At 39.4% G+C, this 576,716-nt stretch overlaps 3 protein-coding genes, 1 long non-coding RNA gene, 1 other non-coding gene and 3 pseudogenes across 8 annotated transcripts; 5 read left to right on the forward strand and 3 right to left on the reverse strand.

The window, feature by feature from the left end:
• Window positions 1–1,459: 1,459 nt before the first annotated feature.
• L1TD1 (LINE1 type transposase domain containing 1) lies at window positions 1,460–19,367 on the reverse strand. The gene is made up of 4 exons (XM_060623570.3): window positions 19,127–19,367; window positions 17,908–17,982; window positions 5,994–7,071; window positions 1,460–3,538 (listed from the first exon to the last, which is right to left on the reverse strand). Exons 3-4 carry the CDS (start codon window positions 6,978–6,980, stop codon window positions 1,892–1,894), a joined length of 2,634 nt encoding a protein of 877 aa, XP_060479553.3. The 5' UTR covers window positions 6,981–7,071; window positions 17,908–17,982; window positions 19,127–19,367; the 3' UTR covers window positions 1,460–1,891.
• An 18,199-nt stretch (window positions 19,368–37,566) lies between these two features.
• On the reverse strand, window positions 37,567–399,252 carry PATJ (PATJ crumbs cell polarity complex component). Of its 3 annotated transcripts, none has more exons than XM_078451845.2 (45): window positions 399,142–399,252; window positions 384,894–384,950; window positions 384,632–384,798; window positions 381,612–381,806; window positions 379,942–380,081; window positions 374,524–374,719; window positions 371,639–371,767; window positions 358,689–358,907; window positions 355,529–355,628; window positions 353,048–353,139; window positions 351,272–351,413; window positions 347,445–347,549; window positions 343,990–344,066; window positions 341,887–341,943; window positions 330,053–330,187; window positions 323,105–323,266; window positions 319,681–319,812; window positions 296,871–297,080; window positions 291,317–291,436; window positions 289,120–289,515; window positions 282,533–282,656; window positions 276,999–277,173; window positions 262,915–262,986; window positions 260,672–260,849; window positions 255,242–255,352; window positions 250,360–250,437; window positions 238,251–238,347; window positions 184,899–185,095; window positions 160,541–160,632; window positions 144,613–144,685; window positions 129,914–129,991; window positions 112,466–112,540; window positions 107,437–107,554; window positions 103,185–103,318; window positions 83,476–83,559; window positions 77,502–77,695; window positions 74,722–74,869; window positions 73,531–73,617; window positions 69,065–69,179; window positions 67,986–68,023; window positions 63,873–63,995; window positions 63,036–63,140; window positions 47,651–47,757; window positions 44,106–44,229; window positions 37,567–39,541 (listed from the first exon to the last, which is right to left on the reverse strand). In XM_078451845.2, exons 2-45 carry the CDS (start codon window positions 384,913–384,915, stop codon window positions 39,395–39,397), a joined length of 5,670 nt encoding a protein of 1,889 aa, XP_078307971.2. In that variant the 5' UTR covers window positions 384,916–384,950; window positions 399,142–399,252; the 3' UTR covers window positions 37,567–39,394. The 3 variants fall into 3 exon arrangements, with proteins under 3 accessions (XP_078307971.2, XP_078307970.2, XP_078307972.2); XM_078451844.2 differs by having other exon boundaries at window positions 347,418–347,549; XM_078451846.2 differs by lacking the exon at window positions 44,106–44,229 and having other exon boundaries at window positions 39,399–39,541; window positions 347,418–347,549.
• Window positions 166,425–167,339, forward strand: LOC132673350 (cell division cycle-associated protein 3 pseudogene; annotated as a pseudogene).
• Window positions 294,369–330,129, forward strand: LOC144617244 (uncharacterized). Its single transcript, XR_013557568.2, has 4 exons — window positions 294,369–294,670; window positions 298,120–298,173; window positions 307,958–308,068; window positions 330,044–330,129. It is a non-coding gene; the product is annotated as an uncharacterized LOC144617244 (long non-coding RNA).
• Window positions 399,253–402,025: 2,773 nt separating the features above from the next.
• On the reverse strand, window positions 402,026–402,129 carry LOC132674057 (U6 spliceosomal RNA). Its single transcript, XR_009608372.1, has one exon. It is a non-coding gene; the product is annotated as a U6 spliceosomal RNA (small nuclear RNA).
• A 4,986-nt stretch (window positions 402,130–407,115) lies between these two features.
• TM2D1 (TM2 domain containing 1) lies at window positions 407,116–457,734 on the forward strand. 2 transcript variants are annotated; one of them, XM_078451848.2, is made up of 7 exons: window positions 407,116–407,319; window positions 409,299–409,372; window positions 423,305–423,413; window positions 428,915–429,006; window positions 439,616–439,689; window positions 452,870–452,999; window positions 455,456–457,734. In XM_078451848.2, exons 1-6 carry the CDS (start codon window positions 407,153–407,155, stop codon window positions 452,978–452,980), a joined length of 627 nt encoding a protein of 208 aa, XP_078307974.2. In that variant the 5' UTR covers window positions 407,116–407,152; the 3' UTR covers window positions 452,981–452,999; window positions 455,456–457,734. The 2 variants fall into 2 exon arrangements, with proteins under 2 accessions (XP_078307974.2, XP_078307973.2); XM_078451847.2 differs by having other exon boundaries at window positions 407,117–407,319; window positions 454,964–457,734.
• Window positions 457,735–457,828: 94 nt separating this feature from the next.
• On the forward strand, window positions 457,829–458,868 carry LOC144617034 (rRNA-processing protein FCF1 homolog pseudogene; annotated as a pseudogene).
• A 100,290-nt stretch (window positions 458,869–559,158) lies between these two features.
• On the forward strand, window positions 559,159–560,074 carry LOC144617036 (small ribosomal subunit protein uS2 pseudogene; annotated as a pseudogene).
• The last annotated feature ends 16,642 nt before the right edge of the window (window positions 560,075–576,716 follow it).

Raw genomic sequence — 576,716 nt, forward strand, 5'->3', positions numbered from 1 at the left:
GAATTGCTCCTTGACCTAGAATTCTCCACCCTCACATGTCTACAGAAACAGGTTATTAGTCTAAAAGAAAGCAGTGCATGGGTGTCAAACGGGGTTCACAAACACTATATAAAGTTTCCTGGGGCTGCCATAACAAACTATAACAAAGTAGGTGGCTTAAAACAAAAACACACAATTCTAGAGACCAGAAGTCTGAAACTAGAGTATTGACAGGATCATGCTCCCTCCAAAGGATCTAGGGAAGAATCCTTCCTTGTGACTTAACCCTAGTTATTCAAGACGTTTTACCACTGGGGGGAGAAGGGTGAAAGGTACATGGGACAGTACTATTTTCTCAACATCCTGTATCATTTCACAAGCAGAGCAAAAAAGTACTTTTAGTTTTACAAAAGTAAAGAAAAACTAGGAGGGGTGCATGGATAGCTCAGTCGGTTAAGCATCAGACTTTGGCTCAGGTCACGATCTCACGGTTGAGTTTAAACCCTGCATCAGGCTCTCTGCTGTCGGCACAGACCTGCTTCAGATCCTGTAACCCTCCCTCTCTTCCCCTCCCCCACTCATACTCTTTCAAAAATAAATGAACATTAAAAAAAGAAAACTGGGATTAAAAACCCTGTTAGCCAGTAATAGCAATACAATGCAGCAAAGTATGATAATGGAGTACCTATGATTAATATCTTCAGTTTTCCCACCCACATGCTCACAACATAACTGAAAATGGACTCCTGTGATGCTCATTCTAAAAACTGGGGTGGGGCGAGTGCCTTGGCTGGCTCAGTTGGTGGAGCATGTGACTCCTGGTCTTGGGGTTGTAACTTTGAGCCCCACACTGAGTGTAGAGATTACTTAAAATAAAATCTTAAATAAATAAAAATAAAAAATGGAGGGCAACCAGCCTTACTTTAGATCTATTGGCCACAAAGAAGGATTTCCCATCTACTGAGGTGTATCATGTTGGGCACAAATATCACCTTGCAGAATCTTACGAGACACCCACGAGGAAAGAATGAACCCAGGCACAGATGAAAGAACTGAACTCAAGAAGCATTAGTAACTTGCCTGGGGTCACACAGTAAAATTAGAACTCCAAGCCAGGTGTACTGAGGCCAGGGCATTTGAAATAGCAATCAGTTTGCAGAAAGGCCCATGAAGGCCAGAGTCAGAAGGACTGAACTGAGAAAAGAAGTGTATTTCAAAAGCTGGACTTTTTTTTTTTTGTAAACTGAATATACTAAATAAGCCCTTGACACAAAAGCCATAAAATGATTACATCATTCTCTTAATTTCTTCAGTTATCAATACATTACAAATCATTTTTTTTTATTCTAGACTAACAATTGACAATACATTTGACCTCTCCCTTGGATGGGTTTATGTAATAAAATGTAAAATTTAACTATATTAATGACAAAATAGATTAGAAAGTGTAAAATAGAAAACATAAGCAAATGAAGCATAATCAAAGGAAAAACATTTAATATAAAGATTCAAGATTGACATCATGACATTAAAATTGAATATCCTTCTCAAGATAAAAGTTCAACTTTTCCATCTTTTTTCTATTTAACTTCTGTCATCTTTTTTCCAGTGCTTTTCTATTACTTTTACCCCACCTCTTCCTATCTGGTTACAAACAGATTCCATCCCTCTCCCCGGTAGTTTAGAAAAGTCTATTCCTATGCAAGCTACAATGATTAACACCATTTTAAAACACCCTTTAACTATGCCAACAAAGTAATCTTCCCTTCCCCTACTCCCCAAATACACTGTTTGAGGTCCATCCTCCTGGGTAGAAATGTGGCATTTTATTTTCAACCTTTCCTTATTGGTTTTTGCTGTGGGAGGAAGGTAATATATATTGTGTACATGTATTTATAGTCATCCTAGAATGCTAAAGTAGATCCTCCAGTAATTCTTGCAACGAGGGTATGCAAGAAATAAACTTTGTGAATTCTTCAGTATCAAAAAATGTCTTTGTTTTACCTTCAAAACTGAATGCCAATTTGGCCGGGTATAGGATTTTAGGTGTAAAGCCTTTTGCTTGCAGAACTTTTATGATATTGCTCCATTTACTTCTAGCATCTAGAGTATCCAATGATAAGTCTGCTGTCAATCTGATTCTTGTTCCTCTATAGGTTATCTCTCTTCTCTTTCTGGAAGCCTTTATGATCTTTTCTTTATCATTGGAATTCCCAAATTTCACCAAGATGTGTCTAGGAGTGAGTCTCTTCTCATCAATCTTACTAGGTATTCGGTAAGCACTAACAATCTCAAGACTTGAATCCTTTAGCTCAGGAAAGTTTTCTTCAATGAGTTCCTTCATTATTTCCTCTGCTCCATTTTCTTTATTATCTTTTTCTGGAATTCCTATCAAGCGGATATTGGAGCTTCTGGATCTATCTTCTATGTCTCTTGACCTTTCTCTATTTATTATCTGTTTGGCCATTTGCATTGTATCCTTAGAGAATTCTTCAATATGATCTTCTAGATTGTCCATTCTCTCTTCAAGTATGTCTATTCTGCTATTGAGAACATCTATTGAGTTTTTTATTTCCAAGACTTCTGGAAGGTAACTTTTAATATTTGCAACCTCCTCCTGGATCTCTCTGAAGTTGTTAATTATACTTCTTCTAAAGTTTTCTTCTGTCTCTTGTATTAAGTCTGTTTCTTTAGGTGTTTGCTCACCTGTTTGTAGAGTTTCCTGTCTCTCTTTCTCTGTTTTCCTTGAAAATCTGGAGATTCCTGATGGAGTACTTGATTTTGTACATAAATGCCTTTTCTGCTCATCAGAACTTCTCTCCAGTGATTTTGAGGGAGAGGCAAAACACCAAGTTGGACAAACTGTCCCAACTCCCTGGTTTCTAGGTGTGGCTGTTTCTTCTTTATTCTGGGTTTTTTGTAACATCCGGTGTTTCGCTAGTTTTTCCTTCTCAAAGTTGGGAGCCAAATAATTATAAGCAATTTCTTTAGGTCCATATGAGGCCTCTTTTCTCTCAACTGGGGAGGCAGGCTTTACATTTTCTACTTCAGAGTCCTCTTCCTCCCACGATAGGACTACTTCCATTTCCCACTCTGAACCTTCTTCCTCCTCTGGCTCAGAATCTTCTACCTCTTTAATTAAAACAATTTCCAAGCCATTACTGGTTTTTTCCTCAACTCCACATTTTGTATTTACCAAAGAATGACACTGAAAGGTTGAATCCTGTTTCTCACATAATACTGAAGCCTCCTCTTCTTCTTCCTCCTGCAGCTCTGAAGCCTCTTCTTCGTCATCCAGCTCTGAGGTCTCTTCTCCCTCCTCCTCCATCCCTGAAGCCTCTTCTTCCTCATCCAGCTCTGAGGTCTCTCCTCCCTCTCCTTCCAGCTCTGAGGCCTCTTCCTCCTCTTCTGTCTCCCACTCTGAAGATTCTTCCTCCTGGGTCTCTAAGTTCTTCACCTCCTGTGGCTCAGCAACCTTAACCTCTTTAACAAATAGAAAGCTCAAGCCATCACCAACTTCCCCCTCAGCTCCATGCTTTGAATCTAGTAGCGTTTTTCCCTGAAAGAAAAAAAACTGAATAAGTAGTATCATGTGCCTTTTAATGGAATTAATGTTTTCACTGTCTAAATTTAATTTTGACTGCCATTTTCACAATTATCAAATAAATAGCTGGAAAATTATTTAGGTAATACTTTTTCTTGAATGTGTAAGTCCCCAAACAAGTCAAGTTTACTCTATGATTATCCCATCACACCTGCAATCTGTGTAGCACTTGCAACAAATTTCCATCAGGTCATGTTTACTATGTTCCTTCTATATTCCCAACACTTAAGTGTTTTGTGCCTGACTCTCAAGAACAACTTGTATTTGTGAATGTCTGAGTATATGCAGGACAGTATGGTAATGAGACTCTGCGATCTAATTTCAGGAATATTATCAACCCACACCCCCCACTCACATTTACTTTTCTCCCAAAGGAAACAAAAGTAAATTTAATATTTCTTAAAGATCCCACGTTCAAGTTCCAGCCACATTGTTCAAAAGGAAAGCATGCTTTGGTTAAGAGTACAAGCTCCTAAATCCAGCTGTCACATTTGCTACTGGTGCCTCAACTTGCCCTCTAGAATAGCATCTAATGTAATGCACTACTTCAGATTATTGTGGAGGGTTAAATAGGACAGCCTAGGTACTCAACTTAAGACAATGTCTCCAATATAAAAGTTAAGAGTTAACATTTCTTGAAACCCTGTACTTGCCTCTAAATATTCCGTTTAATGCTCCTTGTTACAAAAGGCTCTTCTTCCCTATTCGGGGTTGGTTGATAGATATTTGTCCTTCAACCTTCCCAGACTGTTTAGAACAGGTTAGTTGCCTCATCTGTGCAAATCTCCAGGGAATAATTTCTAGGATTAAATGCTTATTCTCAAATAAAGAATTTGTTGATCCAAGTGTATTTCCTAATTCTAGACTGTCATTTTGCAAAGATGTTATACTAGAAAATGTTGAGAGGGAAGGGAAATTAGGTACTCTTTTCAGAACCCAGCAAAAATACTGGCTTAAGCTACAGACCTCTGAAGATACAAATAAATAGAAAGATATTCTGTGCTCACGGATTGGGAGAATTGGTATTGTTAAATGTTTATACTACCCAAGGCAATTAGCAGATTCAATGTGATCTCTATCAAAATTCCATTGGCATTTTTCATAGAATAATTCTAAAACTAGTATGGAACCACAAAGGACCCAATACCCAAAGCAATCTTAAAAAGAAACAAAGCAGGAGGCATCATGCCCTGGTTTCAAACTATATTACAAAGCTATAGTAATCAAAACAGTATGGTATATGGTATTGTCATAAAAACAGACTCATAGATCAATGTAAACAGAGAGCCTAGAAATAAACTCACACATATATGGGCAACTAATTTATGGACAAATGACCCAAGAACATGCAATGAGGATAGTCTCTTCAATAAGTGGTGCCAGGAAAAATGGAGAGTCACATGCAAAAGAATGAAACTAGATTACTATGTTATACCATACACAAAAATAAGAAATACACATCCAAGATGAAAGAGAGAGAGAGAGAGAGAGAGAGAGAGAGAGAGAGAGAGAGAGATTGGGAGAGGGAGGGGGAATCTCTACAGTATACTACAGGCATTACCTTTCAAGATTGGGATTATGAAAAATATTCAGAAAATAGTGTTTTCAATGAAACCAATAAACATGGGAATATACTCTAATACAATGTAAGAAACAAAAACTTTTATACATGCAATGGATAATTGCTAAATATTAATATTAATGAACACTCTGACAGGCTTTAGTAAAATAGATTTGCATTTCACTGAATGTTAAAAAAGAGGACTTAGCAGGACTACTTTATACATTGAAATTTCAACCTAATTATACCTGATACTTTTTTTCATAATCCTATTGCTTGAGGGCTTTTAATTGAACTTATTTATTTCTATTCTTCCTCCTACTGTTTTAAAAGCCACTATTCTAGTGTTTATCCTTAAATACATAACATATATATAAATTCATTTTCTTTCAATGTCTATAATAAATATGTACAATCTCTTCTCAGAGCAACTCAAATCTTTTTAACCTATTCCAAGCTTTCAATGCCACACATTAAAAGAAAAAGAGCCTTTAAGTCATTACTTTTAATGTCATGCTTTTACTTTTAAGGATTTTTTTTTTAAGGAATTCTTTCTTTTTAAGTATTTATGAGAAAGAGAGAGCATGATCTGGGAAGGGGCAGAGAAAAGAGGGAAACACAGAATCCAAAGCAGACTCCAGGCCCCAAGCTGTCAGCTCAGAGCCCAACACAGGGCTGGAACTCACCAACCGTGAAATCATAACCTGAGCTGAAGTCGGACGCTTAACCGACCGAGCCACCCAGGCGCCCCTTTAAGAAAATATTTCTTAAAAATTGGTTTAAACTTCAGAATAACTTTGCCAACTATTATACTTCATACATAAACTCCAAAGATCTATATATACTTACCACTTTTTCTCGAATCCCGTATCTTCTTCCTCCTTTCTTTATTTTTTCACTTTGTGGGAGTATATCCTTCAGTAATTCTTTCATAAACGGTTTTTGGCTAGTAAAATTGCTGAGGCTTTGAATATCTGAAAAGATCCTTACTTCACCATCACACTTAAATGCTAATTTAACTTGACATAGAACTTGAGGTTCAAAATCATTTTCCCTCAGAATGTTGAAGACGTTACTCCATTGCTTACTGATGTCCAGTGTTGCCGATGAAAAGTCTGCTGCCAACCTAAGTACTGCTCCTTCATCTTCTCTGGAGGTTTTTAGAATCTTCACTTTATTATTGTTTAAATTCTGAGGAATTTTTTCCTCTCTTTTTGCTTTGACCACTCCACCCTCTCCAATCTCGATGTTCTCTCCTGTTACTTCCATATGGATCCTACTATCTCCCCAAGTGTTATCTATATTGCTTATGGCTTCTTCCATACTTTCCATGACTTTGTAATTTTGTGACTCATCATAGGACAATTCCTTACCTTGGTTAGTACTGTACTCTTCAGCTTTATCTAATCTGCTACTTCGTTCATTTATTTCTTTTCTTTTAAAAGTCAAATTTTCAATATCCTCAACTATTTTAGAGTTTGCTCCTTCTATGTTTTCTACCAATCCTTTTTTTTGTGTGGTTAAACCTTTTATTTGTTGGCACTCCTTTTTGGTACTGGAGTTCTTTGGATTTTTCACTTCAGGTATTTTACTTTCTACTCCTAAAATTTCCTTTAGGTCATTTTTAAGAGAGTCCCTTATCTCTTCAACCATTAAATCCAGATTTTCCATCAAGCCTTTAAACTTCATCAGCACAACTGCTGACATGTCTTTGCATTTTAAATCTAATACCTGAGCCATTTCCTGGTCAGTTTCTATCAACTGAATTCTTTCCCTATGAGTGATATTTTCCTGCTTCCTTGCAAGTCTATCAACTTCTGACTGTATAAGGGACATTGTGGACACGTTTTTATTTTCCTGAAGAGTAATTTTTGTTCTTGAAGGTCTGCTAGACTCCCCCAAACTCAAATATCTTTAAAAAGATTATCTGAAATACAAAAAAAAAAAGTAACTTGTTTACTTAACAATTATTTTGAGAAGCACAATGACCAAGAGTATAAACGTGGTTATTAAGTAAACTGAGTACTCCACAATTTAATATAAAGGGTAAACCATAGGTTACATAGGGTAACACATGGGTATATGCACATAAACAACAAAAAAAATCAGAATTCAAAATTCATACAATATGATTAATACCCCATTCAAGTAAAGATTTAAATGCCATAAATCAACCAGTAATGATGGAAATTGGCCAGTTTCCCATACTATTAACTTTGCTGCCTATGTTCGCTGTCAGGATCAAACAGATTATGGGAAAATAAACATTATTAAAAGAGTGCACCAGGGGCACCTGGGTGGCTCAGCAGGTTGAGCATCCCGACTTTGGCCCAGGCCATGATCTCACAGTTCAAGAGTTTGAGCCCCAGCATCTGACGTGCTGTTGTCAATGCAGAGCCCATTGGGGACCCTAGATCCCCACCCCTCTCTCTGCCCCTCCCCTGCTCACACTCTCAAAAATAATCATTTTTTAAAAAGAGTGCACCATACCAAATTTTTAACGCTTAAGGTGACTTGGATGGAATCATAACGGAAAAACAGAAGGCCCTTTTTTGATTGCAGAGAAAGTTAACATTAAGAATTTTTCTTAAAACCAGCTCAAGTCAATTAAGAGTATTACTTTCCAGAATGCAAATATTAATACCTGAGGGGAACAGAATAACTAAAAACCATGCCTACTCCCATGTCACAGAGGCCCTGGACCTTTGCTTGAGGAGACTCAATTAGGCTGTTCATTTGTTTTTAATCATTCTACCCTGCTGTCCTGACCCTGCATGGTGGAAAGGGAGAAACCACTCCCATCCCTTCATCCCTTAATTAACAGGGATGAGAAATGGCTATGAACAATAGACACACTTTGGACAACAGCTGGGATGCCTGTTCCTTAATCTTTTCCTCTGCAAAGCCTAGTAGGTATTCGTTTGAGTGGACTACTGTTACACTAAAAATTGTACCACATGCTGATTCATCACTGCTGTCAAGACCCAAACTGCTTGAACTTACAGGTATGAAAAGAAAAATTATATCCCCTTCAAGAGGATTCAGCAACTTCATGGAAGGGGACTAGGGTAAATACACAAAACTAGTAGCTATTATTGAAGCATATGAACAGAAGAGAAAGGGGAAATAGGACTCATGAGTGTTGACCATAGCTTTGAGGAACAGAACCAGAAAACCTTCCAAGCATCTAGTGGAAGGAGGATACAAACCACATATAGTAACAGAAAACTTCTCTGGACTTGAGTCATGTGATTGAAAAAAAAAATCACTAGATCTGGGGCAAGGTTAATAAAAGATGCATATCCATTTATATATAATCCTGGTAAAACTTCTGAATGCAGACATGAGCCATACAAGTTCCCAGACATTCAATCACATTTATTGAGCACAGACTATATGCTAGTTACTGTGCCGGATAGCAAAGGAAAAAGATGTTGAGTAAAAATGGACATGGAACCTCCCCTACAAGGGGTGAACATCTAGGGAGAAATAAATATCAAATGGCAACTGTGCCAACTTACAAAGTAAGGGTCGAGGGTCATGAGCGTCTGTCTATACCAGGTGTCAACTGACATATTCAGGGAGATCCAGGAAGGCTTCCCTGCAAAAGTAGCTCACACTGAATCTGAGAAGTGAGCAGCAGCTACATGGCAAAGAATGGAAGAAAGTACATTCCAGAAGCAAGGCTGGAGCAAGCATCTGCTGAAGGGGAACATATGGCAGGGAAGGGGCATAGAGAGAGGGAGAAAGAGGATCCAAACAGAGCTCCACGCTGACAGCTGAAATCCTGATGCAGGGCGTGAACTCGGGAACTGCAAGATCATGACCTAAGCGAAGTAGGACACTCAACCAACTGAGCCACCGAGGCACCCCAAGGAAAAAAAAACAAAATAGGTTTTAAAGGAAGAGCAAATTTCATTTAACATATCAAGCTTGAGGTGCTCTTGAAATAGAGAATGAGTTGGGGCGCCTGGGTGGCGCAGTCGGTTAAGCGTCTGACTTCAGCCAGGTCATGATCTCACGGTCCGTGAGTTCAAGCCCCGCGTCGGGCTCTGTGCTGACAGCTCAGAGCCTGGAGCCTGTTTCAGATTCTGTGTCTCCCTCTCTCTCTGCCCCTCCCCCGTTCATGCTCTGTCTCTCTCTGTCCCAAAAATAAATAAAAAAACGTTGAAAAAAATAATAATTTAAAAAAAAGAAATAGAGAATGAGATAAATGGTTCTAGAACCTAACCTACCCTAGTTTCTGCTCTGCAAGATACACTTTTGCGAATCATGTGCCCATAGGCAGTTAATTCCATAGCTAACAAACAATCCAGAAAGGAAAAAAAACAAAAAAAACCAAAACTCAAATTAGCCTGAGACAAGATGAGATGACAAGCCACATACTGGGGAAAAATATTTGCAAAAGAGACATCTGATAAAGGATTGCTATTCAAAACAGACAAAGGACTCTTAAATCTCAGTAAAAGTAAAATGAACCGGATTAAAAAATGGACAAAAGACCCAAAGAGACACCTCACCAGGGAAGATACACAGATAGCAAGTCAGCATATGGAAAGATGTCATCAGGTAAATGCAAATTAAAATGAGATACCACTACATGTCTATTAGAAGGGCCAAATCCAAAATAACTAACATCAGGTGCTGGTAAGAATGTGGAGTAACAGCAACACTCATTTCACTGCTTATGGAAATGAAACAATGACACAGCTACTTTGGAAGACAGTTTGGCAGGTGCTTCAAAACGGAACATATTTTTACCATCGTGTTCCCTGGTATTTACACAAAGGAGTGGAAAATTTATATCCATACAAAAACCTGCATACTGAGGTTTAGAGCGGCTTTATTCAGAACTGCCAAAACTGAGAAGCAACCAAGGTATTTTTCAGTAGTTGGATAAACTGGGGTATAGCCAAACAATGCAGTATTATTCAGGGCCAAAAAGGGATGCGTTACTAAGACATTTAAACATGGAGGAATCTAAATTGCAAATTTACCAAATCCAAGAAGCCAACCTGAAAAGGCTACGTACTATAGGATTCCAGTTACATGACATTGTATTAAAGGCAAAAGTGTAGAGACAGAAAAAACATCAGTTGTTCTCAGGGATTGAGGGGAGGAAGATGAATAGGCAGAGCACAGAGGATTTTTAGCAGTGAAACTATTCTGTATGATAGTGGTGGACACAGGCCATGTACTTGTCAAAACTCACAGAAACTCATAGAAAATTCACTCACCAAGAGTGAACCCTAATGCAAACTATGGAGGGATAATGATACATGAATGTAAATTCACCGGCTGTAACAAATGTACCACTTGGTGTGGGATGATGAGGCAGGGGCCATGCAGGTGTGAACCTAAAACTGTGAACCTAAAACTGTTCCAAAAATTAAGTTTATTAGTTAAAAAAAAAAAAAAATAGCATGAAACATCTTGCCCACAATGATGAAGCTTAAAAAAATATAACTTTGAGGACTACTACAAAAGGGCTGTGACAATCATAGGGGGCAGCGCCTGGGTGGCTCAGTGGGTTAGGGGTCTGATTTCAGCTCAGGTCATGATCTCACGGTTTGTGAGTTCGAGCCCCACATCAGGCTGTACTGACAGCTAAGCGCCTGGAGACTACTTCGGATTCTGTGTCTCCCTCTCTCTCTGCCCCACTCATGCTCTCTCTCTCAAAAATAAACACTAAGGGGCGCCTGGGTGGCTCAGTCGGTTAAGCAGCCAACTTCGGCTCAGGTCATGATCTCACGGTCCATGGGTTCGAGCCCCGCTTTGGGCTCTGTGCTGACAGCTCAGAGCCTGGAGCCTGTTTCAGATTCTGTGTCTCCCTCTCTCTGACCCTCCCCCGTTCATGCTCTGTCTCTCTGTCTCAAAAATAAATAAATGTTAAAAAAAAAATTAATAAACACTAAAAAAAAAAAAAAATCATAGGAGCAGCTGATCTATCATTAACATCAGGGCAAAAAGATACATACTTAAAATCCTACAGTTCAAAAATTTCCCTTACATAAAATCTGAAGAAAAATTATGATAAAATTAAAAGAAAAATTTCTGTATATGGAATTCAAATACTAAAGGATACAGATATTTAAATTCCAAAATAACTCGGTCAAAAACTGAAGGAAATTTAAAAATACTGAATGTCAGTAATAACTACTTATAGCAGGTAGTGAAAATGGTGCTTTGAAGGAAATTTAGACTTTAAAATATTAAAAAAGTAGAAAGGATGAAATGGAGTTAAACTGCTAGATAAAGAATGAAATAGACCCCAAAAGTTGAAAACACTTATCCTCTGATGACAGTTGACCAACCTAGAGAGAAAAGGCACAAATAAATAACACTGTAAAGAAAAAGGGGATACAACAGCAAATAAAGCATAGTTCAAACACAGGATTATTATTAAACTTTCACAATTAAATTTGAAAAGTGAGAAGCGATTTTTACCTTGTTGGTTCCCAAAGTCTTCTAAAGATCAGGAAAAAGGAAGTATTTTTTTTTAAAGTTTATTTATTTTTTATTATTTTTTAAAATTTATTTTGAGAGACAGGACATGTACACGCAGGCACATGAGCAGGGGAGGGGCTGAGAGAGAGAGAGGGAGAGAATCCCAAGCCCAACATGGGGCTTGAACTCAGGGAATGTGAGGTCATGGCCTGAGCCTAAACCAAGATGCTTAAGTCAGATGCTTAACTGACTGAGCCAACCATGTGTCCCTACCCCACCCAGAGCATGCAACTCTTGATCCCAGGGTCATTGTTGAGAGCCCACGTTGGGCATGGAGCTTATGGAAACAAAAAAACAAAAAAACAGAACAACAAAAATGTAGGGCACTTGGGTGGCTCAGTTGCTTGAGCATCCCACTCTGGATTTTGGCTCAGGTCATGATCCCAGGGTTGTGGGATAGAGCCTTGCGCCTGGCTCTGCGCTCAGTGTGGAGCCTGCTTAAGATTCTCTCTCCTCTCCTCTCCCCCACTTGCACTCTCTCTAAAAAAACAAAACAAAAACAAACAAAACCCAGCGCTGTAAGAGTTTAAAACAAATAATTTATAGATGTAAGTCACTACATTAACTATTCAAAAAAATATTAGTTGCAAAAAATCTTACACTTAGCATTCACTTAAAGTACGAACAACAGGAGGTCAAAGGAAAAATGTATACTAAACACGTTCATTAGTTCAGAGAAAAGGTCAAAAAAGTAAATGTAAGGATGACTACAAATACAAAAAGTGATAAAAATTAGTTATACACATTTCATCCCTCCTAATGACAAACTGGAAAACCGAACACCAGGCATTGCACCTGAAGCGAATCAAAGCAACTCTGAGGAATCAACAGTAAAGTCCACTGGGGAGGACTTTCCGCAAGGCTTCAATAGAGGGACTTAATCTAGTTTAGGAGGCCAAGGGAACTGTGTGTCCCCTTATCTGGATCTGGGTTGAACAAAGCAATGTAGAAAAGCAGGAAACTTTGTTTTTGAAGAGCAGGAAATTTTGAACAGATAGAGCATTAAACAATCCTAAGGAATAGGAATTTTATTACTTGTGATAGTATGGTGGTTATTTAAGAAATGTCATTTTTAAAGAGATAGATACTATTCAAAAGAAAACCACAGGCCCAAAATGGCAGCACTCAGGTTAAGGCCCCAAGTCAGTAAACTAAGACTTAATACCTACTAACTGCAGTTTCAACCCAGAAACGTAACCTTTAAGAGGCCAATCGGGAATTTTCTGGTCAGCACCAATAATCTGTCACATGAGCCCACTCCGTCCCCCAAGGACGAGGAGATAATCCATCCTTTTGTCCCCAGATGAAGGGGACCTCACCTGAACTAAATCCTTTTTCTGTGTATGACTTCCTTGTCCTGCCTTTAAAAACCTTTCCTCTTCTTCAGACCTTTGGTGCTCCCCACTATTTGCTAGAAAGGATGTAGACCCATTCATGAATCATTTAATAAAACTGTTTGAATTTTTTGTTTTAAAAATACTTAAGTTTAGGGGTGCCTGGGTGGCTCAGTCAGCTTAAGTGACTGAGCCTGCTTGGAATTCTCACTCTTCCTCTCTTTTTGCCCCTCCTTTGCGTGTGCCTGATATGCCCCGATTCGAGACCCCCCGACAACAATCCACCAGAGTCCAGAGTCAAAGCCAAGCGGCAAGGGTCGTTTATTGCAGGTTCGAACCCGGTCCTCCACGCACTCATTGCCGGTGACGCTAAGAGGCCCCGAGCGAGGATCTTACAGCTTCTTTTATAGACAGGCACAAACAAGTTAGGGATTTTTTTGCAGTTACAGAGCTGTTATTGGTTGACATTTAAATTTGAACACTCAGCAGAACTTGATTGGTTCCCACCCACCTTTAGGTCAGACCACAACTGGGCACACCCTAGCTGGTTCTGGGAACGGCTGAGGGGGGGGGGGTGTGGGGGGGGAGCGGGGTCTTTTCTTTGCAGTTGTGAGTACACCTGGTAATTTTTCTTAGTCTCTCATGCCCTCTCTCAAAATAAATAAACTTAAAAAAAAAAAGTAAGAAAGAAAAGAAAAAAATACTTAATTAAAAAAATAAATAAATAAAAATACTTAAAATTAAAAAAAAATTTTTTTTTAATGTTTATTTATTCTTGAGACAGAGACAGAGCATGAACAAGGGAGGAGCAGAGAGAGAGGGAGACACAGAATCTGAAACAGACTCCAGGCTCTGAGCTGTCAGCACAGAGCCCGACGTGGGGCTTGAACTGATGAACTGTGAGACCATGACCTGAGCCGAAGTCAGATGCTTAACAGACTGAGCCACCCAGGCGCCCCGATACTTAAAATTTTTTAACTGAAGTACTATTGATAAAATATTATGGTAGTTCAGGTGTACAAATAGTGATCTGACAATTCTATAACATGATATGCTCCCACAATGTTGAATACAGTTACACAACAATACTGAAGTTTTTAAAGGTGAAATGACACGTCAGCGATTTACTTTAAAATACTTCAGCATGGGACACCTGGGTGGCTCAGTCAGTTAAGCATCCAACTTCGGCTCAGGTCATGATCTCACAGTTTGTGAATTCAAGCTCTGTTGCTGACAGCTTAGATCCTGGAGCCTGCTTCAGATTCCGTCTCCCTGTCTCTCTGCCCCTCCTCCGCGCACACTCTCTAATAAATAAATAAATAAACACATACATACATACAATACTTGAGCAAAAAAAAGTTAGAAGAATAGATGATGCAAATGGGGAAGACACCTGTTCTTGAATCTAGGTAATGGGTATGAACTTATTCTTGTATGCTTGGATGTGCTAACATTTTTTTTTTTCAAGAGTTTAAAAATTTTAAGTAATCTCTACATCCAACGTGGGGCTTGAAGGTCAAAAGTTATACACTCCAGGGACCGAGCCAGCCAGGAGACCGTTCTGACATTTTTAACACTGAAAGTTATTAAGGAAAACCACTGAGGTCTCCCAGCTGAAACAGACTGCTCTGTATGTCCTACAAGAGATACTATCAGAACAAAACCTCAAAGGAAACTGAAAATAAGGCCAAGGTTGTACAAACAAATGCACAAAAATTAAAGCACAAAGGTAATAGAGACCAAATAAAGCATTACCCAGGACAAAAGCATGAAATTAAGCAAAGAACATTTTTCAGTTATGATAATCCAAACAAATTATCTGTGCCCCAAACAACGTGGCTAATGTACAACAATGTGGCCAAGTCATAACCAAGAAAAGGAAAAGTCAAAAGGAGGAGATAAAGGTAGAAATTTAAAAGGGCAAAAAATAAAACCAAAAGCCAAGTAAAAATTTTCCTTAGAGACACAAAGTGCGAGAAACTAAGCATGAGGAATGATCCAGTATAAGGATTTTAAAAAGCTGGTTTCCGGGCACCTGGGTGGCTCAGTCCTTTGAGGGACTTTGGCTCAGGTTGTGATCTCAGTTTGTAAGTCGAGCCCTGCAGACGGGCTCTGTGCTGACAGCTCAGAGCATGGAGCCTGCTTTAGATTCTGTCTCTTTCTCTGCCCCTCCCCCGTTCACACTCTGCCATTCTCTCTCTCAAAAATAAAAACATTAAAAGAAATTTTTTTAAGCTGGTTTACAAATGCATGGTAATAAAAAAATCTAAAGGAAATAAATGATATCCTAGCAAAACTTTTAAATAATCAGTGGCGTGGGGCGCCTGGGTGGCTCAGTCGGTTGAGCATCCGACTTCGGCTCAGGTCATGATCTCGCGGTCCGTGAGTTCGAGCCAAGCGTCGGGCTCTGTGCTGACAGCTCAGAGCCTGGAGCCTGTTTCAGGTTCTGTGTCTCCCTCTCTCTGACCCTCCCCCATTCATGCTCTCTGTCTCAAAAATAAATAAACGTTAAAAAAAATTTTTTTTTTTTTTAAATGATCAGTGGCACATGGCTGGCCCAGTTGGTAGAGCAGGAGACTCTTTTGAGTTCTAGCCCCACATTGGGGGTAGAAATTATTTAAGTAAATAAATAAACTTAAAACAAAGAAACAACAAAAAAAAACTTTTAAATAATCAAATATTGATCCACAAAGTAAAAACCAAACACAAACCCTTCATCACATCAGTATTCTCAACAACAACAAAAAAAAATCAATAAAACATTCAATATTTTAAAAGGATCCATATCCAGAAGTTTCCACTGAATATACGGAACAATTTTCATCAAATAGTTCTGAACTGCAAGGAAACCTAAAACAGGTTAAGTAATTCACAGAAGAGGGAGTAACAATTCTAAACCGCCACAAAAGATCATTAATGTTTCTTATATTAAAATTTTCTATAAAATAAGCTAAAATAAACAAAAAGAGTGAATGCAAAGAAATACCAAATATTTGAAAAGGTGCCCAACCCCAGAAGCTGGAGAGATAATAATAAAAAGAAATGATCTCTTTTATCTATCTGGAGTGGGAATAGTTACAACTTTTCAGGAAATTGGAAAACCTATTAAAAATCAGATAGAATACACATAACTCTCGCCTTGAGAACCTAGGCCAGGAATACAACTACCTGTACTTAAGAATACAAAGACAAAAGGTTTAGCACTGAACCTTTTGTGACAAAAGCCCAGAAAGCAATGCCTTTTAGTAGGAGGATTGAACCAAGGAAGGTCTACCACAAAATGGAATTATAAGCAGCTCTTACAGAGTGTATTTAGAGACCTAACACAACAGTTGGAATGTCCCTGATACGTTTAAAAAAAAAAAAAAAAAGCTGCAGAAAACACATATAGTACAATTTCATTTTTGTAAATACACACAAAACCACAGAAATGAGAATGAACAGTAAATGTGAAAATATGGTCAATTTTATGAATCAGGAAAATGCAAAACACAACAGATTCTAGTGTTTTAAAAAATGGATTTTAGCCAGTGATGGGGCAAATGTCCGCCCACTTCACCTTGAAAGGGGAACTGGGAATTATCAGAACCTTTTGGGTAATTAAAATGGGAAAAGTATAATACCATTTAGAGAAAGTTCTAGTCAGTCTTTTCCTTTATTCTTCTGCCCTGCACTCAGAAAAAACCCCAGATACTTGTACGTAGTCAAGAAATGGTAAACCAAACTCTGGGTGGCCACAGAGAATGGCGTGGGGAGTATTAACTGTTCTTTTTCTAGCTAAAAGTAAATCCATAGTATAGCAGCAAATTCAGAAAACTAAAAAAAAGAAACCACTAAGAACCAGCAGCCCATTTTAAAAATTCACTATAGGAAATGCAAGTTGATAATAAACATATGAAAAGAAGGCAGTTAAGGCCAAGGAAGTGCAAACCGAAACAAGCTGGTCCATCCAGGAGATTAAGGGAAACTGTATTCATCCTCCCCCCACCCATTGCCTTGGGGTGTGAATTGCTAAAGATTTCTCGCCCTTCCTAACAGGTTCCAGTTTCCATAGCGAGCCCTCGCGTGGGATCTTCAAGTTCCTTAAAACATAAATCCAAACTCACAGCTGCACTGATTATAAGCCTCCAAAGTTCTTCTACACTAAACCCCTCTTCGGGACAGTCCAATCTGACCCGAAACCTTGCAAGTCTGCTCCAGCCTCAGTGTTCGCAGATCCTGATTTCCACCCTGATTAGGGATTCTGAACCCAGGGCAGATAGAATTTCAGGATGTCTAGGATCTTGGGTAGGAAAGAGAACACATATTTATCCTCGTTAATCGCTGACAGGAACTTAGTTATCAAAATAAATGTGAGATGCAGAATATGTGATCTTTTTTGAAATGTTGATTTATTCTTGAGTGAGAGAGACAGAGTGCAAGCGGGGGAGGGGCAGAGAGAGACACACAAAATCCAAACCAGGCTCCAGGCTTTGAGCTGTCAGCACAGAGCCCACGCAGGACTCCCACTCACAAACCCAGAGATCATGACCTGAGCCGAAGTCGGACGCTCAAGCGACTGAGCCACCCAGGTGCGCAGAGAACATGTGATCTTCTTAACCTATTTAACAAAATCAAGTGGCAGGTCTAAAGTACTTTTTAATCCGACATAATGAGTGTAAAACTGTTTCACGAGACACCTACAACACAGGAAAATACCTGCGATCGCTAGCGGTGACAAAACCTCAGATTCTGCTCCTCACGGCAGACAACCACAGCCCCAGGCGAAGGATCCCCCGCCTACCCCATCTGCTGCCAAGATTCACGGCTCATTGGTCCAAAGGTCAACTGCCCAATTCACTCTAAACTCCGCACAGGCACTCTTGCCCTCCACTTCCGCAGCTACACAGCCGCTCAACCGCCGCCAAGTCTCAGCTGCTTACCCAGTGAAGGCCGTTCACCTGGAAGAAAGTTCTCTGCACAACAGGGCTTGGTCTTCCGCACAGCTGTCTCCGTGCCTAGGGTTCAAACAAAGTCCACCATACGGAATTTAAGTTTAAGGTTTAATATGTAGATGAAGCACCCCATTTTGTACATATAGGGGGAAAAAAGGCTCTTCTCTAGCTGTGTTTGCTTAGATTTATAGGATCACAGAAGTATGCAAAGATACAAAGTTATTAATGTCCGAGAGAGGACCTGAGGAGAGGACAGAAGGGAAGGGAAAGATCCAGGGCCACAACTGAGAGGTAACCAGAGGCACAGGGAAAGAGGGTGCTTGTTTCTTTGTGCTAGTTGGGGTCGATTTTCTAAGACATTTTGGCAGTAAACATATATTCCTTTTGCCGTTTGAGAAAGAATTCAGTCATTTCTCCCAATCAAGGAAAGGCCGAAACAGTCGTGGCCTTTAAATCCATTTCCTGGGGCGCCTGGGTGGCTCAGTCGGTTAAGCGTCCGACTTCGGCTCAGGTCATGATCTCGCGGTTTCTGAGTTCGAGCCCCGTGTCGGGCTCCGTGCTGCCAGCTCAGAGCCTGGAGCCTGTTTCAGATTCTGTGTCTCCCCCTCTCTCTGCACCTCCCCCGCTCATGCTCTGTCTCTCAATAATAAACGTTAAAAAAAATTTTTTTTTTAAATAAATCTATTTCCTTTACTTCTACAGTTTATGGGGAATACTGTGGAGACATGGGTTGGAGATTTAAGTTCAAAGACTCGCATCTAGGAAATGAGGACACATGGGACATCCAGGTCCGCCTGGTCCCAAAGCTCTCACTCATTCCATTGCTCCCCCCAAGATACCAAGTAAATTTGCACCTCCCCCACCCTTCTTTTGAAGGCAGTACTTAAATACTGCCTAGCGTATTTGACTGTATTTTCTCCTCCTGGCACTGCTATTTCTACCTTTTGTTTAAAAAGTTTATTATTATTTTTAGCAATCTCTACGCCCAAGGTAGGCGCGAACTCAAGGCCCCCGAGATCGAGAGTCGCGTACTCTTTTCACTGAGCAGGCCAGGCAGGGCCCCTGGCACGGCTTTTCAATGTCCCTACTTTTGGGGGTAAAGGACTCTCGGGAAGGTGCCTCTCTCACCGGCCGGTGCGGGGCAAAGCAGGTAGCAAAGCGAGAGGGTCCCAGGAGGGCCCCTGGTCCCCACATCTGTCAGCCTTACCTGGAGAAGGGATCCAGCCTGAGGGCGCACACGTGTGCCAGAGAAGGAGGCAGGACGGACTCAGCACTTTTTGCCAGCTCCTCCCCTCCCCGTGCGGAGTTTGCAAGTCCCTAGGCCCAATCCCCTCGCAACCTGCACTGCCTCGCCCCCTCCCCTGGACACCTCCTCCAGTCCTGCAGCGCCTGCTGACTTCCCATTGCTGGCCGCCACCTGAGCTCCAGCCCCCGGCTCCGCGAGGAAGGTGCCCCACCCCACCCGCACTGACGCCCTCCGCACCCAACCTCCCACCCCGCCCCACCCCCACCCAGTCTCCACCTCCTCCAAACCCGCCCCGACTCCAGGTTTGCATCTCAATAAAGTCGGCGCTAATTGCCCAGTTTACTCAGGCTGTAACCCCAGGGGTCATTCTCCATTCCTCTCTTTTCTTCAATGCCCATCCCCCCCTTTCTTTTTAATGCCCACACCCTTGAATCTGTCCACTTCTGTCCCTCTCCTTGGCTCCAGCGGAGTCGGAGCCCGCCACCTCTCCCTCGTCTGTTGGTCTCTGCAGTCCGTCTCCACACCATCCCTTTGTGGCTTTCCATTTCCGGTAGAGTAACATTTCTAACTTCTCACCCCATCCTGACCCCTCTTTAGCTGTTGTCTTAGTTCTACTCCCCATAACAGAACCGGTCTCCTTTCTCCTCCTCAGAAAACACTGAAATTCTTGCCTCAGGGCCTCGGCACTAGCTATTTCCTTTGTGAGTTATTTTTTCCAGTTCTTTTCATGCTCAGGACTCAGGTCCATGTTAACTCCTGTAAGAGGCCTCCCAGACCACCCTTTCTGAGGGAGTCACACACCCTCTCATATCACCCTAGTTATTTGGTTCCCAGTTACCAGAAATTTCAACGAATCCATTCAACTCAAATTTCGTGTTTTCTTGGAGTGTGTCTCTTCCACTTCCCCACTAGAATATAGACTACAAGGACAAGAATCTTACCTTTCTTGTTCACTGATTTACCTACTGTACCTCGACGGATGGCAAGTATGTACTCAGCTCTCCTGGGGAATGAGGAAGGGAGCAGACTTGCCCAATGAGACTGGTGGTACTCACAGTGCAGCTAACCATTGATGGTCTCCAGAATGAAGGGGGGTGGGGGGGGGTGGACCAGGAGTTCAGGGAGCTGTACTGAGTTGGAGACTCTGGGGTCCCGGGTGGATGCACTCCCCAGGAGTGACTTACAAGATTCACATGGAGGTTGCCACAATCAAGGTTATGTAGCTAATAAGCAGTGAAGTCTCGATATCCAGCACTGCCCCCTAAATGTGTGTGGGATACTGGAAAAGCACTGTTAACCTCAAAATAAAGAGCCACAATGAGAGGCAGAGGGATGTTTACGTGGGACCAAAGAATTGCAATTCCGGGAGCAGAGACTGAGGTAAATGTGCAGATAGTGTCCTGATTGTAGGGTGAAAGCAAGGGAGGGGGAAGGGAGCAATACCCTAATTGAAGAAAAGAAAAACAAGGTGTTTTTGTTTCTTTTTTTAAATGGGTGTTTTAACAGCTAAGCTACTCTGGGTTATACATTGATTGACTATAGATTCTATCTTCAGAAAGTCCACAACCATCAGGCTTGTGATCAGGACGTTTGTCCTGCTAAGTTCTCAGACAATTGCTTCAAATACTTGCTATACTGCCCAGTCCAGAGGTTTTGGCCCAGTTACACCAAAGGCAGGTGTGCTATCTCTCTCCGTAGTTCTTTTTTAAGTTTATTTATTTTGAGAGAAAGAGAGAGAGAATGAGTAGGGAGGGGCAGATAGAGAGGGAGAGACAGAGAATCCCAAGCAGGCTCCGAACTGTCCATGCAGAGCCCAATGAGGGGCTCGAACTCACAAATCTTGAGATCCTGACCTGAGCCAAAACTCAGTCGGATGGTTAACTGACTGAGCCATCCAGGCACCCTTCCATATTTTTAAATGGCTCCAGTCATGTCAATTTTTCACAGTATGTAGTCTTTTTAAAAAACTCCTTCTGCCTCTCTGGCATTATTAATAAAATCACTCAAATGGAAAAAATTAAAATCAAATAGCACAATCAAGTGTTTGAATGTAAGTTGCAGTTTAGGTCAAATACATGAGCTGGAGTAGCATGCTGAGTGACAGGGTAGGGATGCGGTCAGCCGTATTCTGAATGATGGAAACCAGACCAGACAAATGGCCTTGTTTCTTTAACAAATAAATATCAAGGGGAAAAGAAAGGCGGGTTGGGGGGCAAAGATTAAATGTCAATCTTTAAATCATTAAAAGAAACTTAACATATTATAAGGAAGAAAAATTCTTCTGCCCTTCAAGCTCTTCGAGCTAGACTAAGAATTCAGTTTACATGAGACAGGTCAACAGGAGAAAGTGCCAGTTTATTATGTGTGTACAGAGGCCCAATAATGAAATGAGACCTAAGAAATGACCCAGGCAGGCAGAGTTTGTACTTTTTAGACACAGAGACAATTTGTGAGGCATTGGTGGGATAAAGAAAGGGGATGCTTGGGAGCTTTAATGTGTAAAGGCTTTTTTTGTTTGTTTTGTGTGTGTGTGTGTGTTTTGTTTTTTAGGTTGGAAGCCCAATATAGGGCTTGAACTCCTGACCCTGAGATCAAGTGTTGCATGCTCTACCCAGCCAGCCACACCCCCCTCAATTAGTAAGGATTTCAAGTGGGATCTGGGCTCACATAGATGAGGGAAAAAGTAACAAGTTTTGTTTCTAAGCTCTGGTAGCTTTAAAGTTCTTGGTGGGGGTGGGGAGGACGCACTTGGGTGGCTCAGCCGGTTAAGCGTCTGACCTCGGTTCAGGTCACGATCTCTGGGCTTGTGAGTTCCAGCCCAGAGTCAGGCTCTGAGCCTGGAGCCTGCTTCAGGTTCGGTGTCTCCCTTTCTCTCTCTGCCCCTTCCCCGCTCGTGCTCTTTCTCTCTCAATAACAAACAAACATCAAATAAAGAGAAATATTTTTAATTTAAAGTTCTTAGGGGATAAGGATGTCTTTTTACTTCTTAGTAGAGAGAGACTACCTTTCATTGTGGAGATTTGTTTCCTGCTTTCGGCGGGACCGAGGCGCGAGTCAGTGTTCTGTCATAGTGGCCCCTTTGGGTGGCCTGCCCGTGGCCCTACAATACCGATTGCATTAACTGAATGCCGCTTGTGTGGAGCTTGTTAGGATCCTGGCTCCAATAATTTGAAGAGTACACAAAACAGGAGACAAAAAGGAAACCCTGAACACTGTATCCTTGATATTAAGAGATTAACTGCCACTTGCATTAAGCATAATAAAGGGACTGTGATTAGGTGTTGAAAGGAGTAAAACCTCCCAGCCCTGTGTGCTGGCAGTTTTGGGGGGGGGGAATATTTGAGCCTTGAGCCTTAGGTTTAATGGGCCAATCAAGGCCTATTTATTGTAAAGGTGGAGTTGCTGTTGGTTGCCCTAGAGGACACGGTTGCCAGCTGGAGGCTGCTGCCTCTGGGGTTTGCAGGGACCTTCCAGAGGGCACGTGGGCTTGAATAGTTGGGGTTTTTTATGGTAACAGAGTCCTTTATTTGGGGCACCTGGGTGGCCCAGTCAGTTAAGCATCGGACTCTTCATTTGGCTCAGGTCATGATCTCAAGGTTCGTGGGTTTGAGCCCCATGTTGGGCTCTGTGCTGCTCCCAGGGCAGAGGCCGCTTGAGATTCTCTCTCTCTCTCTCTGCCCCCCTCCTGCTCTCTCTCAAAATAAATAAACTTTAAAAAAATGTATATTGCTTTATTTATTCTGTCCAGTAATATTTGAGAACACTAACAATATTAATGGAACTTAATCTGAGAGAAATTCAACTTACATTTTGTTTTACATCTCAATACATTTCAATAAGAGAGACAGCCAAAATAATTATGGCCAAAATTACCATGTCAAACACTTAGGAATGCTTAGCGTTACTATGTCTACATTCAGTTTTTGGTGTAAAACTCCTTGGCTGTAAGAAAGAACATTTGGTGCACTCCAATGACTGGAATATTTCCTAATATTTCCAATATTCCAGGAAGTTGGATGGCTTCCTCTTGGCATTTCTTTTATGATTGTATGAATGGAGTTGAGTGGAGAGGTGCTCAGCATGTTAATCCTAAAAACAAGCACACAGCTGATTGCTATAGTTATAAGGAGACACACAGGGAATGCAGCTGCCTAGCATTTTTGAGGCCAAGAGATTAAGCATAAGAAGTTTAGCTGAGGGCCGCCTGGGTGGCTAAGTAGGCTAAGCGTCCAACTCTCGGTTTCATCTCAGGCCATGATCTCACAGCGTGTGAGTTCGGGTCCCTCATCAGGCTCCGCACTGACAGCATGGAGCCTGCTTGGGATTCTCTGTCTCCCCCTCTCAGCTCCTTCCCCACGTGCTCTCTATCTCGCTGTCTCTCAAAATAAACACTAAAAAAAAAAAAAAAAAAAAAAGTTCAACCTAGCTTCAGGAATTAAAGACCATGCCAGAAATAGTATGAAACCCAAGTGGGGGGTTAAGAAAACCTCCAGACATGTACAAATCACTCTTACTGGCAATGGTGGCAGTGAATTTTCCACCATTTCCCCTGTGATTTTGGACAGTCTCAGGGCTGAGTCCTCTGCACAAGAGCCCACCTGATAGCTGCAGGCAGGTGAGAGAAGGCCATGGCATCGTGGTCACCTGACCCACACTTTGTGGTGTGCCTGAATAATTTCTTTTTTTAATTCTTTTTTTATTTATGTTTGAGAGAGACGGAGACCTGTGAGCAGGGAAGGGGCGGAGGGAGAGGATCCCAAGCAGGCTCTGAGCTGCCAGCACAGAGCTCCAGGCAGGGCTCGAACTCACTAAACCATGAGATCATGACCTGAGCTGAGATCAAGAGTCGGATGCTTAACTGACTAAGTCACCCAGGTGCCCGACATCTGAATAGATTTAAGACAAACTACTCAGGAGGTTTGGGCAAATAGGGTGAGTTTTGTACTGGGCTCCTTGCCTGACACCAGTTCATCTGGAGTCTGCCCAGCTCTTTAGACTTGACCTGCCTGTCAGGTTAGAAGATTTTGCCTGGTTCTAGTTGGATTACCAAGCTGACACTCTGCCACCTGCCAGGACAACCCTGAACCTGAAAGGAAAGGTGTTCTTGGACCTGTAGCAGAATGCTGAAGGAAACCAGCCTGGAGTTCTCTGGCTGAAACACAGCCCTGACATTTATTCTGCTTAGAATGCCTTTCCTCACCAAATTCTACCCTCCTTTCTAGGTCAATCAACTCATTTGTCAAAAAAGTTTTAAGTTTATTTATTTTGAGAGAAAGAGAGAGAGAGAGCATGGGGGAGAGCCAGAGGGAGAGGAAGAGAGAGAATCCCAAGCAGGCTTCATGCTGTTAGCCTGGAGCCCAATGCAGGGCTTAAGCCAAAACCAAGAGTCAGACGCTCAACCAACTGAGCCACCCAGACGCCCCTCATTTGTCAAATATTTATTGTGTATGTACTATGTGCCAAGCACTGCTCTAACAAAGTTTTGCTTTGATGACACTTCCTCTAAGAAGTACCTTATTGGACTCCATAGCGTCAGTTAGGATCCGAGTCCCAGCATCCTGGGACTTGTGCTATTCAGCCACTCATCACTGTGCACAGTCATTGTGTTCTTGGAATGCAGTTATGCTCACTCAGAAGAGCTGGTTCCAGATTCGGGCTGTTGGGTTAAGACGACCACTCTACCAGCTGTGTGACTTCAAGTAAGTTAGTTACCCTCTCTGAGCTACTTTTTAAGAATCTACCAAGTAGGCAAAATAATACCTATTTCATGGTGTTGGGAGAATTTGAGATAATTCAGATAAAGTACCTTTCCCAGTGCTTAGAATTCACTAATTCTGCATTGCAACAAGTCTGTTAAATACAAGAAAGTATAGGGAAGCCAAGATACCTCCAACAACCTGTGTACATTCTTTCAGATTTTTCTACACATACATGTACTTACATAAAATATGAACCTCTTACATCAGTGACCTTACCTTGTTTGGGGATTTTGATGAGATTTGAGTTAAATATAAAAAAGCAATTGGGGAAGAATTATGCATAATTGAAGCTCTCCAGCAATGAAGATGAGATCTCATCAGGCAATTTACTTAACCCCTTTATACCTCTGTTTCCCGTAAAACTAGAAATACTATGGTACCTACCTCACAGGTTGTGGATTAAATGGAGTAAGACATGATGGGGCGCCTGGGTGGCTGAGTCGGTTACGCCTCCGACTTGGGCTCAGGTTATGAAATTGCAGTTCATGGATTTGAAGCCAGAGTTGGGCTCTGTGCTGACAGGTCAGAGCCTGGAGCCTGCTTCAGATTTTGTGTCTCCCTTTCTCTCTGCCCCTTCCCTGCTCACACTCTGTCTCTGTCTCTGTCTCTCTCAAATAAATAAACATTAAAAAAATGGAGTGAAACATGCAAAAGTTTTTAGAATAGTGCCTCAGGCATGGTAAGCCTCAAATGTTTGCTATTAATGTGTTAATTTCATCATTTGTTTAAATGCTTGGCAGGTTCTCCCCCCCCCCCCAAATAAGTCCTACGTATTTTTTTGTTAACGTTTTTTCTGGGTAATAATTATTGTCATTGCAATTGTGAATGTATTTCCCCCCAAGTCTCTTGTTGATATGTGGGAGAGGGGTGGCTGATATCCTACTGCTAATAGCTCATGGCGCAGCATCTGTTGGGATAGCTAGATCTTCTAAACAGATTAATTTTAACATAACATGTTAATTGAAAAGATAAAGCCAAGCAGCGAGTTCTAGGATTGGTAGAGAAGGCTCGGCCAAACTTGCAGGGGAAGGTCTGCACAAGGTTTGTTGGAAGCTGTGATAGGGGACTGCGTCTTGAAGGATAAGGCATTTTGCACATCTTGAGGATGCTGGAGGGTGCTGGGTTCCCATAACTGCTTGCCTTTTCCTCAGTGGAGGTGCCAAGGTGGGAGGCTCTGCCCCCAGCTTCCACTGATGCTAGGACTCCAAAAGAAGAGAGCTGGCGAAGTGGAATCAATAGCCTAGGGTGTCTGTTGTGTCCGTCTCTACATGCCCTGGAACTAGAGACCCTTTCCCTTTCCTTTTCCTAAATTTGTTCTCAATTCCACAGTGATCACCCTATTCTAGCCCTGACTTTGTAGCCAAAGAACCACCAAGGGATTGGTTACAGCTCTCCTTTAGGGTGTAGTACTATTCTCACACACATCTCCTAATCTAATCTTTCTTTGGCGAAGAGTGGTTTCTATGGAGACAGGATACCTAATCCTACCTGTTATTAAAGATTCTAGTTTCTTGTTTCTCATCACAATTTCAGGGTGGGGATACCCCCTGGATTTCTGTAATGAGAGCAAAATATTTCTTCCGAACAAGATTTCCCTCTAACGGCGTATGAATCGGGTAAATGGGAAACCCGCGCCATCTTCTGGCCACGAGTGGGAGTACCTTTCTTAAGACCCATTGTTCTTTAATATGAAATGCAGGTTTTTCTCTTCTTTCCTAGTTGCTAAATCGGAGGTTCTGCGAACTTCAGCGTGTGTTCAGCGAAGGCTCACCTGAGCTAGGTTAATGCAGATTCCGATTCCTAAGTGTGCGTCTGCCTGTACCAGGATTCTGACATAAACTGTTCAGGGATCACACACTCTCAGAAACAGTAACAATGATGGGAGGAAGGCCAAAATGTGAAACGAATAACGGTTTTTAAAAATTGTTTTCTAATTAAAAAATAAAACACTTCTGAGGCGCCCGACTGGCTCAGTCCGTAAACCATGTGACTCGATCTCGGGGTTGTGAGTTCAAGCCCCACACTGTGTGTAGAGCTTAAAATCTTAAAAAAAAAAAAAAAAAAAAAAAAAAAAAAAAAAAAAAAGAGGGGTACCTAGGTGGCTCAGTTGATTGAGTGTCTGACTCTTGGTTTTGGCTCAGGTCATGATCCCAGGGTCGCGGGAACAAGCCTTGAGTTGGGTTCTGTGCTGAGCGTGGAGTCTGCTTAAGATATTCTCTCTCTCTCTCTCTCTCTCTCTCTCTCAGGGTGCCTGGGTGACTCAGTCAAGCATTAGACTTTGACTCAGGTCATGATCTCACAGTTCATGGGTTTGTGCCCCGTGTCAGGCTCTGTGCTGACAGCTCAGAGCCTGGAGCCCGCTTCAAATTCTGTGTCTCCCTCTCTGCCCCTCCCCCTGCTCGTGCTCTGTCTTTCTCTCTCAAAAATAAATAAACATTTAACTAATTAACAACAACAACAAATAAGATTCTCTCTCTCTCTCTCTCTCTCTCTCTCGGGTGTCTAGGTACCTCAGTCAGTTCAAGCGTCCGACTCTCGAGTTCAGCTCAGGTCATGATCTGACAGCGTGAGATTGAGCCCTATGTCAGGCTCTGCACTGACAGCACAGAGCCTGCTTGGGATTTTCTATCTCTGTCTCTATCTGCCCCTCCCCTGATCATGCTTGCTCTCTCTCTCAAAATAAATAAACTTAAAAAAAAATGAAAATTAAAATCACATATAATCCCAAGAAAAGCACCATTTTATAATCTTTTTTCCTTTTTTTTTCAGTTTTGTGTCTGCGGTGCAAAATTTTCTTTGAAAATATGCATGATTGGGGCGCCTGGGTGGCTGGGTCGGTTAAGCGGCCGACTTCGGCTCGGGTCATGATCTCGCGGTCCGTGAGTTCGAGCCCCGCATCGGGCTCTGTGCTGACCGCTCAGAGCCTGGAGCCTGTTTCAGATTCTGTGTCTCCCTCTCTCTCTGCCCCTCCCCTGTTCATGCTGTCTCTCTCTGTCTCAAAAATAAATAAACGTTAAAAAAAAAAAGAAAATATGCATCATTTTCCTTTGGGTGGCTGTAAGCCATGTGGTATCTAACCTTGCCCATGGTTACTGGTGGACCTCTGGGTCATTTTAACTTTGTAAATAATAGTATAGTATCAGTATGACCATCCATTTACATTAATCTTTGTGTATGATTTTTATTCTTTCCTTAGGGTATAATGGGAATGACTCTGGTACAGATTGATTCTTGATAATATTGCCAGTTCATTGTATCTTCTTTCAGTACATTATCAAGAACTTCCAAAGCATGGAATTGCATAGATGAAAGGAGTCAATTCTTCTACAAACATAATAGTCTCCAATTCGAATAAGAGACTATCCTTCCAAATGTTTAATGGAATTTTACAAATCATGAAGTATTTCCTCTCTAGGTACACTTTCTTCTGTTCTTTGTTTCCCTTTCTCCTTTTCCTCCAAGCTAAAAAACAAGTTTGGATTTTGATGATTTGTTATTCACTATTAGCCTAATTTTAATAAAGAGGTTGGAATAACAGGAGAGTATGAGGAGGAAAAATAATATACATTTTTTCGTAATGAAATATGTAATATACCAAGTTCAGTCCAACCTTATTGAGTGCTAACTTGGTCAGGCACTATGTTAGGCCTCATGGGATGAAGTAAGTGGTGATCTAATTCATGACCTAGAGAGGGACATAGGTATGAAAATAATTATAAAAAGTGATGGATGCACTCATAAAACGAGGCTTAAAGTATAGATAGTAATAATAGGTAATTCATTTAACTTTCCTATGTTATGCGATCCTATGAAGTTGGTTAGGTATTAGTCTTATCATCATCATTCCCATTTTACAGATGGGAATACTAAGGCACAGAGTAACTCACCTAAAGTCCTAAGAGCCTGATTTGAACCTAGGTGTTCCTGCTCCAGAGTCCATGCACATAACCACTAAACAATCATGTCTTTCTGTAATACCAAGCAGGGGAGGATTATAGCTCTCGAGGATCAAGAAGGATTTTTTTAAAAATTAAAACTTACAACTAGTGTTAATTGAGCATCTATTAAATGGCAAGCAGTGGGCAAGGAGTTGGGTATACAGCAGTGAAAAAGATAGTCACAGTCCATGCCTTCATTAAGCTTCCAATCTAGTAGAGGAGCCATACAGCAAAACAAAACAAAACAAATGAATACATAATTATATACTTTACATATATATATATATTTATACTTATATAAATATTTATATATATAAATATATATATTTATACTTTATATAAATATTTATATATATGAATATATATATATTTATACTTTATATAAATATAAATATATATATATGTGTATATATATATATTTAAGATACACAATAAAATGATAAGACTTCCCCAGAGTAAGGGACCTGGAAGGGAGCCCCTGGTAGGGGAAACACTTAAGGACTGAAATCCATGCCCCAGCCCCCAAACCTAAACATCTCTAACTTATTACTCAGTGTCCAAGGGCCAGGCAAACGGAAGCAGTCTGGGTCATGGAAAAGCGGGGATTTCAAGGCAGTGGAACGTGGTCATAGGACCAAAACACCAACAGCTAGCTACAAGGATGATGTTTACCTTCCTGTACTGTTAACAACCTGGCCTGGTGGGAGCACCAACATTCTGAGCCTTTGCCCGCTTTGGAGGTCACACAAGCTTTGGCTGCAGCCCGGACTCCTCTGCCATCCCTCACTTCTCCATCTGGTTTCTGGAAGACATCGGGAAGACTCAGCTAAATGAACATTTTGTTTTCCCCTTGCTGGCTCAGCCTGGGATTGCCGAGACCAGGGACTCACAACGTCTCTCGTGCGCCCCCGCGCGGCCATCTGCGAACTTGCAGGCTGCCGCTGCCTGTGGAGTCCAAAGGGAGCAAGTTTGGCGCAGGTGGCTGGGGTTTTCATTTGTAGCCTCTCCTGATGGAAGGGAATCAACCTGCTGTTGAAGCACGTGGCCTGTCTTCATAAGCGTGCAGCAAACCAAACACCTGGCAAACCTCCCTGGTTAGAATCCTCTTATGGCGGCAGAAAACCAGTGATCAAAGGAGGGTTTGAAAGAGGGAGTAATTATGTTTCCGTTTTGGACATGAAACTCCAAGGCTGGGGAGAGAAGTCCTAGTGGTGTTTCCAGCGAGCCCTTGAGCTCTGGCTCAGATCCTTAAGCCATATTTTATTGATGCAGCTTTGCCTTCTCAAACGATCACAAATAATGGCTTCATGAAGCCTGCTCTGTGGCTGAGGGGCTTTCAGGTGAGGAAATCATCTACTCACTAGTCCGACGCTAAGGGGAATGAGATGCAGGTAGGCGCTGGTGTGGTCCTCTAATCCCCCAAGGAAACAGGGACGCCACTCCCACCCTTATGCAATGGCCCGAAACAAGTGTGTTGTGGCCTTCCCATTCCTGAAAACAACACGTTTTCAGTTTAATTCATGAGTCAGAACGGGGCTATCTGGACTGCATTCTATTTGACAGCCAGAAAAGGAAGTCTGTTTGAGAGCAGATGGGGAAGTGGTTTACAGAGATGATGCAAAGCCTGCCTGCACCTGTTGTGTGATGCTGAGCAGGTTTCTAACTTACCTGGTTCTTAGTTTCCCCTTCTGTAAACAGTAGGGACAATAATACCGATCCTGAAGTATTGTTGTGAAGATTCATTAAGTTCCCTACCCGCCCCCCCCCCCCGCCTTTTTTCATTATGCAAAATTTCAAACATACAGCAAAGTTGAGAATCTAACAGAGAACATCCACCAACAAGATTCTGTCATTAACACTTTACAAGACTTGTTTTACAACACCTCCTATCCATCCTTTAAAAAATGTATTTCAAAGTAAATTGCAGAGTGATTTTTAAAATAAATTGTATTTGGGGCACCTGGCCTAGTCAATCTGAAGAGCATGTGATGCTTGATCTCGGGGTCATGAGTTCGAGCCCCACATTGGGTGTAGAGATTACTAAAAAAAAATAAACTTAAGCAAAAAAATTGTATTTGGCACTGTGCCTGGCCACATATTTTAATTCAATAAATATTTGAATAGTTATTCTGTGCCAGGAACTATGCTAAGTGCTGGGGATACAAAAATGAGAAAGACATTGTTTTTGTCCTTAAGATATTCAGAATTTGGAGCAAACCAGAGGCAAGTTAACAGATACCTCTTCTCCCACCATCTAGTTAACATTATAAGGGAAGCTCAGGGTGTCCAGAAGCCGTGGAGAGAGACTTATCGGGGTCTGTGGAGTCAGAAAGCTTCCCTGAGGAAGTGGCATTTAAATGGGTACTTTCGGGGCGCCTGGGTGGCTCAGTCGGTGAAGCGTCCGACTTCAGCTCAAGTCATGACCTCGCGGTCCATGAGTTCGAGCCCCGCATCGGGCTCTGGGCTGATGGCTCAGAGCCTAGAACCTGCTTCCGATTCTGTGTCTCCCTCTCTCTCTGCCCCTCCCCTGTTCATGCTCTGTCTCTCTCTGTCACAAAAATCAATAAACGTTAAAAAAAAAATTAAAAAAAAAATAAATGGGTACTTTCTTATAGTCCATGAATGCTACTATATACGTGGTGTGCACATAACTAGCTTTACTCTATACCCCAGGGGAGGTAAGCCAACACTAGAGGTGCACCCCAATCAAGAATCTATGTCCAAAGATGGATAATTGGCAACTGAAAGACCATATGCTCCTGGGATGGCTTTAACTTTCATCAAAAATGAAAGGGTGCATTAATTACCTTATGGGTGATTTTTAAATGCATTGAAGTCAGTGTGTTCGAAATCTGTTGTTGGTAGAAAGATGAAAGAGGCACTCCTCCCCCTTTGCTTAAATAGGGTCTAATGATCTAAAGACCAACACCTTCAGGGGATCCTGCTAGGTCTGGAACAATCAGTTCTGCCTTCCCCCTCCCACCTCCAGCCCGCCCCCTCAGGAAGCATTATTTATCTGATGGGACAGAAAGTCTGAATGTTGTTGCAGTTGCCTTGGGAGTGGAACTTTTTAAACCAGGTGTTTGTGGAAGGACCTAAAACAATTGTTCTTAACTCTGGCCACATGTTAGAATCCCCTGGGGAACTTAAAAAAAAAAAAATCCTTGAGTCTCACCTTCCCTCCCCCCCAGTCCCCATTTAATTGGTCTGGGGTGTGGCCTAAGCTTTGGGCATTTAAAATAGCCTCAGATGATTTTATTTTATTTTTTTAATTTTTTTTTAACGTTTATTTATTTTTGAGACAGAGAGAGACAGAGCATGAATGGGGGGAGGGTCAGAGAGAGGGAGACACAGAATCTGAAACAGGCTCCAGGCTCTGAGCTGTCAGCACAGAGCCCGACGCGGGGCTCGAACCCACGAACCGCGAGATCATGACCTGAGCCGAAGTCGGACGCTTAACCGACTGAGCCACCCCGGCACCCCAAGCCTCAGGTGATTTTAATGTGCAGCCAAGGTAGTGGTCTAAAAAGACAGACTGGGCAGCTCACTGAGCTTTCTGGACAGGTGGGGGCTGTGTGTTGTGCTGGGAACACACGTTTATATAGGCGGCTGACTCCGTCAGACTTGCTCTGGATCCAACACAGCTCAGCAAGGCAGTGAGGGAGGAGGCCTGTATTCCTGTCTGCCTTTAACTTGTTGGAGGCCACTGGTATCTATCAAAAGAGCTTGGCGATTGTAGGGGCGCCTGGGTGGCTCGGTTGGTTAAGCATCTGACTCTTGGGTTCAGCACAAGTCACGATCTCATGTTTCTTGAGTTCGAGCCCGCATCGGGCTCTGCACTGATAGGGCGGAGCCTGCTTGGGATTCTCTCTCTTTCTCTCTCTCTCTCTCCCCCTCCCTCTCTCCCTCTCTCTGCCACTACCCTGCTGGCGCTGTCTCTGTCAACATAAATAAATAAGTAAACTTAAAAAAAAAACAACTTGGCGATTGTAAATGACCACAGATAGGAAGGAAAAGGGAGAGTGCGTTAGAGAGTTGTGACTCTCTAACTTCTCTATGTATCCGAGTCACCCGGAGAGCCTGTTAAAACATAGATTTCTGGGGCGCCTGGGTGGCTCAGTTGGTTAAGCCCAACTCTTGATTTCAGCTCAGGTCATGATCTCCCAGTTCCTGAGATGGAGCCCTGTGTTGGGCTCCGCCCTGACAGCATGGAGCCTGCTTGGGATTCTCTGTCTCCCTGTCTCCCTGCCTCTCCCCTTCTCATTCTCTCTTGAAATAAACTTTAAAAAACAAGAAACACAGATTTCTGGGTCCTGCCCCCAAGATTGCAATTGCTTTGGTCTAGGGCAGAGCATACATTTGCATTTCTCCTGGATGCTGCTGCTGGATGTTGCTGAAGCTGGTCTGATTACACCTGGAACAGCATTTCATCTGTGTTAATGAACAATCTGGGCAAATTCCTGAGGGTGAGAGAGGATGAGAGAGCTGGGCTTTTTCTTGGAAGTATTTTGTGACACGAGGGTTAATATGACTGCCAGAGACTTAGATGGAAGCTAAACATGAAGTGCTTCAAACACATGCTGAGTTTGGACTTTATTCTGAGTGCAGTGAGAAGCCACCTAATTAGGCCTACAAGTACCTGGGGGCCCCTGGGTGGTGGCATGGCAGAGGCCAGGTCTCAGTTGGCTGCTCCTGGGGGACCTGGGGAGGTGGTGATGGTGACTGCCCCACAGCTGAGGACACCAGAGCAGGCAGGAGGCTGGAAAAAGGGTGACAAGAACAGAGACACTTCCATGGTGACTGCCCCACAGCTGAGGACACCAGAGCGGGCAGGAGGTTCCATGTTTACCCTAAGGCAAGGCCATCCCTAAAGGAGTTGCAATCCAAAGTCCCATGATGTCTGGGATAATGTTGTATGTTAACTTTGAGGGTGCTTTTGGATAACACTGACAATTTAAATCAGTAGACTTAGCAGATTGCTCTCGGTGATATGGGTAGGCCTCATCTAATCAGTTGAAAAGAATAAAAAGACTAGCCTTCTTGAGCAAGAGGAAATTCTTTGAACTTCATCTGCACTGTTGACTCTCCTGGGTTATGAGCCTGCCAGACTACGCTGGGGATTTTGGGCTTGCCAGCTTTTGTCATTGTATGATCTGGTTCCCAATCTTTAAAATCAGATAAATCCTATTCCTCAGGATATGGGGACCATTGGAACCTATTTTCAAACAGCTATCCTGAAGTTCCCAGGAAAAGAAATCATAGCTCTGGCCTTGAGGGGAGTTAAATACCAGCAGCAGCCCCACCTTCACTCCACCATTTCTTCGGTTCTCCCAGGAGAGGAAAGCTAGGCACGTGACCAGTCAAGCCATCAGACAGTTGACTGTGCACCTGTCATCAATTAAGGCTACCTTGAGAAGAATGCATAACGCAGAGGGTATCAGGGAAGTCCTACCTTGGAAATTCTTCCCAGGATGTGGAGATATATGGGGAGTTGATAGACCAGCTCTCTCTTTTTTTTTTTTTTTGTCAACAGCTAAAAGGTCTATTTTTCTTTGTTTTCTAGGCTTTGTCTTGAAGGTGCCTTGTGTTGTAGCGCTAAGTTAGGGAGAACTGAAATAAGCTTTAAAAATTTAGGCAAATTTAGAAGCCGTGTGTGGGTGTGCTACAAGAGTGCTAAATTGATGAATCCCACTGAGGTTTACTGAGGATCTAGAAAGAGAATCAGAGAAATTTTTGCTCCTGTGTAACTTCGCCCACCAGGAGTCCTACTACTTAACAGTAACATCTCAGGGACCCAAGACCAAAGCTGCTTATTTTCTCCTTTAAGTGACTGGAAATAGAAATGCTATTGGAAGGGTGGGTGGAAGTAAGTGGAAGGGTGGAAGTGAGTCTTTGACACATGCATGTGCATGCACGCACGCGTGCGCGTGCGCGCACACACACACACACACACACACACTACCCTTCCAAACTTCAGTTTGTATTGGCATTGTGCAGTGAAATGTTTCTTTTTTAGTCTTTTTACTTTTAATTTAGAGACAGAGAGCAAGAGCATGGGAGGGGTTGTGGGAGAGGGGGGAGAAGGGGGGAGAGGGAGAGAGAGAGAGATGGGGGAAGGGAGGGAGGGAGAGAGAGAATCGTAAGCTGACGTGGGGCTCATGGGGCTTGATCCTATGACCCTGGGATCATGACCTGAGCTGAAAGCAAGAGTCACAGGCTCAACCAACTAAGCCACCCAGGTACCCCTCTTTCAGTCTTTACTTAAATATAGAGAATCTGACAATTCTCTGTCAAAAACTTTGCACTGGGATGGCAAAACTGTAATTATTACCCAAATTAAAAATGTTGTGTTTAGGGGTGACTGGGTGGCTCATATGGTTAAGCATCTGACTTTGGCTTGGGTCATGATCTCACAGTCCCTGGGTTTGAGCTCTGTGCAGACAGCTCAGAGTCTGGAGCCTGCTTCAAACAGTGTCTCCCTCTCTCTGCCCCTTCCCTGCTCACGTTTTGTCTCTCTCAAAAATAAACATTAAAAATAAAAAAAAATGTTGTGTTCAAAAGTCTATTCTGATTGACTTTAAATAGAAACATATAAGTATAAATAAAAAAATATAATGGAGTAGGAACTTGGAGCTAAAAAAGATGGACTGACCCAGAGGATTCCCTAAGCATGGGACCTCCAGTATTTGACAAGTATACCGGATAGAATTAACATGAATCTGACTTCATCTGTTTTTAAAGAGTCTCATCATCTGGGGGAGGAGGCGGACTTCTTTGACAACAGATGGGCGGGAAAGTGTGTGGTTGGGTTAAAAGAGCGGGGGTCAGCAATTCCGAATCTCTGGAATGAAGGTGTGTGCCAGGTTAAAATTCCTTGCCAAAGGGCTGCTGGTACTTGAAGTGCCTTGCCTGGTTCTGGAGGCAGGAGAGCAAACCCCCCATCCTGGCAGCATGGCTGATGGTGGAAGCCTTGGTTTCCGTTCAGTTGTGGCTTTTTATTAGCACAGGCTCCAGTGCCTCAGGCTCACACCATTAGAATCAGTGACACAGGGGCGCCTGGGTGGCACAGTCGGTTAAGCCTCCGACTTCAGCCAGGTCACGATCTCGCGGTCCGTGAGTTCGAGCCCCGCGTCAGGCTCTGGGCTGATGGCTCGGAGCCTGGAGCCTGTTTCCAATTCTGTGTCTCCCTCTCTCTCTGCCCCTCCCCCGTTCATGCTCTGTCTCTCTCTGTCCCAAAAAAAAAAAAAAAAAAAAAGTTGAAAAAAAAAAAGAATCAGTGACACATGTCGCTGATTTGGGGCAAAAGTTCTGAACTAAGCCACCATCAGAAATATGTTTTTTCAAGGTCATTGATTGAAATCAAATCATCAGCATAAATGTCTAATTTCAGGCCACTTCCATATATAGGAAAAGAGGTTTATTGCTAATGTTTATGTAATACTTAACTATGAGCCAGGCACCTCTACTAAGGTCTAGACTTGGACTTTACTCATTATAGTACTTAGAAACTTCCCATCTCCACCCCTTTCTAACTGGAGAAACTAAAGCAAGGGGTAATTAAATAGCTTGGACAACGGCACAAAGCTAGTGAGTCAGGATTCAAACCCAAGAGGATGCCAGGACTTGCCCTCTGGATTATCATACTGGCTCTTTTATAAAGCATCTATTTTAGGAGTGCCTGGGTGGCTCAGTCGGTTAAACGTCTGACTTTTAAAAAACATTTTTAGTGTTTGTTTATTTTTGAGAGAGCGAGTGAGTGAGCAGGGGAGGGGCAGAGAGAGGGAGACAGAATCCCAAGCAGGCTCCTTGCTCTCAGCACAGAGCCTGATGGGGGGCTCAAACCATGAACCATGAGATCACAACCCGAGCCAAAACAGAGTCTGATGCTCAACTGAGCCACCCAGGTGCCCCTAAACATCTTACTCTTGATCTCAGCTCAGGTCTTGATCTCAGGGTTGTGAGTTCAAGCCCCATGTTGGGTTCCATGCTGGGCATGAAGCCTACTTAAAAAAAAAAAAAAAAAAAAAAAAAAATATATATATATATATATATATATATATATATATATAGAGAGAGAGAGAGAGAGAGAGAGAGAGAGAGATAGAGATGGGGTGGGGGAGAGAACACCTATTCTAACACCTGGCAACATACTTGCCATGAGATAGCTATTAATGGATCCCAGATTTTAATAGTACTGGAAAACTTTGTGAAAAGTTGGATTCCCCCTGGCCCCGCCCCGCCCTTTAGGGAACAAAGAGGCTGAAGAAAAAGCCAAATCAGATGCACAAATTGCACTTTTTCATATATAATAAGACTTATTTGCTCTTTAGGCAACTATACTTATTTATAATCTTTGGATACAACTTACACATACATTCAGCAGTTTCATGTTTCCTGATTTACTTCCCTCTCATGCTAGAACCCCAATTACTATACTTAGATTTCCCAAATGATGAGGACAAAACAATATATGCACTATGACAGAACCACCTTCTTCAAAACATTCCCATCTTCGTGGTCTCTTGGCTTGTCAGTAAGTTCTGATGCAAAGAAGCATTTTTGGCAAGGCGATTACTTAGAGACGGAACCAGTTATGAGAATTTTGGTCAATTTACCGCAGTAAGGAATATAGAGCACAATTCTTGTATCAATAGACTTCTAGTGGCATGACCTAAGAGGATTATGTGTGAGACACAACAGTATATTATTTCAAAATGTATATTTAACGGCCATTCCATCAAAATCAAGCAGATTCACATTTCAAAAGTATTACACGAAGTCATATGTGTGGGTGTGTGTGTATGCACACACCTACTTTTTATTTTAAGGTGCATTTTCAAGTTTTATTTGGGCTTCATTTCTTCTTGGCTGCCTCAGGGGTTCTTACAGGTACAATTAGCATAGAACTTCTGAGGCCGATAGCTTCCTGTGCACTGAAAGACAAGATCCTCGTAACACTGCACATCTTGGATACATTAGAAATTCCACAAGCCATATGTAACTTCAGAAAACTTAATGCCAGTCATGAAAGACATTTCCAACATAAGATTTAGGCACTCTATACTTTGGAATAGCCACAAAATATTCCAACAAGAGTTAATGCACTTTGTGATTACATCTACTCAAAGATAATTCTCAGTTAAAATCTGTAATTATTAAATAACATTTTAAATTAGAGCCCATTACATGTTGACAATTACTGTGGACCATTCGCAGCATAGTGTTTTAGTTCAAAGATGCTACAATACTTCAATTACTGATCCTGGTACCCCTCTCTTATGGTACATTTTTTACAGAAGAACCTAAACTATTCACTGATAAGCAGCTCCCCCATTTTCCTGTGAATACCTACATAAGAATGCCCCTATTCAACTTTAAAGGTATTTTTGTATTTTCTGCTGTAGTTGCTTTGTTAGCGTGTAAAACTTCGGCAGATGGGGGGCTTCCTGACGATCAGGAAACATTAGCCAAGTACCCATCACTGATTCTCAGGCTGAGTTCATTTCCACCGTCACTTTGCGGCTAAGCATGTTGCTCTATCCCTATGTTCCTACAGATTGTACTGCTAGCTTGACCGGTATGGAGCCAAGGGGAAGGATACTCAAATTTGTCACTCTACTTTGCACAAGTCCAAGGCCACCCAGGCCACATCTGACTTACGATCTCTACAGTGTGGTTGTCAGGCTTCCACCTCGTCTTCTGAAGACTGAGGGTGGGAATGATGCCTGCCTACTGAGATGCCATTAACTCCAGATGAACTTCCTGGACTTGAAGGTAATTTAGCATGGTTAGAATTCAGAACATGGATGCTAATTTTTCCTGCTGAGAATAAGGTGCTTTTTCTCAGTGGTATACATTTATTTAGCTAAGAAAACAATTAGAAAGCCTTCCAGAGTTTTCACATTACAGTGTGCATATTGATTCATCATAATCACCAATGACTAGTTTATAAAGATCCGCCAGGGAAACGAATTTGAGACTTACTTGACTATAAGTCGTGCAGAAAAGAGCACAGTAATTTCCCATAGGAGAACTGGGTATTTTATCATGGGGATCAAAGGTAAGTTAATTATACTACTAATATTTTCTGCCATACTTGAAGAGACAATTAGCATACATAAATCATGAGTGAGACGACAAGTTGCTTAATGTTTGTTTCTGTTCATCAGATGCCAAGTGAGCTTGCTGTTAAGCCTCTGAGTGAGGAGGAATGGGCAGAGAAGGGCACAAGGAATGAGGGGTTGTTAACTTCGGTTTCAGCAAATATAATCAGAACCAGCTACTACTAGTAGATAAACATGGATGTTAGATACATATCAGAGAAGACTCATTCGAGTTTTGGAAATTAACCCCACCAAGAGGTGACGGTTGATTTGGAAAACTCACACGAAATCTAGCTTCCTCTCCTGAGCAGAGAGGGTGAGATGGGAAATGAAAGCGGATTCTAGTGGAGGCTGCTTTTCATCCTCTCTCAGGGCTTCATCTTCCTATGGATATTCTATAATACCTATCTTGAGATTAGGACCCGAGGCTCATGACAGCACAGTTAAGGTTACAGTCCCTTTCTGGTGTTTTAGAATGGCCACAGCTTGCTCATGAGTGACACCTTCCAGGGTCTCGCCATTAACGGCTAAAATCTGATCGCCTCGCTTCAACCGGCCGTCATCTGCAGCTGCTCCCTACAAACAAGAAACATTCCAGTTTAATCCAGGACCACGCAGTTAACAAATAATATTAATATTAGGGTGTGTTTATCAAAAGAGTAACTTTAAAAACTACCAGTTAAAGTTATTTCTAGGTAATGTTTTTAAACTAAGAAAATTAAGAATGTAGGATGTGTTATTTGAATAATGGTTGAATAGTAACCATAATTATGCACTGTTTAAATAACATACTAGTAGAAATGTACTGACATTCACATTTCTTTTAATATGAGTAGGACCTTATTTCAATATTCCATACTGAATGGAATTTGAATGTCATATTCATGAATACCTAATATACTGACAAAGGCAGAACTGAATCTGGTGTTAAGTCTTATTGCCAGCACCATCATGATATAGGGTTCCCGTTGCATTATTAAGATATCTTCCCTGCAGTGATTGGTCAAAAATGAGTGTAGCCTTGGGGCGTCTGCTGGCTCAGTCAGAAGAGCATGAGACTCTTGATCTCGGGTTTGTAGTTTGAGCCCCGTGTTGGGTGTAGAGATTACTCAAATAAATAAAAAAAAGATGTAGCCTCTAGATGGGGTGAATTGTATAGTATGTGAATTCTATCTCAATAAAGCTGTTCTATATATAAATACACAAAGTATAGCATCTCTGAAGTTTTGCAATATCATATTCAAAAGCTTCAGCTTATCTTTGATCATTTAGGGTTCTAAATGACTACTTTCATTATACATTCAGTCATGCTTGGCTCCTCAAAATTGCACAAAGCAAGTGAAACTTGGGCTTTTTTAAATTCTAAAGCCAAGTACCTAAAAATACCATGATATTACTAGAAATATTTTGGATGGGTAAGGAAAGAAAAAACCTAGGAAAAGATTTGTAGGAGGCTTTCTCCTTCTGTTGGGGTAACTGTGAAAATCCCTTAAAACATCGGTGCTGGAAGAATCCTCTAAATGGTGTTGAAGTGCTGGGGAAAATAATTAAGGCCCACAGGCACCCCTGTCCTGACTCACTCAGAAGCCAAACTAAGAGGCACTAACTAATGCTTCAGAGACTGGGGTCTACCTGCAGCATGGAGGTCCTGAGGTGATGGGTGAATTATCTAGACTGTCAAAACCGTGGAAAGGGTGGAATTCTGGTATAATAAAGAATATTCAAAACCATGTCTGTACTGGGGGGAAATACTAAAATTAAATAAATTGTAACTTCATTCAAATCTTTTTTTTTTCTTTTACGAAAGTGTGTTAACTGAAACACAGACAAGATTAAACAACTTGTGGATAAAATCAGAATTACTTAGCAAACTTGATTTTATTAAATGTTACAGGCTAAGATTTGAGGGCTTTAGGAAACCTCAGATATCTGTGTAATTTTTTTTTTTAAAGCATGTTAAGTTTTTCAAGTCTTCATTTTCAGTAATGCAAAACAGGATGACATTTCAACTTTCTGCGATTTGTACATTCTTTAACAAAAATTTTTTAATGTTTATTCATTTTTGAGAGCGAGCAAGTGTACGTGCACAAGTGGGGGAGGGGCAGAGAGAGAGGAAGACAGCATTTGAAGCAGGCTCCAGGCTCTGAGCTGTCAGCACAGAGCCTGATTTGGGGCTTGAACCCATGAACCATGAGATCATGACCTAAGCCAAAGTCGAGTCGGACCCTCAACTGACTGAGCTACCCAGGAACCTCCCAAATTTATTTCTTAGTTGAGCAAGAGAAGTATTAAAAGAAGCTTAGGGACACTAACAAGGTCACATAAAAACTCACACCCTGTGGGCATCCGAGATTCAGAAACTTAAGAAGACAAACATTTTTAAGAATATATGTTCATTGTTGAAAAACAGGGAAAACATACAGCTATCGTTTCTATAGCTTCCAAATTCCTATGGGGGAAATGTTTACCTTAGCATCAAAATTCATTTTTATGATGGACTTCACCATTTAAAAAAAAGAAAAACTTGGGGCGCCTGGGTGGCTCAGTCGGTAAGCATCTGACTTCAGCTCGGGTCATGATCTCGTGGTTTGTCAGTTCGCGCCCCGCATCGGGCTCTGTGCTGACAGCTGGGATGGAGCCTGGAGCCTGGAGCCTGGAGCCTGGAGCCTGCTTCGGATTCTGTGTCTCCCTCTCTCTCTGCTCCTCCCCCACTCACACTCTGTCTCTCTCTCAAAAATGACTAAACATTAAAAAAAAAAAAAGAAAAACTTGGGGCGCCGGGGTGGCTCAGTCGGTTAAGTGTCTGACTCTTGGTTGGCTCAGATCACGATCTCATGGCTCGTGGGATTGAGATCCGTGTCGGACTCTGGGCTGGCAGTGTGGCCTGCTTGGGATTCTCTCTCTCTCTCTCTCTCTCTCTCTCTCTCTCTGCCCCTCCCCTGCTGGTTCTCTCTCTCAAAATAAATTTAAAAAAAAAGAGAGAAAAACTCTTTTGCCAGATTTTGGTTTACTGATTGTCTAAAGAAAACTTTTAAATTTGGATATACTGGTTTCACTCTAACAAATGAAAAAAGAAAAAGCCATCAAATGAGATTGAATTATAATAAACTCTATGGAACTAATAATTGTTTGCACTAGAATATTCTTTTATTGAGACTGAACTAAGTAGGCCATTAGCTAAGGCTTTAGAACTTTCTCTTTTTTTAATTGGGCTTCTCAGATTTAGCCGTGCCTTACTTTACAAACAAGGGTCTGTTCCTTAAAAATAAAACATACCAGGGATGTTCAATATTTCCTACTATGTTACTACTTGCATAGCTGCTTTCTAAATGGCATCTTCAGTGAGGGTCTTTGAAAAGAGATTCTGTGGGAGCTGCAGCACATTCATTATCCCCCACTGCTTTGTCCCACTGTGATTTGATGGTGGTTTCTTTTCAAAAACCCACCAGCAATGCACGGCCATTTCATCCTCCACTGTATGTTCTGGTGACCCGACAAAAGGTGCCTGGCCCTGGCTCACTACCTAGGAGTTGTCTAGATGGGCGTGGCTGGTGTGGCCTTCTAACTCTGGACTGCAGGTCAAAAGGCCTGAGAAGCTAACCAGTCCTCTGATCTACCTACAGTTACGAAGTGAGCAGGGAATTACAAACATTCTGGAAGGGCTTTACAGAGAGGCAAAGGCAGGGAAGTAGATTGTGTTTTACACTATTCTTATCTATATAGTGGCTCTTTTAAAAAGCAGAGTATAGGGGCACCTGGGTGGCTCTGTTAGGTGTCCAACTCTTGGTTTTGGCTCAGGTCGTGATCTCACAGTTTTGTGAGTTCGAGCCCTGCATTGGGTTCTGTGCTGGCGGTGCGGAGCCTGCTTGGGATTCTCTCTCTCCCTCTCTCTCTGTCCCTCCCCTATGCTCTCTCGCAAAAATAAATAAACTTAAAAAAATAAAAGCGAAGTATAATAATGCACCCAAAGAATAATTATGACAATTACTTACAGTGTTGCCTTAGGAAAAGGAGGGTCTCTCAGTGGCTTACCACCTTGGGAATTATTAGACTGGGGCAGCACCACTATCCAGAATGTTTCTGATCTGCTTTCCCTCTTCCCTTTTGCCCATCACCAGGTCAACAGATGTGTGTGTTTGGGAATAACATGTCTCCTTAATAGGCACCCTAGCAAATTGGAAACAGGTGGGTAAATCTGCAGCTACCTAATGTGTTCCAAAAGGAAATGCCAAATGACTTAAGGATTATGTCAGGTCATGGTTAGGCTCAATTAACAGGTGCTAAGAGCCGCACAGGTAAAAGTAAACTTGTTATTTAGTGTAGAGTATAGCTTTCTAGAAAGAGAATCTACCTCATTTATTCTCTTAAAGACCTTTATTTCTTTAGGAAAGAGCAGTAGTTGGCCATCGGATCAATTAATAAAAAAAGACTGTCATAAAACCAATGAAGAGTAAAATTGTACTATTAATACTAAGTCCTTTTCCGAGATCTTCAGAATTGACAATAAAATTGAATTCCAACTTTAAAAGTCACAATAAAGTTAAAAGTAACTTATCTAAGAGCCATCTAGAGGCAGCAGTTGGAATGGACACCATGACCTATGTATCAAGTAGGATGTATTGGAATATTTAATTCCTGAAAAACACCATTATCCAGCTGGAGTCTAATTTAGTGGGCTGATCGTGCAAGTACTCAGCAGAGGGCTGGAAGAGAGAGACAGCAACTTAAGGTAAAGGGTCCTGAGATTTCTGGTGATGTACGGCCATTAATGCTGCACTGACCCGAGGCTTGTGCAGAGCTTTCTGCCACGGCCCTGTGCTGTCATCTTTTCTTGAAGGAGAAAGCCAAACTTTTGTTCTAGCCTGGAATAACACTTCCAAGGCCAGCTTCCAAAGAGCCCTGCACTGCTCCTTATGTTGTGTTGTTGAAAGAAGACAATCTGTAAAATCGACTTTTGTAGTTTTTTTTTTTTTTTTTTTTCACTAGTCTGCTGTGGGAATGTCCTATACAAGGTGAAAATGCAATGAGCATACAAGCACACACCCAGGTATAGCTAAAAGTAAGCAAAGCAAAGCACTTAAAAAAAAAATCTCACCTAGGTTAAAAAAAAAAAAAAGTACAGTAAAAAGGAAAAAAATACCTTTGCAAATATAGTCTTGACATAAATTGGCAGGTCTCCATGGGGACTTCCATAACCCCCTACAATACTAAACCCCAATCCTTCAGAGCCTTTCTCCAAAGTAATAATCTTAGGTGGAGGTGTTCTGAAAACACAATGCACGCTGTTTAATTCAAGAATAGATATTGAGAGGGAATTTCATTTTAATGGAAGAACACAGATTTGAGAGAGACTTTCATACTGCGAAACTATGAAGGCCAGTTTATCAAATCAAACTCTCAGAGAGCAATCAGAAACTGATTTTTACATTTCCTGTGTCATGCAGGACTAATGGCCGATGTCTTAATGATTTGATGTCTTAAGGGGTGTTCTCTTTCATAAAACTCACTGTTTTTTAGTGAAAAAGAAAGTCAGGATGCCGAGGTTGTTAAAGCAGCCATCTGTATGCTTGGCTTTTAACTTTTATGCTTATTGTGCTTACTGTTTAAAGCTGAATGAAATGGTCTCCATATCCTTGAAGAATGTGCATGGGGACAGAGAGGTAGGGTATCACCTTTGCTTAGTGGCAGACCACCAGTCTACAGGTGGGCTTCTCTCCAGAACAGGTGATGGCAGCCCAATGGCTCAGTCAACTGCCGCTCCTTTTCTGCCTGAATAGCCTCACCACACCTCACCTACCACTTCCACCTAGGGAACCGGGGTGGGAACTCCTTCTTCAAAGCCCATCTCCAGTGTGATGCTTTCCTGACTCCCTTGGGAGAATTAGCCAATCCTCCTCTGTGCTCCCTTTGCACTTGGTACAGATTTCTAGTATAGCACTTGTCCTAAGATGGCGTGATCGCTTAGCCATCTTTCTCTTCCACCAGACCATGAACTCCTCACGTCTCTGTCATCTGAGTATTCCCAGCAGTATGCACTGTGCATGTCACCAACTCAGGATCATGACCATGTACGTGAGAAGTGGAGTCCAGGAGAGAAGAAAGAAGCCAAGGAGAAGCAAAATGGGTAAGGGCAATCTGTTTCAAATGGGTAATTTAGATTTTCAAAGTTTCGTCCAGTGTGGAAGTCTTCTCTCTTAGAAACAACATGGCTAAAAATTAAATTATCTACGTGGGCTCAAGTAGTTTAAGCTTATCTAATGCCAATTTCTTCTTCCCAAATGCCCTTGTCCAAAGGGTAGAAACCTGAAGGAACTCCGGTACCCCAGACCCTGCCATCTTATTTGTAGGAGGTTCATTTTTGTATCGTGGCAGCCTCACCTGTTTTGTGGCAGCATGTGTGTGTGGGACACAGAGCCACGTGATACAAACTCAGCCACTCGTGATTTAGAGAATTTTGCAAAACTGGGATATAAGCAACCTTTGAATATGCTATTCTGTCTAACTAGAGTATTCTTCCCTCTCTCCCGCCTCAATTTTGCCTGGCTTTTCTTAGGGTTGATTTTCAGCTGGTTCACACCAATAGGGGTGTTTATCGATGTACTTACTGGTTGTTTCCAGCAGGCAACCCCTAGTAATTGCTGAATGTCCATGCCGTATAAGGTGCTAACTGTTTTGAATGCCACTCCTGCCTATTCCAATTCTTTCAAAACTAAACTGAAGCATCAGTGCGTCCAAGTGTACCCCCTAATTGAGCTGTGCCACCCTGTCATGGTTTCACAGGACCCTGTGCTTACTTATCTCTCCCATGGAACTTAGCTCCCCTATGCTTATCAACTCTTACAAACATGGATTCAGGGGCCTGTTTTTCCAATTCTCTGGCAGTTCCTTGAGGACTGGGGCAATGCCTTCACTTATGTTTCAAAGTTTGAATCTCCCAAACCCCATCCAGGACAGTGTCTGACCTTAGGCAGGTGCTCAATAAATATCTGCTGAATTGATGATAAATTATCGCCTAGGGCCAAATGGTAATGATGTCATGAGTAAGGCTCTACATTTCATGACTTTGGGGCCTTGTAAGTATTCTTAGTAATGGCCCACTGGCCAGATGTGAATTTGATTCATGTTACCTCTTGCAAACACAGCCGCCCATTTCTAAGCATATTGAAATGGGAATCTAGATGTCCAAAGTATTGTTTTAGAGCTGGGCCCTGGGAGCCACCAAATCATTAGAGACCTTCATAATTGTGCTTCTTCACTATTAGAGACCTGTTTTCAGGGGGAGAAGGAGGAATGCAGTTCCACTCATCAGATGGAGTTTGCCTCCATTTATTCTCACATTTTCAATTAGTTTTAATTTACTTTCATATAGAAGACTAATAAAAATATCTCCAAATGTTAACAGTGGTTGGATTATAAGTAATTTATAAATTCTTTTATGCTAGGGGCCCCTGGGTGGCTCAGTCGGCTAAGTGTCCAAGTTTGGCTCAGGTCATGATCTTGCAGTTTGTGGGTTCGAGCCCCACATCGGGCTCTGTGCTGACAGCTCAGAGCCTGGAGCCTGCTTCAGATGCTGTGTCTCCCTCTCTGCTGCTCCCCTGCTTGTGCTCTGCCTCTCTTTCTCTCAAAAATAAACATTAAAAAAAGAAAAAAGTTCTTTTATGCTAGTGGTTCCCAACTTGCCAGGAGCTGTGAAATTATACCAAAGGAACCAAGATTATAAGGGCATCTCTGTACTTCTATAGGGACATCAAATTATGCTAAAAATGCACTAACTACTCTTCCTATAAGGGCCCTGATTTTTTTTGGAAAGGGCCATTATAACTTAAAAATGTGCTAATTTTGTGTATTTGTCACATTTTAATAGCATGCACTTATTACTTTCATAAGAAAAAAGTAAAATGAGTTAAGATTAATATCCTTTCCTTAAGAAAAACAATCTCAAAGATGTCACGTAAGCTGTGAACTACCAGGAAAAAGTTGGAAATGGTGGTGATCATCAGATCCTTCTAATGAACCATTCAGATCAGTCAACAAGCATTTACTGAGCACACACCGGTGACCAGGCACTGGCAGTACCGAGAGCATTAACTTCAGGCGACATTTCTCCAAGTATGGATCCTCGGCCTATGGGTAGCAAAAGTGCCCTGGGGAACCCACTGTAGCCCACCTAGTCAGAATCTCTGAGAATGGGGTCAGAGAAATTAGCATTTTTAAATATGCTCCTTAGATATTTAATACGCACATTCTAGTTTGAGAAACACTGCTTTGACGAACAATTTTAACCGCGATGACTGGTTTTAACGAAGAATGCCAGGAGTTGTAACAGTAAGATTTAACCTCAGAACAAGATTTTAGCTTAGAAAACATAGTTCTTTGCATAATCAAGCAGGGTGCACCCAGGTTGTAAATATGGGATTTCTTAGGGAAGAAGGCACCATGTCAAAGTGACCAGATGTAGTGTGTGTGCAGGCCCCGTGACAGCAGTCTGTTAAGAAGTCCCATGTGAAGCAAAGCCTGGTGCGATATCAGGAAACCTTGGTGTGTTTCTGGAGATTCTCTAGGAGTTAGAAAAGGTAATATGTACTTCCCCCCTCCTCTTCCTTAGAGAGCACTCTAGATTCTGGAAAAGGTCTCACTGAGCCTTGCCCACACATGTAATAGGCACTCTGCATCTAGAATACTCACTCAGTGTCTTCTGGATGGTGTTCAGCCGTGGGAGAACCAAGATGGTAGCTCGCAGACATGTTTTCAAGCTGAGTTGCTATGGCGCTTATATTGGTATCTGCTACAACCTGGGGGAAAAATTAGAGCAAGAAAATCCACTGTAAATCAGGAGAGAATTGGAGAAACCATACCATATTCAATGGTTGGTTCTCATCCTCATGTCATTCAGACGACCTGCAGCATTTGACACAAATGGATTATTCTCTCAAATGGTTTTCTTCATTTGGCTTCCATAACACCATACTTTACTGGTTTCCTTTCTACCTGCCCGCCGTTCCTTCATATATCCTAAGCCTCTATTAGAGTGCCACAGGGCTCAGTCCTTAAATTTCTTATCTCTCCCAACTAAACATCCCCTTATCTCATCTCATCCCACTTGATAACTTAAATACCATCTACGTAATGATAATTCCTGCATCTGCAGCACCACCTCTTACCTCTAGATTTATATATATGTCCAGTCACCAATTAGTGGGATGTCCAACACCGACCTTTATTCCCATAACCCTCCTCATCTCAGGTAATGGCCACTTCATTCTGTCAGTTTCAGCAAATGCCTTGGTATCATCCTTGACTACTCTTTCCCTCACAACCTGCATTCAGTCCTCATAAAGTGCTGTTGGTCTTCCTACAGAATCATCTCTTGCCTGGAGTTTTACAAAAGCCCCCTTGCTTGTGTCCTTGCTTCCGCCCCTCCCCCACTCAGTCCTTAGCAGCTAGAATGGTCCTGTTAAACACAGCAGATTATTTCACTCTGCTTAAAACTTAAAGCAGAGGAAACCCAACTTCCTAGGATCACAAGCTCAAGTCCTTACTATGATCTACAAGGTCATCTGCAGGTGACCTACCCAGTTATGTCTCTGCCTTCAGCTCTTAACATTTTCCTCCGCATTCACTGGGTTCCAGCCACACTGGCCTCCGTGCTGTTCCTCTAATGTGCCAGAGGCATCTCCACCTCAGCGCTTTGCAAGTGGAACATTCTGCGTTCAGTGTCTGCATGGCTAGCTCCTTCACTTCCCTCAGGACCTTGGAGACTGTAACTAAAATTTCTACGCCAACACCCAGCCCAACATTTCATACCCTCCTCTGCTTTCTGATTCTTTTGTTTTGAAGAACAAAACAGAGGTCACATGCAAAGACAATAATACTCTCTAATAAACTATATATTTTTTAACCTTATTTATTTATTCCCTGTCACGTCATATGAGCGTATGAGAGCAGGAAGCCTGTCCGTTTCATTCACTACTGTATCCTCATTATGTTCAACAGTACCTGGCATATAGATGTTCAATTAATATTTGGTGATTGAAAGAAAGAATATCTGACTCCCTATTATTTTTTTAGATGGTTCCAGACAAAAGTATAGTACATGACATGTAAACACTTTATGTATCTGTAATCTTGCAAATAGCATTCAAAAGTATTCAAGAGAAATATGGTATAGCTCCAACAGCTCGTACTAGGACGGAGGTTCAATGAGTTCAGTTTCTGTCATTTAAATGGTGCTGTGCTTGAGTTTCAGCTTGCTCATCTGTTGAATGGGAATCAGAAAAGCCTGCCTTGTATGCTAAGCCTGGAGGTGTCTTCCACCTCTACGAGTTATCAGAGCTTCTTTCTCAAGAGCTCCTGGGCTACCCCTGCTTCTGATCAGTGGTTCTTCTTCTAGGGTATAATACTCAGTGCACAAGTATAGAGAGCAATGCAAAGAACTGGATTTGACTGCAGTTTCAGAATAAGCCAACAGAGGGCATGGCTGCCTAAATTGCTAAACTTAGCTGTATCTGTTAATGGAGTTTTTAGAACAAGGAAAGCCAACAGGCCAGTCTTGGCAGAGTGAGAACACATTTTGGTGAAGTATCCTATTCCAGGGAAAACATGGCTGTGTGCAAGTTATGGAATCTTCTGGAAATGCCATCCTATACAGAATGTCTGAATGAACTGGGCAAATATTTAGGATAAGAGAAAGAGGAAGAAACAGATTCTCCTTGACCACAAGAGCCCCTCTACTTTCCAACAGCCCTTTTTTTTTTTACTCTCCCCACAGCAAGTGTATTGGAGAAATTGTCTTTGCATGTGACCTCTGTAATTCTAACCTACACCATCTTCATGAACTACTCCATTCCAGCAGCTATCCCTAAACTTCCATTTCAGCAGCCACCGGACCTAAACTTCTGTGACCCACTTTCTGGCTTTCCCCATGCTGCTGGGGCCCACTTTTCTACCTCTTGGCTATTCTATTGGCCCCTGTGGCTCAGTCCTGTACCCCCCTTCCCACATGCACACTCAGGGTCTAGGTGACAATGTATATATTCTCATAGCTTTAAATGGCAACAAGGTGCTGACAGTTCCCAGCCTAGTCGGCTATATCCACTTGCCAATTCACCATCTGCATTTTAACAACTCAAAGGCTTATTATGATGAACACAAATTCAAACTCTTGATTCAATAACCATTTTTCAATGAATTTGAAAAATTCTTAGTAAATGGCACCTCTGGCTACCTAATTAGAAATGCACTAGGTGGAGTATTGAAAATACTTGATTTCTGGCTGGTGACGACTGTCCAACTAGAAAAGATGCCGGGATGCTAACCACACAGGTACTGTCTCTGAATATCAACCTGATACATCCATCTCTCCCCTGCCATATGCAATCCACCACCAAGTCCTCTGGATCCTACCTCTAAAGTACTTCTCAAATCTGTTTTCTTTTCACCTCTGTGGTGACCATCCTAATCAATTCATCATCACCAACTGCCTTTTAACCAGCATCCCCAGTCATCCTCTTTCAATCTCTTCTATACAACAGCCAGTTATCTTTTTTAACATAAAATGGATAATGGCACTCCCCTGCTTAAAACCTTCCAGTGGTCTCTCTTTGTACTCAGAATAAAATCCAGACTTCCTAACTATAAACACAAAGGTCCTCCCCTACGAGGTCCTGCTCCTCTAATCCCATTATCTCCTTCCATTCCACCCCCATTCCAGTTCTCTCTGTCCAGAAACCCCACCCCTCCCCCTACCCTACCAAAAAAAGCCAGTTGGCCTGGTGTTCACTTAAAAAGTCACTTTCCGTATACAAGCCTTCTTTACCACCAGTGTTTTAATTTCTCCTGCTTTCCTCTCCATAAGAATTTTTTCTCACAAATTGCAATGAGACATATTTGTGTGACTGTTAACAGGTCTTTCTCCCTCAATCACAGGATTCATGAGGATAAGGACTGCTTCTCAGTATTAACATGCCTGGCACATAACAGTTGTTTAATGAGTATTTGTGGAGTGAATGAACCCAAAACCTTCCTAAGGAATAGGGATTATGGGACTCAATCTTATGAATTTCCACGGAACAGAGTGAGACTGATGGAGGTTACAAGCAGATTGGTTTTGGGTCCTGTTAAAGAGGAAAAAAAAATCTAATAAGGTAGTTACAGAATGGAATGGCACAGCTTGTTAGGATATGAGCATCTTGCCAAAGCAAGCATTCAAATAGAGGTTCAAAATCTATCAATTCGGGACAGAGTAAAGGAGATTCCTATACTTGGTGGGAATTTGGACTTGTACTCTTAGTTGACCGTGAAAAAATCCACCCATTATGGGGCTAAGGAAGAAAGTCAGTAAAATACTATTTTTTCTTCTTTTAAGTAGGCTTTATGCCCAACTTAAAGACTTTAAGTCACGACCTTGAACTCGTGAGTCTGAGATCAAGTGTCTGATGTTCCACCAAGGGAGCTGGTCAGGTACCACAAATACTGTTTTTTCTAAGGTACCTTCAAAAGCCAACCTTTGATGGCAACCTGATCCTTTATTTGCTCATTTGTCTAATATATAACAGCACCACAACTAATGAATATAAACTGAGCACTTACTTTATGCTAAACACTCTCCTGAGTCCCTACGGACTCAGGTAGGTACCACTATTGTTTCCGTATGTTGGGCAGAGGAACCTGGAGCAGAGAGATTAAGTAACTTTCTCAAGGTCAGTTAAGGAGTGAAAGCTGGATTCACTTCCATTTCATTTTATTCTAGAATCTTGGGCAGTGTGAGGGTATAGACATGGTCTTGGACCCTCACACCAGGCAATCTGACTCACAGTGCATATGATTAAGTAAACTCTAGATATGGTGTCAAGGAGGAAGAGGGGCAGAGAGATAGTTGAACAAGCAGTTGCAAATAGAGCAGATCATCTGGATGTGTGCTTGGCAACAGGTGGAAAAATGTCCTCACCCTCACAGGATACTATATGAAGAGGGCTCAGGGCGTGGGAGACATATGCCCATGGATGTTCCAGAAGGACAGTTTTTTTTTTAACTTTTAGAAAGAGAATACCCTTTCAAGAGTCCACGAAATCAACCGTATAAGTTGTGAAACCAAAGTCACAGTTCTATTTGGGTAAAAATTAAATTTTTTTTATCTAGCTAGAGAAGATAAAAACACTTCTAACAGCACCATCGCACAGAAAAACTCACATCCCTCCAAATCTGAAGGCCTCTTGCTCAATGCCAACCCTGAAATAAAAAGGCCACTCCCAGCCACTGATAACATTAAATCCTAGAGAATTACCTAGGATCCTTGGAGCTGTGCAAGCTCCTATTTTGTAGGAGTGGAAGCCAAGAAGCTAGTGGGAAATGTGAAGGATTTTCACTGACAGCAGTCTTTTGTAGGAAGGCAAGGAGAGAATAAACTCATCACCCTCAGAAAGACTTTATAGGCCCAAGGCATTTGCATTAACCATCGTGGTCTCAGAGTTGATTGGTCTTCCCAGGGATTGACTTAGGAAAGACCATAATCTGATCTTGGAAGGGTATGTATGTTCAGCCGGGTACAAGTCCAAGGAGATGTGGCCTATGAGTGTTCAGCGCGGCCTCTGAAGTGCTCTTCCCTCATCAACATCAGGGACCAAACGGCATGGAGGTAAGGCTGGGAAAGGTCTATTTACACTTTCTGAAGAAGGGCAAAGGCAAACAGACTAATGGGAAGTTTACTCATTTTTTTTTTAAAGTAAATCTTCAACTCCTGGGGACAAACTTCTGTGGTAGGTTCTGAGGATAGAACCAGGAGCATAGGAAACCAAGGGAGAGCAAATGTGTTCCCTCCCTCCAACAAACAGGCTTACAGTTGATGTGATCTAGTGTGGGGGACAGATATGAACACATGGCTCAATGTGGAGAGAAGAGAGGGGAAAGATAGGGCTCCTGGGTAAGGCAATGAAGGCTTTGAGGTCCTTAGACTATAGGTATTAAAGTCTATACAACCTGAATATATGGTTCAAGAGCTGTGGTGTCTGGGGTCCTTGGACCTGGCTAGGGCCAGCTCCAACTCTTAAGATCTCCACCCCATCGTCTGGCTTTTTACATTCCTCACATCAGCAACCTCTTGCCTCATCCCTCATCCCCTGGGGACTGGAGATGTAGTAGATGTCCTCCTTGCTTCCCACTCACCCTTCAAAACCATTAACCTGGTTCAAAACCTGTGGCCCTTTAAGATTATGTCCTCTTTACTGTTGCACATAGTGCTGCTACATGCATCTTGAGTGGTCCTTTAAGATAATCCGATATGGAACTGCTGGGTGATGGGTATTCACAGAGTAAATTTAATAGGTCTTCTGAAGCTGCCAAGTGGTTGCAGCAGTGTTTCAACTCTCACCAGGTTTAATGAAAGTACTTCATTTCCTCACCTTTTCCCCAGCCTTGTTATGATCAAACATTTAATAAGTGCCTACCTGAGGAGACGGAGACCACTGGTCTAATGGAAGAAGAGGAGGAAATCCCTGCACTTGAGGAGGGGGAGTCATGTGAAATGAAAGAGGAGGAGGAAGTCACTCTATCTGAGAGGAAGGCTTGTGAAACGAAGAATCGGGAAGAAGCCCTATCCTCTGAGCCTAATGAAAAAGCAGAGACCTTTCAATCAGTGGAAGAGGAAGAACCAATAAGGATGTTTCCCCCTCCGACTGCCCTTGTGCCTCATAATGTGTTTCCCCCTCCAACTGCCCTTGCCCCTCACAATGTGTTTCCCCCTCCGACTGCCCTTGCCCCTCACAACGTGTTCCCCCCTCCGACTGCCCTTGCCCCTCACAATGTGTTTCCCCCGCCAAATGGATTTCCTAATCAAACTGTATTTCCTCCTCCAAGAGGGTTTCCTCTTCAATATTCATTTCCTTCTTAAATTTTATCTCTTCCTCAAACCCCTTTACTGTAGGAAAGTATTTACTCTGATATGCTCTCACGCCTTGGCTTTCTGTGGCATTTAATAATTTAGGTTAAAAGCAAAACTAAATTCAGTCAGAATTGTATTTTCTATATTAGAGTGATGTATGTTAAAGAATGATGTATGTTTAATACTTTTTAATTGAGTAATAAAGCACAAAGTTTTATTGCATGAACCCTAGGATGAGTACTTTTCCTTAAAAATAGGTTTGCGGGGGGGGGGGGGATTGTTTTGGAGAATTGAGAAATTGAAATATTTTCCAGAGAAGTAGGATATAACAATGTACAAAAGCTTGAGCTCCTTGCTTAGAACTTTCCTGGGCCGCTGATACTGTACAGGAATAAGATTAGCCCTTAGATTTGTTAGGACTCAAATCTTGCTGTACAAATACAAACTCGGCACTCACACCCAACCTGGATCCTAGATCCATAGGGTAGATATGCTGAAAACCGACAGGAAGGCTATCAAGTTAGGGTGATCTCTGAGAAAGCTGGTATCTTCAGATGGGGCACAGAACAGAAGAACAAGAAAAGCTTGCCTTGGGACACCTCGGTGGCTCAGTCGGTTAAGCATCTGACTCTTGATCTCAGCCAAAGTCTTGATCTCAGGGTTGTGAGTTCAAACCCTGCACTGGGCTCCATATTGGGCATGAAGCATACTTAAAAATATAAAGACACAAAACTTGCCTTGTCCTATGACTGGTATTTGGTGTAACTTAACGAAGTAGGAAGCACATCTGCTTCAAGTCTTTATTTAGGATCTAACGACACTGATTCCAGTGACATCAGAATATATTGATTTCAATGTATCTGTTTTAAAAATATAATGGTTTGAACTGTCAAATGTTTTAAGTTTGGAGTAAAATAAGGGTCAAAGTGACTTCCGGTCACATCAATATCTAGTGGCACACACCTCAGGTGCCACACGGAAAACCACTCCGTTTCCAGGGTTTTAGAGACGTTAGCATCTACTGACTTAACGCCTGTGTTATTATAATGAAAGTAATAAAATGCCACTTATTTAATGCTTACCATTGGCATCCATGGTTTTTATTAAACATTACACCTCATCTAATCCTCACGGCCACGTTGGAAGAAAGGAGCTACGATCCCTATGTAGAGAAAACTCAAGAGTTAAGCGAGAGGACCCAAACACACAACTCTCTGACGCTAAAACCTATGTGTTCTACAGAATTTCCACTGGTCTTCATTTCAACTTTCAAACCTTTAGCTCTTTGTCCTTTTCCTGGAGCTTACCACCCCCTTCCTGGCATCACGTGGTCACATCAGGCCCTCCATAGATCAGCTGGTTACATATTAGAAACACCTGGGAAGCCTCAACTTCTCTCCATGCCACATCCCAGACCAATTGAATTCACGTGGTAGACCCGGGAACCAGTAATGGAATCAAGTGATTTTACTGTGCAACCAAGGTTAAGAACCGCTCACAAAGCATTCCTTTAATGATACTCACAGGTGCCTTTAGATGCTTGCCCTGTACCCTCTGTCACACACCTTTTCCGTTCCCAACCCAATCCATCTTTCTCCTCTAGTAGAATTTTTCTGGACAGATTGGGACTGTGATTAGTTCTCTGTAAGTTCATGTCTTTTAACTTGATCAGCATAGCTCAGCAACCCAGTCAATATGACCAACACTTACTAGGCATGTACTCTAGGCCGGGCCAGGTACTAGAGGCACAGTCATTATTTTGAATAAATTCATGCTCTGGGGGGTGGGGGGAATGACCCCCAGGCATTCCCTATTCTCCAACTTTCTGGTTTCTAAAGAAAGGATTTCACAAGATCTATAAAGAGGGGATGAAGGTGGGGTGCCATGGATTTTCCAGGCATTGAGAAGAACGTGCTTTACTCTAAATAATGCACAGCTCCAGTGAGTCTCAGACTGGTCTCTGAACTAGCAGCAGTATCACTGCAATGATCATCGTCATTAGAAAATTTGTTTCTTTTAAAGATTTTAAGTAATCTCTACACCCAACGCAGGGCTAGAACTTACAAGCCTGAGAGCAAGAGTCTCTTGCTCTACGGACTGAGCCAGCCAGGTGGCTCTTCACTGCAAAATTTTTCATCTTCTTTTTCAGAGGTAACATCATCCTTACCTTCTCCTTTCTATCTCCTTTGCCCCCAACTACTCCTTTGCCCTCTACTGACTTGCCACCAACTCTGAAAGAAAATCAATTTCTTTAAAGATTGCCAGTGATTTATCTGCCAGTTTAGTGACTTTTCCAGTTTTATTTACTTCTGCTTCATTGGTAAGTGTGCCATTCTTCAAATTCCTTCCTCCTTTAGTGTCTAGAACCTGTATTCTTGACTCCTGGCTCTTTTCTATTTTATTCTTCCAGCATATTTCTTCTTGGGTGCACAGGATAAAAAACTAAATAGTATGGCACATGATAAAAAAATTAACACTCTTCACTCTCTAGAGACACACTAAACTTTTCAATTCTGGAGGTATATACAAGCTAAGTAATATGCTTATAAGCCTATATTAAAATTTATCATCTTATTGATGTCTTATCAACTCCCTATTTTGACAGATGAAATATTCCAACAGATGAAAATTTAACTTGCCAAACTCTTCCACTTTTATATTATCTAAAGTTCTACTTGTTGCCTGTGTTTCTTTTTCAATTTTTTTTTTTAATGTTTATTTTTGAGAGAGAGAAACAGAGTGCAAGTGGGGGAGGGGGAGAGACAGAGGGAGACAGAAACTGAAGCCGGCTCCAGGCTCCTAGCTGTCAGCCCAGAGCCTATCATGGGGCTCGAACTCATGAGCCGTGGGATCATGACCTGAGCCGAAATCGGGCGCTTAACGAACTGAGCCACCCAAGTGCCCCATCTTTTTAATAGTTATTTTAGAAAGAGACTCTCAAGCAGGCTCTACGCTCAGCATGGAGCCCAACACAGGGCTCAATCTAATAACCATGGGATCATGACCTGAGCCGATATCAAATGTTGGATGCTCAACCAACTGAGTCACCCAGGTGCCCTCCTGTGGCTCTTTAAATATACTTAAACCTGGTGCGGAGAACGGGACAGCAACATGCAGAAGAATGAAACTAGACCACTTTCTTATACCATTCACAAAAATAAACTCAAAATGGATAAAGAACCTGAATGTGATATAGGAAACCATCAAAACCCTAGAGGAGAAAGCAGGAAAAGACCTCTCCGACCTCAGCTGCAGCAATTTCTTACCTGACACATCCCCAAAGGCAAGGGAATTAAAAACAAAAATGAACTATTGGGACCTCATGAAGATAAAAAGCTTCTGCACTGCAAAAGAAATAATCAACAAAACTAAAAGGCAACCAACAGAATGGGAAAAGATATTTGCAAATGACATATCGGACAAAGGGCTAGAATCCAAAATCCATAAAGCACTCACCAAACTCCACACCCGAAAAACAAATAATCCAGTGAAGAAATGGGCAGAAAACATGAATAGACACTTCTCTAAAGAAGACATCCAGATGGCCAATAGGCACATGAAAAGATGCTCAACGTCGCTCCTCATCAGGGAAATACAAATCAAAACCACACTCAGATATCACCTCACACCAGTCAGAGTGGCTAAAATGAACAAATCAGGAGACTATAGATGCTGGAGAGGATGTGGAGAAATGGGAACCCTCTTGCACTGTTGGTGGGAATGCAAACTGGTGTAGCCGCTCTGGAAAACAGTGTGGAGGTTTCTCAAAAAATTAAAAATAGATCTACCCTATGATCCAGCAATAGCACTGTTAGGAATTTACCCAAGGGATACAGGAATGCTGATGCATAGGGGCACTTGTACCCCAATGTTTATAGCAGCACTTTCAACAATAGCCAAATTATGGAAAGAGCCTAAATGTCCAGCAACTGATGAATGGATAAAGAAATTGTGGTTTACATACACAATGGAATATTACTTGGCAATGAGAAAGAATGAAATACGGCCTTTTGTAGCAATGTGGATGGAACTGGAGAGTGTGATGCTAAGTGAGATAAGTCATACAGAGAAAGATACCATATGTTTTCACTCTTATGTGGATCCTGAGAAACTTAACAGAAGACTGTGGGGGAGGGGAAGGAAAAAAAAAGTTAGGGAGGGAGTCAAACCTTAAGACACTCTTAAAAACTGAGAATAAACTGAGGGTTGACGGGGTGGAAGGGAGGGGAAAGTGGGTGATGGGCATTGAGGAGGGCACCTGTTGGGATGAGCACTGGGTGTTGTATGGAAACCAATCTGAAAATAAATTTCATATAAAAAATATATACTTAAACCTCTGTGGTTCTAATCATTTCCAACCATCTCTTTTCTTTTCATTTTAACATTAAAGATTTACTTGTCATATTTTCCTTCCCACTAATACATACCAAATACCCAAGATACTATTATTTCATGCATTATGATGTTTGGTTGTATTAATTATTATGAGTTACAATGTTTATGTAAATGTTGTTTATACTGAGTCAGCTACTGTACTGTGATTACATTTCCTTTTCTTGGTACAAGTTTATTTTCTCCAAAGTTAATAATGATCTCACTTTAATTTTTATATATTTATCACTAATTAAGCCCCAAATTTCCCCAGTAATTCCAAACTTCCAATTTAGTTAAACAGATAAGATAATCCATCTGTTCCTCTTCCTTCCTTTTGATTCAGTGGCATCTCAGTCTCTTCTCCCCCTGCTCCAATTTGGGCAAGTTGTTCTCTGTGCCTGCCATACAGCTGTCCTGGGACTTCCACGTTCTTCAGCACTGAATCCATGGGCTTCCCTCTTTCTTACTTTTCTTATTTTCTTACTTGCTTTTTTTGCTGGAGTACATCCTAAAGTAAGTTTCTCAGAAACACACTGCTGAAAAAGAGGTGCTATTTGAATCTCTTGTTCTTTTGTAAGTAGCTTATACTTTTCTCTTTGCAAGTTTTAGAAGTGGGGCACCTGGGTGGCTCAGTCAGTTAAGCGTCCAGCTTCAACTCAGGTCATGATCTCATGGTTTGTGGGTTTAAGCCCTGCATTGGGCTCCATGCCGATGGCTCAGAGCCTGGAGCCTGCTTCAGATTCTGTGTCTCTCTCTTTCCCTGGCCCTCCCCTGCTTGTGCTCTCTCTCTGTCTCAAAAACAAATAAACATTAAAAAAAAAAGTTTTAGAAGGTATATAGGTACTATACTTATCCTGCTTACTACTTAATGGACTTTAAGCTAAGATTTCTTTCTTTCTTATTTTTCTGTTTTTCTTTTTGCAACTCCTATTGGTTGGATATTAGATCTCCTGAATTAATCCCATGTCTTACTTTTTCTCTTCCATTTTCAACTGAGAGTTCAAAAAGAAGCCACTGTTTTCTATTTTTTTTTTAATTAAAGCTTTTTTTAAAAGTTTATTTACTTATTTTGAGAGAGAGAGAGAGAGAGAGAGAGAGAGATCCTGATTGGGGTAGGGGCAGAGGGAGGGAAAGAGAAAGAGAGAAAGAGAGAGAGAGAGAGAGAGAGAGACAGAGAATACCAAGCAGGCTCTGCATTGTCAGCACAGAGCCTGATGCAGGGCTTGAACTCACAAACCATGAGATCATGACCTGAGCTGAAATCAAGAGTCAGATGCTTAACCCACTAAGCCACCCAGGCACCGCTGTTTTCTCTATATTAATAAATATGATCTCTCTCTCTCTCTCTCTCTCTCTCTCTTTCTCCCAACCAGCAGTTGGGCCCTCTTAAGCAATTATCTTGTGTTCTGGAGAATGTCCTCAAAGGACTACTTCCCAAACTACTTTGTAGACAGACCCTCAATGAATCTCCCTGATTTCAGACTCTCTTCTCCTGCCTTCTATACTTGCCGTTGACTCTAAGCCTTTGTCCTGTCTTGTCACCACTGTTTTCATTCACTTATTCAGCCAATATCTATGATGTATGTAATGTGCCAGGCAGTGGGGATGGCGGCACTGAAAAGCCTCAGATGGCTTTATTTACCCAGTTCCCAGCAATGACGTCTCCCTGAACATTGGCCAGTATTTCCTCTGCCTGCTGGCCATCTCCACTTGGACGTCTCAAACTACAAATGTTCTCTCCTCTCCCAGGATACTCCTCCCACATCCTCTAGTTTAGTTAGTGTTACCTCAATCCACTCATTCTGCTACACTCTCAAATATTTGTAAAATATCTTAAAGGACCCAGAAGAAGCCTCACAAGTTCCTTAAGTGATAAAAGTCCCTGATATGCTCTTTTTATCTTCTGTGGTCTCAAAGAAAGATACATATATGTTTCCTGGCAGAGTCTGGGTTATCTGATTTTGTCCAAAAAAAGGCTTTATGGTCATTCTACAGACAAAAGAGCTTAACCAGACAAGCTCTCAGACTACAAAAGCAAATATAATTGACCCCTCGTAGCCACATTGATCTCCACTGACCAATCTATGATTGATAATAAGAAATCATCAGACTTTAAGGGCAGAAATGTCTACCTCCTTATTACACCCAGAGATAGCAATTTATGCTGTAGAGAGAAGCTTCTGGAAGTGTTGGTCATCTCTTCCACTCTTTCCCCTTCTCTACCCTGCAGTCTGCTGACCTTAATCTTTCCTGTGCAACCAGCAGTTGCTGACTGCTTTGCATGATACACCGACAGTAAGTCTTTTCCACATCATCAGACACAATTACCTGACCTTCCCTACTCTTCTGCCAATGGGCTGGCTCACCTGATGATAAAAATAGTTACCTAGTGCCAAGTCAGCTGTAATAACTATATTGCTGGCACTACATGCACATTGTTTTAATTAAGGCAAGTACACTATGTAACTGTAAGGCATTTGATGCAGGACATAAGAATTTTCTGGATTTTGTGTCTAATGCCTTTGGCAGCACATATGTTCCATACCCATAACTGTGTAGATTATAACTGTAAAAATCCCAAAGGATTCCATTAAGCTTTTAATAGCACATGTTAGAAAATAACACTACCAACTAATGTGATTAATGCAAGAGAACATTTTAAAACCAAATGTCATTTTCTTAAAGTACAGAAATAGGAAAAATGAGGAACTCCCTCAAAGGTGTGTTAATAGGGGTAATTTGGCAGAGTGAAGTGTTAATTCTGCATGGGAGAGCTTGAGTTCATTTTCATTTAAGTTACTTTTACAGTTAATGTTACAATTTTGCATCGTGTCTTCTCATTTCTTTGTGAAGAAGGTAGAGCTGAACAAATTATGTCAATGTATGGAAATATCGATAATACCAGGTTTTGCTAAGGGAGACTTTTTTTTTTTTTTTTTGTCTTGACGTAGTTATTATTTGAAATAACTTCCTTTTAAAATTCTGTGTGATGAACGGTCCCCAGTCTGAGATGGAGGAGTTGCACTTGTAGGCCTCTAGGGGTCAGCATAACTCGAGGGAAGAGCAAGAGTTTGCAGGCTCTGACCATGACTGAGGTGGGTAGAAGGAGGAATGTGACACGACAGCCTAACTTCCACTGAAAGTGAGGACAAGGAGTAGAGGGCAAGCTCACTTGACAGCCAGTGCCCATAGTGTTTTGATTTGTGTTCAGTAGAAACTCAGGGACCCAGATCACTGAGTAATATGTTGCCTATCACATAAACTCCCTTGACACTACTGACAGTATTTAAAAAAAAAATGTTTATATTTTGAGAGAGAGAGAGAGAGAGAGAGAGAGAGAGAGAGAGAGAGAGAAAGGGAACACAAGCATGTAGAGGCAGAGAGAGAGAATCCCAAGTGGGTTCTGTGCTGTCAGCGCAGAGCCCGACGTGGGGCTCAAACTCATGAACCATGAGATCGTGATCTGAGCCAATATGAAGAGTTGGATGCTTAACCAATTGAGCCACCCAGGCACCCCTACTGACAGTATTTTGATGATCCCCTGCATACATGCTGCAGCTCATTTACTTTTGTAACATCTTTTTTGGCTCTTTGGATTTAGACCGCTGAGATGGGAGAGTTAAGCACCACAAATTTGTTCTCCTCAGTATAATGGCTTTCCAGTTTGAAACAACAATAATTGTTATTATTTTAAAGATTTTATTTTTAAGTAATCTCTATACCCAATGTGGGGCTCGAACTTACAACCCGGAGATCAAGAGTTGCCTGCTCTACTGACTCCAGCCAGGAGCCCCTGAAATTATTAAAAAAAAATTTTTTTTTTAATGTTTATTTTTGAGAGAGAGAGAGAGAGCAAGTGGGGGGAGGGACACAGAGAGAGGAAGTCACAGAATTGAAAGCAGGCTCCAGGCTCTGAGCTGTCAGCACAGAGCCCAACGCGGGGCTTGAATCCATGAACTGTGAGATCATGACCTGAGCTGAAGTCTGATGCTTAACCGACTGAGCCAGCCAGGCACCCCTTGAAATTATTATTTTAAGGCTAGAATGATCTGAGGGGCTGGCTAGCCCTCTCTCTAAGGTGCTAAATGGTGGGTTTTATTCTTTTTACCTGTAAACCGTTCACTACTACCTGCAGAAGTGTGGTGATTTTAATCATACGTTTTGGGGGAAACTCATCAGCAAAACTCACTGCAGTATCCTGCCTCTCAGTGCACCATATCAATCTCAGAGACATGTGAGGTGCTGAAATAGGAGAGGTAATTAACAGCATACCTCTTTCTTACTTCCTGGTATATTTCTTTGTGCATCTGGACGGGACTCTGGGGGACCACAGTTGATAAATAATTGTCTGCCTTAGTTGATGACAACCATACAGTGGGAATTTAACCGTGTTGGCAATCATTTATGCTAAGGGAAAAAGAGCATTGTATTTTTTCTTTCCTTTAAAAAAGGAGTGGAGGAAACAGTGCTCAGGCAGTTGGGTAACAGTTTTTGGGCATAAGAAAAGAAATCATTTCCCATTCCTCACAAACTTTGATTTACAAAAGAACGCTGGAAGCTAAAAGCCTTGTTGATTTATCATGTGAAGCAAAGAGTAATTTTTCTCCCCTTGTTATGCTTTCATATAATCATGCTCACTGCCTGTATGGGTGGCATTAAAGAATTTCTGAATAAAAATAATAATTTCTAGCTCTCAACCTTCATAATTCACATCAGCAAGCACCCTGCTGGGCGGTGATGCCTACTGCCAGTGACGCTCAATCTTTTTTTGCACGCCACTTATCTGCCTTGTGCAGCTGCGTGCTCCATTGATCGCAATACCTGCAGGATGATGCGCCCGTAGGCGTTCTTCAGCAGATTAACCACATCCGCGTGAGACAGCCCATCCAAAGGTTGCCCATTAATGCTGACAATCCGATCTCCAACCTGGAAGTACAAAAGTGGAAGAAAATCACTATCATTAAGAAAAATTAAATTTGAGAAGAATGCTTAAAATTCTTTGTAAGTCATGTTTCCCATGTGGGGCTATTGTGAAGGTTCCGTGTTTCTACTGTGTATGCATGTTCCAGAAACATGAGGAATTTTTATGGCTTTCCCCAAACACAGACCAATCAGAGAAACAAGAAGGGGGCCAGATTTGATCCTGAGAAGGCACGGCAGGCCACTTTTGTATTTTGGCAATGGTGGTGTTGTATACGTCCACTCACCAGTAATAGTGGGGTGTACAAATTAACTGTTCAGTAAAACTCTAATGAGGAGGCCAGATATTTTCTCCTTTATTTTTCTACCTAAGTTAAGATGGAGGGGCAATGGGGGGGGGGGGGGAACATAAGAGCATTAATTCTGGTTGAAGGACGATTCTCAGGTCAAATCTCTCTCGGGGGAAAATTAATTTTGGGTGGAATGGAGTGCTAAAAATGGTATCGGAGGCTCTGAAAAAGGGCTGCAATTTCTTCTTTCATCAAGAAGCTTTGATACGAACAATAATATTTTTATATGCCCAGGGGCTTAATGAATTTTAGGTGTAAACTTTCTCCAATGCATTTTGCCCTCCGTGTGGGTCTCTGTTGGAATTCCAACTTTAAACAAAGTGCCCATGGCTGCACCTTCGTCTCCTACCACATGCTGTTAGCACTTCACCATTCCCCTTTTGTTTACCTTAAGCTTCTGTGTACGTGCAGCCACACCACTGGCCTGAATCATGGCAATAAATATTGGGATATCTCCTAAGGGACTTCCTTTTCCTCCAGCAATACTGATTCCAAGGGCATCGCTGAGCTCCTAAAAAAGAAGGACAACACCATGTTCCTATATTTAATAAGAAAACCCCACAACCTGGTTGCCCCCAGATAGCTGTTGCACAAAATCTGTCCATGATGCAGGAGGCCAGGGAAACACAGGAGTTAAACGCAGTGCCTTTGGAGTCCAAAACACCTGTTTCAGTTCTAGCACTTACTTAGCTTGGGGGAAGGGATCTCAATGCAGTTCCTTAAGCTCTTAGAGCTTCTGTCTTTATATGTTGGTTTGAGGATTAAATGAGATGATATAGTGCAGTCTTGGCCTACAGAAAAGGCTCAGTAAAAGACAACGGTAGGAGCACAAACAAAAAAATACAAAACAACCCTATGTTACTGCTCAGTTTAGTGGCCAATTTTGATGCAGACTTGGCAAGTATGATCTCATATGGTGTTTATGATTAAACTGCCACACATATCATGCTCTTCTGGGTGTGAACAAACACACTTGGCTCTCAAAGAGCCGCACGGCTGCATCACAATAAAGGATCTGAGAGGACACCTGCTGCAGGGACAGCCGAGTTTGCGGAGAGAAGTAAGATGTGACTGAAAGTGTTCGCTAGGATCACTGGGTGAGGCAGCCTGGTTCATGCGGACCCCGGTGAAGGGATCCTGGCTGCAGTCCAGGCCTTCCCCATATTTGCTGCACAGGGTTACTATTTTAAAAATCACTCAAAGAATGAATGATGAGTTCCAGTTTCAGCCTGGTCGCGTTGCACGTCCGTGGCATCCCTCTCCTGCTGACTCATTACAGTGAACAACTCTATCAAACATGGAAACAACTACCTGAGGTTTCTGAAAAGTAAAGAAACTCAAACAAATTGTGGTGGAGGGCCAAAACTTGGAGAAAAAACGTAAGGGGTGGATTTCTCAGCTGTTTTCCTGGCAGCTTGGTCCTGAGGGCGAGCCCCAGTCAAGGGGCTGTAAAGGTGGAGTCACTCTCTCTGATATTAACACCTATCTTGCCCCATTTTACCTCTTCTGGCCACCAGAGCCAGAGAAACCAGGCAAGGTTAGTGGTATGGTTGTGGTATGGTTGTGGAAAAGGGACCTATATGGTAGCAGGGTTTCTACAGTTTTAATTGATCATTTAAAAATACATACCACTTAGTGAGCTTCAATTTTACCTCATAAAGTTGGAAAAAGGGAAAAGAACAACAAGAAAAACCATGTATGAAAGAACTTTATTTAAAATTTTTTTTTTTAATTTTGAGAGTGCATGCACGAGCAGCCATGCGAGTGGGGGAAGGGCAGAGAGTGAGAGTGAGAGAGAGAGAAAGAATCTCAGGCCAGCTCTACACTGTCAGTGCAAAGCCCGATTTGATGTAGGGCTCATTTTCACGAACTTTGAGATCATGACCTGAGTCGAGATCAAGAGTCCGACGCTTACCCGACTAAGCCACCCAGGTGCCCCTGAAAGAACTTTAAAAACTCATGTCATGGGGGCACCTGGGTGGCTCAGTCCTGTGAGTGTCGGACTCTTGATCTCGGCTCAGGTCATGATCGTCTGGTTCATGAGATCCAGCCCCGTGTTGGGCTCTGTGCTGACAACACAGACCCTGCTTGGGATTCTCTCTCTGCCGCTCCCCTGCATGTGCTCTCTCTTTCCCTCTCTAAATAAACTTAAAAACACAAAAAACAAAAAAACTCATGTCACATAAGTGTGAGGACTCATTCTTTATTATTAATAACACTACGAATGCTGCCACATCATGTCTATAAAAGAAGAATGGTGATGCTGACCTCTCTAGTACAGGTAATTTATACCCTGTTTTCCAGCACGTTTGTGTCTAGCTTTTTTTTTTAAATTTTTTTTCTTTTTTTTTTTTTTTAACGTACATTTATTTTTGAGACAGAGAGAGACAGAGCATGAACGGGGGAGGGTCAGAGAGAGGGAGACACAGAATCTGAAACAGGCTCCAGGCTCTGAGCCGTCAGCACAGAGCCCGACGTGGGGCTCAAACTCACAGACCGCGAGATCATGACCTGAGCGGAAGTCGGCCGCTTAACCGACTGAGCCACCCAGGCGCCCCTCTAGCTTTTATTTCCTGAATGCATCAATAGTAAAGCCCTGCATGCAAAATGGCAAGATGCATTTCATCGCAAATTTTCTGCTTGGACCATTTGTGGGAGAATACAGTTGGTAGGAGCAGGCCGTTTTATAAAAGCCTGTAAAAAAAAAACAACTGGCTGAAACGACTAAGGAAGCATAAAATGATATTTTATAAATCTTGGAATGAGGAGAAATTTATGGAATAACTTGGCTTTGTTCGAATCCATCATAATGCTTCCTTAATTTGTCCATAATTATGTATATGTTGGTAGATTTAACTTTCCCATAGGAAAGTTATGTCCATATGTCCCTATGTCCCATAGGAACATAGAGTTGCCACTCTGGTGGAAAGACACTAAGAACAAATAAAACAGATTTAGCTAAAGTTGTAATCACTAATAATGGATGTCACTTCCTGGACATTTATGATGCACTAGGTACAATGCCAGGCACACCATTTGCATGACCGCATTTAATCCACACAAGATTTACTTTGTGAGGTGTTATCATCCCCAGTTTACAGATAAGAAAACCTGAAGTCAGTAACTTGCCAAAGGTTATAGAGCTCATAAACGGTAGAATGCCTTCAAACACAGCTATGATTGACTCCAGAGAGCTAAGCTATGCTGGATATCTCTTCACTGCAGTTGAACCATGGTTATAGCAAGGTCATACTTCTTGAATCCCAAATGTAATGTTTAGAGAGAGAGATAGAGGGAAAGTGCATGCGAGCAGGGGAGGGGCAGAGAGAGAGAAAGAGAGGGAGAATCCTATGCAGCCTTATGCCCAGTGCGAGCCCAGTGTGAGGCTTGATCTCACTACCATGAGATCATGACCTGAGCCAAAATCAAGAGTTGGACTGAGCTGAATGAGCCACTCAGGTGTCCCCAAATTTAATGTTTAAAAGTGACCAAAGTGAAAGTACTTTCCAATATTCTGGATGTCACACAGGAGTTTGAACATCAGGATATGACAATTTTATGAACTTAAATACATATTACACAATCTTTTGGGGAAGGGAATTTAGTAACATGTATAAAAGCCTTTAAATAACAAGTGTGGCTCTTGACTCAACAATTTCATTTCTAGAGGTACCTGGGTAGCCCAGTCTATAGAGCATGTGACCCTTGATCTTGGGGTTGTAAGTTCAAAGCCCACACTGAGTTAGAGATTACTGAAAGATTAAAAAAAAATTTTTTTTTTTTTTGTAAACAAAAACCAATTTCATTTTAGGAACAAATCCTGAAGAAATCACTCATGATATGGACAAAAAAGAAATACAAAGATGTTGTTATAAACGAGCAAAAGTTGAGAAATGTGCTAATTGTTTAGTAGGAGGAAGCTGATTAAAAAAATTATAGCACATGATATGATGGGATACTATACAACCAATAGAAATCGTCAACAAATACGAGCATGACTAAAAGTTCATGCTTTAAAGTGAAAAAGACAATGGGGTGCCTGGGTAGCTCAGTCGGTTGAACATCCAACTCTTGATTTCAGCGCAGGTCATGGTCTCACAGTGGTGGGACTGAGCTCTGCACTGGGCTCCATGCTGGTTGTGGAGCCTGCTTAAAATTCTCTCTCTGCCCCTCCCCTGCTGGCTTTCTCTCTCTCAAAATATAAAAGTGAAAAAGATAAGCCTCAAGAGTATATCCATATGACACCATTTTGTTGTTGTTGTTGTTTTGTAAAACTTAAACACATGCACAAAACATAGTGGATGGGATGTACCCAAAGATTCACAGTGGTCTGTGAATGATGCGGCTTTACTGATTTTTCTATTTATGAAAGATAGACCATTTGATTACTTCAGTGAAACTTAAAAGAGGACACTAACAATCCAACAAATTATATAATAAGGAGAAAATATACGTTTTATGCAAATCAACAAAGATCAGAAAAATAGCAAAATTGACTTACCCTGATTATTTCAACGGTCCTTGGTCCTGTATCTGCGCCTATAAATAAAAAAGCAACACAATTAACTTTTTAAAATTAAGAGACAACATAGTATTTCATATTATCCCATAAAAATGGTGTCATTTTCTAGGCCTTTCAAGAGAGAATACTGGAGCTAATGGCATGACATACTTTCCCCAAATCCAAACTGGCAACTATTGTTTAGGGGCTAATTTGAAGAAGCCCTCTGTTTCACATGGATGTGGTCATCATCATTTGGTCTGACAAAAGCTGATGGGCTGTACCAGCAGCTGCCTGGAATATGGTGATTAAATGGCTTGAGGGGGGTGAGCTATTAGTGTTTTACTGTACATTTTTCTGCCTTAATCAAAGATAACCCTCTACTCAAGGAAAGACTTAAAAAGACACCCTGCTCTGCTCCACTTGCAATGGTGTATGCATGCATAACTTTCCTCAAGTGACCTGTAATTTCAAATTTTTCTCTTTGGAAATGGTTTTACTTTATGAAGTGCCTACACCCGATGTGGGATTTGAACTCACAACCCCGAGATCAAGAGTCGTGTGCTCCTCCGACTGAGCCAGCCAGGCCCCCCACTTTATGAAGCACTTTAGATTTCCGCTTTCCTACCACGTGATATGTGTAAAATTTAAGGCAAAATTCCCAAAATGAATCTCTATGGGTTTAGTTTCTTTAGAATGGGCTTTTCATAAAGGCTGGGGCTTAGGTGCACACGTTCAAAGATTTAAACTTAGTATCTTAACTGAAGGAAGGTGAAGAGATTGTTCAAAAAAAATTTTTTTTTAAACGTTTATTTATTTTTTGAGAGACAGAGCATGAGCTGGGAAGGGGACAGAGAGAGAGGGAAAGTCACAGATTCTGAAGCAAGCTCCAGGCTCCGAGCCGTCAGCACAGAGCCCGACATGGGGCTCGAACCCATGAACCATGAGATTATGACCTGAGCCGAAGTCGGCTGCCCAACCGACTAAGCCACCCGGGTGCCCCAAAGAGATTGTTTTTAAAAAATATTAATATTAAAAAAGTTGGGCATGTCTTTCCTCGAGGTGTGTCCAAGTAATACCTGAACTTTTGGGGGAAGGGTCTGTAGCTCTTTTTGTGCCGACCAGGCTTTGCAGGCTGGCGATGACAGGAGCGAGGGCGGGGTGGAAGCTGTTCTGTGCACTGTGTTGGCTGCCCTGGAAAGAAAAGCCGGCAGTCAGCTGCATGGAGACACGGGCTTGCTCTTAAAAATTCAGACTTAGTACTTTAATTACTGAAGTAACCATAACCATATTATAGAAAATTCTAGAGAGGCTAAAAGGGAAAACAGAAGTTAGCCCTACGCATCCTCTTACCACACAACCCAATTTCATCTGACGTTTTTCCATTGTGTTCCCCTTTCATTTGTGCTTTTACGTATGGTTTCAATCATCAGGATAGGAAACGTGTAATAATTTTTAAAAGTTTATTTATTTTGAGAGAGAGAGAGAGAGCATGAGCCACCCAGTTGCCCTGAAAACTTGTGATAATTTAAGCTTTTCTTGCTCCACATGAAATCAGAAACATTTTCCTAGGCTGTTACATAGTGTTTATATATATGATTATATAGCATCACATATATATATATGATTATATATAAACATATATATATGATGCTAGCTATATAATCATATAATCATGTATACATGTTTATGTAAAACAACTATAATAAAATCTTAACAGACATTTTCTCCTCAGTTGAAGGAGAAAGCAGCAAATATCAAGGAGATATGTTGTTTTATGAATGGGTTAAATTTTTTTCTCAAAGATTTTCCGGGAGTCAGTAGTAATCCAGCCCAATCTGTTATACTTCCATTACTGTCCTTTTATTCATTTAAATAAATATTTGAGGTCTACAATGTATTGTAACATATGGTTAGTGGCTACTCAAAGAGAGTCATGTACACAGTGGAGGACCCTTGCAGAAAATAATATAACCAAAGAAAAAAGTAAAAAGAAAATAATGCAACCAAGAGTACAGAAGGTTTTCTACCAAATTTTCAAGGTTATGCCTCAAAATTATGATAAATTATAATTTGATTCATTTCCCTAGTTCCATCATGCAAGTTGTTTAACATTTTAACATTCTTTAAATATGAAAATTTACAAGGGCACCTGGGTGGCTCAGTTGGTTATGTGTCCTACTCTGGATTTCAGCTCAGGTCATGATCTCACAACTGTGAGATTGAGCCCCTTGTCGGGGGAAGCCTGCTTGGGATTCTCTCTCTCTGCCCCTCCCCCACTCATGCGTGCACGTGTGCACACGTTCTCTCTCAAAATAAACTTAAAAAAAATACAGAAAAGGTGAATTATACAGTAGACATTCATATGCATGCCACTTAGATTCCACAATCAATATTTTGCTGTATTTTCTTTATCACATATCCATTATCTGTTCATCAACTTTGAAAATTATTTTCAAAGCAGGCTCACATTGCCAGCATGGGGCCCGATTTGGGGCTCAAACTCACTAATCGTGAGATCATGACCTGAGCAGTAGCTTAACTGACTGAACTACCCACGTGCTCCAATTTAATTTTTTAAAGTGTATTTTTATTTATTTAGAGAGACAGAGTATCAGTGGGGGAGAGAGGCAGAGAGAGAGAGAGAGAGAGAGAGAGAGAGAGAGAGGGAGAGAGAATCTTAAACAGGCCCCATACTCAGCACGGAGCCCAAGGCAGGGCTTGATCTCACACCCTGAAATCACGACCTAAGCCAAAATCAAAAGTCAGATGCTCAACCAACTGATCTACCCAGGCACCCCTATTCATCAATTTTTAAAAATTCATTTCAAAGTAAGTTATAGACATCAATATACTTCACAATGGATATGTATATTTAAAGGAGTGTTTTTATATTTTTCCTGAAAGGATTTAAATCAATAGTGCTATAATACTCAGAATTAAGGAAGTACAGAATATTATAACTTTTGCCTAAAAAATCTTAGAGCAATGTGTTTGCCAAGGCCTTTATAAATATGAACTGTGCCTGGCAGTATTCCCTCAGTTACCTGAGGAAAAGATTTCTCAAGCGTTTTTCCATTACACAGTTTGCACTACAGAGTAAAGATACTCTCTTCTGGTTGCTGGGGAAAGACATTATTTTAAAAGAAGGAGCTTGGGCGCCTGGGTAGCCCAGTCCGTTGAGCATCTGACTCTTGATTTGGGCTTAGGTCATGATCTCACAGTTTGTGAGAATGGGCCCCGTGTTGGACTCTGTGCTGGTGGCATGGAGCCTGCTTGGTATTCTCTGTCTCTGTCTCTCTCTGTCTCTCTCTCTCTCTCTCTCCCCCTCTCCCATTCACGCTGTCTCAAAAATAAACATTTAAAAAAATGACTCATGAATTATGGATTATTAATCAAGTCTTATTTCCTCTGAGCTATCTCACAGCTAATTTCTATACTATTCTTAAAATAAAGAAAGTAAATAAATAAAAGAGGCTTGGTAGCCCCCAAAGATAGAAGATCTCTCTTAATGAACCTACTTTCTCTAGGCCACGTCAGTGAGTTATAATTCTCCTTGGCTTTCAAAAGAAGACATTTATCTCCCCATCTTGTAATTGCCCAGAAAGAAATCTGTGCCCCTAGGGGGTCCTGACTGCTTTTAAATAGGTTTGGGAATAGGGTCCTTTTTTTTCTCCAGCTGGGTCATGGGCTGGTCTTCAATTCACGATCATGGAGAACATATCCTTTCCACAGCCAGCTTTAAGCCTTCTTTCAATTAGCCAAATATGACTGCTGCCTCTCATATAATCTCAGCCAAATTTTAAGGACAAAGTAAGGATACAACATATTTACTGTTTTCTGAGTTAGACTTCTACCCCCTGAAGTAAAAATTCTGTGTAAGAAGGTAAGGTACTTTGATACTTTGTCTCAGGTTTACAAAATAGAACAGCTCACATTTATATATCAGATAAATGGTGATGATGGTTTTATTGACATTTAATAATAGACCTTCTAAATTTGTTAGCTCTGCATTTAACCTGAGTGTGAACTTTATTAATCACCCAAGACATTTCTTATTATACATGTTCCTCAAGGGCAGAAATCTAGTTCTACTTACTACCTCGTCCTTCAATTCAAACTTTTCTTAAAACACTGGAATCCTTTGTATCCCTTTGTGCTTTTGTATATGCTAGTCCATCTGTCTGGGATGCCTTCTCTTCAACCTATCAAACTCCTTTTGCAGTGAGACCCAAAGGGGCCTCCTTTGTGGCACCTTCCCATATTCTCCAAAGAGGAAAAATTTTATCCCTAGGATTGTTCAGGGATAATTTAACCTCCTGTTAGATTAGTGAAATTAGCCATTAGTGAAATCACTCAACAAGTGAATCTTCCACTAAGGAAGAAGCTGAGACAACTATTTTGCATCTGAGATTCCCACTGTTGATACAAGTCTGGTTAGAATCATTATCAACCATTTACTCCTGGAGTCCCATGGCAGCGCTGTGTCTTAGTACACATGATATTTGCTGCTCATTGTGTAGACCAGAAATGAAAGAGATAAAATATTCTAAACTTAACATGATGTTTATTGGGTTTCACTGCTTTCAAGATTCTCTAAGACAAGATACCTAGTCTGTGATCCTATCTGAACAATGGTATTTTTTTTCACCTATTTTCTAATACCAATGAAGCAAAAGAGGCAGTTCGTAGCATTCCAGAAGCATTCCTGTATGCAAACCACAAACTCAGAACGACTTCTGAACAAAGGCCTTGGAGAGGCTTTAAGCCTATGGCAACCAGGGAGAGGACCAAAACTCATGCTTTTAACCTCAAAACAAAGGCCCATCTATAACCCACAAAGGGGAACGGAGGTCACAGGCAGGTTTCTACAGTTTCATTATGTACCAAATGGGACTAAACATATAGTCCACCATCTTGATTTTCTCAGCCATTATAATTAAAACAAAATAAAAAACCTCAAAACTTTGAAATATACTTTGTTAAAAAAAAAAAAAAGTGGCACTTACATCAGCCTTGCAAATAAACATAAGATGTTTGCTAACCTACAAAATGTCACCCACTAAGGCCTCCCTCTCATAGGATAACCCCCCACGCTTCACTCTCTTAGGAATATACCATTAATTGCCCTCAGCATGTGTGAGTGGCTATTCACAAGTTAACTTTATAGCAATATTTAATTGAACGAATAGAACAATGTTGTGCTAATGAGGGTCAAATTGCCACCAGATGTTGCTTCCTTCTTTCTTTCTTTTTTAAAATAAACACAGCTGTGTACATGCATGCATAGGCAATACAGAACTAATAGTGGACAACAAAAGTAGTTCTAAGAAAACACTGGCAGGCAATAAAGGAGAGAAAAATCTAGGGATTAATGAATTTCCATCCCACCTTTCATTTTTATTTCAAACACATTAAAATGCACTGAACTTGGTATTGTGAATATGCTGTATATTATACATTATTTCCAAACAACCACTTAAGAAATGGGGACTTTCTCTCAGTGGGGACAGGTGAGTCAGTGTGATGGGAAGCCATCAACAACCTGACTGTTCTGTGACGTCTTCCTTGAGGAGGTCCAGGAACTAGCACGAAGTCTTCCAATCTCTAGCTGCACCAGCCCCTGTGCACACTTGGAAAGACAAGAAAAGAGGTGAAAACCAGCATTTATACTCTAAAATTATCATGGCAGGGCCTCCACTCATCTCTGCAGCCAACAATTGTAAACGGGGACAAAAACAACAGGCAAAAAGGAAATTCAGTCCTCAAAAAATCACACAAAACAACAGAAATTCACCAACTCAGCGGTATTCACGTCATGACTTCATGACTTTTTAAAACATGGTAAAAGGATTACATTTCAATTCACCTCTTTTCCTTTTCCCTTCTGATGAAAGTATTCACGAGCAGTGACATAATTAAGGAAAAGTGGGTGAAAGGAAGACCGAGAAATCAGACATGGAGATAATCTACAAATAACTTCTCTCCTAAGTCACAACCAAGAGTTGACTACACTAGAAAATCAGGATCTTGCAATAAACAAAATTCTTTTGTCTTTGCAAAAGCTTCCACAGCTATTTGTGAAACAGCATAAGACGCAGCTGGTTATAATTGAATGCAAAGCTACAGGAACTTTTATTAATCCGTTTCCTCCAAAGGAGGTAGGGTCCATGTTGCAGAGACACTTGGAAGGGAAGGAATTCTGAACCTTTGCCTCCCTATGACTTCAGTGAGGAATAGCTCACGTGGTGAGAAAACCACTCAAGCAGACCCTTGTCATCTTGGGCGTGCTGCTCTACTATTTCAAACTTCATTTGTGAATCAGAGGACTTGGTCTAGATAATCTTTAGTGGTCCCTCAGGCAGTAAAAGCTAGAGTGGGTAAATTCACGACAATACAGTGTTAGAGAGAGAAGGAGGAATTTTGTGATTCCAGGAGAACTTATACCATCTAATGCACTTGAGGATAATTGTGGATACTTGGATTCTCACAGGTATAAAAACTAGCTTAGAAATCCCCAAAGAGGTTACTCCTCAATCCTGTTAGTCATTATAGCAACTTTCTTGTAAAGCTGTTTATGATGGGTTAAAGTAATCAGAGTTTAGATCTCTAGTTAAAATTCGAATTAGCAGAAAGTCTAACCCATTTTATAACCAAGCCAGTTTAGAACTGTCCCCCGCCCCGGTCCCCAGACTTTAGTTACACCAGCCAGGCAAAAAGCAGCCTGGGGACTCACCTTGAGGACAGTGGCCACCGTCTCCTGTGAGGCATTTCTCATGTCCTCCCCATTCACAGATAAGATCTGATCTCCCTGAATCAATCTCCTATCAAGGTCTGCAGCTCCACCTTTCACGATGTCAGAAATAAACACTCCACTTCCATTTCTGTGAATACCATAGAGCAGTGGGTAATCGCACAATTTAGTATTTCTTCAGTAAATCTGAGATTACTGACATTCTACACAGTTTCACTAAATCCTAACGCTTGGAAGAATGGTCCTACAAAGCCATCTCATCCAATTATATCCACTAACTTCCCAAATGATAAACCTCAGAGTGCTTGCCTTTTAAATAGTTTATACCTATTTGTGCTGCCTACTGTAAAATTCATTTTTATTGGCCCAAGGGCATTATTTCTGCAAGAGGATAATCTTAGTGAAATGAAATGGAAATTCACTTTAAAAAGCATAGTACTCTTAAAAAATTTTTTTTTAATGTTTACTTCTTAGAGAGAGAGAGCAAGAAGGGGAGGGGCAGAGAGAGGGGGAGACATAGAATATGAAGCAGGCTGCAGGCTCCAGGCTCCACACTGTCAGCCCAGAGCCCAACGTGGGGCATGAACTCACGGACAATGAGGTCATGACCTTAGCCGAAGTTGGACGTTTAACTGAGTCACCCAGGCGCCCCTTAAAATGTACAAGTTATTTCCTTATAGATTAGCTCACTTACTAGTATCTGATCAATTTCTAGTTTTATCACTCTTCCTTTTCCTGTTGTTACTAAGGTTTTAATTATAATTATTTATTTGAGGAGTAAATAAATTTGTATGTCTCAAATTCAAGAGGTTAAAAAGTGGAGAAAGCACCTGGGGCTTCCTCATTGTCTTTTAAGGCTGTATTCGATTCTACAGAGGTTCTTTACTTTCATGATGAGTAAAATATATAGATAAAATATAGAGGTTATTGTCAGTCACTAGCTGTTGCAAACAATGTGCAATAGAGAACATATCTACAAGAATACTGTTAGGATACATTTCTAGTTGTGGAATTGCTAAGTCAAAGAATTGTGCATTGTGAAAGCGTAAACACCTGATCCTTTACAATGGAACATTTTGGGCTAAGGAACGTGAATGTTCCTTACAAACCCAATCTGAAATAGTAGTGTTGTACGAAGATGGTTTTATCAATCCACTATGAGGCAATAAAGTAAAAACCATTACTCTCTGTGGAATCTCGCCAGGCATATGCATGTGTCACAGGTAAGCAAACTTCAACATGGGCTCTGTCAGGTGCTCTGCACCAGGTATGCAGGGAGTTTGTTTAGAAATATGAGTCTCAACTTTTTTGATTTGCAATGCGTTTTCTGAGTGACGATTTAACAGTGCTGAAGAATGAGATCAGGACAGCACAGTACCTGGCACAAAATCAGTGCTCTCAAAAACTCTCTAATATTTTATTTTTAATAACAGCTTGGACTGCTGGAAAAAAAACAATGGGCTAGCCGTCAGAAGTCTTTGAAGGCACAGGATGTAATATACATAAAACCATTTCAATGCTCCCTAAGACGATGGTTGATACCCATTTAAGGCCATATTGGGGCGTCACCTGACAATCTTGCAGCCCTGTTGGAATAAACACACACCAAATAACTAAAACCAGTAAACCATGGAAGCTGGAATTGCAGTTGCAAGATATGACTTACTTCTCTAATCTACTGATATTATTCTATAATGCCTATCATATGGGTAAGCGGCACAGACTTCAAATGAAAAGCCTAGCCACCAGGATCTACCTACATTTTTGGTGCAAGTTACCTTTTGGGGACATCTTTCTTAATGAAAACTACTGTCATAAAGAATTTGTCTCTCAACTACACTTATTCAGCTAGTTTTTGAAACTCACCAGCTAGATGTAGTTAACAGCATAAGATTAACATGGTATTCATGGCAGAGGAATTTTCTTTCTCTTTTAAAAAATTTTTTATTTATTCACTGAGAGAGAGCACAAGCAGGGGAGAGGCAGAGAGAGGGAGGGAGAGAGAATCCCAAGCAGGCTCTACACTGTCAGTTCAAAGCCCGATGTGGGGTTTGAACCCACGAACCGTGAGATCATGACCTGAGCCAAAGGCAGATGCTTAACCGACTGAGCCACCCAGGCACTCCGGAATTTTCTTAACCCAACTCTGTATAAACCTATCTCTTGATATTAGCTATTTCTTGGGTAAAGCCTCAGATCTAAGTGACTCCAAGGTATAAAAACCCTTTTGAGTCTCTTATTTATTTATTTATTTATTTATTTATTTATTTATTTATTAAAAAAAAATTTTTTTTAACGTTTTATTTATTTTTGAGACAGGGAGAGACAGAGCATGAACAGGGGAGGGTCAGAGAGAGGGAGACACAGAATCTGAAACAGGCTCCAGGCTCTGAACTGTCAGCACAGAGCCCGACGCGGGGCTCGAACTCACAGACCGCGAGATCATGACCTGAGCCGAAGTCGGCCGCTTAACCGACTGAGCCACCCAGGCGCCCCGAGTCTCTTCTTATTCTATATGGGAACAAATATAGTCTCAGTTGACTGGGCTTCAGGTTCTATCTTCATATGACACATTTTTTTTTTTTTTTTTGGTAAGATCTTGCACAGAGATATTATCAATGTCATTCTAATATTTATAGATAGGTTGAATTTAGAAGCCATACTGTTAGTTTACATGAGACTTTACCTTTCAGTGTTTGTAGGCTCCCTAGGGCTCTGAAGGAAAAGGCCAATCTGTCCTAACTTGCATAGTATTTCCTTACCGTTTCCCAACAATACTCAGACCCAGTCCTCGGCCGGCCTTTTTCTGCAGATCCACTGGGAAAATCTCCAAGTTCTCCTCATCCCTGTAGTGTGCCTCATCTCTATACACCACCAGCCGCACCTTCTGGGGGGTCTGCCTCAGGGCTGTGATGGCTTCTTCATGGCTGGCGCTCCTCAGGTCAATCCCATTAACCTGGAACAATGGACATCTGAGATGGGCTGCTGACAGCAGAGACCTCCATGCCGGTTCTGTCTGGAGCTCTTTAATCCAACCAGTGACAAACCTCTGGAAATTTCTAGCTGTTCCCAAGGCAGGTAGCAACTATTGGCAGTAGTAGCTGCTTCATGTTTAAAGGAGGTAGCCCTTATCCTCTCCTACCCCAAAAGCATAGAGGGTGCTTAGTATACACAGTAATGCTGTTTTGCAAAGCTGTGAGCTCTACTATGGAATCAACATGGTTGGGGAGGGGGGAGGGTGAAAGGGAGCAGGAGGGGTGGAAGGGTCTAACGGCCTCATGTAATTGAGGTCAAAAGGGAAATGAACATTAGTGTTGGTCAGCATTTTAGGACTCAGTTTGCTTATTGAATTTGACGTCCTCACTCTTAATTGCAAACATCACAACTACTTTAGAATAAGCCGGAAAAAAAATGAGAGACCAGTATTTCTGACAGTGTCTAAACCCCCTTGAAGTATACCCTTCTGAACCTGGATCCGAGAGAGCACAAATAGGACCATAAGTTAGAAGCAAACTGTACTGGAAACAGCACTGAGTAAAGCCATGGCTCTGCTTCCGGTAAATCACGTGAATTTGGAAGTTGTGGGCCCTCAATAAGCCTCTGTTTCCTTGTCTGCTAAATGGAGATCATATAGCCAGTTTACTTATTTATTTCTTCAAACTTACTTGTGTTTTACTTAAGAAATGTTTGTGTAGTGCTTGTGTATTAGCCCTTTGTAAATATTTACTCATTTAACCCTTATACTAACTCTCTGAAATAGGTACCATTACCATTTTACAGATGAGGAAAGTAAGTCACGGAGGGGCTAAAGAGACTTGACCCAGGTTATATAGCTAGTCACAGTTTGAACCCAGACTATCTTCCCACCTTTAGTCTCTATACCCTTCTGCCTCAACATACTCTTATTTAAAAAAAAAAATTTTTTTTAACATTTATTTATTTTTTGAGAGACAGAGACAGAGTGCGAGCAGGGGAGGTGTAGAGACAGGGGGAGACACAGAATGTGAAGCAGGCTCCGAGCTGTCAGCACAGAGCCCGACGTGGGGCTCAAACTCACGAACCGTGAGATCATGACCTGAGCTGAAGTCAGTTGCTTAAGCAACTGAGCCACCCAGGCACCCCTCAATGTACTCTTAGAATGAGTTATTGGATCCCCTGCCACAGAGAAAGTCAAGTACTGTTATGGATTAGTGGATTTAACAAAAAGGAGAAATTGAGGGGAAGAATGGCCAAGGACTCAAAGGAAGGGAGTCATAGGTCACTCCCTCAAGGTCATAGCTAGGAAAAGACACAAAGGGAAGAGTAGGCACAGGTCATGGCCAGTAGTGGGGTGGGCGATGGGGTGGGGGGTGGGGTGGCAGAATAGAAGATTTCCCTCAAGATGCTGGTTCTACTCTATGTTTTAGTCCATCCCTGTGTGTCCTGGGCAAGTCAAGCTTATCTCTGGTCTTCCTTTCCTTCATCTGTACAATAAGGGATTGGTCTCAGGCTTTTCCAATTCTAACATTCCAAAGACTAGTGACTTGTGGCATAAAGATTGGTTACAGAGAGGGAGAAGAGAGCAATGAGCCTTTCTTGGAGAAGGTGGGTTTTGAGCAATTATTTAAAGCTGATTCTATAAGCCAGAAAAATGTTTAAAAGCCTAATTTTCATGATGCTTTTTCTTTTCTGGTATATCTTGTGTTTGTGTTCTCAATTACATTAACTATACCCAGTGGTTAAGGGGTGCCTAGCTGGCTCTAGTTGGCAGAGCATGCGATTCTTTTTTTCTTAAAGTTTTATTTATTTAAATAGTCTTTACACCCAATGTGGGGCTCAAACTCACGACCCTGAGATCAAAACTTGCACGCTCCTCCGACGGAGCCAGCCGGGTGCCCCCAAGCATGCGACTCTTGATCTCAGGGTCATGAGTTCAAATCCCTGGGCATAGAGCTTACTTTAAAAAATAATAATAATGAAAACAAAACAAAAACAAAACAAAAACAAAAAAACCCCAACCCAAACAGTGGTTAAGTATGGGTTTTAGATACAGACGGCCTTCAGTTTGAGCATGGATTTTAACTTACGTTGTGAAACCTCATGTATATTAGTCAAGCTAAGCTTCAACTGGGTCATTTATGAATTGGAGATAATATCTATTTAGTGTTGTGAGGATTAAGGGAAATAAACCCTCTAAGGCATTCGGCACAGGACCTGGCACACAGTTAAGTGCAATGTAAGTTAGAAGTTGGGATTTTATAAGGAGTTGAAGTAACCCCTGTCAGGGCTGTTTTCAGTCAGTGCCAGCATTCACTGTTACTTTAGGCCCATGAGTGCACTCTCATTGTTTGTGAGGTAAATCCATAGGACAAAGGGGAAAACAATGTCTCTAGAAAATGTGGTCCGAAGTGATTATTTCCCTGTATTCCAATAGATGGCACACCAGACCACTTCTGTTACTCAAATGCAAAATAGTTACTTCCCTGGACTCCAGGTGAGTTCTCGTAAGCCTCTGAAATAGCTTGTGAGAGGTCCTAGCAATTATACTTTCCATAAAAAGCACTGTCATGAAACTAATATAATAAAAGCAATTTATACTAAATTCCAGCATGAAGATGACTGCCCAAATCCAAGACATCTGCTCCAAGTTCACAGTTTTCATTTCCTCCTTTGCTTATCAAGAGGCACCACTAAATGCACCAGTGATCATAAGAGAAATATCGCTGTGCAGCTCGAATATTGTGGAGTGATGTATTACCTTAAGTGCCTTACAGAAGCACTATATGCATTATTTAGAGCATTGATTGTAGAAGGGTAGGGGTGGTAATTGCAGAGCTCCCTACTTGAGACAAAGAGCCATAGGAGGCCCCAGTCATCAAGGGGAGTGAATCACATCTCTTGGATAGGACGAGGAAGTGGGGAAGTCACTGCTTTCGAGGGAAAGAATAACCAAACCAGGCAGCACTTTCTCACTACTTTATTCCACAGGGAAAACCAGGCTTTAGCCCTTTACTCTTTCTGCTCCCACTTGCACAAAAATAGAAGATAATGGACGTAGAATTAGGGAAGGATGAGGGACTGAGTCTAAAAGGAGAATCAGAAAGAAGACAGTTCATGCTAATTATAGAATCATAAATCTTGCCATGCTAAAAAATTGCTGGATTAGATCTTTGTCAGCAAAATCTGGCTTGTCCCAATTTTTAAAAAAGTAATCTCTACGCTCAATGTGGGGCTCGCACCCAAGGCTCCAAGATCAAGAGTGGCATTTTCTTCTGACTGAGCCAGTCAGGCGGCCCATGGCTTGTCCTGATTTTAACAAGAGGATAGAATTAAAATTATGAAAGGCCACTGACAATGCAGAGGACTCTCATAAGTAGAAAGGCCATTGTGTGGAAAGTGCTGATACACAGTTATCTTGTTTCACGGTCTTGAAATGTACTGCCAAAGCTGGCCTGTTTTCTCAAGGCAAACCTGCAGGCCGAAGGCTGATGATGCCTAATTATGCATCTGTACACATCAACCACAACTAGCACAAGTCCAAATGTGGGGTCTAAAGCTGCTTACAAAGGAAACATGATGTTACTTGACCAAACAGCTACTTCTTTAAAAAAAATTTTTTTTAAATGTCTATTTATTTTGGAGAGAGACAGAGTGTGAGCAGGGGAGGGGAAGAGAGAAAGACACATACACAGAATCCGAAGCAGGCTCCAGGCTCCTAGCTGTCAGCATAGAGTCTGACACAGGGCTCAAATTCACACACTGTGAGATCATGATTTGGGCTGAAGTTGGTTGCTTAACTGACTGAGCCACCCAGGTGCCCCCATACAGCTACTTCTTAACTAAACACATGACATGCTTTTGTGGACTAGATACTGCATGGGGTAAAATTTCCTGATCAATAAAAAAACAACTTTTGTTTTAGTTGACACACACTGTTATATTATATCCTGGTCATCTTTAATGTTTGTTTATTTTTGAGAGAGAAAGAGAGACAGAGCATGAGCAGGGAAGAGGCAGAGAGAGGGAGTCACAGCATCTGAAGCAGGCTCCAGGTTCTGAGCTGTCAGCACAGAGCCCGACGTGGGCTAACTCACGAACTGTGAGATCATGACCTGAGCCAAAGTTGGATGCTCAACTGACTGAGCCACCAAGTGCCCCATGTCCTGGTCATCTTTAATGAGGAGTATAGACCATCCATCCATATTGGGTAATATAATTCAGTTGGATGCCAGGAAATGGTTTGAGTTTTCAATTTCTCCTTCCACTCAATTGCCTTCTTCATGTTAACCTATCCTGAGTATTCACTTGTACATGAATATGAAAGAGAACAGCTACAGCTGAGATATCCCATACAAATAGTTTTAAAAAGGGATTTTTTTTTTTACTGAAGTATAACTGTTATGAAATAAACTATATTTAAAGTATATAATTTATATTGCTAATTTATGTGATTTATACCTATGCAACCATCACCATAATCAAGAAAATGCTCCACAGATTAGATTTAGTTTCAAGTGACCATTATAGAATAATCCATGGGCTTACAAATCATGTATCTAGGCATGTATGCATCTGTACTCTTTTGAATATTCAATCTATTCATCTTACAAAGCCAATTATGATAACACCAGTTAATTAGAAAACCTAGGGAGAAAAAAAAAAAAACAAACCCTTGAAACTCCTGACCACTAAAAAATGGTGCTATATGCAAAAGCAGTCAAGCCAAATCCCAAAGAGGCCTCGCTTATTTTTCTAACCTCATACACTTGTACCTTAATGAATGTACTGGGAATATGTCCTAATCCAATGATGAAGAACAGTAAAGGTCTGCAGAGAAACCCTGAATTTAATTTGCAGCGAGCCCGGCCTCTCCTTTAACTCTTTCTTGCCTATATTTTCTGCCCTTAATTATATTTGTGGTTTCATCTTGGGAGGCAAACTTGAACCACCAAAGGGGAAATAAAATTCTATGATGTCATTCATAATGTGCTGTATTAAAGTTGCAAAGCAAAAATGCACATGCCCACCATAAAATGTTAACTATTCAATTAAATTCATCCAATGAAAGAAATAAATGTTGCCTAAAGGTCTCACATCATCAAAAAAGCTTTTTCGTTCCACCTACCAGAATGCCTGGCATTGACCTGCCATTCATCCGTTCCTTAGTTCAGACACTGCCTGCTTTGGCATTTTTTAAAAGGCTTTAACACCTTTGCTAATTGAGAGCCCATTTGAAAGAGGCAAGCTAAACATTTCATTTCTCCCTAAAGGGAGAAGATTCTACATTTTCATCAACTAGAAAACAAAAGCGGAAAGCATTTTACTTAACGATTTATTAGGAGTAAGAAAACAATACTTAAAACAGCACTGAAGTCTTTAAAACATCGGCTGTCCATGTTTTTGCATATGTCTGTGTTTTTAGGAGAATTTAGACAGCTTTAGTGAAGCGGCAAAACAAGTCAAGTTGCAATACTATGCACTCTCATTTGATATTAAGATTATAGAACTATAGGTTGTACTTCTGCTTTAATTTAAAAAAGTTTTCACAGATTTAGATTGATGATCTGCCATGATTCTGATTATAGTTATTCAATGTACATTAAAGAAAGAAAAAAGAGTAAGGTACATCTTTTGCTAAATGGGAGAGAGATAAGTGAGGACAAAATGGAGTACAAGACTGTGAATAAATACTTTGTGGATCAAGGTCAGTAAGGGAACTGTATTTGCTAGTATTAAATGAAACTCATAGTCTTATACCTCTAATATCTGGTCACCAGCCCAAAGTCTTCCGTCTCTGGCCGCGGCTCCTTCTTCGTAGACTTCATGTATAACTATAGCATCCTAGAAAAAACAAATTCTTATTAATTTTCGACAACCATAAATGCTTCCTTACACAAACAACCAAACCATAGGCAGCGACCCATAAATTGCCATTTGCTAATAGTGTCATATTTTATGGGACCTGAAGGTAAATAAAATACACAGTTACCATATATTCCAAGGTATAATTAATTTTTCCTAAGTTTCTTATTTCATTCCTTTAGAACTGGCTTTGCCTAATATTTCAAGGTAAACTTCCCCCCTGTGTTTTACTGTTAACCTGTACATTGCTGCTGTGTATGAACTTGAGGTGAACTGTGCGTCATTCTTATTTTCATTTTATGGTATATTTTGAAACATGGTTTCAAGTATTTATTAGTATTCAAGGATTTGGCATAGATGTGTGGTCTGATGCAGGGGGTCTGTCAGGCCCATTACTTGGGCAATGAAAGAAAAGAACTTAAGTGGAGTGAAATGACCCTGGAGGATGAAGCATGGAGGAGGGGGAAGGGTGTTCATGACCCTAAGTAAGTGTAAGACAGCCGTGGGTTCCAATTCTGACCCACCATTGTGTAATCTTGGGCAAATTAACTCCTGAACTCAGCATTCTGAGCATAAAATCAGGACAATACCTAAGGCAGGTAAGCTCAGGCTGAGGAAAGTATTTCATGGTTAATGAATTAAAACAAAAAATTCCTATCTTTTCAAATTAATAACCTTAAATTTTAATCATCATAAAAATAACACATACCAGTGTAAAGAACTCAAGCAATACCACAGCATGTAGTAAACCACAGAAATAAACTGCCTCCTTGGTCTGCCCCTCAGTCTCACTCCCCAGAGACAATCACCATCAACAGTTTCCTAAGGATCCCTGCAGACAATGTACATCTCTACACCCAAATATTTCTATCATATGTACATATATTTTGGTGAGACTACTTTTAAAATATTCAGTTGAATATGTTAACACAACTTTCCCCCCTCATGTTAAGCAAGTAGAGGATTTTTATAGAGCTGAAAACTAAAGCAGCCAGAAGCCATTGGTTCTTTCTGCTGTTTATCAGACTGAAGGGCCTGAAAAATATGATGTTGGAAGGATTATGCCAGCTGTGTTGGAGGGCTGCTGGGAAAGGAAAAGAGCTTCTGCGTGGAGACTAGAAACAGAGATCTGTGGGTCCCATGAGAAGTGCAGAAGCCCTGCACTGCCCAGTGTCCCCCATGCCACACCAGCCCCAGCACATGCACTGGCTTACCAGACTCTGCAAGCAATGGTCAAGGGGGCCACAAGCCATGCACAATGGATCCCACCTTGGAAGAAGTCCTGTGTCCCAAGCACTGGGGCTTGGAAGCAACAGGATTTCTAGACTTGAGGTCATGAAGGCTTGGGTAAGACGGGCTTGATGACAACTGGGGGGACTGATGATAATGGCCAGGGGCCCACCAATGATGTCTGGGAGTTTTGTGAGGAGACCAGAACCCTGAGAGCTTGAGGAGCCTACGAAATGACTGAGGGTGATTCTGCCTTGGCCCAGAAGTATGGAACCTCAGAATCAGAATTAAATTGACGTGAAGTCAAACATAAAGAAATATTTCTTGCAGAAGTATAACAAATAAGACAAAAAAAAAAAAAAAAAAAAAAAAGATCCAAACCAAATCTACTTTCTTAAAAAAATAAATAGGGGCGCCCGGGTGGCTCAGTCGGTTGGGCGTCCGACTTCAGCTCAGGTCACGATCTTGCGGTCCGCGAGTTTGAGCCCCGCGTCGGGCTCTGGGCTGATGGCTCAGAGCCTGGAGCTTGCTTCCGATTCTGTGTCTCCCTCTCTCTCTGACCCTCCCCCGTTCATGCTGTGTCTCTCTCTGTCTCAAAAATAAATAAACGTTAAAAAAAAAATTTATTAAAAAAAATAAATAAAAAGGTTCTTATGTGAATTTGGGAGTAGAGAAGCAATACAAGAAAATACTAAGAAGTTCTACAACCAGATGACTCCACTGGATTCCAAATATCTTTCTCACTACTTTCATTTTATCATCACATGCTTCTGAAAACATTCTTTATTATAGCAATTATAAAGGCAGCTCCCAGGAGACAGGAGAGGTTCCCTAATCCAGACAATTTACATTACAGATTTTGTATCAGCAACAGATTTTAGACCATTCTTTGTTTTAACTCTGATTTATGAAATTTCCGGGTGCAGGGAGCATCTAGACTGCCAAGAGTTGGTTCCTCTGAACTGCTTCAAGGGAATGGCTTTGTGAAAACGTGCTGGGTCAGTGGCTTCAGGAGATCCCAGCAACACTGCCAAGATGACACCAAGGGCCAGTTTTATGAAAGTAGTGCAGGGAGAAACTAACGCAAGTTCCTTGTAATGACTTGTGTCATGCTGGTGTTTCAAGTTTGGAGGCCAAACAGCCCCCCTTCATTTGGACTGACAGAATCAGACTGAACTCCTACTAACATGGTGTTTACAGAGTTCAACTTCCAGCATAAACTTCTTTAATTTTGCAACATTACAAAAGTCAAATGGGAAATTTCTCTTCATTTACACTTAAATGGAAGAAAAATATCAACTGTAGTTTTTATTCCATAAAAGTAGCCCAGGGGCGCCTGTGTGGCTCAGTCAGTTGAGTGTCCGACTTTGGCTCAGGTCATAGTTTGTGGCTTCGAGCTCCACATCGGGCTCTGTACTGACAGCTCAGAGCCTGGAGCCTGCTTTGGATTCTGTGTCTCCCTCTCTTTTTGCTCTTCCTCTGCTCACGCTCTCTCAATAAATAAATAAACAAACAAACAAATAAATAAGTAAAATAAACACACACTAAAAAAAAAAAAAGTAGCCTGAATTAAAACCTCTTCAATACTTTCTGGGTGTTCAATGAACTCTTTTTTTTTTTTTTTTAATGTTTATTTATTTTTGAGAGAGAGAGAGAGAGAGAGAGAGCGCACAAGCAGGGGAGGGGCAGAGAGAGAGGAAGACACAGAATTCAAAGCAGGATCCAGGCTCTGAGCTGTCAGCACAGAGCCTGATGTGGGGCTCGAACCCACAAACTGCGAGATCACGACCTAAGCCGAAGTCTGGCGCTTAACCGACTGAGCCACCCAGGCGCCCCAATGAACTCTTTCTTTAAAGTTTATTTATTTGAGAGAGAGTGTGGTGTGCAAGCAGGGGAGGAAGAGAGAGAGAGGGAGACAGAATTCCAAGCAGGCTCCGTGCTGTCAGAGCCCAACACAGGGCTCAAACTGACGAACCATGCAATCATCACCGGAGGCGAAATCAAGAGTTAGACGCTTAACCAACTGAGCCACTGAGATGCCCCATAATGAATCTTATAAATAAAAGAAATATACTATCGCTCAAATGCTGAACTCCCTGTCAATCTGTTTTGTCCAGGAGTCTGTGTGAAAAACTCCCCATTATTTCTTCCCTTTTGCTTGACTACTGTTGTGATTTCTCTTAAAGTTATCAATGAAAATACAAGAAAACAGTAGACACTCTAACCTATCAATAGAAAAAGGTCACATTTCTTACCATGTGCCCTGTGTGTTGACAATGGATTGTGAAGTTAAGGTTCTGCTCAGCTGTACTAAAAGGGGGTGCTAGACATGAGAGGTAGGGGCCAACAGGTAAATTAGAAATGTGGGCTGGTGAACTGAAAAGAAAAATAGATTTATTTTTTACAACTTACACAGTTGATAAGGTAGGACAAAATAATAAAAAAAAGATACTGTATTGAGCTATTTTAGGCATCTATTTGACAAGGCCACAAAAAATTTTTACTTCTTACTTTGAAAAAATTGTAATTAGATGAAATAATGGGTCATTAATGAAAGACTGCTATTTATTGTTTTAAGGAAAAAATTTGGAGTTGATTATACACATGATTCTTATCTCCTCATTGTATATCCTCTTAAATTTTAATGCTCTTGAGCTGTTCAAGCAAAACTGCTTGTTGGCACAGTTCTGAGTACCTTCTTCTTCCACTCTTATCTCTGCATATTTAAGTAACATTCCTTCACCCTAGGATACCTCAGTGACTCCATCTACCAATACCAATGACTTCTAAAACTCATCTATTCCAGAAGCATTCTATTCATCATTTCCCTGTGGGTGGGTTGCTGGCTCACACTGAGGAGAGGCTATAGAGACAGATGATTATGAGCTAGGCCTCTGGAGTCAGATTTCTTAGTCCAAATCTTGGCCCTGCTACTTCTGGCCACGGGCCTTGGGAAGACTGTTAACCTCTCCCTTAGCTTCCTCATGTTTATATGGTTTTAACAATACTATTTGCACATAAAGCTTTATGTACAATGCCAGCACATAGTAAGGAAGTGGGAACATCTCATTTATTTTAACACCTCTGTGCCAGAGTTGCTGCACGCTTCCCATTCGTGCCATTCAATCCTCATAACGATGAAGCAAGTGCCGTATTATTAGTCTCATTTACAGTTGGGGATATGGAGGCTCAGAAGGATTCAGACTTGACCAGGTCTTTGCATCTTCTAAGTAGGGAAGATCACATTCCAACTTGGGACTGTTTAACACCAAAGCCTGTGTTCCTACAGCCATTGCAAGCATCTCACCTGTTTTGAATATTTTATTTTGCACTTGTATAGAAGCTAACCTGGGATTTTCCATATGGCATCAATTCTGTTGAAATACTGTCTCCTTAACTCCACAGCAAAAACCTTAAGGGCATGGGCTGATCATTTTGTAGACAGTGAACAAAAAGACAACTGGGGAAGTGAAAATTGAAGCCTCTCGCTTAATGAAGTGGGGTGATGATCTATGGACCTCACTTGCTAGTTAGGGGTTTGTGCTACACAAAACACGATGGTTAAGAACTCTCCCCAACCCAACATGGAGTCTCTCTCTCTCTCTTTTTTTTTTTTTTAAATTTTTTTAACGTTTATTTATTTTTAAGACAGAGAGAGACAGAGCATGAACAGGGGAGGGTCAGAAAGAGAGGGAGACACAGAATCTGAAACAGGCTCCAGGCTCTGAGCCATCAGCACAGAGCCCGACGCGGGGCTCGAACTCACGGACCATGAGCTCATGACCTGAGCCGAAGTTGGACGCTTAACCGACTGAGCCACCCAGGCGCCCCTCTCTCTCTCTTTTTAATGTTTTTATTTATTTTTGAGAGATAGACACAGCACGAGCTAGTGAGGGGCAGAGAGAGAAAGGGAGACACAGAATCTGAAGCAGGTTCCAGGCTCTGAGCTCTCAGCACAGAGCCTGATGCGGGGCTCGAACTTGTGAACTGCGAGATCATGACCTGGGCGGAAGTTGGACCCTCAACTGACTGAGCCACCCAGGTGCCCCTAGCTCTCTCTTAATTCCATTTGTTGTTCTTGTCTCTTCCCTTCATTTTTTTCTATCTTCTTTCTATGCACCCATATTATTCAATGAATGATTTTTTTTTTTCTACAGGAGCAGATATAAAAGAAAATTATATACAAGTGATGCATTCATGTTTAAAATAAAGTGGTTCAGGGCGTCTGGATGGCTCAGTAGATTGAGCATCCAAATTTTGGCTCAAGTCATGATCCCAGGGTCTTGGGATTGAGCCCAGCATCAGGGCTCTACACTGGGTGTGGGGCCTGCTTAAGATTCTCTCCCTCTACCCCTCTCATGCTCTAAACTAAACTAAACTAAAATAAAATAAAATAAAACAATAAAAATCTTTTCAGTCCAAAACAACCCAGATTAATTTCTCCTAATTAATGGCAGACTTAAGAACCATTTACAGATGACCAAGACTGACATATAATCAAAAACTAATTTCCTCTTGGTAGTTGTGATTTTCACTGTGACAACAGAAATTTAAGTAACATCATCTTATTTACTGCCTGAGACAAGACCAACAATTTTCCTTTGGACACTCTAAATCACTCATTTGACTTGCTAACTCTGGATCCAGGGAAGAATCTGATCAATTAGAGAATCTCTCAGATATGGGTTTTCCTTAATTAGAAGGGTTAGGCAGGATTTCGGAGATGTAGGAAAAGTCCTCTGCTTATAAACTTCTCTCTTGAGGCACCTGGGTGACTTAGTCGGTTAAGGATCTGACTTCAAGTCATGATCTCACAGTCCATGGGTTTGAGCCCCGCATCGGGCTCTGTGCTGACAGCTTAGAGCCTGGAGCCTGTTTCAGATTCTGTGCCTCCCTCTCTCCTGCCACCCCCCCACTTGCTCACTCTCTCTCTCTCGAAAATAAAAATAAAAATAAAAATAAAACATTAAGAAAAAGCTTTTCTCTCATCAGTCTATGTCTGAAACACATTTAACTTGAGGAAAATTTCTTCATTCCACTAATTAGGGATAACATTAAAAAACAGACACCCAGGAAGAAGTAGCTGGCTCGCAAATTGAACATACTGTTTAAGGAACCACTGTTTTAATATCTCCATTCTTCAAAGAATACATATTTGTTTTTAAATACAGATAAAATATTACACATGGTATTACTCTCAAAATAATATACATTGAAAAGTTTCTCTCTGCACCTGTCCCTCAGCCACCATCTATCCCTAACTGGAGACAAATACTATTAAGTTTCCTGTGCTTTTTTTAAAAAAAGTTTATTTAGAGAGAGAGAGAGAACACGAGCAGGGGAGGGGCAGAGAGAGAGGGAGGGAGAGAATCCCAAGCAGGCTCCACGCTGTCAGTGCAGAGCCTGATGTGGGGCTTGATCCCATGACCATGAGATCATGACCTGAGCTGAAATCAAGAGTCAGATGCTTAACTGACTGAGCCACCCAGGAACCTTCAGTTTCTTGTGTATGTTGATATAGAGAGTCTATATATCTATATTTGGAAAGTACAAAGGCACCAAAGGCTTGAAGGTCATGGTCTCTTTTATCTGCTGCCCCCTTTTCTCATGAAATTCTACTTGAGCCAGCCAAATGCCACCTCTTCTATGAAACTTTCTCTGACTCTTTTCCCCTAACAAGGTTGGTCAACCTTCCTGTGAGTCACTGCTCTATCCCCTTGTATTATTGAATTTATTAGTATCACAATAGCTTTTTCATGGATCTAGGTCCTATATTACCTCCTAGTCTTGGTGGAACTCTTCCAGACTGGGGGCTGCTTCCAACTCTTCTTTGTATCCTGGTGCTGAGCCCAGGGTAGGCACTGAGTACATGTTTGCTAAATGATTACCAAGAAATTGGTTGGAGATAGAAAGATACATCAAAATGACCCAGAAAGAGGCTGGTAGGGTATGTCATAATCTTACCTACCCAATCAAGCTTCATTCTTCCTTTTTTAAAAATCCCACCCAAGCTTCTGATGGCAAAATATTAGTGACACACAACCCACATACCCATCACAAATGGATATTAAATCCATGTGAATTTCTAAAGGATTTACTTTAGTTCAAAGAGCAATTTAAAGGAGCCAAGTACACGGGACTTAATTGTCATTGAGCCCCACAAAAATCACAAACTCCTCCAGGGGGATTTAAACATTGCATTGCTGGAAAAGAATTTCATAACACGTACTAATGTATCCTTAGAGTCAAAGTCATCAGACATTTCAGCCCATCCATTACCATATTCTTTACTGTTCAGGCTACCAACAAGTAGATAAAGTAACTCATAAACATACCAATCGTTCAGCAAAAGGCAATTTTATCATTGCCACAGTAGGCTCATAACACTTAAAGAAGCCGTGTGTTAGAAAAATTAACTAAGGGTTTCCTGTGCACTGAACAATATCAATAAGCACCCTCGTGTGGGTGAACTATTTCCATAGAATGAGATTTTATAGATTACATTTCTAAATGTTCAGTGGATTGTTCTAATAAGCATTTTAGAATAAAACTTTGATAAAGAATTATGTGGTAGATATTACTATAAAGGTAGATATATATATATATATATATATATATATATATATATGGCTCAATTTTACTATTTGTAGGTGTGATATACTTAATTTGGATCACTCTAGAATTAAACCCAATCTTCGTTATACTCATAAAACCTCTGTTCCCACTGCCCTCAAAATAATCCTAGGTGGCATTTTAGCTACAGAAAAATTTCACATTAAATTACACACTTAGGTGGAAAACATATTACCAGTGATCCCCAAAGAGTGTCATGTCTTATTTCCTTGCTTTATGGGAAAAATCCCTGCTAATAAGAAAGACCCATGAGGACCAAAATAAGGATTAAAAAGATTATATAGAAAATGGGCATTGTTTTTGTCTGGAAGAAGCCATTGTTCAGATCTATGGTCTTAGAGGAATAATGCTCCTTTTAAACATCATTTAATAGAGTTCCCTTCTACGGTTGTCACGGTTCAGAAATCATACAGTCCTGTCTTTCCATATAGTAGACGACTTTCTCAGCAGGAAGGCCAAATCAATGAAGGGTGATAATATAGTGGGAGTAGTAAAATGCTCAGTCCAATGCTGTGCAAATCAAAACTACGTTCACTTCTACCTTGAAACAGATGTAGATGTATTAAGTTACTGATTTGTGATGTCTATTGCAGTTAGAGAGTTAAAAAGAAAACTGTTGGGGTACAACTGTGAAAAAATATGTCACTTTGAACAAAGTTGATAGGCTCCAGACTGTACTTATATAAGTAAAGGGATCAGTGTCTTAGAACATGATGCTTTTCTGTCCCAAATCCTTTGTGGCCAAATTCTTTGGGAAAAAAAACAAAACCCTCAAAAACCAAGCTTCCTTATTATATTTCAATTAGAATGTGATTTTGAGGGGCACCTGGGTGGCTCAGTTGGTTAAGCGTTTGACTTCGGCTCAGGTCATGATCTCGCAGTATGTGAATTCGAGCCTCACGTTAGGCTCTGTGCTGACAGCTCAGAGCCTAGAACCTGCTCCAGATTCTGTCTCCCTTTCTCTCTGCCCCTCCCCCGGTCACACTCTGTCTCTCTCAAAAATAAATAAACATTAAAAAAAAAAATAAAAAAAGAACACGATTTTGAAAAAAGAGGGCAGGAAAGTGTAGAAGAAGGACCCAGAACCGGGAATGAGAGGAGTTAGTTTTTCTCACAGCTCTGCAGGTGGCCAATTTTGCAAGTGGTTCTCCATGCACTGCTTTGTTCAGGACACTTATCAGTAAAGCACAGAGTCAAAATACATGGTTTCTAGAGTAATTCCACCTCTATAATTTTAGACCTCTGTGAACTCATACAGCACAAAGTAAAGCGGAGAAAGCCACTGTTTTATGCAGATACTTAAGTCCTGCCTAGGAATAGTAGGACCTCCTTCTAAATGGCAGACCACAAGAATCCCAACTTTTACAGTCTGTGAGAGATCAGAAACATAAGGGTTTGGCTTGGGCTCTGTATTAGTTTTCTTTTACTGCAAAATTTAGTGGCTTAGGGGTGCCTGGGTGGCTCAGTCAGTTAAGCGCCCAACTTTGGCTCAGGTCATGAGGTTCATGAGTTCGAGCCCTGTGTTGGGCTCTGTGCTGACAACTAGAAGCCTGGAGCCTGCTTTGGATTCTGTGTCTCCCTCTTTCTCTGCCCCTTCCCTGCTCACACTCTGTCTCTGTCTCAAAAATAAAATAAAATAAAATAAAACATTAAAAAAATTTAATAAAAAAAACCTTAGTGGCTTAAAACAAAAATGAATCATTTGTTTGTTCATGATTCTGTGGGCTGGCAGTGTGGGCTGGGTTCAGGGGGTAGTTCTGCTCCACGCTATCTCGGCTGGGCTCACAAGAGTTTGCAGTCAGGTTGGCTGGGGCCTCAGCCGAGATAACTGGGCCCCTTTGCCCCCATGTGCTCTTTCATATGGGGTGCCATCCTCCAGGAGGCTGATCTAGGCTTGTCTGCAAGGTGGCAGTCTTTCAGGAGAACAAGAGCTAAGCTGCAAGACCTTGAGGCTAAAGGCTTGGAAGTTACTCAACGCCACTTTCACTACTATTGATCAAAGCAAGTCAATGGGCCAGCTCGAATTCAAGGAAAGTGGAAGGAACTGCACAAAATTTATGATCAATTTTAATCTCCTACAGACTCTATCAAGTCTGCCAGAGGAATTTTCCAGCCTGTAAACAATGGAAGGCAGCAATGTATGGTGGGAAGAATACTGGCTATGGCCACATAAACCTGTGTTCAGAGTTTAGCTCTGCCACTTATCATAGCTTTGTGATACTTCTATTAAGATATTTAGCCTCACTGGGCTAGTGTTCCTGTCTCTGTAAAATGGAACTAATAAATTCTTCCTTTTAGGATTTGAGGACAAAATGAGATTATGTATATAATGTCAAGCAAAGTGTCCGCCAAATAGATGTTGAATAATTGCTAATGAAGGTTCCCAACACATATATATCTAAGGTTGAAGGGGGCCTATCTGGGACACAAAGGAAGGAATATAGATCAGTGGTCAAAATTCATGACTCTAAGTAGGAATGACACCAATTTCAGTCCATTTTTTGATTTCTATTTTTCCTATTATTATGGCGAACTGAGAATATAAGTGATTGCTTTTTTTTTTTTTTTTAAGTTTATTTTGAGAGAGAGTAAGAGAGCAAGTGGGAAGGGAAGAGAGAGGGAGAGACAGAATTCTAAGCTCTGTGCTGTCAGCACAGAGCCCAGCTTGGGACTCGAGTTCACAAACTGTGAGATTATGACCTGAGCCAAGATCAAGGGTCGGATGCTCAACCAACTGAGCCACCCATGTGCCCCTAATAATTTTATTTTTTTAAATGTTTTATTTATTTTTGAGAGAGAGACAGAGAGACAGAGAGTGAGTGGGAGAGGGGCAGAAAGAGGGAGACACAGAATCGGAGGCAGGCTCCAGGCTCCGAGCTGTCAGTGCAAGAGCCCAATGCAGGGCTCAAACCCATGAACCATGAGATCATAAACTGAGCCTAAGTCAGACGCTTAACCAGCTGAGCCACCCAGGGGGCCCCCTGATGATTTTATTTTTAAGTAATCTCTACACCCAACGAGACATTTGAACTCATAACACCAGGATCAAGAGTCGCATGCTCTATTGACTGAACCAGCCAGGGGCTCCCCGACTGCTTCTTTTCAAGAAAGATTATGCTGGGAAACCTAATGTAAAAGGTGATAAAAGTAGAAATGCAAACATGTGCTATCTTTAATAGGAATGGCAGGACTCATGTCAACAAAGGCAGCTCTCTACTTTCCTTGTTACAGTGGGGCAGTACGTTGTTTAACCCAAGGATGGACAACTTAATGCACTTGTCTTGCTGGGGCATGTGTTATTATGCTTACATTCCATGTGTTTTGTAGATCTTTTTATATTTTTGAACCAATTACAAAGGTAGAAGGCAAAGATGATTCAAGACAAGTTGCAAAGATGCTCATCTTCCCCACCTTCAAACCCAGTGCTTTGATGCAAAAGGTATCTGGCAGACCCTCATTGATTCATGCATGAGAAGCAAAAAGTAAAGAGGTTATTTTCAGTATCTCATAAGAACATAGAGGACTTGAAGCAGAATGTAGTCAACAAATACTGTATTTTCTTTACTTGAAGATGACTTTTTTCTCATTTTGATTTTATAATTTGGATGAATCTCAGAGTCAAGTGTACATTCAATATACTACTTTCCCACTGTGGATACAATAAAAGATGATTACTTTAGAAGAAGTACAGTATTTGTCAAACTGATATAGTTTTGTTTGCAAACTTCATAGGTTGATTATAAATGTTTCTGTTCAGAAAACCTGAAGAAGTCACAGCTGTAAAAGGGAAGTCAGTAAGAGTCAAAAGAACTTACACTTTTAAAAATCTGGATACTCTCACTAATAAATTAGAGTTTGCTACATAGATTTTCTTTTTTTAAAAAAAGTGTTTATTTATTTTGAGCAGAGAGAGGGTGAGAGAGAATCCCAAGTAGGCTTTGAGCTGCCAGTGTAGAGCCCAACACATGAATCCATGAATCATGAATCCATGAACCGCGAGATTGTGACCCAGCTGAAACCAACAGTCAGGCATTAATGGACTGAGACACCCAGGTGCTCCTAGATTTTCTAAGAATCTCAGAACACAGTCACCAATCAAACCCCATAAGACTCTGTTACAAAAGGAACCAAGAGCCAGTCCTTATCTCCTAATCTTAATTTATTCATCTATTCTAGTAGGTTTGGGGGAGGGTGTAAAGATTTGTACCTACCAAACACTTTAAGAGAAAGAAAATGGATCACAACATTTAGTACCTACTATTTTGGAATACTGAAATATTTTTGGGTGATAAACTATAGACAACATAAATAAGCATTAAATCAGCAATACCAGTGGCTCTTTTGACTAAAAGTATGGATTAAGTGATCAGTTATACAGGAAGCAGTAACACCAATCTGTGTGTGTGTGTGTGTGTGTGTGTGTGTGTGTGTGTGTGTGTGTGTGTATGTGTGTGTGTGTGTTAAAGGAATGGACTATTTAAGCTAAAAGTCAAGCTCAGGGATTGCAAACTCTTCCACACTATAGGTAACTAAAATGTGGAATGAAAATCACAGCAATAAAACAGCTAATATAAGAATTGCAATGAATATATAAAAAGTTTCACATTTTAAGACTGCAAAGCTTTCCCTTCTCAAACTCAGAAAAGAAACTGTTTTATATTTACTTGAAATGGAATTCCCTTGCCAAGAATGATTTTGCAAAAGGTTGATATTCATCAATATGAATATAATTTTTCATACTGAACTATAGATTTATTTTAAGGAAATGGGATAATATTTGCATTATATTTTATAAGTCCCTATAGTTCCATCTGGTCCTTATTTACCTAAACTTTACTCAGCTTGCATAATATTTTTGCTTACAGTCATATTCTTTAAGATCAGAAATGCCCAAATCTGGAAATTCAGAGGTAGTATTCGTTAACATTCTTTCAGTGTGATTCATAGACTTTCTGCAAACTCTGCTTTGATTTTAAAATAAAACTAAGGTAATAAGATGTTTTGTGTAAAAATATATGACTTAAGCAATAATGATAAAAGGAGCCTGGCTTTGGGTGATTACACGCCAAAGCAAACCACACTCCTCGTGAAACAGGCTGTGCAAAGTTCATTCGAAGGGGAATAGCAAAATAAAACACTTAATCAAATGTAAAATAGTTTTCTATTCTGCTTACTTAAAAAAAAATATATAGTGGTTTAAATTGCTACAGTCCTAAGTTTAAATGGTCAAAAGCAGTAACAGCTAAACAATAGCAGGCAATATGGTGAATCAGGGTTAAATGAGGTCACTGCAGAGCCAGACATATGGTGAGAGCTAAAAAATATTTTTCGCTTCAATTTCTAGATGGATGACTTTACCACACAGTATCCAAATGTGACAGTCCTTCTACCTTGATGCTTCTTGCTAATGTACCTCTTCTATCTATGGAACTTCTATTTAATAAGACTGACTTAAATTGGTACTGAATCAGGTGGTGAAAAAAATACACATTTGAAACTTAGAGAGAAATAAGATTTTGAATCTGATATTCCCAGGCCTTTTAAATATTAATAGAGCATCTCAATTTTACAATCTATCCTGGGCATCCGCTGACCTCATTTACAACGGGATGGTACCAGGAATATCAAGAGGAACCAAATGCCCGAGGCTAATTGTTTTCCTCTTGTAAGGAGACAAGCTTATCTCCAGACGCAGAGGAACATACAAGTATAGCAACTAGGGCTTATGTTCATAAACTTAACCTTTCTAAAAGTGGTAATAATGACTAGTTTCCATAAACCAAAACTCAACAGTAATTAAGCCTTATTCTCTAGTTAAAAAAACTTAAGACTGAAGTTTTAAGAAACCTGTGAGATGGGAATGAAAAGAGAGAATGAATTTCCTTATCCTACCATACCCTTGAGAAAGAGACTTCTCAATGTAACACGTTCCTGTCTGATTAAAAGAGAAAGCCTAATAACACTAATGTCCTCGCAAAGTGGCTGCCTGCATTTGTCAAAATATTTCTCGAGATTTGGCACTCACTACGTAGTTCACTCCAACTTTGGCCAGCTGAGGTCTAGAAAGTTCTTCCTTATGAAAATGTGAAATCTGTTTTTCACTGAGCCGCTTGGAAGCACTTGAACTGTTCCTACCCTTCATCCACACAAAGATAACCTTACGTGTTTGCATGTCACTGTCCCTTCTGATCTTCCCTTTTCCATTTGATTCAATTCTTCCTCACAGTGATGTGGTTTCAATAATGTCCTTGTCAACTGTGATATAATCACACCCAGAAATGAACAGGATACTCTAGCTACAGCTAAAACTGATCAGAGAAGCACTCCAGACAGATCTAACAGCAGGTGCAAATGCCTTGAATGGAACTGAAGGAGGCCAGCATGGCTGGAGTTCGGAGTGGCTCAGAGGCTAGACAGTCATATTTTTAAGTGTGCAAGGCTCTATATGGTGGTACCAAAGGTACAAAATACAATAAAACAGGTCTGTTCTCAAGATACTCAGGGTCTGGTGGGTGAGATGAACAACCCCCTTTTACAGGTGAAAATCGCTGACACATAGAGGTAGCACTAGAAAAGGAGCCCAGTGGTGTGGCTTTGCAGTCAGATAGCTTGATGAAACTCCAACTGGACCAACTGCTAGCATTATTGTGGTAGGGTCCCCTCCCTAAGGAAAAAAACAAAAACAAAAACAAAAACAAAAAAACCTCAAGGTAACCTGGCTATGCGCGTACATGCAACATCCCTCATGAACTTGTAACATGAAACCACTTAATCAGACTACATGTTTGTGTGCGTTACCATATATGGGAGACAAAGAAGTAGAAAATACATAAAAAACTACTCCACGTGGTGTTCAGGGCTCAGTTCTTCAGGTACAAGCCCAACTGAGCAGTGCCGGCAGGAATAAAGTTGTTTCCTGGAAAGAAAAGCCTTGGGGTCATGATTCTCTGTGTGAGAATCCTGCTGCATTATGTTCTTGGAGAAGTTACCTAACTAATCTGAGTCTCAGTTTCCTCATCTGTAAAATGGGGATAATACCACTACTTCTATAGGGTTGTTGGGAGAATTAAATAAGAGGATACACATTAATTACATATTAAGAACAGTGCCAAACCACTTTTTAAGAGTTTGGTGCTGAAAAATAAATATCTAAGTATGCAGAAACAAAGTCATGTTTCTCAGTGTGCAGCTAATATATCAAAGACATACAGATGAAGGGAACTAAGGATATACTTTAATAGGAATGTTTAATAATAATCACTAATAACTGAACTCAGTATAGTCAGGTACTGGGAAAAGTGCCTTATATTCTTTATCTTAATCCACATATCAACCATAAGAGGTAGATTTTGTTGTCACCACTTTCACACAAATGGAGAAGCAGATTTAATCTATAACGGTTTAAGTCACTTGTCCAAGACCCTGCAGTAAAAAGATCTGGGATTCTGGTGCCATAGAATCAGCATCATTTCTCAGACTATTAGATTTGATATAACACATTGTCTACAGTGTGGGACCGTTGGCAATGGTAGCCAGAGAAAGGAAAATGCACAGAGTGAGGGCTCCTGGGGAAGCTTTCCTCATTCTTTCTCCACTTCATTTGTTTAATCCCAAGAATGGTTCAACTTGACCAATATTCTGAGATGAAACACTTGTTTAAGTTCTTCTTTCTCTTCTCTAGAATTCCCAAGGCTGATATAATAGAATAACCACCAATAAAATGACATTGGAAAACTATATTTTACTTCCTCTGGGGACACTAGAGGTAAAACTTCTCATCAGCAAGCAAACATTTCAGAGAAGGGGGAACTGAAAGATTCAGGGAGATGCTTAAAACATATGTGGCAAGCATCATACCTCAGTCTTTCATTTGGCAGAATATGCTGTGTCTTCTGAGTTGCAAGATTTCATGAAAACTAGTACTCCAAGACCAAAATAGGTGGTGGCAGTGGGGGAAGACATAGGATGAAAGCATGGGTGGACGGATGGATGGAAGGAGATAAAAAATATAAGTAAATATACTACTTTATACCTTATCTGATCTCCTTGTTGTGTGCCCCTCTAAACTCATATGTAGAAACCCTAATGACCAGTGTGATGGCATTAGGAGGTGGGCCGTTTTGGAGCTGATAAGGTCACAAGAGCAGAGTCTTCATGGATGAAATTAGTGTCCTTCTAAAAGAGGCTCCCCCAGAGGCTCCTTTCACAATGTGAGGATACGAGAAGTCTACAACCCAGAAGAGGGCCCTCGTCTGACTCTGTGATCTTGGGCCTCCAGCCTCCAGTACCATGAAAAATAAATTTCTGTTGTTTATAAGCCATCAGTCAGTGGCATTTTATTACAGTAGCCTGAATAGACTAAGATACTGGCGTATAAGAAACATATAAAAACGAATCCATATTAAGTATATCTAGACAATGTGCACTACAGTTCTACTTTTTTATGCTTTCCAGAGAAAGTAGCTATTTTAATGGTCCTTATTAAGATTTTTCACTGGTTGGTCCCTTATATTAGACCATAAACACTGATGGTAGTAGGATCAACTTGAACAAATGTGTAAGGGCAGGGTTATGTCATTCAACTTCATGTCCTCGGCATTAAGAAGAGGGCAGCCTTCAAGCAAACATATGCAGGCTATCATACAAGAGCCACATTCACCAAAAGCAGACCTGGGAGCACATCATAAGATTGAAACAACGGAGGCAGAAGTTTGTCATTGAGGAGTGGGTGCAGGTGTGCTCATAAACCTTCCCAAGAGGCTCACCCTCACCATTGTCTTGGTGTTTTAAAAGGCCTATGTTAGAGGACGGGCTGCAAACACATTGGGGTGTCAAGTGAGATCTCCCTCTCTGATCTCAGAAACCATCTGTCTTGGTTCTGAAGCAATTATTTACAGCAGATAGGACTGGTGTGTTGTCAAGACCAAGTCCCAGAGGCTTCATTCCTCCAAAGATAGTAAAAGTATCTGTTGGACACACAACAGAGAGAGCACAGAAACCCTAACTGAGATGGTTGGAGCAAATGCTTAAGAAGGGTCACCAGCACGCAAAACATGCTCTTTCCCTGCATCAGAGCTCAAGGAGGCATCACATAATCACATGTGCAAAGGCAAGTGCAAAGGTACTTTTGACAGTGGGTCAAACTGTCCGCAATTCCCTTTCATACGCTCTCATCTTTATTTGTAACTTCCTGCTGGCTGGATGCAATCCCATGACCTGACTGGATAATATGACCTGGCATGTTAATTAGGCTATGTATTCCATGTCAAAATTTAGAAGGAAACAAAAGATCTTCATTGTGGTAAACAGTGGTTTTATTTGTTAAAGCACCTTCCACCCCCCAGCTGTTCAGCTTCACCAAAAACAGACATGGCTATATATTAACTAGTGAGTCTAACTTACAGCTTTGGATGAGGTACCTGAGGTTGAAAAATAAAAGCTGCACCCCATTTCTCATTTTTAAAGTGGTGCTTATCCTTCCAAGGACAATGGGATTTATAGTCTCAAAAGGCAGAACTATATATTATGAACTTTAGAATGCTGTTAAAGATTTTTTTTTTTTTTTTGGCTGCCTTGTGGTGGCAAAGAGAAGCAGAACGTAGTATTTAGCAAATAGCCTCACATCCAAGAAGCAGCAGGTGAAAAGGAGCACTGGAAGCCTCCAAACTAGCAGCCAACAGCACAAATATATGCAATAGTAAAGTCCCAAGTGCAGCATGGGCACATCTTACTCAGGTTTTCTAACCAACCCACACAAAGCAAAAACAAAAACAAAAACAAAAGAAAAAATCAGTTAACAAACTCATTTAGCTAGGCAAAACATGCTGATTTAAAGTAAGTCTTCTGATTTCCTATGGAAAATCTAGTTCTGCCTTATTTTAAGCAGTATAGACTTATATCTACAAAACTCAAATCAGAGGGTTACTTCTTCATGAAAGAATTCACTACAAAATTTCCTTAAAATATGATTTCCCTCGTTCGTTTTAAATACAGATTTATACAAATTCGGCTTATTTAATATTTACGAATATCTCTTTGGATAAATGAGGAAACAGGCCCTGGAAGGGAGAAACAGCCAATCTTCAAGGTTGACCAGTAGTTTCTGCATACTCCTCCAATGTCTTTAGCATATTAAGACCCCAGAACTTTCCTACATTTCTAATTATATGGCTTGGAATGCTGTCTGTTCAGCTTTTGTCATTGAGGAAAGGGGCAACCTTTTCTTTATAAGTTTCCATTCAAGTGGTTTGGTCCAGGCTATATTTTTATTTATTTATTTATTTATTTATTTGAAGTGATATAAATGTTCTCTTGTTTATGTATTATTATTATCATCATTATTTTCAAGTCTGGTTTTTATTTATTTATTATTATTTTTAAAATATAATTTATTGACAAATTGGTTTCCATATAACACCCAGTGCTCATCCCAACAAGTGCCCTCCTCAGTGCCCATCACCCACTTTCCCCTCTCCCCCACCCCCCATAACCCTCAGTTTGTTCTCAGTATCCAAGAGTCTCTTATGGTTTGCCTCCCTCCCTCTCTATAACTTTTTCTTTTCCTCCTTTCCCTCCCCCATGGTCTTCTGTTAAGTTTCCCAAGATCCACATATGAGTGAAAACATATGGTATCTGTCTTTCTCTGACTGACTTATTTCACTTAGCAGAATACCTTCCAGTTCCATCCACGTTGCACTTTCAGGCTATATTTTTAGGGTTTTTTTTTTTTTTTTAAGTTTTATTTATTTAGTTTGGGGAGGGGAGGGGCAGAAAGAGGGGAAGAGAGAGAGAATCCCAAGCAGACTCTGGGATGTCAGTGCAGACCCCAACGCAGGGCTCAAAGCCACAAACCCTGAGATCATGACCTGAGCTGAAATCAAGAGTCAGACGCTTAAGCTTAACCTAAGACTGAGCCACCCAGGTGGCCCCAGGCTGTATTTTTTTTTTTTTTTAGTGTCTATTTATTTTTGAGAAAAAGACAGATGCGAGCAGGGGAGGGGCAGAGAGGGAGAGGGAGAGAGGGAGAGAGGGAAACACAGAATCTGAAGCAGGCTCCAGGCCCTGAGCTGTCAGCACAGAGCCCAATGCAGGGCTCAAACCCACAAAACACAAGATCTGGGCCGAAGAAACCACCCAGATGCCCCCCCCCCCGCCAAGCTGTATTTTTAAACTGTATTTAAATCTTACTCCATGAAAAGGCAGAGAGCTAAAACTGGCTGCTGAGCTAGTTAACTCCAGGTGTTCCCAGTTATAATCTTGTTATAATATGTCTAAATGCTGCTATAATGCTGTTGGTCTAGTAAGCATTTATAAAAAAATGCTCCAGGGGCACCTGGGTGGTTCAGTTGGTTAAACGCCCGACTTCTGCTCAGGTCATGATCTCACTGTTCATGGGTTCAAGCCCCACACTGGGCCCTGTGCTGACAGCTCAGAGCCTGGAGCCTGCTTCCGATTCTGTGATTCCCTCTCTCTGCCTCTCCCCTGCTTGTGCTCTCTCAAAAATAAATAAAACTTAAAAAAAAAAAAAAATACTCCATGTCCTAGACAGAGAAAATCCTGATGAAAATTAAACACTGAGAAAAACTTAAGGCTGGCCAGAATATGCATGCATATCTATTTATAATTATGCTTCTTCTCATTCCATGAAAAGCCAAGTCTTCCATAGAAGTGATAAAGGCCATAATAAGGTTCCACAACTAACTCTGTAACGGTATAGATACACTTTACTTCTAGGAACTTACCAAAGGTGTGTCTTTTCCTCCCACAATGCTGAGACCAAGACCTGAACGTCCCTTGGATATTTCTATAATCATTTCCTGGCCAGGAACAATGGGACACGTGGCAGGGTCCACTGACAGAGGAGGCTGGAAACCACCTGGAGGATTGAACACAGAATGACCGGCTAGTAGGAGATGTAGTCCGGCGTGCACACTCGTTACTTGGGGAGCGCGGGGTTTGCATGTGTTCGTCATTTCGCTATTTTCCTGCTAAGCACCATGAAGGAAACGCTGGGTCCTTAACGCCCATTCAGGAAGGGATGAAACCTGACGCTTCTGAGATTAAAACAACAACCACCCCCTACTCAATCATTTATTTTAACTATACTTGAAGTTTTTAAAATCTTAATATACACCATGAAAACTGGTATGGAAAAATGATGAAATGATTAAGTACATATAGGCATACGTTATAATGAAAATAAAGACTAGAATGATAGAAGATTCTGAGTTACAGTTCTAAGACACTAAGAGTTCATGCTTACTTTCAATTAAAGCATAGCACACCAATTAAGATGTATAAAGGATTTAATCAATAAAATATGATTTAGCTGAAAATAATAATTACTGAACAATGATCCCCAAATACATACATAGTAAAAAAAAAATAATAATAATGTGTCACAAACACATTTAAGAATTAATTACTGGGATGGGGCGTCTGGGTGGCTCAGTCAGTTAGGTGCCCAACTTCGGCTCAGGTCATGATCCCACAATTTGTGAGTTCAAGCCCCCCTGTCGGGCTCTGTGCTGACAGCTTGGAGCCTGGAGCCTGTTTCAGATTCTGTGTCTCCCTCTCTCTCTGCCCCTCCCCTGCTCAGGCTCTGTCTCTCTCTGTGTCTCTCTCTGTCTCTCTCTCAAAAATAAATAAACTTTAAAAAAAAAAAAAAAAGAATTACTGGGTCCATGACTGAAAAACTCGTTACGAGTTATTTCTATTTTATAAAGATCTACTTTTACTTTTCTTTAAAGATTTCATTTTTAACTTTTTAATGTAACATCTATTCCCAATGTGGGGTAGAACTCACAACCCTGAGATCAAGAGTCTCATGCTCTACCAACTGAGCCAGCCAGGCGCCCCAACATTTACTTTTTTAAATCATTGCTTTTAGATTGAGTTTCTCTAAAAACTAAAAGAAAAAAAAATATTTACTGGCTAGGAAAAGATGTTTAATACAACCCCTTTCTCTGGCATAACTTCTACATATGTGCATTTTCCAGATGACTGATCCGAACTAATTGAAAAATCAAAATATTCAAAAGGTTAATTTCAAGAGATTCTTATACAAATAACAGCCTCCAGAGAATGTCATCTTTTCTGACAACTAAGCTTAATCATCACAAGTACTGATTCTTACAACGTGGTAGAATTTAGTTAAGGGCTGATAATAAAGAGCCCCACCTGCTGGTCAGCTGCAGCTAATGCACAGGGACCAACTTGGGATCCAGAAAGCTCATTAAACATCTGTACAAGCAAGGGTCTGCGGGGTAAGAATGATTTTTACATTTTCAAAAGGTTGAAAAAAAAATGAAAAAAAAATTTTTTTGAAGACATGTCAAAATTACATGAAATTCAAATTTCAATGTCCATAAATGAAGTTATATTGGAACATAGCCCTGTTCATTTACTTGCAGTCTATGGCTGTTATCACCCTATGACAACAGAGTTGAGTAGCTGCAACAGAGTCCATATGGTCCACAAGCCTTAAATATTTACTATCTGGCTCCTTACAGAAAAAGTTTGCCAATCTGTGATATTAAACAAAAGGGAACAGGCTGTAGGTAAGTCTGTGGAGGGTTTTGCTGTAAGCAATAATAATAATAAAGCAGGTTTTGGAGTGGTGGCGACACGGATTTAAGTTCCCAGGAAGGAAATTAAAAGGTGGGTGAAACCGAGGCTCATTCCTCATCTGAAAAGATGCATGTAACGAGCCACTTTCTAATAGGAATTAAATGAACAATGTGTGTAAGGTGCCCAGTCCAGCAGCTGGCATAATGTAGCATTCATATAGTCACTCTTTCTGACCACATGGAATTTGTTAATCTAATGGTCTCTTGGTTAAGAGTGAGAAATTTAGTGACGCAGCCTCAATAACAAATGCCTTATTAGAAGAATATTAAATTATAAACCTAATTTCACTCCAGATCTTTTTGCAGCATATGTAATTCACACTGCATTTTCCATTCATTTACAATAAAAACCATGTACAATATAGTGGCATAATTTCATGAATGCTTTACAAAGTTTCTTGTCCTTATGTAAATGACTAGTTTAGCCTCTTGGATGAGAAGAGAGAGAAAACATAGTCAGAGATGCTGGCGATGGCATTTCTTTTCCTCCATTTTTGCCTCATTCTAGCTGGTCCTGAGTCAGTCTTGGTATGTATTTCTCCCATACAATCCGGCCCAAAGCCTGACATACCAGGCCCCCAATAAATGTTTGGTAAGGAAATGACTGAACGAGTAGAATCTCCACAGATTAAATTACAGGATGATTAATTTCTGTTATTGAGATATAAATATGTGATACATCATATCAAAACTCAATTGGTTGGGAATGCAAGCTGGTGTAGCCACTCTGGAAAACAGTATGAAGGTTCCTCAAAAAACTAAAAATAGAACTACCCTACGAGCCAGCAATTGCATTACTAGGCATTTATCCACAGGATACAGGTGTGCTGTTTTGAAGGGGCACATGCACCCCCATGCTTATAGCAGCACTTCAACAATAGCCAAAGTATGGAAAGAGCCCAAATGTCCATCAATGGATGAATGGATAAAGAAGATGTGGTATATATATACAATGGAGTATTACTTGGCAATCAAAAAGAATGAAATCTTGCCATTTGCAAGTACGTGGATGGAACTGGAGGGTATTATGCTAAGTGAAATTAGTCAGTCAGAGAAAGACAAAAATCATATGACTTCACTCATATGAGGACTTTAAGAGACAAAACAGATGAACATAAGAGAAGGGAAACAAAAATAATATAAAGATAGGGAGGGGGGCAAAAGAGAAGAGACTCATAAATATGGAGAACTGAGGGTAACGGGAGGGGTTGTGGGAAGGGGGATGGGCTAAATGGGTAAGGGACACTAAGGAATATACTCCTGAAATCATTGTTTCACTATATGCTAACTAATTTGGATGTAAATTTTAAAAAATAAAAAATAAAATAAAAACTCAATTGGTAAATTATTGTTACTTTCTCAGTAAAAGGCCACATAGTAAGTATTTTGAGCTTTACAGGCCATGCATTCTCTGTGGCAACTACTCAATTCTATCCTTAATGTGTGAAAGCAGCCTTAGACAACAGATAAACAAATGAGCATAGTATTTTAAATTTTATTTATGGACACTGAAGTCTGGGTTTCAGATGATTTTCATGAAATAGTCTTTTGACTTTTCCAACCTTTTAAAAATATGAAAACCATTTTTGGAGACCATGCAAAAACAGATGGTGGGCCAAATTTGACCCACGGGTCATAGTTTGCTGACCACATTCATCAAGAATTTTAGTAAAAATCCAGTACTTCAGAATAATACTGGCTTGCTAAATTTTTTATTGAGTTAATGTTTATGAAAAACATGTAAAAGACTAATACCATAAAGGTGTCAGGCTTGCTAAATTCATTCAGGGTTGTGTTTTGCCACTGGTAAGCATAATGTTTTAAATAGGCTTTTTAAAAACTGACTTATATAATATAAAAACAGAGTAGAAATACTCATTATTCATTTTGAAATTCTATTTTCAACTGCCAGTCAGCATAATTCATGCCAGGAATTCAAAGATAGAAAGTGAATACTCTTGTCTTTAAGCACTGAAAATTAACAGTCTTCAAATAACTTATATCAACATATGCAAGGCTAACAATTTGACTGAATAGGATTTTTAAGAGGTATTACTCATGAACTAAACACACTCTTTTGGAGAGAGTACAGAATAATTTATTTGTAAGCCTCATATTCAAACAGTATTTACTGAGGGCCTTTTTTGTTCTAGTACTTTTATATTCAATAAGCACTAGGCAATCCCAAAAACAGAGATGAGGAAAATGGTGACCTGTCCAAGTCCCAAAGCTAAGAAAGTATAGGAGGGGTGCAAAGCCAGGCTTCCTGACTCCTGGTCCAGTGCTCTTTTCAGGACATCACAATCCCTTCCCTTTTCTCATGTCTGATGAGTCTATTCAATTTTGCTCAGAGAAAGAATCATACCATAGCCTGGGAAGTCTGCATCTGTTGAATGGTATGACGGAGCTGGTGCTAAAGGTATCTCTTGTGAACTGAAGGAAACTTTCGTCGAATATTTTTGCTGTTTCATTTGGCTGACAGCCTACAAAAGAAAGGAAAATTAGATGCATGTCAAAGAGGAGAAAGATAACAAAAGCACAAGACTTTAAAACTGGTGTGTTGTTACCAAAACAATGGCAGCACTCCAATAATGTCTTCTGAGAATTTAGAGTGGGAGAGGTAGCAGGAGGGAGTTAGGATGATTTGTGTCCCATCCCCCATGCCTCCCTATTTTAATCTTACATCTAAAATGCTTCAGTGAAGGATGGATCAAGGAAGGGAAGAAGGATAAAAGCTGACAATACTTATCGTTGTGGTCTGTATATGATGCTGGGGCTGGTAAGCAGAACAAAAATTTTTACAATTTCTACTTACTGATGAAATCAATGCGAAGTGCACATACCTATGCTGTGCCCGGTGAAAAGCAATCTATGCTGCAGATGTTCTGAGCATACAACACTGTCCATCTCTTCTGGACACATCCACAATAGTCAAATGCATTAGGCAGCTTAACTGAGCAACATGAGGGTCAGGAAGAGGAAATAAGCATCCACTGAAAGCTTACTAAGTGCCAGGTACACCAATTATATTTTAATTCATCTCAAAGACCTGTACCTTATTCACCATTGACTCCCAGTGCCTGGAACATAGTAGAGCCTCAATAAATGTTTGATGAATGAATGAATGAGTCAATGAATGGATATACAAGAGCAAAATTGAAGACATGGAAATTCACAGTCGAAAATGAATTTGTAATTCAGTGAAGGTACGGAGACCTTTGCTACGTGAGCTTCGGAAAATTAACTTGTCATTCTGGATTTGGGTTGATAAGACCTCCAATGAATATTAGTATTAGAAAACCAAGAAAAACCAAAAGGATTCCATGCTTGCTTCACAGGCAGTTAAGAAATATAGGTAGTGACCTGACCTGCCTTCTTGATCTGTAGTTAGCCAGGGAACCCATCCCCAGCTGGAAGATTCTGGTGGAGGCAGTGAAGCACCAGGCTGTCCCTGGAGTCTAGAAATAGGATCAAGGTAACTGCTCCAGAATAATGATACCTCAAGATTCTGTCAGTGGAAGGCTGTGCCTCAATACAAGGTGCTGTACAGTATATAAAAACTAAAACAGTACCACCCATTGTGCATCTGCATTGTACTTTCTAGTTTTCAAAAACACTTTTACATCTATGAATTCATTCATTTATAAGAAGAACCTGGAGGGTTAGACACTATTACTCTCTTTTCCAGATACAGAAGTCATTGTCATTATCTGAAATCACAAACTAATGAGAGGAAGAGGTTGGATTAAAAGTCAGTAGCTAAACAATGCTACAAATTATTGTATTTTTATTTTTAGAAGATTTTATTTTTAAGTAATCTCTATCCCCATTATGGGCTCGAACTTACAACTCTGAGATCAAGAGTGGCATGCTAGGGGTGCGTGGGTAGCTCAGCTGGTTGAACCTCCAATTCTTGATTTTGGCTCTGGTTGTGTTCACAGTTCATGGGATCAAGCCCTGCATCAAGCCCTGCCTTGGGCTCCACACTGACAGTGCAGAGCCTGCTTGGAATTCTCTCACTCCCTCTCTGCATGCATGCACACACTCTTTCTCTCACAAAAAAAAAAAAAAAAAAAGAATTGCATGCTGTACTATCTGAGCCACCAAGCACCCCAGAATGCAACAAGTTTAAAATGTTTATCAAACAGCCGCTTGGCAATGAGTCTATGAACGTTCTTTTCTGCAGTTTTTCTATCACCAACATTTAATAATGACCATATACTTTCTTAAAAAGATTTATTCAAAGACATATTTTCAGTGATTTCAAAAACGAGGGCAGTGGAAAAATGACAAATACAGGTTTATTATCAGAAAACTGAACAATGGAGCCACCTAAATATCAATTACTCTAAGGACCACATTTTCTAGCCTCCTTGCAGCCAGATACATCTGCAGACTCTTATCCAGTAGGATGTAAACAGATACGACCTGTACAATTTTCAGGTCATTCTCTTAAGGATTAGAATCCTGCCTTCCTCTTCTCCCTAACTGGCATACAGATGGGGTGATAATAACTGGAGAAGCCATCTTGGACCAAAAAATGGATGCATTTTTTGAGGATGGTAATCAAATAAGAATGATAATCATTCTTAGACTGACCATACCCATACTTTATATAGAAGAGATACTTCCTGTAGAGATTGAGCCTAATCTAAACTCATACAGTACTTAAATTCCACTTTTGTTGTGTATCATCTTTAAAAAGAATATCAATAACAAAGCAAAATGGAAGCTAAAGAATTCTTTTTAACGAAAAAATGATGTGATTTTTAAAACAGGAAAGTACAAGGGGCGCCTGGGTGGCGCAGTCGGTTAAGCGTCCGACTTCAGCCAGGTCACGATCTCGCGGTCCGTGAGTTCGAGCCCCGCGTCAGGCTCTGGGCTGATGGCTCGGAGCCTGGAGCCTGTTTCCAATTCTGTGTCTCCCTCTCTCTCTGCCCCTCCCCCGTTCATGCTCTGTCTCTCTCTGTCCCAAAAAAAAAAAAAAAAAAAAAAAAAAAAAAACGTTGAAGAAGAAAAAAAAAAATAAAACAGGAAAGTACAAGAGACCACAATCATGACATTATCACTTTTATAATAGCAGGGAATGTTTGCATCATTACATCTCAGCTCCAGGTAGCATTCCATTTCATTGTGTATAACAGCTTTCCAACAGATATTGATAGTATTGAACTCAATTAAAAAACAAGGAAATAGGGGCCCCTGGGTGGCTCAGTAGGTTAAGCGTCCAGCTTTGGCTCAGGTCATGATCTCATGGTCTGTGAGTTCGAGCCCCGCATCGGGCTCTGTGCTGACAGCTCAGAGCCTGGAGCCTGCTTTGGATTCTGTGTCTCCCTCTCTCTCTGCCCCTCCCCTGCTCATGCTCTGTCTCTCTCTGTTTCAAAAATAAATAAACGTTAAAAACAACAACAAGAAGGAAAAAGTCCACAGGAACCAAGTGAGAAGTCCAACATATACTTTTAGAGGCAGACTTCTTGTTGGTAGGTATGGTGAAGGATGGAATGTATGCTCCCTGTGACTCATCCATTGGCACAAAACCAAACTAACAAGAATGAAAGATAAGAAAGATTGGATTTTCTGTTGAATGTCTTCTATTCAAACCTGAGAGTTGGAATGGATGTTATAGGCCATCTAACCTAACTAAACCAGTGATTCTCAGACCCTGTCTTTATAACAAAAATTGCTAGGGAGCTTTTAAAATTTATGGATGCCGGAACGCCCCTTCTAAACCAAGTAAATTGGCACATTTTGTGTTTTAAGAATTATTGCTTAAAGTTAAGCCATGGATTCTTAACGTGGGGTGAATGGGTTTCTAAGAGATCCACAGAAGGCATTTTGGGAATTATAAAAATCCTGTGTTGTATCAAAATTATGTTAATCAGTGTTTTTCTGGAGAAAAGGATCTACAGTTCATCAGGTCTTTATGATGGGGAAAAAAAAATCACCATTCAAAACAAGATAGGAATTGTTGAGTTTGCTACTACTGATAGCTGTGTGGCCACAGGCAAGTCACTTAACTTCCTTGTACTTAACTTCCTCATCTGTAAATTGGTGGCATTGTCTCTAAACCTTGCAAACCTGCTGTAAAGATCAAAGAGAAAAGTATATAAGTAAACCTATCACTGTGCCAGGAACAGTTTAAGAGTTCAACTGATAATAGCTATTAATGTTTTTATGTCCTTTGATAATAAATGACCAGCCAGCTCCTGATTGAAAACCGTCAGGGCTGGTTTGGAACAGCTCAAGTGGTTGGGAAGTTGTCATAATGAGCTGACACAGCCTCGGTGCACGTGCTGCTCACTGACCTGTGGGTCCTTTCTCTTCTGTAGCCGCGGAAAAGGGTTACAATCGCTTTCCCAAAGGAAAATGCTTTCGATATTTAAGTGCTCATTTTCCAACAGGGAAAAGAAAGGGCAGATGATGAATAAAATGTTATTCTAAAATAACATTTTCGAGATGGCTGATATGTGCCTTGTGGTAAGTGGAAGCATATAATGTATTAACACATTAATAGTATTACGAATGCATTACATAAAGTAAAAAATGTGTCCTTAAATTAAAAATTGCTTATACGTTTTCAGTTGAACCGAATGTGGTTATTTTTAAGGTTCTTCCTACACCTCATTTTTAAAAAAGATTTTATATTTTTAAGTAATCTCTACATCCAACATGGGGCTCAAATTCAAAACCCTGAGATCGAGAGTCTCATGTTCTACCGACTGAGACAGCCAGGCACCCCTACACCTACTCATTTTTATTTAGGTTTTTAGCATATAATTTTGGAGACTTTTCAAAGGCGTTTCCTTTGGCAATGTTTGAAATATTATGCATTTCTTGTAAGTTCTAGTTCCTTAAACATAAGAATAGTACAGTAATAATGTAAATTTTAGCAGCATGAAAATATAAACTAGAATATAGAAATGAGAATCAAGATTAAAAAAACACACTTGACAGCAACAAAAGTACAAAAATCTGACAGAAATGTATAGTTTTGCTTTTTTAAGTGAAGTGAAACTTAAAATGCAAGGAGCAATACAACATTATTGTATTTATGTTTTTATAGAACAATGCATTCTCCCACCTAAAATTTTTATTTATGACATTAAGACATGGCACTCTCAGAATTTAAGTGCAGGTGTGTTTGCAGGAATGGCCCACTTTTAAACACCTGTTCAGGGTATTGGTCCAGGAAGACGCACAGAGAATATTTCCAAACACCTTACACAGAATCAGTTATACGGCTGTGGGTTGACTTCAAGTTGCAAGACATACCAAAACCTCCTGGCAAGTCACAAAGGATTTGATTTCATTGTAATCACCTCCTTTTTTTTCTGGAACCCACTTATAATGCACACCATCCCAGTAGAGTGAAACCTAAAGTGGAAATTACGTACACTATCAGTTGGGCATTCCAGTGCCTTCTGTTGACCTGCCACCACACCTTGATCAATGATCTGGGAGATGTCTTCCTAAAAGGGAAAAGATACAAGTGGTTAACAGTATTTTAGGGCTCACTTGCACTCTCCAACTTTAGCAAACACCATGGAGCTTTGGTTCTACTACAAAAATGACCACAAAGCACCAGTCAAAATTTCTCTTCATCCAGCTCAACTAACTCTCAGAAGTAAACATAGGCTTGTCACTTCCAAATGCTTCTTTTGGGGACTTTCAGATCTATCAGGCTTTAAACCCATCAGATATCCCCTGATGGTCCCTTCAGGTGAGTTTTTTCTTCTTTTGCCATACTAGTAATTTCTACATCTGTATTTACACTGAATATTTAGTTCTTTCATAGTTCAAGCTCTGATATTAGAACATCTTTCTGCCCAAGATATTCAATTAGAGGCAAAATATATTCACTAAAGACACTGGGGGGTACAAAGTTAGTCCTAAACCCCATGGAAAAGTGCAGAGTCCAGACTTAGGAGAGCAAGAAACTACCAAAACACATAGGAAACCACTGCATACCTAAAGGGCAACTTATCGACACCGACAAATTGACCAGAATGCTTATGTCTGCTTCCCACCATATCCCATCCTTCTTTATAGGTAAATTTATAGGGGAAATTATCATGAGATGGTTTACTGTCAGGCATGAACTCCTGCATTGGGACTTGGACAAGGCAGGGAACATGGAGTGTGACTGTTTTGGATAGGAGCAAAGGCTGGCTTACTCTAGCCTCTGGTAAATGTCTGAAAGACACCCAGGTGGCACGTATAACATACAGACTGTAGGCAGGGAAGCTATCTGGAGATGATAAGAGAGGCATATAGCAAAGTGGTAGGAGTTTGTGAGCCTAGTTCTTGACTTAAGAGTTTTGCAACCCTGAGCAAATTTTCTGACATCTCCAAGCCTCAGTCTCCTCATTTATAAAATGGGAAGAAATAAAGGTTGTTACACTATAGGGATGTTGAAAGGATTAAACGAAGCAATACATGAAAAGCACTTAGCAGGGTAGGTGGCAAAAACCAAATATGTAATAAAGGTGCTAATCATGGCAGTAAATGGAATCAAGCTCTGACAAATTCATATTCCTAACTTTACTATAGGGCCGGTGAAAGTAATTACATGGAAAGGACATTTTCTCCTTTGGGGAATGCTGGGATAGTACCTGATACCTCCTACCCCCACTTCCACCTCAGTTTCTTTTTTGAACATATTGACATACCCTTAATTCAATAGGCTTCCCCCCATCAGATCTGTAACAATACAAGAGATAATGATCAGGTCATGCCCAGGTATTCATTATTACTAGATTCGGTTACAATCTCATCCTGTCCCATCAATTCCCTACTGGTTTACAACCTGAGAAATTTAACCCCACCACATAATACCCTGAGACTGCAGCCTAGGTCTTCTGGATAATTGTGACTATCTTTATCTGTCCACTTATTTTTTAGGACCACAACTCTTTCTCATTTAGATATAAATTCTCTCTAAATTTCACCCATATGGGAGAAAGACTTTAGAATTCCTCCCCTGCCAAATTCTGCTCTTAAACAGATTATATGACATGAATTCAAAAGTTACTTCATGCCATAATTCCCTGAGCCTCTGGGCAGTGCCCCTTCCATAGCATGACCAATTTATTTTACCACAATTTTTGCACTATTGAGTTGTATCTTTTTATGTGTCTCCCATACATTAGCATGTTGACTTTTTGTCTTGTTTCTTCAACATACGGCAGAATAGACTGTGAGCTTGAAAAAGGGCCGATGCTGAATGAATCAAAGTTCAGGAACTCAAATCTTAAATGCATCTGGTTGGATTTCAGAGTCAGCCATGAAAGAAAGGATGCACAGTGAAGGTGATCCTGTGGCTTCCACTTTAAAGGATCACAGTTGAAAAGAGAGAAGAAAGACATATAAAGGTCAATAAATGATGCTCATGGGAATTTTTAGAAGACAACTTCTAAACTGCCTTAAAAATGGAAACCATTGGTATTATTCCTTCCAATGCAGATCAAATGGCCTTCGGAAGAGCCTCTGTTTGAAAAATGATACTTCAGGTCTGCAATTCCACCTTTATTTAAGCGCAGATTAACTAGCAGTGGGACAAAGGAGCTGACTTCCTCAGCTGGACTTAAAAACCCAATTTGCATATCACAGAGAGGTACTCCTAATTGGTTGAATTCATCCACATTTGCACTTGTAAATAAGAAAGGGCACTGGAGCAGCAGCCAGAAAAATCTGGGTTCAGCTTGGTTCCACTACTTAGCAGCAGTAATGCTTGGAAACCTTCATTTTTAGCAACAGTGAAAATACACTAACAACATCTACCTCAATTGGGGTTGCCAGCAAAGTTGAATTCAACACATGCTTAAGGAGGATCTACTCTATGCCAGCACTGAAAAAGACCAAAGGAGTCTTGCACTTATGACATTTACAGATGTGGTGAGACAGATATCAGACAAAAAGCCGTGGAAACTTTGAACAACTAAATGATATCTGTATGAAGATGTGTGGCAGATAGCAGGTGCCTGAGAAGAGGGTTTCCTTCCCTTTCTCTTGTCCTGAAAATGTAGAAGGATGAGATGAGGAAATCAGAGCTCTGAAAAGCATCCGGTCCAACTCCCTGTCCCATTTCTTACACTGATTGCCCTTAAACCTCTGGGCCACGGGATGGGGCCAGTGCATGGCGATGATAACAACAGTGACAGATCAAACTTGCTGAGCACTGACTGTACCAGTCACTGAGCTAGATACAATTCATGTGTCAGATGCCGATGTACACAACAGACCCGTGGGATAAGTATTATTATCACCCTCATTTCAGAGTTAGCTCGGGCATGAGAGCCTAAAGTATGTGCTGAACCAAAACTTAATCCAGATGCATCATGCCGCAGAGCTTCTGCTCTTCACCAAGGATAAAACACAAGGGAGAGGCGGAGTGCTGCTCACCTTCCCAACGACACACATGAGCTGCTGAGGGGCAGCCTGAACATGGTGATCCCATTTTTAGATTCAACATGAAGTCAGAGCGAGTCATGCCAGCTTATTTTGAGCTTGGGCAGGCAAAAAAAAATTCATGGCACCAGCCACCGCGGTGACCTATGGTGAGTCACTTTTTTCTGTGTTTTGTGTTTAAACATAAATTTCGAGGGGTGTCTGGGTGGCTCAGTCAGTTAAGCGGCAGACTTTGGCTCAGGTCATGATCTCGTGGTCTGTGAGTTCGAGCCCCACGTCGGGCTCTGTGCTGACGGCTCAGAGCCTGGAGCCTGTTTCAGATTCTGTGTCTCCCTCTCTCTGACCCTCCCCCATTCATGCTCTGTCTCTCTCTGTCTCAAAAGTAAATAAACGTTAAAAAAAAAAAAAACCCATAAATTTTGAACTTGCTAATCTCCCAACTATTGCACTGAGGGAGTTTTTAGTGCCTTCAAAGCTGAGGTTCTGGGCTATTCTAAGCTATTGACTTTGCATAGGGGACCCCTGAATAAGAAGGGTGAGAAGGCGCGGGGAAAGACCATCTCATTTCATGAAGCAAACTGATAGAACACATTCTGTGTACATTATGTTATAATTCTCAGCGCAGTACTAAAAGCTCCTGAAAGAAAATTCTTTGTGCACCAAGCAAATTACTCTGATCAAGAGAAGGAACTTCCAAGTGGTGGACATAAAAAGCAACACTGCGAATATTCTATATAATAGATAATAATGGGATGTCCAGCTTATAGTCACCAAAGCTGGTTGACTCCTGTCCCACAGCTGGTAAACAAGCCCAACAAGCTCTGTCTGTCCAGCCAAAGTAATTGGTCCAAGGGCAGACATCTGGACTACACAAGAACATCCTATAAATTTTCTAAAGTGGATCCAAGGGAAGAGCCCCTTTCTGGCAGTGAGGCTTAGGAGCTTTTGGTGGCCATGCTCCCACTATGCTGAGGCAACAAGTCTGCAGTGGAAAAGAGTCACAGACTGTAGGTATCTCTGGCAGGTCCAGGTCTCAGGTTCCAACTAGCCCTGAGGCTGTCAACCCTGCCTTTCCTGTAGTTATGTAAAAAGGATCTGTCACCTATCAGTAAATTTCCCTTTGTCTACAGGTCAAGCTGAGGTTTTATCACTTGCAATCAAGAGACTACTGATTAAAATGAGGTGGAGCCCAGAAAAGATCTATCAGGATAACAAACTCAAAGGGCTGAAGCCAGAGGGTAGTTAAAATGGAGATGAAGGAAGTGACCTGGGTACAAGACAGCAGACCAGAGAGAGCTGCTCAGCCTAAAGGCAGTCACATTCAAAAGTATTCAAATTCAGTGATTTTTAGAACATGCCTGTCAGACACACAACAAACACAAATCATCCATTGCTGATCTGGGTCCTTGGACTCCCACCTTGTAGCCTGTGGATACACTAGAAAAGGACAGCCTTTGCCTGAGTCAGTCCCGGCCTCCCTCCTCCGACCACCGGGATTAGCTGAACTCACACCAGCAAGAGCTCCATGGCCCTTCACCTGCTCTTCTGCAGTACGCCTCAACGCTAAGAACTACTTTTCAAGTTTATTTATTTATTCTGAGAGACGGAGAGAGTGAGCAGGGGAGGGGCAGAGAGAGAGAGGGAGAGAGTTCCAAGCAGGCCGTGCACTGTTAGTGCAGGCCCCAGTGCAGAGCTCGAATTCACCAACTGTGAGATCATGACCTGAGCTGAAACCAGGAGTCAGATGTTCAACCCACTAAGCCACCCAGGTACCCTGCTAGGAACTACTTTTTTATTTTTTAAATAATGTTCATTTATTTTTGAGAGAGAGAGAGAGAGAGAGCACACAAGCAGGGGAGGGGCAGAGAGAGAGAGAGAGGGAGACGCAGAATCGGAAGCAAGCTCCAAGCTGTGAGCACAGAGCCCCACACGGGGCTCGAACTCACGAACTGCGAGATCATGACACCAACCGAAGTCAGACGCTTAACCGAATGAGCCACCCAGGCACCCCGGAACTACTTTTTAAAAGTCGGATGCGAATCCTGGCTGTGACACTTAGTTGAGTATCTATGCCTCAGTTTCCTTATCAATACAATGGGGATAGTTATAGGCTCAATCTCCTATAACACAGAAATTAATACACTTAGAATGATGCCTTTTTGGATTGTTAGTAAATATTGTAAAAGCATTTGCGGCCATTATTATCACTTGTTCCTTCTTGTGTGTTGAATTTTAGATTGTGCAAGACAGGAAACAGTTATTTTTTTTTCAATTTTTTTTAATGTTTATTTATTTTTGAGAGAGAGACAGAGCATGAGCAGAGGCGGGGAAGAGAGAGAGGGAGACACAGAATCCGAAGCAGGCTCCAGGCTCTGAGCTGCCAGCACAGAGCCTGACGCAGAGCTCGAACCCATGAACCATAAGATCATGACCTGAGACAAAGTTGGATGCTCAACCGACTGAGCCACCCAGCCGCCCCAGAAACTATTATTTAATGGCTGCTCATTGTACTTGTCACTTAGTAGGTACCTTTAAAATAACTCATTTATCCTCACGTAGTGTTAATAATAGCCTCCCCCATTTACTGTGCACTTACTCTTTGTTAGGAACTGAACAGTCTTTCTCTCTACCCTCCCCATAATGAAAGCTTTGTTGTTATCTGCATTGTGCAGATAAGCGACCTGAGTATTCTGGAAGTGAATTCACTTGCCCAAAGGCTTAGGTCACAGTGAGGATTAAAAGCCTTATGTATTTGGCTCACGAGCTTAATCATGCCACACTGCCTCTCCAAGAGATAGTTGGCATTAACCTATGAAGAAGCTCAGGTTTTAAAGAAGTCTAATTTGTCGTAGAGCATATAACTTATAGGTGGAAACATCTGGCTATGAACCACTATCCAACTTCAAAGTCCAAGCTTTCTCTTCTATTCAGATAATACTGAGGAGTGAGAACCACGTGGATCTGTGACCGTTTCCATTGATTTGTGGGAAATATGAAAAACCACCATATGGAGGGTCCTTTATAAAGCTAAATCTATGCAAGTTCAAGGACTACGCTTTAAGACTGTGCCCTCCCTAAATTTGCAGTGTTAAAACGGCTCTTCTTATGTGACATTATGATAATGATATATGGTAGTAATGGGGATGGGAGGGGAGGGGAGACTTCAATAGGTTGAGCCCTCTGAAATCCCTGTTACTTGACCATTTCTTGACTTAGAAAATGACAGACTCATCTGCTCCAAACTACTATTACTTTGGTTTTCATTACTTAGCCAAATAATAATAATAATAATAATAATAATAATAATAATTCTACATTCTCAACATTCTTTTGAAAATTTTCTGGTCTGTGAAATCCCAGTGTCTGAAAAAAATATACTTTGCTTCATGTTGTGTCCGTAGACTTAAGCATACTTTGTAAACGATTTGATGAAAGCAGACAAGGAGAGACATTAGTAAAAGCTGACTGTGGTTTTGAACCTGGATACATAGGAGGTTGATATTGTCTCTAATTTTTAAAATAATAACATGAAAAAAAACATGAAAAAAAATAGATTTGTAGAGGAAGATAATGAGTGCAGTGTAGGATTTTAACTTGTAAGAGAATAACATGCTGTGTGATTTCTGATACATGTTCAGTTTATCGATTTTTTATTTTCCTTTAAAAACATATTAAAAGGTTTTTAAAAATTTTTTAAATATTTATTTTTCAGAGAGAGAGAGAACACACACAAGTGGGGGGAGGGGCAGAAAGAGAGAGAGAGGGAGACACAGAATCTGAAGCAGGCTCCAGGCTCTGAGCTGTCAGCACAAAGCCTGATGCGGGAGTGAACCCACAAACTGCGATATCATGACCTGAGCACAAGTGAGACACTTAACCAACTGAGCTACCCAGGTGTCCCTAAAAAACATTTTAAGTGAAATATAATTGACACCAGTTTATCAATTTTGACTACTAGGGTTTATTAAAAATGATTCCTAAGTGTTTTTAAAGTGCTGGTATCCAAGTTTGGAAAAACAGCTTAAAATGTGTTTTTGATAAAAAATAAAAAATAAATAAATAAAATGTGTTTTTGATGATTGTAGGTCTCAAGTCCAGTCTGGAATTGTCAGATGTATATCCTCTTCACTTTTAAAACAACTGAACTATGTACTTTAAATCCATTTTATCCCCAATTTGTAGTTCATCAAGAACTGCAGGGTTTTAGTTTGGATAGGGTAGCAGATGTCACTGTGAAAATCGTATTTTCTGTTTCAGATCCAACATGAAACCGCTTCTATAGCAAGAGCCTAGGAATTCCCTTGTAAGGAGCCAAAGAGAAGAATATGTCTGAGTCAGCACTGGCCTCTCTTTTGTGACAGTATGCAAACTGCCAATGGCAGAGTTCAAGTGCATTCAAATATGTGGCATTTTTCACAGCTCATTGTACTTTATATCTTGTATTTCTGAAAATCACTTGAGATTTGCCTACATGATAAATTTCCCTTTCCTGGTCATAAAAAAGATGATAGATTTACAATCAAGTCAATTTCCTTCACAAAAGTCACAAGAGGAAAGTTTTGGGGTTTTTCCTCCGTTCTCTCTCCCTCTGTATCATAAATGAGAAGATACTGTAGAGACATGATGGTAATAGGTAAAGTAATCTCAGGAACTCAAAGACGGCACAGAGAGAGGTATACGATTTCCCATCGTCGGGACATCGGGACACAAATTCCCATCGTCGACACCTGCTGGCTTGCTTTCATTCCCTTTAACTGGTCTGCTGTGAAGACTTGTTAGGTGAAATTCAATTTGCCAGGAAGGAAGCTATTATCAGATTTTTCTACACTGAGAAAATAATCTTCCAATCATAATTATTAGCGCTAAGAACCCAGAGAAGGAAAATGAGGCCCTGGCTGAGCCTAGAACTCAGACTTTCTTAGCTGTGCCTAGTGTCTTAATTCCAAAACTTATCAGAAACATAGAGGTGCTCACACGTGGTTCTCTGAGTCTGCAAAATTTTCACTTCTCTGGGCAAGTCTTATTTGTCACGATAATTTTAAGGTCCTATAATCTAAAACCCATATTAATTATCTTATATTTCAGAGGGAGCAGAAATTAAGCAAGTTTGTATTAAAGGCCTTTTATGTCCCAGACACAGTGAGCCACGGGACATATCAGTGAGCAAGACACATGAATCTTACCTCGAAAGTACTTTCAGAACTGCTGAGAAAAAATATGGCAGCTTAACACTTTCACAGCATTTCCTATGTGCATCAAAAGGCATCCGAGGTGTATTAATTTCTATGTTATATGAGATCGAGCCTATTACCGTCCCCATTGTATTGATAAAGAAACTGAGGCACAGAGACTGCACTAAGTGTCACAGCCAGGATTCGCATCCGACTTTTAAAAAGTAGTTCCGGGGTGCCTGGGTGGCTCATTCGGTTAAGCGTCTGACTTCGGTTGGTGTCATGATCTCGCAGTTCGTGAGTTCGAGCCCCGTGTGGGGCTCTGTGCTCACAGCTTGGAGCTTGCTTCCGATTCTGCGTCTCCCTCTCTCTCTCTCTCTGCCCCTCCCCTGCTTGTGTGCTCTCTCTCTCTCAAAAATAAATGAACATTATTTAAAAAATAAAAAAGTAGTTCCTAGCAGGGTACCTGGGTGGCTTAGTGGGTTGAACATCTGACTCCTGGTTTCAGCTCAGGTCATGATCTCACAGTTGGTGAATTCGAGCTCTGCACTGGGGCCTGCACTAACAGTGCACGGCCTGCTTGGAACTCTCTCCCTCTCTCTCTGCCCCTCCCCTGCTCACTCTTTCCGTCTCTCAGAATAAATAAATAAACTTGAAAAGTAGTTCTTAGCGTTGAGGTGTACTGCAGAAGAGCAGGTGAAGGGCCATGGAGCTCTTGCTGGTGTGAGTTCAGCTAATCCCGGTGGTCGGAGGAGGGAGGCCGGGACTGACTCAGGCAAAGGCTGTCCTTTTCTAGTGTATCCATAGGCTACAAGGTGGGAGTCCAAGGACCCAGATCAGCAATGGATGATTTGTGTTTGTTGTGTGTCTGACAGGCATGTTCTAAAAATCACTGAATTTGAATACTTTTGAATGTGACTACCTTTAGGCTGAGCAGCTCTCTCTACTTTGCTGTCTTATACCCAGCCCAGTTCATTCATCCTTCCCCACAAATGTGGGGAACCTTTCTTCTTGGTTCCTTTCCTCAGTAACAGCACCCAGCTGGCACCCAGCCAGTCAGCTTGCACTGATGCATGTTAGAGTCAGTCCTAGCCCTCCTCTTCCTCCATCAACTTTCATCATTGTTATTCTAACAACTTTTTAACTCTCTCCCTGTCTTCAGTTTTGACTTTTTCTAAAGGATTCTTTTCAGGGCATTCAGAAGAATCTTTTCAAATGGCTACTCTCATCATCATCCCCAGTTAAAACCACTCCAAAGGCTTCCTTCCCTTGGTCCACAAGGCCTTCCACCATTCACCCCTGTCCACTTCTTGGCTTTCACCTCCCACCACTCCACCTGCACAGCCACAGCTCTGTCTCCAGTATTAGACCAGGGACGCAGACTCAGGTGTTTACAGGTGTGGGGATATGGGAAGCAGGCTGGGGTGGGGAAATGGTGTTAAAGTAGGGACAGAAGGGTGGCCTGGGTGGCTCAGTCGGTTAAGCCTCCGACTCTTGGTTTCGGGCTCAGGTCACGATCTCACAGGTCCCTGGGATCGAGCCCCTCATCAGGCTGTGTGCTGACAGCATGGAGCCTGCTTGGGATTCTAGCTCCCTTTCTCTCTCTCTTTGCTCCTCCCCTGCTTGCTCTCTCTCAAAATAAATAAATGAACTTAAAAAAAAAAAAGTAGGGACAGAAATAAACTGCAACTGCATAATTGATTCATGGGGCAGCTTAGAATGCTGGTCTGTTTTTAAGAGAAAAGAGAAACCAGGATTTTTATGTGAAAATCTGATTTATAAAAATTAGCTCAAACATCTTTTTAAAAAAAAAAATTTTTTTTTTTTTTTTTTTTTTTTTTTGAGAGAGAATGATTGGAGGAGGGGCAGAGAGAGAGGAGGACAGAGGATCTGAAGCAGGCTCTGCACTGACACCAGAGAACCCAGCTCAGTGCTCAAACTCGTGAACCATGAGTTCATGACCTGAGCCAAAGCTGGAAGTTTAACCGACTGAGCCACCCAGGCAACCCTAGCTCAAACGTCTTAAGAGCACATCATAGAGGCGAAATGAGACCTGGATCCAACTCTGAGAGCCAGTTTGTGACCTCTGCATCAGACTTAATGTGGTGTACATTATCTGAATTGTCAGACCTAATGTGGTGTACATCATGTGAATTATTAAGTGAATAAAAGAGGTCTTATGTATTTATTTATTAAAGGAACAGGGCACCCTGTGTTTCTTTTTTAAAATGCTTGCTTGCTTATTTATTTATTTATTTATTTATTTATTTATTTATTTATTTATTTATTTATTTAGAGAGAGTGAGCAAGCAGGGGAGGTGCAGAGAGAGAGAGAGATCCCAAGAAGCCGGCTCTAAGCAGTCAGCACAGAGTCCGACTTGGGGCTCAAACTCACAAACCATGATGTCATGACCTGAGCTGAAACTGAGTCAGTTGTAACCAACTGAGCCACCCAGATGCTCCGAAAGAGGTCTTATTTATCTTTACATTTCCAGAGCTCGACACATCACAGGTTCTCCGGAAATACGCACTGAATAAAGAGAGTCCTAGCACAGGTAGATTTTATATAGGCAGTATCTGGCGTTAACAACAGCTACATTACGGAGCCCTTCCTGCATGCCAAGCACTGTGTTGAGTGTTTCAGTCCTCACAACAGAGAGGTGGACATCCTCCTCCATTTTTGGATGAAGACTGCAGATAGGACAAGTCACTTTTCCTAGTGAATAGCAGAGGCAAAATCTAAGTCTGTTCAGACTTCAGAGTCCACAATTTATATCTGATAGCTTTTTTCATCTGAAAAAGCAAGTACTATCAGGCCATTTGGATAGTATCCGTAACACTCAACACTGATTTTTCAATAGGTAGGTTTGAAAACTTTATATGGATCAAGCATATCTAGTAGAGAGTAAACAGTGTTCCTAAAATGTTGCTATTGCAGCTGGTGTGGACTCAAATGGTAAAATGCACTGCCTGTTACAGTGTGAATTTCCATGTCACAGCTCATTTAGGTTAGTGATAGTAATTCAGAAAAAACTCATGTTTCCCCAGGCATCTTGCTACCCCATAAATTCCAAAATCTCCACAAAGAAGCCAGAGGTAGAATGCCACCTTGAGCTGACTGAAATGCTCTCATTTTTCTATTCTTGCCCAGAGGATCAGAAATATTTCACAATGAAAGACAACAGTAAAAACCATTGCAGACAGTTGGAAAAATCTAAACATTTTGAAAAATTTTGAAAAATCTAAGATGATATCAAGGCTGCTGTATCAGATCTGTGACGACAAGGATCATTTGACACAGAGACACATAGACTGTATTGTTGCTAAGCAGTTTCATAAATTGGGAAAGAACGCGGAGCACATCTGTTGGGGGCATTTCCTAGCAGGTTTATCGTGGGCTGCTGGCCAAGTCCTGGGAGGATGCTTGTTCTCAAGACCCAGATGGTGCAACAATTGCCATTTAAATAGCTCTAAACCTGCCTTCAGAGGAAAGTCTTAAAAAACACATACAGCAGGAGGTTTGCATACTGAGGGCAAGAAAGGTAAATTCTTTTACTGGCAACTTCCTGTGGAACTTGGTAAACACACATACTGCCTTACTGTGTATTAAGGTCTTTGCATAGACAAGAGTATGAGAATACATAGTTGTCGCCGCCTCTCATGGATGGCCACTGTTATAATGAACCTCCAGGGAGCCAGTCAGCATCGATTCTGGTCCCTGTCCAACCTAGTCACCACATCACAGCTACAGTTCAGAGTCACCTTCTAAAGCCCTGCATGGCCTCCCATTGCTTTCGGCGAAGAGATCACCTCATTAACACGGTCTGGCTCCAGTTTGGTTTCCGTCTCACCAGTTCTGGCAACCAAGGCCTTTCATACTCTCAACGTTGAAGTTTAAGATTTAGACAAAATTACAAAGTTCAGATCCCAATGTAACTTTCTTGCTGTCCCTTGACTTCAGTATTGTTCTACGTCTGTATCTCTCTCAAAGGTGGTAGTGCACAGTGGTTTACAGACTAGCTTCCAGCCTCACAGTGCATGGACCTGGATCCAGGCTTCACTGGGTGATTATTTAATGTTTCCGTGCCTCAGTTTCCTCATCTCTTATATGGGGAAAATACTAGCACTAACCTCATAGGACTGTTAATGTAATTGAGCTTAGAATAATGCCTAGCACATAGGCTTTCAATAAATACTGTTATGATTACAATTTGCATTTTTCAGGTTGAAAAATTCAGTTTTCTAAGTTACACCTTGATGCTTTAACTTACAACAGTTATTCCTTATGTGGCTAGCCCTAAATGTTTTATTTTATTTTATTTTATTTTATTTTAATTTTTTAAATGTTTACTTTTGAGAGACAGTGAGACAACAGCATGAACGGGGGAGGGGCAGAGAGACAGGGAGACACAGAATCCAAAGCAGGCTCCAGGCTCTGAGCTGTCAGCACAGAGCCGGGCGCGGGGCTCGAACTCACGAACTGCAAGATCATCACCTGAGTGGAAGTTGGACGTTCAACCGACTGACCTACCTGGGTGCCCCAAAATGTTTTAATCAGAATAACAGCAAGGGGGCACGCCTGGGTGGCTCAGTTGGTTGAGCATCCAACTTCGTCTCAGGTCACGATCTTACGGCTTGTGAGTTCGAGCCCCGTGATGGGCTCTGTGCTGACAGCTCAGAGCCTGGAGCCTGCTTTGGATTCTGTGTCTCCCTCTTTTTCTGCCCCTCTCTTACTCACACTCTGTCTCGCTCTCAAAAAATAACTAAACATTGGGAGGGAGCCAAAACATAAGAGACTCTTAAAAACTGAGAACAAACTGAGGGTTGATGGGGGGGTGGCAGGGAGGGGAGGGTGGGTGAGGGATATTGAGGAGGGTACCTGTTGGGATGAGCACTGGGTGTTGTATGGAAACCAATCCGACAATAAATTTCATATTTAAAAAAAATAAACACTAAAAAAATTAAAAATAAATACAGCATCATCATTGTCAACAAGTCACCGCTGCACAGAGATCCCAGCATACTCTGGCATGGTTCTGCATAGCACCTTATAGCTGGTACCTCCTCAATTCTCACAACTGTGGTTTCTTTCTCCCATTTTATAGATGCAGAAACTGAGGCACAGAAAGGTTAAGTGCCTAAGGTTATATTGCTCATAAATGGTAGAATCAAGACTTGAATCCCAGTAGCCTAGTTCCAGTGTTTGTACTCTTGATACTTTAGTTATATGGCCTCAAAAGAGTATAATGTATTAACACAGATATTCTCAACATGATAAAAAACATAGGTTGATATCCAAAAGATTAAAATAATCACTTTAGGGATTCATGACCCTCTATGTCCAATGCCAGGGGGTCAAGGAACCTTCAGAATGAGCCCTAGCTCTTCCAATTTTCAGTTCTGTGATCTTTCACTAAGCAGATTACAGTCTCATCTGTAAGTCTGGGGTAAATAATTCCTGCCCTACTTTTTTTTTTTTTTTTACATAGGCTTATTTTGGGGATAAAATTGAATAAGACCACGAACTAAATATCATTTTAGAAAAAAATTTAGATATTAAAAAATTAAGTAAATGAGATAATAGATGACACTTTGATTTGCAAATCACAAAGCTCTATGCAGATAGCTTTTGAAAAGTTCCTTTCAAAGGGCTTAAAAAACAGTCTTAACAGGCTCTCACCTAGACTTCTGAAATAGATTCCAGACACTTTCCTGCCTCCAGTCTCTCACAAGTGGAATCTGTTTCACAAACCATCATCTGATCAGTTGTCTAAAAACAAGTTATTCTCCCTTTAAAAATATTTTAGAGAAAGCCAATACCTACTGAAGTTATTATAAACTCCTTGGCTATAAGTCTGGGGACCACTGAGATATGGACCAAAGCCAACCATAACTGAACAGTGGAAACAGTACTGGAATGTGTTGACCCATGGCTTGGTCTTAGCTCTGAAAACAGGGAATCTTAAAGAAATAATTTAATAGCTCTCTGAAGTACAGTTTCTCATAGGTAGCACCTTGTTTCTACATGAATATAGGCAGCTACTGAGACACTGATTGAACACTGAGCACATAAGGATGAATAAATTCATCTATAATTCACATACATACATAGGAAGGAGCATACAGTTCCTTCAGTTCTGTGATTCTACTGTTCAAATTGTATCGGCCACTGTTGCTCTACAAAAACCCAACCCTTACTCACTATTCCATAATCCACACTGATTTAGCTGCTAAACTTTCTATTTACGCCAACTTCACCGTTCAACTGCATTCTCGTCTTCAGAGGTTTACCTTAAAGGTCACATTCTAAGAAACCTTCCCTAATCCCTGAATGAGATGGTTTTCCTCCCATTTTTGAACACGTGCAACATAGCGTTTTCTTGTTATTTAATCTACTTTTGCATGTGTGGTTTTCTAGATGCAAATTCTTTTATCCTCACTGATTCTAGAGGGTCAACTGCTGAAGAGCAAGGCTTGTGTGTTTCTCCTGATCACTCCTGCAGGGGTCAGCATAGTGTCTGATGGGACATATGTGCTGCCTTAGGAAGCAAGCAACTTTTGGAGGGTTAGGGCTTACTGTTTCCCACTGTCTTGACATAAACAGGGGTGAGAAGAGTTAAGACCCATACAGATGATATGCTGTCCTCTGACCAGATGCACTGGGCAATAATCCTAGGATGGTGTAGCAACCCAGAGGAGCTTGTATCAATCTTATAATAGAAATTGTCATGATGACTAGTGATGATTAATAGTTATTAATACTTTATAATAAGACTAAGTTGCACCACATGAAATTCTTACCTACAGAAACGGCTATTTCTTATGACCAAATCTAATATTTTGCTAATTTCTTATTTATTCTCCTCCCCCTACTCATTCCGAAAAGAGTCCACAAGAAAACAAGCATTTTTGTACATTTTATTCACTGTTGTATTTCTAGTGCCTGGAACATAGTGGCATTCAACAAATATTTGTTGACTTAAGGAATGAACTTGCTAAACACCAACTATTTGCCTTATACTCTATTACATGATTTATTCCTTATAGCCCTTGTGTTTCCTCATAATATCCTGATTACTACTCTCCTTCAGGTGAAAAAACTGGGGCTTGGTGAGGTCAAGTAACATGTCCAAGACCACATTCTTATTAACTAATGTTTTATGGTACGCCATCTATACTTATGCTATAAAAGTTGTTTAAATCTAGGCTATCTTTCCTCTCTGAACTAGACAATGCATAGATTCTACTGGAAACAGAATTATAAAATACTAAAAAGAGAGGAGGGAGGTGAGGAGGAGAGGGGAGGGAAAAAGAAAGAGACAGCAAAAAGAAAGAGACAGCAGTCAGTGGGTATGGGGAAGAGTTCCATCTTGGTGAAATGCAGTATAAAAAAATATTTAAAAATTACCCTTAGCCCTTTAAGTCCTCTGCCCGAGGGGGGGGGGTCCCTTCAATTGTCTTGACACTTAGAGCCCCATCACTGGCATTGCTTTCTTGGGAACAGCGAGTGGATAATGGATGGCTTTTGCCTATAGCCTACAAGTGAACCTCATTGGACTACCAGACTTTTCTAGCAAGCAGATAAGAAAGTGTTTTCATCATTTTTACCATTTCCTCTGTGGATGAAGTTGGTGGCCTCTACTAACAAAACCCTGTTGCTTTACAATACTTTTCCTTAACCTATCTGTGGAGATACAGTGCCCCCCAAAACCAAGGTAACAGTATTTTTATTTGTATTTTTTTAAAAAGTTTATTTACTTATTTTGAGAGAGAGAGAGAGCGTGCTCACACATGCACACATGCACAGGAGGTGGAGGGACGGAGAGAGAGACAGAATCCCAAACAGGCTCCGCACTCTCAGCATGGAGCCCAATGCAGGGCTCGAACTCACAAACCTTGAGATCATAACCTGAGCCAAAACCAAGAGTTGGAAGCTTAACTGACTGGGCCACCCAGGTGCCCCAATAGTATTTTTAAATGAAGGAACTCTGAGTTCAAAATTTGTTGATGTTACTCATTCCCCTTCTGTACAAATATGCTGTTTATCTTTCATAAAGGAAACAGTGTAACCTTGAAACATCTTGCTCAAGAACAATGGTCATAATCCATTAGTCCTAGTGTTCTTGATGCCAGGGTCCTTGGGTCCCATTTACAACTGGCCCAGGAGTAGCCCACTGTCATTTCCACTTTTGCTGAAATGTCCTTTCCCTTCAGCCTGAATCAGTTTCTTTTCTAGGACACAGAATCTAAGACAGTCCCAATATATATTTTCTAAAAGTTGAAAGAAGATAAACGATTTCTCAAACTCCCTGAAGTAAAATGAACAACTCTGTGCTGCCATAAAATCAGGGTGACCCTCCTAAGTGATAATTCTTTGAGATTTGTAAGACATTTTGAAACAGAGAGAAAAAAGCCCACATTTCTTTCTAGAACTTGTAGTCTAACCTTGCAAGTACAAGGCTACAAAACAAAAAGATGGATTATGAACAAAAGCATGGGAGTCAGACCAAATGGAGGCAAATCTCCAGGTCTACCGTATTCTAGTGAGTGGGCTCTTGCAAGTTAGTGAACATCATTAGCCCTTGGTCTGCTTGTGGGTAAAAGAAAGCTATAGCCACCTGCACCATAAGACTGAGGAAATGAATGTAGCATACAGTATAGAACCTGGGACCCAGTAAAAATTCAATAAATATGAAATAAAATATCAAGCATTAAAATATGTAAGGAGGGAGGGTTCTCTAAAACTGACTCTCTTCAGGGTGCCTGACTGGCTCAGTCAGAAGAGCACACGAATCTTGATATCGGGGTCGTGAGTTCAAGCCCTATGCTGGATATAGAGATTACTAAAAAAAAAATTTTAAATAAATAAATAAATAATAATAATAATAATAATAATAATAATAAACAAACTTAAAAATAAAACTGACTTTCTTCTATTCTCCACCCCCTGGGCGAGTTTACCTATGATTTACTATGACTCAATGGAATACACTTAACATCTTTTTCTGTGCCTTTAGGACTAATTGAATATAGCTCTAGCCTGAAAGAAACCCAATATTAAACAGGATTAAAAGAGAAGTTGCTTCTTTAGTCCCAGACAGCATAATTCAAGTGTGAAGAAAACAGAATATGTTATTCTTTGGAATGGATGGGTCACTCCATACGGAAAAGCTTCCACTACCTCAGAGATCAAGAGTCCTAGAGAAACAAGTACAACACAAGTTGATCCTTTTCACAGTGGCACAAAATATAAATGATTCTCACCAGTTTGGAGCTTTCATTTTCAGGCAATTGTTTCATGCCATCTTCCTCACTGCTAATAGGTTCAGTACCACTCTGATCCTATAGGACAGTAAGAACAAAATAATAAAGATGTTAATCTTCACTCACACTGCCCAGAACTATATACTCAATCACAGTTGGTTGTTTTATTATTGTAGATACTGTTTCCTCTCTAGAGGCCATTTCTATTTTCTTCCTTTCCTCTAGAATGCCATCCCCACTCCCCCAGGGATCTGTTCCTGCTGCTTACAGATATGCCTTAGAAAAAGCTGATCTCTATTTTTTGTTCCAAGGTTGGGCCTGATGGTCTTATTGTTAAATCCCACTCCTTTAGCCAATGACTTTGTCAGGAATAGGTATGTGATCCAATTCTGCTCAATGAGACACAGAGACTTCTGGAAAAGTTCTTCCTTGGTCTTAAAAGAAACATAAGAGGGAAGTCTGGGTGGCTCAGTGGGGTTAAGCATACGACTTTGGCTCAGGTCATGATCTCACAGTTTGTGGGTTCAGGCCGCAGGTTGGGCTCTGTGCTATAGCGTGGAGCCTGGAGCCTGCTTCAAGTTCTGTGTCTCTCTCCCTGCCTCTCCCCTGCTCGCACGCTCTCTCTCTCAAAAATAAAACATTAAAAAATTTTAAATAAATAATAAAAGAAACAGAAGAAGTCTCTATACCTCCCAAATTAACAAGAAAGCATGAAGCTCAAATTGCCATGGGCAACCATCCCACAACCACAAGGAAGCCAGCCTTGAAATGAAGCCGACACTGTGACAAAGCAAAGGTAGAGAGGGAAAGAGTGGACTCCAATGGCAGAAGTGAGCCACTGCGTCACCTGACCTGAAGTACAGCCTTACTCTTAGCAGCCTTCACAGGAGTGCCAATATATTTACTTATTGTTTCAGCCAGTTAGCTAATCTATTCCCTCCAGCCCAGACTGTCCGAGATGCTTGTTTATCTTCTGAACAAGATTAAATTACCTGAGATAAGAGACTGTATTTATTTCTGAAGACTGTGTTTATTTCTGAAACTCAAATACCTATCACTGTATTTGGAAAACACTGGACAAATCCTGGTTGAACCAATGAATGGAGCACTTGTTTACTTGATGATTATTTTCTGCAGAATTCTAAAAATATTGATTTAATATAAATGAGACATCCTGTAAGAATAAGCCCCATTAAAATTGCAAAACACATCCAGTATCTCCTCAATTGAATTGTAACATATTAAATGTTATAGTTAATGAACCAGAGGTTGAGGGTACATAGGGGAGAATAAGGATGATAAATGGAGTATCTATACTTACATTATTTGGATTTTTATATTAGAACACTACTTTCTTGGGATTACTACAAATTTTGTTGGATCGTTTGTAGGCAAAATAGTTTTTAAAGCAAAGATATAGCATTCTTTCATTTATCAAATGGACAATAGAAAGATAACATTCAGTATTGATAATGATGTAGAGAAAGAGGAATTTTTACATGCCATTGAAAGAATATAGAATATTCTTTTCAGAAAAAAACATACAAAATATACAGATATGTAGAGATATGCATATAGGAAAATATTTGTAGGCATACTGGACAAATTATTTAAATTGCTTACTTCTAGGGGATAAGATTAAAGATTGGGGAATTTTTACATTAGTTATTTCTATACTGTTAGATTATAGAAGAATTGGCACATATTATCGTAAGCTTAAAAAATAAAGGAGAGCTTTGAGAACTATCTAAAAGAAAAAAATCTAAGAAAGCAGCATGATGTTAAATTGGTTGGATCTGGGTTCAAATTGCAACTTTGCCATTTCGAATTCTGACTTTCAGCAAGGTTTTTTCTAAGCCTGAGTACTTGTTTTTATTTTATTTCATTTTTTTATTTTTTGAGAGAGAGAGGGTGGAAGTGAGCCAGGGGCAGAGAGAGAGAGAGAGAGAGAGAGAGAGAGAGAGAGAGAAGTGGGGCTCACCCAAAGCAGGGCTCATACTCACCTGAACTGGGGATTGATTGAGCTCACCTGATATGGGACTCGAACTATGAACCATGAGATTGTGACCTGAGCTGGAGTCAGATACTTAAAGACTAAGCCACCCAGGCACCCCGGTTTTTATTATTTTATTTTTTTAAATGTGGGACCAAAGAGTTCTTTTATTTACCTATTTATTTAGTTTAGTTATTTATTTTGAGAGAGAGATAGGAGCAGGGGAGAGGCAGAAAGGAGAGATAGAATCCTAAGCAGGCTCTGTGCATGGGGCTTGATTTCAGGAACCGTGAGATCATGACTTGAGTTGAAACCAAGAGTTGGGAGCTCAACCAACTGAGCCACCCAGGCGCCCTTGAGTATATGTTTTTTTAAACAGATTTAAACATTTAAACAGATAAAAGTACCAGATTAAAATACTATCCCATCAGGTTGCCTTGAAAATTAATACATTAACAAGCAAAATATCTATTAGCATAACACTGAGTGCAGTTTATTTTTGTTTCCAGCTTTTTGTTGACACAGATTCGTTATCAACCATGTTTCGTGTAGTCTTCGTAACGATCCTATATGGATATGTACCAAGGTTATTCCCATTCATGGATGGGGAAATGATGCATTTTAAGTTAGCTTGCTAATGAATGCCTAACTACTGAGAGGTGAACCCAAGATTCAAAGCTAGGGAAGACTGATATCAAAGGTCCTGCTATTATTAACTATGCTCTAGGCCTTAAGTAAACGATGCTCTTGTTTCTCTTTATTCCTTGTCAGTGTTTTATTTATTTATTAAAAAAAAATTTTTTTAACATTTATTTATTTATTTAATTAAAAAAAAAATTTTTTTTTTTAAATGTTTATTTATTTTTGACAGAGACAGAATGCAAGTGGGTTAGGGGCAGAGAGAGAGGGAGACACAGAATCTGAAACAGGCTCCAGGCTCTGAGCTGTCAGCACAGAGCCCGACGCGGGGCTCGAACTCACGAGCTGTGAGATCATGACCTGAGCCGAAGTCGGACACTCAACCGACTGAGCCACCCAGGTGCCCCAACATTTATTTATTTTTGAGAGACAGAGAGAGACAGAGCAGGAGCAGGGGAGGGGCAGAGAGGGGGAGACACAGAATCCGAAGCAGGCTCCAGGCTCTGAGCCGTCAGCACAGAGCCCAATGTGGGACTTGAACTCACCAACCATGAGATCGTGACCTGAGCTGAAGTCGGACGCTTAACCACCTGAGCCACCCAGGCGCCCCCCTTGTCAGTGTTTTTAAAAAAACTTTTAAGTTTACTTATTTATTTTGAAAGAGAGAGAGAGAGAGAGCGAGCAGCAGAGGGGCATAGAGAGAGGGAGACACAGAATCCGAAGTAGCCTTCAGGCTCTGAGTTTTAGCATAGAGTCCAATGCAGAGCTCGAACTCATGAACCAGGAGATCATGACCTGAGCAGAAACCAAGAGTTGGATGCTAATCAAGTGAGCCATCCAGGTGCCCCAGCACCGAGTGTTGATAACAAATCCTATGGAGAACAGGATTCACAATCTTAAAAAAAGAAATTGTTGTTATTAGACCATTAATTTTTCAACAGTGTTTTAGCATTTGTTAACCAGAAAATTTCATTAGGTAGAATATACTCTTCTCAGTGAATTTTGGGTAACCAAGAAATCACCATGTAAAATAAACATGCCCAAGTTAAGAAACAAAGCTTGAGAATATAGAGATTTTCAGTTTTTTTTTTTTTTTTTGAGACAGTGAGAGACAGAACATGAGCAGGGGAGGGGCAGAGAGAGAGGGAGACACAGAATCAGAAGCAGGCTCCAGGCTCTAAGCTGTCAGCAGAGCCTGATGCGGGGCTCAAACCCGCGGACCGCGAGATCATGACCTGAGCCAAAGTTGGATGCTCAACCGACTGAGCCACCCAGGCACCCCGAGATTTTCAGCATTTTAAACAGTAAGTTCTAGAGACAGAAAAATTCAGAAGAAATGAATTAGACTTTCAAAAACTAGTACTTAATCTATGGAAAACCGTTAACGCCCCAAATACTTAGTGTCCGCAACTGCAGCACACTAAATTGTAGAACAGAACACACTAAACATTAGAAGTTACTCTTCTAGTAACTCTGCAAATAGCCACCTCCTCTGATCCCAAATGAAAGGAGGTTGTCATCAGAATGGTGGTCAGCTGATGCCATTCTTTTATTTATGCATGTATCTTCTTGGGGAAAGCAACTAATGTTTAAATAAGTCAGAGGAATCTTACATTTCTTGGCAATATGAGTAGAGAAGTGGGATTTTCTTGGTCTTTATCAAATGAATACTAAAGTTGGGGAGAAATCAGTTGTTTGATGCTTCAACTTTGAAAATGTAAGAAAACATGGGCAAGGAAGTCTCAGTTGCAAATGGTCTACACATCCTTTAAGATTTGGGGGTGCCTGGGTGGCTCAGTCAGTTGGGTGTTCAAGTCTTGATTTCAGCTCAGACTACAATCCCAGGGTCATGTGATCAAGCCCCATGTTGGGCTCCATGCTGAGTGTGGAGCGTGCTTGGGATATTCTCTCTCTCTCTCTCTCTCTCTCTCTGCCAACCCCGCCCCCCTGCTCGTGTGCACACACTTGCACACGCTCTCTCTCTTGCACACTCTAAAAAAAGATTTGAATAAAAACAAAAAAGAATACCCTTTACATCTACACATACAGAATTATCACACAGAGCCATGTCTCAAATGTCACTTATTCCATAAATCCTTTCTTCTTCTTATCTGGAAGACAGCTCTTTTTCTTCTAACCTCACTTAACATTTTTCCTGAATTTCCTATGTCACTTAATTTGTATCCTAATTACATATATATGGAATTGATCTTCCTGATGAGACTGAAACATTCTTGAATCTAACATCTGTGCCTCGTTCATTTCCTGTGAGCCTTCTTTTTATTCAACCTAGGTCTGTCTCATTTCGAAGTCAATGCTCTTTTTAACTCTACCATGAACCCCTTCTAAAGCTTTTCCTCTGTTTTTAGTTACGGGTTTAGTTGAGATGGTTCTATAGAGGAGGATTTGAAATAAAAATCTAGATGGAGAGGAGTCAGGTAAAAAAAGGAAGTTGGAATTGAGAGAGGTTAACAATAAAGCATGTACTTTCCTAGGAGAGTTCATGTTTATAGAAGAGTTTTCATCCTTAAATGAGGCACAGAACAAAACAATGTAGGTTCTGTTCTGAAAACAGAATGGTTCACATGTGTTAGGCAACCTTTAAAATACCCCGCTGACCAGGAGCTTAGAAATGAGGAATCAGTCAGAGATGGGAAGAGGAAAATAGGTCAGCAAGCATGACTTCCAAAGTCCAATTGTATCACGGTGGTTTGAAGACCATCTGGCTGGTGGATGGTGGCCCAGTGACACCCAAGATGATTCAGCTAATTTGGATAACGGGTGTTCCCTTCCTTCCTTTCTTGCTGATCCTCAAACCACCTGTCCAAAGTTGTCTGGGCAGCCAAGGCTGCTCAAAGAGAATGACCTTTTCCCATGAAGATCACAGGTAGTAGATTCTGTGGTGAATTATGTTTTAAAGATGAATGAAAAGAGGGGCGCCTGGGTGGCCCAGTCGGTTGAGTGTCCAACTTCGACTCAGGTCATGATCTCACGGTTTGTGGGTTCAAGCCCTGCGTTGGGCTCTGTGCTGACAGCTCAGAGCCTGGAGCCTGCTTTGGATTCTGTGTCTCCTTCTCTCTCTGCCCCTCCCCCACTTGTGCTCCATCTCTCTCTCTCTCAAAAACAATTTTTTAAAAAAGATGAATGAAAAGAAAAAGTAAGGCTCATGATTGTATGTTTGCCACAGATTTTACCTAAATAAATAAATAGGCTGATGAGAAATGCTGTTCAATTCTCAGACGTTCCTTCCAAACCTTCAGGAAGTTCTAAACTCCCTAAACTCCTTCCCTGGGGTCCTCCAAAATCTACATAAAGTGGTGATAGTTTTTATTTTTATACTACTTAATTTTTTTCATACCCACCACTATAGTTTTCCCCAACCAGATAATGACATTATGAGAGAAGGAATTTATGTTTTTATTTGAGAGATTATCAATAAATTAGTTAAGGATGTTACTGTAGATCGGAAAAACTGCACTTTTTCCAATTTAATTTAATTGGAAATTTAATTCCAATTTAATTTCCAATTTAATTTTTTAGTTAAAATTTTTTTAAATTAAATGTATTTATTTATTTATTTTTAAATTTACATCCAAGTTAGTTAGCATATAGTGCAGTAATGATTTCAGGAATAGAATCCAGTAATTCATCCCCTATGTATAACACCCAGCGCTCATCCCAATAAGCATCTTCCTTAATGTCCCTTGCCCATTTAGCCCTTCCAGCAACCCTCAGTTTATTCTCTATATTTAAGAATCCCTTTTGTTTGTCCCCTTCCCTGTTTTTATATTATTTTTGCTTCCCTTTCCTTATGTTCATTTGTTTTATATCTTAAATTCCACATGAGTAAAGTCATATATTTGTCAGAAAAACCACACTTCTGATTTAAAAAAAATTTTTTTTTAATGTTTTTATCTTACTTTTGAGAGAAAGAGAGAGACGGAGAGACAGAGAGTTGGGGAGGGGCAGAGAGAAAGGGAGACAGAATCTGAAGCAAGCTCCAGGCTCTGAGCTGTCAGTGCAGAGCCCTACATGTGGCTTGAACTCACGGACTGTGAGATCATGACCTGAGTGGAAGTCGGATGCCTAACCGACTGAGCCATCCAGACGTCCCAAAACCACACTTCTGATTCGTTAAATGCTCCATTAGTGTTGTTCCCTTACTTCTTCATTTACCATGACAAAACAGTTTATTTATATATAAAAATAAAGCTATTTTCATTATTATTATTATTACTTTTTTAATGTTTATTTTTTTTGAGAGAGAAGCAGAGTGTGAGCAGGGGTAGGCAGAAAAGAGGGAGACACAGAATCTGAAGCAGGCTCCAGACTCTGAACTGTCAGCGCAAAGCCCGACGTGGGGCTTGAACTCGTGAACCATGAGATCATAACCTGAGCTGAAGCTGGATGTTTAACTGAGTCATGTAGGTGCTCCCTTTTAAGATTTCACTAAGCAAATTAAAAAAACAAAACAGCGACTATACCTCCTTTAAACAATTGAAAGTTTTTTAAAAATAAAGCTTATATTGGTTTAAATTTTATCATGCCCACATTTCCCAAACTCAATGCTCTCTTCCAAAAAAACCACAGGATGATTTATTTGTCTCATTGCCAGCCTAAATTCACAAATATTTCTTTCTGCAAAGTCATGTTGACTAGATGTGACAAATTGAATTTCTTTCTTCTACCCCCATCGTAAGCATATTTTCTAGGCTACTCAGAATTCCAGTAAGGTAGTCCACAATTAAAGATAAAATAGGAATTATGCTAATAGCACTCCCTGGGTAATCAATCTCTCCATTCTTTATGAGGCCTGCCTCATCTCACTTAGTATTCAAAAAAGCACAACTTCTGAGAAAGAAAAAAATTAAAGCTCTTGCTTCTATAAAGATATTCTAAAAGATTCAGCCTGCCTTGTCGAGGACTGTAATATCTTACAACCCAAGTATACTTGAGCCTTGAGCACCTCTTCCAAGACCACAACAGTGACTTCCTAATTGGGTTTCCCTCTCTGAGATATCCTTGACATGCTATTAGACTAACCTACCTGAAGTAGAGCCCTGATCAGACTATTTCACTGTTCAAAATGCCTTCAACAGCTCTGAGTACCTAATACATGAAAATCAAACCTTCTGAGATTTATTTATTTTTTTTTAAGTTTATTTATTTTTTTGAGAGAGGGGGAGCGGGGGAGAGACAGAGTGCAAGTGGGGGGAGGGGCAGAGAAAGAGGGAGACACAGAACTCAAAGCAGTCTCCAGGCTCTGAGCTGTCAGCACAGAGCCTGACACAGGGCTTGAACGCACGAACTGCGGGATCATGACCTGAGCTGAAGTTGGATGCTTAACCCACTGAGCAACCCAGATGCCCCCAAACCTTCTGAGATTTAAATTCAAGCCTCTCATTTGATCTCGATTTACTTTTCAAATCCCATCTTCTATTACTCCCTTTCACATACCATTACTCTTCTCCCCATTCCAAACCCTTATTTTTCATATTTCCATGTTTTTGTTTATACTATTTCCACATTCTTATCTAACCATATTCATATTTTAAAATCCAATCTACTCATCAGAAATAGCTTACCAGGAAATAATATTCATCTTCTCTGAACTCGTCTTAAAGCTTTATCTTTTAGGACACCTTGTTTTAGTAATATACATGTGTTATTTTCCTTATAAGGCTAGAAGTTCTTTGAGGTTAAGACACTTTGTGCATGATCTACAAAGTGGATATATGATAAGTAGTAGCAGAATAAATTAAATCAATAAGAAGTATCCAACACTGAAATGAAGCATCAAGGATACAGTTGAAAAGCCTAAATATGGTTCACCCTGGGTGCCTGGGTGGCTCAGTCTGTTAAGCGTCCAACTTTGGCTCAGTTCATTATCTCACAGTTGGGGAGTTCAGACCCCGCATTGGGCTCTGTGCTGACAGCTCAGAGTCTGGAGCCTGCTTCAGATCCTGTGTCTCCCTCTTTCTCTGTCCCTCCTCCACTCACACTCTAAACATTAAAAAAAAAAAAGCCTTAATCACCCCATTCACTTATTCAACAAATACTAAAAAAATTTTTTTAATGTTTATTTACTTTTGAGAGACAGAGCATGAGCAGGGGAGGTACAGAGAGACAGAGAGGGAGACACAGAATCTGAAGCAGGCTCCAGGCTCTAAGCTGTCAGCACAGAGCTGGATGTGGGGTTCGAACTCACGGACCGCGAGATCATGACCTGAGCCAAAGTCAGACACTCAACCGACTGAGTCACCCAGGTGCCCCAAATTACTCAACAAATATTAAGCAAGTGCTATATGCTAGGATCTGAGAATAAAGTGGTCAAGAAGATAGTAGGCCAGCCTGCCAGAAGTTTATAATTTAGTGTGGTGCATATAGTCCTACATTCTTAAAATGTTGAGCTGGTGAGAGAGCTATAAGCAATAAAATCCTAGTTGAGAAAAAATCCTCATTGAGAAACTCATTTAGAAATGGGCCTCTCTTTTCTATAAGGCCCAGGTGACATCACATAAAGGACAATTTTTACTTTTTAAATGAACTATGAATATTACTTAACTATGAAGGGAGTTAAGATTACTGAAGGGAATGATGTGAGATGAAGTTAGTCATAATATCTCACATTTCAACACTTATTATATTCCAGGTGCTATGCATTATTTTATTCATTTTGAATAATAGAAAACTTGAAGTTCTGTTTTCTGTGTGTGTGTGTGTGTGTGTGTGTGTGTGTGTGTGTGTGTGTTTTAAGTAGGCTTCATGCCTAGCACAGAATCCCAACATGGGACTTGAACTCACAACCCTGAGATCAAGACCTGAACTGAGATCAAGAGTCAGACACTTAACCAACTGAGCCACCCAGGTGCCCCTGGAGGAGTCTTTCAAAAAGCAATCCTTCAAGAAATTATTGGTTGTGAATTAATAAGGAGGAAGTGGAGAGTCAACCCAGATGGAAGAAACAATAGGAATAAAGACATAAGTGTTGGAGAGACCAAGATATGTGTGTGTGGGGGGGTGCGGTGGGGGGGGTGGGTGGCATGAACAGATACATGGAGAGGGTCTAGTGCTTTACTATGCATTAATGAGAAAGGAAGGCTCATTAGCAGAAGTTGGGGAGGTAAATACAAAGCCTTAATTCCAACTTTGAAATAAGACTCTGAAACAAAGATCTGCTAGGCAAGAGTTATAAAAGAATTCTGACCAAGAGGACAAATACAGTAATATAGTAAGAAAATAAACCCTGTGTTGTATGCACCTGTTGAAAATGGAAGATGCTCGAAGCTGGGACTTTTGCTTTAGGGCTGTAACAATAGAAGTAGAATCACAACTGTAATGAGTTCTTACTGTTTGCCAAGAATAATGCTAAGTATTTTATAAACATTCAATTCTTCCAACAAATCCATAGAATTAATTATTATTATCAATCCCCCCTTTAAATGTGAGGAAATGGAAGTTTATAGTGTTTAACTGGCTCAAGTTCACTCTGCTAGTAAATGACAGAACAAAGATTAGGACTCGGATGTGTCTGAATTCCAAGCTTATGTTCTTAATCACTGTACCATACAGCTGCCCCAGTATTACAATTACCAAGAGTATAGCAGCAGAAATGCTAATAGTCCCTTATATATATGTATGAGCTGCATGGATTATCAAGTAGTTTTACCTACATTTAGTGCTTGATCCTCATAACTACCTGCTGACACAGATGAGGAAGGTTATGAGTGTGGCTTTTACCGAAAAAACAAGACTCTGAGAAACTACTTTAACAAGGCCGTCTTGTTAAAGAATCCACAAGAACCGACATCTTCAGACTTCTTGTCCAATGTTCTTTTAGCACTCTTGTTCACTATGCCGGCACACAACTGCATGAAGGGATTTTGTTCTCTGCTATATCCTTGGTGTCTAAAACAGTATCTGACACACAATAAGGGCTGAATAAATATTTTCTCACTAAAGGAATGAATATAAGATCCCATTAGTGTATAATAATAGTGCTGTTCACTATGCTAACTATTATCAGGTCCAACTTACTAATGATAAGGTTATATTTCATCTGTTTGGTGATGATTTAAAAAAATTTTTTTTTAACGTTTATTTATTTTTGAGACAGAGAGAGACAGAGCATGAACAGGGGAGGGGCAGAGAGAGAGGGAGACACAGAATCTGAAACAGGCTCCAGGCTCTGAGCTGTCAGCGCAGAGCCCGACGCGGGGCTCGAACTCACGGACTGTGAGATCATGACCTGAGCCAAAGTCGGACGCTTAACCGACTGAGCCACCCAGGCGCCCCTGTTTGGTGATGATTTAAATGAGCGAGCGCTTTCAGCGACATGTCACATGAGTCATGCTTGAGTACTTACTAAAAACAGCTGAGGAGGGGAAAATGCATAGTGACAGGGTCACAAAATCGAGAGGGAAGGGGTAAGGAAGTGGGCAGGAGAGCAGAGACACCTCTAGACTTTACTGGCCACCCGGAGCAGGGCTATCACTCACCATTTGGTGGCAGTTTTTGGAGGCCAACAGTCTACAGAAAAACTAAAAAAAACCCTCTTTATAATTCAATTCATATATTCAATTATAATATAATAAAATGTATTTTTTACTGGTGACTAAATGATTAGAGCCATTTCTGTGGTTAGCACAGTTAAGAAAATGAAAAGCATAGCTAATTTGTATAATATACTTAAAATTGAGTTAAATATACTTAAAATATTTGAATAAACAGTTTACATTAATTGAGCATTGACTCTGCACCATGAGCTGTACTAAATGCTGTGTGTGTGTGGGGGGGATGTGTATTTTTATATATATATAACTTCCTTAGCTCTTTACAAGTCTATGAATGTTTGGTAGTAATAGTATTTAGCCTCTCCAGACCCCACCCTCTTCTTCTGTAATGTAGAAATAATAATGCTGTCTCTCAGAGGACTGGATGTAAGTGGGATAGGAGATCACATTTTGAAGGCCTTTAAGACAGTGTTTGGCACAGTAGACTCAAGATTCGATCATCCCCTTAAAATTCAGTTCCAAAGTGATTTTTTAAAAGTTTATTTATTTATTTTGGGAGGGAGGGAGGGAGAGAGAGAGAGAAGAAGAGAAAGAAAGAGAGAGGGAGAGAACACGAGCAGGGAAGGGGGCAGAGAGAGAGAGGGAGAGAGAGAATCCCAAGTGGGCTCTGTGTCCCATGCAGGGCTTGATCTCACCAACTGTGAGATGACCTGAGCCGAAATCAGGAATCAGATGCCTTAACTGACTGAGCCACTCACCAGGTGCCCTCAAGGGGATATTTTGATGGGAACATTCATAACTAACAATACTATAGAAAAAAAAAATTATTCTAAAATATGATTCCCCTTATTCCCCCCACTCCCTCCAAAAGATTTATATGGTGTTCTGTAAAGATGAAAATATTAGGAATTAAGTACTAGCATTTATTGAGTAGCTATTGTGTGTCAGGCACAAGATATATATGTCTTATTTAATCCTGACAATCCTATGAGGAGAAACTATTGTTACCTCCCTACATAGAAATAAAGGGAGGACAGAAGAGGTGCTCTAACTATCCAAGGCCAGGTGTCTAGAATAGTTACACTAGGATTTGAACTGAAGAGTATGGCTCTGGGGTCCTTCCTTTCTACCAACATGCTAACTGCCTTAGGTCTTAGAGTGAAAATACCCATTGCTGGCAAGCTTTGGCTACATGGCAATTGGTAGAGAGTCAATACCTATCAATACAATCTTTTATGATAGAAATTGGTCAATATAAGTAAAGATTTTGAACATATTATACAGCTTATGACTCAGCAAATGTACACTGGGGGAAATCTATGCTATAGAAATAAAGGCACCATTACTTAATAATTCTCTCTCTCACACATACACACTCACAATGTTTATTTTGGTATCCTTTTACTGGCCAAGCCTTGGAAAATCATCTGGACATCTGTCAGTTGGAAATAATAGAGTATACCAAAATACGGCCATGATACTAAGCAAAAAAATAATTTTTTTAATGAATAGAATCTATACCAGAAGCATGTATACTATGCATTTCAGATGTAACCTACCTAAAATCAACCTCTTAATTTCCACTTCTCTGCTGAAGAGCAGCTATTCTTCAAGAGACTCATAAAAGGCACCACCACCCACCTTCTTGCTCAAGCCAAAAATCTAGGTTTGTTCATGAGTCTCTGGTTCTCCTCAGCTTCCACATTTAATCAATCGAGTCTGATTCACCATCTAAAACACCAAAAATCCACTCACTTTTCTTTGCCTCCAATACCAAACCACCGTCTGCATCTAACTGCAATCAGGTCTCACGGTGTCTGATGTCTTTTGGCATATTACTTTTACTTTCCCGTAGTCCATTCTCTACCCCGTGAACTGTACATCAACTCATTTCATTCCCCCCATCACGAACCCTGCAGTGGCTTCCAGCCCACATAGGATAAAACCCAAACTTCTCACTCTGACTCACAAAGCTCTTGCCCCATACCAGTCTCCAGGCTCCCAATATGCCTCCAGCCATATCCCTCAAATGCTCCAGCTCATTCTCACTTGAGAGTTATTTCTGTTCCCTCTGCAAAGAAAGCTCTCCCCCTTTATCTTTGTGTCTGGCTCCTTCTTATCATTTTGACCTCATTTACATTTCCCCTGTCCAAGAGGACTACCCTGACACTAACCAAAGTGTTACTTTGGATCACAAGCTACTTGCCTTATTTTAATTCTCTCCAAGTCACAGACCACTGTTGATAATTCTCTTGGTGTATTTATTCATTAATTTCCTTATTAGAATGTAAGCTGAACCACAGCAAGGAGCCTTCTGTTTTATTCACACCTATGTCTCTAACACCTAAGACCATTTGATGCATAATATGCACTCCTCAAATGCTGGCTGAATGAAAAGAATGTGTACTGTACAATCAGGTTTTTACTAAAAGAGACACTATTCACATATAGCTGTTTATTTTTGTGGTAGAAGAAAAGGAGAAAATATGGAAAGATACTAAACAGTAAATATTAACTTCCTTGGGGAGGTAGGGAAAGGAAAATTAACTTTTTCTTCTAGTAACTCTGTATGGTTTGACTAGTTACAGTAAGTATTTTTTTTCCTTTTTGGAATTAAAAAATAAAAAAAATGTAAAGAGAATATAATATTCCCTCAGCTGAGGAGACACTTGATTATATAGCTAGTTAGCTATCTAATGTACATCTATCTGTCTACTTCTAGAAGCAGATCAGCAGATCCATGTGATGGCAATCTTGTACTAGTAATTTTTCCATTAACAGATTAGTTATTTAAAGATACTTCTGATCATAGGTATTAAAGTATTTCAAAAACATAAAGAAAGAGGTACTGACAGCTACCAGAGGGGAGGGGGTGTGAGGATGGAGGACAGGTGATGGGGATTAAGGAGGGCACTTGTTGTGATGAGTGGCTGGTGTGGTACGGAAGTGTTGAATCACTAACTTGTACACGTGACACTAACACTACACTGTATGTTAACTAGCTGGAATTTATTTAAAAAAAATTTTTTTTTAACGTTTATTTATTTTTGAGACAGAGAGAGACAGAGCATGAACGGGGGAGGGGCAGAGAGAGGGAGACACAGAATCGGAAGTAGGCTCCAGGCTCTGAGCCATCAGCCCAGAGCCCGACGAGGGGCTTGAACTCACGGACCGTGAGATCGTGACCTGAGCTGAAGTCGGACGCTCAACCGACTGAGCCACCCAGGCGCCCCTAACTAGCTGGAATTTAAATAAAAACTCAAAAAAAAATCATTTTTCCAATAAATTTTGAAATGCTCTGTTAGGACAAATTATAGATCTAGAAGAAACTTGAAGGAACTTTGAGGAAAGCAATACTTATATGTTAAGTTCTAATGTCTTTGATATTACTTTATAATCATACCTCAAATACTTTCTAATTAGGGAAATTTCCTATTTAGCACATTCTGTGAATTTTGAATACCAGGTAATGACAATCAAAAATGCTAGAATTGGAAAAAATAATCATGACAGATCCATCTAAGTCACGGCAAGCTCATTAGGAGCCATTTTACCTCAACAGAAGATGGGTAACTTGATGGTAATGGAAACGGAGCAACGGCCATCTGATTGACTGCATCTTCATTTCTGTGGATGGGAAAATAGGCAGAATCAGTACACACCAAATGCTAAGTTTCTGGCTCAAGACACAACCATTTCCTCTGTTGAAAATGCAAACACAGCACCTTAGAATAAAAAATATGTACAGATGTATATTGGTTTTAAGCATGCAAACCTATTAAGCACAAAAAGGGATGTATTACACCAGGGACAGTAAGATGTGATTATTAGTGACAGAAAATGATGATGTTAGGGGTTAGCTAGATCCTGCTTACTAAGTCAGGATCATTTTGGAAAGACATCAACTCTTTCAGCACTGTCAAGTGTAAGTTTTTTGAATGGCCGTGTGTAACCTCTAGGCCCATTAATGTCCAGACCATTTTGTTCTTTGAACTGGAAAGGTTCCCGGCTCCCTCACTTGGCTTCTAACTTTGTTATGCCAAATGAAGGTCGATGGGATGTGTATGACAGGCCCTGCATGGGTGGGCACTGTGAGGAGGAGTGATGGATGGGGAGAGCAGAGATCCAGACAAATGTGGGTCAATCCCACTCCTCCTCATCCTAATGGGAGCAGAGAAGGTGGGAGCTAAAACTTCATCACCAGGGTCACAGGTACAGAACAACTCCTAGAATACCAGTTCTGATTATTTGGGCCCATTTCCATGACATTACCAGCAAAGGATAGGTGGTGATTTCGTGGGAGATTTAACCTTTACTATTCATTCATGATGCATAACCAGTAATAATTATCTCAAGATTTATGTGAAGTTTGACTTTAGGTTTCACAACATAAACCAAGGAGGATCCCAAAAACGCTTCTTTCTGGTACGTAAAGCTCTAAGACTGTTCACGGATCTCTCTCCATATGACCAGTATATCCAGGATAGCCACTACCTGACTTGGTATGGCATTCAAAATCCAAACCCAATGTATTTTTTACTTCTCACCAATAGGAAAAATACATTGGTCCATGCCATTCCTGCTTTGGTGCTTTAATCATATCACTGCATTTACCTGAATTGTCTTTCTTTATTAAATTTCTAATCCACCCATCCTTCTCCTCCAGTGTGAGTTCAATAACCTCAATTAAGTGAATTATTCCCTTATGTTAAAAGACTATCTCTATATTGATGTCTTCCAAATTAATATGGTTAGCCCAGGTCTTTTTCTGAGCTTAATATTTGCATATCTAACTCCTACTTTATATTTCCACCAGATGTCTTACAAACATCTCAAATAAAATATATCTCTTTATCCCACTAGTTGCCAGAGGGTTTCATGATCAATCCTCCTCACTTGAGTAAATATCAACAAGGTCTGCCCCACTGTTCAACCAGGAACTGGGGAGTCATTCTTGAAACCTCTAACCCCTCAGCTGTATATCCAATCAAGAAGCCTTGTTAATTCTACCTTCAAAATGTATCTTGAGTCTTTCCACTATTATCATTTCTTACCAGAGTTAACGTTAAGAGCATCCTATTTCTCCAGTCTATTCTTCACCCGGCAGCATTGTTATGGTTCTAATACATAAATCTGGTTATATTTCTATCCCCTGCTTAAAATACCCCTATGGCTTATTATACTTAGGATCAAGTCCACAATTGTTAGGGAGGCTGTAAGGCCTTGAGCAATCTGTCTCAGCCCCCATCTCTGGCTTGTTCTCTCTTCTCCCTGCTCACTTGGTTCTAGTCTAGTTACATGAGCTTTCTTCCCATTTCTCAGCTGAGCCAAGCTCCATCCACCTCAGGGTACTAGCTAGCCCTATTCTCTTCCGCTCTGCTCAGCCGTTGCCCAAATCCTTCGTCTGATTTATATTCTTACTTCTTTTTCCTAGCTGACCATAAACATCATTTCCTCAAATAAGCCTTCTAGGACCTCCACTATATGCATATGGCACCCTATACAATAATTGTAGTTCTTGTCTTTCATAATTTACCTAACTGATCTGCATAAACATGTGCTTCTAGATGGTAAGCACTCCAAGGACAGGAACCATGTCCTTCCTACTCTCTCTTACATTAACTAGGGCAAACAGTGCTTGGCAAACAGTCTGTACTTAACAGAGTTGTTAAGTGAACTGAACTGCAAGAAGTCTAGGCTGATGTAAATTTTATGTGGAAATAGGCAGAGTATATATAAATAAAAAGATGAAGTCTAGGTACCATTCCTTATTCTAACCTTCTAAGGTTCTTGGATTATCTAGCATATGAGTCAAACCAAAGCAAGAGGGAGAAAAACTAGAACCATAAAGTGACACAGCATATGAAGAATGTATCTAGTTTTTCTGACCGCATCACAGATGCCTTGAGCATGCACTATTACATTAAGAGATGGCTATTGTTTTTCAGGGAGTACAATCCATTCCTCAGCAGTTTGCTCATACACAGAAGAAGCAATCAGTTACCTCTGGATAAGTAACAGCATTTCAAAGAGGTAATTCCCTTTCACATTCATTTTCCTCCACTGAATAACACAATAGAACTCAGCTCTAGCTTAGAGCTGAAAGCCAACAGGACACGTCTGCTCCAGACTCAGAACTCACGGGGCAGAGTACATTTGGCAGTAATTAAGCAGATGGCTTTTCATACTTCTTTCAAAGGTTACCGGCATTAAAAATACGGCTGCACATAAATTCTTATTGAGAAGTCATGATTACCTGGACCAAGTTACTTCAAATCAGCCAAGTTATCCCTTCATAATTTAATGATTTTCTCCAAATGAGTATGACTTTAATGGCCTTTAAATTCTATATTAATTTTTTTAAACTTCACAAAATAGAACACTACAATTACTCTCAATGGAGAGAAAAAAGTGCTTTAAAAAGTTATAGTTCATAATCCTTTATAATCCACTTACCAGGGAGTGTTCACACACCTCCACGTCAAGTAAGCAAAGACCTGACAATTTTCAAGAGAAATGAGTAGGAAGAGGTAAGCCAAAGGACAGAAGGCATTCACACTTCAAACAAGCAGTCAGCCTGAATGACTTCTGGGGACCCTTTGACCCTTCCTCTCTTGTGATTCTCACAAGGAATAAAATCTATTTGCTTTATAATTTACCTTTCCTTTCCAATATAATTAATGTAAGTTTCTTAGGTCCAGGCGCCCCATACAGGACACAATCAGAAATTGTAATTGCTTATTGGTATTTTCATAATTATCGTCAACAGCTGTTGAGAGAGAGAATGGAGTGCTACCATGGGTAAGAGTGAGAATACTTTTCCAGAGTACAGAACCCTGTATGTATATGTCTGTATCACTGTATTTTTCATGCTCTATTAAAATTACCTGTGCTGTCCTCTCTCCCCCTTGAAGCCAGGGATGGGATCTTATCTTTTTGCATCCCTCCAGCTTGTAGGAGGGTACCTGACAGAGTAGGGGTACTATAAACGTCTGTTGAATAAAGGTGATCTTAACAAGGCAGGAAAAAGACATGGAAACAGAACAATCAAAACTATACCCTGTGTTTTTCAAGCAGCTTCAATGAGTTAATGATAGTGTATTGCCTCTAGCCAGGCAGCTATCAATACTTGCCACATTAAGGGACATTTCTTGGGGTGTCTGCCTAGCTCACAGGAATTCCCTGAATGGGCCAGAGTAGCAATGTCTACATTGTGTAACAATGACAGCCTGCCTCAACCTTAGTGGATGGAGGGAGAAAACACCTGTCTCAGTTTGGGCCAATCAGATTCTTTCCCAGGGACTCAAAATTTAGGACAGACACAGAGATCAGGAATGTAGTAGCTAGATAATAACAAATGAAGTGCTCAAGGCTAAAAAGGGGGTTGAGAAATCGTTTCTGACATCTCTGGAGTCATCCTGATTTCTTCAGTCTTAGATGTAAAGCCCCTTCTTAAGCCCCCCTGAGACATCCTTGTATTCTTACAATGCATTCTCCTTTATTTTTTTTAAATGTTTATTTATTTTGAGAGAGAGGGGAGGGGTGGGGGAGAGGGATAGGAAGGGGCAGAGAGAGAGAGAGGGAGAGAGAGAATCCCAAGCAGGCTCTGTGTTCTCAGCATAGAGCTTGATGCGGGCTTTAATCTCATGAATCATAAAATCATGCACTGAGCTGAAGCCAGGAGTCTGATGCTTAACCATCAGAGCCACCCAGGTGCCCCCTGCATTCTCATTTAATGTAAGCTGGCTAGCATTTACTAATTAGAGTAAACTCAATAATATAGCTCTGATTTTGTTTTGAATACATTTAGTTTATTTAACAAATATTTATACTAGGGGTACAAAGATGAAGAAAACATCATTTCTGCCTTTGATGGTATTAGCCATTAGTAAGGAATATAGCTATATAAGTAAATGGACAATTACAATAATGGAATTAACTATACAGGGACTGTCAATTTAGTTCTTCTCCAAACAGTTTCTAGGAACACCCCCAATTCAGTTTCTTGTAGAATATACTTATATTTATCACAAATATACATTCTAGATCCTGATTTCAATTCTATTTTGTTACAAAAATACACTCATTGGTAGTTGTGTTAGTTAGAATTCTAAAACGGTTCCCAAGATTGTTGCTGTCTGGTTTACATACTGCATAGGATCAATTTCACTTCCATGATTAAGTAATATTAAACAGCACAGCTGACTAGAATACAAAGAAATATGATCAAGTGGAGCCTGACCCAATCATACCGGCCCTTTAAATCTGGAGATGTCACTCCCCAGAGCTCCAATGCCCTGATCTCCTAAATTAGTAGTTATTTCACAGGAATCCTAAAGAATGCTTGGAGGTCAGAGACAGGATGTCAGAGATTAGAAATATCATTGCTGGAGGATGCCTGGGTGGCTCAGTAGGTTAAGTTAAGCATTGGACTCTTGGTTTTGGCTCAGGTCATGGTCTCAGTTTCATGGGGTCGAGCCCTGCATCTGGCTCCACGCTAAGAATGTGGAGCCTGCTTGGGATTCTCTGTCTCCCTCTCTCTCTCTCTCTGTCACTTTCCCACTCGTGCTATCTTTGTCTCTCCCAAAATAAATAAATAAAACCTAAAAAAAAAAAAAAAAAAAAAAAGGAAATGCCATTGCCGGTTTGAGGATGGGGGAGGCCATGTGGTAAAGAATATGAATGGTCTCTAGGAGCTGAGAGTAGTCCTCATTTGAGATCCAGCAAGGGCATACAAGACATCAACTAGAGTGAACTTGGAAGTTGAATTTTTTCCAAGATTTCAGACAAGAACTTAGAACGGACAACACTTTGATTTCTGCCTTGTGATACACAGCCATGCTGTGCCAGACATCTGATCTACAGAACCGTGAGCTAATAAATAGGTGCTGTTTTAAGCTATTAAATTGGCGGTGATTTGTTACACAGCAAGAGAAAACTAGTACAGAGCACAATTCTTTGATTTGGAAAATATGGTCACCAGAAACATACCCATATATCACTGTTCTAAATGTCTTTCATGGATTAACTCATTTAACTTGCATTAACAGCCCTATGTGGTAATTACAATGATTTTCTTCATTTAACACAGAGGGTAAGCAACCTGACCAAACTCACAAAGCAAATGAATAGTACAGCCAAGGTTGAAACCTGGCAGTCTGGCCTCAAAACCCACTCTTTTAACTACTACACTACAGTGTTTCCCATTTTAACAACCTGCCCCAGAGCCACATATGTCTTCTCTTACATACCCAAGCCAATAGTCCTAGACTCATCTTAGGGAAAAGTTCTACTAGGTCACAATTTACTCTTAAAGCTATTTCATAATTTTCCTTAGGGCAAGAAGCATGAAAGGTTCTGAGTTTGCTCACTCTATCAACTTTTTGTACTTAAGTTCTGAGCGTCATGTCTTCATTACCTAGTCTTTGTACAGATATAATGACTATAAAATGCTTTAAAATACTCATCGTGTTTGATAGTGCATGTAGCATGGTAAAAAATACAGCAGAGTGTAATTCCCTCAATATTCTTCCGTGACCATAATTAGAACTGTTCCTAAATCCTCTGGCTTGTACTTTCCTTCTTTAAAGTTGAGCCGGTACTTGAACCAAGTACTTGGTAATCATGGAAATACATGTTGAGATGGAACATGCTGCCTTGTACTTTTTTTTTTTTGCGCCTATTTTGGGCCCTTGTAGTTTATTCTTTATTTTTAAAAATTTTTTTAATGTTTATTTATTTTTGGGAGAGAGCGCGTGCACACAAGGTGGGGGGATAGGGGCAGAAAGAGAGGGAGACACAGAGCCCAAAACAAGTTCCAGGCTCTGAGCTGTCAGCACAGAGCCCAATGCAGGGCTCTAATTCATCAACTGTGAGATCATGACCTGAGCCAAAGTCGGATGCTTAACCGACTGGGCCACCACTAGGCACCCCTACCCAGTATACTTAAATACAGAAGCAGAAAGTAGAATGGTAGTTGCCAGAGGCTGCAGGGGAGGGGAGGGAGAATGGGGAGTTACTTTCTACCAGGTACAGATTTTTAGTTTTACAAGATATAAAGACTTCTGCAGATAGGTAGTGGTGACAGCTGCACAGCAGTGTAACGTACTCATTGCCACTGAACTGTACGCTTAAAAATGGTTAAGATGGCGGACTTTATGTCATACATATTTTACTACAATTTAAAACAATTAAGCAAGACACAAGAACAACAAAGTGTGCAGAGAATATATTTGAATTACTTAGAATGTCACTTAAAAATCATTATGGTCGGGGTGCCTGGGTGGCTCAGTTGGTTGAGCGTCCGACTTCAGGTCAGGTCATGATCTCACGGTTTGTGAATTCAAGCCCCACGTCGGGCTTTGTGCTGACTGACGGCTCAGAACCTGGAGCCTGCTTCGGATTCTGTGTCTCCCTCTCTCTCTGTCCCTCCCCTGTTTGTGTTCTGTCTCCCAAAAATAAATAAAAAACATTAAAAACAAAATCATCGCCTCCAGACTGCTGTGGTTCTGCCACTTGGAAATTCACTTTCACTAAACCCGTAGGATCTTATTTTATACCAACAAAACAGCACTATATGAAAAACAGAAGTTTTGTGCCTGAATTCAGCCAGGATAGCTGAGTAGGCAGATTTCATTTTTTAAAATCTATTCTAAAATGATTACAACTGCCATCCAGTGCCTAGCCCAGTGTTTAAATACACACACAGAGTTGAATAAATGAGTGATACAGGAACACAGCTAAACAGGCCTAAATGTTATTTTCTGATTGTACTAAATATAGTGATGGGAGACACTTGAGGACAGGAAAAATAAACTCTACATTTGCTTTATTAATTGGGACACGACACTGAATTAACATTTGGCTAGGAAAGCTCAATATAAATGAACCAGAAGTAACATATAAAACAAAGCACATCATTATATTTCAGTGGGAGCAAAACTCCTTTCTGTAAAGATTCCAAGAGAGGTTTCAAACTCTATGAACAGACTGAATAGTTTACAATTTCCAATTGTAAGAAACCTCCCAAATAGCAATATGCTGAATCTGAAATAAATGACCAATGACAGTAGAATTATGAACTTTATTTACTTGGCATTCCAAACAATGTCAGTAATGAGGGCTGCTGGGAGTAACTCAGCATCCAGACGCACATTTCACAAACGTGGCCCCAGGCAAGTTCTAAATAACTGTTGCCAGTTGTGCAGAGGAAAAGGTAGCTCATAAAGTATCTGGCAGTGCAGGTTGGTGGGAGGGTTGATGTAGAGAGCTTAGGACTGGATGGATGGGATGATTTAGCCTAATATGTTTCTCAGAGAGGTTCTTTCTGAAGGATAACGTAGTAGCTACCCTCAGCCATTTGTCTCTTTATCCTGGCTGGCAAAGCCTTAATGGTGTTCAGATATCCAGCCCTCACTAAAAGGCCATGTGCTGGGGAAAGGTGACTTCTTCCACCGCAGGTAAAAACGCAGGATAAATCCTGCCTAATTCCTCTGAGATAATCATGGCAATCCAATCTCATTTCAAGAGCCAGTGAATGGTTTGGCAATGGAAATATGTCATACTGGAGATACGCAGTGGAGACCTGCTCAGAGGTCTTGTGATTTGCTGAAGAAGTCTGAAGGATAAAAATTTGTCAGAACCAAGGGTAAAAGCCTGTGGGTGACCAGAAAATGTGCAGAAGAAACCATCTCACTTCGGCTCCTGGTGATTTGTTCAGATAGCTGACTTTTATTATCCTTCTCATTCATTAGGATTCTTTGGCAACAAGCAAGAGAAATGAATTTGGACCAACTAAAGCAAAAGGGAATTTATTAAAGGCATACAGGGATCTCACAAAACACAAGCAGGCTACATGATTAGATTTGGAACATACAGGAACTGAGGCCTCCAGAGGACAAGGAAGCAGGAAAACAGAATGATGTCATAGCAGGAACCTCCTATTAAGGCCCTGTGGTTTCATGAATAAACATCATTTATATAAAATCACTCACGTAATGTGAGTGCTTCCTATTCTAAGCAAAGGTATCATATTGCCTAAGTTTAGGTCACATGACCAACCCTGGGCCACATCTCAGAAGTGAAAGACAGGGCCCCTTCAGCTTACACAGAGGAAGAGAGGCATCTAGCTGTACTGTTTTTACTGTTCTACCATAGTACATGTATTGTGTGGGTGTGCGTGTTTCAAAAAGAAAGTCTATCTAAGGAAACAGATATTCTACAAGGAAAGGAGAAGTACTGACCAGCCAAAAAAAAAAAAAAAAAAAGGAAAGAGAAACTTCCCAAACATGATTAGAAAACCAGGCACAATTAGGTGTTTGAGTGCTAAACGAAATCAAACAAATATAGTCATAATTTTCCCAAGCTGGTACCATGTTAAGGATGGGGAGTAGCAAAGAAAAGAAGAAATTACCAATTTCCTGAAATAAGATAATGAAATAAAAATGATTTTTTTCTTTTTTATTTATATATATATATATATATTTTTATTTTTTATTTTTTTTATTTTTTATTTTTTAAATCTACATCCAAATTAGTTAGCATATAGTGCAACAATGATTTCAGGAGTAGATTCCTTAATGCCCCTTACCCATTTAGCCCATTCCCCCTCCTACTTTTTTCTTTTTTTAAATGTTTTATTGTTTATTCTTGACAGAGACAGAGTATGAGTGGGGGAGGGGCATCGAGAGGGAGACACAGAATCCAAAGCAGGCTCCAGGCTCTGAGCTGTCAGCCCACAGCCCGACGCGGGGCTCGAACTCACAAGCTGTTAGATCATGACCTGAGCCGAAGTCAGATGCTTAACTGACTGAGCCGCCCAGGCACCCTGAAATAAAAATGATTTTCAAAGATACTTTATAAGTCATGCAAGAAAGTTTGATAGCAACACTTTATCTAATATACTGAATTCACCTGATTCACGAATGGCCCCAAAATGGCAAAATTTTGGGTTACTTCAGATTGACTAGCTACAATTACCTCCAAAAAAAAGGAAAACTTATGGCTTCTGTGGATATTCAAAAGAATATGCCATAGGCTTTCAAGATGATTCCAGAACTGGAATCCACCTAATGGAATTGTAACTGAATTAAGTGTACAACTTCCCAAGGTTACCATAGTAGGTCAAAGGGAACAGCGCTTCTTATTTGGATGCATAACATCCAATGTCTTGAGAAAAGATCAAAACACAAAACACTCCAATTCCACCTTGTTCTTGAACTAAAAGGCTTATAAATTCTACTTACAAAATAAAAGTAATAAATAATTAAAATTACTCTTTAATATGGAGAGTACAATAAACAAGTATCAAAGAAATTAAGAAAGAGTCCGCATTGCAGAGCACTTGAGAGACTCACATGGGTCTACCATATGGTCCAACTAAACACAGAAGAGCTTTGAAACTGAAGAGTGTCTCTATCTTCCTTCCTCCTGCAAGTCCTAGAAAGAACTCAATGCTAACGACAGGCCTCTTCCTCAAATCTTGTCACATATCTCATGGATGATATTTTATTGTGTACTTGAAAAGGGGCATTACATTCTTTAATGGTCCATGAGAGTTGGAAGTATGCTTCCTCACAGATTTCAAAGCAGCTGATGTACACAGCTCATCCAATGATACTTTCAACGACTGCTTTTCTCGTAGAAGTAAATGGTCAGGTACATTGGGTATAATATCCAATCTCAGAAACCTTTGGGTTTCTGGACACACTATAGCTTTGCTTACTTATCCTTCAGGTCTGAGCTTCAGCATCTTTCTCTGTAATACTCTCCCAAAGGCTCCAAAGTTTAGGTTAACTGTGTTTCCTATACATAAAGTACCCAGTACCTTTATCACTGGATGAGGTATCACACTGCTTATTCTCTGCCTCCTCCTTTAAGGTAGAGATTGTAGTCTTTGTATCACGGACTCCGCAGCCCCAGCACAAGTAGGTACCCTGCAAATACTTGTTGAATAAATGCATGAATAGTTCTTTATGAAAGTTAAACTCATGCTTATTCCCACGATCTTTTTTCCTTCTTATTTAGATACAAAGAGCATAGCAAGGATTTTAAAAACAGGCATTTAATTCACTTCTTCAGATGGACTTCTCCCACAGATGACTGTGACATTCACATTAATTTCAAGTCAATATCATCTTTTCGGGATATGGCCAGAGGATAATGGGCCACCCTATATTTTTAGTGACAAAAACAAGACATATGCTCAATCGATACTGTATGGTAGCTCCCACGGTGAGTCCACTCTGAGTCAGTAGGGCTTGACAGCCAGCACTAAATCTTTCCATGGGGTTCAGTTTCACTTGGCCTCCCCTAGCCCCAGGAGTTTTTATAACAGTACACATTTTCCACATGTAATTAAGTAATGGAGAGTGAGTTGTTATACATGACATTTAATTTTCAGTAGTGGGGGAAGGTATGACAAGAGCTCCAGGCAAGATCATTAATCTCCTCGGATCCCTGCACTGCCAAATACAGCAATTCATTCTTTCTTGTATTAATATAGCTCTCCTCCTGTACTTAAGTTATAGTGCTTGTGTAGAGGGGATAATGTCAAATAGGAAAACCCACAGAACTGAAATGTGTGGTACATAGTAAGAATTCGAGATTGTAAAATGCATCTGGACTATCCATTGTGGAATAATTTAGTATATCAGAGTTCCTGTGCGTCATAGGCACAAGTACATGATTACCAGATTGTCCAAAATCTAATTTGGGGGCAAAAAGGGAGGGAAGAGTGATTATGTAAGTCATGTATACATAGCAGCAGCAACTTGCTAATGTCACTAATGACTCACAGGCCTCTTGTGAATTAAAGGTCAATTAGTATATGAATAAATACAAGTGTTAAAAGAATACGACAAGGACATGATCACACAAATGTGTATCACTATAGACTAAAGGCCCTAGTTAATTAAAATGTTGCCTGCAGCATATTTTAACAGCTTTCTGTGATTACTGCTAATCATACTCTGAAATCTGTGGCTAGTTCCCATTTTTATCTCAATTGTCAATAAATTTGGAAAAAAGTTGCTGAGGCATACAAGCCAAAAATTTCTCTATAATGGAAATGCACAGAGAATCAATAATTTAAACTAAGGAAGGCAATATTACCAAATAGAAGCACTACCTATAAAGAAATACAATTTATAAGCCTAAGTTTTTAAAGTAACATTATATAGCATAAGTTAGGCAGCTTAAAAGTATAATTGCATCTGTTGTGCTGAGGTGCTTTAAGTGCTAACTTCCTGAATCGATAGCAAATCAGTATTTAACTGCTTTAAGATTTGGTTCCCAAATAGGCACAACAAGGGTTCTCGTACCAATAGTCTAAAGGAGGTAACCTATAGGCAGAGGTTGAAAAATGTGGGGCGCCTGGGTGGCTCAGTCAGTTAAGCGTCTGACTTCCACTCAGGTCATGATCTTGCGGTTTGCTCTGTGCTGACAGCTCAGAGCCTGGAGCCTGCTTCGGATTCTGTGTCTCCCCTTCTCTCTGCCCCTCCCATGTTCATGCTCTGTCTGTCTCTGTCTCTCAATAATAAATAAATGTTAAAAAAAAGAAAAATGTATCTAATTGAGTGATGAACTAGATAATCAGCCTGAAGGAGAGAGGATGATAGGTTGAGCAGCATCTAAAATGCACAGGTTACCATATTTAAATAGGACACCAGTCCACCATTATACCCCCACTGGTGACATATGCAGTGGATGAGCAATAACATATATTTTTTTATTTCTTTAAGTGTTTTATATTCTGACATTATCTGATATTATTCACCTCAGTAAATCTATTATATTTTATTGACATGGGGATTAATTCACATTAATTAGATTTCTCTTTATACATTCTTTCATTAAATGGTACTCTACTCCCTGTTAGAATATCAGGTCGTCATTTCAAAGGAGGAGGAGGAAGGAGTGCCTGCCTGGCTCAGTTAGTGGAGCATGCAACTCTTAATGCTCTTGATGTCAGGGCTGTGAGTTCAAGTCCCACTAGGTGTCGAGCTACTTAAAAAAATAAAATAAAAAAGGGAGAATAAGGGGAGAAGCAGCAGCAGACACAGGACTAAAAGAGATGTTTTAGGCAGGCTGTGTCCTTGTCTTTTATTTTAACCTTTATCAGAAATGGTTTTATATAGGGGTGCCTGGGTGGCTTAGTTGGTTGAGTGTCCTACTCTTGATTTTGGCTCAGGACATGATCCCAGGGTTGTGGGATCAAGCCCCATGTTGGGCTCCACGTTGAGCATGGAGCCTGTTTAAGAATCTCTCTCCCTCCCTCCCTCCGTTCCTCTCTTCCACTCGTGCACACATTGTCCCCCCACCAAAAAAAAGTTTTATATAATGATAGCTATATAACTATATATATAGTTATATAGCTATCTCTTCTAAGTGTTTTATCATTATGATGTTAATTAAAATTCTTAAATTGTGAATATACTTCACTTGAAATAAATATTCCAGATTCTGGAATGATACAAAATATATATGAAGGAGTGGCTAATCTTTTCCTCTTCTTCCTTTATCCCTAACTTCTTTTTTTCCTCTTACTTCCTCCCCTTTTTCTGCCACCATCATCATCTTCATCACCATAGCAACAAACATTGCTGAGCCCATATTGCCAGGCAATTTATATATATTAAGACATTAGAAAAATCTATAAGCCAGCTATATTATCTACATACTGCAGATCAGGAAACTGACCAAACTCATATACTTGGGGTATTCTAGAGCTGGGTTTCAAGCCCAGACCAGGTGAATCAGGGATTCCTCTTTTTATCACTTATCATTCACGCTTGCTTTAGAAAAGAATTCGTCACTTAGGTAAGACCTCTCTGTTAGATGAATAGTTCCTTCTCTTATGGAAATGGCAGCATTAATTAATAAAATGTTGGCACACAAATTATCAAATACATATCTACTGACTCAAACAAAAGGTTGTCAGCAGTGCATACATCTGTCTTGATTCAATTTAAACTAATTTTCCTTTACAGTCTCAAAGTGGATAGGACAATAGATTATTCAGAATCACACCTACATCTTTTTTCTCTCTATTCAGAAAGATAGAGGAACTTCCCCCAACTTAGATTATTTGGGAAAGTACTGAAGAGAAGGACTTAAGTATGAGAAAGAAATTATTTTGTAAAATAATAAATTGATCTATATGTATCTTTTTTTCTGTTATCTTTAAATTCACAAAATCAGCCAAACTAACTTACTATGATTGTTACCTTTGGAGAATAAGTAATCTGGAATTGCTTAGAGGGAGCTGCAAGGAAACTTATTCAATAAAGCTTTTCGAATGTCAACAATGTGCTAGGCACTATAATTTAAGAAAGGTTCATAATTAGATTGCATGTTTTGAACGTACATTGATACTTCCAAATTGCTTAAAATCCCTTCCAGTAAATAAGTATTCCGTGACATCTTCAATCATGCTTACACCATTAATTCACTGAACAAATCATTTCTTTGATTCTGATCTCCTCTGAACAATCAAAATTGAAATCATCACACACTAAATTACTGGGGCTTTATTACTATGATTAAAATCCTCCTCAGCTTTCTCTTCTATCTTCTAAACAATTTCAAATCATGTAACCTTTCTTTTTTGAAAGAGGAGGATTCTATTTCCCAACTACTTAATTGCATTAGATGGTTTCCTCTGGATCCTATTCAATTATCTTTTTGCTCTCTTTAAAGTGGGATGACCCAGAATGGGTGATAAAAGCCCCACAGACGGTGAAGAGGTGACGGCGATGTTAATAACCATAATAGTTGCAGTAGTTGGTCAACATGTGCTGAGCACTAAGTGCAGACACCCGTGAGGGCTGTGTGTGCCTGCTTGTGGCATCCTCACATGACTCTCCGCAAAGTGGTCAAGCCTACGTGGATGTCTGTCGATGGACACCTTCATCTCTGAGCGGCTGACCTTTCCTCAGGCCTGTTCATGTTTTCAGCCTCTAACTCCAATTTTGTAACCTCTGGCAACAGGAAGGGCAGAGAAACCCAAAAAGGAGACTGGTACCTCACATAAGACTTCAAGGTGAGCCAGAGGAAGGCTGGCGTAACACACAAAGACAGAAGAAGAGAAGGAGAAAGGATTCGCCCTTCAGAAGCAAGACTAAAACCTGGAAACCCAGAAGTGCTGCTGAGTGGGAGAAAAGGGTACCAATGTATGATCTCTTCAGGAGCAAAACAGCAATAACACCCTGTGAGGCTGAAGTGATGGCATGGGAAGGAATATTTCAATCACCTACATTAGTGTCCATATCTGGGAATAAAACTACCCTTTAATCCCAGTGGTCCCTAGGAATGCATAGCTCTTACTGACAAATAACTAGTAATAGTAGGAAGAAGAATAACGATCATCAATGTCATAGAATGCCATTTAACACTCTTTCAGTCTTTACGCGAGAAAGTGTTCAACATTTTAGATTTTTGACATGTCACAGTGAATGAGGTAGGTGCTTTATTATTCCCATTTTATAGAGGATACCTGAGGCCCAGAAGGAAAAGAAACAGAGTGACAGTTAACATACAGGGTTAGCTGCATCACTGAATGATAATTCTGATTTATCAGTCATTCTGATCCAATAAAAGGAATCAAACATTCCATTGCTGATAAGGCAATAGTAAATACCACCAACGAGAATTCCCAATTCTGACTTATTTATGCCAAAAGGACTCAGTCAGGTAGTACGCAGGGTATGGGAAAATGTGGAACCCCAAACACACCACATGACTCTAGACAGCAGAATTCACATCTGCTCCCCTCGGGATTTCTCACCAGCATTTGATATATACATTTTTTAAGTTCAAAAAGAGAGACAGTGAGAGCATGAGTGTGGGTGGGGCAGAGAGAGAGAGAGAGAGAGAGAGAGAGAGAGAGAGAGAGAGCGCCCCAAGCAGGCTCCATGCTGTCAGCACAGAGCCCGATGTAGGACTCGATCTCATAAAATGTAAGATTATGACCTGAGTCAATATCAAGAGTTGGAGGCTTAACTGAGAGCTACCCAGGCACCCCACACCAGCACTCTTAATATGAAGCTCCTAAAATGTTTCTGGGTTCTGTTTTCCTGCCTATTCTTTGATGAAGACATTAATGAGTCAGCAAATGTACCACATGATGGTGACAGGAGGAAGGGAAGTTAGAAGACTCTATTATATTTATAGAGAGGATAACCAGCTCCAGGAAAGGAAGAAAATTTAAAAACCAAAATACAAATACTAGCCTCAACTACCAGTTCTATCATATGAAATGTAAATAACAAGAAAGCCTCATAATTGAAACAATCCAAATGTTCCTTAAAGTGACAGTTAAAAAAGGAAAATCTATTTTTAGGATATGGTGATTTTGTTAGACAAACCAAAGATAAAATATAGCCTTAGAAAATAATAACACCTCCAGAAGAAATCTTAGATTTTATTTTTTAAGAGATATTAATTTTAGAAAACCAGATGTATGCGTGTGTGTGCTTATCTTACCTGATGAAAACCAGCTTGACTTTTGATGGGGCAGTCTTAATAATGGCAGATGCATTTTGGTGGCTTCTTCCATACAGGATCTGATTGTTTATCTAATGGGGAAAAAATAAAGTGCACTTGTAAAAATGCAATATGTTTGGTTTGTATAAAAATATACATGTATATATTTATACATTTATACAAATATATGTGTATATACTTGGAATTAAACAATGAAGTCCATTCATTTTTAAGTGGATCCATGTAGGGCTCTTTAATGCTAAAAAATCTTAATACTGTTTGTAGTATGGATTAAAATACTAATTCCAAATAGCTATTAAAATCTCTTAAATTCAGTTTTGAATGCAGTTAATAAAGAGCATATAGTCCTTGAACCTTTTGCTAAACTTCAAGAGAGCAGTAGTTGAGCTAAATGTAAAAACTTTATGACAGATATATTTCCTACAGCCTTTCCAGATTTCTAAAAAATGTAGAAAACAGACTAAACTGTGGTATTCACCAGACCTCTGGAGGGCCCATTAAACACGATTCTGTAAATGTGTCAAGGTTATTACATAGCATAAATTTTGTTACTCCAGAGGAGGTAAATATTCTATCCCCATTTTAAATCAAATTTTAGATCAATCGCATGGAAACATTTTACTATACACAATCAATGAGCCATCTGCTCTTATCCAAGATATGGTGGAATTTCAACTTGATTGAGTTCGCCTAAATATGCTCTAAAAACATTGACATTCTAAATTTTTTTACTCCAGATTTTTCCAGTGATAAACTATGATGATAGTCGTAATCAATCTTTTATTTCATCCAATTGATAATAGCTCACACAGTTTTGGCTTTTCTCCTCTTGTCTCTTTAATAACTAGTTAATGATCTATACTGTCCCAATTTAACGGAGGCCTTGAAACTGTCTATTTAAGAGACAGTACAATATACTATATAAGGAATAGAAAATAGGGATTTCAGTTTTTTGTAATTAGCATTGGTCTGTCCTTGAGGTCTCTGAAATTTTGTGTTCGAAGACATACCTGGAAAAGGTTTTTGTCACAGCAGTTATAATGAGAAAGTGTATGGAAATGAACAGAGGAGAGAGCTGTCTGAAATGAAGCTCATCCCTCATCTTGAAGTGGTAACGTGGGGATGTACATCAAAGTCTGTTGCAGAGACTAAACTGGAACTACCTTCTCACTATGTCCCTCATTCTATCAGCTTTTATTCTTCACCAAGATAACCTCCCAGAAACCCACTGATCTCCACACTATTTCTCTGTGCCTCAGTTTCCTCTTCTTTAAAAGGAATTTAAGCACCTGCTTCATAAAACTGTTGTGAGAATTACATGAGATAATGCCTTTAAATTTTATTTATAATCATCTTTTTTTAATGTTTACTTATTTATTTTGAGAGAGCACACATGCAAGTGAGAGGGGAGGGGCAGAGAGAGAGAGAGAGAGAGAAAGAGAGAGAGAAAGAGAGAGAGAGAGAGAGAGAGAGAGAGAGAGGGAGGGAGGGAGGGGGAGAACCCCAAGCAGGCTCTGCGTTATCAGCGCATGAACTGTGAGATCATGACCTGAGCTGAAATCAAGAGCTGGACTCTTAACCGACTTTATTTATAATAATCTTAATACCAAAAATTATTTTGGGGGTGTTCAAAATTACTCATCTTTTCTGTTAAGGTTTTTATCTTTTTTAATAACATGTATTTAAAAATGTGTCCATCCTCTGTATGATACTATAATGATGGACACATACCATTATACATTTGTCCAATCCTACAGAATGTACACCAAGAGTGAACCCCAATGTAAACTATGGACTGAGAGATGATGATGTGTTAATGCAGGTACATCAACAATAACACACGTACCACTCTGGAGAGGGATGTTGGTAGTCTAAAAGGGACATATGGGAAATCTCTGTACCTTCCTCTCAATTTTGCTGTTCTAAAAAAATGTATATGTATGTGTGTGTGTGTGTGTGTGTGTGTGTGTGTGTATTGAAGTGCCCACCGTTTAAATTATAGGTTTTCCCCTAATGTTTTCATAGTTTTATTTTTCTTATATTTACATTGTACTACCTAACTCATTATAAGGGGGAAAAAATGGTTAAGTCATGTAATGATAGAGTCATGTGAAAAAGAATAATGACATAGGAAATGTCCAACTGTACTAACCTGGTTACAAAATAGTATGTCTGCCATGATCGCTTTTTTTTGCAAACCGTATTTCTCAATCTCTTCCATTTACAATGAACAACAAATAAGGATCTTTTAAATCACAACTGAAAAATGAGATGACATGTGGAATACGCGTGACTCAAAGTCTGGCATTCAGGTAATTATTTGCGAATGTCTTCCCCACCGTGTCTGGCCTCTGCTTTCAGAAAGCAGACCTATCAAATCTTCCTGTCTTTGAATCCTGTGGCACTACATTTAAAAATGTTCTCTTGTCGCCCTTACGCCTCACCTGACACGGTCAAGCCAATCCTTGTCAGGTGGTAAGCATCAGTGCAGGCACCTGGCATTTACTGAACTGGGCTCAACTTGTTGAGGGCAGGAACCATGTCCTCCACTTGGTGTTTGCCAGCCTGCCACGCGTAGCCTGCACACAGCGGTGCTCGGCGAGACATACAAAATTGCAGAGCCCTGAATGCAAATGGTTCTTTCATTAATCAACTGCTACTATGCTTTCTCTGAGGTGGGCTCCAGTCTTCAAAGGGATTTTTTTTTTTCTTTTTAAAGTCTTTTTTATTAGCAAAAGCTTGAACATACAGAAAATTGAGCTGTTTCATCTTTATGGAGATGCCTGCTTTTTAGCTGTGATCTTCCATTTTGATAGGATAAAATGTATGGTACTATTATTCTAAGAGGGAAAAATTATAGCCCAAATGAAGAAAGCAGGTCATTAATTTTAATTTATCTAAGAGTAAATCTACAGTTATGTCTTCATGGTGCTGTTTGTGAATATTCAGAGGCTCTGGCTGTAGAAAGGCGGAACAGCTTGCTTGTTGTGGATGTTTTTTCCAGTGCCAACAACTGTGCCATTTATTGTTATGGTAGCTGCTCCTGCCAGTGTTCGGAGGCCTCTGGAGAAACTCGGTTCTGCAGTGCAAGACCACGAACAGAATAAGAAACTCAACACAGAGTGAAACCTGATTTAACAGGATTATGTCAAAAAGGAAAATGCAGATCTCTGGCTTTAAAAATCTAAGACAAAGTCTCTCTTCTGACTTCAGAAATACGTTAGTAGCCTGTGAGTTCTAAAACAGGAAGGGCTCTTTTGTGTTTTCTTGGATCTTATTTAATATACAACAATTTCACTATTTAAATGAAAGGCACATACAGCTTCCAACTGCATAAGCAGTTTTTGTATTTCTTCATCACTAAAGGAAACACACGCCAGAGAAAATTCAGTAAGTAATTAGAAAGAATATGATGCATTTTATGCACAATTAACTTTAGACTGTCACTTATTCTATTTCTGAGAAGCTGCTGTTCTCTGAGGGCACTATTCTTTAAACAACAGATGTAGGGCATCTTCTAAGTATAGCACAGGCAAAAAAGAAAGCACTCTATACCTCCTGGAAGTCTTTCCGGTCAATTCTAATAACAGCTATCATTTATCAAGTGCTTAGTCTGTACCAAACATTATCCTAAGCTCTTTAGGCACACCATCTCATTTAAATCTCAGAGCAACTGGGGTATTATGTACTTTCATCAGATGATGATAATCCTAAAGCACACCTAGAGGTCACATCTGTATGGTGCACATAAAAATCAGATGATTTTGAAAGTCATCTTTATAAAGATGTCTGTTAAATAAACTCTGAGTGGGAACAGGAGGATGTGGTGACCTACCATCGTAGGTCCTAGAGCTTTGAGATACAGAAGTCGGAATCAAAGCATCTTACCACAATGTATAGAGGAAATGCCTGAGAGTCGACTGCTAGGCTTTTCAAGTCCGAAATGCAATGTGGAGTCCCCTAAGACTGTACTTCTCTTCGTGCAAGCAAACTGCAACTTGAACAATATTATATACTTACTACCCTTTTTTTCATTGTACAGATACTGTATAGATTGATCACCATTTTAATTTTTTCTGACTCATGCCAAAGGAAGACAATTAAAATATTTCATTTTGGGGCAAATACTGCTCCCATTCTTTTAGAATATGAGTGATCATTCAGATTATCAAGAAGTTAGAAAAAATATTATCATTTCCTATTTACTTCCAGTAAACTGAGGGGGTAGAGAAGTGCCTTTCCCAAAGTTTCTCCTTTTGAAGGTGACTCAATGACATAGAAAATGAGTAATAAATTATTTAGATATGTCCTTATTTTTGTTATTATTCTTACTGGTGGGAAGAACTGTCCTAAGTTCTGATTTAGTGTTCGCATTACACCTAAATTATCTTTTTATTATCTTAATAGCTGAGATCTATAACTCTTCCATTCAAGGATAACCATATATCCTACTTCTGGGACAGTCCAGTTTATGCATGTTGAGTGACACTCGTAACGATCCTCCACATCTTTTCTGAGCTTCTGCGAGGTGGCCATATTCTGCCACATGGATGAAGGAGCAGGAAAAGCCATCACTTTCTGAGGCCCCCAGGCAACCCAATCTCCAGGTTCTGGGATGGACACCCATACTATTGCAATAAATTCTCCCCTTTTTGGTTAAATCACCTTGAACTAATTTCTGTTCTTTCCCATCAAAAAAGTCTCCACCAATACAGTATCTGGGGCCCCTATTTCTAAATATTAATTTATACATTCAAGTGATATACCTCTTTTTATCTCCTAGTCTTATGCTCTCTCAGACACATAGTAATTTATCCTGGCATTCAAAAAGAAAAGAAAGTAGACAAAGGAAAAAGGCTTTCTGACCCAAGGAGATTTCTATGCTCTTGAGTTACAATTCTGATTTTCTTATCTGTTTGGCTTCCTCTTCTGAATACTGACAAAAAGGGCTTTCTGAGACCTCCACATGGTCAGTAACTTCGATCTCAAGCTCAGGGGGTCCCGGTCCCAGAAAGACACTGATATTTTATCATGGGTAAATTAACTCATCTTTTCCTAAATTCTGAATTTCTAGTTCAATGAGAACAGGGGCAAATGATAGCAGCCCTAGATACTGAAGACAATAGCCTTAAATAAGAAACATCTGTTTTTATAAAACTCAGAAATCATATTATAACGGGTTTTCAATGGGATTTATATTTCCCTTCATAAATTGGTTTCTGCTACTGCAGTGGAGAAGGAAAAAAAACCCAGAAAGCACTCTTTTGAGGTAAACTCTCTATATTTTGGTATCAAAGATTGGATATTTAATTGCATTATTTTACAGTTTGTAGAAGAAGTAGAATTAGGGTTAATACAGCAAGATTCAGCAAAAGTAAATGAATGTAAATCCTTTTGTTATACTACGTAAACTTTCACTTAAGAGGTCTTTAATGAGATTTATTTTACTAAAATTAATTATTCAAAAATATCACTCAATTTTCCATAGTTCAACTGAACATGAATATAAATTTATGCTGGAGAGCAACTCAATTAAATCTATTCAAAAAACTTACCAAATTGGAAGTCAAAGTTAATTAACTTAAGCTGGGATTAAAGATATTAATTATAAAAAACTAAAATTTAGTTCAAGCAACAGATTTGCCTGAGGTTTGAATATCATGTTATAATATAATACCCAACAACACCACCTTTGCCCATACTTTTATTAAAGTAGAGGGATTTATTCTGAACAGTTGAAAAATTATTATTAAGAAACTGAGCTAGGAGCTTCTGTGCATCCCAAAGAGGAATTGGGGCCTGGCGTCCCCTCCTTGCCCTGGTCCAGGCCCCGCCCCACCCCACCTTATTTCTCCTGGTTGAGATGGGCTCAGCCAAGAGCTCCCCGGTCATTCTGGCTTGGTTTCCACCGCACAACAAGCTTCTGGCCCGCGTGGCGGACCTAGTGCTGTCATCCTGCACACTCCCATCCAGATGGAGAGCTCTCTACAGCCAACCCTACCAGCAGGAGAGCAGTTGGAGGGTCCTAATGAGGCCCAAGACTCAGATCCCCGCTCTCCTACCCTTGGCATTGCACGGACACCTATGAAGACTGGCAGTGGAGACCCCCAAGCCCACTGGTGAAACAGCTGAATGAAGTCTTTGAGACAGAAGCCTCCAAATCGAATCTTCCCCCAGAGCCTGTTCTGCCCCTAGCAGCAACTTCACCTTCTGAATTGGACTTGCCTCTGGCCACCCAGTTTTCCCTTGAGGACCGGATGCCACTCTGGAGCCAGACTGAGCTCCCCTCAAGCAGGTGTCCCCCAAGGAGGAAGTAGGACAGCCCTCACAATGGCCTGCCAGGGTTCAGACAAGCCCTTAAGAGACCCTGAGACTCCCTGATCTTCAGGTTCTAAGCACAATAGACAGAAAGGAAATGGCAAGGTACTAGGGAGATCTCCCCTCACCATCCTACAGGATGACAACTCCCCCAGAACTCTGACACCACGACAGGGTAAGCGGCCTCCTCCCCTCAGTGAAAATGCTAGAGCACTAAAGGAAGGGGCCATTCTGAGAATTGGACGACTTCTGGAAACCGGAGGCTGAGTGTGGGAGCAGGGCCAGGACCAGGACAAGGAAAATCAGCACTTTCCAAACTTGGTGGAGAACTAGGCCGTGTGTGGCCCCAGCGCCGGGTTCACCAGGGGCCTGGTGATGTTGTGTCCTCACAGCCCTTCTTTCCCTGGGAGACAGGAAAGGCTCGTTGTCTTCAGCTCCCCCTGAACTACCAACTCGAGGACTGAGCACTTTCTTAGCCTTTATTTGTGTCTCGTGTGTTTCTTGTATATTAAAGAAAGTGATTAAAAAAACAAAACACGGAGCTAGAGTTCAGGTAACTGGAACTCCTGATAATGAAAACTGACTCCTTCTCCCTACTTTACTTTTAAATATACTCTATTGTTTATATTTCATGACACTGGAATCTATAGGTTAACTTTTTCCTTTAATAAACTCTTTTACTGAGTATAACACACATGTAGGAAAAAACAGTAAGTATAATTGATGAGCCTTTTTACAGGTTAATTTTTAATCTAATAATTTCACTGCTAAAAGTTTATCCTAAAAAGATTAAAAATCTGGGAGCCAAAATGTCTATGATGGCTATACTTATAATAGAGAAAAAATGAAAAAACTATACACTCATCAACAAAAGTTTTATTATATTCTCTATCGTTACGTTGATAAATGGAAAACTGTGTCATTAAAAGGAAGTGAAGAAGGATGGCACAGACCTAGATCCACTGGCATAAGAAGATAAAATTGGGGGCACCTGGGTGGCTCAGTCGGTTAAACATGTGACTCTTGATATCGGCTCAGGTCATGATCCTGCGGTTATGAGATTCAGTCCCGCGTCAGCTCCACAATGAGTGTGGAGTCTGACATTCTCTCTCTCCCTCTCTCTCTCTGCCCCTTCTCTGCTTTTGCTCTCTCTCTCTCTCTCAAAATAAATAAATATTTTAAAAAAGATAAAATTACTGAGTGAAAAAAGTAAATGACAAAATACGTTATCTATCACATTATTTTCATTTATGTAAAAGTTCTGAGTCTAAAAAAAGCTCCATGAGTATATACTAAATGTCAACAATGATGATATCTCTGATTGGTGGGATTTGAGGTGATTTCCAGTTTGTTTCTGTATATTGATATTTTATTACTACTTTGTAATACCATTTAATAAATGCTTACAACACACAAGGCACATGCATATACACACATCTTAAATACATTATTTCACTTAAGTCTCACACAAATCAGTAGAGGAATACATTATCATCTAATTATACGATGGAGAAAGTGAAGTATATTAAGTTTAAGGAATTTAACCAATATAACAGATCTATAGCCAGTAATTATAGCCAAATCTGTTTGAGTCCAAAAGCCTGTCTTGTTAACCTAAGTAACTCATTTTTAATCCTGTGAAATTTTAAATCCAATTAATAGGGCCTCATAAATAGAAACGCCAGACCAAGAAATATTCCAATAAAAGTATATTAGATATATGTTATATCCATCCATTTACTCATTTATTCAATTGTCGTAGTGTAAGTGATGAGGATAGAGGAATTTTCATTGCCATCATTACCACAGCTATCATGTATTGAGCACCAGCTTTGTTCCAGGTACCAGATCCTCTGAAAATTACTTTATAGGAATTATTTTATTCAGTCAGATATGGTCCCTGCACTCGAGCAGCTGGTACTCCAGTAAGTTAACAGTCTTGGAAACAAAAACCTGCAACTGGCTTTGGCATAATGAATATAGGCATAAAGCAAGAAGTGACTGTCTCTTCTTGGAGATGGGTGGGTTGGTCTTGAGCAGACAGAAACTTAGCAGGCACAGGGGGAAGTGAGCAGCAGGAAGAGCACCAGGGCCAGGGAAAAAACTGCAGGTCTTAGTTTCTAGGAAACACAGGTACTTTAGTATAGCTTTTGGGGTAGGGGTGTTATAGAAGTAAACAGGTCCTGTTCAAAGACGACCTTGTAGAATACTTTCCCTTTCCAAAAATTTTGGGCACTAGCCTCCATGAAGAATGATCCTCACTTTCCAAACCACCATTTCAGGTTTGCACATGGGAGAAGGAAAGAGAGAGGTACCAAGGCTAGCGATGGAACAGGGAAAGTGATGGAAACTCACATGAAAACAATTTCACTGTAATGAAAAAGTATTTCTGAAGAAAACTGTCACATTAATTTTTTTCTCAAAAAGACAAAATAATACACATCAAGCTCCAATAATTTAATACTTTGGGTAAAGGAGCAGGTTTCAAGGACTCAGTTTAATGATGCAGTGCTGAAATGAGGTAGGCAACTTCACTGTAATCTATTTCTTGTGAAGTACAATGTTCCCAAAGGAATACAGCCATTTAAAAGGCTTAAGCATGAGATTTATTTTCTCTCAAACAAATCTAATGAAACTGGAACACCTTCTAAAGGCAAAGTAATAGTAATACGTAGCTCACATCTCCCTAAATTTGGTGTATTCAGAAAACAGCATGTTCTTTTATTTTTTAAAGCTTATTTATTTTGAGAAAGAGCGCAAGTCAGGGAGAGGCAGAGAGAATCACAAGCAGGCTCCGCACTGCCAGCACAGAGTCCGATGTGGGGCTTGAACCCACGAAGTGTGAGATCATGACCTGAGCTGAAGTTGGAAGCTCAACTGACTGAGCCACTCAGGTATCCCAAAACAGGTTGTTCTTTTGAATCCTAAACCTTGACAATTCTGAAAAATATTCTTCAAGGAAGTGAGCAGAGAAATATGTTTATGTGCTGCTCTGATTTTCAGTGTTTCTGTGGAAGTTGCCCCAATTGCTACAGGTTGGTTCACTTGACCAAAATAGGAAGGAATATGTAAATGGAGGCAGAAGTATAATCTCTCTCTTAACAGCTCATTAATATTGCAAAGGAATCGTGTTTCCCTAGGAGGCTGAGGCATTACAACCTACCTGTATTAGTGGTGTTGTTGGTCACAGAAGCAAACAGACTCAGGTGACCACTGACCTAGAATTCCTTCTTCCAAGAATTGGTACAGGCTATGAATCAAGACTAGTAATGCTCAGCTTAACGTTTGCTTCTTTCATATGATGATCTACTTAGAACTCTACTCCAATTCCCTCTGTTTTTAGACTTTTTCTCTTTTGCCTTCAAAATATTTTCCTAGACGCTCCCACAGATGTAGCCACAAACCCAGTGAATCATCAAAGGACTTCATCGAAGTTCCTAACTCCCCTCCTCCCAACTCCAGCTTCTCTTTTAAAAACATTTTTTTTTTTTTTTTGACACAAATCTTGTCAGTGAACCAGTCCTATAGCCTATAGAGTCAGGATTAGATCGTGTGTATTTGATAGCTTTGAAAGCATATTTCATAGACAGTCTGGCACTGTCACACTGCTCTGCGTGACAGGTCGGCAAGGCAGATGCTCCGGTATTTCTGTAACAAGGACACTGAAACTCAAACTCAGGGACTTGTATAGGGTTCTAGGTAAGACACCTGCAGAAACAGAATCCAAGCTCGCATGTCCTGATCCCAGAGCCTCTTTTCAGCAGGTCTGAGGCTGGAATGGGTGGCATGCTATGGGACTCCTGCTACTTTGCTAAAGACTCGTCCTAATCACCCATAGCCCAACTACCTTCCTCCCTCTCCAAAATAATTTCCCAGCACCCAGTTCTCATTCTAAAGTGGTGAAGGCAGATAAAAATCCAAGTGTCGACTTTAAAAACTGCCTCACCAGAGTGTAGTCCTATTCTCTCAGTCACTTCCTCACGTGTATATGTATGATATATAAGTAAAGAATTTTTATTCAATTTAAAAAACTGCATCTGGGGCACCTGGGTGGCTCAGTTGGTTAAGCGGCCAACTTCAGCTCGGGTCATGACCTCACGGTTCGTGAGTTCGAGCACTGTGTCGGGCTCTGTGCTGACAGCTCAGAGCCTAGAGCCTACGTCAGATTCTATGTCTCCCTCTCTCTGCCCCTCCCCCACTAGCACTCTGTCTCTCTCTCAAAAGTAAATAAACAACAACAAAAAAATCTTTAAAAAAAAAAAACTCCTGCCTCTGGCAGGTTGGCTATGGTCTGATTACATCTAGTGTTTGCTAGATTTGGCGGGTGGGAAACAACTTCTTTTACAAGCTGTTAGAGGAGCAGAAATTTTGTGTAACACCAAAGAAAGATAATATATTTTCTATGCCACATATTCAAACAATTGCACAAAGACATATACAGCAGTGTGTTATAGTATTATTTGTACTGACATCTAAATAATATATATCATAAATGACATATCATTCAGTAAAAAAGGTATGTGAATTATGATTCTGTTTGTGTACATTAATTAACTTTAAAATCTGTTTGCACAATGTATGTGACTGTGCATGAGATCAAGAGGAAAGATGATAAGTTGACAGGGGTTACTTCTAGAGGAGTAGTATTACAAAGGTAAAAGAGGGAAGATTATTACTTTTACCTAAACCATAATTTTTTATGATTACATATTATTTTAAAAACATATAAAAAAGCATAACCTGTAAGTTAGAAAGACAAAAGTAGCAATAAGTAACACCTTTATGACAACTTAGTATGTTAGGGAATCAATTAGAATTAAAATCTATTTGCTAACCTAATACTTTTGAGTCATAGCCAGAAACGTAAGTAAGGATGGGAAATAAAATTTAGAGTCAAAATAATTTTAAATTATATTTAAATATTGTGCAAAACTTTGAGCCTTCAGCTCAAAAATCACCTTATTTTCCTGCCCTAATTTTTCCAGTCACAGCCCCTATATTAGGTCAATCCTATTCTCTTGGCATTCAAATTTTTTTTTTAATGTTTTTTATTTATTTTTGAGACACAGAGAGACAGAGCATGAACGGGGGAGGGGCAGAGAGAGAGGGAGACACAGAATCTGAAGCAGGCTCCAGGCTCTGAGCCATCAGCCCAGAGCCCGATGCGGGGCTCGAACTCACGGACTGCGAGATCGTGACCTGAGCTGAAGTCGGACACTTAACCGACTGAGCACCCAGGCGCCCCTCTCTTGGCATTTAAAAGGGACAGTATGGAGACAGAGACTCAAGTTGAAGGGCAGGAAGTACTACGGACCATTTCCCTTTGCTTTTTATGGATTCCGGGGCACATCTTATGTCCTTCTATGACAGGAGCAAAATTTCACATCTAGACTCCTAATAAGATTTGTTATATACTAACTAGTTAAAAGTACACCTAGGCTCCACCTTTGGAGGTTATCCTCTAAGAGGATGGGGTGAAGGGTTGTTATTTAGGCAAACCTTTCCTATGAGTCTGATACACAAACTTGGTTGAGAGCAACTTATATAGCTAAAGAGATTTGTTTGGTAAACATTTTTGAGAAAGGATTTGCAGTTTCATGTTCCCCAGAATAGAGATAAGAAATTCGTTAGGCTAAATTAATATGCTGAAGTTTGAGGAGCAAACATTTAGATAACAGATTCAGACAACATTAAGTCTGAAAGATTTGTTTTTAATTTATTGAGAGAGACAGAGAAAATGCACACGCCTGTACAAGGAAGAGGAGGGACAGAGGGAGAAGGAAGGAGAGAATCCCAAGCAGGCTCCTCACTGATGCAGTGCTTGATCCCATAAACTGTGAGATCATGACCGGAGCTAAAATCAAGAGTTGGATGCTCAACCGAGAGAGTCACTCAGGAGCCCCAAGTTTGAAAGATTTTTAAAGATATTATTGACCATTCTTCTATCTTACAGTTAAGAGATGGCAACAGAGATTAAAGGATTTATCTGAGAAAAACAGTTAGTTAAAAATAGAACTGGTATTACAAGCCATCTCTCTTATAAAAATAGTACTGTTAACAAATAATAGCTAGTATACTTGTTTTTCCATTCTGTCATCTTCACCTTTGAATTTCAAGTCAATTACCTAAAGTTAAGAAGCATTTATTTTTTTTTTAATTTAAAAAAAAAATTTTTTTTAACGTTTATTTATTTTTGAGACAGAGAGACAGAGCATGAACGGGGGAGGGTCAGAGAGAGGGAGACACAGAATCTGAAACAGGCCTCAGGCTCTGAGCTGTCAGCACAGAGCCCGACGCGGGGCTCGAACTCACGAACAGCTAGATCATGACCTGAGCCGAAGTCGGCCGCTTAACCGACTGAGCCACCCAGGTGCCCCAAGAAGCATTTAAACAATGTATATAAAGAAGAGATATCTGATTTTTATTTAGGGCAGTAAGAAAAATAATGTCATGAACTTATGCTAAAACAATTGGGCTAGGTCTTTAAAACATCTATGCAAGTATACTGAATAAAATACATGGGCAAAAGAATGGAATGATGGAAATACTCATCTGTATTGAGGACTTATTTAAGTAGTTCAATACAGCTGGATCAGAAGCAGTGAAGCAGTGGCAGAAGCTGGAAAGGAAGGTTAAAGATATCTCCTGAGGGGTGCCTGGGTGGCTCAGTCAGTTAAGTGTCCGACTTCGGCTCAGGTCATGATCTCACAGTTTGTGAGTCCAAGCCCCGTGTCGGGCTATGTGCTGACAGCTTAGAGCTTGGAGCCTGCTTCAGATTGTCTCCCTCTCTCCCTGCCCCTCCCCTACTCATGTGTTCGCTCAGACGTGGACAGACTCTCTCAAAAATAAATAAACATTATTAAAAAAACATAAAAAAGAACATTAAAAAAAAAAAGAGGGTGTGCATGGGGCAGGGGCAGGGGCAGAGACAGAGGGAGACACAGAGTCTGAAGCAGGCTCCAGGTTCCTAGCTGTCAGCACAGAACCTGACGTGGGGCTCGAACTCATGAACCGTGAGATCATGACCTGAGCTGAAGTTGAATGCTTAACTGACTGAACCACCCAGGCATCCCCCACCCATCCACCCACCAAAAACAAAGATATCTCTTGAATGATTTTGAATATTATGATAAAGAGTTTGAACAATGCCATTAGTCAGTGTCTTTTTGTGTGATACTTAAATTTCATTTAAAAACATATATAGATAACCTAAGCAGGTGCATACAAAGCATTTGACAAAATATAATGTCAAATTGTAATTTAAATGGAAAACCCCCTTATCAAATTAGAAATGGAAAGGAATTTCCTTGGCTTATGAAAAACCTACATACAGCTAAGGTCTTATTTAATCATCCGACACCAAATGGCTTCTGAGACCAGGGGCACAAAAGAGAGAGAGAACAGAAGGTGAGAGAAGGAAGGAGGATAAAGGTCATAATGATTGAAAAGGAAGAAACAAACTCCCTATACATGGATGAATGATCAGTTACCTCCAGAGAATGCTAAGGACTCAACAAAAAACTACTAGAAGTAATAAGTTAGGTTAGCATGATTATAGGATACAAGGTCAATATACAAATACATGAAAATCAATTGTATTTCTACATGCTAGCAACAAACAAGAATGAAAAGGTAAAAATTCCACTTATAAGAGCACTGAATACAAAATACATAGGAATACACTTACCTGAAAATGCAAAAGTTCTACACTGAAAACTATGAAACACTTCAGAAAAATTATTAAACGGGGATATCACATTCATAATTTGGAGGACTCCATATTGTCAAGACGTTTAGCCTCCCTAATTAAACTATAGATTCAATACAATCTCAATCAAAATCCCAGCTGACTTTGTTAAAAAATTAATAATTTACAAGTTGGTTTTAAGATTCATATGGAAACTCAAAGGAGGTAGAAGAGCCAAAGCAACTTTCAAAAAATAACAAAATGAGGACTTGGTGCTACCTTAATTCAAGACTTGCTGTAAAGATATGGTAATCAAGACAGCGTGATAGGCAGGTTAATAGAAGAGGACCGAGAGTCCAAAAATAGACACATAGTTATATGGTAATTTCATATTTGACAAAGCGCAAAGGAAGTCAATGGGGGAAAAAAGTCTTTTCGCAAATGGTGCTTGAACGAGTGGGTACTCACACGGAAAAAATAAACCTCAAATCCTATCTCACACCACACATAAAAATTAATTCAAGATGGATCACAGAACTAAACATAAAAGCTAAAACCATAAAGTTTTTAGAAGAAAATATAGAAAAAATTACTTGCGATTATTGGAGGTAGGCCAAGATTCTTAGGGCAGTAACTATAAAAGAAAAGAATCTGTCTGAAGGGCTGCTAAACAAGAAAAGTGTTCAACGTCATCAGTCAACAAGAAAATGTAGGGGCGCCTGAGGGGCTCAGCCCATTGAGCGTCAACTCTTGATTTCGGCTTTGGTCATGATCTCACAGTTTGTGAGTTCAAGCCCCACGTCGAACTCCACACTCACGGCACAGAGCCTACTAGGGATTCTCTCTCTCTCTCTGTCTCTCTCTCTCTGTCTGTCTGTCTCTGTCTCTCTACTGCTTATGCGTGTACTCTCTCTCAAAATACATAAATGAACTTTAAAAAAGAAAAAGTAAATTAAAGCCACACCGACCAGAGGAGCTAAGGTTGTAGAACAACCAGAATGCTCATACACTGCTGGTGAGAATGTTTAATGGCCCAGTTACTTGGACAAAAGGTGTGGCGGATTCTTTGAAGTTAAGCACACAACTACTCTGTGTCCCGCTCATTTACCATTAATATTTATCCAAGAAAAAGGAAAACAGTTGTCCTCAAGAAGACCTGTCACACAAATGTTTGTTTCCAGAGTCACTGCTGCAAAAAATCCGAAAGTCCATCTACAGGTAAACTGAGAAACTGTGGTAGTTATACAATGGAATATCATTCAGCAACAAAAAGGAACAAACTACTAATATATGCAACAGCACTGATGAATCATAGGCGAAGTCAAAGAAGCTGGACACAAAAGAGTGCATACTGTATAATTCCATTTACGTGAAGTTCTAGAATAGGAAAAACCCATGAAAGGAAAACAAAACCAAACATCAATGCAGTGTTTGCCTCCCAGGATGGGAATGAAAGATTCCAGCGGGAAAGTACATGAGAACAATTTCTGGGGAGACAAAAATGATAGATATTTGGATTATTCAGGAGTATATAATTGTCAAAATTAGACAGAGACTATCTGTGCATTTCTTTTTCTGTAAATTTTATCCCTCCCTTCCAACTATAAAAATAATTGCATAGGTGTGGACATATGGAGGTACAGGTGATACAGAAATGACAGTGTTGATAATTGGTGAACCATGTGATAGCTTTACAGAAGGCTTTCATTACATAATTCTGCTTACTTTATAGATGCTAAGAGTTTTTTTAAAAGGAGGAAAACCACATATGGGTATACTTTCCAGGTAAGGTTTTCCCAATAGAATACCTTCTGATTTTCAGTACTCAAAGTTCATAGGGCCTGCATATACTCTCAATAAAGTATTTTTCAGTAAATGTTTACATAGGAAACTTTTGTATCTACATCCCCAATACAGAGTAAAACATTTTAAATGAGATGTTGTGAGGGAACAGTCTCCGGGCATATTCCTAATGCAGAATCGCAGGGCGGTGTTTAGAACCATACACTCGGTAGCAGCAAGAAGGATGTGCAGTTTGAATGCTGCTGTAGTGAACTGGAAGCCGTGTTATTGTACACAATGCAACTGTGTTAGCAATCATACTGTTGGGTGACAGTCCACACTTCATATCTTAACATGACTGTGTTATTTACATCCACTTTTTTTTTTTTAATCGCGTTTCAGTGACATTTTAGAAAATTGGCGGGAGGAGGAGTTGGGGTTCATGTGTAATGAATGCATCAACTTTCCTGACTTAAAATAATGAGAAATATGGGGCGCCTGGGTAGCTCAGTTGGTTAAGCATCTGCCTTTGGCTCAGGTCATGATCTCACGGTTCGTGAGTTCCAGCCCCGCATCAGGCTCTGTGCTGACAGCTCAGCCTGGAGTCTGCTTGGGATTCTGTGTCTCCCTTTCTCTCTGCCCCTCCCCTGTCTGTCTGTCTCTCTCTCTCTCTCTCTGAAAAATAAATAAACACTAAAAGTTTTTTTTCTAAATAATGAGAAATAGGCTGATGGCTACTCTTTGGAGCAGAACATCTGATTCTCAGGTTGGATTACTGATTTTAGGCCTACTCCTTAAAAACTATAATTAAAACATATACAACCACATTTCTGACGAGTTTAAGCAGCTGTCTGATATTGTTAGGAAGTCAAACCCAGAATAAGAATTTCATTAACACTTTTCTGTCAGGCTTCATGCCTCAAGACCGCATAGTGACTACAAGAAATTTCCATTGTGCAAATGGAGCAAAATACAGGCATAAGTTATATGCTGAGGTTGATATAAGGAGACCCTTCTCCATAATCTAAGAGTATATCTTTCTAGACTGCATTTCAGTATGGTCATTATGATGGCCATGAATAGGACTGGAAGGAGGTAGAGAAGAAACTGGAAAAAGCAGGGAACAGAGACCTGGAGAATTACCCCAACAAGTCATGTAAGAGCTGAGGGAAAACTGCAGAAAGAAGTCTTGAGATACACTGCTAAAGACCAATTATTCATTCCAAATGGCAACTTTCTCCCCAGCATACGTTCCCTTCCCTGTTTTTTATATTCTTTTCACAGTAATCTAAGTTTCTTTGATTATCCTCACATTTTTACTTTCTGCTTCCATGGCACTTTCTCTTTCACAGCACTTTATCTCTGATTTTAAGATAATGTGGTTCACTGTAGAAATCTCACATAAAGCTTTTGTACAGTGATAATGAGGACTGCAATGATAAAAATTAAATGATTGTCATTCCTCTCAAAGATCAGTAAGAACATAGACTTTTAGCCCAAATATTTCAGCAGTATAAAGACAATGAAGTGTGACTAAATAATTAAAACTCTTCCTCCAACAAGCCAGAGACAGAAACTAAAAGGGCAGAGATAAAGTTCTAAGACTTCATGCAAGAAATACAGAGAAAAATGAGGCCACCCAATATGAGCTAGGTCTTACATAATATTTCCTGCAGCCTGAAAATAAAACCTTACCTTTACAATGGTTTTGAGGGGGAAAGCTCTTAAATTATGACCTTCAGAGAAGCTCTCAAATTGGACAAGAATAACCTCAAAACCAGATTATTTTTCTTCTTTGATTTTTGAGAGATGGCTGTAATTTCACTGACTGCATTCTTCTATTGAATTCAAGTGGCATTCAATTTTAAGAAGATAAAAAGAGTAACACGGTATTGCATTGTGAGAGACTATTTCAGATATTTTGAACTGGCACCAGAATAACTGCATTAATCTAATCTACCCAAACTACAAAATGATGAGAAATTTACTTATCACTTTTTTAGGTAGGATTTTTGCCCAACGTGGGGCTCAAACTCATGACCTTGAGATCAAGGGTCGTACACTCTACTGACTGAGCCAGCCAAGAGTCCCCACTTATTATTTTTTAGAATCATGATTAATCCACAATGAAATAACGTAAGAACTTTAGAGTCAGAAAAGTTAGTGTTTGCCTGTTGACTCTACCCCTTCAGATCTCAGTTTCCTTATCTGTAAAATGGGGATTAAAATAACACCTACTTTCACTGGTTTGTTATAAAAGTTAGGATAATGCACATAAAGTATTTAGCACTGACTTGAAAACAGTAAGTATTCAATGTGAACTCAATTCCTAATACAGCTTTCCTACCCCAAATGTTCTCTTAATGAGTACATCTTTTTGTAACTCATATTGGATATCATACAATAGATTACTTGGGAAAGATGACTTAACGAGACACAGACAGCTATTGATTATATGCTGTAATAACCAGGGGGCTGCACTGTGAAGAAAGAAAAAATGTTACACGCACAGGAGAGGCCCCTTTATGTGTGAGGTTGACCACATTCTTCTGTTGACTTTTAGAGTTGTGAATTGGGCTCTAGACTATTTTAAGAGCTCCCAAATGGGGTCACTTTAGCTATGCATATGGGAAGGTTATATTCAGGATCTGCTAAAAGTATTTATTTTTGTAAAGTTTTAACAACAAGTGCAGTGAGAAATAACAGACATACAATAAATTACTTATTTAAAATGTAAAATATGTTTTAACACTCATGAAACCACTGACACAATAAAAAATTTGGTCAGTTTATTTTTGCACTTTTGGCTATTATAAACCTATCTCTTAATAAAACTAGGAAAAATATATTGCAATTTTGCTTTCCTTTAGTCTTCTTTCTGCTCCTCAAACTAGTGTTTCTCCAATGGGATATTTTATTACATGAGGTCTCTTAGGGCATAATTATTGCATTAAGAAGCACTCATCAGGGAGTGGCTGGGTGGCTCAGTCAGTTAGGCATCTGACTTCGGCTGAGGTCATGATCTCACCATTAGTGAGTTCGAGCCCCACATTGGGTTCTGTGTTGACAGCTCAGAGCCTGCAGCCTGCTTCGGAAAATGTGTCTCCCTCTCTCTCTGCCCCTCCCCTGCTCACAGTCTGTCTCTGTCTCTCTCAAAAATAAATAAATATTATAAAAATTTTAAAAAAATTAAAAAAAAAAGAAGCACATGTCATAAAATTACATCCATGTATGGCAATAATCTAAAAGAGCCAATCTAAGGTGACAGAAACTTGACTGAAAATTAGAAAGAATCTTATCTGCGGCTGCACAAAGGCTAGTGATTTGTTTAGTACCCTTCTGCACTTCTAAATCACATTTAAGTCTTCCGAACATTTCAAAAATAATTCACTGGCAACAAGCAGAGGACAAAGAATCAGTGTTGAGACCAGGGAGGGGGTAAGAGCCCTCAGGTAGGAGTTTTGCCACAAAGCAGCTATGTGTACCTGGGCCAGTCACTGAAGTTTTATGGTTTCTGTTCTTTTTTCTCTTACGAAATAAACATAACAAGACAATAAGATCTGAGTTCACTTGTGGTTCTACGTCTTCATTCCTAGCAAATATGGGAAGTATTCGTGCTTTTTATTTGTAGTGGCTCTTAAATAAACATGTTAGACACGTGAAACATAACAACATTCAGCTTTGGTTATCCTGCAGGCAAATGTCCCAAAGGGAATGTGCGTGCTCTGTGGCGCAGGGTGTGGGGGCCTGATGAGACATAGCTCTCCAGGCTGGCCCAATCAACTGTGCAGGTCTTGTGCCACCCACCCTGCTGCTTCTGGCTGCTTTTCTAACCTGACAAATCACTCCAATTCCCCATGCAGCATTATCCACTCTCTCTTCCCACACTTGCACTGTAGGGAAGATTATAAATAAATCCTATATTCATAGGACAGCACCATGCCCAGGCCTGTGTATTTTCTGGGACTAATTGCTCAGGGAAAGCCAATGCTCTGGTGCAAGTCTCATTCCAGTCTACATGGTAATTATATGCTAATGCCTTTTGAAATGAATTCAGAGCCCCCACACCAGCATCGTGGTAAAGGGTAAAGAAGCTGAGATTTAATCACATTGTCTTCTGGGGGCTTAACGTAAGATTTCTTTTATACATGAACTGGGCCATCGATCGACAGAACTTGCTGGCTGCTCCTGCACTGTAACAATGCAGTCCCATAGCAAGAAAACTGCTGGTGAATGGCGTGCCGGGAATCAGTCGCAGACAGGCTGCGGTAAAGAAGCAGAGCTTCTGACTTCAAAGAAGGCACAATGCACGTTTGTGCTCTTTTTTCCTTCCTATAAATTAGCCTCATCTTGGGGCCTAAAATAAGTCAGATCAACTATAAATAAAAGGAAGCTCGGAGCAAAGTAGTAACACAACAATAGCAACAAAGCAGTCATGAGAAAGAACGGGAATAAATGGTGGAGTTGCAAAAACAATCAAGACACAGATGACTTTACCTCATCAGGGAGAGAAGTCACAAAAAGAAATGGAGTGTGGGTGGGTAAGCAAATATACAAGATTTGCACTAGCCCAGAGACCTAGTAAGTGTAATCTAAAAGCCCACTCTGAATGCCTGCCACACAATGCAGTGTCCTTCTACCATCTACCGCTCTGCAATATCCAAAGAACAGCTATTTTAACATTGGCTTTCGGCTTTTCTGGTATTTATCGTTAAATCATTTTCCTACTCTTGGTTCAAAAGCACATTGGATTTAGGACACCTGGGTGGCTCAGTCGGTGAACTGTCCGAGTTTGGCGCAGGTCATGATCTTACGGTTTGTGGGTTTGAACCCCGCATCAGGCTCTGTGCTGACAGCTCAGAGCCTGGAGCCTGCTTCGGATTCTGTGTACCCCTCTCTCTCTGCCCCTACCTTGCTCGTGCTCTGTCTCTCAAAAATAAATAAATAAACCATTAAAAAAAAAAGCACATTGGATTTGATATCATGCACTATACAAATTCCTTGCATATCATAGAGAAATAATCAAAATTTTTCTCAGCTATAAAAAGAAACCAGGGAAATGTTTCCCACACAAATTTTTTTCCCATCATCCCTGACCTACAGCCAAAAGTCACATGAGAAGATGGGTTATAAATGCTTAAGAAACCGGTCTGTGCATGTTTCCATTCTCTTAGTTTTTTAAGATGCTACATGGAGCTATTGAGGAAAATAATGGCTTCCCTTTGGGACATACTTTCAGAGGCAAATGTATTAACATAAACAAACTAAAAAAAATCTAGATACACAAATCCACATGAAAATATTATTTTATAAATAATATCAGTTGACAAGTGTTACTTTGTGCCAGATACTGTGGCAAAAATCTGACCTACCTTTTCTCATTAATTCTCAGAACACCCTCGAAAGTTGATGCTATGCAGTCACTAGACTATAAGCTCTATGAGAACAGGTACCATGATTTTGTTTACTGATGTAAAATCAGCACTTTGTTCATACACTGCTTCTTGCATGAGAGATGCATAGCAAGACACTTGCTGAATAAGTAATTTTCATTTGATAAATAAGGCAACTGAGGGTTAAAGAAGATAAGTAATTAGCCAAAGATACAGGATGCTAGAATCTATGTTTCAACATATATTTATTGGTCATTTTTTCAGAGAAGAGAATCAGGGAGGATTGGAGGAAGATCAACTCATTGCCATGTTTAATCTTCTTGTTCTTTCCACCTCTGCAAGAAGATAAAGTTGTTGAATAGCAACAAAAGAGCCAAATTCAGAAAGTTCAAGAAAAAAAAGAATAGGTGGGGTCCAATATGGCAAGATGTTAATATCCTTTTTCAGACAAGAGAGCTCTTCTAGCGTTTAGCCTAGAAAACAGAGATCTGAACTTTCTGTCTGCAAGGGAGGAAAATGTGATCTAATGAACAGTCAACTATGTGCAGTGCACTTTGTTAATTAAGCCCCTTCTGAAATGCAACTAATAACTGGAAGAACTGGGAGAAGTGAAAGCAGGTCTTCCAAGTTCAGTGCTGGCTGCCCTACACACAGTAGACTTCCGTGTATGGACTGTAACACATGCTCATTACTTGGCAGGCACCGCTCATTTCTTACCATATCTAATACAGTATCAGGGAAATAATATACCAGTGCTCCTGTTGATCTGGATCCCAAGGGCCATTATTCCATCTTGAGTCTTTTTTTTTTTTTTTTTTTAAGTTTATTTTTGAGAGAGAGAGAGAGAGCACGAGTGCAGAGGAGGGGCAGAGACAGAGGGAGAGAATCCCAAGTAGGCTCCACATTGTCAGTGCAGAGCTCGATGTGGGGCTTGAACTCACAAACCAAGAGATCATGACCTGAGCTGAAATCAAGAGTCAGGCGCCCAACCAACTGAGCCACCCAGGCACCCCTCCATCTTGAGTCTTAATAAGATAGAGAGACTAGAACTAGAATCTTTGTGTTCTACATTACTGCCTTTGGAACATTTTCACATACAAGATAGGAAATCCATGTCTATGTATATATAACAGAGGAACTTCAGATACGTGATTCCGTAAAGGTTAGAGGATCATAAATCAGGATTCTCATGGATCTAAAACAAATGGGGTTTGGTTTAAGTACCACAGGGCACACTTAGAGCATGAATCTTGGAGTCCGGTGAGCCTGGGTTCTTACTGAAACCTAGTAACTTAGTTCTGTAATATTAGGCAAATTACTTACATAGTTTTCTTATCGACAAAATGGGGACAGTACAAGTACTTACCGGATAGGGCTGTTGGGAATACTGAATACAAATGTGAGAGCACCTACGTACCAGTGATAACTCAGTAAATTAGTTTCTACTTTCACTTTGATTACCACAACCGTCAGTGTAGCCTCACTGCTGAAGTCTCTAAGTATCAGCCAAAGGAGATAAACGTGAAGTGATGAATTATATTGGTTATTATGTACTGCCACCTTTGATTTTTTGCTTACTTAATGATTATGCAGGTCATTGCTACTACCCAGTGTGGGTCCCTTTCTTGATGCTGTATTACAAAAGAACAAGAGAAGTCATTCCAAAAGTGACTTCTTGGTGGAAACGGCTTTTAGAGGGGGAGAAACTTACTGAGGCTTAGGAAAGAGGCATGATGTTCATGGTCGCACAGTGAACTGTCTGACCAGTTTGGGCTGTAAATATCATGAAGCAAGTCAGATTATGGGTGCCTATGAATTCTATTTTGAGTCAAGGTCTGAAGAGGAAATCATAAAATGCAAAATCGGTAACCCTCATTTTCAGTGAGCAGCCTGATACTCGTTGCCTCTGTGATTCATTCAGGTCCTTTAAATGTCCAAGTGTTGGAGCATCTTATCTCAGAGGCAGCAGAGTGCACTGGTTAACAGAGAGCTGAGAAGTCAAACTGCCTGATACTGAATCCCAGCAGCGTTTACTCTGTGACCCCACTAGTAAAAGAGGTTGCTTGTCTGACACTGAGTATATATAAGCTGCTGTTATTATTATATTTTTCATTTTGCAGTGCAACTATCTTTTTATGTCTGTTTTCTTCCTCTAGACTGTGAGCTATCTGACTGAAGGGAATGGATGCATTCATCTTTCTTTCTGTGTCCGGTCCTAAGAGACACTCAAACAATGTTTGCTGAATGAATCAAAGACTCTTAACAAGCAAATGAGTATCAAAGTAAGATAAACTCAGAACAGAAACTCTGACTTTAAGGGTGCCTGGGTGGCTCAGGCGGTCAAGTGTCTGACTTGGGCTGCAGTCATGATCTCCTGGTTTGTTGCGTTTGAGCCCCGCATCAGGCTCTGAACTGCCAGTGCAGAGTCTGCTTGGGATTCTCTCTCTCCTGTCTCTCTCTGCATGCTCTCTCTCTTGCTCTCTCTCTCTCTCAAAATAAATGAACAAACTTAAAAAAAATAAAGAAAAAAAACCCCTGACTTTAAGTTGAGGAAAACAAGAATAACCTTTTCAGATTACTGATGAAATCATCTAGAGAGTAGTTGGCAAAGGATGAGCTGTCTCCTTAGCCCTTCTTACCTTTATCCTATTCCTAAATAAGGAATCTACATGGCCTTAGCCCACGTCACCAACTTCACAGATATTAGCCAAGCCTTGAAAACCAGTTCACAAAGTTTTGTTGGTTCTAACACCTTCCCAAAAAACTAAATGACAACAACAAAAACAAATGCCATACTTCTAGTTTATTCTAAGGCTAAAGAGAATTCTGATAAATATGAATAATAGTAGATAAATACACAATTTAGTTTTGAACATTTTGGAATATATGTTAAAAACAAATCCTGTTCTTTCAATATGCTTCCATGAGATTTTAATTTAAGGGTCCCTAAATTATTTTCAAGACTAGTTTTTACTCAAGCAGCAAGTAACATTTGCAAGCGACAATATGATTTCTGTTCTTCCTCTGGAAAATGATTTTGAATAGTCAAAGAAAACATAATTTGCAACATTCTTCCCCATCGCCTCATTTTCCTGCAGAGTATACTCTTCACCCCTTCACCTTAGCAAAAGAGAAATTAAAAATCTATGCCCCTCACCTCCAACAGTTCATCTCCGATACGCATTCGCCCGTCCGTGGCAGCAGGTCCTTCCGGGTTAATTCCCACCACAAATATGCTCATGCGTGACCTGTCTTTATTACCAGCAAGGCTGAGTCCAAGTCCATTCTTATCCTTTTCAAGCTCAATAATGTGCAATTCTCCAGGCAGGTCTGCATATCTTTGCCTGATTTTTTCTATTAAAAAAAAAAGGGTAAAATAATTTAAATAGAGCACTTGAATCTATATTTTAAAGGCGTCGGCATGTTCCCATCCATACAGCGATTCCTCTACCATGATGGTCTCTTTCTGAGAACGAAGTAGTAGAGGTCATTAATAGCTGTATGTATAGGTTCCAGTTAATTATTCCATCTCCATCTAAAAAGGTTAGTTCAGCCATAAAACCTTCTCTGATTGTTCAGGTCACATTGGCCCACACTTTCCGTGCATTATTTTCTTCTCTAAGACAATGTGGTAGAAACCCTGGCTTCCCTGTCTCCTTCCAAAAAAGAGAGAGGGTGGGTAGGAAACAAAGAATATATACTGATCACCAGCTATATGCCAAGAGAGATATCATGCTGAACAAAACAGACAACATTCCTATTCTCATGGACTTGCTATCCAGTAGGAAAGAAAATCAACAATTCTCTTCTTAAAAATTTTTTTAAGTTTTTTTATTTTTGAGAGGGAGAGAGAGGGAGCCAGAGAGTGAGTAGGAGAGGGGCAGAGAGAGGGAGACAAAGAAACTGAAGCAGGCCCCAGGCTCTGAGCTGTCAACACAGAGCCCCATGCAGGGCTCGAACCCATGAACTGTGAGATCATGACCTGAGCCGAAGTCGGACACTTAACTGACTGAACAACCCAGGAGCCTCAACAATTAATTCTAAATAATTACAGTTAAGTATACAAAGGGTATAAATCCTTGCATGTTAAATGAGTAAAAACAAGGGGGAATTAAGGATGTTGATTTAGTGGTCGGATCTCAATTCAGTACAAAAATCAACCACTTACTCAAGGTCCAATAATTAACAGATTATTCTGTGGAATTCTACTTCTTCATCTGTAAAATGGGCACGATAACACCCACTTCATGAATGTTGCGGAAATGAAATAAAAATACACATTAAAGGACTTAGTAGCACATGGCTTATAGATACTCTATAATTCTTTCATTCAATCTTCTGTCTTTCCTTGCTCTACTTTATGGTCTAAATTACCTATTTTAGGATTTGGCTGGTTAGGCTTTGTGTTGATTATGTGCAACAAAGCCACACTAGCAGATTGGGGTGGGGGATGATGCCACTTTAAGCATGTCTTGTACTCCATACAGCACCAGCTCAGGCCAGATGTGTTGCTGCAGCTCAAAGGTTGATACCTACAGTGTGATACAATCATCTTATCAGCTGAATAACCAGTTTGTAGATTGTGACTATCTCAGAACTCTCTCTGCTCAGTCTAATGCTTCTTGACTCAGGTTTGCTGTCCTTACAAGGAACCTTACAAATTCAAAGCTGAACTCGAATAATTAGTGCCAAGGGGGAGGAGGAGAAGTGCCTAGCCCATTGGATCACTTTACCAGACCTAACAAACACTGCCTTATGAGAGCAAATTTAAAAATACTTTATATGTAAATTCACATTAAAAGAATTAACCATATAAATGGCTGCTTATTTTAGAAAAGAGAATAAATCTGCTTGCTTTACAGTGATTTTGAAAAGGATCTTGGGGCACTTGGGCGGCTCAGTTGGTTAAGCGTCCGACTTCGGCTCAGGTCATGATCTCATGGTTCATGAGTTGAGCCCCTGCATGGGGCTCTCTGCTGTTAGCACGGAGCCCCACTTCGGATCCTCAGTACACAGCTCTCTGCCCCTCTCCCACACATTCTCTCTCCCTTTCTCTCCCTCTCTCCTCTTTCTCTCAAATGAAAACACTTTAAGAAAAGAATCTTAACTTTTACAAATAAAGCTTATTAATAATAAAGAACACATTTAGCAAAATACAGTAAAATACAAATCTTGCAATGTATCAAAACCACCCTCTATATAGGAAAAAAAATAAAGTCATATTAAGGTTAAAGTAAGTAAGCTCAAAGTGTTTCTGTTGCTCAACTACCAGGAACAAGATGCTAGGTGACTATTTTAATGAATAGAGATGTGGACACGCATTACCCTCAAGATGCTTACACAGCAAAACGAGGGAAATAAATACAACAAATATCAAACCAAAAAAATTATTTATTTATTTATTTATTTATTTATTTATTTATTTATTTATTTATTTATTTATATTTTAGAAAAAGAGAGACCATGAGTGGGGGAGATGGGCAGAGGGAAAGAATCTTAAGCAGGCTCCATGCTCAGTGTGGAGCCCAACACAGGGCTCGATACCAAGACTATGGGATCATGACCTGAGTTGAATGCTCAAATGACTGAGACACCAAGTGTCCCAACAACTATAATTATTTAAATAGAAGTTCCAATCACCACAGGTGCTGGTCATGAATACTCATTTATTAGTGAATTAGGTCAGTGAATAAATACTCAATTGTCATGAGCAATAGTTGCTTTTAGAGTTTTAAGAACTGACGTGTCTAGAAGACATTTCACAGAAGTAGCAGAATTTGAGAAGCATTTTGAGTAAGGCACAGAATTTGGTTATGAGAAGAACCTTGTAGGGGGAATAGCAAATTTAGAAGCATACCTGCAGGTGGAGTGAGGAGGAGCATGTGAGAGCCCATTTGGCTGAGAACTGAAAATTCTCTGGGTTAGTGGGTGAGTGATAAGAAACCAGAGTACAAGGTTTATAGAAATTCCAACTGGGGATTCTACAGAGGTGTCCTGAGGTCCCCTGAGGATGGGCCTTGAGAGGACACTCGATGTAAGATCTCTTCTCTCAGATTCGACGGGACCACTGAACACTTTCATCTGCTTTGTTTGTTGGAGTTACAGGGTTAAGAAAGTTAAATGCCACTACAGCTAAGAAAACCAAATAGAACATAAATTTTAACACATCCCTTTCAGAAAATAATAAAGCATAAAGATGATTTTAAAAAGATACTGAAGACTTTAACAACACCATAAGCTCAAAGTAATGCATATAAGAGAGCTCTCCATCTGACAGAAAATACACACATCTGGGGAGGCACACACAGAACAGTTACACAAACAGTGTGCTGGGCCATAAAAGAAACTTCAAAAAGAATCAATATCATATAGGCTGTGTCTTTGAACACAGTGCAATAAAACTATGAAAAACTATAAATTAAAAAAAATTATTTTATTTTAGAGAGAGAGCACAAGTCGGGGGGGGGGTGGGGGGTGGGAGAAGGGGAGGGAGGGGGAGGGAGGGGGAGAGAGGGAGAGGAAGAATCCTAAGCAGTCTCCACCCTTAGAGCAAAGTCCAACAAAGGGCTCAACCCCATGACCCTGGGATCACGACCTGAACCACAATTAAGAGTCAGATGCTCGACCAAGTGAGCCACCCCAGCGTCTTAAAAAACTGTAAATCAACAATAAAAAATAAACTTTAAAACTCCATGGTATTTAGAAATACATTAATGTTTATTAAAATCCCAAGATTTAAAAGGGAAATAATTACAGAAATGAGGGAATACAGTACTCACAAATGAATACAAATTATAATTCTAGGTATCAAACTTGAGGGACACAGCTCAAGCAGCACTTAGAAGGTTATTTACAATTTTAAATAATTTTTCAGAAAATAAGAACAGTATACCCAAGAGGTTAGAAAAAGAGCTACCTACCAAATGCAAAGAAATAAGAGAAAATAATAAAGGGCATGTGTTAATGAAAATAGAACGAGCACCACCAATCAAAAACAAATAATCCACAGAACAAAAACACTATAATAAAGATCAGTGAAACCCAGTTCTTTGAAAACATTAAGAAGACAAACACTGTAAAAACTGATCAGGAAAAAAATTGAAGACAGACAGAAATTCTTCCAATAGAAAGGGATGAAATCACTACAAATAGATTAATAAAATTATTATGGGGGTGCCAGGGTGGCTTAGTAGGTTGAGCATCCGACTTCAGCTCAGGTCATGATCTGTCAGTTTGAGCCCCGCATTGGGCTCTGTGCTGACAGCTCAGAGCCTGGAGCCTGCTTCAGATTCTGTGTCTCCCTCTCTCCCTCTGCCCCTCCTTTGCTTGTACTCTGTCTTTCTCCCAAAAATAAATAAAAACATTAAAAAAAAAGATTATGAATAGTGTATTGATATGAAACGCTGGCACACTTTAAAATCTAGAAGACAGATACATCTCTCAAAATTTGAAATGCCATATTTAGTGTAAGAATAAATGTAAAACTGCCATAGACTAGTAATTATTAAAGAAACTGAAATGTTAGTCAAGAGTATTCTCTTTGAAAAAATAACAAAATCCCCCATGGTTCTAGGTATTTTTACATTTGAATTCTACCAGATTTCAAGTTTTAATGAATTTTATCTATGCAAATTGTTCCAGAACATAGGATGGGCAGGGAGTTATCCACTTCATATTTTGAGGCAGGTATAATCCTGATTCTCATCCCAAAAATAGAGACAAATCGAGAAAAGGAAAGTACAGTCTTATTTAACTTAAGGTCATAAGATGTAAAAATATTTAAAAAAAAATGATTTGAGGGGCTCCTGGGTGGCTCAGTCAGTTGAGCGTCTGCTTTTGACTCAGGTCATGATCTCATAGTTTGTGAGTGAGCCCTGTGTCGGGTTCTGTGCTGACAGCTCAGGGCCTGGATCCTGCTTTGGGTTCTGTGTCTCCCTCTCTCTCTGCCCCTTCTCGCCGGCTCACATTCTGTTTGTCTCTCTCTCAAAAATAAACAAACATTAAAAAAATAATAATAAGTTGAGAATATATTGAAAATATTTAGTTTAACCTCTATGATATAGCCAGTATTTGACTATTTTCTGACCTAAGAAACAGCAATTTCATATGATTCAACCTAACACTATATTATGAATAAGGGCGCATTCCAGGAATGTAAGAATAGGTAAATATCAGGAATTTTTTCAAGGAAATTATCACACTGATAAATTAAAGCAGAAAAGCTGAGAAACTATGTTAATAGATGGCAAAAAGCATTTGAGAAGGTACAATATCCATTTAAGATTTTTTTTTTTTTAACCCAAACTGTTGGCAAACTAGAATAGAAGGTACATTCTGGACTTAAGCTGACAAATAGAAAATATAACAGGAAAAAATATTTGTAGTATTTAAAATCAACAGGGAGTGGGGCGCCTGGGTGGCTCAGTCGGTTAAGCGGCCAACTTTGGCTCAGGTCATGATCTCACGGACTGCGAGTTCGAGCCCCGCGTCGGGCTCTGTGCTGACAGCTCAGAGCCTGGAGCCTGTTTTGGATTCTGTGTCTCCCTCTCTGACCCTCCCCTGTTCATGCTCTGTCTCTCTCTGTCTCAAAAATAAATAAACGTTAAAAAAATTTTTTTTTAAATCAACAGGGAGTTAATATACAGAAAGGCAGAAAAAGATAGTAACCTCAATAGAAATCGGGTCCAAAGACAAAACTTAAAATGCTCACAAAATGTAAAGACATGCTCAAGTTCATCAGTAATTATGGACATGCAAATTAGAGTGAGATACCAGTTTTTGCTATTAGACTGGCAAGTATCTGAAAGCTGCATCATTAAGCCTTAGTGGAGATATGGGAATCCTCATGCGCTGCAGTTGGGACTGTCGAATGGTGCAGCCTTCTGGAGAGCAGTCTGACACACTACTTAATCAGATTAAGCATACATATGCTCTACAAACCAGCAATTCTACTCTTGGGTATGTATATCCTAGTGAATTCTTATACAGGTCTTAAGGGGGTGTTCTTTGAGAGAGTAGTGGGGTTGGAGGTAATAGTTGGAGACAGTAGGGGGTGCTGGAGGTGTACGTCACTGGGAGAGAGGATGGATGAAATGTGGTAGATGGACATCACAGTGTACCATCAGCAGGTAGAAGCAATTAATTGGAAGTAGTGACAGAGAGGGGGCGCCTGGGTGGCTCAGTCGGTTAAGCGGCCGACTTCGGCTCAGGTCATGATCTCGCAGTCCGTGAGTTCAAGCCCCGCGTCGGGCTCTGTGCTGATGGCTCAGAGCCTGGAGCCTGTTTCACATTCTGTGTCTCCCTCTCTCTGACGCTCCCCGTTCATGCTCTGTCTCTCTCTGTCTCAAAAATAAATAAAAACGTTAAAAAAAAAATTTAAAAAAAGGAAGTAGTGACAGAGAGATTTTCAAAGAGTGCTGAATGAAAAGGGAAGAAAACAATAGGCCAATACCATCTAGGTAACACCATTTATGTAATTTAAGATTACTGCAGAAAAAAAAACACAATACAGGTTTTGGAAGTGCATACATGAAGATGTGCATATTTAACACATTGGAATGGTTATTTATGGTGGGTGGAAAAAAACAGGAATACAAGGGAGAAAAGAAAACCAGTCAGGGACCCCCAGCAGACCAATGATGGTAACATGCTATGAAGATTATATATTTAATGCAATTCTCTGGCCCCGGGCAATAAAAAAAGAAAGATGCTCAGAAAAGCCTCAGTGTTGTATTAATATGAAAAGACCTCCAGGTTCAAAACTTGTCTGACTTGTTCAACCTTCAGAGAAACAAATTAACCTTCATGGCCATTAACTATATGTTCAAGTACTTAGACATGGAAATGATTAATGATAAGAGGGACCCTCCATTGCTAAATATGGTTCCATCACAGCTGGTGAACAACTCAAATTAACTGCTACAAATGGTGCATCTCTATCAACACATTCTTGTGGCAGAATAGGAAGAACAGGGGCTAAGGGGTCAGAATTTAGTCAATCCTAGCAGAAGCACTTAACATCCCTGGTTCTACCAATTACTGAGCCTTCATGAACAGCAGATTTCTTATTTGTAAAGTGGGGTTGTCGCCTTGAAAATGGATGTTAGCATAAAACTCCTGGGGATACAGGGTCCAAATACTGCCAGGAGAAAATACAACCAGGACTTTATTCCATGATTTAGCTATGTTGAGGTTTTAAGTTGGTCTTAAGTGGGTGACAAAGCTACTTTTCTTTACATTTGTCTATCTTGAGGAAAATAGAGATTTGTGACAGGAAGCAATCCCCCCCCCTGAGGACACAAAGGAAGTGGTCACACAGAACTCAATGGGAATCACTAGAAGGGGTTAGCATCCCTCTCCCTCAGCTTCTTTTCCCTGAGTTACTCCTATTGAGGAGCTGCCAGGACAACTTCTGCAGGTGCAGAGGAGTAACACCACTGGATCAGGTGTTAGTTCCATGCTACGTAGGCCATTGAGGTGGCTTTCCAATGGTGTGCTAGATGCGCCTGGGTGGCTCAGTCGGTTAAGTGTAGGACTCCTGATTTTGGCTCAGGTCATTATCTCATGGTTCATAAGGTTGAGCCCTGCGTCAGGCTCTGCGCTGTCAGCAGAGCCCGACTCTCAAAATAAATAAACTAAAAAAAAAAAAAAAAAAAGAATTAGTTCAGATTTGTCCCTCAGTTAAAGAAACTATAATCTTCATGATTCCTCCTTATATGAAAGAAACATCTCATAGGTTACTATGTCAATGAATCCTTCCCACGCTTTTGTAAACACCTCCATTTGCACGAGTGGTCTGACAGAGAGGTAAAGCCATTTAGTCCGTGTTTGAGCCAGGTCTGCTGAGTCAAGTGCTGTGCTGTCTTTATCACACCAACTCACAGCTATCTCTTAGGCTGACAGAATTTTCTTTTAATGTTTATTTGTTTTAGAGAGAGAGAGAGAATATGAATGAGAGGGGGAGGGGCAGAAAGAGGGAGAGAGAATCCCAAGCTGGCTCCAAGCTGTCAGCACAAAGTCTGACCCAGGGCTCAATCCCACAAACTGCGAGATCATGACCTGAGCTGAAATCAAGAGTTGGATATTTAACCGACTGAGCCATCGAGGAGCCCCTAGACTGGCAGAATTTTGAGTAATAAGAGGATCCCCTTGTAAGAGCTCAAATAATGGTTCCCAGGCCTAGACTCCTTATATTTGCTAGGCTGGCTACCTAAAAATCACCATCAGAGTCTATAAAACAGAATCACGACTGGGCTCCCCCAGCCAAGATTCTGAACCAATGAGTTGAAGTTTAGTAATGGAATAAATTCTCTTTGTTACAAGGTCCTTAGATGATTCTCATGGGCAGCTAAGGTCTGTGAATAACATGATTTATCTCCCATGCAGTACAAAATTTTTTTCTATAGTTATCATGACAGTCAGTCATAAAGTTCACAGATATCAAAATTTCAGGCAACCTTGAGTACATCCTTCACAAGACTAATCTAACATGAAGAATACCTCTGGCTCCACAATCACGCCTCAGGATTAAATAAGAAATGCTTTGACTATACAGGTTTCTTTAGAATCTCAATCTTAGCCTTTCTGCTTCTATCTCCCCCACCCCCTCCCAGGTTGTCTGCCTCCCTCCCTCCCTCCTCTCCTACCTCAGATGTTTTCTGCCACTTCCATTATTAATTGTTTCTAATCTATAGCTGTAATAAAAGGTGAGCTAGAATTTCAAAAGGGGAGAAGGAAACAAAGTTAGCCTTTGCGGGAAAAGCAGATCCGAACCCTTTCAGTGTCTCTGAAAAATCAAGACACTGCATGCCAGCTGGTTTATTCAGAATCTGAGAAATTGTAGTCGAGCTCCTCTAGATGATTCGGCACAAACCGTTCTGCAGTGTCAAGCATGTGGCTCCACCGCAGGGGAAACCCACACCGCCTGGCATTTGCTTTGGGGGCTGCTGGGAGTCGTTTCCAGGGTAACCAGTGACTGAAGAAGGGGATAAGTAGGAAGAAAATGTATAGAGAGTGGTTTTCTGAAATCTTTTATCAATTTAGAGAAATACAATTAAAGATGTGGGGTAAAGCATATTATTTTCTTTGCACCCAATGGGGTTCTCCCCTAAACTTAAGAAAAAAGAACCCATACTTTGTTTCCTGTATACAAGCACACACCCCCCCCCCCCCTCCCCAATCGATTATGTAAGTACCAGCTTTCAGCACCAAAATATTAGAAATGTTTCTAATGATCCAGGATCTTACTGTACCCATTACCTGTATTTTCTGGAACTATTTGTGATAAATAGCCAGTCTTTATACTGACTTTCATTGATTTTCACAATATGTTAGTCAAGTGGTAGTAGTTTCTATCCCAAAAAACCTAGATGCCCTTCCGTTTCTAAATACAGATCACATTCGGATACAAGGAACATACTTCTTTGGCAGCAGGCTTTACTTAAGTAACCCTTAATGAATATCAGCCTAGAATAACTGGAGAGAGAACAGTCTTTTCTACTCAGCCGAACAGTCACGCTTGTTTTAAACATGGATTTTCTAGCCCCATGACAATGTTATCTGAAGAAAGGAATCCCAAGTTGCTCATAATTCTATATCAAAGCATCAGTGCTTTTTCCTTGTCCAAGAAAGCCAATAAGATTTCTCCAAGGTGGTCTCAGGGTATTTTCCTATCATCCTAGGATATCAGGTGTTGCTAAGTAACAGAGCCTTTCTCCCAAGAAACAAACTTAATTCAAGTCGCTGTCCAGTATTTTAATAGAAAATGTTCAATACACCAGAATAATGACCTGATACAGTTTCAGAAGCATTTAGCTACTTGGTCTGTTTCTAAATAACAAAGGATAATGCAGAGAAAATATTTAAATACATTTTCTTATATATTAAATACAAGGATCCCACTTTTAGATAAGCAGGTAATAATAAACTTAATTTTCTTATGCAGTAACCAACTTTTAATTCAGATTTGAGAAATAAAAACGTATGAAAAGAAAATCATAACTAACAATAAAAAACAGCATATGCACTTCAGCAAAAAGGAGCAAATCTCAAGTGAAAGTCTAGACCAAAGAGAGGAAATAATGAAAATAAGTCAATGTAAAGAAACTATACTTGACATAACAAGTAAATTCCTCTCTTAAATGTTGTAGATGTTCTTGCCAGTATATAAATTTGATAAGATCCTATGGACCTATAAGTAGAAATTAGTAAATGAAGCACACAAACATGAGTATAATAATAATAGTTGGATATTATTTATTTCATTCTGTTGAGCTCACTTAATCTTTATGAAAATTCTATGAGATAGGTATTCTCTCCAACTTTACAGATGAGAAAACTAAGGCACAGACAGGACAGGGAGTGCACAGTAATACAGTTACTGAAGGGTAAAATGGGGATTTGAAATCAGTGACTCTGACTCCAGAGTCCATGATCTCAGGTGAAAGTCAGGACCAGAATTAAACACAAAGACTTACTTAAAGAATTCAGAAGCAAACAGAGAAATCAAATAATTTCATTCCTTTTAGTCACAAAAATTCAAAAAGCATAAGATATTAAGAATGGAAAAGAAAATCAACCACAAATTTAAAGTGACAAAATTCAGGCAGTCAATTAGAACAAGAATCATTAGGACTACTTCCTCAAGAGTAGGAAGGAAAAACAAAACAAAACAAAACTTCAACTCATAATGAAAATCTAAAATTTTCCATTAGATGAATCAAAATCCAATCAAGTCCACATGCAACGAGCAAACTTTAAACAAAATACACTGAACTTTCACTGTTAGACACTGTGCTGATTCCATGGTATATTCGGTATTATGAAATATAATCTTTAACAAGTCCATTTACAGCAGAATGGATAAATAAATTGCGGCATATTCAAACAACGGAACTTTATTCAACAATGAAAACAAGTATTACTACATGCAACATGTTTGGTTGGATATTAGAGGCATACTGTTGGGGGGAAACAAACCAACACAGAAAAGTGTATGCACCTGATTCCATTTTTATCAAGTTCAAAAACATACAAAGCTAATCTATGGTTTTAGAAGTCAGGACAGTGTTGACATTTGGGGAAAAGGGAAGATACAGTGAATCAGAGAAACACAAAGTAACTTCTCGGTGGTAGTAATTTTCTATTTTTGTGACCTGGATGGTGGGTGAAAATTCAAACTGTGGTACAGTTTTCTGTTTATTTTCCAGTAAATTTACTTTTTTAGAAAAAGCCTTATCAAAATAATGTGAGGACCTTATTTGAATTCTGATTTGAACAAACCAACTATAAAAATCCATTTTGATACAATAAAAAAATTTGACTGTGGGTTGTGTATTGGATAAAACCAAAAAATTATTATTAGGTACATTAATGGTATTATAGCTGCTTTTCTAGAGATGCATATGTAAGGATGAAATTACATGATGTCTGGGAAATGGCTTTAAACTACTTCAGTAAAGAAAAATAAGGCAGAAGTGAAACTGATACAGTAAAACCTTGTTAATTATTGAATCTGGGGGAAAATGTATAGGAAATAATAGGCTTTTCTATTTATGTTTGCAAATGTTTGAAAATTTTCACAACTAAAAGAAACCTTAAGTGACTCAACTCTCTAGAGAACTAAGGGTTGAAGGAAGGTGGGTGGGAAGATGGGATAAATGAGTGATGGGCATTAAGGAGGGCACTTGTTGTGATGTGCATTAGGTATTATATGCAAGTGATGAATCACTAAATTCTACTCCTGAAACCAATATTACACTATCTGTTAGCTAACTAGAATTTAAATAAAAACTTGAAACATAAAAATAATAATAATAAAAGCCTTCCTAACAATCCTATAAGGTATAATCATCCCATCGTTACAGATGATGAAACTGAGGCTCACTGAGGTTATGAAACTCGCCCAAACTTGCATTTAGTAATTGGTGGACCTGGGGTTCAGATTCGGGTCGGCCTCACTCCCAATCCCATGTACTTACCAACCACAAAAGGAAAATAAAGATGTGCGCTGTGTTCACGTCTGAGAGAGTGGCAGAAGGGAAGTCTAAAACCTGTCTTAGTCCTTTTGGAATTTATGATTTGGTGGGAGACACGGAACACATATCAGCAATCCCCAGGGCCCAGTCTTTGGAAGTTTAGTTTGGGAGCACACACAGGGTGACTTGAGGAGGGGAGCTGAGGAAATAGGAAGATCAAGAGGAAGACCATACAAATAGAAGGATGGAAAAAAATAGAGGTAAAGCTGGCATGTGGTGGTAGTAAAGTGATACACAAAACCAATAAGGCTTGTGAACTCTTTGGCTGTCTGAGGTAAAGGAAGGGGGAGAGGAAGCGGAACCGGAAGGGGAAAAGGGAAACTGATCCTTAGAGACCAGGAGTTGAGTGAAGCATGAGGAAGAGACAATTTAGTTTGAATGGGCTGGTTTTGGGTATCAATAACAGAGAGCTGCTGAATTGAGCCTGGAGCTCCAGGATGAAGGGGAGGTAAGCCCAGAACTTCTCCTGGTAAAACAAAGCCAGGTGAAACACTTTACACAGTGTCTGAAAATGAATTTGCACCCAGCTGTGTGAGTGCTCAGGGGAGAAGGGTAGGGAGCCTGATCATGTCATTACTATCCACCCAAGAGGAAATACATACAAACTGGGTTTAGTGGGTATAGCTCAGTGGTAGAGCATTTGACTGCAAACTGGGTTTAGGTGTCGACTGAAATAGAAAATGGAACTCAAAGAGTCAAAGAAAGGAGTTAACAGCTGACTCCATCTATTCATTAAGAAAAACATCAAATGCTTGCTCTGGGCCAGGCACTGTGTTACTCACTAAGGATCTAAGAAGGGTGAATTAAAAGATAAAGGAATAAAGGTTGAATTAGGTTCTATCAAAAGCATAAGAAATCCCAATTAAGATTGGGATCTTCCAGTCACATAACAACAAAGATTCAACTTCTGTAACCAGTACCTAAATGGTTAAGAATCACATTTAGTTTGGAGAAGGAAACCAGTCCAGAGCATCCACAACCAAGGATACCAAGGATCATTGAAGTTAATCACAAACCAATGGCAAAACCGGGAACAGAATCCACAAGTCCTCACTGATTAGTTTCACTATCCTAAGGCTCAGATAATTGGGGCAATTACACCCAGTCCAAAGTGAGGTTAGAGGTGTGCTACTTACACGTCTCACTTTCATAAACCTTACCCCCATTGCTTTTTTTATGTCGTGCCATAAGAAGACTGATCGCTCTGCCAAATCCCTCTGATGACAAGGGATGTGGGGTCAGGCAATCCTTCAGTGGGGACGTGCAATCAGCAAATAATCTATCTACAAAGTAGAAGTTCCTTGACCACCTTTAGGTGTACAATAAGAAATGAAATTAGTTTAGTACACACAAAGTTTATCCATCCTAATTAGGGAAGATCATATTTGCACCTATGCTCAAACACAAAGGCTCACGTAATCAGTCTTGATGAATATATCCACTGAGGCTTTCTGTAATGGCACCATCACACCTACACCAGTGTTTCCCCAAGTGTGGTCCACAGATCAGCTAAGTAGTTCTATACAAAACACACTTGGGGCACCTAAGTGGCTCAGTTGGTTAAGCGTCTGACTCTTGATTTCGGCTCAGGTCATGCTCTCAGGGTTCATGAGATCGAGCCCCGTGTTGGGCTCTGCGCTGACAGTGCAAAGCCTGCTTGGGATTCTCTCTCCCTCGTTCTCTGCCCCTCCCCTGCTTGTGCTCTTTCTCTCTCTCAAAAATAAAGACACGTTAAAAAAAAACAACAACACACTTGTCTGGGCTCCATGTCATATCTACAAAATCTAAATCTTAGGATGCAGACAAGGGGTCACCAATTTTTTTTTTTTAAGATCTGTATGTAATTGTTATACACATTAAAAAATACTGTCCAAAAACCTAAGATAAATTCCTCTCCAAGCTCAAAACGCTTTTGTGGCCCTTAGAGAGGACTGAAAACAAGGTATAAAAAAGGATTTGATTATTAGTGACTTCAGATTTTTACTAAGTCTTGAGAGAGACCAAAAACATGTTGATTTTGAAGACAGCACCGAGAAAAGCCAAATGCAACTTTAAAAACACTCTTAACAATCCGTTGTTGTACATTTTAAATATCAGGAGAACACATAATATGGTTCTTTAATCACTATAAAAGCACTGAGTCGCAAGCTCATTATGGTTATAGTGTGGTAGAACTGTGTTGCAGTTGTGATTTTGCTCCCTGGTCATTACCCAGTCATGCAGTAATGCTCAACAAAAGCCCCACACTGGCAACAGATCAGGAAATCAGCAGAGGCACTGACAGCATTAAGGTGTTTAATTATATTTTCTGGAGGGGGAAAAAAGTGGCAGTTTGCAATAATTAAAGGGAACCGTAGAATGTAGAAAAAGGAATATAACACGGTATTTTCCAAGTTCACCTGGTCCCCTTAGTGACTGATTCTTTGGAAGCAAACCTCCCTCTGCATTCCTGCTTAGGAAACCATCTGGCTTTGTTCACCCAGGGCCATGTGCATACGTTATTGGTTCCAATAACCATCAGAGCAAGGTTTAGGGAAGAAGTAGAATTCTAGCTGAGATCTGACAGTATTTTGTGTAGTCATCTTTAGGTGTTTATTTGTTATGTTTCCCCGCTATTATGAGAGAAGAAACTGCCTCTTTTGCATAGGTAGAGCTTTTGGCCCAAAGCAGGCATAGCATAAATATATGAATAAATTACGGAAACAAAAGTTTACAAATCCTTTGTTATCTGAATTGGTATCAATAAACGGGTTAACTTAATCAAAATTTCTAATTAATACAGTTATATCTTCCCTAAGAATTAAATTATAATAAAGGACTCTAAACTGAGAAGAACATCTTCTCGGAGTAATTAAGATGTTTCATCTTCATTAGAAACACAATCTTTCAGGTATGTTAACCAGACTCAGAAAAACTAGTGCGAGAAGTTTAGAGTCAAGAAAGAGCTTCAAAAAGCACATCCTTAAGTCAGAAAGTACTACTGTTCCAATTCCATCAATGCTGCATTTTAACTGTTTGACCTCCTGCAAGTTCCTTAGCCTCACATTCCCAAATTTAAAATAAGATAACCTTTCTTATCCTAGGAATTTGAGAAGACAGCACTAAAGAATACACTAAAATGTTTAGCTTAATGCCTAGCATAGAGAAGCTTTCCAGACAAAACTTTCCCTCCTTCTCTTTTGCAGTTGGAGAGCTCCTTAAAGTACCACATAAACCAGCCTTAATTACATTGCACTGCTTTTTAAAATTATCATTTTTATTTAAAAAATGAGGAAACAGGCTACGAGAATTTGGGTACCAAGCATGAGGTTGCATGGTACATTTGATTTTTAAATAGGACAAGAAAATATCCCATGAGACTTTTTCAACAGTTTTATAAGAAAGAAGAACACTAATTCTATAATTTGCCATAATAGGATTAAACATAATTAATTTTGTTCAAATAATATTAAACAATAATAAAACTTGTTTAACAGTTTCATCCCAGAGCATGTGAGATTCCGTGATGTTATAAACAGAGCTTAGGCAAAGAAACCAGTCACGGGACAGATCTCCTTTACGGCTGCAATAGGCTGATGGCATATTCACATATGTTTCCAAGTCCAATGGGAAGCTGGTTGGTACAGTGGAGAGAACTGGTTACGATCCTGGACTCTACTTTCTAGCCATTAAATCTTGGGCAAATCATTTGCCTTAGTCCAGTCTCTGAATGGTCATGGGTTAAATGAAAATAATCTTGCCTGCCTTAAGCATCTTACAGGATTTTTAAAATGATTAGATTAGAAGTACTTGTGAAATTATGTTAAAAACAGTCATGCTCTAAAAGAATGTAAATGAGCTGGCAATCGTCTTAGTTTTTGGTTTTGAAGTTTTTTTTAAAATAAAGATTTACTGAGAGTAAGGGAACACCATCCTGATTAAATTTCTACTTCAAATGACAACTAAATCAGGTGAGTGAAAAATCTCAGAGATAACTTATAGTCCTGTAATTTGAACACTGAATGCTTGGATGGTGGTATCTTCTGAACAGTTCAAAATTTTCTTGGCTAAAAGTTAACTCCTTGGGCAAAGGAGAGATGAGTAGGTGGAACACAGAGTTTTTAGGGCAGGGAAACTATTCTGTATGATACTATATATGGATACATACGATTATACATTTGTCAAAACCCATAGAATGTAAAACACCAAGAATGAACCCTAGTGTAAATGATGGGTTTTGAGTGATAATAATGTGTTAGTGAAGGCTCATCAATTATAACAAATGTTGTACAGGATCCTGGTATAGGATGTTGATATTGGGGGAAACTGTGGGATGGGGGTCAGAATTGGGGAGAGGAGTACTGGCAGGAGATCTATGGAAACTCTATATACTTTCTGCTCAATTTTGCTGTGAACCTAAAACTATTCCAAAAAATCAAGTCTAAAAAATAAATAAGTAAATGAAAATTATGTTATAAAAAAACTATAAACTTCCTAGAAGAAAACACAGGGGAAAAGCTTCATGACTTCAGATTCAGCCATGATTTCTTGGATATGACACCAAAGGCAACAAAAGCAAAAATAGACCAAGGAGACTACATTAAACTTAAAAACTTTTTTCCATCAGAAAGACACAATCAATGGAATGAAAAGGCAACCTATGGAATGGGAAAAAATATTTGCGAATCATATATATGATAAGGAGTTAACATCCAAAAAATTAAATAACCTAATATAAAAAATAGACAAAGCACTTGAATCATCGTTTTCCCAAAGACAACATATGAATGGCCAGCAAGCATATGAAAAGATGCTCAACATCACTAATCATCAGAGAAACAAAAAATCAAAATCACATAGTACCTCCTTCCCATTTGGATGGCTACTATCACAAATAAGCAGCGTTGGTGGGGAATTGAAGTTGAAGTTGGTGTTGAAGGGGTGTTGAAGTTGGAATCCTTGTGCACTATTGGTGGGACTGTAAAATGATGAAGCCACTGTGGAAAATGGTATGAAGGTTCCTCAAAAAAAATTTTAGAAAGAACTACCATATGATCCAGTGATCCTATGTATGGGTATATATCCAGAAGAACTGAAAGTAGAGTCTTGAAAATATTTGCACATCCATGTTCAGAGCAGCCTTATTCACAATAGTTTTTCATCACAATAAACAGACAAATGAGTGAATAACTGAACCTACTAAAAGAAGTTACCCCTTGAGAATGTATTGAAGATCATACTGTGATCTAGCTCTGCACGTACCTAAATGACAAGTGAGTGTGGGGAAGGAGACACTTAGACATGCCAAAAGATTGGGTTCTAAAAAGCTGGCAGCTAAGATGATTATAATAAAGACAAAGAAAAGATACCAAAGACTGTCAAAACAATCTGGCAACATTTCTCTTTCATGTACTTCCCACGGAGGAACAGACACTTGTTTTCTCTCTGCTGTTGGAACCTTTCACCGTTTAATTCTTTATCCCTTGGGCTTTAATATCTTTTTGGCTTTTTTTCAGGCAGTCAAGATGATAACATGAAAAAGGAATTATTTCAGGCATCGTAGCCAGTCTGTTCTCATTTATGTCTCATCTTTAGACTGATCACACACTGAAAGAAGCTGACAGTCAGAACCTGGACAGGATCTTGCACATCAGCGAACAATTGCTTTCTCCCAAGATAAAAGAAAAGATAAATGAGAGAGGAAGGGACTGAGAGGAACGAGCAAGCAAAACAGAAAAGCAAAAGTAACAGCAGCGGAGGAAAGTGAGCAAGGAAATGTCTTTTGGAGACTAATCTAAAATCTCCAATGGGCAATTCTGAACTCAGATTTATAACAATAACAGATGCTGCCTTTTCAGTGACAGTTACCTTCAAATAAATGATCTTATTTAGTATTTCAACAGTCCTTTCTAGAAATAAGAAACATTGAGGCTGGGAGGGATTAGGTGAACTGCCCAAGAATATTAGCTAGTAGAAGGTGGAGTTGATATTTTAACATAAATCACTGTCTCTTTTATAAATTATAAACCACATATTTCTTTAAAGGCAATATAAAACTGTATCTAGCACTCTGGTCATCTTTTTTTTTTTTTTTTTTAAATCTTTATTTTTGAGAGAGAGAAAAAGCGCAAGCAGAGGAGGGGCATAGAGAGAGGGAGACAGAATCTGAGGCAGGCTCCAGGCTCTGAGCTGTCAGCACAGAGCCCACTGAGATGGGGAAGGGCCAGGCGGGGGTGGGTGGGAAGGGGCTTGAACCCACGAACTGCGAGATCATGACCTGAGCCTAAGTTAAACCAACTGAGCCACCCAGGCGCCCCTGCTCATCTTTTTTCTAACGTATAGTCAAGTTAATCTTATGGAAAGCAGGTACTGAATGTGTATTCAAGGCATCATTCCTTGATGAGAAAGTTCAACTCTTAAGAAAGAATTTAAGTGTTGTAGGGGTGCAGTGGGGGGCTCAATTGGTTAAGTGTGGGACTCTTGATTTCAGCTCAGGTCATGATCTCATAGTTTGTGAGATCAGTGCAGAGCCTGCTTGGGATTCTCTCTCTCCTTCTCGCTCTGCCCCTTCCCCACTAGTGCACTCTCTAGTGAAAAAGAGAGAGAAAAAAGAGAGAGAAAAAAGAGAGAGAAAAAAGAGAGAGAGAAAGAGAGAGAGAGAAAGAGAGAGAGAGAAAGAGAGAGAGAGAGAGAGAGAGAGACAGACAGAACACAAGTGGGGTAGGGGCAGAAAGAGAGGGAGGCACAGAATCTGAAGCAGGCTCCAGGCTTTGAGTTGTCAGCACAGAACCTGATGCGGGGCTCGAACTCACGAGATCATGACCTGCGCTGAAGTCAGACATTGAACTGAGTCACCCAGGTGCCTCTCAAAATAAATAAACTTTTAAAAAAAGAAATGTTGTACGTCAATTGTACCTCGATTTAAAAAAAAGGACAATTTAAGGTAAAATCAGTAAACAAAAGTATCATAAGCAAGGTTAGAAAAAGCTAAAAATTTTAGAATCAAAAGGAGAGTTCTTAACTTAGTATGGCCAAATAAATATAAAATGACCCCTTATATTTTTGATAGACTCATTAAATCCCTGGCACTCCTAGCTCCACACAAGATGCATGACAGTGTTCAGAAAATGTTTCTTTTATAACTCCATTTTCTGCCATGCTGCCTTGTATGATGCTCTATAGCTGGAGTATAACATCATGGCTCCTTCATTTTCTATGCCTCAGTAACTTTGTTTAATGATCAAAGAAGCATTCCAAGACCCCTCAGGCAGGTGTCCTTTCTCTCATTTCCAAGGTATTCTGAGCCTTCTCCTGTCAAAGCTCTCCATCCTCTGTGAAACTGATTTACTTATCTATCTTCCTCATAGGACTGGGGTTCCTTGGGAACCAGACTCATTTTGTATCCCCAAAACCCATCATGGTATCTGGCACAGAGTAATCAGTTAAATGGTTAATACTTGATTTGCAGCCCCAAGAAGTTAAGGATGAGGGACAATATTTTTTCAGGTTTGCCTTTCCTAGCAATTCACTTGTGTTAAATTTTGATGGCATCTATGGCCCTAACAGATCACCATTTAAGAATAAAGACAAGGGGGCACTGGCAGGAGAAAATTCAAGGTACTTGGTACAAAGGGCACCCAAACTCTCCTTTAAAGCCTATAGAATAGCTTCCTGGATGAATTCCCATGTGGGTGTTCCTGGGAGCCTGGGTTCCTGTCTCACCCTTCCCAACTCTCCTGGTACAAATCTCTCATGTTCTGACTACCCAAAGCAATGCTCCATCCAGTTAAATGGGGCAATAAAACCCAGTAACTAAGAGCAGGGGCTCTGGAGTTAAGACTGTGGGTTCAAATCCCACTTTTGTCACTTGAAGTTGGAAAAACTTGGGATGTTTAACCTCCGTCTTTTCCTCAGCTACCTCATGTAGAAAGTGAAAATTACCATGTGTTTGGTTTGTTTGGGGGATTATGTCAGGTAATGCATTTGAAACCTCGCACAGTACCTGGTCCTATTCCCACCTTTACCCTATACTTTCTTTACCATGCAGAATCCCAGAGCTCTCCCCATGTGCAAATTTTCTGCATAATTACCCCATACCCCACAGACTACTGTGCCCTCTCTATATTCCTTGTCTTTTGCCCTATCACTGGTTAGCTCTGTCCCTGGTCAACTGAACTACCTAACTCCCTGGGTCCCTACTTTTAGCTCACAGATTCAAAGAATAAAAACACAAAAGTTTCTATTGATTGACATGTAGGAGGAGGGGAAGTGGGGTTGCACTTTGAGATGCATAGTGTTCACTAAATGATTCTATGAGTTATACCTTAGAGATCTCAAAAACAGTTATGAGATGAATGCAGAAGATATAAAGACAATAATTATATTCAAATGCAAATAACATCTACTGAGAATGAATTCATATTAAGCACTGCCCCAGGTTCTTTTCATATATTTGTTTTCTCACCTAATCTTCAATCTAACATGCAAGGTAGGCATTAGCCATGTATACTAAAGATAAATAAACTGAAGACCCCAAATTTAAGCAGCTCGATTGAAGTTGTACAACAAAAGTAATTAAGGTGAAATTTCAGTACATATCTTCTGATTCTACACACAAAGGCTCTTTGAATATGCTATATGGTTTTTTGCTTCCAGAGATAAAAGTGAGTTAAATGCATGCATTTTTCTTGGTTAGGATCAGTAATATGAAAGTGAACTTTGCTTAGCTCTCCAGTGTGAAGTATAAAAGCTGAGTATTATACTTATTCATTCACTCACTCAAAAAAGTTTTTAACAATACTTACCACATGGTGAGCATGGTGCTAGATGTTGATGGGCAATGGAAATCTGACCCTGGAGTTTACCAGTTTATAGTGGAAGAGATAGGTTTAATCTAATAATCACAGAATTAATTCAGATAAAAATAGAGAGAAAAAGCACCACAGGGAGCGTGTAGAAGAAGTGTCAGTCTCTGAAGTGGACATCAAGAAGGTCTTCCTTACCTCATATCTGTCCAGATCCAACAATACATTAAAAAAATTATTCACCACAACCAAGTGGGATTTATACCTGGAATGCAGGGCTGGTTCAATATCCGCAAAACAATTAACGTGATTCATCACATCAATAAAGGAAAGGACAAGAACCATACGATCCTCTCAATAGATGCAGAGAAAGCATTTGACAAAATACAACATCCTTTCTTTATAAAAACCCTCAAGAAAGCAGGGATATAAGGAACATACCTCGAGATCATAAAAGCCATATATGAACGACCCAACGCTAATATCATCCTCAATGGGGAAAAACTGAGAGCTTTCCCCCTAAGGTCAGGAACAAGACAGGAATGTCCACTTTCGCCACTGTTATTCAACATAGTATTGGAAGTCTTAGCCTCAGCAATCAGACAACACAAATTAAAGGCATCCAAATCGGCCAGGAGGAGGTCAAACTTTCACTCTTTGCAGATGACATGATACTCTATATGGAAAACCCTAAAGATTCTACCAAAAAACTTCTAGAACTGATTCATGAATTCAGCAAAGTTGCAGGATATAAAATCAACATACAGAAATCGGTTGCATTCCTATACACCAACAATGAAGCGACAGAAAGAGAAATCAAGGAATCGATCCCATTTACAGTTGCACCAAAACCCATAAAATACCTAGGAATAAATCCAACCAAAGAGGTGAAAAATCTATACACTAAAAACTATAGAAAGCTTATGAAAGAAATTGAAGATGACACACAAAAAAAGGAAAAATATTCCATGCTCCTGGATAGGAAGAACAAATATTGTTGAAATGTCGATACTACCCAAAGCAATCTATACATTCAATGCAATCCCTATCAAAATAACACCAGCATTCTTTACAGAGCCAGAACAAATAATCCTAAAATTTGTATGGAACCACAAAAGACCCCAAATAGCCAAAGCAGTTTTGAAAAAGAAAGCCAAAGCAGGAGGCATCACAATCCTGGACTTCAAGCTATACTACCAGGCTATAATCATCAAAACAGTATGGTACTGGCACAAGAAAAGACACTCAGATCAATGGAACAGAATAGAGAACCCAGAAACGGACCCACAAACGTATAGCCAACTAATCTTTGACAAAGCAGGAAAGAATATCCAATGGAATAAAGACAGTCTCTTCAGCAAGTGGTGCTGGGGAAAATGGACAGCAACATGCAGAAAAATGAACCCGGACCACTTTCTTACAACATACACAAAAATAAACTCAAAATGGATGAAAGACCTAAATGTAAGAAAGCCATCAAAATCTTCGAGGAGAAAGCAGGCAAAAACCGCTTTGATCTTGGCCGCAGCAACTTCTTACTCAACACGTCTCCAGAGGCAAGGGAAACAAAAGCAAAATGAACTACTGGGACCTCATCAAAATAAAAAGCTTCTGCACAGCAAAGGAAACAATCAGCAAAACTAAAAGGCAACCAACAGAATGGGAGAAGATACTTGCAAACAACGTATCAGATCTTTATCTGATACGTTTATTTGGGTTAGTCTCCCAAATCTATAAAGAACCACTCAGACTCAACACCCCAAAAACAAATCATCCAGTGAAGAAATGGGCAAAAGACATGAATAGACACTTCTCCAAAGAAGACATCCAGATGGCCAACTGACACATGAAAAAATGCTCCACATCACTCATCATCAGGGAAATACAAATCAAAACCACAATGAGGGGCGCCTGGGTGGCTCAGTCGGTTAAGCGTCCGACTTCAGCTCAGGTCATGATCTCGCGGTCCGTGAGTTCAAGCCCCACGTCGGGCTCTGGGCTGATGGCTCAGAGCCTGGAGCCTGCTTCCGATTCTGTGTCTACTTCTCTCTCTGCCCCTCCCCCGTTCATACTCTGTCTCTCTCAGTCTCAAAAATAAATAAAAAACGTTAAAAAAAAAAAAAACAACCACAATGAGATACCATCTCACACCTGTCAGAATGGCTAACATTAACAACTCGGGCAACAACAGATGTTGGCAAGGATGCAGAGAAAGAGAATCTCTTTTGCACTGCTGGTGGGAATGCAAACTGGTGCAGCCACTCTGGAGAACAGTGTGGAGGTTCCTCAAAAAATTAAAACTAGAACTACCCTACGACCCAGCAATTGCACTACTAGGTATCTATCCAAGGGATACAGGTGTGCTATTTCGAAAGGGCACATGCACCCCCATGTTTATAGCAGCACTATTGACAATAGCCAAAGTATGGAAAGAGCCCAAATGTCCATTGACAGATGAATGGATAAAGAAAATGTGGTATATATATATACAATGGAATATTTCTTTCTATATACAATGGAATATTACTTGGAAATCAAAAAGAATGAAATCTTGACATTTGCAACTATGTGGATGGAACTAGAGGGTATTATGCTTAGCGAAATTAGAGAAAGACAAATGTCATGTGACTTCACTCATATGAGGACTTTAAGAGACAAAACAGATGAACATAAGGGAAGGGAAGCAAAAATAATATAAAAACGGGGAGGGGGACGAAACATAAGAGACTCTTAAATATAGAGAGCAAACAGAGGGTTACTGAAGGGGTTGTGGGAGGGGGGATGGGCTAAATGGGTAAGGAGCTTACGGAATCTGCTCCTGAAATCATTATTGCACTGTATGCTAACTTGGATGTAAATTAAAAAAACAAATTATATATATAATATATATATATATATATAAAAGAATATATACAATATATATAAAATATATATTTATATATGAAAGAATATATATGTATATATATGTATATGTATGTATATGTATATGTGTGTGTGTGTGTATATATATATATATATATATATATATATATATATATATATATATGAAGGTCTTCCTTAAGGAAGTGAGATTTGAGTTAAGAGAGTTGAAAAAGCAGGGGTGCCTGGGTGGTTCAGTCAGTTGGGCGTCTGACTTCGTCTCAGGTCATGATCTTGTAGCTCGTTGGTTTGAGCTCTGTGCTGACAGCTCTGAGCCTGGAGCCTGCTTCAGATTCTGTGTTTCCCTCACTCTCTTCCCCTCCCCCACTCTCACTCGGTCTCTCTCTCTCTCAGAATAAATAAACATTAAAAAGAAATTAAAAACATAATAGGAGTTCAGGGGAAAGATTTCCTTATATATTACCTTCTAGATATCATTATATTAGGATAAACAACATTCAACTACAATCATAAACCAAAATCAAAATACTACATACAGGCCAAAATGTCCACTCTTTTCTGGTTTGGACAAATAAAAGCAAGCAAGTAGGGGCGCCTGGGTGGCTCAGTCGGTTAAGCGTCCGACTTCGGCTCAGGTCACGATCTCGCGGTATGTGAGTTCGAGCCCCGCGTCGGGCTCTGTGCTGACTGCTCAGAGCCTGGAGCCTGTTTCAGATTGTGTCTCCCTCTCTCTCTCTGACCCTCCCCCGTTCATGCTCTGTCTCTCTCTGTCTCAAAAATAAATAAACGTTAAAAAAAATAAAAAAAAAAAATAAAAAAATAAAAGCAAGCAAGTAAACAAATAAAAAAAGAATGATGTATACCGCTTTTCATACTATCCTTCTTTAAAAAAAGTGCTTGAAGTTCTATATATAAAGTATATTTTGCTTTCATTCCACAAATAGAAAAATATACACTTGAGAATGGAGGAAATGTAATATTATACTGCAGTTTCTTCCCTATTCCTCCAAAGTTTTAAACTTATGCCATAAACACAAAATGATGGTCAAGGCCAGAACTGAACAGAAAAGAGGGTTAATAAATCACAGGCTGATGCAGCAGAGGGAGAGGGAGCTGGGCTCTTCCTGATGCATACACAGGCCTAAGGTCTTTAGCCCCTTTTGTGAAATTCAAAGAACTGTTTTCATCTCACCTAAGGTTAAAAGCTTCACCTCTCCCACACTGTCTTAGCATTGCTCCTAAAGGTTCCTTCTGATGTCCCTGGGGGGTTATGTGGCAGACCTCACACACACTCCGTGACCATCACACCTGCCCTTACAGCTTTCACCAATGGCTCTACACCAATGACTCCCTTAATACCTAGAACAACACAAGGCTCTCGGGACAGCTCTCAATAAATTCTTGTTGAATGAATGAATGAATGCATATCTTCTTTTCTAAGCAAAGTTCTACTTACGTTAGCTTGTGGGCTTCTCTCTGTATTTCCTAGAATATTAACAATCTCAGGGCAGCTGGGTGGCTCAGTTGGTTGAGTGTTCAACTTTGGCTCAGGTCACGATCTCAGGGTTCGTGAGTTCGAACCCCATATTGGGCTTGCTGCCGTCAGCACAGAGACTGCTTCGGATCCTCTATCCACCTCCCCCCCCCCCCCCACTTCTACCCTTCCCCTGCTCATGCATGCTTGCTCGCTCTCTCTCACTCTTTCTCAAAAATAAACATTTATTTATTTTTATTAAAAAATTTTTTTTAACGTTTATTTATTTCTTGAGACAGAGAGAGACAGAGCATGAACGGGGGAGGGTCAGAGAGAGGGAGACAGAGAATCTGAAGCAGGTTCCAGGCTCCGAGCTGTCAGCACAGAGCCCGACACAGGGCTCGAACTCATGGACTGTGAGATCATGACTAAGCCGAAGTCGGATGCTTAACCGACTGAGCCACCCAGGCGCCCCTCAAAAATAAACATTTAAAAACCTCACCACTGGAAAATCTACTAATTTGTTCTCTGATTATTCATTCTATTCTACCTTTTTTCCTGAGTAAGAGAAATACATAATATATATTTTTAGCTGGGCATCTGTCTGCCCAGAAGAAAAATAACATTTTTCAGCCTCTTTTGTAGCTAGTTATATTACTAAATTCTGGACAATGGAATATAAACTAAGGAATTATGGGCAGCTTTCCAGAAATATCATTCAAGGAGAAATGTCATCCTTCCCTTCTCTCTTTGCCTCCTTGACAGCTGGAATGCAGCTTTGATAATTAAAGCTAGAGTCCTCCTGACCCCGAGGTGATGGAAGTCACACAACAATATGAAAGAGGCCTGGATCCTAGACACCGTGTCCACTTCCTGACTCATACTTGTGGGAAAAGTAAATTTCTGTCCTCCAGAGCACTATTATTTTGGGGTTCCTTCACCCACACTTGGAACTTAATCCTAACTGATGCATCTTCTACACAATTCTCTATATTCTCCCCTTCTTATCAAGTTCATTCTCCTTTAAGATTATGGTCAGATTATTCTTCCGGCTCAAGAGCTTGAATAGTCCTCTACTGACTACAAGAACAAGTCTCTTTGTTTAAAACCCTGCAGCATCACTCCACAAACCTCATCCAACTACTCTACCTCCACACCTGGGTTGATGTAATTTATACCTGCTTTGTTTACCACAAAACTGCTTTGTGCAATTAACTGAAAAACTCCAGGCACGGTATTTAAAAGGAATACTGTAAGCAGAAAAAGATTCGGAAAAACAGTCCATGTCAAACCTTTCGCATACCTTCTGCATAATTTTACATAACTTCATGTTCATCCACTTACCCATTCATTTGATATTTATTGAGTGTGTCCTCTGGACAAGGAATTAACAAGATGGGCTGAATTAAAAGTCAATCAAGATATACTATCCTTGTGAAGCTATAAATACAATGAAGAGCCACATATGAATAAGCTTAATATCACAGTGGTCTGTAAAAGTAAACATGAAATAAGAGAAGAACTGGGAGAGCCAGTAATGGAAGACAAACAACACTTCTAGCTCGGTCAGGAAAGGTTTCCTAGCAAGAAGAAAAGATGGTAACGTCTGAGCTCTGATGTGAAGGGCTGTTTGCATGTGCAAGCAAACACAGGCTGCTGTATTCATATTTCTTGTGTCTGCTCTACAGAGTATTTCTGCCTCTTTTGCTGTCAGATCGATACTTTTCCTTTGTTGATCCTGCAGTCAGCAGACCTGCCTAAAGTCTCTCTGTCAAATACAATTTTTGTGGCATCCTAGGTGAACTGTTACAAGATATCAGTGCATGCACCTTTAACCCCACCCCTTTCAGTGACAGATGCATTTTACCAAAACTAAAAGCGTCAGAAATCAGTGTTTCTCCCATCTATCTGCAAATGAATGAATTCAAGAATATTGAGAAAAACAATCAGGAAAATGATCTTTTCTGGGGTACTAATTTACATCAAGACTGTAGGCAACTGCCAAAGAATTAAGAGGGATTTGAAATGTTCTCCATAAAAATTCTACTTCATTCACAGGTAAAACAAATTTTATGATGAGCTTAGATTTGTATAACAGAAAAGAATGAGGGAAAGGATGGTCATGATGAAAAACTACCATGTGCAGAATGCTATCCACCTTGTATGCATTATGTCACTTAGTCCTCTAAACAATTCAGTGAGGTAGGTCATTTCGTCTCCACTTTATAGTTAAGGAAAGAGTTGTAGAGAGATTAAGAGATGACGTGGGACTACAATTATATAACCCAAACCCCGATTTCTCTTAACCACTACATGATGAGTTATATGTATTTACATAAAGTCAAAGATAATTAGACTTTCATCAGAATATACAATACTGATCTTGAATAAAGAACCTTAAAACATCTTTTATTCTTTCACACAACATTAAGCAATTATTACGCATCGAGGACTGTGTTGGGACTCGTGACAGAACCATTCTAAACGTGGCAGTTTTCTATAGAACTGGGAATTGTACTTCCTAAACTTTGAAAAATTCGCCTATTTAATTTTCTTAAGTTGCACTACAGCTTACATTAATTTTGGAGATAAAATGTTTTTTTTATTGGAGATATTTTTTATTTGGAGATAAAAAGTTTATTTATTTTGAGAGCAAGAGGCAGAGAGATTGAGAAAGAGGGAATCCCAAGTAGGATCCACGCTGTCGGCACAGAGCCTGACACAGGGCTTGAAGCCATGGGCCGTGAGATCACGACTTGAGCCAAAACCAAAAGTCAGATGCTTAAGTGACTGAGCCTCCCAGGTGCCCCTGGAGATAAAATGTTATGTATTATTTATTATCTGCTATGTAATCATTGGTCCTGAACTAATTTCAAAAGTCATACTGTACTATATAGTTCTACTTAGTATGTTCCAATTTAAAGTGTCATTTATCCATCCCACCACCCTTCATGGTTTTTATAGATTAGAACAGTGGTATTTTGTCGTTCACAGATAATGTAATACAGAGAACTATCCTACCCCCAAATAACATACATTCCAAACCTAAATAGAAAGTTCAAGGGATTGACAGTCCTCCTTGGACTCCTTATCGGCTGAAAGATAAGTTTTAAAAAGCCCCAGATCAAAATTTAGGCTCTTGGAGAACCTGGTTGGCTAGTTGGTGGAGCATGTGACCCTTGATCTCAGGGTTGTGAGTTCGAGCCCCAAGTTGAGTGTAGTGATTACTTACCAATAAGATCTTTAGAAAAATAAAAATAGGGGCACCTGGGTAGCTCAGTCAGTTGAGCATCTGACTTTGGCCTATGGCATGATCTCACCCTTCCTGGGTTCAAGTCCCCTGTTGGGCTCTGTGCTGACAGCTCAGAACCTGGAGCCTGCTTCAGATTCTGTGTCTCCCTCTCTCTGCCCCTCTTCCCGCTTATGCTCAGTCTCTCCCTCCCTCCCTCCCTCTCTCTCAAAAATAAACATTAGAAAAATAATAGTAAAATAAAATAAAATTTAGGCTCTTAACTTTAGTTGAAAATAGGTATCTTCAAGGTTTTATCTGCTCTTACCAAACAGAAAATGCTCTTCCCTTAAAAGTTATAGACTAGAAGGAATCTTAGGGGTGACAAAGTGCCACATTCATTTTAGAGATAAGGAGGTGAAGCATCACAGTCAGTGACTTGCTACAAACCAGGGCAGTACCATGATTTCTAGGCCTCACTCCCTCTGCTCTACCAGGAATACCAGGGCATCCCTCAGGACCAGAATTTCTTCTCTACAATCCCTGAGGAAAATGAGAATTTCACACATAAGTGAGGCCAGATCCATGTTGGGTATTTCATGCACAGATAGAATAATTTGTCAAATGAACCAGAAAACACCTCTTAAATCTTGAGAAAATCCTCAAAGTAAAGCTATAGAATTTTCAAATCATAGGGTACTTGAAGCACTGAGGGCTTTAGTTCTATACATACTTTCTGAACATTAAACAAGCATATATGCAGAGGCGACTGGGTGGTTGCTGGTTAAGGGTTGGACTTCAGCTCAGGTCATGATCTCACAGTTCGTGGATTGGAGCCTCATGTCAGCTGTCTGCCCTATCAGCACAGAGCCTCCTTTGGATCCTCTGTCTCCCTCTTTCTCTGCCCCTCCCTCTCCCCTGCTGCCCCTACTCTCTCCCTCAAAAATAAATAAATATTAAAAAAAAAAACAAGCATTAGGGAATAAAATTACTTTTACATTAAAATATTTTGATCCTTTAAAAATAACCTGATTAATTTGATTCAATATTTGACACCACCATTTGTCAGAAAGAATTTGGGCCATGTTTTAATTACAAGTTAATTTAAGGTTTATAAAGCTGATTTTTTTATTAGTTTTTAATATATGAAATTTATTGTCAAATTGGTTTCCATACAACACCCAGTGCTCATCCCAACAGGTGCCCTCCTCAATGCCCATCACCCACCCTCCCCTCCCTCCCACCCCCCAACAACCCTCAGTTCATTCTCAGTTTTTAAGAGTCTCTTATGGTTTGGCTCCCTCCCTAACTTTTTTTTCCCTTCCCCTCTCCCATGGTCTTCTGTTAAGTTTCTCAGGATCCACATAAGAGTGAAAACATATGGTATCTGTCTTTCTCTGTATGACTTATTTCACTTAGCATCACACTCTCCAGTTCCATCCACATTGCTACAAAGGGCCATATTTCATTCTTTCTCATTGCCATGTAGTATTCCATTGTGTATGTAAACCACAATTTCTTTATCCATTCATCAGTTGATGGACATTTAGGCTTTTTCCACAATTTGGCTATTGTTGAGTGCTTAAAGCTGATTTTTTTATGGCATGTAAGAAACTTGAATAACCTGACAGACATAATTTATGCTATCAAAGTACAGAGAGTTAGAAAGAGTGTATCACTAATCATATCTGGAAGATAAATATATAACACAATAAACATGCAAACAAATTATTTCACGGTAAGAGTATACCACAATTAACAACTTTCAATCTTGCATGAAGGAAAATAATATACCAATATATATACCTTTTGTATATAGCTATCCTTTTCAGAGTACTTACCATTTAAAAGTGATATATTAAATAGTTTATATATTTTATGCTATTTAATCGCCAGGAAAAAACTTATGGAATATTATCTTTTTTTATAGAAAAGGAAATCAAAGGTCAGACAATTTTGTAGTAAATGATTTGCCCAAGACTACACAGAAAGCAAGCTGGAAGGCAGGATTTGAACCTACACCTGATTCAAAGCTTTAACTTCTATGGTAGAACTCAGGGACTGGCAAACTTTCTGGAAAAAGATGGTACATATTTTAGGCTTTGTGGGCTCTATGGTTTCTAATGCAATTAATGAATTGTTTTTTATTTTATTTTCTTAAAATTTTTAAAAAATATTAAACATGTTATTTTAAATGAGTGCATGTTGCTTTGATATAAGTGGTTTTCAAACAGGCCACTTGAAAATATTTCTTGTTTGCATATATGAGTATAGGTTAACCGTTCATCATTTAAATTGATCCAATGTTGAACAAAGAGAGTATTATAATTTAAATTAGGAAGGTAGTGTATCAAAAATTAAGTATCATTTAAAAGTGTGTTTTAGGGGCGCCTGGGTGGCTCAGTCGGTTAAGCTGCCGACTTCGGCTCAGGTCATGATCTCGCGGTCCGTGAGTTCAAGCCCCGCGTCGGGCTCTGTGCTGACAGCTCAGAGCCTGGAGCCTGTTTCGGATTCTGTGTCTCCCTCTCTCTGACCCTCCCCCGTTCATGCTCTGTCTCTCTCTGTCTCAAAAATAAATAAACGTTAAAAAAAAAATTAAAAAAAAAAAAAAAATAAAAAAAAAAAAATAAAAGTGTGTTTTGGAGAAAACTACCTCTTTTTTTGGTGACAACAGTGGGGAGGGCATGTAAGAAATATCATTTCTATTTTTGATTATATTTTCTTAGTTAGATAGTTACGTACTTTTTTTTTTCACATATTCACTTTATCTCTTTTCCTTTATATGTATGCTTTGACAGGACTCTAAGATACTTACATAGTGTGAAGAATTCACATTGTATATTCTGAATGTATCGGTGCCAAGTCAGTCTTATTATTTCCCTTGTTGTAGATAGTGAAACTCCTTTTCTAGAAAGGTTAGAGTGTCTTATTCATGGGTTGGTGGAAGTATGGCGTAACCTCAGTTACTATAATGATAGGACAAATTTTTGGAGCTCTAAGAGCTTCCTAACACTAAGGGGAAAAATACACTAATGGGGCTTCTGCCTTCAAGAGGGTTATAATCTTCCTAAAAAGAGGGGATGTATGCAGGTAGAGACACAAATTCACTGCAAGGCCCTCTGGGGGAACCTGAGGTTGAGAAGTTGGTGGGATTGGCAGGAAGGTGGTAGCTCCAGAGATGGGAGTCCACTCAGGCAAAGCAGTGTTAGAAGCAGGAAAGCAGAAAGGACAAAGTGAGACCAGGTTTCAGAGGAGTAAGAATTTTAGAACTGAAAGGTCACAAATGTATTATTTCCTGAAATGGAAATTAGTGGTAGCTAACCCGTGGAAATCACATTTTGGAATAGTCAAAATAAAATTTGTAGTTTCCTTTCTTAAATTTTTTCAGTGCTTATGTTCCAGGCACTGGGCTAATGGCTTTATGTACATTATTGTCTTCAATCCATATTATTTTATAAATTTCTTCCTTTTTTAAAAATTTTTAATGGTTTTTATTTATTTTTGAGAGACAGAGAGAGACAGAGCGTGAGCAGGAGAGGGGCAGAGAGAGGGGGAGACAATCCTGGCAAGCTCTAGCCTCTGAGCTGTCAAAGCCACCCAAGCGCCCCTATAAGTTTCTTTCTTAATGTCTCATCATTTTATTGATGAGGTCTAGATGACTCCAAAGCCTGTACTTTTACTTAGTTTTAACACATTTTCAAGGATCTTGTGAAATAGTTCATTCCATTGGCAAAGACAAATTGATTACTCTCCTCTTTTTCAGTAATTGGGTAGGTAGACATGTAATTCAAATTCTGAAACAAAACAAAAGCATGCTGACATTCCGAATTCCGAAAAGTGTTCACTGTATTCTTCAGCAAACCACATTTTAATATTGGAAGTTCCAATTTAAAAGAAAAAGTCACAAACCAAATGAAGCTGAATTGGGGAAAAATACAGTAATGGAGGTGTGCCATTAGTCGTTAGGGTACACATCACTGTGGCATCACACACTGCACAGCATGAATCAGGCTTCTGAGCATAAACAAATTTCTCTTCCATTACTGGACAATTTCTACATTTGGAAAAGAAATAACAAGTCTCTTGACGCTAACCAGAAGGAAATGGGTAAGTATCTAAGGTTGATCAGATACTTAGATGCAATTTCTAAAAAATTGTATTTTGAGTGATTCAGTAACTTCAGGTTCATCCTAGGTGACATGGAAATGTATTAGCACTTTGGTAAGTGTTTTGAATTGCATTGGGGTTTTGGCTCTGTGTTGCCTATACCTGCTTCAGATTTTCAATATCTGCTCCCATGAGTATTTCAAAAGCCAGTGCAGATTTAAGAGCTTGCTGGGAATGAGAAGGTAGCAACTTTCAGCTTCATAAAGCAAAAGATCATGAGGTATAAAAGTTTTTTAAAAATTTATATCTGATGGATTGTTTCCTAGCTTCCCATCTAAGCGTTTGTTTGAATACATCTGATATTTCTTGGAGAGGTCTTGAGTATACCTGCAGGGATTAAACACGCACATAGTGATAGTCTAATAACAAAATTATACTGGTTATGGCTGTTCATCTGTGTCATGGGAAATCTCTGAAAACGGCTCTCTGCTCCTGTGCAAAATTAAGTTAAAGGCTTTGGTTCTTCAAATGACAGACAATGGATTTGATTGATTGCCAAGGCTCATTTATATAATAATTCGCAAGTTGCTTAGTCCTCTTTTTTGATTGTTCTTCAAGAAGAATCATTTTGGCAAGTGGATAATCTGTGCTTTCACAGGTCACAGAACCTACAGAATCTGGCTTCTCATTCTTTAGTCCCTGGGGAATCTATAACTTTCATATGTCTGTGCTCTTGCTTTTTTCAGTTAATGCCTAAATAATCGCTTCCCATGTGTGAATATGGCTCTTCACGTGCTTATGGTGCTGTGTTGGGGTTAGGTCTTCACGCATCTGTTTCCCCTGTAGCCAAAGCTAAGGTCATTGTAGACGTTCAGTAAATGTTCTTTGAATGTAGAAAAAGACATTTTTGCATGTAACCTAATGAATATTCATGAGAGAATGGCCAAGTCTATTCAATTTATAAAGGGAGCATTCTCTTGGAACAGTGGCTCACCAAAGAAGATGAAATTATTCTATCATCTACATGTATTACTTAGAAGGTTCTTTTTATAGACTACATAGTGTGCAATGATAGTATGTAAGGAAAGGACATTTTCTCCCAGTGGAACAGTGGTTTTTTCTTAGAAAAAAAAATTTTTCAATAATTGTAAAGAAGTTCTTATGAGGAATTTGTATACTTGGGGAGAGTAGGAAGTAGAATAATGGGGTAGATGAGTTTATTTTCCTGCTCTGAGTCTTTTGTTTGTTTGTTTGTTTGTTTTAAATCATTTTGTGTGCTGCTTCAGTGGTTTCTGAACAAATCTGTAATATGATTTATGCATTGTTAACATGTTCAGGGCAAGCTAACGGGATAGTTTCTTGATCAAGTAGGTAAAAGTAGCAGCCTTTTCACTTCATAACTAGCAAACTTTTGGTGAGGGTGAGCTTATTTAAAATGAATCATTTATTCCAGGATTCAGCAAACTACAGCCTATGGGCCAGATTTGACCTCCTGCATGTTTCTGTAAAAAGTTTTTTTGGAATATGGCCATACCCATTAATTTATATATTGTCTCTAGTGCTTTTGAACTTTAAAAAACAGAATTCGGGGCACCTGGGTGGCTCAACTGGTTAAGCGTCCGACTTCGGCTCAGGTCATGATCTCACGGTCCGTGAGTTCGAGCCCCGAGTCGGGCTCTGTGCTGACAGCTCAGAGCCTGGAGCCTGCTTCAGATTCTGTGTCTCCCTCTCTCTCTGACCCTCCCCCATTCATGCTCTGTCTCTCTCTGTCTCAAAAATAAATAAACATTAAAAAAAATTTTTTTAAATAACATGTTTCCATGGGTGCCTGGCTGACTCAGTTGGTAGAGCTTGAGATTCCTGATCTTGGGGTTGTGGATTTGAACCCCACACTGGGTGTGGAGACTACTTAAAAAAAAAAAAAAACCTCAAAACAAACAAACAATCATGATTCCAAGCAAGTACAAAAAAAAAAAAAAAAAGAAGTAAATTCTCTGCAGACTGAAGCCTCATCTTTTATTTATCAATTTATGTATAACTATTTGTAAAATATGCCAAAAAGACACATGAAATAGAAGGATGCTTTTCAAATTAACTGAATACAGAGTAGCGAACATAATATAAAGACAATTACAAAGGATTTAAATACCCTGGAGTTAAATGTATATATACATTGAAAGGTAAAAAGAAACATTAAATAAATGCTGAATATATTTGTTATGTAAATCACGAACAATTAATCCTGAGCAGGAGCACTAGAAAAGGAACTTATATTTAACACACAAATATATGTCTACTTAAGAGGCACATTTATAGTTAATAACATAAAAAATATTTGCATATATTATTTGAATAAAATGCAAAAGACACAGAAATTCCTACCGACTAGACATATTCTGTGCAATTTCTGGAAAACTCACTGCGGGGATTCTTGAGGGTTCTACTGTGGTTTATGAAGCCAGACAGTAGCAACTTTAAGTTGGTGAGATAGAGATTAAGAAAATTATCAGGGGTGAGAGATCACTCTGAGGACACTAAGCACACATATATTTTTAATCTGGAGAAACCGATTTTTAAAATGACACTTCCTAAAATAAAAGGAACATGAGCAAATTGTTCCAGAGAGTCTGAAGAAAAGCAAGTAGGGTCCACCAATGTTCAGGATCATTCCTATAGCTGCCTTGTCAATACAAGTTTGAGAAGCAGTATTAAAAAGATGACCTTCAGACAAATGAAACCAGTTCCAACTATAAAATAAAAAGAAACAATCAGGACAGTTGTCACTACAGGGAATCTGTGACGCATCCTTTTAAGGGCTATAACATTTCCTCCAAATCAAAAGCACAAACTTGGATACTAAATAGCACAAGACTCCAACACTGAGATCTTCAGAAATTGTATTTTAGGCGAAAGAAAAGTTCTTGCTCAATTATTTTCACAGCATAGCCAAGGATAAGGTCTGCTAGCTTAAATCAGGTATGCAGCATATATCCTGCTGTTGCAGTAGAAATAACCTAATTTGCGTGTGCACTGCTGAAAAGAAAAAGCCATAATGTGATGTCTAACTCTTTTGAGTTTACAGTTGTCTCCCTTAGGTAATAATGCTTAGGCAGGAAGATCCCCCTATTATGTCTAAAATAGTCCACATCTTACTTGGATAAAAAGCTCTGTTAAATTAATTTTCTAGAAATCAAGCAAAAACATAGACATAGAGTACCCTATTGTATGAGATTATATTACTATTGTAGCAATGATTTCAAGAACTATGTGTTAACAGGGAAGTCCCTGATAATACTTCCAAGTGCTGAGCCCCCACCCCTAATGAATGTGAACTTGTGGGTTTAGACGAATGGGACTTCGATCACAATTAGCAAATATTATTTACGATGCTAGTTAACAATTTAAAAAAAGCAGCCTTTTGTTTACTACTAGGATTCCTTAACGATATTCTACTTTCACCTCTCACAAAATGCTGAATGGTCAGTTTTTAAAAATTAATCAGAATAACCTTGTTCTAATGCAAATCATCTTCCTTTTTGATTATGGTGAAGTCACAAATAACAACAACAATAAGAAGTGTCCAGGAGATCTACTTCTCAATTACGAGTCTGAAAGGAGAGGCTACTACATGAACACAGTGTTAAGAATTTTGGCACTGAAACTCACTAGTATATCCTTGACAGTCTGATAAACTGCTCTACTTTTCAATTCCAGCTACAATACACAGGAAAGGAAATTTTTAGACGTTTCTTTCTAACATACAATTGCCTTGCACATGCAGATGTACCCTCACTCTCTCACTAAAGATAAATGCCTTAGCTTACTATTGTTCAAACCTTTAAAACAACATTCTGCACCAACACTAAACACTAAAACAGCTTAAGACTGCATTCCACAAGAGCCACAGATCACAGAGGCACAGATATCTTACCTGGGAAACCCCCTTGGACCATTGCTGTACCAGTGTTCCCTTCAGGGTATCTGCATTCCTGATAAACATTCAGTGCTGGAAGCAGCTGAAATCCTCACCAGACTCTGTCCTCTCTCTTCTGTCGACCTTGGGCCTATTTTTTCTCCCCCTCAGGTTTTATTCTCCTTTAGGGCAAGTTGTCAGTCTATTTCTATCATGAGAAGCAATCAATTAAGCTAATTTCAAGCGACCACTCAAGCTACCAGTCACATCTGTCAGTAGGTAGAAGCTGCCTGGAAAAGTATGCCGGGAGAAGCAAAATCCCTGGTTTCCCACATCTGACCCTCAGATGCTTCACACTGCCGATTGTGGCACTCAGTTACCCTGCTCACATCGGGATGATTGCTCTGTTCCAGAGCAGGAGGCAATATAAACACGACCGTTTATTTTGTGGCCAGCTTCAATTAATATCACTTTAATGACCCCGTTTTCCTGCTGAGAAACAGTGCAGCGCATTAGTTGCATCTTTCGAATGCAGATTAAAAGGAAACTGTGGTGGATTTTAGCCCATCTGAAGTGAATGAAACAGTCATCAACTTACTCTCTCCTTCTTGCTCACATCACTGAATCATTTTTATAACAAAGAAACTGGTGAACCGTACTGAACATGTGGTATCCCTAGCGAGATTCATTTGTGTCTCAGTAACGTTTTAAATGTGCAGTAAAGATTCTGTTTAAGCAGTCAGGTCTTCAAGTTACCTTTCAGGGGGACAAAAAAAATGTATCAAAAAAAAAAAAAAATAGAAGCTTCAGAAAAATCATTAGAAAAATGGTTGTAGTTTCTTAAACTTTTTTTTTTTTTTTTAAATGCCTCACTGCGTCCCCTCCTCCTTCCCATCCCCAGCACACCAGGACAGAATCAAGTAACTAACTGCAATTACTTCATGATTATCTATTAAGTACTATAGGGTTCTCTAACCTTTCTTTGTAAACTGTAGAATACCTGATCACCTCTCACGTGGATGAGTAATATTAAAATCCAGAACACCTGAACATAATTTAAATGCTTCTCAAAAGATCTTAAACAATATAATTTTTTATTTATACTTACAATAAATGCATCTCAATTCTATCAAGGGCTGGAGCTTTGGGAGTTTTCAGAACAAAAAATCCACTGAAATAGAAAGCGACGTTCACCAGTCTCCATCATAGGACCGGAATAAGAATTCTACTTATTTCACTTAATTAGAAAGATAAAGCGTTCAGAAAAGGATGATTAACTACAGGAAATGAGAAAAAGAATTTACATAAAACTAAAAAGTTAAAACTTGGCCTTTATTTCTTAATCTTTCCAATTTTGCATCAAAACCAAGAAACAAAACAAAGGAGGAAGCAAATAAATCCACAGATCTAATAAAAAGAACACGTAAATACTGCTAGAAGCTACTAATGAATGCTGTTTGCCTATTTGAAGTGATCATTCTTAACATTCCTTAAATCCCAGATAATAATTGCTGTTGATTGTAGTGACATCTATTGGCAAGGTAGAGATCAACTACAGAGTCCACAACAATACCAAAAAAAAAAAAGCAAAACAAAAATTTAAACCAAAATCTACTAGTTGCTCAATAAATCTCTGGTGACCATGAGTCCACTTCATGTTAAAAATTGGCAATGGTGTGAACAGGAAAGCACCAGAAGGGAAAGCTTAAATATGGCCCTGAACATCAAATGAGACCTACATTCTATTCTTGACCTCACAATAACTAATTTTGTGACTTTGGGCAAATTAATTACTCTGGGGTAGGGGGTGTCTTACGATTCTTAACTGTAAAATTAGACCAGATGAATTTTAGGGTTCTCAAATCCCAGCACCGTCAAGGAAGACATGAACACACTTTAATTCTATTCTTCAAAGTAATTTGCTATTTGATTGCCCTCCTCCTTTAACATAGATCTTTTCATAGTAAGTTTTCATTATCCTTTACAAATGAGATTCGTTTAAAAAAATTTATTTAGATATAATTGACTTTATCACATTATATTAGTTTTAGGTATACAACAATGATGTGATTTATATATATATTGCAAGGTGACCATAAAAATAAATCTAGTTAACATCTATCATTATACATTGTTACATTTTCTTGTGATAAAAGCTTTAAAGATCTACTCTTAGCAACTTTCAAATATACCATATAGTATTGTTAACTATAGTCACCACACTATACATTACCTCCCTAGGACTCACTTATTTTATAGCTGGAATCTTGTATTTTTTATTTTATTTATTTTATTTTTATATTTTATTATTTTTTTATTTTTTCAATATATGAAGTTTATTGTCAAATTGGTTTCCATACAACACCCAGTGCTCATCCCTAAAGGTGCCCTCCTCAATACCCATCACCCACCCCCCATCAACCCTCAGTTTGTTCTCAGTTTTTAAGAGTCTCTTATGCTTTGGCTCTCTCTCCCACTCTGACCTCTTTTTTTTTTTCCTTCCCCTCCCCCATGGGTTTCTGTTAAGTTTCTTAGGATCCACATAAGAGTGAAACCATTTGGTATCTGTCTTTCTCTGTATGGCTTATTTCACTTAGCATAACACTCTCCAGTTCCATCCATGTTGCTACAAAGGGCCATATTTCATTTTTTTCTCATTGCCACGTAGTACTCCATTGTGTATATAAACCACAATTTCTTTATCCATTCATCAGTTGATGGACATTTAGGCTCTTTCCATAATTTGGCTATTGTTGAGAGTGCTGCTATAAACATTGGGGTACAAGTGCCCCTATGCATCAGTACTCCTGTATCCCTTGGATAAATTCCTAGCAGTGCTATTGCTGGGTCATAGGGTAGGTCTATTTTTAATTTTTTGAGGAACCTCCACACTGTTTTCCAGAGTGGCTGCACCAATTTGCATTCCCACCAACAGTGCAAGAGGGTTCCCGTTTCTCCACATCCTCGCCAGCATCTATAGTCTCCTGATTTGTTCATTTTGGCCACTCTGATTGGCGTGAGGTGATATCTGAGTGTGGTTTTGATTTGTATTTCCCTGATGAGGAGCGACGTTGAGCATCTTTTCATGTGCCTGTTGGCCATCCGGATGTCTTCTTTAGAGAAGTGTCTATTCATGTTTTCTGCCCATTTCTTCACTGGGTTATTTGTTTTTTGGGTGTGGAGTATGGTGAGCTCTTTATAGATTTTGGATACTAGCTCTTTGTCCGATATGTCATTTGCAAATACCTTTTCCCATTCTGTTGGTTGCCTTTTAGTTTTGTTGGTTGTTTCCTTTGCTGTGCAGAAGCTTTTTATCTTCATAAGGTCCCAGTAGTTCATTTTTGCTTTGAATTCTCTTGCCTTTGGGGATGTGTCGAGTAAGAGATTGCTACGGCTGAGGTCAGAGAGGTCTTTTCCTGCTTTCTCCTCTAGGGTTTTGATGGTTTCCTGTCTCACATTCAGGTCCTTTATCCATTTTGAGTTTATTTTTGTGAATGGTGTGAGAAAGTGGTCTAGTTTCAACCTTCTGCATGTTGCTGTCCAGTTCTCCCAGCACCATTTGTTAAAGAGACTGTCTTTTTTCCATTGGATATTCTTTCCTGCTTTGTCAAAGATTAGTTGGCCATACGTTTGTGGGTCTAGTTCTGGGGTTTCTATTCTATTCCACTGGTCTATGTGGCTGTTTTTGTGCCATGTATTTTTTATTTTAAATGTTTTTTTTTAAGTTTGTTTTTCTTTATTTTTGAGAGACAGAGATAGAGCAAGCAAGGGAGGAGCAAAGAGAGAAAGAGAGAGAGGGAGACAGAATCCCAACCAGGCTCCATGCTATCAGTGCAGAGCCTGATGTGGGGCTATAACTCTCAAACAACCAGATCATGACCTAAGCCGAAATTAAGAGTCAGACGCTTAACCCACTGAACCACCCAGGCATCCATTTTATTTTATTTTTTTAAGTAGGCTCCACACCCAGTGTGGAGCCCAACTTGGGGCTTGCGCTCTCAACCTTGAAATCAAGACCTGAGCTGAGATCAAGTCGGATGTTTAACTGAATGAGCCACCCAGGTGCCCTACGGAAGCTTGTACTTTTACGATTTTAAACTCCTTCACCCACAAATGTGACTTTTCAATTTAAAATTATATTTGGGGCACCTGGATGGCTCAAAAAGTGTCTGACTTCAGCTCAGGTCATGATCTTGCGGTTCACGAGTTCGAGCCCTGCACTGGGCTCTGTGCTGTCAGTGCAGAGCCCACTTTGGATCCTCTGTCTCCCTTTCTCTCTGCCTCTCTCTCTCTCTCTCTCTCCCCCCCCTCTCAAAAATAAATATTTAAAATTATATTTAACTTTGAAATAACTTTATCAGGTTTTATTTTATATAATACATTAAATTCACCCACTGCAAGCATATACTTCATTGATTTTCAGTTGACTTACAGACATGTGCAACTCTCACCACAATCCAGCTTTAGAGCATTTCCACTACCTCAACAAATTCGATGAAGCCCAATCCCAGCCCCAAATCTAGGCAACGAATGACCTGCTTTTTATAGCTATAAATTTGTTTTTTATGGACATTCTATATAAAACTTTTTTTTTAAATTTTTTTTTTAACGTTTATTTATTTTTGAGACAGACAGAGACAGAGCTTGAATGGGGGAGGGTCAGAGAGAGAGGGAGACACAGAATCTGAAACAGGCTCCAGGCTCCGAGTTGTCAGCACAGAGCCCGATGCGGGGCTCGAACTCACGGACTGCGAGATCATGACCTGAGCCGAAGTCGGACACCCAACCGACTGAGCCACCCAGGCGCCCCTGGACATTCTATATAAATGGAATCTTATAGTATATAGTCTTTTGCACTGGGTTTCCTTTACTTTGCATAATGGTATATATAAGTATTTTGCTCTTTTTAACTTTTTTTCTACTGTATGGATATACAACACTATGTTTCTCTACTAGTTGATGCACACTTGGCTATGTCCAATTTTGAACTATTATGACTAACATTACAATTAATATACTTGTAGGAGTCTTGTGTGGACATAGGTTTTCATTTCTGTTGGATATATACCTAGCAGTAGAATTGCTAGATTGTATGGTAAACTTATATTTAACTTTTTAAGAAATGACCAAACTGTTTTCCAAAATGGTATATCATTTTACATTCCCACCAGCAGTGTATTAGGGTTCTAGTTGTAGAGTCCTTTTTTTTTTTTTTTTTTTTTTTAATTAAAATCTTGTGAAGGGGCACCTGTGTGTGGCTCAGACAGTTAAGCATCTGACTTCGGCTCAGGTCATTATCTTGTGGTTGGTGAGTTCGAGTTCTGCATTGGGTTTGTGCTGACAGCTCAGAACCTGGAGCCTGCTTCAGATTTTGTGTCTCCCTCTTTCTACCCCTCCCTGCTTGTCTCTCTCTCTTTCTCAAAAATAAAAATAAAATATTAAAAAAATTAAAATAATTCTTATGAATGTGTTGTGGTTTTAATTTGCATTTCTCTATAATTAGTAATATTGGGCATTTTTATGTGCTTCTTAGCCATCTATAGATCTTTGATTGAAATGTCATTTCAGTTTTGTACATTTTTAAAAATTGCATTGCTTGTTTTCTTATTGAGTTGTAAGACAAAATGGTTTTTCTCTTCCAAGCAAACATATTTTGTTATACAAAATTCAAGTGGATTAAGTAAAGTTGAAAGGACAAGATTTTTCTCAAAACTCCCCTCTCAAAGGAGTTAGTATACATGCTTTTGTACTTTTTTCAATTAAAAAATACTAGGGGTTCTGCAAAATTCAGCTTTGGTTGTAAAATTTTACTAAACTGCCATTAGGTACTGGCTTCAAGAAGGCCAAAGATCTGAAAGACACTCAGCATTCAGGCCCCTCTGAACCCATGCAGGATCAGTGATTCTGGGCATGGATTAACAATAGAAAATAAACTGTGTATTAATGGCAATAATTCAAACAAGGTTGCCATTTTGATTTACTGTTAATTCCTAGGTTAAAATTCTTGATGTAACTGAGACTGGAACATTTCTTTGTATGCCTGATATGTTCAAATTCTCTTGATTAATTGAAGTACAAATGTTCATCACTGTAAGAGTAACATACCACAGATAATTAAAGATGGGGGTGAAACCTGCTAACATTTTGATTTAAAAATAAAAATTGTGGGGGATACCTGGGTGGCTCAGTTGATCAAGTGTCCAACTCTTGGTTTTGGCTCAGGTCATGATTTCAGATTGTGAGATTGAGCCCCACATCAGGCTCTGTGCTGTCAGCTGCTTGGGATTCTCTCTCCATGGCTCCCCAGTTTGTATGAGTATGCTCTCTCTCAAATAAATAAACTTTTTAATTAAAAAAAATTAAAAAAAAAATTTAATGTTTATTTATTTTTGACAGAGAGAGAGAGAAACAGAGCATGAGCAGGGGAGGGGCAGAGAGAGAGGGAGACACAGAATCCGAAGCAGGCTCCAGGCTCTGAAGCGTCAGCACAGAGCCCAACGTGGGGTTCAAACTCACAGACCGCGAGATCATGATCTGAGCCGAAGTCGAAGTCGGACACTCAACTGACTGAGCCACCCAGGCGCCCCTTAATTAAAAAAATTTTAAAGGTTGGGGCACCTGAGTGGCTTAGTCGGTAACAGTCCAACTTTGGCTCAGGTCACGATCTCACGGTCTGTGGGTTCAAGCCCCGTGTCGGGCTCTGTGCTGACGACGCAGAGCCTGGAGCCTGCTTTGGATTCTGTGTCTCCTCTCTCTGTCCCTCCCATGCTCATGCTCTGTCTCTGTCTCTCAATAATAAATAAACATTAAAAAAATTTTTCTTAAATAAAATTTTTAAAGGTTAAATAGGAAAATATATTAAAAATTAATGTTAATATTAAAAGAATTAACTCTACAGAGAGCACTATAACTTTTGTGAATCAACAAATGTTTATAAATATTTAAATACTACAAGGCAGAATAAGAGAGATTAAGTCATGTTATAAGCTTTGTAGGACTGTTTGGAAAACTATCACTCATACTAAACAAAGTAATCTTTAAAAGCTAGATTTTTAGTTTTTAAATTCCATTTGGGCCATGAATTTTTCTCAAAAAACTCTATTTTGCCCACATTGGGAGGAAAAAAATTACAAAATCATATACAAAAACTTCTAGGATAATTCCATGTTTGGTCCAAAGAAAATATAGAAGAGAAAAATACTCAAGAAAAAGGAAGTATTCCAAAATGCTTTTCTCTTCCAGTGATCACAGATGAAAGTGGGAGAATAAGAGTGTCACATACAATGGTGATGAGGGTGATGAAGGAGCAGCCCAGTTGTATAGAGTTCTTAATAAAGTATTGATCCCACACAATAATATTAAACTTAGAAGATTTAACTTACAGGGGAGCCTGGGTGGCTCAATCTGTTGAGTGTCCAACTCTTGGTTTTGGCTCAGGTCATGATCTCGTGGTTTTGTGAATTCAAGCCCCACATTGGGCTCTGGGCTAACAGCCGGGGGCCTGCTTGGGATTCTCCCTCTCCCTTTATCTCTGCCCCTCCCCCACTCATACTGTCTCTGTCTCTCTCAAAGTAAATGAATAAACCTAAAAGAAAAAACTTTACAAACATTAAAAAAATTAAACTATAGTAATTTTTAGGTAAAATTTTAATATGTACATAGGCCAGAAATTTCATCCTGTATTGGCAATATTTGGCAAACACTGAAGAATGTTGTATTACTATTGATGATAATAAACAGTAGTAGCTCACATTCTGGAATACATCCTATGTGTCACTTCCTGTAGAAGGATGCTATATACATTAACTCTTCTAGTCTCTCAAAACAATCCAGTCAAAGGAGTACTATTATTATTTCCATCTTACAAATGAGGAATCCAAACAAAAGGATGCAACCTGTTTCAAGTCGAATGTCTAGAAATGTTTAGAGTAAGTAACTTAATCAAGGGCATTTTATAAATTACATATAATATATACTGCTATAATTGCTATTTGTGAAAAATGTAGAACACATCTTTGTAGGTATATGTACATATATTCACATGGGCATTGAATTCTTTAAGCTATTATCACTGGAAGGTGAATTATTCAGTCAAAGAATATGCACATTTAAATTTTTTATACATGCTGCCAAATGGGTCTCCAGAAAGAGGTACATGAATTCATATTCCTGCCAACAGTATATAAGAACTCCTATTTCTTTTTCTACCCTTCCCCCACTTGCTCTCTATCTCTCTCAAAATAAGTAAACTTAAAAAAACCTTAGATTTTTTTACAGTATTTTTATGTTTTCAGTGTTTAGAAGTAGACAGTATTCAGAATTAAATTGCAATTTTGATGAGAAATGGAGATCTCTACATTTTTCTCCCCAAATTATTATATACCCCATCATTTATCAAATAATCTATCCTATTTCTATTTCAAAAAATGTATTTTTTATGTTCTAAATTCTTGACATCTGGGTTTATTTCTAGACCATCTTTATTTGCAAATACTAAATGGATTTAATTACTGTAGTTTATTTATTTTATTTTATTTATTTGTTTTGAGAAAGAGTGAGAGCAGAGGAGGGGCAGAGAGAGAGGGAGAAAGAGGATCCCAAGCGGGCTCTGGGCTGACAGCAGCGAGCCTGGTGTGGGGCTCCAACTCACAAACTGTGAGATCATGACTTGAACCAAAGTCGGACACTCAACTGACTGAGCCACCCAAGTGCCCCTAATTACTGTAGTTTGAGCAAGGTTTCTAATCAGGAGTGCTCCCAGAACTTTGAGCAGAATAATTCTCCATTGTAGAGGACTATTCCATAAAATGCAGTGCTCTTGGCATCCTCATAAATGACAGTAGAACCCCCCATCCTGTGGACCAGGGGACACTGAGCAATGTGTGGAGATATCTGTGGCTGTCACCACAAGTTTGTGGAGAGAGAGCTCCTGGCATCAAGTGGGTAGAGACCAGAGATGCTGTTAAACATCTCACAATGCAGAAAACAGCCTCCTTCCCCACCCAACAAAGGATTATCTGGTCAAAATGGCAAGAGTGCCAAGGTTGAGAAAAGCTGATTTAGACAAGCAAAAACACTCTCACTCATTTCTGAAAGTTCCAGATTCAGTTTGAAAACTACCAATTTAGAATATATTCAGATACGAGGGACACTTTCCAAAACTGTGTAGTGTTTCATTTCCAAATCAATTTTCAATCAAATCCTCATATTTAAAAAAAAAAAGGAGGGGCTATATATATTTAGGAATTGGATTCAAATTATCTTAAAGACTAATTTAAAAATAATTGAAATCTTTAATATACTTCCTCTTCCAATCTGGAAAGGAACATGTCTCTAATTTTCCCCTGAATCTTCTTTAATAAAATTCCAGTTTTCTTTAAAAAAAGAAACTATAGAGGTTGTCAACCTGTGGTCCATGAATTCTTAAATGGGCTTCAGGACTTTCACTAAACAGGCAAAATGATGCCTACTCGAAATGAGGTAGGGGTGGGTGTGTGTGTGTGTGTGTGTGTATGGGTGAGTGAGTGTGAGTGTAGGTATGTGTGTGAGGGTGTGTGCACAGGTGACAATGGTTTTGTGTATCCACATACATTTTTTTGGGGGGGGGGGGGGAGAGTAGTTTTAGAGTTTTTGTCACAGTGCCAAAGAGTAAATGACAAACTTATGGATCACTGCCATGAGTTTCACATTTCTAATTGTATTATTCCTAGATATTTTCTAGTTTTTCTGTTATCACTATTAGAATATTTTTACAAAGGGGTGCCTGGGTAGCTCAGTGCATTAAGCATCTAATTCCAGCTCAGGTCATGACCTCGTGGTCTGTGAGTTCGAGCCCCGCATAGGGCTCTGTGCTGACAGCTCAGAGCCTGGAGCCTGCTTCGCATTCTGTGTCTCCCTCTCTCTCTGCCCCTCCCCCTCTCATGCTCGCTCTCTCTCTCTCTCTCTCTCAAAAATAAATAAACATTAAAAAAAGGGGGGAGAGAAAATTTTTATATTTTTAAATAGATGAAACTGATTAGCCAATATTTTCATATGTGCAACTCATATATAGCCTTACTTACTGTTGCCAAAAAGTTTTTTAAGGTTTTGAATTTTTAAGATTGACTACTATACCATCTGTGAATAATAATTTGTTCTCTAAATTTTTTTTTTTTTTTCCCCTGGGCAGAGGAGGTGAGATTTAAAGCACTGCTAGATTTGAGGACAGTAACATATCCTTGTCTTCTTCCAAATTTAGATGCAGATTTCAATTTTTGGTAAAAGGAAGGAGGGTTTGGGGCAGGTTCCCCAACCCAATCCATGGGAACACATGCAGAGTATCTACAAAATCTTTTTTAAAATTAAAATATATATGTGTGTGTATATATATATATATTTTAACGTTTATTTATTTTTGAGACAGAGAGAGACAGAGCATGAACGGGGGAGGGTCAGAGAGAGAGGGAGACACAGAATCTGAAACAGGCTCCAGGCTCTGAGCTGTCAGCACAGAGCCCAACGCGGGGCTCGAACTCACGGAGTGCAAGATCATGACCTGAGCCGAAGTCGGCTGCTCAACCGACTGAGCCACCCAGGCGCCCCTATGTGTGTATATTTTATATATGGATGTAAAGAATTTCTGAATAAATATGGGAGTGACTGCTAATGAGTAGGAATATTGTGGGGGATGGGTGATTAAAATGTTCTAACTGTTCTAAAATTGACAGTAGTGATGGTTGAAGAACTCTGTGTTAAAAGCCATTGAACTACATGCCTTAAGTAGATGAGTTATATAGTAATGTGGATTATATCTCAATGAAGCTGTATTTTCTTTTTTTTTTCTTTTCTGATTTTATTTAAGAAATCTCTATACCCAACCTGTGGCTCATACTCATGACCCCAAGGTCAAGAGTTGCATGTTCCTTCAACTGAGCCAGCCAGGTGCCCTAAAGCTGTAATCTTCTAAAAAGGCATCCCCTCTAAACATTAAAAAAATTTTTTTTTTAATGTTTATTTATTTCTGAGAGAGAGAGAGAGAGAGAGAGAGAGAGAGAGAGAGAGAGAGAGTCAGAGTATGAATTGGGGAGGGGCAGAGAGAGAGAGGGAGACACGGAATCTGAAACAGGCTCCAGATTCTGAGCTGTCAGCACAGAGCCCAATGCGGGGCTTGAACTCACGAATCATGAGATCATGACCTGAGGCGAAGTTGGATGCTTAACCGACTGAGCCACCCAGGCGCCCCTGGCATCCCCTCTAAACTTTAACCAAAATAAATTCTTTTTACCAAATATTATATTAGAACATATAATTTTATGAGGGTGGGGAAGGAATCAGAGCAAAAGAAAAAAAAATTGAGGGGGAAAAACAAAGCACCTAAGGAGAGTATGCTATTCTGAAATTAAAGTATAAAAAAAAAGGCTTTAAGAGGCCTTCAGCATGCAGTTCCATTCATCTCTGCTATACCATTTAAAAGCCAAGTGTCAGAGAAGTCAATTATATTCTGAGTTTCTAGAACCTAATATACATCAAGAAACATGTCTACTGTATGATTCTCATTGCTTCTCTATGATTATGCTCTTATAGGTTACAAAAAGTCATTCCAAAACCTTCTGCTCCTTGATGTTTAAAAATGTAGTTTAAATAATGAATACCAACAGGTTAGAAAGACTGGATATAAAAGCGTTTAATGTCTGGGATCAAAAGTGGGACTTTTTCTAGATAGTGGCTTCTCTCTGTGGGGATCACTCCTTTTAGATAAGGTGAGGGGTGGCATATTGGCAAAGAGAAGGCAAGTTGCTCTGGACAGAAGGCTCTGAAACTAGATGGATGGCACAGCTCAGTAGAAAGACTATCTCTAAAGCACTATGAGCGGACCTGGATTTTCATCACACCCCCAACATCACTATCCAAGTTACACACCCTCTGTCATTAATTTGTCCCAAATACGGAGTTTCTATAATGTGCCAGGCCCAAACAGAGAGGATCACTCGACTCATGGAACTTGAAGGGAAAGACAAACTAATAATCACATAAATAATCACATTTCATTGTGTTATAAAAAAAAATACAAGAATATATATTAGAATGAGGAATGAGGCAAGGTTTTCCAAAGAAGGTGAGATTAAGCTGAAATCAGCCCAAAGACAAGATATCCTTTTAGAGCTCTTCTGTAAATCAAAAGAGAAAGCATTTAAAGAATTGGGGAAATGTATGACACATAGTAGGTACTCAATAAATTGTGACTACAACTATATAGCCACTAAAATTGTGGCAATAAAAATGCAAAGGAAGCTACAAATGTGGGAGAAATTGATAATGAAGATTAACTGAGGAAGAGAGACCACAAACAGACGTGAAGCTTCAGTCTGGAGTAAGGGCTTTATGAAAAATTGAGAATATAAGGAAAAAGGTCAGCCTTCAGGAAGAAAACACATTTTGTTTTGCACAAAAGATTTAAAATGCTAGAAGAAAAAAAGACATCATATCTTTCTGGCAGCCAACTGAAAACATGTCAGGATGTGAAAGAGGATGGCTAAAAATGAAGATTTGAAAGTCACCATGTGATAGTCAACTGAGTGACACTTCATGCCCTCAGTGATCTTAAACCTTTGTCAAGACAATCTAGTTTTTAATTCAGGTATTAAAGACAATTACCATAAAGTTAAGTTGGAAGTTCTCTACATTGGCAACTTCCCTTGGATAAATCCTGTCGGTGTGATAATAGTAGTTTTCAATAGCTAAGCATTTATGTGGATACTGTTTCTTAATTCATAATTGTTTCATAATCCTTAATTAAAATGTCAGCACTTTTTGGGGTGCCTGGGTGGCTCAGTTGGTCAAGTGTCCAACTTCGACTCAGGTCATGATGTCACGCACGGTTCATGAGTTCGAGCCCCATGTCAGGCTCTGTGCTGACAGCTCAGAGGCTGGAGCCTGCTTCGGTTTCTATGTCTCCCTCTCTCTCTGCCCCTCCCCTGCTTGTGCTCTGTCTCTGTCTCTCTCTCTCTCAAAAATAAACATTAAAAAAAATAATTAAAAAAAATTTTCAGCACTGTTCATTCAATTGATGGTTAGAAGCCTTCCTATAATTAGATACCAGAATGTCATGAATTATGCTCAACTATGCAAGATAAAGGATCTATAATATAAATAGCTATTATGTACCATACTATCTATATTAGTTGTCACATCTAATTCTCACAACAATCTGTACAGTATTTTATCAAGTATTCTTTTTCTTCTTAACAATTTTATGTTGTTAAGTTCAATGGTTACTTCCATGATTCTAACCTCCATAAACTCTCAGCATCATTCCATATTTGGCTACTGAAGTTCAGGGACAGAGGCCTTCTTGAAACATATTCTTCTCTTAAACTGCCTAACTCTACAATCTCCTGGAAATGCTAGTGTGCTAGGATGCTCCTTTGCTGGCTCGTGAGGCCCATGCTGGGTTAGCTTCCTGTTGTTGTCTATACATCAGTCCTAAGTAAACTCACCAGCTCCCATGACTTAAAATACTACCTAGATCAATAGTTTTCAGAATATGGTCCCTGGATGAGGAGTATCAGCATCACTTGGGAAATAATTAGGAATGCAAATTATCAAGTCCTCCCGGATGTAAGGAATCAGAAATTGGGAGGGGGCCCAGCAGCTAGTGCTTTTAACAAGCTCTTTAGATGCTTCTGATGACTCTGAAGTTTGAAAGCCAGACTTCTAGATTAGTGTTTTCCATACTACAGGTTGCAACTTATTAAACAGTCAAGAAATAAACTGAGTTGCAAACAGCATTTTAAAAAATGAAATAGAGGGGTGCCTGGGTGGCTCAGTAGGTTAAGCGACAGACACTTGATTATGGCTCAGGTCATGATCTCACGGTTCCTGATTTTGAGCCTCACATCAGGCTCTGGGCTGACAGTACAGAGCCTGCTTGGGATTCTCTCTCTCTCTCCCTCTTTATCCGCCCCTCCCCTGCTCATGCTCCCTCTCTCTCTCTAAATAGATAAACTTAAAAAAAAAAAAAAAGAAAAATAATAAAGTTCTTTCATATGTTATAAAGGTAAGTAATATTTTGTGAAACTTTTATTTCAATTATATATGCATGTAAGTGTGTGTGTGTGTGTGTGTGTGTGTGTGTGGGCACATCTATACCCGATTGTTAAGTAAGATATAGGTTACCATGGATCACAGTCTGATTAAAACTCAGATCTATAGGATTATATGAGCTCTTTGTATGTCTGGCTCCTTCTTGTCACTTTGGTCTTATCTTGGCCGTTGTTTCCTATTCTACTTAATGTTGACTCCTGCAAAGCATTTATTCTCACTACTTTGTTTTATTTTAGTTATTCAGACTATTTATCAATATTTAATCTATCTCATTGTTTATAATCTTTCTCTCCTACTAGAATATAAGCCAATGAGAGAGATCTTGTTCCTCTGTCATGTTCCCAACACCTAGAACAATCTCTGCCCACCTATAATATCCACTCAAAAATGAAGTTTATAAAGAAGTAATTACCAAAGATCACCTAAGTTAGATTGTAACTACACTTTAAAATCCTATGTGTCTCATGTCTGTGACCTAATACAATCATCACTTTCTAGTGGGCCTAAGGCTTGGATTCCAGCCATCCACTTCATAGTCCTGGACCATGGGAAAGTCAGAAAATCATACTTTCACAACCGTTAAAAAGAAATGCTTAGATTTGGGACAGTAAGAATCTGATAAAACAGTGAACCAATCTACTTTTAGTTTTGGATGGATGAGCAGAGTAGTCATTTAATAAGAGTTAAGGAACAAAGAAAAAAAGCCATGGGATCCACTTCACAAAGAAATATAAGAAGCTAGAGGGTTTAGGCTCACCTATATTTAAAATGTGAACCATCTAATACCCCATATGGTTCAAACCCTTCTGAAGAAAGGGAAAAGTACGCTGGGAAAATAAAATTAGGGAGCAAAACAAATGGAAAGTCATATTCACAGCCTAAATATATTTGCTGGAGAATCTGTGAAACTTTACAGTTGGATGACTTAACAATTAGAAGTTTTTTCTGCATTCAGTGTAAAATGGCGTTTCCTGAACCCCACTAATATGTGAATGTGTTTGTGCACATGTATGAAAAACATGTATGCCAACTTGGAACTTTGGGGAGGGTGCTACTGTCTTATGGCATCAAAGCCATATTTACTGGATAATCTTAACCACTTTGTACCTACTTCTGCTATACTAAATGAGATTTAAGTAACAGGAAGTATAGATGATAATACAGGCTCTGGAATCAGAGAGTCTGGGTTCAAATTCCATTTCCACTACTTACTAGCTGTGTAACTTTGGAACACATTCCTTAATTTTTCTGAGCCTCAGTTTCTTTATTTGTATAATTAGAGACCTCACAGGTTAGTTGTTAGACGTTAACTGAGTTAATAATAGATAAAGGCCTGACATATGGACACCAGAGTGTTTACTTGATATCACATCCTTATACTAAGCTCTTTAAATGCTTTTCTCCTCAGGTTATAACTACGCTGTGAAGAAGGTTATCATAAGACATCCCTTCCCCCACTTATAGATGAGCAAGTGTGAGCCATGAAGGAGTTAATTCACTTGTCCCTGAATTCACAAATAGAACTAGGATTAGAACATTGTCTTTATCACATGCCTAAACCAGATTTCCTAACTATGCAAATATGGGCATTCTAGCATCCTGGAAATTATGAATAACCAACAAGTATCTCCACTCTGCTGCAGCTGTCCTAACACCTATATCAGAACAAGGGATTATGGTACACATGTGCATACACATATCAATCATATCCATCAGTGTAACTCTCCAGAAGAGGTTGAGAACCAAAACACTACAGCACACTTGTCATATTTTGTTCCAATGCCTTTGTACGCTCCCTTCCAAGTTGGTGACCCCAATAAAACTATTTATTTCATAACAGACTCAATACCGTTAGTAAAAAGCAGTTGGCTTTTAACAAAGATTTGTGGAATAAATGAAGAAAATGCTGCATGAGAAAGGGCTCTTTAAAACCACAAAGTGCAAATCAAGTTTTTATAAAGCCAACTAAATGATTATAAACATATCTATTTATATTTTAATCCACACACTTATTACAGTATTTGGGAAAATACCGTTACAAAATCAACTTAACAATAATTATTAGTAAGAGCTATAATACTTGTTGAAATTTCACTGTTTGACAAGCCAAAGGCTTTATCACCTTATTTTAATCTTCACCCCCAACCCTGGGAAGTAAGAACCATGATTTTTATACAAGAGGGCATGCTGAAGGTCATACACTAAGAAGTCCTGCAGTCAGAATTTTAACTCTTTCGATTTCTCTATCAAACTCCTTTTTTAAATCGTGGAAGGAACAAGGTTATTTTTAAAAGAACATATATAAATACGTATTTCACAAACCATAAAGTTCACCCATTTAAATACATAATCCTGTGGGTTTTACTAAATTCACAAAATGTGCAACCATCATCACAATCTAATTTTAGGGTATTTTCATCACCCTCCCCAAAGGAAATTCCATGTACAATAGCAATCAGATCTAACTGTATATACTTTACATGCATAAAAGAAATGCAAATTCTTTTAAATAAAGCCTCCATTAAATACATGTATGAATGTATATTTGATACAGCTAATGCAAAGAAAATCATGAAAGGAATTCTAAAGGAGAATATGACTCCAGCCTTCTGTAATTTTGCATTAGCAACATCACCATCGGTTTGAATACAGAAAGTCATCAAGAGCTGGCATCCACATCCAACTCTGCTTATTGTGGGTCAAAGTGCAAGTTAAAGGACTTCTTAGCATTTTTCCGTTCACAACCAAATAGTAACAGTAGGAGGAAATGTAGATAAAATACTGTATAACCCGTTGCCTTTGACATTCACTCTACTATTAGTATTAAAGGAGGAAAGTTTAGTAAATTAAGTGAAAAATTAAGGAGACGTAAATTGTCTTTTTCAGCATGACATGCTAATACACATTTTCTAAGAACCCACAGAATGGCATTGATAACTGACAGCCATCATGAAAGCACAATTTAATAAATTCTGCATTCACTGCAAAGAATGAAAAGGAACTCACTGTCGGTAAATGCATATTCTTCATTTTCGTCACTGTCATCAGACAGAGCTTTATAAGGAGGTGGAAGTTTCATTGGAGGTGGAGCGGTTCCTGGTCTCTGAAAATGCAAAATTTGAGAGAAAGGTTAATTGCCTTTGCACAGTCCTCTTCCTCAATGACAAACAGGATAAGAAGATAATCTAAATATTTTGACTGTATCCAATTTCAGTCACATAAGAAGGGCTGTGAAACAAATACAATTTGTCTTCTTATATTTATGTTATTATGTAAGTGACCCTGTGATATAAACATACTACTATAGAAAAATAGGAATTCAAAAGCAACATTTAAGACGGTTGACCTGCCCAGAAGAATACATTCCTTTCCCCAGTGAGAATGCCAATTATATATATTTTATTTACAGTTATTAACCAAATAATTCAAATGAAAGACATTTCAAAATCAATGTAAAAACTATCCACTATATTAATTCTATAACTATTTAAACTGTTTACTCAATTGCAGAAGACACAGATCTCATTCTTATATAGTTGAAATGAAATACCAAGATTTTCTAACTGTAAAAATATTCATCTGTAATTTGCAGATAGTCAACATACACATTTTAAGGTTTTAAAAAACAAATCTTTATGATGAATACTTTTTTGTATTTCTGTAGACGTATTCTTTAAATTTAGCCACCAAATGATACAGCATATAAATATCTGCCTCAGACTTAAAGTAGAACGGAACTCTACGGTCAGATTACCTTCACAGAATGTAGACATTTTCTTGAACGCTGGGAAAAATAAAACATGCTAAAGTTTACGGAGAGATCCAAGCTGCTAAAAAGAATAGGAGCTGATAGATCCAAGCACTCCACAAATATCAAAATAACTAGATTAAGATTTGTTTGCTACAGGGTTTCAATAGAGTACATTCAATTATGCTTTATATGACAAAACCACTAATGGCAGGATACAATCCAGTAAATGTCCATTACAGAAAGCAGGCCTGTAATAAATTCCTCCAAAGCAGAAAACATTACCTGAGATCCACAAAGAAAAACACACACCCAAATTTATTTAAGATTAAGCAACAAAAGAATACAGAAGTGTGATCATGCTACGTCTTTATTCTTGCTTGAAAAAACTTAAAAGTGGGTTAACTGAAGAGTCAAGAAGTAAACCTTTTCCTCTGAACCAGATCATTCTAGGTCTAAGACAATACTTGGGACAAGGACAGACAGCTTTTAATATTAAGAGATATGAACTCTTTAATGTCATTTAAAAAACATATTTAAGAGGAAACTGTTACACCACTGATTTTATTAAAATTAACTTCTACGAACACTTTTTTAATTTATTTTTTAAATTTACATCCAAGTTAGTTAGCATACAGTGCAACAATGATTTCAGGAGTAGATTCTTTAATGCCCCCTTACCATTTAGCCCCCCCCACCGCCCGTCCCACAACTCCTCCACTAACATTCTGTTTGTTCTCCATATTTAAGAGTCTCTTATGTTTTGTCCATCCTCCCTGTTTTTATATTATTTTTGCTTCCCTTCCCTTATGTTCACCTGTTTTATATCTAAAAGTCCTCATATGAGTGAAGTCCTATGATATTTGTCTTTCTCTGACTAATTTCGCTTAGCATAATGCCCTCTAGTTCCATCCATGTAGTACCAACACTCAGAATATAGGATAAGCATGTCCTGGTCACCCTATCGTTTGATTGTGGGTTGCCAGATACCTGGGGCATATTTCTACTGCTCATAAGGGAAGGTTGTAGGGAGGGCCAGGCTCTCTTGGTGGCAATGAAGGATGGAGCAAGGGACATACAAGGAGGCCAGGTGAATATAATCTCCATGAGAGCAGAGAATAGTAGTGTGGTATCCTTAGTTGCAAGAACAGTGCCTGGTATAAAGCAGGTCTCCCAACACTATAGTCCGAATGAGCAAATAAGTGCTTGCCAGTCATGCTGCTTAGGTCTAACATATTAACTTCTAGAAAAATGACAGTAATGGAAAAGGTTCTTGTCCAATAGCATTGCATAGTAATTTTGTCTGGTAGAGATGCAAATTATTTTAGTCCTGTAAAAAGGATAACTCCAAAGGTTATAGCTTTATTGCCCTGTCAAGATGTTAACCAGTTTTGTATCTAAATTTGAATCTTACTCATGCATTCTCTGAACAACTAATAAATACTTCACTCTCTCCAATTCTCTCAGAACCAGGCTATCTTGGTGGTTCCCTCCTTAATGAGGTAAGTAAATAACTGGCCCTTGTACATATTACATAATTTCATAGGTCACTTGGGCTGTGAATTATTTCCCATTAGCAGGAGTAGTAAATGGAGTTTGGGTTTTACAGTCTGACAATTTAGTGGTATTTGAGGACTCATTATATATTGGTTCTACGGGGATCCATTCTCCAGGTTGAGAGACAATTGAAAATAGGTTGTTAGTCCTTATTTCCCTGTTGGTGTTTTTGTACAATAACAGGTCTTGAGTCCACTGGAAAGAAAAGCTTTCTGACATGAAGACCAGTGGGTATGTACATTTCTATCTACATTTGTCCTATGGCTCAAGCTATAGGGTAGAAGCCGAAAAATCTCTGCGTATCTGAAAGTGAGAAAAGCCCCTACCCTCTCATTGTGAGAAATATTTTCCTACCTTCAGAGGGTGCTAATAAATTAGAAAAAAAAAAAAAAATCTCTTTCTGATTGGTTTATACAGACTAATAAGCATTATTTAAATCTAATATTCCCAGTTTTCCAGAAAATAGTAAAACTAACCTCACATGACCTTAGATGTGTCAGCCTTTTAACTGAAAACCAAAATACCTTTCCATAGAAACCACAAACTCAGAGGCATTTTAATATAACAATTCAGATTCACAAAATCAAAGTGATTTGGTGAATTTAGAAACAGCTATACTTTCTCCCTAATATCCTTGATCTTACTGATGTGGAGTATAAAGCAAAATAAGACTAAAAACATTTATACCAATGTTGCATGATCCCCACATGTCTACATGCCACGTATGCATACATATAATATATAAAAGAATATCACAAATATTTACACATTGCAGAGTATTGTCAGCCAATTCTAAGACCTAGCACAATGTGGAGTATAGTGATAGAAAACTGTATCACCTGTTACTGTTAAGAATAATCAAAGAGCACATCTTGTAACACTCTAAGTGCCACCAGGAGGGTCACAAAAGATCATTCTGATCTTTGCAAAAACCTTCATGAGGTTCTCCTTAGCCCCAGACTCGAGCAAGTCCAGATTTCTCACTTGAAATAGATGTGAGTCTTAACATCAACCTTATGAAGGAATAATTTACATACAATAAAATGTACTCATGGGGTGCCTGGGTAGCTCAGTTGGTTAAGCTTTCGATTTTGGGTCAGGTCATGATCTTGCGGTCCCTAAGTTCAAGCCCTGTGTTGGGCTCTGTGCTGACAGCTCAGAGCCTGGAGCCTGCTTCAGATTCTGTGTCTCCCTCTCTCTCTGCCTCTCCCCCAGCTCATACTCTGTCTCATTCTCTCTCAAAAATAAATAAATGTTAAAAAAAATTTTTTTTTAATGTACTCAGTTTACGTACTTACTTGGTATAGATACATTTTTATAAGTTTAACATGACTGTATTTTTTTTTAATGTTTATTTACTTTTGAGAGGGCCAGAGAGAGAGAGAGAGAGAGAGAGACAGAGACAGAGACAGAGACAGAGCGAGAGCAGGGGAAGGGCAGAGAGAGAGGGAGACACAGAATCTGAAGCAGACTCCAGGCTCTGAGCTGTCAGCACAGAGCCCGACGTGGGGCTCAAACCCACAAACCATGAGATCATGACCTGAGTTGAAGTCAGACACTCAACTGACTAAGCCTCCCAGACGCCCCTAACAAGACTGTATTTTTAAGGACTATTATGTTTGGTTGGACACAATATTTGCATTTGGGTAGTACATAAAAAGAAAATAAAGAGAACAACAGGAGACTACTTCTCTGTGAAAGAACATCTCCTACTTGTATCAGCGTCCATGACTCCTTTAGAAAAAGAGTATATGAAGTAACACTGAAGCAAGTTTTAGAAGGAAAATGCCAAGGAGTTACAAGCATATAGTGAGTATTAGTATGTCTATGAATCCTGATCTGTCATTTCACACTCCGTGATGAAAAGCAGCCAAAATTTAGATTTCTAGCCTACACCTTTCCTAGTATTTGGTTTCAGGTGACATTTATTGTCTCTCTTAAGGTTGTAATTCTAGAGAATAAGCACTGCTTTTGTATTGAGGAAACAATGCATAAAAGGAATTTTATTTTACCTTATTTTATGAGAGAGTGTGAGCAGGGGAGAGGGGAAGAGGGAGGGAGGGAGGGAGGGAGGGAGAGGGGGAGGTAGAGAATTTCAAGCAGGTTCCACTCTTAGCATGGAGCCCAACGCAGGCCTCAATCCCATGGCTTAAGGACCATGACCTGAGCGGAAACCAAGAGTCGGATGCTCAAACGACTAAGCCACCCAGATGCCCCTAAAAGGAATTACTTCTAATGATGACAATTTTAAAGGAGATTTTTATTTTATTTTATTTTATTTTATTTTATTTTATTTTATTTTATTTTAATTATACAAAATTTATTGTCAAATTAGTTTCCATACAACACCCAGTGCTCATCCCAAAAGATGCCCTCTTCAATGCCCATCACCTACCTAAAGGAGATTTTTAAAGAGATAATATAATTTGTAATCATCTGACCTCCCAACTTTGGGAAGTCTGTCTGCCTGTGCTCCCATAGTATCCCAGGCATGCTTTTTTCATCGCAATTGTACTTTTGGTTATTTCACTATGTGTCACATTCATCTGTGCACCTCTTGGAGTAAAGGTGCTTTGTTATTTTAGAATGTAGTATAGTGCTTAGCATGTAAACTATAATTTCAGATAAGAGACATGGTAAGGTACATCCTGTAACCACTGAAACATCATCCCGTAAGGGGAGATGCTGATACTGATCAGACTTCTCTCACTGCAAAGTTAACTCAGTGGTTAGTCATTCTCTGAACCAAAGAACTCAGCTGGACAGAACTTCACTGACTTTTGGTACTACCAAGCTCTAACTGGATTTTTTTTTTTTTTTTCTGAATGCAAATATCCTGGTTTCTTTGAGACTCAATTTAGTTTAATGGAACAGGCCAAAGTTGGTAAGAATCATATATTTATCTTTCTCTTTCCTAGGATCTTATGTGGAATTATCCTGAATCACCTAACTACCTGTTCCCCAAACCAATTAAGTTAGTAACCAGTTTATTCATATGTGTGTGGTTATTATCTGTGTCCCCACAGACTAATCCTTTCCCTGCTTCCTTTATGATTTCATCTCCCTGGACTGCTCTGCACAGTAGTAATGGGCCACACTATGGGTTTCCAGCAGACATTTGAGAAGAGCTCAGATCTTTGAATCAAGATACAAATTAACAAAATTCCAACAACAGAATAGACTAAATATTCTGAGAAAACCACCTTAACCACACAAAGATGACAGATAAAATTTCAAAAATGTGTTTTTGCAACATATGACTGAAACCAGAAACGACCATAAATCCCAAATCAGAAGGTCAAGTGGTGCACAAGAAGGTGGCACTTGCCCAGAGGGCATGTGCCAATTCTTGGTGACGTAAAGCCAGAGATTTTTTATTTTGTTTTTATTCATTCAACAAGTATGTACGTACTCTGTGTCTGTTAAGCACCAGGCAGTGTTTTGGGCAATGGGATAGGGCAATATTGAGATAGATGAGCTCCCTGTCTTCATGGAGTTTCTTTTCCAGCCCCCTTCCAATGCCACATTTTGTGGGTCTTCATGTCTTGTCCCCAAATTGCTTTAGGTGGCAGTCACTAAACTCTATATTGTTTGCCTTGCCCCAGCTAGAATGTAAGCTCCCAGAAGGGCAGGGACTTTTTGTCTGTCTTTAAAAACTTCACTGTGATACACTGACATAAAAAACTGCACACATTTTAAAGTATACAATTTGAATTCATCATCACAATCATGATAATGAATATAACCATCAATCCCAAAAGTTTCTCCATGCTTTGTCTTAATCCCTCCTTCTGGCCCCTTTCCCTGGTGCCCCATTCTCATAATCTCCTTTTTGTCAGCATTGGTTTTATATTCTAGACATTTAATCCCTTCAAATGAAGGCTATTACTTGCAAAAGGCTGAGAAAGATTTCTGCAAGTAATGACCTAGATTCCTCCACATAATATTTCTAGAAGCAAAAACTATGGTCTTCCAGAATCTACATATTATCTGTGTCTACCAAAAGGTGCCAAAATCAAACTAGAATCCTGAACACACAGCATATGCTGATAACCTGACTATAATCTATGTGATTAAAATCTGAATTCAAAGAAGGTAACCAACCAGGTTAAAACAATTCTATAATTTGGTAAGGGAACTATGCTACTTTTTCTTATCCTTTTCAAGAACCCTTCCTCCCAAATCCTTAAGGATCCTTGAATGATCCCCACATACATGTCTATAAATAAATGTTCAAACTCAGTTATAGCTTTTTTTTTTTTTTTAAACAGGGTGAAACCTGCAATGAGTGAAGTTAAAGACAAATCGAACCAACAAACCAAAATCTTGACTACAGAAGATAGTTGGGATATTTCCTGACCCTGGCCTTAAGTTGATGTAGAAGGAAAAAAAAGAAAAAGAAAAAGAAAAAGAAAATAGGAAAACGGTGTTCCCTGAGAATTTCTTACAAGCCCAGACTCACTCAGGCTAGAGACCTGAATTTATTCTGTATGTGGCTGAAAAAATTTAAAGCCAAAAACCAGGCAAATACAAAAAGAGAGCTGGACCAGACTCAGTGATATTAGATGAAATATATGTTATAGCATTATTATATAATGCCACATAGAGTAAAGGTATAAAAATTTAAAATATGTACACACCTAATAAATGAACTTTAAAAGATATTAAATAAAAACCATATAAGGGGCGCCTGGGTGTCTCAGTCGGTTGAGTGTCTGACTTCAGCTCAGGTCACGAGCTCACAGTTTGTGAGTTCCAGCCCCGTGTTGGGCTCTGTGCTGACAGCTCAGAGCCTGGAGTCTGCTTCAGATTCTGTGTCTCCCTCTCTCTCTGCCCCTCAATTGCTTGCTCGCTTGCTCTTTCCCTCTCTCTCTCTCTCTCTCTCTCTCTCAAAAATAAATAAAACGTTAAAACATTTTTTTAAAAGTAAAAACTTAAAAAAACATACAACAAATAGACTGATTTTACTATCAAATGGGAGATTGTTAGATTGCCCTGACCCCCTTCCAAAATACATCAGTAAGTACAACGAATATCTGAGTAACTTAACTAACTACTTTGCCCTAGTGACTTTGTATATAAACCCATACCCAATAACTATTAATGCTAGGGGTGCCTGGCTGGCTCAGTCACTGCAGCATGTACTCTTGATCTTGGGGTTATGAGTTTGAGCCCCACTATGGGTGTAGAGGATACTTAAAAATAAAATCTTAAATTTTTTTATCCTATTCCTTTATGTTTATTTATTCATTTTGTGAGAGAGAGAAAGTGAGCACACCCATGGGGAAGGAAGGGGCAGAGAGAGAGGGGGAGAGAATCCCAAGCAGGCTCTGGGCTTTCAGCACAGAGCCCAATACAGGGCTCGATCTCCCCAACTGTGAGATTATGACCTGAGCTGAAATCAAGAGCCAGACACTTAACTTAGCCACCCAGGCACCCCTTATCCTATCATTTTAATCACAAATATACATTTATAATAAACAGAAAATGTGATAGGCCATAAGAAGTCTCAGCTAATGCAAAAGAGTATTACATAGGAGCACCTGGATGTCTGACTCTTGATTTTGGCTCAGGTCATGATCTCACGATTCCACAGTTCGAGCCCTACCATCAGGCTCCGTGCTTAGAGCCTGCTTGGGACTCTCTCTCTCTCTCTCTCTCTCTCTCTCTCTGCCCCTACCCTGCTTGCACTCTCTTTCTCTCTCTCTTTACTTTCTCTCTCTCTCTCTCTCTCTCTCTCAGAAATACACTTTTTTTTTTTTTTAAAAAGAGAGAGATAACAAAAGGAACACAGCTGCTTCCATTAAAAAAAAAAAAAAAAAGAGTATTGGGGTGCCTGGGTGGCTCAGTCGCTTAAGCATCTGGCTTCAGCTCAGGTCATGATCTCACAGTCCATGAGTTTGAGCCCCAAGTCGGGCTCTATGCTGGCAGCTCAGAGCCTAGAGCCTGCTTCAGATTCTGTGTCTCCTTCCCTCTCTGCCCCTCCCCTGCTCATGCTCTCTCTCAATCTCAAAAATAAATGAAAACATTTAAAAAAAATTTTTTAAAAAGAGTATTATATAAACCACAATCTCTGATTATAACTGAAATCCATGAGAAAATAAAAGGTTTTTAAAAATAGTCATATGGAAATTTAAAAATACATTTCTAAGTAAGTTTGGGTAAAAAAGACATGAAACGGGGACTTAAAAAAAAACAACAACAAACCTAACTACTGAACAACAGAAATTCAACCTAAAATCTCGGAATGTAAAGAGGGACTTGTCTTAAATGATTATTAAAAAAAAAAATGGCTCAAAATTAATAATCTCTATAACTCTCTAAAGATTACAGTGGGGAGTGGGGGGAGTAGAAGAATAAAAGCAAACAAAGTAAGGCAGTATAAAGATGAGAACAAAATTAAGCAGAATAAAGATAAACAGAGATGACTAACGCAGTTCAAAAATTAATACTTTAAATAGAGGAATTATAGGTGTGCCTGGGTGGCTCAGTCGATTAGGCGTTGACTCTTGATTTCAGCTCAGGTCACAATCTCACTATTTGTGAGATCGAGCCCCACCTTGGGCTGTGTGCTACAGTGTGACCTGCTTGGGATTCTCTCTCTCTGCCCTTCCCCTGCTTGTGCTCTCTATGTCAAATAAATAAACTTCAAAATACATACAAATATACATACATACATAAACACCTACATAAAGGAATTATACATTTGAAACAAAGGTAATGTCAACTATTACCTCAATAAAGTTTTTTTAAGATAAATTAAATGAAAATTATCTTCAAAATTAATTAAGAAAGAAGTAAAAAATTAAACTATATTCACAATGAAAAAGAACTATGGATAGAACATATATAATTCAAGCTAAGAGAATACATAAACAACTTTATACCAAAAAATGTAAAAATTAAGTGATATCAGTATTCCCAAAAAAGAGCCAGTAACCCAAACTGACTCTAGAATAGAAAATGTGAATAGTTCCATAACTATTAAAGAACTGAATCAATATTTTAGATTTTCTCACATAGAAAACACAGGCCCAGGGGTGCCTGGGTGGCTCAGCTGGTTAAATGTCTGACTTTGGCTCAAGTCATGATCTCACAGCTCATGGGTTTGAGCCCTACATTGGACACTGTGCTGACAGCTCAGAGCCTGGAGCCTGCTTCAGATTCTGTGCCTCCCTCTCTATCACTCTATGTCTCTCTCCCAAAAATAAGTAAAACATTTTAAAAATTTAAAAAAAAAAAGAAAGAAAACACAGGCCCAAACTGGCTTTACAGGCTAGTGTGACCAAAGATGTAAGGAATGAATAATTACCATTTTACACAGAGAACTGAAAAAGAAGAAACACGCCTACCATCCATTTTGGTAGTCTCATCTATTCAAAAGCAGATAGGATAGTACATAAATCCCTAGCCAATCTCATTCCTAACCACAGATGCAAAAATCCTAAAAGAAATAATGCCAGAAAAATTAATGTGTGAAAAAGATCATGACCAGATTAAGTTTAATTCAAGAATTCAAGATTGGTTCAACGTTAAAAAAATCTATTAATGTAAGTTACCACAGTAAGGGATTCAAGGAGAAAAATACATTATACATACACAATTATTTCAGTGAATGCAGATAATACATGTGATGAAATTCAATGCCAATGCCATTCGTGACAAAAAATTCTTAGCAAAATAAGAATGAAAGGGGATACTTCCTTAACCTGAAGGATTATTATTTTTTTTTAATTTTTTTTTTAACGTTTATTTATTTTTGGGACAGAGAGAGACAGAGCATGAACGGGGGAGGGGCAGAGAGAGAGGGAGACACAGAATCTGAAGCAGGCTCCAGGCTCTGAGCCATCAGCCCAGAGCCCGACGCGGGGCTCGAATTCACGGACCGCGAGATCGTGACCTGAGCTGAAGTCGGACACTTAACCGACTGAGCCACCCAGGCGCCCCTTAACCTGAAGGATTATTACAAAAACTTACAGAACACATCATATTCAATGGTGAAATATTAAAAACAATTTCTTAAGAAAAAAATTTTTAAGGTTTATTTATTTTTGAGAGAGAGAGGGAGAGAGTGCAAATGGCAGAGGGGCAGAGGCAGGGAGACACAGAATCCAAAGCAGGCTCCAGACTCTGAGCTGTCAGCACAGAGTCTGACATGGGGCTCGAACCCACAAATCATAAGATCATGACCTGAGCCAAAGTCGGACACTTATCCAACTGAGCCACCCAGGCACCTTTATTAAAAGCAATTTCTTAAATATCAGGAGGAAACACAAAAATGTTAGCTATCATTACTTCTTTAGTAAACACAATGGAAGTTTCAGCAGATAGAATAAGAAAAAGATTGGAACAAAGGGGAAAAGAAAACTGCCTTTATCCACAGTGATTATTATTACCTATACAGAAAATCCAGAAATAAAAATTTACATAGTATTAGAATTTGAGATTCACATTCTTAAAATTACTTTATGTACACTTATGGAGGACATAAAGATACTAGAAAGCTCTACATACAATATTTAATAAGTTTATCCTTAGGTGGTGGGTTTATGGGAGATTTTATTTTTTTTGTTTCACCCTTTTGGTTTTCCCAATGTTCTTCACTGGATTATTTTATTTTATAAAAGAATAACAGTATAATGTTATAAGATGTTGAATAAATATGTAAAAATCAATTTTATGTCTATACACTAGCAACAAACAGAAAATGCAATTTAAAATATTTGAAAGCAATACAAAAAACAAAAACAAAAAAAAAATAAAGGCAATACAAAATCTAAAGGTATCTAGGAATAAATCAACTGAAAGATTTACAATACCTTTCTGAACAAAATTATAAAAATTCAAAGAAATAAAAGAATATACAGGAAGATATACCATGTTAATGATTAATAAGACTAGATATCATAAAGATATAACTTCTTTACAAATTAATCTACCAATATGACACAGTTCCTATCAAAATCCTCAAAGACGTTTTTTTTTTGTGGAATTTGACAAGTTAGAGCTACAACTCATATGAAAAAGAAGGACACAAATAGGTAAGACATTTCTAAGGAAGAAGAAATATGTAAAGGAAATTGCTCTACTAGAAAACAAGATTTATTATTAGGCTTTAATAATTGAGCTAGTGCAGCATTTGTACTGGGACATACCTGGGGAACAAAGAGGAAACTCAGAAGCTGACTCCCCCTGATAACCTGAGATAGGATAGAGGTTTCACTATAAGTCAGTAGATAAAGGAGGGCCTATTTTAAAATAGTAGGATAATTAGTTATCTTGATGGGGAAAAACGAAAATTACTCCCTACCAGATACCATATTCTAAAATAAATTGTAGATCACCTAATTCTACTAAAATAGAGGCGGGAAAACAGGAATGGATGACTGGTTCTGATCGATGGTAAGGAATGTTTTCTCAGAGAGATGACCTCTGAGCTTCTCCTTGAAGGATAAAAGGAAGAACAATGTGGGAAATGGACTTCCAGGCTGAGACAACAGCAAGATCGCTGTCCCAGAAAGTCCCAAGAGTGAGAAGCATTTTCTACGAATGGACAGACAACCAGCCCAGCTGAACAGCAAAGAAAGACAAAGATGACAATGGATGACTGGTGCTTCATCATGGTTTTGCACCTGTTTCACTACTTTTCTGGCCTTCTTCATGGCCAGAACCAGTTATATTCTCAGGAAGGAAACATTAGTATGGTCCTTCTACCCTGATGCTAATTAAAAAACCATTCTTATTAACTGCAGCTCAGATATGCAAGAAGACACCAAAACACTTTTTAAAGGTTTGAGAGGTTCAAGTTACCTTTTCTTTTTTTTCTTCGGTGTTTTGGTCCTGGTTACTAGCGATTATGTTGGCCTTGTTATGCACAGTAGGAACAACCTAGGACCACAAAAAAAAAAGGGGGGGGGAAGGAAAAGGGATAAAACATTTAAATGTCACAGTCATTATACTTATTTCTTTAAACAGTTAAAATCTTACTTAACTAAGTCTCTGACTTCATCTAAAAAGTAAAGACCTGAGAAGTAGAGTTCAAGGCCAACAATACAATTTGAAAAATACTACAAGTTAGATAACCCCAAATATTGTGTGTGTGTGTGTGTGTGTGTGTGTGTGTGTGTAACATCAAAGAGCAGTAAGTTCCCAAGCTGGTGTAGCTCCACAAAGTGAAGACAGAGAAGACTAAAAAAGAAAGTCATGACATCGACTGTCATCCACACATCTCAGTTTCCAAAATACAGTTTTAGGGGCAACCTATGTTAGTCTCTAGAACATGATATGCACCATTTATTTGGTAGGTTTACCTTTTTCTTCACTGTACCCCAGTTCAAGTATGTTATCTAGCACACTGTGCATACTCCATAACTATCTCAGCATTACTGTTAGCAGGAAGATGAATTATAAATCTAGTCGCAGTCCTGGATAAAAGCTCAGTGAGAGCTGGGATTTAATGATTGATCACTATTATCACTATACATAATGCTCAGGAAGAACCCATTACATGCTTGCACTCAATAAATGTTTACACATGAAACAGCTCCATTTCATAGAAACAATTCTAATTATCGATGGTGCCAACAGCATAGATTACTTTTGTACTCACTTCTTCTTATAAAACAATCCATGAAACATCTTAGGAAAATACAACAGTTTTAGTGATTTTTTTAAAAGGCTCCACGAATAACTAACACAAATAATTTTGCCATAGAATCTAATAATTAACATGAAGATTCTAAGAAAAAAAATCTCCTTTCCCAGAAATGTAAAGAAACTGCCTGCCTTGGGATAATTTAAAAGCCAAAACATAACAACAACAACAACAAAAACCCCACCTCTGTCTGGATATAATTTAAAATTAAATTTTCTTCACCTTTACTATAGAGTCTAAAGACATAAATTAATTTTGGAATAAATGAGCAAGTCTCAGAAATGTTTCATTTAAATAAAAAACAATACTAATCACACATCAACATATATGTAATGTTTTGTATACGAACAGACACTGTGAGTGCTTAATATTTATACCTCTATTTATTTATTTATTTATTTATTTATTTATTTATTTATTTATATTTTTAAATTTTTAAAAATATTTTTATTTATTTTTGAGACAGAGACAGAGCATGAGCAGGGGAGAGGCAGAGAGAGAGGGAGACACAGAATCTGAAGCAGGCTCCAGGCTCTGAGCTGTCAGCACAGAGCCCGACGCCGGGCTCGAACTCACCAACCGTGAGATCATGACTTGAGCCGAAGTCGGATATTCAACGGACTGACCTACACAGGCGCCCCTATACCTCTATTTAATACACACCACAATCCAAGTCAGCGTCAAAAACTGGTGGGTCTACAGGCATACACTTCCTGTCCTGAAGGATCTTAAAATATTTTGCCTCCCTGACAAGTCAGAATACCTATCCACACTGGACCTACTTTCTCCCATGGGAAAAACCAGCTGAAGTTGAATAGCAGAAGCTCTGGGGTGGGACACGATGTCAGCTGCCACTCGTAAGGTTTACTGTTTTTTTTTTTTTTTTTTTTAATGTTTGTTTTTATTTTTGAGAGAGAGAGTGAGACAGAGTGTGAGTGGGGGAGGGCCAGAGAGAGGGAGACACAGAATCGCAAGCAGGCTCCAGGCTCTGAGCTGTCAGCACAGAGCCTGACGTGGGGCTCGAACTCATGGACAGTGAGATCATGACCTGAGCTGAAGTCGGACACCCAACCGACTGAGCCACCCAGGTGCCCCAAGGTTTACTGTTTTTTAAATAGCACAGAACTATATCTCTGTAAACATATCATTAGCAAGAACAAAAGCTCACCAGGATGACTGCATCCTCAAGGAAAGTAGAAGACTCCATATTTCTTATGAAAAAACTACATTTTTATATCATTAATATGCAAATGTACCATCAGAAAAATTTAGGTGCCATTATGAAATAACGGCATTAGGGAAGTACAAATGGAATACAGGGAAAAAGAAAACAACACATGATAATAAACTTAGTGAACTGATGGGATGACCCCCAATTTCAAACATGTTTGTTTTGGAATGTGGAAAAATAATATGAGATGCTACGGTGAAATGTAGTTATGTTATTAAGTCAAACAAAATTACCTGGCATAAAAACTTTCTATAGAGGAGTGCAATATAAATCACGGGTTCTGGGGCACCTGGGTGGCTCAGTCAGTTAAGCGGCCGACTTTGGCTCAGGTCATGATCTCGCGGACCGTGAGTTCGAGCCCCGCGTCAGGCTCTATGCGGACAGCTCAGAGCCTGGAGCCTGTTTCAGATTCTGTGTCTCCCTCTCTCTGACCCTCCCCTGTTCATGCTCTGTCTCTCTCTGTCTCAAAAATGAACAAACGTTAAAAAAAATAAAATAAAAAATAAATTAAAAAAATAAATCACGGGTTCCGCTCTCAAATAAGCATTTGCCAAATAAATTTAATACACACATTTCTTTCTAGGATGCTGAAAATACAGTTGAGAAATTCAGGAGAAAAAGCTTAAAAAGGTCATATATTGGTGATATGCCTAACACATCCATTAAAAGTGCAAATATAAAAAAGTAAACTGCAACTCAAAGAATAAAAAAAAAAAAGCACAAATATAAACACCACTGCTCAATTCATGATGTTGATGACGATCTCCATGTAACAGGGGCACTTGAGACACAGGGTCTTTGGGGGCGCTTGGGTGATTCAGTCAGTTGGGCGTCTGACTTCAGCTCAGGTCATGATCTCATAGTTCATGGGTTCGGGCCCTGCATCAGGGTCCGTGCTGCCAGCTTGGAACCTGGATCCTGCTTCAGATTCCGTGTCTCCCTCTTTCTTTCTGCCCCTTCCCCACTCACACTCTGTCTCTCTCAAAAATAAATAAATATTAAAAAAAAAAAAAAATAGACGATAGGGTCTTTGATAGTCCCATTAGGAAATGACTTCTTTGGGGGTTTTGAGGAAAGTCTCAAAGTTTAATGAAAAGTGGTCAAAACTGATCAAGCATGTGGCTCTATTTTCTACTCCTGTGAGGGTCAATACTATTTGCAACAACAAATAAGCCAAAGAGAGCACCATTTTGCAAAGATATGAAACTTGATTCCTTTCATTGCCTCATTCAAACAGGAATCATTTTGTGTTGAAAAATGGAGTAAGTCATGGACATAATAATTAACACCATCACCTGAATATGTTCCCTTGCCTAGAATCAGAGACAGTTCAATGCTTGCTGAACCGAATGCACCATGTGGCAGTCTGCTGTGCCGCATCGGGGCTGAATGACTCGAGCAAGGCACAATGCAGAGAAGATCTTTTTTGAACAGTTGCAAGAAACTGCACCGTTTGTCATCTGAGTGAAAATTTCCACTTCAGCTCACCAGCAAAGGCTGGATTAAATGCTTGCTTGGCCTTTTTGGTTGACTTTATAACTTACTTAAAAGCTTTGAACATTTTTTGGGCAGGGCATTCACAAGTGGCCACATAAAGGTATAATTTGATTGGCTCATTCTAGCTCAAAACGGTTTCTTTAGAAGTGCCATTTGGCAAGGAATAATTTGGCCATTTTTCCTATTGAACTCAAGTTTCCAGAAATAAAAGTGATAGCCTCCACAACTTTCTCTTAATGTAAGAGTTAAAAAGTGGCTTCCAAAAACTTTGATTCCAAAAAAGACTTCAAAAGTGGATCCCAAAAAATTTCAAATGGTATCAGAGGGAAAAGACTTTATTCAGTTCACCTCTGTCAGTCAGTCTTGGACTAGGAGGGATCATACTGCAATGCAGTGCACCACAGCAGAGCGGTGGGGTGAGCGTGTAGCCTACTGTGTGCAGGGAGGTTCAAGTGTGGCAAAGTGTATCGATGCCCCCCCACCCCCGCCCTCAGGGCAGCCAAACATCTGTCTGTTCGGTTTGCCACCCGAATACTATTCTCTGTATGCCTTGACATACAAAAGGTTGAAAAACACTGCCTTACTTATTGAAAAGCATTTTTAGAAAACATGCAGTTTTTCTACTGTTCAAAAGTGCCTGTGTTTTGAACAGCTGTCTTCCATAAAATAAAGAAAAATAAACATTTCTTCCCATTACAGGGCTTATGGGTGATATTTCTGCTGCATGTTACAATACAAAATACCTACCCTGCCACTAACATTAGAGTTGTAATTCCATACCAAAAGAGTAATTTATTACAGAAGCAAGCGTTATGATTAAATACTGCTGGTTTTGAATTCGGAATGTCCAAAAGAACATACGACAATGCACCATGTTTGCAAGCTTTAATAAATACACAGAACATGATAGTACCTCTAGAATGGTGCTATATCTGACCCCTTTATGTTCAAAGTATTTTTATAAATAAAGTAACTGGCTCAGAAAAGTTAAGTAACTTGTCTCTCAGTTAGCAAAGCTGGTAAACAGGGAAATCAAGGAATTGAAAACAGGTCGGTTTGACTCCACAGCCTGTGACTTAAACCAGTGCAAGCTGGAATGACTCAAATTTGGCCAAACGACCACAATCAAAGAAAAAAGGGGAAGGTGAATAACTAAAGAAAATAACTAAATTTTTATGAAGTAATGCTTTCTCTGGGTAATAGTAGGATCAAAATGAAAATAATGTAGAAAAAAACACAGAGGAAAAGCTTGGTCTATAGATACGCAGAGAGTATTTTTAAACGCTTTGAAAATATTAACTTAGGCTTACTCTTGGAGTGGACGACAAGCTCTGAACAACGAACACCACAGGATTTCCTGCATTCTTAATGGCCTCGACTGCTTCTCTGTGTGAGGCATTCTGCAAATCTACTCCAGACACCTGAAACACAGAAGTCACTTCAATTAGAAAGGCTGTCGAGTTCACATATATTAACCAGCTACGAGAACAGCCAGAGTCTAATGAATTAGACCAAAGCCAAAAAACTAAGATTGGCCCATAAAAAGCTTTGTTGCTTTAGGAGAACATATTTAAGGAAAATAACATTCCGCCTTCAAGACAAGCGAATGAGACAAACATCTTAGTAACAATAGCCCTGGTTAAATACAATTATCCAAAATAGGTAGCTCAGTTCATGACAGAATCCCAAGAAGCTTCTGTGCTGTGGTGTCACCTCTGCCACCAACACAGCACATAATTCTGAGTGGGGACAGGGAAGGGCGGTCTGGACTCTTCTCTCGAATTGAGAAGTATGATATTTTAAGCACACTGTCCATTATCACAATTGAGTAGCGGAACATCTCTCAAATGATGTTCAAAAAAGAACTATGAAAATATCCATGGGTTCTCTTACTAAAAGTGTTCTCTGTTCAGTAAATTGGGGTAAGTGTAAATAGCTCCTCATCATACAGATTTCAGAAAACCTAACATGCAAACGTCCGTAATCTCCAAGAGCATTCTGTATTTACCATATTTAACAGAACCAGTTTTTCAAAACGATAATGTAACAAGGCCTTGGTAAATGCAGGGGTGCCTATGGTCAGCAGACAATGACAGTTTGTGAATACTTTTTCATGTTAAGGAGACCAAAGAAATCGGAATGTAGGTGGATAGGGATGTGGGATCAAGGTTGGCTTTTGTGTTTGAGATGGGAGGTATTACAGTAATCGTGGTGCAGTGGAGAGGAAATGGATATGAGAGAAGTGACACCTGTAGAAGTAAATCCTTGGACACTGAGGAGGGAATGACTTCTGTGCTACAAGTTAGGCAGGTTGGCTTTAGACAGAAGCACAAACAGTTCATTTGTTGTTACAGTTAGGAAAAAAAAGATTTGGCACGCAGTGGCAGCAAGGGGAAGTTCCTTTTTGACTGCTTTCATTTTCTCCATGAAATAAAAAACAAGGACCATAAACTGAGCAGTTTAGGAGGTATGAAGGAGTTACCTCGGGAAGCAGGAAAATGAAATAACTAGGGACATATTACAGGATTGCAGGGCAGAACTAAAGACTCACTTGAGAAGGAGCTCATGAATTTTAAAATGAGACCAGACAGCACTGTTATTTTCTCCAGCCATGCCAGAGTCCTGAAATAAGCAAAGGGTTGCATTTAACTAGGATGTGGTTCCCCCAGACAAGTTCAGTAAAAGCAAAGGGGATCCAAGGAGCTGGAAACGACAAGGATGATCAATCACGGAATCAGAGCGGAGTGAAGAGAAAACTGAGCACCTCTGAAGCTGAGGGACACACAGGTAAGGGCCTGAAGGTATGAGACAGGAGCGTCGTATGTGAGAGGTCTGAAGGCAGGTGGGTCCAGGGGTGCCTGGGTGCTTCAGACACTTAAGTGCCTGACTCTTGATTTTGGCTCAGGTCATGATCCCAGGGTCATGGGATTGAGCCCTGTGTCAGCTCTGCACTCAGCATGGAGCCTGCTTAAGATTCTCTCTCCCTCTGTCCCTTCCCCTGCTTGCTCTCTCTCTAAAAAGAAATAAATGATTGGCAAAAAATTTTTTTAAATAAAAAAATAAAAAGGGCAGGTGAGTCTAAAGCACAGTGCAAAATGGAGAGGAGAGAGAGGTGAAGTCAGGAAGGCAGCTGAAGGCACACCACACAAAAGCCACGGCAGGAACTTTGGCCTTTTATTCTAACAGACATCCGGTGGGAGGTTTCAATGCTCTGTAAAGCCTTTTCCCATCTGAACTCAGGAAGGATGAGGATAATAGTAAATGCATATAGAAAAAAATTTAACTGAAGCTTAAAAGCAATCACAATGGTTTGATGAAGCTTCTTACGAATAACCTGATCCCCATGACATTCTACAATAAATGAGGTAGAAGCTATAAAAGAACGACTTCATCTTCCAATAATAACCAGCTTCGGTTTCCCCAACACAGATTTCCACAGGGTTAAATGTGAATCCCTAAAGTTGGGAAGTTAGGGGGGGAAATGGAATTCTGTTACAACAAAAAAATAACCTGAGTGTTTCTAAGCTGTAAATTTATAACCCAAAGTGTGTCCCATTCACACAAGACAGACCCATTTCTAAAAATGAAATTAAATTCCAATTTCCCACTTAAACAAATTCTTCTCTACATGGGCCTAAATCCTTTATGCAATTGTGCAATTGTTTCAAGGCAGAAAGAAATATTAAGCTTTACTTAAAAAGAAATGAGTAATTCTCTTCACGGGAAAAAAAGTAAACAAATGACTCAGTATGTTTGACAAAATAAAGATTCAAGTATTAACATTTCACATCTGGTGTGAGTTTAAAGAAATTTACTAAATCTGAGACACAACAGTGATATAAAAGTGTTGATGGATAAGTGAGAGAATACATTCATCTTACAGCAGAGAAAGATGAGGGGAAAACCCACAAAATTTAAGAAGATAAACAATGAACAATCCAATTAGGAAACAGGCAAAAGACCTGCACAAACATCTCCCTGAAAAGGACACATACATAAGGTGTGAAAAGTTCTTTATCATTTTCCATTGGGGAAACTCAAAACAACAATGAGGTATCACTATCTGCCCATCAGAATGTGCAGAATGAAAAACAGTGACAACACCAAATGTTGGTGAGGATGTGGGGAAACTGGGCCACTCATACATTGCTGGTGGGAATGTAAAATAGTACAGCCACTGTGGAAAATAGTTTTGACAGCTCCTTTCAAAACTAAAAATGGACTTACCATACAACCCAGCAATTGCATTCTTGGGCATTTATCTCAGACAAATGAAGACTTATTTTCACTCAGGAACTTGTATGCGAATATTTAGAGAAGCTTTATTCATAACAATAAGCCCAGAACTGGAAACTACCCAAGTGGCTTTCAGTGGATGAATGGTTAAACTGTGGTACCTCCACACCATGAAATACTACTCAGACATAATAAAAGGGTATCAACTATTAATGGACACAACAGATTAAATGAACTTCAGTGAAATTATACAGAATGAAAAAAGCCAATCTCAAAAAGATACAGAATGCATAATTCCATTTCTGTGATAATTGTGAAATGAGGTAATTAAAGACATGGAGAAACAGATCAGTGATTCCCAGAGGTTGGGGATGGGGGGACATGAAGAGGGGAAGAGGAATGGCTGCAGAGGGTAGCACAGGGGAGTCTTGTGGTGATACGGTTGAGTTTCTTGATTGTGGTGGTGGTTATGCAAGGCTACACATGTGATCAAACTGGAGAGCTATAAAAACACATACAGTTCTACATCGGTGTGTGCCTAATTGGGAAGATGGAAATAAGGTCTGTGAATTATGTCAATATCAGTATTTTGGTTTTGCTATCGTACTATGGCTATAGTTACTGTTAAGGTAACATTAACATTGAGGGAGGCTGAGGGAAGAGTACATGGGACCTCCTTGTATATTTCTTTACAATTTCTTTCCCATGACTCTGTATTTCAAAATAGAAAGTTAAGGTGGGGGAGAGACCAAACAAAATACAAAACATATAGTTAAAAATTAAGTTCAAATATATCAGTAATCAAAATAAAAAATTAATCCGTGCCACTTATTTACTAGAAGATTATCAATATAGATTTAATAAGACAAAATCCCTTATGTATTGCTTACAAAACATACAGCTAAAACAAAATCACAAATAAGGGTGAAAATGAAGGAATGAAAAAAAAACAAAAAAACAAAAACCAAACCAATGTACCATGCAAATACTTAATAAAGGAAACCACACCTGCCCCAGAAGGAGTAATCCTTTTAAAATATGTATGCATTCATCATCTTCTAATGGATTCTCAATGCGTTCAAAGACAACCTTCCAAGCTCTCTGTGATGTGGCTTCACTTTACCTCTCAGACCTTTTCTCTTCGCGCTCTCTTGCTCCCTTTAGCTACATTAGCAGTGCCAGTCTGCTTTCTGCTCCTTCAACACAGCCAGACAAACTCCTACCTCAGAGCTTTCGCCTTTTAGTTCTCTCTGCCTGGATCCTTCTTCCCCTATACATCCACACGGCTCATTCTCACGCTTCCTGTATTTGTAACCAACCTATCAGTTGCAATAACCACTTCCATTCCTTATCTTTCTGTTCTATTTCTCCATAGAATCTACAATCTAACACTCTACACATCACTTATGTAATATCTCCCCTACTACCATGTAAATGCCATAGGAGTAGGAATTTTGCTCATTTTCTTCACTGCCATGTCCCCCGTGTGTTTGAAATTTTCTTTTTAGTTTCAAAAACACAAATATAACCTAATATTTGTATATACAGAAAGGTTTTACACAGTTCTTTGCTTTAATACTCACAATCATGCTATGGGTTTTGAATTCTCATTTCCATGAGAATAAGGTGCATTTAATAATTTGTCCAAGAACAAATGCAAAGTAAACAGGGCAATCAAGACTTCACCCCATGACCTCCAGTGCTCTTTTCACTTTATCAGAGCTGAAGCACCAGGGCTGAAGTTTATCATCATAAAGCAGGTGTCACGAAGGAGCAGATGCTGGGACTGAAGATATGGAATATGAGGTCATCCAATAAATGCAATGCAAAGAAATGTGTGAGGTTCAGACCTCAGGACATTCTCAGTGCCTTGATGGACCTTTTAAACTCTGCTCTGCAAACCTGCCACATGTGAACAATGGATTCGCCCCTCCCTCCAATGGAATCTGGGAGGATGTGCGTGGCTATTCCACTGACACATATTTATAAAAGGTAGAGCTTGTTCTAGGGAATCTAGTCAATAATATGGTAACAATGTTGTATGGGGACAGATGCTAACTACACTTGGGGCAAGCACTGCGGAATGTACACAATTGTCGAATCACTATGTTGTATACCTCCTACACCTACAAAAATTAATGTAACATTCATTCTAGATCAACTATACCTACAAAAGAGAATATTAGAAATTTTTTAAATGATGAAAAAAAATTACAACTTGTCAGACTGTGGGAGAAGCACAATGCTCATCACCTGCCTCATTCTGTTAAATCGTAGAATTGTTTTTTCAGTCAGCTGCGCCTTTGTGCAGCATTCTGTATGCTACCACCCTGATGTTATAATTATATACATATAATTATGCAAACAACATACAAACTAAGGCATGGGAAGAAAATACACCAATTGTACATACATATACCCCAACAATGAAGGGAGGACTTCTGGTTAAATATTACTGTCTTAAAGCAGGTTTCAAACGAAAACAGAATTTTAACATCATTTACCTCAAGTATTTTATCTCCTGTTTTAAGAGCATTTGTTTTTCCTGCTGGACTGTCTTCTAAAACTTGTTTGATAAATATACCTTTAAGTTCCTCTCCATTCTTCAGGCGTTTTATAACAGTTTGTCCACCAACAATACTAATACCAAGGGACACATTGGGTTCTCTGAAAATCTCAACACTGTAAAAAGAAAATAAATTCACTCATGAATAAGTTAGTATAACTTGTTGGACTGTCACTAGAAGTGTTCACTTTGTACCATATCCTTGTGACTCATATCTTATATGAATATATTTTTACAAATGTTATCAAAATTGTACCTCGTTCAAAAATTCTAAGATATTTTCAGTGATTTGTGGCACATGTGAAAGCCTGAATTTGGAAAAAGATTTCTAAAACAATAATTGCACATCTTAATATTCTTAATGTTCACAGCTCCTACCACAATATATTTTCTGTAATTAGTTCTTTTAATCTATATCCATAACATTAGCAAAGAATGAAGAAAGTAATAAATGGGTGAAAAAAAAAATCAAGAAAGTCACATATATCATTTTGACAAAAACCACAAACTTTCATAATAAAATAAATTTCTGACCAAAAATCTTGTTACCCAAACTGTTTTTTCCAGTCAGCAGGTTTAACCTGTGGTTCTTTAAGTGGAGGACAGATTTTGCTCTTAAGGCTGGAAGTTGTTCTCTTTTCTTCCTACCTCCACATCATCTATTTTATTTTATTTTATTTTATTTTATTTTATTTTATTTTATTTTATTTTATTTTATTTTATTATTTTATTTGACAGAGAGAGAGCAAGTTGGGGAGGGAGAGAGAGAAAGGGAGAGAGAAATCCCAAGCAGGCTCCTCACTGTCAGCGCAGAGCCTGATGCAGGGCTCGTAACTCACGATGAAATCATGACCTGAGCTGAAATCGTATGTTCAACCACCTGAGCCTCCCAGGCAACCTGAATGAGCCACCCAGGCACCCCCACATAACTTTAAAAAATAAAGAATGGAATAAAACTTGCTCTTCCCTGGTTATGAATTTTGCTCAAACTGTACAGATGTGACCAATGATTAACTGAAATTTTTAAAAAGTAGTTCAGAAAACAGCTCCCAAGAGGGGCACCTGGGTGGCTCCGTGGGTTAAGCATCTGACTCTTGGATTTTGGTTCAGGTCATGAACCAGGTTAGTGGGATGGAGCCCGGGTCTATGAACTGAAAGTGTGGAGCCTGGTTCAGATTCTCTCTGCCCCTCCCCTGCTTGTGGGCAGCTCTCTCAAACTAATATAAACAAACATTGAAAAAAGAAAAGAAAACGGCTCCCAAAGACAAAATTCAGAAGTGCAAGAAGAAAACAGACAACGTTGGTAGGTAGTGTGGCATTAATAACGCATGCAGAATAGAGCAGGTAATGGAAGACTTTTATATACTGTTAGCTCAAACTAGGCACAAACTTGGAACTAACACAAGGGAAGGAAGGAGGATAGAGATAAATTGACACATGATAGAAACCTCAACTGATGTTGTTGTTCACTTAAAAAAAAAAATAAGGGAAGGAATTTTAGTCCTTTCAGGGCAGTCCTACCTGCCTTCCTCAAGGATGCAGTAATAAAATATGCTTAGTCCATTGGTTACTACCATACATGGACAATTGCAAATTGCTTTCTCTGCAAAGGTATGATAAAGACTTTCCTAATATTGATTACAGTCATTTTGCCCAGGTAAAAATCTCTAGAGAAGACAAACTGAAACTAAAATTTAGGTCATTTTGTAGCAATGTGGATGGAACTGGACAGTGTTATGCTAAGTGAAATAAATCACACAGAGAAAGACAGATACCATATGCTTTCACTCTTATGTGGACCCTGAGAAACTTAACAGAAGACCATGGGGGAGGGGAAGGGAAAAAAAAGAGTTAGAGAGGGAGAGAGCCAAACCATAAGAGACTCTTAAAAACTGAGAATAAACTGAGGGTTGATGGGGGGTGGGAGACAGGGGAAAGTGGGTGATGGGCATTGAGGGGGGCACCTGTTGGGATGAGCACTGGGTGTTGTATGCAAACCAATTTGACAACAAATTTCATATTAAAATAATTAAAAAAAAAAAAAACACAACACCTTAGACCAGCCTAGATGTACATTATGGCAATACTTAATCAGTAGAGAACGTCTAAATGACAGTCTGAAAGGAAAGAGCAACCAACTGTGTTCTCCTACTGAGAAAGCCAATGACATCATCAACGTACATTCTTGGTGGACCCCAGTGGCTGAAGTTTGGAGTTTCTTCTCCTTCACCTTCTTCTCTCTCAGGTAACTCACTGAAGAGAGACAAAGGAAAAACACACATGCACCTTGTAAAACAGTGCTGTTAAAGGTTCTTACAAAGTTTTGAAGTTGAACAATCTATTTGTAGGTAAATAGTTCTTAATTTTTAAGGTTTAAAATATTTACATCAACAGTTAACTATCTGTACAAAACAAAAATACATTACTTTTAATGTTCAACAAATAATCCACCCGGCACCAGAAACATCACAGATTATAAACACTTTTATTGGTGACAGTCTAGACGCTATTTCTTAAAAATCTATGTGTGATTTGTACAACTTCACATTTGTTTCATGATCAAGGTACAAAATATTATAACATATATTCCTTAAAACTTGGTCCTGATCGACAAGCAAAGAAAACACTCCAGCATAAACCAACATACGTAGCTGAAATGGCTAAACAGGAAACACAATCCCTCTTTGTAGATCTGTCATCCTGGCGCTAAGTAACTCCCCTGTGATGTGTATCCCATGAACGTTTTGTGTCATTATCCATCACTTTGCAGTTTGCAGAGAGATTTCCTTCTGGTAGATCTAATTTGATCCTCCCACCTACCACTGCCATACTTTCACCCATCAAGTCATGCTGGTATGGAAGTGATAACATAAAATGCTGAATTACAGGGGTGCCTGCAAGGCTCAGTCAGTTAAGCATCTCTTTTTTAATGTTTATTTATTTTTGAGGGGGAGGTTAGAGGGGCAGAGAGAGAGGGGGAGAATCTGAAGCAGGCTCTAGGCTCCAAGCTGTCAGCGTAGAGCCTAACATGGGGCTTGAATGTGCAAACCGCAACCTGAGCTGAAGTAAGACCAAGCTACCCAGGTGCTACAAGCATCCAACTCTTGATTTTGGCTCAACTCATGACCCCAGGATCATGGGATCGAGCCCCATGTCAGGGCTTGGGATTCTCCCTCTCTGCCCCTTTCCCTCCTCAAAATAAATAAACTTAAAAAAAAAAAAAAGATCCTTTTAAAAATGCTGAATTACAAAGTACTTATAAAGGTAATACTATCTAATAGGGTAGAGACATTACCATATATTATCTGGAAGAGTACTCCTAAGAGTACTCCTAAGCCCCAGTCTAACCCGCACCATGAAATGCGTGTGTGACTCTGGACCACCACCTGAGATAATAGGTCTGAAGGGTACATTTTATTACTCTATACAAAAATGTAGGTACTACCTCTTCCATTTCACATTCACAAAAACCCTGTGAAGCAGGCACTGCAGGTCATATTATTATTTTATTCTTCCACTTGAGGAACTGAAGCTCAGGGAAGGCTGCCACGTAACTACACAACCTCCTCACAGTATCCAAATCTGCGTTGCAGCCTAAACATTTCAATGCTCCATTTTTCTCTGAAGTCTCAAATGAGTCCTATAAATAGCAGCAAAACTCCAAACCCACCTGCGTGTCTACAGACAGACTTTCTAGGGTAGAATGGTTTCAGGCTGAATGAAAAAGAGAATACCGAAAGAATCCAAGTATTAGTTAAGAAATTGGAATCATTAGGGGTCGTTAACATCTCACCTGTTCCCAGATGGTTTTGTTGCCTCAGCCAGTCAATGATTTCATGATTAAGAGCATCACAGTATTCAAGGAAAAAGTTTGGCAGATACTTGCCAATTACTTATCTAATGTCCTCTTCCTCCTTCCTTACCAACATAACTTCTCCTTTATTCCAGGTGGCACTATGCCCAGATTTAAAGAAATACATTTTCTGGACTTCCTTTCAGCTAATGTTAACTGGGAGCTACAGTTCTGAAATGGAAGTACAAGTCCCCAGAGATTTCCAGAAAAACTCATTACATGGAGAGAGAATCATCTGGCAGGAGCCTTTCATGCTACGACCTTCCCTTTCTTCTTGCCTAGAAGGCAGAGATGATATTGGCAGTGAAGCATGCATTTTAAAATCATGAAGAAACAGTGACTAAAGCAATGCATTAAAGACAGCAGAGCAGAAAGAAGGTGTTTAAGACCCCGGCAGATCACCTTCTTCAGGGGTATTTACATGAAAAAAATTACAGCCCCACTCGGTTAAGCCACCCCAAGTGGAGAGTTTTATAAGCAGCTGAATGCAATCTCTACAGGATACCCAGGATTCTACCAATTTAAGCAAAGTTTTCATATTATCACATCATATTATTCTTTGCACATGTGCATAGATGTTCATTGAATAGCTGTAATAGCAGAAGCTTTCATACTTTGATTACCCTATGTAACAGTAACAAGGATTAAATGACGTGACTGTCATTTAGTGGAAGCTTAATATTCATTTCCTTTACAATTTTTTTCATTTGAATTTCTACCAAAAATTTTCCCCATGTATTGTAATCTTTCTTTTTTTATTTAACAGCATCTTAATAGCCCATACTATTGATGTAATTTATCTGCCATCCCAAATATGATACTTTACATTATATCCTGGTTTTCAGAATATGGACATTACTGTAAGGAATATTGTCATGCTCTATTTTAGAATTCCCCTTTAAATATTAACTGAGGATTAAAAATTAAAAATCCCCAAACAAACCAACATTGAAACTTTCCTTCTATTTTCTACTTTCCTGTATCCCAAATCATGACAGGTGTGATAATAAGACATAAATATTTGGTCTAATTAAGGGCACACCTCGGGCTGACTAAGCCTTTCCAGAGAGGCAAGTGCTTGCATCATGCTTACCATCAGCCACGCTCCAGAGAGCCACTGACTCTTGGGAGGAGAGTTCTCCATGAGTCTGATGCCTGGTGTTCGCAGCGGATGTCCAGGGACACCCTTTGATTGCCTGGCTTTGGTGGATGAAGGGTCTTGCATTGTTGGGTTCCACAGGACTATGGCAATCAGAGGACCATTCCTGGTAGGCTACCATCACCAGGGCATTTCAAAGATGGCAGACTGAGGCATACGTCCCAGGCTTTCTGTGAAAAAGGTCACTTTGCTCGTCCTGGAGCTTTGGACTAAGGGGCAGGATTCAGGTTTGGCACACATCCAGTGCCCTACAGCGTGGCTCTACAGGAACATAGGCTGTGAACACCACCTTGGCACTTTCCATCTGCTTTGCTCCAGCTTGCTGGTATCTCCCCAAAAGGAGCTTATAAACACTCTTCTGGAGCCCAAATTTTTGTGACTGCCACCCAAGGCACACCTCAGATTGCCTGTCTTTGGTGGCCAGTGGGGCTTACACATGTGGTCCCTCAGGACCATATACATTTGCATACTTCTAAAGCTGCTGCCTAAGGGTTTGGCTTCTGGTCAAAGCCTGATTCTCCCCTTTTGGACACTGACAACCTCAGTTGAGGCACATCCTCAACTACCAGGAGCTATTAAAAATACAACAGCCTGCTTGAACAAGCACAGAAATTTGGGAAACAACCAAGAGCTGTGGTAGGGCTGAATGAAAAGTTTCACCTCCTACACAAGGCCACTCTTTCTAGACTGGGAGAGGTGGCAGTTTCATCTACTGTATAGAAACCAACACAGAAAGTCAAGTAACATGAAGAAACAGAGGAATGTTCCAAATGAAATTTAAAAAACCTCAGAATGCCTAAGTCAAAAGGAGATAAGCAATATACCTGATAAAGAGTCCAAAGTCATGGTCATAAAGATGATCACTGAAGTTGAAAGAATGGATGAACACAATTAAAACTTCAACAAACACATAGAAAACATAAGAAAGTACCAAACCAGTCACAGAGCTGAAGAATGCAATATGTGAACTGAAAAATACACTACAGGTATTCAATAGCTGACTAGACAAAACAGAAGGATCAATCACCTCAAAGACAAGACCAACCAAAGAAGCAAAAGGAAGAAAGGATAAGAAAAAATGAAAATAGCTTAAGGGACTTATAGGACAACTTCAAATAAACTAATATTCACTTTTTATAGGGCTCCCAGAAAGAGAAAAGAAAGAGAAAGAGGTAGAAATTTCATTTGAGGAAATAATGGCTAAAACTTCCTTACAATGGGAAATGAAATAGCCATCCAGATCCAGGAAGCCCAGAGAGTTCCAAACAAGTTGAAACCAGAGAGACCCACAACAAGACATGTTATAATTAAAATGTCAAAAGTTAAAGACAAGGGAAGAATATTAAATGTAGCAAAAGAAAAAAAACCTTGTTAATATTAAAAAAAAAACCCACTCCCCATGATAAGATTGCCAGCAAATTTTTGAGCACATGCTTTATAGGTCACAAGGGAATGGCATGATATATTCAAAGTGTTGAAAGAAAACACTTGAAACCAAAAATACTCTATCTGGCAAAATGATCATTCAGAATTGAAGAAGAGATAAAGAGTTTTCCAGACAAGTAAAAACTAAAGGAGTTCATCACCACTAAACTGGCCTTACAAGAAATCTTAGAGGGGCTTCTTTAAGCTGAAAAGAAAGAGTGTTAATTAGTAACGAGAACACATGTGAAAGAACAAATCTCACTGGAAAAGTAAATATATAATAAAGGTCGTGGATTATTTATAAAGCTAGTATGAGGGTTAAAAGAAAAAAATAGTAAAATAACTATGATTACAATAATTAGTTAAGGGACACACAAGATAAAAATATGTAAACTATGATATCAAAAACATAAAACATGGTTGGGAGTAGTAAAAAGATTGAGCTTTAGAATGGGATCAAATGTAAGTTATTATCAACTTAATGTAGACTATTATAGATGTAAATTGTTATATGTAAGTCTCTTGGTAACTACAGGCCAAAAACCTATAGTAAATACACAAAAGATTTAAAAATATAAGCATACCACTGAAGAAAGTCACCAAACCACAAAGAAAATAAGAGAAGAAAGGAACAGAGAAAAACTACAAAAACAGATAGAAAACAATTAACAAAATGGCAATAAACACATACCTCTCGATTACTACTTTAAATGTAAATGTACTAAAATCTCCAAAGACACAGAGTAGCTGAATGAATGAAAAAACAAGACCCATCTACATGCTACCTACAAGACTTCTTTCAGATGTAAAGACACACAGAATGAAAGTGAAGAAATGAAAAAGTATATGCCATGTGATGGAAACTAAAAGAAAGCTGGAGCAGACATACTTCTATCAGACAAAATAAACTTTAAAACAAAGATTAAGAGACAAAGAAGGATGTTATGTCAGGATAAAGTAATCAGTCCAATAAGAAAATATAACATTAATATAGAACACAGGAGCACTTAAATATATTAAGCAAACATTAATAGACCTAAAGGGAAAAATAGTGATACAATAACAGTAGGGGACTTTAGACCAAAAAATCAATAAGGAAACATCTACCTCAAATGACATGTTAGACCAGGTGAATTTAACAGATACATACAGAATATACCATTCCAAAAGCATTAGAATACACATTCTTCAAGTGCACATGGAGTATTTCCTAAGATAGATCATATCTTAGGCCACAAGTTTTTTTTTTTTCTAAGTTTATTTTTGAGATAATACATGCAACACAAGTGGGGGAGGGGCAAAGAGACAGGGGGACAGAGAATCTTAAGTGGGCTCTGCTCTGACACCAGAGAGCCCCACGCAGGGCTCAAACACATAAACCCTGAGATCACGACCTGAGCCGAGGTTGTATGCTTAACTGACTGAGCCTCACAAAACAAGTCTTAATCATTTAAAACAAAATTTTTTTAACATTTTTATTTATTTTTGAAAGACAGAGACAGAGCACAAGCAGAAGAGGGAGACACAGAATCCAAAGCAGGCTCCAGGCTCTGAGCTGTCAGCACAGAGCCTCACAGAGGGCTTAAAGCCATCAACTGTGAGATCACTGACCTGAGCCGAAGTCGGACGCTCAACTTACTGAGCTACCCAGGCACCCCACAAGTCTTAATCATTTAAGATGACTGAAATTAAATGAAGCATCATTTCCATCTGCAATGGTATGAAACTAGAAACTAGAAAGTTCATAAATATGTGGAGATTAAACAACATTCTTTGACCCACTGGTCAATCCAAAGAGAAATAAAAGAAAATGAAAGAGAAATTTTTAAAAAATGAAAGAAAAAAATGAAAAAGAAATACATTGAGATAAACAAAAATGGGAATTTAACATACCAAACTTTATGTGATGCAGCAAAAACAGTTTTAAGAGGAAAGCTCATAGCAATTAATGCCTACCTCAAGAAACAAGGAAAGTCTCAAACAACTTAACTTTTACACATGAAAAAACTAGAAAAACAAATGAAGCCCAAAGTTTTTAGAAGGAAGGAAATAACAATGATTAGAGCAGAAATAAATGAAATAGAGACTAAAATGATAATGGAAAAGACCAATGAAACTAAAAGCTGGTCTTTGAAAAGATAAACAGAATTGACAAACCTTTGGCTAGACTACTCAAGCAAAGAAGAGGTCTCAAATAAAATCAGAAATGCCACTGATGCCACAGAAATACAAAGAATCATGAAACTACTATGAACAAGTATATGCCAACAAATGGGACAACCTAGAAGAAATAGATAAATTCCTAGAAACATACAATCTTTCAAGACTGAATAAGGTAGAAATAGAAAACCTCAATAGACCAATTACTAACAAGGAGATTCAATTGGTAATTGAAAGCCTCCCAATAAACTAAAATTCAGAACCAGAAGGCTTCACTAGTGAATTCTACCAAATATTCAAAGAAAATTTATTACCAATCCTTCTTAAAATTTTCCAAAAAATGAAGGGGGTGAACTCTTCCAAACATATTTTACAGGCCAGCATTACCTTGATACCAAAACCAGACAAAGATACAAAGATGCAAAAATCCTCAACAAAATATTAGCAAACCAAATTCAACAATACATTAAAAGGATCATACACCACAATCCAGTAAGATTGATTCCAAGGATGCAAATATGGTTCAACCAATCACAAATCAATGTGATACACTACATTAACAAAATGAAGGCTAAAATTCATATGATCATCTCAATAGACACAAAAAGACCATCTGACAAAATTCAACATCCGTTTATAATAACAACTCTCAAAAAAGCAGGTATAGAGAAAATGTACCTCAACATAAATGCCATATATGACAAGCTCACAGCTAACATCAGACCTAACAGTGAAAAGCTAAAAGCTTTTCCTTTAAGATAAGGAACAAGACAAGAATGACCACTCTTACCACTTTTATTCAAAAAAGAAACCAAAGGCATCTAAATTGGAAAGGAAGAAGTAAAACTCACTATTTGCAGATGACATGATATCATATATAGAAAATCCTAAAGACTCTATCAAAAAGAAGTTAGGATAAATGAATTCTGTAAAGTTGCAGTATACAAAATCAACATGCAAAAATCAGTTGTGTTTCTTTACACTAATACAAAGTATCAGAGAGAGAAATTAAGAACAAATCCATTTACAATTCAATCAAAAGGAATAAGATACCTAAAAATAAAATTAACCAAGGAGATGAAAGACCTGTTGAAAACTACAAGACCTGTTGAAAGACCTATTGAAAACTACAAGATATTAATGAAAGAAACTGAAGAGACAAATAAAAGATATTCCATGTTCACGGATTAAAAATATTAATATTTTTAAAATGTCCATGCTACCCAAAGTAATATACAGATTCAATGCAACTGCTATTAAAATCCCAGTGGTACTTTTCACAGAAATAGAATAAACAATACTAAAATTTATATGAAACCTCAAAGACCTAGATTAACCAAAGCAATCTTGAGAAAGAACAAGGCTGGAGGTAACATGCTTCCTGATTTCAAACTATATTACAAAGCTATAGTAATTAGAACAGTATGGTACTGGCATAAAAAGAAACACATACATCAATGGAATAGAGTCCAGAAATAAACCCACACTTAGATCATCAATTAATTTACAACAAAGGAGCCAAGAACATATAGTGGGGAGAGGATGGTCTCTTCAATAAATGGTGTTGGGAAAATTGCACAGCCACACACAAAAGAATGAAACTGGACCACTATCTCACAACATACACAAAAATTAACCCAAAATGGATTAATGACTTAAATATAAGACCTGAAACCATAAAATTCCTAGAAGAAAACATAGGTGGTAAACTCCTTAACATAGGTCTTAGTCATGATTTTTGTAATCCAACGCCAAAAGTAAAAGGAACAAAATCAAAAGTAAACAAAGTGGGACCACATCAAACTAATTAGTACAGTAAACAATAAACAAAATGAAATGGCAACCTACTGAATGAGATAAAATAATTGCAAATCATATATCTGATAAGAGAATAAAACCCAAAATATGTAAAGAATTCATACAACTCAATACCAAAAAGCAAACAATCCAATTAAAAAATGGGCAGAGGGGGGCGCCTGGGTGGCTCAGTCTGTTAAGTGTCAGACTTCGGCTCAGGTCATGATCTCGCAGTCCGTGAGTTCGAGCCCCGCGACGGGCTCTGTGCTGACAGCTCAGAGCCTGGAGCCTGTTTCAGATTCTGTGTCTCCCCCTCTCTCTGACCCTCCCCCGTTCATGCTCTGTCTCTGTCTCAAAAATAAATAAAAACATTAAAAAAAAAAATTAAAAAAAAAAAAATGGGCAGAGGATCTGAAGAGACATTTTTTCCCAAAGACGACATACAGATGACCAACAAGTACATGAAAATTTGCAGAGAAATGCAAATCAAAACTACAGTGAGGTATCACTTCACATCTATTAGAATGGAAATTATCAAAAAAGCGAGAAATAACAAGTGCTGATTGGCAAAGATATGGAGAAAAGGGAACTTCTGTACACTGTTGTTGGAAATGTAAATTGATGCAACCATTATGGAAAAAGTATGGAGGTTCTTCAAAAATTTAAAAATACAATCACTATATGATCCATCAATTTCACTTATGAGTATTTAGCAAATAAATAAATAAATAAATAAATAAATAAATAAATAAAAATTTAAAAAAAGAACACACTGATACAAAAGATACATGCACTCCCATGTTCATGTGTAGCATTATTTATGATATTTATTTATGATAGCTGAGATACAGAAAGAGCCAAAGTGTCCATTGATAAAGAAATCATGGAATTTAAAATGGGATATTATATAGCCGTCAAAGGAATGAAATCTTGTCATTTGAGACAACATGGATGAAACTTGAGGGTATTATGCTAAGTGAGATAAATCAGACAAACAAAGATAAATACCATATGATCTCTCTTATATGTGGAATCTAAAACAACAGGGGTGCCTGGGTGGCTCAGTTGGTTAAGCGTCCAACTCTTGATTTCACCTCAGGTCATGATCTCATGGTTCATGGGATTAAGCCCGGCTGACAGCACAGGGCCTGCTTGAGATCCTCTCTTTCCTTTTCTCTCTACCCTTCCCCCATTGTGTGCGTACTCCCTCTCTCTCTCTCAAAATAAATAAACATTAAAAATAAAATAAACAACAACAACAACAAAAAAGCTCACAGATACAGACAACAACAGATTGGTAGTTGCAAGAGGCAGGGGTGAGAGATAGAAATGGGTGAATTGTTTTTGTGTTGTTTTAGTTTATTATTTTTTAAATGTTATTTATTTTTGAGAGAGAGAGAGAGAAAAAAAAAAACAGAATGTGAGTGGGGGAGAAGCAGAAAGAGAAGGAGACACAGAATCCGAAGCAGTCTCCAGGCTCTGAGCTGTCTGCACAGCACAGAGACAGACGCAGGGTTCAAACCCACAACCACAAGACCATGACCTGAGCCAAAGTTGGATGCTTAACCACCTGAACCACCAAGGTACCCCTGTTTTGTTGAGTTTAAATAAATTGAATAAATATTCTGATCTGTAGTCAGACACATTATCCATTGCACTACAGGCCCCCTTTAAATTTAATCTTAGAACAAACAAACAAACAAAAAATTAGGCCTCTAAAGGTACAGGGAAGTCAATGGGATGCAGAAGCACAGTGTACATTAAATAACTTAGCTGGGTTCTACACCAAAATTAATGCAAAGTAGAAACTCTAAACTATCATTTAGCACTTCATGATACCCTGATCTGAAAGACTGTCTTCCAAAAGAATCTATGCATTACTCAGAAAAGCTCCAGAGTGGCAATAAATATTCACCTATGAACCTAACTCCACGGGACATACCTCTAAAGACTAAAAGGGGGAACATATGACTTACAGGAACTCGTCTATTACCTGCTAAAATTTTAATATATCCTGAATCTATAACAGCAAGTCAAAAAAACAACATTCAAATGCAAGACTGAGCTCTCAAAAGTTAGGTTGAAACTCTTGAATGCCTGTGCCCACATAAGAAATCAGCTTGTCAAAGTTACCTCTGGAGAATAAGAAAGGAATGAGGTGGGAGTAAAGTGTATCTTCCCTTTCTGAAAGTGGTAAGAACTGAGTAAGACAGAATTGATGTTCCATTTTTACTTCTGCATAAGAAAGGGGGGGTGGTTTTGGAAATTTGTTTAGATATTTTCCAATTACAGTTCTATACCTTTAAAAAAGCAGTCTCATTTCCGAATTCTTTGTGAGATTTAATTATTGACACCAAGCAGAAGAGAAATTTAAAAAATAAAACGGTCTCATTTGAAAAGTAATTTGACCATATAAGTAGTCAAAATTAGGGGGACCTGGGTGGTTGAGTCACTGGAGCATGTAACTCCTGATTTCAGGGTTGTGAGTTTGAGACCCACATTGCGTGTAGAGATTACTTAAAAAAATTTCTAATTTAAAAAAAAAGTCAGGGGCACTTGGATGGCTCAGTTGGTTAAGTGGCTGATTTTGGCTCAGGTCATGATCTTACAGTTCATAGGTTGGAGCCCCACATCGGGCTCTGTGCTAACAGCTCAGAGCCTGCAGCCTGCTTCAGATTCTGTGTCTCCCTCTCTCTCTGCCTTTTTCCCACTCACACCCTCTCTCAAAAATAAACATTAAAACAATTAAAAATAAATTTAAAATAAGTCATAAAATTATATATATACATATATATTTTAAATGTTTATTTATTTTTGACAGAGAGAAAGAGACCATGAGCGGGGGAGGGGCAGAGAGAGAGGCAGACACAGAATCGGAAGCAAGCTCCAGGCTCTGAGCTGTCAGCACAGAGCCCGATGTGGGGCTTGAACTCACAGACTGCGAGATCATGACCTGAGCTGAAGTCGGATGCTCAACTGACTGAGCCACCCAGGTGCCCCTATAAAATTATATTTTTAAGCCTTCCAGTACTTCCGTCTGCAACCATCCTTCCTGAAGAAACAAACCCATTGCCTGTTTAATACTATGCATTTTCCCAGGAGCTTGGTTACATTGCTCATGCCAGGACACAGGACCTGTCAGTACCTTTCTGCCGAACACTGATCCAGTTCTGCTCAATGAAAAGCCATCAGATTTCTCCAAGTGGTTGAGCTTATCTGAGTCTTTCTTTTTTTCTTTTTTTTTTTTTTAATTTTTAATTTTATTTTAAGCAGTCTCCATACCCAATATGGAGCTCGAACTCAAAACCCTGAGACCAAGAATCACATGCCCCACTGACTGAGCCAGCCAGGAACCTCTGAGTCTTTTCCTTTACACTCAGAAAGGAGCTTTGCTGAAGCACAGAGACCAATTTTTTGCAATATGAAGTTTCTGTCTAAAACTATAGGCAGAGGGACACCTGCCTGGCTCAGTTGGTGGAGCACGTGACTCTTGATCTCATGGTTTTGAGTTCAAGCCCCACACTGGGTGCAAAGATTACTTGGAAATAAAATCTTAAAAATAAATAAATAAAATTAAATGTAAAGGTCAATAAAAAGGGTCAAAGTCACAGGTTGCTGAATGGAGAAGTGATATCATTCTAAGACACTTCATATGTCAATACAAAATCATTCTTGGACTAAAGGTTTAATAAAAACACGAAGGCCAATAAACCCACCCTATCTCTCATCCCTGTTATGCTTGGCCAACACCTCCAACTCCTTCCTTCCTTGCTGCTCTGGTTTCTCCTTCCATTCTCATACACCCCACCGATACCCCTTCCCCTCTCCCCGCCCCCAGGCCAAACTACCCATCACACTCCACGGAATCTCCTTGAATTGTCAAGAAACTACTCCACACTCTGACCTCTTCACCAAACATTCTCTCAACAGCTTCTGGTTCTCTGCCACAGATACCATGTTCAAGTGAATGATACTCACTCTCTCACCTTGGGAAGTTGGAAGGTGGGGGGCAGGGAGCAAGATTTTTCTAAACTGCTTTCCACCAACCACTAAGCCATTACTCTCCTACCCTTGTTTCAAAAGTGACACCTCTACTTTTAATGTACACATTACTACCACCTTATCACTCTTTTAAAATAATCTTTACCTAAATGACAAAAAATATAAAAAATAAAAAATCTCTTTGGATTCCTATCTACAGGATACAAATAGCACTTGCATTTGTATTTTGCTTTCATTCCTGGCACCTGTCTCTGTGGATTAACCACCAAAGGTTAATCTCTCTAGGTGTGCAATGTCTTTCTCTCCTTCTCCTCTCTCCAGGGACTGTGTTTAATAACTTCCTTTCCAGCATCCACATATTTCTTTGCTGGATCTTTCCCAGAAAGACACACACACAATACATATATCAACATATATGTAATTATGTATGCATAACCCCTTCTTCTTTACCTCAATCCAAAAATACCCTCTAGCTATCTAGATAACATGCATTCTGTCTCTTTTCATGACCTGGATTCTGAAAACACTAGTCTCACTGGACTTACTATGCCCAATTTCGGACCTGTTCAATTCTCAACCTACTACTCTCTGATTTCTATTTTACTTAAATTGTTTTATGCTTACCTAGTGCATCCGTGTGGCCAAACCGCAAGTAAACTTTTCCGTTTTATCTGCCCTGACCTCTCTGTAGGCCATAATGAAGGTCTGTGAAAACCTTTGGTAAAATGTTCTCTTGTCCGGTTTCTACGACAACCTCTAGGTTTAATTTCCTCTGACATTTTGTTCATTCCATTTCACTATTTTCTGCCTCCATTCTTACTTGTGATATTGCTGCTCTGCAAGACTCTAATTTTGGTCCCATGCTCTTCTTAGTATTTGAGCTTACCCTGGATGACTATTCAAATCTAGCAGTTTCACCTACACTTGATCTTGCTCCCAATTATTAACATCAGGATAGATACCAACATGAATCCCCAGAATCACACACCTAATTGATTCCACTTCGCTTTGTTGTCCTATGGATACTGGAACCTTTGTCTTGTCCCACACTCAATTCGTTTTCCCTTACAACCTGTTCATGCTCCTATAAACTTTTTTTTTTTTAATTAAAGTATAACATACAATGTTATATCGGTTTCAGGTGTGTAACACAGTGATTCAGTGGTTCTATACATTGCGAAACGCTCACCGTAAGTGTAGCTACCACCTGTCATCATAAAAATTATATTAACTACATTCCTTATGCTATACTTGTCTCTGTGACTTTAGTTTATAACTGGAAGTCTGTGACTCTTAATCCCCTTCACCTATTTCATCCATCCACCTCCCCTCCCCTCCGCTCCAGTTTGTTCTCGGTGTTTAGGAGACAGTTTCTGTTTGTTCGTTTGTTTTGTCTTTTTAGATTCCACATATAAGTGAAATCGTATGGCACTTGTCTTTCACTGTTCGACCTCCCTCATTTAGCATGACACCCTCTAAGTCCATCCATATTGTTGAAAACGGCAGCACTTAATCCTTTCTTATACACCACATTTTCTCTATCCATTCATCTATCATTGGACACTGAGTTTGCTTCCTCTGCTCCTACAGTCTTGTTAAAGAATTAATGGCACTGCAATGCATTTATTGTCCGAATCCAGAGACACAAGTCACCCTCAACTATGTCCTCTCACCCTGACACACGTTATTAGTCACCAATTCCAACAAATTCTCTCTTAAATCCACTCCCTCCTTAATTTGTCTGTATGTCTTGCTTATGTTGTGAAACTCCTAATCTCTTAGTAATTGTCTACTACGGGGCATTTTTTTATAAGAGCAAAAAAACCAGACTACTTTATAATGTGAAAACAAAGATAAATGGTATCATACCATGCATCAGTGGTATATCTAGAAGACAGTGTTCCTGTGTATGCCGAGGTCTTGGAAACAACTCGAGTCCTGGGGAGTTGATATAAAGGCAAATCTTCTTGCTCCCTTCTTTGAGCCACAGCAGGAAGTTCAACAAGCAAGCCAGGACCTTGGGCATCATCTGGAATCATCATACCTACACAGCAAACCCAGATGATAGTGAACACAAGATGCTTTCATTTAGCCTTCATTCATTCAACAGATAGGTCTTTTCTAGGTAGAAAACTTATTAAGTAAAATGTTTAATATGTCAGATGGTGAAAAATGAAGGAAGGAAGGAGGACAGGGACTCCTCAGTGAAAGAGAGTTGCATTTCACACATGGCCTTACTGAAAAGAGGACATTTTAGCAATATAAATATTTTATCAAAAGAATCCCCTTAATGATGGTATTCTAATCTCACTACACATTTTCCCTTATCAACCTCAGCTGTCCCAACTGCAGGCACTCCTGCATTTCACTTATTAAAAAATAAATAAATAAATAAATAAATAAATAAATAAATAAATAAGGGGTGCCTGGATGGCTCAGTCGGTTGAGGATCTGACTTCAGCTTAGGTCATGATCTCACATTTTGTGAGTTCAAGTCCCATGCTGGACTTGAACAGCTCAGAGTCTTGAGCATGCTTCGGATTCTGTGTCTCCTTCTCCCTCTGCCCCTCGCCATACACACACACACACACACACACACACACTCTCTCTCTCAAAAGTAAACAACCATTAAAGAAATATTATATTGCATATTTGAAAGTTACTTAAGAGAATAGATCTTAGAAGTCCTCATCACGCACACAAAATAACTTCACAGAATGACAAATAACCAAATAAAAAATCTTACATCAAAAAATGTTTTAATTTTAATTCCAGTGTAGTTAACACACATTGTTATATTGGTTCAGGTATACAATACAGTGATTCAACAACTCCATACATCACCCGGTACTCATCAGGTTAAGAAAACAGATTTTTAAAGGGGCTTTGTTTACAAATTTCATAATTCTTTTACATTTGTTACCTATTTAATTCTCGTGTCAAACTATGAGTTAGAAAAGACACTAACAACTGTTATTTTATAGATGGAGAAATTCAAGTTAAGGAATTTTGCCAAATGGAATGTGCAAGTTTACCTGACATGCCATCTGTGTTACTTCCACATTTCCTGAAAAAAAGAATAACTGGGGCAGAGTTGTGCATAGAGTCCTATGACTCATAGGACCCTTACTGGCATAGGTCTATTAATCACTCTTAGGATACACCCGATTCTCAGCCAATCCTTCTCGAGCATATTACAAATATGATGAATTGTGATCAAATGTCTTCCTTAAATCCACACATTTATAGTATGTTTTGGAGCTCTGCCTAATCAGAAAATCACAAATTATTTCTAAAAGATATAGGTATTATCCTAAAACTTTTCCTATAAGCATTACCTCAACTCTTTCCATTTCTTCATAATGAACAAATTTTCTAGTAAACTCACTACTACTGCTTTTTATCTTGTCTAGAAACTTTGGAACTGGGGTCTAATCAGTTGGTAATGCAACAGAATCCGAAGACGGAGTGAATTTAACTTTAATGCTCAGGTTGTGTTAAAGAAGTCTCAGGGTCTGTCCCCCATCCCTATGCACCCTTCACTCCTATTCTCTGGGGCCTCCATTCCTGCAAAGCACTCTAATCCATCTCGATGCCAGAGAGTTCTAGCTTGGCCTGTCTGCCTCTTCCCCACTGAGGAGGGACCAGGGGTGGGACTAGATTCTGGCCGGAATGGCCAGAAACCAGTGTTAAGAAGAGGGAACTGGCTTTATTTGCAGAGCTGGTTCTCATCCACCCACACTGGTAAAAGCAGACTGTTAAATTATGGCATTGGGTTTCATAGGTTGCTGCAGTTTGTTTAAAACTTTTCATTACCTGTTCCACAGAAAGGCTGCCGTGCCCTTTGCCCCACTCCTCCTCCATGGACCCTGGGTGCTGGTGCTCAGGCACGCATTTCTCATCTGTCACAGTGCGTGACACACTCACACTTTACAGAGCTGTTCGCCAAGTGCACTGCAGTTCCCAGAGCCCATAAAACAAATCAAGTCCTCGAGGACCTATGCAGTTGTTAGGGAAGGGCCATAATAGGAGCACAAAGGTTAGAAAAACAAAGAAGCTAAAAAAAATTTTCCTGGACAAATGGAGGTTAATGTTTATAGGAGAGGAATGGGGGAGACTTTCAAAAGGTTTATACTTGGTAAGGAGCAAGAACAGAATGGTCAACAAAATAAAGGCAACGAGAATCCAAGTAGAGAGGAGGGTGGGTTATTGTATAACTTGGCCACTGCCAGAGGGAGGGAGGGCTGGGGGTTGCAATGCTGTTGAATAGCCACACATGAGCAGCATTTCACTCTCTCATTCAACAAATATTTCTTGAGCACCTATTACGGTAACAAAAATCAGATACAAGCCTTGCCCTCCAGAAGCTTAATTTATAGGAAGAGGTAGGCATGCAAATGAGTATGTGTGCCTGACCCTTGAGTGCAATGACAGAGCATCATCCAGGGTTCCCTGGGGACACCATCCAGACAGGGGCAGTCAAAGATTAGGAATTAGAACTACCTTCTGTCAGAAACCTTTTGAAATGCTGTAATACTAAATGTGTTATTGATTTGGAATTTATCTTGTAAGCTTTACCTTACTAATTATGCTCATTATAGGTTTATTTTCACAGCCCATGAAGAGTAAAGGCTCTTAGAAGCTACATAATGTTGGACTAAATATAGGGTCAAGAATAGCTCTTCACATATAAGGTTCTCAAAAATAATTTTTTTTTTGATGTTTATTTTTGAGAGAGAGAGAGAGACAAAGCGTGAGCAGTGGAGGGGCAGAAAGGAGACAGAATCTGAAGCAGACTCCAGGCTCTATGCTGTCAGCACAGAGCCCAATGTGGGGCTCAAACTCACAGACTGTGAGATCATGACCTGAGCCGAAGTCGGACGCTTAACTGACTGTGCCACCCAGGCGCCCCTCTCAAAAATAATTTTTAAATTTATTGCTCAGAAAAAGAAATTTAATTGTTCAGAGATAAACCTAAAACTGTCTGATACTAATAAAGAGGTCAAAGAGTTACAGATTTGAAAGAGGGCTTAGCGAATACTTAGCCCAGGGGAGTTTACTTAGGAGAAGCTGGCGGGATTGCCTGGTGACAGAGCAGGGTACCTGCTTTGTACAGAGGGACGTGGGACTAAAAGCGTCAGCCCTTTGCTGGAAAGGATCTCAAGAGCAAAATCAAACTCTGACTAGAATAAATTCAATATGTATGCTGCTGAAACCTGTATCGACTCTGTATTAATAATTTCTCAGCCTACCCACAGTTAGCATTAATCCAAATAGTCATGCCTGCCACATGGCATTCTAGAGGCTTTCAAAATTTTTTCCTAAAAGCATGTGGTTATGAATGTATTTCCAGTGAGGATAGATCTAAGATATACAAGTTTAACTTCATTCCCAAAGCTATAATCTCTAAAAAAATAAATTTCCAGATCCTTGTAAAGTATCAGACTGAGGCAGAGTAGAGGGCATAATGGGGGGACCTCTCTAAAAGATACATCCAAGTCAGAGAACTTGTCAATGTGACCTTATTCGGAAAAGAGGTCTTTGCAGATACATTTAAGTATCATGAGATTAGACCATCCTGGATTACCCAAGTGGGCCCTAAATCCAATGACAGATGTCCCTATAGGAGACAAAGAATAGAAGACACAGGTCAAGAGAAGAGAGCCGTGTGAAGACAGAGGCACACATAACAGTGATGCAGCCACAAGCCAAAGAAGGCTGGAGCCACCAGAAGCCGGAAGAGGAAAAGAACAGATAATTCCCTAGGGCCTTCAGAGGGAGCACAGCACCTTGACTTAGGGCTTTGGGCCTTGAGAACAGTGAGAGAATTAATATCTGTTGTTTTAAGCCACCAAGTTTGCGACAATTTGCTACAGCAGCCCTGGAAAACTTCGAGAGCCAGTAGAAGTCAGAAGTAATTTTGGAGCCATTTAGATAATACACAGAGCAGAGCTCAAGAGGAACTACCTTCTCTGTCTTCTTCCCAACTCTGCTGCTCTTCCCCACAAACACCCACCCCATATAGCCAGTTTATCCTTTCAATCCTGACAGTGTAGAGCAGTGAGTGATTCTCAACTCTGCCCCCCCCCTCCCACCCAGGGGACATCTGGCAGTGTCTGAAGACATGTGATTTTGATCAGGCCTGGCAATGTGAGTACCACTGGCATCAGAGTTAGAAGGCAGGGAAGCTATTAACATTCTACCAAGCACAGGTCAGCTCTCCACCATAAAGAATCATCTGGTCCAAAATAGTAATGACATTGCTATAAAGTATCAATGGCAATCAAACAGATATGGCCTATTAATTCAATTATTCATTCATTTGTGCAGTAAATCTTCTCTAAGTACTTAAAGGACTATGGAAATGTGATAAAAAAATTTAAAACAGTTTAATGGAACACTTTTGGGGGGAAAAGTCCCATTTTTATCCTAGTCATAATCGGTTATACGTCATGAAAAACTGGGTAAACTCATCAAATCTTAGATATTCAAAATTAACTACCCATGCTCTGTTTTGACTCCGAACTGACAACTATTTATCATCTCAGAGAGGACTTGAATCTTCACTGCTAATGACTCCATTCTCTGGATTTTACTCAACAGAATGCTGAATTCATAAAAACCATTACATGGCTTTCTATAATGCACTCCATCCCCTCCAATGTATTACCATACAACATGAGAATTGTCCAGAGAAAGACTTTTCCTATAAGCAGAGTCATAACACATGAAGGACAGCATAAATCCTGAACAATGGCTCTATAAATCCCAGTGCTGTGAAAGAACTTAACGGTCTCACCTAGGGATCTCAATAGTATAACAGCCTCTGATATTTCAGTGTTGGATGAAGAAAAATTATTTTTCACAGTCGAGTTTTCAAAATTATGTAAGAGTCAATATTGGGGGTAGGCAAGGAGAGGCACTATACTTTTAGGATTCTTTAATGGAAACTAAGTTATTAATGCACCAAAATTGACCATAATATATGGCTATAAAAATGTTTCATAAATGTTTAAAATATGACTCTCTTTATTAATATTTAACAACCTCATTCAATGAGCTAACAGTATCACTTAATAGCATCAGAGGTTTTAATATATATTAGTAGAGACTTATTTCAAACTTAGCACGTAAGGTACTAGTTTTAGTTTTAATCCACACTGCTTATAAAAAGCAAAATCAGGCATTGAAAATATAGCCCTTTCGGAAAAGAGAATCTTAAGTTCTATGTTGAAATATGAGCCAGGTTTATTCTTCCAGATATTCTGAAGCAGATTAATAAACATTTAAATTTGCATCATTATGAATGAAAATAGGACAGTAAGACTTATCGTCTATAAAAACAAAGCTGAAAGATTGCAAAATAATGTAATGTGTGTTTATGAGAAACAAAAACCACAAACCTAAATCCAGACTGCTTTGTGTTAATGAATTAAGATTTTCCAGATCATCAAATCTGCCTTGTTGACTGCTTCCTTCAGATGAGGGCATGGAGGGTAGGGAACCGATGCCAAAATTTTCTTTCATCTTGAGAGGAAGAAAGACAGAAATGTATTAGTACTTCGTGATAAAATGAGGTACAGCATAATGTTGTTCAAACCAGATAATGATTGCGGAAAACTGGCCCTGCAAACAGGCCTCCTCAAGTAGTGGTTTATGCAATGGTAAGCAGTAATGAATGCTGGTAACTTAATCTCCGCAAGAGTACTAATAGTTTTTTAGTACTATTAGGCTAATAGTTTTTTCTTTTTTTTTTTTTTTTTTACACTGGATTTTTTCACAAAAAAATTGTTTTATAAACATTAATGAGTGGATTTAAGTAAACAATCACAAAGGTATAAGAATAAAGATCTATCCAGTCAAGCAAGGTCAATGGCTGACACACACTAACTCATAGAGTATGTTGGAGCACAACCTCAATAGCTTCACTGACAATCCCAAACCAACTGGTGGATTTTCACAGCTCTGAGCTCTTGCTTTACCCTCCCTAACACCTTTATCTGCCTGGCAAACATCAGCTACCCAAACCTAAAACCTACAGATAAGCACATTTTTGCATTTTCCAGTTGTCTTCCTTTGATACATGTCTTCTCTGGTTTCCCAAAGTTACAACCTTCCAGAACATATGATTTTCGCTGAAATATTTTATCATATTTTAAAAACTTTTATAAGCATAAAATTAAATGACAATGTTAGGGCCACCATAGGGATATACTGCAATTCATTTAAGACAAGTAACACCTATGTCATTCTCTGTTGGAAATTTAGCTTGTTCAAAACTGAAACATGAATGACATCTTTTACAGGGTCCCCATTTTTTTTCATTATGTTATATTGGTCAGACCTCAATGGTATGAGAAGGATCTCTCATAAACTGGTGAACCAAATACTGCTAGCTTTTTCCATACAGATTATGAATAAAGCTAAGTATAGAACTGTATCAGATATTTAATGGAGATATTCAACTCAAATATTAAATTGGGGTGAGAAAGGAGATACAACTATCTAGTTGCCTAGAATAAAATAAGAATTTCTTAGAGAAGGGAATAAGGAGGAAATAGTAAGCACTGAATATTTATATTTGATAGCAATTTGGGACTTATTTTAAAAAGTTTATGGCAACTATATGAGGAATAAGAGAATTGATATCTGAATCTGAATTTCAATGTAAGAGGGTTAGATCTTTAGGAAAAAAAAGTTTTATGAAAAAAAATTTTTTTAATGTGTATTTTTGAGACAGACAGAGCATGAGTGGGGGAGGGGTAGAGAGAGAGAGAGGGAGATACAGAATCCGAAGGAGCCTCCAGGGTCTGAGCTGTCAGCACAGAGTGCGACACAGGGCTCGAACTCACGGACTGTGAGATCATGACCTGAGGTGAAGTCAGACGCTTGACTGACTGAGCCATGCAGGTGCCCCGGAAAAAAAAGTTTTTCTAAATAGAGAAGAAAATAAAAAAACATACAATTCGTCTTAGGTAATTAATCCTCAGGCAAGAGTCAGATATTTTATTTTTATTTATTTATTTTTTAATGTTTTTTATTTGAGAGAGAGACAGAGTGTGAGCAGGGGAGGGGCAGAGAGAGAGGGAGAAACAGAATCTGAAACAGGCACCAGGCTCTAAGCTGTCAGCACAGAGCCTGACACAGGGCTCGATCCCACAGATCACAAGATCATGATCTGAGCCAAAGCTGGACACTTAACTGAAAGAGCCACCCAGGTGCCCCAAGAATCAGATCTTCTAAAAAGGGGCAAAAAATGTGGACATTTCTTCAGCGGGTGGCCAATGAACACATGAAAAGTTGCTCAACTTTTCTTAATAATTAGAAAAATGCAAATCAAAACCACAATAAGGGATGCCTGAGTGGCACAGTCAGCTAAGCGTCCAACTTTGGCTCAGGTCATGATCTCACGGTTCGTGAGTTTGAACCCTGCATTGGGCTCTGTGCTGACAGCTCAGAGCCTGGAGCCTACTTAATATTCTGTCTCCGTCTCTCTCCCTGCCCCTCCCCTGCTTGTGCACTATCTCTCTCACTCAAATATAAATAAACATTAAAAAAATTAAAAAAAAAACACAATAAGATACTACTTGGGACCTATTTAAAAAAACAAAAACAGGGGCGCCTGGGTGGCTCAGTCGGTTAAGCGGCCCACTTTGGCTCAGGTCATGATCTCGCGGTCCATGAGTTCGAGCCCCGCGTCAGGCTCTGTGCTGACAGCTCAGAGCCTGGAGCCTGTTCAGATTCTGTATCTCCCTCTCTCTGACCCTCCCCTGTTCATGCTCTGTCTCTCCCTGTCTCAAAAATAAATAAAACGTTAAACAAACAAACAAACAAACAGAAAACAGGTATTGGCAGGCACGTGGAAAAACTGGAAAATTTGTGCACTGTTGGTGGGAACGTAAAATGATACAGCTACTGTGGAAAACAGGATGGTGGCAACTCAAAAAATTAAACATAGAATTACCATATGAATTGCCATATGCAATGTTGCATCTGGGGAAATACCCAAAAAAATTTAAAACAGTTATTTGAATAGATACTGTATACCAGTGTTTGCAGCAGTATTATTCGTAATAGCCTTAGGTAGAAACCCAGATGTTAATCAAGGGATGAAGGAGTAAACAAATTGTGGTATATACATACAATGGAATGTTATTCAGCCTTACAAAGGGAGAAAATTCCAACACATATGATGTGGATGAAACTGGAAGGCATTATGCTAAATAAGCCCCACACAAGAGGACAAATACTGTATGATTCCACTTATATGAGATACTGAGTCAAATTCTTAGAGAAAGAAAGTAGAACTATAGTTTGTTGCCAGGGGATGAGAGAAGGGAAGAATGGACAGTCACTGTTTAATGGGTACAGACTTTTAATCTGGGAAGATGAAAAAGTTCTGGAGATGGATGGTGATAATGATTGTACAATAATGAAAGTATATTTAATGCTACTGGAACTGTAAACCTAGAATGATTAAAATGGTGTATTTTATGTTCAGTATCCCCTCCTTATCTGTGGTGGACACATTCCAAGACCCCCAGTGGATGCCTGAAACCAAAGATAGCACTATACCCTGTATATACTGTTTTTTTCATATACACGCATACCTATGATAAAAGTTTAATTTATAAATCAGGCACAGTAAGAGATTAACAATAACTAATAAAGAAATAGAATATATTCCAATAAGAGTTATGTAAATGTGGTCTCTTTCTCTCTCAAAATATCTTACTGTACTGTAGTCACCCTTCTTTTTAGGATGATGATGTGAGATGATAAAATGCCTAAGTGACAAATAGCGAGGTGAATGGTGTAGGCACATGTTAGGCTACCTAGTGACCTTCTGACACTGTTGGAAGGAGGATCATCTGTTTCCAGACCTCAGGTGACCGCAGGTAACGGTATTGTGAAAGGGAAACCACAGGGACTACTAGGATGTATATTTTACTACAACTAAAAATAAAAAAACAGATCTGTAAATCTTGATGGTTTCACCCTTCAATTAAAATGGAGAAATGAGTGATAGAGAAAGGTAAACTTAAGTAGCAGGTACTACAAATATAGTTACGTCTGTACCCCAAAATGGATATTACAATAAAGACAGAAATGATAATGTTCCTCTACCCTTCTGGAGGGCACTCTCTAAACAAGAGTATTGAGAATTATATATTTATAAAATAATCAAATGTTTTAACAATCTACTCAGGGATTGTAATATTAGATGATAAATTTTCATCACAGGAGTATATTTCTGAGAGGAGGGTAAATAAAGATTCAAGCCCATCCTGATCTTATGTGTGTAACTGCTATAGAGAATCAGAATATTCTATCAAAAACATGCCACTTTGGCATAAGGATTATTTTGAGAGGAAGACAAATGAGAAACAGCACACACAGAAAAGCTATCTTCCCCTGATTCTTGATCACTAGAGAGGACGCTAGATTTTATTCTGCTAAGAGATGGCACTAAGAGAAACATACATAACAAAACAGCCCTTATCTTCCATCAATTTCCCCCTTATATTTACCTTCCTACAGCTCTGACCCTAAAACCTAAACTCCTTTTCCTTTGTCTTGTTACTTCTCTAGAAATGTGTTGTTCTTTGTTAAAATGCCATGTAAGCCCGAGTTCTAAGCACCCCTTTGAGTTATTCATCACTGAGTTTCTTCTGCTTGTGTGCATGCCACACTTGTTAATAAATTGTTTTCCTTTTGCCAATCTTTCATCAGCTTAATTTCCACGGCCCAGCCACAAAACCAATGAGGTTAGAGGAAAAAAAACTGTCCCTCCCCAACACTGTCATCATTGTGGAGTCTAGAAAGGGAGGAAAAGAGTTAATGCCCCAAACAAGAACATATAATTATTTAAAGAAAATAAAATTTTGTGCAGACTAGACACATTAGGTCTGAAACAATTTTAATCAATGCCACTTTAGAGGGTTTACAGAGGTCACCTCACAGAATCAGAAATGGAAAATAAAAAGGAAGCTAGGAAATTTAACAGAGATTCAGTAATTAGAATGCATGCCTTTCAAACTGTGAGCACTGAATGTTGTTATAAACCAGCGTTTCAAATAGTAATTTAACAAACAACAGAGTAAGTGGTTGTATTGTGAAGATCATTGCTATGTGCTTACGAATGGAATTCTTTTAAAGCCTACTGCCTTGCAAATGAGTAGTTGAGATCAGGATAAAATTTTGACTGATAGTATGGATTCAAAAATTACTGTATCATGGGGTGCTGGGTGGCTCAGTCTGCTAAGCATCCTCTTGGCTTCAGCCAGCACAGGTCGTGATCTGACAGATAGTGAGATGGAGCCCCACATCAGGCTCTGTGCTGGCAGTATGGAGGCTGCTTGGGATTCTCTCTCTCTGTCCCTCCCCCATTTGCACTCCCTCTCTCAAAATAATAAAATAAACTTTAAAAAAAAGCAACTGTATCTCAAACAACTTAGATGAAAATTAAGATGGTGTATCCAGAAATCTGTGTTAAATGACCAAAAAGTGATTCTAGTGGTAATGGAAATATGGACATTCAATATGTGTTGAAAGAATCCAAATAAATCCAAATAAAATTGCCATTAAATGTAAGAATAAGCAAAAAAATTTAACATTTGACAGTGTTTAAAATGTGAATGTTTAAATTTATGATGTAAATATTGTGAATGTAGCTTTGACTATTTCATCTAGAACCCTAAAAATTTATACATAAAAATGGGCCTCTTTTTCAGGTTGCCTTGTATTTGGGTAAATAGAAAATTCTCCTTATAGAATAAAGCCACAAGTGACTATTTGTGAACATTAACTAGTCTGTGATTAGAATTTGTTCCACATAACTGGATATTCTGTTTGAGTTCAAGTACTTAGGGGTATAGGAACAGGACCAGCAAGGAAAGAAAGCACCAATGTCAATGGCAACACACCAGGTGATTCTCTGTTACTTCTTCCTATATCCAGGTATTATTCACATAATCTTAAAATATCTGTTCTCTGGTAGGCTTCCCAGAGTCCTATATCATGGGTAATCCTCTAGGGTCCATAAATACAGCTTGCAGAGCACCTTGAATAGCAGAAGGACCCATAGCGTTTGCAAAAGGGGAGAAAGGAAGATAGGTTTGAAGGAGGAGGGAGCACAAAAACCAGCCTTATGAGCCCTGTAATAGAGCAAAGAAAGGCCCACTCCCCACAGCACTGCAAGAAAGTGGCTGACCTCCGTGAGGGGAACAGTGCACTGTACCTAAACATATTGCTAAGTGGCCTTTTAAATATCCCTATATAATAAGTTTCTTTTCATTCACCTGGAAATTAATCTTCAGCATGAAATGAACAAACCAAAACATTAAAAAATGTCCCTAATGAAAGATTCCAATTGGTGACCAGTTAACTCTAATTTTATAAAAATAAAGTTTATTGGTTATCTAATAGCAAAGGCAAACCTATTGAAATATAATGCTTTCCTGTCAAGTTGAAAACAGGTAGTATCACAAATGTAAAGATAATTTTTTAGAGTTCAGTGACCTTCTATTTAGTATGACACATAACACAGAACAGTGTGGGTAAGCAAGACATAAACAAGAGATCTTTAATTAATTTTGCCTTGATTTTTCCCTGATAAATACTATGTGAGAAATACAACGCTGTGTTTCTCTGAGAGATAAAAAATCACAAATGGCCAAATAGCTCTTTTTTGAAATGGATAATCTAGAGAAATAAATCACTAAAAAAATCAAGGCAAAAACCACTATAAACCACTATAAAAGGCAACTGCAGCCTACTGACTCTCACTAGAAGTTATATAATACAGAAAAGATGAGTTTATACTTACAGTAATACACAGTACAGTGTATCTTGGAAAAATGATTAATTACAAAAATTACCTTTTCCATTACATTTTTTTTTTTTTTGAAATGCACAGGACTTAGCAACAGGGATAGGGAGGGAGGGGAACAGAATGGGGGGATGTGGAAGATCTGTTCTCAACCCTTACCATGTTTTCAGCGCTGTAGCCATACTGCTGTGTTTCCTGGGAATAGATACTCATCATGGACCTTGCTTCTTGAAGCTCAGGTGGTTCACTGTCATGTAACCACTGTGTGCCAAAATGAAGTTCCTTCACGGAGGGAACAGGAGCAGCCTCTTGAAGGTGCGAAGAGGCATACAAGTCCATGGACTGAAAGCGATCTTGATACAGCTCATATTCTTCATCCACAAGCATCTCTCTTTCTTCCCCCATCTCTTGCAACCTGGGAGTCAGAAATTCACGCATCTCCCAGGCCTCCTTGCTGTTGTCTATCTCTTTTTGTTGGGACTGGAAAGTCTTCCCCAAATCTAGGAACGGCTCATCTACAAGTTCCTCTTTATAATAGGGTTCATCTCTAAATCCCTGTAAATAAAAGTTGCAAAATAATTTGAATTCCCCCTCCTTTAAAGCGGCACTCTATACATTAACTGGAAGGTTAACCCGTGACAGAACCACAGTGACTACATTCCATGCCCAGCCACAGTTAACTTGAACGGCTCTCCATCACAAAGGAGGAGAAATAAATGCTCACTCCCACACAACCCTCAAAGCAGGAAAGGGACAAACAGTTAAGAGGCAGAAATCTGCCACTGGCAAGGTGAATGACTATTCTAAAAGGTTCGTTACACATTAACCACCTAAAACTTCTCAATCAGAAATAAGAATTTTGTTAACTGCTACATGAATATTTAACTCATTCATCTCAGAGAAAAGTAGTACATAAATATAGATACACATCATTCTATTCCCTAAGAAAGCAAAAACTTAAAAAGTCAGGATTTTCAAGCTTAGCTAATTCAAAATAAATTATGGCTATTGAAATTATCAAAAAGCATTCTCCATAAACTAAAGATATGGGAAGTAGGTCTCAACTACTTTGAGTATGACTATTTTATAATATGCCTATGTAACAGACATGTAATTTTTTCATCTGTACTGAAATTACATGGCAAAAAGGAATGAATATAGAATGCTTTCTAATTAATTTATATTTTACTAATTAGAAGATCAAGTACATGCAACTGAAACTAAATAGTCACATATGTGCAGAAACTTTGTTGAATTCCCAGGTAATGCCTGAGAAATGTATGGGTTTGCTGAGCCTCTAACCTAACCCTGGAGAATCCTCAGAGTGCTGACCACAATGAGGCCCAATTCCTCCTGAGAGATCAGTGACATTTCCTATTTGGAGACCTATTCATTAAATATTATCAAATATAAATTCATGGGATGAATCACTACTTCCCACCTTTATATTATTATAGCGTATCAAATACAGCAACCTAGTTAATTTTTTTAAAGGTGTATTTACAGGGTATATTTAAAGAAGTCATATACTTATGAAATTTTAACAAAAAATGTTGACACTAAAAAACCCACAATGTACAGTATAGAAATAAACATCAGGGGCGCCTGGGTGGTTCAGTCGGTTAAGTGTCTCCGACTTCAGCTCAGGTCATGAGCTTGCAGTTTGTGGGTTCGAGCCCCACGTTGGCCTCTGTGCTGGCAGCTTGGAGCCTAGAGCCTGCTTCACATTCTCTGTCTCCCTTTCTCTCTGCCCCTCCCCCCACATCAAAAATAAACATTAAAAAAATATGTAAAGAAATAAACATCAGTTTGAGACACTGTCAATAAATTATGCAAAAAATATCACCAGATGGTTGCTATCAAGTAAAGCAAAACCATACACCATTCTCTACCTGCAAAGAGCAAAATAAGCACAATTCATTTTAAGAATAAAAAAGGAAAAGCTTCAAAATATACTTCCTAAAATTAAAGCATAATGATGGTTTTGACTAAATAACTTTTCTTTAGAAAGTACTGAATGAGAAGTCCTTTGGAATAGCTCTGTTTTCTACAGCATTTTAAATGCAGGTCTATTTTCAAACATATGTTCTACCCTCAAATATTTAAGAGTATATTAGCGATACAAAATCAGATATGTTTGTGCTTTGAAAATGACTCATATCTGGCCTATGTTAATTATGAGGCCAATGTCATACAAGAGGGAAACCATTTCATCTTAAAAAAATTAAAAAGAGAGGAGGATCATTTAATTTGAATCTCTTTAGCCTAGAGAGTGAGAACAAGCTCTTGTCTTCTTTTTTATAGCAATGTTAGCTCACAATAAACCATTCAAATAGGAAATCAATTTACTAAATACCTGGGGTGCTTCGAGTATTAAAGATGAATTTATATCATGAATTGTTTCTGAAAGTTCAGTCTTGTCTTCATTTCTGTTTGAATGTAAAATATAATGACTTTCTCCCTCTTTATCATCTTCCTGAAAATAGAAGCAATTTTTTTTGTTTTTTTATGCACAATTGAAGACAAGTTTTTGTCAACTCTGAAGCTATTTTTTATTGACATATAACATTAAACACTGTATCCATTAAACGTACAACATAATAATTCGATATATGTATATTTTGCAAAATGATTATCACAATAAGTTTGGTTACATCGGCAACTTTCAAATATACAATATGGTATTGTTAACTGTAGTCACTATGCTGTATATTACATCCACAAGACTTATTTATAACTGGAAGTTTGTATCTTTTGGCCACCTTCACCCATCTTGCCCACCAGTCCTCACCTCTGGCAACTAAAGAAGCACTTTCATAACCAAGAAAATACCTTAGTTTTGAACTCTCTTCAGATTAATTCTCATCTTTCCATTAAATGCAAGGACACAATAAACTTTATGCAAATTATATCATTAGAACGAACTTTAATAATTAAACAGAAAACCATATTCAGGTCAAAGCTTCTCAAATTCTTGTTTTCTTTTTAAGTATTCCCTACACTACATACAAAAGAATGAAACTTGACTGCTTTCTTTCATTAAACTCAAAATGGATTAAAGTCCTAAGCATCAGACCTGAAACCATAAAAATCCTTAAAGAGAGTACAGGCAGTAATTTCTCTGCCCGTGACATCAGTCATAGCAATATTTTTCTATAGGCCTCTTGAGGCAAGGGAAATAAAAGCAAAAATAAACCATTGGGACATCAAAATAAAGTTTCTGCACAGCAAAAGAAACAATCAACAAAACTAAACGCCACCTACAGAATGGGAAAAGATATTTGCAAATGACATATCTGATAAAGGGTTAGTATACAAAATACATAAAGAACTGATACAACTCAATACTCAAAAATCAAATAATCCAATTAAAAAATGGGCAGAACAGACATTTCTATAAAGAAGACTTCCAGATGGCCAACAGACATATGAAATGATGCTCAACATCATGCATCATCAGAGATATGCAAATCAAAACTACAAAGAAATATCACCTCACACCTGTCAGAAGGGCTAAAATCAAAAACACAAGGAACAACAAGTGTTGGCAAGGATGTGGAGAAAAAAGAACCCTTGTGCACTGTTGATGGGAATGTGGACCGGGGTAGCCACTGTGGAAAACAGTATGGAGGTTTCTCAAAAATTTAAAAAGAAATATCACATGATCTAGTAATTTCACTAGTGGGCATTTATTCAAAGAATATGAAAACACTAGTTTGCAAAGATATATGCACTCTTATGTTTATTGCAGCATTATTTACAATAGCCAAATTATGGAAGCAGCCCAAGTGTCCATCAATAGATGAATGGATAAAGAAGATGTGGTATATATGGACAATGGAATATTACTCAGCCATTTAAAAAGAATGAAATCTTGCCATTTGCAACAACATGGACAGAGCTAGAGAGTACAATGCTAAGCAAAATAAGTCAGAGAAAAGACACCATATGATCTCACTCCTATGAGTGAGATGGAATTTAAGAAACAAACGAGCAAAGGGGAAAAAAAGAGAGAGAGAGAGAGACAAACCAAGAAACAGACTCTTAAGTATAGAAAACAAACTGATGGTTGCCGGGGGTGGTAGGGGAGGTGGGTAGGTGAAGGGGATTAAGAGTGCACTCACCATGAGAAAAAAAATTAAAAAAAAATGTTTAATGGTTATTTATTTTTGAGAGTGAGAGCATGAGTGGAGGAGGGGCAGAGAGAGGTGGACAGGGAAGTGGGCTCTGTGCTGACAGCAGTGAGCCCGACGTGGGGCTCAAAATCACGAACAGTGAGATCATGACCTGAGCCAAAGTCGGACGCTCAACCAACTGAGCCACCCAGGTGCCCCCGAAATGATAATTTTTTTAAAGAGGGAAAATTCAACAGAGTAACAAACGGAAGTTTCACAAGGTTGTCAGAAGATCAAATTACCAAGTCAGTATCATTACCGCCACTCAGTAGTAGCTAATTTAATAAAAATGTAATAGAAAACAAGACATCATTCACAAAGGGGGAAAACTCAGTAAATCATCTCAGAATTAAATTTGAAAAACACTGCACAGAACATTTAAGGAGAAAACTGTAAAAGAAGATCTGATTAAATAAAGAGACATACTATGTTTACAGGGGAAAAAAAAGTATTTCTTAAATTAAAAACATCACTTACTACATCACTTACTAGTAAGTAAGGTCCTTACTAAAAAAAGGACCTTAATATTAAGAAATGTATCAGGGGGCACCTGAGTGACTCAGTCAGTTAAGCTCTGGGTCATAATCTCACGGTTTGTGAGTTCGAGCCCATATCAGGCTCTGTGCTAACAGCTCAGAGCCTGGAACCTGCTTCAGATTCTGTCTCCCTCTTTCTCTGCCCCTCCCCTGCTTGCGCTCTGTCTCTCTCTCAAAAATAAATGTTAGGGGAGCCTGGGTGGCTCAGTCGGTTAAGCATATGACTTCAGCTCAGGTCACGATCTCATGGTTTGTGGGTTCAAGCCCCACGTTGGGCTCTGTGCTGGCACCTCAGAGCCTGGAGCCTGCTTTGGATTCTGTGTCTCCCTCTGTTTCTGCCCTGTCCCTGCTCACGTTCTGTCTCTCTCAAAAATAAATAAACATTAAAAAAATTTTTTTAAATAAATAACGTTAAAAAAATGAAAAAATAAGTCCCATTCAGTTAACATGAAAATATATAAATATGTTATATTTGTATAATGTATACCTATATATGACTTAATAAAAAAAAGTCACGTTCTCTTAACTTTTATATATTCATAGTCTTTCTGCCCCAAGCTGACTTTGGGCCACCTTCTTCACACTCTCTACCCCACTTCTGCGGAGGACTGAGTTGAAAGCTCAGTAAACTTTACGTGATCAGGTAAGTGACCACCAAGTGGACAAGAGAGAAAGAGACCTCAGAGAAGATCCACACATCACTATTTACAGCTCGTGAGCAAACAGTTTTGCTAAAAGTGCCCAGATGTTAAAGAAGGAATCAATGGTCGTTCCACTAAGAATTTTTTGCCATCCTGAAAGTGACCTTTCTCCTCATCCCTTTTGGGGCTTCCCGCTCCCAGGTATCCTGGAAGACTTCTACTCACAGGGAAAAGCCTAGGCAAAGGTCTACGTCACAATTACTACATTCCAAAACCCTATCAGAATGTGGCTCTGATATCCTGAAATCTCTGCAGCCCTACCTCTGCCAGGAGCAGCACAGGAATCCACACCCAACTGGTAACTAAGTTCTCTTTTTTATATCTGACACTTCCCTTAAACTGCTTCACAGTAAAGTCACGCCGTCCAAGTCCTCTAGGACATAAATAGTTTGGGAATTCCTCTGGCAGCCCAAACAACTAGACAAATAATCATCGGGTAAAATCTATATGAAATTCCGCCCCCCCCACAATGAGAATACCAAGAAGATGAGAGCCCACATAAAAATATCACACTCCTCCCCCCCACCAACTTAATTTGTCCAGAAATCAAACCAGGCATCTCATGGTGTTGGCTACGGCAACAGTCAAACAGCAAATATGCAATACAAAGTCGAGAACTTGATTAGCTGTGTGCTATACTCCATTTTGAAGTATTTGGAGTGCTGGATAGTATAATATACCGGCATCTTTATGGGAAATTCATGAAGGCCATGAGGTTCCCCAGTACATAAATACAGGAATCTATATCTATATATGAACATATCTGTATCTACCTATACTTATGGACACATGTAGTATGTTAACATACTCATGTAGTATATCGATGTATTTCTTAAAGATATTAGGAGTTCTCTAGGATTGTTCAGTCTTTTCAGAAATGAAAAAATAGGCTCAGGGAAGAAGAGTGGTGTACCTATCATCAAATTCCTAGTATGATGTTTCTCAAAGTGTGAAATTCAGCGTCAGAATTACATGGGTGATTCACTGAAAAGGCAGATCCCTAAATAGCCATCACAATGACTAGAAGAAAATCTCTGAGGGTAGGACCTGGAAAACTGCATTTTAACCACCTCCCAGGTGATTAAATATATTACATATCTTTGAGGTGAAACCCACTAGGCTAACTCATAAGAAAGCTAGAAACAGAGTCCAGGTTTCTTAAAATCCAGTCCTGGCACTCTATGAAGACCATCTGTCTGTTTCAGACAAGCTATGCAAACCAAGGTAGCAACAAGTTAAATATATAGCACTGTGGCTAACAGTGCAGGGTCTGAGGCCACCTTGCTGACTTTATACTCTGTCTCTTACTAGTTACATCACTATGGATAAGATGCTCAATTCTCTGTGTATTGATAGGCTCATCTCTAATGAGGGTAATAAGAACTACCTCTTCAAGTTGCCAAGAGCATTAAATTAGTTAATGCATATAAAGGGTTTAATATACTGACACATGGTAAGCACTCAATAATATTTTCATACTGCTTGAAAATTATCTTGAAGTATTTTGTTAATTGGGGAACCTCAAAAGCACCCTAACTGTAATGTGGCCCTCAGTCATAAACACTAATCTGACCCCATACGAAAGATTAAACAGTAAGTGGGGTGCCTGCGTGGCTCAGTTGGTTGAGCATCCAACTTCAGCTCAGGTCATGATCTTGTGGCTTGTGGAGTTCAAGCCCACATCAGGCTCTGTGCTGACAGCTCGGAGCCTGGAGGTTGCTTCAGACTCTGTGTCTCCCTCTCTCTCTACCCCTCCCCCGCTCACACACTGTCTCTGTCTGTCTGTCTCTCTCTCAAAATAAAAATAAACATAAAAAAAAAAAAGATTAAACAGAAAGGGGTGCCTGGGTGACTCAGTCGGTTAAGCATCCAACTCTTGATCTCAGCTCAAGTCTTGATCTCAGGATCGTGAGTTCAAGCCCCATGTTGGGCTCCATATGCCCGCCACCCAAAAAGAAGATTATGCAGAAAGAGCACTTAAAGATGACTTGGCCACATAGACTTCTAGATCCTAGGGGTTATGAGGCACTTTGATGGGCAGAAAAGTGGATTAAAATCTCAAATCTGTATGTTAAAACGATATAGTTACTTGGATTTCAACTTATCATGACATCTCAACATCATTCCCAAGTGAAAAGTTAAAATGCACAGATTTTAATTTATATCATAAGGAATGTGATGAGAACTTACAGATCTGTGCTAAAAGCATAAAGCTAAAAATAATAGTAAAAGTGGTAGGAGGACTAGTAACGTTAGCAGCTACTATTTATGTAATGTGCTAAGCACTTAATGAACATAATCTTTAGTCCCCCCAAATCTTACGAGGTAGACATTATGTTGCTAATTTTTTAAGTCAAGGACATAAGAAATTTGTCCTAGGATACACAGAGAGTAAGCAGTGGAACAGGGATTTGAAAGCAGGTGCATCTGTCTCCAAAACCATGTTCTCAACTATTACACTATTATCACTTCCTATAGTAACACAATTGAACACTCACCACCAAGGGCTTACAGATGCCAAGGCGTACAATGCCTGGTGGTACGGCTTTCAACACTTCCACGGCTTCAGCAAGTGTGGTGTTCTCCAAAGAGTATTCGTTGACTGAAACCAGGCGGTCTCCAGGTAAGAGTTCTCCTGTTCTTTCTGCAACACCATCTGCCACCAGGGAACGGATCACAATCACTGATCGTGTGGGATCCAAAGGGTCCTAAAGGATCAAGTAAAGAAGAAACAATGAGTGCATTTCTGAAAATACATGTATTCATGATTCTCATTTGACTATTTATTATAAGTGTCCAGCATTCTGGTGATAGTCTTCCAAATTCTTCTGTTAAAATATTGTTCTATACATCCACACAAATATCAGCTTCTATCAAGGTGGAAACATAGTCCTAACAATTTCAGTTACATATCTGAGGGTTCAATACATACAAATTTCTTCTTTAAACTTTTGAAAACTGCTATTTTGTTGGACCACAAATCTATGGACAGTTGAGTAAGATTCTCTGACATCCTCAAGCGTCCATATTATAGACTAAAGACAAGTCTGCTCTTGGGCAATAAATACGCTTTAAGAGAAGTGTACTATGGTAAATGATACTTCATTTTTATGTATTGCACCAGTATAAAATCCTCCTGTTAAATCAACGAAGTTCAAAACAGACATGGAATCCATGGAATATCCAACTGCATGACAAAAGTATTTTGAAAATAACATAGTTATGGGGCGCCTGGGTGGCTCAGTCAGTTAGGCATCCGACTTCAGCCCAGGTTATGGTCTCACAGCTTGTGAGTTCGAGCCCCGCATCGGGCTCTGTGCTGACAGCTCAGAACCTGGAGCCGATTCAGATTCTGTGTCTCCCTCTCTCTCTGCCCCTCCTCTGTGTGTTCCCTGTCTCTCAAAAATAAATAAATGTTAAAAAAAATTAAAAATAACATAATTATAATTTATAATCTATAACATGATATAGGGACCCCTAGGTGAGAACTATTCTGATATAAGAAAATGAGCGTCACTTTGTCAACAAAACCAAGGTGAAAATCTCTCCCATCTACTGGGAAGGCCCCGTTTTTCTTTTTATTAAGCAGCACTAAAGATAATGTTGACATTCAATAAATACATTTGGTTAATAACCAGTTTATAGTCCATTATTTTTTTATTTTATCGGACACTCATATACAACACTTACTATGTGCCAGGCTCTATTCAAAGTGCTTTACACTAACACTTGTCTCTGTTTTTACAGATGAGGAAACTAAGGCTCAGAAAGTTCAGGAAACTTGCCAAGATTACCCATGTGGTAAGTAGCAGAGCTAGGATTCAAACTCAGCCAGTCTGGCTCCTAGGTTCTTACTCTAGACCATCAGGCTCTGCCACTTGCCCCACTTTAAAATAATGGTACTACAGAGAAAAAATAAATCCCAATCATGACACTTGTCTATTTTGTTTCTACAGTTTCATAATGCACATACTATTCCATAAAGTCAAGATGTAGTAACATGAGATTCTACTACTGTTGAACCCTTCCTGACAAATACAAGAGAAACTGTCATGTTTTGTGTTAGAATCAGAAGGCTCAGGAATTAGCAAAGTGAGAATTTGCCAAGTTCCAGGCTTTGTCAGTTTGATATGACTGATGGTTCTTTTGAAGTGTTCTGATCCAGTTTTCCATACCTCTGTGCTTTGGACATCAGAGTTCATTTTCAAGTACTATATGGAACTTTAACCAAATATATCATGTTTAAATCAACAAAAGCCACACAGCTAATTCCTTGAAAAAATGCCTTCAAACATAACTGTCATTACCCTCCTTAACCTTGCTTTTCTGCTCCAAGGTCAAGATACTCTTGGTAAATTTCTAACATGCCCTGATGTAGAACACCTCATATATAGGAAAAGGACTGAAAGTAAAAATAGTCATGAGTACTCACTAATAAAGTACATAGTGCTAAACTATAATTACACCAATATTTTCAAGTAGAGGGAGCTATTGCATAGGAAGAGAAGAGAAAAGAACAAAAAAAAAAAAAAAGTACAGTGGTATATCAGCAGGCAATCAGTGCAGATATAAAAGAGCTGTCTGTTTTGTCACCGGCAACCATGAATCACAACACACTTTTCATTCTGAAATATGAAACCATTACATTTTAAGTCTGACACACTAATAAATAAGCTGTACAATTATGTCCTTCATTTAGGATGTCAGTTTATGATGAAAGGCTTTTTTATTAGGGGGGAAGGGAAACTACATAATAGCATATTCCTCTCATGAAATGCCCAGAAAGCAGCTAGCATTACTTCATTTTAATAATTACTAAACTTTCTTAGGGAAAACTGCAACAGTAAAATATACCAAAAGCAAATAAGTGATTTCACTAGGTTGGTGTGAGCAATCTCTTGCAGAGTCACAGAACACCAAATCAGAAAGTACTATTTTTAACCTCAACTGGGTGAACAGGTTTTCAAAATGCAACCAGCTGAAATGATAATCAGAAACATTTGAAAGAAAGATTAACCAGGAAATCATAGAAATAGAATGATTAACACATTTGCCTTATTACAGAAAAGTCGTGGTGAGCATTCATTTATACAAAGCGCAGTCTTCTTTAGACCTCAAGCTAGTACCAGGTATGCTTCCTTACTAAAATTTATTCAGGCTTAGACTTCTAGTTATTCTGAACACTAAGTCCAATCTACCACTGCTTTTCCTGGAGGAGTGAACCCAATGGCAGTGTCTTTGTCATTAAAAAAAAAAAAAAAAAAAAAAAAAAAAGAAAAGCCATCCATTTCTGAAGATGCCCCATTATGCATAATCACTATTTCATTTTCTGTGATGACTTTTCTAACTGTGTGATTTCCTATGTAGCCGAATGAAGTTGCTTTAATGAGTAACAGTCATTTCCTTTCATGGGGCATCACATGCAGCAGCCGCCCTATGGAAAAACAGCAGCTGCTACTGCCTACTGGGGTGACTGCTGTCCTTGAGGCTTCGCTGCATTAAAAATGCTTAAAAACCAGCCCGATTTAGGCTACTCATCATCAGAAAGGTCTGTATTCTGAAAAATCTAGCCCACAGTATCATACCCATGTTGTAGCAAACAAAATGTTATAACGGTTGTTTCTAAAGACCTCTACCCAACTTTGAGACCCCATGTAAAATTTTTTTAAGTTCCCATCAGTTCTTATGACCATTTATCATAATTTTAAAACCTCTGATTCTTCCTATTTTGGTAAATAACACTGCAAGGAACATGGTCTTCCAAAATCAAGACATTGTTTTAGACTAAGCAGTCAATAGAGGGCACTAAAGACCAATCACAGAACACAAGAAACAGCATCTTTTACTATGACAACTACTCTCTTCTGAAGGATTTTGTTCTTCTTTCTTCAAAAGCCTTATATTATTATACACATTATAACAGTATTCCATATGCTTGCTTCAACTTAACCATTTATGAAATTTGTCCCCTACAGCTCTTAAAAATATTAGCAAACTCTGACAATCAGTTAAGGACAGCTAACTTCCCTCAGAATGCCAGACCAAGACAGGAGATCTGACTTGAATTCTTCTCACTATTTAGCAATGAAATCCCGAGAATCCAAATACCCGGTCTCATTAAGTGCATACAATCACTGTGCCTGCCTGAAGAAAAGTGCACATAAGAATTTTTGAGGTTTCTTGAAGTGATGCTAATGTTTGATGTTATAAACACAGGATGTTTCCATGTTGGGGGAAATCCAAGTTGACAGACTTCTCTCCTCCCATAATCCCTGACTCGCATTACCATTTACCCAAGCACTCACTTAATCCCTCTCCCCTAACCCCTCCACTGAGTTGCTAGCTAAGGCATGTCAATTTGAACTTCTATCTCTTCTACCTGACACTTTCTCTCCATTTCCGCCACAACTAAGTTGGTTCAGCTTCTCATTATTTCTTGCCTCTGCAACTGTTTGTCTCACTGTCTCCACTCTTGCTCCCATCAGTTTATTTTCCACAGAAATAAAAGAATGATCTTTAACAATAAAAATGTGATGAGGGGCGCCTGGGTGGTCAGTTGGTTAGCGTCTGGCTGCGGCTCAGGTCGTGATCTTGCAGTTTGTGAGTTTGAGTCCTGCATGGGGCTGTCTGCTGTCAATGTGGAGCCTGCTCTGGATCCTCTGTCCTCCTCTCTCTGCCCCTCCCTTCCTCACTTGCTCTTGCTCTCTCTCCCCCTCAAACATAAATATTTTTAAAAATAAATAAAAATTAAATTTAAAATGTGGTCATAATTTCTTCTCTATTTGAAACACTTCAGTGACACCCAGTTGCCTTCGGACCATGTCTTAACTGCTTGTGAGAGCAATTCCTTCAGATGTGCAGAGGAGTCTAGGCTCCTATCGCTCTCCCTACACGTGAGACTGCCCATTTCCATTTGCTTCGCACATCGTCCCAAAGATACAGAACTACTGAAATCCAGCGACTGTGAAATGCTTTGATACGTTGCCTGACATCCGACAAACCATTCCATCTGCCAGGAATACTTTCCCTGCTCCACTGCCACTTATCTACCTTTTCACCATCAGAGTCCACTCAAGTGTTTCCACCAATGGGAAGCCTTCCCTGACTTTCTCCTCTTGTGATCCCCTAATTCTAGAAGAGGACTTCCATACAGCATTTGTCATAATATAGTTTTCCTTATTGTCCCATATCTCTTAAAATAAGTTGGGTCTCCTGCTTGTTAGATGTATCCATGGCACCTTGCATTTTCTCTATTATAACACTTCTGGCATTTTTCAGAAATTATTTTAACTGTCTTATCTATTAAAAATAAGCTTCATGAGAGTGAGGGTGTGTTTACTTATTAGCTGCTTTATTTCCAGGACCTACTAAAGTGAATGCCATATGGAAGGTACTGAATAGTAGTTGAAATATTGAATGGCAAACTATTTACCTTCTCTCTCCTCACTGGACTGTTAAGTCAAAGGCAAAGGCCACATCCTGTCATATATGAATAGGAACAACAATGGTTAGCACTTACTGAGTATTTGCTATGCCAGGAATGTTCTAGGAATCTTACTAGAATTCATTTATTAACCTTCACACCACCATGAGGTAAGTACCATTATTATCCCTACTTTCAGGATGAGAAAACTAAGACAGAGGAAAAGTACCCAAGGCGCACAGTTGAGAAATGGCAGAGGCAGAATTTAAACCAGCTGGTAAAGTTCCAGGGTTTACACTCTTAGCCACTAAGTGATGCAGCTTCCCTACCTTCAAGTACTTGCCAAACGAATTAGTACTGAAAGAAGGCAAATTGATAGAAGATATATTTATTACCTTGCCAAAGTGTGTAAACTGAGGCCCTTACGTATGACACTTGGCCACTACAGGTTTATATATCAGTACCTAGTTGATGAAGTTAGCAGAGAATGTAGAGCTTGGCTGCCATGTACAAATAAAACATGTATTTGTTTGCCAAATTTTAATTTATACCTACTTTCTCAAGAATCCATTCATTTGGTGACCTGAAGTCACCTTTACATGAAGGGATACATACATGTGACAATAATTATGCCCAAATGGATAGGATTCCAAGTTTCTACAATGTCTATAAAATGTAGTATATGAATATTTGTGTACCTTCCCACAGATCAAAGAGATCAGAGTTCACATAAGATAAGGCAAGGTGCAGGGGCATCACCTGGGGCAGAATGGTGGCTCAGTTGAAATGTAGGCTCTGTGAGAGACGGCTATCAACCTGAAGATGTGGGGAGCTCTAGCCATGAAGCTGTCACATAAGCAAAACTACCAATACAAGCAAGCAGCGACGGCAAGCTCACTGGAAAGGCATGGAGCAGGGAATGTTAGAGAGAAGAAATAAACAAGAAAAGTGGTCACATTTAATAAAATTGGCCAGTGCATCAGTAAGAGGTATTTTTTTAAAGAGGAACATGAGACGTATACCCTGGACTATTCTGACATTTAACATGTATATGCTTTGTAGTATTACTCCAATGCAGAAAAATAGATATCAAGGTGTAAACAATGACCTTACTACATGAATTCAAAATAAAGAACAACTTTTTGATTATTTTTTTTTTTAAATTTTTTTTTCAACGTTTATTTATTTTTGGGACAGAGAGAGACAGAGCATGAACGGGGGAGGGACAGAGAGAGAGGGAGACACAGAATCGGAAACAGGCTCCAGGCTCTGAGCCATCAGCCCAGAGCCCGACGCGGGGCTCGAACTCACAGACCGCGAGATCGTGACCTGGCTGAAGTCGGACGCTTAACCGACTGCGCCACCCAGGTGCCCCAAATGATTATTTTTTAATTCTATATTTAACACCCTAACTTTTAAAAGCATTAAGGAAATGGAATATGAATTTTTATAGTAGAATGGCATTGAATAGAATGCCATAGAATAGACCAATGGAACAGGATAGAGAGCCCAGAAATACACCCATGCTTATATGGCCAATTAATCTAGACAAAAGCTGCAAGAATATACAATTGGGAAAAGATGGTCTTTTCAATAAATGGTGCTGGGAAAACTGGACAGTTACATGCTCTATGAAAGGACTGCTTTCTTACACCATACACAAAATAAATTCAAAAGGGATTAAATCTAAATGTGAGACCCAAAACCATAAAACTCTTAAAACACAGGCAGTAATCTCTTAAACATCAGCGTTACCAACGTATTTATGGGTATATCTCCTCAGGCAAGAGAAAGCAAAACTAAAAACAAACTATTGGGACTATACCAGAATGAAAAACTTCAGCACAGCAAAAAAAATAATCAACAAAACAAAAGGCAACCTAGCAAATGGGAGAAAGTGTTTGCAAATGATATATCTGATAAGGGGTTAATATCCAAAATATGTAACTTACACAACTCAACACCAAAAAGAAACTGACTAAAAAATGGATAGAGGACCTGAACATTTTCCTAAAAAACATATACAGATGGCCAGCAGACACAGGAAAAGATGCTCAATATCACTAATAACTAGGCAAATGAAAATCAAAGCTACAATGAAATATCATCCTACCCTGGTCAGAATGACTAGTATCGAAAAGATGAGAAGTGACAAGTGTTGGCAAGGATGTAGAGAAAAGGAAACCCTCATGCACTGTTGGTGGGAATATAAATTGGTGCAACCACTGTGGAAAACAGTATGGAGGTTCCTCAAAAAATTAAAAATAAATACCCTAATCCCATTGCCGGGATTTACAACAGCCAACATATGGAAGCAACTCAAGTGTCCATCAATAGATGAATGAATAAAGCAAATGTGGTATATATATACAGTGGAATATTACTCAGCCATTAAACAGAATGAAACCTTGCCATTTTCAACAACATGGATGGCATTATGCTAAGTGAAATAAGTGAGACACAGAAAGACAGATGCCATATGATTTCACTTATAGGTAGAATCTAAAAAACAAATTAAACAAACAGGCTGTCAAATACAGAGAACTTGTGGTTGCCAGATGGGAGGTAGGAAGGAAGATCAGTGAAATAGGTGAAGGGGATTAAGAGGTACAAACTTCCAGTTAGTTATAAAACAAATACGTCACAAAAACAAAAAGTACAGCATAGGGAATATATTCAGTCAGTAATATTGTTGTATGGAGTCAGATGGTGACTACGATTATCATGATGAGCAATAAATAATATACAGAATTGGCAAATCACTCTATTGTACACCTGAAACTAACATAACACTGTATGTCAACTACACTTCAATAATTTTCAAAATGTGTATAAATTGCTTTACCTTTGATAATTTTGACACTGTTAACTGAGTACAGTATATTAAAATATAAAATTGGCCTATGTAAACTCATGAGAGGAAATATGGTTAAGTCATATAGTCTTAATCCTACATTTAATTACTCTAAGTAGTTTAATTATTAAAGCTCTTTGCTGCTGTACAGCTCACCACACCAAAATAACTGCTCTCCCATATTACTGGAGTCCTTCATCAAAATGAAATGATTAAAAAAAAAAAAAGACTAGGAATACAACCTAAATAATTATGAAATAGAAAGTGCTCTACAAATGAACAGATATCCTAATCAATGAATTCAATGTCTTGGTATACATTATCACAGAATTAGGCTATTGAGCCTAACTCCACAAATACTCAGATCAGTGTGAGGAAGTATATTTCAAAGATAATTTTAAAGAATCTACATAATTTCTGGATAACATGAAATAGGTAGCTATGAAATATTTGATCAGAGAATTGTTCCAAATCAGTAATGTTCAACTGAGAGAAAACTATAAAAGTAGCAAGCAGCAAATATTTGTTTCTTGAAGAGCATACTCTTAAATGTGGCCATTATTATTTGAACTAAAGAGTATTAGGGGCACCTGGGTGGTTCAGTTGGTTAAGCATCCAGCTCTTGATTTCAGCTCAGGTCATGATCTCTCTGTTCATGAGATCGAGCCCCATATTGGGCTCTGCATTGATGGTGCAGAACCTGCTAGAGGTTCTCTTTTTCTCTGCCCCTCCTCTGATCACACTTTCTCTTTCAAGATAAATAAAAGAAACATTAAAAAAACATCTTTGATCTGAAAAGAGTATTAAGTTAAAACGTAAATAAGTAGATTTTCAACAATCTCAAGGAAGTTACTAAAATGGAGAACACTGAAAGAAACCATTAAATTTAAAAGGGAGACCACTAACTTCTCCATCCTGGAGGTAGGCAGAAGAAGCAAATGGTATAAAAAAAGGCAAAGGAAAGTTTATTTTACACACACACACAGGAAAAAAAAAAAACAGTGATCTGCAGAAGCTCTGAGGTACAGCTGGCATGAATTAAAATTTCCATTGTGAGCAATGTCAATCAGGAAACAGGAATCCAAAGTTTTTTTTTTTTTTTTTTTTTTTTTTTTTTTTTTTTTTTTTTTAAGGAGAAAATATACATAGGAGAGAAAGACAAGGAAGACAGCTATTCAATCCACTAGTGGTAGGATGGGTGTGGATTAGAGGTCAGGGGACAAGTTTTGAGCCCCAGCTTGGTGCCAGCCTGGCTGTGTATAGTTTCGGAAGTTCATTTCTCTGAGTCAGTTTCTTCAATTGTAAAATGAGAACACTGGATACATGACAGTTAGGATCTGTTTCCCCAACTCCAAAATCCTGTAACTAAATTTGACAGAGTATCTTGAGTCAAATTTGTCATTAATTTCTACCAAAACATTCAGAAAACCACTGTAAAAAGTAGGGAATGATGGAAGTTAATTCAAAACACAGCTTCAGTTATGAAAAAGATGTACACTCTGGTCACAAATATGGTATAATTTCAGTTAGTGGGGTCTTTTAAGAACTCATAAAAAGGCCACTGACTACATAAGATCTAACTTCCTGGATATTGTACCATCAAAACGAAATGTTTTGACAAAATGTTTATGACATGTGCCTTTTTTTTTTTAATAAGTTGAATCTTAAAACAACTTATGTTTTTCCCTTTGCGATTTTTAGATTGCAACAAAGACATGTCAAGGACTATTACCTGAATTAAAATCACTAACATAGTTCTGGTTTAAGATAGTGGGATGTAATTAATTATACTAAAAGAGCTTCTGATTTGACCAACAAGCTAAGCATTTACTTTTAGGAAAGAGAAATAAATGTATTTATAGTGAATGCAAGGCAATAAATAAATGATTTGATGAATAATGGGCAAGCTACCTTATTAGAATTTAATCCCATTTTTAACTATTTTATAATATAGCCAAGTATCACACTAATCGTACCAATTACCGCAACACCATCGTGTTCAAAGTACCCACAAAATACATTCAGTGCACTCAAGATAGATTAAACTGATATGGTTCCTGGCTTCTTGTGTCTTATTACTTCCTAAATACCATTAGGCATTAAGAATAGATTTTTCCATGCATCATACATAGAACCGAACAGTCCCTGAGCAGCACAGTAAGCACAGCATGTGAGGCAATTAAAAGTGCAATGAAAGAGAACTGGACAGAGAAACTTGCTAAAAATTCAAAATATATTGCAAACAGGAAAAAAAATACAGAAGCTTGCACATAATTTTATTCTGCATAGCTTGGTACTTCAAGTCTATTTTAAGCCCTATAATAATTTAAATGGTTCAACCAGGAGTCCCATGGAAATTGCTTCTTGAAGACTATTGCTTTCTTTTATCCCCCTCTAGTCTCTGATTAGATATTTTCCTTGGATATTAGATCTGTTGCTTGAAGGTTTCATCTACTGAAAATTTTCTGTCATGCTGTAATTGTTTCCCATTCACTCCTGGCCCAGGACTTTTGCTGGTTTTAAGGAAAATAAAACAAAATCAGCCATACAAATGTTCTTTATCTGTAAGTCCCCTCATTTGTCTGGAAAGTCCACTAGGCAGACAGTAGTACTCAAGTACAGACTCATACCCTCTATTAAAATTACAGTAGTTGAAAAAAAAATGCCATTGGATGAAATGTGAATATACTTCACATTATGGGACTGCACACTTAAAAATGGTTAAGATGGTAAATTTTATGATATGTCTATTTTACAAAAAATTTTCTAAGTAGAAAATGAATTTATAAATAAATATTACAATATCATCCAAGGAAAAAACTACAGAAATTGAAAGCTACTATGATGCAGGGCAAGTATAGACACATAAAATTTGTAAAAGCTTTTCTAATGTTAATTTTGGAATTTATTTTCATTTTCCATACAAATCATTCTCAGCTTAAGCATTTAGAAATACTAGCTGAGACTTGGGTTTCTCGTCTGTAACTGGGAAGAACAACAGTACAGATTTCATAGAGTTGTGCAAAGCATTAAATGACACAGGTCACATAAGGGACTTTATAAGTCCACAACAAGCACTTCATAAGCGCTAATCCTATTCTATGGTTATCACTGTGAAGATGATGATGGAGAAGTCAGTAGGAAATAGGAGATTGAGGAGTTAACAATTATCACTGAGTTTACAGTCTTCTAAATTCAACTGAGCATGTGTGATTTAAACCAACAGTTCTATCAACTACTGAACTATTTGTGATATGATGCTTATGTGGTAACACACGGAAATAAAGAGCTGACCCTACACTCTCCAGGTTACGAAGATCTCTGCATCAGAAGAGAAGCTCAGAGCAGCACAGCATCCTCAGCCCTCCTTCTCTCTTGAAGCAGACACTGAAAGACAGGAGCCGTCTCCAGGCTGGGAGGTATGCTGACAAGCATAGCCATAGCAAGGACACAGGATGCCATTCACTCTTGAGAAAAAATTCTGTGATTTTTTTTTAATCCTTGAAAGGGCAACCAATACTCTGTAGTATGTAGCATGCAACGTGCAGAATAAAACTTTGCCAACTCTGAAACTGTTCAGGAAAAAAGGCCACAGAGTCCTGCTGGAAAATCTAGGATGCAACACACATAGTTTGCACTCTCTGGTGGTAAGAAAGCCGCCAGGTCTCAAAAGCACAGGCCAGGTGGGAAGAGTAGAGGCGAGGGACCACAAGATTCAGAAATGATCTCAAGTAAACCTTTTGGAATTGTAGTAAGTATTTTTCTCTGGAAAGACAACTGGAAATTTTTTTGTCTTTCATCATTGTGTTAAACCACAGTCATGAAGAATCAATGTTGTTCCTATCACACTACTAGAGCACAGACTTAGGAGCCCAGCTCCACCCACTAATTGGGTGATCCTGAGCAAATTCCTTAACCTCTTGCCATTTTCCTAAGTCATAAAATGAAGATGATTACAGGACCTACCTCATGGGGTGGTAGGGATGATTAAATCAGTTTATGTGTATATCGAGGCCTTAATGTGCAACACAGAGTAAGCAGTACATAATTCATAATTGCTATTTTTACCATGTGAAATGTGAGTCCTGTTTTTCATATAAAATATGAGAACACAAAGTTTCTCAAAGGATTTTTCATTAAAAGGAATAAAACTCACAAATTTAGATAGTTAACAGATACTAAAGAAAAAAAGACTTGAAATAAGGACCAAGTAATCAATTCTAGGACAGGAAATTCCTGTGCCTGGAGTGTCCACAACCTGTTTGTCTACAAGGCATACCTCAGTTCCCTGTGAGGCCCCTCTGAATCCTAAGAAACAATCATCACAGAGTCTTAGTCTTACTTCCAGCACTGCTAAAACCATAATGTATTACACAGAGTTGTTCTCAAGTCTGTTCCCTTTATTATATTTAACATATGTTTATTTATCCACTGACTGTCTACTCCCGATTGAATTTAAATTCCATGAGGACACGGAGTCTATGATTTACTTTGTTCACTACTATCTTCTTCCTGTCTAGAACAGTGCCTGCCATAGAAGATACTCAATATATATTTGTTAAAGTTCTTTAATATCTCTTTTCATCTTTATATACCCCATACTAGGTCATACTAAATGGACACTTTTTTTAAATGTTTATTTATTTTTGGAAGAAAGAGAGCGAGCACGCATGTGAGAGCAGGGAAGGGACAGAGAGAGGGAGACAGAGGATCTGAAGCAGGCTCTGCGCTCATAGCAGATTCTGACATGGGGCTTGCGGGGCTTGAACTCACGAGCAGTGAGATCATGACCTGAGTCAAAGTCAGCCACTTAACCAACTGGGCCACTCGGGTGCCCCTGAACAATAATTTTTTTTTTTTGAGGGAGACAATGAGTAACAGGTATAGTTACTGTGTGCTCAGATTCTATGTTTTAGAATCGTCATCATTTTTCAGTAACTGGTAACATTATTTTATGCCTAGAAAGTGTGGGCATTTATATACATCTTTTATTTAATATTTATAACTTTATAAGGCAAATACGATTTCTATCTTAGAGATCATTATTTTAGTAAACTGAGAATAAGGAAGACTAACAAGCCTGTCCAAAGTCCTAGGGAGTCACAGCCAGAATGAAAATCCTGGTCCTGACTCCTAAGCTAGTGCTGTTAACCATCCTATGTGTTCACAGTGGCATACGGGTGAATGTAACATCTGACTAAAGTAAAATACGAAGGGAACAGCTGAAAGGGAAACCTGAGCCCTAGAAAATGGTATGTAAAGATCAGGCAGCCAATCCCCTTTCATGCGTCATTAACAAATTAGGCCTTTGGTACCAGAAGGAGGCAGCACACTTCCCAGCCCTCACTGGGAATAGCATGGCTTCTCTGGATCACTGCCTGGCTCCAAATGACACCCACACACAGGGCAGAGCAGTACAAATCACCATGCCTTGGGAAAACAGATTCTCAATACCTGTTGGTGTTTTTGATTCACTCTTTCTGCTCTAGGAAGGGCTATGATGGTCACCTACTGCCATGGCTCTCGAAGCTGACATCACAACCAAGTGAGGACTTCTACAAGACACCCACACACAGAGGCAGGGGAAGACGGGGCATGAAATAGCTCTGAAGAACGATTTTCTTCTTTAGACCAACATTGTTTCTTGAGTTATTATTCTGCTTTTAATTACATGGGAAACAGATACATAGCTAGACTGATATCCACTAACTTCCTGGAATATGTTCAGCATTTCACAAGATAGATGTAATTACCAGGTTTTGCAGTAAATCAGCTCTCTGTGGTTGTTTCATAAACACTTCGGCTATTTGTGAAATACTCATGAAAGGTAATACGACAAATATACCATTTACAGGATCTCCTCCTCCTCAGCATTGCCTTCTAGTACAAAGCAGAAACATTTGTTAAAAGGGGAGCCACCCTATTAGAAAGCACCAACCAGCTGATGAGCATTTGCTCCCTGCCCTCTATTCTCTCTCCCCACCATTAGACACAATGGGATTTTTTTTTTTTTTTTTTTTTTTTTGCCAAATTCGTATTCCAGAGGAGCCATGAAATTCCCGTAAAGTTCAACATCAGGCCTGACTTAAGATCTTTGGGGCCTCCTGCTAACTTCATCCCCCTGCAGCTGCCTCGCTAAGGCAAGCTTTTGATCTGTACTATCTGGATTTCAAGCTGATATACACACAGCCTCTTTGATCTCTTATTAAGTGGCTTCTGGTCTCCTGATGCCTTTAGTCTTGCTGAACTGTGGTTTTTGGAAGTCAGTCATCATCCTGAGCACAGTACAAACTCCACACACCAGGAGTGGGCTCCCTTCATTCACCCACTTCGCAGGCTTGAAAAGCAATCTTTAAGCCATGAGAGAATTTCCCCACTAGCCACAATCAATCCACTCCATGAACACACTACTAAGAATTATTTTTCAAATGAAGCAGCTTAAAATGATTTAAAGGATACAGAACTTTCCCATAGAGGGAAAGGGAGCAAATCCTCTGTGAAAAGAAATCTTCACCCCAGTTGGCACTGAAGCTTACAGTACTTTGATGTTAATAAAAATAAATGTGGACAGGAATCAGGGATGAGCACAGAATAGCCTTTATCAGTCCCAAGTTCCATTAAGCAAAAGTGACCTTTAAATGCAGATGTGTGGTTTGTTCAACAGCAAGCTATAGGAGGATATATTTATGAGAACATGTATACGACCATTAGTAGCAGATTGATGGCATTTTTCTCAGTCTTACTGTCTTAATCCTACCTGGGTGAAGTAAACCCAAAGAACTCCTTTTAAAAAAAAAAGACATAAGCAACAAAAGAAAAAATCAACAAGATATTGGTGTCCATGTTATGAGATCCCTTGAGCATGAAAGTGTAGCTATATAGTATATCCTCCGTGTCTTAGATTCTGGAATTAGTGTAGGTTTGTAATTGGCTTTTTAATATTACTAACATAGGCTGTATTATATGTTAAAATTATGTTGATACCTATCTAATTCTATATCTTAAAGTCTATGAACTAATCGCCTAATAAGAACACAAAGATACTGGACTTCCACAAGTTAGTGAACACTATGTATTCTTAACAGCATTCACCTAAAATAGCAAAAATTAAAATCCTTAATTGCTTCTCTTTATAAACTCAAGTTTTCTCATAAACAAGATTAAAACTGATAGAAGAAATAGGAATAGACTTTTGGGCACTAGCAGCATTGTATGAATATAAACCATTTATGATTTATGCCCTTAGCTTCAAAAACCAATAAATTAATTACTGCCGGGATGCCTGGATGGCTCAGTCAGTTAAGCGTCCGACCGGAGCTCATGTCATGATCTCACAGTTCGTGAGTTCAAGCCCCAGGTCAGGCTCCATGCTGACAGCTCAGAGCCTGAAGCCTGCTTTGGATTCTGTGTGTGTGTGTGTGTGTGTGTGTGTGTGTGTGTGTGTGTGTGTCTCTCTCTCTCTCTCTCTTTCTGCCCCTCTCCCACTCACGTTGTTTCTCTCTCAAAAATAAATAAACATTAAAATTTTTTAAAGTAAATACAACAATTAATTACTGCCAATATAAAGTCGAAACAAAATGAATATACATTGCTATCACTTATTAATCTGTCCATAGCATGGAAAATCATTAGCAAATTCATGAATTAGGCACCTGCTTAGACTTTGTTTTCCAGAGAATTATCTAATTAAAGAAATGACACTACATAAGAAGGCATCAATTTTAAGTAGTCTAAATACATAGGAGTCTCACAAATGGTTATATGCAAGCAATTTAGTAAAAATGTACCAAAATTTAAAAGATATGTGCTCTTTTGATGAGCAATTCTAGGAATTCATCCTAAGAATCATCTCCACCTTTTTACAAAAGAGTATGACAAGGATATCCACTATAGCTACATTTGAAATGCCCACTAAATAGGTACAGGAGATTGGTTAAATAAATTACTATACATCAATAATAATATACTATGCAGTTATTAAAAAGAATTACATAGATCTATAAATACCAAAATGAAAGAACATATAACTGAGATAAAACACAATGTGCTTAAAGTATGTTTGACATACTCCATTTATATGTAAAAAAAATTTTTTTTAAACTACTACTTTTATTACTTTGTATGTATAATATATCTCTGAAAAGATAGACAAGAAAAACAGGAGTTTTTATCTAGGAGAAGTGAAGGGACTATGGTCAGAGGTAGACTTACTTTTCACAGGATACCTTTATGTACTTTGAATTTTTATGCCATATGTATGTATCACTTATTTTAAAAACATTCCTTACGTTCAGAGGAAGTCATTCTGTTGCACATATAAGAAAAAAGCCAATTTAGGGGCACCTGAGTGGCGCAGTCAATGGAGTGTTCAACTTTGGCCCAGGTTATGATCTCACGGTAAGTTCGAGCCCTGCGTCAGGCTCTGTGCTGACAGCTCAGAGCCTGGAGCCTACTTAGGATTCTGTGTCTCCTTTCTCTCCCCCTCCCCTTCTCACATTCGGTCTCTCTCTTTCAAAAATAAATAATAAACATTAAAAAAATTTAGAATAAAGCCAATTTAATGCCAAATACATGAAATTTACACAATCTCTTCCTATAACTTTTTAAATCTTTTAAAGAGAATTCATCTAATGGAGTTAGGAAAAAGTCAGGCAAAAACTACATACTAAGTTTTTCTAACAAACACTAAGCCATACCATATCCAAGACTCAGCAATACTATAGTCATTCATATTCATACTCTTTGGGCTTTATAACGCATTTCTTCTGTTAAGAAAAATTAATCTTTTTTTTATACAGAGGAATATTTTCACTATTATTTTTAACGAATCATCATTCGTCTTTGGTCTTTCAAACAACTTTTTAAAATATTGCTAACAGTATTTATGTGTGAATCACCTCTCAATGGCTGTGCTATTATGCTTTCTATTTTTATCTATCTTAGAGTCTGAGATAAACCCAAAGTCTTTTAAAAATATCGGCTTTGGCAAAAATTGAGTCTGTCCATATCAGGAGGGGAGAGAAACGAGGACTGGGATGTGGGAGGAAGGAGAATTATTGGTTAATAAATTTTACCTTCTAAATCACTGAAATTCAAAAGTACTAAGAATGGCAATATCATGGCTAATGTTCAAAAATTGGCTAATGTCAAACATTTCCAGTGAATTATAATCATGAGGGGTTATTCGAAGTTCAACATAAATCAAAACACCAGAAAATATCCACTTGCCGTCTTTAATACATAAGGTCAACCTAAGGTGAAATCCACATGATTCTAAATTTATTTCATGATTTTTGGTAGAAATTAAAAATTACAGACTCATACTACTAATAATTGCTTCATTATTGAACACTAGCCCACAACAAATTAGTAGCACTAATTTAGGATACTTAAATTTGTAATTATTTTCATTGGAAACAATAAACACTAGCTCTTAGAAAATGTGTATGAGGACACTATATTAATTTTTAATACTTACTAAACTTCCAGATAAGCATTAAAAATGAGAATACTATCTAGCAACTTGTCTTTAAGATATGAAATTTTTTTGCAAGCTGGAAAAACAGGAAGATCTGCTGTAATAAATTTAGTACAAAGATCTCCTGTAATAAAATGCATGCATCATGAAAGGAACAGCATAATATGGTAGCTAAAAGCATAGATTCTGGGAGCCAACTGCTTGAGTTCAAATTCTAGTTCTGCCACATACTAGCTGTATGAACTTGGACTAGTTATGTAACCTCTCTGTGCCTCAGGTTCCTCACTTCAAAAATGAGGATAATAGCACCTACTCTTGGGACACCTTGGTGGCTCAGTCAGTTGAGCATCCAACTTAGGCTCAGGTCACGATCTCATGGTTCATGAGTTCAAGCCCCGTGTCGGGCTCTGTACTGACAGCTCAGAGCCTGGAGCCTGCTTCAGATTCTGTGTCTCCTTCCCTCTCTGTCCCTCCCCTGCTCATGCTCTCTCTCTCTCTCTCTCAAAAATAAATAAACATTAAAAAAAAAAAGTCATGGGACATCTGGATGGCTCAGTTGGTTAGGCGTCTGACTTCAGTTCAGGTCAGGTCATGATCTCATGGTTCGTGGGTTTGAGTCCAGCATTGGGCTCTGTGCTGACAGCTCAAACCCTGGAGCCTGCTTCAGATTCTGTGTCTCCCTCTCTTTCACCTCCACTACTCATGCTCTGTCTCTTTCTCTCTCTCAAAAATAAATAAAACATTAAAAAAATAAATAATAATAGCACCTAGTCCATAGGGTTCTTGCAAGGAATACGTACGTAAAACAATCAGAACAATGCCCAGCAAACAGTAAACACTCAGTAAACGTTAGCGATTATTACTGGATTTGTATTAGTTTTAGTTGTATTAATATTAGGATTAGTATGAGTATTAGTACGATTCCAAGGAATAAAGACATTACGCGATTGAGACAAAGATAACTCGAGCACAATATGTAAACCACATCTAGAAACTGGCAAGAAATTATACCATAAAAAATTATAAAAAATTTCTGAAGTTTTATATTGCTTAGAAACAGAGTATACAGTTAAGCCATTATATTCATGTTCTTGATAAATTAGGCACATCACTGTTTTCCATGGCACTATCTTACAAGATATAATATTATAGTGACAAATGACCCTTCTAACATGGTACACATATAGGACAGGATTTTAACTAGCCACTACATGGAGTAGTGCCTAGAAATATTTGAAACTAATAAATATCCTACCTCCATTCAAATCCCAGCCAATAAAGCTAGTATCACTTTATCTTAAAATCTAATGAGGAGGCTTACCACCTGAATCACATTTACGATGTCTTCCCTGTCACTATCTCCTTTTGCTTTGTCCCAATCTGTTTTAAATGGCTTTCATGAAAATGTATTTCCACTTTGCATTTCCAGACTTTCACCTATCCAGGAAGCCACCCCATAGTTCCATGGCCAATTCAGCATCCTTTATCTGCTCGTTCATCTTTTCCTAAGGTTCAGTTCAATTTATGTAAAAAGCAAATTGCTGGCCAATAATCCACAATTGGATAATTCACATATGGTTTATCAAGAGTTGGCTGCATTTTAGAATATAATTTTACAATTAAATTTAGACTTCACTAAACAAAGGCATCTACTTATTAATTTTCCTAAATAGATGGCTAAAAATTGACAGGGTACAAATATATTGTAGTACAGCTATATATTAAAGGACAATATCAAGACTTCTGTAGTTTATTTTCTAAGTTGGATGATTATCGATATTCATATACCCATCGTAATGTTAACATTTCCCACTTCTTTACACATTAATTTACTTAATCCACACCAATCCTTTGAGCTAGACATTATCCCCATTTTATAGATGAAGAAATTGCATAAGTACCAGTACAACAGATGCTATATATCATTTAGTCAGGTTCTTGAGAAAGTTCTTACTATTCTAGAGAAAAACTGGTGAGAAATTACTATTGCAAAGTAAATTTTCAATCTCTTCAATATTGCTAATGCAGTCCTTTACCACCGGGAAGCTCTCCCACTGTCCTAAAACTTTCCTCTGGTGGCCAAAATGTTTCTACGGTATTCTTATTCTAAATGTACTAAGAGGGAGAATGGGACGGGGGTGGGTTTGCATTCGTCCTATTCAGCTACCTAATAAATTCATACAGGATATATTAAATACAATAATAGCCAGGAACATGGCCTTTCATGACTTTTGCTACACCTTCACCTGGCCTTGCAAAAAATGTTTGAACTTTAGAATTTATTACCTAATTACAACAAGAGACAATATAACCAATTAATTAACTTGCCCCAAACCAAATTTTAAATTGTGTTTATGTGTCATCTAAATGTCATAGTGTTTAATAGTTCTACATACCACTGACAAATGGTGAAAACGTGCCGAATACAGCTGTAAGTAAATGGACTTAAGAAAAAAGTTCAGTTCAAGATTGAATGTTTTTTCTCCCAAGGGTTAGCTACAGAAGTAAATAAGCTGAGCACTTTAATATGAATCAAAGTAGCATTTCAAAAATGAAATATTTTTCCATCAGTTCTCTGAGAAGCACAAAGGCAAAAGGAGTATCTAACACTTCTTTTGCAGCAAAATTACTTTATATAATTTGTAGAGAAATGTCTGTATATGTAATGATGATTATGAGGAAGATGGGGGAAAAACCTAGAATTTTATTTTATTTTTTAAGTTTATTTTGAGAGAAACAGAGAGAGAGAGAGAATACACAAGTGGGAGAGCAGCAGAGTGGGGTGGGGGGAGGGGGGAGCAGGGAGGGAGAGAGAGAATCCCAAGCAGGTTCCACACAGTGAGCGTAGAGCCCAATACAGGGCTCGAACTCATCAACTGTGAGATTATGCTCTGAGCTGAAATCGAGAGTCAGACATTTAACCGACTGAGCCACCCAGGCAGGTACCCCTCATTGGCATTTATATGTAAGCATTTTTTTTTCTGAGAGATAGAGAGAGAAAGAGACAGCATGCACAAGCAAGGGTGGGACAGAAAGAGAGAGGAGAGAATTCTAAGCAGCAGCCTCCATGCCCAGCACAGAGCCCACATGGGGCTCAATCTGACAACTGTGAGACTACGATCTGAGCCGAAATTAAGAGTCCAATGCTTAACTGATTGAGTCACCCAGGTGCCCCTAGAATTTTATAAATAAAAATAAATTTCAAAAAACCAAAGTATGCTACATGTCATACCTACAGGAATGTGGTGAAGAAAGAAATTTTCCATATTTGGAACTATTTTTAAGTGTAAAGCTCAGAACTGCTAAAAGAATTCTTCTGTTAACTAGAGGTTAAATTCTTAAGGACTATCAAACTTTTCTTTCTATCCTTTACTGAAGTTTGGTTTGGTTTTTATTTCTGAAACACTTCTCTGCTTTAACATGGGCAATATTCGAAATATAAAGCTTGCAGATAATGTCATTTAAGAGGGTAAGCATGACCATTTTAATACCTTATGTAATAATGCAAATACATATAGCTCCAATGATAATGGAAATGTACCTGAATACCTAACACTACATCTGAAAGGTGTTTTCTAAACTAAATCCTAATGATCAAAATGGTAAACAATAAATTTCGTTGGATGTGTTCATTTAGTTCCAGTTAATTTTGGCTAACCTAGAGGTGCCTGCGTGGCTCTGTCAGTTGAGCGTCAGACTTTTGACTTCTGCGCAGGTCATGATCTCATGGTTTGTGGGTTTGAGCCTTGCATTGGGCTCTGCACTGTCAGAGGGATTCTCTCTCTCCCTCTCTTTCTGCCCCTCCCCCCCCCCCACACACATGCACTCTCTTTATTCAGTTTAAAATATTCTGCAAATATTTATCATTTACCATATGGTAGGTAATAAGGATATACGGGGGAAGAAAAATTGAGGTAGTACCTAAAATTTGTTTTATATATCCTTATATTAACCAATAATATAAGCTTCTAGAATCTTACAGTATTGATACTTCTTGATAAAAATATCTCCCCAATTATGCATTATTTAGAATCAGCAAATCATAATTCAGTAATATTCCAAAGAAAAGTTCTAATAACAGAGAGGGTTATCTGGCATAGAAATATGCCAGCAAAAATGAACAATCTATTTCAGTAATCTTAAATCATACTGCCTAAATATGGAATTTAATGTTCTTACATAATGCTCAAAGTATTTTTCTTTTAATCTGTTCCCGAATGCCTTATTATATTAAAAAAATTGATTTTTATATCACTTGGCATTTTATGTGCTTTGATAGAGTACATTTTGCTTTATTAAACCACAATGTGTTTAGGCAGCACTAAAGTATTAAAATATGCATCTTAAAAGTGAAGAGCTTTTTTGACAACAGTTCTAAATTCCCCATGATAATCAGAAGGTCTAAAAATACTGTAAACTGGTAAACTGATACAACATATAGATAGATGTCTTATTGGGATCTTTCACACACACCTCCTCCCAAATACATTAGTGACTTGACTCTAATTATAATCGGAGTACATATAAATAAATGTCATGTGTCCTATAGTAAATACAAATACATAATTTCACCAAGAACATTTCTGTTAACAGAAAAGCAAAACAATAAAAACCTTCATGTGAAGGGGAGAGAGAAGAGAGAATTAGGAATGAATGACTATCGTGTGGATGGGGTTTCTTTCTGCGGTGATGAAGTGTTCTAAAATTAAGACTGTGGTGATGGTTGCACAACTCTGAATATACTAAGAACAACCAAATGTCATGCCTGAAATGCATGAATGTTATGGTATGTGAAACATATTTCAATAAAGCTGGGGAAGGGGCAGCTGGGTGGCTCAGTCAGTTGAGTGTCCAACTTTGGCTCAGGTCACGATCTCACGGTTTGTGGGTTCGAGCCTCGTGTTGGGCTCCATGCTGACAGCCCAGAATCTAGAACCTGATTCAGATTCTGTGTCTCCTTCTCTCCCTGCTCCTCCCCTGTTCTCTCTTTCAAAAATAAATAATATTTAAAAAAAATTTTTTTTTTAAGCTGGGGAAAACAATCCCTCCATCTAAAAAAATTCTTGAAGGGTCACCTAGGTGGCTCAGTTGGTTAAGCATTGGACTTTTGATATCAGCTCGGGTTGTGGTTTTGCGGTCGTGAGGCTGAGCCCGTCATCGGGCTCCACACTGACAGAGAGGAGCCTGCTTGGGATTCTCTCTCTCTCCCTCTTTCCCTGCCCCTCCTCTGCTCACATTCTCTCTCTCTCTCTCTCTCTCTCTCTCAAAATAAATAATTTAAAAAAATTTTTCAAGCTCCAGTTTCTAAAAGCATCCATGGGTATAAAACTATTGCTTCCCTCACTATTCAATTATTATATCACCCATCATTTTATTCACTAAGAAAGCTACCAGTTGCAAAGGTAACAATGGGAATTTTAACACCTGTCTTTGGATGATAGCATTATACATCAAATCATTCAGTTTTCCCTAGTGGGTGCCTTAAATAATTACTTTTTCACATACCTTTAAAACAAACAAATCCCTCCAGAAACTCAATATAGATTTTTATACCTGGTAATCCAAAATGCTGAATCCCAAGCCTTTATGATCTTTTACAAGTTCAACTATCTTGACTTCAGGAGACCATAATGCTAATTCCCCATCATCATCATCTTCAGTATGGACATCTACACTGTGGTCAGCCTGAAACACGAAAGAAGATAAATGCTTCAAAACATTGTCCTTTCAATTCTGAAAAGAATTAACATATCAGGAATCTCATAGCTTCTTCTCAAACTGGGAATTCTCTTTGGCATGCATAGTTTATAATCTTTTCAAAAGGGGCATGCGCTGGGGTACACACACTCTAGGATAAGATCCTCAAGAAAATTCAAGTACTTAAAAATGCAGGCTGCTTATACAGTTGGATTTTTTTTAAATGTAAGTAACTGTTTCATTCAAAATATTAACACTGACCTCTTATACTTCAATGAGGTCTGTCATCCCATTAGAAGCATAAAAGGAAAAATATGTGATTTAAGAAAAAATGTAAATATCATACAAAGTCAAAGTTTATAAGATATTTAAGTAGCAATACCTGAATTCACAATTACAGTGAGAGACAGAAAGATGCCAACAAAGAGAGAGACTAGTGTAAGACAAAAGGGAAACCACTTCTGTTGGCTCCTGGAAGTTAAGAAAAACTTCACTAGAAAAACAAAGTGGGAAAAACCCCAAGTCCTTGTGAATTGTGAAGGTCTAAATACCAGATTAAAAAAAAAAAATCACTGAGTTGAAATAAAGAAGATCTGGTCTTGGATGGAGGACGTAAGCCAGCAAAACTATTCGATACAGAGATCCTTGGTTATTTTCCTTGACTTCACACTCCTGAGTCCCCCTATTCCAGACTCCTTCCCTCCTTTTAGGTAAAAGAGTCACTGCTATATGGAATTCTAGGAAGCTAAATCATAGTGGGTCAATGAGTCAACTACACAGAAGGAGAGAAGCTGCTTTCAGTTTTCAATACTATTTATAGCATGGTATTATTTTTTATATGATCTATCTTGCTCAAAATACTCTGAACTTCTACCTAAAGCTCAAAAATTATCTTCTTTTTCTTTGTAGCAACTAACAAAACGACAGGCTAGAATGGAAATTCTGTGTGGGCTACCATGGAGTTTACCGATGGTTATCTGCTCAGCCCACAATACAGCCTGGCGTGCACTAGGCACTTGATAAATATTTGTTCAATACATTAACAAATCATCCATCTTTGCATTTCCCTTGAAACTTTCTAAATAAAGCTATGGACTAATTTTTCAAAGTAGACTTCTTAAAACTTTGGGTGCTCTTAGTAAATAAAATCAAAGTGCATCGTTCCTATGAATGTAATTTTGAGTGACTTGCATAAGAAAATCCATTTAATGAAATCAAAGGGAGGAGGCCCCTCTAATGTGGAAGAGCAAGGCACCAGAGCAAGTACAAAAACATTTTTAAAGTTAGGGTTGGTCCAGATCTCAAACTGTCCCCACAGGACATGGAAAGTCAATACTCAATTCATGGTGGATTGAATCGAAACATGGGAACAATTTCTGGGTTCTTGAATTACAAAACTTGAAATTAGGGGGATTCACTGAATCAGTAACCTCTGTATATATCAGTCTGATGTGAGGAAATGATATTTAAAAAGAAAACATTATACCTTCCAAAAAAGTAAAGTTCCAATACCTAATACGATGTGATTGATGTTTTGCTGTGCATTTAATATCCTCAATGATTAATGAGCATTAGAATTTTGGCTAAGTTGTCTAACCAGATAAGGTTTAAGAACCTAAGATGATATAGGGATAAATGGAAAAAAAAAACAAAAAACAAAAAACAAAAAAAAACAAAGACAGATGGAAAAGAAAGCCAGGATTTTAAGAAACCGCATACACTTATAAAACCTAAGCTTACAGAAATTTCAAGGCATCTAAGGTATGTAGGATATTATACTCCAACCTGAGATATATCACTCTGATAGAATCAATTCTGCCTAACTCTGTATTTACAGAATAGAAAGCAATCAACTAATGGGCAGCAAGGTTGACATTTAGAATAATTCAAAGCTGTTGTTTACCCATTGTGGTAAAGGATGACAGATGGGAGCACAGAGTCAGCAAGCTGGGTTGGTGATTTACACACCCTGTAAGATTTGATTAAAGGCATTTTTATCAACCTTTAGAGGTAAGCCCTCATCCACACTGAATTTTAGTACGATAGTAAGAATCACAAAAGTGATTCGAGTCTCTTCTTTGAAATAGGTTTTACCAAAGATAAACATTAAAAAAAAAAGATTGTCAATCAATAATCAATAATGGGTGGGGCAATTCTTGTACACCCAGTACAGAATAAAAACACTATGAGACACAAATTAATTTTAAGATATGGCTTAAGCGGGAGCGGGGTTGTCATGTCGCATGAAAGACTTTGTGACCTACGACAGTGCTAGCCTCTTACATACTTTAGGAAATTAGTAAACAAAGATGGGTGGACTGGAAGAGTCAAGAGCTATAGTTAACTTTTCCTGAGCACTTTCCACGTGGAAGGCATTGCACTAAGAACTGTGCACATAGTATTTCATTTCCTTCTCACACAAACTGATGAGGGTGGTAAGTACTATAAGCATCCCCAATTTTCAAAAGAAGATGAATATTCAAAGGAAGTTATCTGCTCCAAGATTCACAATCATTAAGTGGCAGAGGCACAGTTAGAGTCCATATATGTTGAAATTCAGACCACAGGCAGGTAAAAGAAAGGCTCTGTGTACGTAAACTGGTGTTAATAGAATTATAATCTGTAAGAGTCTGGAAAGGGGGGAGGGGTAGGGAAAGCGGCATGAAAGATGAGGTTACAAATCGCATAAAATGGCAAAGCATGTGCTTAAAACTGTTTTCATAATCACAATGTTCTTTAAAATAAAAAAAAAAATTAAAAAACAAAACAAAAAAAAAAGAGTACCAAGAGCACAGAAAATGTTATATTCTTCTCTGACCTTCTGAAGGCTTTTATAGCAATTTTTACTCACTTCAAAACCGGTCATAGATCTTCATATTTTTAAGGCTCTGAAAAAGGGAAGTCCATTAGATATTTAACACTCATCACCATCTTAAACTTAAGATGAACTGAGTTGAACTGGGATCCAGAAGTAATGAGCCCAGGAAATTACTAAAAAAAAAAAAAAAAAGTTCTCTAAAATCAAAGTGCATGCATGTTAATATCTCCACCATTTCAAGTTAAAAAAATTAAAAAAAGGAAGAAAAAAGGTTTTATGATGTTAAATGAAAAGTAACAGTTTGAAAAGCTATGCATTGTTGCCTGTGAGTGCTACTTTAGTCATATAAAAGAGGGAAGAAGTGTCTCCCCTCCCTTCCTATCCAAATTCACTCTCCAGGGCATCCTGGATGAACAGGCATTCCTATGGGAACCGCATATGGGAACCATATTCAGTTAGTACCTCTATCTTGGGAAGAGAGGCTTCAGTGGTCCTTGGTTCATCTACAGAGGCTTCATCATCAAAGAGTCGTCGACAGCAAACCAAGGTAAAGGGAGGCGGCACTTCTTTGAGAAAGGAGACTGCTTCTCGGCGAGATTTCCCATAGAGCTGCACACCATTGACCTAGAAAGTCAAGGGACAAGTCAGAACTGAGTAGGCCCCAATGAAAAAACCAAAGTCCCATGCTTACATCAGAATCAAAACAGTATTATTTTATTTTTCCTATAAACAAAGGGTTTAAATGTATTCACGTTATTTTAGCAGTAACCAAACATAAAAAACTAATGCATAAGTGTACAAAACTAAATGCATAAAAATTAAAGCTAAACCTTGACTGAATTTCAGTGAACAAAGTATAACGTGTGAAGATTACAAGTGATGTGCCTAATTTTTCACACCTCCATGGTTTCTCTTTTCTAGACTCCGATGTTGAATTCTATCATCTACACATCTCTCTTTAAACATTAAACATCATCGATAACCTTTCTAAGATGGTCTCCTTGTGCTTTTTCATTTCATAAAAATACCACTAACAGATATTAACACTAAATTTAAGGCTAAAATTAAAACCTGCTCAGCTTATAATGTGTAGGTAACAAAATCTAGGATACTCAGCTGTCAAAATTTCTTTTCACATGCCATAAACTAGAAAATCCTAGAAAAGCCCTGTCGATCAAAAAGAAATACGTATAAGTGTGCCTCTATTCTATTCTTACATGCTCTGACATAGCCATCAAGTACAGGAAGTGTGCCAGTTTTCCAATTGCTTTTTGTATGTCCCATGTGTTTAAGTTGCTTTTTTTTCTTTTTTCTTTATTTTTGAGAGAGGGAAAGAGAGACAGAGCACGAGTGGGGGAGGGGCAGAGACAGAGAAACACAGGATCTGAAGCAGGCTTCAGGCTCCAAGCTGTTAACACAGAGCTCGATGCAGGGCTCAAACTCACAGACCATGAGATCACGACCTGAGATGAAGTCTGATGTTTTACCGACTGAGTCACCCAGGCGCCCCTGTGTGTCCCATATGTTTAAAAGAACAAAAAGATAACCAACTACTCCTTACTAATGCTTAGTGCTTACCACCAAAAAATTTCCTAAATTTCCTATTTTAGTGCATAGTCACAATATTTTACACCGAAGATGATTTAGAAAGATAAACCTATTCTAACTTTATATATATATGACCTAAGCTCCAGGAGCTCTCCCAGTTCTGACTAAATGCCACCAAAAGCTGACCTGTCTGCTACTCCCTCAAAGCTGAGGCATGAATACATCCAGGCATCAAATCATCTTTTCACATCTGGACTGGACTCCTACCTTCCTGGGAGGGTTCCGCAACATTATTAGTTTTAAAGATATCTCTGGTCTGGCATTAATTTCTGACAGGTGCAGTGTTAATGTCCACATAACTGGAGGGGCTGACTGCCTGGGAGAAGAAACCTTTGCACAAAATCTGTCATTCTCAGACAATATGACACTGTGAGTCGTTGGAAGTATCTCATCAGCAGCTGCCCGAGCCCCAAGTCAATCGTCCCTGGGAACTACTCTCAGGCCTGCAACATACAAGTACTTAGCGATCAGGCTGGACGCCATCTCTCTGCCTCCTAATTATTTACAGAAATCACCACCTAGTAAAGAGACCCATATGTGCTTCAGGGAGCTAGTCCTAGTAGGAAAGTAAATACCGTCTCCCAAGACTTTATGACTGATGAAAGGGAGCCAGGGGACAACAAGTTCAACAGCTAATAAAGGTTTTTCCTTGGAAGAACTGACAGTCAACCTTCACAGGTCATATCATGTCCACAGTGCCAACTGGTGCCACAAACACAGGAAGTTCTAAAATCACCCAAATGGGTAGTACCCTGTACTGGAAATAAAGCAAGCCGATATAACCAAAGCAGGAATTCTACCCACATGCAAGTATTAGTTTGTGTTTCACATTACTTCAACAAATCAGAAAATCACTTTTCAGGTTTTTATCTTGGAGTACATTTAAATATTTATTTAGCTCATTATTTATTCATTTGAATTGTCTCCAATTATTACAGCAGGTGCCTGGTAGTCCTCCTCACTACTCTCTACTGCTAAAGGGATTGGTCACATTTCCCATTACCAATTCCTATCTAAGAGGATTTATGGCTGCTGTAAATAGCTGCTCTGGGCTGAGACTTGGCACAATGTTCTAACCCCAAAGCACATTTGTGTTTCTGGTTTTAAGCTCTAAGGAGTATGCTACATTACACACACACACACACACACACACACACACACACACAAAGTTCAAGAGTTTATTGGCTAACTTTAGACAGCTTTTTTTTTTTATTTCTATATTTGATTATTCAGAATAAGCCAACTTTTATTTTAGAGTTCACAGTATTTCTCTAGGCCCTCCAAATGGAGACCCTCTTAAGTGGCATCAAGTCTCAATTACTCAGACTTTGTGATTAGAAAACACACACACATACACATTTGCAGAGTACATAATACTGTACAAGTATTGTCCCACTGCATTACCTCATTCAATCCTCATTCATCTTATCCCATCAAGATTGTTTATGCCTTTTCACAGTGATAATACTGCCAAGATCTCACCGTGAGATTATGCTTTCAAGTTTACATGGATGAACGTAGCCACTGTGGAAAATTGTATGAAGGTTCCTCAAAAAGTTAAAAATAGAAATACACTAGAATCCAAAAATGGCACTACTGGATATTTACCCAAAGAATACAAAAACACGAATCCAAAGGGATACATCTACCCCCATGTTTACAGCAGTATTTACAATAGCCAAATTATAGAAGCAGCCCAAGTGTCCATAGACTGATGAATAAAGATGTGGTATACATACAGTGGAATATTATTCAGCCATAAAAAAGAATGAAATCTTAGGCAATGACATGGTTAGAGCTAGAGAGTATAATGCTAGGCAAAATAAGTCAGTCAGAGAAAGACAAGTACCATATGATTTCACTCACATGGAATTTACGGAACAAAAGAGCTAAGAGGAAAAAAAGAAAAATCAAGAAACAGACTCTTTAAAAAAATTTTTTTTAATGTTTATTTTTGAGAGAGAGCAAGTGAGTGAGCACAAGCAGGGGAGGGGCAGAAAGGGAGACACAGAATCCAAAGCAGGCTCCAGGCTCTGAGCTGTCAGCACAGAGCCCCATGCAGGGCTTGAACTCATAGACCGTGAAATCATGATCTGAGCTGAAGTTGAATGCTCAACTGACTGAGCCACCCAGGGGCCCCAAGAAAGAGACTTTTAAATATAAAGAACTGATGGTTACCAGGGGGGGGGGGGGGGGGGAACGGGTTGAATAGGTGAAGGGGATTAAGGAGTGCACTTGTCTTGATGAGCACTGAGTGATGTATGAATTGTTGAATCACTATATTGTGCACCTGAAACTAATAAAACACGGTATGTTAAAAAAAAAAAAAGTTAATATTCCATTACATCCTTACAAAAACCATGGTGAGGTAGGCATCTATTGATGAAAAAACAATTCTCAAAAAAGTTGACATGTCAAAGGACACATGGTGAAGCTATGGCAAATTCTAAACCAGAACAGCTCTTCTGACTTCAAACCTATCTTTCATTCCCTATTTCCAGTTTCTTCACCAGAAAACTATACTTAAGAAAGTATACTACCTTACTATACCACATTCTGTTTTATAAGAGGAAAGGCCCATGGGATTCTAATCTTGGCTAAAGCTCAGAGGACTCAGCTGATGGCCAGAATCATGTACACTTGCTCCATACTTGCCAATATTTCTTTATCACCTACCATATACTAATAGTGAATCATACTTAATGTCATACACTAAAAATGGTTACAATGGCAAATTCTGTTATGTATATATATTTTTTTCTTGGAGAAAAAGTAATTTGTTATATATTTTTTTAAATCGTAATTGACAAAACACTGTATGTTAACTACACTGGAATTAAAAATTTTTAAGTTGTAGTTGATATACAACATTACATTAGTTTCAGGTGTACAACGTATGTATCTTTCTCACAAAAAAAGAGAGCATCAGGGGCGCCTGGGTGGCGCAGTCGGTTAAGCGTCCGACTTCAGCCAGGTCACGATCTCACGGTCCGTGAGTTCGAGCCCCGCGTCAGGCTCTGGGCTGATGGCTCGGAGCCTGGAGCCTGTTTCCGATTCTGTGTCTCCCTCTCTCTCTGTCCCTCCCCCGTTCATGCTCTGTCTCTCTCTGTCCCAAAAATAAATAAACGTTGAAAAAAAAAAAAAAAAAAAAAAAAAAAAAAAAAAAAAAAAAAGAGAGCATCATACTGATTTTTACTAATTCCACTTCTCTCCAAACAAAAATCTCTCATTTCTCATACCTAAAAACTACATATTATAGGGGCACCTGGGTGGCTCACTTGGTTAAGGAGCCGACTCTCGGTTTTGGCTCAGGTCATGATCTCATGATTTGTGAGATCAAGCCCCATGTCTGGCTCTGCACTGACAGGACAGAGTCTGCTTGGGATTCTTTCATCCTCTCTCTCTCTGCCTCTCCCCCACTCAGGCACGATCTCTCTCAAAATAAATTAAAAAAAAAAACATAGGGGTGCCTTGTGTGGCTCAGCCAATTAAGCATCCGACTTCGGCTCAGGTCATGATCTCACGGTCTGTGAGTTTGAGCCCCGCATTGGGTTCTATGCTGCCAGCTCAGAGCCTGGAACCCGTTTGGATTCTGGGGCTCCCTCTCTCTCTGTCCCTCACCTGCTCGTGCTCTCGAAAATAAATAAAACATTAAAAAAATAAAATAAAAACTTTAAAAATAAATAAATAAAAACAACACAAAAACAAAAACAAAACCCACTTCATATTATAGAAATGGTCTGCAGGGGACCCTGGGTGGCTCAGTCAGTTAAGTGTCCGACTTCGGCTCAGGTCATGATCTCATGGTTCATGAGTTTAAGCCCCGCATCAGGCTCTGTGCTGACAACTCAGAGCCTGGAGCCTGTTTCAGATGCTGTGTCTCCCTCTCTCTCTCCCTCTGTCCTTCCCCGGCTTATATTCTCTTGCTCCCAAAAATAAATAAACATTAAAAAAAAATTAAAAAGAAATGGTCTCCAATCTCCAGATTATCATGTGCGGTATCCATAAAGATATACTACATGCCCTGACGATCAGAAGAGAAAGATATGACCTCAGTACCAAAACAAAAACCAAAACAATAAGCAAAGAAAAACCCTGAGTCATGTAAGTAAAACCTAAGGGCATTAATCTGCAGTAAGCATCTCAGTATGATTACTTGAGCACTTCTAAAAATAAGCAATTTACTACATCTTTTTTTTTTTAACTTTATTTATTTTGAGAAAGAGAGAGGGATAAGGAAAGAGAGCGCACACAAATAGGGGAGGGGCAGAGAAAGAGAGGGACAGAGGATCTGAAGTGGGCTCCGTACTGATAGCAGAGAACCTGACACAGGGCTCCGGCTCACAAACTGCAAGATCATGACCCGAGACGAAGTCAGATGCTTAACCATCCGAGCCCTCCAGGTACCCCGTAACTTACTACATCTTAAAACAGGACTCCAACATCTTGCCCTCCCTTGCTTATGACAGAATACAACAACCAGTCATAGCAGCTTTCCCTCTGACCTCAAAAGTCAGTCCAGAATTCCCAACATTCTTCTCCAGGTGGCCAGACACTGCTAAAAAATGCAGTTGCATTGAACAACAAACTTACTTGCTACCCTTGTCATTTCACTTTGCATAAACATAAACTTTAGAAAGAAATCTCTAAAATCAAGGCCCATGGGAGTCTAATCTTGACTAAGGCTACAAGGTTGATTCCATTAAGCTCAACTGAGGGCTTCCTGTGGTTTCTAACTCTTGGGAGAACCCTCTTTTACATAGCCTTCTCTAAGTGTGACTATTCCCCACATCCCCCGCCCTCCACTAACTTTTTTTTGGAGCTTAGGAAGTAGTGTGATGTATTTGAAAAAAGTGAAATGGGAGTTAGAAGACATGAACTAAAGTCATCATGCTATAAGGATATAAGTTGGAAATAATCAATGACTTATTTTCTTGTCTGTAAAATTAGGGGATTCAATATTGTTTGGTTTTTTTGTGTTACCTATAGAACTGTCCAATTTAACAAAATCTCTCAAGAAAGTCTTGTCAAAGTAGTAGTGCTGTAGAATTGCTCTAAATGAAGACAGGCTGGGGAGCCTGAGTGAGCCCACTGAGGCTGCCATGTTGTGTGAGCAAATCCCAAGGAGACCATATAAATACCACTCAGTAATACATAAGCCTGAAGTCATCCAGCTAGCTTAATTCTTATTAGAAATAACCAATAAAACTTGCAAATGGACGGGACCATATACTGCAAACAAGGTGTAGGGATTCAAATCTTTAAAAAAAATTTGCTAAAACAAAGAAATTATGCTATAAAACTAAAACAGGCCATTAGCCTTTTTTCTCAATGACTTAAATAAGCACTCAAAAGAATATCTCAGGACTTCCAAATGACAGGGAAAATGAACTGTCATTACACAGGCTGTATTTTTCTTTGCCTTCATTTTATTTCATTTTTTTTCCAGTTTTATTGAGATATAATTGACACATAACACTGTGTGAGTTGAAAGCGTACAATGTAATGATTTCACATACACCTATATTGCGAATTGATTACCACAATAAAGTTAGTTAACTTATCCATCACCTCACATAGTTACCATTTTGTGTTTGTGTGGGGAGAACATGAAGGTCTACTCTTATAGTGATTTTTCAAGTATACAACACAGTATTGTTAACAATAGTCCCCAAGTATTTTTCAACCTAAGTAGCTCACATTACATTGGAAGTAATGTAAACTCAGTGAATTTCTGGTAAAAATACATCTTCCTACAACTTAGAAATTCCTGCCCTGTCTTTTATCTCTCAGAAATTTTACCTCAAGAAGCTCATCCTCTGGCTGCAGAAGTTTCAGTGTATCAACAGGACCACCTGGAACAATTGAAGATATATAATGGTGTCCATCAAAGGAATCCACTTCCATGCCAAGTCTCAGAGTGTGAATGGGCAGCAACTGTAGCAAAACACAAGCAGTAACATCAAACATGACAAGGGCATATCCAACTGTTAATCCCTCTGTCAAGTGTTATTTTGGCATGAAAGCCCCACCTCTTAAATCAGATCACGAAGATCCCAGTAGAGGGCAATAATGGAAAAACTAATCACTAATAAAATATGCAACATTTGTTTGCTTGTTCTTACTCTTTTCCTTTCAGATTCCCTAGAAATGGAGAGACAAAGTCCTGCCTTCAATTCGAAGCAACAGGCATTCCAAACCTTCTATAGTTTCCAGTATATATTCAGTGTTTCACATTTCTGCAGGGCTTCCCATCTCCCAGAACATTCTAGTTCCTCTTTATTACCTAATTTCCACTCACACTTCCAGTGTAAGTGTCACTTCCAGGAAGCTCTTCCTAATATCAAAGTTAATGTGCCTCTGTGTGGGGTCTAAGACCAACTTGTACACATCTCTCTCACAGCTCACAACCTACGCTGTTTATAATTTCTATTTTCTTGATTGCTCCCCCCTGGTTAAGTGCAAAGTCTGTATGTTCTCTCTATAACCTCAGGCCCTACAATAGTACCGGGTACTAAACATGGGCTCATGTGTTTTTGAATTCATCTGTGAAAAATGGCACTTCACTCAAGAACTCCTTTTCCACAAACAAAAGCAAAAAAAGAAAAGAAAAAAAAAAAAGAACTCCTTTCCCATTTCACCAACTTAAGTGAGAACAATTTCCAGTTAGGGAAGAGTAGTTATGTAATAAGGAAGGCAATCATTATTCCATCCTAGGATTGATGCCGTTGGCTTAAAAGAATTCATATGGGCTCAGATGAGTCAAAGGTTAAGAAATTCTAGCCAATGTCTAAGTAAAGAGATGAGACTCAGTGTTGTTGGCTGTAAAGGTCAAAAAGGCACTAACAAATCCACTCCCTTGACTTTCAAAGATGGAGCTAATGATTTCTCATTGCGACTGCAAACTCGAATGTGGTTATATGGTACTAATTATGGTTTATATTTCTTATATCAATAGTCTATTTCTCTAAAAGTACCAGCCCACCTCTAACTGTACATTTAAGGAGAAAACCCTACAGAATGTGGCAATGCATCCATAACATGGCTCCTTCCTTCATATATCCTATTATCTGTAATCCCTTATCTCTGAGTTTGTCACCTCCCCGTAGTCATCTGCTCTGAGTCCCCAGAGATCTACAGGCCTTTCTTCAGACACCATCTGGGGCTCATTTCCTTCCCACCATATACACACAGACAAATGTGAACTGGCAGACAGTGTTAAGGACTAAGACCTCAAGGACTTAAAACAGGCATGAGGGACTTCCGGCCCTAGGCTCATTTTCTGAAAGTTAAGTGCTCTTGACCACCGAGCACTTCAGGATCTACCACCATCTCTGGCATGAAGATGTTCCAGCACTCTTTTTGGGAAGTAATTCCTGTGATAAGTGAGAAGCAACATCAAAATAGAAGTACTTTCTCAGGGTCAATAAATTTTTACTTGTAATATTTAAAAAAAAAAAAAAAAAAAAAAGATGTTCCAGCACTTTAAATGAAGGGTTAACATTGTTTTTACTCTTGTTCCCATTCTGTGATTTATTTCTCACTGCTGCCACCTCATCCTCCTGTCTAGTCATTGCACCAAGTCATGCACATCCTTGAAGAAGGAAGGAGACATAATTTCCTTATTATCAGTGTATGTGTGTGTGTACGCATGTGTGGGTTTTTCAGCGTTTTTTTTTTTTTCAGTAGTAAAAAGTTAATAAAAACTCTCGAATCTGTCTGTAATAAGAAACCGCCAACCATCTCCCTTTATTTATAAGGCAAACACTAGCGCAGAGAGTGGTCAGCGGATCCACCCACAGGTCGTCTCTACGATGCGAAGATTACTTGTAAGAACAGACTGTTCAATTTTCAGGAATCTTGTAAGCTAGCTATTGAAAATTCTATACAACTACAATTAAATAATATTAAAGACAAATGCAATAAGTATTGAAAATCCATCACTTCCTGATTATTTTTACCACACTTTACCTCCTTTAAGGGACTTCTGTTATACATGTACAGGGGAAATACTCTCTGTCTAAAAACTTAGAACAGAGGAACATAAGGGAAGGGAAGCAAAAATAATATAAAAACAGGAAGGGGGACAAAACATAAGAGACTCTTAAATACAGAGAATAAACTGAGGGTTGCTGGAGGAGTTGTGGGTGGGGGGATGGATTAAAGAGGCAAGAGGCATTAAGGAAGTCACTTGTGGGATAGCACTGGGTGTTATATGTAGGGGGTGAATCACTGGATTCTACTCCGGAAATCATTATTGCACTACATGCTAACTAACTTGGATGTAAATTAAAAAATAAGTTAAAAAAAAAAAAACTTAGAAAATCCTAAAGGAGTGAGCAACTGAAAGAGACAGATGAAATGGTGGATGTGTTGAGCTGCAAAATAAAGCTGGGTGAGGTAGTTAAACAGTCCTGTTCCCACAGAGAAATTGGAAACACTGAAGTGCTATTGTGAATTGTTTCGGAGCTCAGCAGTCCATGATGTCATTTTGGTAGCTTGAAATCTGCCATGGTGGGATTATTAACACCACGGACACTGGTAAATGCTACAAATTTGGGCTGGTTTTGATTTTTGTTTTGAGAGCTAGACATTTACCAGCATACCACAATCTACAATCTAGTCTGGACATCATATCCAGCATATATTTATAGGATGTAAACTATGTACAAGGATGTGAGTTATGAGTTGGAATCATTAGGTGAATGAAAGAAACAGTCTTGACCTCCGCCCCCGGCACTAATATCCATTGTGAAACACAATAAACAAGATGGCAAGCAGATACAAACAAAAAAACAATTCACCAACAAAAAAATGAAAAGCAAATAATTGCTAATTGTGATAAGTGCCATGAAGGAGCTAATCAAAGTATCAAAGTATCAAAAGATACCACACACAACTGGTGGAGGTCAGTTTGGAAAGTTGGTCGGGGTAGGTTTCAAAGTCAGGGACATTTGCGGTAAAAATTGAAGGGTAAGAATGCACCTGCCCTACAAAAAGCCTGCCAGGGGACTGCTTGTAGAAGGTCAATGAAAAAGATAATTGCTAAATTTTTACTCAAGCAACTGACAGTGATAGCAATTTCTGCATAGAAATGCCCCAAAGACGTTACTGTACACACAGATCAGTTACTTACATAACAATATGTGCCCATAAAAAATAAAAGGGTTAAGGAAGAAACTGATCCAATCTCCTCATCCTGCCCCCTTACTAATCCTGATATATTCACATGGCTGACCCCACTCCCCAAATCCATGAAACAGTTCAAGTCAGGAATAGACTGGAGCATAGAGGAACAACAGAGGGTCGCCCATGGAATCCCTCACCTTCCAGATACAGGGCTGTGCCCTTCTAGGCTATTCTCCCAGATGTCTATAAACAGTACATGCTCCCTAGAAACTTAAACCATGAGCAAAACACACATGCTCCATCTTCAATCACGCTGAACAAATAAACCAGAAACGATGTTTATGAAATCTGTCAATCTAAAAGAGGCCTACCTAATATTAGTTCTGAATCTAAATCTGAGTACAGCTGGGTTTTTGAGACTTCATGTTACATTGCTGCAGGCTTCTCTGCGGGAGCAGGACTGTTTAATTACCTGTCCCAGCTGCATTTAGCAACTAAACAAATCAACCGTTTCATCTGTCTCTTTCAGTTGTCCACCCCTTTGGTATTCTGAGTTCTTAGAGAGCAGAAAGTGCGAAAATGACAGAAGTGGGTGCAACAGACAGATGATTGATGCCTTCACGCACGTCACATGTTATGCTTTATTGATGCTTATTCAATGCGCTTTGCAAGGGGGGTTCTATTTAAATTGACAAAGTTAATGAGCAGCGGGATTTTCATGATCCTGATATGACAAGTAAAGGATACAAAGAAATATATCCAAGGAAAAGTATGACCATTGTGTGATTTACTGTCAGTGCTAGGATGATGAAAATCAAATGAGACCAAGCAAGCTAGAGCCCTTCAACCTGTGAGTGGAGAGACCTGTCACGAAGCAAACCATAGGTTATTCATTTGTTAAAAGCTCTACTTTTAGGACCCGAAAACAAGACATCAGAATGCTCAAGTGGGAATATAAATGATGTTGCTTCAAGGGAAAAAACCCTTCTGGAGAGGAATAGATATGTCAATAGGATGGGGGAGGATGCTTCCCAAAAAGCTGAACTCAAAATAGAACAGGAGAGAAAGAACCCCAGGATTGGTCCTTGTCTGTCTCTCTGCCTGTCTCTCTCCCTCTCTGTCTCTCTCTCTCTCTCTCTCTCTCACTCACACACACACACACACTTTCTCTCTCTCTGAAGATGTTAAATGCCATTTATGTTCAAAAGTTAGAAGGAGGGGCACCTGGGTGGCTCAGTTGGTTAAGTATCAACTCTAAAGTGGTTAAGCATGGCTCAGGCCATGATCTCAAGGTTCATTGGTATGAGCCCTGCTTGGGGCCCTGCACTGACAGCACTGAGCCTGCTTGGGATTCTCTGTCTCCTCCTCTCTCTGTGCCTCCCAAGCTTGTGCTCTCTCTCAAAAATAAATAAATAAACTAAAAAAAAACAAAACTAAACAAAAAAACTTTAAAGATTAAAAAAATAAAAGGGAAACAATTACTAAATTTACCATAAATAAAAACAAACATACCAAAAATGAAGCTGCAACTTTTCAACTAACAGTAGAACACAGCATTAAAGTTTCTCACCCATCTAAAATTTTAATTCTAAATATTCAAAAAATATATACTATATACTCTTTTGTACAGAAATGCAGTAAAGGTTCTTTTCAAGTCGCCTAACACCAAGCTCAAGAATCAATTGGCACTCACTGTTTTAAATATCATTGATGTTACCTGCCTAGCTCACATGGTAGTTGAGCTTTTGACACCTGATTTCACACTTTGCACTTGGGGTGCCTGGGTGGCTCAGTCGGTTGAGCGTCCGACTTCAGCTCAGGTCACGATCTCACGGTCCGTGAGTTTGAGCCCCGCGTCAGGCTCTGGGCTGATGGCTCAGAGCCTGGAGCCTGCTTCTGATTCTGTGTCTCCCTCTCTCTCTGCCCCTCCCCCGTTCATGCTCTGTCTCTGTCTCAAAAATAAATAAATGTTAAAAAAAAAAAAAAAACATTTTGCACTTATGACTCTTGTTCTACCTTTGTTGTTGGTATTTCCTCCACCTGGAATCTCCAGTTATTTCTCCACATCCATTCTTCAGAATATACTCAAATGCCATCCTCCCAATAAACCTCCTTTACCTATACTGAGGAAGTACCGTCCCCTTCCTTGAACGAATGAAAAGACTTTTTAGCAATACCTGCACAGTAATTCTCAATAGAGGAAAGGAAGGGATCACAATTTCCTTTAAGGGCCTCACCACAAATGACAAAATTAGAATACTCGTCACGAGGAAAAAATAGGACATGTGTCTTTTGAAAAAGCTCCTGTTTCTGATAGGCCACTACCCTAGCAGAGGACCACAGTTACTATAGCACTGGATTCTGTGCCGTATGCTCTCCACTCAAAAAAGAGACCAGCGAGGTATAAAATCACACACTTGAGAACCTGACACAGTAGTTGTGTCTGCAGAGGAGAAGAAGGGGACTGGGATGGGAGAGAAGCTTACTTTTTGCAGTATATACTTATGTAACTTTTTAACTTTTGGTCTTTTTTTTTTTTTTTAATGTTTTATTTGTTTTTGAGAGAGAGAGAGAGAGAGAGACAGAGAATCTGTAGTAGGCTGGGCGCTGACAGCAACAAGCCTGACGTGGGGCTCAAACTCACCACCCATGAGATCATGACCTGAGCTGAAGTTGGACGCTCGATCCACTGAGCCACCCGGGCGCCCTTTAATTTTAGGTCATATCCATATATTATTTATTCAAAAGAAAAAATAGCACAGGTGTAGAAGCCACATAACCCTTGATTTGTTACCTAACTTTGCCACTTACTAGCTGCATGTGATCTTGGACAAGTCACTCTACCTGCCTGACACTCAGTTTCCACATATTAAAATTGGAAAGAAGAAAACACTTGCTGACCAATAGGGTGTCTGTGAGAAATAAAGGAGAAAAAATACTTTTTTCAAATGTTTATTTTTAGAAAGAGAAAGAGAGAGTGCATGGCACAGGAGCAGAGAGAGGGGGAGAGAGAATCTCAAGCAGGCTCCATGCTGTCAGCACAGAGCCCAACACAGGGCTCGATCTCATGAACCGTGAGATCATGATTTGAGCGGAAATCAAGAGGGGGATGCTTCACCGACTGAGTCACCCAGGCGCCCCAGGAGAAAACGTGTTTAAAGCAAAGAAACTGAGAGTCCCTGGGTGGCTAGGTCAACTGAGCATCTGACTCTTGATTTCAGCTCAGGTTATAATCCAAGGGTCATGAGATTGAGCCTTGCACTGGGGCTCCATGTTGAGCATGAAGCCTGCTTGAGATTCTCTCTCTCTCCCTCTGCCCCTCCCCCTGCTCACCCACATACACTATCTTAAAAAAAAAAAAATGAAAATAAAGAAATTTAAAAATTAAATAAATAATAAAGCAAAGAACTGATCCTGGTAATCGAGTGTTAATACCCACTGCGACTCCCGGAGTGGGGGTGGGTGGGGGAGTGGTGCATCCCACTGCCTTAAAAATTAGATTTGCTTATATAGAGTGAGGGGGAAACTCATGTGTTAATGTCCTTTGGTTCAGAGAATATAATTCAGGAAGGAAATAAAGTGAAATCTGCCAGCCTGTCTTGTCAAAACCAGACAACAGGACCTGTTATGTTTGTTTCCCACACCAGGGATATTACTAATGCTCACTCCAAATTACAACTGATGGCCAGCGGAAAGGTCACCAGCATGAGCTAAATGCTTCTCCCTCACAGTGCTGTGATCATCTTAATAGTAAACAGTTGCCAAGAAAGCCATCCCTAAAAGTACAGTCTCCCCAGATGCGGGAAAACCGTTCTCATGTCATGATTAACGGCTTCCTAGAAGCAGTGCAGCTAATGCTCAAGCCAGTGTAAATTGCTTTCACCTCCCTCTTTCCCCACAACTCCATCCACCTCATAAGAAAAGCTTATCTGTTACACTGGCCAGTAAGTAATTCGTGAAGATGCTTCCAGAATTGTCATCCCTTCAAGAGTGGTGGCAATGGAGAAGCAAACTGGAGTGACAACCTGAAGACAGCCAGACCCTTAGGAACACCAGCCATGTCCATGAAACATGGATTCCCTAAATAGAAACCTGAGGAGATGGAAGAAAAACCTACAGCCTTGACCGCAGATCTCCACATTGAACCACTTAATCTTTCCACTGGTGTTACCTGGCACCACGACTGAAGCCCAGGCTTAGCACCATGGATCTAGAAGCCCTGTAGCACCTGGTCTCCCCCACCATCCTCATTTAACATTCTAGTCTTCGGGGCGCCTGGGTGGCTCATTCGGTTGAGTGTCTGACTTTGGCTCAGGTCATGAGCTCATGGTTCACGGGTTCGAGCCCCACATCGGGCTCGGTACTGACAGCATGGAGCCCACTTGGGATTGTCTGTCCCTCTCTCACTCTCTCATGTAAATAAACATTAAGATAATTTTTTTTTTTTTTAATTCTAATCTTCACTCAGTTTGACCCTAACAACTTCCATTCTCCCACAAGCTGGCCCTATCCTCCCAAAGGACTTTTACACCTGCCAGTCACCAGGTTCCCAGCCCCACATGCCCTTATCCTTCAGGCCCGGGCTCAGAAAGGCTTTCTCTGGCTTTCTCCAAAATGCTCCCTCCTCCCCAGCTGTGAGGTCACCATTCTGTTTACTCCTTTGCATCACTATTTACAATCTACAACTATTTGATCAAGCTACCTTTCACTTGTTTATTATCATGCCCTTACCCAAAGCCAGAGTCTAAGCTCTATGAGAGCAAAAGCCTTTTCCATTTTGCTGCCTACCATTGGCAGCAGTGTCCGGCACGGAGTAGGAACTCAGCAAATATTTCAGAGATGAATGAAGGTGCTCTAAGCACCTGCTATCTAGCTGCGTAATTTGAGGTGGGACACTGCACCTATGCAAACTCGAGTGTCCTCCTCTGTGATGCATCGCTAGGATAGTCTCCTTACATATTACAGGGGAAACAAGACACTGAGCCAACAACTAAACTCCTAATTACAAGAGGATTTTTTTTTAATTTTTTTTAACGTTTATTTATTTTTGAGATAGAGAGAGACAGAGCATGAACGGGGGAGGGGCAGAGAGAGAGGGAGACACAGAATCTGAAACAGGCTCCAGGCAGTCAGCACAGAGCCCGACGCGGGGCTCGAACTCACGGACCACGAGATCGTGACCTGAGCTGAAGTTGGACGCTTAACCGACTGAGCCACCCAGGCGCCCCAAGAGGATTTTTAAAAACCATAATTTCATCAACATACAGAAATAATCTGTGGACATCTTGATTAATTTCATCAAGAAGTTATAGAAAAAAAGTAGAGATGTGTGAGAATGTGATGTGGGAAAAGTATACGTCCCTTCTCCCTCACACATACGTTACATAAAAGGATGGACATACTAACCACAAGTATGTAAACATACACAGGTAACAACTAAACATGAAAAGAGAACAGTGCAATTATGCAGAACTCTCCTAGGATAAAAAATTTTAAGGAATTAAATACTTTGGCACAACAAAAGTTCAATTAAATGATTTAAAATTAAATTAAAATTAAATGTTTTAAAATAGCTTTCTTGTAAAAAAAAAAAAAGTTCGAAACTAAAAATGAAGCACACAACTGGGAAACAAAATCACCATTTACTGAACAATTCTTATGTGTTAGCACTGAGCTATATTAAGGCATACGTTATGTATATTTATACTTAACCTTCCAACAAAGGTATTATTGTTCATATTCTACAGAAGAAAAATTAGGCTGCTTATTCCACCTCCTAAAATGCTTCCTTCCAATGTCACCTGCTTAATGAGGCCTTCCCTGGTCAACCTACCTAAACGTGCAAACCTACCCTCTGTCCTGAATTCCTCATTCATCTCCACTGCCTCAATATTCTGCATGACACATATCACCAATACTGTGTAACTTACTTATTTCCTATCTCCCCTTATGAAAATATAAGTTCTAGGGGCGCCTGGATAGCTCAGTCGGTTGTGTGTCTGATTCTTGATTTGGGCTCAGGTCATGATTCTGGGAACGGGGGATCAAGCCCTGCATTGAGCTCAGTACTGAGTGTGGAACTTGCTTAATATTCATTCATTCATTCATTCATTCATTCTCTCTCTCTGTCTCCCCCTTCCCCTCTCCCCTGCTTGTGCACACTTGCTCACGCACACTCTCTAAAAATAAAATAAATCTTTATAAAAAACAGAACTTCTGCAGGCAGGTGTTTTTTTTTGTGTTTTTTTTTTTTTCTTCCTCCATTCTCTTCTGAAACGCCAGCACCCAGCAGAGGACATGACACAAAGTAGATACTAATAAATATTTGATGAATGAATAATGAATGAATGAATGTACAGCTGAATGCACTGGTGAATTTCTAGGAGTTAGTTCTGAAAGTCTATTCAACTCAAAGCCTTTCTGTGTCTTTATACAAGAATTACTGAGTACAAATATATATATTGTATAGAAGTTAATCAGGAAAGAAAATGAAATTAGTAAGACTGGTGAAAGGAACTAGGGAATGAATGCGAGACAGAACATACGTCCGGAAAAAGACAATGCCATTTTTTTAAGATGTAAGAGGTGCATGAAGTGTGGTTATTATACTTTTTTTTTTTTTTTTAACTTATCGTAGAGTATGATGACACAGGGGCTTAATGGCTTTGAACATGGGAGGGCAGACAACTAGAGCTTAGCTGCACGAGGAACTGAGCCTGAGCTAAGGCAGGTTTCCTCCAAGGAGGTCTCTTGAGTTCAAAAGCAATATGAGCAAGAAGGCTAAAAGCCAATCAGAAAACCTCTGAAGGGGCACCTGGGGTGGCAGAGTTGGTTAAGCATCTGACTTTGGGTCACGTCATGATCTCACAGTTCGTGAATTTGAACCCCTCTTCGGGTAAGCTCGAGCCCCACTTTCAGCTCTACATTCTCTCTCCCACTCTCTCTGCCCTCTGCCCACTTGCACTGTCAAGGAAAGAAAAAGGAAAGAAAAAGGAAAGGGAAAGGGAAAGGGAAAGGGAAAGGGAAAGGGAAAGGGAAAGGGAAAGGGAAGGGAAGGAAAGGGAAGGGAAGGGAAGGGAAGGGAAGGGAAGGGAAGGGAAAGGAAAAAGGAAAGGGAAAGGGAAAGGGAAAGGGAAAGGGAAAGGGAAAGGGAAGGAAAAGGAAAAGGAAAAGGAAAAGGAAAAGGAAAAGGAAAGAAAAGAAAAGGAAAAGGAAAAGGAAAAGAAAAGGAAAGGAAAGGAAAAAAGAAAACCTCTGAAAAGCCAAGATTTTAGCAGCCCTGAAGTACTGAGGAGACAGAACTGGAGTTCAGGTCCCACCAAGAAGAGGGGACAGGTAAAAAACATTCCAGACTTGTGTGAAATACCTGGAAGGCTAGGTCTTAGGAGCAAAGGCAAACCAGACAGAGTCTGAACCTTACCAGAACCATACCTCTGCCACATCTCGGAGATCATCCACTCCCCACACCCACCCCCAACACACACTATACTTATCAGAGAAAAGAATGAATCCCCCTGGACAACGATAACATCATCTGAAGCCTTTTGTAGCTGTCCTACATAATGTTGGGCAATTACCTTATGGTATGATGTGAGAGACAAACAAGTAACTACAATAAGAGAAAAGATCAAACAATAGAAACACATCCAAAGTTGATCTAGATATTAGAATTAACTGTTTAAAGTCCTTATAAGCTGTAATTAATATGTTCAAGAAATAGAGAAAAAGATGGCATTTACACATTTTTTTATGTTTATGTATTTATTTTGAGAGGGGGGTGAGGGGCAGAGAGAGAGACAACGGAGAATCTCAACCAGGCTCCTCACTATCAGCACAGAGCCCAACCTGGGGCTTGAACCCACGAGCCGTGAGATCATGACCTGAGCCGAAGTCTGACGCTCAACTGACTGAGCCACCCGGGCACCCCTGAAAGATTTTTTAAAGTCTGTATTTGGGGCGCCTGGGTGGCTCGGTCGGTTAAGCAACCGACTTCGGCTCAGGTCATGATCTCGCGGTCCTTGAGTTCGAGCCCCGCGTCAGGCTCTGTGCTGACTGCTCAGAGCCTGGAGCCTGTTTCAGATTCTGTGTCTCCCTCTCTCTCTGCCCCTCCCCTGTTCATGCTCGGTCTCTCTCTGTCTCAAAAATAAATAAACTTTAAAAAAAAAAAAAAAAAAGTCTGTATTTGTGGTCCTGATTTTTGGCAAGCATTTTAAAAGGTCTGCTAATAATATCTGAAAGGTTAACACACTCTGCACAATGTTACTCTGTGCACTACCTTTAAAGTGGGCAAAGTAATTAAACCTGGGTTTGGCTTCTGAAAAAGGCACAGGCACGCCATGCCCTTCCCAGGCATATGTAACCAATACCTTTCAGAACAGTGAGAACCTACCACATTTCCAGAAATCATCTAAGACTAAAATTCCGGAAACATAATTTCTCCAACAAGGACTTAGAGAAAGTTCTTCAAGCAACAAAAAACTGGTAACCTTTTAAAAAATAATGCTTACCTTTGAATATTTTTGTAACTCAGCATCATCTGCAATCTGGGTATCCAGAGTTGCAACCTAAATTTACAAGAAAAAAAAAATCCAGTATCTGTAAAAGCAGAACTTTATTTCTTCTTAGGTTTTCTGAAAATAATCTATAAACCCTATATATTGATAACACCAACGGATCTACATTCTCATCTTTTTTTGATATTTCTGAAATCCGTAAGTATAACACATAATGTAGAATTTCAGCGAATATTTCCTGTTCTGTTGTTACTGTTTTCTACAGCAATCCTTCCCCCTCCCCCACACCCCCACCCCCACCAAATTACTCAGCAGTTGACCCAGAAGGGGATGGGCAAAAACATACACTATTTTTAAAAAGCCATGCCCCCTAAAATTTTAATATAATGTTCTGTTAGAAGGAGTCCATAAAAATTTTACTCTTTTCGCAAAGCCAGGAGTTATTGTCATTTTTGTTTTTAAATCCAGGCCTTAAAACAAAGATTGCAAGGTCAGTAAAGTAAGATGTGTTTGGAAAAATTGAAGCATCTGACTTTCTACAGAAAAGCTCTACCATTTCCCTAGGAGACTTGGCTGGCAAGGACACAAACAGAAAGACCTGGCCTGGTGAGAGGCTCATGGAATACTTAAAGCTTTCAACCCTGGCCTAAAACTATTGTTCTAAGCTCCAGTGGTGGAAATCCACAGAAGTAAATTGCCAGCAAGCAAAATACTTTACTGATGATTTGCATCTGTGAGTTGTTAATAAAATATGGTACATCTGGAGGGAGGAGTAAGTTAAACAATGATCCAACTTAAAGCTTCTAGAAGTACTGCACTTCACAGAAGTAGATTCTAGAAGAAAAATGAAGTAAGGAACACTGGAGTACATGCATATGTGCATGCATTTTTCATCTTGCCTGGTTTCTCCTTTCTTCTTCTCATCCCTCGAAACAGCAAGAACCCTTAATGAATAAGCTGTCACTTTAAATTCCCAGTCTCAAAGTATGTCTCCCCTCTCTACCTAATCTGTTATGACCTCACTGTATGATAAATGAAATTTGGAAATACAGTTATAAGGGCAAAGTAAAATTTTAACAAAAAAGAGCCCATGACAAAACTGGCCATTCATAAATACTCAGACACCAAATTATTTGAATATCAAACCACTAAGAATAGTAGAAAAGGTTATTGGCTAAGGTGATAGATAGCCTAATGACAAAACAGCATTTGAAATCTATGAAGAAGCAGGCGTTCATAACAACCAACATGCAAGTACAAAATTAGCAAGAATAGAGCACTGAATGTTTTAATTCATCTTAAAAACATTAGAAATTTTCTGACACTAGATAGTGGTTGTATGTTCTGAACCAAGAAGAGAAAAAAATTCTCCAACCAGCCAACGAGTGCTAATGATAAACATATGTAAGAAAACATGAATGACAATAGAAATTTAATAGAATATTTTATTACTAATGCATTTAGTGAACACTGTAGAGGCTTTTCTAAGCACAGCTTTCTGCTTTCATGTGGATTCATAGGGGGGAATGTAATCAATCCCTTACTCAATGAATCTAATAACAGGTGAAAGAAAGTCTAATGGACCACTGGCACTATAAACTTCTGCCTAACCTAAATTACTTCCTGTTCTCCCTAATCCATTTGATAATCATTCTTTCATTTTTCTCATAAAACTGTAAGATTCTTTGTGAAACATAGGACTAATATCCACAGCCCTTTCAGTGTACAATAAAACAAACAGATCATAAAAGCAATCATAAAAATGCCAGCAATTTTAAGCAGCTGATATAGGTTATAAATTTAAAGGCAAGCTTTCTAAGATTCTTCTGCCTACTGTTGACTTAAATGTTTGCAACATGAGCTGAGTGTCTGCTAATTGTAACTGAAACTTGCGTGCAGTCCTTAATTGTTCTTATAGCTTAAAATGCTAAAAGAGGGGGGAAAAGATCAATTGATCTGCTAGGGAAGAAAGGCAGGAGGTAAAAAAACAAAGGCAAGCTGGCTATTCTTGGGCTCTCCCATCTCTTTAAACTGCAGTGTCAGGAGCTTAACATGAAATGAGATATGAGTGTTCTTTATTGCAACATTTTAACATACCATTACTTCATAATCTGGACCCAAAAGGTTTTCCCATCTAGATTTCAGCTCATTTTCTAGAGAGTCAGGAGCTTTTTCTGGATTAAAAAATAAAGAAATAAAAAAGAATATTGAAACTACGGTGAGCCAAACACACTTAACTACTAAATTCTTCAATAACCACACAGTTCCAGTAAGTAAAAGGGAAACGAATGAAAAGGAAAATGCATTAACTTGGGTCTACCAGGTAAAGTAAATCAGAGGTGACTTATAACACTAATGTAAAATGTAAGGCCAACTGTGACCAAATTATGATGGGACTTTTTTGTTAAGAACTATTTTCAAGGGAAAAGGAAATGATGACTTAGAAATGAAATTTGAAATATATGCACTTTAGATGTAAACATCCTGCCGTTTATAAGAAAAATACATCTGGCTTTGCTTTACAATATGTTAAGGCAAACAAGGACCTAATTTAAATGTTAATCACTTCAAAGTAATACTTTCCACTTACCCATAGAAAAAGTACAGATTTATCAAAAGATATCTTTACTATCAAGTGGACATATCAACACAACCCAGTCAGAATTCTCACTTGGGCAGATATAAAGGGTTGTCTGGTTTAATTCAACCACGGAGATGCATGAGCTTTAATATAATAGAAACTCTGGCTTTACTTTGGTCTTTAACTGTGGTTAGTTATACCTTTTTGACTCCTAAGTATAATATTACCTTTTTTGCAAAGGTAAGGTAACATTCAAGAACTAAGACAGATTTTAAGTATCCTGCCTGTCCTCCATATGATCTTAGCCAGAAGTTCAGGGCACCGTTCATAGTCTGAATAATGCCTAATGGGTGAAAGTTAAAGTACTGAAAATACAATTTCAACTTATATCCATAGTAGCAGAAAAAGCAAACCTTCACGGTTTTTTCTGTAAGTTAAAGAAAAACTCTCCATTTTATCACAAGATTAAACAAGTCACAGAACACTTATTCCAAATGACATAACCATCTGTCTAAAATCAAACATAACTTGCAATATCAGCTCTTTCAGTCTTCAGTCCGGACAGCTAATCTTGGGTGCATATAATGCTTAATTACATAATGCAAATCATCAAGTAAATCAGGCTAACCTCAGAATTAAGAGACTAAGACTAACACTAAAGAGCTAAACTCACTACATGTACAAAAGAATACTACATGAAGTAACTCTATCAACTGATACGCTAGGTTACATTAAGGGACTAACCGGAAGTCTTATTAAAAACAAAGTATCATTCACGTAGGCTCTGTACTGTGTGTCTATTTACTGCTGTCAATACTTCCATAAGAAATTACATTAAGAGTTCTACCATCTTTGTTAATTTCTTCCCGGCAGCAGTTTCTTATCTGGTAAGCTAATTGGGAAGCTTAAGAACATGATATTTAAAGACATTTCACACACATGTATAAAATAATGATATTTCACCTACAATTCCTTTTAAGTTTTTCATCTTTCAGTTGTACAATGGAAGCACAGAGAGTCATTGAGTTTTAAAGCACAGCACAAAGCTAAGTACCAGAGGAAAAAGACTAATTTCAGCAGCCCAATAATCCTGAGCTACACAAAAGGACTTGAAAAACAAATAGTATGGGCACCTCGGTGGCGCAGTCGGTTAAGTGTCCAACTCGATCTTAGCTAGGGTCAAAATCTCACGGTTCGTGAGTTCGAGCCCTGCATCAGGCTCTGCGCTGACCGTGTGGAACCTGCTTAGGATTCTCTGCCTGCCCCTCTCTCAGAAATGAATAAATAAACATTAAGAAAATGAAAACTACGATGATCTGAAACATTATTCCAATGGTAATGAAGGGGAGCAGAATATGCCACCCCAAAATATGCCATTCTGGCACATGGAATACTTAGAACTAAAGACAATCAAGACCCAACAGACTTAGGAGAAACTTTTACCTCTCCCTTAACTACCTAAAAGAATTTAGATAGGAGGCCTATACCAGAAAGAGCTATTACCAGAGATAATTACTTTATCTGAAAGACCTATTGTCATGGTAGAGCAAACTTTTAATCACCAAACATTTGCTCTTCTTATCACGCTGCAAATTAGCCTCCTTGTCTTTGAAGCCACAGGCCTCTATCCCATTCCTTAATTTAGGACGGCATGTAAGCCTCAATTGCCCAACTTACTCTTGGGTCTCATATTTTTATGGGGCTTCCATACTCATAGAATGTGTTTTTCTCCTGTTAATCTGTCTTATGTCAATTTAATTATTAGACCAAAGAACCTAGAAGGGAAGAAGGGAGAGTTTTTCTGCCCCTCCAGCAAATAAGAAAGCTAACTTCTAGCAGTTCAATGACTTTGGTCTTACTCTCAAACTCAAATTAAACATACTCATGAAGAAAAAAATGCAGTGAGATTGATCCAAAAAGAGCAGATAAAAATGTCTGAAGATATTTCTAATTTCAGAATGTATTTGATTTTCACCCAATAGCTCCATGACAATCTATCCGGGTACACCTGAATTTAAATAGCAAAGATCAAACTACAATACAATCCACTCGGGTCAAAAAAGAATAAGGTAAATTTCCAAATTATAGGAAATTTTTTAACTTGAATGAGGGGCTACTCCTTCCTTCAGGCCATTCTTTCCTGACACAAGACAAAGCCAAAACTTCTCTGGAAGAGGATGGTGTGAAGTATCCCATTTCATTCAATTGTCAAGGCTTTCCTGAGCAATGCTGTGCAGGGAATTGTGTGAGACTGTTATTCAAAATGCTTGCAGAACAGTCAACTACGTAGCCAAGTTATCAAAGTACAAAGAGGACAAAGTTGCACATCAATTGAAAAGATTAAAGTATAAATATGTAACAATCTGGCAGTTTGATAAAACATACATATGTATAGATTACAAATTATTATGTTAAAAAACACTGCTACATGTATACAGATACCTAGATATTTATAACTGTATCAACGACAATACATAAGCTAACATATGCAGTAAGCTTGTTAAAATGCTAGCAAGATGAAAAGGGTTAACACATGCTAATAAAAATGCATTTAAAATTAATTAAACAGGGGAGGCTGGGTGGCTCAGTTGGTTTAGCATCCAACTCCTGATTTCGGCTCAGGTCATGATCTCACAATTTATGAGATCGAGCCTCTATGCTGACAGCATGGAGCCTGCGTGGGATTCTCTCTCTCCCTCTCTCTCTGCCCCTCCACTACTTGTGCTCTCAAAACAAAGTTTTAAAAAAATTAATTAAACAAAGATTAAACAATAACAACTGGTCTTCAATTGTCACAAGTGGTAAGATGTTGATATTAAGAATATCCTGTTTCCTATCTCCAAAATGTCTCTAAAATTTCTCATATTAGCTCTAAAGGGAGAAAACAGTTAACAAATAAAGTCAAATTACTTTGATTGTTTTGAATTGAATGCTTTGTGCCTACCTAATTTTTCTAAGGCTTTTAGATTACCCATTCTTTCTTCAGTTTCCTCATCCCCACCATCCAAATTCGTTTCCGTTTCCACTGCTCCAGTTGAATAGAGGGCTGGTATTTCCGATGATTCTATGACAGTTCCTTAAAAAAAAAAAAAAAAAAAAAAAAAAAAAAAAAAAAAAAAAAGAATTACTAACTTGAATCACTAGCAGCTGAAGACCATATTTAAGTGAGTTCATTCTAGTCCTGTTCTCCCATTTGACCACCTCATTACAAACATCTCAGGTAACTTACATATATGATACTTTATTTAAAGCGTCATGTGTGATAACCACTCAATTCCTAAAAAAAAATAAGGAAGCTCTGGTAGCATTGGAAAGGATATGGAACCAGGCAATGGGGAAGAAGGGCAAGGCCAAGTCATTCTACAAAAGATACTTATCAACATAGCCTTGGTAAAGAAAAAGAACACTAAGGTCTATATATACCCTTGCACTTGTGGTGGGTAAGGAGCAGGTTATGCAGAATAAGCCTGTCCCACTGCTCTGGGCTCACCTAAGTTCTGGCATGACACCATCATAAGTTTAAAAAAAACAAAAACAAAAAACTCTACATAGGTAACTTTATGAATTGGAAGGGAATTGGAGAGAATTCCCCTGGTTGCAGCTAAGGGTTCTCCTCCCTTAGCTAAATTGAGCTGAGTAATAGGATATCCAAAACTTTCAATCTCAAGCATGCAAGTCATTATGTATCTGTTAAACACAAGAAAGGTTGAACAAGAGTCATTTTTGGTCATTTTTAAATGGTCACACATGACTTACAAAGTTTTCTTACCAAAAATATTTAACCTGGATCTAACTAGGGCTTTATATCTAGCTTCTCACAGGAAACACAGTGGATAGAGGAACAAGTTAAATTACACCACAAGGACAATGAAATTCAGAATGTAGTGTTCTGGTGACAAAATGGACAAATCCTTTCACGAAAAGTCTGTGCCATGGAGGTGGAGGCAGGGGTCGGGGATTCTTCTAGATTAAAAAACTGAAGAAACGTAACACAGGAAACCAAAGAAACATAACGCATGATTGAATCTTGATGTTATGAGGTTTCTCTTTCAGAGAGTGGGGAGTGGGAAAAGAAGCTACAGAAGACATTTGGGGCAATTAAAAAAATTTAAGTACGTGCTGCACATTGGATATTAGGGACTACTATTAATTTTCTTCGTTGTGATAATGATATATTATCATGTAAGACAATATCTTTATTTTTAGAAGCTATAAAGTATGCAGGACTAAAGTGCCATGATGTCGGGGCGCCTGGGTGGCTCAGTCGGTTGGGCGGCCGACTTCGGCTCAGGTCATGATCTCGCTGTCCGTGAGTTCGAGCCCCGCATCGGGCTCTGTGCTGACTGCGCAGAGCCTGGAGGCTGCTTCAGATTCTGTGTCTCCCTCTCTCTCTGACCCTCCCCCATTCATGCTCTGTCTCTCTCTGTCTCAAAAATAAATAAACGTTAAAAAAAAAAAAATTAAAAAAAAATAAAGTGCCATGATGTCTACTACTCACTCTCACAGGGTTCAGGGAAAAGGACAAATAGATGAAACAAATATGGCAAAATGTTAACTGTTGAATCTAAATGGTGGGTCCGTGGGTATTTGTTATATGTTTTTCAATTTTTCTGTATGTTTAAAAATTTTTACAGGGGCGCCTGGGTGGCTCAGTAGGTTAAGCATCCGACTTCAGTTCAGGTCATGATCTCACAGTTTGTGAATTCGAGCTCTGCATTGGGCTCTCTGCTGTCAGCATAGAGCCCGCTTCAGATCCTCTGTCTCCCTCTCTCTCTGCCCCCTCCCCATCTCATGCTATTTCTCAAAAATAAACATTGAAAAAAACCTACAAAAATTTTTACGATACTGTTGACCCTTGGACAATGTGGAGGTTAGAGGCACTTTCCCATCCCATGCAATTGAAAACCTACATGTAACTTTTGAATGCCCCCCAAAATGTAACTAATAGCCGATTATTGTTGACCAGGAAGCCTTACTGACAACATGGTCAATTAACAGAACTTGTTTATTATGTATTATATCGTATTCTAGAGAAAAAGTAAAAGCAACATAGAGAAAAGAAAATGTTATTAAGAAAATCTTAAGAAAGAAAAAAAACCACATTTATAGAAAATATAGCACAGTACTGTATTGGAAAAAAATCCACATATAAGTGGACCTATACAGTTCAAACCTGTGTTGTTCAGAGGTCAACTATAAAATGTTGAAAAATATAGCCAGTTAAAAGTTCCTATGATCTTAGCATGAAATTTTCAACCACATGATATTTTTTACATCATTAATCCACTGATACACACTAAAACCACAGCCTAGTGCTAGCCAAAGTAACGAGGCCCAAAGTTGCTAGTGTAACTGGGGAGAATAGTTACACACCACAGTTTATAGCACAGAGCAGTAGATGATGTAATTGTATGCTACAAGGTATACAATTGTATACAAACAGGTACACCAAAAAGATATATAAGGTATACAAACAGTAGGAGAGAAAGACAGTAAGATCTAGAATAGTAGAGGCAAGTGTTGGGCAAGCGCTAGAAGTCGTGCAGTTTCCCTCAGTAAAAGACTGAAGGCAGAGGAAAATGTGTTACGTGGGGCAGGGAACAAAGGCATCATTTCCGTTCATTATAGTGACTACACAGGAAACAGGTGATCCCCAAACAGAGTGATAAATGCTACAGTACAGCGCTCTTCTAAGGGTGCTAGTGAAACCCACATGAAGGACATCTCAACCGTGGAAGAAGTGCGAATTTAGAGTCAAAATTTATCCCAACATAAATTTAAAATGGAGGCATGCGCAGGAAAGAATTGCTAATTCGTAGATAACGTACTTTATTTGATACAGTAGACTGAAGCCAAGGGCTCTATCAGAGCTATTAAAAACCATTATGTTGATATAAATATTTATGTAAACCTTTTAAGGTCAATATAGCATTGGTACAATTTGTACTATTTAGGCAATGTTTAATTTCATACATACGATGCAGTTGACAGGGCATCTGTCTTTCAGCAGCAAAATTTTCACTATCACATAAAACTTAAAAAGTTCCCATTTAAATACAAATCAATATTAGTTGAGACAAGGCTTCCAGGCTTATTATATCTTCAGAAGAGAGGAAAAAAATATATTCATCTTCTGACAAATTCTAATGGAATTATTTCTTACTAGTTCTATAACTAGTCATTCATTTTAAATTGAATTTGTTTTCAGGACTGTCAAATTTTTCAATCTACACATTAATAACTTGATAATTAAAAAACTGGCATGCATACCATTTGTTCCATAATGACAATTTGCTATTCTTTAATCAAAATAACAAATATTTTACAAATAAAAATGTTCTTAATAGAAATCCTTATTTTCTCCCCTCTGTATTTCATAGGGTAAATCAGGAGACATTAGAATTAAATATATTGTTAGAAGTAGTATGAATCTTAAGTGTGCAAAATGTCAAAGCCTTAGACAAATGAGAGCCCCTAGAACAAAAGGTGTTGAAGCTTTATTATTCAAATATAAGTAATAAATGAAATTTAGAAGCTTTTTGGAAAAAACGATTTCCATCTCCATTTCAAACAGCTCTCAAAGCTTAATGCATGTCAGGGTTCACGTTCTAACATTTGGAATGGCACAAGGAAGTTCTTCTTCAATGCACAAATGAGCTAGCTGATTCATTTCTCCATCACTACATTATACAAGATGGGCACTTTTTCCTTCCCAGACTCACAGAGCAACTTCTGTAGATAAGATATTCTTCTAGACCTAGACTACGTGGTGGGGAGAGGGATCGTGGAATGAACTACCTCTGTCTGAAGGCCATTCGTGTGGAGAAGCAGATGAAAATGTCTTCCTTCGAACCAGAGTTAGGTGTACCACTTGCCCTGCATTTCGTAACACTTCAACAACATCCTGGTTGGCAAAACCCTGAATATTGACACCATCAACCTAAAATGTTAAGAGACACATTAAACAGAAGCTTCAAGTTAGCTACTATTTTCAACTCTGACAAGGCAGAATAAAATCAGGCAATTCATTTTATGCCAAAACGAATTTGTATTAAACCTAAGGAATTATTTTTGAATAGGAGGCAAAATTAGTAGTGAAACATGCTGACAAATGTCCTGAAAACCTACAGAGCAAATTCAAACTTGTAATTGAGAGTCACACATTTTAACTGACAGCCTGAGAGGGAAAAGGTCTTAGTCTCTTATGCTATTCAAAATTCAAAGTGCCTTCAAAGATGGTCAACTGTTAAACACAGCTCTCAAGATGTACTAACTACAAGCCTGTATGATCAACATTGAAGAGGTCATCCAATACTTCATCCCTCTATCATATCATTATGTGGTAGTTTCCAGAAGAGATACACACATCTCCCCCCATAGGGTTTTCTAGTGCCGTGAAGAAGTATATGCAAGAAACGGATTTACTAATCTAAGTCAAGCCCAATTCCTCACTTCTGAAGTCCATCAGAACACACAGGCCTCATCTCCCAAGCTGGCCAAACCATTACGTTTAGTTTTCCCTAGAAGTATTTTCTCCAAAGCATCCACTGCTTACTGCTTGACTCCATACCCTGCAAATCACAAGACGCTTCCTAAGCCAAGAGTCATGAAAGGTGCTTCCCTAGATGGACTTGAAGGACGAAGATTCAAATGACACCAATGAACATTTGTTTCTATGTAAATCACTAAATTAAATGTGTGTATGTGTGTATGCTTCAAAAATATTATTCAAATAAACTTTAAAATTTAACCAATTTCTACTAAATGAAGAAAGACCAGTCTGAATTGACAAAAGGTAATTATTATATTCTCCAATATATAAAATAATTCTATGTTTTTGTATGTATTCAAAATTACTTACGGTTAGTAGAAAAATTACTTTCATGAAGAGATAAAAAGATCTGGTTAATAGCCTATTTTCTATGAAAAATGAGTGAGTTTAAAAAACACAGAGGTGTTTGAAAAGTCTTTTCTAGGGGCACCAGGGTGGCTCAGTCGGTTCAGTATCTGACAACTTCGGCTCAGGTCATGATCTTGCGGTTCATTGGTTCAGGCCCTGGGTCAGGCTCTGTGCTGACAGCTCAGAGCCTGGAGTCTGCTTCGGATTCTGTGTCTCCCTCTCTCTGCCCCTCCCCAGCTCATGCGCATGCTCGCTCGCTCGCGCGCTCTCTCTCTCTCTCAAAAATAAATAATAAAAACATTTTTTAAAAATTAAAAAAAAGTCTTTTCTAGAAGAATCGCAGACCATCTTTCAGATATGTGTGTGTGTATATATGTGTATATATGTGTATATATATATATATATATACACATATATATATATATATATATGTTTTCTTCCTACCAATATGGTTATTGATTTGTTTCTTCACACACAATGAAAAACAAAAACAAAAAGCAAACAAACAAATTTAGAACCCCAAGAGTCCAAATCAATGAGATGACACTCAATTTTTTGAAACATTATGAGATTATGCGAAGCCATTCTCCTCTCACACACATACATTATAATAAAGATAACTCCCCCCAACCCCCCAAGTTGATTCCATTCTAAAACAGAGGACAGGTACTTACAGCAATTATTTTGTCATTCACTTGAATTTGGCCATTGTGGTATGCAGCACTGCCAGGTATTATACTTTTCACATAAATCCCTGAAGCCTCCCCTGAGGTGCATGAAAACATATGGAAAAAGGAAGAAAGCTCTAATTAGACCTTGATTGCAAAATTCATATCAAGAGGTTAATTAGCTACAGGGGCTGACTCGAGGCTTGATAAATACTATCTTGAACACAAGCAGGGAAATTGATGGATTATTTCAAACTGTCACCATCACGAGTGACCCGAATTTGAAATGATGTGACTGATGACTATTTCTGGAAAAATCATCAGTAATGGAACCCTGATGAAATGTGCTCTACCACCAACTGGAATTCAGGAGAGCCCAGGCAGTCTCAGCCTCTTCTCTTGGGCTGTCTCCCTTCTCCCTGCTGCCTCAGAGACCTTGTCACTTTTCACCAGCACTAAGACAAGAGTCTCCCTCCTACCTGGTCTTCCGGCCTACATTTAGTTCACTGTTAGCTTCCCAGATACGGAAAAGTACACATAGTGTTTTGTTTTGTTTTTTTTAAGTAGAATCTTCACAATGTTATGTAATCTTTATATTATAAAATATTTAAATAGAAACAAATGGCTATATAAAAATTACAACTATATAAAAAGCATGCGTTCCTAGGGGCAAAGACTGGAGGAGAAACTGGAAAATGAAAACCATAACTCTGGATGATTTTGTACTTTTATTCTTGTATTTCAAATGAACTTAAAATATTGTCAATAGAAGAAAACTAAACACCAATGGATTCCTATTGCCTAAATGATTGTAAATTTCATAGACTCATACTCAAGGACCTCTATACTCTGCCCCAAATATCTTTTTTTCCTTACATCCAACTACCATCCCTCCAACAAGACAAAAGTCCACACACACAAGACTTGAGATTTCACCAAAACACTAAGTATTGTCATGATGCTATCCCTTTTCTTATCCATTTTTTCTTCCTATAACCTCACCCCTTCTACTAAAATCCTTTTTCATGACTAGCGCAAATACCTTTCTTTGTGAATTCTTTATTTCATCAAATTTAATCTTTCAACTGTCATGATAGTTTGCTTAGATCTCTACTAAAACATATATTTCACTTATCCTTAAATAATTGACAGTTACTTACATATTTCTTTCTCTGACTAGACTTTTCTTACATTCATTTTTCTATCCCTTTCAGAACTAAGTAACCCCCTCAAAAGTCCAATGAATGGAATAAAATGAATATTATTTTGAAACACTACATGTTAAATAGCATGCTGAGTTTGAGTTTTTAAATGTTCTAGTTTTTGGATTTACCATTGCCCCCCGCCCAGTCTCCAAAACTTCTTTTGAAGGTAAAGAAGGTAAAGGATTCTTTTCTTTATTCAGTAACATAAACATCAGATTTTCTCAGTCTTCTATCATTCACTTTCATTTTACTCTGTGTGTATATTGTTAACTTTATAAGAACACTCTAAAAACTTAATAGAGTATTTGAGTCATAAGCCACAAGTTTAGGAACAAAGTCATGATTTCTTTAACCAGACAGCATATTAAGAGCTATTCAATATAGTTTTTTTTTCCCCCAACATTATTATACAATCCATACTTAGCTCTTTTGGAACTCATTTAAATTCTGAACCTAATAAAGGTGGCACTTAGAAAAATCTAAAGGTTTGAAAACAGTTATTTCATTAGGCTAAAATAGCACAAGGTGGCCTGACACGAATTTCATTCAGGACTTTGAATACATTAGCACTCTTAATCTTTCCACCTGCTGTAAGTATGCAAAATAATAATTTTTTTAAAAAATTAACTTTCTAATCTTGCTATTTTTTAAAAAACTAGAACATTTCATACCTCTGAATTCATGTTACTAGCAAATATTTGTGCAAAAAATTTATTTTACCTTACTCTAATGACTGTCTTATAATAACAGAGTAATTCGTACAGTGAAAGTTACCAAATCTTTACATGTAAGAGCTGAGGGGATGTTATTCAGAAATACTTGGGCCATGTATTTATTATTACAATAGAACCCTTTTTTATATGACAGGAAAATAATTCTAATCAAAGAAATTGTTTTATATATATATGTGGTTATACTAACACTTTTTTGACATTTATAATATGAAATACAGTAATCTTTATTTTATCACATCTAAAGTGTCATAATATGTAACAGTCACAATATTTTAAATATATTTAAGAAATAAAAGAAGGTACAATTCAAATGCTATATGATGAGTTGGATAATTAAATCCTTGTTAATGAAAATCAAGTCAGCTATAAAACTACTGAGATAAAACTGTAATTCTCTAATCACTGAAAAGTAACTGGTTGCCACTAAAAATACACGGTTTATTGTTCAGTATTTAAATTAAAGTCTGCAGATAGTTAATTTTACTATCTAGAAACCTTAACATCCTTTACAATTATTTCCAAATACAAAATGGAAATGATTCATTTACCTGTATGAGGAGTTCCAATATACCCAACAATTCTAATTCCAAGACTTTGTCCATCTTTTTTAATGAGTTCAACATCATAAGTTTCAAAAAGAGAACTGTCCTAAAAAAAAAAAAAAGAAAGAGAGAGAGAAGTGTCTTAAAAGGAAAAAAAACTTTTTAATGATATATATTTAGTTTCATAACTGTGTACACAGTCAATTTGTGCATGGTTTGTCAAGTATTTTTTTAGCACCTGTGGCAGAGAGAATCTTAAGATGGTCCCCATGATTTTTGATTCCTGGTGCTATTCCTGTGTTTATGTTTCAGTATGTGGCAAAAAGACGACTATCCAGGTGCATCTAATCTAATCACAGACCCTTCAAAAGCAGTTTTCTGGCTGGCAGCAGAAAAGGAAGTGACAAAGATTTGAAGTATAAGGGCTGGACTTGTGGTCTGAAGATGAAGAGGTCCTATGAGAAGTTCCACGGGGAGCCTCGAGGAGCTGAGAGGGCCTTAGCTGACAGCCAGCAAAGAAAAGAGACTTCAGTCCTACAGATGCAAGGAGCTGTTTTCTGCCAACAATCTATATGAGCTTAGAAAGAGACTGTCCCCAGAGCATCCAGATAAGAGTCCGGCAAGCCCTTGATTTTGGCCACACAGCAATCTAAGTAGAGAACCCAGCCCGTCCTACCCAGACTTCTGAACTGCACAACTGTGAACAAAGAGTGTTGTTTTAAGCCACAAGGTTTGTGATAATTTGTTACACAACAGAAAACTAATACAGCCACTTAGAAAAAAAACTCAGGATAAATTTTTATCTAAAAGAACCAAATGTAGGGGTGCCTGAGTGGCTCAGTTGGTTAAGTATCCAACTTCGGCTTAGGTCATGATCTCAAAGTTCCTAAGTTCGAGCCCCGCTTCGGATGAGCCTCGCTTCTCTCTCTCCCTCTCTCTCTGCCCCTCACTCACTTTTACCCTCCCTCTCTCAAAAAATAAATAAAAAAGAACCAAATGTAAAGAAAAATTTTGAAACAAATGCTAAGAATTATTGTGAATAATAATTATGAGCAAAAACTGTCGACCTAGAACCTTTTTTCATTACTTGTCTTCTAACTTAAAATAGTTCTGGGGCGCCTGGGTGGCTCAGTCAGTTAAGCGTCCAACTTCGGCTCAGGTCATGATCTCATGGTCCATGAGTTTGAACCCCACGTTGGGCTCAGTGCTGACAGCTCAGAGCCTGGAGCCTGCTTCAGAGTCTGTGTCTCCCTCTCTCTCTGACCCTCCCCCGTTCATGCTCTGACTCTCTCTGTCTCAAAAATAAATAAACATTAAAAAAAATTTAAAAATAAATTAAAAAATAAAAAAATAAAATAGTTCTTTAAAAGAATAAAGTGTCTAAAAACATGATCCAATTCAAAACGCTAACAGGAGAAAGGAAACGGGTGATTGCATCAAATTCTCGCTTATCACATAGCTACATTGATCCCAACTACTGAATTGGAGGCTCAAGAGAGCTAAAGTAATGGAAGGGAAGAAAGTGGCTGTAACCAGTCTGGGGAGGAAAACAAAAATGATGCTAACATCTCCGACAGAAAACTTCCAGCGACAAGATGCCAAAGAGGGAGAGGCCAACAACTTCGTAGAACAGCCCCTCGAATGCAGATGAATGACGGTCTTCCACCTCTTCCCACCAAAATCACTTCTCCTTCTTTCTTCCATAGCCCCTCCTTTTAAAAACTATTTCTCTCCATTCGCTTTATTACCCCTTGATTCAGAGCCTGTGTGATGGTTGGAAAGGGTTTGGAAAGGACCAGAAAGACCTGAATTCAAATCCCAGCTTCAACTTACTCACTACATGATTGTTTTTACACGTTTATTATTTTTTTAGGGACAAAAAAAGCACAAGTTGGGGACAGGGACAGAGGGAAATAGAGAATCTGAAGTAGGCTCCACACACAGCACAGAGCCCAACCCATGCCCAATCCCGTGACCCTGGGATCATCACCTGAGCCGGAATCAAGAGTCGGACGTTCAACCTATTGAGCCACCCAGACACCCCTCACTTTATGACTTTTAATGAGTAATTTGGACTTCAGTTCCTTCATGTATTGCAATCTTCTCTTTTTTTAATTTTTTTTTTTTTTAATATTTATTTTTGAGACAGAAAGAGACAGAGCATGAGCGGGGGAGGGGCAGAGAAACAGGGAGACATAGAAGCAGGCTCCAGACTCTGAGCTGTTAGCACAGAGCCCGACGCGGGGCTTGAACTCACAGACCGTGAGATCATGACCTGAACTGAAGTCGGATGCTTAACTGACTGAGCCATCCAGGCGCCCCTGCAATCTTATCTTAATGATAAGATTAAGACCTATCTTGGAGAATTCCTGTGAGGATTTCAGATGACCTCAACAATTCTAGGTGTTTGATGATAATAATAATGATTATTATAACAAATATTATTTATTTCCTTTGGTCATTCTGTTCCTATCTGTAGTAACTCATACACTGACCAATATTTAGTTTCCCCTCCAATACATGGATGCCTCAACACCACTCTAATGAAGTAATAATGACAAGTACTAGGACTTCTGGCTGGCTCAGTTGGTAGAGCATGCAACTCTTGATCTCGGGGTCATGATTTCAAGCCCCATGTTGGGTTTGAATCTTACTTTAAAATAAAATTTAAGAGGTGCCTGGTTAAGCGTCCAACTTCAGCTCAGGTCATGATCTCACAGCTCATGGGTTCGAGACCCGCATTGGGCTGTGTGCTGACAGCTCAGAAACTGGAGCCTGCTTAGGATTCTGTGTCTCCGTCTCTCTCTGCTCCTCCCCCACTCGCACTCTGTCCCTCTCTCTCAAAAATAAGCAAACATTAAAAAGGAATTTTTTTAAACAAAATTTTAAAAGTTTTTTAAAAGCCTTTATTTAAGAAAAAGAAATGGCAAGTACTATTATTTTCCAATTTACAGAGGAGTAGCTGAAGCTCAGGGAGGCTGAATGACTTAACCCTGAGACACAGCAACGAAGAAAATCAAACTTATCTAAGGTCTCTTAGCGGGGTTCTTCTTCACTTCCTTGGGGACACTATTCACAATCATTGGCACTCTGAGTTGAAGGGATTTCTAATCTTGCAGGATCTCATATCCAGTATTTAAGATTAAAGAATGGTTTGTATACTCACAACACTAGGGCTCCTGTTGGCTACAGCAGGCAGGGCTACAGGTAAGGCTGCAGTGGGGGGAGGGGTTTCAGAAATTTCACCAACTGGGTCTCTTGCAACAAGCATCCTGACTGAATTCCCACAGTTCCTTAGTACTTGGGCAACTTGCTCGCTGGTCATTCCCTGCACATCTGTGCCACCAATCTTCAAGATGTGGTCCCCTGTCTGGAGTCTTCCATCCTTTAATTCAAGAAAAAAACAAAATTCAGCCACTCTGGAAAACAGTATGGAGGTTCCTCTAAAACCTAAAAATACAACTACCCTACGACCCAGCAATTGCACTACTAGGCATTTATCCAAGGGATACGGGTGTGCTGTTTCGAAGGGATGCATGCACCCCAATGTTTATAGCAGCACTATCAACAACAGCCAAAGTATGGAAAGAGCCCAAATGTCCATCGATGGATGAATGGATAAGGAAGATGTGGTTTATATATACAGTGGAGTATTACTCGGCAGTCAAAAAGAATGAAAGCTTGCCGTTTGCAACTACGTGGATGGAACTAGAGGATATCATGCTAAGCGAAATTAGAGAAAGACAAATATCATATTACTTCACTGATATAAGGACTTTAAGACACAGAACAGATGAACACAAGGGAAGGGAAGCAAAAATAATATAAAAACAGGGAGGGAGACAAACCATAAGAGACTCTTAAATACAGAGAAGAAACTGAGGGTTGCTAGGGGAGAGGGGGTGGGGGGAAGGGCTAAATGGGCAAGGGGCATTAAGGAGGGCACTTGTTGGGATGAGCACAGGGTGTTATATGTAAATGATAAATCACTAAATTCTATTCCTGAAATTATTACACTGTTAACTTGGATTTAAATTAAATAAAAATAACAATAATAAAAAAATATTCTAAGAAATCAATGATCTAACTTCACTAGCTAATAACAATTCATCAGACTTTCAATTCTGGCAAAATGGCTGACAAAGAAGCCATCTATAAAACATTAAATAAAACATAACAGTCTTAATGAATGCTGAACTGGCAACAGAGAAAAGGAAATCTTTGCCAAAAAAAAAAAAAAAAAAAAAGATGGGGTGGAGGATGTGTTCAAAAGGAAAATAGTATCTAGAATTCTAAAACAGTCATTTATTTGCTCAAGGGCATCACTTCATGCCTGATGGCTTGGAGCCAGGGTATTAATGGCCACAAAAGTAAGGAAGAGGTCAGAAAGCCCTGGGCCTCAAGAAGGGAAGGAGCTTGGATCAGAAGCCTCCAGCATAAAGCTAGAAACTCTCAAGGCCGGAAAACTCAGTGGCATGTGTAAGGATGAGCGAGATATCAGTGTAGCTGGAAGAGAATGAGCAAAGAGGAGAGTAGTCAGGAGGAGAAGGGAGCATTAACTGAGGTCAGCAGTGCAGAGCATTTACTCGGAGCCAATGGGAAGGGAAGTCACTGAAGTGTTCTGAAAGAGAAGTGACATTATCTGACTTACTTTTAACAAGATCCTCAAGCTTCTGTGCTGAAAATAGACTACAGGGGAGGAAGCAACAGAAGCAGAGATACCAGTTAGTAGACTAAAGCAGTAATCTAGAGATAGTGGTAGCCTACAGACTGGGTTAGCAGTTGGAGTATTGAGAAGTGAGATCCTAGATGTATTCTTAATGAACTTTCAACAGACCCTACTGATAGTTTCTACAGGAGGTGTGAGGGGACAAAAGGACTTAAAGCTCCAAGGTTTTAGCCTAAGCAACTGAAAAGACAGAGCTGCTATTAATGGAAATAGAGAACTACAGAGCAATAGATGGGTGGGAGTAGGAATGAGGAGTTTTGGAGATAGCCAGTCTGAGATCCTATTAGACATGCAAGTGAAAATGTCAAATATGCAGCTGGATATACAAATTTGGAGTTCAGGAGAAAAGTCCAGACCACAGAGTTAAATTTAGGAGTCATTAGCATATATAAAGTCAGGATTCTGGATGAATTTAAAGCAAGGATATGTGATGTTCCATTTCTTTTATTTTTTATTTTTTTTAAATGTTTATTTTTGAGGGACGTCTGGGTGGCTCAGTCAGTTAAGCATCTGACTTCGGCTCAGGTCATGATCTCGCTCAGGTCATGATATCTTGGTTTGTGAGTTCGAATTCCACGTCGGGCTCTGTACTGACAGCTTGGAGCTTGGAGCTAGCTTCGGATTCTGTGTCTCCCCCTCTCTCTGCCCCCTCCCATGCTCATGCTCTGTCTCTCAATAATAAATAAAAGTTAAAAAAAAAAAAAGAAAAGGAAAAAAATGTTTTTATTATTTTTTTAAATTTACTTATTTTTGAGAGACAGAGAGACACAGAGCACAAGCAGGAGAGAGGCAGAGAGAGAGGGAGACACAGAATCGGAAGCAGGCTCCAGGCTCCGAGCTGTCAGCACAGAGCCTGACGCGGGGCTTGAACTCACAGACCGTGAGATCATGTCCTGAGCTGCAGTCAGACACTTAACCAACTGAGCCACCCAGGTGCCCCGAAAAAATAAATGTTTAAAAAAATAAAATAAAATGTTTATTTTTGAGAGAGCATGCACACACACGCACACCAGTGGGGGAGGGGCAGAGAGAGGGAGACAGAAGATCCGAAGCAGGCTCTGTGCCAACAGCAGAGAGCCCTATGTGGGGCTTGAGCTATGAACCTAAAGATCATGACCTGAATCAAAGTCACACGCTTAACTGACTGAGCTACCCAGAAGCCCCTGTGACATTCTATTTCTTAAACTAAGCGATATGTACATCGGTGATTATTTCATTACTTAAAACGTGCACAGCCATCATACATACTTCCTATGTACATTTTTCTATGTGGGTATCTCATGCACAGAAAAGTTTAAAACAATAAAAAAGCACATCAGTTCATAATGTTTAACATTTCCATTCTACCTCCAACTGTGAAATTCTTGAAACAGCAGACCCATCTGCATTTTGTTTCATTGGAAATTTTGAATTCTCTTTACTTATCTTTACTATATTAAAGATACCAAAATTTAACATAGCTGGTTACAAAAAATTATACCTGCAAAATACCTTATAGGTCGAAAATCACTTTTCATATATCCTCTCATTCAGAGAGGGACAACTTTATTTTATAATTTTTAAAGTTTATTTTGTTTTATTTTATTTTGAGAGAAACAGAGACAGTACAAGTGGGACAGGAACAGGGAGAGACAATCCCAAGCAGGCTCTGCACTGATGGTGCAGACTGATGTGGGGCTTGAACCCATGAACCGTGAGATCATGAGCCAACGCCAAGGGGCAGATGCTTAACCGACTGAGCCACCCAAGAGCCCCTGAGGGGGACAACTTTAAAGATGAACAAATGGAGATTCAGAAAGGTTGACTGACTTGACCAAGGTCATAAAGCTAATAAGAGAACCTAGGTTCAACCCAAGCTGTCCCAGTGAAGACCAGTTCTCATTAGTCCTTTATCTTACACTTCAATATCTTCAAAGTAACACTAGTAGATCAATTTACTGTTTTCCTGTTCTCCAAGAAACTGTAACTATCAAAAAGCTTCAGTGAAATGAAGATGAAAAGTAGGTATTTTGCAACTGGGAGAGAAAGACAGCCTGAGAATAGAGCAATGACCATCAGGCTTGTGCAGTACTAGGCTTCATATTCCTGGCTCCAGAAGGCACTATCTGTAAGGTATAGGTGAAATTCAGAAGAAAAAAGTAAAAACAAAACAAAAAAAATCTTAAGACTAAAAAGTCTATTCCCCATCCTTCCTTTTCTCCAATTTTGCAGAAACTTGGATGAAGGTATTAGATCAAAAGAATGAGTTGGGACGCCTGGGTGGCTCAGTCGTTAAGCATCCGACATCGGCTCAGGTCATGATCTCATGGTTTGTGAGTTTGAGCCACACGTGGGTCTCTATGCTGACATCTCAGAGCCTGGAGCCTGCTTCAGATTCTGTGTCTCCCTCTCTCTCTGCCCCTCCCCCACTTGTGCTCTGTCTCTATCAAAAATAAATAAATGCAAAAAAAAAAAAAAAAAAGAATGAGTAAAGAGCTATGGGCTTTGTTTTGAAGTCTGGAGAAGGCCCTAGAAGCAAATGGAAAAGGAGAAGAGGAGGAAAACAGAAACGCAATTCAATTTAGAAACTCAGAAAAAAAGAAGATGCAAAGAGCAAAAAAATTGGTGGATTTCTGGGGTGCCTGGGTGGCTCAGTTGGTTAGGTGTCTGACATTGGCTCAGGTCATGATCTCACAGTTTGTGGGTTTGAGCCCCATGTTGGGCTCTGTGCTGACAGCCCAGAGCCTGGAGCCTGCTTCGGATTCTGTCTCTCTCTCTCTCTCTCTCTCTCTCTGCCCCTCCTCTGCTCATACTCTATCTTGCTCTCTCTCAAAAACAAAAACAAAACAAAAATTAAAAGAAATGGTGGATTTCTACTTTAAGCACTGATAATTTTGATATTCTATCAATGTAACAACTTGAGATAAAGCAAGTACTCAAGAAGAAGTCAGTGCTTATGATGAAAAACAAGGGTGAAGCGGCCTCTGTAAATCAAACCATCCTTGAACAAAATTATGGCTGGGCCAAAGAATAAAGAATTTGTCAAATAAGTGTTTTCATACTTGGCTAAAGAAGGGCACTTCACCATAAGTACATATTTAGTTACTTCCTTAGGCACTATTTTTTTCCCTATTTTATCTCAATTCAATTTAAAATGATGTAGATAATTTGCATCTGTCACTGAAAGTCAAACATTTTCTTCTTCCAGAAAAACAGGTGTTCTAAGGAATTCATAAGCGCAAAAACAATCATCAGTCAGATTGATAGGAAAGACACCAAAATGACAGCTACCTTGTTTAAGTCCTGAAGCTCTAAGCATTACATTTTACTGATATTTTCTGATCAACATTCTCCTTCCATAACCTGTCTACTGTGCAAGGAAAATAAAAGGCATAGAGTCCTTTCTTTTCTTTAACAGAAATCATAAATCAGTGATAGCCAATAAATAGCTATGCCAACATTCAAAGACAGAGTGTTGGGGCGCCTGGCTGGCTCAGTGAGTGGAGTGTGTGACTCTTGATCTAGGGGTTGTGAGTTCAAGCTCCACATTTGGTGTGGACATTACTTTAAAAATAAAAATACACAGGGGCGCCTGGGTGGCGCAGTCGGTTAAGCGTCCGACTTCAGCCAGGTCACGATCTCGCGGTCCGTGAGTTCGAGCCCCGCGTCAGGCTCTGGGCTGATGGCTCGGAGCCTGGAGCCTGTTTCCGATTCTGTGTCTCCCTCTCTCTCTGCCCCTCCCCCGTTCATGCTCTGTCTCTCTCTGTCCCAAAAATAAAATAAAAAACGTTGAAAAAAAAATTTAAAAAAATAAAAAAATAAAAATACACAGAGCACGCTAATCAAACATTCAAGTATAAAAATTTATTAACCCATGGGTTCTTTCACAAGAGAAAAATAATTATGCATATAGGCTAAATAGTATGGAAGGCACAAAAATTAAAACAGCTGATCTACTTTCTCTTTCTCAAAAATAAATAAACTTAAAAAAAAGGTGGGGGGGCAGAGGTGCCTGGATGGCTCAGTCAGTTAAGTGTCCAACTCTTGATCTCAGCTTAGGTCATGATCTCACAATCGTGAGAAGGAACCCCGCATCGGGCTTAGCGCAGAGCCTGGAGCCTGCATGGGATACTTAAAAATAATGATAACAGCTGATGTAATAGGTTACCACAGATTATTGTGAAAGCATTAAAAGTATCATTTATTCCAAGTTAGCAATTATAGGCTAAAAAAATATATTACTTTGCATCTTAAGTTCTCTGATAGGCAGACTGGATGAGGGGTACCTGGCTGGCTCAGTCAGTAAAGCATGTGACATTCATTCGTTCATTTAGAAAGAGAGAGAGCCTGTGCACAAGCCAGGGAAGGGCACAGAGAGAGGGAGACAGAGAATCCCAAGCAGGCTCCACTCTGTTAGTGCAGAGCCTATGTGGTGCTTGAACTCACATACTGTGAGACCATGACCTAAGCCAAAATCAAGAGCCAGACATTTAACCAAGTGAGCCACCCAGGCACCCTGAGCATGTGACTCTTGATCTCAGGGTTGTGAGTTCAAGCCCCACATTGGACATGGAGCCTACTTAAAAAAATAATAATAAATTTAAAAACTTTTAAATATATTATAATAAAATAAAAATATTTGAATACCTAAAGGAATTCAAGCTTTAAAATAAAAGCAATAAAATAAATAAATGGTTTTTTTTAAAACTAAAAACAGAAAATAAAATTATTACTAGTTTCAATGCCAGGCCAATTCTATCACTGGTCTTTAATCAAAAGACAACCTAACATTGGCAGAAAACAGCGACTTTATAAAATAAACACTCTTTTCCTTAAGGAATTAAAGGAAGATAATACATCTAAGTATATCTATCCTATTCTATTCAAATTCTCACAGCCCTCATCAAATATTTAAGGATAAGGAAAATATCTGTTTATAGACTCAAAGCAAAATTTCTTGGGAATAACCAACTATTCAATGGCCTCAAGCTGAGCCTCACTTATTCTAGGCTGAAAATTCCTCATAGTACACACCCACCCTCCAATCCTTGCTTCGTTACATTCTTTCTTAGTATGAAAGATTACTGGAGAGCTAATGTGACTCATAATTGCCTAACTCCAAAATGTCAATAATTCGTGAAAACTTTTAAATAGGTTGCTTTGCTGTAGTTACCTTCTAGAGAAAACAGGATAAACTCAGTGTACCTGATTTCCCTAGAATTTCTCCAGACCACAAGAAAGATACTTATGTAAAATGAAGTTTTACATTACTCATTTTTAATTCAAAACAAAAACAAAAACAAAAGTTCTAACTGCTGAAAATTTTTGAAACTTTTGTCATAGCTGAATGGAATTCTCAAAAGATGTATGTTTCAGGTACTGTGAATTTTGGAGACTGAGGATTACAGGTTGGTTTATAGGTAGGTCTATAGGTTTATAGATTATAGATTATAGGTTATAGATTTATAACATAGATTGTAAGTCTTTAACTCCCCTTACACAATACAATTTTCCTATCCATGGAATTGGCCCTGATTACATTAAATGATTGGTCATTGTAATTAAATCTCAGTAAGTGTTTCTTAAAAAGCTCATATAAATCAATAGTTTTTTCATTTACTTTATACTATAAGAGGCAGTAGACAGCAGAAGGACAAAGACCAGCTTAGGAGTCAGACACACCCAAGTTCAAATCCTGGCTCTACTTCGATCAAGCTGTATGACCAAACGTCAGTTACTTATTCTACCGAAATCTCAGATCCTTCTTAAGCAAAATGAGAATAAATCCCTCTCTGAGTTGTGGGCATTATACTCAACACTATATGTAAAGTCTTTAGCTTAATGTCTTGCTTATAGCAAATCATCAATTGCTTCTGATCAATTGCTTTCTGATGACCCTTTATGCTGCAGTGACCTCAGTTAGGTGTTTTTTGCCACACTCCCTCAACTGTACCCACCTTTTAACTGTGTATTACCTGTACACACAAAAGGAAACACTAAAGAGCTATTTCATAAAAATCTTTTAAATAATATGGACTTCTTTTTCTAACTTTCTATTATCTCATCTTATATTCTTTGAAGAAAGTAATATTAATTAACCCCACTAGCTGAACGTAGGTATCACTTTATGATCAATCTTGATCACACTTAAACTAATGACCCAAGACATCTGTATTCCCTTGCCATAAAGATTGCAATAGTCAAGAGTGAACATTAGTATTCAAAACAGGAGTACATTTTAATTAAAGGCAATAATTCCCTTTAAAATTCTTTTAAAGCTATGATCAGGCTGGGGCGCCTGGATGGCTCAGTTGGTTAAGCATCTGACTTTGGTTCAGGTCATGATCTCACAGCTTGTGGGTTCGAGCCCTGCGTCGGGCTCTGTGCTGACCGCTCAGAGCCTGGAGCCTGCTTCAGATTCTGTATCTCCCTCTCTCTCTGCCCCTCCCCTGTTCGTGCTTGTGTCTCAATCTCTCTCAAATAAATAAACATTAAAAAAAAAATTTAAAGCTATGTTCAAGGCTACATGAGCAAAAACTTGTAAAGGCTTAGCAACAACACACAGAATCTGTTGAAGAGATTTTATCTGCCATTAGCCGAGGTGAGAAGAGAGAGGGGATGTCTCTGTCCCCTATAATCAGACTTCACCATATTCCCTACAGGAAAAAGCCAATTGTTCTGTTGCTTCTAGAGCTGGCTATTTCCTGATAAGCTTAGACCAACTCTGGACAAGTATACATCAGAAAAAGAAAAGCATTAGGATGAACTTTAGATAAATAGATTTAAGCAGTAAAACACAGGCTTCAGAGTCAGATAGATGTGGGCTCAATCCTGACTTTGTCATTTCCTAGTTGAGTAGCCTTGGGCAATTTCTTAACAGCTTTCAAATCTATAATTTGAAAATAAAATTTATGACTGTTTCAAGGATTACATGAGAATAATATATATTAGGTAGATAACAATGTCTGGTATAAATAAACACTTGCTTCTCCATCATGACTGATGGGCATACCACAACCCCCTCCCTAATGACCTGAAATAGTGACAATCCCTTCCAGTAAAGGCTAAATATCAGACCTGGGCCTTTCCCAACAGTGTCTCAAAGGGATTAATTTGGGAAACTGCACATCATATTCTCCTTGTGACAATTCTTAATGCACATTAGGATATTAAAAGCTCAGAAAAATTCTTACAGTAAAAAAGTCTATTTGATTTTATTTAACTTGGTGTTTTCTAAATTTATCTGACCCTTTGTTTTTCACAGTAACTACTCCACTTTGCATCTTGAAAAATGCTACTCCAGCAAACAAGCCTATGAAAATCGCTAAAGTGGGGGGGGGGGGGCAGTGTTGGGGAGGAAATGTGGAAAAAGATATCAAAATATTCCACAATACTTCATCCTTTTCCAGGTTACAAAAAATTTCCAAAAACCCTTAAAGAATATGTTTTCTGCCCCAAATGTGTTTTGAAGGCCCATAAAATGACCATTTTCAACCCTTTTGGTCTCAGAAATGCTTCACACTCTTAAAAATTATTAAGGATGCAGAAATGGGGATTACAAAGAAGCACAGGAAACTTCTGTGGGTGATGGATATGTTCATTTTCTTGAAGAAACAGATGGTATGATGGTTAAATTTTATGTTACCACCTTGGCTAGGCGATGGTACCTAGTTTTTTTTTGGTGAAACACTAATCTAGATGTTACTGTGAAAGTATTTTGCAGATATGATTAATATCTATAACTGGCTGACTTTAAGAACATTACTCTTGATAACAAGGGGGAAGGGTTGCACCATCAAATCAGTTGAAGACTTTAAGAGCAGAAACAGATTTCCTAGAGAAAAAGGAATTCTGCCTTAAGACTCTAACAGAAATCCTGCCTGAGTTTCCTAAGAAATCTTACTAACTGACCCTACAAATTTCCAAGTCCAGACCATGACATCAAATCCTGCCTGAGTTTCCAGCCTGCTGGACTGCCCTACACACTTTAAACTTGCCAGTAAACATATTTCAAATTTAGTTTTTTTAATTATTATTATTTGGGGGGGGGGCACCTGGGTGGCTCAGTCGGTTAAGCTTCTGACTTCAGTTCAGGTCATGATCTCACAATTGGTGAGTTCAAGCCCCTATCAGCACAAAGCCTGCTTCAGATCCTCTGTCCCCCCTCTCTCTTTGCTCCTCCCCTGCTCGTGCTGTCTCTCAAAAATAAACATTAAAAAAACAAAACCTTTTAAAAATTATTATTTTTTATTTGAGAGAGAGAGAGAGAGAGAGGGCAGAGGGAAAGAGAATCTCAAGCAGGGTCCACACTCAGTGTAGAGCCTGACATGAGGCTTGATCCCACGACCCTGGGATCATGACCTGAGGCGAAATCAAGAGTCAGAGGCTCAACTGACTGAGCCACTGAAGCACCCCATCAAATTTATTAAACTGTATACTTTGCATATGTGTAGTTTATTATATGTCAATTATATCTCAAAAATTACTGAGAATCTCAAAGCACTTTTATTTCTGTGGTTCTTTTTGTTGATATCTACTGAATTAGAAAATAGCAGAGAAGGGGTATCTGGGTGGCTCAGTCAGTTAAGCATCCGACTTCAGTTCAGGTCATGATCTCAGTTTGTGGGTTCAAGCCCTGCTTCAGGCTCTCTGCTGACAGCTCAGAGCATGAAGCCTGCTTCTGTGTTTCCCTCTCTGTCCCTCCCCTGCTTGCACTCTTTCTCTCTCTCAAAAATAAATATTAAAAAAAAAAAACAACAAAAAGAAAAGAGAAATTCTTAAAATATTTAATACATGTAATATATTAATATATATTTTATCTATTGATGTATACACTTTTTAGTTTGAAAATAAAAGCTATATTTTCTAAAAATGGTGAGAAGAGTGGCAGTTTTAAATATTTTTGGAAATCCCTTTAATATGTGGCTTAAAAGAAGACAACTGGATTTTCACATCTGCTTTAGCATTCAATATGTTGCAATATGTTGCTTGGCTGAAGTATATAAAGAAAATCTGGCCTCCATAAAATACATGGTTAAAACACGTATTTAATAGTATTTAATAGCTCTTCAGGCCCATTCTTTGATAACACACCAAAATTTGACAAGTTGTAGTTTCTTAAAGTTCAGTGGCAATGTAGCATCTGCAACTACATCAAAAAACTTTCAAATACTGTTTCATTAAAGTCTATTGAATTCTGAATGGACCTTTCACCTATACATTGTCCTATCACACGTTGGTCTTCAGAAAATATTGATCTACAGACTCATGCAGATGTTCCAAATGTTGACATATTTCATTATATAATATTTTAAAAATTGTATTTATATCAGCAATAATATAATCAGAAAAGTCTAAGTATGGGGAAATTTCAACTCCTGGTAAGACACAACTTTTCCAGAGTTCTAACTTTTGCTTGAAAGTTCAAATTTTATCATCACCAACAAATGTCAGTCGTTTTTCTTGAAGTGACAAGCTTCCTTCATCCATTTTCAAAGAAATGTCTGCCAAGTCCCCAAATCTGAATAACCATAATTTTTCCTTCAATTATTTTTTCAAAAATAAAAATGATTTTCCTGATTTGTGGTTACCAGAAAGGGGGGGGTGGGGAGGGAGGGCGTAGGTGGGCAAAATGTATGAAACTGGTCAAAAGTTACAAACCTCCAGTTATAAAATAAGTAAGTCATTGGGATATAATGTACAGGATGGTGACTGTAGTTAACAGTACTGTACTGTATATATGAAAGTTGCTAAGAGTAGATCTTAAAAGTTCTCATCACAAGAAAAAAAAACTGTAATATGTGTGGTGATGGAGGTTAACTAGATGACTGGTGATCATTTCACGGTATTAACAAACATCGAATCATGTACAGCTGAAACTAACACTGTATATCACCATATTGCAAAAGAGATTTTTGACTGAGGGGCACCTGGGTGGCTCAGTCGGTTAAGCATCTGACTTCGGCCCAGGTCATGATCTCATGGTTTGTGGGTTCAAGCCCCACATGGGGCTCTGTGCTGACAAAGCCTGCTTTGGATTCTGTGTCTCCCTCTCTCTCTGCCCCTGCCCTGCTCACATTCTCTCTCTCAAAGATTAAAATAAACATTAAACATTTTTTTAAAAAAATTATTTTGAATGAGAACACAAAACTTAAGAATTTTAAAAATCGTTAGTGTTTTCCATATAAAAAAGCAGCTAGTTTGTCTCACAAATATTTGTCTCAAAACCACCATCCAAATTCAGTATGTGACAGGAGTGCTGTTTTGTCACACATGCACTTCAATGTCAAAATTGACTAAAAAACAATACTCTTTGTTGCACTTCCTGTAGTAAGACTTTCTTTTTTTCTTTTTCATTGCAACCACACAGTGGAGAAGATTGCAGTGACCACTGGCACGGTTTGGTGCCATTTGCCTGTCTTGATCCCACAGATCCCCTTCAAGAGTCTCAGGGACCCCCACAGAATAAACCCTGAGAGCTGCTTCTCTAAATACTGTGGAAGGGAGAAGAACCTTGAATAGAAATGGAGCGCTAAGGAAATTGCCTCAAAGCTGCATTTGCATAGCAGGTTCCTCTTTACTTACCCTTATTAGAAGGGATAAATGTATAGGTAACTGAATATCAATCAGTGAAATTTACATACTATTCTGATTATCACGGTCTACATACTATGGGCTTATCATTAAGTGGTGTCATAACCAAATTTCTAAAGTACTTTCTAAAAACTGAATGTAATGTGTAACATTTTCTTCAATGTAAAACTAAGCAGAAATAGTTAATAAGTTTTAAAATGGCCCACTTTCAGGGACACCTGGCTGGCTTAGTCAGTGGAACAGATGACTCTTAATCTTGGGGTTGTGAGTTCAAGGCCCACGTTGGGCAAGGAGCCTACTTTAAAAAAAAAAAAAAAAAAAAAAAAAAAGGCTCACTTTCAGTTTAAAAACTGCTAAATAATGAAGTGTAGTCATTTGACTTATGATGCCAGAAAATCATAATCAAGTAAAATTTACCACATACAATATTTGGACAAATGTTTATAATCACTGTACCTCCTGAGTTTAACATTTAGGCCCCTGAAAGATACGCTGGGAGAGAATACAAATATTCAAAATACAATACCTATTAACAATTCTTCCACAAAAATACTGTTCTCTGATGGAATCAGGAAGACTGTCAACAACAGAACCTCCCCCTCCACCAAAAAAAGAAAGCTGACTTAGGAACTGTTTAAAGCCAAGTTGAGTGTGTATTAACATTTATGGGGGGGGAGGGGGATAAACATTTTTAGCAACACTTCATTTCTATTTATGGAATCATATATCCTAGTAACCCATGTTATAAAATTACATTTCAAACCATACATTTTAAACTGTATAATACCAAAGTGAAAATAAACAAGTCAACTTACTCGATCCGCTAATCCTCCAGGAACTATTGTCCTCACAACCACACCACTCGATTTTCCTCCAACTATTCCAAAACCTAATCCAGAGCCATCATTAATGAGCTCAACATCTTCAATATGGCCCCAATGAACCTACAAATTAATCGCAAATAAAAGCCACAGTGTTAGCGAGACATAGATGCTTAGCTTCCCGATATTTACTGAAGTAACAGATATACCACAAATTGAACATTCATACAAGTAATTAAGGCAACTCTCTAAAGGCTAGGAGATAAAGATGATCATATGGTCCCTGCTCTTGAGAATCTTATAATCCAGTAGAGAGATAATCTAAAACACAAATAATTAAAATGGGAAAGAATATCAAATCTAACAGGATAGAGACATGTAGTTCTAAGAGGACAGAGACATGTCTCATTCTCTAGTCTATACCCAATATCTACAACAATGCCCAGCCCACAGGAGGAACCAATAAATATGTGTCTACCTGAACTGAAAGAGAACCTCAAATATTATAAAGGTTGGCAGGGGGAAGATAGGGGAGGCAGAGACAGGAGGTCAAATCCAATGAAGAATTACAGAAACCTTCAAGAAAAAGGTAGCATTTTAATTGCACTATGGAGAAAAAATACACTGAAGCAAAAGGGAAATGTAAGAGCAAAGATGGACCAGGTAACAGAGTGAGTCAAAGATGTGGTCAAAAGATTGGATTTAGTTGGGGAACCTGGGTGGCTCAGTTGGTTGGGTGGCTGACTCTTGATTTCGGCTCAAGTCACAAGGTTCATGAGACTGAGCCTCGTATTGGGCTCTGTGCTGCCAGCACAGAGCCTGCTTGGGATTCTCTGTCTCTCTCTCTCTCTCTGTCCCTCCCCCAGCACATGCTCTCTCTCCCTGAAAATAAAACAAAACATTTTAGAACAAGATTGGATTGGGGCTCGTGGGTGGCTCAGTTGGTTGAGCTTCCGACTTCAGCTCAGGTCATGATCTCATGGTCCATGAGTTCAAGCCCCACGTCAGCTGTGCTGACAGCTCAGAGCCTGGAGCCTGCTTCGGATTCTGTGTCTCCCTCTCTCTCTCTGCACCTCCCCCCACTCACCCTCTCTCTCTCTCTCAAAAATGAATACATGTTAAAAAAACTTCTTTTAAAAAGATTGGATTTACTTCACTGGATTAGCAGAAGAAATAACTGAAAGTTTTAGAAAGGGGAGCACAAGAACAAAGCAGTGATTTAGGAAGATTAATTGGGCAGCAATGTGAACAATGAAATGCTGAGAAGGACATAAAGAGACTAATTAAGCAGACTGTTATGAGGGAAAGGAAAGGTAGGCCCCACTGAAGATGTTAGCAATAGGACTGTCCAAAACAGACTGAGAGACATACGCATTTTCCCTGTAAGTAGCAGGTTCCCACCAGAAATGTGCATTAAATTCACATAATCTAAGCAGAACCAAATCTTCCATCTCAAGTTCAGCAGGGTACACTTACTGCTTTTACTATTACACTAAGTTGGAAAGTTACTGTGCAATGTTAAAATGATCAGGAATTGGGGCGCCTGGGTGGCTCAGTCGGTTGAGCGTCTGACTTCAGCTCAAGTCATGATCTCGCAGTTGACGAGTTCGAGCCCCACATTGGGCTCTGTGCTGACAGCTCAGAGCCTGGAGCTTGCTTCGGATTCTGTGTCTCCCTCTCTCTCTCTGCCCCTCCCCCGCTCATGCTCTTTCTCTGCCTCAAAAATAAAGATAAACGTTTAAAAAAAAATTTTTTTTAAATGATCAAGAATATTGGGACACTTAATAAATTCACATCTAGAACACTACCTAGTATCTGCGGAGTAAAAAGATTTGCTAAAATACACCTGAATTAATGATCACAGCTAATACTCATAGAGTGTAAATTCTGTACCAAGCACCATGCTTAGCTCTTCACACGCATTCTCATTTAATCTGCACATTTAATCTCTCTGTGAAGTGGATGCTGTTCCTAGTTCCAAGTAAAAGAAGAAACTGAGGTGTGGGGGAGTCAAGGAACCTGCCTGATAGGACACAGCTAGAAAGTGGAAGAACTGGACTCGAACCCACCTTAGCCTGGCTCCGGCGCCCTTGTTCTTACCCACTGTGCAAAGCACTTTCCCACTTTGTACATTCTATTTATTATGTAAATTGTAGTGTATTAATATCACTGATTGCAACAGGGAAAATGTCTACACATTAATTTGTGTTGTGACCTTGTCCTGTACCCAGATGGTCTATTTTTTCTTTTGTCCCAGTGAATGAAAATTAATCAGCTAGCACTTAGTGTTATAAGAAAATGAGATTTATTAGCCTGCATTCTGAAGATGGAGGCCAAAATCCGTAAAATGTTATAAACCAAATTCAAAGATTTCCAAGAGACTCTTACTTTTATTCTTTTAAATTGCTCAGTAGGCATGCTTACGTGAAAAGGAAAACTTCTGTAATTTTGCAGTATAAATAATCTAGTCATAAACATCCCATCTAACTTACAAAAATTTTTTTCAATAATAATTTTCAATATTTTTGGAATAAAATAACTAAATCTTACTTAAGATACTTAATAGTAAATCTCTAATAAAACTCTCAGCTTAATTAAGGAACTCCCTACAGCACCAAGGAACACGAGACTCTTTCCCTCACCAAATAAGTTAAACATAATACTACAATTCATCTTCTATGTTAACTGATAATCTTAAATGAGGAGAATCATAGGATGTTGAAAAAACAGAATATCTTGTTTAATATGCTAATGCTATATTTAGAGATGATCTTTCTCAAAGTATGACAAGTAAAATGACACCTTCTAAATGTCTTTACACTTATTAAAATCAGTGGCATAATTCAAAATTGAGTTATTTTTCCAAGTTTGCAACTCACGGTTTCCGGCACAGTTGTATCAGTTAGACTGGGGGACGTACTGCTCTTCATGTGGCCTGGTTCCCTGGCCACGACCAGACGCAAAGATCCAGTGGTTTGTTGCAATAATGCAATTGCTTGCTGATGGGAAACGTTCTGATCCAGCGGTGTGTGATTAATAGCCAATATTTGGTCATTTTCCCTTAATCTTTGATCCCTTAATAAGAAAATTTTGTTGTAATATAATAGCATCATTAAAAAAAAATCTATTCAAGTGAAGCTGTTTATTTCTTATGGCACTATTTCACTTAGTACAATTACTCAAATAATTATATAACAGAGCTCTTCAGAGTGCTTTTCAGCAAAGCACTTATTAGCTAATTAACCAATTAAGTGGTGCATCCCTGAACATGTGTGCATGCACATGTATGGATGTATGCGTGTGTGCGTGCACCCACACACACATACACACACACACATACTTTAAAAACCATTTGGGGTGGGGGGTGCCTGGCTGGCTCAGTTGGTAGAACATGCAACTCTTGATGTCAGAGTCCTTAGTTCAAGCCCCACTTTGAGCATGGAGATAGATAGATAGATAGATAGATAGATAGATAGATAGACAGACAGACAGACAGACAGAAAGATAGATAAAAACATTTGGCTAGAAAAATAAGCAAAAGCAATGTATGGAGCCCCACTACCAAGTTTTGCAAGTAAAACACTGCCCCATTATTGCAAGAACTGTATCCTTCTGAACCCCTTCCAATCTGACTTCAACATATATCACACTGGGGTAACTATCCTCAAATTCACCAAAAACTTCCTCTCTAGCAGAGTCATCCTATCTCCATCGTCCCTTGCTTTTCTGACACTTGTCAATAATTAGGCCCCACTCTCCTTGAAAATCAGCAGACATTACTTCTAAATCTGTTATCTAAGCCCTTTTCTGTCCCAATCACCAACTGCCCAACTGCTAACCAAGGTAAAAGGAAAACAAAACAAACAAACAAAAAAACAAAAAAAGAACTGTTTTTAAAAGAATTTAGCAAAACCTGGGGCGCCTGGGAGGCTTAGTCAATCGAATGTCCGACTTTGGCTCAGGTCATGGCCTCATGGTTCGTGGGTTCAAGCCCTGCGTCGGGCTCTGTGCCAACAGCTCAGAGCCTGGAGCCTGCTTCAGATACTGTGTCTCCCTCTCTCTCTGCCCCTCCCCTTCTCATGCTCTATGTTTAAATAAACATTAAAAAAAAAAAGAATTTAGCAAATCTTAAGAAAAAAACACCTCTATTACAGTTAATATTTACTAAGCACTTGTCATTTAGCCAGGTACTGCACAAGATGCTTCACAAGCATGATCTCATTTACTCCTCACAATCACCTCTTAAAAGTACTCAGGCAGAATTTGGTAACTTCTGAGCTCAAGGACACAGTATAAACTTGGTTTGTATTCAAAGGCCTGTACATTTGGTCCCCAAGCACTCCTTCCAACTTGGCTTCCTTCCTGCATAAACCCCTTTTCCAACTATTCTGATCTATTCTTCCCCACTCAAACACGCCTGGCATTTCCCACTCTCATGTAGATGGTTTCCTGCATCTTTACTGTCCTCTGACTTACTTGGCCAAAATCAATCCACCTTCCATGATCCAACTGTCTGTCTGTCTCTCTCTCTCTTTCTCTCTCTCCCCCACCCTCCCCATCACTTACCTCATTATCACAATGATCTAAACCACTCATCTACCACTCACTGAGTATTCATTTATATTAAATATGCTGTAGACAGAGCTAGGTAAATCCTTTAAAATTCTAAGTTTTCTGAGGACACTCATGTTTTAGGTTCTCCTGTGAAACTAGCAAGATCAGAGGAGCATGCAATTCTTGATCTCAGGGTTGTGAGTTTGAGCCCCATGTTGGGTGTAGAGATTACTAAATAAATAAAAACTAAAAAAAAAGAAACTAGCAAGTTAGATATTGAAATATCTATTTTTGATGTCGAAATTGTGGATGGCTCTCATGATAAATCAGGTACCATTAAAAATGTTGCTTATATAGGAGTGCCTGGATGGCTCAGTTGGCTGAGCGTCTGACTCTTGGTTTTGGCTCAGGTCATGACCGCACAGTTCATGAGTTCGAGCCCCAAGTCAGGTTCTGTGCTGACAGTGCAGAGCCTGTTTGGCGTTCTCTGTCTTTCTCTCCCTCTCTGCTGTGTTCTCTCTCTCTCTCTCTCAGAATAAACTTTAAAAAAAAATGTTGCTTATATGTCCTTTTATTAATATTAGGAAAGGCTTGTGTTAAGAGATAAAAGTAAGATTAAAAATTGTATATGCTCCATGACCTTGTCTTTATAAAAAGAAACCATTCTAAGGTATTTCCTAGTTGTCTCAGGGTAGTCAAAGTCCTAGATGTTTGGGGGAGGGGAAAGTAGTTTATTATATATTCTATAATTTTCTATTATATACATGTATTACTTTCATAATTTTGAAATATACATATATTAAATTGAGAATGTTGCTTGTGAACCTTTCCCAAGTCTGAAAGAAACATTTATTTTAAAATGTGACCACTATAGGACGATACCAGAAATCACTTCCATTTTCCCATCTCCAATGTCCTCCTTTCTGACTTCTTCACCTAAATTCCTATTCAGTTTGTTCGTCAAGGAAAATTTCTTAATTAATCCCAAATGAATGGATACTCTTGAGTCTTTTCAACCCTGATGTAACTGATTTTGTGTAAGTTCTTAATTTACTCACATTCAAATCTTCTGTTTTCTGGAAATCAACCTATATTAATCTACCTTCCCCCTACCCAATAGACTGCCAAGACACTGCGTTTCTTTCCAGTTAGTAACTGCTCAGGGAATATACACTCAACACCAGATAAACAAGTTGTAGAGAAGTGAAATCTCCTGGAAAATATGATTTTGATGCATTCTAAAGTTGAACAGAATTAGTTTTCCTGCTACTATAATTTAACTCCTCCATACTGTTTGTATATATTGAATTCATATTTTTCACTCAAGGGGAGACCAATTCTTGTCTCTCCATTGCAACATTTGAAAATAATGGATTCCCATTACTTTGAGAGTCAAAATAGCACAGGTAGGTCTTAGGTAAGATCCTAAAATAGCACAGTTCTATGTGGAAAGTCCTCAGGAGAAAGGAAGAACTGATCGTGATACATTTCACATGACCTAGAAAGTCATGAATAACTGACCACCACCTCTCTCCAGTCTCTTCTCATACTGTCTTGCACTAAATTCCTACACCAGATACACAGCAGCCTCACTCCAAGAATAGGAGCTGTATTCCATCTCTCCATAGGACTACTGTAAAGACAGTCTCTTTATTCTTCTAACACCTTCTCCTCTTCGCAGACCCCACTGTCTCAAGTTTTCTGCCAAGCACTGTGGTCTCTGGGAAGTCACCTGACCACTTAGTCTTGGTAAAGGTTGTTTACATGCTGACACATCAAATTCCACTTTTTGGAAATGCTCACCTCACTCTGTAATTACAGACTTCATACAGAGCAACTCAGACACAGGACTGACCACAAAAAGTTTGCATAACATTGAAGATACACTAAAAACTAGTGAACTGTACATTTTAGAACAGTGACATTTATATTATGTGAATTATATCCCAATAATAATTTTTAATTTAAAAAAAATAAAAATAAAAGTTGGGCCAATCAAAGTTAAATAGGCTTTTTGTCCAGGGACTTCAAAGCCTATGGTAAACTAATGGTAAGTGACCCAAGGCCCAGGCTCACCCGGGATTGTCTTAGGTTTGTCAGAATAGTCTTACTCTATACCTGCTGGCTCAGTGTCACTAACTGCATACCCTCTCAGTCCCAAAACTCTCCCAACATGGACAATAAATTATATGGTTACCCTAACTATGTATACCCAATCTCCAAGAACAGGATAGAATTTCTCAAATATATCTAACCATTGCTAAGGTTCCTCAGAAAATACTTGAGGAAATGTTGCATGACATGGCAGAAGAAAAGCTGCAAAGTCATGGAAATCCATTATTTCTGAACTTTCAGTTAGAGAGACTAGAACTCATACCCCATGAATGCAGAATGTGAATTCAAAAATTTATTATTGGGTGAGAATTTTTTTTATAATAGTACCAGTACTGTTGCCATTATTCTAACAAGCAGTAGAACTGTGATGAATAACAGTGTACTCGTTAAATGAATAAACAAGGACCTGAATCATACAGAAACAAAATACAAGGCTTGCACATACCTCTTAAAAATAAAAAAATATATACTCAGCAATCAAAAAGAATGAAATCTTGCCATTTGCAACTACGTGGATGGAACTAGAGGATATTATGCTAAGCAAAATTAGTCAGAGAAAGACAAATATCATATGACTTCACTCGTATGAGGACTTTATGACAGAACAGATGAACATAAGGGAAGGGAAGCAAAAATAATATAAAAACAGGGAGGGGTACAAAACATAAGAGACTCTTAAATATGGAGAACAGAGGGTTACTGGAGGGGTTCAGGGAGGGGAGATGGGCTTAATGGGTAAGGGGCATTAAGGAATCTACTCCTGAAATCATTGTTGCACTATATGCTAACTTTGATGTAAATTTTTAAAAAGTAATAATAAATAAAACAAAACAAACAATAATAACAATAGTAATAATAATAAGGGGCACCTGGGTGGCTCAGTCAGTCAAGCATCTGACTTCAGCTCAGGTCATGAACTCACAGTTTGTGAGTTCGAGCCCCACGTCAGGCTCTGTGCTGACAGCTCAGAGCCTGGAGCCTGCTCTGGAATCTGTCTCATTCTCTCTCTGCCCCTCCCCTGCTCACGCTCTGTTTCTCTGTTTCTCTCTCTCTCACTCTCTCTCTCTCAAAAAGTAAATAAACATTAAAAAAAAATTTATTTTAATAATAAAATAGTACATGTACAATAGGGGGAATCACATAGATTTGAGGAAGCTTTTAATTGATAAGAGAAATAACAGTGTGACATGACCATCAAAACAGCTGTTATAATCTTAAGATGCAAATTTCAGTATTTCCATCTTACTGATCAGACACAGCTAAAATGCCATGTTCAACTGTGGGAGAATGTGGTGGAAGAGGGCACTAGCTTTGGAGTCCGGCTGTCTTGGAATCCTATCACGGCTCGTGGTTCCAGCGCCAACAGCTCTGTGACTGCAGGTAAAGTGCTGAACCTCTCTGAAACCCAGCTTTCTCATCTATAAAACAGGGCAATGATACTACCAGCTGGATCGCTGCCACAAGTACATGGGAGAATATCTGCAAAAGGCCTGACGAATGCATAGGAAGAGAGCAAGTGTTAGCTGCTACCGTTAACTGTTTTCATTACTAGTTTCTTATTTCCTTTATAACATTTTCAGAATTATCAGAAAAAAATTAGCAAAACACAGAGGGAACGCCCTCCTCACCTGTCTGCTATACTCCCCGGCTGCACCTCCTTCACAAAGATATCAACTTCTCCCAGATTTTGACTTCTAAGGGCCACCACACTGAATCCCAGGCCTCCAGTTGAAGGTCGTTCTATCTCGATATATTCAATTTGGCGACCCTAATGAAGGGGGATTAAAAAAAAAAAAAAGGAAAAGTCAATAAAGTATATTTAACTACCATACCCTTTCCAAAGAACTAAAATTGCTATTTTTGTGAATAACACAAAAAACAGCTTCTCTTAAGTCATCTCTATCCAAAAAATCTCAGAATTTCAGCAATAAATTATTTCTGGAAATGCTCTCACTTGGTTATTTTCAGTAGAACACGAGAGGGAATGTGCAGTATTCTGCAACCTCAGGGAATCGGAGAGGTATTTTCACACTTCATTCACGTTATGAGATGAAGCCCAAGCTGGATGAAAATTCCCGAGAAAAACATCTTTTTCCACAGTAAATTCTAGATTACTTTTTACACTGAATTTCTCTAAATTCTTTCCATGAAAAATACATTTTTCAATGAGGAAAGCAAAATAGATATCGAGAATGTGTTAGTGTTCAGCCGAAGTTAGAGCCAGCTGCATTTTTTAGGGTCTAATTTTTAATTTTATTGTGATGAATTAATATTCCACTTTATTAGGTTAACTCAAAATATTATGGAAAGGCCACCATTCAAATGGGTTCAACCTGTAACAAACACATATTTTATTGCTTTAGTTAATAACTACATTTATGACATGAGAACTTCATAAATGTAATCACATAACAAAAGCGTTACATTAGGGGCGCCTGGGTGGCTCAGTCAGTTAAGCATCTGACTTCGGCTCAGGTCATGATCTCATGGGTCCTGAGTTTGAGCCCCACGTCAACTGTGCTGACATCTCAGAGCCTAGAGCCTGCTTAGGATTCTGTGTCTTCCTCTCTCTGCCCTTCCCCTGCTCATGCGCTCGCGCTCTCTCTCTCTCCTCCTAAGAATAAACGTTAAAAAAGAAATTTTTTTTAATTATTAGTCAAATTAATAGGATAGAGCTATAAAGTCAAAAAAGGAATTAGGTATAGAATATTTAAATATCATACCTTAACCGATTCTATTTAACTCTAAAACTCATGTTTCATTTTTTTTTTTTAAAGATACTTATTAGAAGGTGAGGTAAACAAACATTAACACATCCAAAATTTCAACTATTTAATTTTTAATAGTACAAGGGGTAAAACTGGATGACTCCTTCAAATGTTTCCCTAGATTTTCCAAATTATATTAGGTCTAACTCTCATTAATTCTGTCTTGATAAAAAATTAAAAATAGCTTCAAAGGAGCTTCATCACTTCTGGTAGACATCAATTTTCCTCCTATGACCAAAATCCTAAGAATCCCTTTCAAGTGCAGAGATATGTCAAATTGAATTGTCTAAAAACTCCTTGCCACACTCAGATATTTTCCTTGCGTAATTTTAAGTCAATAAATGTCTAATACACAGGTTAAAAATAGTATCAATCTCTCCTAACAATATAAAAATGCAAGCAAACCACACACACAGAAACTAATTTTAAGGCAAAGAGTTTTTTTTTTTTTTTAAAGAGTATTGTTTTCTTTTTTAACCTATAAGAGGAAAAATATAGCAAAATAGTCCCATGACAAGATATAACTTTACCTGAGCCATCTGTTGAATGACTGAATTAAAGTCTTCATTTCCCAGATTAGGAGTCCAAGGAAACAACCCAGAGGCAGTCAGGTTATTAGAGGGTCTTTGGGCATTCCCGTTAGTAATGGCACCATCTGTAAACACTAATAAACCTTTCCTAGAAAAATCAAAGTTGGCTGAACAATCTGAGGGTATGTGGCTGAGCTGTCGGAGAGAAAACAAGAGAATCATTAACAGAAACCTACACAAAAGAAATTACTTATTAAATATTCTATTTTCCCCATTACATGTATAAATTGCATATTAAATATTTACACAAGAAATAAATAAGATACAGATACATGAATCTGTGTGTTTGTAAGGTTAAAAATTTTTTTATTTAGTATTGCACAGAATATTTAATAGTTTAAAATATGTTGCTTCCTGCCTTCTACCATCATCCTAAGTTAACAGCATGTACAACAGCTCATTACACTTCTTATACACAGGTACAACCAGTCAGATAAACGTGTAAGACCCTGATCCCTTTTGCGTTTCCATGTAGAAGGCCACAAAAGATCCACAGGTAATTGAAACAAAAATAACAGTAACAGTATTTAATGAATGATTGCTATGAGCAAAGTACTACATCAGACTCTTACATATTATCTCATTTAATCCTCGGCCCTAAAAGATATTATTCCATTTTGTGAACATGAAAACTGATTCACAGGTTAAGGAACTTGACCAAGATTAGCAGCAAACAAGTACTGTTTATACTTACATGGTATAGAAAAAAAGTGGGGGGAGGGGAAAGAAACCTATAGTTATGGTGAATAATAGAAGTTAATTTTTAAAATATCATTGGCTGAGAGATGCCTGGGTGGCTCAGTCAGTTAAGTGTCTGACTTCAGTTCAGGTCATGATCTCACAGTTCGTGGGTTCAAGCCCTGCATTGGGCTCTGTGCTGACAGCTCAGAGCCTGGATGGAGCCTGCTTGAGATGTTGTGTCTCCCTCTCTCTCTGCCCCTCCCCCACTCATGCTGTGTGTGTGTGTGTGTGTGTGTGTGTGTGTGTGTGTGTGTGTCTCTCTCTCAAAAATAAATAAACATTAAAAAAAATTGAGAAATAAAATAAAATCTCACTGGTTGAAGGGCGCCTGGGTGGCTCAGTCAGTGTCTGACTCTTAATTTCGGCTCAGGTCATGATCTCACAATTTGTGAGGTCGAGCCCCATGTCAGGCTCTGCACTGAGAGACAGCTTGGGGCCTGCTTGGGATTCTCTCTCTCACTCCCTCTGCCCCTCCCCATTGTGTACATGCTCTCGCGCTCTCAAAATAAATAAACATAAATATATGTATATATATATATATATATATATATGTATATATATACACATATATATATACATATATATGTGTATATATATGTGTGTGTGTGTGTGTGTGTGTGTGTATATATATATATATATATATATATATATATATATATATACAGGAGTGCCAACACATCAGAATAAAGGTAACATCAAGAACAAATGTCAATAGGACCACATAGGGGAAAAAAAAAATCAATACCCACCAAAACTCTATGAAAACACTCAAAAAAATTCAGATTTTACAGTTGAATGGATACAATGATTATGCATATAACAACTGCAAACTATATAAATACAAAAGATAGTTATTATGATGGAGTGGTTGGTCAATTCCACTCTTCGTCCAATAAGAGCAACAGATTTGTAGTAACCCTTCCCAATTTCTATTGCTATTAATAGCATTCACTTGCTCTATAGGACTCATCCCCTGGCCAGGGACTATAGTACCAAAGCATCAACGTGGGGAGTTCTAAAATTATGGTTTAAATCTGATCCAGAGAAAGAAATTCACAAAAAGACGTATGTGTGGACTTTAATCCTTAATTTGTCATAAGAAAAATCACTTGCTAAATATTTATGGGCAGCCATTTTGGTTTATTAGCAAAAACCATTTTTCCTAGATTTTGTTAATTTTCACTTAACAATGTTCTGCTACATAATCTCCAATTACATTTAAAATTCTGCCCAGGGGCACCTGGGTGGCTCAGTCGGTTAAGCCTCCGACCTCGGCCCAGGTCATGGTCTCACGGTTGGTGGGTTTGAGTCCTGCATCGGACTCTGTGCTGACAGCTCAGAGGCTGGAGCCTGCTTCAGATTCTGTATCTCCCTCTCTCTCTGCCCCTTCCTCATTTGTACTCTCTCTCTCTCTCTAAAATAAATTAAAAAAAAATTAAAACTCTGCCCAAATGTAATCCATAGGAGAGCTACTCTTCAAGCTCACCTTCTAAAATAGATGATTTAAAATCAATTTGCCCTCCGTGACCCCAAAAAACAGCAACCAAGAGGACAGTTAAAACTATTAATTGATATCACTCTAAGAACTGCTGCCATGTGATCTATAATTCAACACATGTGTGTGGAAACCCTAAGACTCCGGGTACAATACTGTATGTAGTAGAGAAAACACAGGTAAAACACCAGTTATACTGCTTCTAAGACCTTTCTAATCAGAAAATCCATGACATTTAACATTTATTTGATAAATATTTGATAATTGGGAGGTGTAAGTAATATGGTACAAGGGTATGATCACTTCTCGCTAGAAAAAAATGGCTTCATGAAGAAAATATATTTAAGCTCAACACTATTTTATATTCTGAAGAAAATGTTGGGAAGTTTGAAGGTATCTGACCTTTACATATTTAAATAAGTACAACTTATATTCTAAACACAAAATTTATCATCAATGTATATATTTTTTAAGTAAGCTCTACACCCAATGTGCGGCTTGAACGTAGGACCCTGAGACCAAGAGTGCATGCTTTACGGACTGAGCCAAACAGGCACCCATCGCAAACATTTGAAACTATCCGTGCAATGCTACCTGTAGGTCGCAGGTCCCAGTACAGTCTCCCTGTTGAATTAAGTGCACCGAGAGACAAGTTTGTCTCTATCTCTTTCTTTCTTTGCTGCCTTGAACATACCAACACGTAAAGCCCTGATTAGTAACTTACTTGCCCTCTCAGTTGCTTGATGGACTGCTGAAGTGTAAGGATCTGATTGAAGAGAGGGCTCTTTAGTGTTTCATAAAACAGAGAGAGTTTCTCATTCTGCGATGTGTCCCCCTTCTCCTGCAGTTTCGTTTTCAGCCGATCAAGAACTTGTAAGACCTGCAGTTTATCTTGTTTGAAGGATAACCAGAGTACAAGTTAATCCCATCATCATTTGAATCGTTTGAATCGTTAATTCACTGATAGAAGTGTGTAGCTAGCATACCTGGAGCAGGATTTTCAGGCATTTTGAATTACTGTGTTCAATCTCTTCTAAAGAAACCTAAAGAAAATTTTAAAATACAAAAGATGAATTTCAATTAGCATATACTTTTCTATAGTACTGTAAAAAAATTAAAGAAAACATCAAGAATGTTCTTCATCAAAAGACTTCACTCAGGAAATTCAAATTAAAACTACAATTTGGGGGGTGCCTGGGTGGCTCTGTCAGTTACGTGTCCGACTTTGGCTCAGGTCAGGATCTCACACTTTGTGGGTTGGAGCCCCGGGCCGCGCTCTCTGATACCAGCACAGAGGCCGCTTCAGATCCTCTGTCTGTCTGTCTCTCTCTCTCTTTGCCCCTCCCCTCCCTCAAAAATAAAGAAACATTCAAAAAAAAAAAAAAAAAAAAAAGCTACAATTTGAGGCACCTAGGTGGCTTAGCTGGTTAAGTGTCCAACCCTTGATTTCAGTTCAGATCATGATCTCACAGTTCATGGGCTCCACGCTGGCAAACACAGCCTGCTTGGGATTCTCTCCTCCTCTCAAAATAAATAAATAAATATTAAAAAATACTTAAAAAAACAAAAAACTACAATGAGGTGCTAAGATGGCTAAAACTATTAAGAAAAACAGACAATTTGTTGACTGTTGACAAAGATGTGAAGCAACCAGAACTCTCATATGTCACTAGTAAGAACATAAGATGCACATACACTTTGAAAAGTTGTTTGGTAGTTTCTTATAAAGTTAAAAATACACTTGCTGTGTGATTCAGCACTTCCACTCTTAAATACTTACCCAAGAAAAATGAAAATATGAATTCACAGAAGAGCTGTATATGAAGGTTCATAGCATTTTTATTTATAAAAGCTCTGAACTACAAAACCCCAAATGTCTAATAACAGATGAATGTACATGTTATAGAACATAAACAGAATATTTGGAAATAAAAAGGAAAAAAATTATGAATATACACAACACGGATTGTTCTCAAAAATCCCTCAAATGTTGACTGAAAGAAACAAGACAAAAAAGGTTACAGACTGTATGATCCCATTCACATGAAGTTCAAGCTATAGCTATAAATTAGTTTACCTGGGCAGGGTAGAAAGGAGCTGACTGGGAAGGGATTTGAGGGAGCTTTTGGGGGAAATGGAAATGTTCTAAGTTTTGAATGGGGTACTATTCACACAGATGCATACATTTGTCAAAATTCATTGGCTTATATTCTTTAAATCAGTACATTTTATTGTATGTAAATTAACTTCAATTTTTTTTAACGTTTATTTTTGAGAAAGAGAGACAGAGACAGAGACAGACACACACACACACACACACACACACACACACACACACACACGGAGCTTGAGTAGGGGAGGAACAGAGAGAGAGGAAGACACAGAATCCCAAGCAGGCTCCAGGCTCTAAGCTGTCAGCACAGAGCCTGACGTGGGGCTTGAACTCATGGACGGCAGATGGTGAGATCATGACTTGAGACGAAGTCGGATATTTAACCAACTGAGCCACCCAGTTGCCCCTAAATTATACTTTAACAAAGTTGATTTTGTAAAAAGGAGCCTGGGCTGGAAAAGAACATCTAAATTAAGAGATGAAGATGATTTTAGAGAGATTAGGGGGAAAAAAGTCCCCAACTGCACAAATGATCCCGGATCCAAGTGCATCTGAGTCTCCAAAAGGTAACCACCCAATATATTGGCATTTTCTGTTTTTTTAATTCCAGTGATTTATTCAAATAAATTAAATGCCTAAAATGGAACTCAACTCAAATGTAACAACTCAAAATGCTAGCAAACCCTCTGCTCTGACCAAAATGGCACTTTCAGAGCGGTCACTTGTCCTAATCGTACACTAGACGGTAATAAATCATCAGAGAAACAGGAGTATTATATAGTCCAAATTTTCCTACATCAACTCTGGATACAGTTGCTGAATGAGGTCTTTATCTTCTAATTCAAGGTCACTAAGAAGAAAGCATATTAAAAGCCAGTAAGGGATGCCATCTGCACTGATAAAAGGTCCATGTATTCCATCCAAACACTGGATTCAGTGAGAAAGAATTGCTGAATAAGAGCATCACAGAAACGCTACCAATGAGCTCAGCATCTCAATTGTGCAACCTTTACAACTACCCATTGACAGGTAACTGAGTAACAAAAGACAGTTACAATGGCACTGTCCTTTTCTATAGCAGCCTAAGGCCCAAGAGGATTGACAAGAGCAGCTTTGTGGTCATTAATACATCAACCACTCTGAAATAAAGAATGCAAGCTAAAACTATGAGATGCTATTTTTTACTGTCAAGTTGGCAATTTTTTTAAATGAATAACCGCATGTAGCATAGATGTCATGGAAAAACAGGCGGGAATATAAATTTGCACAAACTTTTAGGAGAGCAACTTAGCAATAGCTATCAATATATTAAATTTGCATTCTCTTTTACCCAGAATATCTACTTCTGAGGGTCTCTCTTAAAGAAATACTTGCAGACGGGCACACAGATGTGTGTACAAGAATATTTACTTCATTGTTTTTAAGAACAAAACTCCTGGAAAAATTAAACTATCAAAAGTAGTCAGTCATGGGGTGCCTGGGTGGCTCAGTTGGTTAAGCGTCCAACTTTGGCTCAGGTCATGATCTCACGGTCTGTGAGTTTGAGCCCCACGTCAGGCTCTGTGCTGACAGCTCAGAGCCTGGAACCTCAGATTCTGTGTCTCATTCTCTCTCTGCCCCTCCCCCTGCTTGTACTCTGTCTCTGTCAAAAATAAATAAATGTAAAAAAAAAAAAAAATTAAAAAGTACTACTTCTAAAAAAAAAGTAGTCAGTCATTACAATAATAAAGTAGGTCTGAATGTATTGAAATGACAATGGGAGGGAAAGGGTTAACAGTAAGCCTGTGGCTCCCTCCTTCAGGGAGGGATAGCCAGCTTGATAACCAAACCCCCTCGCAAACCCTCTAAAGATTTTTAATAGGTAATAGCCCATGTTTTTAAATGTCAGGAAATACCTGATCTGTCCTAATTGCTTTTTGTAAATAATCTGAGAATATGTGGAATTATGGGGCATGGCTGACTAGAAAATAGGAGACAATCACAAAGATATTTTACATTTGTCTAACTCGTAGAGTATAAAACTCAGGATTCCCCAAAAACAAAAGGTTTCCTTATAGAAAAATGTTTCCAGAGGCGCCTAGGTGGCTCAGTCGGTTAAGCATCCGACTTCAACTCAGGTCATGATCTCACAGTTCACAGGTTTGAGCCCCGCATCGGGCTCTGTGCTGACAGCTCAGAGCCTGGAGCCTGATTCAGATTTTGTGTCTCCCTCTCTCTCTGCCCCTCCCTTGCTCATGCTCTCTCTCGCTCTCTCTCTCTCAAATAAATAAACATTAAAAAAAAAAAAGGTTTCCATATATATTATTGAGAACTTGTCCAGTAACCTAAAACAAAACAACAATGTGTCCTAAGGTTGTACTTTATTCCTGTAAACAAATTAAAAACTGTGACTGAAGTGTGTCAGAAATACATTTATACGTTACTTAATGTCTACACATAACTAGGTTTCATAAGTGTGTTGATAATATGTCCTAAGAAGAAAAGTGACATTCTTTGGAATGCCTACTGGCTGGGTACTCCTCCAGGAAGGAATGTCTGTGCCTAACTCTTACCTGTAATCACTGAATCATGAGTAAGCTTTGGTGCTGGTTTGAAGTTTGATCTCTCATTCGCATGAGCATGCTTTGACAATTCAACCCCCTATGTTAACACAGGGATATTACCTAACACTCACAACTGAATAGGGAAAACAGCAACTTTCAGGATAGGTGCATTTTCTTTTTGTGAGGGAAAAAAATATGTTGGGGCACCTGGGTAGCTCAGTCCATTAAGCATGGACTCTTGATTTCGATTCAGGTTGCGATCTCACAGTGCTAAGATTGAGCCCCACATCCGGCTCCATACTGGGCGTGGAACCTGTTTGGGATTCTCTCCACCCCTTCCCCACACACTCTCTCAAAACAAACTTAAAAAAAAAAAAAATGGAAGCAAAATGGAACATGTCCAAGCACATATAAGAAGTTAAGGGTAGACCTAGGACTTGAACCCAGTCTTTTTAAGTACAGCCTTCTCTCAACCACTCTGCATCAGGATACAGAACATAGTACAACCTGACCTTTGCACTCCAAAGGAAGCAAGAGAAACTTAAAGCTGTTCATGGATTTTTATTTTTTAATGTTTGCTTATTTTTGAGAACAAGCTCTCTCTCATAAACAATTTATAAAAAAAAATATGTACTCATGCGTAGGTTTCTAGTTTTAGAAAGGTAGTCAATTTTATAGTGATTACTTCTAGAAAGTAAAAATAAGGATGCCAAGATTAAAAACTTAGATTTTTATAGATTTTAGTGCTGTTTAAACTTTATTTTAAAAGTATGTCTTAATTTTATAGCTGAAAAAGACAAAAAGATAATGGCGAACATGGCCTAGTGAGACAGCACACAGATACAAAGATCAGGACAACACAACAGGATATATCATAAGGCCTATAAATAGTAGAGGTGTGTGCCATGTACTAAGTGAAATCACAAAGGGAGAGTGACTAAGCCTGAGTGGGGATGTGTGGAATGAGAACACAGTAGAAACTTCTCTTAAAGAGAATAGGGTGTAAGAGGAGAGTGACCATTTGCCCAAGATAGTTTCAGATTACCCAGCATCATTGACAGTGTTTCATTTCACTGGCAAAAGTGTTGCAGTTGTGAATGGATAGAAAAGATGTAGCACGCGCGCACACATGCACACACACACACACACACACACACACACACACACACACACACAATGGATATTACTCAGCCATAAAAAAGAATTCGACCCTCCCATTGGGATGGACCCAAGGCTTATTATGCTAAGTGAAATAAGTCAAAGAAAGACAAATGGAATCTAAAAAAAATGAGTAACAACAACAACAACCTCTTAAATACAGAGAACAAACTGATGGTTGCCAGAGGGGAGGTGGGTGGAGGGATGGGTAAACAGAAGATTAAAAAGGTACAAACTCCCAGTTACAGAATTAAAAAAAATTTTAAGTGTTACAGTTTGAATGAAATACAGGGATGCCCTTGGTCAGTGGTTCTCAAATTTTAGCAGGCATCAGAATCACCTGGATGGCTTGTTGAAACACAAGTTGGGGGGGCGGGGGGGGGGGGGGGCTACCCTCCAGAGTTTCTGATTGTGCAGGTCTGAAGTGAGCCAGAGAATTTGCATTTCAAACAAAGTTCCCATGTTACCCTGAGGCTGCTATAGCCTAGAGATCACAATTGGAGCTGTACACAGGCATAAAAATACATGATTCTCCATAAGAATATTAACCAGCTTTAAATGATGTATTGTATATAAAGTCTCTGAAAACAGGACAAAAAAATAGTTGGCTTGTTTTGTTTTTACTGCAGATGTGGACTGCAAATTGATGTTTGGCTCACAAAGGGATAAGTACCAAAATTGGTACTTAAAAACCATGCAGTGTGGCACAGTCATGTTTATTCAATGTAGTAATAAAAACCTGACTTTTTAAAAAATCTCCTTGTTCTAACAATTCACTTTTCTAACAAATTATGTTACAAAAATATCAGTCCTTGAAAGACTGGGGGTGCAGGGGAACCCTGATCTCTTACTACTGACAGTTTAAGAAGCACAGACTTAAATAGACTTTGAGAGGGTCCTTGTAAATAATGTTAAGTAGACTGGTCTTTATCCTGTAAGCAACAGGAAGTAATTAAAGGCTTTTAAGTAGGGAAGTATTGAGTCCAGATTTCTATTTAAAAAGGTAATTCTGGTAATAGGATAGATTAGTGGTATTCAAACATTCCCATCAGTGAAAATATGTTGACTATTCACCTTATTTTTTATAATTATAAACACATATCACTATTATTTACATGTCATATGTTTTAAAACATAAATAAAATAAAAAATACCATGACAGTAAGATAAAAGCACTAAAAAAGTAAGGTTTTCTTGTCATCTTCCCATCTTCCCAATTGAATCATCCTGTGCATTTTGGAAACCATGGTGGTAGAGTATGCTTCAGGAAACGTTAAGGGTAGACAATGGGTGGTCATCCAACCCTCTGACTCATATTTAATTACTGGAAGGATTACCGGAAAATTACTACAATTCCATCGTGTTAGGGAATATCTAGGGAAGGCCACTGAAGCCTTAAGAGCATATGACGACAGAAGGAAGAAATGCCATAACTCTAGAGCTGAACATCCAGTAATCAGCACGTAGGCTAAATGGCCTCTCATTTCATGGTCCTAAGAAATCTTCAACCAAACAACTTTGATCTATTCGACTAGGCTAAGAAATAAGGCTTACAGCAAGGAATCTCCAGTTTGTTTAAACGTGGTAAAGTGGAGTCTAGCTTGTCAGAGATAGACCACCTAAAATCAGTCATAGCCTAGACATTAAAATGCCACAGTGTGCCGCTGTCCTCATAGTCGTACAGCCTCCAGAGAAGTAGTTATTATGCTCAGCTTCCACTCCATCATTGATCAAGTGAGTTTGAGCCATGAATTTTTCATGTCTGGTTCACTGTAGGATTTCACTGAAGGAAATTATTATAATATTGTGGCTTTTTTTTTTTAATACCCATGCCTTTAGCCATTAACAATTAATGGAGTATGTGAAAAAAAAAAAAGCTGATGCAGAGATAGAAATGTAATTTGACTTAAATTTCCAGGTGGAGGAAACTTATTGAATAGATTTATTAATCTCCTCAGTTCAAGAATTTAACCAAACTAAGGACCCCGGTAAACACACTTTTCAGATTCCCAACAGCACATGGAATAGAACACACCGGGACAAATTTGGAGGGAAAAAAGATCACTGGCAGTCAGCTTGGCAAAGTACAGGTATTCAGCATCTAACTGCAGATGTGAATTGGGAGATCACAATGAAAGGCCTCACTGGGAATTCCCCAGAGCCAACCAGGGAGTTTGAACAATCTAAAAGCTATTAACTGTAAAAACAAAGTCATGATTTCAGAAGTTGCTCAAAATTAGAAGGTCAAGAGCAACTAAGTTTCTATTGCTTCCTTAGGAGTACAAAGCCCAGGTGGTTATCTAATTATCATGCCTTTTGTTCTCAAAGCTCAGTATTTGTAAGGTATCAATTGAATGGAAAACAAACTCTCCTAGCCAAAGTAAACACATCTGCTATCATGCTAATGCAGATTCAAGACAGTTGTCAAAGTCGTGTGCCCCTATCAAATGACAAGGCCTTTTGTAAACCCTTTAAATGTAAATGATAATGTATTTTTGGCTGCTGTCAAAACACGATATTCTTGGAATTCTGAAAACATATACAAATTCCAGAAAGATCTTGATATTTGGGGGTCATATGCTTAAGCCATAGCCAATCCTTAATTAAGTCCACTTAGGGGCACCTGGGTGGCTCAGTTGGCTAAGCGTCTGACTTCAGCTCAGGTCATGATCTCAGGGTTCATGGGTTTGAGCCCTGCCTCTAGCTCTGTGCTTCAGATTCTGTGTCTCCCCCTCTCTGCCCCTCCCCCCTCATGCTCTGTTTCTCAAAAATAAACATTAAAATTTTTTTAATTAAGTCCATTTAATGCTATTCAGAATATATAGAAGTTGAAGATAAATGATACCATGTTAAACTCAGAATCAGAACTGAAAATTGAGTCAGTTCTCCAGAATTATTCAGCTGGCGATATACTAATTTTCTTATTGAACTATTCAGTTAATCAATGCATATCAATACTCTCTGTGATTGGCTATCGTGTGAGAGTGAAGTTAAACTGTTTTATAGTACGCTTTTGTATTTCTGATGGTGGCAGTTTTCTCTAATAATTGACAAAAACAAGAAAAACCAAATCAGGGCAATGTTCACCCTTATGGATCTCTGTATAGCCAGTCCCTCACTGAAAAGACCCAGGCATTCATAAATGATTAGTTTCCACCTCAAATAATCTGTTCAATTCTCCCCACACTGTAGGCTGTATGCCTTTCTCTCCAGAAATATGGTCGTGGCATTTTTGACATGCTTGGGATACTCAAAACAGTCGCAGCAAATTGTGAAATAGACAAAACTAGGCTTTGGACACCCGTCCCACCAATGTTCACCCTCCCTTTTCCTCCTGACCTTTTTCCCAATCCATTTTATCAGTCACTAAATCAGGTAACTCAACTTTTGGTGTTTACTATGCACCAAATCCAAGGCCTTTCATTCTGTAAAACATCTCATTTATCTTAATTAACAACGTAGTATTATCGCCCCATATTGCAGATGCAGAAACCTTCCTACAATTTCAAAACAACAAAGGGGAAATTTCACCTTGGGAGGAGGGAAGGTCAACTGTTAATGATTTTAAAAACAGGAGTCAGATATTTCACAACAGAGAGAAAATGTCTGTCAATGTACCCCCCAACTCACCTTCCTCTCCTACCATGCTCTGCCTGGGAGCTTCATTAAAATCTCCAGAAAGTAACTCCTAGGGTACCGACTACCCTACTCAAGGCAGAAGCCCCACCCTGTCCCTATTGTCAAAGTCATGCCCATCAGTTAGTGGCCAAAGCTAAATGAAAAACGTTCTGCACCTGAAAGCTACCTACCAGCTAGGCAAGATGTGCAAAACGCCAAAAGTACGGGACTCTGGTTTTGTTTTTCGAGTAAGGCCAACATAAGAGAATGCTCATCTCATGGAAATTTTACTAATTTTTGTTTTGTTTTTAAAGTTTATTTATTTTGAGAGAAAGCTTGCACATGCGGGGAAGAGGCAGAGGGAGAGAGGGAGAGGGGGAGAGGGGGAGAGGGGGAGAGGGGGAGAGGGGGAGAGGGGGAGAGGGGGAGAGGGGGAGAGGGGGAGAGGGGGAGAGGGAGAAGGGGAGAAGGGGAGAGGGGGGGAGAGGGGGGGAGAGGGGGGGAGAGGGGGAGAGAGGGGGAGAGAGGGGGAGAGAGGGGGAGAGAGGGGGAGAGAGGGAGAGAGAATGAATCCCAAGCAGGCTCCCTGCTGTCAGTGCAGAGCCCAACGTGGGGATCAGTCTCACAAACTGTGAAACATCATGACCTGAGCAGAAACCAAGAGTTGGTGGCTTAACTGACTGAGCCATCCAAATGCTCCCACTGAGAGAAACAGCATGAGTCAGGGAGGACCAGAGAGACAGGGAAGCACAGAATCTAAAGCAGGCTCCAGGCTCTGAACTGTCAGTACAGAGCCCGATGCAGGGCTCAAACCCGTGAACCATGAGATCATGACCTGAGTTGAAGTCGGACGCTTAACCGACTGAGCCACTCAGGCACCCCTCAAGTCTGAAATTCTTTAAAGATTTTTCTTTTATGCTTATTTTTGAGAGAGAGAGAGATAAGAGACAGAGCACAGTGGGGGAGGGGCAGAGACAGTGGGAGACACAGAATCCAAAGTAGGCTCCAGGCTCTGACCTGTCAGCACAGAGCCTGACGCGGGTCTCGAACTCACCATGAGATCATGACCTGGACCATAGGCACCCCAAATCTGAAATTCTTAAACACACACTACATGTAAACATGTTTGTTTACAACATTACTGTTCGATGGTTTTTAAACTATATAAATGGTGAACGTACTGTACATTTATCCTGCAGCAATTTGTTTTACCTTAACTTTACAAACGTTAAGATTTAGTCATGGAGCACCTGGGTGGCTCAAGTCAGCTGAGCAGCCCACTCTTGATTTCGGCTCAGGTCATGATCCCAGGGTCATGGGGCTTGATTCCACATCAGGTTCTGCACTGAACGGGGAGCCTGCTTGAGATTCTATTTCTCTCTCTCTCTCTGCCCCTCTCCCTCACTCGTGCACACTCTCTAAAATAAAAATAAATAAAATTTAAAGATATAAATAAAAATGCCTCCTTTCTGACCACAAGCTTTGTCTTCTAAAAATAAAATAAAATTAGTCATGATGATACACATAGCTTCTTTTCATTTACTATAACTACTATATAGTATTCCACTCTAGGAATCCATGATTTCTTCACCCAATCTCCTGTGGATGGGTATTTGGATGGTTTCCTACTGGTGACAAACACAAAAACAGGATGAAGCTAAATACCTACCTCAATAATATACTCCTTTCCAGTATTGATCCGATAACCAATGCATAAAATAAGATTCTATAGCCTATGAACTTTGAAATCATGGAGACCTGGTTTCTACTGCTGGGACCAGCTCTGTGTTCTTATGCCAGTTGTTTAAATTTCCCTATACTTCAGATTCCTCATTTGTAAAATAGTTAATGAAAACTACTACATATGTACAGTTGGAAGGACTAAATAAGGTATTGTAAAACATTCAGCCTGGCACACAGTGTACATTCAATGAATAAGAGCTACTATTGTTATTAACATCTCTTTTCAACCAAAATTATTTAAGATATTTTAAGGGCTTCAAAAAAACTATTGTAGCTGAGATTTTGCTATATACTCATTAATGGTTATTTCTCAGAAGACTAAACTATAAAAATGTTCACTAATGCAATATATACAAGGAGGGGGAGTGGGAAGGCCCATAACTTGGCAATTAAAAAAAACTGTTTATAGGTAGGAATGTAAGTGCTTCAGTCAACTAAACCCTCTTAAGGATAAACATACTCATACTGAATCCTAACCCAGTGCTGTTCAATAGAAAAACAATGTGAGCCACATAAGTAATCTTTTTTTTTTTAAATATTTAAATTTTTCTAGTAGCTGCAGGAAAAATGTTAAAAGCAACAGGGTAAGTTAATTTTAATTTTTTTTTAATGTTTATTTTTGAGAGAGCACGAATGAGGCAGGGGCAGAGAGGGGGGACAGAGAATCTGAAGCTGGCTCTGCACTGACAGCAGTGTGCCCCATGTGGGGCTCGAACTCATGAACCACAAGATCATGACCTGAGCCAAAGTCTGGCACTCAACTGACTGAGCCACCCAGGCGCCCCAGGGAAAATTAATTTTAATAATATATTTTGCTTCACCCAAAATATACAAACATTTCAATATATAAATATAACAAGTTCTTTTTTTTACACCAAACCTGCAAAATTTGACGTGCATTTTTACATTTACATCACCATCCCAAATGGCCCTATCTGAAGTGCCCAATAGTCACATGTACAAGTAGCTAACCATGTTGACAGCAGTTTTAACCTATGGCTTTTCAGAAAGATCCCTGTACAGTGTTTTTAGCAAAGATGTTTATTTAACAGCTAATATGGTCTCTATGCCTTTTATCAAAGTAACTCACAACCTTCAGTTCTTCCCAATAAAAATAGCACAACTCCCTAATTTTATCAGAATTAAACATCACAGTGGAGGAGCACAAAGTGGGGAAATAATGGCTCACGGTTTACAAGACACATTCTTAAAAGGATTTAATTTCAACCTCCCCCAAGCTCAGTGAGGTAGATCATTTACAGATGAGAAAACAGAGGACCAGGGATATGTGACTTGCCAAGTTATATGGTAAATGGACTCAATACCATGTCTCCAAAATCCAGTCTACACCGTCGTGCACAGCAAAACAGAAATGAGCCCTTCATGTTCAGCATAGATCCATCTCAGTGACTAAAGTGTATTGACAGGCTCTAAATTTCTATTTGCACCAGAACCTAAAATGAGGGCTTAAAAAAGGCATCCAAATCTACACAAAAACATCAGAGTATGAGAAAAACATAGCAATGGTCAAACAATATAAAGGCGGAATGATTCTCTCAAAAATACACTACCAAGATGAACAAAATCTTTACAAATTAAACCCAATTTTGATTTCACCAACCTAATGTATTTTTGTTACACTTTAACAAAGCAAGTAAACTCAGAATACTTGGTTGTTTAGTTTAAGGACTAGTATTAAATGTTTTTTAGGTTTTTTTAATGTTTGTTTTTGAGAGCAAGAGAGCATGTGAGGAAGGGAGGGGCAAAGAGAGGGGGAGGTAAGACCAGAGCTGAAATGAAGAGTCGTCCCTTAACAGACTGAGCAACCCAGGCACCTCCAGTAACAAAGGTGTTTTGTTTTGTTTTTAATGTTTGTTTGTTTGTTTTCTTTTTTGAGAGAGACAGAGAGTGTGAGCAGGGGAGGGGCAGAGAGAGGGAGACACAGAATCCAAAGTAGGCTCCAGGCTCTGAGCTGTCAGCACAGAGTGCAACATGGGGCTGGAAGCCACTATGAGATCATGACCTGAGCCAAAGTTGGATGCTTAACCGACTGAGCCACCCATGCGCCCCAAAAGCCTATAAGTAAAAATGCAATTACAAGGATTACTGAATGCTGAACCCATCTCAGAATCACAAGGTTCCAAAAGTGAAGTCACTATGGGAAAATACACAGGTTTCCCTTTTTAAGAATACTAACTGAAAGACAATATACCATAATTTTATTAGTGGTTACTTCCAGTGGTAGGTGGGTTTGTGTATGCTTTTACTTCCTTTTATAAAAATCCTCTTCAATTTTCTATGATGCATATAGGATGTTTATAGTTTAATATTCATACATGACTTAAACTTAGGCCTTTAGGGTTGCATTTTTGGCTCATCATATAGAGCATGAAACTCTTGATCTCTCCAGGTGGTGAGTTTTGGCCCCATCTTGGGAGTAGAGTTCACTTAGAAACTAATGAACGTATTTAGGGTATTAAACACAGATAAGAGCTTAGTACAATTTCTTTTCAATTTTTAAACACAACTATTATTCTAATGCTAAGGTCATCTTATGTGACTGTTAACAGGATCTCAATTAGCAAGAGCAAATCTCTTCAGAATAGTTTGCAAATTCTATCTCAGAAAGTACCTTCCAGCTCTGGTTACAATTAACTTTGTAATTATTTTAAATTTTTAATAATCTTTATATAGGCCACAGGGGCCGGGAAACATCAAGTTCATTTTAGTTAAAAGTCACAATCCCCCGGTTCCAATACTGCAAAATGAAGCAATTTGAGTTTTTACAACCACTAGCTTTTTTCTAAAAAAGATGTGTACAGGGGCGCCTGGGGGGCTCAGTTGGTTCAGGTCACCATCTTGCCGTTTGTGAGTTCGAGCCTTGGGTCTGGGTCTGTGTTGACAGCTGGGCGCCTGCTTCAGATTCTCTCTCAAAAACAAGTAACATTAAAAAATAAAAAACAAAAATTTAAACAATGTGTACAAATGAGTTGGCAGCCAATAGGAGCTTAGACAGCCTAGAATGTGGTGTTACCATTCTAGGCATAACGGAGATTTCTTCTTCTAGGTCTCCAGAAGGCTTCTTCATTAATTTAAGAAACACATGCTTGTTGCATAGCTATCAACGGCCAGAGTCTAAATACAGCTGAGAAGCTAGCTAGAGACATAGGGCCCTGAAAGTCGAACTCTTTCAATCGCAGAGACAAACCAGTAAACAACTAATTTGAATCCAAAGTGAGAAGAACCATCTGGAGATACGACAAAGTGCCAAGCGAACGCTCCTGGGGGAGATTAATTTGGCACTCCTGCTAGGTGTGCTAGCCGGGCTGGGGCGCCTGGGGTGGGGGAAGGGGTAGGATTTGAAAATGTTTTCCTGAGCTTGACTTAAAAGCAGGAATCCAGAAATTCCCCCAAAGGCTGGAGGCCACGGTACTTTCCATCTGAAAAGGGAGGTTAGCAGAGCCCGAGCCTGACCGCCGTCCTGGGAACGCGGCTACGTGACCACCGGGCACCCAGAGGAGGCCAGGGCCAAGTCGTCCACTCAGACGAGATCTGGGAACCCCCTTTCTCTCCGGACCCCCGTGGCAGGCCACCACCTGTTCACTCCTCTCACCGTCACCAGTGGAGGAAGACTCCGCCCAGCTGTGGGGCCAAGCGCAGGCACCGATCTGGGTGCAAACTGTGATCCCTGCCAATCCCGGAACAGAAGTGGGCCGAGATTTGAGGGCCGGCAGGGCCTGCTGAGGCGGGGCGGCACCGCGGCCGGCGGCCGGGTGCCCCCAGAGAGCTGTGCACCCAGCCGCGGGGACGCCCACGTTGGGGTCACCAGGGCCCCGCGCGGGAGGACGGCGCCCCGCACCCTCCGCGGGCCTGGCGCGGCGCTCAGCAGCGCCCTGGGTCTCCAGGGCGCACCTCCTCCCGGAGGGCGGGCGGAGGGCGCGCCGGCTGCAGGGAAGGCGGGCTCCACACGGCAAGACGAGCGGCCCCGCGCCGGCCTCTGGACGCGGGGACCACCACCCCGCACCGCACGCGCCCGCACAGCCCGGACCCCTGCTTTACCTGGTCCCGCAGCGGCGCGGGCGGGAGCGAGCGGGCCGGCTCGGCGTCAGCCCTCCCTCACCTGGGCGGAAGTGAGAGGCCCTGGGTGACCGCGCCTCACCTGGCAGGCCCTTCCCTCGCACCGACCCTCCCCGCCCGGGGCGGGGCGCCGGGGTGGCGCGGGCGGGGGAGCCTGGGCACTGGGAGGCCGAGTCCCGGGAGGGGAGCGCGGGGGCGGGGGCGGTGGGCTTCCCTGTTTTCTGCAGGTGGAGTTCGTCTGCGCGAGGGAGGGTTAAAAATGCTGGAAAAGGGGGGTCTGGGGGCCGCATGGGCAGGTGAAATGCCAAGTGGTGGGGGCGGTCGGCGCTAATGGGGTGGGGAGATCCGGCGGGACAGGTGTTGTTGAAGGGCTAAGAGGAGAGCGTGACCCAAGGTCGAGCAAATGGAAGGATATGATGAAAGAACTTGGCCAGACCGGCTGAGTCTTCCATGGTCCCTCTCCTTTCTGTTTCGTCGTATCTTCCTTGTGTTTTCTTTATCGTCTGACCCAACATTAAATTCTAAGAAGTATACCTGGGGAAATTTAGTTGGGAAATAAAGGAATATGGAGTATTCCTGCAATATGCCGGGCACTAGCTTATACAGATCTCATTTTCCTTCGTGAAGAAATTGATGGAAGAACTGCGCTCCTGATAGGTTACGTGATTTGCCCAAAGTTTGGGACCACATGGGATCGTCTGACTCTAGGTCCAGTGTTGACTTCACTAGACATCTTAACGTTCTTATTCTTGTTACCGTAACTTGACTTTGAGAAAGATCTGTGTAAAACCTGCAATTCTCCTGTCTTTATTCCACTCTCTTTAATGTAACTAAGAATTTTTATGATAGGCCTTTTACTTTGTATAATAAGGTCCATGCATTAACCATAAAAATCAGTCTTCAGGTCTGTATTCATTGAATAAATGCGGTGTTTGTTAGGCACAGTGCTTACACAATGTTAAAAAAAAAAAAAAAAAGAGATACCTGTCCTCAAGGAAGATGAGGTATATATACAAAACACCTGCAACATAAGAACATTTGTTGTAATATAATTTATAGTGTTGTTAGTTTGCTTGTTTTCAAGGATATATTGCTTCCTAGGCCTCCTAAAAAGAGATATACAATTGCAGCATGGCCCTGCCTCTTAGGAACTAACTATTAAGGGAAATAAATTTATACAGTAACTTAGATTACCAAATAGAATGAACCTAGAACTTCTGGAAGATAAAGAGGTTATGCTTGTTGAAATCATCTGTTAGGACCTAAACAGATTTTTTTACAGGTGTTTGGGATTAAGGTAAAATGGAGAAGGTAATGTTTCCCAAGGCACTGGTGCGGCATACAGGTGGGGACCAATTAATCTTGAAGCATCACTTTGCAAGCATTGTGTCTCTTCTCACTCTAACATGTGATGGTGGTTTTGAATGTATTTCCCCTTTCCCCAAAAATAACATGTCTTTGAATTGATCATGAAACAAAGTTCAAGCTTCTTAACATGCAAGATCTTCTAAATTCTCCCCCCTCTTGCTGACTCTTCTATTCTCCCACTTAACATCTCCAAGATCCTACTCTGGCCAAACAAGTCTGGTAATGGCCTTTGCATCACCACACCAGGGCTTTTCTGTTGCTTATTCCTATTCTTTCCCAAGGGTGGAATGTCCTGCAAGCCTCACCATTCCCCCAGGGCTAGACTCAAGTCTCTACTCTAAAGAGAAGCTGCCTCCATGACTACTCCAGCAAACATCCCTCTAACCACATTTAATCTAATTTTCTCCACATTTCTATGTTAATGTGAGCTTTCCTTTGACTCTTTCCTGGAATTAAAAAAAATTTTTTTTTTTTTTTTTTTGCACTTTAGTCAATGAAAATTTATTCAGCAATTTTTAAGGAGCTTACTCTATGGTGAACATTTTCTGGCACTGAGTTGGTTTGTGTTTGTTTTAACCTCCTAGAACCCTCCAGTGTCTTATTCATAGAATAACGAAGACAGACAAAATTTTTAAGAACACCTCTGTGCAATCAGAAGATCTGAGCTTGAAATCTGACTCCACCATTTCTGAAAATATGTGACTTTAGCAAGTGACTTAACCCTTCTAATTCTCATTAGGGAATTTTATCCTTTATCCTTCATCTCTAAGAAATTAAAGAACCACTGAAAAAATTTTGAATAGAATTTATCTATTTTAACATTTAATGACTGGTGTCTATTCTTTTAAAGACTTTTTAAAAAAGAACTTTTAGGGTCACAGCAAAATTGAAAGGAAGACAGATTTCCCAAATGTCTCTTCCACACATGCATAGCCTTCTCCTGTATCAACATCCCCCACCAGAATGGTATACCTGCTACAATTAATGAACCTCCATTGACCCATCAAAATCACCCAAAGTCCATTTTTTACATTAAGGTTGACCCATCAAAATCACCCAAAGTCCATTGTTTACATTAAGGTTCACTCTTGATATTGTATCCTCTATGGGTTTAAATAAATGCATTGTGACATGTATAGTATTAATATAAGTATTTATATAAATATAAGCATATATACTTATATATAATTGTATTAAATCAATGCATCGTGACAGTTATAGTATCATGCAGAGTATTTTCACTGCCTTAAAATTCCTCTTGTACTCTGCCTATTCATTCCCCACGCTACCTCCAACTCCTGACTGCCTCTGATCTTTTTATTCTCTCCGTAGTTTCACCTTTTCCAAAATGTCCAATAGTTGGAATCAAATAGTATATAGCCTTTTTACACTGGCTTCTTTTACTTCGAAATAAGCATTTGAGATTCTTCCATGTTTTCGAATGGCTTTACAGCTCTTTCTTTTTAAAGCAATAAATAATATTCCATTGTCTGGATGTACCACAGTTTATATATTCACCTACTAAAGGCATCTTTGCACAGGGCCATGCTAATTTTCTCTTTATTGTTCTGATTTTAGAATTTGTGCTGCTGAAGAGTGCACACCCACTAAAGGACATCTTAATTGCTTCCATATTTTGGCAAGTATGAATAAAGCTGCCATAAACATCTATGTGCAGGGTTTTGGGTGCACATAAGTTTTCAACTCCTTTGGCTAAATACTGTGTAACTGAATAAAGGAAATATTTAAAATAGAGCTGAGAGACCTGAAGAAGAAGCACTCATGCCCTATCAACTTAAGGTCAATTCCAGACCCTCCAAAGAAGCCTACTTTACTACCTCAGCAAGAGGAAGATTTTCTCCTCACCCAGCAACAGCCCAGCCAATGAGTAACTGCCACAAGTCAACTAATGAGAAACCATCACCACCCTGAACTCCATTCTTCTCCAATGGACCTTTGTTCAAAGCAACCCCTCCCAACTTTCTCATTTTTCTGTAGAGTACCATTCATCTCTTTTGTTCTCTTGATTTGACTATGGTTTGCCATAGCTTGCAGGTCTCAAATTGCAATTCCTCTGCTATTTCTGGAAAACGAAACAAAACAAAAACATTTTCTAGCAAAATAACTGGCCGTTTTATTTTTGAGGTCAACAATGCCAAGGAACTTACATAGGATGTTGAATAAGATTTTGAATATGATATAGGTTTTTCTTTTTTTGATGAAAGATTAATCAGAAGCAGTATAAAAAATGAATGGACAAACTTGGAGAGACGGCCTAGGATCACAAAGAGGAAGGGGGTGCCTGGGTGGCTCAGTTTGTTGAGTATCAGACTTCGCCTCAGGTCTGATCTCAACCACTATTCTTGAGTTGGAGCCCACTTCAGAGCCCCCCTCAGGTCCTCTGTCCCCCTCTTTCTCCACCCTTCCCTCAGTCATGCTCTCTCTCAAAAATAAAATAAAATAAACATTAAACCAAAAAAAAAAAAAAAAAAAAAAAAAAAGGAGAGGGGGGCCCCTGGGTGGCTCAGTTGATTAAGCATCCGACTTCAGCTCCAGTCATGATCTTGAAGCTTGTGGGTTTGAGCCCACTGTCAGGCTCTGTGCTGACAGCTCAGAGTGTGGAGCCTGCTTCAGATACGTGTCTCCCTGTCTCTCTCTCTCTGTCCCTCCCCAACTTGTGCACTCTCCCTCTCTCTCAAAAATAAATAAATATATAAAAAGAGAGAGAGAAAGGAAGAAATCATGATAGCAAGGTAAATGGGAAAGGATAAATAACCCAAAATAGGGTTAAGAATATAGGATTGAAAAAAATGAACATTTAAAAATATCAGTCACTTACTGATTAGATAAAGGAGTTACTGAAGAATAAGGAGAAAAATAAAATGTAAAGAGGATTCTAAATTTTGAACCTGATAGAAGGGATATGGGTGGTGAAACAGAGAAAAGCCAACTTATTCTGGTCTGGTTTTTGAGAAGCAGACTCTGATAGAGTCAGTTTTAGAGCCTACATTTGACATTCAAGATGAAATATACTTGGCACAGAGTAGGCCTTATGAAGTGATGAGTCAAAGTTAATTGGATAGTAGGCAGCTAGATTGGTGCACAAAGAGAGGACACAATCAGAAATACTTGAGAGACAGCAGCATGGATATGGTAGAATTCCAAATATGCAGCTGACCATAATAAATATCTCCTAGAGGCGCCTGGCTGACTCAGTGGGAGGGGCATGCTGCTCTTGATCTGGGGGTCATGATTTCGAGCCCCATGTTGGGTGTAGAGATTACTAAAAATAAATAAAACTACAAAAACAAACAAACAAACAAACAAAAAAACCCACTACCAGAGCCTTGATACTATGAATTTATCACTGGGAGAAAAAATTGCCCATCACAGTCAAATGAAAAAGAAAATTTTTTGGGGGGTAACAATCTTTTATCTCTTAGTGTTTCTGTCTTAACCACAGAAACAGGAGTCAGGTTGGTTTCCTTCCCTACCCTCCCCCACCAAGATTTTATTTTTTTTAAGTAATCTCTACACCCAATGTGGGGTTCCAGCTCACAACCCTGGGATCAAGGGTCACATGCTCTACTCAGTGAGCCAGCCAGGTGCCCCCAGGTTGATTTCCTCAGAAAGTTTTGCTAAGGGTGAAACTATCTGTCAATGTAATTAGGTCTATGATAGAATCTTAGGGGTGGAAAGATCCAATGTACAGAGCCCTTAAATCCCAGGGTAACTTTGCTTCAGGCTTCACTGGTAATCTCATTTCCTAATGCTTCTATACAGCAATTTCCATATTAGACTGCTATTCATGTCTTTTGCTTTCTATAGAATTCTATATAATTCTTACATGACAAAGAAATTTGGCATTGAGATTTAAGAACTTAGCTGAATTAGAAAAAGTAGTAATCATGTGATCAGAGACAATGTATGCAAAGAAATAATGTATTTTACTGAGCCACAAGAAAATAGATTAAGGGGCAGTAAGAAGAGAAAGTGAATTTTTTTGTTTATTTATCTGTATTGTTGGTGGAGAACGCACGTAGTAACCTGAGAAAGTGAATTTTTAAGTGTACCATCATTTCAAGAGTTAAAAATTTTGTATTGTTTCTTTACTTTTCATGGGAGACTCTTGTCTTCTTTTCAGTTTATACATTGCAAAAGAGAATGAAGATAATCATTAGAACCATAAAAATAGATTTTATGATGGGATTAATCAGCAAAGATAAGTATTTTCAAATATTTAACTCTATAAATAGAGTTAATAGATTTCATAAATTTATATGAAAAATGGTACAAATACAAATACCAGCAATATTCCTGCAGTCATAAGGAAAATACCTAATTTTGTTATAATTTCAATAAACTCAGACTAGAAAGTCTTCCTTTTACTTTCTGATTATCTTTAGATTGAATTTTGAAAATCAAACAAGAATGTTTTGAAAGAGTATCAAAATGGTAATCAAAATGCAAAATCACTGTCTTTTATTACCAGAAAATATGTGTAATAGATATTCTGGTATTTTATTACCAGATAATATGTGTAGCAATTAATATGTGTAGCTAATCCTTGACCTCAACCCCTTTGCTAAATTTCATCTCAGGATGGGGGTTGAGCCATATATTACATATATTATTGGTATTATTTTAACTTAAAGTTAATGGTTAAGTTTTCTAGTCTGCATTTTTTTTTTTTTTTTTTTTTTTTTTTTTTTAAGTAGACTTCAGGCCCAGTGCAGAATCCAACACTGGGCCTAAGGCTGAGCCCAATGCGGGACTTGACCTCATGACCCCGAGATCATGACCTGAGCAGAAATCAAGAGTCAGACACTCAACCAACTGAGCCACACAGGTGCCCCTGTAACTACTATGTGCTTCTATTAACAATTATCAAATAGTACTTTAACTGTTTATCTTGTCCCCTAGGAAACATGAAGTATTTAAATCACTGGGTTCTTGTCTCTTCATTTTTTAAGTCTGTAAGGTCTTGCCTAATGATGGGTACATAGTAAATGCTTGACAAATATCTCTATGGAGGGGAAGAGAGGGAAAGAAAGAAAAGAAAAAAAGGAAAGGATAGTGGAAGTAAAGAGAGAAAAAAGAAAGAAGTCCACTTAAAAAAAGTTAAGTTTAAAAATTGAACTAGTAAAGGGGCACCTGGGTGGCTCAGTCGGTTGAGTGTCTGACTTTGGTGTCAGGAGGTTTGTGAGTTCGAGCCCCACAAAGGGCTCACTGCTGTCAGTGCAGAGCCCATTTCAGATCCTCTGCCCCTCCCTGGGTTGTCCCCCCTCCCCAAAATAAACATTAAAAAAAATGAACTAGTAAATTTCAAATTTCTTATCACTTAAATAAGCATAAATATTTTAATTTAAAAACAACTGAGGGGCACCTGGCCGGGTCAGTCAGTGAAGCATGGTCTCTTGATCTCTGGATTTCAGGTTCGAGCCCCACCTTGGGTTTAGAGAGGACTTAAATAAAATCTTTAAGGAAATAAAAATAGCATAGTAATGCTGAAAAGTTGGTTTAAGAAAAATTTTCAATGTTGTTACAATACTAAAATATTACTGCAAATAATTTCATGTCCTCCTATTCCAAAATGACACTTCTCATAATATATTATCCCATGCTTCTCCAAGTGTAGTCTCTGGACTAGCAATCTCAGCATCTGTTGGAAATTCGTTAGAAATGCAAATTATCCTGGCCCACCCTAGAATTTCAGAATCAGAAACTTGAGAATGGGTCCATCCTTGGTGTTTTAACAAATCTTCCAGGTAACTCTGATGCTCCCTAATACTTGAGAATCACTGCAGAACTCAATTCTTCAAAACCAGTGCTACTGTGAATGAGGAGGCATCAAATTCAAATATTGTTACGTTAGATAAAACGGCTTAAGCTTTCACTAAAAAAGTAAACGTATTGCCCAGTATAAAAGATAGGCCCACTACAGAACTTTTAGAATATATAAAAATTTAGAAGGTAGAGCTGGAGGGGAAAAAAATTCCAACTTTACTTGGTGTAGTCGTAAAATCTTTAAACTCCTTTTCCTATAGGCCCTCTCGCATAAATGTCCACTACTAAAAATAAAAGTGTAATGCCTATTTTTGTTATGGAGTCCTTAAGTTCTGTGTAAGAGCCTTCCACAAATTCTTCTCTAAGCGAACAGGCAAGTCATTATATCATAACAGTAAGAGAACAGATTTCTGAAATCGGGCAAACATCAATTTGACTCCAATTCAATAACTAACGTCGACATGGTTTTTAGCGTCTTGGAGCCTGGCTCCTTATCTGTAAACCCAAATCCTACCAGAACCAACCGAGATAATGTCTGTAAAGCGCTTAGCAAATCGCTGGGCGCCGCGGGCACATCTGTAGACGGAAAAGTCAAAGCAGTGTTAGCTCGGGAGGAAGCAGTGGATGCACGGCCTCGGATTCTCAAAGCGAACCTTCTTCTCCGGGATCTCAAAGACAAATCAAAGCTCTTCCAGATAAATGCCCTGCCCTGTACAGACAAGAACCTGCCTCCGGCTAAGACAAGGTCCCTTTAAGAGCCTCGCTCCTTCCGCCCTTCTCCCGCCCCCGCCTAAGCAAAGACGGAAGCGGAAGAGGTGGGGGACTTGCTGGTCGCAGCATGGCGGCCGCCTGGCCCTCCAGGCCGGCTGCGCAGGAGACGGTGGCCGCCCAGCTCCTGGGTGTCCTGTGGTTCGTGTCAGTCACCACGGAACCTTGGGGAGCTGCTGCCATCGCCGCCGCTGGCGGGGAGGAGACGCTTAAGTGCGAGGACCTCAAATTGGGACAATATCCTCTGTGAGGACCCCCCCCACCCCCCGCAACCTTGCCTTGGGGGCTAGGTAGATTAGGGGTTGCGAGTGGGTTGCGGTCCTCCATACGGGCCAGGGTTGTGCTGAAGGGATCGGTGACTTGTGGCTTCTAATGATCGACGGGCTCCGGGAGGTGAAAAGAGATGTGGGTGTGGGAAGGACAGCGGTCATCCTGTGTGATTTTCTTGGGATTTTACTGATTTTTGGCCCTTCCTTTTCTGAACTACCTAGTTTTAGTTTTAGTTTATTTTTGTTTTGTTTTTACCGGCGAGCTTATTTGTTCAACCAACACCTAGATCCTGAAATGTGCCAAGTCTGTTTTAGGCACTAGTAATAAAACGATTGATAGGCTCTACCCCAGAAGTTTGCTGACTTGAGGAGGGAGGAGACAAGTAGTTAATAACGATTAAGCCAGTGTATGTCGCCCATTTATCATTAACTCTGTGTATTGCCTTACATCATTCTAAAACTCCGTGAGATGCTGGACTGTTGGGGGCAAATTCCTGCTCTGTCTTGTAACCGTGGGCAGATGATCTGAACTCTGTTTTCTCTTGAGTGAAAATGTAGATAACAATGGTACCAATTTAAAAGTCTGTTGTAATAAGTGAGTGCAAGTGAGTCACATAGAACAACCCCTGGCACATAGTAGGGACTATCTGCGTTATTTATTTACAGATGAGAAAACAGGTTGCGGGGGTTAAGTGGCTCTCTTTGTAGTAGCTCTGATAAAGGGAGGAACAGTATGAAATGGGAGTTACAGTCAAAATAGCCATTTTTGTACAATATTAGATCGTTTTATACAAATTGTAGAACAGAAAAATTAATAACAGAGGCCAGAAATATAGGAAAGATTCTACTAGACAAAATTTTTAAATTACGGAAATTCTATAGTATTTTCATGTGAGTTGGGGAGAGGCAGCCATTATTAGATGTTTACATAATAGCTCTAATTTGTTGAATACCCTTATGCTTGGAGTTTGAGAATCACTGACCTAGTAATTGAGTCTTTTTTTGGCAAAGATGTCAGAATGGTTCTGCGCAAGAAAATAATTAGATGGTATGAAGAGTTGTACGACTTGAACCCTAGAGAGAAATGGCTGAGCATTTGGTGATGATAATGGGAAAATGTCTGTTATTCCTCATGAAGTTGGGTTTCCAGTAGTGTTTCAAAAACCTTAAACAGGTGTCCGTAGGTTCTCTGTTTCTAGAGACATCCTGTGAACACCTTATCCCATCTCAGTGTCAAAGTATTTTGGAAACAAAAGTCGCGCACAGGTGTTTTGGACATCTGTTAAAGGACAGTTATACTTACACCTGTTTTCAAAAGCTTGAAATCCTGTTGGGCGGACCATGTAGACACACCTAGAAGACCTATCTTCCCTACAGTCTGATGGAAAGTGCTCTAGGCTTGGAATCAGGAAACCCGATTTTACTCCTTATCACTTACATGACTTTGGATATGTCTCTCAAACTTTGAGCCTCAGTTTGTGCTTCTGAAAGGTGGGAATAATAGAATTTACCTCACAGGGTTATTTGTTACATGAAGTTACAGATGTGACAATAAATACAATGGGACCCCATAAATTAGTTCAGGCAAATATCTGGAAACTGGTTTTTTTTTTTAACCTAAAGCACTCTTAGAATAATTTGGTAAAGATTTTCCTTTTTCTTTTATGCTTTGTGGTTGAACCTTGACTTATGTTGTTTAAGGATGGCATCCTTTGTTAGAGCTTTTAATATGTATTAAGTTAATATACTTTTCCTGTAATAAATTAATGTTCAATTTTTATTTAGTGACCCTAAAAGTATATTTGTGGTTGTGCTTGTTGCTGTGGACCAAGTAACAGCCTTTCTTTACATGTGAATGTGAACATGAGTATATAATACAAGATATTAAAGAGAAGATAATAATGGTTTGTGTTGGAATGTCATTCATATTTCCTTAACTATTCTCACATATATTTGTAAAGATCCAAAAATAAATGATGCTACACAAGAACCAGTTAACTGTACAAATTATACGGCTCATGGTAAGACTTCCAGAAACATGTTTTTAAAAATAATTTTTAAAACGTTATTTCATAAATCAATGTATGATCACTGAAAGTCATAAATATGTGCTTTTTCTTGAGTTAATCACATTATTCAGTTTCCAGAACAGCTTAAAATTGGAGAACTGGCTAGGGGTTTAATTCAAGAAGAATGTTATTCTTAGTTATATGAATTGGGAGTTTTATATTTTCATTCATTTTTTTTAAACCTTTAAAATCAGCTTTCTTTCTTATTTACCAAGCTATGTATGCAAAGATGCTTTTTAAGTTAGATTTTTCATTACTTGAAAAGAACTTGAAATGAGACTTTTAGCCCAGTAAGTTCCAATAAGAAGCTATATCACCCATATTATGTATTTGTGAAATATACTTAGGTACATGCTAATTATGAAAACAGTATAGTTAGGAGTTTAACAATGTATCAGTATTTTTTTTCTAGTATTTTCTTTTTTTAATTTTTTTAATATTTATTTTTGAGAGACAGAGACAGAGCACGAGTGGGGGAGGGGCAGAGAGAGGGAGACACAGAATCTGAAGCAGGCTCCAGGCTCTGGACTGTCAGCACAGAGCCTGATGCGGGACTTGAACTCACAAACTATAAGATCATGACCTGAGCTGAAGTCAGAGGTTTAACCAACTGAGCCACCCAGGCACCCCTTTAGTATTTTTTATAGAGATGTTTTGATAATAGATCACACCCTCAGCGTACTGATTTTGGGGAGCTTCTGTTACTCTAAAATATGTGGAATGCCAGATAAGAACTAATAAATTATTCTGTTTAGTCTTTTGTTCCAAAGAGGTATATGTTGGAAGGGAGGAAGATGTATGTTGGAACTATTTAACCTTTTTTGACATGGTACATAATGATGGCCGTTACATGGTATTATTTTGAGAAAAGAACATTTATTGAATATATACTGATTATTTTATGTATTAGGTAGGAAGTAAGCCAGTAATTGATGTTTTCTTTGTAAGTAAAATCTCTTAAACTCATGTAAAAATGAGATTAAAGGAATTATTTCCTTACAGCAGAAAACTTTCATGCTTTTCAGCATATTCAGGTAATTCACCCCTTGATTATGAATTTGTATATATTTTATTTTATTTTTTATTTTTTAATAAAGTTTATTTTTTTCATTTTTAATAAAGTTTATTTATTTATTTTGAGAGAGACAGACAGTGCCAGTGGGGTGGGGGCAGAGAGAGGGAGACAGAATTCCAAGCAGGCTCCACACTGTCAGTGCAGAGCCAGATGTCGGGCTCAAACTCACGAAGCATGAGATCATGACCTGAGCTGAAACCAAGAGTCAGAATCTTAACTGACTGAGCCACCCGGGCACCTCTGAATTTGTATATATTTTAAAAAGCAGATCTTCTTTTATCTTTTTATATCTTTATATTTTGGCACACTACTAGCCCTATATTACCAACAAAGATATTCGTAAATAAGTTGTGTTAAACTTTTATAAATGGCATTTAGCTACTACTTTGAAGTAGTGAAATTTTACCATATAAACCGTTATATGTATATATATAATTTGTAGGTTATTTATATATATGTATGATTTGTATAGCAGATATTGCTTAACATGTATACATTAATTTAGATGTGTTAAAGGGACTTTATAAGGAATCCTTTTTTTAGTTAATTTAGAAGTATACTCGGATTTGCCTGTTTTACAGTTCTGTCTTATATTACGCTTTTGGAACACAGACAATAGAGTAAATGTGTATAAAGAAGACTCAGCTTTCAAGATACTTAACCATTTATATGAAAGATGTTAGAAATCTGTGAATACTATTGTGACTCAGGTATCTAACTAAATTAAGAAGCAGGCAGGCTTTGCACTATCAGCATGGGGTGCGATCTCAGGAACTGTGAGATCATGACCTGAGCTGAAATCAGTCGGGTGCTTAACCACCTGAGCCACCCAGGTGCCCCTAGCCTGTATGATTCTTTGCAGGTATGAGGATTTTGAAGGAAATTATGCAACTAAAAGGAATAGTTTCTGCCCCAAAGAGCTTTGACCTCCATTTAGGTGTATCTTGCATAAAATAAGTTTGAATCCACTTGTGCAAATATTGATAAGTAAGTTTATAAACGTGCAAAAATGATCAGACTACTAGAAAGTAAAAAGACTTGGAGGTATTATGGTACTGTCGTGGCTGATGTAAGTGGAGAGTTACGGGAAAGTAAAAGGAAGACTTTCTGTATAAGGGAATGATACGATTATTCATATGGAGAGAATAAACCAAGTGCCTTACTGAATGTGAGAACAAAAGTAGATTAATAAATGATTTTAAATCATTATAATTTTAAAAAGAAAGTAAAGTTTTTTAGACAAATACGAGTCACGGGGCTTCTGCATATGGAGGTACAATTTGTTATCTCTCTATCTGAGAGCTAGATAACTCTCAGGTTATCTAGCTGAGAGCTGGGATAGATGGTACCATACCAGCCCAACACTCCTGAGGCTGGCTGTCTACAGGAAGTTTCTTTTTTTTTTTTTTTTTTTAACATTTATTTATTTTTGAGAGACAGAGACAGAGCATGAGCAGAGGAGGGGCAGAGAGAGAGAGAGGGAGACACAGAATCCGAAACAGCAAGCTTTCAGCACAGAGCCTGATGTGGGGCTCGAAGTCACAAACTGCGAGTTCATGACCTGAGCCAAAGTTGGAAGCTTAACCCACTGAGCCACCCAGGTGCCCCTACAGGAAGTTTCTTTTAATTGCCATTTTAAAACGCACAAAAGCTAGTAAAGTAGTCCTGGTGAAATACTTCTAAGTCCTGATCAGAGAGGACATCAAAATTACCCTGGAAACATGTTTTTGGGTCCTACCATGGAACTGATGAGCAGGAGAACAATATTGGAGTTGTGGAACATGTGAGTGACGTGATTTCTCTCCTCCTCCAGCCAAGACTCTTTTTCCTCTTTTTTCACTGTGTATGTGAAGGACTATTACAGAATCCTCAAACTCAGTTTAATTTTCTTCACCAGTACTTTTTGAGTAGGTATGAATAAGAACAATGTTTTACAAAGAGGGGAGTTTCAAGATAGAGGGATTGAGACCAAAGACAAAATAATTCAACTGTGACAGTAAACTAATGTGATCTTAAAATGGTTCCCAGTTAGAGACACAGGCTTCCATTTATGGAATGAATTAAGTCACAGGGATGACAAATACAACAAAGGGAAATCATGGTATTATAATAGCATTGTATGGAACAGATGGTGGCGACACTTACTAGCATAGCATAATGTACAGACTTGTCTAATAGCTATGTTATACACCTGAAACTCCTATAACATTGTGTGTCAGCTATATACTTAAGTTTAAAAAAAAAAAAAAAAAGGAACTGAGGCCAACCAATCACAAAAAGTCAGTTAGACCTTTCCAAATAAGATAAATTCTTAAGGTATAGCCAATCAAATAATTTCCTTGCTTTGCTTCCACTAATTCTCTGTAGAAATCTTTTAACTACCTCCTACGGGTGGGGCAAAGCACTGTAACCACTTCTGGGTTGGTACTGCCCAATTTGAATTGATTTTTGTTCAAATAAACTCTTACAATAAAAAAACAACAACAACACAAAAAAACGGGGGTGGGGTGGGGGTTGCTGCCTGGGTAGCTCAGTCCATTAAGCGTCCAACTTCAGCTCAGGTCATGATCTCGCAGTTCGTGAGTTCCAGCCTGGCATCGGGCTCTGTGCTGACAGCTCGGAGCCTGTACCCTGCTTTGGATTCTGTGTCTTCCACTTTCTCTCTGCCCCTCCTCCATTCACACTTTTCTCTCTCTCCCTCTCTCTCTCTCTCAAAAATAAATAAACGTTTAAAAATTTTAAAAATGTTCTCAGACAATGCCAACTAACAAGCATATTTATTTATTGAGAAATTATTTGTAATAAATAATAACTGATTAAAATAAATGGATCAAAACAATTAACCTTAATGAAAATTATAGGATATTTATTATTTGAGAAATTATTTACTGTATTTATTGAGAAATTTTTACATGGCAGGCTTCCACCAGGTGATATCGATGATGTATGAAAGAAGACAAAATTTCTGCCTTCAAAGAGTGTTCTGTCTAGATTATACAGACTTACATAAGCAACTGTTTTCAATTTTTTAAAATTTTTTTATTTAAAAACATTTTAAATGTTTGAGAGAGAGAGAGAGAGTGCACAAGCAGGAGGAGGGCAGAGGGAGGGAGACAGAGGGTCTGAAGCAGGCTCCACACTGACAGCAGAGAGCCTGATGTGGGGTCCTAACTCACAGAAGTAGGAGATCATAACCTGTGCCGAAGTTGGATATTTAACCAACTGAACCACCAGGCACCATGAATTTTTTTATTTTAGAGCGAGAGTGTGCTTGCATGAGCCAGGGAGAGGGGCAGAGTGGGAGGGGGAGAGAGAGAGAGAGGGAGAATCTTCAGCAGGCTCCACGCTCAGCTTGGAGGCCAACATAGGGCTTGATCCCACAACCCTGGGATTATGACCTGAACCGAAATCAAGAGTCAGACACTCAGCTGACAGAGCCACTCAGGTGCCCCAGGTGTTTTCAGTTTTCTGATCAGTGAACTACATCTGACTCCATCTCTAGGAAATTTTGCTCTGATCCTTTGGCAGGTCTTCTTTATGTTCTTAAGTTTTTATTGAAACGTATTTATAGGAAAGTACACATAAGGGTACCTCAAATGATTCTCAAACTGACCACATTTGTATTTCCAAATCAACAAACATTATCCACATACCAAAAGCCCCCTCGTGCTCTCTTATAGTTCCTATTCTGCCCTAATGGATAACTATTAACCCTAACTTCACCATAAATTAGTTATGCAAAGAGTATGTTATTGTTCGACTTCTTATTTGGAGATAATTTCAAGCTTACAGCAAACTTGCAAGAAGAGTAGTACAAAGAACACCCATACGTCCTTTGCCCATACTCACCAGTTGTTAACACATTATTCTTCTTGCTTTCTCATTTTGTGTTCATGTGTGCTCAGTCTCTGTCTCTCTGCATTTGTATGTATTTTGCCCCTATGTTTGCGCGTTTTTCCTAAGAATAGAGATATTCCAGTTGTAAATTTCAGTAAATTTAATATTAATACATATACTTTATCATCTGTATTCTAATTTTATCAAATGACCCTAAGTAATGCCTTTATAGCATTTTCTTTTTCAGTACAGGATCCTTAGATCAGGTTTTGATCCTTAAATCTGACAGATCAAGATTATAGTCCAGAGGCATGATGTTAACCAGAGTAGGATCCCAAACCACCTACTCCCTAGGTCAGTCCTTTTGACTGTTATGAAACTTCATTGTTTATTTCTGATAATTTTTTTCCATTTAAAAAGCAGTGCTACTTTTAACAATTGATAAATACTGTGTACCTACTGGTTTATATTGATGCCATCTAAATCGTAGACATTGGCCAGAATGAAACTTGTTACAGAAAAGCTATGAATCAAGTAGCTTTCAGGTTTGTAGCATGTTGCTTAATTTTGTCTACCAGTTAACATTTATTGTTAACTGGTTACCTTAGTCTCATCATCTTGATTTATTTTTGCTTGTTTCTGAAATCAATGTAAGCCAGGAATTATGGTGTAATGGAAAGAGTATTTAAAACTAAATTTTTTTTTAATCTTTATTTTTGAGAGAGAAGAGACAGAGTGTGAGCAGGGGAGGAACAGAGAGAGGGAGACACAGAATCCAAAGGAGGCTCCAGGCTCTGAGCTGTCAGCACAGAGCCCAACGTGGGGCTCAAACTCACGAACCGCGAGTTCATGACCTGAGCCAAAGTTGGATGCTTAACTGACTGAGCCACCCAGGTGCCCCTGGAAAGAGTATTGATTAAGAAGTAATGATGCAGGGGCGCCTGGGTGGCTCAATTGGTTGGGCGTCCGACTTTGGCTCAGGTCATGATCTCATGGTTCGTGGGTTTGAGCCTGCATCGGGCTCTGTGCTGACAGCTCAGAGCCTGGAGCCTCCTTTGGATTCTGTGTCTCCCTCTCTCTCTGTCCCTCCCTGCTTGTCTGTCTGTCTCTCAAAAATAAATAAACATTAAAAATAAGAATAATAAATAAAAAGAAGTAATGATCCAGCCACTCTGGAAAACAGTGTGGAGGTTCCCCCCCAAATTAAAAATAGATCTACTGTATGACCCATTAATAGCACTGCTAGGAATTTACCCAAGGGATACAAGAGTGCTGATGCATAGGGGCACTTGTACCCCAATGTTTATAGCAGCACTTTCAACAATAGCCATCATGGAAAGGGCCTAAAAGTCTATCAAGTGACGAATGGATAAAGAAGATGTGGTTTATATATACAATGGAATACTACTTGGCAATGAGAAAGAATGGAATCTGGCCATTTGTAGCAACTTGGATGGAACTGGAGAGTGTTATGCTAAATGAAATAAGTCAGGCAGAAAAAGCAGATACCATATGTTTTCACTCATATGTGGATCATGAGAAACTTAACAAAAGACCAGGGGGGAGGGGAGGGGGGGGAAATGTTACAGAGAGAGAAGGAGGCAAACCATAAGAGACTCTTAAATACTGAGAACAAACTGAGGGTTGACGGGGGGTGGGGGAAAGGGGAAAGTGGGTGATGGGCATTGAGGAGGGCACCTGTTGGGATGAGCACTGGATGCTGTATGGAAACCAATTTGACAATAAGTTTTATATATATATATATATATACATATATATATGTATAAAATAAAAATTAAAAAAAATTTTCTTTAGTTTTTGAGAGACATAGGGAGACAGAGCACAAGTTGGGGAGGGGCAGAGAGAGGAAGAGACACAGAATCCGAAGCAGGCTCCAGGCTCTGAGCTGTCAGCACAGAGCCTGATGCAGGGCTCAAACTCACAAACCGTGAGATCATGACCTGAGCCAAAGTCGGACGCTTAACCAACTGAGCCACCCAGGCGCCCCTAAAATAAAAATAATTTTTTAAAATATTTCTTAAAAAAAAAAAGTCATGGGATATAATGCATAACACAGTGACTATAGTTAATAGCACTGTACTGTATATTTGATAGTTGTTAAGACAGTAGGTATTTTTAAAATTATTTTTATTATAATTCCAGTATAGCTAATATACAGTGTTGTATCAGTTTCAGGTATACAAAAATTGCTGGTGAATCAGCAATTCTACACATTACTCAGTGCTCATCATAAGTATACTCTTAATCCCCTTCACCTATTTCCCCCATCACCCCACTCACTTCCCCTCTCATAAACCCAGTTTGTTCTAAGAGAGTAGATCTTAAAAGTTCTCAACACAAGAAAAAATTCTGTAACTATGTACAGTGATGGATGTTAACTAACTTATTGTAGTGATAATTTTACAATATATACAAATATCAAATCCTTATGTTATACAACTGGAACTAATATAATGTTGTATGCCAATAATACCTTAATGAAAATAGATAATAAATTTTAAAACTGGGGGAAAAAAAAAGTAATGAGTGTTAGCCTAGGACTTAAAGAGTCTTACCTACTTACAAGACTTTTGTCAACTCATTTAACTTCTTTTTTTTTTTTTTTTTTTGATGGTACAGCCACTTTATTTGTTTATTTTTGAGAGAGAGAGGAGTGTGAGTGGGGGAGAGGGGCAGAGGGAGAGAGAAAGAATCTTAAGCAGGCTCCATGCTCAGGATGGAGCCTGACACAGGGCTGGATCCCATGACCCTGGGATCATGACCTGAGCCAAAATGAAGAGTTGGAGACTCAACTGACTAAGCCACTCAGGTGCCTCAACTATTTAAATTTTTAGAATCTCAGTTTTCATGTTTGTGAAAGAAAAAAAAGTTATGCCTACTTATAGGATTTTTTAAAATAAGGGTCAGTAAGGCACCTAGCTGGCTCAGTCAGTAGAGCATGCAACTCTGGATCTTGGAGTCATGAGTTTGAGCCCCATGTTGGGTGTAGAGATTACTTAAAAAAAATAAGGGTCTAAAGAAATTATCATAAAGTATGTGAAAACAAACTCTAGGGTGGTAGGCTTCTTTTGATTTATTAATTTCATTACACAAAAAATTCCATTAGTGATATAGCCACTTACAGTGTTATATTCCTTTCTCGTGTCAGATTCATTCTCTTAGTTTTCTCAATATTGAAGTTCTCTAATTTACTAGAGTGGGGAACCTGATACTTGTTGAACAATTCCTCTAACCAAGTACCATGCTTTACACACCATATGCTTGAGCATTATAAGAGTATTATCCACATTTCACAAGATTTAGTGAGGTTTTGTAACTTGCTCAAAGGAGCAACCTAGTTAAGTGACAGAATTTGTAGTTAAACCCAGATTTCTCTGTCAATTTAAAGACTTCTGATTAAGTCAGTATTGATGTTTCTCTTATTTATTATTTTCTCATGTACTCTCTATATATTTGGAGCAACAGCTTATCCTTTCTCACTAAAGTACATAATTTTCATCCCTTGAAATAATTCACATACTTCTCTCAAATTTCTAGAAGCACTGTAGCAGTGTGATTTCCTCTTTCCACTGTTGTTAGCTTTCCTAAGGTTCTGAACCTGGAGCATTGGGCATTTTTTCTTATATATGTCTCATGTCAAATACAAATCCTTTCTTATAGTAGAAGTGATAAAATATCATTGAAAACTAAAATTGTCAGAATACGGGAGTTCAAAAAATAGTATCTAACTGAAAATGGAAAAGTATGATTTCTTACTATTTAATATTTTTATGAGGCATTTTTACAACTCACCTATAAATGTTTGATCTTTTAAAATGTACAGGAAACTGTCATTGCTAAAAACAGTGCATTAGGGAAGGTGTATTGGACAATAATCCCGACTGGAATCATAATTACAGTGTTTTGCATTGCAACTATCTCTTTAAGACCTGACTTTAGATAGTCTGCAGGAAAATCTCACAAGGCTGTATGTAAGACAAGAAAGTGACAGCTTCAAACTGAGCAAGTAAGGGCAAGGTAATACATTTAGAGGAAAATTATCCAAAATTTATCAGTAGAATTCTGTTTATGGCACAGCCAATCCAGAACTTACTACTTTGAGGATTTAAAAAAATTTAAAGGCACATTTTGAGGAAAAACTTGTGTTTATCGATTCCTTGCAGATCACTTCTTTTGAAGGTAGAACAGTCCTCTTCAAAGCAAAAAAGTAACTTTTTAAACCAGACATCTCTTTGATTTATATGTCTGATGCCGAAACTCTTGTACATGTACTCCTGGAGGTAGACAGAGCGATCCAAGAGGTAAACAGGTTATAATTGTTGAATTAGTTTCCTAGGGCTGTTATAACAGAGTGTTACAGACTAGATGGCCTAAAACAACAGACATTTACTGTCTCGGTTCTGGAGGCTAGAAATCTGAAATCAAGGTGTCAGCAGGGCGGCTTCTCAAACTCTGGGTGGCAAGTTTCCTTCCCTCTTCTGACCTGCTGTGGTGGCTGGCAGTCGTTGGCTTTCCCTGACTTGTAACTGCATAGGTCTGGTCTCTGCTTCTGTCTTCAGTAGCATTCTCCCTGTATGTCTTCATATTATCTTCTCCCTGTGTGTATGTATGCATGTAATTTCCCCTATTTATAAGGACAGCAGTCTTCTTAGATTAGGACCCACCCTAATGACCTTATTTTAATTTGGTTAAATCTGCAGAGACCCTATTTCCAAATAAGGTCACACTCTGAGGTACTAAGGGTTAGTACTTACACATATCTTTTTGCAGGGGACATAATTCAGCCCATAACAGGTATCTTTAAAGGAATTGAATTCCAGAACCTCAAATATTATATGTTTACTTTTCCTAAAATTGATGTAAAATCTCTGAATTTTAAAGAGGAGCTCTTTCATATCTATTCTTTGTTGGATGGATGGCTATTCAATTGCTGTGGTATTTACAAGTGACTCTTAAATACAGAGAACAAACTGAGGGTGGCTGGGGGAGGGGAAAATTGGTGATGGGCATTGAGGAGGGCACTTGTTGGGATGAGTCACTGGGTGTTGTAAGTAAGCCAATTTGACAACAAACTATATTTTAAAAAAAGGAAAAAAAATGCTGTGGTATTTAGATTCCATTGTAAAAGTGCTATAACATTTAAATTTTAATGGCAGTGTTTATAATCTGCCGGAAATTATATTCTTTCCAACCATTTAAGTCCATGATGAAAAACTTTAGGTATCAACTTAAAAATGTGTAAGGGAATATACCTAGTTGTAGAAAGCTACTTAAGGGAGTGTGTGAGCAAAGTTTTTTGAAGACCCATTGGTCTAAAGCAGGGTTTCTCAACCTTGGGATTATTGATGTTTCAGATTAGGTAATTCTTTGTTGTGAGGAGCATGTTTTATGCATTGTAGGATGTTTAGGAGCATCCTTGGCCTCTACGCCCTAGGTGCCAGTAGCAGCTCCCCAGAGGTGACAACCAAAAGTGTCTTCAGACATTGGCAAATGTCCCCTGGGGAGCAAAATTGCTCTTGGTCATTGAAATAGAGTATAATGATCTCCTTTCAGTCAGTAATGTAGAATATATATTAGCATTTCAGACATTTGCTCATCTCAATTTTTTTAAAGCCTATTTATTTTTGAGAGAGACAGAGCAGGAGCAGGAGAGAGGCAGAGAGAGAGGGAGACACAGAATCTGAAGCAGGCTCCAGGCTCTAAGCTGGCAGCACAGAGCCCGACACAGGGCTTGAACCCATGAATCATGAGATCATGACCTGAGCCAAAGTCAAGGGTTGACACTTAACCGACTGAGCCATCCAGGTGCCTCTGCTAATCTCAATTTTGAGATATAGCTCTACATATGACCTAATATGACAGATTTTCAAGAGATACCACCTAAGGGTATTGATAATAATTTATTCACTAAAGTCAATACATTTTATCCCAGTATCAAGGCATATATCCAAACAGCTATGTATAAATTGTCTGTTAACTTTTGCCCCATCTCTGTAAATTAGAAGTCCTTGCTTATATCTGAAGTCAAGAAATGGCTGTGTGGAAAGCCTCTATGTTTTGTAAAAGAAGTTCTTTTTTTAAAAAAAAATTTATTTATTTATCTTGAGAGAGAGAGAGAGAGCAAACAGAGGAGGGGCAGAGAGAGAGGGAAACAGAGGATCCGAGGCAGGCTCTGCACTGTCAGCCCAAAGCGGGCTCAAACTCATGAACCATGAGATCATGATCTGAGCTGAAATTGAGAGTCAGATGCTCAACCAACTGAGCCATCCAGGCACCCCTGTTTTGTAAAAGTTCTTATTGAGGACTTTCTCTGTGTTTCTCTTGGATCATGAACCAAACAAACCAAGTTCCCACGGTTGCTCAGAGGTGAATTGGAATGCTTTCTTTCAATTATATCACAAGAGCTCTATAAAGCTTTTTGTCTTAACTGCCAAGAAGCTCTGACCCAAATTTGTGGCCCAATTACAATGTCTTCTCTTTCTTGTTTCCTAGTAAAGTTGACCCTTGAACGGTGCAAGGGTTAGGGGAGCTGACCCCTGTGCAATAAAAAATCTGTGACTTTTGATTCCTCCAAAACTTAACTACTAATAGCCTACTGTTGACTGGAAGATTTATCAATAACAGTAGATTAACACATACTTTGTATATTATATTATTCTATACTGTATTCTTACATAAAGTAAGCTAGAGAAAAGACTGTTATTAAAAATATTATAAGGAGGGGTGCCTGGGTGGCTCAGTCAGTTAAGTATCCAACTTTGGCTGAGGTCATGATCTTGCAGTTCATGAGTTCAAGCCCCATATCAGCTCCATGGTGACAGCTTGGAGCCTGGAGCCTGCTTCAGATTCTATGTCTCCCTTTCTATCTGCCCCTCCTCTGCTTGTGTTCTTTCTCTCTCTTAAAAATAAATAAACATTAAACTACATTTTAATAAAAAAAGAGTATCATAAGGAAAGTATATTTTACAGTACTGTATTTATTGAAAAAAAAATCCACATATAAGTATACCTGTGCAGTTCAAATCAGTGTTTTTCAAGAGTCAGCTGTATATTATTTCTTCACTCTCAACTCTTCCCTTCATTTTATTACTTTTTTTGCTTGTTTAAATGGTTCTCAGTTATACTGAATCTGTGGCTTTTAGTGTAAGACCTTGTTTTGGAAATTTGAATACATTAAATAAATTAAGTTTATGGGTGACATAGTTTGAACTTTCAATAGCCCAACAAAAGTGTGCAAAGTCATTATACATTTTTTTCTAACGTCATTTTCTCAGTGTACTACTCTGGCCTAAAAAAGGACAATGATTTGTTGGAAATCATAAGATAATTATAATGTAGACAGAAAATGAATACCATTTTCCTCTCATGATAAAACTCTAGGGTCTCTTTTAGACTATTATACAAGATTCGATTTTCATTTTCTGAAAAAACAAAAACAAAAACAAAAAGTGTAATTATTGATCCTAAACATAGAGATAAGCAATTACTGAAACTAGCCTAAAAACCTTAGTACCTTTTAATCAGGAATGGTGAAGGTGGAAAAGGCATTAACATTTAGCAAATAACTACACTATGCTGTGCTTTGTACTAGGTACTTTATATCATATTTAGTCCCCACAATAGTCCTATGACATAGATGATCTTGGTGCTATTTTTATCTACCAGGAACCCAAAGTTCTGAAAGAGGCAATGCACAGATAGGTCATTCACATCCCAAAGTTCTTGTTCTTTACACAATGAGGCTATAAAGGTTTCAGGACAGTGTCTGCCTAGCACATAGTAAGCTCTGTAAGTATTACTTCCTCTTATTATGTCATCTGGTGTATAAGTAAAGATCAAAAATGTTAAATGCTGAAGTGGTATATTACATCAATTCCTGGAGGGAATAGAGAAACAAATACATTTAAAATAACCCAGGGGGGCACCTACCTGGCTCAGTCCATAGAGCATGCAACTCTTTTATTTTTTAGAGAGAGAGAGACCACATAAGCAGGGGAGAGGGGCAGAGAGAGAGAGACAGAGAGAGACAGAGAGAATCTCAAGCAGGCTCCATGCTCAGTGCAGAGCTTGACCCGGGGCTCAATCCCATGACCCTGGGATCATGACCTGAGCTGAAATCAAGAGTCAGACAAGAGTCAAGAGCCTGGGAGCTCAGTCAGTTAAGCATCCAACTTCAGCTCAGGTCATGACCTCATTTTTTGTGGGTTTAAGCCCTGAATCGGGCTCTGTGTTGACAGCTCAGATCCTGGACCCTGCTTCAGATTCTATTGTCTTCCTCTCTCTCTGTCTCTCCCCTGCTTGCACTCTGTCTCTCTCTCTTTCAAAAATTAAAAAAATAAATAAAGAGTCAGACACTTAGCCAACTGAGCCTCAGAGCATTCAACTCTTGATCTGGGGGTTATGAGTTCAAGCCCCACATTGGGCATAGAGATTACTTAATAAACAAATTAATTTTTAAAAATAGAATAAATAATCTATTTAGAATAAATGAAAATAATCTTAGTTTATGAAAACTGTCTTCTGCAAGAGTTGATATAAACTGGAAATACAAAATCAGATCATATTAAATTTAATGAATTACCCAATGAGTTACTAACAAAAATTTGAGAAGTATTCTTTACCCTACAGATAAAGTAAAGGGCAATAATACTGTGCAATTCTTGTCACCTTTGTCAGAGGTGAGAGATTAGAGTAGATGGGTCATGCATCTAACCCGATGTGACAATTCTTACATGTTTGTGTTAAGACCACTGTATCATATTCTTTATCTTGTACATGTATATATACATTTAGGTATTCCTATCTAAAGTCTCATGTCAGATATTATATTGGGATGTGGTTTGTTATAATTTTATATTTCCTTGTGTTTTTTTGCTAGTCTTAAGCATAATTACATACCTTTCCTGCAGAGAAAAACACAGTGGTTTCTTGCTTTTTTTTCTGCCTTTTAGTTCCTTGTTTTCCAGCACCCAACATAACTTGTAAGGATTTCAGTGGCAATGAAACACATTTTACTGGGAACGAAGTTGGTTTTCTCAAGCCTATATCTTGCCGAAACGTGTAAGTCCATTACTGAAGCTAAATGTTCAGATTACTTGCCTGTGTTGTATCTTGGCTGCATGGTGTAAAGAGATAAAGAGCAATTTGTGGGGAAAATCCAACACTAATATAACTTTTATGTCTATGTCAGAAAACCTCTATTTTAAGTGTATTTTGTAATGTAAATACAATTGACCACCAAGTAAAGCATAGTAGTTCACTATGTGGAATAAATAAAGACTGTGAATAGCCTCATGCCATGTTATTTCGGTCAGTTTATGCCACTAAATGAGTTATGAAAAATTCTGTTTTTAAAATTTGGGGGGTTTCTAGAGTGCAAATAAGGGATCGTGTACCTGTAATAGTAAAAGAATGTTAATTATCCATCATTTGCATTTCAAGGGCATTTTGAAATTTTGTTTCATTCTTGGTAATAGGTATGGATGAGGAATGGTTAAACAGCATTCAAAAGTTTGGGACATTAAGACAAATGGCTTTTATTTTGTTAAGAGTGTTCTTTATTTGTTTTTAAAAATTTCTTTAAATGTTTTTATTTTTGAGAGAGAGAGAGAGAGAGAGAGAGAGACAGCACAAGTGGCTGGTGGGGGGTGGGGAGTGCAGAGAAGGAGAGAGACACAGAATCCAAAGCAGGCTTCAGGCTCTGAGCTGTCAGCACAGAGCCTGATGTGGGGCTTGACTGCATGAGTCATGAAATCATGACCTGAGCTAAAGTCGGATGCTTAACCGACTGAGCCACCCAGGCGCCCCAAGAGTGTTCTTTGTTTAAAGGACTTTGAAGTTTGCTTTTTATTTTTGCTTTGGTAAAGCTAACATTGTATTCTTCTATTTCTGCTTTGTACTAAAAACATGGTTTAGTTTCACCCATTTTTTTTTAATTGGTGGCACTATATTTTTACCTTTGAACTGTACATTGTTTTATTTGATGGCACCTATTTGCAGTTGTATCAAGGAATAACCACTGTTATTTCTTTCTTTCCTTTTCTTTCTTTCTTTTCTTTCTTTTCTTTCTTTCTTACGGTTTGGCTATTTCTACCAGTTCTATTAGAATTCCTAGAAATTATAGTAGAGTCTTATTTTTGACCCTACTTCACTGAGTTAATGAGGGGCTTTAGATTCTATCTTGCTGTGTAATCCTAAGTGAATCACTTACACTTTTTTGGGTTTAAAGATTGCTCATTAGTAAAGTAAAAATTGCTAAAAGGATTTACTTCACAAGTACTTAGATATGGTTTAGCCAAGTTTTGAATTTATAGATTGATATTTCTACCATAAAAAATCCAAATGACAATTTATTAAGCGTTGGTCCAAGATATCATAGATTATAGTATAACAACTAAGAAAATCATCTATTGAGAACAGTTAACCACTCAGGTTGGACGTGGAAGTTTATATTACCTGTTATGGTAACACCACAATGGTCTGTTAATCAATTTCCAAATTAATTCTGATTTCTTTTCAGTGTCTCTGGGTAGATCAGGCTCAGTGCAACTGAGCTATACTAATCATGCTTACAAAACAGTGATGTCAGTGATAAGAAGAAATGTAATTATCAAGGAAACCAGATACTCGCAAGTATACTGGCCAACTTATTCCCCTCCTATAGTAAAATCTACAGTTTCAAAATAGAATTCACTTAATGAGCATTGAATCAGAACAAGGGGAGTTAAATTGATGGGTAATTTTAATAATAAGTCACAAAATTAAGATCAACTCATAAGTCATTTTTCTATATCAGGATATTCAGTACATGCCTACCAAAGATCCAGCTCCTGGTCAGCTACTGAATGCTCACTGACAAATTCTTACTCACTGAGTGTTCCTTTTCCAGTTTACATATTTTCCTTCTACTCCTGTTACTCCTGTATATAATATTGATAGTTGATTAAAACTCCTATCTTAATATTGCAGATACAGTCGTTCTGTAATGTATTCTCCAACAACTAAAGTCTAGCAACCATGTCTGATTGATTACCAAGCCACACGCCTATTTATACTGGCCAACTATTTTAGCTGGAGCAGGCTAACTGCTGTAACAGATGTCTTTAGAATTTCAGTGGCTTAACGCAATAAAAGTTATTTCCCATTTACATCATGGTCCAAATGGTGTTGGCTTGGAGGTCTGGATGAGGTAAGGGGAGTGATTGTTGTTCTATGCAGCCATGCCGGAGCCTTGCTCCTTTCATCTTGTGGCTTTGCTTCCTCTAGTCCTCACAGTCCTTTCCATTCAGCCAGCAAGGGGGAAAGAGGAAAAGCAACCCCGTATAGGAGAATTTTATGGGCCAGATCTAGAAATGGCACACATCACTTGTGTCCTCATTATACTGGGCAAAACTCAGTTATGACTGCACTTAAGTTCAAGGTGGGCTAGAATATATAGCTTAGCTATACATCTGTGAGCATAAGAGCAGTGTTTCAGTGAACAATTAGACAATGTCTGCTACACCACCCATTTTCAGATTATTCTTTAGGATGGTTTAATATACAGATCATTGTGTTTCCAATTTCATTCCCCTTTCCAGCCAAGCTTTTTGAAAGGTATGTTCCTATAATACTTCCCTTTTATGAGTTTTTCTGTCTAATGTAAAGACAGTTTTTCTGTCTAAGCTTTTGGCCATGCTGAAATTTGCTGCTATATCAAATAGATCTTTATAATCCATATCTTAATCTTTCTACAGCATTTGGCATTCCCTTCTTTTAAAATATTTTCTTTCCTTGACTTTTGTATAAAGCACTCTTCTATTCCCTTTGATTCCTCTTCTTTTTTTCTGTAAATCTTGATATCCCCAAGATTATATCCTTGGTCCTATTCTCTTTGTCACTCATTCCCCTCTTTGGCTTCTCTCACCATCTTTATGTGTATTAAAGTCCCAAACTGAATCTATCATCTTTTCCTTCAGATCATTTCCTCCTTTGTCTTAGTGTATGGCCCATGTTCTACTCAGTTTCTTAAGCTGAAACTTTGGAGTCATTCTTGACTTCTCCTTTTCCCTCATTTCCCACATTTAGCACGGTTGCTTCTGCCTTCTTAGTATTTCCCAATTTTGTTTACATTACTCTTCTAGTGCTATTGCCTAGTAGGTTATGGCTTGAGTTTCTTAAAAGCCGACTAATTTATTTCTCTACTTCTGGTCTGGTGCCCCATTCCAATGTAGATAGGACAACCACTGCCCTCAGCATAAAATCTGACATCCTTATAAGAACAGGATCTTTGGGCCATCTATCATCCCCCATCTTCCCCAAAATGTCCTAATTGTGAGTGAAATGCAAAAAATATAGGATTGTAAGCAGGAGATGGACATAATCAGATTTGATATTAAAGTGATAACTCCAGCTACTTCTCTGTTTATTTCTTTTTTGCAGCAAATCTCCTTCAAAGAGTTGTCTAATACTCCTGTACTTCAATTTTTTTCGTTCCAGGCTTTCTTAAGCCTGCTTTGTTTGGTCTTTTTCCTCTACCACATCACCAAAATTGTCCTTGCTGAGGTCACATCACCAAAATTGTCCTTGCTGAACTTCTCTTGACTAAATTTGGTGGTAAATTCTCAGCCGTTACTTATGTGATCCATCAGTCACATTTGGCACAATTATCACTCTGTTCTCCTTAATACACAGTACTGTCTTCGCTTGACTTCCAAAATATCACACTCTTCTAGTTTAACTTCTTCCTCAATGTTAGCTCTTTCTCAGTCTCCTTTCCAGCTTTTTCTCTTCTTGGTCTCTTAATATTGGAGTATATCAGGGCCCATTCTGTGAATCTTTTTTTTTTTTTTTTTTTTTTGGTCTATCTTTTCTTACATGGCAATATCCTGGTTTTAAATACTTGGTATATGCTTGTAACTCCCTAATTTATATCTCCAGCTCAGACTTCTCTCTCTAACTCTAGACTTGTAAATCTGACTGTCTTTTGGACAACTCAACTTGGATGTCTGAGAAACATCTCAAACTCACATGCCCAACAATGAAATCCTGAACATCCTTCCAAGGTGTAGTCTACCCTCAGCCTTACTCAACTCAGTTAATGCTTGTTTTATCCCTCTAGTTACTTAGGACAAAATCTTTAGCTTTATTCTTACTCCTTTCTTCTTTCATAACCCAAGTTGAATACATCAGGAAATCCGGATATTGTACTTCAGAATATATCCAAAATCTGATCACTTCTCAGTGTTTCTTTTGCTATTACTCCAGGTCAAGCCACTATTAATTTTGATCTGGAGTACAGCAAGAGCCTTCAGAGCCCTTTGTCCCTGTGGTAGTTGGAATTTGTTCAGCAAATTCATCCCTCTCAATCACTATTAACTGGGCAATGTATACTTTCCACTCTATTGATTTGGGGCTTGACCCGGTGATTGTATTTGGCCTGTGTAATGCTAGCCAGTATGAAACAAGCAGAGGCTTAAATGGGCTTGTGAGTTTTCGCTTTTGTCTTGAACCTTGGTGACGTGCTCTGAAGAGAACTTGCCCCAGGTAAATGCTATACCTTCAGCCTGGGCCCTAGAAAAACTTAAGAGGAACTAATTTGAACTGATTTGAACTAGCCTGGATTTAAACTGAGCCAAACTTTAGCCTGAAGCAACATCTCCTGGCTGAACCCACTCTACATCAGCTAAACCACAGCCAGCTGCAGTCTACAAGTATGAGAACAATTCCTTGTTGTAAGCCACAGAGATTTAGGGTGGTTTGTTATACAATGTTATTGTGACAGTAACTCACAAGTACTCCCCTACAGTCAGTTTTCAGCACAGCAGCTAGAGTAATTATTGTAAAATCAAAATCAGATCATACCACATGTTTACTTAACATGCTACAGTAGCTTCCCATATCTTTCAAAGTAAAAACCAAAGTCTTTACAATGGTATTCTGGGCCATATATGATTTGCCGTTTTTGCCCCTTGTTATCCCTCTGACCTCAGCTCCTACTCTTCTGTTCTCTAATTCTACTCCTACTATACTGGCCTCCTTTATAGTCCTCAGACATGTCAGGTATGCTGTCCTTGCCACGGTGGTTACTTTTGCCTGGGGCTCTCTTCCCTTCCAGATGTGGTGTGGCTCACTAACTCACTGACTTCCCTCAGGTCTTTGTGCATATGCCCCCTTCTCAATGACGCCTACTCTTATTACCCTGTTTATATCTTATATCACCCTTGTCTGCATCCCTGGCATTCTGAATTCCCTAAATGCCCTGCTCCACTTCTTTTTTCCATAGCATTTATGACTTTCTAACATAATATATGGTTTACTTTTAAAATACATTTATTTTTACTGCTTGCTGCCTGTAGATTGAAAGCTCTTTAGGGGCAAGGATCTTTGTTTCTTTTGTTTATTAATATATCCCAATAGCCCAGCATAATGCCTGGCATGCAGTAACCACCCAAAAGGCATTAAGTAAATGAATGAATGGATGAACAAATTAACAAATAAGTATTAATTAATAGTTTTACTTCCTGAAATGTCTACATGTTGAGAATACATGTATATAACACTCAGGTTCTAATTTTGTACAGAAATGGCTATTCATACAAAGTGGCAGTGGCACTATCTCTTTTTCTTGGATGGTTGGGAGCCGATCGGTTTTACCTTGGATACCCTGCCTTGGGTGAGTATGTTTCATCAAAAAAAAAAAAAAAAAAAAAAAAAAAAAAAATCCTTGTGAAACCTGTACGGTAGGTAAATGTACCTATTCTTATAGATTAAATCTCTGCATACTATTAATAGTTACAAGTTCCAACTAACTGGAGTTGAATAGTTAATGTTCTCCTGTGAATATAGAGCTAGCTCTACAATTCAGCCTGGGTAAGAAATATTGACCTCTCCTGTATTTTCATCTTTTTGAAAACACACAAAATAGTATAGGTACTTCCTGTCATTGCTAGTACTGGGCAACATGGTAGACATTTAATAAATCTTTTATGAATAAATGCATATCCCTTCTATCCCTCTAAAAATATTTGTCTTCTACCTGAACCTCTGTCAGTGTTCCCTTGAGAATAGAAACTACTTCCTTTCAGGAGACGTTGGGATTGCACCTCCAGCTACCGGCATGAGCTGGTGTAGAACCTGACTTTTAGTACCCTTAGCATCCCCCTTATGTGTTCCTTATAGCCGTAATCTTCGCATTTACCCTAGTTACTAATGCTTATGCAAAACTGTATACATTTGATGATAGCTTTTGTTTGAACAATACTTTTATATACCTACCCTTATTTAAACCTTACAGCTCTCAGACTTTATCAGCCTCTTTAAATCTTCTTTACCAGGTAGGGAAATTGTCACCAGAGAGGTTAAGGGATTTACTCACTCTAGAGGCCTTGCTTTATTCTGTGACACATTTGTTGTTATCGTCCTTGTTTTATGGATAGGGAAATTGTCATGAGATTAAGAGATTTACCCAAGGACGCTCAGCTAGTGACCTGAATTTGAACCTAAATTTTCTGGCCCAAGAGATCATACTTTATTTACTGTAGTACTCTGATTCTTTATTAGCCCTGTACTGAGAAAAATTTAAAGTTTCTGAATGCTCTACTTTCCAGCTAGCAAGGCTTATCTTATTCTTTCCATGTTGCTACCTACCAGAGATCAAAGAGGAATCTTTACTGTGGTGTTAGTGGGAAGTATGTTTCTGATAGCCTTACTTGGAACTGGACAAATTTGTCCAGTTAATAGACATTTATTCAACATTCACTACCTGTTAAGTAAGTGCGTGCTCTGGAAATAATGATGACGATCACAGTTCTCATTGGCTAAGACCATATAAAATCATATAATCTTCATAGAAGGCCTCAGAGTTGTTAAAATAACAACCCTTTAGCCTAACTTTCTTTTTAGATGATGGATGGACAGATGGATGGACAAAAGGAAGGATGGATAGTTGGACAGAAACTAGATTCATAGTGAGAAAGTAAAATGATATGGTGATGGTAAGAATACACCTGAAGCCTTCTGCCTTTATCCTTGTATTTTCTTTGCTTTTTTTTTTTTAAGTTTATTTATTTTGAGAGAGAGAGAGGACGAGCTAGAGAGGGGCAGAGAGAGAAGGGGACAGAGGATCTGAAGCAGGCAGTATGCTGACAGCAGAGAGCCTCATGCAGGGCTCGAACTCATGAACATGAGTCCCTCATGAACAGGGAGATCATGACCTGAGCCAAAGTTAGGTGCTTAGCTGACTGAGCCACCCGGGTGCCCCCTCCTTGTATTTCCTTCTATGTTTTCTTTAAAAAAAAAAAAAAAAAAAAAGTTTTAAATTTTTATTTATTTATTTTTGAGAGAGAGAGAGTACATGTGCAAGCATGAGCAGTGGAGAGGGAGAGAGAGAATCCCAAGCAGGCTCCATGTTGTCAACACAGAGCCCAATGTGGGGCAACACAGGGCTCGATCTCACCAACCGTGAGATCATGACCTGAGCTGAAACCAAGAGTCGGATGCTTAACCAACTGAGCCACCCATGTGCCTGTCTTCTATGTTGTCTTTAAGAAGATGAAATTGTATAGGACTACCTGGGTGGTTCAGTCAATTAAGCATCTCTTGGTTTCGGCTCAGGTCATGATCTCACAGTGAGTTCAAGCCCTGCATTGGACTCTGTGCTGACAGCACAGAGCATGCTTGGGATTCTCTCTTTCCCTCTCTCTCTGGTCCTCCCCCACTCGCTCTCTCAAAATAAATAAACTTTCAAAAAAAAACTTTTTTAAAAAGACAGAATTATATATATATATTTTGTAAAGATTTCTAACTTTCAGAAAGTTTTTAAAAAGTTAGGAGGGAAGGAGAAACGCTGTTCTTTACAACAGTTTATTCTGTGATGATTTCGAAGTCTATTTTAAATTTTAAATGTTTGGCCTAACGAGTGACTTTTTGGTTTTTTGTGATGTGTGTTGGATGAGCTGTCATGTCATATGTGTAAGTTAATGTTTTTTTCTTACTACAGCACATAATAATATGTTGGCATGTATACTGTGAAAGTAAAATTCCTGCAAAGGAAAATTCTAGGTAAAGCTCCGTATAAAGCTCTGTATAGTGAATATTAGTTTCCTGCCAGGAACTGCCTTTCTCTGGCCACTGCTCTTCCAATCTATTATTAGGTCAGTCAAAGAAAACCTTTCCATTGGAGGCTGAGATTCCATAAACTTGCAAGTATAATTTTTTTTTTAATTTATTTGTTTTTGAGAGAGAGAGAGTGAGAGAGAGTGAGCAGAGGAGGGGCAGAGAGAAAGGGAGAGAGAATTCTAAGCCAACTTCACACTGTCAGCACAGAGCCTGATGCAGGGCTCTGTCCCACAACCCTGGGATCATGACCTGAGCTGAAATCAAAAGCCAGACGCTCAACCGACTGAGCCACCCAGGCACACTGCGAGTGTAATTTTTAACATTCGATGTTATGCTTCAGCGTAAAAGTTTTTTTTTTTTTAATCTTTAAATAACTTACTTTATTATCACAACAATTTTTGTGTGTTCATTAGTTCAAAAAATATTTTGACTGTTGGCTTAAGATAGAACTTTCTCAAGATTGTTGTCTGTCACTTCTTATTCGTCTGCTTTTCAGCTTCTGAGTTTTTGTTGTTATTGTCTTATCTTTTATTTTCTTTATTCTGTTGGGTTTTTGGACTTTAAAAATTCCTTACCATCTTTTCGTGGGATCTTGGAGTGAGAGGAGCTAAGTGGGCATGTCAAATTCATGATCTTTAACTGAAAATCCTCTTATCTCTGTAAGCATTCAGACATTTTTATTGTATCTTACTTGCATTTAAGCTGTCTTAATGTTAGGGATTTTGATATGTTTTATCAACTAATCTAATCTAATATGTAAAGTAATAATGTTTTTGAATTTTAAAATATTAAATGTTTTTAAATTAAATTTTAATTTTTACTAAGAATCCAGGGTTAAAGATTTTTGGTATTTTTGAATAAAATGATTACCATTAAAAAAATTTCTTAACTGTATAGTATGTTGACTGACATGAAAATAGTTATAGATAAAGTCTAAAATTATATTTTTCTTATAATCTTATTTAATCTTCATGGTTATAAAAAGCAGTGGTAGCTTTTTAAAATACTTCCTCAATACCATTTATGATCATTGGAATTTTATTTTGTTTTATTTTATTTTATTTTATTTTATTTTTTTAATTTAATGTTTATTTATTTTTGAGAGACCGAGAGAGACAGAGTGTGAGTGGGGGAGGGGCAGAGAGAGAGAGAGAAAGACACAGAATCTGAAAAGGCTCCAGGCTCTGAGGTGTCAGCACAGAGCCTGACGCGGGGCTCGAACTCACAAGCTGTGAGATTATGACCTGAGCTGAAGTCGGACGCTCAACCGACTGAGCCACCCAGGTGCCCCAATCATTGGAATTTTATAAGACAGAATAAATAATGTAAATCATGCAATATGAAATCTGCTTTTACTAAGTAATTTAGTGTTAAATGTGATACATCATTATATAAATTTTACTTCAGGAATAGACAAGGGAAATTTGTTGTGGGGGTGAGCTTGAGTAAAATTTCATAAGATCTAAAAATTCACTTAAGGAAAAATTTCAGATATTTCAAATTCCTTTTTAGCTCATGACTAACTTTATGTATAGCTTTATTATCTTTAATTGATTTATTCCTCAGTATACCAGTGCTACATTAGCTGGAAACTTTTTTTTTATAATGAAACCTTAGTTTTTATTTTTATTTATTTATTTATTTTTATCTTAGAAAGAGAGAGAGCAGGAGCAGAGAGAGGCAGAGGAAGAGAGAGAGAGAAAATCTTAAGCAGGCTCCACACTCAACTCAGAGCTCAATGCTGGGCCGGGCTTGATCCCACAATCCTGGGATCATAACCTTAGCCAAAATCAAAAGTCAGATAGATGCTCAACCGACTGAGCCACCCAGGCACCCTGAAATCTTATTTTTCTAATAGCATTCTGTCTTTGTATTCTTAATTGTTTTTAATGTTTATTTATTTTGAGAGAGAGAGGGTGTGAGCAGGGGAGGGACAGAGAGAGGGAGACAGAATTCAAAGCAGGCTCCAGGCTCCAGGCTATCAGCACAGAGCCTGACGCAGGACTCCAACGCACGGACCGCGAAAACATGACCTGTGCCAAAGTCAGATACCTAACCTACTAAGCCACCCAGGTGCCCCATCTGTCTTTGTATTCTTAACTGTAACATCTGTCATTTTTTTATATGGAATAACTAGCATATTTTGTTTTGCCCATCTGTAGCATTAAACTGTTATGGATTCTCAAAGATAATAGCTCTTTTGAAGCAGTTAACAGGAGAGATACTCTTTTCACAGTGGTATTCCTTTTAAAATGTAAATATTTTCTTATTATGAGAATAACAAAGTGTCTTTAAGCCCAAATCTTAAAAATCTTTGCTTAATTATTCCTTTTTTTTTTTTTTTTTTAATTTGAAGTTACCAGTCTGGACTAGTATATAATATCCACAGATCATAGGACAAATAAAGGGATTTGTGGGTTAGATTGTTCTAAGATTTGAAAACTCTCTTTTATAGGTACAGACACAAAAAGAATAATGATAGCTAATTACCAAGTCATTATAGAACACCTGTGGTTTGGCAAATAGCAACTTCAATACGAAATAATCTGCATTCTGTAAAACAGTTATGCAGAAAGCAGTGTTTGCAAGACTCAACCCGTAGTAAAAGAAAAAAATACCAAAAATGTTCTTAAATACTCAAAATTAATTTCTGTTCTTTTTATTTTATACCCAAATCCTTTTATTGCATTCATGTTTTTAAAATATAATATTTGGGTTACTAAAGTATAAATAAAATACACTCAACATGAGCTTTATGAATATAATCTGTCAGCATAATCTTTTTGAAAGAATATAATGGTAATGGTTCAGGATAAAAATGGATCCTTCTTGATTAGAAACACTTTTATTTGGAATTTTAAAATAGTTTTTAAAATCTAAAATTGATACTCCTTTTCACAATAAGAAATTAGTAAATGAGGTCTGCACAAAGAGACCTAACACTTTTTTTATTTGGGGGAAAAAAGGCAATCAAGTTTTGGTAGTTCACAGATACCTCACTTTTTAAAAAACTGGTATTATGCTCAAAATAATGAAATCTACAAGAGTAATGGTTTGTATTGATTTTGATAACTGCTGTTTAGAATATATGCTACTTTGTGTTCTGATCAGCGTTTGCTTGCAAATAAGATAATTTACTATTGATATAGTTTGTTCCTTCAGTAATCACATTGACTAGGCATGGGAATGACACAGCACTGATTTCCAGTTGCTCACGAAAGGATAGGAGAAGACAGATAAATAAGAATATATAATAAGTCATACCATGGGCTATGTGCTATGCTGAAAGTTCAGGGCAGGGCTGGGAGCATCTAGGAATAGTATTAAATTCATCCTGGCGGCATTAGAGAAGACTTTCTAGAGGTTTCAAACAACTCTTAGAGCTAGATGATTGGGAATAGAAGGTGTGCAGAGGAGGACTCAAGGCAGAGAGTAGTGCAGCACATATAAATGCAGAGATGAATGAGAAAACTGAGTGCACAGCACATTGGAAGAGAACTTTGGGTAATTTGGTGGTAACATAGGCAGAAGGAATTTACAAGATAGGAGACTAGGTTAGATGATCCTATTATAAAGATCGTAGGGGCACCTGGGTAGCTCAGTTGGTTGTGTCCGACATCGGCTCAGGTCATAATCTCACTGTCCGTGAGCTTGAACCCCACGTCGGGCTCTGTGCTGACAGCTCAGAGCCTGGAGCCTGTTTCAGATTCTGTGTCTCCTCTGTCTCTGCCCCTCCCCCACTCATGAGCGCGCGCGCGCGCGCGCGCGCGCGCGCTCTCTCTCTCTCTCTCTTTCTCTGTCAAAAATAAATAAACGTTTAAAAAAATGTAGATTTATGCTGTATACATTTCTCAATCGATAATAATCGTAATGGTAACAGAAGTAATGACTGGGCTAACATTTCAGATGTTTGCCATGTGTCATGTATTAATCTGAGTCTTTACTTTTTCTCATCATCTCTTTTAACCTTCAGTGTCCTTCCTATCTTATTTTCATAAAATATTTTTATATTTGGAAAACTAAAGTTTAAAGTAGCAGTATTAGCAATTTCCTTTAGTAAACGTAACCCTTGTGTTAAATTTACAGAAATAGATGAACCATAGTTAATATTATAGGTTTGGATTTGAAGTGAAACAAGATGTAAATCACTGTAATGATTTTAAACTTTCTTTTTATTTTTAATTTTTTTTAATGTTTATTTCTGAAAGAGAGAGACAGAGCACGAGTGGGGGAGGGGCAGAGAGAGGGAGACACAGAATCTGAAGCAGGCTCCAGGTTCTGAGCTGTCAGCACAGAGCCCGACCCGGGGCTCAAACCCACAAACCACGAGATAATGACCTGAGCTAAAGTTGGATGCTTAACTGACTGAGCCACCCAGGTGCCCTTGTGATGATTTTAAACTTTCAAAAAAAAATTTTTTTAATAGTTAACTTAGTTCCTTAATTTTTAAAGCAGCTTTATTGAGGTATACATGACATACAATAAAATGCACATACCTTGGTTGGCTCAGTCAGTTAAGCGTCTGGTTAAGCATCCAACTCTTGGTTTCGCTCAGGTCGCGATTTCACAGTAGGTAAGAATGAGCCCCATGTTAGGCTCTGCACTGACAGCATGGAGCCTGCTTGGGATTTTCTCTCTCTCTCTCTCTCTCTCTCTTTGTCTCTCTGTCTCTCTTGCTCTCTGCCCCTCTTCCCACACTCTCTCTCAAATAAATAAACATTAAAAATGCACATATCTTAAATGTACAGTTTGATAAGTTAGACATATGTGTACACCTTTGAAACAATCCCCCATAATCAAGATAATGACCATATATGTCACTACCCAGAGCATCCTCATGCCCATTTGTAATCTCTGGTCCCCCTTGTCCTGCTCTTTACCAAGCAAACATTCATCTGCTTTCTGTTGCTGTAGGTTAGTTTGCAGATATTTTAAATACTTAAGTATCATTTGGGTCTGTTCTATAGTTTCTTTATTTTTTTTTTGCATATATCCTTTTATTTTTTTAATTAAAAAAATTTTTTTTTAATTTACATCCAAATTAGTTAGCATAGAGTGCAACAATGATTTCAGGAGTAGATTCCTTAGTGCCCCTCACCCATTTAGCCCATCCCCCCCTCATACACCCCCTCCAATAACCCTCTGTTTGTTCTCCATATTTATGAGTCTCTTCTGTTTTGTCCCCCTCCCTGTTTTTATATTATTTTCGTTCCCCTTCCCTTATGTTCATCTGTTTTGTCTCTTAAAGTCCTCATATGTGTGAAGTCATATGATTTTTGTCTTTCTCTGACTAATTTCACTTAGCATAATACCCTCCATTTCCATCCACGTAGTTGCAAATGGTAAGATTTCATTCTTTTTGATTGCTGTGTAATACTCCATTGTATATATATACCACATCTTCTTTATCCATTCATCCATCGATGGACATTTGGGCTCTTTGCATACTTTGGCTTGCACACACAATATTGTGTGGCTTACACACACACATTTCCATACACAATGTTGATAGTGCTGCTATAAACATTGGGGTGCATGTGTCTCTTCAAAACAGTACACCTGTATCCCTTGGATAAATGCCTAGGAGTGCAATTGCTGGGTCGTAGGGTAGTTCTATTTTTAGTTTTTTGAGGAACCTCCGTACTATTTTCCAGAGTGGCTGCACCAGCTTGCATTGCCATGTTCTATAGTTTCTTTAAATGTGTTACTTTAGAAGTAGGTGACACTCACCAAAGTTTCAAACACACATATCATTCCCTTATCTAATACTTTATCTGAACAGGAACCTCTCATGTTCATTCTTCTGAAGAACCCTTAAGTAAGGATTCAGCAGCAGAATATCAAGATTTTCATGAACTCATTATCGTTCTCTCTTTTGAGTGTTGTCCCATCACTTTGCCAATAAATATATTTCACATCATTGTTTTAAACAGCTGCATAATACTCTCTCCTATTACTAGGTGTACCTTGATTTTCTGAGGCAGTTCCTCCCTGTTAAACATTTAGATTGTTTCTAGTTTTTTGATAGTCATAAAAGAAATATTTATCAGACTTTTACTGTCTGTCAGGTACTGTTCAAGGAATCGATAAGGACTCTGCCTTTAGGAATTTACATGGCAGTGGAAGAAAGAGAATGAATGAAAACCAACAAATGAGGCCGTTACAGATTTTTAATTGGCACCAAGAAGGCAATAAATAAGGGAGATGTGGCAGGAAGCAGCATGCAGCTTTAGACAGGCAGGTTAGGAAGATTGCTCTGAAGAAGTCGCCTGAGAAATGACAAGAGCTACAGAATATTGTTGGAAGAAGTCATGACAAGAGTAAAGGATCTGACATGGTTATGTTTTCTTCATAGAGTAGCAATTAATTAAAGAGAAACTTTTCTCGGACCATTCTTGAGATTAATCTTTTTATAAGAAAATTAAAAGAAAGGAACCTCTATGGTATTTCCAAATTTACACTAAAATGCTACATGAAGAGGGACGCATTTCAGAAATATAATGAATGAGTCAATGGATAAAATATACCAAGTCAGTGGATCAAGTTCCCTGGGCAACTATAATAAAACATAACTAATAAATAAAATAATTTAAGGAGTTGTTATATAAGATAATGGCTAAAAAGTTAGAGGTCTTTAGGAAACAGAAAAGCTGAGACCATTTATCCATTCATGTAACAAATATTGAACATCCTCCCTGTGATATGATGTAATGCTGTAGGTACTAAGGACACAAGAGTAAATAAAACAGATAAAAGACCGTCCTTTGATGAGACTTCCATGAGACAAAGACGGAACATAACAACTGTTTTGAAGAAAACTAAAAGCATAATTTTATATAATCTGTATATTTTAGTAGTTTTAAAATTATTTCCAACATGTGTTATCTTAGTACTTAAACATTATTCTGCTGTATGTCCAATTGTCTAATACTAAAAAGGGAGAAATAATCATGTAATGTACCTACATATTTCAGTCTTATTTCTGTATTTCCAAATTGTGTGCAGGAGGTGATCTCATCCACTCTTGTGATTTTAGCTGGCATCTATTTGTAGTTGATACTTAGAACTACCCTTTCACGAAAAGTCTTGTTTCCTACCATTTTTATATCTCAAATGCAATGTCTGGAAAGCAATTTAAGTTTAAATATAGAAGAGAGATTACTCATCCCACCCCCACCCCCAATCTGCCTCCTCTATTTCATCATCATGTTTTGTGTAATATCGTTGTATATGTCCTAGATTCTATGCTCTGTTATTATCTGTTTTAGTACCTTAGTTCTAAGGTTGGGACTGAAGGCAGAAGTGTATATAGTACACAGAATTATTGATTTTGAGTATAGAATTAATAATCATGAGATGCTTAGAAAAAAAGTATAGGATAATTATAAGATAATTAAGTATAGGATAAAGATAATTGAGTTGCTAATAAAATTTTGCAATTTAACTGTAAGATTAATGTTTTTTCCTGGTTATTTTTTCTGTGCCTTGATAATCTTTATTTATTTGAACTTTCTATTGTAAATGTGTATTAAAACTTGGATCACCTATGTATTAAGTCTAAATAAATAAGTAAGGGTTTTAGGACTAAAAGATGTTCTATAATTCTGGTGTACTGAGATTTAAAGATTTATTCCTTTAGACCTTTTCTCTTAAGAAATTTTGTGAGATTACACTGAGGTGGTTTTTTTTTTTTTTTGTTTGTTTGTTTTTTGAGCTTATTTATTTATTTTGAGAGGAAGGAAGAGAGAAAAAGTGCGAGTGAGGTAGGGGCAGAGAGAGAGGGAGAGAGAGAGGATCCCAAGTAGGCCCTGCACTGTCAGTGCAGAGCCTGATGCAGGGCTCGAACTCACAAACCATGAGACCATGACCTGAGCCAAAGTCGCTTAACCAACTGAGCCACCTAGGCAGGCATCCATACACTGAGTTCTTATTTCACTTTATAATATTTATTTAGGTGAACTAATCATTTTTTGTGTCTTTTTTATATAGAGAGTCCTTTAAACCTATCTCATATTTTCAGGTGAAGATTTGATTTTTTAAAGTGTTAATTTTATATTCTTGATATAAAGAGTTTGTGGTACAGTATACCTAATGGTTTGTTGGAAAACAAAAATTAATAGTTATAAGACTTTCCGAGTTTTAAATGAATTTATCTTCTTTTCTAGGTTTGTTAAAGTTTTGCACTGTCGGATTTTGTGGAATTGGGAGCCTAATTGATTTCATTCTTATTTCAATGCAGGTAAGTTAGTTTCAATCTAGAAGATGAACTACTTTTACATTCAAACTGTGATCTGTGATCTTTTCCTGGTATATTTTAGATATATTAGAAAGCACACTTTATCTCTTAACTCAGGCAAAAACACCCTGTGGGGCAAAGTATCCCCTGATGAGAACTGAAACTTCCCCCTCGAGCAATAAGAACTGCCCTGAACCAGCAAGACCCCACAGGATTGATCCCCAGACAGTGATCAACCTGACCTTTGCTGCCCCACCTTCATGTAACCACCCACCTTTGACCCACATTTTTGTGATAGAAATCTACAAATATTTCCAGCATTTTGAGAACCTAGTCCATCGTCTTACCAATGTTAGCCTCACTGAAATAAATTCCTTTCTTGTTTCAAAAAAAACAAAAAACAAAAACTAAGAATAAATATATTAGAAAGCAGTTAGGAATACTTTTTCAGTTTTTCTTTAGATACTAGATCTCAGGGATCATAGCTATGTTTCCAAGTAGCATTTCCCAACCTGTGTTCTACCAGTTCATAGTTCTAAAAGACGTAAGAACTTCATAAAGAAAGGATTCAGTGCTCAAATATGATTTGTAAATGTGAATTCAACTGAGATTTCTTTACCGGATAACTTCTAAGAGTCTTTATAATTTGTATTATGAATCTCTAATAGGGATTAAGATTATTTCTTGGATTTATTATTTATTTTCCTGGATGGTCACAGCCACATTGTCAATTATTATAATAGAATATTGATGGGGATCTGATATTTGCATATGAACATATATAGGCAGAAACAATGTTTGTGGTTTGTTTGTTTTTTTTAATGGACAGGCACTGTATATTAGTATTCTCTTGGTTGTAAATTACAGAAATTGAAATCCAGCTAGCTTAAGCCAGAAAGAAAAAAGCAATGTCCAGGAGGTCTGTAGAAAATCTAGGAATGAAAAAAAGAAAGAAAGAAAGAAAGAAAGAGAGAAAGAAAGAAAAAAGAAAATCTAGGAATGGGTTGGTCTTGGGCAAGACTAAATCCATAGGATCAAATGATGTATTTGGGGACTCCCCTGACACTCATCTCTGCTTCTCTGTGTTAACCTCATTTTCTCCTGCTGCACTGGTGTGGAGGCAGGCAAGTTTGTGAAATGCTATCCTGTAGCATTTAAAAGGGCCACCAGATGTTTTACATTAAATTACCCTGAACTGGTGGTGGTTAACTCATGAGGATTCTTAAATTAGAGAAGGAGATAAATTTATCACAACAAATGTCACAAAACAGCATTTCAGTACGCATTTATGGAGCACCTAATGTCTTCAGCAAGTGTGTCATTATGTATGTAGAGCATCATCAGTTTTGGTCTTCTTTCTCATACAATATTTCCACTCCTCAATTCTGTCTGCTTCATGTTAATCCTTATGTTTTAAAAGAAAGTCAAAATCCAGGAGATTTTGGTAGCATACTGTGAGGAGGGTACCATACTGTGAGGAGGAGGCAGCATATGGACCAATAAGATACCAGAATTAAACAAGGAAAATATTTGGTTTCAAAGTTGGAATTTTCCTGTCTTTATTCATAAACATATGCCTAACCAAATATCCTGCCTTCTCTGACTGTGGGACAGGCAAGCAGGCATGAAGAGGCTAAGGTACTTGTGCACATATGCTTGGAAATGGATTTCTCACTTCAAATGAGGATCCAAGGAACTTAATGTATTATTGGGATTCTTTAAGATATCCATAATTCAATGTCTTTGAAACCCATTAGGTAATATTTTCACACTAGGTTCTTTCTTTGGTGACGTCATTGCTTTATAGCTTTATTTATATCAGATTATGGAGTTTTTTGATTCAGCTACTGCTTTCTGGTACATGAATGCCTGAACTTTTGAGAACAAATAGTTTGTTTCTTAAAGATCTTGAATTAAAACTATCGCATTAAGAAATATTGAGGCAGAATTAGAGCGTTTGAATTTCTGCAGTAAATTTCTCTAAGTAAGGCATGTTAATAGGCATTGCCACTTTAGTTTTAGACCGCTTTCAGATTGGAGAAAAGATAAGTTTTCAAATGTAGCCAAAATAGGAGATATAGCCTTATTCTACATGACATTTAATATACTTAACATGTGATGTTGACTGCTTTAGTTTTTAAGGATTATTTTTTCAGCAAATCAAATGTTTTTAGTATAAATATTATAAACTATGTTAATGTTTTTGTCCCAAACATATTTTTTCCAATTTCTCATAGACCTTTTACATTTGTCCATCATCTTTTTGTTTATTCTCTTTTCTCATTCTCTCCATTCTGGGTGTTTTTTTTTTTGTTTTTTTTTTTTTTTTTTTTTTGCCATTAAATATTGTTCCCCAGTGAATAGCAATGTTTTTCTATTGGGCTGTGATCCCAGAAACATATTGTGCATGAACTCAAGACCTATAAAAACATACTTGCTTCACAGTGTTTATAACAAAAATCTAGGAAAATCCTCTTTAAAAATATAGGTCTAGTTATTTCAACTTTGAACCAAAATAATATAAAGTATAATGTATATATTGCTAAAGTAAGCTTTACATGTCACTGTATTTACTGAAAATACTTTAATGAGTTTATGTAATAAACTTTTGAAGTTTCTTCTTTTTCTGTTCTTAAAAAGTATGGAAATGGCAGTGTGAATTAATAGTATGAAACAATACATAGAATTAATTCAGCTTTTTTGTGCATTCAACAAAAATCTAAATCAGTGATATGTGTGTAGCATACAGTCTTTCAGTTATAAGTAGCTGTTGTATATAATTACAATATATATATATAGTTATTTATAAGGCAGTTCTGAGGATTTTAAAATAAACATTCTTTTGTGCTTATACATTTTTATATGTATGTCATGATGGATAGATTAGGCATTTAATTTTTTTATCAGAATAAGTATGAGAATATTTTGATTTCATTTAAACTTCTTTCCTTACTTACACAATTTGGACATTTTTAACAATACCAAAACCACTGATGTGGACTGTGCCAAACAAAAAGAAAAGAATGTTTCCTCTCGTAAGTGGAGACAAGATGGCCACAAATCAGAAAGATGGGGATGGGTAGAGGGAAAATGGAAATATGAGTTGGAATGTAGAAAGTTGTTGGAAGAAAGTACATCAGCGGTGCTTTGTGACAATTTAAAAAATTCTATGCATCATGGAAGAAATTACTTTCATTTTTATTCCTATTAGCATTACAGAGTATATCTCCTTAAGGGACTAATAAACTATGTAAATAGTAGAAATTCACAAAAGCAGCATAATTTCAAGACATTAATTAATTTTAAAAATGTATAAAATATCTTGTTAGTTTGGCATTTAATATAGATAATTTTTTTTAGCACTGCATTATATATTGTTTCTGTGTTATTTTTTTTTTAACTTTCAAACACCAGGTTTGACTTTTCACTCATAAATTTCTTTAGAAAAAAAGAAAAGTTTTTGGGGCACCTGGCTGGCTTAGTCTGTTAAGTGTCCGACTTCAGCCCAGGTCATGATCTTGCAGTTCATGAGTTCAAGCCCTGCGTCTGGTTCTGCACTGACAGTGTGGAACCTGCTTCAGATTCTCTCTCTCTCTCTCTCTCTCTCTCTCTCTCTGCCCTTCCCCCTACCACCCCCAAAATAAACAAACATTTAAAAAAGAAAAAAAGTTTTTAAAATTCCCTATAGCACTGGTAGTGTGCTAAACCAAGAGTATGCCATCAGAAGTTTTGGCTGATTTGAACTGAATGCAGTACACCCTGTGAAAAGTGTGGCTGTGTACGAATTATGGGGAAAGTAAGAAGCTAAAAAAGATAGTTTTTAAAAGTGATTTTTTTTTTCTTTAGGCCCTTAAAGCTCTAAATTTCCTGGTGTCACTTGAGAGGTAATAAAATAAAATTGAATACGATAAACTATAAATAGTAGGTTTTATGCCATCAGGGAAAACGGGTTTAGTGAGTACCAGTTAGGTATAATAAGTTGAGGTCCTGCGCTAGAGAAACTTATACTCTATCCCCAAAGTGGTCTGATAATAAGATCCCACTTATCAGAAATAAAATGTTTCCTTGAGAACTGCAGGCTTAAAATAAAAATGAGTTATCTTTATTTTATCTTGTTTAAATTCTTTGAATTTTACTAAAAATTTTAAAAACCTATACTTTTCAGTGTAGAACATAAGCAAGGCTTAACTTGTAGGTTCACTTCTGTGTAAGCCAGTTTGTTTCGTCCAATGCCTAGCCTACATCCTTGCCCTGGGACACACATACTATTGATCAAAAAAAAGGACTAACCATGTAATCACCCTAAATCTGTTACCAGTGCTGGAAAAGTGGATCAAAGTCCTTGATAGTTCACTAGATGTTGGACAGCAATATATAAAAAGCAGTAGACGTTTTATAGATCTCAGTTCTTTCAAATAGCTCTCTGTATTGTTTATTTAACCCTGGTGTGATTTATTGGGGAAATAAACTAGAAAACTGAGGAGACTAATAATTTGTGTAGCCTCTGCTCTGTCATGTGACCTTAACTAGGTAGATTTCACTTAGTTCATTTATCAGGTGGGCAGATTTTTATTTAGTGAATTAAAGGAATGTTCAAAAAGTAAAGAGTATCTTAAACTGGTTTTGAGAATCATCCCAAAGCTGTGTTTTCCTCAAGAGATATATAATATATGAATCTTACTCATTTCTTGAGGAATAATATTGATATTGGTTATTAAGCATTTATACTAACAAGTCTTTAAATCAGATGAAGTCAAGGGGTCTGAATGTATAACTTCTGGCACTATGTAGGAATTTTGGTGCTTAATTTATTATTTAAATGTTTATTTTGGGGGCACCTGGGTGGCTCAGTTGGTTAGGCGACCGAATTCAGCTCAGATCATGATCTCATAGTTCGTGAGTTCGAGCCCTACGTCGGGCTCTGTGCTAACAGCTCAGAGCCTGGAGCCTGCTTCAGATTCTGTGTCTCCCCCTCTCTCTACTCCTCCCCTGCTCACGCTCTGTGTCTGTTTCTCAATAATAAATAAATGTTTAAAAAAATTTAAATGTTTATTTTTTATTTTTGAGAGAGAGCATGCATGAGCAGAAATGGGGCAGAGAGAGGGGAACCGAAGATCCCAAGTGGGCTCTGTGCTGACAGCAGAGAGCCCAGCCCAATGTAGGGTTGGAACCCACGAACCTTGAGAACATGACCTCAGCCGAAGTCAGAAGCATAACTGACTGAGCCACCCAGGTGCCCTGGTGCTTAAATGTGACTAATCAGAGTTTTAATAGCCTCATATTAAAATTAACCACACGCAGAAGTCAGCTATGGACACAGAAATGTAATTTGACTTTTAAAAGAATATACATGTATTTTTTGGGGGAGAACTAGGATGGATACATATTGCATCATGATCCTGTAATTGCGGACAGTGGGGTCATTTTACTTTTCACCAGGTTAGTAGGTCTTTAGGAGATGATTTGATCTTGCCAGTATTGAACTTGCATTCTTAATATGGAGAAACTCCTAAGTGCATTATATAGAAAAATGGTGCATTGATAGAGTTGTATAAAGTGTTCTTAGTTTTTTCCTTTCCCTTTTTAGTTTCTGCATAACGTTTAAATTTGTAAAATAATTTGAGTTACCTAAGCCAGTATGACTTTGTTGACAATGCAAAGCCATTATATGCAAGGGCATAGATTGCTATTGCTGAAGTTCAGATATTGGAGTACTTACAGGTAACCACATTTTTTTCTTGAATTAATTTGTTTTTATTCGAATGTTACTTAAATATAGTCAAACAAAATACATTTTCCACTAACAAAATCAAAAGTTTACAAACAAAACTATAACATTAATAAAGTTCAAATGAAGTAAGCTCTTTTTTGATCTGGTAAAAAATAAATCCATATATAATATAAAATTTGCCATTTTAACCTTTTTTAACTTACACAGTTTGGTGGCATTAACTACATTCAGAATGTTGTACAACTGTCACCACAGTCTATTTCCAAAATTTTTCACCACCTGAAATGGAAACTCTGTACCCATTAAGGAATAACTCCCCATTTCCCACTCTCCCAACCCCTGGTAACCTCCAATCTACTTTCTGCCTGTATGAATTTGACTATTCTAGATATTGCATATAAGTAGAATCATATTTTTGTCCTTTTATGTCTGACTTAGTTTACTTTAAATAATGTTCTCAAGGTTCATTGATAATATGGCATGTATTAGAACTTCATTCCCTGTTATAGCTAAAGAACATTCCATTGTATGTATATACTACATTTTGTTTATCCATTCATCTGTTGATGGATACTTGGGTTGTTTCCACGTTTGGGCTATTGTGAATAATTTTTGCTATGAATATTTGTTTGCAAGTATCTATTTAAGCCCCTGTGCAGTTCTTTTGGATGTATACCTAGGAGAAGAGGAACTTTTACATTAAAGCTAATTGAGGAGATGGGGCACCTGGGTGGCTCAGTCAGTTGAGCACCAGACTTCGGCTCAGGTCATGATCTCACGGTTTGTGGGTTTGAGCCCCACATCAGGCTCTGTGCTGACAGCTCAGAGCCTGGATCCTGCTTCAGATTCTGTGTCTCCCTCTCTCTGCCCCTTCTCGGCTCACACACACACACACACACACACTCTCTCTCTCTCTCTCTCTCTCTCTCTCTCTTTCTCTCTCAAAAATAAATAAATGTTTTTTTAAAAAAAGCTAATTGAGGAGAATATCTTCATGACCTTAGATTGGTTAAATTTTTTTAAACAAGATCCTCAAAACATAAATCATAAGGGAAAAATTATTGAATATGATTACCTTAAAATTAAGACATTCTGTTTTAAAAAGAATGTCATGGACATAGACCAAGTTAACACTTAATAGACTAAATAAAAGGATACTAGCAATAGGAATTGATATGTGGAATATACAAATAATTTCTGCAAGTTAATAAGATAGAGATCCTAATAGTTAAATGAGTACAGTAAACTAATAGGTGATTCACAGAATCACCTGAATAATATGTAAAAAAATACTTCTGGGCAATTACTCTAAAAAATTTGTATTGCTTCCACAAGGGGACATGAGCAGAGATGTCTGTTGTAGCCTGTTTGTGGGAGCAGGAAGTTGGAATGAACCTAGATGTAAACACTGATAAGAGAATGGATGCATTCTCATGCTAGGCAGCAATTATAAGCACTTACCTAGATGTGCGTATGCCATATGGAAATGTCTTAAAATTATAGCATACTATGAAAATAGTTTAAAACTGAACAAGATCCACAACAATATTATCTGAATAAATTAAAAAAGCATATTCAAAGAACATGTTTTTTTTTTAAAAATAAACATGTATCCAGCTCATATACCAAATTAAGTGTATGTTCATTTTTTGTGTGGTTAGGTGTATGAGCAGGAATTAGAATTAGAATGGAGATTAGAAGATAAAGAACAAAAAAAGGCAGGGAATTTGGTGACCACTTAACATTCTTAACTTTAATATGTATTTCTAGGTTTCCTGATTTATTTTTTTGCTATAGACTTTGCATCTATAGAAAAGCCTATCCTTTTAAGTAAACAATTCAAGATTTTTTTGCACTTAAGCTGCAAATAAAATCTCATGGTGAAGACAATCAGAAACAAATTAAAGAAGAAATTAAATTCCACTCAATTCCTTCAAACCTCCACCATTTTCACAGAAGTAGGGTGTGGTAGGACAAAAGATACCCATGTTAAGTCCCTGGAACCTGGGAGGATTACCTTATTTGGGAACAGAGTCTTTGCAGATGTGATTAAGTTAAGGATCTTGATATGAAGAGATCATCCTGTATTATCTAGGTAGGCCTTAAATCCAAAGACAAGTGTCCTTATAGGAGACAGAAGGGGAAAAGACAGACACAGAAAAGAAGGCATTGTAAAGACACAGGCAGAGATTGGAGTGATATGGCCAAAAGCCACAGAATGCCTAGCAATGCTGATTGCTCTCAAAAGCTAGAAGAGGCTTAGAAAGGATTCTCCCCTTAGAGTCTCTGTAGGGCGTGGGGCTGTTGGAGATACCTTGATTTTAGGTTTCTGGCCTTAGATCTGTGGGAGAGTGAATTTCTATTGTTTTAATCCACTAAAGATTGTGGTAACTTGTTATAGTAGCCCCAGAAATCTAATATAGAGGTATTTGACATGGCTTTCTTGTGGTTTTAAGGCTTCTCACGCAAGAGACGTTGATGCCCATTGTACAAAACAGCTTCCCACAGTGTAGTGGACCTCCTGTTTCCCTTCTTAGAAGATGAAGATTTGTAGCACCCTCCATTAATTGGACCCATAGATTTCAGAAATCTGCCCCAGCTTATCAAATGGAAATACATCATGGTATAGAATTTGGCCTCAGGCTATTTTTTTTTATTTTATTTTTTTAATGTTTACTTATTTTTTGAGAGAGAGCACCAGCAGGGGAGAGGCAGAGAGAGAGGGAGACACAGAATCCAAAGCAGGCCCGTCATGGGGCTCAAACTCATGAACGGCAAGATCATGACCTGAACCGAAGTCAGACACTCAACTGACTGAGCCACCCAGGTGCCCTGGTTTCAGGCTATTTCTTAGCAGAGAAACAGACTTATAATTTTAGGTTTTATACTGTGTTGTCAATGAACAAATGGACATAGGCCTATTTAGCTGAGTAAAAAAGTTCCCAGTATGGGATATTTTTAGACTTGTGATTTTATAATTAACAACTCAGTAATATACTCATTATAAAGGAATTTATAATTGGCACATATATTGTACATAAGTGTATATAAGATGCTTAAAAACAGATTTAATTTTTGATTTTGATGAGGGAATATGGATTTGAATAATTAAAAATTTTACAGCAGATAGTTTTCTTAAAAATTAAATCAGATGAACAATTTCTTCTTTGATGGGATAGTTCATAGAAGAGTATATTAACAACACCTTATACATGTGTTTATATTTAAATTGCAAGGTCATACAAGATGTAGAAATTGTAAAGTACCGTATAGATCAACTTATTCTGTTCCTTTTCATATGGATATGAAAAACTGAGATCCAGAGAAGATTCATCCTACAGCTAGTTATTGACTGCTTTCTCTTTACATTTTCCTTTCATCTAGTGCTTTCCCATAGTGACTTAATTTGGTTGTCTTTGGGGCAGCTCTTCCAATTGTTTTAGCAGAGAAAGTGCTGTGCTTTGGTGATCTGGTGGTAGCATGTAGGAGGCACTGAAAACAAGTGTTTTTAAATTTTTTTTTTAACGTTTATTTATTTTTGAGACAGAGAGAGACAGAGCATGAACGGGGAGGGTCACAGAGAGAGGGAGACACACAGAATCTGAAACAGGCTCCAGGCTCTGAGCTGTCAGCACAGAGCCCGACGCGGGGCTCGAACCCACAGACCGTGAGATCATGACCTGAGCCGAAGTCGGACGCTCAACCGACCAGCCACCCAGGCGCCCCAAAACAAGTGTTTTTGACTATAAGTAACAGAACCTCAATTTAAATTTGTTTCAGTACTATAGTTTACTATATGATATACCAAGAATCTAGAGATAAGGTAGTTTTAAGATTTATTAATTTTTAAAAAAGATTTATTTTTGAGAGAGAGAGGAGGAGGAGAGAGGATCTGAAGTGGGCTCTGTGCTGACAGCAGAGAGCCTGATGCGGGGCTTGAACTCATGAACCCTGAGATCACGACCTCAGCCAAAGTCAGACATTCAACTGGCTGAGCCATTCAGGCGCCCGAAGATTTAGAGTTAAAGGATGTAATAAAAGACTGTCCCCTTTCTCTTTCCTTTCTTCCCTCCTATTTCTCCCTCTCTCCTTCCTTCTTCTTTTTTTTTTTTTTTTTTTTTTCATGTTCAGGTCCTTTGGCTAGCATCACTTTGTTGTACAGTGACTTTCAGAGATAGACAAAAAATTGTTTCCTCTCACACATATCTTCTTAAGGGTGGCTATACCAACAATGAACTTGCGTCATAGGTGGTTGGCTAGAATTAGATTCCACGCCCAGGCTGAACCAGTCTCTGGAAGGAGGACCGGAATTACCTCGCTAGAACTAGATGTGGAGGAGCTGAATTAACATAGTTTGAGTGGAGAGAAATGCTGTGATAAGATGACTAAGTTAGTTGCAAAGTTGAATCATGTATTAGAAGGTAATAAATGGTATCTTTGGGGGCTATCTTCTCTATAGAACAGAGGAAACAAAACTGAAAACATTATTATTTGTCTACATGTTAACTGCTAACTTTACAAGATTGTAAAACATCTGGGTCCTAAGAGAAGTAAGGGAGCCTCAGGTAGGCTTATTAGATGCATGTTATCAATAGGTCACTTAATCATATATTTTCCTTATTTCCAGCTTTGAATATTTTTTTTCAACAGGGATAAATGTTGTTAGGGGAGATGGCAAAGGAAGAAAAAGAATGGGATAAAAGGCCTGGTTCCAATCTATGCACATATTCCAAATCAGGTAGTTTTTGGCCTTGTGGTTTATTTCTACAGGCTGGGCTTTCCTTTTTCTTTGTTCCCCTCACACAGTCTCAAACCATGTTGTAACTCCTAGTCACCATTCTCTTTCTTAGTTTAATGCTCAAAGTAGTTTCTTCTGGGACCTGGGCCACTGAAAAGGCTTAATTAAACTCTTAAATAACATTCATAAATGTCAAGCCAAATGAATTTCATCTTTGGAAAATAAGTCAAAATGCATGACAGCACCTAGCATGGTATTTAGTACATAAGTTCTTTATAAATGTTATAGGAGTATTAACATTTATAGTTCACTAGTGTAAGCTCTTTGTTGGCAGAGATTCTATCTTATTCACGGTTGTGTGTAGAATGCCTACCACAGTGCCTGGGTGTTGTAGCAATTCAGTACTTGTCGAATAGTTTTAAAAGCCAAACTTACTATAAAAACGAAGCATGCTCTCCAGCAGTGTTCTTCAAATTCTGGTTGTATAACCCCTGAAATATATATATATATATATATATATTTTTTTTTTTTTTTTCTTTAATCCCTACCCTCCACACGTTTTTAAGTTGACATTTAAGTTTTACATCATAAGTTTAAATAGTTGCAAAGGATGTAATTTCTGGTTTCCAAATATTGACATATTTAAGTAAAACTGTTACATCAATTTTAAAATATATCCAACAGAATATAAATACCATAGAATTTTAAATATCATTCATTTAAAAAAAGACACGAACGAACCCTTCGCTAACCATTATAATTTTTAGTTTCTTTATCTCCCAGAATTTTTTAAATTTTTATTTAAACAAATTTTTAAAATATTTATTTGTTGTTGAGAGAGAGAGATAGAGCGTAAGTTGGGGAGGGGCAGAGAGAATGAGTCACAGAATCTGAAGCAGGCTTTAGGCTCTGAGCTGTCAGCACAGAGCCCAACACAGGGCTTGAACTCCCAAACCACGAGATCCTGACCTGGGCTGAAGTCAGATGCTTCACCAACTGAGCCACCCAGGTGCCCCTCTCCTTGAATTAAAAAAAAAAAAAAATGTTTATTTTTTGAGAGAGAGTGTGTGTGCCTGCTCGCCTGATTGGGGGAAGGGCAGAGAGAGGGAGACAGAGGATCTGAAGTGGGGTGTGCTCTGACATCAGAGAGCCCCACGCGAGACTTAAACTCATGAACCGTGAGATCACTACCTAGGACAACATTGGACGCTTAACCAATTTAACCATCCAGGCACCCCTCTCCTTGAGTTTTTACTTCTGGTTCCATTCTCCCAGAGAATTTTATCCTAATGTAATATATTTTTATGTTTGAAAAATCTTCTGATCATTTTCATGATCATGATTTTCATTATTCATTAAAATTAAAAGATTTAAAAATTTTCTGTAATTACTGGATTGTTGTCATTATAATTGTTGATATACTATCAAAACAGCATAAACATATTCTAAATCTAAGCAAATTATTATTTTAAGAGAAAGAGTGTGCATACATGCTTGCAAGTGGGGCAGAGGGCAGAGGGAGAGAGAGAGAATCTCAAGTAGTCTCCATACTCAGTGTGGAGCCCCACACAGGCCTCAATCCCGTGACTCTGGGATCATGACCGGAGCTGAAATCAAGAGTCGGACGCTCAACAGACTGAGCCAACAAGGCACCCCTTAGCAAATTATAAGCAAAAAAAGTAAAATGTTATTGGGAATACATCTTTTGAACAAGATGAGGCAGAGCATATGTTTGGACTCTTGATTTTTTGTTTTTGACTCTTGATTAAAGGTTTCCTGAAGTCCATCATTGTGCGTGATCTCTTTGTTTGGTACATCAGAGGCAATGTACCATCATAAGATTCAGGTGTGCTCTGATAGCAGGTGTGGTTTAATGTTTTCACGTTAGAGAGAGGACCTCGGGGAGAGGGGAGGGAGTGGGGAGCCAGCACGACATCTCCACCATAGCTTGGTATCAGTTGGGTCACTTTTACAAAGAGTATGGGAATTAAGGATCTCAAAATTGATTCCCTTAAAACCATCTGGGTAACTACCTTGGTAAGTCTTTGTGTATTCCTAAGGCCACTGTTCGCAGATTGCCACCTTGAAGGATAATTTGTAGAGATCCTGTCAACTGGGTTGTCAGAAATGTGATTAAGTGGATAAGATGACTGTAATGAGCATGTGTTTTTTTCTCTCTCTTCCATTCCATGTGGTTTCTGGAAGGATTGTCAGTCACATTCCCTCACCTCTTACAGGGAGCCTGGCCTAGACAATCATATTAATCCTATTCCCTTGACTATAGTAATTTGTCCAGCAATAGGCATAAAAAACAAACAGATCAAAGTCCTTCCCTGGAATTGGTATATAAACTCTGAAGATTTTACTTTCTTTCTATTGGGAGCTGCTGAGCTTCGAAGATGTAAATCTGGAGCCACTGGCAACCAAGCGGGAATGCCTCTGCAGAATGAAGGCAAGGGTTGCAAAACGGCAGGGAGGTCAAACCAAGGGCCTCTGGGGGCCCCGAATTTCAGTCCTTGAGGCCTTGTGATCCTGTGAGCTTCTCCAGTATCCTTTCCAGCTGCATGAGCCACTGAGTTGCTGTATTTGCTTAAGTTAGTTTAAGCGTATTTTGGTGCTACTGAAATAATTTAGTAAGAACCAAGAAAAGTAAACACAAATTATTGTGAACCTATCTTTCGTAAAGTGGTAATTTTGAAAATTTTCTCTTCTAGATTGTTGGACCTTCAGATGGAAGTAGTTACATTATAGATTATTATGGAACCAGACTTACAAGACTGAGTATTACGAACGAGACGTTTAGAAAAACACAGCTATATCCATAAGTATTTTTTAAAAGAAACAGTAAGTAATATGCATATATAATCTTTATTATAGTATATCACCTGTATAAAATTATGAAAATTTGCGAACCGTAGGAAATTTAAGGAGACCATCTAATGTTATAAACCTCTCATTTTGCTTATGTGGAAACACAGGTCTCCATTTGCCTGAAACATCTCTAGTCTTTTGTAAAGCTTTTTTATGTACACTCATTGTTCCTGCAGTTCCTGATTCAGTCCCTCTTGCTTTGCAGACATTATGGCTAGAAGACAGAGTTCACAACAAAAAGATAACTTCAAAGCAAAAAGATATTTCATAGTATTATAGGACAGTTCTGGAGAAAGCATGTGTTGTAGACATTTCAGTACAGCATGTCTTTGCTTCTGTCCTGCTTTCCTGGGGTCACTATGATCTTTAAACCTCTTTCTTCTTCCCTAAACCTGAAGGTTAATTGAGACTCAACCCTGAATAAGTACTTATTCTAACCTAAAGTTTGGCCCTGCCCATGAGAACATGAGAATTATTAATTGGCCTTAGCTTTAATGAGGTAATACACCGTGGCCCCTGGGTGACTCAGTCGGTTAAGCATCCAACTTTGGCCCAGGTCATGATCTCACGGCTCGTGAGTTTGAGCCCCATGTTGGACTCTGTGCTGACAACTCACAGCCTAGACCCTGCTTCGGATTCTGTGTCTCCCTCTCTTTGCCCCTCCCCGCTGCTCACACTCTCTGTCTCCTTCAAAAATAAATAAACATTTTAAAAAATTAAAAAAAAAATAGGTAATATACCTGGATAAGTCAGAGATATCATCAGTCTTCCTGGCTCAATTCTCTGATTCTCTAGAACTCTGCTACTCCAAGGTTTTTATTTCCAGGGCTGTACCTTAGTCTATTCTAATAAATAATCTTCCAAGAATGTCAGGCTGTTCTCAGGGTTTTGGTAGAAAAATGATTCTCTAGCACTATCTCCTCTGCAGTGGTGAAGTTCTGTATAACATGTAGGGTGCAGGGTACTTGTTAGGTGACAGTTCACATTGAACCACCTAGCAGCTTTCAGAGAGAGAAACACAGGCCAGGTGTTCTGGCCACAGCCATAGCCCTAGGGTTTTCAGTTGATTCTATCTCAGAGAGTGCTTCTAGAGGCCAGGAAAGGAACAGACATTTATTTTCTATGCTGCAGTGTATAAATAGGATATGTAGTATAATTTTTGCCACTAAGGTAGATTTTTTTTTCTCTTCTCACAGTAATATTATGAGATATGCTTTATAGTTAGTGTCATGAGGGTTGAACAGTGCCAGACCCTGTCAGGATGTGAGGAATTTGTTCAACCGTCCAAAAAGTTTTTCAAATCTTTTCCTATAAAGAGTCTTTAGGTTCAATATTGAAATGAAGCTCAGAGATCCATCTGTCTCTTCTTGCCAGGGAATAAGTTGAGCCCTGGGGACGTCGAGACTAAGATACAACTAATCAGTACAGAACTGCCTCTCGAATCAGTTCTTCTGTGCCTTCCACTGGTTGCTGTGCACTGCCCACCCCACCTCAGCCCCACCAACTCTGTCATTTTGCAATATGCATCTTCATTTTGGAAATTGTTATTCCTGCTCTATGGGAAGGGTTGTGTGGTTTCACATAGCCCTATTTTCATCCTGTAAATTGTTGTGTCTCTTTCAAAGTATACAGATTGTTTTCAACATGGTGAAATTAAGCAACTGCAATTTAGAAAGCAGTTTCATTCTCTGTGGCCTATTAGATCAACTTTTAATTGGGATTCCAGACTCCGATTTGATATTTAAAACTTGAAGGGCTCATTGAGAAGGCAGATCTCTGCACTGCCATTCACATGATCTCCTACAGTAAATATGGCAATGTTCCAAGAGAAAGAAAAAAATGTCCTGAGTAAATGAAACGTTAAAATGTGCATCTACGGTAACCTCACTGGACTCTTAAAATACTGTGTTTTAATGCATTTCTTTTTTCTGTTTTAGGATTTGGGCTTCCTTGATTTTAACAGAGCACTCTCAGTATGTGGGTTTCCAGATTTTCCTTTCTCTTCACACATCACTTTATGCATTCTATATAACTTTGTATTATTGTTGATATTTTGTTTTGTTGTTTTACTTAAAAGCATATTATTCTGAGATTTATTTAATTGGACTTTCTTTGAGAGCTGTATGATAATAGAGTCTTTCTCTGGCTACTGTCTCTATGAGATAAATAGCTTATTACCCCGATATTCCTTAAAGTCTTTCCTAATGGCAGGTTGCCACTTGTCATTTTTGCTTCTGAAAAATAAAAATATGGCCTATTCACATTTTTTAGCTCTTTATTGTCAAGGAAACCTTAAATGTTGAATGTAGCTGTCTTCTAAATTTTGATCCTTCAAAACAGCTAATCCGTAGTGTGAACAAATCCCATTACTATATTGCCTGGGGCTGCGGTCATGTATGAGAACCCACCTGTTTTTCTGCGGCTTTCAGATCTGTCTCTGCCTCCGTATCCAGGGAGCGAAAGATCACTGGGGAGTCTGAAACCTTGAGGCAACGCGGATACTTCTGGCACTGATTCAGGCCTCTGAAGTGTGAACTTTTTCCTTTTTGCTTTGGGAGTGATGCACTAGCTTTTGGAAGACCAGCTGCTGACTCGTCTAGCTCAGTGCAGTTATATTTGAAGCTGGATAGACAAGGTGGGAACACCAAACAGATGATTAATGTCTTCCATCTGTTAACACTGCCAGGCAGATGCCGGCACAAGTGCCGGACGTGGTGCACCAGTGTCTGAAGGGAAGGAAGCGGCACCTGAACGCTGGCACGGCCTCTTCTTACCATGCTTACAAGGGTTTTGGGAAGATGGAAATACACGAAATGTTATGTGCTCATAATACCGCCGAGGTTTTTTTAGTAACAGGCATAACGGCTTCACAATTACTTGCGTCCGGGCTCCCCAAGAGTAACACCATAATTTTTTTTTATCACTCATATTACTCAAAAGTAGACAGTCTAGTACAGTTGGCTTCCTAACATGTTAGTCACTCAGCAACAGTTTCTGCAGTTGGCGGGTGATTATTAAGTATTGATATGTGAAGTGAATTTGGATTGATTCCTCATACACACAAGGAATGGGCCCTTTGATTCCTTCATTGAAATACTGAGTGTCTACTACATGGGAGGTACTGTTCTAGATGCTAGGATGCAGCAGTGAACAAAAACATGAACAAACATCCCCTCCCTTAAGGAGTTTACGCTCCCCTGGGATCTGTTTTCACAAGCGATAGTATTTTGGGCTGCAGTTAAGCTAGCTGGTAGATGCCCAGTTTCTAGTATTTCCTAGTTCCTTTTGTTTGCAGACAGTGCTTTGAAGTTTAACCTCAGAATCACCTAAGTCCAGATTTGAAGTCTACGTTTCTCTAGCCGTGTACGGTATGAGAAATCCCTGCAATCGAAGCTTGAAAAAGTCCTCTTGATTCTTGCATAATTGTTCCAGTTATTAACTTGGCCAGGGGGAAAGTCTGTTTCAAAGCAGGTGCTTCTCAAAGTGTTTATTCAAATAAGCTATACTCCAAAAGGGTTGTAGGTAAAATCTAGAAATAAAGTCTCTTCACAGTGCATTCTTAAGCCTGTAGACTTTATTTTCTTTATAATTTCCTAAATTTATATGACAAGAACACCTCAGCTTTTCCACTTTGCTTAATTCCCTGTTGCCTAAAATATGTACTTCTGTAACAAATGGTTTTTCTGTGTCTTATTATTTATTTTTTATGTGAATACATTTAATACATGTAATTTCAGTTTTTGTTTTGTTTTGCTTTCATGGAGCACATTTTATTATGGCTATTTGTTAGTAGTGTCTCTGAGTACAAATTGTATGTTAAGGCCTCTGTAGGAGATGTTTTATATAACCCTACTTTTAGAGCAGTGGCCAAAATTGTGAGAAATGAATTAACTCAATCATTCCTTGGGTTACTCCTAAACCCTCTAGGATGGAATGGAATGGATTCTTTCAATGCTACATAAACAGTTAGTGTTTCTATAGAAATATTTACAAATGGTACTGCTTTAGCCTGAAAGAATTAATACAGTTTCCAGAAGTACCTCTTTACCCAGGAGGATTTCTTACCTACAGTATATTAGAATAAAAGATCTTTTTAAGACTTCAAAGATTGTGCTATGTGTATGGCTAGCATCTGTTCATGGGATTTCTAGGACTATAAGAAATACCGGTTTGTGGGTGTGTTTTGTTTTTGTTTTGCTTTACAAAAAAATGCATGTCTTTTCTCCTTATTTTAACCTAGATGCTTAAGGCTAAGTTAAGTATATTATACTGATAAGCAACTAGGAAACTACAACAGATCTAATAGCAAGGACTAGCAAGAAGAAAAATTAGTTCTTAAAAAGTACAAGTCTAAGATGTTGGTTCCTCTTCCTGATTCAAACTTCTTAACTGTAGATGTTCCTCGGGGTTCTGACACCTTCTCCTTTTCTCCCATTAACTCAGCATCTATTTTGCTTTTTTCTGTTTACAAAATTAATACAAACCTAATGCAGAAATTCTGGGAAACACCAACAAGTGCAAAGAAAAAAGCTCATTCCATAGCTCAAAGACAACAATGTTAGTGTTTTTATGTATGTCCTAGTAGTTTTTCCATGCACGTATGTACATTTTCTTCACAAAAATGATATAGTACCCATACTGTTTTGTAGCCTGCTTCTTCACATTGTAAAGATTTTTCTATTTCAATAAATATTCTTTTACAACACCATTTTTAATGGCTGCAGAGTACTCCATGTCTCCAAGTCATAATTTATGTAATTCCTTTATGTATTCTTTGGTATTGAAGTTATTACAATAAATGAGCAATACATGTTTATGATTCTTTTTCTGTAGAATTGCCATTCTTAGTCAAAAAGTGCTCATACATTAAAGTTCTAGATACCCATATTAGTCCTAGTTAACCAGGGTTAACTGGATTAACTGAAAGAATGAGGTCAAACAGCCCAGAGCCAAGTTCAAACAAAACCATAGTCAACTCTCAGTTGTCCTGGTGCAGATTAACTGTAGATCAGATACTGCAGGGACTTGTAAAACTACCCCTGCTCTGCAGTCAGGCCACTGCTCCTTGGTACTAAATTCTGTCCCTCCCATCCCCAAGGGGCTGTAGAAGAGCAACTGTTTGAGAACAGGATGGCTGCTGGAGAAGGGATGTGGTCATGAGTATTGGGGAATGGGATATTGAATAGTTGACTGAGTTATCTAACGCCCTCCAGAAAGCTTCAAGACAGAGGCATTTTAAGAAGGAGTAAGTAGGGGGTGATTCCAGAAGAAACAATAGGGTGGCGTGAAATGGGGAAGCAAAAGAATGTAAAAAAGTATGTGACTATGAAACAAATGCAGAGATCAGAGCCTTAAAGAGAAGGACAGATTAAAACATACAAAGCAAGAAAAGAGAGATCCCAGTGCACTCAAGGAAAGAGAAGCCCCCCAACATCCTTCCTGCTTAGTCTTAAAACACAGCTGAGCCCCCTTTTCCATTGTCATGGTCGATACCAACTTTATCAACTTTTCCATTAAAGCCAAACTCAACTTAGTACAGTCAATGATGGACTGTTGTCTATATGCCAGGCGGATCCCTTGTATAACTGACTGTGTAATGGCCGAAACTGAGAAATTGGGGCAGAAGTAAGGATTGCTAAGGATCCAAGATTTGAATGATTATCATGCACCCACAAAGGAACCTATGCAGATGACTGCTTAGTACAGAGAGTAACTCAGCAACTGTTACATTGTGGCCACAGTTGACCAGTATCTTAAAGGAAGGATCTGGAAGATCCCTGGGTTTCCCATCATGTACATGTCTAACCAGATAAATATGGAGCCCCTCCTTCTAATTCTTTAAAAAATTTTTTTTTTTTTTTAACTTTTACCTATTTTTGAGAGACAGAGCATGAATGAGGGCAGAGCAGAGAAGGGGGAAACACAGAATCCAAAGCAGGCTCCAGGCTCTGAGCTGTCAGCCCAGAGCCCAATGCAGGGCTCGGACCCACAACTGTGAGATGATGACCTGAGCCAAAGTCCGACGCATAACAGCCTGAGCCACCCAGGTGCCCCAGCCCTCCTTCTAATTCTTAAAAGATAGAGTACCTCTGACTTCCTTTACCATTTTTTTCTGTTGCCAGTTCATATAGCAATATGCTATAGCATGAATTATTATTCCACTTACCCATTTGCTCTGTTATGAACTGAGTATTGTTAAATGCACTCAGTTTTTGATTTTGTTTTGGAAAAAACAAGAAGTAGAAAGCTTATTCATAATGGTCTTTATTCTCCCATACTAAGAGGGGAAGGGAGATAGGTAAATTTGGAAAGTGAGAAAAGTTACTAATTAGGAATGAATAAAAGAATTTGGGGGGCGCCTGGGTGGCTCAGTCAGTTGAGCATCCTACTTCGGCTCAGGTCATGATCTCATGGTTCATGAGATTGAGCCCCACGTCTGGCTCTCTGCTGTCAGTGCAGAGCCTGCTTCGAATCCTCTGTCTCCCTCTCTCTCTGCCCCTCCCCTGCTCTCTCTTGCTCTCTCTCTCTTTCAAAATAAATAAACTTAAAAAAAAAAAAAATTCTGAACAGCATTGAGTACCCAAATGAGTCCTGGATTAATGCGTTTGTAGCTAAATTGATGAGCATGGTACCAGTTATTTCTATTCTCTCTCTCTCTTTTGCTTAAGTAATCTCTGTGCCCAACATGGGGCTCAAACTCACAACCCTGAGATCAAGAGCCCGATGCTTTATTAACTGAGCCAGCCAGGTGCCCTCCTATTGTCTTTTTAAACAGAGCCACGTGTTTGCTTTGGTAGCACATATACTAAATAGAGCCTAATATCTTAATTCTTAGTAAACTATCAATGCTCTTAAAGCTAGTCATTGTCTGATGGAAACAATGTTATCTGCCTTCTTAGAAAATAGATATTTTTAGGAAAAAAAATAAAAATATTCAGGCTTATAATAAATAAATAACTAATAAAAAGAAAAGTTAAAAAAATATTGAGGCTTAAAATCTTAACATTTCAAGAAGATTTTAACTTGTTGAAAGTTCCTTTTATCACTCTCCATGTGCAAGATGTTATACTAAGTTCATTTTACATATTTTTTTCCTTTTAGAGAGATGGTGTGAATGGGGAAGAGGAGCAGAGGGAGAGAAAATCTTAAGCAGGCTGTATATTCACTGCATAGCCCAATGTAGGGCTCGATCCCACAACCCTGGGATCATGACCTGAGCCTAAATCAAGAGTCAGATGCTCAACTGACTGAGCCACCCAGGTGCCCCACTCATGTTATATTTAAAATGATTTAGTCCTTGCAATATTTCTGTAGGATCTTTCTAAACAGTTAATATCATTATCCCCACTTTCCAGATAAGTAAATTGAGTCCCACAAAAATTGAATGACTTGTTCAAGGCCATGAAATAAGTGGTGAAGCCAGGATTTAAACCCAGGACTATATCTGCTATCCTGCAATGTGATAGTTACATCTATCTAATTCTATGAGACACTGCTAATGATTGTGTAATAAGAGAGTTTTCTTACCATGTTGTTCAGTGTTATCAGTATGGCAGTTATTTGCCTATACTGAGCCTTTTTGCTTAACCAATAGTTTGCTGGTTTAAAAAAAAAAAACTTATTTAGGGGCGCCTGGGTGGCTCAGTAGGTTAAGTGTCTGACTTCAGCTCAGGTCATGATCTCACAGTTCGTGAGTTCAAGCCCTGTGTCAGGCTGTGCTGACAGCCCAGAACCTGGAGCCTGCTTCGGATTCTGTGTCTCCCTACCACTCCGCCCCTCCCCCACTCACGCTCTGTCTCTGCCTCTCAAAAACAAATAAATGTAAAAAAATTATAAATAAATAAAACTTACTTCCTTAAACTTTTCCACTTTACATCATGCAGATGCCAGCATGTTTTATGAATATCTAAATGAGACTGACAGAGCAATGATTTTCCAAAACCCAAAGATTTTTCTATTGCCACCTGATCTGACATTTGCAGCACTTTCTGGACCAAAAGTCTGATTATGTTTGTATGACAGGGAGAGAGATGTTAGGTAGGACCATACTGTCACGCTCTGCTTTAGTCTTGCTGAGGTCAGATGATGACAGAGACATCTGTAGATGTTTGCAGGTGATTTTTATTTAGTTACGGTGATTTTTTTTTTGGCTTATCTGAATTTTCTAATTTTTCCACAATAAACATGCATTTTTTGCATGCACGTATTTGGCAAAATAAGTAATAATATGGGTAAATTAGAAGAAAGAAACCAAGAAAGTCTTGTTCTTGTCTTCTCTCCTTCCTCAAGATACACTTACCCTAATCTCTGATGTGACCTCTGACTTTAAACAATAAATAGTACATTTAAAAGAAAAAGGCTTTTTGTCTTCTGTCTTTGTCACTTGTTTTGTGACTGAGCACATAATGGTTCTGAGCCCATCTATCTTCATATACTCGGGGATAATAATGGGACACCTGGTTGGCTCAGTCAGTTAAGCATCTGACTTTGGCTTAGGTCAGGATCTCATGATCCATGAGTTCGAGCCCCACGTCAGGCTTTGTGCTGACAGCTCAGAGCCTGGAGCCTGCTTTGGATTCTGTCTCCCTCTTTCCCTGTCCCTCCCCTACTCTTGCTCTGCCTCTCTCTCTCTCTCTCTCTCTCTCTCTCTCAAAAATAAACATTAGAAAAAAATTTTAATATGTAAAAAATAAATGAATAGGGATAATAATATTAATTAGGTGATGTTGAGAGATTAAGATGACATAAATAATAGTCACTACTTATTGACATATTTTAAAGGAATAGAATGATGGTGTTAGACATTGGGTGGGGGTCGGGTGTCCATGTGGAATTTGCAAGGGCTTCCTCATACTTGGGCTGCAGTGTGGTCACATGTTGAGTAAAATACCAGTGGACTCGAAAGTTCCTTTTACAGAAAGAAGGTAAGATGTGTTCTTGGGGCATTGTGTACCTACATTTTTCTTACCTCCACTATTGTTATGGTTATACATAGCCACTCTGTAAAAAGGGCCAAAAATGTCTTTCTCAAAAAAGTAGTCTTGTTGGTACCTTTCACTCCTTGAAGACTTTCCTTACGTAAGGAAAGGCTGCAATGTTGCAGATTTTGTTTTTGCTCTTTAATATGAAGTTCTGTGGAGATATTTATCTAATACATTTAGAAAGGTTGCTATGAGGCAGAAATGTTGCTACTTTCAGCCCAAATTAAGGTTAATTGCAAGCAATTGCTATGCCATACAATGGAATGTTGCTTTTGCCCTGTCAGTGTTAGCAATATATGCCAAGCATGTGGAAATTAAAACTTGAAAAATGATTAATGTTAGAGCTCTTTGGCTGCATGTGCCAAAGAAAAATGTTGTCTTACCAGAACACTTTAGAAAGTGTGTGGCGTTTGGAACTTTTAATCATGTGAGCCCGTTTTACATTTAACAGGCTGTGATTATGACGGCTCAAGGTACTGTCTTTGGTTTTCAAACAAACCTCAAAATTTGACTGCTCATTTGAATGAATGAAATCCCTTTATTATTGCAACATTAGAAACATTCGGGAAAATGGCATGAATTCTTTATATGACTTGTGATCGAGTCAAGGTGTTGGAGTGAAGTGGCCCGAGACATCCCACAAATTGTTCTAACTAAATACAGCAAGTCTTTAAAAAGGAATTCAAAACAAATGAATTTATTGTTTATTAGTTCTCAACGATATATTGGCCTCCTGTGTATGCCTTCTGGTCCTGCCCATGTATGTATATATACAGTATATTCTCCACACAGCAGCCAAAGCGATAAAAGCAAATGAGAATGTTACATTCATGCAGATTTTTAAAAAATGTTTATTTTTTTATTTTTGAAACAGAGAGAACAAGAGGGAGATGGGCAGAGATATAGGGCAACAGAGACTTCCAAGCAAACTCTGTGCTGTCTGCACAGAGCCCATTGTGGAGCTCATGACCTGGGTGGAAATCAAGAGTGGGACGCTCAACCGACTGAGCCACCCAGGCACCCCATCTTTCTGCTAATTCTTAATGGTTTCCTGTCATGCTTCAAATATGCCAAAGTGGTTCCCACCTCAAGATTTTCATACGGGCTCTTTCCTTTGCCTAGAATGCTCTTTCCCAGGTCTTTACAAGGCTTGCTTCCTCATTTGTTTGAGTCTCTGCTCAACCCCCCTACCCTGACTGTCCTTTTCAAGTACCACCCCAGTCAGTCCTCCACTGATCATTCTCTGTGTCCTTATCCCACTTCATTTCTCTTCACAGCACTAATGCTAGCTGAAATGATGTGCATTTACTTATTTTCTCTTTTTTTCCTCTACTAGAATGTAAGCTTGGTGAGGGCAGGAACTTTCTCTTGGATATTGAGGTACCATCAGTGCTTAGAACAGTCTCTGGAACATAAGTTCTCAAAGGATATTCTCACTAGAATGGGAACACTAGAATGGGTTAGTAGGAATATAAATTAATCTGAGATTAAATAACCTGCTTTGAATAATTTACTTTAGGAGTTGGCATCCAAATATGATTTCAACCCTAATTCTTGTCTATGGGGAGGAAATGAGCCTCTGCCAATTTACTCAAGTCCTTGATGGTCCCAGTGCTTAGAACAGTGCCTGGCATAGCATAAGAATTTTATCAACATTAAATTCTTACCATAGAATGGGTGATTGCTAGAGGTGGTTCTCAAAAAAAGGCCAGCAAGTAGACTATTAGAGATAATAGGAAGGAGGTAGATGGAGGGGCCTGGGGGCTACTAAATCACCTAATTTATGTCATATTATTATATGTCATTATGTATTTTCCTGACTTGATTATCTTGTGGTAAGAAGAAGAATAACCTTCTGGAGCTATCCACGTCCTAATCTCCAGAATCTGAGAATACGTTACTTCATGTGACAACAAGGACTTTGCACATGTGATTAAGTTAAGGTCTTAAAATGGGAAGACTATCCTGGATTACTTGGGTTGGTTCAATACAATTACAAGAGTTCTTACGAAGGAAAGGGGGAGGAAAGAGAGACGAAGATAGATGACTGACCGGGAGGCTAGAAAGTAAAGCGATTTGAAGAATTCTGCACTATTGTCTTTGAAGACAGAAGGCAGGACCATGGGCCAAGGGATATAGGTGGGCACTAGAAGCTAGAAAAAGAAGGAAAGGCATTCTCCCCCTGGATCCTCCAGTTTTAGTATACGTGCTGCCCAAGTCAGCACCGCCCAGAAGCCTGCAGAGGAATAGAACTCTACTGATACCTTGATTTTCACCTGGTAAGACGTGGCTCAGACTAGTAACTTCCAGAACTGTAAATTCTAAATGTGGGTTGTTTTAAGCTACTAAGTCTACCGTAATTTGTTACCGCAGCACTAGGAAACTACTACAGTTGGTACTTTCAAAGTGAGTTACTTGTAGATAGCATGTTGTTGGATCATCCCTTTGTTTCCATTCTGCTGGTCTTTGTCTTTTAATGGATATGTTTAGACCATTTGCATGTAAATTAATTACTGACGTGTTAGGGCTTAGGTCTGCCATTTATTACTTGTTTTTTGTCTTTCTCTGTTTCTCATTCTGTTTCTCTGTTTTGCCTCGTGGGCATTACCTGAACTTTTTTTTTTTTAATCGATATTTATTTACTTACAATGCTTTTGAGCATATCACCCTGCATAATTTTTTTTTAGTGGTTGCTCTGGACATTACACTATATATACATAACTTATCACAGTGTACTGGTATCAATATTTACCTCCATTAGGTCCCTTTACCTTTTCCACTTTTTTTTAAAAACATATTTTTAAAGTAATCTCTACCCCAACCTGGTGCTTGAACTCATAACCCCAAGATCAAGAGATGTATGCTCCACTGACTTAAGCAGCCAGACACCCCCACCTTTTCCACTTTTAAAATGTCACAGAGGTGCCTGGGTGGTTCAGTCATTAGCATCCAACTCTTGGTTTTGGCTCAGGTCATGATCTCACAGTTTATGAGTTCAAATCCCATGTCAGTCTCTGTGCTAACAGAGAGCTCCCTTTCTCTGCCCCTCCCCTCTCAAAGTAAATAAACATTTAAAAAAAGTGAAAATAAAATGATATAGCAGCAATAGGAAACTAAGACAAGCCTCAAAACCCTATTTCACACACAGCTACATAGCCCTGTGGGCTCAGGCGTTAAACTTCCCAGGTTCAGATTCTACCCTCTGAAGTTAACATGGTGTATGGCCTTGGGCAAGATATCACCCCTCCGAGTCTCAGTTTCCTCATCCATAAGTTGGAAAGGAAGCAGTAATAGCAAACTACTCATTAAACATTTTTATTTCCTCAGGACCTATATGCAACATTTTCAAAATTGGTCTCATCTTCTTTTTTAATATAATTTTAGGTCTTAGAGAAGTTTCAGGTTCACAGAAAAACTGAGCAGAGGTAGAGATGAGCCCCCACACAAGCATAGCCTGCCCCATTATCAACATCTCCCACCAGAATGGCACTTTGTTATAATAGACAAACCTGAAGCCACACATCATAATCACCCAAAGTCCAGAGTTTACATTAGGGTTGTGGGTTTATGGGTTTGCACAAGTGTATAGTAACATGCATCCACCATTATATCATACAGAGAATTTTCACAGACCTAAAAATCCTCTGTGCTCTGCCTATTCATCCCTCCCTCCCCTCTAGCCCCTGGTAACCACTAATCTTTTTACTGTTTCCATAGTTTTGCCTTTTCCAGGATATCATATAACTGGAATCATACAGTATGTAGCCTTTTCAGATTGACTTCTTTCACTCAGTAATACACATCTAAGATTCCTCCCTGTCTTTTCATGGCTTGATAAACTTATTTCTGTTAGTGCTGAATAATATTCCATTGCTTGGATGTACCACAGTGTATTTACCCATTCATCCACTGAAGAGCATCATGGTCATTTTGAAGGTTTGGTAATTATGAATAAAGCTGCTGTAAACATCTGTGGGAAGGTTTTTGTGTGGACTGGTCTTCAACACCTTTGGGTAAATATGAAGGAGCATGATCGCTGAAATGTGTGGTAAGAGTATGTTTAGTTTTGAGAGAAACCTTTAAACTGTCTTCCAAAGTGGCCATGTTATTTTACATCTCCACTGGCAATGAATGAGTTTCTGTAGCTCCACATCACCAGCACTTGATGTTGTCTGTGTTTTGAATTTGTGGTCATTCTAATCACTATGTCGTGGTATCTTGTCTTAATTTGCACTTTTCTTATGACATACGACGTGAAGCCGCTTTTCACGTGATTATTTGTAGATCCTCTTTGGTGAAGTCTGTTAAGGTCTTTGGCCCATTTTCAGTCATGTTATTTGTTCTCTTATTGCTGAGTTTTAAGAATTCTTCATGTACTTTGGATAATAGTCTTTTCTCAGATGTGTCTTGTGCAAATATTTTCTCTCAGTCTGTGGCTTGTCTTCTCATTCTTTTGAAAGTACCTTTCACAGAGCAGAAATTTCTAATTAGATCGAAGTCCAGCTTATCAATTATTTCTTTCATGGATTGTGCCTTTGGTGTTGTATCTAAACAGTCATCACCAAACCTGAGGCCGTCTAGATTTTCTCCCATGTTATCTTCTAGGAGTTTCATAGTTTTGCAGTTTACATTTAGATCTGTGATCCACTTTCTGTTAACTTTTGTGAAGGGTGTAAGTCCTATATCAATCTTTTTTTTTTTTTTTTTTACATGTGGATGCCCAGTTGTTCCAGCACCGGTTGTAGAAAACTCATCTTCATTTCTAAGTATATTCCTTCTGCATCGTTAGCATGGGAGGCAACAGCACCTTTGCCAAGACAGAAACTCAGCAGTTATCTTTTTTTTTTTTAAGATTTTTTTTTTTAAGTAATCTCTATGCCTAAGGTGGGGCTTGAACTCACAACTCCGAGATCAAGAGTTGCAGGTTCCTCTGAGCCAGCCAGGCACCCATTAGCAATAATCTTTTGTTTTTTAACTTATTTCTTTAAATTCAAGTTAGTTAACAATGTAGTATTGGTTTCAGGAACAGAGCCCAGTAATTCACCACTTCCATATAACACCCGGTGCTCATCCCAACAAGTGCCCTCCTTAGTGCGCATCACCCATTTAGCCCATCCGTCCACCTAACACCCCTCCAGCAACCTTCAGTTTCTTCTCTGTATTTAAGAATCCCTTATGATTTGCCTTCCTCTCTGTTTTTATTTTTCCTTCCCTTCCCCTATGTTCATCTGTTTTGTTTCTTAAACTCTACATATGAGTGAAATCGTATAGTATTTGTCTTTCTCTGACTTATTTCACTTAGCATAATATACTCTAGTTCCATCCACCTTGTTGCAAATGGCAAGATTTCATTCTTTTTGATTGTCAAGTAATACTCCATTGTAAATATATATACACCATGTCTTCTTTATCCATTCATCCATGGATGGACATTTGGGCTCTTTCCATACACTGGCTATTGTTGATAGTGCGGCTTAATAAAAATTGGTGTTCGTGTGCCCCTTTGAAACAGGATTTTTGTATCCTTTGGATAAAAAGGATAAAAAGTAGTTTAAATTCTGGATTGTAGGGTAGCTCTATTTTTAATTTTTAAAGGAATCTCCATACTGTTCTCCAGAGTGGCTGCACCAGTTTGCATTCTCACCAACAGTGCCAAAGGATTCCTCTTTCTCCGCATCCTCCCCAACATCTGTTGTTTCCTGAGTTGTTAATGTTAGCCATTCTGACAGGGGTGAGGAAGTATCTCATTGTGGTTTTGATTTGTATTTTCCTGATGATGAGTGATGTTGAGCATCTTTTCATGTGTCTGTTAGCCATTTGGATGTTTTCTTTGGAAAAGTGCCTGTTCATGTCTTTTGCCCATTTCTTCACTGGATTATTTGTTTTTTGGGTGTTGAGTTTGATAAGTTCCTTATAGATTTTGGATACTAACCCTTCATCAGATGTCATTTGCAGATATATTCTCCCATTCCATTGGTTGCTTTTTAGTTTTATTGTTTCCTTCACTGTGCAGAAGCTTTTTATCTTGATGAAGTCCCAATAGTTCATTTTTGCTTTTTGCTTCCCTTGCTTCCAGAGATATGTCGAGTAAGACGTTGCAGCGGCCGAGGTCAAAGAGGTCATTGGCTGTTTTGTCCTCTAGGATTTCGATGGTTTCCTCTCTTACATTTATTTATTTATTTATTTATTTATTTTTTAAATTTTTTTTTATTTTTTAATATATGAAATTTACTGTCAAATTGGTTTCCATACAACACCCAGTGCTCATCCCAAAAGGTGCCCTCCTCAATACCCATCACCCACCCTGCCCTCCCTCCCACCCTGCCCTCCCTCCCACCCCCCATCAACCCTCAGTTTGTTCTCAGTTTTTAACAGTCTCTAATGCTTTGGCTCTCTCCCACTCTAACCTCTTTTTTTTTTTTTTTTTTTTTTTCCTTCCCCTCCCCCATGGGTTTCTGTCCTCTCTTACATTTAGATCTTTTATCCATTTTGAGTTTATTTTTGTGTATGATGTAAGAAAGTGGTCCAGGTTCATTCTTTTGCATGTCGCTGTCCAGTTTTCCCAAAACCATTTGCTGAAGAGACTGTCTTTATTCCATTGGATATTCTTTCCTCTTTGTCAAAGATTAGTTGGCCATACATTTGTGGGTTTATTTCTGGGTTCTGTATTCTGTTCCGTTGATCTATGTGTCTGGTTTTGTACCAGTAGCATACTGTCTTCATGATTACAGCTTTGTAATACAGCTTGAAGTCCAGAATTGTGATGCCTCCAGCTTTGGTTTTCTTTTTCAATATTACTTTGTCTATTCAGCACCTTTTGTTGTTCCATTCACATTTTACAATCGTGTATTCTAGTTCTGTGAAGAATGATGGTATTGTTTTCATAGGGATTGCATTGAATGTATAGATTGCTTTGGGTAGTATGAACACTTTAACAATATTTGTTCTTCTGACCCATGAGCATGGAATGTTTTCCCATTTCTTTGTGTCTTCTTCAGTTTCTTTCATAAGCTTCCTATAGATTTCAGTGTACAGATCCTTTACCTCTTTGGTTAGGTTTATTCCTAGGTAACTTATAGGTTTTGGTGCAGTTGTAAATGGGATCAATTTCTTGATTTCTCTTTCTGCTGCTTCATTATTGGTTATAGAAATCAGCAGTTATCTTTGATGCTGTCCTCTCCCTATATCCAATGGATCTAATGGATCACCAACCTTTTAAATCCCACCCTATAAATACTCTTAAATAGTTACTTATTCCTCACTGCAACTGTATTCTTCAGGCCCCTGAATCCCTCTCATCTGGGAGCTTGTGTCAAACTCCTGTTGGGTCTGCCTGGCCAGTCCTAGCTTCCTCTCCGTCCATTCCTGCTCCAATCACAATGATCTTTCTGAAAAGCAAATCTGATCATCTCTATGCTGCTTACAACTTTCCAGAAGCTCCCTATTTCATTTAAGATGAAATCCAAATCTAAGGTACCTGGGTGGCTCAGTCGGTTGAGCGTCCGACTTCAGCTCAGGTCATGATCTCCTGGTTTGTAAGTTTGAGCCCCACATTGGGCTCTGTGCTGACAGCTCAGAGCCTGGAGCCTGCTTTGGATTCTGTGCCCCCCCCCCCCCCCGCCCCTCCTCCGTTCACTCTCTCACTCTCTCTCTCTCAAAAATAAATAAACATTAAATTTTTTTTTTTAAAGGTGAAATCAAAATCCCTTTCCCTGGATTAATGGGTTTATCCTGACTGAGTCCCAGCCACCATCGATCACCTCCCTTCACTGCCAGTACTTTTGAGCTGACCCCTTGACATGATGGGACTATGCCCTGATCTCCCTCACTCTGAGACTTATCCTTACTGCTGCTCACTCTGGTCACCCACTTCAAAGTAACCCTTAGTTTCTTGAAGACACAGCTGGAAGTCAAAAGTCCAATCAGATTTCCCTGGGCTAAACTGGAAACATCTGCAGGGACATGTCCTGCTGGAGCTTCCTTTTTCCTTGCCTTTTCCAGCTTCTTTTTGAGTTAGGTTCGAAGCCTTCTTCTGTCCTTCTGTACTACCCTGTGCTTCCCTTGAGCATGTCACTGATGATTTATTATTGTGATGATCTCTTTAGGCAACAGTAACAATGCTTCTTAAATTCATTGATGTGGGCCTTCTTGTGGTACATCGCAAACTAAACTAAAATGAAGAAAAGTAATGTAACAGACACCTGTGTAGTCGGCACCGAGGTTAAATATATGTTAGTGATTTGCCATACTTGTTTCAGATTTCTCTTTTTTCTCTTATGAAATAAGAGGTTATGACATAACAAAAGCCCCACCCCTCCCAAACCTTTCTCCACATTTCCTCCCTGAAGGTAAACACTAACCTGAAGCCAGTGAGAAAAAGTCTCTTTAGTCCTCTGTCTTCCACTAACAGGTTGGGTGCCACAGGATGAGCAGGGAAGATGGGTGTCCTTTTGCTGTGCTCTCTCCACTGCCAGTGCTTAGCACAGGGCTTGTCACAAATGCTTCTTGCACAACCAGCTGGTAAAGCTAGACTCTGTGTGGCTCCCTGAACCCCTGCCTTCCAAAGCAGCTATTTCTAATGGTTCAGACAGCCCCAACTTTTGTTCTTCCTTTAATGGGAATTTGCTCCTTCTCAGAGAAGGGCTGAGATGATTACTATGGGGGCAAAAAGGAACAAAGGCCAGAGTATGAAGTTTGGAATCAAACTTAATCTCTCTGGGCATTTCATTCCCTAATCCCCTTGTTAATAATACCCATTTAACAGAGGTTTTGTGAGGATTAAATAAAAAAACAAATGCGCATGTTCCCTTTGTGGTGGAGTAGGTGTTCAATAAATGTTGCCATTGCCATGCAAATAATTAAATGTTTCATTTTCTTGTTTTTCTTTCCCCAATTTTTCCCCTCATGGGCTTTTTATTTCCTTTCCCCATTTTCACACTTATTTATGCCACCGTTCCTTCCCTCATACCCTTTCCTCTACCTTGAAGAAAGCTCCGCTGTGCACTGCCCGTCTGTAGCCCATGACCCTGTAAGGTCCAGCTCCATCCAGTCCTGAACATTCCAGCTTTCTTGTCCTCTTCATTAAACATAGACTATAGATCACATAGCCTCTTGACATACTCTCTGTAATGTGGCATTCATGTTGGAGTGCTCTTTCCCATTCTATCTGTAAGTTCCTTCAAGGCCAGGACTGAGTCTTAGAATTCTGTTATTTTCCATGCTTCTCAGCCCTGACAGGGAAGGTAGGATGACATGGGGTCAGGTGGCCTGGGTTCAAATCCTTGTTCTGCTACTTGCTAACTTGTGATCTGGATCAAATAACTTAATTTTTCCAGACCTTGGTCTTCTTAGTGTAAGTTAGGAGTAATAATAATACAGACCTTATGGTATAGTTCTGAGAATTAATAAAATAATGTCTGTAAAGTCTTTTGTACTATGCTTCTAACTGCTCAATAAATGCTGGCTGTCATTATGGTTATTATTCACTCATAACATAATGTTACATGTCAATTGTATCTCAATTTTAGAAAGAGTTATTGTGTGGTTTATAAATGTTCATGCTAATGTATCAGTTTCCTATTGTTACTGTAACAAATTACTGCAAACTTCTGGCTTAAAATAATACATATTTATTATCTTACAGTTCTGGAAGTCAGAAGGCCAAACTGGGTCTCATTGGGTTAAAATGAATCTGTGGGGCAGTGTTCTTCTGGTGGTCCTAGGGGAGAATCTGTTTCCTTGCCTTTTCCAGCTTTCAGAGTTGACTCACATTCCTTGGCTCCTGGTCCTACATCACTTCAACCTCTGCTTCTGTTGTCCCATGTTCTTCTCCGACTCTGATTCTCCTTCTTGTCTCACTTATAAGGACCCTGTGATTACCTTGGACCAGCCCAGATAATCCAGGATAATTTCTCCATCTCAAGATTCTTAATGTAATCACATCTCCAAAGTCCCTTTTGCCATGTGAAAGAACATGATATACATATGTATTTGAGAGATAGAGAGTCTGTGTGCATGTGTGAGCTGGGGAGGGGCAGAGGGACAGAGAGAGAGAAACTCAAGCAGGCTCCATACTCAGCATGGAGCCTAACACACAGCTCCAACCCATGACGCTGGAATCATGACCTGAGCCAAAATCAAGAGTTGGACGTTCAGCCAACTGAGCCACCCAGGTGCCCCTGAAACAATTTAAAGGTTCTGGGAATTAAGATATAGACATCTTTGGGGGAGGCCTTATTCTGCCTACCACACCAATATAATAAAACTCATTCATTCATTCAATAAACATTTATTCATCACCTAGTATATATCAGACCTTTTTTTCAGTCCGTGGGGTTGCAAATACAAATAAAAATAATATCTACCTCTCACATGGCTCTTAGTTTAGTGGAGGAACTTGGTTGGCAGTGGACCTATCTTATGATAGTACTTCTTAAAATGTGGAGGGGAAATGAGAGCATCTCATGTTTAACAGTTACCCAAAGCTTGGTGCCATTTTGATTGATGGAGAGGCAGAAAATGGATGCAATTCAGCACTCATTAGGCTAAACACACCCTAGACTTGTGTGTGTGAATACGTGTCCATTAAGTTAAGGTATTCTTGAAATCGCTCTTTCAATGGGAAACCAACACCAGTTTAAAGTGAGAAAGAGAATGTGGAGGGGCAATATTGTAATATTGTCTTTTATTTTCTGTTTATCACCAAGGTGGTGTGTGTGCATTGCAAGGATTAGGAAGAAACATGTTTTTTTTTTTTTTTTTTTACTTTGGGTATCATTTACCTAATAGAGTAAGCTTATTTCACTTACCTTCTCACCCATTAGAATAAACACACCGATTTGGTTTTGGTTTTGTTTTTTTTTTCACATGTAAGCTTTCAGCTATTGATTGTGAGGGTGACCCAGGGGCGTTATCACATCCTATTCACAGGAATAGACATGGAAGAATAAGCATGGGAATAGGAAGTACCTGCCAGAATTCTTAGAGATATGGGCCTTGGTTGGCAAAGCAAAATCCTGGAAAAGAGAACAAACCAAAAGTAATATTTTCAAGTGACAGGTCAATCATGTCTTTATTCCTCTTCCCTTGTCAGAGATGAACAAAACATATCCTTCTCTGGACCCTGTATTTCCTATCAAATAATTCTTCCTGACTCCTTTGGACACAAACTTGCCCTCCAAAGTTTTCTCCTGCACAGCCTTCCTCCTACATGATTGCCAAGAAGTGGGCCGATGACACCGAAGGACAGGTGCCAGAAAGGTTTTCTTTCCCAGTACTTGGCAACACGTCACATTTTTTTCATTGGTTGGGGTCTGGGCTTGTTTGTATTTTGTCTTCTTTAGCCCCGAAAGGACCATAAATGACTGGAGTGGCCTTTTCTTAAAATGCAGGAAGTTGGCTCTAGCTGCCTTTTGTTTATTCATTATTTTAAAAGGTGAGACTTTTGTGAGTCACTTTGGTTTGTAGAGACCACACAGCTCATTTTATGAAGGTTACACTGACATTCTCTCATTCAACAAATATTTATTGGGTACCTACTGTGTGAAAGTTGGCTGCAGTAGGGCAGGAAGTAGGGAAGGGATTAACATCTACTGAGCTTCAGATGGGCATGCACTGTTACCTTTTTTTTAAGATTTATTTTTAATTTTAGAGAGGAGAGTGTGTGAGCAGGAGAGAGAGAGTGAGAGAGAGAGAGAATGAGAAAGAGAGAGAGAGAGAGAGAGAGAGAGAGAGAGGATCTTAAGCAAGCTCCACACTTAGCATGGAGCCCGATCTGGAGCTAGATCCCAAGACCCTGGTCATTGTGATCTGAGCCGAAATAAAGAGTCAGACATTCAACTGACTGAGCCACCCAGGTGTCCCTGCACTGTCTCCTTTTATGCTTAGATAATTTGTCTAAGTATAATTCATTATAATCAGAGGCTTTCAGTATGGCAGATAGGTTTCTTCTTCCATGCCAGCTCCATTGTCTGTAGCACTGTGTTGTAAAGGACTGTGAGCTGAGCTCAAACAGAATAGGAATGCATGGTGAGATCGATAAATTATGTCTGCTATAAAATTTTTTTTCAATGTTTATTTTTGAGAGACAGAGAGAGAGAGACAGAACACGAGTGGGGGAGGGGCAGAGAAAGAGGGAGACACAGCATCGGAAGCAGGCTCCAGGCTCTGAGCTGTCAGCACAGAGCCCGATGCGGGGCTCAAACCCACAAACTGTGAGATCATGACCTGAGCCAAAGTCGGATGCTTAACCGACTGAGTCACCCAGGTGCCCCAATTATGTCTGCTGTGTGAGAGGGGAGGATGGTGACATATATGCATGTAAACTCTCATTTACTTGTTAAACCCTTACTGAACAACCAAACATGTACTCAGCACCGTGAAGGCATATGCATATGTAAATGTAACATGTGACTAATGCCTATAGATGATCACAAACACACTGTAACACAGAAATGTGGAGAAATGCTCTGGAATGGTCCAGAAGTCATCAAGGAACAACTTTTACTTGAACTGAGCCCTGTGTATCAGTCAAGGTTTCATCCTTGACTGTAGAAGTAGAACCACCATAAGTATTATGGAATAAGGGATTTATTATAGCAATTAGATGTGACATAATTGTGGGAGGGTCTGGGGAAGTAAGATCCAGAAAAGGGAACTGGAGGACCAGAAATAAAATGGCCGCCCAGCTGAAACACTGACACCGATAGATGGGTAGGAGCTTGCAAGGGATACCTGGGAAGGCAGGCGAATCTAGCCTCTGGGATGGGACCAGCAGGCACAGTGCTGGAGAAATTCATGGAAGGTTGCTGATTCTGTATCTGGGGGTGGGCTGGAGCAGTGAGTGGGCAACAGGACCAGCAACTGGGAAGAAGAGCTGGTCACAGAGCAGGGGACACATTTGAACCTGCTACTGCTTCTGCTTTTGTCCCTCACCACATCTAATCAAGACTGTAACCTTCCAGAACTCTTGCAAATTTGTCTTTTGGGTCAACTTTAATGTGCAATCATACAGGAAAAGAGATCATGAGAGAGGTAGTTCTAACTTAGCCACGTGGACACAGTTCAAAACATCACACCTCAAAAATGTGGCACAAATCTGCATAAGAGAAGGAGTGAGCAGAGCATGTGGGAAGGTTTGTGGGCAGGGTCTGGTGTAGGAATGAGTAAGTTAGTATTTAGGAAACCATGAATAGATGGGCCTGGGTATAGTGAAGGGCTTATGCTGGAAGATAGTGGAAGCTAAGGTTAGAAACAAAGATTGGAATCATTAATTAATGAATTAATTAACCTATTCAATCATTATTTGTTGAGCACATTTTATCTACCAGGCACTGTATGAAGTGCTAGGAGTATGGTGATAAATGAAGAGCCAGATTTTGAAACAATTTGTATGTTAGACTAAAATATTTGTTCAGTTTTTGATCCTTTGTTTGAGAAATAGTAGACTCTTCCAGTTGGGACAACTGATTAGTTGAATTTCTGCCCTTAATTCAACTCAACCAATACTTAACTCATTTCAACCAACATTTAAACCTCTTCTCTGTTCAAGTTCCTCGCAGACACTGTCACTGTCCTCTCAAACTGTGAAACATGGCTGCACCTGATAATATTGGTCAGAGTAGAAATACTGAGTCACTTCTTTCCCTGGCAATTTTCTAGAATGTTTTGTGCTCACATTTTATTTTATGCCATGATGTTTTTCTTCAAAGCAAAGATACTTATTTATCAGGCACTTAAGACAAACCACATACAGGTTGAATTGCCTTAAATCCTGAGATTTTTGTTGAAACCGATGTCATTTCAGACCTCTGTGCTAGTCAAGTGTAGCACAGCCTAACATCGTGCTCTTGCTTGGCATACATGATCTCATTGAATTCTCCCAAAGCCTTAAAAAGGTAGATACTATTAATTGGACCCATTTTGTGGAAGTGGAAAGCAAGACTTAATGAGATTAAGTAACTTTGCCAGGATTATGTAACTAGTAAGAGACTCAGCTAGGAATCCAGTTTTCCTAACCACTCCATAGTCAACAAATGAGCAGTTAACTACTTTATCATTTGACGACTGGTGACTTTAAGAATCCTGCAGATGACTCAGGGCGAATATTTTATAGGCAGGATAGATGTCTAAGAAGTATTGCTTATAGTCTTAATAGATACAGATTAAAAATAAAGTATCTGCGGATGCCAATCTGTAAAGAGCAAAGATTGATCTTTGAGGACTTTAGGTTTCACTCCAATGGTTCAAGTTGGCCTATGAGCCTTTCCTCCAGATTTCAAGATGCAGGCACCTGCAAGTTAAACCCTTGTGATATATGGACAGTTTTGAGGATTGTGTGGTGGGTGTGTTTTATTTTCACAACTCACCCCTGAACTTATTATTGGATAATGTGGATATGCTGCCATTTCTGCTAAATAAGCAATTGTAATGAGGATCCCATTGCTCATTGTGTGTTGTGTGTGAGAAAGAGCACCGAATCTTTAGAGTCAGAACTGAATTAAAATAAAAAACAGGGGCGCCTGGGTGGCTCAGTTGGTTAAGCGTCTCTCTCTCTCTCTTTTTTTTAATTCAAGTTTTCTTGTTTGTTTGTTTGTTTGTTTTGAGAGAGAGAGAGAGAGAGAGAGAGAGAGAGAGTATTAGCAGGGGAGGGGCAGAGAGAGAGGGAGAGAAAAGTCAGGGGGTTCAATCCCATGAGCCGTGAGATCATGACCTAAGTCCAAATCAAGAGTCGGATGGTTAACCTACTGAACCACCCAGGAACCCCAAGCCCCCAACTCTTGATTTTGGCTCAGGTCATGATCTCACGGTTTGTGGGATTGAGCCCCACCCACATCAGGCTCTGTGCTGGCAGCATAGAGCCTGCTTAGGATTCTCTCTCTCCCTTTCTTTCTGTCCCTTCCCTGCTTGTGTGTTCTTTCTCCCTCTTTCTCAAAATAAATAATTAAACAATAAAATAAAATAAAATAAAATAAAATAAAATAAAATAAAGTAAAATAAAATAAAACAGTATCTGACCCTTGAAGGGTTTGCCACAAAGTCAGAAGCATTTCCTTCCTTTCATTTCTATTTTACCACTTGCTGTTATCCCAGATCCTCATTGAAGTGTTTCTTTGTATCAGTTTGACACGTTGTACTCTTTCCTCACTTTGCTGTATCTAGTAATAGATTTCTTCATTACTTTGTGGTTTACCAAGCAGTGTTGCATTTAACTCTCATAACAGCTTAGTGAGGTAGAGAAGGCTGGTCCTACTCTCCATTGTACAGCTGAGCAAACTGAGGCCTGGAGAGAGGAAGAGACTTGCCCAGCTAGTTAATGGCAGAGCCAAAACTAGTCCTAGCCTTTTCTGCTCTGCCTTGTAAGTAATGTCAGTCCTGGGAAGGAGAGCACCATAGTTATGAGCCAGATTTTTAACTTGTTAATCATATTTTCACATGTTGACATTCTGTTTTCTTTTGGACCCATTCTAAATTAATTTTTGGATGCGGACTACTTGAGGTGTTGTTGAGGGGGAGCGGGTGGACGGGAGTCCAAAAAACACAGGTCTATGACCAATGAGCTGCTTTCTTTACAGCACAGGCGATCTAAACCAAATGTGACAAATGGGCAGAATCTCATAAGTATTCCAGCTCTTCACTTCCCTAGTTTGATTACATTGTACCGGATGGCATTTGGAACTCGGTTCAGGGTGCAAGGAGCTGAATTATGCAATTCGCCAATATGCAATTAACTGGAGTAGCAACACATTCAATCTAATGGGGGCCAGACAGAGACTGCATAATTCTTGGGAGCACAAGTTGATTATGCAGTTAAGTGATATGCACTTAAGAGAAGTGCACCACATCTATCTGATCCCATTTCTTCCAATAGATTCTTCATGGCACTTTACTCCAGCCTTTCTGCTTTTATGGTCAAACATATTCTAACCTGTATCCACTTGAAATGAGAACCTTACAGTTCATATGTAGATTTGGGATTCATTTCTTTTAAGAACCAACCTTTAAAAATCTTAACTCTTGAATGCAAAAATGGATAGGCATGTGAGACGGGAAAGGGGCGAATCAGGGGGCTCAGTATGTCTGGGTCTTGAAGATAGGGAACAATACCTGAATTGTACAATTTAGGGTGCTTCGTTTTCAGTTTCTTTCTTTCCCCTTGGTTAGGAAGTTGTGTTTCAAATGCAAACGTGAGGTGCATGAAAAGATTTCTTTTTTAAAAGCAATGGGCTTTGCAGTCAGTATTTTTTTTTTTTTAACTTGAAAATGGATATTGTAGAAAGGGGGCCCTTTTACGAGAAACTCCAATTAAATGACAGTTCATTGAGTGTGGCTAGTTTTAAGTTACTCTGATGATGATGGATCGTTAATTTAATTTGGCAGGTTTTACTGGTTTACTGTATGCTTGCTGTATGCCCTGGATCGACCTAAATCCTTTGGGGGACCCCCAGAAGTATAAAATATGGCTGCCTGTCCTCAACCTTCTCAGTAGGTCATGAGTCATGCGTACAAAGTAATTGAGGAACAATAAAACACAGCATATGATTAGGTGTCCAGTATGGTTGTTAAAGATGAAAAGAAATCAGAGAAGGGAGGAAAATAAACTGGGCTGGAGTTTTTCATCACTAGAGGGAGACAGAGGGAGAAGCAAGGGTCGGAGCTTCACATGTTAGGTCAATCAAAACTACTCTGCAAAGCTATTCCTGTCCCAGATTTACAGATGAAGAAACTGAGGCTCAGAGAGTTGAAGGAACTTGTTCATGATGCACAGGTAGTAGGAAATAAAGCTAGAATTTAGAATCAGGTCCACCTGTCTCCATGCTTCCTCCTTGGAGGTGTTCAAGTGGGAAGCCATGGCAGACAGGCTGTGGAGGATTCAGACACCTGTTGGGAGAATTAATTGTATGCTCATCACCATCTCTCCCAGCCCTGTGGCCCTATGGTCTGGAAAGATTTCAAGAAGCAGGTGGGAGCTGTGGTCTCAGTTTTAAAAGAACTCCTTCTTATCCCTTTAGCAGAAGAAATCCCAGTCTTATAGACACAAGTCTTCCTGAGTTAAATGCATTTCCACAAGTTTAGCAAAACCAAATGTGGTGAAAGAGCAAAGAAGAGAGTGACTTAGTATTGGGACTGTTGTGGTAGGCAAGGAAGAGAGAATAACAAAGATTGTCATATTATCATCAAATGTCCTTTCCCTGAAGGAGAAGATGCTCCTGGCCCTGGAGTGGAGAGCCAGGTGTGGCTGGGCCCAGTTGGGACCAAATGGGTCCATATGTTTTAGGTTTGTATCAAAAGCACTTCAGGGCTTTCTGCTACTCAGTAATTTACTCTTTACCCGTATTCATTATCCACTGCTGTGTAACAAACTTAGCCACTTGAAGCAACAACCTTTAGTTATGTCACAGTTTCTGTGGGTATGGAGTACATGCATGGGGTGGCTGGTTTCCTTGCTCAGAATCACCAAGACTGCAATCAAGATGCCATCCAGGGGTACCTTCTCATCAGGAGGCTCAACAAGGGAAGAATCTACTTGGAAGCTCATTGAAGTTGTTAGTGGAATTCAGTTCCTTGCAGCTCTGGGACTTGTGGTTTCTGTCTTCAGTGGCACTTTGCTTTTGGAGAGCACTTTGTAGTTTGTAAATGCTTTTCCAGTCTAAAATTAACCACATGTATTTTCTTCCTATTCTCAGCTAAGGATTCTACCATTCAAACAGTTGTCTAAGTTGGGGCACCTGGGTGGCTCAGTCGGTTAAGCCTCCGACTTCAGCTCAGGTCACGATCTCACGGTCCGTGAGTTCGAGCCCCGCATCAGGCTCTGTGCTGACAGCTCAGGGCCTGTAGCCTGCTTCGGATTCTGTGTCTCCTTCTCTCTGACCCTCCCCCGTTCATGCTCTGTCTCTGTCTCAAAAATAAATAAACATTAAAAAAAAAAAAAAAAAACAGTTGTCTAAGCCAAAATCCTGAAAGTCACCCCTGATTTCTCAATTCATCAGCAAATCCTATGGGCTATACTTCCAAAATAACTCCTGCATCCAACAGCTAGTTTCCACTTCGTAGTCCCCACCGTTGTCTGAGCCAGTATCATCTCTCAGTCGACCTGCTATAACGAGTTTCTCATTGCTCTTCCTGTTTGCTTTTCCTTGAGTGCTCCTCAAACCCATTCTCCACTGAGCAGCCAGGGTGGTCTGTGAGAGATGGAAATAAGGTCATGTCACTTCCTTACTCAAAAATCTTCCCATGACTTGTCATCGCAGTTACAGTAAAATCCAAATTTCAGTCCTCTGTGATCTGGTCCCTTCTTGCCTCTTTGATTTTACATCTTATCATTCTCCTTGGTCATCATGTTTTACCAACCGTGGCTTCCTTCTGTTCCTCAACTGTGCCATGACCTTGTCTGCCTTAAAGTCTTTGCGCTTGTTGTTCCCTTCACCTGGAGCTCACTGTCCTTGGACTTACACATGGCTGGATCCTTTTCATTAATCAGGTCTCAGTTCAACGTCTCCCTTTTTTTTTTTTTTTTAATTTTTTTTTTAACGTTTTTATTTATTTTTGAGACAGAGAGAGACAGAGCGTGAACAGGGGAGGGGCAGAGAGAGAGGGAGACACAGAATCTGAAACAGGCTCCAGGCTCTGAGCAGTCAGCACAGAGCCCGACGAGGAGCTCGAACTCACTGACCGTGATCATGACCTGAGCCGAAGTCGGACGCTTAACCGACCAAGCCACCCAAGTGCCCCTCAACGTCTCACTTTACAGAGAACATCTCTCACCGCCTTTTGCAAAGTAACAATTACCTCTCAATCTAAAATCCCTTATCCCATTACTTAATTTCCTTTTGCTCATGTCATTTATTGCTGTCCAAAATATCTTCCTTTTTCCTTCCTTCTTTCTTTCTTTCAATGGTTTATGTGTCAACTTTCCTGGGATACAAGGTGCCCAGATTAAACATTGTTTCTGGGTGTGTCTGTGATGGTACTTCCAGATAAGATTAGCATTTGAATCAGTGGATTCAGTAAAGCACATTGCCCCACCTAGTGTGGGTAGGCCTCACCCAATCTGGTGAGAGCCTGAATAGAAGAAAAAGACAGAAAGAAGGAATTTGCTCTTTGCCTGACTGCTTGAGCTGCAGACTTCGGTCTTCTCCTACCCTCAACTGAGAGTTACACTGCTGGCTCTGTGATTCTCAGAATTACACCCTGGATTTCCTGCATCTCTATCCTTGATAGCAGACCATGAGACTTAGCCTCCATAATTATATGAACCAATTCCTTATTATCAATCTGATCTTTTTAATAATTAAATCCTTATTTATCTCCTATTGGTTCAGTTCTCTGGAGAACCCTGACTAGTACATTTTCTCCCTCCCTCCCTCCTTCTCCCTCTTTATCTCTTTCGCTCTCTTTACTTATATATCTATTTTATACATCATTATTGCCTTCTTTCTAGAATATAAACTCCATGAGGGAGTTTTAGCACTATGACTGGCACATACTAAATGTTTAATAAGAACTTGTGCAATAAATAAGTGAACCTTTTGATGAGGGTAAGAGACAGGCTGTTAATTCCCATTTTTATCAGAAACGTTAGGCCACTTGCCCAAAGTGAAAGTATCATCCAGTGTTTAGCCATGAGCTCTTCAAAGGGCTGGATTATGTTTTACACATTTTTCTTGCCCAGCTGGTATACGGTTCCTGGGAACAGGATAGAGTAGTGGTTAGTTAGCTGGAGTCCCGACTCTGCCATTTACTGTGTGACCATGGGCAGGGTATTTAACTTCTTTGAGGCACAATTTCCTCATGGAAATAAATATTAAATAAATAAATATTCCTCAGTGGAAATAAAAATAGTACATACTTTGTAGGGTGATGAAGAGTAACACAATCAGGCCAAGCTCTTAGCTCACCGCATGACACATATTGAAGACAATACATTTTCATTTTCTTCTTTTCCTCTGTCTCTTTTTTCTCTTTGTAGGCTTTCAGTTAAATTTGAGCCAAATCATTCATTTTTCTGTAGCTTTCAAACTGTATCAATGAATCAACTTATTTACTTTCAGTTTCTCTAACCCCAAGCAAGGATACTTTCTTGACTTCACACCAATGTGAGTGGCATCCACACCATGCAAACCAGCAACTCTGCCCAACTGGAAGATGCTCCCATTCCCCCTTCCAGCCTTCTGTGAGCTTCATGGCTGAGGGCCTGGTAAAGGGGGGGGAGCTGCTATGGGTGGTTGAAGCTTTGCTTTGGGTGGAAATATTTCAGACCCTGAGCCACTGGCAGGGAGTCCACCTCCATACTGGATTTTTAGAATCCCTCTTGTGGTGCTTTCTTTAGAGATGGAGAGAACGCTCCTCTCTGTCTTCTTTTATCTTCCCCTATTTCCTTTCTCTTTTCTCCTTTGCCCAGTCACTGCCACCTTCCTTTTTTGGCTTCCCCCATCTATGTGTCAACATATTAGCTCTACTCAAAACCTTCTGCCTTTGAATCTCTTTCTTTACCGAATCTGCCTGAAATGCAGCAATGACAAAACAGAGTTGTGGGATGTCAAACAGGAGTCAGATGGGCCTGTGTTGATGTTGAAATGATTTGCTACTTGTTACCTTTGTGACCTTGTGCAAGTTCTTTAACTTCCTGGAGCCTCTATTTTCTCATTGGTAAAATAAGAATAACGTCTACCTCACAGTTTATCAATGAATATTTGATAAGTTACCTAGTAGATGTTTAAGTAGTATTAGTTTCATCTCCCATCTCCATGTCCCAACCAAATGGACAGATTTGAATCTCACTCCAAAAATAAGAGTCAAACTAATGTTCGCCACTGCTCTATTTATAGTAGTCACGGATTAGAAGCAACCAAAATGTCATCTAATAGGTGAATGGATAAACTGTGGGTTTAGTGTAAACATACAGTGGAATACTACTCAGCAATAAAAAGGAATGACCTATGAATGCACACAGCAACATGATGAATCTCAAAAACATTATGCTAAGTGAAAGAAGACATACACAAAGGGTGTATACTCTGTAATTCTGTTTATATGAAATGTTAGACGAGACAAATATAATCTACGGTAGAAGGCAGATCAGTGGTTGTCTGGGGAGAGGGGTGAGAGTGGGATCTGACTGGCACAAAGAAACGTTTTTGGATGATGGAATCCATGAAAGTGATTATGGTGGTGGTTGCATAAGTCTATGGCTTTGTCACAAGTCATGGGTATGCACAATTAAAATGAATGCCTTTTACTCTATGTAAACTCTACCTCCATAAAGTTGAGTTAGAGAAATAAGAATCAAGAGAAATCGACAACCTGGATAACTTGCTCTTCATGGTACCTGGCAATGTGATTTTTCCTTTAACACTCATCATCAGAAAAACAATTCCTTTGTTGTACAGATATTCCAGTAAGTGGTATTAGCCACTCCTTGGAGTGAGGAGGAGTTTGGGTGTAGAGTGTGGTGCTTTCATGGTTTGGGAAGGAGAACATCTGTTGTCTCCCACCAGCCTTGTTCCTTTGTTCCCCGAGGGTCTGGGGTGTGTTCTATTACTTTATTAAGCCTTCTCAAGTTCCGCCCATCTTCTTTCATCCCCCACTTTCCCCTTTCCTTTTCTTCCTTTCTTTGTATTTCTTTGCCTGCCAAGTTCTGTGAGGTTCTGAATCACAGAGAAACAGATCACTTCACATTAATCTGAAAAGCCAGGTTCAAACAGGAAAAGTAAGCAGGAAGTTTTCAGATGATTGTCTTGAGATAATCCAAGACAAAGTTCTGCTTTTTACCCTTGTTCTCATAATAATCTGGGTTTCTTAGCCTGAATAATTAAGGCTAATTCTTCGTTACTCTCTTCATCTGTGCCAATGGAGCTCCTGGGTGTCTGGAATTTGTTGACGAGGAAAAATGTTATAGAAATACTTTGGAATCAATCGTAATGAGCAAATTTTTAAAAGAAATTATTAAAAAGTTATCATTGTAAAATGCCCAGAAATAACCATGTTACTTCTTTGCTGAGTATCTTTCTCATTTATTTTTTATATTTTTATTTCTTACATTTTTAACATCAATATGTACTGTTCTATAACTTGCTTTTTCTAATTACCAATACACTTATAAATTTTTCATGTCTATACATACATTAATTTGAACCATATAAAATTGCTGTTTCTATAGATCTATACAGGAAAGAATTGTTAACCTAATACATTTACTCCAGTATTTTAATGGATACATAGTATTGCATTATATGGTTATACCTTAATTAAAAAAAAAAAAACATTCCCCTATTGATGGACATTTAGTTTGTGTCTATTTCATTTTGCCAGTACAAACAGAACCATAATGAATACACACACACACACACTACACACATTTGTGTAGTGTGTGTGTGTGTGTATATATATATATATATATAATGTCTTTGCACATAAGTTTATATATGCATTTGTGTTAATACAGTCATAAATATCTTTGTGTATGTGTATATCCTTGAATGTATATACATACACATGTACAAAATATTTGGGTATATTTATCAGTTTTTCTGTGGAATAGATTGGATTTCAATTTCATTTCAATTACTACCAGTGTATTTTATTTTAATTTTCTAATTTTTTAAATGTTTAAATTTTTTTTATTTTTTTAAATTTACTTGTTTATTCTGAGAGAGAGCGGGAGGGGCAAAAAGAGAGGAAGAGAGAAAGAGTCCCAAGCTGTCTCTGTAGTGTCAGTGCAGAGCCCAATGTGGGGCTTGAACTTATGAGATCATGACCTGAGCCGAAACCAAGAGTCCGTTGCTTAACCGCCTGAGTCACCCAGGTGCCTCCCTACCAGTGTATTTTAGAAGGAAGATAAGAGGTAACACTGTAGATATTTTTAACCAGAATAGAATGGTGCAAAGTTAAGCCATGGAGATGTTTACTCATAATAGACAAATTTTCTGCAGTTATTATTAACGTTTCAGAAAATACTGTTTTCTTCCAGGTATGTAAATTTTGTGTTCACTGTGGTAGCATAAGCAGGTGGGTGGAAAAGTGCCCAGTCCGTTATGCATGACCATGAAAGTACCGTCGTCCCTAAACATACAGCTTCCTTCTCCAGTACATTTATTAAATCTGTTCCAATTAATTGCCTGTTCGATGCTCAGGTGGCTGCTGCAAAACTGATGCTCATTGGAAGCTGCGAGAAAAGATCAGAGAAATGTAAACGATTGACGATCCAACAAGAGGGCATTGTCCCCACTGGAAATTCATTAGGGGGAAGGACTTTGGTGCATATAAATAGGGTTTGGAAGGAGGCATCTCCATTAGCTGCTCAGGATACCCTGCCCATGTGGAGAAATCTGGATTGCTCAGTAGCAGTAAGGAGATGCTAAAATGCTGAGACCCTTCCAGGTCACTCAGACTTAAGGTTTTCTGTGTTGAGATCCATTGGCGTAATTATTAGTAATCAGTAAGTGGTTCATAGGCTACCTACAATAGGCTACCTGTTTCCTCTGAGGGTGCTAACCTAGTTAGGGTCATTGACTACCTGATGAAAGTGCTAGTCCCACCTGATACTTCGAGGTTAAGTACTATATTATCCACCACATTGGATTCAAGCAAGCTCGTTTGAAGTGTAGGGTGTGTGTGAAGTGACCACGGACATTTTCAGTTGTGTGGAGACCTTCAAGCCCTGAGAGCTGTGCTTTTAATCTCAACCCTCATTTTCATGAGGAATATCCCATGTCGGGCAACAAAATGGAGAGGCCATAATGATAAGAGCTTTCATTTCTGGTTTTCATTCTTTTCTTAGGACACTGGTTTGAAGAGGCCTAATTATGCCATGGACACAAGCAAAGACAGTGAAACAGATCCTTCTGAGTAGTGTGTTTTAGTATAATTGCCTCTTCCAGATTTTCTCAAGGAAAAAACATTTGCTTTTTGGCATTTGGTCTTAGTATTAGGACAACTTACAGACTGTGGGCAAAGGCTTTGTGAAAACAGGCATATTGATGCATAAGGTTAGGCTTTTTTTTTTTTAGGTGAAAATAAAATTTGGATTTAAAAATTACTTTAATGCATTTAGTGAATACTCTTTTTTCTAAATTTTTAAATTTTTTAAAATTTTTTTTAAAAAAATGTTTATTTATTTTTGAGAGAGAGACACACAGAGCACAAGCTAGGAGGGGCAGAGAGAGAGAGGGAGACACAGAATCTGAAGCAGGACCCAGGCTCTGAGCTGTCGGCACAGAGCCTGACGTGGGGCTCGAACTCACAAACCGTGAGATCGTGACCCGAGCTGAAGTCAGACACTTAACCACTGAGCCACCCAGGTGCCCCTACTCTTTTTTTATTTTTTATTTTTGAGAGAACAAGAGAGACAGACACACAGAGTGTGTGAGCAGGCAAGGGGCAGAGAGAGAGGGAGACACAGAATCTGAAACAGGCTCCAGCCTCCAGGCTGTCAGCACAGAGCCCAATGCAGGGCTTGAACTCACAAACTGCGAGATCATGACCTGAGCCAAAGTTGGACGCTTAACCTACTGGGCCACCCAGGTGCCCTCATTTAGTGAATACTTGTAATGTTTTGGAAGAATGTTATACTGAGTTAGACTTCGCAGATACTTCTTGAGGATCTCCTGAGTTTAGTGCTACAGATGCAATCCCAGACCTTGAGGAGATCAAGTCCAGAAAAGAGGTTGTATCCTGATTTTTTTAATCTACATATTTATAATGTCAAAATATGAGATTGTATTAAGAATTTATGTTTCTTTAAAGCTTTAAAGTGGAATTTTAGAAAGAAGAGTCAGAGCCCTGGAATCCTAGCATCTTTGACCTTTAAATTGTAGATCATGAACTTTCCAAAATAGTTTAAAGTTAACCTGCAATGGAGTCATGAGGAAGCACAGGGATGACCAGCACACCTTCAAAGTCTCTCTCTTTCCCTGCCCTCTCGGTGAGAATTTCTACCATTTTCATTCCTTTCAGAAAGTCCTAGAAGTCTTCAAGAAGGTTCTCACGCATGCATACTCCACCTACCAGTCCTTGGTTACTTGTGGTGGCCTCCATTTTGTTCCTTACTTCTCTAGCTCCTTGTAATGAATCTCCTTTCACGCGCTCAGTCACCAAAGACCCTCTAGTTGCAGACCCACCCAAAGCCCCCAGTGGCGGCTGGTGCCGGCTGGCCTGTATGGCCATGCCTTTGTCGACACCTCCACCAATTCTAGTGCTGCCACCCACCCTGCCTACAGATATGGTCAACACCTTTCCTCTCTTCCCCTGCCTGTGGCCAAAAGGCTCTAAAACAAAACCAGAGCACACACCTGGATCCCGTTAGCGATCTGTTCAGGAGCCAAGTAAACAAGGAATTTCTGAGTCACAGCCTTTCAGTCCCCCACTTTATAGCTTTCTGCTTGCTACCTCATCAGGCGGGAGAGGCCTGACATAAGAAGCTCTATCTTTGAGTCAGATGCCTCAACCCGGGCCCCATTTCTGCTCTCATTTACCATCCCCCTGGGAAGAGCCAGTTCCACTCCAGAGCGATTTGGAGAATCTATTGTGTAGGTGTGTTTGCAATAAGGCACATGCCTATGCTCCCCACACCCCTAAAATTAGCTCAGAGAAACATCCCTTTCTTCCTACAGTCAGCTCTTACTGCCAAGGAGGAGCAGATTTCCTGAGGCTGTTTGTCCCAGACCTTCCCATTCCCAGTAGGGGGTCTGGGCTGCCTCATTTTATAGCCCTGCCTTAGAAAAGAGAACAGTCTGCTTTGGTCAAGAGGCTAAGAATCCCAGCACACAGAGCAGTTAGGAGCAGAGGCTTTGGGGGCCAGATCCCGATTCTGCCACTTCCTAGCCAAGCTAAGACCGTCCCTGTGTCTGTAAACTGGGTAAATCCCTGCGATGGTACGTGAACCCTAAGGTAGGGTGTATAAACTGTGTTTAGCTTTGACTCACAATAATCCCGCAGTTATTCGTTGCTACTAATAAGAACAAAAATAGCTAAGTGTTTTTTTTTTAACAGTAGGATGTATGGCAGTAGTGTTCTATCTTCCTCTCTCCAGCTTCCTATTCTCTGCAATCCATTTTCTGCTTTTTTTTTTTTTTTTTACATTTATTTCTTTTTGAGAGACCGAGACCTAGCCCAAGTGGGGGGAGGGGCAGAGAGAGAAGGAGACACAGAATCTGAAGCAGGCTCCAGGCTCTGAGCTGTCAGCACACAGCCCGACGAGGGGCTCGAACTCACAAACCGTGAGATCACGACCTGAGCTGAAGTCGGACGGTCAACTGACTGAGCCACCCAGGTGCCCCTCTGCAATCCATTTTCATTCAGTTACCAGATTCATTTCCCCCAGAACATTTTATTTATTTATTTATTTTGAGAGAGAGAGAGAGAATTAGCGTGTGTACGAACGGTGGAGGGGCAGAGAGAGAGAGAGGGAGAGAGAGAGAATCCCAAAAGGCTCTGAGCTGTCAGCACAGAGCCCCCAGGCAGGGCTCTATCTCATGAACCGAGAGATCATGACCTGAGTAGAAATCCAGAGTCGGACGCTTTACTGACTGAGACACCCAGGCGCCCCAGAACATTTTGATTATATTGGTCCTCTATGTGAAAACATTAGATGTGCCTCCTAGTACTCACAAATAAAGTCTGAAGTCCTTCTCTCTGCTCAAAGCTTTGATCTGGCCCCAGCACAACATTACCTCCTTTTCTCCACTACTCCTCTTCACACATCCTCCGCTACAATTAAAATCAGCCCACATTCTGGAAGTACACCCACACACCCTGCACACTGCTTGTTCTTTTATCTGGAATCCAGATCTCATCTCTTCTTTGCGCCTGGCTCAAGTATCACCTCCTCCGCCCAGCCCATAGTACACCCCATAGCTCATTATGGACTTTACAGACTTAGGTGCATTTACTCCGCCTCACCACACAGTTATCTCTGCAAACTTTGTGCTTCAAATTTACACATATATCTCATGCATCAGATGATTGATAGGATCTGTCTGATGATGCATCTTCATATTCCTAAACCTGGGTTTCTTGAACTCAGCACTATTGACATTTGGGGCAGAATAAAATTTTGTTGTGGGAGATGTCATGCGTATTGCAGACGATTCAGCAGCACCTGTGGTCTCTATTCACTAGATGCCAGCAGCATCCCCTCACCCGAGTTGTGACAGCCAAAAAAGTTTTCAGACATTGTCAAATATCCCCCAGAAGGCAAAATCATCCCCATTTGAGAACCAGTGTCCTAGACCGAGTTTGGAGGTCTGAACATGGATGGTTCATGGCAAATGCTTATGAAAAGAGGGAAGGAGGTTAGCTTAGGCCCTTTTAATTTTAAATAGCAGTGAAATATATAATTAATGATATTCTTTCAGTAATTGGAAATAAAGTATAGAGCTCCCATGAGAACTCAGAACTAGAGATAAAGATCTGAATGTCACTGGCATGGAAGCAGCCAATAGGTATTTATTGTATAGCGTAGTGCTTAGGAGTCTGGAGTGAGGTAGGATTTGGGTTCTGATAGGATTTGGGTCTCACCACTGTGAGCTGTTACTATGGGTGAGTACTTAAACCTCTCTGAGCTTCAGATCTCCTTCTGTAAAATGGGGATAATTGTAACCTACATGGAGTTGTTATGAATTAGATAATGTACTTACAGGGCTTAGCAGAGAGCCTGGAATGTAGTAAGCACCAATAATAGTTTAAAGCTATTATTATTTTTTTTAATGTTTATTTTTGAGAGAGAGAGAGAGAGAGAGAGAGAGCGCGCGCGCGAATGTGAGCTGGGGCAGGTCAGAGAGAGTGGGAGACACAGAATCCAAAGCAGGCTCCGGGCTCTGAGCTATCAGCACAGAGCCCGACATGGGGCTCAAACTCACAAACTGCAAGATCATGACCTGAGCTGAAGCCGGACACTTAACTGACTGAGCTACCCAGGTGCCCCAGTTCAAAGCTATTATTAATATTGTGATTATTGTAATAATGATTCATTTCTAATCCCTTCAGAGGTCATGACAGTATTACTTCCATTTTATAAATGGGTTGTGGTTAGAGTCTGGATCTTTTGATCTCCAACTTTCCCTGGATCATATTCATTTGACATAACGCAAATGAAGTCATTTACAAGAAGGATCTTCACTTTATTTGGAAACTGAGCGCTAACTGCCTACAGCAAAAATTCCTTTTCAATTGGTAAATACCAGCTTCATCTGTAACTATCACTGGGAAGCTCAAGAACTGCTTATTAAGCACTTTGGGTAAGTAGATGTGCTAGCTACTGGATAGAAGACACCTGTGTTGCTAAAACAAAGCACCTGCCTGTTTTGTAGGTTACAAGCCCACAAGTGCAAAGATTCTGTCCTTTAGGCTTGAAAAAGTGAATTCATAAGTTTAGCAACGGGTTGGCATCAGCTCCAGGCAGCATTTGATATTTGGAGTAAAGCAACATGAGCAGCTGCCTTGGCCCAGAGCAGAAGCTGGGACAGAAGCTCAGGGACAGGACAACAGGTAGGCAGGGAAGCCAATTTCCTCCTGAGATAGCCAATCAGCTGAGCATATCCATGCTGGCCAATCTACAGTAAAGTAGAATAATTCTCTTGCTTTAGAAACCAAACTCCAGAGAGGTTAGGAAAATTTAGCCCCAAACCATTTCTATCATCAACAAACTAGTTGACTGCGGGGGGCTGGGGGGAATCCTCTCCATGCCTCTGTTCACTCACCTGCAAAATAAGGGCGCCAGATGAAACAGGTGACCCTTACTTTGTGCTGCCCACCTTGGAGGTGGAACACAGTACTAATGTAGATAGTGGAGGATTTTTGTAGCAATTACTAGCCATTAACAAAATACTTGACAACTCATAAATACACCTGAAAAAAGGGGGGGGGGTGGTTTTGATCACATTCGTTCTCTGTTGTTTGATAGAGTGGATTTGTTCATGTATTCAATAATTGAGCACATGCTATGCGTTCTGTCTGTACTAGAACCGAATACTGCCTTTGGCCTTCAAATGGGGCTTACCTTTAACTAAGAACAGGTTGTCGGAGGGCATGATGTCTCTTCTCCCCCCAATACAAATCCCTGTACTGAATAGGGCTTGCCGCTCCTGATCGGTGTTGGAGATCCCTACTTCCCAACTCCCCCCACCCCCTCCTCTTACCCCGTGGGGAAGGGCTGGGACAGGCCCCGGCGGAGGTCCGTCCCCGCCCCCACCCGGTTTCTGCGGAAGCGGGGCATCTAAGCGGTGTGCCTTCCGATTCCTGCAGGTGGAGCCAAAGCCCCTGGCTGAGCCGCGGAGGCCGGCTTGCCGGGCAGCCCCGGCCAAGGTTCTTTCGCTCCCTGCCTCGCTTCCTCCCTCTCCCCGTCTCTCTTGTGCGGTCTCCCTCGACATCCAAACCAACCGAGTGCGTCTGAGGTGAAGTCGTGCCAGACTTGGAGCCGGCTGCCAGCTCCCTCTCAAGTCTTGGCTTCACAAAGGAAAGCAAATTACAAAAATGGAAATTTTCAAACTAGCGTTCAGTGGTATTCAAATCGACGTTTGGGTAGCACGCAGGCACAGACCGCGTTCGTGCTATTTTGCGATTAAAATGATACCGAAAATACCTCCTTGTTGGTTTTCATCTGCTAAAACGACTTGTATCTTTCCCTCTTCGAATGTCCCCTCTGTTCGGGGAGCAGCAACCCCCTGACCACTCTCGAATTGCTAACATTGGGATCATCAGCGGCTGCTGAAATCTCGCCCCTGCTGACTTTCCTAGAGTTGAACTTTGAAAATGCCTGCGCTTTTCAGCCTGGAGAAATAGAAATGAAGTTTCTAGGTACTTTGCCAGGAAGTTCTGTGTTTTGTGTCAGGAACCACGAGTTCTGCGATAGCGCATAAATCCTCTACGTGTCATCTGGATGCAAGGAGAAAACCTGAATGTGTGCCTTGCTGGAGATGCCTGTTACCTCGTTCTCCCCTTCGCTTGAATTGAGTGCTCTGTCTTCCCCTTTTCATAGATGGTTTTAAAGTGGCCGTTGAGGGTCGGCTTTAGCTCAAGCGGTTACTTCGCATGTGGTTACTAAAGTGGCCATTGAGTTGGGTCTTGAATGGCTTTACTTATTGTGAAGTTAAAAAAAAAAAAAAAGGCCTCACCATGTCCTCCTTGCTAATTTTTTGCGGTTGCTAGACAGGCCCTGTCCCAAGTGGGTTTGTGAGAAAGGCGCTCCCATTGCCGGCTCCCCCCACCCCCTGGATTGTACCCTGTCTTTCCTTGGAAGCTTTGGCTGTCTCCTTACACAGCTGTGTTTGCAGTGCCTGGAGACAGGTGGGGGAGCAGCCTCCAGCTGAAGCTGCCAACTCCCTCTCTAAGGACTGTCTGAATAGCTATTAAAAACAAATGTAAAGATCACACACATACACATGCACACACACATGCACACACATACTGTATTTATTTATTTTTTTGGTGGCGGTCATTCACTATGCCTGACTGCTGTATGAGGGCAGCTGTACCGGTTTGCCAGACTATGTGTCAGGATCATCCTATTATCTGCACTCTCCAGGCCACATAAGCATTACCTTGGGCCACTGCTGCCTCTTTCTAGGTATATTAAAAGCTGGGTCCTGTGGCCTTGGCCAAGCTGTTGGACTGATTTTGATTGTGGGAGGGAGGACCGCCCATTTCAATAGGTCAACCTCAAACTTGCATGAACACAGGCAACATTCAGGCAGTAGTCACATGAAGTGAAGAGGTTTTTGCTGATTTGGGTCCACTCAAATTAGAATTCCCTGTCTGGCTCAAGTGATAGCAGGTAAGTCAGACTAGACTGGTAGTGTTTTTCAGACTTCAGAATGGAAGGGCGACTTTTCCAATTTGGACCAGACACCCTGAGGGCTCTAGTCCCAAGTACCCAGTGCTCTTTGGGACCCTCATATCTTGTCTTATGCTGTTGCCTTCTCTTGGAATATCTCCCCCATCCTCTTCTTTGCTTAGCAAACTCTTGTCTATCCTTCAAGACTTATCTCAAATGCAACCTCTCTGAAAGCCTTGATAGCCATGCCCATGTGCCTGTCCCCCACTCCCCCCGGAAAATTAATAATCCTATCATCTGCTAAATATAACTCTATTACTTGATCTATATAACATGCTGCACTGTATTAGACTTTTTTTTTTTTTTTTTTTTTTTTTTTTTTTTTTTTATGCCTCTTTCTCCCCTGATAGAATATACTCTTTGCAAAGGCAGGGAACACATCTTATTTACCTCATATGCTCCACACTAAAAACACTCAGGAAAATCTATTGAATGAATAAAGAAATAAACTTGGTTTTCAAATATTTTCAAAGGAGCAATTTTTTTTCCAGATTCTCCTTATTCCACTGCCAGACATCTATGACCGTGTCTGTAGAGGTGAGAGTAAATATTTTAAGTTTATGTTAAAGTCTGATTTTCATATCTCAGAGACATTCTCCTGCTTATGGTAAGAAAAGTTTGGTGTGGGGGCGCCTGGGTGGCTCAACTGATTGAGCATCCAACTTCCGCTCACGTCACGATGTCTCATCCCGTTTGTTCGAGCCCCGCGTAGCGCTGGGCTTTGTGCTGACAGCTCAGAGCCTGGAGCCTGCTTCACATTCTGTGCCTCCCTTTCTCTCTGCCCCTCCCCCTGCCTCAAAAATAAATAAACATTAAAAAGTATTTTTTAAACAGTTTGATGTACATGTAGGTGGAAAATTTCTCTGTATCCCCACCATCTGATTAAGGCATCTGTTCCTTAAAATCTGATGAGAGCAGAGTATCACTACAGACATGGGAGCTTGTGAGAGTGATGTAGTTCTATCCCTGTGGGGTATTCTTACGAGTTATGCTAACAGGTTAGTATTTACTAGACTTTATTCATTAAGCTGCTGAAGCCACAAACCCGAAGATTTCCTTGGGCTTCCTCTCCCTCACTTCCCAGGTCCAGTTATCACTAAGTTATGTCACTTCTCCAAAATATAGCTCACAGGTGTCCACTGTTCTTCACCTCTGCCATTGCTCCATTCGAAGCCACTAGTATTTTTGATCTGGACAATAGTCAAGGTGTTCTAGTTAGTCTTTCTGCTTCTTGTCTTGCCTGCCTCCCATTATGTCACTCCCTGACCTACCACCTTTGAATGGCTGAACAATCCTTCTATAATCTTAGCATAATCGTTTACATGGCAAAGTTTGATCTGTCTCTTGCCTATCTTTTTAGCTTCTTTTTCACTGAATATACTAGCCTTCAGATCCTTGAATTTGCCAAAGTCTTGTCTACTTCAAGGTTTATCTATATGCTTACTTCTCCTGGGAATATGTATCCACTCTCTTGGATTGCTTCTCATCTTTCAAGGATCAATTTCAATGGTACTTTCTTGGAGATGTGTTCCCTGCTTCTCTTCCCCTCTCCATTTCTCCTGGATAAATCAGACTCCCATTTTTGTCCTTCCTGATGCTCTACTTTTTAAAAAAAAAATTTTTTTTTAACATTTACTCATTCTTTGAGAGACAGAGAGAGAGAGACAGAGCATGAGTAGGGGAGGGGCAGAGAGAGAGGGAGACACAGAATCCGAAGCAGGCTCCAGGCTCTGAGCTGTCAGCACAGAGCCCGACACGGGGCTGGAACTCACGAACCACAAGATCATGACCTGAGCCGAAGTTGGACGCTTAACCAACTGAGCCACCCAGGTGCCCCTCTACTTTTTCTTCATGTTAATTATCACAGGTTATAGTTATAAAACTATTGATGTTTTCATTATTTTATGCCTGTCTCTCCATCCACAGTTGATCACATGAAAGCAGGGATTATATCTCTTTATTTAAAAGAGTTAACCTATAGATCCAGTGTCTAACATATGGTAGGTAGTCAAAAAATACTCTTTAGATAGTTCTGCAATGAGAAATGCTAGCAGGTCATGTGTAACAGTCCTGTGACATGAAAATAGTTTCATGCAAAAAAAAAAAGATAATCTGAAATATCTGAAATGAGACTCAAAGATGTTTATGTGCATGGAACAAGCAAGGGGAAGACTTGAGTTATGATATGATATCCCACGGCCTTTCTCCACTGCTATTTGAAAAATAAGAAGAGAACAAGAACAAAAATATTTGTTTTACAGCTCTACCAAGAGTCAGCCCTCCCCTTTCTCTCCCCCTTGCATCAAGTACATCCTGTACTTTTGGCAACATGTTGACTGGATATTTAAAAGCTGTGAACTGTTCTGAAAATTTCACATACTGGGTTATGGGCCATGTGTGTTTGATCAAAATTCAATTACTACACTGTACCATACTTGGAAACCTATCATCCCAAGTTATGAAGTATGACGAAATAGGCAAACCTAATTGGTTCAGTATGGGAACAGTATCAACCAACCTTGTTATGATAAATAGCTTCCTGTGTTAAAGGTTCTCTAGAGCTTATAAGTATCTTGGCTCACCTCCTTCAGTGGAATAAGAATATTGCTCCCAGGGACCCCCTCGATCACCGTCCCTCCGATGCAACAGCAGTTCAGAGTTTTCTTCAACTTGCTGCCCCTGAAAAAGAAAAATGCTGTGCAATTTCTCCTCTTCCTTTCCATTTCTTCAGTTAGAATTTGAGTACCTGGGAACTTCTTTAGCTTTATTTTTCTTGAGAAAAGCCATTAAAAAATTATGAAGCATTCCAAATACAGAAAACTAGACAAAACATCAGAAATACCTACCGCCTAGAAATAACAATAATTTTTTTCCTATTTCCATTGGCTTTTTTGTCTTTGTTTCTTATGTATTCTTTATTCTCTCTTTGGGAGCAAAGATAGACTACCTCTTATTAAAGCACAGTTTTCATGAGCTCTATCAACTAAGTGCTGACATACTTTGATACACTTGAATCAGGAGGATGTACATATTGTTACAGAGAAGTACCTGTAAGTTGCAAGTCTTCTCATGTGTTGAGATGGACTCAATAAGGATTGCTCATCCATGTTGTAGATGAGATCACAAGGATTCATAGAGGAGTAAGGTTTCTGGAGGTGTGAGAGAGAGATCAAGAAATTGTCTTAACAGTTTTGAAAGGATAGAAAAAAAGGAAAATATTTCTGTGCTTTGTGGTCATCATGGGCATACGAACACAATTTTTCTTTAGAAGTGACATTTTGGATTGGGTTGTAAGTATTTCTTTCTAATGTTCTTTTTTTTAAATGTTTTTTTTTAATGTTTATTTATTTTTGAGAGACAGACAGAGACAGAGTGTGAGTGGGAGAGGGGCAGAGAGTGAGGGAGACACAGAATCCAAAGCAGACTCCAGGCTCTGAGCTATCAGCACAGAGCCCGAAGCAGGGCTCGAACTCATGAACTGTGAGATCATGACCTGAGCTAAAGCTGGACACGTAACCAACTGAGTCACCCAGGAGCCCCCTCCTTCTAATGTTCTAAGTAAAAGGCAAAACAATTGGGTGATAGCCATCTTAACTTCTGAAAAACAATCAGTAGCATTGGCTTTTTCCTCAGAAGACAGTTGTAAGTCCAGAAAGATGTTCACATATTTACCCTTATTCAAGCCAATCACTTGCGATTGCTTTCTCAAGTTTGCTCTCATTCCCTGTTTCTATTAGACCATCCTCCTTAATCTCTTACCAAGAAAGCATGAAACCAAATCTACATTTCTCCCTCAGAAAAACATTTGTGTTCCGTAAAAAGTTCTTTTGGTAAAAAGCAAGGGCCTGAGTCTGTCTTTGACAACAATTCATCAATCATGAATGCTGCAATACATAACCAAGGCACAGAGAAAGATCCTTGGTGAGGGTTAATAGGCATCCCACACAAAGGAAAAGTGAATATACTGTGTGGCTTAGCAGTTTGAAATCACAATGCTGCCAAGATTAGATTAGAGACGTTCTTGTTCTCTGCAGTACCATTAGGTTTACTTTAGAAATTGCAATTAGCTTAAAAGTTGTGATTTCTAAAATGACCCACTTGCCTTTCTCGTTTTCCTCTATCAGGTATATGAGAGTATCGTAATCCTTACGTAATTTTTAAATAGAACTTCCAGCAACACGCGCTCCCTGAGAGCTGTAAACCTCAAAAAATAGAATGTCACTGTAGGCACTTATGCTAATAAGTGCCTACATAATTTTTTTCACTTAACAAATGTCTGATTTTGGCAAATCAGCTTTTTTTTTTTTTTATTGAAACTTGTTTGATTGAATAGCACAGGATCTGCCAGAATACTACTACTGTCTTTGTACAGTAATTAAAGAAACAGTTCTTGTCATTCTAACAGGGACCAGGCTCTGCCTGCCTGTAATAAAGTTAAATGATAAAGAATACATAAAGCAAAAAATAAAGGGAAGTCAGTTACTAGCACATGGTTATTCCAGATGAATAGTAGACAAAATGCAGTGGTATGTTTTATAGAAAATGTTGAAAAAGTTAACAAAATTATATCAACTTTTCCAATTTAATGAAATAATCATTTCAGGAAAAGAAATTCTTCCAGACTTCAAGCCGTATTACAAAGCTGTAATCATGAAGACAGTATGGTACTGGCACAAGAACAGACACTCAGATCAGTGGAACAGAATAGAGAACCCAGAAATGGATCCACAAACGTATGGCCAACTAATCTTTGACAAAGCAGGAAAGAATATCCAAAGGAATAAAGACAGTCTCTTCAGCAAGTGGTGCTGGGAAAACTGGACAGCGACATGCAGAAGAGTAAATCTGGACCACTTTCTTACACCATACACAAAAATAAACTCAAAATGGATGAAAGACATCAATGTAAGACAGGAAGCCATCAAAATCCTTGAGGAAAAAGCAGACAAAAATCTCTTTGATCTTGGCCGCAGCAACTTCTTACTCAACACGTCTCTGGAGGCAAGGGAAACAAAAGCAAAAATGAACTACTGGGACTTCATTAAAATAAAAAGCTTCTGTACAGCAAAGGAAACAATCAGCAAAACTAAAAGACAACCAACAGAATGGGAGAAGATATTTGCAAACAACATATCAGATAAAGGTTAGTATCCAAAATCTATAAAGAACTTAGCAAACTCAACACCCAAAAAAACAAATAATCCAGTGAAGAAATGGGCAAAAGACATGAATAGACACTTCTCCAAAGAAGACATCCAGATGGCCAACTAACACATGAAAAAATGCTCCACATCACTCATCATCAGGGAAATACAAATCCAAACCACAATGAGATACCACCTCACACCTGTCAGAATGGCTCACATTAACAACTCAGGCAACAACAGGTGTTGGCGAGGATGCGGGAAAAGAGGATCTCTTTTGCATTGTTGGTGGGAATGCAAGCTGGTGCACCCACTCTGGAAAACAGCATGGAGGTTCCTCAAAAAACTAAAAATAGAACTACCCTATGACCCAGCAATTGCACTACTAGGCATTTATACCCGGGATACAGGTGTGCTGTTTCAAAGGAGCACATGCACCCCCATGTTTATAGCAGCACTATCAACAATAGCCAAAGTGTGGAAAGAACCCAAATGTCCATCAATGGATGAATGGATAAAGAAGATGTGGTATACACACACACACACACACACACACACACACACACACACATACACAATGGAATATTACTCAGCAATCAAAAAGAATAAAATCTTGCCATTTGCAACTATGTGGAAGGAACTAGAGGATATTATGCTAAGTGAAATTAGAGAAAGACAAATATTGTATGACTTTACTTATATGAGGACTTTAAGAGACAAAACAGATGAACATAAGGGAAGGGAAACAAAAGTAATATAAAAACAGGGAGGGGGACAAAACAGAAGAGACTCTTACATATGAAGAACAAAGTGAGGGTTACTGGAGAGGTTATGGGAGGGGGGATGCGCTAAATGGGTAAGGGGCACTAAGGAATCTATTCCTGAAATCATTGTTGCACTATATGCTACCTAATTTGTATGTAAATTAAAAAATAAAATAAAATAAAATAAAATTCACAAAAATTTTTAAATCTATTTCCTAGAAAGCCACAATAGTTTGAAAAAATTCTTGCATTTAAAGTTTAAAATTGGTTCTGCTCTAAAAATTAGAGTAATCTGTTCCAAATAGCATGTGAACTTTTTCAAATGATTGTGTCGTTGTTGTTTTTTTAAGCAAAAGCTTCAAAGCTGATGTCTTCATCAAATAAACAGTGCATCAATTGTGACTTTGAAGAAATTGATCATTTATTTTCTCTGTAATTACTGTATATGTAATACATTTTCACTCTGTAACTAACTTACCATTTCTGTATGCAAAATGTTAAAAGAAACTTAGAAATGGGCGCCTGGGTGGCGCAGTCGGTTAAGCCTCCGACTTCAGCCAGGTCACGATCTCGCGGTCCGTGAGTTCGAGCCCCGCGTCAGGCTCTGGGCCGATGGCTCAGAGCCTGGAGCCTGTTTCCGATTCTGTGTCTCCCTCTCTCTCTGCCCCTCCCCCGTTCATGCTCTGTCTCTCTCTGTCCCAAAAATAAAAATTAAAAAAAAAATAAAAAAAAAAATAAAAAAAAAAATAAAAAAAAAAAAATAAAAAAAAAGAAACTTAGAAAAATCTTATTTCTGAAGTTACTTTAACCTTGACTTTATAGAAATAACACATGAGCACAACCTGTATCAAGTGCTAACAACCTACAATTATCCATTACAAATCTGCACTGGATACCATTGGAAAAGGTATAAAGGCTGAATTCCTAGAAAAATTAAAAAATTAAAAAATTAAAAAAATTAAAAAATAAAAAGAAATTCTTCAGTTTCTCTCCTTGGGAAAAGTTGATGTTTCCTTCATAAACTTCAGTGTCTTATTTTAAAACCTAGCTTCACCAAATACAGGTCAAACCCTATGGTAAACATCAGTTTTAAGACAACAATTTTCTCAATAATTACAATGAACACTTTACTGTAGTGAAAGTAGTTCCAAGCTTTGGGAAAGACCACATTACATTGTTTACATGATGCTGACAGAAGTAAAATTTCCTTTATGGATTCAGTGTGCCAAAGTGTGGCCTCCCCCTTTTCCTCTGATGGTCTTTTTCTCCTACCTCTCTGTATCCATCTACCTTGGCTACTATATATCTTCTTGTTTCCAACATGGCAAAAAGGGCCTAGGGTGTTGACAAGTCTCTCACTAAACCTTGCCCAGAAGCCATAATATAAAAAAATACAGTTTGATATTTTTAGGTGGAGTTGAAGTGCAGGAGTAGTGCTCTGCAAAGGAAGGAGGCAGCACCATATTAACCATTGTCTTAAAAATGGTTATGTGCTGTGCTTTGGAAGGTCTGGTGTAGGAGTTGGTGAGCTTTTCCTGTAAAGGGCTAGTGTTTTGCGCCAGTCACAGCCTATCAATAACCAATGTTGTGGCAGTACCAGCCCTTGTGGTTCTTGTTAAGAATGTAAGATACCCTTTGGCAACAACCATCAGGAAGCTTTGAAAAAATAACGGTTTATTACTTACAAGACCTAGAGATTGCATAGCAAACCAGGGCCACACAGAAAGGCCCTGGTTAGGGAGAGAAAGAGAGTGCATGGCTCTGAGGTTCTGTTTTAATTGAGATGGAGAGTGGGAGCCTACGGTTTCATGAGCTCACTCTCTTTATTGGCAAATGTATATATGTATGTATGTATTTATCTATTTATTTAGGTAAAATTGGTATTGACATTATATTAGTTTTAGTTATGTGCACAACATAATTCAATATTTGTATACACTACAAAGTAATCACTACAATTAAGCCTAGCTCCATCTGTCACCATATAAATGACCCTCTTCAACCATTTCACCTACCCCACAAGCCCCTTTCACTCTGATAGCCACTAGCATATTCTCTGTATCTATGTGTTTTGTTTTGTTTTGCTTGTTTGTTTATTTTGTTTTTTAGATTCCACAAATAAAGAAAATCATACCATATTTGTCTTTATCTGACTTATTTCACTTAGTAAAATACTCTTAAGGTCCATCCATATTATCATAAGCACAAAGATCGAATTCTTTTTAATGGCATATATATATATATATATGTCATATATAACATATACATATGCATAAAGATATCTATCTATAGATATAGATCTCACACCTTCTTTGCCCACTTATCTACTGATGGACACTTAGGTTGTTTCCACATTTGGCCATTATAAACAATACTGCAATGAACACAGTGGTGCATATATCATTTAGAATTAGTGTTTTCATTTTCTTCAGCTAAGTACACACACAGAAGTCAAATAGCTGGATCATATGGTAATTCTATTTTTAAGTTTTTGAGGAAGGTCTATACTGTTTTTCATACTGGCTTCACCAGTTCACATCTCCACCAACTGTGTATGAAGATTCCCTTTTCCCACAACCTCTCCAACACTTGTTTCTTCTTTTTCTTTCGATACTAGCCATTCCGACAGGTATAAGGTGATATCTCACTGCGGTTTTGAGTTGCATTTCCCTGATGATTGGTGATGGTGATGCATCTTTTCATGTGTCTGTTGGCCATCTGTATGTCTTTAGAAAAATGTCTGTTCAGATCCTCTGCCCATTTTTAATTGGATTGTGTCATGAAATATTATTATTCTTTTCATTTTTCATAACGCTTTAAAAATGTAAAAACTATTGTTAGTTCATAGGCCATAAAAATCCGTTGGCAGGCCAGATTTGACCCACATGCTGTAGTTTCCTGAGTTCTGACCTAAACGATCATATTTTGTTTTCCTTTAACAAATGGCTGTTAAGCACCTACTTTGACCAAAATATTTTCAAGGCATTATGATAAATATTAAAATGTAGAACACATTCAACAAACATTCAACATGTATCTGTTGAGCTCTGTTATATCCCAGGCACAGTGCTAGGGTTGGAGATATGAGGGAGAGAGTGAAACAGATCCTGCCCTGCTCTCATGAGTTTTCATTATAAAGAAGCATGAGAAGTGCCACAGCAGGAGAATTATAGGGACTGTGGTAGATCATGACAGACATAACCTAAACTCAAGTAGCTTTTGGGTTTTTTTAATGGTACATTTTACTTGGTCTTTCTATATCTAATCCCTCCCCCATATATCATTATCTGATTCTTCTTCTTTTTTTAAGTTTATTTATTTATTTCGAGAGAGACAGAGACAGTACAAGTGGGAGAGAGAGAATCCCAAGCAGGCTTGGCGCTTCCAGAGCAGATCCCAATGGGGGGGGGCTCGATCCCATGAACTGCAAGATCACCACCTGTGACGAAACCAGGAGTTGGATGCTCAACTGGCTGAGTCACCAGGTACCCCTGATTATTCTTCTTAAGAGAGAGTATAGTGATGATACTTCCCTGCAGACAAGAAACGTAGAACTATATACATAGGACAGATTTCTGTTCCAGTGAGGACAAATCATTGCCCCCTCCATTGTGGGCGTGGTCCAATTATTCTGCCACCAGGTACCTATCTGGTCTCCCCAGGTGTGGTATCAGATAGGGAGCTAAGCTGGGGTCCCTGCTGTTGGAAGAGTGAGCACTCAGCAGCGGTGCCATCCAGATCCAACATGGTGAGGAGAGAAATCTTGCTCTGTTATTGAGTCTGTAAATAACAACCATTTCTGCCACTGTGGTCCCTTACTTTATTTGTGAACACACTGAGCCAGCTCTGGCGTTATTAGGAAAGATGCGGACTGATATTCACAGATCATTTTCCTACTGTTATGGAGAGCCTCCTCTGCAGCGGGTGCCCTCCAATGAGCGTCCACACATGACACAAATATCCTCACGCTCTGGGGTCATTGTGTGAGATCCAACCTCACAACTCTCTCCCATTGATCCCTGTCCCCAACCCTTCAATCTAGTTCCTTCCAAGTCTATGGCCTTCTAGCTAAACCATTTGGTACTACCCACACATCTCTGTAGATCTGTACCTTTTTTGTTTCCTTTCAGGAAGGGGACAGCATATGTACTGCTTGAGGCTCTGCCTATGGAGTCACCCTGAAGCAGAGCATACTGTTCCTGCCGTCTACTTTTAACCAGTGCCTATTTCTGCAGATAGTTATTTATTTATTTATTTAGTTTCTTCAGGTCACTTTTGATAAGCAACTCCCTACAAAGCTATTAAAATGAGTGAAAGAAGAGGTGATGGTGCCACTGGAGTAGATGTGCTGGGAACACAAATGACCTGCCTGTGTTGCCTTTACCAGCTGTTTCAGTACAATCTCATATTTAACACTTCTGTTTGATTTTGGAGTGTTGCTACGCATACCCAATTTTATAGATTGATGTGTTGGGTAACACACAGTGGATAATGGGCAGCTCAGGTCACATGATCCCTTGGTGTCCCGTGACTAAGCAATCAGTCTCTACCAGCCAGGAGATGTTTCTTAAAAAGAGACTATGTATTCATAGAAGAGTGCAGAGCTTTGCTCCACACCCCCAGGGCTTGTATCTTGATTCTTCTATTGGAGCTGTTTATCTAGCATCCTCATCAGTCATACGCTGAGCACCATGATTCTGCTAGATCATATGTCCAAGTTGCTTGCTTTGCATCTTGGACCAGCTGGAGAATTGTTGCTGGCTCCAGGATCTAATCAAAGTTGACAGTCCTTAGGTGTTATTTGGTACATGTGTCCAGCAGTTTATCCCAATGTGGTATGAATTGCCTCCCAAACCCTAAGGGACCTTCTAAGCATCTCTGTACTGAGGTGGCAGAGCCTTGGGATTTTATGAGGTTTATCTCACACTCTTTTAGGCACATGTGTTTTATCAAGGAGTCTAAGACTACAGCTGCTTCTTATTTACTATGTATTAAGAATACGATATCATCAATGTACTGAACTACCATGATATCCTGTGGAATGGTGAGGCAATCAGTGTCCTGTTGACTACATTTTTACAGACAGTCAGAGCTGCCGCAGCCATGAGGTAAAACAGTACAGGTGAATTGCTTTCCTGACAGATGAGAAAGCAAACTCTTCTGGTATTCTCTGCTTATTGGTGTGGAGAAACAAGTATTTATCAGATTGATAACTGCATACCAAGTGCCAGGGTCTGGGTTGATTTGCTATAGTAAAGAGATCATATTTGAAAATGCAGTTGCAATTAAAGTGCTGTTTACATAACTAAATTTAAGAGAATCCACTGGCATTCTCCAAAGCCCATACATCTTCTGCCTTGGCCATCGCGGTGAATTGAATGGGACTATGTTAAAAATCACCACCTTAGCATCTTTTTTTTTTTTTTAAGTTTATTTTATTTTGAGAGAGAGAGTACAAGTGCAGGTGAGCACGAGTTGGGGAAGTGCAGAGAGAGAGGGAGAGAGAGAATCCTAAACAGGCTCCATACTGTCAGCACAAAGCCCAACTCAGGGCTCAAACTCACCAACCGTGAGATCATGACCTGAGCCAAAACCAAGAGTCGAATGCTTAACGGACAGAGCCACCCAGGTGCCTCAGCTCCTGAATCTTTTTGACATGACCCCAGTGGTCTTTGATAGCTTCCTTGGTATCTGTTATGTCAAGATGTTCCAGGAACATCTTGTAAATCTTTACCTAGACCTAGATCCAGTCATTTCTCCAAAAATCCCTGTTTGTTTTTTTAAATGAGGAATATGGGCCCTAGGGGTACCTGTGATTACTGATCATGGGTTCTTGTTCATACTAACATTTCCAGTTTAAATTCAGCCTACAGGATTTTTTACTTGACCTCTTCTATATTATGTCTGTATCTTCTTTCTTCCACAGTGAGAATCTGGTTTGCAAGGACATGATAGAATTAGAATATCCCACAATTATTCATTTGTTTCATCCCTCATTACAATTACATTGGTCTCAGGTTAACAGTGCAAATACCACCACCAATTATGGTTATTCAAAATATAATTTTAAAATATTTTTATTTTGCAAATCCATCTCCCCCATTTTTAATGGTTTTACTATATGTCAATTTTCAAATTATGCAGCTTTTATATACTATCAGCCTTTTAATCCTCATTTAGTCTTTGCTATTCAATTAAGTATATATGAAAGACCATCAGTCTTTATGTTGATGATTCTCCAGTCATTTGGTTCTCTGAAGCTCATTGGCTTAAGCCAGTACTATCCCATAGAATTTTCTGTGATGATGAAAATGTTCTATATCTGAACTATCCAGCATGATACCACTAGCTGCATTTGTTTTTGAGAACTTGAAATATAGCTAGTTTGATTAAAGAATTGAATTTTTAGCTTTACTTCATTTAATTCATTAAAATTGAAATTTAAATGGCAACACATAGCTAGTGACTACCATATTGGTCAGCTCAGCTCTAAGTAGATCTCTTGGGAAGGACTCATGGGAACAATACTCCTTGAATTCTTGTATGTTGACAATAATTTGTCTGCACCTTTTATATTTGTAGGTCAGTTTTGCTGTGTATAAAATCTTTGGCTCACCTTTTCTTACTTCAAGCATTTTAAGTATGTTGCTTTATTTTCTCCTGGCATAAAATATGGCTGTTGAAAAATTGATGATAATATGTATTTTTTTCCTTGTAAGTCACGTGTGCTTTTCAAGCCCCAAAGCCTGAAATATATTTTTCCTTAAAGCTCAGCAATTTTGCTAGAATATGTCTTGGTGCTTGTGTAGATACTTCATTATAATCAACCACAGATGATAATTTCATTAGCTGTGAATGCCACTGCAGGCCACGGATTACCTAACATTTTCCATTGGCAAAGAGTTCTGCACTCTGTTCCAGAGCGAGGACATCACCAAATCAATCTTCGATTTAATCTTTGAGGGTCTGTTTCCTGGGACCACTCCTGGTACCAATTTCTGGATCAGGGTCCGGTTAGGAGATAGAAAACATTCCAATAATTAGAATGGGGAGAATTTATTATAAAAGAGGGACAGTAACTTTATAAATAGCATGACCATTTTAGGTATCTTTTCTCAAGCATACTGTGTATTCTTTCGATATGTAATTTCAAATATTTTTGTTTTTTATTTCAGGAAAGATTCTAGTATTTGGTCTGTTCCTCTGCTTTGGGTTTCTTCAGGGACTCCTATTATCCATATATTGGATTTTCTTTGCTTATTGTCAGTATTTATCCATTTCTCTTGACTTTTTTTTTCTCATTTCTTTTTGAATTTAAAAATTTTCCTTCTTTTTGCCCTCCATTTTTAAAGGTTTCTCTTGTATTTATTTGCTCTTACTTTTCTCCAACAGTGATCTTTATTTAAAAAAAATTTTTTTGTTGCCCTTTATTGGTAATTCTTTCTTGAGTTTTGTCACATCACTTCTGGGTTTTCCTAATTCTGACTTTTGTTATTTTTCCTTATATTATGTTATTTTCTGAATATCTTTTACCTCATTTTGAAATGGTACATTAGAGTTTTGATTTGTCTTTGAGCATGGCTTTCAGGTGTCCTTTCATTGCCTGTAGGGATATCATTCTGCTCCTTTTCTTTTCTTTTCATTTGGTAACATTTTATGGGACTTGATTTTGATAATTTTTCGTTACTCATTTTAGTATATATTGGCTTTTAGTGCAGTTTTAGAAAGAGGCTTGTTTCAGAGAGGTCCTCTAACTTTACACAGCACCCTCTTCTGGTGTTTTCTTTTTTTTTTTTAAGTTTATTTATTTTAAGAGAGAGAGAGAGACAGAGAGAGAGAGAGAGAGAGAGAGAATCTGTCAGCAAAGAGCTCAACGTGGGGCTCGAACTCACGAACTGCAAGATCAGTACCTGAGCTGAAACCAACAGTCGGCCGGTTAACCCACTGAACCTTCCCTGTTGTTTTCATGTAATGTTTAAAAATGTGGTGGTCTGGTTTCTGAGAGTTTCTGGCTCTTTCGCCCTCCCATACTTTGACCTAGGCTTTCCTTTACACTCATTTCTGTTGGTCCTAGCCTACTCAGATGTGACGCTATGGCAGCAATTTCTCCTGTGGAGGTCTGTCTTGAGTTCCAAGGGATTAGACAACTCCAGCCCCTTTTAGGACTTGTTCTTGGCCCTGTACACTCACCCACTATTGGAGTTTCTGCTCCTTTCTCAAACTGACCAGCTGTTCTTTTTTCAGTTTCTGTTGCCTTTTTGACAGGTTTCTGTCCATCAGTTGCATTGTTGCATGTCTCTGATTTCTCAAACAGATGACATGAGTTCAAGTTACTGTTGTTTTTTCCTCCACCTATTTGTAGTTTGGGGTTTGTGGGGATATCTTATCATCTAGTTTTATTATAAATATTGATCATATATAAATTATTGTGTATATATATATATATTTTTTTTTAATGTTTATTTATTTTTGAGAGAGAAAGCATGAGTGGTGGAGGTGCAGAGAGAGAGAGAAGAACAGAGGATCCGAAGCAGGCATGTGCTGACAGCAGAGAGCAGGATGTGGGGCTTGAACTCATGAACTATGAGATCATGACCTGAGCTGAAGTCAGATGCTCAACCTACTGAGCCACTCAGGGCCCCCCTGTATATTTTTATGTGGGGCTTCAACAAGATTCCAAACTATGCTTCCCCTGCCAGCACCATCTTCCTCTTTCAAGTTTTTTTTTTTTTCCTCCCTGAATTACCAGAATTGAGTTTTTTCAGGAATAGCAGAGGAGTTGCAGTTCAAGAAATGCAGAGTGTAGTGAGCTACAGGTGAGACCCTCAGGTCTTTGAGGTGATATTAGTGTGTAATTCCCCCACGGATATGATATTGTTTTTGATCCACTATTTGCCTCACTTCATTTGTCCCTTCCCTTCATGACAAGAGAATAAATGTGGATAATCTACTACTTGCTGAAATGTTATTACAACTTTGTCTTCTGGAATGGGAAAATAACCACAGAATGGGTTCATGGACATTCTTGGCCCATTGCAAAATGGATTCCAGCCAAAACTGCATGTATCACTTGACCCTCCTAAGTCCTTACTCTTACTAGTGGATCACAGCTGCCTTTTGTGTCCCTAAAGATTAATGCTATAAGAACTGGTGTCTGTTTATACCCCAAAGTCTGGGTATTTCCCTTTCCCCAGTTCACAGTTACTCTGGCAATTGGCTTTGGTTTATTTAAGGGGACAAAGGAGAAATTTGCAGTTGATGCTTCAGACAATGTCACAGGGTCCTTGCTCAGGGTTACCTTGCTTCTATATTCAATAAGCTCATCTGTGAACTGGATCCATCACTGGGAATTGGGTAAGGTAATCTGACTTTTTGTTGAGGCAACTCAAATCAGGGCTAGAATTTCCCAAATTATTTTTCTTGACTTTTTCATTGTCCATTTGCTTCAATCCCAGGTATCCTGTCATAAATAATCTCATTCTTGAAGGTCAGACCATTCTGATTGCAGCTGTATCCCTGCTGCTTATATAGTAACCAGTTAGTACTACCACTTGACCTCTGCCACTCCAGAATCACATCATCACCACTGATCTCAGGAAACCTATTTCATGGATGTGAGATGCAAAAAAACCTTCCATGCTCTTCCTCCATCTTGGCTCCTCCCTCAGGAAACCTATTTCAATAGCAGCATCTCCTACATAGGGCAGCCACTATAGTGTTTTAAAGGATATTGGTACTTCAACAAGATCTATTTCTCTGTGTTTTAGTTAAGGGAGCATTCTTTGGGCCCTCTTGGCAGACATAGTTAGATGGTGAATGAACAGGTCCTAAATAGTAATTTCATTTCAACACTGTTATCTCTCCTAAGTCTTTTATTTCCCCCTCCTCTACATTATGTCAAGGAATTGTGACATTTCAATCTCACTTGGGGTAGGTCTCTGTTGAAACCAGATTTAAATTGATCAGCTGAACAAAGAGATGCATTCTCTTGAATTAGATTACTGAATTAAAAATCTCTAGTAAATGCATCCATGTTGATAATTACTTCTCATTGATCTAGTCCTTCCCCTGTCTGAATCCATTATCACACATATTTCCCAGGTTTCTATAGATATAAGTAAGTAGGAAATCATAATATTAAATGGTAAACTCTCTACTTGTCTCCTTGAGGCATAATGGTATTTGACTTTTTTTAATAAGGCAAGAGACAATGAAAATGGTGGAACATGGCCCTGGCTATGGTGAAACATGGGATTTACTGGCATTTCCTTGAAGGTAGATACCTCTGTTAAGCACAGCACAGGCTGTCCAAAGAAGACAGAACTAACGTTATCATGTGGGAAGGAAGGAATGCCTCTTCTACCAAGTAAGGCTCAGTGTATACTGAGGGCTCCAGAGACTCATATTCATCTGAATTAAAAAAAAGTTTTTTAACATTTATTCATTTTTGAGAGACAGAGTGCAAGTCGGGGAGGGGCAGAGAGAGAGGGAGACACAGAATCTGAAGCAGGCTCTAGGCTCTGAGCTGTCAGCACAGAGCCCGAAGCAGGGCTCAAACTCACGAACCATGAGATCATGACCTGAGCCAAAGTCAGATGCCCAACCAGCTGAGCCACCCAGGCGCCCCCATATTCATCGAAATTTATCCAAATGTTCTCATCTCAGTTCTCAGGGTTCCATTCTTTCCTAATCAAAATCTGTCTTGACCATAAAAGAGTGGGAGAGGCTACAAATTCAATTTCATTTGTGATTCAAATAGTCACATGATCAGCTTACTTTTGGACATGTCCTCCATGTTGGCTTTAAGAGATTAGAGATTGTTGGGGTGCCTGGGTGGCTCAGTTGGTTAAGTGTCCAACTTTGGCTCAGGTCATGATCTTGCAGTCAGTGAGTTCGAGCCCTGCATTGGGCTCTGTGCTGACAGTCCAGAGCCTGGAGCCTGCTTCAGATTTTGTGTCTCTTTCTCCTTCTGCCCCTCCCCTTTCACACTGTCTCTCTCTCTCCTTCAAAAATAAGTAAATATTAAAAAAATTAAATAGAAACTGCCCCTTTCCTCTGAATTCTTCTACTAATTACTATCGCATCTTTCTCCTCTTCATATAGAAACTTTTTAAAAAGAGTATACTATTTTTCTTTTCATATAGCCTCATTTCCATGAACTCTTCACCTCACTGTAGTTTATCTCCCATTTTGTATGAAGCAACAGAAACTGATTTACATAAGCCAAAAAAAAAAAGTTTGGTTTTTCAATAAACTGGATAGCATCCATTCTTACCTTGAAGAGCCTAGAAAGTTAAAAATGGCATCTCCCAGACTCTTTTGCAGCTAGCATTCTATATGCAATTTAGGTTCTGCCAATTAAGACACTCACAAAAGCTTTGGATGGCAAATATGGAACAGACTATCTTCCTACTGCTAACAAGCAAGCTCATAAAAACAAGTGTCAAAAAGCAGTCAGGGGCAGTGATAAGCAGATCCAGTGCCTGGTTAACACCTCTATGGGTGTCAAGAGAGTTTTGATGGTGACAGAGGAAGTGGCTTCCTAACCCCAACAACCTGATCTCTGAGTAGCACCTATTATGAACATTGAACTTAATAGTACCAATGATCAATCAGGTGTTCTCCTGATTGATGCTACTCTAACATTTCTAGCTGTTTCTTAAAGCTTCCAATTTCTTATACAAAAGCCTTTAATGTTTAAAATACCTGGGATATTTTCCATCATCTACATCCAGCCCTGACTAATATATAGTTTGTGAAACCAGAAGTGTTTATAGACAACAGACTTTCAACAAGGATTTGGAAGTGGTTATCTGATTCGGTTGGATTTGAAGGCAGACATGACTGAGTTCCCACTGAAAAATGGGAACTGACAGTCCGTGGCACAGTTGCAAATAGAGTTACTTAAATTATCACATTTTTTGGAGGACTTTAAGTGCCTATTGAAGGCAAGTCTTTGATGGATTTGTATGGTAGGAACGAGGCAAAGACTACGGGGCAAGCTGAACACTTCTAAAGCCCTGGAGAGCTTATGAAAGGAGCCAACGTACATTTTTAAAAATGCTACACTCTAGGCAAATATAGAGGATTGGAAAGTTTCTGTAACTGCCATCAAACAATCTCTAATCTCTCTTTTTTTTTAATGTTTATTTAGTTTTGAAAGAGATAGAGAAAGCATGAGTGGAGGAGGGGCAGAGAGAGAGAGGGAGACACAGAATCTGAAGCAGGCTCCAGACTCTGAGCCATCAGCACAGAGCCCGACGTGGGGCTCGAACCCACCAGTGATGAGATCATGACCTGAGCCAAAGTCAAACTCCCAACTGACTGAGCCACTCAGGTGCCCCAACAGTTTCTATTTAGATATAAGAGATTTAAGCATTGTTATGGATTGAGGGGGAGCAAAGAGTAGAGAAGAGGTTGGTTGAGGACTTAGAATAGGGACGCGAGGGACAATTGATCATACAAGGTCTGTAGGAGGTGGGAAGATAGGAATCAAGGTTACAAGCATCAAGGTTGGCCTCAGACCAGAGATGCAAGAGGATCAGTTTTACTCTATGGAGCTTTACTCTGCCAGTGTGAGAAATGAGGGAGCATGATCACAGGCAAACTCATATCTACATCAGTCATACAAGAGTAGTTTGTGTATAAAGAGATGACTAGATGTGCATGCAGTTTCAGTTTTTTTCAAATGAAGAACTTTTGGGGGGCATTTCATCTTTCAAATACTTTAAATTGCTGGTTATCAGATATTTATGTAGGACAGATTGAATCCAACCTGTATCAGGTTAAATGGAAACACTGTGAAGCAGCATTCTTCACTCTTGTGCATGTGTGAAACCAACCAACACTGGAGCAATGGATTGGTGGGGACTCTGCCCCACTCTGCTCAAGCCTGCACTCAAGCCTCCATTTCTGCCAGCCAGCCAGATCTCTAGAACTTAATTCTATCCATGGTTGTTGTGGCTTTTTGCAAGGCCCTGAAAAGCAAGCTCACTTTGGTTCAGAAAAATAATGCAATAGTTAGGTTATATCCCCAGTAAAACTGTCTACCCTTAGAAATCAATGTGATAAGAACCTGGTTATGCAAAAAGAACAAAAGCAGGTGGTGAGGGCAGAATGAGACCTGCCTTCACATTTGCCTTTTGTTAGGGCTGTTAGTTTTAAAACACCTGGGCAGGGGGGCTTTTGTGTGTAAGCACAGGTGGAAAACAGGTGAGTCTGTTCTCTTGAGGTGCAGTGATTGGGTCTTTCCAGGTGGCCAGTGGAGAGGTGAAAGTTGAGCAGATTGATTGAGAGGGGTGGTGATTTGGAGGGAACTTTCCAAAGGAGAGTGAGAGGATCCCCAATTTCCCTCTTCCTCTTCTTTGGTCAGTCTTGGGTCACGAGGTCACTTGGCTCTAAACTGTCCCATATATTCTCCCCACCACCGCCCCATCCCACTTTCCCTACACATCCATCATCCTAAATAAACCTAGAATCCAATTAAGAGTGGTTTGTCCAAATGTTATGCAAATGTGCCCTGAAGACAGTTCCCACGCAACCCTTTTCCACCAGCAGTTACCCCAAGACCTTCCTGTATAGACAGTGTGGAGCTGCTACAGTCTTTCAACACACATGCATGTTCTAATGCTTTATTATGAAAACAAAGTTGAAAAAACACTTTCCTATGTGTTAAAATTTTTGTCTGCGATTCTCCTTTCTCCCTGATACATCCACCATAGGCCTACTGCCTTGAACTACACTTCTATTTGCCAAGGGATCCTATTTTCTTACCCACCCAAATGTGGGGCCCTTCCTCCCATTTTTAAGATGAATCCTACCTGTGTCCCTTTTTCTTGGGGCTCTGCAAGGTGACTGGTTAGTAAATTTAATTAACTAATGCACAATAAAGCCCCATCAGTTTCATGCATCACTCTTTGAGGATAACATTTGCATTTTAAATGAAGCTTCTCAGACTGTCAATGTCAGCAAATAGCATATAGATCATCAGGACAAATGCTCTGATTTCACAGAGGAGGCCACCAAAGCTGCCAGGCCTCACAGGACTTGCTAGCGGTCTGAGGGCCAGTAGCAGGTAGAGCCAGAACTGAAACCGGTTTGCATTATTACCCATAAGCTCTCACATGATGATGAGTTAAAAAAGAACTGTCAGGTACTAAGGGAAAAGATATTTTGAATTGTGCATTTAATACTCAAGACACATTTACACACAAAGTTATCACTCCTTACCTAGAATTCCTATTCTCATTTATCTTTGTGGCCACTTAGCACAGAAAACTACAATTGATTCTTACTTGTATGTCTCTCCAACTGGACTCTGAGCTCCTAAGGACAGGACTGGTCTTTGTTTGTCGCTGTGCCCCAGCATGCAGGCCAAGGTAGGGCAGAGTGGGGATTCAATATACACTGCTGAAAGAACGATCGAACAAATGAATGATTGCCAGGCACAGGGGCTAAAGTCTTAGGTACCACACTTCCATGGTTCCAACTAAGTTATTCTATTGGTGAGGCATCTTTTGTAATATTTTTAAAATCATATCAGTTACTCACCTTCTTCCTCTATTTCCTCTTAAGGCTGGTTGATGCCTTTAACTTTTACTTTTGTGTCATACATTGATGTTATTACCTCCTAGCTTCTACTACTCCATAGAGTTTCTTTTCCTCGCCGAGTTATCATCTCTCTTTTGCAAGATTAAGAAATGACACACTTAAAGAATACCAGATTAATCTGTCCTGATTTTTTTTTTTTTCACAGCTAGGGCTAAAAAAAGAGCCTTTTGAAGAGCCTTCAAACCAACAGTAATTTCAAATTTTCACAACATAAAGAGGCAAAGTACAAAGTGAATTTGACACTTTGAAAAATGCTGTAAGCCTCCCAGTAGACGGATGAACATGCTTCCACTTCATGAACGCCTGTTTCATAAGTATTCCATAAATATCGATGTCAGGGTTGTTAAGTAATTAATATTAACCTATTGAGAAAGCATTTCTTTTCTAGGTGGTTGATTTCCAGTGGGGAGACTAATGAAATATTAAAAACCATGTGAGATGTATTCTATAATTACAGCTTCTAGCTGTATTTACAAATGATATGCCTACATGCAGTGAAATGATAACATGGTATTAATTTATTTTTATTGCCATACAGAATATATAGATTTTTTTTTCAGTTTGAACCTTTTCTGCCCAAGCTTGTCTAGTTATTTATTAATTTTCACAGTTGCCCTGATAGATTCATTCTTGTTTCTATCATGATTTGAGAGGCTACCATTCCACATTTTTATGCTTCTCTGTTTTCTGGTTCTTCAAATCATCTTGAGTTGTTTCCATCAATTCCTATTATGTTATTTATAGAATAAATTCATTTTGAGTCATCAATATGACCCATTCCCTAGTTAGTTGAGTGTTTAGACCTTGGGGTTTGGGGATAATCATATCATGTAAATGTTTGTATAATTTGAGTGTTATCTGGGGCACTCTTGCCTCTTAACATCTTCTTAGGATTCACCTGAACCATGTTCCACACCCCGTAGGGAGATCTAATGCCCTCTCTAGCATTTGCGTAGATTCTCAGGGAACTTAATTTCTTAATTTCTTATAGTCTTCTTTGAATCCAGTCTTGTATTTCTAGTCAATTCTTATTTTCCAGTCTGCCTTTTTGTGGTTGGCCATTTCTCTTCTTCACTTTGGCATTGACCCCAAAAGAACTCAAACACACTTCCTCCCCTTCACATGCACATATATATGTGTGTACATGTGTTTATACATAATACATATATGTGTGTGTATATAACACATATACCTGTGTGTCTTTTTTTTTTTTTTTTTTAATCAGACCAAAGGCCTCTGTATATTTGGCAAGCTGAGGTTTGGTTAAACAAATGGGAGATTCAGCAGTATGGTTAGATTAAAAGAAAACTTAGATACACCTGTTCTTGAAAGTTCTCCTAGTCTTCCAGCTGCTTGCCCATTATTTCCCTTCTCTATTCCCTTCTCTCCTCTGTGTCCTCTTCCTCTCAAGAACAAAAGGGCTTCCTCAAATTCTTCCCAATATCTATGCAAGGCAATCAAAGTCTCTCCACCCTATTCCAAATACCCACAACCCCTGGCTTTTCTTTGTAAATACAAGAATTCAGTCAAAGCTTAAGAATCTCTGTGTGCAAGAACTCGTACCGCTTTGTTCTTTGATCATCCTCCTCATTCTCTGCTAGTTTTGGCTCTTCCATTACACTCAATTCTCAGGCAGAAACTATTAGATACCTTCAGATTTTCCTCGCACCTCAAGAGCCCATGAATAAGGCAGTTTTAATTTTTCCTTTTATTTTTCTTTATGCATTTATCTTTTGCTGTAAAAATATATCACACTTACGGTGATTTTAGATTATTGACCTTAAGAAATAATTGAAAGGAAGAATTTCAGAAGCATCCTTGCTGACCTTGCTAAATATTTATATGACTTAAGTGGATTCAAGCAGGATTGTTTCTGATGCAAAGAACCTTGAATTGTTTTTAGTATATAAAATGCTATGACTTTCACGTGTATGTTGAAAGAGGATTAGATTTGCTGTGTTTGAAAAGGGAGAAATACATTTGAATAGGACATTTACCTTATACAGTATGGAGGAAATATTTCAAAAATCAAATAAAATGTGCTTATTAAAAGAAGAAAAAAACTTGCCTTTTATTCTCCAAAAGCCAAGGAAGAGAATTAATCTACTAATGGTTTAGAAGCTCTACTTTCTTCCATTCAACACAGAGCCCTCGGTGGCTATGCACTTGAGGACTCACCCAATCAACACCTGTGAGAAGGAAAACCACTCCTCAGACTCGACCCCCACAGTCACAAGGCTCAAGCACACTTAAGTCAAGGCTCCTTTTACAAAGTTCAATGTCAGATGGAGAGTTCCTAAATCTCTTTGTTCAGTGAATTGGACCAGGCATGATGGCTTTTCTGATAAGAGCATTCTTAACTTTAGGTTCATTTAGTACTTTAAACTAGGAAACCAAGAGTACAAACTGGAGTCTTTACAAGTGTTTACACATTAATGAACATTCTAGACACTTGCTAACTAGGCAAATATTGTTTAAGGAGAAACTGCATGTAGACACAGGTAGTGTAACCTCTGCATCAAGATGTGAGAAATGGGTACAGTGTTGATGAACAGCAGACACTAAATAGGTTTGGGGGGTAGAAAGAATTCCCTTTATGCAGAGATAACTACCAAACCTTTTGCCAAGTTATTTGTTCATCTATGTAACATTTTTTTTAATGTTTATTTTGAGAGAAAGAGAGAATGAGCACATGTGAGCAGGGGAGGGGCAGAGAGCAAGAGAGAAAGAGAGAATCCCAAGTAGGCTCTGCACTGTCAGTGCGCAGACCAATGAGGGGCTCAGTCCCATAAACCATGAGATCATGACCTGAGCCAAGATCAAGAGCTGGACACTTAACCAACTGAGCCATTCAGGCGTCCCTGTAACATGTTTTGTTGGGTCCTATATTCCAGTCATTGTGATTCTGAGGGGACACAAAGTCCAAAGATATATATTAGTCAGAATTCTTGGTTGCAAGTAGCAGAATATAACTCAAATACCTTATGCACAAAAGGGAATTTATTGGCTTATACAACAGGGAAAGGCAGAATGTACTTGTTTCTCATATACTGATCCAGGGGCTAAATTATTTAGGCTCCATTTCCATATTCTTTTTTTTTAATGTTTATTTATTTTTGAGAGAGAGAGAGACAGAGTGAGTGGAGGAGGGGCAGAGAGAGAAGGAGACACAGAATCCAAAGCAGGCTCCAGGCTTTGAGATACTAGCACAGAGCCCAATGCGAAGCTTGAACTCACGATCCGTGAGATCGTGATCTGAGCCAAAGTTGGATGCCTAACTGACTGAGCCATCCAGGCACCCCTTCATTTCCATATTCTAACTGTCTATCTTTCTCTAGGGCTAGCTTAACTTCATGGACATGCTCTGTCCATGAGATGGGAAAGGTGAGTGGTGGTGGCCTAAGACCTCTATCATGATAGCATTTAATCCAAAAGTGAAAGAGGGACCTTGTCTTTCCAAGATCCATATAGACATATCACGGAAAAGACTATTCAGTCATATGCCCATGCTTACATCAGCCATTGTTGTTGAGAGGATATGGTACCAGAATTTGCCAGGCCTGGCTTTATAGGCCCAAACCTACTGTAAGCAGGTAGACAGAGCACTATGATGGAATCACATGGAATGAAGGGATGGCACTTCCACAATGGAAGGAATGGTCCCCAGCAGATAAATAGAACTGATGCCCACAGCAAAAAACAGCTCCTTCCTCAAGAAACTCTGAGTATGGTGAGGGAGATGGATATATAATAGTCAGATGAAAGCTAATACAGTGCAGATAAGCACAGAGCACTATGTGAACACAGAGTTGGGACTTATAACTCAGATTTGGAACATCAGTGATGGTTCCTTGGATGAATCTTTTTTTTTTTTTTATGGACCATACTTTTTTTTTTTTTTTTTTAATTTACATCCAAATTAGGTAGCATATAGTGCAACAATGATTTCAGGAGTAGATTCCCTAATGCCCCCTACCTATTTAGCCCATCCCCCCTCCCACAACCCCTCCAGTAACCCTCTGTTTGTTCTCCATGTTTAAGTCTCTTATGTTTTGTCCCCCTCCCTATTTTTATATTATTTTTGCTTCCCTTCCCGTATGTTCATCTGTTTTGTATCTTAAATTCCACATATGAGTCAAGTCATATGATATTTGTCCTTCTCTGACTAATTTCACTTAGCATGATATCCTCTAGTTCCATCCACATAGTTGCAAATGGCAAGATTTAATTCTTTTTGATTGCTGAGTAATATTCCATTATATATGTATTACATATATATATATATATATATATATATATATATATACACACACACACACACACACACGCACACACACACACCACATCTTCTTTATCCATTCATCCATTGATGGACATTTGGGTTCTTTTCATACTTTGGCTATTGTTGATAGTGCTGCTATAAACATGGGGATGCATGTGCCCCTTCAAAACAGCATACCTATATCCCTTGGATAAACACCTACTAGTGCTATCCCTGGGTCATAGGGTAATTCTATTTTTAATTTTTTGAGGAACCTCCATACTGTTTTCCAGAGTGGCTGCACCAGTTTGCATTCCCACCAACAATGCAAAAGAGATCCTCTTTCTCCACATCCTCACCAACACCTGTTGTTGCCTGAGTTGTTAATGTGAGCCATTCTGACAGGTGTGAGGTGGTATCTTATTGTGGTTTGGATTTGTATTTCCCTGATGATGAGTGATGTGGAGCATTTTTTAATGTGTCGGTTGGACATCTGGATGTCTTCTTTGGAGAAGTGTCTACTCATGTCTTTTGCCCATTTCTTCACTGGATTATTTGTTTTTTGAGTGTTGAGTTTGCTAAGTTCTTTATAGATTTTGGATACTAACCTTTATCTGATATGTTGTTTGCAAATATCTTCTCCCATTCTGTTGGTTGTCTTTTAGTTTTGCTGATTGTTTCCTTTGCTGTACAGAAGCTTTTTATTTTGATGAGTCCTTGGTTGAATCTTGATGGACAAATAAATAGGGGATGTCAGTGAAGGGGGGTGCAGAATATATTTTTAGTATTAGAAATAGCACAAACAAAAACAGAGAGAGGAGAGAGCATAAAGCCCATTTGAGGAATTCTGTTTTGGGAAAGCTCCACTGCAGCTTGTTTTGGGGGATTTTCAGGAGAGAAGGCTAAGGAAGTATACAAGGCTAGACTATGAGGGAATCTATGTAACTCAAAAAGCATCTAAAGTCATTAAAATTGGACAGTTATTTGATCAAGCTTGTGCTTTATGGCAATAGATGAAGAATAGATTGGAAGGCACATGGACTAGAGGGAGAGAACTCACGTAGTAATCAGAGGGAGAAATGGTGAAGATGTAATTTAAGTAATGCAATTTAGGAGACATTATTTATTTTTTAAATGTTTATTTATTTTTGAAAGAGTGCAAGTGGGGGAGGGGCAGAGAGAGAAGGGGACAGAGGATCCTAAGTGGGCTCTGCACTGACAGCACTGAGCCCAATGTGGGGCTTGAATTCACAAACTGTGAGATCAGGACCTGAGCTGAAGTTGGATGCCCAGCTGACTAAGCCACCCAGGTGCCCCTTTAGGAGACATTATTGACAGGACTTGACAACCGATTGCATGTTGTCAGAGAAAGTGAGAAGTCTGAGAAGACTACGTGTTTTCTAGCTTTGGTAACTTGGTAGGTGGTGTTGTAAATCTCTAATATAAAGAATGAGGAGGTTTTTGGTAGATCCTGAATTTTGATTTGGAAATTCATCTTTATGATGCAAACCTGACGTGTCCCCAGAAGGTAAATGGACTCATGAGAGAGATTGCAGAGAACATGCTTGTCAGGAGGAGAAACAGGGACAAGGTGACTTCTCAGGATCCTTTATGCCCGCCCCAGTGAAGAGTCTGTCGCTAATTACTTTTAACCACATTTACCTTCCTACTGTCACAAGTTCCTGTGACCTTTGTTATATCTGACACAGCTCTGATACAGCTTGTTCTTATATGTATGGACCTTGTACAGGAGAGAATTTTAATACTATGCTTTATTGATTTAGTCTTCATAATTTAGGGATAGCAGCCTGGTGATAGAAAAAGTAGAGTGGTGCTTAATCATTCCATTCCACAGAATGGAATCAGAAGCTATCTTTAGTTTTCTCAAGCAAGCAGTTGCTACATTTATAGTTTCTCTTCATAATGATCACCTTTGACACTTCAGAGTATACAAGGTAGATCTGAGCTCTCTTGTGTGACCTACAACGCCACGAACAACTTGATCAGACCCATCTTTCCAGCCCCATTTCATGTCACTCCCTCATGTAAATACGCAGCTCTGATCAAGGTGGTCTGACCTTCAAATGGTACTGTGACAAAGGGCCTGGCACATACTGGCACTTAAAGACTTAACTGAATTTTTGAAAGGAAAATTAGAAAAAATCAAATGAATCTTTCCTTCTTTTTGAAACGATTTTTCTCTTCCTGATTAAATAAACTTTTCATGGTAAAAATTGAAATTAATAAATATAAAGAGTAAAATAAAAATTACTTATAATTTCATTGCTCACGATTAACTATTTTATAACTTTTAGGCGAATTTCTTTCCAATTTTCGCTATGTATGTAGAAGCATATGTGTGTGTATATATATACACACACACATATGTGCACACATACGCACACATGAATCTCATTATATAAAATGTTGAATTCTGTTCTTCTCACTTAGCATTTATCCTAAACTTTCTCCCAATCTTTGAGTACTCATGAAAAATATGCTTTTTAATTGCCTGTATAAATACCTGTCAATTGAGTATGTAGTTTACTTACCATTCTCTTGTAGTAGATATTTAGGGTGTTTCTAGTTTTTGTAACTGATAAATATCTTATAAATATCCTCGTAGGCAAATTTTATCAGCATTTCTGGTTATTTCTTCAGATAAATTCTTAAAAGTAAAATTCTGGGTGTGCCTGTCTGGCTCAGTCGGTAGAGCATGTGGCTCTCAATCTTAGGGTTGTGAGTTCGAGCCCCATGTTGGGTGTGGAGATTACTTAAAAATAAAATCTTAAGGGGCACCTGGGTGGCTCAGTTGGTTAAACATCTGTCTCTTGCCTTTGCTTCAGGTCATGATCCTAGGGTTGTGGGATTGAACCGCATGTCAGGCTCCATGCTAAGGGTGGAGCCTGATTAAGATTCTCTCTCTCCCTCTCTCTCTGCCCCTCCCCTGCTTGTGCTCTCTCTCTCTCTCTCAACTTAAAAAAATTTTCTTTAATTAACAAATTAAAAAAATAAAATATTAAAAAATAAATAAATAAAAATAAAAGTAAAATTCTATATCAAAATATTGTGGACATTTATTTATTTTTTTTTATTCCTTAAAAGTATTTTATTTTTTAAATATTCCAATTAAATTGTAGAGTTATTTTTTAATATGAAATTTATTTAAAACAATCTTTGATTTACCTAGCCAAATTGCTTCTAGAATAATTTTATCCACTTATTTCTCATTAAATTATATGAGAATGATTATCACCAAATTGCATGAGAATGATTAATTTTCAGGATATTTAAGCATATGTCGGGTTAAAAACTGTGCTGATAAAGCTTGTGTGTGTGTGTGTAACTTTATTAAACACTCAGATAAGTTGAAGAATAATTTATATTTTAACGATATTTAAGCTTCCAATAGACTATGTCTCTCCACTTATTCCAGTGCTATTTTTAGTTCTTTAAATTTTTAAAGTTTTTGGGGCACTTGGGTGGCTCAGTCGGTTGAGTGTCTGACTTTGGCTCAGCCATGATCTCCCAGTTTGTGAGTTTGAGCCCCACATCGAGCCTCACATCAGTTTCACTGCTGTCAGCATAGAGCCTGTTTCAGATCCTCTGTCCCCAGCCCCCCCCGCCATAGTAAATAAATATTTAAATTTTTAAAGTTTTCATCTATGGGTAAATGACACACATTTCCGTCAATGTTATTTCTAGGTATTTATTTCTACTGATACTAACAATGGGATATTTTCCCATTGTATTTTTCAATTAGCTGCCTCTGCCACATAAGAAAGCAATTGATTTTAAAACATTTTTTTTAATCTCCTTCCCATCTTGTAAAGGAAAGGGGGAAAAAAGGGAGGAGATGCTCTATCTTCCAAACATGTTTTGCAATTTATTCTCCTCTCAATTTCATTCATATGGTCTGACTGTCTTAGAAAGCCCTGCTAATGCTTTTCTGCCCAGGAAAATCTTAACAATGAAGAAGAGACTGTGGAGGTCTGCCTGAACTCCTCTGCATACAGAATGCAGGTTCTGGGACCCCAAGGGGCACCTGCCAGATGTGCTTGGCACCCTTGCCAGTGTTGTTTCTCACTCTTGTCAGGCTCTGTGGCATCTCTGTAACTGCCAATACCAGCCAACAAAGAGGAGAAAGAATGCTTGGTCATACCTCCCACCTGCTGGCTCCCTGTGTGGTACAAGAACTTATACTTTTTGGCCCTCTAGCCACTGTAAACCAGTCTTCTTGTGTAAGCCTGGAATAAGCCCCTCCAGCCATCCATTTCCTCTGATATGGCTGTGGTGTTTATTTACTTCTGGTCTGTCAGTTCCAAAACAACTCTTCTGTGTTGTGCTCTGTGACGCTGGGCTCAGGGTCTGCATACTGTAGTTCTCAGAAACTCTTTCCAGTTGGCTCCCTATTAGCCTGCCTATTAGCCTCCCTATTAGACTGCCAATGGGAAGAACTGGAGGGGGACTGGGAGATGGAAGGAAGAAGAAGGGACTTTCTATTTCTAGTGTGAGTGTTGCTACAGCACAACAGCAACAAGGTGTGGCTGTGGCTCCCAGCCCCCAGCTTCATCTGGCACTCCCCAAACCAGCTGTGCTATTCCCTCTTACAAGTATCAGCACCAGCCAACCTTTCCCTTCCTAGAGGTCTGAGCATACTCTTCTCCCCTCCCCTTCCTTCCTTCCCTCCCCTTCCCTGCTCTCGCTCTCCTAGTTAACACTTAATCCTTCAGATTTCAGCTCGAGCATTGACTTCTCAGATCATTATGCTTGTTCCAGGCACATCTGCTGAGGGTAAGCTTGCCCCTTTCATGTAAAACCAACTAACAACTAATCAAGAGGTACTTTTTGGGCTTTATGAGTATGTGACTATGGGGCTTGGTATGGGCTTTTGGCTCTAATTGTACACATGTTTTTTATACTTCTTTTCTATTGTCTCCAAATCTTAAGTAATATATACTAGCTGACTTCATTTCCTTTCCTATTATTTATCCTACACAACCTGGCTTTCTTTACTGTCCACGAGACTATGCATTTTCATGGGTGAAGAGATCATATCTATTTTATTCATCTATCAGCAGTAGATAACATATGCAATGAATATTTTTTAAAGGAATGAGTGAATTATTTGGCTAGAATTGCCATTTCTAAGGCCATTAGTGATACAGCACTTACCAAATGGATGATGGACACCTTCAGACCTCACTATCGTACTCTGCTAGTACTAATGCTTTAATCCCTTGCTTTCTGTGGTACTGCTCTTTCCTGGTTCTCTTCCTACTACTCTATTACTCCTCAGTTGTCTCGGTAGTCTCTTCACAGAGGCCCCCCCATATCTTCACTTAATTCTCCAGTTGAGCCTCTGCAGAGACCAGATGTTTCCCAGGTGTTAACGATAGATTACTCAACTAATTTGTGCCATCCTTCCGGGATATGGTACTGTTTCTGATTTACTCTTCTGGTGGAGCCAGAGGTAGGGCATTTTCAGAGACCTCTACTTGACTTTACCCACTATGGTAGCTTTTGTCCTACAGGTAAAGGACTCAATATGGGAGTTGCACCAAGTATATCAAACCCAGTTAAGCATTCAAGGATGGGGAAATGACCACTGGGTGGGTCCATGGATCCAGTGTAAACTAGACCTTGGCCAGGATTCCACCCATTACCTGGTCCCTGTAGTTCCCTAATCTAAGAGAGGGGCCATGATGATTGTTCCGAGCTCTTAGTATTCATGCCAACTCTGTCCAACAGTTCTTGAAATGTTTGAATATTTCCTTTTCCTAAGTGCACAGTTGCCCAAGTGCATGGCCATATGTCCCTTTGGAGAAGGAATAGGGACATCATTACCATGTATATTTGCTTGGGTGTTGCAGGGTCCTTCCTCCTGGAGACCTGGCCTCCTGTTGAGTTAGTGAGTCTGAGTCTGAAAACAGGTTGAAGTCTAGAAATTAGGGATTGTGACTTTTTATTAGGGTAACTGCCTTCAGTCTCTTATTATCCAACCTTGATTACTTAGGAGATAAAAGGTGATTAAGACCCTTTTTAGCTGAGGAATGCCATGTTCTATTAGGTATCTTAATAAACCTTTGTGGGTCAAGCCCTTTTGGCTGCCATACAACCATGGTCTCCTTAGGATAATTATGTTCTTTTGACTTCTGGTAATTAAGCACCGCGCCCAACCTCTACTGTTTTGGGTTTTTTTGGGGGGGAGGGAGGGAGGGTTATTATACCCATTGCTATGTGAGTCTATTTCTGACATGGCCTCTCCTACTAATAGCCGTGGCCTAGTGTGCAACTCTCTGGAACATTTTGGTGATGCCCAGAAGAATTGGGAGTCACTGAAGAGTTTTTAAACAGAGGGTAAGAAGGTCAGATGTGTGTTTTGGAGACATTAGTTTGGCAGCTTTATGACATTCTCACCACAACATTCTTTCTGGTCTTTGTAAATGGTGTATCTTGGCATTCTCCTGGAGAACAATCATTTGGTGAGTCTTCTGGCCTTACTTATTATATCCACTCCAGCATGCCTACATCTGTGAACCTTCTAATCACTTTCTCAACCATCTGGCACAGCAATTCTGAAATTTTTAGTTTAGTTAATGTGGTCCGTTGCTTTTTCCAATACTTTTTGGAGCTATCCAAGAAGTGAGTTTGTATTTATCTCTTAGAGTCCTTGCTGAGGTGTTAAATCCTATATTTTGGCAGAGTGCTCCCAAATAAATAAGCCCATCCCTACCTAATTTCATGTTCTAGCCCCTATGATCATGCACCTTCAGAATCCAGCCCACACCTACTCTCCAGCTCCTGCTGGTACATGTTGGTTAGGTCTTATAACATTGGAGAATAGTAGGAATAGTCCCTTTCCTCCCTTATTAGTCCTAGTATATCTCCAGCTGGATTACATTGTGACCCACTTCTAGTTATAGCCTACTGGCAGGGATGGGAAGGAGGGGGGCAAAGATACTGTGAGGGACACATGCTGTCTTTCAGGTCTGAGGTCTTTGCATTGTCTTCAAGAAAGGGGGATTCTCACTCTTACTGGAGAGGGTGGGACATTTCTGAAGGTTGAGAGAATTCAGAGGAGTCTAAGAGTTCAAAACTTGAAGGGACATTTAACTAGGTAATTCTGTGTCAGGTCTCATTTTTTCCCCCAAACAGAACCTTGTCCCTATGTAACAGGTGTGGTTTGGTTGGTCATTTAACCTTTTCTAGAATTTAGCCACTTTGACTTCAGTCCTGGGTCTGGGCCTCAACTTTCTCTGCTCTCTCACTGAAGTAGATAGAATCCTTGTTATATAAGCTACCAGGGAGTCCCTTCAGCTTTGCCACTTGGTTTTCAATTAATTTTTTAATGCTTATTTACTTTTGAGAGAGACAGAAACAGAACACAAGCAGGGAAAGGGAGGGAGATACAGAATCTGCAGCAGGCTCTAGGCTTTGAGCTGTCAGCACAGAGCCTGATGTGGGGCTCGAACTCATGAACCATGAGATCATGACCTAAGCTGAAGTCAGATGCTTAACCAATGGAGCCACCCAGGTGCTCCTCCCACTTGGTTTTCAAATGCCTGTTGATCTCATATCGCTCTTCATTATCTTTTTCTAAGTTACTAATGGCACTTATCAACAAGTACCCAGTCCTATTTTCCTTATAATTAGTAATTACCCCATACTTCTCAAATGCCTGATGTATTACACCAACTAGTACAATCTCCTCCTCTGATACACCTTTCCAATTCACCATACAGGAGTATGTTCACAACTAGATCACCACCTGCTGCCAAGGTCCATCTGTACTCCACCTGTCACTAGTGATGAAGTTCTTCTTGCCAGCCGGACAGTGAGTGATCCAGCTCCCAAATCCGAACCTATAGCCTGCTCTTTTGGTCCATTCCTGGTGCCAACTGTCACAGATTGGGTGCTTGGAAAGCAGATGTCGAGGCAGAGATTGACATGCAGGATGTTTATTAGTGGTCAACACCTGTGGAAGGCAGGTGGGGTAGCAGGATCGGGCAGAGAGAGCAGTCCAACTGTGGTACAGGCCTGACTAAGACTCAGTCAACTCTACAGGGAGCTCCAGAGTGTATATGATCTGTTAGAATTATCCCATCATAGGCAGAGTAGCTAGGCCTTTAGACCCCTGTGGGATCACATGTTGGACATGGTTTCTCTAGGTAGGGCATGACCTTGGGTAAGGTGGCTTTCTGCAGCTGAGGCAAACCCTGAAGGGACTGACATCTGGAGGCTGTCTGCTGATAGTACTCCTGGCTGCTTGGGCAAAAAGTTCTACCTTGAAACAGGATCTGGGTGGCATATTTTCATGTCTACCACAACATTCAGTAATGAACTCAACATCTGGATTAGAGTTCTCCAGAGAAAACAGAACATACATGTATATATTTATGCCTAGATAGATAGATAGATAGATAGATATAGACATTTTATAAGGGATTGGCTCATGCAATTACAGAAGTTGAAAAGTCTCATCATCTGCTGTCTGCAAGCTGGAGAATCAGGAAAGCTGGTGGTGTAGCTTTAGACCAAACCCAAAGACCTGAGAACCAGGGGAGCTAATGAGACAAGTCCCAGTTTGAGTCCAAAAGCCCCAGAACAAGGAGCACTGATGTCTGAGGGCAGGAGAAGATGGATGTCCCAGCTCAAACAGAGAACATGGTCCCCTTTCCTGTACATTTTTGTCCCTCAGCAAACGTTGTTCATATACATTTTATTCAGGTCCTCAGCACATTGGATGGATGCCCACTCGCACTGGTGAGGGCAATCTTTACTCTGTCTCTAGATTCAAATACTAATCTCTTCTGAAATACCCAGAAGTAATGTTTTTACCAGCTATCTGGGAATCCCTTCAGTTGACACATAGAATTAAACATCACAACCTCTATTCTCTTTTTCCCTCCTTCACACCTCTTTCTTCCATGTTCTTCATCAATGTGGTGGAACTACTCCTCGCCCAAGCATCTGGAAGCCATTCTGTTTGTCATCCCTCACAATTATCACATCACCACATTTTAATAATTGGATATCTTGACTATTTCTCACATCTATCCCTTCCTTTCCATACCTCCCACAAGAACTCAGAGCTTTGGCGTCTTTCCCCTGGACTGTCTCAGTAGGCTTCCAACTTGTCTCCTGGCCTTCAGTCCCCGTGCTCAATCCATCTTTCACGAAGCTGCCAGAGGGAGCTTTCTGAAATGTAAATCTGATCTTATCTGATCTTATTAAATCCTCATTCATTCATTCACTCAGTAATGAATTCATTCCCCCAAAGAATTGCTCAGGTCAAAGACTTTGTAGTTGAAGAAGACTTTTTCTCTCACATGCATTAATTCCTATGGGCACCAGCTTCAAAATATATTCTGAATTCAATCATTTCTCACCACTTCCACCTCTGTTGGTCTGGTCCAAGGCTTCCTTATACCTCATGGAGACCAGTTAAGTAGCCCTGCATTCGATCTTTCTGTTTTCTTTTTTGCCTCTTTACTGTGATTTTTCCACAAGGTAGTCAGAATAAATTTTTTAAAATTTATTAATTAATTAATTTTTAAATTTACATCCAAGTTAGTTAGCATGTAGTGCAATAATGATTTCAAAAGTCAAATCCAGTGATTCATCCCCTACATATAACACCCAGTGCTCATCCCAGCAGGTGTCTTCCTTAATGCCTCTTGCCTTATTAGCCCATCCCCGCCCCCCCCCCCAACAAGCCCTCCAGTAATCCTCTGTTCTCTATATTTAAGAGTCTCTTATGTTTTGTTCCCTTCCTTGTTATTATATTATTTTTGCTTCTCTTCCCTTATGTTCATCTGTTTTGTATCTTAAATTCCACATATGAGTCAAGTCATATGATATTTGTCTTTCTCTGACTGACTAATTTCGCTTAGCATAATACCCTCTAGTTCCATCCACATAGTTGCAAATGGTAAGATTTCATTCTTCTTGATTGCCAAGAAATACTCCATTGTGTGTGTGTGTGTGTGTGTGTGTGTGTGTGTGTATCACATCTTTATCCATTCATCTGTCAATGGACATTTGGGCTCTTTACATACTTGGGCTATTGTCAATAGTGCTGCTATAAACATTGGTGTGCATTTGCCCCTTCAAAACAGTACACCTGTATCCTTTGGATAAATACCTAGTAGTGCAATTGCTGGGTCATAGGGTAGTTCTATTTTTAATTTTTTGAGGAACCTCCATACTATTTTCTAGAATGGCTGCACTAGTTTGCATCCCCACCAGCAGAGCAAAAGGGTTCCTCTTTCTCTGCATCCTCACCAACATCTGTCATTGCCTGAGTTAATTTTAGCCATTCTGACTGGTGTAAGGTGGTATCTCATTGTGGTTTTGATTTGTTTTTCCCTGATGATGAGTGATGTTGAGCATCTTTTCATGCGCATGTTAGCCATCTGGATGTCTTCTTTGGAAAAGGGTCTATTCATGTCTTTTGCCCAGTTCTTCACTGGATTGTTTGTTTTTTGGGTGTTGAGTTTGATATGTTCTCTATAGATTTTTGATACTAACCCTTTATCTGATATGTCATTTGCAAATATCTTCCCCCATTCCATCGGTTGCCTTTTAGTTTTTCTGATTGTTTCCTTTGCTGTACAGAAGCTTTTTATATTGATGAGGTCCCAATAGTTTTTTTTTGGTTGTTTGTTTCCCTTGCCTCTGGAGACATATTGAGTAAGAACTTGCTGCAGCCGAGGTCAAAAAGGTTTTTCCCTGCTTTCTCCTCTAGGATTTTGATGGCTTCCTGTCTTACATTTAGGTCTTTCATCCATTTTGAGTTTATTTTTGTGTATGGTGTAAGAAAGCGGCCCAGATTCATTCTTCTGCATGTCACTGTCCAGTTTTCCCAACCATTTGCTGAAGAGACTGTCTTTATTCCATTGGATATTCTTTCCTGCTTTGCCAAAGATTTGTTGGCCGTATGTTTGTGGGTCCATTTCTGGGTTCTCTATTCTGTTCCATTGATCTGAGAGTCTGTTCTTGTGCCAGTACCATACTGTCTTGATGATTACAGCTTTGTAATACATCTTGAAGTCTGGAATTGTGATATCTCCAGCTTGTTTTTCTTTTTTAGGATTGCTTTGGCTATTTGGGGTCTTTTATGGTTCCATACAAATTTTAGGATTGTTTGTTCTAGCTCTGTGTAAAAGACAGGAGTGTTATTTTGATAGGGATTGCATTGAATATGGAGATTGCTTTGGGTAGTATAGACATTTTAACAATATTTATTCTCCCAATCCATGAGCAGGGAGCATTTTTTCCATTTTTTTATGTCTTCTTCAATTTCTTTCATAAGTTTTCTATAGGTTTCACTGTATAGATTTTTCACCTCTTTGGTTAGTTTTATTTCTAGGTATTTTATGGTTTTTGGTGCAATTGTAAACGGGATCGATTCCTTGATTTTTCTCTCTCTGCTGCTTCATTATTGGTGTATAGAAATGCAACCAATTTCTGGGCATTGATTTTATATCCTGTGACTTTGCTGAATTAATGGATCAGTTCTAGCAGTTTTTTGGTGGAATCTTCTGGGTTTTCCATATAAAGTATCATGTCATCTGCTAAGAGTGAAAGTTTGATTTCCTCCTGGATGATTTGGATGCCTTTAATTTCTTTGTGTTGTCTGATTCAGAATATTGTTTTAAATGTAAACAGATCATGTTTCTATAGAAAAGAAAATCTGCCAACAATTTGATAATCTAGGGAAAGAATATTTCAGAAAGAGGGAACAGCAAGCACAAAGGCCATGGGGTGTGAGCAAATTTGGAGTGTTTGAGTTACAGAGGAAAGGTCAAAAGGGCCGTGTTACAGTGAGCAAGGGAGACTTTGGTGGGGATGGGGCTATGAAGCCTCACATATTTCTTCCTCCTGCCCTTCCCTTCTCCTACCCCTCAGCTTGCTCTCCAGTTTCTGACTCCTACAGCGTGTGAGCAAGGGACAGCGGAGGACATAAAGGTCAGGAAAAACCTTATTTGAGTTGGTTCTATCTAGGCTGGCCTCATGTTCTTGGGCTGACAGATGTTTAAAGCTGTCTCTGCAGTGGAGTGCTTTCTGGGGCTCTTGTGGAGGTTCTGAGTCCAGCCCTCCAACTGCAACTTCAATGTACATTTTCCTTGACTTGACTGTTCCCCTTTCTGTAGACCCTGGCTTAAGAGAAGCCACTCTCCATGGGCTCACACTTGGTGGAATCCCCTTACCCAGAAGGTTCAGCCGGAAAAAATTTAACAGGTCTGTGACTCAGCTCTCTCTATAGCATCGCCAGGTATGTTCCAGGGGAAATACTCACGCTTTGTCCTTCCAAACTAAGGGTGTACAGGACTTTGTCTAACTCAGCAGCCCTCTCCTGATTCTGCCTTCAAAGTAGCCAGTTATTCCATTGCTCAGCTTCTGGATATCCCAGTGGGAGTCAGACTATAGGCCACGGTTGTATCTGCCAACCTGTGGCTTTCATCTTGTGGCCCAATGGAAGCCCTCTTCATCTGATTTGGAATGAAGGGGATGCATGTTTCCATCACCACCATCCCCTGTCTTTTACCCACTCACATGCATGCCCATTTACAGGAAGGTGTCAGAACTCAGAGCACTGTTCAAAAAATTCTAGATTATACATGCCAATTAGAAAAGGAGACGGCTTTTTAAGGTCACTGGGTATACTTTCTATTTAGTTGTTTCAAGGTTAGGAAGAGTCACTTATCCAATTAGAGGGACCATGAAACAGTGACTGCTCTTTCCCAAAATAAATGAAAAGGGTGATGCTGGTAAAATAATTCTGACCCTAAGTTAAGAAAGGGGCTATTAAAATAATGAGTCAGTATTTCAAATGACACATCTAATGAGATGTGCTAGCCAGTCATACAGCTTTTGTTCCTAAGAGTGGCCTCTTTTTTTTTTTTATTTTTTTTTAACATTTATTCATTTTTGAGAGTGAGAGAGACAGAGCATGAGTGGGGCAGGGGTAGAGAGAAAGAGAGGGAGACATAGAATCCAAAGCAGGCTCCAGGCTCCAAGCTGTCAGCACAGGGGGGCTCAAACTCATGGACTGCGAGATCATGACCTGAGCTACACTCGGGCGCTTAACCAACTGAGCCACCCAGGCACCCCTAGAGTGACCTCTTTAAAACAGACCACCAGGAAGAGTAAAATGCAAGAATGGAGAGTTTCCCTTGCTCACAATCACCTCTATCTTAGAACTTCCTACTCACCAGGGAAACTTCTTTGTCAGAAAAGTGTTAGACAGAAGAATGGTGGAGGTTACTAAGGCAGTAGTACTTGTTTTTTCCCCTGTGTGAATAAAGAGCACTTACTTACTCAAAAAATATTTTTTGAGCAGCCCCATGTGTCAGGAGCTGAAAAGGGAATAGTAAAGAAGATTCTAAACAGGAGCTTATAATCCAGTAGTGGATAGAAAAGAATGCTGATTTTAATGTTACCTTGCCATTGGAATTAGCAAGGCCCAGATGTTTAAAGAAATCTGTAGCATGATCTATATTATTTCTCAAGGAAATTTGCCTTGAGGAAGTGATTTTATATTTTACTACGTAACATACCAGACATTCTGAAGTCAAAAGGCAGACAAAAAAAATGGAAGGAGAAATAGAAAGAAATAGTTAGGATTCATTAGAAACAAATATTAGATTTAGTAATAATGTCATAAGTTATAATCATCCTAATAATTTTTATAAGTGATGTTTATTGGGCACTTACTATATGTCAGATCTTATGCCAAGCACTTTCATGGATTATATTATTTATTTTCTTAACAACACTTTTAAATAAGTATATTATTATCCCCATTTTGTAGAGGTGGAATTTGAGGCATAGCTTCGAGACAGAGCTCCATTTGAAAATGGTTGTCTTGGGGCACCTGGGTGGCTCAGTCAGTTAAGTGACTCTTGGTTTTGGCTCAGGTCATGTCTCATGGTTCATGGGATGAAGGCCTGTGACCAGCTCTGTGCTGAATCCCTTCTTGGGATTCTCTCTCTCCCTCTCTCTCTGCCCCTTCACTCCCCCCAATAAATAAATCAATTTTAAAAAAAAGAAAGAAAATGGCTTCACTCCCCCCAATAAATAAATAAACTTAAAAAAAAAGAAAGTGGTCTTAACCACTGCGTCATGCAATCTGGGACGAAAATGCACAACACAAATTCCCTCCGTTGTAAATTCTCCATTGGAGTCAGTTGTAAATGGATCTATGCTCAGGGGATTATTGCAGATAAACCCATAGTTTCTTAGTCCCAAGGGAAAGGCTTCTGGCATTCAACTCTATTTTGTGATTTGTCATGTGTGTAAATAATAAGAATCTGCTAGGTTTTCTCCTAAAATATATTTATTCCATTGATATTATCACCCTGGCCTTCTTTGTGTTTGAAAATCAGTAACTTCCTGTCGTAAGCTTTCATCTTACTTGTCTTAAATGAAATCGCACCGAAGGAAGTAAGGCATTTGGAAGCAATGAGCTTCAAGGAATGACTAGGCATCTGAGCATATCAGAGCCTTCATGAAGTATTCTCATTACCTGTGGGATATGCGAGCCCAGAATGCTTGGCAGTCTAAACAGCGATTCTCTCCCTTCCCCAGTAGAGCTGAGATCCTGTCTGAGAACACTTTGTCAACTCTGGCCGGCCGTCTCCTATCGGTGCTCTATGAGTGATACTGAAACCTTATCTTTCAGAAGCAGAAAGAAGCCCACGTTCCAGGATGAGGTGCTGAGAACCCACTGCTGTGCTCTTGACCGCCTGGAGTCGGATTTTAAGACTAGCTGCTAGAAGAGAACAGGGCCTCGTGCTGAGAGAAAGTCTCCCAAGTTGAGTTGGCTTTCTGGGAGACAACTGGATTTGGTACTGGTCTTTATTACAGTTTCCACACACTAAAAAGAGAGAGAGAGAGAGAGAAAGTTGTTTATAAAACAAAAGCCGCATACAATTTGGTATGGTAACATTCTTTAGAATTTTGTTTTTGCACAGCGGAAACCAGGGCTGATGTGGTCATGGTGGACATGGAGCCAGTTCTGTTACCCCAAAGCACCTCTCCTAAAACACGAAACTGAGTAAGCCAGGCCTGGCCTTGCCAGGAACAGCCGGCATTGTTTGGCTTTTTGGAGAGACTTCCTGGACCCAGTGCTTCCAAAAGAACCGCAGCAGAGCCCCACACCACGCAGCAAAGTGCACGCGGCACACCCAGGCTCCCCGCCCTCACATGTGCAAGAGTGGAGCAAACCTCCCCGGGTCCCTCCTTTCTTCCACGCCAGCGAGCGAGAATCACGGTGGCTGCTTCCTGGACAATATTGTGGGATGTGCGCTTCTCGCCTTTCCTCTCCACCGCTGAGACATCCGGGGCAAACGGAGACACCTCTCTTGTTTGCAGTTCTTCAGTTCTTGGTCAGCGAAAGATGCCAAACGAAACATCCAAGTTTCCTGATGCTTTGCGCCAGATCATGTGAAAACTAGAGAAAATCCATGTTTGCTGGCCTTGAGAACAGGGGTAACAAACTACTTTTTAAGCTCAAAGGAAGCGACTTGCAAAAGAGCCAGGCTCATGATGAGAAGGTAGAACGTGTAGGAATTCTATTAAAATTTGGGCAGTGAGAGATCCTCCTGCAGGGGCTGTGTCTTTACTTTCTGTACAACTAGAATAATTTATTTTCCCTCTTGCTGCCATTCTGTGGGTTAAAAAAAGAAAATAAACTTAGGGGCGCCTGGGTGGCTCAGTCGGTTGAGCGTCCGACTTCGGCTCAGGTCACGATCTCACAGTTCACGAGTTTGAGCCCCGCGTCGCGCTCTGTGGTGACTGCTCAGGGCCTGGAGCCTGCTTCAGATTCTGTGTGTCTCTCTCTCTGCTCCTTCCCTGCTCACACTCTGTCTCTCTCTGAAAAATAAATACAGATTTAAAAACTTTTTTAAAATATTAAAAAAAAAATTAAATTTAGTGCTGCAAGCAAAGATTTGGGGAGGAAAGATTTCTTTTGGAAATTTTGGAAGCTACTGTACTACAGAAACTATTTGGATAGTTTTTATATGTATATTTTCCTAGGAAAATAAAAAACGGATACTTCATTTGTTTGATTCATTCAGTGTCATGGTGACTCAGGGCTGGACAGGAACAGACTAGGCTCCTGCCCTCAGGAGCTCACATGTGATAAGCGGGGGAAATAGATAGTAAATTTGTAAACTCAGAAATTCATCATGCAATTTCTGACACTGATAATGCTTTGAGGAAAAATAAAGCAGGGTAAGGAGATAGAAAATGAAGCGGCAAGGTGGTCAGAGAAGGCCCCTGTGAAGAGAATATATTTAAAGGACTGAAGTACTGGCAGGAGTGAGCCATGCACAGTTCTAGGGGAAGGGCATCGCAGGCAAGGCTGGAGGCTGAAGCTGAGTACAGGAGAGAAAGTGTTGGTGGCTGAGATTGGAAGGTAGGCAGAGGCCAGGGCACGTAGGCTCCTGTGTACCATGATAAGGCATACAGATTTCATTACAATAGTTACAAGAAGCCTTTGAGTGACTGTTTATTGTCAACTTTTTTCTCCTACCCAGTTCCAAAAAGAGAAAGAATTTCATCCATTCATTTGATATTTATTAATTGAATACCAACCATACATCAGGCTGGGTCCAATGCTTAAAAAGTTGTGATCTCTGGGGGTCAGGGGAGCCATGGTGACTCGTGACCTTTCCACCTGTGCGTGCTGGTGGCAGGTGGCCTTCGTGCCCCACCTAGGTCACACGCTGGCCATGGCCAAGCCACCCAGCACGACCCTGTGCCCTGGCCAGAGGAGACCCAGGCCTCGCTGCCAGCCTCCGGGCTCACACAGGTTCTGGTAGAGTGACCCAATCATGCCTCCGTCACACTGATGCACCCCCTTTGATGTTAGCGGGGATCAATTACATGTTCTTCCCTCTTGAAAGTCTGTGCAAGATCAACCCAAGAAGGCTTGGTAAATCCCCACCTTATGAAAGATGTGGGTTTAGACACTTGGATCAAGTGGAGATTATCATGGCCATGGAGGATGAATTTGGGTTTGAAATTCCTGATGGGGAAGTGGAGAAGCTAATATGTTCACAAGAAAATGTAGATTACATTGCAGATAAGAAGGATGCACATGAATAAACTATCAGTCCCCTTTCCTTCACTGAGAGAAGACTCAAGATCCTGGCGAGTGCCTGGGAGTGAGAACGTGCTTTTGGCATTATTGCTGACCTTGACGGTGTAATTCTGTGTAGACTTGGATTTAAATTGTCTGAGTGTTTTTGCCCTTAGAATATAAATCTATAAAACTGAAGGAAAAAGATAAGGTTGGAGCCTCTGTCATCAAATGAGGGCATAAGAAAATGACGTGGACAACTTGAACAAAAGTAGAATGAAGAAAATTCTGGAAGAGAGGCAAAAATACTACTACTACTACTAATGTAAAAAGAACACAAATTATAAATATTAATGCTGCTGAATATTAATGCTGTGCCCTGGGTGCTATTCATGTATTTTTTTTTCACAAAGACACAATGTCTTACGCACTATTATTATTATTCTTTCCTGTAACTGAGGAAACTGAGGTCACAGAAGCAAAGCAATAGCACAGGGCCGGAAATCAAAGAAACCTGAAGCTAGAATTCGAATTCATGTTTCTGCGATTCTAAAGCACAAGGTTTACTTACAGGAAGGAGCTACCGTGATAAGCCGTGTTTGGGTAACTCAATATGTGTAGTTGTACATACTGGACTTGGGTCAGGTTGGTTTCAGATGTATATTCCAAATTTTAAAAAGTATGGCACCATGAAGTTGGGTATGAAGATCTTTACAAACAATTCCAAGACTCTGCAAGGAAGACAGCCCACACATGACTTTTTCCTTCATAAGACATGTTACAATCCATCTGTAATAATAGTATTCTATTTGTTTGTTTCTCATTGTTTTCCTGTTTCCCCTGATGTGGGAAACAAAGGCAGAAGAAAAAATTAAATTGCCTTACAACTTAGAGCCCACTGACAAGTCCTTGATACAGGCAGAGTGACCTTCCTCTAGGAACGCAGTTGCCTCGGTGATGATGATGACACTTTGCTAAGGGCAAAAGGCAACCTTACTTTAACATTATCCTAACCCCTGGGATCCTGTAAATCTACTTTAACATATAAAAGCTCCTTTGGAAATTCCTTTATCTCTTCCCCCCAAGATATATGCTGGCAATCATACTCCAAGCTTATGGCCTCCTGAAATACATCTGAAGTGTCTCATTGGTGAGGGAGCGTGGGGCAAGCTGAGGGCAAAGCACGGGCTAACTGCACCACCACCTCTGAGGTGGGGTTTGTGTGATAGTCCTCGGACACTCCTGGCTACCCAAGAACAAAGGAAAGGGGTTTAAGTGCTTGCCAGGGTGATGTGGGAAACAAAGGCAAATGAAAAATGAAATTCCCTTACTGCCTACAGCCCATTGAGAAGTTCTTGAAACAGGAAGAGTGACCTCTCTCTGGGAGCTCAGCAGCCTTGATGGTGACACTTTGCTAGGGGCAAAAGGGAATCTTGGCTTAACATTATCCTGACCCCCCATGATCCTGTAAGTCTACTTTAACGTATAAAAATTCCTTTGGAAACTTCCTTATCTCAACTCCCCCAAGATATATCCTGGCAATCATACTCAAAGCTTATGGCCCCCTGATATACATCTGAAGGGTCTCATGACTGAGGTTTTACTAAACAGTGATAAATGGCTTGTTTTCCTAACAATACCTAGCCCCTCAAGGTCCTGAAATCTTGCTTCCAAAATACCTTAGAGACTTACTCTTTCCCTAACTCCCTCCCATCCTGAAGGTATATAATCAGTTACTGTCATAACCCCAGTGCAGCTCTTTCTGCCCCCGGGTCCTGTCCTCGTGCTTTAATAAAATCATCTTTTTTCACTAAAGATGTCTTCAAGAATTTTCTTGGCTGTTGGCCCCGGACCACCCCAAAACCCCACCATCATGACTGAGTTTTTACTAAACAGTAATAAATGACTTTTCTAACAGCAGCTAACCCTTCAAGGTCCTGGAAACCTTGCTTCCAAAATACCTTAGAGACTTGCTCTATCCTGAACCTGCTCCCAACCTGAAGGTAAATAATCTGTCACCCATAACAACCCCAGTGCAGCTCTTTCTCCCCACCGGTCCTGTCCCCATGCTTTAATGAAATCACCTTTCTTCACCAAAGATGCCTCAGAGGTTCTTTCTTGGCCGTCGGCTCTGAACCCCAACATTTTCACATCATCCCCTGCTGCCTTGTAGCTGTCGTAAAGGCAAAAACCATGTCTGTTCACCATTTTATCTGCAGAGCCTAGCACAGCGCCTAGAACGCAGTAGGGGCTCAATTAATATTTGTTGAATGAATGAATTAATTAAACTTCATTTCATTTCTTTCCAGGGCCTGCCTTTACTGCCATGTACCACTCCAGACAGCATGCAGAGACAGCGGAGAGTATAATAAACATCAGAGGTATTTTGCAATTCATGGCTGACCCATGCTGACCCTTTATTTAATTAAATCTTTCACTTGTGAATGAATCATTTCTTCCATTAATTAAAATAGGATACACATATGTCTCTGTAAAGTATGTGTCAAAAGAAAGCATTCCACCTAAAATATACAGGAGTCGCTGACCACCGCGGCGAATCATCCATCATAATCTGCTAAAAAGATCGGCTCTGGAATTAGAACTAGCACAATCATTTCTTATGCCCTCAAAAATATTAGTTGCAGCTTTGCAACCAATCTGTCAGCTCCCGTGTTATAACATGTAAGGAGTAACGCATAGTATGAAGCTCGAAGAGAAGTGTTTATTTTAGAGGGCAGAGCATGTGGCCCCAGCCCTCTAGGAATGCCATCATCTCTAATAATTGCTTGGAGCCGTGCTCTCTGGAGACGTGGATCTTGATTGTTAGAGCTGGAAGGCAGCTGGGATTGCACTGTTACAAAACTCAACATTTGCTCCTTCGGTTCCTCCGGAAGCCACAATGATAGCTGCGAGAAAACTGACGGTGCTTTTCAAGTGGCAAAAGCAAGTTTGTGTTTCCATTCACCCCGCGGTCTCCCGCTGGAAGAAATGGGATGCAAAAATCTATTTGCAATCTTTAGCCCCAGGAAACAGGGAGCATATCCGGCTATTGTTAAAGATATTTTGCCTCAGAGTAAACTCCGTGCTGCCCAAACCCCGAAGGAAGGCCTCGAAAGCCTCGATTAAGTACCTAAACATGTTTAAAAATCACCACTGGGGATTCTCCAGGCCAGATGAAAAGAAAGGAGGGATAAAGCAGGAACGCAGCTTAAAAGTGCCTCTGGTCCTCTAAAACAAGTTTTCAATATTTTGTGAGATTTCAAATGCAACAGTTTTTGAAAGAGGAAGAAATAGTAAAGCCTATTCTCTTCGCGAAGTGTCAGTTTCTGCAGGAGCAGAAATGATAAACACTCTCCCTGCATAGTTAAGAGGTTGTTTCAGGGGCCAAGTGATTGCTAAACCAGTCGTGGTCATTGAATGTGTTTTATTACCATGCTTTTATGTTGAATATTAACTGTGCTTTTATTTTTCCTTCAAATGAATCCTGGAGACGGGCACAAAAATGTTGTAGGAATGGTAAGGACCTTTGTGATCACTGGGGCTATTTCTTATGGTGGGAAGTCCCCTTAAGGGGAAGTGACTTGTCCAGGGTCACAGGGCAGGTGAATGGCAGAGCCAGGACCCCAAAGTATGTCTCCCATCTCAGTCCTGGGCTCTCTCCCCTGCGTCTGTGCTAAGGGCCAAGTCACAGGTGATATATTCCCTAGCATGCTGCTGGGTACATTGGCAGTGCCTTGAAATGCATTGATTCCAATAGAGTAAGAGGTTCAGGATTACTTGACAAATCTCTGAAGCACTCAGAAAGTATCAATAGCTTTTCTTAGACTTCAAGTCCAAGTTATTTGGATGATTTCAGAGGTGAGTCTTAGTCACAGTTATCTTTAAACTCTTTGGTACCTTCTCCTGTTTTCAACACTTCTCTGATACTCATTAGCTTATCTCCAGGATCAAGATACAGAAAACTGAAAAGAAGAGGGATGGAAGAGATTTAACATTGAGTAGAAATGGGGAATTAATTGTTTCTGTGGTGTAGAGTAGTGATTAAGAGCATAGACTCTGGACTCAAGTTGCCGAGGGTTCAAGTGCTACCTTTGACATTGTGAAGATGTATAGTCCAAGATCACTGATCTTGGGTTTTTTAAATTGCTGAGTCTCAGTTTTCTCCTCTGCAAAATGGGAATTACAGTACCTATTTTATAGGATTGTTGCAAGGATAAATTAAAAAATCTGAGGTTAGACAGCTCTTCCTGTCCAGGGGGTCCTGTCCCCATGTTTTAATAAAATCACCTTTTTGCACCAAGATAAATAAATAAATAATTAAAAAACTAAAAATCTGAGGTTACTCTTGGAAGTCCCATTTATATGTGTAATTTAATGACATGTATACATATTCAAACAGTAATATTAGGACATGAGCAATGAAAAAATTAGACTATTGAATTTGCTTTATATGGATTGAAACCATAATGAAAGATCATTTTTGAGAGAAGAGCTTCCTTGTGCCGTGTGATGATGCTATTTCCTCTCCCTCTGCCCCATCGCATGCCACCTCAGTTCAGATGCCCTGTGTTTCTTGTCTACATGGCTGCAACAGGCTCTGTTCTCATGCCTCTTTCTCTTTTTTCCATTTCCAATCTAGTTCTTCTGGAGTAACTTCTTTAAAACACATACGTGGCCATACCATGCTCTGTCTTCAAAGCCTTCAACAAGTCCCACGGCTTATAGGATAAAGCAATACAATCTGGTCCCAACCCCTTGTGACAACTCATTTTTACCAGCACCAACCCCACACTCTGCGTTCTTCTTAAACAGGACTACTCACAATTCCTTTAACCCCCCACGTACTCACACATCTCTGTGCCTTTGCTCATGATGCATTCTTGGCCTGAAATCTTCCTTCCCCACTTCACCACCTACTAAATTCCTGGTTATCCATCCAAACCCCACTACAATTTCACCTCTTCAATTAAGCCTTTCCTTATTCCACTCCGCTTCTGGCAAAATTAATTACTCCTTGCTTTGTGTTTGATGCTACTTTGTTCTTATCTCCCAAATAGCGTTTACTGTATTAAATTATATTTTGTTGTGTTTTTTTTTCCCATCCCCAGCTAAACCTGGATTTAGCAAGCATTCAAAACCATTCCTTCTTTCCATGCCTACAACTCTTTTCCCTGCTAAGATCAATGCTGCTTACAATTGTGTTCATCCAGGGCTCCAGGCGGCCCCTCTATATCTGTGAGAGTTGACACCAATATGAAATATATTTGCCAGTCTGCAGCGAAACTATGACTGCCATGAGTGCAGCGCCATTGTCTTACTTATCTTCTACCTCTAGTCCCTGGTGCAATACCCAGTACTTAATACCTGTCTGTTAAGTACATGAAGGTGAAGTACGACAGCATTGAACTATTAAACGTGAACTCTAAGGAACAATTCTGGGCGCCCAAAGCGTAGAGTGAGACCTAGTCTGTTAATACGTGACGCCACACTTTCATATCCTGGACACTGGGATATGGAAATGTAAGTTCTTATTGTGAAAGGAGCTCAGATATGGGAGATTGTTGCAGAGTAATTCAAAACTGTTTTATATATGCATATACACACAGATCGTCTTGCTTCATAGAAAATACACCTCCCATACACAAGAAACTCTAATACCATATGGAACTTATTGGCCACGTGGTAAGATGTTTATCTCCTTCATCCTTCTTCACCAAATATTTCTAAATAAGTCTTTGTATCCAGTTTTATAGAAAAAATATATCAAGTTTTATAAGTTACTAGAAAAGTAAGATTCATTTTATAGAAATTAAAATTATTATTATTGTTAATAACACCAAGCATTTACTTGCTGCATACCAGGCACAGTCTTAACTGTTTAATTCGTACTGTTTCATTTTGTCTAACATTGCTATGGGGTTGGTACCATGATTCTTTCTATTTTGCAGGTGAGGAAACTGAGTCTCAGAGAGGTTAAGCAAATTGCATTAACATTTCACATAAAGTAAATAAGAGAAGTGAGATTCAAAACAAGATGTGCTAAATTTGAGAAACTGCACCCTTAACCATCATGTTATATCTCATGAGAGCACACATTTCATCCTGTATTGGCCAGCCTTTTCACAATAATGCTGTGTAACAACCACCTCAAAACTCAAGGGTTTAAGAATAGCAAGCATTTATCTCATGATCAAAGGTCTGTAGATCAACCATGATTCAGCTGAATTAGATGGAGCTTAGCTGGAAGGCTCTGTGGGTCCAATTTACATTTGCTCCACATTTCTTATTTTGGAGTCAAGGCTAAAGGGACAGTCATGGGGCACCTGGGTGGTTCAGTCAGTTGAGCATCTGACTTCGGCTCAGGTCATGATTTTGCGGTTGTGAGTTCGAGCCCCACATTGGGCTCTATGCGGATAGCTTGGAGCCTGGAGCCTGCTTCGGATTCTGTGTCTCCTCTCTCTGCCCCTTCCCCACTCATGGTCTGTCTCTCTCTGTCTCTCAAAAATGAATAAACGTTAAAAAATTTTTTTTTTGAAAATGGGACAGTCGTTACTCAGGGCATCTGTGGCAGGTCACCAGGGCAAAAGACCAAAGCTAAACTGAGAAAGCACATCAAAGGTAAGTGTCATGTCCACAAACATTTCTTCTGCCAAAGCAAATTGTATGGCCAAACCCAGCACTAATGGAGAAGGAAGGTGAAGGCCCATGACAGGGTGAGGATTGGAGTAGATATTTATTGAATAATAATACAATGAATCACCCAGTTATTTTATTTATTTTTATTAAAAAAATTTTTTTTAACATTTTATTTATTTTTGAGACAGGGAGAGACAGAGCATGAACAGGGGAGGGTCAGAGAGAGGGAGACACAGAATCTGAAACGGGCTCCAGGCTCTGAGCTGTCAGCACAGAGCCCGACGCGGGGCTCAAACTCACGGACCGAGAGATCAAGACCTGAGTGGAAGTCGCCCGCTTAACTGACAGAGCCACCCAGGCGCCCCTTATTTATTTTTAAAACCAAGTCTAGGGTATGTAATCCTTCACATTTGGGCACGTATGATTTCCTTTTTGTCCTCGTGCAAAGGTACAACATTGCAAAGCTGCCACTGAAGACTTTAGACCTTCTCGCCCTGATGCAATTCTGTGTTGAGTCGTAACATGCTGGCTACCGGCCTCTTTAGAAGGGCACCACTGCTGGCAGTGCACAAATCCACATGATTGTTCACCTGATTCTTTGCCACGTTCATAAAGGTGTTTCTATTTTTTTTTTAAACTTGCGATAAAACTTTGACTTTTCTCAAGAGCAGTGTATTTTCAGAAACCCAGAAATTCTCATGAACAGCATTTACAAAGAATCATAGAATAAGGTCAGAGAGTTTTAGAGCAGCCTTAGAGGGCACTTAGTTCAACGTCCTCATTTTACAGATGAGAAAACAAATAGTTTTGGTTTCAAACGTCCAATTATTGCATAGAGTGGGCTACATTTTTTTTTCTCATGTAAGAAAAGCAATGAGAAAAAAACTAGGGTACTTGTCTTACTACAACTGAGTTCTGTAGTGGGGACCTCCATTCAGCTTATTCTATGAGAACCCTCGTATGACCTACTAACTTTATCACTATAATCAACTTCCCTGATTGCCTGTGAAAAACAAAAATTAAGTCTTTCCTTTTCTGTTTATAATCTTCATAGTCTCTGCTTTTAGAGCCAGCAGAACAAGCCAAGGGACACCTGGCCACCAGCTTCAGTGTCCTGAGGACATCTAGGCCTGTTTTCTGCAAGAGAGAGAGGCAGAGAGCCACCAAGCCTAGTTTTCTAGAAAGGGAATTATGAGTATCTTTTCAGGCCAAACACATTTGATATTTAGCTAATATTCTCCCTGATTAAAACAGTAGATTTAGAATCGTGAGTATACTGGGGTGGGGGTGGGACGAGACATTAGAAAAATCTAAAGTGAAAAGTATAATTGATTAAATAAATATCTTTTTTTTTTTAGAGAGAGAGTGAGAGACTGCAAGTCGGGGAGGGCAGAGAGAGAGAGACTCTCAAGCAGCCCCTATGCCCAGCACAGAGCCCAGAGCTCAACGTGGGGCTGGATCCCATGACCATGAGATCATGACCTGAGAGAAAATCAAGAGTCAGAGGCTCAACCAACTGAGCCACACAGGGGGCCCTAAATAAATATCTTTGAATACCTTCTAAGAGCCTAGCCTGCTGTTAGGTTCCAGGGTTTTGATGTGAACAAGACAGAAAAAGATCCTATGCTCCTAATGCTTCCATTCTAGCCTGGACATGTAACTAAAGTGTTAACAAAGCAAAAGAGCAGGATGTCAGGAGGGTACGTAAGGTAGAATTTAACCTAATGTCTATGGGGGAAGGGCTGAGAGGTGGTCAGAGAAGGTCTCTCTGGGAATAGGATGTTTTCCCCTTAGGGCTTTTGGGGTTCTGAGATAGAGAGCTTTCCAGGCAGAGGCAAGAACATGTACAAAGACCTGAGGGAACTGACAAATAGTCAAGGAAGCCAAAGTTTAGCCAGAGAGAGGAGACTAATATGAGACTGGGCAGGTTGTCAGGGTCCAGACTGTGGGAGTCATATAAGACAAGAGTAGAGTGTGGGACTTTATTGCAAAAGTAAAGAGAAGGCATTGAAGCCTTTGAAGTAGGGGAATGACACAATAATAGGATTTGCATTTTTAAAAGGAACACTTTGGTGGTATTTTCAAGAATAAATTAGAGGGGATGGGGAGAGAGAACTGGGGAATCTAAGAAAATTACACAAAGAACAAAATAAGAATCTAAAGCTAGTGAATCCAAATATCCAGCCTATGTTGGCTGTAGATTGTGTGCAGCGTGGGTGGTTGGGATGACTGTGTACTTGAATTGTGCACGTGCACGTGGTCACAGAGCCTCTCTTCTCCCTAAACTCACCCACAGCTTCCAGATAGCCCAGCAATAGGATCGCTCCTTAGGGATTTGAAACTATCTCCAGAACATGCTGGTTAGAGGACAAGAACAGCTTTAGAGTTAAAGCTGGCAAATGGGACACCTCTATTTAGCTTCCTTTCTCCTGGTAACCTAATGACACAAAAACGGAGAGAATAGAAAAGGCACAAAAAACAAAACCTGTGGACTGAAATGCTGTGAAGCTGGCAGCTGTCCTAGCAGACTGGTTCAGCAGAGCCACATGCTAAGCCTGCAATGGGGAGGCTCCAGAAGTGACTTGGTTGACAGTTTGGATCCCAGAACAAGTGCAGGAATTAGTGACATTTGGTATGTCTGGAAGTGAGCACGAAGGTGGGGGAGACACAAGAGGGTTAGTGGGGAGGGTTTGGGATCAGGTAGGTGTCCCCTGAAGCCCCCACCTCCTATGCCATGAAATCACTTGACTCCTTCTTCACTGCAATAAATGACAGGAAAGATTTACTTTCAAGAGACAGAAAGCAGGGGATTTCTGAGTGGAGATGCTAGGCCGAATTGAGGTATGAGAGGATGCTGTACTGAAAGCAGAGAGACTCAAGGAATATTGATGATCTGACTGAATTGTTTGGGCTCCAGCCTTCTTCCCACATTCAGCTCCTGGAACATAGCAGCCAGGCATATACTCTCCAAGTAGGGACTGCAGAGTCTTCTCTGGAGCTCTGGTCCAAGAGGAAAGGCCTAAATTGAAGATTCCCTAGGCAACAGTCTGGTCATGTGACCTTCAGTGCCAGTTTGGAGAAGGTCAGAGGGCTCTGGAAGAGACTTCAAGAAGGTGAAATCAATAATTACTAATGTGTTTGAATGTATTGAGAGGATTTTACACAACTGGGGCAGAATTGGGGTTTGATAAGTGATAATAAGTACATTAAAAACCAGCCAAGTGAAAACACAAGTCAATTATTTACTCCAGGTGGGAGAAGCTTTGTACAGGAAAGAAAAAGTACTCTTGGTATCCCCCACAACTTAGTTATCTATAGCATTTACATAGTCATGGTGATGGGAACATCGGCTAAATCTCACTGAGTCACAACACCACTATATTGGGCAGATGGAATACTAGAAGTGTGTGTGTGTGTGTGTGTGTGTGTGTGTGTGTGTGTGTTAGAGGTGGAGTGTACCTATAGAGAGCTGACTCCCCGTCTTCCATGTTAGGAAACTAGTAAATAATATCTATAATTGAAAAATCATGTAGCTACATAAATCTGTTGTTTGGAAATTTACAGTTAAATGTTAACAGAATCAGAAGAGCTGAAAGAGATTGCCTTCAAGAGTATAAAACGGAGGTGGAGAGCCTGGCTATGGCTTGTAGACTCCTATTTTTCGTAATAAGCCTTATAAAACTACTTGACTCTTTCATATATGTGTACGTATAATGTTATGAACATGTACAATAAATTTAAAAGGGAAAAGAAAAAAGTAGTCCCGTTAATATATCCCATCATTGGCTTTAAAAAAAAAAACAAACAAACCTCCCTCCTAGGTACCACTGCAATACCCAACATACATAGCTATTGCTTTACCTGGTATTATGGGCTGAATTGTGTTCCTCAAATGATGCTCAAGACCTAACCCACAGTACCTCAGAATGTGATCTTACTTGGAGACAGGGTCTTTATAGAGACAACCAAGTTAAAGTGAGGTCGTTAGAGTGGGACTTAATCTAGTATGACTGACGTCCCAAACTTCCCAAATTTGCCTTTTGGGAAATTTGGACACAGAGACAGACAGACACACACACACAGAGGGACAATGCCATACGAAGATGAAGGTGGAGATCAAGCGATGTGTCTACATGCCAGGGAACACCAAAGGCTGACAGCAAGCCATCGGAAGCTCGATGCCTTGATCTTGGACTTGCAACACATTTCTGTTGTCTGGGCCATCCAGTGTGTGGTACATTGTTATGGCCGCCCTCAGAAACTCAGACACACAGTATGCTATGGCTCACTTGCGTGCACTCCATAAAGAAAGACCTATGTCTCTGACTCTTCCTCTGAAGGAAGAAGAAAAGCAAGAGAGGAAAGAAAAGGAGGAAGGGAAGAAGAGAAGGGCCAAAATGTGCCTAGACTGATGTTGACTCCAGCTAGAAAAACTGCCTTTGAGCAAGAGGGGTTTCACTTCTGTCTTTAATTCTTTCATGACTGGAACATATGTATGTATCATGTTTACATTTGAAAAATAAGTAGATACAAACATATACAACCCCTCCCCCACCAAATGAAAAAACCTCTTCTTCCTCAATTCTTCAAAATCCCCACATGGGACAATAATGAATTGATGCTGATAAATGGTATTGGGGCTAATAAAGGAGTTAAAATATTGTATTTTAATTTGTTTGTTCTTTTTCCCTAACAAAGTCGGATAACTGCATTTGGGCAAGCTGGGTTCTGTCCTACTTTTCCCTTGGAACTCACAGAGTCAGGGAGACACTGACCTGGGGCAGTCCTTCTTGGACTTTCTTGAGAACATTTAGAAAATTTTCCAAGATTGGCCCTTGATGGATATAGGAAGTAAGGTAATAGCTACCCCTTCCACCCAGTTGTCCAGGTTTCAGTACGTGATACATAAACCACACGCAGCCTCTCTGGTTCACAAGGTTAAAAGTTATTAACTGAAATCAATTGAAATAAAAAGAGTCACATCTGCCATGGTACACAATTCACTTCTCAGGACGGTTTTGGCCTGCACTACACACACACACACACACACACACACACACTCACCCACTAACCCTGGGGGAGAGCGGAGGCAGCTGCAGAAGCCAAAAACCTCCCCAGTCCTAATTAAACTCTCCAAGTTTCCAGGCAACACAGCCAAGGAAAAAATCATTTCCAAGCCGAAGACCCCCAGCCCCAGCCCCCAGCCTCCACCCCAGCAAAGGAAACGGGTCATTTGGTTTAATCAGCCCACGTGCACATTCTCTCTCCCCAGGTTGCCAAGAAGGGGCCTGTACCTAGCAGAGGTATTTGTGTAATCAAAGCTTCTGGAACTTTCCCTGCCAAGGCTACCAATGTGAATAGGCTCCTGAGGTAAAAATGTTCCCCCTGCTGGGGACGGCGCCCTTGAAGTCTACATCAAAATCAAGCTAGGGTCACAGCTGTTGCGGCACCCCACAGTGGAAAACTTGCAAGAAATCCTAGCCTGTACTACTGTTTTGCCTCAGGTCTAGAGGAAACAGGCCCGCAGTTGCAAGTGAGAAAGAGAGGGGGAATGAGAGAGGGAGGGAAGGGGAAAGAAAGGGAGAGTGAGGAGGAGAAGGGGGGGAGAAGACAGAAGAGAGAGAATCTGCTTTCGAAAAGCGAAAAGCGAGCACTTGTAACTAGTACTTTGGGGTGGAAAGACAAAGCCACTCGGGAACCTTGCCCCCTTCACCAAGGCAACCTCACCCCAGTCACCCTCACTCATTCCTCTTCTGGGAGCTGGGGGTCGCAGGTTGGCTGAGAGCCACTAGGTGGCAGCAGATTAACTCTTCAAATGCCAGAATGGGCACCGAGGAGTCAGGAATTGGGTCTGAAAACTTTGCATCTGGTCATTTCCCTCAAAGGAAAGGAAAAACAAATGGCTTTTTCTGTACTTACAGATCCTTGGCTTGCAGTGTAGGCATTGGAGGAAATCCTATGAAGGGAAGATTGCTTCCTGGTCGCCCATTCATGTGGTGGCTTGAGGCAGGGTGAAATGCAACTGTGTATGTGCCAGGTTTCATGACTTCAGTGACACTTGGTTCACACTTGGTTCAAAGGACTAAAAGAACCTTTGAGAAGTTTATGCTCACATTCAATTCACTTCAATGAATACTAAATACAATGAGAAATAAGTGCATTCTATTTTCCAGGGTTATTTCCCCAGCTAATGTCCAGGGCCCCTGCCCTTGGGGATTGTGGGGAAGAAGGGCACTAACTGAATAGTATTCTCATAGTTAACCACCTTGGGTGGGTAAGGAATGGAGGCTCAAATTTGTTATCAATAAAAGGGACATACGGGAAAATAGACTTATGAACATCATTTTACATCGACTTTCTCTGATAGGGGAAGCCTTATGTTTTTAGGGTGAGCAAAGCCTAAAATGTGGGCTCCATCCGAAAAAACTTAGCCAGCAGTGGCTAAAAACGCTTGCCGTTCAGATGATGAGGAAAACAAATCATTCTCCGGGGTATTCTAGCCTCTGCAAAGCATCCCCCAATTCTGCCTATTAAACTTTTGCCACAAATATAAAAATACTGTGGTGTTGATTGGAGGAAGGTGAAATTGATTTACTTCAGAAAAGGGAGAGAGAGCTACCAGCCACAGGAGAAATAAATCCAGAAAGGGGGAAGGGAGCTGGGGGTGAAGGATAAGCGCTCTTGCAGTTGGGTTTAAGAGAGCCTGGAGGAATACAGGGAGAAGGGGGAAAGAATGAGGAGGAGGGAACCATAAATGTATGATATATATGACTAGAGAGAGATGGGGAAAGGCAATTTTAAGATGTTTTGCTGTGCATTTGGGATTCTCTTTGATATGCTTCAAGAGAGCTCGGTGAAGATTAAAGTTGCCTTACGATTATTCTTATTTCTTGGACTGGAAGGCTGCCGAAGACACAAGGAAAGCACCATCAGTGCTACCACCCTTTCCCTTTCTTTCCTGTCTAGGTGGTAGGACAGTATCCAGGTTGTAGTGTCTTTCGGGAAAAGTCATCCCAGGATCTCCAGTAGATTATACAAAATGTAAGCATTTATTATGCTAATCCCAATATGCAATTCCTCATTCTCAAATGGGCGGCCTCAGCATTTTAAACTTCACTCTGCAATTTCACCAAAAGGACAGGAAGTAGCACAGTAAGACAACACTCTGATCATCAGGTGATTTGGGGTGGTGATATCTTGTCGTTGTCTTCGATCATCACCATACTTATGCTGGGTACACGGCAGGGCTAATGGGTGTTTGATGGAATTAGGGTTCACAGTGGCTTGCTAGCCTAGCTTCTCGTTTGGGACAAGAACTGCTACGTCTTTGAGAACTTTAACTTTTCGGTCCCAGAGCCCTAATCATGCTCCCATTTTTCCCTCCGCTGGATTCTCCTTACCTCTACCCATCCCTTTACCACCCAACTGTATCTGATCTGCTTAGCAAATTCCTTCTTTCAAGGGAAGACTGTTGAAATATCTTGGCCTTTATGAAAACTGCTCTGACCTTTCACCTATACCCTCTTGTACACAAGTCACTCCTCTGGTACTGCTACAGTGTTTTCATATCTACCTTCCTCACTAGAGTGAAGGCATGAATTATCTTTATATCTTCAATGCCCAGAACAGTGCCTGGCACGCAGTTGACACCGAGTAAGCCACCGGACAAAGAGTTGTCATATATCTTGTCATTCCATGCTGGAGAAAGCCCAGCTATTGAAAAGTTATCATTTTCAAGTACTTAACCTAGAACTCACACAGTGGTAGGTGCTAGGGGATTCAATTACTCATCCCTCTCATAATAATGTGTACTTCCCATTCTTCAATTGGCAGTCTCGGAGCAAAGCTCACTCAGATTCACAGAAAGTAGAGGAAAACGTCTCAATAACACGACTTGCTGATCATCAGGGCTGTAGGAATATGGTTCTCAAAACCATTAGTAATGGCATGTTCTGTTCCTATACTTCTGTTTCTGACGTGAATCTCTTACTCTTTCAAAAAATGTTTACCATTTTGAATATAAAAGTAGTCCACGCTCACTGAAGGAAATTTGCAAAATAGAGAAAAGCAGAAAAGAACAAAACAGTTTTCAATCAGTCGCACTATGTAAATAGTGAGTCTGTAACATTTTGGAGTATGAATTACTCTCTCACTTATGGAATTTAATAAAAACCAGATGATAGCTCATGCTGTCTGCTAAAATAAGAGCCGACCTCCACAGAAAATACATAGGTGGATTTCATAACTGGTTCCTGGAGCACCCAGGGAGGGAACGAGCGCCCACGGCATGCCCTGGTGAGTAGCACTATGTAGGGGGAGATGAGTGAATGGAAGGGGTGAATGAGCACATTTGGGTGCTTTGCTTGAGCCTATGGAGCTTTGTACATCGTCAACCAATTTTCTGCTCTCTTCAAAGAAAGCTGCAGTTCCTTCTAGCTTCCATTCGTGCAATTATTGGTCAATTCTTTCAGGTTGCAGTGATGGTCATGAGGGCACCCCCCCAACAGCCCCATGACCTTCATTGCTGTTTCCTTGACCGAACTTGCCTTGAGCCGCCATGATACCTGAACTCTTGCATCCAGCATGACACTGTTCCTTGGACCCTTAGTGGTCACCCCGGCACCACCCCTTGATAGTGTAATGGGACAACCAAGCAGCTCACCAGAATTGAAAGATCATGGTATAAAGATGACACCTTGTTGATGTAAATAAACTGGTAGAGGCAGTTTTTAGACTGAGGACAGTAGACAATCTTGTCAGAGAACAGGCACTCTCTCATCTGTGTGGAATGACCAGCCCCTAGAAGAGCATATACTGATTCCTTGGGACAGGAATGGACTTTTGCATGTGCATGTATATTTGTTTTATTTAATGTAAAAAGCATCTCTGGGACCAGAGTAATGAATCAGTGCTGTCACTAAACAGAGTTAACCTGTTCACTTTGCCATGTCCTGAGTTAGTTGCTGGGGACACAAAGATATGCATGACAATCTAGCTAGGGAGAAAACCATGCATCTGTATGGAAAGAAAGGAATTTAATATTTATTGAATATCTACTCTGTGCTTGGCATTGTGCTAGGTGTTTCTTTTTTTAAGTTTACTTATTTATTTTGAGAGAGAGAAGGGAGAGAGAGAGAGAGAGAGAGAGAGCAAGTGGAGAAGGGGCAGAGAGAGAGGAGAGAGAGAGTCCCAAGCAGGCTCTGCACTGTCAGTGCAGAGTCCAATGCAGGACTTGAACTCACAAACTGTGAGGTCATTACCTGAGCCGGAATCAAGAGTCAGAAGCTTAACCGGCTGAACCATTCAGGCACCCCTGCTTTGTTTTGTTTCTTAATGAACACATATAATCTCAACAAAATGTGAATTGGATAGTATTTCTTCTCATTTTGTGTTAGAAGAAACTGAGGCTCAGGGAGCCATTTACTTCCCTAACTCAAGCCGCTGGAATTTTGAAAAAAACTCAAAACCCACGCCTAGGTGGGTTTGTTAGAGTGGCAAGAAGAAGAGGTCTAGAGAGGATGGTCAGGGCTTGGGGGTGTGACCGCCTCCCAGTTTGCTTGCCTTGCTTTCTGAGTCAGCGGTGACTGGGAGTGAGACACTGTCCACAGAGAAGCTGTTCACGTCAGCCGCAGCAGGACTGCCTTGCAAGAAGAGGGTTGGGAACTATTGCTCTGCTTTGTAAACCTTAGTTTTAGGAGGAGGCATTAAATTCTCTCTGTCCTTCCAGCTAAGCTTCAGTCTTTCCCTTCTCCCCCCGTCCACAACCCCCCCCCCCCCCCCCCCCAGTGCCAAGAAGGGATTGGCTGCCAAACTTGGATGTGTAGGTAAGGATGGATTTGTGCTACTCCCAGTGGTGTGGCTTCAGGTCTGTGTCTTGACATTTCTGAGCTCTGGTTCCCCATCCATATGACGGCACAATATCTACCTTACCGGGTTATGATTATGTTTCTTCAGATATAAGAAGCGGTGGCCCATAGAGCACATGGAACATTTCAACACTCAATAAGCCTTAGCTTTTGTCCCTTTGCTGCTTTCCAAGCTTCACTAGCATTGACCTCTGTGGTCAGCACTGTTTCATGTCCTAAAATACCTTCTATTTTTCCTCTATGTGTTGATCTTTGTCCCCCAACCCATTTCCCTCTTCTGCCAGTTGGCCTTAAGTTCTCTGAGGGAAAATACCATGTCACATATTAACACCTTTCTGGGTGGGTGACCCATAGCAAACATTTTTTTAAAAAACTGATTGATTGATTGATTGATTGATTCTGTCTCACTGACCCTGTGTTCTAACTGCTAAGTGATACGTGAGCAGTGTCGTACTGGAGCCAGCTCATACCGGCCTGTGAGAGACATGTTACATTCTCAGGAAATTTGACGGCCAGTTTTTAAACTGTGGCTACTTTAGATTTTGCTATGGTAGGGGTATTTACACCACAGAAATTGGCAAACGCTATGGCTCTGGACTTTGCTCCCTCCCCATCCCCTAAACACACACAGAGAGGCAGCTACCGTGTGTTAGACGTCTTCTTAGTTTAATTTCTGATGCACCATCATTTTTAGGAAGCTTCCAGATGATATTTAGCTTGGTTTGACCAAAGCAGGAGCCTGTAGAGCATCTTAGAATGACTATACTGATAACAGAATTTCCAGTTTTAGAATTGGAAACTAAAAAAATGTCACTTACTTTAATCTCCCTTCCAATGTAGAAATATCTTCTTTAATATACCTGATGAATGCTCATTTGGCCTCTACAGAACAACATTCTTAGGGAAGGGAGGTACTTTATTATCTTCCAGGCAGCCTTTCCCATGGAGGGCTCCACAATTATTCAAAAATTCTCCTTTATAATGATCCGTTCCTACCTTTCCTGTAACATCCACCAACTGTTCTTTGGTCAGCCTGTTTTCTGTAGCAAAGCAGAATGTCTACACTCTCCAAGTGATAACAATGATCACACTGTCAGGCGACATTCTCAGAGGTCTTCTTTGCCCGGCTGAATGGCTTTCCTGTTCTAGCTGTTAAGACACCCTCACCTGGGGCATCTTGGTGGCTCATTCAGTTAAATGTCCGACTGACTTTGGCTCAGGTCACCATCTTGCGATCTGTGGGATGGAGCCTGGCGACAGGCTCTGTGCTGATAGCTTGGAGCCTGGAGCCTGCTTCTGATTCTGTATCTCCCCCTCGCTCTGCCCCTCCCCATGCACATTCTGTCTCCCTTTCTCTCAAAAATAAATAGACATTAAAAAAATTTTTTTTAATTAAAAAAAGGACACCCTTACCATGTGGTTATGCAGGAACTGAACAAAATATTCTAGATTTGGCCAGTTCAGCGCAATAAAGTGAGACTTCTACACTCTATGATATTTTTCCACAGCATATTATACCTTTAGTTAGTGCTGTACTTAAAAAAGTTAATTCTTTGCATGGGCATTATTTTTAAGCTGGGCCACCTCAGTGATGTACCTAAACACAATTCATGTTATGAATTCAGCACTTTACATGTATGGAAGTTATACATCACATTCCCATTATTGATGCATTATATTTTGAGTACTTATTTTGAGATTCATCATGTTCAATTAATTTTTTAGTTTTGTGGTCCCCCGCCCCCCAAGGCCTCTCTATAGATAGATTTTCAAGACTGAATACAAATATTCAACCAGTTGTAATTTTACTTAGTAGTTTCTTGTGATCGTCTACTTGTTTCCTAATATACTTAAAAACATTTTTTTTAATGTTTATTTTCAAGAGAGAGAGAGAGAAAGAGGGGCAGAAAGAGAGGAAAACACAGAATCCATAGCAGGCTTCAGACCCTGAGCTGTCAGCATAGAGCCCAACGTGGGGCTTGAACCCACGAACCACGAGGTCACAACCTGAGCTGAAGTCGGATGCTTAACTGGCTGAGCCACCCAGGCACCCCCTACTTATAACCTACTTATAAATGTTGTATTTAATAATTTATTCTAGAATTTTGTCCTGGGAAAAAGTTAACAATCAGTAGTTTCTATCTGATAGCCATCTTCTCCTACTTATTGAAATTCAGGGTATTTTCTTAACACTTCTTTCAATACCCATCCTATTCACTTTGATATCACATGGATGCCGTCACAGGAATCTTCCAATCCTAGTCATATCCTGTTAAATAATTTGTCTGGTTCTTTAGTGCACTGCTGTCCAATAGAAACATGATGAAAAACACAAAAGTGGGTGACTTATATGATTAAAAACTTTCTAATAACGACATTGAAAAAGTGGGGAAAAAAAGTGAAATTAATTTTAACCTTGTATCTCCAAATTATCATTCCAACATCAAATCTGCATAAAATTCTTAGTGCTATATTTTCATTTTTTATACTGTCTCTTCCAAATCTAGTGTGTGACTTCCTAACAGTAAATCTTAATATGTACTAGACACGTTTTCAGCGCTCACAGGCCCACAGGGCTAGCAGAGATCACACCGAATCACCCAGGTAGAGACGTATGCTCGTTTCAGGTGCCCGGACATTATTGTTGTTATTATTATCATGCATTATTTTATCTTGTATTTAATTCCCACTTTCATGATATTTATTCTACCTATTTCAGCATGAAGTTCTCATTCACAGTCAAGAAGGCAAGAGCTAAACAGGGATGGAGAGGCTGGTCTCACTTTCTCTTTGTCTGTGAATATTAACGAGGGTACCTTTTACAGTTAAAAAGCATAAAGAAAGCTCGTTAAGGGCAACAACATCCCCTAGCCCGCAACTCTCTCTAGAACCACAAAATGGGTATGTTACAGAGGCCTGGGAACTAATTCTCTCCAGATGTTTGCAAAGTGAGCAAGACCAAAATGTGGAAACTGAAATTACTAAACACTTAATAAGGAGCTGATGGAACCGAGGCCCCAGGGTTGGCTCAGCAATAAGTGAAACACAGAGACCCTGTTTGTTCAGAGGAACTTCAAAGCGCCCTATAAACTCCTAGGAAAGGTGAGAGGCAAAAACGCTACAGAGAATCCAGCATTCCTGCAAAGTCAAACTGGGGACTAACTTGAGATGCTTTTCCTGGTGCTTAAGAAGAAGACTGAGGGGCAGGTCTGGTAAGCAGATGTTTGACTTTTGTTTATGCCCATTCTTACATACAGTATGTGCATGTTGGGTATAGGCGTTTCTCTAGCTAGCCCAAAGGGGATAAACCAATTAAACATTAGTTAAAAAAAAAAAAAATAGAAAGAGAAAATGCCTTTTCTGTACTAAGTATTCTCCACACCAAAACCATAAGATTGCTAATGAGACATAGTTGATCCAAATAAAGTTGGTTATATTTATCTTCATTTTTTTCTTTCTTCCCTCCCTTTAATAGTGGGAGAAACAACATGGAACTTTGGCTAAGATCATAATTAAAGAGGAAGAAAAGAGACTAATTAATCAAAAGGGGTATCTGTTGCAAGTCTGACACATTATCTCTTTGGTCACTGGTTACCCAGCAAGAGAAAGGCTTCCAGGATCCCATCCTGTAGCTGTTTTTTTGGTCTTGGTTTTGGGTGTTCATTGGCAAGCACTGTGACCTTCTAGGTATATGCTGTTCACCTTTTATATCTTTCTTTGGGGTTCAAAGAAAGAATGGAACAATGGTAGCTTAAAAGGAAGACAAGAAAAGTGATCAAAAGTGACCCATTGCCTAAGCAAAATAGCTGCCACGGAGGAGGGTGGAGAGTGGTGGAGAATGACTCTCATTGTAGAGTTACTAAGAGATAGAAAAACTGTTCTGGCAGCATTAGAAACGGAGGCATCTTCTCCTTGAAGAATCAACAAAGTGGGTCCACCACCTTTTTTTTTCTTTTTTTTAAGAACAGAATTACTAACATTACATTCAGAATATAATAGTTAAATGCATAGTCTCTTTGGACTGAGGTAGACCTAGGTTGGATTCCCAGCTCAGCTGCTTACTAGGTAAGTAATCTTTGAAGTTTTTTTGTCTTTTTTTTTTTTTAAGATTTTTAAATTTTTTTATTTTTGAGGGAGGGAGAGAGAGAGAGAGAGAGAGAGTGAGAGAGCGAGAGCATGTGCATAAGCAGAGGGAGGGGCAAAGGGAGAAGGAGAGAAGGAGAGAGAGAATCTCACGCAGGCTCCATACCCCATGCAGAGCCCCACCCAGCACTCGATCTCATGACCGTGAGATCATGACCTGAGTCGAAATCAAGAGTCGGACATTCAACTGACTGAACCACCCAGGTGTCCCAGTAAACTTTTAGGTTTTTATTTATTTATTTATTTAACATTTTTTTTAACGTTTATTTATTTTTGAGACAGAGAGAGACAGAGCATGAACGGGGGAGGGTCAGAGAAAGGGAGACACAGAATCTGAAACAGGCTCCAGGCTCTGAGCTGTCAGCACAGAGCCCGACCCGGGGCTCGAACCCACGGACCGTGAGATCATGACCTGAGCCGAAGTTGGCCGCTTAACCGACTGAGCCACCCAGGAGCCCCAAACTTTTAGGTTTTTAACCTCTCTTGGGTCTCAATTTCTTCGTCTATAAACAGGGCATGAAAATAATACCTTTTTCTTAGGACTGTGGTGAGGACAAACTGAGGTATGCATGCACCTTTGTAGCCCAGTTCCTGGCAGAAAGTGAAATAACTAATGACCTATCAGCCCAGGCTTTATTCAACTCTCTTCCTGCAGAAAGCTATTTTTTTGGTATTCATGATTTGGTAGATTCCACGATTTGCAGACCGATCATTTCCTTTCTTTTCTTTTTAAAATGTTTATTATTTATTATTATTATTATTATTATTATTATTTTTAGAAAGAGAGAGAGCATGAATGGGGAGAAAGGTAGAGGAGAGAGAGAGAGAGAATCCCACTCTGAGCATGGAGCCTGACGCTGGGCTCTATCCCATGACCCTGGGATCATGCCCTGAGCTGAAATCAAAAGTTGGACACTCAACAAACTGAGCTACGCAGGAACCCCTCATTTACCTTCATAATCTCCAAAGGGTGGGTTCATCAAGGTTTGTTCCTTGTACTATCTTTCTTCATACAGAAAAGGAACAGTCTCTGTTGAGTTTTGTACTTGCTGGATTTCTGAACTCCGAGCGTTTACTGGAAGTGTGGTTTTCCGAGATGGAGCACTGGCTAAGGATCCGCACGGCACCCTGCACCCATGTTTCCCTCAGCTCCCCCTTCTCAGTTCTTCTGTGCGAACGGTCAATCAGCGTAATAAAGCATTTCATAAAGTCATGATTTGACAAGAAAAAGATCAATGTAAATACTACACAGACAAATACTGTGAGGAGAAACATCTGGATGTCCACTGCTTGCTTCCTGTTGAGAGAGTTTGGGAATTTGGGGGTTTTAACAGTTGGACAGAGCTAATTTTGGAAACTACTTCACATTTCTACCAAAAAAAAGTGCACACATTTATTACACTTCACTCATCAGATGAGGGAAGCTGGCGGTCAACTTCCCAGGCCTCTCTGAGGACAAAAGAGATTTAATTGGACATGGAGCAGACGGTTTTCCTTCTCTTTCCGCTCCTCACAGCTAGGGCATCCCTTCTGCTTCGTCATGGCTCAGGTTTCCTTGATTTCTTCCTTTCCTGCTTATATTCAGTGTCCTCCAAGTTTCCAGAAATCCCAACTTTAAATTATGGATTTGCCACTGACTGGCTAGCTAATCTTAACAAATCTCTTACTCTGTCTATACCACAGTTTCCTCTTTTGAAAATAAAATTAATCTCTTAAATATGGAGAACAAACAGAGGGTTCCTGGAGGGGGGATGGGCTAAATGGGTAAGGGGCATTAAGGAATCTACCCCTGAAATCATTGTTGCACTATATGCTAACTAACTTGGATGTAACCTAAATAAATTTTAAAAAATAGAAAGAAAAGAAAATTAATAGTAATAATAATTACACTTTACACTCAAATGTCACAGGGTTATATAGATCAAGACTCCTCCCTGTCCTTCCAGTTCCCAGACCATTCAATGTTCTTTCTTGCTTCTATTATCTTAAATTTTTTTTTTTTTTCTTTTTTCAAGCAGGCACCGGGCTCAGCAAGGAGCCCGATGCAGGGCTCCATCCCATGACCCTGGGATCATGGCCTGAGCTGAAATCAAGAGTCAAATAAATGCCTAACTGACCGAACCACCAAGGTGCCCCTCTATTATCTTTTCATGCAAAATATTCCTTTTCCCTAAAAAACTGTGATTCAGCCTTTTGATGCAGCCCAGATATTACTGGTACTGTGAGAGATTCTTTCTCTCTCCTTCTCAGGTGATAGTGTTGTATGGGGACAGATGGTAGCTACACTTGTGGTGAGCATAGCGTAACGTGCAAACTTGTCGAATCACTACGTTATACACCTGAAACTAATGTCATATTGTGTGTTCGCTGTACTCAGATTTAAAAAAAAAAACACTTCAAAGCACAATTAGTAGCATGGGAAATGCTACTACACATCTTTAGTAAGAAAAAGCAACTTACAAAATAATACAATCCAAATCTGGTAAAATATGATACGTATACATCATTATTTTTTTTTAATAGGATGATACCGGGGACTCTTCTTGTCTCAGACCCCAGGCTATCGCTGCAAAGCTGAAGGAACTCTCACATTCTAAAAAGGAGATGCTAGGTACATAACTGCAGGTGCTATTAAAAGGTAGACCAGATTGTCTTGTAACACCCCACCACCTCAATCAGCCTACAAAAGCAAAGACAGGAAACTCAAAGTCAGTTTGCTTCACTAGGAACTGCCAGTGAGCTATTAGTTGAATAAGAACTCTTCTGTGTTATCTTCATCTCCGTTCCCCGTGAGTTACCCACCTTTCGGGGCAAATGAGAGTAGCCCTAAGAGAATAATTCGTAGAAATTAGGACTGCCTACAGGAGGGGAGCCTGGTTTCACACTCCTTGCTGGATGCTGGCTGAATTATACACACTCCCAGGACCATGGCGGTGCTGCTTGCCATGTCAAGTAGACTGAGAAAGTTCTTGGAGCTTGACACATACTCCCTTTCCTAGAAGGGGGGGTCACATGTGAACCCAGAGAGTTGTGCCTACTTCCTGTCTGAGCACCCTGAGGCCAGAGGAGCAGTTCACAACATCAGGGCAAGCAGAAGAAGCAGCAGAGGAGGTAGTGTGACGCCACCATTCGGTGTGGAAGGGATGCCTCAGTTTTCCACAGCCCAAGAGAGTATTTTCGAAGGTAACCGGATTTAAAGCTCCTTAAAGGTCACCCCAGCAGAAAATGGTACAGGGTAACTGCAAAAGCTTGGTGTGGAAGATGGCAAGACATCAGCTGGAGTGTGCATCATTCCGACTACTGTCAGGGAGCTTCACATTGCATAGTCCTGGGGGTGCATCCCAATAACCCACACACCCAGTGCTCCAGAGACTGAGGGTGGGGAAGCCTCCAATCACAGACAGGCAGTCTTAGCCAGTGAAAACCTAAGACAGAAGCAGCAGCAGCTAGGAAAGTGTGTTTCTGTCTCTTCCCCTTCCCCCCCCTTCCACCTCCCCTCCAGTGGTGGGAGGAGAACAGACCCAGACACACAACTCCCACTCCCTACTAAGAGTTCCCTGACCTTGACTCATGTCTGTGTTGAGGATTACAAATTGGAGGATGTTGGGGAGAATAGAAGTTCTAATTGCAAGAGAGATTGAAACTTTGATTTAGACTCAATGAAACTTGTCATTATAATTGAAAATGACATTTTCCTTGGGGATCCATTTTGCTCTCAAGATCTCGTTCTTGATGATGGAGGGAGAAAACTTAGATTTGCCAATGAAAAATAATGCAGGCTTTATTTTCATTCATTTCACTTCACAATGTCCAGACCCTTTGATGTCTTGCAAATGAAGAAGGAAGATATCCTTAAATTCCTTGCAGCAGGAACCTACTTAGGTGGCACCAACTCTGACTTCCAAATGGAAAGTACGTCTACAAAAGTTAAAGTGATGGCATCTACATCATAAATCTGAAGGGGACCTGGAAGAAGCTTCCACTGATGGCTTGTGCCATTGCTACCATTGAAAACCCAGTTGGTGTCAGTGTCACGTCCTCCAGGAACACCGGCCAGTGGGCTGTCCTGAATTTTGCTGGTGCCACTGTAGCCACTCCTATTGCTGGGTACTTCACTCCCACAACTTTCAATAACCAGATCCAGGCAGACTTCCAAGAACCACAACTTCGGTGGTTACTGAGCCCAGGGCTGACCACCAGCCTCCCATGGAGGCATCTTATGTTAACCTGCCAACCACTGCTCTGTGTATCACAGACTCTCCTCCATGCTACGTGCACATCGCCATCCTGTGCAACAACAAGGGAGCTCAGTGGGGCTCGTGTGGTACATGATGGTGCGGGAAGTTCTGTGCACCTGTGCCACCATCCCTCATGCACACCCATGGGAGATCATGCCTGATCTATTTCTACAGAGATTCTAAAGAGATAGAAAAGAAAGAGCAGGCCACTGCTGAAAAGGCCATGACCAAGGAGGAATTTCAGGGTGAGTGGACATCTCTAGCCCAAGCAAACTGCTTGAGTTTACTGCTATCGAGCTCAGGTTGCAGACTGGCCTGAAGGCACGCAGGTGGCCTCTGTGCCCATCCAGCAGTTCCATACTGCAGACCAGAGCCCATAGTCTGCCACTGAAGACTGGTCTGCAGCTCTCATTCTCAGACCATTGAATGGGTAAGAACAACACTGGGTGGTGTTAAGCAATTCTTCTACAGGTTCTTAAACTGAATGCAGAAAATAAGATTAATAGAAAATAAAGTTTCTTAAAAAAATAAAAGAAAGAAGAAGAGAAGAGAAGAGAAGAGAAGAGAAAGGTAATATAGTCTCTAGGTTTAAAACTGTCCCAGGTAAATGTTCAGCAGATTCTGTTAGTAGGACTATCACGACTGTATCTCCTTCTCAAGTTGTTTCCTGTTCCCCTCCTTATTTCTGTAATGGTGTCTGAGCTTAGGCAGGACCTTACATATCCTCTTCAGAGTGGGAGGAGAAGTCTCTGATCCGTGTACTGCGTCCTCATTTTACAGATGAGAAAATAGAGGTTCGGTAGCCTGTAAGGGTACATAGCAGCCAGTGAGGGGCAGAACTACCTCTGTGGTTGGGCAGAGGTTGATGTACATAAATGCAAGATCACCAGGTAAGTGGATTAGGCAATTGACATGTCAGAAGAATGAGGAGCACACGGCTGGGTTGGGTGGCTGAGGTGCCAGATCTTGATACGTTTGTCAGGACACTCTCAGACTCATATAAAACACACCAGCCTGACACAATTGAAGCACGTCTATATTTCTGAAAGATGAACATGGTCCAATAAAGGACAAAGGATTTCACATGGTTCAAAGTATGTATTGCACTATTTGTTCCATTCACTTATTTCTCATTCATTTATTACATCTCTATTTTGTGGGTCTTACTAATAAGGTAGCGTTCTAGGCACTAGGGATACAGAACATAAATAAGATAGCCTCTGCACTTGCAGAGCTTTTTTCTAAAGAGGAAGGGAAAGAATAAAAACTAATTATACTATTCATGCCTTATTATAATTTTTGATAAGTGATATGATAAAGAAATTTAGTGTCCCATGAGACCATAAAATAAGGACATGACCTATTTGGTGGATCAGAGAATCTTCTCTTGAGAGAATGGCATTTGAGCTAAGCTATAAAAGATAAATAGAAGCTAGCCAAGGGGAAGGGAAGAGTTATAAGAACGTTCCAGACCACATGTGTGCTATTCCTGTTGAGACACAGCATGGCTCAGCCACAGACCTGAAAAAGAGCTGGGATGACTGGACAGTGGTGAGGTCAGTTCTACAAGATTTTAGATTAAGTAGCTGTTGGATTCAGTCCATGGTCCAGGAAGCAGTGTATGGGGGAATACCCATGATCTTACTGGGAGTTTGCTGGGAGAATCTAGGAATTGGAAGAGGGATCATTTTGGCATGCCGTCCATATGATGTAACAGAAAATCCATCTAATAGTACTTAAAACTGAAGTTAGCAAACTTTTTCTGTAGATGGTCGGATAGTAAACATTTTAAGGCTTTGCAGGCCATGCTGTCTCTATTGCAATTATTCAGCTCTGCAGGGGTAGCACGAAAGTGGCCACAGACACTATATGAACAAAGGAGCACGGCTGTGTTCCAATAAAACTTTATTTATTGGCCCACAGGTTGGAGTTTGTTGATCTCTGGGATATAATAGGATACTTACGGGTCACTTAGCAAGAAGTCACTAGCAAGTGACCAAAGTGGTGGTTGCAGGGTTGAATCAGCAACCTTATAGGGTAAGGAAGCTGGAGAATCAGCCCTGGGATTCCTTTATGGTCATGTGAGCAAATAGAACAGAAACACCAGGTTATTGTTTTTAAAAACTTTTTTTTTTTTTTTACATTTGTTTATTTTTGAGAGACAGAGCACAAGTGGGGGAGGGGCAGAGAGACAATGAAACACAGAATCTGAAGCAGGCTCCAGGCTCTGAGATGTCAGCACAGAGTTGGTCGCAGGGTTCGAACTCACAAACCATGAGATCATGACCTGAGCTGAAGTTGGTCGCTTAATCACCCAGGCACCCCCAATTTACTATTATCTAAAATACAAGTTTACTAAATTAAGAGTCAAGGAGACATGTATCAGTGAAGAAATTCACTGAGAAAGTTTCTTGAGGGGGAAAAGTCAGGGGTTTTAAGTGCTAAATCTGAAGAAGTGATTTGTGGTAGTTAGGTTACCTAAGGACTGAAAACTAGTATTCTGGATAGAGCAGAGTAAATCCGTTAGTTTGTCCAGGATTTGTCAAAACCAGTCTCAATGTTCATCAGCCAGCAAAAGGTCTTCAGTTCGGTCCAGTGGGAATTTGATTCCTGGGGTCTTTCAAAGTTCGTTGTCCTTCATCAAGTTCCACTGCTTAGAACTAGTGTGATGAAACACAACACAAAGCTTTGATCTCTCCAGGCAAGTGCTGATGTGAGTGATAATTTTACCTCATACATATCCAAGATGGCTACTGAAATTCCAGTCACCACTTGTTTAAAGGACAGTGTCCCATCAGAAGGCATAGCCAGAATAGCTTTTGCTCACAGCACTCCCCCTCGTATCAGGGAAGAACTCTTTCCCAGAAGTTTCCCATCCACTACTGCAGTCATACCCTTATTTCCCCTTGGCTAAAACTAAGTCACGTGTCTACTAATACACCTTTCACTGGCAAAGAGTACTGGGTCAATCACAGCCTTTCCCTGGGGCTGCCTGATACCTGAGCAGCACTGAACATCTATTAGCAAGGGGGAAGGGCTTGCTGGTTATTGGGAAGGCCACCAACTGTGCCCTCAGCCACCATCACTGGCCTTCCTTCCTGTTAACAGAAAATGAAGCGACAGTGGGAGCCGGGCACTGCTGAAGAAGCTGTCGATAGAGTAATCTACAACAGTTCTGTTAAAATTAGCTGGATCTTCGCAGCGTAGTCCCTGATAATAGGTTGAGTGCTCTGACTGGAGCTTCAACGGCGCTGGCTGCTTATGAGAATAATCATATCTTATCTGTTTGGAGATCGGATTTTGTTTTTCATGAGAATGCTCAAAGGGAACACCCCTTCATGCAATCCCACTTCCCAGGGACGCATAGAACCAATCTAAGGAAAAAGCTTGAGGACAGGAAACTCCGTTTATCTATAAAACAAACATACTTACAGTTTAAATAATCAGCCATAGGTTATTGGATTTCTTCTTTCTCTACATACACTACTTTTATGAGAAACTGGCAGAGCATACTTACACGCACCAACATTAGGGATTTAGCAAGAAAAGCCGTTTCCAGGGTGTGTTATAATTAAAGTCATACTAATTCAGCCTGATCCTTAAACACCTATTCCGCCTCAGTCTGCACTGTGGGGTAATGATATAATTATAACCCTGAGGCTTTGTAGGACATGGGAGAAAGAATGAAGTCTTCTTTTCAAGTTTCTATGTTAATTGCACGTTACTGTTGTCTAATTATTTGTCAGGGAAAGGCAATGAATAATGCTGAGAAAAGCATGGGTTTTGCAACTGGCAGGCTGGGGATCAAATCCTAGCTCAGCCACTTACGAATGCCTCAGTTTCCTCATCTTTGTTAAGAGTTTTGGGGTGTCTTTAGGACCAGTTTTAGTGCACAGAAAGATTAATCAGAAGCTTAGTTTGGTTTTATAAATTCTGCTTTTTACTGAAGTTATAAACTGAAAACTCGACTACATCCTTAAGCTTTTAAGTCTGGTTTCAAATCATTAATCCATGTGTAAGTTTAACAATCACTTTTGGCGGGGGCTATGACTAATGTTTGCTTTCATTTACAGACTTTGGTTAATTGAACATCTTCAAATATTTCAAAGTGCACTTACATGGTTCATGTATTTGCTTTCTTTCTCAAGGATTTCAATTCCCTGACAACAAATAAAACTTTCTTAGTATATATATATATATATATATAAAAAAAAAAACTTGTATGTCTCGTAATTTAAACTTACAAATACGGGGAACTGTAGTTCTCTTAAGTAAACTTAGTGAGACTTCAAATTCAAAATCACAAATTAGGGGCACCTGGGTGGCTCAGTCCGTTAAGCATCTGAGTTCAGCTCAGGTCATGATCTCACAGTTCATGGGTTCAAGCCCCGTGTCGGGCTCTGTGCTGACAGCTCGGAGCCTAAAGCCTGCTTCAGATTCTGTGTCTCCCTCTCTGCCCCTCCCCACCTCATCTCTTTCTCTCTCTGTCAAAAATAAATAAACATTAAAAAAATTATTAAAAAATTAAAATAAAATCACAAATTTAATTTGTGTATTCAATTACATAATTTAAGTTGGAGTTACAAGACTGTGTCTCTACTGGTCAAATTCACATAAGCATCAGAAATATAAAACACTTGTATGAAAAAAAAACCACTTGTATGGATTCCTTAGCCTGAAATATTTATATTAAACCTTTCTGTATTTGCCTATACCAATATCATTGAAAGTCCCCAAGATCGTTTAAACCAAGACGCCTGGAGCTTCAGCCACCTGCCGTGGTTCCTCTCACACCTCACTTAGAAAAACTATTGTGTCTACCCGTGTAATACACGCATTGTCTTTCTGAGGTTGCTTCCTATGTTACCAGAGATTTCAGCCAGGACCCTGATTGGACTCTTGCTGTTGACACTGCTTGGATGTGCTGAACTTCATAGCTGCAGCTCAACTTCAAGTTGTAGCTGTTTATGTTGCTCTTGTCCCTGGAGTCCATTTGTACACATTTCTCTGAAGCCTGTAACTCCTGCCCCAGTTAGTCTCTTGGCTGAGTTTTGCATTTCCTTGGCAAAACCTTAAGATCGGTAAGTGCCTCCCTGCTTTTTCCATGTTCCTAGAGTCACATAACACTTGTTATTGGTACTGACTGTATGCACTGTATAGTGAATACCGAAATGATAACTGATTGAATTTCAAATATCTCTCATGGCTTCACCTGTGGTCACAGTCTGTCAGGTCAGTCTGTTAGCAATCCATATAGTTGGATGCTTAATACCTACCTTGTAGAGTTGTTGTGAATTAGTATTAATTGTGATTTAGCATTAATTAGTGTGAAGCACCTTCCCTAGCTGTGGTCCATTATAAGTACTCAGTCAGCCATAGTCACTGCTAGTTGTTTTTTTTTTTTAATGTTTATTTATTTTGAAAGAGAGAGAGAGAGAGAGAGAGAGAGAGAGAATCCCAAGCAGGCTCCTTACTGTCAGCACAGAGCCCCACGAGGGCTCAATCTCACGAACCATGAGATCATGACCTGAGCCAGAATCCAGAGATCAATGCTTAACTGACTGAGCCCCCCCAGGCGCCCCTCGCTGCTTACTGTTTTTAAAAGTCCTTGGATCCTCACGCGGTTCCTTAACTCAGCCTGCTCATTCCCCCACTTCCTTCATCGGCCAGCTCCAATTCTATCACTATGACAATTACCATATCATCGCACTTTTGCATAAACCCTTCGCTATGTTGCCCCTTTCCTTCCCATCCTACTACTGCGGCCCACCATCCGTGTAAACCATCTCTCCACCTGCTCCACGCCTGCTCCCACACAGCTGAATGCGGCCCGAGAAAACCACACTACCATGCTAATTGATCTTTTAAATTCTTGTTCACTCACTTTAATGCTGCCTGGATATCATCGTATATTTTCCTAATCCATTCACTTTCCCTCTCCCCAATGACTGTTTCATACCTTCTTGTCTGTCCTCAAATTTCCACACTTACTCTGAGCCCATGAGCTTGCTTCCAGTGTCGCTTAAGAAAAAATAGGCACTCAGATGATAGCTTCCACACACTCTTATCTCCATATACCACCAACTCCTACATCAATGCCTGTTTCTCTTGGATGAACCCCCAGCAAAGGCCAACTCCCCTATTTATGCACCAGGTTTTATCTCTTCTTGTCTATTTGAGGACACTGATCCAGCAATTTCCCCCTTCTCTCCAGCATTATCAAATTTTTCCTTTTTTTTTTTAAGTTTATCCATTTATTTTGAGGGGAAGGGGGTGGGGAGTTGCAGAGAGAAAGGGAGAGAGAGAATCCCAAGCAGACTCCGTGCTGCCAGTGCAGAGCCTAACGCAGGACCCAGTCTCATGAACCTCGAGATCACGATCTGAGCCGAAACACAGTTGGATGCCTGACCGACTCAGTCATCCAGGCTCCCCTCAATTTTTTTCTTTCTAATGGATCTTTTCCATTTGCCTACAAACTAGCTATTACTTGTCCCCTCTGTTTTCCTTTCTTCTCTTGGCTCCATTTCTTGCCCAGTTAAGCTCCATTTCTTTACTTCCTTTTACAACAAAACTTCTTAAATGAGTTGTCTCCATTTCTTTTCTCTCATTATCTCTTGAGCAAAGCTCCCTCATGCTGTTGGGACATGAAACTGTTCTTACCAAGGTTACAAGTGACCATCATTTCCTAAATCTCATGCTCCATTCCAGGCCTCATTTTTCTTGACATATCTGCAGAATTTAACACTCTTCCTTCAACACATTTTCCCGTTTTTGTTTTGTTTTGTTTTCTGCTACCCCGTTGGAAGCTTCTTCTCAGTCCACTTTGCTGTTTCTTTTTTTCTCTCTGATCTCTTAGCATTCAGCTAAGAAGCTCATTTCTTAGACCTGCATGCCTTTCTTTTTACACCTTTCCCCTTGGGGCATAGAGTCTCATGATTTCAAATACTATGGATATACCAATGGCTCCCAAATGTATGTTTCCATCATGGACCTGTCTGTCCACTTGGAAGTTGAATGGGCATCCCAAACTTAATATTGCTCAAAATTGAGGTCCTGTGCTTTCCCCAAGTTTTCCACAGTTTTCTCCATTTCAGGAAATAGCAGCTCCACCCTTCCATTTACCTAAGGCAAAAACCTTGTAGTTATCCTTGACTCCATTCTTTTTCTTCCAACCCATATCTGATCCACTAGGAAATCCTATCAGCTTCGTATAAAAATAACATATGGAAAATTCAAACACTTCTCACATCTCTGCTGTTACTGCCATGACTCAAGCAACTCTCCTGTCTCACCTGGATTTAGAACAATAGCCTCCTTACTGTTCTCCCTGCTCCTCTCGTCCCCACCTCAGTTTATTCCCAGCAGCCAAGTGGAATGTTAAAAAGATTTAAGTCAGATAATGTGACTACTCTTCTAATAAATGGTATCTCGTCTAGATAAAAAGTCAAAGTCCTTACAAGGCGCACACAAGCTTACATGATCTGGAAGTCCATCATGGCTCAGATTGCACCTGCCATTACTGTTTTCCTCATCCATTTGACTCTAAAATGCCAAGCACACTCCCACTTCGAGGCCTTTGTACTATTACCCTTGCTGGGGGGTGCTCCTCTCCCAATGTCCACACCTCTTACTCCCCGACTTCCTTCATATCTTCAATCAATTTTCACCGAATCAGATGGGATGGGCTAGGCTACCCTGCAGTAACAAGCAACCTCACCACCTCGGTAGCTTAAAACAAGTCATACTACATCTCCCTTTTGGGTGGCTGGGCTCTCTCCAGGTTTCAAGCTGACAGAACAGTCACTACTGGAACATGGATGGAGAAGGCAAAGAAAGAGCATGAAGAATCATAAACACCAAAGCAGCATACATCACTTTCACTCCCATTTCATCAGCAAAAGCAAGCCACTGGGCTTCTCTAATTCCAGTATAGCAAGGGAATTCAATCTTATCATGTGTCCAGAAGAAAAGCCAGAAATACTGATAAATAGTACTATCATCTAACTGAGACCTTCCCTGGCCATGCCTGGGGTGCCTGGGTGGCTCAGTCGGTTAAGTGTCCAACTTCGGTCATGATTTCATGGTTTGTGAGTGTGAGCCCCGCATCAGGATCGTGTGGACAGTGCAGAGCCTGCTTGGGATTCTCTCACCCCCTCTCTCTGCCCCTCCCCAACTTGCACGTGCAAGCTGTCTCTCAAAATAAATTAATAAACTAAAAAAAAAAAAATTACATGCCTTCCTAACCACTTTCTACTTCTCCTATTCCCCTTACCTACATTATTGATCTCTTCAGTACCTTTCACTATCTGCACATACTCTATACATTACTTGTTTCTCTGGTTTGTTTTATATCAGTCCCCATTAGAATGTCAACCCCAAGGAAAAAGAGATTTCTGTCTGTTTCATTCAATGTTGTGTTCCCAATGTCTAGAATAGTAACTGCTACATAGAGGCATCAGATAAAAATCTGTTGAATAAATGAACAAATGACAAGAAAGATACAAGCAGTGATCCATGTAAAATATACAATGATTTTCAGGTGCCCAGGCTTGGGATTTGGCTTAAACCAGGATTGAGTGTATAACAACTTCTGCAAGGCTCTATGCATCAAGGAGAACATCCCCGTCCTCAAAAATACCAGATACATGGAACTTATTACCTTTCTTATTTTATACTATTTGTGTCAGTGGAGGAGAAGGAGCATCTTGCCTTTCATGGAAATGAAAGTAATAATCTCTCTTTTTCAAATAATATCTGGTTGAAATCAAGGGTTTTTTTTTTTGTTCAAAAATACAAGAAAGTCCCATAGGTGACAAGCACACCTCCTCATTTCTCCTTCTTGATGCGCTTGCGGTTCATCACGTGTGCAGCCCTTCCCCCACCCCTCCCGCCATAAACAAAGCTTATGCCAATAATGACACTCCCAGGATCTTAATTTGAAAAGTTTCATCAGCTTGAGGTCAGCCTCTTTGCATCATGATCTTCTTTAATGAATCAAATAATGCACTTCTCATTTGTAATTAAATAATACCTTAAATGGCTCTGCCTTCCTCAAAAGATTCATGTGGAATTCATTTTCACATAGGGATAATTACACTCAGCACTGAGAGTAGACACTGTGGTGAGGGATATGGATATTCACCAGCTCCTTGAAGGCACATTATAAAGGAACTTACTACAGAAGCTAAAAAAAGGTCTTGGGTGGTAGAAAGCAGTGTCGCAGGATGTAAATATTGAATCCAAGGCTAATTGGCTTCCCCACTTAGAGATATTATTGCTGAGTCAAATATTTCCACCAAGATTTTTTTTTTTTTTTGGACAGACCACATCCAATTGTGTAAATATTTCAGGGAGCAGTAAGTACATTTGCATATGATATGTGTATCATTTGCATAATATACCATCTTCAGAAAAATTCTAGGTTAAAATGAAATTAGTGATATTTTCCTGAATTATGCTTTTGTGCCTCAGTCTTCATGGCTTCCCATTGCTTACAGGGAAAAATGCAATATCCTCTGCCTGGTGCATTACAGTCTTATCCCACCTGTCCTATTACTGCCATTTCTTTTCTGTTCCCTACAATATACTTACTATGTAGTAGTCACACTGAACCACACTGTTTGCTAACATGCCATGAGAAGTCACTATCAGTCGACGGTCCATTAGGCACTTTCTCACTTTCTTCCTTCCTAATAGAATCATGATTTTCTTCCCTTCTGCCATTTGTATACCATATGCTTCAGGGGCCCTCACAAACCCCCGGGGTAGAAGTTTTGATTAATCTGGAGCGAATCTGGTAGATCCATTTCCTTGGTAAGTGATTGGTTTAGGCATTGGTATGTGATGTTATTCTGGCCAATGAGAAGTAAAGGGAAGGCTGCTAGGAGGTTTCTTGCAAAGTTCCCCGTGTCTTTTTGTTGTTGTAGTTTTTCTAAACTGTTTACTTAGTTTGAGAGACAGAGAGATAGAGACCAAGTAGGGAAGGAGCAGAGAGAGGAGAACAGAGAATCCCAAGCAGGCTCCATGCTGTCAGTGCAGAGCCTGATGAAGGGCTCCGACTCATTAACTGTGAGATCATGACCTGAGCTGAAACGAGACTCAGACGCTTAACCGACTCAGCTACCCAGGCACCCCAAAGTTGCCTGTGTCTTAAAAGAGGACACACACAAAAAGGCAGAGACCCACCTCTCCTCTGCTTCTAGACAGGGCTTTGAAGACAGTGATGCCTAGAACAGCTTCAGCATCATAGAACCATGAGACCAGGTGGCAACCTGGGATCTGGAAGGGATCATCGTACCCCTGGCTTAAGCCATCATCATAATAATTTTAATTGTGATTTCAGTGTCAGGCACTGTTATGAGCATTTTATATATGTTGACTCATTTAATCATTACACCTATCTTATAAAGTGGGAATTTTGTAAATTTCCATTTTACAATTGAGTCAACTGAGCCAGTGAGGGGTTCATGTGCCAAGGCCACTCTCCTTATTTATTTGTTTTTCCTGCTTTTTATTATAGAAAAATTTAAAGTATATACTAAAGTAGTGACTCGTGTAATGAACCCCCATGTAGCCATCAGCCATCCAGTTTAAACAATTAGCAAATTACAGCCAGTCTTAACGCATTTGTGCCCCTGTCCACCTTTCCACTGCCCCACGTGATTTTGAAGGAAATCCCAGACCTCATGTTATTTTATTCTGGATTACATCATGCACGACAAAAACTAAAAGCTACTTTTATTTGGGTCTTCCGTTGTAACTAAAACTAGTGTCTAAATATTGATCTTTTCCTCATAAAAATTTGAAAATGTAGATAAGCTGAGGGCAAAATATAAAAATCACCAGCAATATGATCACCTAGCAACAACTAAGAATAATTTAGCTGTGTACTTCCTTTCAGTATTTTGTGTAAGTTTGTTTTGAAATATAAGATTGTATTTTTTCTGCTTTAAAATTTTTTTAAATTTAATATTTTAATGTTTATTTATTTTTGAGAGAGAGTGTGTGTGCGCAAGCAGGGGAGGGACAAAGAGAGAGGGAGACAGAGGATCTCAAGCAGACTCTGTGCCAACAACCGAGACCCCTACGCAGGGCTTGAACTCACAAACTGTGAGATAACCACCTGAGCCACCCAGATGCCCTGTATTTTTTCTGCTTTATCATGACCTGAACATTTTCCATCCTCCTTCCAGCTCCCATGATGTTTGGGTGATGGGCTCCCTCTGTCCTTTCTTCTCCTAGAAACTTGTGGAAGTGCTCCCTTTGCACTTTATACCACACCTCCACCATGGTACTTTAATAACATGTGGCAATTGTCTGTTTACTTGTGTTCCTGACCAGATCAGGGCACACCAAGAGCAGGGACTGTTTCTGAGTTTGTTTGCTTTATTTCTTTTAAATCTCTGGTGTCCATATTGTAAGAGACCATCTGACAAAACTCATTAGAGGGATGATGTTGAACATGGGGTGGCCTGCATTTTATGTAGTGTCCTCTTTATGAGGATCCAGTGGGAGAAACTTTCCTCTCATTCCAGGGATAGATAAAACCTTGTCACTCTTGAAAAACAGGTGTACTTTATTTATTTTGAGAGAGACAGAGTGTGTACGAGCAGGGGAGGGGCAGAGAGAGAAAGAGAGCAAATCGCAAGGAGGCTCTGCACTGTCAGCCCAGAGCCCGACGTGGGGCTCAAACTCACAAACCGTGAGATCATGACCTGAACTGAAATCAAGAGTCAGACGCTTAACTGACTGAGCCCCACCCCCACCCCCCCTACCCCTGCCAGGTGTCTCTTCTTTAGTGGAAACTAATATTAGTTCACGTGTCCATTTTTGCTTTAGTCACTAGATTGCTCAGCGCTTATGGTACTAACTTTGGAAAGGATTTAAGGTTTTCAAAACATGAACTCTCTCACTAGTTTTATTTTATTTTGTTTTCCCTTCACCATGACTTATTGATATTTGAAATAATCATATGGTATCATGACAGGACCATTTTTGACATGTTGAGCTGAGAGTTTTCTTCTCTTCCCTTTTCTGTGTAAGTGGCTTGCAGGTTCTGGGTCATCTGGCTTCATGGGTGGCAAACTAATGGTTTGCTTCCCTTTTTGGATTTGCTTAGAAAAGTCTAAAGCCTTTAGGGAGAATGATCTAAGTGTCCTGCATGGAGAAAAAGGGCACCTGAGGGAAACACAGAAGGAAGAGGATTTCCCCAAGAATGACAAAGAGATTCCCAGAGTCTATTTGGATCTGGTTTAGAGAGAGCAGGGGGAAGCAGAGTCCACAGAAGTGGCAAGAACCCAAGTGGGAGGGGTGGCAGCCCACCTGCCCAGTAGAAGTGAACTTGAATTAGAGATGGAGTTTGAGATCTAGAAAACAAAGAAGTACAATATTTCTTGTATACCTAGATTTGCAGACCAGAATTCATATTCATGGCACCACTTAATGAATTTGTGAAGGTCATCCCAAATCTCTTTTGGAATGAGACAGTGTACAAACAAACCAACCAACAAACAGAAGAAAACCATCATTATCATGGAAAGAATGTGAGCTCTGGAGGCAGAGCTGTCATTATTCTACTTCAGGCCCTTAATTTTTTCCTCTTGGATCTGTCCAATTGATTCCCAACTGTTCCAGCAGCACCCAGTCTCGCCCGCATCAATGCACCCTTCCCCCAGCTGTCAGACTTGTCTTCCACAAAGGCAGATTGGTTTGGGTCACTTCCCTGCTTTAAGTTCTCCATGAAATCCCATTTGCCCTCAGGATGAAGTTCAGGTCCACAACGGCGTTCGTCATTTGCTTCCTGTCTGCCTCTGTAAGCCTTGTCTTCCAAAAACATCTCCCATTTCAACAGACACTTGACTGTCAAGCAATCGTGTGCGACTCGCTGTTCCGCAAATGCACTCTTCTGGCTAGTCTTGTGGTTCCTGCACATGCTTATCTTGTTGCTCACAGTGCGTTCCAGTGACTAACTTCTACTCCTCCAGAACTCTTCCCAGGTGTTTCTGTCATCCAGGCAAACTTCTCCAACTCTTTCCTTGCCATGTAGGTTATGTGTGGTGTCTCCTCTGTGTTCTCAGAGCATCCTGAGGTTACTCCGATGTGACTCCAACTTCATGTGTCCCAGTAAGAAAGAACATGGAAACTTGTTTATAACTGGCATTCTAGTATCTACAGATATGTTTGATGCATGGGAAAATGGGAGCAGGGAGACATTGCAGGGAGGGTCACTGGGAGTCTGGAGGAAATCAGGAAGAAGTGGTGCTGTGGCCCATACTCGACAATAGGGGACGAAGGCAAAGTGGTTTGAAGTTCAATGTGAGGATGTACCCCAAAATGCCTGAGCAGGGGTTGCTGGACTCTGCCCCCAAGTTGTCTGTTTATCTTTTAGTAATATCCATTGTCTGTTATCTTTTTTAAAATATTTTTTAACGTTTTCATTCATTTTTGAGAGACAGAGAGAGACAGAGCAATAGCGGGGGAAGGGCAGAGAGAGAGGGAGACACAGAATCTGAAGCAGGCTCCAGGCTCCGAGCTGTCAGCACAGAGCCCGACGTGGGGCTCAAACCCACAAACCGCAAGATCGTGACCTGAGCCGAAGTCAGACACTTAGCCGACTGAGCCACCGAGGCGCCCCTTCGTTGTTTGCTTATCTTTTAGTAATAAAAATCCCTCCAGGATTTCAGGTAGTCATGTGGCCCTCTAGCCAAAGATTACATCTTCCCAGCCTCCTTTGCAACTAAGCATAGTCGTGTGACTAAGTTCAGGCCAACAGGATAGAAGTGGAATGACATCTGGAAACTTCCAAGTTATCATTTTAAAGAAAAAATTGCTCATGCTGACTTTCTCTTGCCCCTTCCCGCACGTGGGCTGAAATGCAGAAATAGATGAGGAAACCTGGATTCCTGAATGATCCTCTGGAGCAGAGCTTCCCATCCAGGTTGGAGAACTCACCTAGCTCAATTCTGTTCGTCACAATGAAACAACTTTTGCTATGTTTGGTCAAGATAACACATAATGCTGAAGATATTTTCCACATATTCCATCCAGAAAAATGTTGTGGGGTTTACCAATGGGAATGGGAATTCAGGGCGGGGTGGGGGGTTATGAGGAATCATGGCAGAGTGCATCTCCCACAGGCAGTGTGAGATCTCAGTAGGGACTCACCGTGAAAGATCCAGCATTTAGACTTCTGCTGTACTTGGGCATTGACTGCCAAGGCAGGAAGGACCAGACAACACTTAAATAGAAGAATTTTGCTTCCTCCTTCCCCACCCTTCCTTGAGGTCCCAAAACACTGGAGAAGAAAGAGGAGGAAGGAAGGAAAGTGAAAGAGAAAAGCATACTCCCTTCCACAGTAGAAAATACCTCTCTTGAATTAGGCAGGAGATAATTAAGTTGGGCATGAGTTTGAGGCTTTGGGCTGGATCAGTGGTATTACATTGCATTTTTTAATATCCAAAAATGGTGAAAATTTTTACCCGAAATGTCATTTAGGGAAGGAAGAATGAGATTCAACAGAGCTTTTTTAGGAGCAGTCACTGGAATAAATAATATTTTTCCTGTTTGATTCTACTGAATTTAGATCATTCAATAAACTGGTTACAAACTAAAAAAAAAATCAAAACAAAAATACTAGAAAAGCTCTAAATACTAGAAAAGCAGGCTTCTGCCCTAATTTGGCAGTGCCCCTCTTCCTTATGAAAAGAACAGGGGAAGGAGAGAGAGGTGAATGCCAGAGATCTAGACTTAGGAACTTCAGTGGCATGAGAGGCCAAGGGCATTACCAGAATCACCCCATTACCAGGGGGGGCTCTCAGCCAACACCACAGGGCATTTGAGAGTAAATGCTTCTCCACCACTTCTGTGTTTCCTTCTTTGTGGAAGAGACCAATGAGAGTAACACTCCTGGCCTTTTTCTATTTCTTTATTCACTCCCTCTTAGGATAGTTGGAAAAAATTAACTGATTAGTAACTTGGGGAAGAATAAATGGCATAGTCAGCTGAACTCCCTTATTCTCTGAGAGTAAGCTTCCCCAAGGGCCAAGCATTCTATTCTGTTCTCTAGGCCAAAGTGACACAGGAAACCAACCCCACCTGGGGGAACCTCAGTGGTTCGGTGCTCCTTAGGAATGGGTAGCCGAGGAAGGGATTAGCATTCTCGGGCCCTCCCAATCCAACCCAGAGGACAACAATGTGGTTAAGGAGAAAAACAACACATGAGACAAGAGAAACAACAGCCAGAAGACTGGGAAGGGAGAGATGACTACAGAGTGGCTCCAATTATAGGTGAGACATTCCAACCTCACCTTGGAACTCCCAGAGAGATAAAAAAAAAAAAAAAAAAAAAAAAAAAGAAGTCTGAAGAAGCCATATGGCAGATGAGGACTGGTAATAGAGCAGATTTAGGGGCAAACTCTTCAAGTGACCTAACCCTGGTCCTATCGGGCTGCAATAATCAAAAGATACTTGATAGGTAAATAATACCAATAGGTAAATAATACTATTCCAGGTGTTTTATGGAACTTAGGGGAGAAGCAATCTAACATAAGTTTATAGTCTAATACAATTTATTGAAATGTCAATGTTTGTTTCTGCCATGGAAGGAAAAAACCCCACATTTTCCTCAGAGGTTTCCACTCAAATTCTTTCCAGTTCTGCCCCACCTTGTTTTATTGATTCTGCAGCTTGGTGGAGAAGGTATGAGATTAGATTAGTTTAAAGGAAGTAGCCAGTGAGATCCAACTGAACCACTCAAATCCCATTGAAGGCCTGAAGAGTTTCAGGATGCAGGGTTTTGAAGATGTTCATTTCAAATCAAAACTTTTTTTTTTTTAATGTTTATTTGTTTTTGGTGGGGGCAGAGAGAGAGGGAGACAGAGGATCCCAAGCAGGCTCTGCACTGACAGCAGTGAGCCTGACATGGGGCTCCAACTCATGAAATGTGAGATCATGACCTGAGCTGAAGTTGGGCGCTCAACAGACTGAGCCAACCAGGTGTCCCTCAAATCAATTTTTAAAAAGTAGGGAGGCAGTGGGGCACCTGGGTGGCTCAGTCGGTTAAGTGTCTGACTTCAGCTCAGGTCATGATCTCACTGCTTGTGAGTTTGAGCCCCACGTCAGGCTCTGTGCTGACAGCTCAGAGCCTGGAGCCTGCTTCAGATTCTGTGTCTCCCTCTGTCTCTGCCCCTCCCCTGCTCACACTCTGTCTCTCTCTCTCAAAAATAAATAAACATTAAAAAAAAAGTAGAGGGGTCATTATGCTTCTCCATTCTGAACTGTTATTTTTTTTTCCCCTTATAGGAGAACATTCCGAATTCAGCATAATTCTTGTCCTAAGCATTTCATAATGATATTCATACATGTTCTTGTTACAACGCAGCTAACAAGGGCCAGATTGGTTGTGGTTGAGTTATATTTGCCATTTTGTGGGCTACATCTTAGTAAATCAGCCAAATCATTGCCTTAATGAGGGTCATTTGGGGGTTTAGAGGGCGGTGCAACAAGGTCACTCCCTTTACTTCCACGGTCCTTCATTAGTCATTTTGTGTGCCAACGCACCTCACACGTGAAAGAGGCCAGATCTCACATTTGCTTTAGGAAAAGCAGCAGGCTTCCAAAGCAGGCAATGCTCTAGATGACTCAAGGTGTTGAAAACGATTTTCCTTAAACTCACTGTGGTTTTCTCTAAGAAATAGAGAGTATTCACTTCAGGATAGGTCTGTCTGGAGGAAGAACACCGGTCTTGGAGTCAGGCAGTTCTACGCTCAGAGCACAGCTCAGCCACTTTACTTGCTCTAATGTTAGATAAATTTATTCACCTTTCTGAGCCTCAGATTTCTCCTCTGCAAAATGGGATTAGAATAATTTAACCACGGGGTTAATACTAGCGTTAATGAGATTGCATATAGAAGGGCCTAAAGGATATTAGGTGCTCAAAAATTGCTTTGATATCAGAGAGAAATAAAAGAAAATCTTAGAGTGATTTGCTAAATAGAGGCATGAGGAAATGAGCACTTCAGAAAAATATAGTTTTGAAAATGTGACGTTAGTCGAGTAGGGATATTACTAGGAAGGAAGGAATTGAACAAAATCATTAACTATACATCCCACTTTTCACCAACTGATTA

This window comes from Panthera onca, chromosome C1, assembly GCF_046562875.1.
Source record: "Panthera onca isolate mPanOnc1 chromosome C1, mPanOnc1 haplotype 2, whole genome shotgun sequence".
In the NCBI taxonomy this organism is placed as follows: domain Eukaryota; kingdom Metazoa; phylum Chordata; class Mammalia; order Carnivora; family Felidae; genus Panthera; species Panthera onca.

What these genes read in the sequence shown, in the direction of transcription:
- L1TD1 (XM_060623570.3), bottom strand. Translation starts at nt 6,980, where the DNA reads ATGTCCCTTATACAGTCAGAAGTTGATAGACTTGCAAGGAAGCAGGAA. An exon ending in ACGGGATTCGAGAAAAAGTG is followed by an intron (nt 3,539 to 5,993) that starts GTAAGTATATAT and finishes TTTTTCTTTCAG; the next exon opens with GGAAAAACGCTACTAGATTC.
- PATJ (XM_078451844.2), bottom strand. Translation starts at nt 384,915, where the DNA reads ATGCCTGAAAATCCTGCTCCAG. An exon ending in TCGGAGATGAACTGTTGGAG is followed by an intron (nt 160,633 to 184,898) that starts GTGAGGGGCATA and finishes TTTCCCCATTAG; the next exon opens with ATAAACAATCAGATCCTGTA. An exon ending in AGACGTCACAGAACAGTCAG is followed by an intron (nt 69,180 to 73,530) that starts GTTGTTGATGGC and finishes TTTTCTTTCCAG; the next exon opens with GGCAGCCAACACAGTGCACA.
- TM2D1 (XM_078451848.2), top strand. Translation starts at nt 407,153, where the DNA reads ATGGCGGCCGCCTGGCCCTCCAGGCCGGCTGCGCAGGAGACGGTGGCC. An exon ending in GAGGACCTCAAATTGGGACA is followed by an intron (nt 407,320 to 409,298) that starts ATATCCTCTGTG and finishes AACTATTCTCAC; the next exon opens with ATATATTTGTAAAGATCCAA. An exon ending in TACAAATTATACGGCTCATG is followed by an intron (nt 409,373 to 423,304) that starts GTAAGACTTCCA and finishes TCTGCCTTTTAG; the next exon opens with TTCCTTGTTTTCCAGCACCC.